The sequence below is a fragment of the Wyeomyia smithii genome, chromosome 1 (genome assembly GCF_029784165.1).
Source record: "Wyeomyia smithii strain HCP4-BCI-WySm-NY-G18 chromosome 1, ASM2978416v1, whole genome shotgun sequence".
Taxonomy (NCBI): Eukaryota; Metazoa; Arthropoda; class Insecta; order Diptera; family Culicidae; genus Wyeomyia; species Wyeomyia smithii.
Window position 1 is genome coordinate 85,916,912 of NC_073694.1, and position 576,716 is coordinate 86,493,627.

The 576,716-nt window shown below is 38.4% G+C and overlaps 11 protein-coding genes and 3 long non-coding RNA genes across 60 annotated transcripts in view; 7 read left to right on the forward strand and 7 right to left on the reverse strand.

Annotated features, from left to right (window-relative positions):
• Positions 1 to 12,428, forward strand: part of LOC129725738 (excitatory amino acid transporter 3-like) — a 97,590-nt gene extending 85,162 nt beyond the window's left edge. For all 3 annotated transcript variants that reach the window (XM_055681889.1, XM_055681899.1, XM_055681906.1), the window contains exons 2-5: positions 2,787 to 3,542; positions 11,275 to 11,666; positions 11,760 to 11,931; positions 12,171 to 12,428. In XM_055681889.1, the coding sequence (XP_055537864.1) occupies positions 2,836 to 3,542; positions 11,275 to 11,666; positions 11,760 to 11,931; positions 12,171 to 12,345 (1,446 nt within the window). In that variant the 5' untranslated portion in view covers positions 2,787 to 2,835 and the 3' untranslated portion in view covers positions 12,346 to 12,428. The remainder of the gene's footprint in view (positions 1 to 2,786; positions 3,543 to 11,274; positions 11,667 to 11,759; positions 11,932 to 12,170) is intronic.
• A 7,415-nt stretch (positions 12,429 to 19,843) lies between these two features.
• On the forward strand, positions 19,844 to 20,667 carry LOC129725750 (uncharacterized). The gene is made up of 3 exons (XR_008728167.1): positions 19,844 to 19,934; positions 20,036 to 20,213; positions 20,342 to 20,667. It is a non-coding gene; the product is annotated as an uncharacterized LOC129725750 (long non-coding RNA).
• A 4,585-nt stretch (positions 20,668 to 25,252) lies between these two features.
• On the reverse strand, positions 25,253 to 26,035 carry LOC129716895 (pre-mRNA-splicing factor CWC22 homolog). Its single transcript, XM_055666739.1, has one exon. The coding sequence runs from the start codon at positions 26,033 to 26,035 to the stop codon at positions 25,253 to 25,255; it is 783 nt and encodes a 260-aa protein (XP_055522714.1).
• A 7,768-nt stretch (positions 26,036 to 33,803) lies between these two features.
• LOC129725757 (excitatory amino acid transporter 3-like) lies at positions 33,804 to 78,873 on the forward strand. Of its 2 annotated transcripts, none has more exons than XM_055681933.1 (3): positions 33,804 to 34,568; positions 41,692 to 42,255; positions 78,736 to 78,873. In XM_055681933.1, the coding sequence occupies exons 1-3, from the start codon at positions 33,862 to 33,864 to the stop codon at positions 78,830 to 78,832; spliced, it is 1,368 nt and encodes a 455-aa protein (XP_055537908.1). In that variant the 5' UTR covers positions 33,804 to 33,861; the 3' UTR covers positions 78,833 to 78,873. The 2 variants fall into 2 exon arrangements, with proteins under 2 accessions (XP_055537908.1, XP_055537899.1); XM_055681924.1 differs by lacking the exon at positions 78,736 to 78,873 and adding an exon at positions 52,286 to 52,968.
• A 42,775-nt stretch (positions 78,874 to 121,648) lies between these two features.
• LOC129725900 (uncharacterized) lies at positions 121,649 to 272,676 on the reverse strand. 5 transcript variants are annotated; one of them, XM_055682340.1, is made up of 6 exons: positions 272,642 to 272,676; positions 134,583 to 134,622; positions 122,505 to 122,989; positions 122,148 to 122,438; positions 122,017 to 122,090; positions 121,649 to 121,957 (listed from the first exon to the last, which is right to left on the reverse strand). In XM_055682340.1, the coding sequence occupies exons 1-6, from the start codon at positions 272,659 to 272,661 to the stop codon at positions 121,890 to 121,892; spliced, it is 978 nt and encodes a 325-aa protein (XP_055538315.1). In that variant the 5' UTR covers positions 272,662 to 272,676; the 3' UTR covers positions 121,649 to 121,889. The 5 variants fall into 5 exon arrangements, with proteins under 5 accessions (XP_055538315.1, XP_055538307.1, XP_055538296.1 ...); XM_055682332.1 differs by lacking the exon at positions 272,642 to 272,676 and adding an exon at positions 271,491 to 271,686; XM_055682321.1 differs by lacking the exons at positions 134,583 to 134,622; positions 272,642 to 272,676 and adding exons at positions 216,785 to 217,088; positions 217,295 to 217,430.
• Positions 236,155 to 239,083, reverse strand: LOC129725933 (uncharacterized). Its single transcript, XR_008728208.1, has 2 exons — positions 237,256 to 239,083; positions 236,155 to 237,196 (listed from the first exon to the last, which is right to left on the reverse strand). It is a non-coding gene; the product is annotated as an uncharacterized LOC129725933 (long non-coding RNA).
• An 839-nt stretch (positions 272,677 to 273,515) lies between the features above and the next one.
• Positions 273,516 to 371,562, reverse strand: LOC129725766 (uncharacterized). 16 transcript variants are annotated; one of them, XM_055681991.1, is made up of 10 exons: positions 370,993 to 371,562; positions 370,850 to 370,935; positions 332,134 to 332,514; positions 331,476 to 331,676; positions 331,273 to 331,392; positions 331,021 to 331,188; positions 294,248 to 294,356; positions 293,926 to 294,185; positions 293,637 to 293,699; positions 273,516 to 274,590 (listed from the first exon to the last, which is right to left on the reverse strand). In XM_055681991.1, the coding sequence occupies exons 3-10, from the start codon at positions 332,471 to 332,473 to the stop codon at positions 273,728 to 273,730; spliced, it is 2,124 nt and encodes a 707-aa protein (XP_055537966.1). In that variant the 5' UTR covers positions 332,474 to 332,514; positions 370,850 to 370,935; positions 370,993 to 371,562; the 3' UTR covers positions 273,516 to 273,727. The 16 variants fall into 16 exon arrangements, with proteins under 16 accessions (XP_055537966.1, XP_055538001.1, XP_055537976.1 ...); XM_055682026.1 differs by having other exon boundaries at positions 370,850 to 371,021; positions 371,269 to 371,561; XM_055682001.1 differs by having other exon boundaries at positions 370,850 to 371,084; positions 371,269 to 371,561.
• Positions 371,563 to 388,004: 16,442 nt separating this feature from the next.
• LOC129725919 (uncharacterized) lies at positions 388,005 to 389,122 on the reverse strand. Its single transcript, XM_055682361.1, has 2 exons — positions 388,311 to 389,122; positions 388,005 to 388,248 (listed from the first exon to the last, which is right to left on the reverse strand). Exons 1-2 carry the CDS (start codon positions 388,964 to 388,966, stop codon positions 388,236 to 388,238), a joined length of 669 nt encoding a protein of 222 aa, XP_055538336.1. The 5' UTR covers positions 388,967 to 389,122; the 3' UTR covers positions 388,005 to 388,235.
• Positions 389,123 to 448,671: 59,549 nt separating this feature from the next.
• Positions 448,672 to 450,093, forward strand: LOC129716896 (uncharacterized). Its single transcript, XM_055666740.1, has one exon. The coding sequence runs from the start codon at positions 448,672 to 448,674 to the stop codon at positions 450,091 to 450,093; it is 1,422 nt and encodes a 473-aa protein (XP_055522715.1).
• A 956-nt stretch (positions 450,094 to 451,049) lies between these two features.
• LOC129716897 (uncharacterized) lies at positions 451,050 to 451,595 on the forward strand. The gene has a single exon (XM_055666741.1). The coding sequence runs from the start codon at positions 451,050 to 451,052 to the stop codon at positions 451,593 to 451,595; it is 546 nt and encodes a 181-aa protein (XP_055522716.1).
• A 989-nt stretch (positions 451,596 to 452,584) lies between these two features.
• Positions 452,585 to 526,960, reverse strand: LOC129725826 (cytoplasmic dynein 1 intermediate chain). 24 transcript variants are annotated; one of them, XM_055682177.1, is made up of 11 exons: positions 526,775 to 526,960; positions 526,253 to 526,441; positions 526,045 to 526,191; positions 525,779 to 525,903; positions 500,838 to 500,921; positions 497,431 to 497,451; positions 464,459 to 464,506; positions 454,575 to 454,724; positions 454,354 to 454,510; positions 453,910 to 454,282; positions 452,585 to 453,854 (listed from the first exon to the last, which is right to left on the reverse strand). In XM_055682177.1, exons 2-11 carry the CDS (start codon positions 526,396 to 526,398, stop codon positions 453,036 to 453,038), a joined length of 2,070 nt encoding a protein of 689 aa, XP_055538152.1. In that variant the 5' UTR covers positions 526,399 to 526,441; positions 526,775 to 526,960; the 3' UTR covers positions 452,585 to 453,035. The 24 variants fall into 24 exon arrangements, with proteins under 24 accessions (XP_055538152.1, XP_055538067.1, XP_055538179.1 ...); XM_055682092.1 differs by having other exon boundaries at positions 454,575 to 454,748; XM_055682204.1 differs by lacking the exon at positions 500,838 to 500,921 and adding an exon at positions 501,976 to 502,008 and having other exon boundaries at positions 454,575 to 454,748.
• A 498-nt stretch (positions 526,961 to 527,458) lies between these two features.
• Positions 527,459 to 528,401, forward strand: LOC129725925 (uncharacterized). The gene is made up of 3 exons (XM_055682372.1): positions 527,459 to 527,760; positions 527,970 to 528,084; positions 528,139 to 528,401. The coding sequence occupies exons 1-3, from the start codon at positions 527,737 to 527,739 to the stop codon at positions 528,357 to 528,359; spliced, it is 360 nt and encodes a 119-aa protein (XP_055538347.1). The 5' UTR covers positions 527,459 to 527,736; the 3' UTR covers positions 528,360 to 528,401.
• A 10,012-nt stretch (positions 528,402 to 538,413) lies between these two features.
• On the forward strand, positions 538,414 to 543,723 carry LOC129716899 (uncharacterized). Its single transcript, XM_055666742.1, has one exon. It carries the CDS (start codon positions 538,414 to 538,416, stop codon positions 543,721 to 543,723), a length of 5,310 nt encoding a protein of 1,769 aa, XP_055522717.1.
• Positions 543,724 to 554,841: 11,118 nt separating this feature from the next.
• Positions 554,842 to 565,494, reverse strand: LOC129725938 (uncharacterized). 2 transcript variants are annotated; one of them, XR_008728209.1, is made up of 4 exons: positions 565,234 to 565,494; positions 565,034 to 565,180; positions 557,072 to 557,218; positions 554,842 to 554,962 (listed from the first exon to the last, which is right to left on the reverse strand). It is a non-coding gene; the product is annotated as an uncharacterized LOC129725938 (long non-coding RNA). The 2 variants fall into 2 exon arrangements; XR_008728210.1 differs by lacking the exons at positions 565,034 to 565,180; positions 565,234 to 565,494 and adding an exon at positions 557,272 to 557,606.
• Between the last annotated feature and the right edge of the window lie 11,222 nt (positions 565,495 to 576,716).

Below are 576,716 nucleotides of genomic sequence, written 5' to 3' on the forward strand. Positions count from 1 at the left end.
TATTTCAAACAGATTCTTATTCAATAACCGTTCCAATTCCGAGAATAAAAATTTTGGTTGAAGGCGTTGTGCATACTCTTGGCGATTAGATATATTTACCATAACAATTGAATTTAATACGTGAGAAGTGGTACAATGATCTCCGAGAAAGTAAACAACATATCTAGGTAGCAAAACTGCTGAATTATGTGCTTAAGCAAATAGTATCCAGCTTTTTACGCGTCATAATGGCGGACGCTATAATGAAAAATTCGTAATATGTTACCTACCCTTTTGACAACTCTGCTTACGTCAGTTTTATTGTTCATGTATTTTGCAAAAAAGAGAAAAAAAAAATCAGGCAACATTAGTGTTACCAAAACTCCAGAAATCATGAAACTGACGTAGGCAGAGAGGTTCGCAAGAATTTTGCCGAAAGAATTTTGATTTTTCGTAATAAAATTCAATATTTTCGCGTGTAACTGGCTCCATCGGCCCAGAAAATAATTACCACCCAAAAAGTACAAACAATCGTTCATTTCGACAAGTTAGAAGTTTTTTTTAGATAATTTGCATATATGACCCCATATATAAAGCAGAAGGTTGCTTGAACGCTTGCAAATACCTCCAAAAATCATCAATGAAGTGCACTTTGGAACCGAGGAACGTCTTTATCCGGGATATTCTACGATTTTTCATCCTCCCTGCTTGCATAATAGCACTATGAATAAGCACTCCCAGATAAGCAGAAGCACGCACGGTGCGGAGGGATGCGTGGTGAGTTCTACAAAATCTCCAAGAAATCCAGCCAGAGCCAGAACCTTGCTCACAAAGTCGAGTTAATGCCACCATAAGCATCTAGCCCACCCATGTGCGTCTGATTTCTAGAAGAAGCGGCACAAACAGTGGGGAAGCGTCTGACTGGCATCTAATAGCTGAAAAACAAACGCTTTTTTTACCGCAAGCACCTGAGGGGGAGAGCGGTGATGTAGCAGAAATCGGAGAATAAAAGTTGTGAGTTCGAGTCCCCCCTGCTGAATCGTATTTTTCAAAGTTTCGAAAATTCCATTTTTTAGTTAATTAATTTTTCCACCTTAATCCCTATATTATATGCTTTAAAGAAAAATTCAAAATATAGATTGACTTGCATTATAGTCAATAACAAAAAGTTATAATTTTCGTGAAGGATTATATATCCACTAGCTGAACCGGCAAACTTTGTTCCGCCTATTTTTGTGTTTAATTAAATAATTTTAAACATTTCAAATTCATTGATTCCTTTGGATTTGTTTATATCGTTTGAAATGATTGGTTTTTGTCGGAATGACAATATCCTCGACTTTTGGCTTTTGTACATCACCTCTATTCCGGAAATATATTGGGTGGATTTCAGTTATTTTCGTTGTTCTCCAGAAACTGAAAGTGGTTATCTTTGAATTCAAAATGGTGTCCAGGGACATTTCGATTACGGACATAACCATATGTAGTAGTATTCGGTAATTTTCGGCTGTTTCCCAGAAGTTGCCATTTAGCAATTTAAAATGGTGTCAGAGGTCAATTTTTAGCTCCTTGCATCATTCTGGTTCCGGTGGTACTCATTCTGGGTGGTATTTGGTCACCTTAGGCTATTTTGCAGAAACCGGAAGTCGCCATCTTGGTTAAAATCCATTTGGAGACAAATTCTGGCTCCTGAGCGTCATTCTGGTTGAAGAAAAACCCATATTGGGTGTTATTTGATCATTCTCGGCTGTTTTCCGAAAACCGGATGTCACCATATTAGAATTCAAAATGGTGTCTGTGGTCGGTTCTGGCTCCTGTGTATCATTCTGGTTCCGAAGATACTCATATTGTACGGAAATCGGCCATTTTCGGCCGTTTTTTAGAAACCGGAAGTTGGCATCTTACAATTCATAATGGTGTCTGAGCTCCTTTTCAGCTCCTTGCATCATTCTGGTTTCGGAGATACTCATATTGGGTGGTATTTGGTCACTTTAGGCTGTGAAGCTGATTTCTGGCCTCCGGGTGTCATTCTGGCTCCGGAAACATTCATATTGAAGGGTATTTGGTCATTTTCGGCTGTTTGCCAGCCACTGGAAATCGCCATCTTTGAATTCAAAATGGTGTCTGTAATCTTCTTCTTCTTTTTATTTGCTAACGGAGACTTTAAATTTTATAATTCATTCGTCTCCTGTGGTGTTTGTGATCGATTTTTAGCTTCTGTGCATCATTCTGGTTGCGGAGATACTCATGTTGGATGGAAATCGGCCATTTTTGCTGTTTTTCAACCACCGGAAGTCGCCATCTTACAACTCAAAATGTTGTCTGAGGTTGATTTGATGCTTCAGTGCAGCATAACAATTCCAGAATTACCCATATTGGGTGGTATTTGGTCATTTGCCGATGTTTTTCAGAGACCGGAAGTCGCCATCTGGGATTTCAAAATAGTATTTGGAGACATGCCAGTAAAAGGAAGGGTGTCGAAACATTATAGACATGTTTGTTACACCAAAAAATATTAACCTGCCAAATTTGCTTGATTGGTTCTCGAGCTGTGCGAAATTTGTGTTTCATTTGTATGGGACCCCTTCGAACCATTATGGACATATTAGTTACCTCTAAAAACATTCACATACCAAATTAAGTTGACAGACAGACAGACATACAGAGCTGCATTTTTATATGTTTAGAAGATTACTTGAAAAATTCACAAATATCCTGTTATCAGAAATAAACAAACTTGTTACTAAAAATCTATTTAATTGAAATGTGTTTTTTTAAAACAATCTTAATTTTTTATTTATTCACAGGATAAATCGACAATCAACAAAAAAAAGTACTTAAACACTTTGCTTCAAAATGCGGCGAGAGCGATTTAAATTGTTACTGAAAGAGAATCTTCTAACACTACTCACCATTACCGGTGTTATTGGTGGAATTGCCTTGGGTATTGGACTACGAGAAATCCCTGCCGAGGGAGGAAAATGGACTCCGCGAGAAGTCGCGTATATAAATTTTGTTGGAGACATATTCCTACGAATGCTCAAAGCTTTGATTCTTCCTCTTATTATTACGTCATTGATATCCGCGGTTGGATGTCTGGATTTATCGCTATCCGGGAAAATTGGTGGCAGAGCTGTACTTTATTATATTACAACAACGATTATGGCAGTTATTTTGGGGATTATTTTAGTGGTGACAATTCAACCGGGCAAAGGAGCAGAAGCAACCAGCACAGAAGTAACGGGCGAAACGAGAAATGTTACTACAACAGACACACTGCTTGATTTGGTTCGAAATATGTTTCCTCCGAATTTGGTACAAGCATGTCTTCAACAGTTTCAAACTGTCTTAGTCCCTCCGAAACACAATCCTCATGAGCAAGATCTAAATTTGTGGTCCGTTAGTGGAAAATATACTGATGGGATGAATATCATCGGCTTGGTGGTTGCAGCGATTGTTTTCGGAATAGCTTTAAGTTCACTGAAAGAAGAGGTACAAGTGGTATTAAAGTTTTTCCAGCAGTTATCTCATACTGTAATGAAAGTCACCGGATGGGTTATTTGGTAAGTTATCAGATATTGTATTCCTTTACAGGGTGTCACACACAGTGACACACACACATTTGAGTGACTCCCAATGCAAACTCTGCCCTACCCTGTTAATCAGCTATGTTTATTTTGATTGCGACACCTGTTTGTAGTTCATTTGTAAGAGATAAAGCCGGTTTTTCACTTTTTTCAGAAAATAATTTAGACCTGCTCAAATATAGTCGTAACGCAGCTACGCGTTACGATTTGGGGTGGGGATGGTATTGAGAAATGTTACGAATTTATACAAAAAAGCTGGGGGTCGTAAAAATGGAAATTTTCGCTTTACGTCATATTTGAATAGGCCCTTGCAATGGATTCAAGTAGAGAACGAACCTAGACCTTGTATCTTGCTGAAATGAGCAACATACAGATCAGAAGAAAGTTGTCACATTTGCATTTGAGCAGAATTTTTGTGTGCTGAGCCATCACACGATTCGAAGAAACTGAAACTGGGTAGAAACCGGAGTATGCGGAGAGAGATCAAAACAGTTCACGAAGGTCTCCAGGAAAATCCAGCTCAGACGGCAAGAAAAATGACTAATGAAGCTAAAATGAGTCATAAAACTAATAAATAGAGTTCTCAAGACACAGGATATCTATGGATTATACCGCAAAAATATAGCCGACAGAGTTTCAATCTCGATTGTTACTGAAGACGCACGCTGCTGACAACATAATTTTTCAGATAAAACCTAAATTAATCCACCTAGCGGTCAGACCCAGCCTTTCTCAATCAAACTTATTATTTGTAAAAATACTTTTACATGAACGCTTCAATCCAATAAATGTGTATTCACTTTTTGGGTTCTAAAATAATGATGTTGTAATAGAAGTATAAAATATGAAATTTGACGTAATGTAAATGCTCAAGAAATAGCGAAATAAAAGCAATGACTCTTATTTTGAACAATTCAATCACGAGCGAAACCAGGAACATTCGAATGGTACGATACCACATTTAAATTATATTGTGGCCACATAAATTGATCAAAGCAGGTATAGTTTTAAATAGCCTTTGAACTTCTTTCCTTTCTATAACTTTTGAACCACATATCAAATTGTTATGAAGTTTGTTATTTGTAAGTTTGAGAGATGACTCGTTCGTATGACACTAGTTATGTTCAAATAAGTCGTGTAATCTTTGAGATAATAGAATTTCGTTGTTTTATTAACAATTTAATACATGACGGTTGCTTAGTTCTATTCCCTTTGGATGGTTGATCTTTCTCGGTTGCTTAGTTCGATTATAATCAAATGAAATGGGAACGTATAGGGCAGCCAAACTTTGAAACCACGTGTTAAATTATAATTCATCAGTTAATCCTTAAATAGCCCGTTCATCTGATAATATTATTGATCAAATCGGTTGTGTACTTTCTGAGATAATGAAGTTTCGTGATTTTCACAATTCGGTACCTTACAGAAGAAGTTACAATTCGATTACAGTAAAATTCAATAGGGTGTTATGAGTCAGCTAGACCTTTCATTTGACACTAATTTCGTGAAAATCGGTTCAGCCATCTCTGAGAAAAGTGAGTGAGTTTATGTATTCTTTGGAATATGTTTCTTTTCATAGCTAGATTTCACATTTTTAAACATAACAGGCAAAGTAATAGTCCGATTGCAAAAAAATCGATAGGGTGTTATGGGGTAACTAGACTTTTCATATGACACTGATTTTGTGGAAATAGGTCCAGCCATCTCTGAGAAACATGAGTGAAATTAAACAGTCTTCAGAAGATATGTTCAATCTATATAAAATTCAAAAGTTAAGGGTTTTTAAGTTAGCCCGTTCATTTGATACCAATTTTGTTGAAATCGGTTGTGTGGTTTCTGAGATATTGATGTTTCGTGATTCTTACATTTTTAAACATAACCTCTACACTAAAAATCCGATTGCAATGAAATTCAATAGGGTCTTATGGGGCAACTAGACCTCTCATTTGCAATTAATTTCATGAAGATCGGTCCAGCCATTTCTGAGAAAATCGAGTGAGATTGGGAGAGCGTTACACACACACACACACACATAAGGAAATGCTCAGCTCGTCAAACTAAGTCGATTGATATACGAGATTCGACCCTTTGGAGCACTTTTATACTTTTGGTTTTTCCAGTTTTTCCAGATTGCTATACCTTTCTAGGAGAAAGGCAAAACATATTTATTTCGGAGGCTGTTTTGAGCAAGCAGCATGATCACGTGTATGGAGCATGTCTTCAGGATATAACAGCCTATTAGAGAGAAGTGGAACGATTCCAGAATGCTTCAGCTAAGATGGTGTGGGGAGCAATATCCAACAGAAAAAGGTTGCCACTGATATTTATCGACAAAAGCTAGAAAATCAACAAAAAGTACTATCTTCACGTCATCAAATAAAAGTTCCCGCTTTCAACAAATTCAGCCTCAGCGCATAAAGCTTTGGTTGTTTAGAAGTGGTGCAAGGAAAATTTACCGTGTTTTATCAGTTTCTGTGAATGGCCCACAACATCTTCTAATTAGACTCCATTGGAATTCAGCATTTGGGGTTAGCATTAGTAATTTCACTGGATCATTGAATACATCGTACACTGCATGTATTGCATGCATTTTCATTTTTGACTTTCTCCTAGAAAGGTATAGCAATCGCTGGCAAAACCAAAGGTATGAAATAATATATATCACTCGGCTCAGTTCGACAAGCTGAGAATTTTCTGCATGTGTGTATATATATGTGTGTGTGTATATGTGTGTGTATGTACAACTTTTTATTGTCACTCACTTTTCTCAGAGATGGAAATATTCTAAACTTTTGAATTTTATAAAGATTGAACTTGTGGTTCAAAATGAGAAGAAAAGTTTTCTGAAGACTGTTTAATCTCACTCATGTTTTTCAGAGATGGTTGAATCGATTTTCATAAAATCAGTGTCAAAAGGAAGGTCTAGTTACCCCATATAACCCTATTGATTTGTTTCGCACTCGGATTATTACTTTGCCTGTTATGTTTAAAAATGTAAAATCCAGCTATGAAAAGGAACATATTCCGAAAACTACTTAAACTCACTCACTTTTCTCAGAGATGGCTGAACCGATTCCCACGAAATTAGTGTAAAATGAAAATTCTAGCTGCCTCATAACACCCTATTGAATTTTATTGCGATCGTACTGTAACTTCGTCTGTGATGTATCGAAATGTGAAAAACACGAAACGGCATTTACTCGGAAACTACACAACCGATTTTTTGAACGGTAGTTAAGGGTTAACTGATGAATTATAATGATTGAACACGAAGTTTCGAAGTTTGGCAGCCCTATACATTTCCATTTCATTTGATTAATCGGACTTTAGCGGAAGCTGCAAAATACATCTCGAGTACCAATACGGTAAGAAAACGTTCAAAACAGTTTATTTTCAAGTTGTAATTGCTAACTGATCAAAACATCTTTGCCGTCAGCATAAAACTTCAAAATAAAAATATTGTAGAACGGAGCTTATTTGTATTAGTAACAATAAAAAATAGTGATTATGGCGTTTCGAATAATCAAATAAAAAACAATATTAGATCAACGTTTGGATGCTTGGAATACAAAGTTCTACGTGCGCGTCAAACTTCATGGTAACATTGTGTTTTACTTCTGAAAAAATCATGCGCCATTCATTGGATACCGTTTTCTATTTGTCAATCAGTGAAAAAAAAATTATGCATTACAGAATGTTCGCTGATTTATTCAATTGCGAAGAGTCAATTTAGCCCACCACCGCATCGGCTTAGTTCGTAAACAACTATCTGGCATCTCCTTCTTACATGCGTAGTAAATCGCAATGTCGTTTCTGTTTTCTTGGGTAGATCTGCACTGACCCAGTGGAATAAAGAAATTCGCGCATTCGTGGGTCAGAATCCGCCACAACAAAGCGCATGCGCAAATGCGTTGCTATGACAACATTTACCCAGCGCATGCGCAAATGTGGTGTTATGCGCAGTGCGACTAGATCGACAATCGTGTCGTCAATGGCATAAAAAGCAATGTACAGCCTTTCAAAATGGATTGTTTCTGTAGCTTGAATAATAAAATTGTTTTCGCATAGTTTCAACGTTATCTAGACTTAAAATATAACAAAACTAGAGAACATTGTTAGATATACGGCAACAAAAAATGAAGTGATATTGGTTGCACTGCAAGCGTTTTGTTTATCTTTTCATAGCACATTTTTACCCACCTCGAATAGTTTTATTGAAATGGTTCAAATATATTAATAACAATTTGATCAAGTAATTTTGCGTTGGTTGCTGAATACTAATATCAATCATAGGAAAAGCACTTTGTAGGTACGTAGTATTATTATTAGGCGTGTAATATTGAACAGGCGCGGCTGTCCCGGTATTTTATACACAGTTTTTCTAATAGTGCAAGCATCTGGAAGACAACTTGAAAACAAGTGCCATTCATGCAATAGTTATTGTTCGAGCTTGTTTTCGAAATGTGATTGAATCACTGGTGAAAAACAACTATTCGTAAATAATGTATTTTAAGTTGTTTTCTGTGCAGTTTTAATAGCATCATAAACATAAGTTACGGACAAACAGCGGCAGTTTATATTCAATAGTTTAGAGACACAATTATACTATGAAAGAACATCTCGAGAACAAAAATATAACAACATAAGTTTGCAATTGCGCTTATAGTACTCCTATATGACTACGGTCATTGTAAATTTTTGTCTAACATGTTTTGTGTGTTACTTGGGCGTTAAAAGCAGAACTTTTATTCCCAATAATTCCTTGGCACAAAGCAGTACACGGTATTCGATGACGAGAAGATAGTACTTTTATTTGATGTCGTGAAAATACTACTGTTTTTTTTTTTGATTTTCAAGCCGTGGCAACCATATTCTGTACGGGAAATAAAAATTTGCATTTTTTCTTATTTCCCGGGACCCCGGGAAGTCTCCAAATACTGTATGCTCCCAGGTACTACCGTGAGGTATTACTTCAGGGAATCGGCTTTTGTGCTCATGGTCCCTTTTTGAGGTTTGGTTAACACTTCTTTACCTGACCCCTCCAGAGCCTGAATAAAATGAAAATTCTTTTACCTGCCATTCCGCCAGATTTAAACCGAATTTGATCGAACCTTTTTCAAAATATCGCGAATTTATCATAGTTTTTTGGACAGTTGGAGACATTTCGAAATTTTCCGTTGTTCCGGATTCATCAAAGGGGAACCGTGGGGTAAGTACCCTTCCAGAGACAAGGGCCAGATTGAAAACGGTAGCAAAACCTTGCTCACGGCATATCAAACTTTAAGTTTTTGCAAACAACGTTGTTAGCGATCGGTATTCGGCCACTTGGATGACTAATGGTCGTTCCTGTCCGAATTCTTTGATAAGCCGCGAACTAGGTTTCGCAACCATTCACGGAACTCGGCCAGTAGTGGAAGGGTACTTACCCCATGGTTCCCCTTGATAAGTCCGAAACAACGGAAAATTTCGAAATGTATTCTACTGTCTCAAAAACTATGATAATTTTGCGATCTTTTGAAAAAGGTTCGATCGAATTCGGTTTAGATCTTGCGAAAAGGCAGGTAAAAGAATTTCCATTTTTTCGGCTCAGGAGGGGTCAGTTGCGTACCTGTTGTGTGACCTATCAAGAGGCATTGAGGCATTGAATATTGTATAACAAAGTGTCGTAACAAAAAAAAAACAAATACAATGAAAAAGATCACTTCAATCTGGATTGGATCTCCGAACTAATGAATTGAAAATCTTAAACAAAGTATCAGCGCCAACCTCTTCTAGCAAAACTGTTTCAGTATTGAGTAGAGCTAGATATGAAAATCCATTCTGCGTGCTGACCTCACCAAGCCCCGTTTTCAATCGCCGTATTACTTAAAAGCTTCTCTCCGCAGGTTGAGAAGAAGTATGAAATGGGCCTATGTAGAATACTTTCTGTGAAAAATTGAAAACGGTAGCAAAACCTTGCTCACGGCATATCAAACTTTAAGTTTTTGCAAAACAACGCTGTTAGCGATCGGTATTCGGCCACTTGGACGACTAATGGTCGTTCTTGTCCGAGTTCTTTGATACGCCGCGAACTAGGTTTCGCAACCATTCACGGAACTCGGCCAGTAGTGGAAGGGTACTTACCCCATGGTTCCTCTTGATAAATCTGGAACAACGGAAAATTTCGAAATGTCTCCTACTGTTTCACAAACTATGATAATTTTGCGATCTTTTGAAAAAGGTTCGATCGAATTCGGTTTAGATCTTGCGAAATGGCAGGTAAAAATATTTCCATTTTTTCGGCTCAGGAGGGGTCAGTTGCGTACCTGTTGTGTTACCTATCAAGAGGCATTGAGGCATTGAATATTGTATAACAAAGTGTCGTAACGATAAAAAAAAACAAATACAATGAAAAAGATCACTTCAATCTGGATTGGATCTCCGAACTAATGAATTGAAAATCTTAAACAAAGTATCAGCGCCAACCCCTTTTAGCAAAACTGTTTCAGTATTGAGTAGAGCTAGATATGAAAATCCATTCTGCGTGCTGACCTTACTAAGCCCCGTTTTCAATCGCCATATTACTTAAAAGCTTCTCTCCGCAGGTTGAGAAGAAGTATGAAATAGACCTATGTAGAATACTTTCTGTGAAAAATTCTGAGTGGGGGCTAGAGAATTACTTGTGTGAGATGGGAGCGCTCTTTGCGGCATTCGAAAGCTCTTGTGTCCGAAAGCGAAATAATACAATTTTTGGCGATTGACTAGTTTTTATCAAAATGAACAATACAGATTGGATTGGATTTCTCTAATGTAAACCTAAATCACCAAACATATGCAATACCGTTAACGAAAAGCAATGTCGAGCCATGCTTGAACTAAAAGTACAATTGAATAAAGCAACGTTAACAACAGATGTAGCGTCGATAATTTGCTTAAAACTTAAATGCAAATTACTGATATTTACTGATAGTAATCAGTAACGAGTAAAAATTAATGATAGTTATCAGTAAGAATTTTTAATGATAGTTTCCATGACTTACTTCGATGATTATCTCCCCTTGTAGTGCTTGGACTATCCGGAAAGCAGTCCAAAAAGTTCCAAAAGTACAAGTGAAATTTGGTTCACCAATAATTAACGAAAATTTTAAACTCCTAGATCGTTTGAAAAATTACCGTAGACGTTAATTTCAACGTTCCCGTAAATCTGCTTTTAAAACTATTTAAAAGATTTACAGAAAGAGATTTAATATAGACTTACTCTTTTGAGAAATCATAATTTTGAGACTGCTGTCTAGGGCGCATCCATAAATTACGTAACGCCCATAGGGGGGAGGGGAGGTATCCTTGAGCGTTACGATTTGTTACACAGGGGAGGGGGGGAGTGAGTTCAGCGTTACGTAACGAAAAATGTCTGGAGAGACTCTCAAAAAACGAACATTTGTATCAAGGAAAAGCTTCTGCAGCGTTACGTAATTTTTACGGAGGGGTAGGTGTTGGCGTTACGTTTCGTTACATATGAGGGGGTGGGGGTCCAAAAATCGGGTTTTTAGCGTTACGTAATTTATGGATATCGCCTAGGGAGACAGTAGAACTCGAAGTATCTGTTGCAGAAGCTGGAAAACAATTTACTGCTGATTTATTAGCATTTGCAATTCCCAAATAGAAATCTCAAAACGCTGCAGTCGCACCAATCCTATAATATGATAACATGCCTATTTTTTCTTTGTAGGTTATCACCACTTGGAGTACTGTTTTTAATAACTGCCAAACTTTTGGAAATGGATGATCTTGGTGTTGTTTTTGGGAAACTAGGGTTGTATTTTGCCGTAACCGCTGGAGGAATCCTGTTCCACGGCTTTGTAATATTGCCAAGTATATTATTCATTTTAACTCGGAAAAACCCCGCACGATTTATTGCCAATATGGGGCAAGCTATAGCTACTGCCTTTGGGACATCATCCAGTTCGGCTACGTTGCCTGTTACGATGCAGTGTTTGGAAGAAAAAAATCATATTGATCCTCGAGTCTCTCGATTCGTTTTACCAATAGGAGCAACAATTAATATGGATGGTACAGCGCTCTATGAAGCAGTAGCAGCTATCTTCATTGCACAATTGAGGGGTTAGTTTTAACGGTAAAAATCCCGTCATTTTAAAAATAAAATTGGCAATCTTTTGGTTAGATAGTTAACCAATATTGAATGTTCAATTACAGGTCTCCCGTTATCGTTCGGCGACATAGTTGCTATAAGTATTACTGCGACTGCAGCTAGTATAGGAGCGGCAGGCATTCCTCAAGCTGGACTGGTTACATTAGTTATGGTGTTGGATACGGTTGGACTGCCGGCCGAGGATGTTTCGCTTATTATTGCTGTTGACTGGTTGCTGTAAGGTTCACTAAAACAGACTACTAAGATATATATATATATATATATATATATATATATATATATATATATATATATATATATATATATATATATATATATATATATATATATATATATATATATATATATATATATATATATATATATATATATATATATATATATATATATATATATATATATATATATATATATATATATATACATATATATATATATATATTTTTTTTTTCTAGGGATCGGTTCCGAACGGTAGTGAATGTTCTCGGTGATAGTTTTGGTGCGGCCATAGTAGCACACTACAGCCAGAAAGAGCTTGCTGCTATCCCACCTAGAGAAGAAGCTCAAAAAGTTCCGCGAAATTCAATGGGAAATAGTGCAGAAACTGTTCTTTTTGAAGAGAGGCTATGATATTGTTTTGTAAATAATTGTATTTAATCGTTTATTAATATGTTTCGACAATGAAAATAAACGGTCTCACTAACAAACTGGAAGTTTTCGAAGATTGAATTGTAATAGTACTACAGTTACATATTGCGCGTTAAAAATGAGAAAGACATAAAGAGTAAGTATAAGCGCGGTGCTCCTGCAGACCGTTATTATCAAACAAAAAATACCATCAAAACGGTGAACGCCAGTTTGTTCGTTATGATGTTCTTCATCTCTGGGTAAATTTAAAAAACCTAAATTAATCCACCTAGCGGTCAGACCTAGCCTTTCTCATTCAAACTTTTATTTGTAAAAATAGATTCACATGAACGCTTCAATCCAATAAATGTATATTCACTCTTTAGGTTCTAAAATATGTTATCTATACATATTAAAATGCAGTCTGGTCTGTCTGTCTGTCTGATCCATACAAACTCAAAAACTACCGAACAGATCGTCGTGAAAATTTGTATGTAGGGGTTTTTGGTGCCGATAAAGGTTCTTATGACAATTTGAGAAGGGAGGGTAGGGAGGGGTCCCATACAAATGAAACATAAATTTCTGCACAACTCAAGAACAAACCAAGCAAATGAAACCGAGTTTGGTATGTGGATGTTTTAAAGGGTTACAAATATATCCATAAAAGTTGGACGCTCCTCCCTTTTTTGAAAGGGAGAGGTTCCATACAAATGAAACACAAATTTCTGCACACCTCGAGAACTAATAAACAAAATGGAACCGAATTTGGCAGGTAAATGTTTTCAGTGGTAAAAAATACGCCCATAATGTTTTGACACCCCTCCTTCATTTGGAAGGGAGGGGTGCCATACAAATGAAACACAAATTTCTGCACAACTCGAGAACTAACCGAGTAAATGGAACCAAATTTAGCATTTGAATGTTTTTAGGGGTAACAAATATGTCCATAATGGTTCGACACCCTCCCTCTTCTATGAGGGAGGGGTCCCATACAAATGAAACACAAATTTCGCGGAGCTCAAAAACTAATCAAGAAAATACAACCAAATTTGGTATGTGAATGTTTTTAGAGGTAACAAATATGTCCATAATGGTTCGACGCCCCTACCTCTTCTGGAAGCACATGTTGGCAGGTGAATGTTTTTAGTGGTAACAAATATGTTCCATAATCGACCTCAGGCAACATTTTGGATTGTAAGATGGCAACGTCCGGTTTCTGGAAAACAGGCAAAAATGGCCGATTTCCACTCAATATAGTAATATTCAGATCTAGAATGATACACAGAAGCTAAAATCGACCACAGATACCATTTTGAAATCTAAGATGGCGACTTCCGGTTTATTAAAAACAGCTGAAAATGATGAAATACCATCCAATATGAGTGTTTCTTTCTTTGTGGTCCCCGTGGCTCTGTGGTTAGCGATGTCGGTCGACTTGCTCTCCCACACGGTTGTGATATCGGGTTCAATTCTCGATCGAGTCGAGGATCTTTTCGAGCTGGAAATTTTATCGCCTCAGCACTGGGGAACGGTGTATTGTTGTACTCATCCTACACATGCAAAATATGCCAAAAACAATATCGATAACGAATTCTCTCAACTGATCTAGTTGATCGAGACCGGTATTAGCCCCAAGGCTAAGCGTGCGATATTGTTTTATGAGTGTTTCTTTAACCAGTATGACGTCAAAATCCAGAAATTGTCTCCAAATGCCAACATGATGACTTCCGGTTTCGGAAAAACAGTGGCCAACGACCAAATACCACCCAATATGGGTATTTCCGGAATTGTAATGATGCAGTGGAGCCAAAAATCGACTTCAGACAACACTTTGAATTGTAAGATGGCAACTTCCGGTTTCTGCAAAACAGCCTGAAATGGCCGACTTCCATTAAATATTAGTATCTCCGGAACCAGAAAGATGGACAGAAGCTAAAAATTGATCACAGACACAATATTGAATTTTAAGATGGTGGCTTCCGGTGTCTGGCAAACAGCCGGAAATGACCAAATACCATTCAATATGAATGTTTTCGAAACCAGAATTGCGCCCAGATGTCAGAAATTGATTTCACAGGCAATTTTAAAGTACAAAATGACGACTTTCGGTTCCTGAAAACCAATCCAAAGTGACCAAATACCACCCAATATGAGTATCTCCGGAGCCAGAATGTTGCAAGAAGCTGAAAATTTACCTCAGACACCATTATGAATTGTAGGATGGCAACTTCTGATTTCTGGAAAACAGCCAAAAATGGCTGATTTCTGTCTAACATGAGTATCTCCGGATCTAGAATGATACACTGCAGCTGAAATCGACCACAGACCCCATTTTGAATTCTATGTCGGCGACTTCCGGTTCCTGGGAAACAGCCGAAAATGATCGAATAACACCCAATATGGGTGTTTCTTCAACCAGAATGACGCTCAAAGGCCAGAAATTATCTTAAATACCAATTTTAAATCCAAGATGGCGACTTCCGGTTTGTGAAAAACAGCCCAAAATAAACCAATACTATCCAATATGAGTATCTCTGGAAACAGAATGATGCAATGAGCAAACAGTTGACCGCAGGCACCATTTTGAATTGCTAAATGGCAACTTCTAGAAAACATTCGAAAATGACCGAATCATACTCAATATGGATATTACCGTAATCGAGATGATGCATAGAAATCAAACATTGACTCTGGACAGCATTTTGAATTTAGAGACTACCACTTTTAGTTTTTGGAAAACAACCAAAATAACTGAATACCTCCCAATATGGGTATTTTCGGTGTACGATTGATGCCAGAAAATCTGCTGAAAATGACCGAATACAACCTTAATGACTTATTTGAACATAACTAGTGTCATACGAACGAGTCTTCTCTCAAGCTTACAAATAACAAACTTCATAAGCCACAAATCGACTTCAGACAACATTGTAAGATATCAACTTCCGGTTTCTAGAAAACGGCCTGAGTTTTCTAGAAACCGGAAGTTGCCATTTTACAATGTTGTCTGAAGTTGATTTGTGGCTCCAGTGCATCATTACGGTCTTGGAAATACCCATATTGGGTGGTATTTGGTCGTTTGCCGCTGTTTTTCCGAAACCGGAAGTCGCCATTTTGGATTTAATGATGGCATTTGAAAACAATTTCGATTGATTTTAGCTCCTGTGTATCATTCTAGATCCGGATATTATTGTATTGGGAGGAAATCGGCCATTTTTGGCTGTTTTCCAGAAACCGGAAGTTGCCATCTTACAATCCAAAATTTTGCCTGAGGTCAATTATGGAACAAATTTGTTATCACTAAAGACATCCACCTGTCAAATTTGGTTCCATTTAGTTGGTTAGCTCTCGAGATGTGCAGAAATTTGTGTTTCATTTGTATGGAACCTCTCCCTTCCAGAAAAGAGAGGGGTGTCGAGCCATTATGGACATATTTGTTACCCCTAAAACATTCACATGCTAAATTTGGTTCCATCTACTCGGTTAGTTCTCGAGATATGCAGAAATTTGTGTTTCATTTGTATGGCACCCCTCCCTTCCAGAAAAAAGAGGGGCGTTCAACTATTATGGACATATTTGTTACCCCTTAAAACTTCCACATGCCAAATTCGGTTTCATTTGCTTGGTTTGTTCTTGAGTTGTACAGAAATTCATGTTTTATTTGAATGGGACCCCTCCCTTCCAGAAGAGGGAGGGGTCTCAAACTATCATAGGAACCTTTATCGGCACCAAAAACCCCTACATACAAATTTTCACGTCGATCGGTTCGGTAGTTTTCGAGCCTATATGCAGGCCCTGTTTTAAGCGGGGCAAAGGGGGCAAATGCCCCGGGCCTCCCGATTCAAGGGGCCCCCATAGTCCTGGGGCGACCTTTTTTTTGCTCGTCACCTTTCAGAACGTTACTCATAAATGTTTTAAGAAAAGAGGGCCTCACAGACAAATTTGCCACGGGCCTCCCAGCGTTTAAATCCGGCCCAGCCTATATGGATTAGACAGACAGACAGACTGGACTGCATTTTTATATGTATAGATTACAACATCAATATTTTAGAACCTAAAGATTGAATATACATTTATTGGATTGAAGCGTTTATGTAAATCTATTTTTACAAATAAAAGTTTGAATGAGAAAGGCTGGGTCTGACCGCTAGGTGGATTAATTTAGGTTTTGCCTTTCTCCTAGAAAGGTATAGCAATCACTTGCAAAACCGAAAGTATAAAAGTGCTCCAAAGGGCCGAATGGCATATATCACTCAACTCAGCTCGACAAGCTGAGCATTTTCTGTATGTGTGTGTGAGTGTGTGTGTGTATGTGCAGAATTTTATTCTCACTCACTTTTCTCAGAGATGGCTGGACCGATTTTCATGAAATTAATTGCAAATGAAAGATCTTGTTGTCCCATGAGACCCTATTCAATTTTATTGTAATCGGATTTTTGGTTTAGAGGTTATGTATCAAAATGTAAAAATCATGAAACATCATTATCTCAAAAACTACACAACCGATTTGAACAAAATTGGTTTCAAATGAACGGGCTATCTGAAATACCCTTAACTTTCGAATTTTATAACGATTTGTAGCCAGCCCTGGTCGATCCCTAATCAGCGTGCAGCTTAAGCGCCACTCCGTTAGGAGACTGCACGCCACGCTATGTTTGCCCGGTGAGACTCCCCCAAGGGTCAGTCAAAGTTGCCATGAAGAAAAGGAATCAGGATCGGACCAGATAGGCTAATAAATTCAAGGCTCCAAATGCAGGTAGAAAACCCTTTTATCAGCCAGCAGAAATCTTCAATACCAAAGTGAACTCAATAAAAGCTTACGGTAAGGGATCACCCATACCTTGATGTTATCATCACGGGCAAAGTCGCTATTTGCCGCTAGATGGCGCAAACATCTCGAACAGTGAGCTTTGCTCGACATTCAAATCCCGCCACGCGGAAGACACAACGAACCAAACTAAACGAATACGAATGACGTGAACATATTAGAACGTGCTAAATCCTTCCAGTAAACACATTACATGATTTGTTTAACCAATAAACCATTTATTGGAGACTACAAAGAAACAGGTTTGTATTTTATATTAATAGCATGCTTGAATGTGTATTGTATCGGTATTGGTGTTTCTTAAATCTAGGCCTATCTTCTATTGTTCGTGTGCTTTTTATTCCCTACTGTGCTCGTGGACCCATGTGCTTTAGATTTCAATCAGCTGCTTCATTAAAAATCTACAGTGACGTCACCGGCTTAAGCAAGTGCTTGCACCCGGGTGTCTAATTCGGTAAGGTGGCGTTCATAAAATATTATCTATCATAATTGCGTGCACGTCAAAATTTGCTCACCTTATATTTTAGAGACACGGCGGTAGCATGCCGGTCGCGGCCGACTTAAGTCGGAAAAATTAAAACAGGATCTACAGGGCGTCCTTTAAGGAGGCCTCTTCAATAGAAAGAATGATACGACTCACCGAGACTGCTGCGACGGTCGCTGTTGTTGCTGCTATTGGTTGCTTTACTGGATACTGCTACGGCTGGCTGCTGATGATGATGTTAGTTGCTTTGCTGGCTACGGCTGGCTGCTGGTGATGACGATCACATGTGGCAACGGGCGTGCGATCGGTCGGCAAACGCCGACGGGGGATGAACTGCGGCGGGGATAACTCGCTTCCTTAGTGCCGCTTACAGGGAGATATCTCGACCTGAAACGGACACTAGCTCACCGGAGGGCCCCGGTCTACAGGATGTTACACGATGATGCGGATTTTGGGAATACCGGGCAGAGAAGGGGGTCTTCCGACGATGTAGCGCTGTCGGGAATTTCGTCCGATGGGGAAAAAAACCAGTGCGCGGTGCGCCTTTCGCTGCCCCTTTCCTCTCGTTCGTCTTGGCTGTCGAATAAATTGTGAGTAGCCGGCTGGCTATTGTACAAAGGGTCATTAGCACGTGAGCGGGTCATTGACATTATGAAATGAGCACATTTACCTATCTGAATTTTCTCGCACACTTCATTGAATTGGCGAAACTATTTGCACACGTTATTCGACTCTATCTAATTTTAAAATAAAGAAATTTAATACAACTCTACTATGTTCACATTATATGACTTACTATTAGAAACTTAAAGGAAAAACGCGGACAACAGACACACGCGCGACACTTCCGAAATGCTTGGCGGACTAGGACGAAATGAACGAGCAATGTAAGTCCTCAGATAAGGGAAGGTGATTCCGTACGACTTACAGGAAATACGTAATGTCCCGCCAACTTCTTCGGGTTACTTCGGAAATCTACGATTCTTTTGGCTGTTTCATTTTTGAATCTTAAATTAGCTTTATCTGTCCCTTTCCAACCTTTCTTCGAGGTTTCTTTAGAGACTATCGCGCTAAGTGAGTCTGAACGGGATTGTGAGCGGCTGACACTTAGAGAGAAATTATGCGATGGGATTGCGACAAGTGTACCGAAATAGCTAGCCTACATCTTGGCGCCAGCAGTTATGTTGATTTCGAAGTTACTAATAAATGCTACGGCTACATAACACCACACTTGTTTTACGAAAATTTGGTTGTTGGATAACAACCAAATTTTCGTAAGGGACCTTTTTATTCCCATACGAAAACAATTTCTCCACAAAAAAAAACTACATAGGGTAAACAATATACAATAATACTAAAGCTAATCCTTGGTTCACTAACAAAATCGAAAATACTGAACATTTTAAAACATTTCTGTCGACCATGTTGGTATTTAAGTTATTGCTGTTGAGACTTCAAACTAAATTCAAAAAAAGTCAAACATACCGACCATAAAATTCTCCATAATCCCAATGTGTTTCTTACGACTCACAAAGACATAATACACTACAATAATCCATACCTAAATACGGCTCATTGGACTTCAGGATTACTCCAATCCCAACGTTGGAAAAGTATCCCTATTCCCGAATTCGCCAACTGGTTTGCCTATCATGAGACTCCAAGGCTTCTCCCTGAAGAATTCTCTTTCTGACAAACCGTACATACATCATGAAACTACAGCGATTCCAACGCCGATATTTCGGCTAAGGCAAATCCTGCATAATTTTCCCTCAAACCCTGCATCGAGTTGGTCTGGTATAAACATACATCAAATAATCTTGATCAACAAATATATCTCCAAATCCCTCGACGCAATTATTTATTATATTTCCACACCGAACCACATCGGCAACATGAAATACAATTAAAAATTAAAATGTGAAAACCCCTATTAAAGCTCCACTCGTCTCACGCATACAACTCAATGAGCATAAAAGAGAGGTGAGGAGGAGAGCGCATTTTCCTAGGATTAGTAAATGCTTCAAATGTAAACAACTAGACGAACTCAATGGTAAACTCAAATAGCTACGTCACTATTTGGCATCATCTCTGGGCAGAAGGGGGCAAGCAGAGGGGCGCGTGCAAGTGTTAGTAGGTTTTCTCCTCACCTCTCTTTTATACTCATTGCATACAACTAACTACCAACACGAATCAAGAGAAACGTCAAAATAATGCTAGATTGAATACTGTAATGTGTGGTGTGCTAACAGGCACTGCAGCGGATCGGAATTTAAGCCGGTAAATATTCATTAATTTGGCTCTACATTTCGCAAAATTACTGGCCACAATATACCAGGTAAGTTACTGAATATATTCTGATTATTATTTTCTATTTGCAGACTGAATTTATGTCGACTGCAAAACGTAAACAATGTTTACGTTGCTGATACGACCGGATTGATAAACTGGACGAGCAGTAGCTGCATCTGCATTATCTCATGGCTAGTGGATGGACCTGCCAACTATCCCTCATTCGTTTGGAATTTGACGGAGGAAAGTTGACTTCTGGTGAAACAGGTTGGTGTGAACAATTCCGGACTACTTCGTGATAAGGGCGAATCCTTGCTTGTTTTCCTATCTGGTTTCGCCCTAATCACGAAGTAGTCCGGAATTTCTGATTGTGTTTTTTTTTCCTTTACTTTCAGGAACAATCGGATTGACGGCTAAACCCAAGGATACAGATTTTACCCCGACATCAAAATTGGCCGGTGGAACGAAAATTGCCATATTTTTATTTCTAAGTTTAACCCAAAAACCCAACCTCTAAATAACGAAACTAAATAATTTACCATGAATAAAAATAAATAGCAAAATAAATTAACATTAATTTAAGTAAATAGAAAAATAAATTAACATTAATATAAGTAACTAACAAATTAACATAAATATAAACAACAAATAAATTACTACTAATAAATAGAATAATATACAATATACTTTGATCAAATATACGATAATTTTAAGTACTATCATAGGATAAGAAACATTGTGAACTACAACTAACATTACTTATCCGATAATTTTTTTTAATATATTTTTACAATTTACATTGGGGTGATCCTGCACAGGCAACATCCCCCTTCCTCATTTTTCCAAAGTCTCGTCAGTTAGTTTAGAGGTCAGAGGTACGAACTCTTGTACTACAATGCATCAAACAAGGAGATTGCATATGCCATTTCACCTTGAAATGCCAGGTAGACTTGCTATACCTTTCTTGTTCAAGAAAATCAATATTGATTATATCCAACACATTCGTAAAGTTCTTCTTGGGCCTGAACGAGTCAATGTTCCAAGGATGCCCCCAGTAGATACATGTTATTGTGGGGGCGCACTGTCTAAAAGACAGTGCTAACTTCACGAATGGTGGTATAATGTTTCTAGCAACCAGAGCGAAAGCACCATGGTGCATTGTCCCAAACAGGTGAACTGAGAGGTTCATAGCTGAAAAAAATTTCGTTTAATTTTCCGGTGTCTGCAAAGCGAGTTTCTTCAAATACCTGCAGTGAAAAATTCCAATTCTTTTACCCTTTAGATCCTCAAGACAGTGGCAACAGTGGCTTCCGACCACTCTTTTCACCACTGCTGGGACGTATTTTGGTGCAAGCTTTGCACTGAAACCCTTGCCTTTATCCGATTGTTCTGTATTTTTCTTTAGGACCTTTTCTCCTACGGAGTAAGTTGGACAATTTGCATTCGACCGAAGATTATAGTGGGACGAATGTTTTTTATACGCAGCTTTTCAATTTTCACGGACATCTTCAAGAAGCTTTTCTCTCTCAACCGCATTAGGATGATTACTACCGACCGGTGTGGAATCCCTTAGGTGCCGGTATTCTCTACCGTCAGACACCATGTTTTGTCCGAACACTACAAAGTACAGAGAATATTTAGTAGCTTCGTGAACTGAGTTGCGGATGGCATTAGCAATTTGTTGTAAATTATTTGCCCATTCTTTATGGTCCTTACGAATTGATGCTCGTATTGCTGTCGTTATTACGCGGTTGACTCGCTCGGTGTCATTCACCTGCGGATGATAGTTCGGGGTGCGCCAGTGTGTTACGTTGTACTTTGCCAACAGACCTTGAAAAATTCCCGACGTGAATTGAGTTCCATTATCTGAAAGGATCACTTCTGGGACACCAAAAAGCAGGAAAATTGTGTTTTCCACAAACTGAACCAGTGTTTCAGCGGTTGCTTGCCGGAATGGCTGCACTAGCACAAATTTGCTGAACAAGTCCGTCACAACCAGAAGGCATGTGCTACGCCCTTTCCCTGAGGCAGGAAGCGGGCCAACGTAGTCCATCGCTAAGAATTGCCACGGGTACTGGGCAATCTTTTTCTGTTCGGCCATCGGTGGGGTCGTGTTTTGGTTGGTGGCCTTGCTAGTCTGACACTGTAGACAAGTCTGGCACTTCTTTCTCACCTCCCCGTTCATTCGCGACCAGTAATACCGTTCCTTCACGGCGGCTAAAGTTTTTTCGTAGCCTAGGTGTGCCTGCTCATGGATCCTACTGATGATTTCGAGGCGTTCTGTTTTCGGTGGGTATCTTTTCCACTGAAATCTCTTATCTTCAACCTTATCGCCTCCCTTCACGTATTTCAGTATTTGTCCATCCACGATGCGAAAATCCGGATAATTTGCTTTGTCCTTCAAAATCTTCTCCATTAACTCTTGATGCTCCAAGTCCACGTTCACGGCGAAAATCGTTTCTACTGACCTAGACAAACAATCAGCGAGTATGTTGTTTTTACCTTTTCTATACTCTAACTCTATGTCATACGACTGTATCTTGAGTGCCCATCTCAATAGTTTTGAGTTACCCGATTCTACGCCGATCGTAAACAGCCATAGCAGACTACGAGCGTCAGTTATAACTCTGAACCGAGAGCCTTCGACAAAATGTCGAAAGTGTTCGATGGCCAAAAGAACCCCCAAGCACTCTTTCTCCACGCTTGCATATTTTCTCTGCGTGCTGCTTAGCTTTTTGCTGAAGTACGCGATGATTCTCGTCTGTCCTTCAATTTGCTGTGTCAGTGCGGCACCTACTGCATTATCCGAAGCATCAGATTCAATGGTGAATGGGTGACTGAAATCTGGATTCCCCAGAATCGGAGCGGATATCAGCGCGGCCTTAAGCTCTCCAAACGAAGTTTCCGCTGCTTCCGTCCACACAAACTTTTTAGCTTTCGCCTTTTTTAACAGGTCTGATATTGGTGCGACAATGCGGCTGTAATCACGAATAAACCGCTGATAGAACCCCGCTAGGCCAAGTAACCGCCGTACATCCTTCACACATTTTGGTCGAACGTAATCTAGGATTGGCGAGATCCGTGAGTTGTCGATCGATACACCATTTTCAGTCAACGCGTACCCCAGGCACATCATCATCTTTCTGCAACCAATTTAAGCAGGCGCACGTGCTCGCCAAACGTTCTCGTCGCAATGACTATGTCATCCAGGTAAACGAAAACATTCGGTTCGAGATCGAACCCGATCACGCGGTCCATCAATCGGCACATCGTAAACGGTGCGTTTGTCAATCCGAATGGGCAAACCTTGAACCGGAACAAACCTTTTGGTGTTCTAAACGCCGTGTAGTCTCGCGACTCCTCTTTGAGAGGAATCTGAAAGTAGGCGTCTTTCAAGTCCACTACCGAATAGTATTTTGCCTTTCCCAACCGATGAAAGATTTCCCCCATATTCCGCATTGGGTAGGAATCTTTTTTCGTCCAGGCGTTTATCTTGCGAGAATCTAAGCAAACTCGTAGCTTACCGTTCGCTTTCCGAACTGGGACTAGAGCGCTAGCCCACTCGCTCGAACACTCCTCGATAGCGTCCATTTTTTTGTATCGTTCAATCTCCGCTTCCATTTCCGCTTGAATGGCCGGTGAGCACCGGTACCATGGTTGTCTTCTTGGTCTCGCTTCCTCACTCAGTACTATCTCGTGTTGTATCAGCGATGTTCTGCCTAAGTGGTTTTCTGTCGTACAAGGAAAACATTTTATTGCTTCGACCAAATCATTCCGCTCTTTCCGCGTTAACTCGTGCTCCGTTTCAATAGTCTCTGGGGTTGTTTTAGACGGCTCAGGTAGCTCTAATCCTGGTATGTCTAACGTTGTGTCTGGTTCGACGTTTTTCAGCGCTGGCAGTGTTTCGATCGGTAATAACGTGAACTCAATGATTGCTGTCGGCCTCTCCTTGGCCTCCCATCCTATCGTCATGGCAGGTTCAAACCCACCTGTATTTCGCATCATTGGCTCAATTCCGAAAGACTTCCAAAAATTATATCCCAGAATCAGTTCACGACAAATTTGCGGTACTACTAGCGTTGGTATCACTCCTGTAATTCCGCGAAACTCCATCGGTAGCTGTACATAGCCCAAGCTCTCGTGTATCGTTTTGTCAGCCGTTACAATTTTCAGTGGACTATGCTGCAGTTTAAGTCCATGTTTCTCCGCAATATCCGTAATGCTCGTTACGCATACGCTCGCTCCCGAATCCAGTAGAGCGTCGTGCTCTATATCAAATATTTTTACCCTGACGTGTGGACAACTTGCCGTGTGGATTTTTACCTCACACACCTGCTTAAACGGGTCCTCATATGGACTAGAATTGGGAACTTTTCCCGCCGAAGGAATGCTCCTGTTCCCTAGATTGCATTCCCGTGGTAGTTTCCCGACAGATTTTCAGTTGTACGTCGGTTTCCTCTCTGATGGTTCTCACATGTCCATGTTGTTTTGTTCGGAGTACCGCAAAGGTAACAAAACATCCGTTTCTCCTCTCTGCAATTTCGCCAAATGTGTCCACGCTTCTGACAATTCCAACACATTGGACCTTGTCGATCCTCGTTAGGAGGTGTCTCCGTAATCGGTTGTTGACTTCGTGGTTTGGGTTGCCCTGGTGGCATACTTTACCGGTTTCTGTTGAACCGTTTGTCTAACGCGTTCAGCTCTTCTGTCTCGGAATATGAATCGTCAGATTCCTTTTCGGCTTCGATATTGTGGACATTAGTGTGACGGATTGGTCCTTCCCTTGATTGTCGCAGTGATGGGTCGTTGGCATCTATTCGGTATGTGTAGTACTCCAGTTTTCGAAGGTCTCTCACTGTTCTACACGCCAGCTTCGAGCGGTAGTGGGGACGCATGTTATCCCATATCACTTCAAAAATCCTCTGACTATCCAACGGAGTTGTTAGTGATTTATTCAACCGCTCAATTTCCATTTTAAACGATAGGAAGGTTTCGTTGCGGTTCTGCTTCCGTTCATAAATTCTACGACGGTTTCCCTGGTCCTTATTTGGATTGCCATACATGTAACGGATTCGCTGCTCGAAGTCTTGCCAGTCAATGAATTCGTCTGCGTAACACAAAGACCAGTCATAGGCTTCTCCTCGCAGTATCGTGTGTACCCTCTGTAACAGCGTGTCCTCACGAATCCGATCCATTCTTGCCAAGTGTTGAATCTTTTGGAGAAAATCTTCCAACGATCTTTGGCGCGAGTCTCCATTGAACGTTAGATGCCACTTTTCCATCCTTCTGTCCGCATTCTGGATTTCTCAATCCTCGATCTCTCGTTGTCTATGTTGCCCTGTTCTACTGTAATCGGAATCGTTATCTGTTCTTCTGGCTCTGTGGTCTTGTTCGTTCCTCCTATTATTTCGGTTACCACTCCGCCGCTCGTTATGTATTCCGCAATCATCTGACTCATCCCGATCTTCCCGATCGTTCCCAAGGGTTGTTCTCTGTCTGTGTCTGTCCCTTTGATAGCCATTTTGGCGATCTTGGTTATCACTTCGCCGGTCCATGCTGCGTCGGTTTGACGGTCGGTTCTCCTCGCGCTCAAACTGTCTTTCTGTACTTTTTCTCTGATGTGACTGCCTTTCTCCGGTTCTTCTGGAATGGTGCCCCAATCTATTTTCCCCTTTGACCCAGGAACTATCACTGTCTGAATCTTCAGATTCGGTAGAGATACAACTTCGCTGACGACCCCGACGTCTATCATTGTTATTTTCTGTCGCTCGCGCTGACGACCTTGCTTCAACTAGCTGTTGTTCTAACAATTTTAGCCTATGCCTCAAAAGTTGCAGTTCAAAATTCGTAGTCTCTTCCTTTTGGTTCTGCGGCGAATTCTTGGGAATTGTCCTGGTCGGTCTTTCCTGTTGGCCTTGAGATTCTGCTTGGTCTTGAGCAGATGCTCCGTTTTGCGCTTTTTCTTCGTCATTTTTCTGCTCCTCTACTTTCTTGTGATTGTCGTCAACTTTCCCCGTACGGTCCTCGTCTTTTCTAACACTATATTTGTTCAACACTTCCCGTATTTCACTCCCGAGTTCCCTACGCATTTTTTCAGAGTCGCGATCGTCCGCCAAACTCCGCGCTACCCTCAGTGCATAGTTCTTGAGGCGCGAGATACACCGGTCCGTATCTTTACCCCGCTCTAACTTCCCTCTCAAATCATTGACAATGCTAGACACCCGATCGTATTCTTGATCAATAGTGAACCGTGATTGATACTCCCGATTTTCCCTCAAGTCGTCCGAAAATAGTTTACGTAATAACCGATTTTTCGCATCCGCATCCGCGTTTACTTCATCAGCTCGACCACGAATAATCAACTCGTAAAGTCGCTATTTGCCGCTAGACGGCGCAAACATCTCGAACAGTGAGCTTTGCTCGACATTCAAATCCCGCCACGCGGAAGACACAACGAACCAAACTAAACGAATACGAATGACGTGAACATATTAGAACGTACTAAATCCCTCCAGTAAACACATTACATGATTTGTTTAACCAATAAACCATTTATTGGAGACTACAAAGAAACAGGTTTGTATTTTATATTAATGGCATGCTTGAATGTGTATTGTATTGGTATTGGTATTTCTTAAATCTAGGCCTATCTTCTATTGTTCGTGTGCTTTTTATTCCCTACTGTGCTCGTGGACCCATGTGCTTTTGATTTCAATCAGCTGCTTCATTAAAAATCTACAGTGACGCCACCGGCTTAAGCAAGTGCTTGCACCCGGGTGTCTAATTCGGTAAGATGGCGTTCATAAAATATTATCTATCATAATTGCGTGCACGTCAAAATTTGCTCACCTTAAATTTAGAGACACGGCGGTAGCATGCCGGTCGCGGCTGACTTAAGTCGGAAAAATTAAAACAGGATCTACAGGGCGTCCTTTAAGGAGGCCTCTTCAATAGAAAGAACGATACGACTCACCGAGACTGCTGCGACGGTCGCTGTTGTTGCTGCTATTGGTTGCTTTACTGGATACTGCTACGGCTGGCTGCTGATGATGATGTTAGTTGCTTTGCTGGCTACGGCTGGCTGCTGGTGATGACGATCACATGTGGCAACGGGCGTGCGATCGGTCGGCAAACGCCGACGGGGGATGAACTGCGGCGGGGATAACTCGCTTCCTTAGTGCCGCTTACAGGGAGATATCTCGACCTGAAACGGACACTAGCTCACCGGAGGGCCCCGGTCTACAGGATGTTACACGATGATGCGGATTTTGGGAATACCGGGCAGAGAAGGGGGTCTTCCGACGATGTAGCGCTGTCGGGAATTTCGTCCGATGGGGAAAAAAACCAGTGCGCGGTGCGCCTTTCGCTGCCCCTTTCCTCTCGTTCGTCTTGGCTGTCGAATAAATTGTGAGTAGCCGGCTGGCTATTGTACAAAGGGTCATTAGCACGTGAGCGGGTCATTGACATTATGAAATCTAATCTAAAATCTAAAATCTAAAATCTATCTAATTTTAAAATAAAGAAATTTAATACAACTCTACTATGTTCACATTATATGACTTACTATTAGAAACTTAAAGGAAAAACGCGGACAACAGACACACGCGCGACACTTCCGAAATGCTTGGCGGACTAGGACGAAATGAACGAGCAATGTAAGTCCTCAGATAAGGGAAGGTGATTCCGTACGACTTACAGGAAATACGTAATGTCCCGCCAACTTCTTCGGGTTACTTCGGAAATCTACGATTCTTTTGGCTGTTTCATTTTGGAATCTTAAATTGGCTCTATCTGTCCCTTTCCAACCTTTCTTCGAGGTTTCTTTAGAGACTATCGCGCTAAGTGAGTCTGGACGGGATTGTGAGCGGCTGACACTTAGAGAGAAATTATGCGATGGGATTGCGACAAGTGTACCGAAATAGCTAGCCTACATCTTGGCGCCAGCAGTTATGTTGATTTCGAAGTTACTAATAAATGCTACGGCTACAGATTCAACTCGTGGTTCAAAAGTTACGTAAAGAAACGTGTTATGTACACTGTTTAATCTCACTCATGTTTCTCGGAGATGGCTGAACCGATTTTCATAAAATCAGTGTCAAATGGAAGGTCTAGTTACCCCATAAGACCCTATTGATTTGTTTTGCAATCGGACTATTACTTTCCCTGTTATGTTTGAAAATGTGAAATCCAGCTATGAAAAGGAACATATTCCGAGGACTACTTGAACTCACTCACTTTTCTCAGAGATGGCTGACCCGATTTCCACAAAATTAGTGTCAATTATTAAGTCTAGCTGCCTCATAACATCATATTGAATTTAACTGTAATCGGAATGTAACTTCGTCTGTAAGGTACCGAAATGTGAAAATCACGAAACTTCATTATCTCAGAAACTACACAGCCCATTTGATCAATATTATTATCAGATCAGCGGGTTATTTAAGGGTTAACTGATGAATTATGATTGAACACGGGGTTTCAAAGTTTGGCTGCCCTATACGTTCCCATTTCATTTGAATATAATCGAACTTAAGCAACCGTTATGTATTAAATTGTTAATAAACAACGAAAGTCTGTTATCTCAAAGATTACATGACTAATTAGAACATAACTAGTGTCATACGAACGAGTCATCTCTCAAACTTACAAATAACAAATTTCATAGCAATTTTATATGTGGCTCAAAAGTTATGGAAAGAAAAGAATTTCAAAGACTATTTAAAACTATACCTGCCCTGATCAATATATGTGGCCTCAACAAAATTTAAATGTGGTATCGTACTATTTGAACGTTTCAAATTCATTGATTCTTTGCGATGTGTTTAAAGTCTGCAAATGCACGACGAATCGGCCAAAGGATATGATCAAAGTCAAGTAACAAATCGTTTGAAATGATTGGTTTTATCGAAATGACAACATCCTCGACTTTTGGCTTCTGTACATCGCCTCAATTCTGAATATATTCATTTATGGTGGTATTCGGTCGTTTTCGGCAGATTTTCTGGCATCAATCTGACACCGGAAATACCCATATTGGGAGGTATTTAGTTATTTTGGTTGTTTTCCAGAAACTAAAAGTGGTCGCCTTTAAATTCATAATGGTGTCCAGGGTCAATGTTTGGTTTCTATGCATCATCTTGATTACGGAAATATTCATATTGAGTATTATTCGGTCATTTTCGACTGTTTCCTAGAAGTTGCCATTTAGCGATTCAAAATGATGCTTGAGGTCAATTGTTAGCTCATTGCATCATTCTGGTTCCAGAGATACTCATATTGGATGGTATTTGGTTATTTTAGGCTGTTTTTCACAAACCGGAAGTCGCCATCTTGGCTGTTTCATTTTGGAATCTTAAATTGGCTCTATCTGTCCCTTTCCAACCTTTCTTCGAGGTTTCTTTAGAGACTATCGCGCTAAGTGAGTCTGGACGGGATTGTGAGCGGCTGACACTTAGAGAGAAATTATGCGATGGGATTGCGACAAGTGTACCGAAATAGCTAGCCTACATCTTGGCGCCAGCAGTTATGTTGATTTCGAAGTTACTAATAAATGCTACGGCTACAGATTCAACTCGTGGTTCAAAAGTTACGTAAAGAAACGTGTTATGTACACTGTTTAATCTCACTCATGTTTCTCGGAGATGGCTGAACCGATTTTCATAAAATCAGTGTCAAATGGAAGGTCTAGTTACCCCATAAGACCCTATTGATTTGTTTTGCAATCGGACTATTACTTTCCCTGTTATGTTTGAAAATGTGAAATCCAGCTATGAAAAGGAACATATTCCGAGGACTACTTGAACTCACTCACTTTTCTCAGAGATGGCTGACCCGATTTCCACAAAATTAGTGTCAATTATTAAGTCTAGCTGCCTCATAACATCATATTGAATTTAACTGTAATCGGAATGTAACTTCGTCTGTAAGGTACCGAAATGTGAAAATCACGAAACTTCATTATCTCAGAAACTACACAGCCCATTTGATCAATATTATTATCAGATCAGCGGGTTATTTAAGGGTTAACTGATGAATTATGATTGAACACGGGGTTTCAAAGTTTGGCTGCCCTATACGTTCCCATTTCATTTGAATATAATCGAACTTAAGCAACCGTTATGTATTAAATTGTTAATAAACAACGAAAGTCTGTTATCTCAAAGATTACATGACTAATTAGAACATAACTAGTGTCATACGAACGAGTCATCTCTCAAACTTACAAATAACAAATTTCATAGCAATTTTATATGTGGCTCAAAAGTTATGGAAAGAAAAGAATTTCAAAGACTATTTAAAACTATACCTGCCCTGATCAATATATGTGGCCTCAACAAAATTTAAATGTGGTATCGTACTATTTGAACGTTTCAAATTCATTGATTCTTTGCGATGTGTTTAAAGTCTGCAAATGCACGACGAATCGGCCAAAGGATATGATCAAAGTCAAGTAACAAATCGTTTGAAATGATTGGTTTTATCGAAATGACAACATCCTCGACTTTTGGCTTCTGTACATCGCCTCAATTCTGAATATATTCATTTATGGTGGTATTCGGTCGTTTTCGGCAGATTTTCTGGCATCAATCTGACACCGGAAATACCCATATTGGGAGGTATTTAGTTATTTTGGTTGTTTTCCAGAAACTAAAAGTGGTCGCCTTTAAATTCATAATGGTGTCCAGGGTCAATGTTTGGTTTCTATGCATCATCTTGATTACGGAAATATTCATATTGAGTATTATTCGGTCATTTTCGACTGTTTCCTAGAAGTTGCCATTTAGCGATTCAAAATGATGCTTGAGGTCAATTGTTAGCTCATTGCATCATTCTGGTTCCAGAGATACTCATATTGGATGGTATTTGGTTATTTTAGGCTGTTTTTCACAAACCGGAAGTCGCCATCTTGGATTTCAAAATGGTATTTAAGATAATTTCTGGCCTTTGAGCGTCATTCTGGATGAAGAAACACCCATATTGGGTGTTATTCGATCATTTTCGGCTGTTTCCCAGGAACCGGAAGTCACCAACCTAGAATCCAAGATGAGGTCTGTGATCGATTTCAGCTGCTGTGTATCATTTTAGATCCGGAGATACTCTTGTTGGACGGAAATCGGCCATTTTCAGTTGTTTTCCAGAAACCAGAAGTTGCCATCCTACAATACATAATGGTGTCTGAGGTCAATTTTTAGCTTCTTGCAACATTATGGCCCCGGAAATACTCATATTGAGTGGTATTTGGTCACTTTCTGTCATCTGGGCGTAATTCTGGTTACGGAAACATTCATATTGAATGGTATTTGGTCATTTTCGGCTGTTTTCCAGACACCGGATGTCACCATCTTAGAATTCAAAATGGTATCTGTGGTCGATTTTAGCTCCTGTGTATCATTCTAGATTCGGATATTATTATCTTGGGTGGAAATAGGCCATTTTTGGCTGTTTTCCAGAAACCGGACGTTGCCATGTTACAATCCAAAATGTTGCCTGAGGTCGATTATGGAACATACTTGTTACCATTAAAAACATTCACCTGCCAAATATGGTTCCATTTAGTTGATTAGTTCGCGAGATGTGCAGAAATTTGTGCAGAAACATGTGCTTCCAGAAGAAGGAGGGGCGTCAAACAATTATGGACATATTTGTACCTCTAAAAACATTCACTTTGGTTGTATTTTCTTGATTGGTTCTTGAGCTGTGCTTTGCACGTATTTGTTACCTCTAAAAACATGCACATGCCAAAGTTGGTTCCAATTAGTTGGCTAACTATCGAAATGAGTATAAATTTGTGTTTCATTTGTATGGAACCCCTCCCTTCCAGAAAAGGGAGGGATGTCGAACCATTATGGGCGTATTTGATACCCCTTAAAACATTCACATGCTAAATTTGGTTCCATTTACTCGGTTAGTTCTCGAGATGTGCAGAAATTTGTGTTTCATTTGTATGGTACCCCTCCCTTCCAAAAGAGGGAGGGGTGTCAAAACATTATGGACATATTTTATACCACTAAAACATTTACCTGCCAAATTTGGTTCCATTTAGTTGATTAGTTCTCGAGATGTGCAGAAATATGTTCCAAAAAAGAGAGGGGCGTCCAACTATTATCGACATATTTGTTACCCCTCAAAACATCTACATGCCAAATTCGGTTTCATTTGCTTGGTTTGTTCTTAAGTTGTGCAGAAATTTATGTTCCATTTATATAGGACCCCTCCCTTCCAGAAGAGGGAGGGGTCTCAAACTATCATAGGAACCTTTATCGGCACCAAAAACCCCTACATACAAATTTTTATGTCGATCGGTTCGGTAGATTTCGAGCCTCAGACTCGAACAGACAGACAGACAGACAGACCGGACTGCATTTTTATATGTATAGATTACAACATCAATATTTTAGAACCTAACGAGTGACTATACACTTATTGGATTGAAGCGTTCATGTAAACCTTTTTTTTTACAAATAAAAGTTTGAATGAGAAAGGCTGGGTCTGACCGCTAGGTGGATTAATTTAGGTTTTCATAAAATATATTTGCTATACCATTACACAATGCGAATTATTTTAAAAAGGAAAAAAAAACTACGTAGCAAATCTAGTTTTCATTGGCAGAACAATATTTTATTTTCAGTGGGATTGCGTGTAAGTTTCGCTTTTGATAGGATGTTTAGTATTATTGCATAGTATTTAGTTTTATTGTAGTTTATTGTATTAGAAATTACAGTGAATCTTGCGAAATTTTTGGAGTAACTCGGGAATCCCGGGAATCAATATTTCGTTCCCGGGATTGCAAACCCTATCCAGGATAGAACCTTGCGGAACTCCTGCAGTGATTGGGACGCACTTATGACCAATTTCCGTGTTGTAAACAAGCCCTCGATACTGATAATTCTCCAAAATCCTGTACAGCGACACCAGTACATGAATGCTCCTGACCGCAAGCGTTATAGCGTCCCAATTGGCGTCTTTGAACGCATTCTTCATGTCAAGCGTGACGATTGGGCAATAGTGTATGCCACTTCTCTTACGCTGGAGTGCTACCTCCGCCGTCTTGATGACGGAGGGGGGGGGGGGGGGGGCAAAAACTCCGGGCCTATATTTTGTCAAGGAGGTAGAATTCGAACAAGTCGATATATGATGCACTTGTAGAGTTACTCTATCTCTACAATTTGCCCAAACATTGTATTGTTGAAATTTCCATAGATACAGCGCAAAAGTCAGGCCAAGCTTGTAAAACCGGTACCTACGAAAATAAAACAACTCTGGCTATGGAACCATAGCAATTTTAACATTACAATGTTCAGACAAATTGTAAAGATAGAGTATATCTACAAGTTAATCATTGATGACTTGTTCGAATTCTGCCTTCTCGACAAAATATAGCCTAATGCGCATTCAAAGAGCAAAAGAGCGAAATTAAGTATGCCTTCCATGCATGCATGATGAAGTCATTTCAAAATTTTAAATTTTCTAACCTCTCAATTTTTCAAACAAAGGCCCTATGAAAATATCTGCCCCGGGCCCCCTTGCATCTCAATCCGACCTTGGATCAAACTTGACAACTAAAAAAAAAAAATATGTTTTAACATTTTTTATTAGGCTGGAAAGCTACATCGAAGAACTTCGTATCTTATTTGTGCACTTTATTAAACTTTTTTTATGAGTTTTAAACCCTTATTTTATGAGCTTGGAAAAAAATTTACTGCTCCTAAAACTTTGATAACAATTAACGACGTTGCGTTAATTACTATTATCGCAGTGATGATAGCTCATGGTATAGATAAACGGACAAACCTCATCGAGCTATAGCGATTCGCATTGCTCTGTCTTGACAACAAATGCATCAGTTGACGAGTCGTTTGAAGTTCACAAGAGAAGAACAGTTTAAGATTAAATTGAAATACTTTAGTTGACGATAATGGCAAAAAATAATAGTCGTATAGGCCGTCTTATAAGACAAAATATATTGATTCTATTAACAATAGGAAGTGTTGTGATTGGAGTGGCCTTAGGGTTAGGGCTCCGCTACATAGGCGAAGATATATGGAACCAAAGGACTGTGATGTATGCCAATTTTGTCGGCGATCTGTTCCTTCGATGCATTAAAGCGATTATTTTGCCTCTAATCATAACATCCCTAATTTCTGCGGTTGGTTCCATGGATCAAAGTTTGTCAAAAAAAATTGGTGGATTATCAATATTATACTATATGACCACAACTATTTTGGCGGTAATAGAGGGTATCGTCTGGGTTACAACAATTAAACCAGGACAATGGATGAACGATGAAAACACTTCTGCAAACAAACCAATTGCAAACATTACTACGGTGGACACGTTTTTGGATCTGATAAGGAATGCAATCCCTCCAAATCTAGTACAAGCGTGTTTGGAACAATACCAAACTGTCTTGACACCTCCAACTACATACCCAACAGAAATTAATCTTGGAAAATGGGATATTTCTGGTCGGTATATCACTGGCACTAATTTAATTGGAATAGTGGCTGCATCTATCGCTTTTGGAGTAGCATTGAGCACGTTAAAAAGTGAAGTACAAGAGGTTCTTACTTTTATACAGCAATTATCGGTTACTGTTATGAGAGTCACTGGTTGGATTATTTGGTAAATATATATTCAATCCACATATAACATATATATATATATATATATATATATATATATATATATATATATATATATATATATATATATATATATATATATATATATATATATATATATATATATATATATATATATATATATATATATATATATATATATATATATATATATATATATATATATATATATATATATATATATATATATATATATATATATATATATATATATATATATATATATATATTTATATATATATATATATATATATATATATATATATATATTTATATATATATATATATATATATATATATATATATATATATATATATATATAAATATATATATATATATATATATATATATATATATATATATATATATATATATATATATATTTAGTCTGCAATTTGGAATAAGTCGATACGATAAAATAAAAAAAAATTCAATCTACTATATAAAAATGGAATTCCGTAACGCTTGATCTTATTGATGTTATTCCCTCCGTCTCTGTAGTGTACAGTAATCATTATCATTTGAAATCGTTCAAAATCAGAAAAATAAGCGGTGACATACAGGTTCTTTAACCGGAAAATATTCGCTGATGTTCAGGAAAGACATTTTGAGAAAAATAATTAGTATCTGATTACTACAATTTGAGATATTATTCACAAAACTACGTAAAACATGCAAAATTATGACTTTCTAAGCTGAATTTGCCTCTAAATCAAAATTCAAAGCAATGATATATGATTATTTTTTCATTAAAATGTTTGTTACGTTCAGAAAAGACATTCGAGGAAAAATAATTAGTATCTGATTACTAAAACTTGAGATATTATTCATAAACCTACTTAAAACATGCAAAATTGTGACTCTTTGTGCTAAATTCACCTCTAAACCAAAAATTCATAGCGATGACATGAGATCCTCTTTCATTAAAATGTTCGTTAATGTTCAGGGGAGACATTCGAGGAATAATAATTAATAGCTAATTACTAAAACTTGAAATATTATTCACAGAACTACGTAAGACATGCAAAATTATGACTTTTTATACTCAATACTCAATTTGTCTCCAAATCAAAACTCAAAGAGGTGACATGTGATTTTTTTTTTCATTGAAAATTTCGTTGATGTTCAAGAAAGACATGGCCAAAGACATTTGCCTCTGAATCAAAATTCGAATCTATGATCTGTGATTTTTTTTAAGATGAAATTAACCCTCTAATGCCCAATACCGCCATTTGGCGGGCTTTAGTCAAACCTTTAAAAAGCTTCAATAAATACTTAAAAAATGTTTATAATGATCCATAGTGATTTTAACGGAACCCGTCCAGAAATTAATTTGGGCACTAGAGGGTTAAGGGAAAATAATAAGCACCTGATCATTTGAAATTTAAATAATTTCAATAAAACTACGTGAAAAATGCAAAACCAAGATTTTTAAGCTTAATTTGTCTCTAAATCATAATTCAAAGCGACGACATGTGATTTTTTTCAATGAAATGTTCGTTCATGTTCAGGAATGACATTTGAGAAGAAATTATAGGTATCTGATTACTGAAAATGTAGATATTATTCACAAAACTAAGTAAAACGTGCAAAATCATGAATATTTAGGCTCAATTTATCTGCAAATCAAAATTCAAAGCTATGATATGTGACTGTTTTCCAATGAAATGTTAGTTAATGTTCAGAAAAGACATTTGAGAAAAAATAACACGTATCTTATTGCTAAAAGTTGACATATTACTCAAAAAAACTACGAATGTTCAAAGCATTTTTGAAAATGATTTTCTGCATACAAAAAAACACCTTAAAATGCTTTCTTCGATTTTTTTTGAAAAACATATAATACAAGCAAAACTTTGACTTTTTAAGCATAAGCTCAAATCGCATCTAAATCAAAAATCAAAACGATGACATGTAATTTTTCTTTCTATAAAATGTTCGTTGTTTTTTTAACATTTCCAAATATTTTTTTTGCAGAAAAATCCATTCTTCTTACTTACTTCAATTTCCTAAAAGAGGTTTTACTGTGAACGATTGTCAAATAGCCCGAATATCACCCAGTATAGGTATATTCGAAACTGGGATGACTCCACACAACATTTTCCAAAACGGCGGCTTCCGGCTTCAGAAAAATAACCTAAAGTGGTATTTGGCCAACCATTTCAATAATTCCGAAAGTGGAACACCATACGTCGTTTGAAAATACGATATGGCGACTTCCAGTTTATGTGTGTTCTGTTCTAAAAATATTGAAGTATTTAAAGTGATGATGAACGTATAAGATGAGAAATATTTTTTAAGTAAGTTGTGCCAAAGCCGTAATGATTTATAAAAAATGATTCTTAAACTTAAAACCTTTGATCCCGAGCATCGGGAACGTTCAACTTGTTTAAAATAAATAGATTGGTAATAGATATTTTCCGTCATAAATTGTATTTCGTGTGCAAAAATGATTCTTAGCTTTTTTGGTTGGAATTAAAATTTACACACGTTTTTTACTGAAGGAGAAAAAGAGTAGGGTATCCCAAAAAAAATCGATGTTAAAAAAGTCAAGGTGCTCAGCCCTAAATTGAAAGATAATGTTATTTATAGTATTTTTGTAGTACATTTCGACTTTCTAAAAAATCGTTTTCAGGTTGCCCAAACGTGATTTATGAAAAAATGACTTTTTTAAGCTACGAAACCACTCTTTGGCACTTTTTGCAATTCTGTGAGATTCCCTCATTTTTCCACATTTTTCCATATATTTTTTTTTTGTAGGGTTGATTTTGAATATTTTACATGGTTTGGTTCAGCATTGCATTTTGTTATTCGACTCACAGAGCTCATTAAATATCGCAGAAAAGTTTTTTTTTCCCATAATATTTAGGTAAAACCCTTTGAAATACATACAAAAAAAATTGTAAGTCATGAACTGAAATTTTTACTGACGAAAATTTACATAAAAAAAGATCCTTGATATCTCAACGGGAAGCGTTGATATTGACATTTTTACACTTGATTACTAAGCATTAGGGTGTCCCAAAATTGCACATGTCTGGGGCTCACCCTCCAGATGATAGAAAATGGTGTTACGAACAAACTTTCGTTCGGCGGCAGCTCTAGTAAATGATGTTGTCAACTGGCCCCGATGACTTTTTTCAAAAAATCGGTTTTTCTTATGTTAAATCCAAAAAACTTGTTCAGTTATTCAATTTTCCATGAAACCTGATCCTTTCATATTTTTTAAAGGTTCTTTAGGGAGTTTGGAAAAAATTCGTTTCGGATTGATTATCGTCAATTTATTTTCCTAAAAAAATTTCTATCATTTGGAAAAGAGATTTTTCAAGTATACTTTGACATTCAATCAATAAAAGTGGGTATTAAACCAAATGCTCTCACCAAATGAATACCATTAAAAGTTGAGAAATTTTATGGGGAAGATCATTGCCAAAGACTACATGGCTCTAAAATTACTTAATTTTGAGTTATTCGTGATTTACTGTGAAATAAAAAGTTGAATTTTAATATTTTCCTACAATAATCAAGGTCAAGTGAGAAAATTGAATAAATATTATCAAGTTTACTAAAGAGGAGGAAATGTATGTAATGTATTTCACAGTAAATCACGAATAACTCAAAATCAAGTTATTTCAGAGCCATGTAGTCTTTGGCAATGTTCTAACCCATAAAATTTCCCAACTTTTAATGGTAATCAGTTGGTGAGAGCATTGGGTTTAATACCCACTTTTATTGATTGAATGTCGAAGTATACTTGAAAAATCTCTTTTCCGAATGATAGAAATTTTTTTAGGAAAATAAATTGACGATAATCAATCCGAAACGATTTTTTCCCTTACAGTTTGGACCCTAAGGAACCATTAAAAAATATAAAAGGATTAGGTTTCACGGAAAATTGAATAACTGAACATGTTTTTTGGATTTAACATAAGAAAACCCGATTTTTAAAAAAAAGTCATCGGGGCCAGTTGAAAACATCATTTTCTAGAGCTGCCGCCGAACAAAAGTTTGTTCGTAACACAATTTTCTATCATCTGGAGGGTGAGCCCCAGACTTGTGCAATTTTGGGACACCCTACTAAGCATTTGTATAAAAATGCCACTAAAGCTTAATATCTCCATTGCTCTGTGTTTTATTTTGCCGTTTGTGAGATTAATTACCTAAATAGTGATTTAAATTTTGGTTATAGCCATAACATATATTCGGAGAAGTTTCAGGATATTCGAAAATGCATATTTTTATGTAAAATGATGGGTGATTAATCCTATGAGTGAGATAGAAAATTTATTTTTTAAACCAATTGACATAGACGCAAGGTGTCTTCGACAAAGTTTTAGGTTATCTAAGATCTGGGAGGGAGAAACGGATACGGAGCTGTGTAAGTGTCAAAATGAACCAGAATGAGCTGTCATCGACTGTCAATTTGAACCAAGGAAAAAAAAGCATTTTTTGCGATAAGTATTGTTATAACTGATACCTTTCAGTTGCTCGAAAAAATATTCATCGCTAACAGTTTTTGCGTTCATTGTCGTTTCACAAAATATTTTGGTTTGTTTTTACGTAAAATAATAAATTTCATAAGCTTTAAGCAATAATCATGCTAGCTTACTTCGATTCTTAAACTCGCGCTTCTCTGTATTTAAAGCTTTGGTTACAATTTCGAACATACTTCACTACGGTCGAACTCAAAACTCTGAAAGAACTTTTATACAACGGCAAATTGAAAAAAACACAGATTCGAAAAATTAGTCTGTAAAATTTGCACATTATTCGCGTTGAAAAAGATTTTGAAGGCTGTTCGCACTTATGTGAGCTCTCATATGTGATTGTCAAAATGTGTGTGATGACAAAAGTAAAAATATTTCCTTCCTTCTTTTTCGCACGCAAAAACCAGCAACAATATCAGCAACACCGTCAACGCGAATTCCTGATGTTACTAAACTGTATTGGCTAATCTGAGGCAACTGTCCCTCAGGCCAAAAAAATCAAACCGAAGAAAAAGAAGAGATGTTACTAAAAACTTTGTTCGAGTCATGCATGCGTTACAGCAAGAAGATAGTTACACGCTATCAGAAAACGACGCATGTGCGTGTTCTCTGTTTCGATTGTAGTATTCGTTTCTCCCTCCCAAACTAAGACCAAGAAACTTTGTCAAAGACAATATGTTTCTATCTCTCACATATTACGAGCAACATAAAGTTTTCTATGAGAAGACACTGAAAATCTCAATTTTCGTTCTAACATTTTTCCTAGATTTTTCCCAATTTTCAAACCTTCTACTAAGTTATGAGCCACCCAAAAATGCATATGTTTTCTGAACGTTGTCATTTTTAATCTCGAAAAGTAAAAAAGTTATTTGAAATATTTGTAAAATTGCTGAGTTGTCCATCACATATAAAAATGGCAATATCTCAGCCCCCCGATAAGATATCAAGGGTATTTTTTTATGTAAATTTTCGTCATGAATCCCGCTTTCTAGTAAAAGTTTCTGTTTCTGAATGACAATTTCATTTGTATGTGTCTCGAAGGGTTTTGTCTAAAAAATATGGGGAAAATTCACTTTTTTGTGATGTTTAATGAGCTCTATGAGTCAAATAACTGAATGCGATGCAGAACCAAACCATGTGAAATATTCAAAATTAACCCTACAAAAATAAGAAAAATATATGGAAAAATGTGGGGATCGCACGGAATTGCAAAATGTGCCAAAGAGTGGTTTCGTAGCTTAAAAAGTAATTTTTTCATAAATCACGTTTGGGCAACCTGAACACGATTTTTTAGAAAGTCAAAATGTACTACATAAATATTGCGACTTTTACGCCAAATTGGACTACCCCGAAATACACGATTATCACAGTCGAATCTCGCACACGATTTCGCAGTTTGGGTGATAGGTATCGATACTAGCGATATCGAAACGCTGGACAGAAATATTTTATTATATAGACAAAGATACTCTATCATGATTGCTACCTTGGTAGGTTAATAAGAAATCACTCCAGCAATGGTCAGTGCTTGATACCTATATATATATATATATATATATATATATATATATATATATATATATATATATATATATATATATATATATATATATATATATATATATATATATATATATATATATATATATATATATATATATATATTAATCTAGTATACTTGAAACCGTGAAGTCTAGTATCGATACAATGACAATTGAGAAAGTATCGATACTCAGTATCACCCAATCAATCATGTAACACTTAGTTTTGTTTTGATAATTCAACCTAATTTTCAACTAAAGCTACTCAAAAATATGTACTTAATGTTGCAAATGAACAACAAAACCAACAATGAACCCAAAAAAACTGCCACTGCGCTACTGAGGTGTCAATTTGATAGAGCGAAATAAGAAGTTGGGCAATGAATGATTATCACAGAAGTCTAAATAGTCATGCAAGGGGCAATACTATAAATAACATTATCTTTCAATTTAGGGCTGAGCATCTTGACTTTTTCAACATCGATTTTTTTTTTGGGACACCGTAATAAAGAGTATTTTTTTGGAAGGGCATATGCATTTTTGCATCGGCTTAATTTGGCATGAAGCTCAGATGTCAAAATCAACTTTTATCGAAATTCCTTTTTTCAATAACTTATTTACAAAAAGTTTATCATTTCTTTCATTGTAATTATTTCTTGCTGCTGTATTTTTTTCCGAATTACATTAGATGAATTACACTTGTAATTATTGCGGTAGTGCTAACGTAAGAGCTTCACAATACTGATAAAACGGACACGTAAACGTAAACGGGACCAGACAACAACACTTATTGCTCTTACTTAATAAGATGAATTAATTTAACTTTTTATTATATTATACTAACTGTGTATGAAATAACTGATTAAAAATACCATAAAGCCGTTTTGGATGAAAATGATATAAAAACTGCTTCTGAGACTAACTTCGAAACTTCGTTCTGTTAAATTTGGTTGAGTTTCAAATTTAAAATTTCAAATTATGCTTCAATAGGCTTTTAGAAGAGAATGAACGAAACAGTGAAATCATAACATTTTAGTACAGATATTTAATAATCGCTGTTTACTTTCCTTTTAGGTTATCTCCCATTGGAGTTCTGTCACTAATCATTGCGAAATTTTTGGAAATGGATAACATTGAAGAGGTTTTCACTAAATTAGGAATGTATTTTACTGTAGTGGTCTGCGGAATAATTTTCCATGGGATCATTGTTCTTCCAACAATTTATTTTTTACTCACTAGGAAGAATCCATATAAGTTTCTTATTAATATGGGTCAAGCAATAGCAACAGCTTTCGGAACTTCATCCAGCTCGGCAACAATGCCAGTTACGATGCAATGCTTAGAGGAAAAAAATAAGATCGACGTACGTATAACTCGTTTTGTTATCCCTATTGGAACAACTATCAATATGGACGGAACTGCTCTCTATGAAGCTGTTGCTGCAATATTTATAGCCCAACTGCGTGGACTAGAACTATCATTTGAAAAAATTGTAGCAGTTGCGATAACAGCAACCGCAGCTAGCATAGGAACAGCAGCAGTACCACAAGGGGGTTTGGTGACGCTCGTAATGGTTTTGGATTCTATCGGTCTACCGAGTGAAGATGTGTCGTTGATTATTGCTGTTGATTGGTTAGTGTAAGTATTTCCACAGTTTTAACGAGATGTTTTAGAGCAGAATCATCTCAAATGACCTGCAAATACGCAAAAATTCAATCGACCATTTTTATTTGAATGTAACTTTGCACAAGTATTTGTCTTAGCAAATTGAGAACTTTTCACAGACACAGAAATTTTTCAGACCCATGAGCTATTTTCTAGAAGGACGTATGCGTTTTGGCTTGTGTTATATTCCAAGCATTGAAGCTCAGAAATAGTTGGTTGTATAGAAAAATTTTCTGCGAATGAGTTGTAGAGAATTAATAATGCCTCATAAAAAAATATACACCGTGAAAAAAATTTTTTTTCCGGTTGAAAATATTGGAAATAAACATTAAAATTCGATTTAAAAATTAGAGTTGATTTTTTTTAAAATTGTGTTTTTTAAAAGAAACTAACTTCAAGTTTCTTTTAAAAAACACAATTTTAAACTTTTCTAAAAGTCCAGGATGGGAAAATAAAAATCAAATTTTTATGGAAGAATAAATTATTTGAAAAATTTCTAATTTCAACATTTTTCAAATGTTTTTGTGTTTTAATGATTTTAGAAGATTCAGACTGTCATTCAAAAACAAAAAAGCTTTTGGTGGTTAACATTTTGAATACATCGGTTTCTGAGTTATTTTGAATTTGAGCTCACGAAATTTTAATATTTAGGAAAATACACGTTTGTCTTAATTTGGCCGTAGTTTTTTGAATAACTTTTGAATAACTATTATGCTGCTAAATTACACGATTCAAATATTGTTATCTCTGCAAATGAGAACATTGCCTAAGCCATTTAGATTTTGAAAACAGTTTTTTTTTGTAAGAACCAGAAGAAAGTTGTGTGAGTGAAATACCTTTCGAACAGTGGATGAAACCAGCAGCGTTGCAAAGCGAGTGAGAAAACCTTTCTCCTCCTTTCTGCTTGAGAACGAGACATATGCTAAAGTCACACACACGCTTATAAGATACTCTTTATTCTACATGCATTCCCCTGAGTAGCAGCCTGTAAAAGAGTACGCAAGATCCTGCTAGCGAGTAGGAGTATTCGACTACAATTGCATGACTGGTGCTTGAAAAACTGTGCTCGAAAACGAAAATGTTTTCTCCATCTACCCGGTTCTGCTTCACGCACCGACAGCCGACAGTGCACCGTGGGGAATCGCTGGCCATCGATCCAAAATTGAAAATGCGAATTTCATTTCAATTATATTTTTCCTATAGTTGTATGATATTGAAGTGTCAGAATCCAAATTTTTAGAGTAATACAACAAATTTTGAATTTTCTATGATTTTTCAAAGTATACTGAGTCAGCGTTTTTTGTGTTTTTCTTGAAAAAAATGCAATGTTGCGAAATTTGCTGGAGCCTCAAGGGTAAATTGAATATTGATGACGTCTAAGAAAAAGTTGTCTGTAAAATAGTGGAAAATAAATCCTCATCATTCGATAATGTATAATTTCATTGTAATACTCAAAAAAATTAGGCGAAATCAAAAAATTACGTATTTTTTGCATAAAACAGCGTTTAAAGTTGCCGTCCAGGGTTTGGCACTATTGGCACTAGTTTTAAAAGATAGCTTGGAAAAAATGCTTTCAAATGCATCTAGTCCGATGCTGCGCAGAGTTGCGCAGAGTACCCTTCTTTTGAAGAGAAACAACGAGTGTTCGGCACATATCGGATTTTATAAATGTAAATTTAAATTGTACACTGCAAACCGTCAACAGAATAACAAATGGCTCGCATTAGTTTGTTAATAACAACGTTTTCAAACATGTTTCAGTATAATTGATCACACTATTTTCATATTTACAAGTTAAACTCATCTATATTACGTTTTTAACGCAGTATCAAAAACTAATCATTGTTTATGTTTTGGATCACCAGCACTGAGTACCAAAACCATGTTTTAGGTTGGTATCATACCAGTCACATGTTAAAATAATCGTGTAAACCCAAACCAAGACATAATAAATCGCCTGCTAATTTCTACAATGCAAATAGTGAATTATTATTTTGATTTTAGAAACTTTTCTTGAATATATTAAAACTGTATTGAAAATGAACACAAATATGAAGATGAAGGTGGAAGTGAATAAAAAAAAGAATGCGGTGAAAAAAGCAATGTAATATAGTCCCTTTTGTAACCGTTGTTACAAATTGTCCTTAGTGTTTTTTTAAAATGTGCTGTATGTTTATATGTAACTATTGTGTTTCTAATTTATTTTCATGTAGTTTGTTAGTAGGATTAGTGAATTAAAATGAAAATAATGTTATTAGTTAGGTTAGTAAGATACATAAACACAAAAATTGTTATACATACTAAAATGGGCCAAGCTAAACGCGGAACTGTTATACACAATCAGAAAATTACAACCCTGGGGAGGTGGGCATAATCAAATGCAGGAAAAGGGAAGAAAATGGTGGGTGGTAAAAGGAGGGGAAATCAAGAGTTGAAAAACCGCCAAACGGGGAGAAGTACCGCGGCGTTCGTGTGAGTAACAAGTGAGTGAAAAGTTGCAAGAAGGAAGCTAAGTAAAGTGAGCAGATTGTTGCACTAAGCATGGCAAACATATTCAGGACCTTTTTTTTGCTATTTTATCGAATCCATATTCGATCGTCGGTTCCTCACTTCGCACGAGTCGGCCTAGGTGGTGAAATCCGCCTACGCCTAAGCGTAAAGGAGTTCGGGCAGCGACGAGCCCGCTTAATCCTCGGGCGACCGGCCCTAACCGTAAAAGTGGACCCTTCTCGGTGAAGCCAATACGGTATCGTCCGTGGCCCATCGATCGAGCCAAGGAAGGAAGACGCCGAAGGACCCGCATTCCCGCCAAACCACGAATCCGCCATCGCGATAAGGCATATCCAGTGTTCCAGTCAGCGCAGAACAGCAACGAGTTTCCCCCTCCCCCGCAACCATCAACGTGGCATCGCAGCAACAGCAACGCAGCCCAGCAGAACCAGAACCCTTCGAGATAGTCGGTACGTACCGTGAGAAGAGAAGTGATCTGCTAGCGCCCGCCCCTCACACACACACGCACACCCTTTAGATACGCAGTTAATTATTAAAGTAAAAACTCAGAAATCGAATCAAGTTATCAATTAAAGGTAAAAAGAAACCTCCTAGGAATACAATAGTTGTTGCACACTTTTCCGCGCGTAGCCCCTCCGATTACCCCGCAGCAAGCCGACCCGGTGATCCAAGATCCACGGTCTCTTGCTCGGTGAGCTTTCTCGGGAGTACTATCTGCCCATCTAGTAATAATTGGCGCCCAACGTAAATTTCGTTAGTAATCGGAGGATCGAGTAGAATTTAAAAAAGTCTAAGGATTTTTTTTTAGCAAGGCGGCAGGTGAGTACACATTTTAACTTTGGTTGAATGTGTATGAGAACCAAGCGCTGCAAAGTACGATTTATTAAGCAAAGTTGCAAGACATTGGCCTAGGAACGGAAACGAAAAGAGTAGAAAAGTAAAATACTTACGGTAAAATCTTTGGTACAAACATTTGGCGGGTGGAACAACAAAATTTGGAGAAATAACACCGAGACACAAAAGGTCCTGAATGAATAAAACACAACACAACCAACACACAAAATATAGCACGATTTATTATATCATTTGATTTTACAAAAGCATATAATTATTGGTTCAACATATTTATTTTGCATTGTTCTTTGATTATTAAAAAAAAAATATTATTGATAAAATTTTGAAAACTATTCATTTTGCAGTTTTAAATTATAAGAATCAATTGGCACGATGAGTTCGGAATACACACTCCAATATCGTTCCATGAACGTAAATCACTTTCTGGACGACGAAGTGGAGCACGAATTATTTATCCGCGATGTTCAATTTGCTAGTGGTGAATCTAGAGTTGTAAAGAAGAGGAAATTGCGAAGCGTGATGAGGAAAGATAAGCAAAGAGCAGATTTTATCATAAATTCGATAGAAAACGATAGATGTGAGGAAGAGTTCCGTCTGATAGACGAGAAACTCGCCAAAATTAGATACGCGTTAGAGCATAGGAAAGTAAAGCAAACAGAATTAGCCCAGTTACAAACCAGGCTGGTGCATTTGTATTTCCGGTTGGTACGATTAAAACAGAATTTTGACACTGAGGGATTGGAAGGAACAGCATTGATGTTGTTAAATGACCATTTCTCTTTGCTGTCCAATGACCCGGACGCAGTAAAAGAAACACAGAAGAGACTATTGAAAGATTTGAGCCAACTGAGCGTCCAAGAACTGGAAAATGAAAGTAGTGATTCCGTTGAAGAAGATGAACCATGTAAAGAGAATGAGGAATTACTGAAGAACACTAGCACTCCGCGAGATAGGCAGAATGAAAAACAGAAACCGAATGACGATCTCTTTCAAAAGTTGATTGATCACATGGACAAAATGATTACAGCCAAGTTTAAAGACTTAGTCGTTTCGACCAAGCGCGAAAAAAAAGGTTTACCTGTGAAAGGAAAAGGAAAGGAAATTAGAACAGAAGTACAGAATAGAAAAGAGAATAACAGAAAACTAGAGAGAAAAATGTCAGAGAAAAACCAACCGAGGATTAGAAAAAGTAAAAGACCGAATTATAATAGGAATAGCACCGAGGATGAGTCAGAATCATCTGGAGAGGAATCTGAAAATAGAAGTTTTTCAGCAGATTCCGAGGAAAGCGGAAATGAAAGTCAAGATGAGCTTGAAAAGGAAGAGAAAAATAGGAAACGAAACCCAAGACCCGTGTCAGATTGGAAGCTTAGGTACTATGGAAGAGATGATGGCAAAAGTTTGAATAAATTTGTAGCCGAAATAGAATTCATGACAGAGGCTGAAAATTTAAGTAAGCATGACCTCTTTAGGGAAGCGATACATTTGTTTGCCGGAGATGCCAGAACATGGTTCATTGAAGGCAAAAAGAACAATGAGTTCAGAAACTGGAGGGAATTGATAGCGGAGTTGAAACCGGAATTTCAGCCTCCCGATATGGACTTTCGCTATGAAGAGCAAGCGTCCCAAAGGAGACAGAAGTATAACGAAAAATTTCAAGATTTTTACAACGCCATTAAAACCATTTTTGATCAGATGGCTGTGCCACCTTCAGAGCAGCGGAAGTTCGATATTGTATTCCGAAATTTAAGACCGGACTACAAGAATGCGCTGCTGGTGAAGGGGGTACGAATGCTTAGAATGCTTAAGGTATGGGGGCGAAAATTAGATTCGGCAAATTGGTTTCTGTATAAGAAAGATGGAGGGCAGCGAGTCAGAATTACACAAGTACATGAGATAACGGCAAATATGCCGTATCGCGAGTCGAGATGGAATCAGAGGAACTGGAATGACGGAGAGCAGAAAAAGCATAACCGTTGGCAGAATGCAGATGAATGGAAAAGGAACCCAACTACAACTTGGAAGCAAAGTGGAAATTCGGGTCAATCAGGAAAAGCCAATGGAAAATATTTGCCAAGCCGACAGGACCCACAAGAAGGAAGCAGTAGAGGAACCATGGAGCGAAGGTTAGCCGAGTATAAAATTCCGGGGAAAACAGTTTGTTTTAACTGTCGGGGCAATTATCACCACCATAGCGCGTGCCTGATGGAAAAGCAAATATTTTGCGAAAAATGTGGATTTCACGGGGTCACCACAGCTAAATGCTCATTTTGTTTAAAAAACGAAAGAACGTCGGCGTGAGAGGTCGTCGATTGGTCAACAAAAAGCCTCTAACTAAATTCGTCTCGACCAGAGCAGAAGTCGACGAGTTGATTTTGCGAGTTGAGGGAGATAACCGGCCATTCGTCAAGGTGGATGTAATGGGTGTAGAGGTGATAGGACTGCTAGATTGTGGGGCACAAATGACAGTGTTAGGAATCGGTAGCGGTAAGCTCATACGAGACTTAAAATTAAAATTACAGCCCACAAATCTAAAACTTACAACAGCAGGAGGATCCACCTTAGAAGTCAAAGGTTTTATTGACTTGCCCGTAACGTTCAACGGCGTGACCAGAATGATAACCACGATCGTGGCACCAACACTCAGCCGTCGCCTTATTTTGGGGATGAATTTCTGGAATAGAGGTGGGCAATCCGCTCACAAACTGATCTAAAGAGCTGGTTCTTCAAAGTGAGTGATCTATCGCTCTTTTTTAAAGAGCGGTAACTCACCTCTTACTTCAAGCAAAAAGCTGAAGCCGATTTTGTTGATTAGACACCGCAAGCGAGAGCCATATGAATGTTTTACACCCCAAGCGCAAAGCGGCGTGCGACACTGCAATAGAACTCCTAGAAAATAGCTACCGCCGGCTGCCTGCTCTCCTATGCATAACCATCCACCCGCCGCGGGAATAAAAAATAAAATCTACTTGCCACAGTTCACACACAGCACACGGGCTGGCTAACGCCGGGACGCAAACGAAAAGTGGAACGAAAAGAGCGAAAGAACTGGTTCACTGATCTTTTGAATCTATGCAGACAACCCGCTCCCGAGCTGATCAGAAAATCAGTTCTTTGAAAGATCGAAATCTTCTGATCGCGAGCGGATTGCCTGCGAGCTGAACAAAAGAGTCATCGGAAGAACCAGTTCTTCTGAGAGCGAAAGATTTCGCTCTTTCAAAGAACTGAATCTTTTGATCAGCCTGCGAGCGGATTGCCAGATCAGTGAATCAGTTCTTTCGTTCTTTTCGTTCCACATCCCTTCGTGTGCGTACTCGGCGTTAGTCAACCCGTGTACCTGTGTATGGACTGTTGCAAGTTGTTTTTTTTGCATGCTCTTGCGGCTGGCTGGTGGCTGGGTGATGAAAAATGCAAGTCATGCATATCAGGGCAGACGTTTGGTTGCAGCTTGTTTCTGGGAGTTCTATTGTAATTTTGCGCGTGACCTTGCGCTTGGCAAATCGGTTGTAAAGCTTTCACCTGGCTCTCGCTTGCGGTGTCTGATAATTAGCTACACTGATGAAAACCAAAAATTATGTAGGAACGAAAAGAGCGAGTGAGCTGTTAAAAAGAACTAGTTCATCTTAGTGAGCGGAACCGCTCTGATCCGCTCACTATAGTGAACCATTTTTTCCACCTCTATTCTGGAAAGTTTTCAATATCGAACCAACCGTCACTTCAGAAATCGCTATGCTATGTGAAGCACCGGGAGCAGAAGTTGAGCATGAAGAGGAAGTTTTAACCGATAGTCAGAGAAAACAGTTGGAGGAAATAAAATTGCAATTTAAAGCTTTTAGAGAGGGAGAAAAATTAGGGGTAACCCCACTCAACCTCAAGGTACCAATGTGTCTAGACGCAAGAAAGTTGAATTTGCGAACTCGCAGAGACGCGTACCCCCTTCCGCATCAGGATCGCATATTGGGAAGGCTTGGAGCATCCAAATATCTATCCACCATCGACTTGTCAAAAGCCTTTTGGCAGATTCCACTGGATCCAGAATCTCGCAAATATACAGCTTTCCGAGTCTTTGGAAAAGGACTGTTCCAGTTCACTAGGTTGCCCTTTGGGTTGGTGAACAGTCCGGCGACGTTATCCAGATTAATGGATCAAGTTCTGGGTTATGGCGAGCTTGAGCCAAACGTGTTTGTTTATCTTGACGATATAGTCATTGTAAGCAACACGTTTGAAGAGCACATACAGAGCCTTACAGAAGTGGCTAGGCGATTGAGAGAGGCCAATCTTTCGATAAATTTGGAAAAATCCAAATTTTGTTTGCCGGAGCTACCCTATTTAGGCTTCGTTTTGTCGAAGTCGGGAGTGAGACCGAATCCTGATAGAATTGAGGCCATAGTTAATTTTGAACGTCCCAAATCGGTCAGGTCACTGAGACGATTTTTGGGGATGGTAAATTACTATCGGCGGTTTATCGAGAGATTCAGTGAACTGTCGGCGCCCCTAAAGGATTTGCTAAAAGGTAAAGCGAAAGTCGTCAAGTGGGGAGAAGCGGCCGAACAAGCGTTCTCCACCTTGAAGGAAAAATTAATATGTGCCCCGATTTTGGCGTGCCCAAATTTGGAAAAGCCGTTCACTATTCAGACCGATGCTAGTGATTTGGCCATCGCTGGAATATTGACACAAGAAGACGAAAACCAGAAGGAGCATGTGATTGCCTACTTCTCGCGCAAGCTGTCGACATCACAGAGGGCATGGAAGGCAGCAGAGAAGGAGGGAGTCGCCGCCCTAGAGGCGATAGAGAAGTTTAGACCATATGTGGAAGGGACTGAATTTACTCTGATTACAGATTCGTCAGCACTCTCATTCATCATGAACTCTAAATGGAAACCCTCATCCAAGCTAAGCCGCTGGAGCATGTTGTTACAACAGCACGACATGATCATAAAGCATCGCAAGGGTTCCGAAAACGTGGTTCCGGATGCCCTGTCGCGTGCTGTAGAAGCGATAGATTTTAGCCAGGATGATTGGTACACCAAAACCTTTCAAAAAGTGCAAGATAATCCACACGACTTTGCTGACTTCAAAATAGAAAACAACAAAATGTATCAATTCGTTGCATCCCCTACCGATGTAATGGATTACCGATATGAATGGAAGCTTTGCTTACCAGACCAGGTTAGAAATGAAGTTTTGTTTCAGGAGCATGATCAGGCACTGCATCCTGGATACGAAAAATTCATTCACCGCTTGAAATTGCGATACTTTTGGCCAAAAATGGCCCTGCAAGCCAAACGCTATGTGCAGTCTTGCGAGATATGCAAACAGTGTAAGCCGTCAACCTTTCCAACTGCCCCAACAATGGGTAATCAAAGGATGAGCAACAAACCTTTCCAGATTCTAGCTTTGGATTTCATTCAAAGTCTTCCTCGTAGCAAAAAGGGGAATGGCCATTTGATGGTCATGATGGACCTGTTCTCGAAATGGATTCTGCTAGCGCCAATAAGGAAGATTGAGAGTAAAGAAGTCTGTAGGATCGTGGAAAGTCTTTGGCTCAGACGTTTCGGTACCCCAGAAGTTGTGATTACGGATAATGCTACAACTTTTGTGGGAAAGGAATTTAAGTAGCAAATATGTAATATACAGCATTGGCTCAATTCCCGCCACCACAGTCAGGCAAATCCAGTGGAACGGGTGAACAGAACAATCAATGCTTGTCTCCGTACCTATATACAGGAGGATCAAAGACTATGGGATACGAGAATTGCTGAGGTAGAAGAAATGTTGAATACAACCATCCATTCATCTACTGGCTACACCCCTTACCGTATACTCTATGGGCACGAGATGGTCACGAAAGGTGACGAACATCTACGCGATAGAAAAGTAAGGGACATCCCAGTCAGCGAACGGGACGAGCTACGCGGTGAAGTGAACAAAAAGTTGTTCCAGATCGTGAAGAAAAACTTAGGCAAAAGCCATGAGAAAACCACTAAAGCATACAATTTGAGGCATAAAAGGTTTTGTCCAACTTACCAGATAGGGCAAAAGGTCCACAAACGTAACTTTAAACAATCCGTTGCTGTCGCAAAGTATAATGCGAAATATGGGCCAGTATATACTCCGTGCATAATCATTGCCCGACGGGGAACGAGCTCATACGAGGGTGCAGACGGAATGGGAAATCCTTGGGGATATTTGAATAAACGTTGTGTACATTCTATAATAATGCAACGCGTTCATTTTTTATTTCATCAAGCAAAGCACTCGACGTTATGTGCAATAAATACATCACTCGAAAACAACACATAAACACACTGCCGCTAAACACCGATACTGTATGCACGTATGAACACTGCTTTTTTTTCGTGTTTCGATGAATCAGCTGTCATGTAAAATTGATCCAGTGATCCAGCTAATGCTGGCTTCACTTATGTTGTACGTAAATGTCAGTGATGCCACCGGGTTGTAGTCAAGCCACCATTCCACTGTGGTTCCGTTTTCTAAGAAGGGCGGTCATAAATATTGTTTTCCTATGTCTTGAGTTCAAAACGTCAATCTAAGTATATTTTTCGATGCTGAATTAAAAAATCATCACATCTATTTTGATTTTTTTTTTATTCTCGCTTATTTTCCGTCGGTCTAGTTCCGCCACTGTTGTGGCCAATCACCGACGCTCAGAGAGGCGACTCCACACCCAGGACCCTAACTCACGACCCGTTTATCAACGGACCGGTGCCAACGGCTTTACTTCCTCATGCGATGGAAGGCGTGATCCCAGAGATTTTTCGCCTCAGAAAATCTCCCGGTGTCGGCTAGGATTGAATCTAGACCAGTTGGGTTGGTTGTGAGTGGATCACGCCACCTCACAACCATCGACACCTATGTCGGCGGTGGGATTCGAATCCAGGCGTCGAGCGTGGTTGGCGGAGACGTTACCAACCACGCCAGGCCCCCGCTGAAAGTACTGGTATACTTTACCAACATTTTTTTCAATAAAGAAGGGATTGTTAGTAGCTTAAATATTTATGATAAATATTAGTAAGTATGTGTGTCCAATCACAAATAGTGACTTCTAAACACTGTTAGAAAATTGTAATTTAATTTGTTAGGATTTGTTCGCTTTCGCAATTAGGACTAATCATTCGTAGGGATTTAAACCTACTTGTCAAATAAGGGAAATAAACTTACAAACAACTTAATTCCTAACTTATTGGCTATAAAGAGACCTGATGATTGCAACGATTTTTGTCGAAAATTGGTAATAATTTTACGTCAAGCTTCCAATGTTTCAACACCAGAAAGTCTATGTAAATCGAGTGTACCAAACCAAGAAGGACGTTTCAAAATCATTTTCAGAATTTTATTCTTAATCCTTTGAAGCTTTTTCTTCTTTGTTAAACAACAACTTTACCAGATTGGTACCGCATAGAGCATTGATAGTCTAAGAATTTGTTTGTAAATCACAAGTTTATTATTTGTTTAATCTATTGGTGGTAAATTGGTGAATCAAATTTCACTTGAGCCTTTGGAACAGAATAATTCCTGTCATCAATACTTGCACATTTTTAAGCTTCCAAAGCGGAATCAATATTCACTTCGTTTTGCAAATATAGCTCATTATTAAAATTATTTTCAATATGAGTCTTATATATTTTTCAATTGAAACATATTTATTTTATATTATTTGCATGCGTTAATGCATGTTCATATGTGTTTTGTTATGTTTCAAATGTTCAGTATAGTTTCACTGTTGGTTACCGAAAGTTTGTTATTCAGAGTGAAAAAAGAAATCCAGCTGGCCTCTCCTAGACCATACGCTTGCATGCCGATAGCGTGGACCTAAGTGGAGGAAGAATGCTCTAACCGCAGAAAATTATCAAAACTCTTCAGGTCTTGAAAAAGACAATTGATTGCAGCTTGGAGCGTTAAGTAGGAAGGAAAAGACGCGAATAATCTTAAACTTTTATTCCGATATGTATTGTACAACGTATAAACTTTGAATGAAAATATCCTTTTGACTTGACTTAAATTATCTTTTATTTCGAATTTGTCTACAAAGGTATTATTTTTTGACAGGATGATTGCTCACCCCTAATGGCTCATAGTCTTTGTTCATAGTAGTGCTTATAGATTAATTATTGAATCATCTTGGAGATTAATTATACATCTTTGCCTTAAGGGCATGGTAAGTTTATGAAATAAAATTAGATAACCTACCTAACTAATACTAACTTAAAACTAAATTGGCAAAGTTCGAATAGCTTCGTGAATCGACCTCTGGCAAGCTTTCCTGAACCTAGACAGTATCGCCTGTTTGCGCAACAAAAGTGTATCTAGACCGGCTAGTTGGTGGATCTCAGAATTTCGCGTTCTTGGAAGACTGTTAAGGATCATCCGAAGGATCTTGTTTTGGGTAACCTGTAATTTATTATGGTGACATTTGGCACAACTTTCCCAGATTGGCAAACCGTATTCTATCACTGGTAGGATTATCATTTTATGGACAGCAAGCTTGTTCTTAAGTGATAATTTGGATTTTCTGTTTATCAGTGGATATAAAGAGTTTATTAGGAAGTTGCATTTGTTTGATGTTTTGTTCACATGCGATCTGAATATGAGCTTGCTGTCCAGAACCAGACCGAGGTACACCACCTCTCTGGCCCAGTCTATGGGTGTATTGTTAATTTGAACCCTGACGTTAATAGGCGGAACGAGTCGGGGTGAGTTCGAGTGGGGAAACAGATTTGCCTTAGTTTTAGCCGCATTGCTGCAAATCTACCAGTTTTTGAAGTAGTCGGATAGAACATCCAGACCCGCCTGCAGATTTCTTGTCAGCGAACGAATCACTCACCCTTTGTACATGATAGCAATGTCATCTGCGAACATAAACAGGACACCACTACCCGGAAGGGGAGGGACGTCTTACGTGAAAATATTGGAAAGGATAGGGCCCAGTAGGCTACCCTGTGGAACTCCAGCGTCAACATTGAATGTATCAGACTGGGAATTGTTCAAGCAGACCCTAAATGATCTACCCGATAGATAGTTTTTGATGATCTTCACGAGGAAGATCGGAAAGTTGCAACGATGCAGCTTATAAACAAGGCCATCGTGCCAGACGTTGTCGAACGCTTTTTCAACGTCTAACAACGCCATGGTAGTTGTTTTGGAAACGGATTTTTTTCGCCTTGGAAACGGACGATAGGAGGCTAATGGGCCTGTAGCTTTTAGCGTCGGTGGGATCTTTCCCAGGTTTGTGGATGGGAATAACTTTAGCAAGCTTCCAACGGGAAGGGAAGTAGCTCAGTTCCAAACACTTGTTAGAGATCTTTGTGAGGTGATGGAAGAAGTCAATGCTCAAATTTTTCAACTCGAGATTTACCACACCATCGACACCCGCGGCCTTCATATTTTTACAAGATTTAATGGTAGCCAGTAACTCATCAGCAGGAATTTTTGATTCATCAGGGATGTCTAAAGTTGTGACAGAGATTCTATACATTGCAGCAGCCACATCAGGTTCAAAGGAACTCACCAGGGAACGACCAAGGTTATGTGAATTTACAAAATGCTGACCAAGTGCATTAGCTTTTTAAGTTGGTGTTATTAACTGAGCTTGGCCTGCGTGTTGATCAAGATGGGAGAGAAGGGGAATCGGCCTGGTCTTGTTTTTCAATAATTTGGTAAGTTTCCAGAAGGGGTTTGCACAATATGGGAGGGAGCGAATGTGATTTTCAAAGCTTTTGTTTCTGAGATCCACCAGCCGGGTCTTGATAATTTTATTCAGACGGTTACAAAAAGTTTTTAAATGGGGCAGACCAGTGCGTTGGTAATGGCGTCTAGTTGTGTTACGGAGTCTTACATAGGATTTAGTCAGGCTGTCTAGATTCAGGGTGTTACTCACCAGGTCGGAAGCAGGAACATGTTGGTCTCGGGCTGTAGATAGTGCTTCGTCAATGGATTGCAAGCACTGATCGATGTCGTCTGTTGTCTCTGGCTCGATGTTGTAGCGGATGTTGGTGTCGACACTCTGTTGGAACCGGGCCCAGTCGGCACGATGATAGTTGCGACGACGAGATCTAAATCGGTTGGCGGAGAACCCCACTTCGGCCACCACTGGATAGTGGTCGGAGCTCAGTTCTTGGTAGGCGATTGGATTCGAGATGTTTGCCATGTTGGTGATGAAGAAGTCGATGGTCGAGTGTACACCAGAACGGTTCAACCAGGTGGGAGAGTCTGGGCTCATAATGCAGCTTGCAGGTTATTGTAAACGATTCTACCATTTGGATTACTCCTCCTATTGCCCGTGGCTTAATGTTTGGCATTTAGGTCTCCAGCTAAAATGAAGTTTCGCCGATGTCGAGTCAGTTTGGCAAGATTGCTTTGTAGATTACTAGAAGAATCATTCCTAGAGTTGACTTGCGATGGACAATAGGCTGCCATGACGATGATAAGGCCGATAGGAGTAGAAACCTCGACACCAACTGCTTCAATGATTTTTAAGTTAAAGCTGGACAGCAGCTTGAAGCAGATGTTCCTCCTCAATGCGATGGTTACGCCACCACCCGTCGTGAGGGCTCGATCGAGCCGAACAACTCGGAAATCGGGAAGATAAATGTTGATGTCGGGTTTAAGTTGCGTCTCGGTGATGATGGCAATGTCGATATTCCGCTCGTTGAGGAAATCGGCAAATTCGATGATTTTGCTCTTTAGCGAGCAAGCGTTCCAATTAGCGATGTTGATGTGTTCACGGTCCATACTTGGTGAGAATGGAAATCGCCGCTTGCAGCTGTTCTGCTCGGGTTTTGCAAGTACGAAGGGCTACGTACGCTTCGGCCAGAAGATGTACAAATTCCTCTGTAGTAAGCAGGGAGTCTGCGCTGGTTTCATCGGTGTCTGTTCGTGTGAACTTCATTCCAGTAGCAGCGGTTGAGAGCCCTGGAAGTCCTTGAAGTCCTGGTGAAGGCGAGGAACGGTTCGAAGCCGTGACATCAGCAAACGAGGTTGTTAGGCGATTCAGTGGAAGAGGTGCGAGCACTGGAATCTGGTGTCTCGAAGTGATAGCGGGAAAATTTTATTCGTTGCTCATGGGGACCTTTTTTCGACCGGGTTGGTTGTTGGTCGAGGCTCTTTTGCGAGTTTCTATAAATTCCGCCCGCTTCGGGCAGGTTCGACTGGTAGCCTTATGTCCAATCAGCGACCAATCAGAAATTTTGTGATGGGAGTAAATCAGCCTACTGCCACTTCCCCTCGACGGGAAACTATAAAAGGCCTATTGTTGGTGGCATCACGTCATTAATGCGACACGACGCTAGATGTGCGTTGATCAGCATCGCCTCCTTTCACACCACACATTGTATTGTATGAATTGCGACCCACAATTTGCGGAAAGTGTCTTAAAGGATGATCGATTGCAAACACCAGCAAATATTATCAAGGGTAATTTTTTCTGAAAACTGAATTCTTCGTGTAAACCTATTATAACAAATAATAAGTGCGAATGAGAAAGGATTGGTCTGTCCTCTAGGTGGATCAATTTGGGTTTTTTATTTGGAATCTGGAACACTAAAAAATACAAACATGGAAACAACTTTGCAAACATTTGTTAATTCAAAACAAAATGAAACGTATATGCAGAGTGGCTTTTCTGCGGTAAGGGCCCATGCTAACGAACAAAAATATTCCATTAAAAACGCAAAAGAATTGTATGATCAAACTAAGCAGAAAAGTAATGATCTTTTATCAAAAATGTCATCAAAAATGATACTCAACAATATCATATAAAAACCTAAATTAATCCACCTAGCGGTCAGACCCAGCCTTTCTCATTCAAACTTATTATTTGTAAAAATAGATTTACATGAACGCTTCAATCCAATAAATGTATATTCACTCTTTAGGTTCTAAAAAATTGATGTTTTGATCAATACATATAAAAATGCAGTCCGGTCTGTCTGTCTATCTGTCTGATCCATATAGGCTCGAAAACTACCAAACCGATCGACGTGAAAATTTGTATGTAGGGGTTTTTGGTGCCGACAATGGTTTCTATGATAGTTTGAGACCCCTTCCTCTTCTGGAAGGGAGAGGTCCCATACAAATGAATCATAAATGTCTGCACAACTCAAGAACAAACCAAGCAAGTACAAATCGAATTTGGCATGTGGATATTTTAAGGGGTAACAAAAATGTCTATAATAGTTGGACGCCCCTCCCTTTTCTGGAAGGAGGGGTTCCATACAAATTAAATACAAATTTCCGCACATCTCGAGAACTAATCAACTAAATGAAACCAAATTTGGCAGATAAATGTTTTTAGTGGTGAAGAATATGTCCATAATGTTTTGACACCCCTACCTTTTCTATAAGGGAGGGGTCCCATACAAATGAAACAAATTTCGCACAACTCAAGAACCAATCAAGAAAATACAACCAAATTTGGTATGTGAATGTTTTTAGAGGTAACAAATATGTCCATAATAATTCGACGCCCCTCTCTCTTCTGGAAGCACATGTTTCTGCTCAAAATTTCTGCACATCTTGCGACCTAATCAACTGAATGGAACCATATTTGGTAGGTGAATGTTTTTAGTGGTAACAAATATTTTCCATAATCGACCTCAGGCAACATGACTTCTCAGTGTGAGAGATAGAAACGTGCCAGCGAGTTTCCATCTATACCAGCAGCAACATCGACTTGCGTCACCAACTTTGTTACTTTTCTTTTTTCGACTTTAAGCAAAGTCATGCTATTTTTAATTTTTGTTTAAGGAGTAAATGTAGTAATGAAGATAGAAAATTGAATTGACTGAAAATGTCGAGATCTAGAATGATACACAGGAGCTCAAACCGACCACAGATACCATTTTGAATTCTAAGATAGCGACTTCCGGTTTCTGAAAAAAAAGGTGGAAATGATTAAATACCACCCAATATGAGTGTTTCTTTAACCAGTATGACGTTCAATATCCCCAAATTGTGATACACAGGAGCTCAAATCGACCACAGGTACCATTAAGAAAACCAAAATAGCGACTTCCGGTTTCGGAAAAACAGCGGCAAACGACCAAATACCACCCAATATGGATATTTCCGAAATCGTAATGATGCACTGGAGCCACAAATCGACTTCAGACAACATTTTGAATTGTAAGATGACAACTTCCGGTTTCCGGAAAACAGCCTGAAACGGACGATTCCCATTGAATATGAGTATCTCCGAACAAGAAAGATGCACAGAAGCTTAAAATTGATCACAGACACAATCTTGAATTTTAAGGTGGTGACTTCCGGTGTCTGGCAAACAGCAGGAAATGAGCAAATACCATTCAATAAGAATGTTTTCGGAATCAGAATTACGCCCAGATGACAGAAATTGATTTCACAGGCGATTTTAAAGTCCAAAATGACGACTTTCGGTTTCTGAAAAACAGCCCAAAGTGGCCAAATACCACCCTATAGAGTATCTTCCGATCTAGAATGATACACAGCAGCTAAAATCGACCACAAACCCCATTTTTGATTCTAGGTTGGCGACTTCCGGTTCCTGGGAAACAGCCGAAAATGATCGAATACCACTCAATATGGGTGAAGCAACACCAGAATGACGCTCAGAGACCAGAAATTATCTTAAATACCATTTTGAAATCCAAGACGGCGACTTCCGGTTTGTAAAAACAGCCTAAAATAACCAAATACCATCCAATATGAGTATATCTGGAACCAGAATGATGCAATAAGCTAACAACCTCTAGGAAACAGTCGAAAATGACCGAAAAATACTCAATATGGATATTTCCGTAATCGAGATGATGCATAGAAACCAAACATTGACCCTGGACACCATTTTGAATTTAAAGACGACCACTTTTAGTTTCTGGAAAACAACTAAATACCTCCCAATATGGGTATTTCCGGTGTCAGATTGATGCCAGAAAATCTGCTGAAGATGACCGAATACCACCCAACATGAATATATTCAGAATTAAGGCGATGTACAGGAACCAAAAGTCGAAGATGTTGTCATTTCGATAAAACCAATCATTTCAAACGATTTGTTATTTGACCTTGATCTCATGGCCGATTCGTCGTGCATTTGCAGACTTTAAACACATCGCAAGGAATCAATGAACTTGGAACGTTCAAATAGTACGACACCACATTTTAATTATGTTGAGGCCACATATATCGATCAAAGCAGGTATAGTTTCAAATAGTCTTTGAACTTCTTTTCTTTTTACAACTTTTGAGCCACATATCAAATTGTTATGAAGTTTGTTATTTGTAAGTTTGAGAAATGACTCGTTCGTATGACACTAGTTTTGTTCAAATAAGTCATGTAATCTTTGAGATAATAGGCTTTCGTTGTTTTATTAACAATTTAATACATAACGGTTGCTTAGTTCGATTATAATCAAATGAAAAGGAAACGTATAGGGCAGCTTAATTTTGAAACCACGTGTTCAATCATAATTCATCAGGTATCCCTTAACTAGCCCACTCATCTGATAATAATATTGATCAAATCGGTTGTGTAGTTTTTTGAGATAATGAAGTTTCGTGATTTTCACATTTCGGTACTTTACAGACGAAGTTACAGTTCGTTTACAGTAAAATTCAATTGGATGTTATGAGGCAGCTAGACTTATTAGTTGACACTAATTTCGTGGATATCGGGTCAGCCATCTCTGAGAAAAGTGAGTGAGTTCAAGTAGTCATCGGAATATGTCCCTTTTCATAGCTGGATTTCACATTTTTAAACATAACAGGCAAAGTAATAGTCCGATTGCAAAACAAATCAATAGGGTCTTATGGGGCACCTAGACCTTCCATTTGACACTGATTTTATGAAAATCGGTCCAGCCATCTCTGAGAAACATTAGTGATATTAAACAGTCTTCAGAACACGTTTCTTTTCATAACTTTTGAACCACAAGTTCAATTTCTATAAAATTCAAAAGTTAAGGGTGTTTTAGGAAGCCCGTTCATTTGAAATCAATTTTGTTCAAATCAGTCGTGTAGTTTTAGATATAATGATGTTTTATGATTGTTACATTTTTATACATAAGCTCCAAACTAAAAATTCGATTACAATAAAATTTAATAGGGTCTTATGGGATAACAAGACCTTTCATTTTCAATTAATTTTATGAAAATCGGTCCAGCCATCTCTGAGAAAAGTGAGTGAGAATAAAAATCTGCACACACACACACACACACATACAGAAAATTCTCAGCTCGTCGAACTGAGTCGAGTGATATATGCCATTCGGCCCTTTCACACCCTTCAAACATCTTCACACCTTTAAAAATAATAACCTGCATACAAAAGTAATACTCCCTCATTCCCATTTCAGAGAATAAGATATAATCGAAGCAGTTTTTAAAGGATGATGTATCAATCATTCATGATGTACAGTCCCTCTACAATTATGGGTCAGTCAACGTGTTGTCTAAATGTTCAAAAATGGATGTAAAATCGGAAAAATTATCAACTACGAATATTTTACTATCTATCTCTGTGTTCTGATGTGTACTTCCGATCAACAATTAGTTTCAGTGCAGTAGATGCGTATAAATCGGTTGGGAAGAAAAATATCACTTACATAGCCAATGACACAATTACTTTTGGCATTCAAAATCATTTAGTCTATAAAATCGTCAAAATACAAAACGCAAGTTATTTTTTTGTTGTAAAAGCTTGATAACAAGTTATTTTATTCAATCTTGATGCATTATCATGTACAAGTAATAAATATTGCCAAAATATGGACTGACCCACAATTGCGTACCGCAAAATGTAACATTACTACAATTATGGGTCACTTTAGTGACATTTTCAACTTTAGTGTGGAGGCACTGTATATGAAATAAGAAGTAAACTTAGTTCTGTAAAGTATCCATGGCATGAAAAATATTTTCTTAAGATGATAAAACCTATATTTACTTCATATATGAATATATCATTTGAAACATTTCAATCCTTTTCTTGAGAACCGTTCGCGTCTAGTTGTCGAAGAATAAACTATATAATTATCTATTGATCATACATTTCAATAAACTAATGGTAGTTGCTGGAGAACAACGGACAAATGAAGAAAAACGTGTATTTTCCTATATATTAGAAACTTTTCGAAATTAAATTCAAAACAACTCTAAAACCAATGCATTTAGAATGTTTACTACCGAGAGCATCTCGATTTGAAATGACTGAATCTTCCAAAATCATTAGAGCACCAAAATGTTAAAAATGTTGAAATTGGAATTTAATCTTCCATAAAAAATTTGATTTTCATTTCTCCATCCTGAACTTTATTTTTAAAGTTGCGTAATAACTTCAAGTTTTTCAAAAAAACAACTCTTTTTTCAAATCGAAATTTATTGTTTTTTTTTTCAATTTATTTTTGTCAAACAAAAAAAAATTTACTGTGTATATTTTTTCATGAGGCATTATTAATTTCCTACAACTCTTTTTCAGACATTCTATAGAACCAGCGATTTCCGAGCTACAATGCTTGGAATGAAACATATGCCAAAACGCATACGCCCTCTTAAAAAATAGCTCATGGGTCTAAAAAATCTGTAGTACTTTGTGATAAGGTCTTATGTCTAAACGTAAACAAAACGAGTGAGAGATGATTTGTGCTTGTGAAGTACAAGAGATATAACTCTCACTCGTTTTGTTTACGTTTAGCGTTTAGACATACGACTTTATCACAAAGTAGTCGAGAAATCTCTCATATGCTGAAATCAGTTTGCTAAGCTGTATACGTGTGCAAAGTTCCATTCAAATCAAAATTGGTCGATATTCGACCATAGGTCATTTGGCGCGATTCTGCTCAATAAAGAACAAATTTATTTTGTACGAGTTTCTTTTTCTATTGCTAAACTTAAAAAAAAGTTCTACCTTATTCAATCGACATTTTTACCATTCGTTTTACACTATAGTGAGCCCAAGCCAAGCGGAAATAAAAAATCTTAGGGCATTTTCAGCAGTGGTCCAAATCGTTGTTTTGTTCTATTTTTTTTGGAACAAACTCAAATTCACTACTGCACCGGTGGTGTAAATTTTGTTTTATACCAGATCTAAATTGAAAAAATTTGAAACTGGTATACGTTTTGGTCTATTTTTGTCACTTTTTGGAACAAGAAATAAATCGTTCTAAAACCCTTTGTACGCTGCCAATAGGTGGGTAAAATGTCATTTTAATTGAATACCTCATTTTTATCTATTTCCATATAAGCGTTTTGCAAGTGTTGGGGAATAAACAAAACAAAGATTTTTTATGACAATTCCACAATTCATTTTTATGGCTTTTCTGAAGAAGAATATGAACAGGTTTGTCGTTTTTGGCTTCAAGGAAACCGACCAGCAAATGAGGGAATTCTGAAAGACCATACCCGTAGGTTCAACTGCTTGCTTTGCAACCTTCAGCCACCAGGATGACAAATATGTTGGCTATTTGTTAATCGCCTTAATTGTAGTGGGACTAGAGGAGACCTTAAGAGGCCAGAAAAATATTTCTCGAAGACACTGAACTGAAAACGTTTAAAATGCAGGCTTGTTTCAATATCCTCAAAACCAGAGCCGGATTTACGTTAGTAGGATAGTATATAAGGGCCCTCACTATAAACTGGGCCCGGGGCCCAGTTTATAGTGAGGGCCCTACAATAAAACAAAATCGTTTTTTTATCGTACGAGTTAAAAATATTTATTTGTTATAGAAAAGTTACCAAAAATTTGTAAGAATTTTTTCTTACGAGTTTTTTTTTTGTTTTTTTTTTCTTACGAGTTTTGTTTTCTTGATCAAATAATCAACATTTAACTTCTTCGAATATTGTTCTCTCAACTTAACAATGCTAAGTTTGACAGCTTTTCATTCTTCATAGTCGCACGCAACCTATTTTCAATCAGTTTCATCTTCAAAAAAGACCTTTCTCCAGTTGCGTTCGAGATCATTAGGCTCAAATAAATCCTTGAATAATATAATTTTTGCAAGGCATTAACATTTTTTTCTTCATGTAATCTTTTTTTTTTTGAGCTCCACTGTGGCGATCGCTCATTTTGAACAAATGTAATAATGAATTCGGTTCTAGTTTACAGCCAGATCTAACTGTCGAATGATTTGGACCAGAGGTGCCAGATGTTATCGAAATATGTCTGCAACTACTCGAAATCCGAAATTTGTTCCTTGATATCTGAAAAAAAATCTACCGCAATTTGAAAAAAATTCGATCAACTGGCAGAAATTTGCACACAATTTGAGAAAAACTGCGCAATGAGTGAAAGTTACCCACTTTTGCAATTCAAATATTTTTAGAGGAATTATTTCAGATATCAATTAAAATGAAAAACCACCAATTAAGCGCAAATCATCAATTGTTTATTCATAAATGATAAAAAGTAGTCCAATGAACATAGTTCAAACAACTTCAACATCTTCTGCCTTGGCGGCTTCTTTTAAAACAGCAGCGATACGGTTAACAGTTACTCGGGAACTGTTGTTTAATCTTTTATATAAGGTACTTGACATGAAGTCCGTTATCATGTGCAAATCTGTTGGAATTTTGATTCCGAACATTGATTTGAAGGCCTTCTAATACAAGCAATGTGAGGTTGCTCTTTCTCGAGAGATGCCAGATACATTTTAAAATCTTCGACGCCGTTAGTGGTTCGGCCTCGAACCAATTTACAACTTTGACTAACACTTTAGAAATAACTGATAAAACGTCGAATATTAGCATCAGAATAAATACTGCTTTTACTACTTGAAAAGTTTTGACATTCGCACATATTACGCAAAAATGAGTAAATACGGCTATGGAGAGAATCTGAGTAAATATTACTCAGTTCAAACAATCAGTGTTACTCAGTTTCTGACGTTTAGCATAGAAATATAAAACAGAGTAAATGTTACTCAGTTTAGGGTAAAATTGAAGGAGCGTGTAGAGCTACTCTAGACATAAAAAAGCATTTGACAGTGTTTGGGATAAAGGTTTGATTGCGAAATTATTGACACCTAATTTTCTATTTTTTTATAAGATTTAAAAAAAATATTTTTACTGATCGAACCATAATCTGGTCCATCCGCATAATCTGGTTGATTTCGTGTCAGAGGAGGCGTGTCTTGAAACAGGGAATTGATAACATGGATCGACAAAAGGGAAAAAAATATCCCAGACTATATATCATTACACGGTGACGTCACAAAAAAAGAAGTAAAAAACGATTTGACAGTTTGTGCGGATTTGTTTACATGAACTCGTAAAATTATCGGCTTGGGTGAAACGTATGTTGTTATAAACTGCATTTCCAAGAATAAACCAAAAGATAACAGTTATTTTAACTCTCCATCCAATTTCCACAATCGGTACTTTAACAATCTAAGTGCCAAACGAAAAAAACTATGGTTCAATGCCCTCCAGCTGGAGGAAAACTTTCGGTGGAAGTGTAAATATGTTTGTTCTCTACATATTATTTCTCCAGTTTCTCCCCAGAAACTTGATTGATGGTGGCCTACGGTCAACAAAGATGTGACGTCGTCCAATATTTTTTATCATAGGGCAGTTGGTAATAACGAATTCGCGTAAGCGGAGAGTTATCCGATCTCTTTCGTACTCGTATAATTCATTTTCGCTTCTATCGCTAAACGGTGAATGAAAAAAAAAACACCTTGTAAACAAACCCGTGGGAAGTGTCAATAAAGTGAGGTTATTTTTGTGTGCAATGATCTATAACTTTTTAACCGTTTAACCGAGATAACAATTGGGTCCTAGAGCTATTCCGGTTTTTATATATCATTTAAAAAAGCCGCGTTGTCTAAGCAAAACGTGATTGTTAAAAAACGTCTATCGTTTTCCTGCGATTTTAAATAAAGAATAAAAAAAACTGCTCGAATGGTCTTAGATGACGTTTCGTCTATGTACGGTATATGAGAAAACTGTCATTTAAGGCATTTCGAGCAGATTTTTAAACTTCATTTAAAAATCAAAGGTAAATGATAAACATTTTTTAAAAATCACGTTTTGCTTAGAAAATTGCACTCTTCTAGCTGATATATAAAAATCAGAAAACCGTTTAGAACTTTAGGACACCAACGGAAAAAAGGGCGAACCCTGCGAGCAATTACTCTGCGACCTTTTGATGTTTTTAGAGGCGGCTAGGTGCGTCAAAATTCACAGGGCAGAGGAAAAGTTAAAAGGCTATTATCTTTCATACTTGTTTGCAGTTTGAGGTGTAGGGTAAAACTTGCGTTGGTTTCTGTTTATAATGAAATAAATAAATTACGAACAAACCCCCCAATCAAGAAAAGCTTAGCAGAAAAATCGCTTCAGAATGACTGCTACCAGTATAAAACTAAATATCAGCAGACAGCGATTTATCTAAGCCAGAAAAAATGTCATCAATGGCATCTTTGACAACATAGTGTTTACTTGAAAAATTTGTGCAAGTGATATTTTTTTGCAGTGAAGAAATGTTGCAGAAAAAGCTAAACGAAACTATGTAAGAAAATGCGAGTAAGTTTTTTTTTTAATGGGGGGGATTTGTTAGTAGCTTAAGTATTTATGATAAATTTTAGTAAGTAATGAGTATGTGTGTCCAATCACAAATGGTGACTTCTCAACACTGTTAGAAAATTAGTAGCTTTAATTGTTAAGATTTGTTTGCTTTCGCAATTAGGACTTATCATTCGTAGGGATTTAAACCAACTTGTCAAGAAAGGGGAAGTAAACTTACAACTAACTTAATTGCTAACTTATTGGCTATAAAGAGAGCTTATCGTAGCAATTGAGGATTGCAACGATTTTTGTCGAAAATTGTTAATAATTTTATTTGACATTGCTTTTAATGGTTCAACACCAGTAAGTCTATGTAATGCGAGTGTACCAAACCAAGGAGGAAGCTTCAAAATCATTTTCAGAATTTTATTCTAAATCCTTTGGAGCATTTTCTTCCTTGTTGAACAACAACTTGACCAGATCGGTACAGCATAAAGCATTGCTGGTCTAAAAATTTGTTTGTAAATCAAAAGTTTGTTCTTTAAACAAAGTTTAGAATTCCTGTTAATGAGAGAATATAAACATCTCGTATATTTGATGCACTTGGCTTGTATACTCTCAATGTGCTCTTTGAAAATTAGTTTTTTATCGTAAATTAGTCCCAAGTACTTAACCTTGTCAGACCAACTAAAAATAACCCCATTCATCTTGACAACGTGATTATTGTTTGGCTTGAGGAAGAGTTCGTCTTGAACTGTCCTACAGATCAGACGTGTTTTCGGTTGCTTGTGGACTGGTCTTTGACTGCCTATAGCTTCAAAGTTTGTGTTTTGTCAGTGTGTCTTTTAAAGACTACCTGAAAGTTATTTCCCATTAGTCTTTCTCAAGACTACCTTTTTAACATTTGTTTTAACTTTTTCGTATCCTGAATGACAGGACGAAAAAAGAAACCACGCAGCACTAAAGACTGGAACGCGCAAAAATTGGTCGATAAAAAAATCGTTTCTTTCAGCCAAAATTCATGAAACAAAAAACTTCCTATGTTTATTTTGGTAGTTCAACTCACATATTTAAAGGAAAAAATGTACGTTTATTATTTTGGTTTGCCAAATCCAAACTGCCGTGCCTTTCGCATAACCCCTTTCATTAAATTTTGTACAGTGGTCTTATCGACCTTATTCGTCGCCAAACGCCAGCTTGATTTATTCTGCTGCATGTTTTCAATGGATTTATTAATTTTTTTGATATTTCGTGTGATCAATTCTCAACACTGTTCGAAAGGGCGGAAATCTGGGCTGTTAGGAGGATTGTGGTCGTAGGGAACCATAACCATGTTGTTCGATTCGTACCACTCGATCGCCTTTTTCTCATAGTGACAGCTTGCCAAGTCCGACCTGAACAGCACAGGCGTATTATGTTGTTCTAGAAATGGTAGCAGCGAATTTTCCAGGCACTCCTGGACGTAGATCTCTTGATCGACGGTTTCATAGTGATGGAAATGCCGCTTTTTAGACAACACGTGCATATGGCCTGCCAAACGAGGTATTTTTTCGGGAACTTAATAAGTTTTTTATCATAAATTAGTCCCAAGTACTTAACCTTGTCAGACCAACTTAAAATAACCCCATTCATCTTGACAACGTGATTATTGTTTGGCTTGAGGAAAGAAGCCCTAGGCTTATGCGGAAAAATTATCATTTGAGTTTTAGAAGCATTGGGAGAGATTTTCCACTTTTGCAAGTAGGAAGAAAAAATATCTAAACTTTTCTGCAATCGACTGCATATGACACGAAGACTTTTTTCAATTATTTCTGCAGGTAAAAAAATTCTGGGAAGAAATTAAATCAAATTGACGTGTGACTTCATTTTCAATTGGACTCACAAAATTCAAATTTGAGTTATGAACACTCTCAAACTGCTGAGCAAGTCTTTGAGCCTTTTGTTCATTGGATACTAGAAAACGTTCACCATCTTTTAAAACTGGAATAGGCTTTGAAGGTTTCTTAAGAATCTTCGACAGCTTCCAAAATGGTTTTGAATATGGTTTCAATTTTTCAACTTTAGTCTCAAAATTTTGATTTCTCAGAAGAGTAAATCTATGCTTAATCTCTTTCTGTAAATCTTTATAAATAGTTTTAAAAAACAGGGTCACGAGAACGTTGATATTGACGTCTGCGGACATTTTTCAAACGAATTAGAAGTTGAAGATTTTCGTCAATTATTGATGAATCAAATTTCACTCGAGCCTTTGGAACAGAATAATTCCTGGCATCAACAATTGCACATTTTAATGCTTCCAAAGCGGAATCAATATTCACTTCGTTTTGCAAATCAAGCTCATTATTGAAATTTCTCTCAATATGAGTTTTGTAACTTTCCCAATTAGCCTTGTTATAATTAAAAACAGAGCTCATAGGGTTTAAAACTGATTCATGGGATAAAGAAAAAGTTATTGGAAGATGGTCAGAATCAAAGTCAGCATGTGTGATCAAATCACTACATACATGACTTTGATCTGTTAGCACCAAATCAATTGTTGAAGGGTTTCTTACAGAAGAAAAGCATGTAGGACTATTCGGAGACAAAATAGAATAGTATCCTGAAGAACAATCATTGAATAAAATTTTGCCATTGGAATTACTTTGAGAATTATTCCATGAACGATGTTTAGCGTTAAAATCGCCGATTATGAAAAATTTCGAACGATTTCTGGTGAGTTTTTGTAAATCACCTTTAAAATAATTTTTGAGCTCGCGTGTGCATTGAAATGGTAAATATGCTGCGGCAATAAATAAAATCCCAAGCTCAGTTTGAACTTCAATTCCCAAAGTTTCAATAACTTTCGTCTCAAGATGGGGAAGAGCACGATGTTTGATTCGGCGATGAATAACAATTGCAACTCCACCGCCGGAACCCTGAATCCTATCATATCTATGAACCACGTAATTGGGATCATATTTTAATTTTATGTTAGGTTTCAAAAATGTTTCAGTAATAATTGCAATATGCATATTATTTACTGTTAAAAAATTAAAAAGCTCATTCTCATTGGCCTTCAATGAGCGAGCATTCCAATTTAATATTTTAATTGTTTTATTTAAAATCATTGCTAAATTTTAAATTAGAAACAATTTTAATAGTAAAATTTGTGCCTATTTGAATGGCTTCAAACATTGATTTTGCCTGCAACATGGCGTTCATAAGATCGAACATTGCCTGTTGCAAAAAAGAAAGTTTACCTGCCGTAATAGGCCCCAGGCAGTTGACATTAGAAAAAATATTTTCGGCATATTTCGTGTGATCAATTCTCAACACTGTTCGAAAGGGCGGAAATCTGGGCTGTTAGGAGGATTGTGGTCGTAGGGAACCATAACCATGTTGTTCGATTCGTACCACTCGATCGCCTTTTTCTCATAGTGACAGCTTGCCAAGTCCGACCTGAACAGCACAGGCGTGTTATGTTGTTCTAGAAATGGTAGCAGCGAATTTTCCAGGCACTCCTGGACGTAGATCTCTTGATTGACGGTTTCATAGTGATGGAAATGCCGCTTTTTAGACAACACGTGCATATGGCCTGCCAAACGAGGTATTTTTTCGGGAACTTAATAAGTTTTTTATCATAAATTAGTCCCAAGTACTTAACCTTGTCAGACCAACTTAAAATAACCCCATTCATCTTGACAACGTGATTATTGTTTGGCTTGAGGAAAGAAGCCCTAGGCTTATGCGGAAAAATTATCATTTGAGTTTTAGAAGCATTGGGAGAGATTTTCCACTTTTGCAAGTAGGAAGAAAAAATATCTAAACTTTTCTGCAATCGACTGCATATGACACGAAGACTTTTTTCAATCATTTCTGCAGGTAAAAAAATTCTGGGAAGAAATTAAATCAAATTGACGTGTGACTTCATTTTCAATTGGACTCACAAAATTCAAATTTGAGTTATGAACACTCTCAAACTGCTGAGCAAGTCTTTGAGCCTTTTGTTCATTGGATACTAGAAAACGTTCACCATCTTTTAAAACTGGAATAGGCTTTGAAGGTTTCTTAAGAATCTTCGACAGCTTCCAAAATGGTTTTGAAAATGGTTTCAATTTTTCAACTTTAGTCTCAAAATTTTGATTCCTCAGAAGAGTAAATCTATGTTTAATCTCTTTCTGTAAATCTTTATAAATAGTTTTAAAAACAGGGTCACGAGAACGTTGATATTGACGTCTGCGGACATTTTTCAAACGAATTAGAAGTTGAAGATTTTCGTCAATTATTGATGAATCAAATTTCACTCGAGCCTTTGGAACAGAATAATTCCTGGCATCAACAATTGCACATTTTAATGCTTCCAAAGCGGAATCAATATTCACTTCGTTTTGCAAATCAAGCTCATTATTGAAATTTCTCTCAATATGAGTTTTGTAACTTTCCCAATTAGCCTTGTTATAATTAAAAACAGAGCTCATAGGGTTTAAAACTGATTCATGGGATAAAGAAAAAGTTATTGGAAGATGGTCAGAATCAAAGTCAGCATGTGTGATCAAATCACTACATACATGACTTTGATCTGTTAGCACCAAATCAATTGTTGAAGGGTTTCTTACAGAAGAAAAGCATGTAGGACTATTCGGAGACAAAATAGAATAGTATCCTGAAGAACAATCATTGAATAAAATTTTGCCATTGGAATTACTTTGAGAATTATTCCATGAACGATGTTTAGCGTTAAAATCGCCGATTATGAAAAATTTCGAACGATTTCTGGTGAGTTTTTGTAAATCACCTTTAAAATAATTTTTGAGCTCGCGTGTGCATTGAAATGGTAAATATGCTGCGGCAATAAATAAAATCCCAAGCTCAGTTTGAACTTCAATTCCCAAAGTTTCAATAACTTTCGTCTCAAGATGGGGAAGAGCACGATGTTTGATTCGGCGATGAATAACAATTGCAACTCCACCGCCGGAACCCTGAATCCTATCATATCTATGAACCACGTAATTGGGATCATATTTTAATTTTATGTTAGGTTTCAAAAATGTTTCAGTAATAATTGCAATATGCATATTATTTACTGTTAAAAAATTAAAAAGCTCATTCTCATTGGCCTTCAATGAGCGAGCATTCCAATTTAATATTTTAATTGTTTTATTTAAAATCATTGCTAAATTTTAAATTAGAAACAATTTTAATAGTAAAATTTGTGCCTATTTGAATGGCTTCAAACATTGATTTTGCCTGCAACATGGCGTTCATAAGATCGAACATTGCCTGTTTCAAAAAAGAAAGTTTACCTGCCGTAATAGGCCCCAGGCAGTTGACATTAGAAAAGATATTTTCGGCAGCAATATTAGCTGGAGTAACAGGTGTACAATTATTTTCTAGCGTGTTTTGCTTACCCATATTAACGGTCATTTTCGAACTACCAACACTAGGCGGTATAATGTTCGAACTACCTGTAACCTGTGCATAAGTTAAACGGGTATGCAAAGGAGTAGGTAAACTATGCGTCACTGGTACGCTTGGAGAATTTTGTTTTGAAGTTGGTTTTAATTGAGAAATTGAATTTTGTTTACCTTGCCTTGCCTTAACAATTGCTAAACGGACTGGGCATTGATAAAAATTTGACATATGGTTGCCGTTACAATTCGCACAGCGAAAATTTTTACTCTCTTTCACAGGACATGTGTCCTTTTTGTGAGAAGAGTCTCCACAATTAAGACATTTTTGGTCCATGTTACAGAATTTGGAACCATGGCCATAACGTTGGCAAGTACGGCATTGGGTGATATGCTTTTCACCTCCGCCATACTTCCTATAAATTTCCCACTTTACACGCACATTATACAAAGCATGTGCTTTTTCAAAAAATTTTAAGTTGTTAACCTCATTGCGGTTAAAATGAATTAAATAATTAACAAGGGAAATTCCAGTTCTCTGACTGTTTTCGCCTCGTGATTTTTGTTTCATTAGAATTACTTGGGTAGGGGCTATGCCAAGTAATTCTGTTAAAGTAAGTTTGATCTCATCAACGGTTTGATCGTTGGTGAGACCTTTGAAGACAACCTTGAACGGCTTGGCGTTCTTGTTGTCATATGTAAAAAATTTGTACATCTTTTCAGTTAAATACTGAACAAGACGATCACGACCCTTTACTGAGTCGGCTAATAAGCGGCATTCACCTCTACGGCCAATTTGATAGGTAACTTTAACGTCAGAAACAAACGTTGAAAGTTCCTTTTTAAATCTATTAAATTCAGAAGAAATAGTTACCACAATAGGTGGAACTTTCTCCTTTTTTAAAGATTTCATATTTTGTATAGTTTCATTATTGGTAACTTCCATTTCACCAGCTTCTTGCTCAGGCAAAATATCAAAAGGATTGTCACTACAGACACTCGAAGTGTCAGAAAGAGATGCCTCTCTTTTCCTCCCCGCAGCGATGCGAGGTTTCTTTTTCCGTCCAGCCATTTCAGGTGATACGAAAAAAGTTGAAACAAATGTTAAATTCAAAAGTAGGTAGTCTTGAGAAAGACTGATGGGAAATAACTTTCAGGTAATCTTTAAAAGACACACTGTGTTTTGTCAAACTTTGAAGCTATAGGCAGTCAAAGACCAGTCCACAAGCAACCGAAAAAACGTCTGATCTGTAGGACAGTTCAAGACGCACTGACGATTTTAGCAACTATTGTATATACAATCAACTTCCAAATGCAACATTTCATGGTTTTTTTCATGCATTTTTAACAGAAATACACCAATTTAAAGTCGACCAATTTTTGCGCGTTCCAGTCTTTACGAGGAGAAAGAGAGAGCATTCTCTCTCAGACAATTCGAGTGTCTGTAGTGAGCAAGAAGCTGGTGAAATGGAAGTTATTAGTAATGAAACTATACAAAATGTAAATTATTTAAAAAAGAAGAAAGTTCCACCTATTGTGGTAACTATTTCTTCTGAATTTAATATTTTCAAAAAGGAACTTTCAACGTTTGTTTCTGACGTTAAAGTTACCTGTCAAATTAGTCGTAGAGGCGAATGCCGCTTATTAGCCGACCCTATAAAGGGTCGTTATCGTCTTATTCAGTATTTAACTGAAAAGATGTATCAATTGTTAACATATGACACTAAGAGCGCCTAGCCGTTCAAGGTCGTATTGAATGGTCTACCAACGATCAAACCATTGATGAAATCAAACTTATTTTAACAGAATTACTTGGCATAGCAATTCTAATGAAACAAAAATCACGAGGCGAAAACAGTCAGAGAACTAGAATTTCCCTTGTTAATTATTTAATTCCGTTTAACCGCAGTGAGGTTAACAACTTAAATTTTTTTGAAAAAGCACATGCTTTATATAACGTGCGAGTAAAATGGGAATTATATCGAAAGTTTGGCGGGGGTGAAAAGCATATCACCCAATGCCGCATTTGTCGACGTTATGGCCATGGTTCAAAATTCTGTAACATGGACCAAAAATGCCTCATTTGTGGAGACTCTTTTCACAAAAAGGACACATGTTCTGTGAAAGAGAATAAAAATTTTCGTTGTGCGAATTGTAACGGCAACCATATGTCAAATTTTTATCAATGCCCAGTCCGTTTAGCAATTGTTAAGGCAAGGCAAGGTAAACAAAATTCAATTTCCCAATCAAAACAAACTTCAAAACAAAATTCTCCAAGCGTACCAGTGACGCCCAGTTTCTCTACTCCTTTGCATACTCGTTTAACATATGCACAGGTGACAGGTAGTTCGAACATTATACCGCCTAATGTTGGTATTTCGAAAATGACCGTTAATATGGGAGGTAGGCAAAACACGGTAGAAAATAAAAGTACATCTATTACCCCAACTAATATTGCCACCGAAAATATTTTTCTAATGTCAACTGTCTGTGGCCTTTCACGGCAGGTAAACTTTCTTTTCTGCAACAGGCAATGTTCAATCTTATGAACGCTATGTTGCAGGCAAAATCAATGTTTGAAGCCATTCAAATAGGTACAAATTTTACAATTAAAATTGTTTCTAATTTAAAATTTAGCAATGATTTTAAATAAAACCATCAAAATTTTAAATTGGAATGCTTGCTCAATGAAGGCCAATGAGAATGATCTTTTTAATTTTTTTAACAGTAAATAATGTGCATATTGCAATTATTACTGAAACATTTTTGAAACCTAACATCAAATTATAATATGATCCCAATTACGTGGTTCAAAGATATGATAGGATTCAGGCTTCCGGCGGTGGAGTTGCAATTATTATTCATCGCCGAATCAAACATCGTGCTCTTCCCCATCTTGAGACGAAAATTATTGAAACTTTGGGAATTGGAGTTCAAACTGAACTTGGGATTTTATTGATTTTATTGCCGCAGCATATTCACCATTCCAATGCACACGCGAGCACAAAAATTATTTCAAAGGTGATTTACAGAAACTCACCAGAAATCGATCAAATATTTTTATAATCGGCGATTTTAACGCTTAACATCGATCATGGAATAATTCTCCAAGTAATTCCAATGGAAAAATCTTATTCAATGATTGTTCTTCAGGATACTATTGTATTTTGTCTCCGAATAGTCCTACATGTTTTTCTTCTGTAAGAAATCCATCAACAATTGATTTGGTGCTAACAGATCAAAGTCATGTATGTAGTGATTTGATCACACATGCTGACTTTGTTTCTGACCATCTTCCAATAACTTTTTCTTTATCACATGAATCAGTTTTAAACCCTATGAGCTCTGTTTTTAATTATAACTAGGCTAATTAGGAAAGATACAAAACTCATATTGAGAGTAATTTTAATAATGAGCTTGATTTGCAAAACGAAGTGAGTATTGATACTGCTTTGGAAGCATTGAAATGTGCAATTATTGATGCCAGAAATTATTCTGTTCCAAAGGCTCAAGTGAAATTTGATACACCAATAATTGACGAAAATCTTCAACTTCTAATTCGTTTGAAAAATGTCCGCAGACGTCAATATCAACGTTCTCGTGACCCTGTTTTTAAAACTATTTATAAAGATTTACAGAAAGAGATTAAAAATTGATTTACTCTTCTGAGAAATCAAAATTTTGAGATTAAAGTTGGAAAATTGGAACCACATTCAAAACCCTTTTGGAAGCTGTCGAAGATTCTTAAGAATCCTTCAAAGCCCATTCCAGTTTTAAAAGATGGCGAACGTTTTCTTGTATCCAATGAACAAAAGGCTCGAAGACTTGCTCAGCAGTTTGAGATGTTCATAATTCAAATTTGAATTTTGTGAGTCCAATTGAAAATGAAGTCACACGTCAATTTGATTTAATTCCTTCACAGAACTTTTTACCTGCAGAAATAATTGAAACTAACTTGAATGAGATTAAATCAATTATTAAAAATTTCATAAATATGAAAGCACCTGGTGACGATGGAATCTTTAATATATAAATCAAACATCTCCCTGAGAGCACAATGGAATTTTTAGCGAAAATTTTCAATTGCTGCTTCAAAATTGCATATTTTCCCAAATCCCAAATAAGAATCCAGCTGAGGTTTCAAGTTATCGACCAATCAGTTTGCTTTCTTCAATAAGTAAACTGTTTGAGAGAATTATTCTTAACAGAATGATGTCACACATCAACGAAAATTCAATTTTTGCAGATGAACAGTTTGGATTTCGCCATGGGCATTCCACTACTCATCAATTGCTCAAAGTTACTAATATGATAGGAGCTAATAAATCTGAAGGTTATTCCACTGGAGCTGCTCTTTTAGACATAGAAAAAGCCTTCGACAGTGTTTGGTCGGGTTTGATGTTTTTCAAATCTGTACCCGACCCGAACTCGAATTTTTTTCCGGTCGAAACCCGAGCCCGAAACTTTTTTTTTTCGTTCAAACCCGAACCCGACCCGAACCCGAAAATTTTATTTCCATGAAACCCGAACCCGAAATTGTGAAACCCGACCCGAACCCGTCGGGTACGGGTCGGGTTCGAGTTTCAGGTTCGAAAACCCGAAACCCGACCATCTCTACTGTACAACATATTCACTTCCGATCTTCCTGATTTCCTCCAGGATGCACAAAGTCATTGTTCTGCAATGACACAAGCATTTCCGTAAAAGGAAAAAGTCTTCGTGTCATATGCAGGCGATTGCAGAAAAGTTTAGATATTTTTTCTTCTTACTTGCAAAAGTGCAAAATCTCTCCCAATGCTTCTTAAACTCAAATGATAACTTTTCCCCATAAGACTAGGGCTTTTTTCCTCAAGCCAAACATTTCTCCGATTGGCCTGAAATTTTCAGCGTTTGTTTGTCTGTTCAAGGTAGGAAGTTTTGCAAAATTTTAATTTTTTTCATTGAGGTTAAGTGAGGAAAACGGCCCTTGAAAATGATAAGTCCAAAAACGTCAAAATACTAAAAAATGCAATAACTCCTGCTAGACTTGATGGATTTTTCTAAAAATTTGTGGTATTATTCTACACTAAGAGTACTTCAAAATGCAATATATGGCAAAGAGGTAACATGACGAAAAAATGCATTTTTCTTTTGAAAATTGTTAATTTTCAGGGTCATCCTACTCTTCTCAACATCGCTGGAAAAAATATCTGAATATAGCGTTTTGTAGAGCTACTAAAGAGCTTTAAAGTCATGTATAAGCCAAGTGTGCCAAATGGGGTAAAACGTCCCTAAAAGGTTTTTTCAAAAAACCGTCAAAATCACTAAAATCACTATATTTCCTGCTAGATTTAATAGATTTTGCTGAAAATTTGGATAATCACTCTACCTTACCAGAATTACCTACTTTACCAGAAAGTAAGCCATTTGGGATAAAACGTTCCTTGAAGAAAAATGCCGTCAAAATCACCAAAACGGCAAGAACTCGGGTTAGACATGTTAGATTTATTGAATAATAATCGTTTGATCGGGTACCCCACTTAACCTCAATGAAAAAAATTTAAATTTTGCAAATCTTCCTACCTTGAATAGACAAACAAACGCTGAAAATTTCAGCCCAATCGGAGAACATCAAAACAACGTCCCTTAGAAAGGTGGTTGCGGTTCTCGCGAACTGGCTCTTAATTGGTTAAGGATGCTCCGAAATACATTATTCCAGCGATTTGTAAAAGGTGGTTCACGTTACTCTTCATAGTTGACAAAATAAGAATAAATTGTGGTGTAATTGTATAAAATAAACAAAAACAAAAAATTTAACATCTTCACGCTTGTTGTGGCGGAATATAGCGACCCTCCCAATCTTCCAGATCAGATCAGCAAAATAAAATCAAATGATATCGTATAATAAAATCAAATAAAACCAAATGAAACTTCTATTCTTTCCATGTTCATACAATACCATATATCGACTTCTATTTTTTGAGGCTACTTATCTTGTAGACTATAAAAGAAGGCGAAATTTGTGAGACCAGTTACAATAAATTTCTCGAATACACTAGGGTCTTTTTTTACGCGGTTGGTTGTACCGCGTTGAAAAAAATCCGCGTATAGAAAAACCGCGTAATTTTAAAAAATCGCGTAAAAAAATCTTTATTCAACAAAAAGATCCGAGTAAAAATAATGGCACGCAAGTAAATATAAGCTTGAAAAATGATATAAAAATGGTAACGAAACACACAAAATGAGTTTATAGTGCTTCTAAAATGAAAATTCATTGAAGAACATGACAAAAACATTTTTTATAACAATTTTGCCACATGTTTAAGCTTTCGTTCCTTAATCGGAAGTTAATCGCAACGACCCTGACTCGTATCGTTATACAATTATTAATGTATTTTTGTTCCTTTCTCCCGAATCAAGAAAAATTATTTGAAAATAACAGCAAATATATTAAAAATATGCATTATTTAGATCATTAAAACAGAATATTTTATTGTCATGAACCATACGATTGATTTTTTACTTTATTGGATTAACCTATACTAAACTTATTTAATCGCGTAAAAATAATCTTCCAAATAGCGTAAAAATAATCCGCGTTATTTCGAAAAACCGCGTAAAAATAATCCGCGTTATTGTAAAAAATCGCGTGAAAGAAGTCGTGTATAAAACAACCGCATAAAAATAACCCGCGTAAAAAAAGACCCCAGTGTAGTTAACATCGTTTTTTTATACCACGCATTTCGCCCGTTCACTGTCACTCTGTTGGAATCCACATTAACAACGATTTTAACAAAATTTCACGATGCATTTCGACATTCCTTTGGACGAGAACTGAAAAAGTCAGTCAACATTGCATTTTGAGTTAGGTTCTGGCACCTCTAACATATGGAAAATTTACTTTTTTCCACGGCTCATATCTCTCTCTCTTTCTCATTCATTTTCCCGTTGTTTTTTTCTCATTCTCTTTCTCTCTCTGTTCCTTCTTCTGTTTTCTTTTTCTCTCTCTTTTCTTTTCTCTCCGAGTATTTCCTAAAAGAAAAGAGGCTTAGTGGTTTCAATGTGTGACAAAATGTGACAAGGGGGAGAGAAATTTAATCAAAATTTACGTGAAGTACTTCATGGATGTCGCCCAATTAAAATAATCGTTTGTTTGCGGCGATATTCTGACCGCAATGAAAAATGTGCATAAAATAAGAAAAAATAACAAAATATAATCTAATTTCAGGAACCGATTCCGCGCCACCGTAAACGTTCTAGGTGATTGTTTTGGAGCTGGCATAGTGCAGCATTATAGTAGAAACGATTTGCTAAGTATCAATTAGAATGGCCTTTTTAAAATAAATAAACGCAAACTGCAATTCACTCAAAACTCTACTTTTATTGACATACAGATGTATTCTATTTTCTAAGCTATTCAAGTAATGAGAGCAATTGCCTTTCTCTCTATCGGAGTAAAAAAAATGCACTCGCAAGGGTGCGATTTACCATCATTTTGTGTTGCTGAAATTAGAATTCTACGAAAATGACAAGTGCACACTAAGAGCAAGCCCACCAGTGGCTAAATTGAAGTTTCTAAAGCTAGTTTGGCAACTCCCACCATAACGCGGCAACCGCACCGGGCGTTGCTATGTTGGTTTGGGAAATAGCAATCCTCACCTCGGGTAGTAGCGAGTTATTAAATTTGGCAACGCGATAGCAACGTGCCGCATCGTTGCTATTTGATGAACAATGTCAAACTGTTGTTTGTTTTGTTGTGCTCGATAGTAAATGTTCGTAACAATATTATGAAAATAATGAGTGTTTCGAACATAATTGGTCGGCCCCGGAAGACGAAGCGCTTTGCCTTGGTTAAACACGTCGTAGGACGCAAGAAACGACGTGAACCAGTGAGCCACTTCATTTTAATTTCGATTGAGCTGAAATTTTGCACAGTGTTTTTTTCGGGCGGGTAAATATTTATAGTATTTTTTAATTCGAGATGACCAATCTAATGTTTGGCACTCTAATCTACACGAAGCATAAAGCTCAAGTCCTCACAAGATAAGTCAACCATGTCATTATTTCAATAAACGTGGAAGGTTTGAGCGAATTGCTCGGGAGTATTACCGACTATTGCTGCTGACTCTTGAAGGCATGCTAGTCTCAATTTTCATCCTACTCTTCTCAACATCGCTGGAAAAAATATCTGAATATAGCGTTTTGTAGAGCAACTAAAGAGCTTTAAAGTCATGTATAAGCCAAGTGTGCCAAATGGGGTAAAACGTCCCTAAAAGGTTTTTTCAAAAAACCGTCAAAATCACTAAAATCACTATATTTCCTGCTAGATTTAATAGATTTTGCTGAAAATTTAATATAATCACTCTACCTTACCAGAATTACCTACTTTACCAGAAAGTAAGCCATTTGGGATAAAACGTTCCTTGAAGAAAAATGCCGTCAAAATCACCAAAACGGCAAGAACTCGGGTTAGACATGTTAGATTTATTGAATAATAATCGTTTGATCGGGTACCCCACTCAATGAAAAAAATTTAAATTTTGCAAAACTTCCTACCTTGAATAGACAAACAAACGCTGAAACTTTCAGCCCAATCGGAGAACATCAAAACAACGTCCCTCAGAAAGGTGGTTGCGGTTCTCGCGAACTGGCTCTTAATTGGTTAAGGATGCTCCGAAATACATTATTCCAGCGATTTGTAAAAGGTGGTTCACGTTACTCTTCATAGTTGACAAAATAAGAATAAATTGTGGTGTAATTGTATAAAATAAACAAAAACAAAAAATTTAACATCTTCACGCTTGTTGTGGCGGAATATAGCGACCCTCCCAATCTTCCAGATCAGATCAGCAAAATAAAATCAAATGATATCGTATAATAAAATCAAATAAAACCAAATGAAACTTTTATTCTTTCCATGTTCATACAATACCATATATCGACTTCTATTTTTTGAGGCTACTTATCTTGTAGACTATAAAGGAGGCGAAATTTGTGAGACCAGTTACAATAAATTTCTCGAATACACTAGGGTCTTTTTTTACGCGGTTGGTTGTACCGCGTTGAAAAAAATCCGCGTATAGAAAAACCGCGTAATTTTAAAAAATCGCGTAAAAAAATCTTTATTCAACAAAAAGATCCGAGTAAAAATAATGGCACGCAAGTAAATCTAAGCTTGAAAAATGATATAAAAATGGTAACGAAACACACAAAATGAGTTTATAGTGCTTCTAAAATGAAAATTCATTGAAGAACATGACAATAAATTTTTTTATAACAATTTTGCCACATGTTTAGGCTTTCGTTCTTTAATCGGAAGTTAATCGCAACGACCCTGACTCGTATCGTTATACAATTATTAATGTATTTTTGTTCCTTTCACCCGAATCAAGGAAAATTATTTGAAAATAACAGCAAATATATTAAAAATATGCATTATTTAGATCATTAAAACAAAATATTTTATTGTCATGAACCATACGATTGATTTTTTACTTTATTGGATTAACCTATACTAAACTTATTTAATCGCGTAAAAATAATCTTCCAAATAGCGTAAAAATAATCCGCGTTATTTCGAAAAACCGCGTAAAAATAATCCGCGTTATTGTAAAAAATCGCGTGAAAGAAGTCGCGTATAAAAAAACCGCATAAAAATAACCCGCGTAAAAAAAGACCCCAGTGTAGTTAACATCGTTTTTTTATACCACGCATTTCGCCCGTTCACTGTCACTCTGTTGGAACCCACATTAACAACGATTTTAACAAAATTTCACGATGCATTTCGACATTCCTTTGGACGAGAACTGAAAAAGTCAGTCAACATTGCATTTTGAGTTAGGTTCTGGCACCTCTAACATATGGAAAATTTACTTTTTTCCACGGCTCATATCTCTCTCTCTTTCTCATTCATTTTCCCGTTGTTTTTTTCTCATTCTCTTTCTCTCTCTGTTCCTTCTTCTGTTTTTTTTTCTCTTTCTCTCTCTTTCCTTTTCTCTCCGAGTATTTCCTAAAAGAAAAGAGGCTTAGTGGTTTCAATGTGTGACAAAATGTGACAAGGGGGAGAGAAATTTAATCAAAATTTACGTGAAGTACTTCATGGATGTCGCCCAATTAAAATAATCGCTTGTTTGCGGCGATATTCTGACCGCAATGAAAAATGTGCATAAAATAAGAAAAAATAACAAAGTATAATCTAATTTCAGGAACCGATTCCGCGCCACCGTAAACGTTCTAGGTGATTGTTTTGGAGCTGGCATAGTGCAGCATTATAGTAGAAACGATTTGCTAAGTATCAATTAGAATGGCCTTTTTAAAATAAATAAACGCAAACTGCAATTCACTCAAAACTCTACTTTTATTGACATACAGATGTATTCTATTTTCTAAGCTATTCAAGTAATAAGAGCAATTGCCTTTCTCTCTATCGGAGTAAAAAAAATGCACTCGCAAGGGTGCGATTTACCATCATTTTGTGTTGCTGAAATTAGAATTCTACGAAAATGACAAGTGCACACTAAGAGCAAGCCCACCAGTGGCTAAATTGAAGTTTCTAAAGCTAGTTTGGCAACTCCCACCATAACGCGGCAACCGCACCGGGCGTTGCTATGTTGGTTTGGGAAATAGCAATCCTCACCTCGGGTAGTAGCGAGTTATTAAATTTGGCAACGCGATAGCAACGTGCCGCATCGTTGCTATTTGATGAACAATGTCAAACTGTTGTTTGTTTTGTTGTGCTCGATAGTAAATGTTCGTAACAATATTATGAAAATAATGAGTGTTTCGAACATAATTGGTCGGCCCCGGAAGACGAAGCGCTTTGCCTTGGTTAAACACGTCGTAGGACGCAAGAAACGACGTGAACCAGTGAGCCACTTCATTTTAATTTCGATTGAGCTGAAATTTTGCACAGTGTTTTTTTCGGGCGGGTAAATATTTATAGTATTTTTTAATTCGAGATGACCAATCTAATGTTTGGCACTCTAATCTACACGAAGCATAAAGCTCAAGTCCTCACAAGATAAGTCAACCATGTCATTATTTCAATAAACGTGGAAGGTTTGAGCGAATGGCTCGGGAGTATTACCGACTATTGCTGCTGACTCTTGAAGGCATGCTAGTCTCAATTTTCCCGTTGCTTCCGGTTGTTGAATAAAAAAACATTTTTCGCATCTACAGCTGTTTTAATCTTCGAAAACAACGTAAGACGAATTCGAAAGTGGCGTCGGAATTGGTCATCGGTATAGACCGGTGTTTACGAAAAAACCTAAATTAATCCACCTAGCGGTCAGACCCAGCCTTTCTCATTCAAACTTATTATTTGTAAAAATAGATTTACATGAACGCTTCAATCAAATAAATGTGTATTCACTTTTTGGGTTCTAAAATAATTATGTTGTAATAGAAGTATAAAATATGAAATTTGACGTATTTGACGGTTGCTTAGTTCGATTATAATCAAATGAAATGGGGACGTATAGGGCAGCCAAACTTTGAAACCACGTGTTAAATCATAATTCATCAGTTAACCCTTAACTAGCCCGTTCATCTGATAATACTATTGATCAAATCGGTTGTGTATTTTCTGAGATAATGAAGTTTCGTGATTTTCACAATTCGGTACATTACAGACGAAGTTACAGTTCGATTACAGTAAAATTCAATAGGGTGTTATGAGTCAGCTAGACCTTTCTTTTGACACTAATTTCGTGAAAATCGGTTCAGCCATCTCTGAGAAAAGTGAGTGAGTTTATGTATTCTTCGGTATATATTTCTTCTCATAGCTAGATTTCACGTTTTTAAACATAACAGGCAAAGTAATAGTCCGATTACAAAAAAATCAATAGGCTCTTATGGGGTAACTAGACTTTTCATATGGCACCAATTTTGTGGAAATAGGTCCAGCCATCTCTGAGAAACATGAGTGAAATTAAACAGTCTTCAGAAGACGTTTCTTTTCATAACTTTTGAACCACATGTTCAATCTATATAAAATTCAAAAGTTAAGGGTTTTTAAGATAGCCCGTCCTTGTGATACCAATTTTTTTGAAATCGGTTGTGTGGTTTCTGAGATATTGATGTTTCGTGATTTTTACATTTTTAAACATAACCTCTAAAATAAAAATCCAATTACAATGAAATTTAATAGGGTCTTATGGGGCAACTAGAACTTTCATTTGCATATAATTTCATTAAAATCAGTCCAGCCATCACTGAGAAAAGTGAGTGAAAATAAAAATCTGCACATACACACAGACACATACATACAGAAAATGCTCAGCTCGTCGAACTGAGTCGAGTGATATATGCCATTCGGCCCTTTGGAGCACTTTCATATCTTCGGTTTTGCAAGTGATTGCTATACCTTTCTAGGAGAAAGGCAAAACATTGTTAAAATGCTGAATGGCAACTTCCTCAGCATAGCAGTCAATATTTTACCGTTTTCCAGGCTGAGAACCACCCCCAATCTTTCCAAAAATCCTTTTCATACTCGTGTATAAAAACATTTGTTCCGCGAAATCATTTTCTTCGTCACTAGAATCAACCAAATACTCGATAACAATTTCCGCATTTTTTTGGCTGCAAGTTTGCAAATATTAATAGCAAATTGTAGGAATCGAGACAGCACAAAGTACAAAATACAATTAATGACAGTTCGCCAATTTTAAATATAATAGCCCGAAAAAAAATTTACGATGTATTTTGCGGTGAGAACAGTAAACGGACAATGTTTTTTATTGTAACCAGAAAAAACATGGTATTTCTACTGTAAGCTTGCGAACGATTTTTGTCATTACCATGATTTAACAATGTTTTTCGTTGTTGCATCTACCACCGACAATATTTTACCATGGAAAACATTGTCAGTGACTTCTAAATGTATCGGGAAAATGCCTGAAAAAATGCTGTTAAGATACATAACAACACCCCTTTTTCATGGCAAAAATAACAAAAACAATGTTTTTTATTATTCTGGACAATGATATTTGATGTAAAATTGATGTATTTATAATGAAAAACGTAGTTAAATTATGGTATAATTATGTAAAGTTACAGCAACTTTTAAGGTTTTTTAGATGTTATTTTTTTCGGGAGTTTTTGAAGGCAACGTTGCGGAACGTGCCACGGTCTAACGCAATTACTCTAATTAAACATACAAGGATAGAAAAATCCATGCACGCACAAACGAAGAAACCTGCAGCAGAATTGTGTTATCGATAATTTGGGAAAACGGAAACAAAGTTAAAAACAGAGTTGCTTGAAATAAAGAGGACATTTTATGAAGCAGAAAGAACGCAGATCATTCCGGAAACAATTGACGGACAGATAAATTGGTTAGGCGTCGTACACAAATTACGTAACGTAAGTACGTGGGAAATACAACACACACAAACATTTTGCCAACGCTAGCTAGTGACGGTCTTTAGGAATTGGCAACTGCTGGCGGTAGAAAGAAATAGATGAATTGGTAATCCCCAATAGCAACGACCGGTGCGAACATCGGTTGCTATCCAAAATAGCAACGGCCAGCGTTGTTAAAATAGCAACTCAAATGGCAACTCACCGGTGCGCTTGCTCTAAGGAACATATTGTTTGATTGTTTTTTTTTTTTTTTTCAAAATAAAACGCACCGAAATTGTCGCCATACAAATTGAGAATATCCAATCAAAGTGTAATAAGTACCGTCGTGCAGGACTTCTTTCGACATTTTTTTTCAAGTTTTTCTACTTTAAGTAGTTTAAGTTCTATTATAATAAACAGTACTCAATGATTTAGACACATCTATATGTCTTAGTTTTGCCTTTTCTGTGATGTAGTATGATTACACGTAATGATATGATAATCATATGATATGTATGATCATATGACGGTGAAATCACATCTATAAAACATATGTAACACACAGAGTAGTTTTTCTAAGCGGTGTACCGGCGCAGTTTCGTTCCCACTCGAACAATGCGGCATTGATTTTGTGAAAAACTTTTTGACAGTTCCTTATGGGATTTTCTTTGGGGCTCGATAAAGCCGAAGAAGAAAATTCATTTCGTTCATTATCTGTATTTGCACGGGGTACTGTGGGGCAATATGTATCAAAAATACGCCAGTGTTACATATGACTTATGTATGTAGTGAAACCACATACATAGGGCATACGTAAGGCGTCGTACACAAATTACGTAACGCTAAAAACCCATATTTCAGACCTCCTCCCCCCCTTTTTAACGATAAGTAACGTTCGATATGACTCCCCCCCCTAAAATTACGTAACGCTGGACAACCTGTACCCCCCCCCCCCAAATTTGCAATTTTGAGCAAACATGACAGTTACGTAACGATCTCAACAACCACCCTCCCCCCTATGTAACAATAAGTAACGCAGACTTAAGCCCCCCTCCCCCCCCCCTTCATGCGTTACGTAATTTGTGTACGACGCCTAACACCCAGGAAGAAATCTTCCAAAGAAGTTTGTTCGGATCATAATGGATCCGATACGGTGGACTGTATTTTCTATAGATCGCTGAGCCAAGGATGGATGAAGGGCATTTCGAATTTGTTTTTCGTATCGATCGGCACACAATGTAAAAACAAATCGGTGTAATGTTTATTCTCGAAACAACACAATTTATTCGGAACTTTTATTTTTTATCTCGGAACACGTAATTTTAGGTTTAGATTGTACTTATCCTTGCAACGGTCAAAGTAAAAAAAGAGAGATTGACTAGATAATTCTTTGGTTTTTATAGAAACGTTTAACAAAGGATTCACATATATTCACGCATCTCATCTAATATTAATTGCGATGTTTTCTCTATGGGTCGTCAATAGATTTCGCTGCGTTGAACATTGATCGGTACTTAGCTTCGGCACGAACAAAGTTGGTACAAAATAACTACTCAAATGGTACCATTGTCCGAATAAAATCACTGTTTGAGTAGTTCAAGAAGGCAGTGTAACTGCGCAGCCCTGCATTTGTCTCGTTCCCACTCGAAAATGCTGCATTGATTTTGTGAAGAAATTTTTGGGGGGAGAGGGTTTCGATTTCTTTCTTTTCTTTTTCTCGGCTTTATCGAGCCCCAAAGAAAATCCCATAAGGAATTGTCAAAAAGTTATTTACAAAATCAATGCAGCATTTTTCGAGTAGGAACGAGACAAATGCAGGGCTGCACAGGTATACTGTCTTTAAAAACAACTCAAACAGTCAAATCTAGAAAATCTATAACGAGCGTCTTAGCAGAGTGATTGAGATCAATCAAAGAAATAGTTATCGGTTTCCGTTATACTCTACTCAATTTTTTGGAAATAAATATTGAAATTCAGTCCGCAAATATATATTTCGACTGTGACGTACAGTCTTCTTCAGTGCTTATGTGGACTGGTACCAGTCCACATAAGCACTGAAGAAGACTGTACGTCACAGTCGAAATATATATTTGCGGACTGAATTTCAATATTTATTTCCAAAAAATTGAGTAGAGTATAACGGAAACCGATAACTATTTCTTTGATTGAACTCAAACAGTGATTTTATTCAGAGTGTGGTACCATTCGAGTAGTTCATTTTGTACCAATTTTTTTGGAAAATTTCTTCTTGAAATATGTCATTTGTATGTGGTAAAACTATGTCAAAGAAAATGAACTTTGCTTATCTGCCTTGCTGCTGTAGTAAATATTTTATGTATTTGGTCAATACTTTTTCATACAAAAAATCCAACGAGAAGCAAAATGATAAAGCGCAAGCTCATCACTCTGCTTCTTGCCTAAAAAATGGATATTTCCGGTGACGGCGTTGAGGAAATAAAAGAACAAACAACCGAACAGTAAACCTCTGAATTACACACAAAATGTTGTAAATTTATATCATATACTTTTCAAATTACGCGATTGATTATGCCAGATATGATCTGCATGGAGTGTCCAGTTAATAGCGCTGAGAAACAAACTTATTAGTGCTGAATGGATTAAGCGTGATAACTAAACATGTTTACAATTTTTTTACAACAATAAAAAATATTTTATTTTGGTAATAGTTTTTTCACTTTTCGGACCCCTGAAATGCAGTTGAATTCTGACATTAGAGTGCTTTTTAGTTGGGTCGCAACCCAACTAGCGAACACCCAACTAACGAACCTCCAACTAACGAACATCCAACGAGCGAATCATAACTGTATTTGCATCATTCATTTTCCGATCCAGTTCTACGATCCCTTTTTTGCTTAAGATAAAATAAATGACTTTTTTTTCTCGTTAAAAACGCACAATGTTCGTTAATTCTGTTTTACCGTGCATGTTCGTTTATGAATGACAGCGCAATTTCATTAATGTTTAGTGTCTCTCAATCCAATCAATACAAAAATTGTGACAAAACGTAAATAAGAATGCTTGACTATTGCAACATGTGGAGAAGATTTGGATTGCGAAATGATTGAAGAAGAGGAAATAAATATTGATGGTCTTTCAAAAATCAGCAATGATGCTGCAGTTACTGTCTCGGCTTTTTATGTCGTCGATATGCGAATCCATCAACAGCATCCTTGGACTAAGAAGTAAACGCCTTTTCTAGTTATCTTCTTTAATCTTCTTTTCCTTTTAGTTTCAGTTTTTCTTTCAGTAAAATCGTTCGTATTAAGAAAAAATGCATTACTAACAAATTTCTCGATTTTTAATTAATTATTACTAAAGAAGGGGGAAGGGGGGGGGGGGTAATGTGATGTAATTAAGGGGGGGGTCAAGAAAGTTGTGACAGCTTGTGACAAAGGGGAGGGGGGAGTAATTTTTTCCAAATTTTGCGTGACATCATTAATGGATCGTCCCTTTTGGAATTTTCATTGAGGCTCGATAAAGCCGGAAAAAAGAATATTCATTTTATTCATCATTTGTCGAGCAGTTGGACAGGACAGGGTACTGTGGGGCAACATGTATAAAAAAAATCGCCAGTGTTACGTATGTGGTATGTGGTGGAACGGTGATTGTATCTGACCTATTCAAATCATAAATCTTCCTGGGATAGTTGCATTTAGTGCCGGATTTAAGGAGGAGGGTGGGCGCATTTTTGGGTCCCCCACAAATCGAGAAAAAGTTTTTTTTCTCTGTCAAAAATGAGATTCATTCAAAAGTTCGATTTACAGCAAGAAGATTTGAATAGACAATTTCAATCTGAAACTTTCCTTCAGTGTTATTTTTTCGCGTGCGCCAACATTACAACTACATTCATAAGAGTTCACCTTGGATTCTCTTGAAATGACACACATTAACACACCATTTGAATCGAACCAGCGTTGTCCGAATCAGGGATACCAGATGTGCTTTGCAAAACGCAGATTTTCAGATGTCGTTTATTGACCTGCAAATGTGTGTAATTTTTTCCTGGTTTCCGTAGATAACACGGTGCAACAAAAATTTACTTTTTTCTGCCTTGGTTTCAATATATGATTTTTTGTGTATTTTGAGACAAAACCAAATTTCCCCGAGTTTGAACTTATTTCAAATTAAGGGGTAACAATGGCGCCATTTTGAATTTTTTAAAAATCGGAAATTTTCGTTGTTTTTTCGACGCCATTTTGTTTTAAGACTTAATATCAAAATTCTAAGAGTTTGTCCACATATTAGCTTCTTCTTACCCATCTTTAAGAAAAAACCTAAATTAATCCACCTAGCGGTTAGACCAAGCCTTTCTCCTTCGTACTTATTATTTGTTAAAATAGGTTTACACGACACACTTCATTTCAGAAAAAAATACCCCTTGATAATATTTGCTGCATTCATTTATCACTCTAAAATAACAGATCATTGGTAGCAGTGAAACCATACCGAACATTTAAAACATAATCTTCAAACATATATGAACATACATTCACACAAGCGAATAACATGAAATAAATATGTTTCGAATATATGACGCGAATTTTTTTTTTTGATAGTGGTATAATCGAAACGTCACTGTACTCATATATAGGTTGGACTCGATTATATGTAGGCTTGATATATCATTCGTTAAAATATAATTTTTGATTCGATTGTTTATAGTAAGATTTTTTTCTACATCAAATATGACTTGCTTTTCACAATTTTTGAACCACGTGTACAATGATAATAATTCGTCAGTTAACCCTTAGCTCGCCCGTTCATCTGAAATCAGTATTGTTCAAATCGGTTGTATAGTTTCTTAGATAATGAAGTTTCGTGATTTTCACATTTTGATTCATTACAGACGAAGTTAAAGTCCGATTACAGTAAAATTTAATAGGGTGTTATGAGGAAGTTAGACCTTTCAATTGACACTAATTTTGTGAAAATCGGTTCAACATTCTCTGAGAAAAGGGCGTGAGTTTGAGTAGTCTTCGGAAAATTTTACACACACCCATACACACACACACACACACACACACACACACACATATACACACACACACACACATACAGAAAATGCTCAGCTCGTCAAACTAAGTCGATTGATATACGAGATTCGACCCTTTGGAGCACTTTTATACCTTTGGTTTTTCCAGTGATTGCTATACCTTTCTAGGAGAAAGGCAAAACATTGTTAAAATGCTGAATGGCAACTTCCTCAGCATAGCAGTCAATATTTTACCGTTTTCCAGGCTGAGAACCACCCCCAATCTTTCCAAAAATCCTTTTCATACTCGCGTATAAAAACATTTGTTCCGCGAAATCATTTTCTTCGTCACTAGAATCAACCAAATACTCGATAACAATTTCCGCATTTTTTTGGCTGCAAGTTTGCAAATATTAATAGCAAATTGTAGGAATCGAGACAGCACAAGTACAAAATACAATTAATGACAGTTCGCCAATTTTAAATATAATAGCCCGAAAAAAAATTTACGATGTATTTTGCGGTGAGAACAGTTAACGGGCAATGTTTTTTATTGTAACCAGAAAAAACATGGTATTTCTACTGTAAGCTTGCGATCGATTTTTGTCATTACCATGTTTTAACAATGTTTTTCGTTGTTGCATCTACCACCGACAATATTTTACCATGGAAAACATTGTCAGTGACTTCTAAATGTATCGGGAAAATGCCTGAAAAAATACTGTTAAGATACATAACAACACCCCTTTTTCATGGTAAAAATAACAAAAACAATGTTTTTTATTATTCTGGACAATGATATTTGATGTAAAATTGATGTATTTATAATGAAAAACGTAGTTAAATTATGGTACAATTATGTAAAGTTACAGCAACTTTTAAGGTTTTTTAGATGTTATTTTTTTCGGGAGTTTTTGAAGGCAACGTTGCGGAACGTGCCACGGTCTAACGCAATTACTCTAATTAAACATACAAGGATAGAAAAATCCATGCACGCACAAACGAAGAAACCTGCAGCAGAATTGTGTTATCGATAATTTGGGAAAACGGAAACAAAGTTAATAACAGAGTTGCTTGAAATAAAGAGAACATTTTATGGAGCAGAAAGAACGCAGATCATTCCGGAAACAATTGACTGACAGAATAATTGGTTAGGCGTCGTACACAAATTACGTAACGTAATTACGTGGGAAATACAACACACACAAACTTTTTGCCAACGCTAGCTAGTGACGGTCTTTAGGAATTGGCAACTGCTGGCGGTAGAAAGAAATAGATGAATTGGTAATCCCCAATAGCAACGACCGGTGCGAACATCGGTTGCTATCCAAAATAGCAACGGCCAGCGTTGTTAAAATAGCAACTCAAATGGCAACTCACCGGTGCGCTTGCTCTAAGGAACATATTGTTTGATTGTTATTTTTTTTTTTTTTTTTAAAATAAAACGCACCGAAATTGTCGCCATACAAATTGAGAATATCCAATCAAAGTGTAATAAGTACCGTCGTGCAGGACTTCTTTCGACATTTTTTTAAGTTTTTCTACTTTAAGTAATTTAAGTTCTATTATAATAAACAGTACTCAATGATTTAGACACATCTATATGTCTTAGTTTTGCCTTTTCTGTGATGTAGTATGATTACACGTAATGATATGATAATCATATGATATGTATGATCATATGACGGTGAAATCACATCTATAAAACATATGTAACACACAGAAAGAAATCTTCTAAAAAAGTTGGCACAAAATAAACTACACGAATGGTACCATCCTCTGAATAAAATCACTGTTTGAGTAGTTTTTCTAAGCGGTGTACCGGCGCAGTTTCGTTCCCACTCGAACAATGCGGCATTGATTTTGTGAAAAACTTTTTGACAGCTCCTTATTGGATTTTCTTTGGGGCTCGATAAAGCCGAAAAAAGAAATTTCATTTCGTTCATTATCTGTATTTGCACGGGGTACTGTGGGGCAACATGTATCAAAAATACGCCAGTGTTACATATGACTTATGTATGTAGTGAAACCACATACATAAGGCATACGTAAGGCGTCGTACACAAATTACGTAACGCTAAAAACCTAGATTTTAGACCTCCTCCCCCCCTTTGTAACGATAAGTAACGTTCGATATGACTCCCCTTCCCTAAAATTACGTAACGCTGGACAACCTGTACCCCCCCCCCAAATTTGCAATTTTGAGCAAACATGACAGTTACGTAACGATCTCAACTATCCCCCCCTCCCCCTATGTAACAATAAGTAACGCAGACTTAAGCCCCCCCCCCCCTTCATGCGTTACGTAATTTGTGTACGACGCCTAACACCCAGGAAGAAATCTTCCAAAAAAGTTTGTTCGGATCATAATGGATCCGATACGGTGGACTGTATTTTCTATAGATCGCTGAGCCAAGGATGGATGAAGGGCATTTCGAATTTGTTTTTCGTATCGATCGGCACACAATGTAAAAACAAATCGGTGTAATGTTTATTCTCGAAACAACACAATTTATTCGGAACTTTTATTTTTTATCTCGGAACACGTAATTTTAGGTTTAGATTGTACTTATCCTTGCAACGGTCAAAGTAAAAAAAGAGAGATTGACTAGATAATTCTTTGGTTTTTATAGAAACGTTTAACAAAGGATTCACATATATTCACGCATCTCGTCTAATATTAATTGCGATGTTTTCTCTATGGGTCGTCAATAGATTTCGCTGCGTTGAACATTGATCGGTACTTAGCTTCGGCACGAACAAAGTTGGTACAAAATAACTACTCAAATGGTACCATTGTCCGAATAAAATCACTGTTTGAGTAGTTCAAGAAGGCAGTGTAACTGCGCAGCCCTGCATTTGTCTCGTTCCCACTCGAAAATGCTGCATTGATTTTGTGAAGAAATTTTTGGGGGGAGAGGGTTTCGATTTCTTTCTTTTCTTTTTCTCGGCTTTATCGAGCCCCAAAGAAAATCCCATAAGGAATTGTCAAAAAGTTATTTACAAAATCAATGCAGCATTTTTCGAGTAGGAACGAGACAAATGCAGGGCTGCACAGGTATACTGTCTTTAAAAACAACTCAAACAGTGATTTTATTCAGAGTGTGGTACCATTCGAGTAGTTCATTTTGTACCAATTTTTTTGGAAAATTTCTTCTTGAAATATGTCATTTGTATGTGGTAAAACTATGTCAAAGAAAATGAACTTTGCTTATCTGCCTTGCTGCTGTAGTAAATATTTTATGTATTTGGTCAATACTTTTTCATACAAAAAATCCAACGAGAAGCAAAATTATAAAGCGCAAGCTCATCACTCTGCTTCTCGCCTAAAAAATGGATATTTCCGGTGACGGCGTTGAGGAAGTAAAAGAACAAACAACCGAACAGTAAACCTCTGAATTACACACAAAATGTTGTAAATTTATATCATATACTTTTCAAATTACGCGATTGATTATGCCAGATATGATCTGCATGGAGTGTCCAGTTAATAGCGCTGAGAAACAAACTTATTAGTGCTGAATGGATTAAGCGTGATAACTAAACATGTTTACAATTTTTTTACAACAATAAAAAATATTTTATTTTGGTAATAGTTTTTTCACTTTTCGGACCCCTGAAATGCAGTTGAATTCTGACATTAGAGTGCTTTTTAGTTGGGTCGCAACCCAACTAGCGAACACCCAACTAACGAACCTCCAACTAACGAACCTCCAACTAACGAACATCCAACGAGCGAATCATAACTGTATTTGCATCATTCATTTTCCGATCCAGTTCTACGATCCCTTTTTTGCTTAAGATAAAATAAATGACTTTTTTTTCTCGTTAAAAACGCACAATGTTCGTTAATTCTGTTTTACCGTGCATGTTCGTTTATGAATGACAGCGCAATTTCATTAATGTTTAGTGTCTCTCAATCCAATCAATACAAAAATTGTGACAAAACGTAAATAAGAATGCTTGACTATTGCAACATGTGGAGAAGATTTGGATTGCGAAATGATTGAAGAAGAGGAAATAAATATTGATGGTCTTTCAAAAATCAGCAATGATGCTGCAGTTACTGTCTCGGCTTTTTATGTCGTCGATATGCGAATCCATCAACAGCATCCTTGGACTAAGAAGTAAACGCCTTTTCTAGTTATCTTCTTTAATCTTCTTTTCCTTTTAGTTTCAGTTTTTCTTTCAGTAAAATCGTTCGTATTAAGAAAAAATGCATTACTAACAAATTTCTCGATTTTTAATTAATTATTACTAAAGAAGGGGGAAGGGGGGGGGGGTAATGTGATGTAATTAAGGGGGGGGTCAAGAAAGTTGTGACAGCTTGTGACAAAGGGGAGGGGGGAGTAATTTTTTCCAAATTTTGCGTGACATCATTAATGGATCGTCCCTTATGGAATTTTCATTGAGGCTCGATAAAGCCGGAAAAAAGAATATTCATTTTATTCATCATTTGTCGAGCAGTTGGACAGGACAGGGTACTGTGGGGCAACATGTATAAAAAAAATCGCCAGTGTTACGTATGTGGTATGTGGTGGAACGGTGATTGTATCTGACCTATTCAAATCATAAATCTTCCTGGGATAGTTGCATTTAGTGCCGGATTTAAGGAGGAGGGTGGGCGCATTTTTGGGTCCCCCACAAATCGAGAAAAAGTTTTTTTTCTCTGTCAAAAATGAGATTCATTCAAAAGTTCGATTTACAGCAAGAAGATTTGAATAGACAATTTCAATCTGAAACTTTCCTTCAGTGTTATTTTTTCGCGTGCGCCAACATTACAACTACATTCATAAGAGTTCACCTTGGATTCTCTTGAAATGACACACATTAACACACCATTTGAATCGAACCAGCGTTGTCCGAATCAGGGATACCAGATGTGCTTTGCAAAATTGACCTGCAAATGTGTGTAATTTTTTCCTGGTTTCCGTAGATAACACGGTGCAACAAAAATTTACTTTTTTCTGCCTTGGTTTCAATATATGATTTTTTGTGTATTTTGAGACAAAACCAAATTTCCCCGAGTTTGAACTTATTTCAAATTAAGGGGTAACAATGGCGCCATTTTGAATTTTTTAAAAATCGGAAATTTTCGTTGTTTTTTCGACGCCATTTTGTTTTAAGACTTAATATCAAAATTCTAAGAGTTTGTCCACATATTAGCTTCTTCTTACCCATCTTTAAGAAAAAACCTAAATTAATCCACCTAGCGGTTAGACCAAGCCTTTCTCCTTCGTACTTATTATTTGTTAAAATAGGTTTACACGACACACTTCATTTCAGAAAAAAATACCCCTTGATAATATTTGCTGCATTCATTTATCACTCTAAAATAACAGATCATTGGTAGCAGTGAAACCATACCGAACATTTAAAACATAATCTTCAAACATATATGAACATACATTCACACAAGCGAATAACATGAAATAAATATGTTTCGAATATATGACGCGAATTTTTTTTTTGATAGTGGTATAATCGAAACGTCACTGTACTCATATATAGGTTGGACTCGATTATATGTAGGCTTGATATATCATTCGTTAAAATATAATTTTTGATTCGATTGTTTATAGTAAGATTTTTTTCTACATCAAATATGACTTGCTTTTCACAATTTTTGAACCACGTGTACAATGATAATAATTCGTCAGTTAACCCTTAACTCGCCCGTTCATCTGAAATCAGTATTGTTCAAATCGGTTGTATAGTTTCTTAGATAATGAAGTTTCGTGATTTTCACATTTTGATTCATTACAGACGAAGTTAAAGTCCGATTACAGTAAAATTTAATAGGGTGTTATGAGGAAGTTAGACCTTTCAATTGACACTAATTTTGTGAAAATCGGTTCAACATTCTCTGAGAAAAGGGCGTGAGTTTGAGTAGTCTTCGGAAAATTTTACACACACCCATACACACACACACACACACACACACACACACACACACACATATACACACACACACACACACATACAGAAAATGCTCAGCTCGTCAAACTAAGTCGATTGATATACGAGATTCGACCCTTTGGAGCACTTTTATACCTTTGGTTTTTCCAGTGATTGCTATACCTTTCTAGGAGAAAGGCAAAACATTGTTAAAATGCTGAATGGCAACTTCCTCAGCATAGCAGTCAATATTTTACCGTTTTCCAGGCTGAGAACCACCCCCAATCTTTCCAAAAATCCTTTTCATACTCGCGTATAAAAACATTTGTTCCGCGAAATCATTTTCTTCGTCACTAGAATCAACCAAATACTCGATAACAATTTCCGCATTTTTTTGGCTGCAAGTTTGCAAATATTAATAGCAAATTGTAGGAATCGAGACAGCACAAGTACAAAATACAATTAATGACAGTTCGCCAATTTTAAATATAATAGCCCGAAAAAAAATTTACGATGTATTTTGCGGTGAGAACAGTTAACGGGCAATGTTTTTTATTGTAACCAGTTAGGCGTCGTCTACAAATTACGTAACGTAATTACGTGGGAAATACAACACACACAAACTTTTTGCCAACGCTAGCTAGTGACGGTCTTTAGGAATTGGCAACTGCTGGCGGTAGAAAGAAATAGATGAATTGGTAATCCCCAATAGCAACGACCGGTGCGAACATCGGTTGCTATCCAAAATAGCAACGGCCAGCGTTGTTAAAATAGCAACTCAAATGGCAACTCACCGGTGCGCTTGCTCTAAGGAACATATTGTTTGATTGTTATTTTTTTTTTTTTTTTTTAAATAAAACGCACCGAAATTGTCGCCATACAAATTGAGAATATCCAATCAAAGTGTAATAAGTACCGTCGTGCAGGACTTCTTTCGACATTTTTTTAAGTTTTTCTACTTTAAGTAATTTAAGTTCTATTATAATAAACAGTACTCAATGATTTAGACACATCTATATGTCTTAGTTTTGCCTTTTCTGTGATGTAGTATGATTACACGTAATGATATGATAATCATATGATATGTATGATCATATGACGGTGAAATCACATCTATAAAACATATGTAACACACAGAAAGAAATCTTCTAAAAAAGTTGGCACAAAATAAACTACACGAATGGTACCATCCTCTGAATAAAATCACTGTTTGAGTAGTTTTTCTAAGCGGTGTACCGGCGCAGTTTCGTTCCCACTCGAACAATGCGGCATTGATTTTGTGAAAAACTTTTTGACAGCTCCTTATTGGATTTTCTTTGGGGCTCGATAAAGCCGAAAAAAGAAATTTCATTTCGTTCATTATCTGTATTTGCACGGGGTACTGTGGGGCAACATGTATCAAAAATACGCCAGTGTTACATATGACTTATGTATGTAGTGAAACCACATACATAAGGCATACGTAAGGCGTCGTACACAAATTACGTAACGCTAAAAACCTAGATTTTAGACCTCCTCCCCCCCTTTGTAACGATAAGTAACGTTCGATATGACTCCCCTTCCCTAAAATTACGTAACGCTGGACAACCTGTACCCCCCCCAAATTTGCAATTTTGAGCAAACATGACAGATACGTAACGATCTCAACTATCCCCCCCTCCCCCTATGTAACAATAAGAAACGCAGACTTAAGCCCCCCTCCCCCCCCCCTTCATGCGTTACGTAATTTGTGTACGACGCCTAACACCCAGGAAGAAATCTTCCAAAAAAGTTTGTTCGGATCATAATGGATCCGATACGGTGGACTGTATTTTCTATAGATCGCTGAGCCATGGATGGATGAAGGGCATTTCGAATTTGTTTTTCGTATCGATCGGCACACAATGTAAAAACAAATCGGTGTAATTTTTATTCTCGAAACAACACAATTTATTCGGAACTTTTATTTTTTATCTCGGAACACGTAATTTTAGGTTTAGATTGTACTTATCCTTGCAACGGTCAAAGTAAAAAAAGAGAGATTGACTAGATAATTCTTTGGTTTTTATAGAAACGTTTAACAAAGGATTCACATATATTCACGCATCTCGTCTAATATTAATTGCGATGTTTTCTCTATGGGTCGTCAATAGATTTCGCTGCGTTGAACATTGATCGGTACTTAGCTTCGGCACGAACAAAGTTGGTACAAAATAACTACTCAAATGGTACCATTGTCCGAATAAAATCACTGTTTGAGTAGTTCAAGAAGGCAGTGTAACTGCGCAGCCCTGCATTTGTCTCGTTCCCACTCGAAAATGCTGCATTGATTTTGTGAAGAAATTTTTGGGGGGAGAGGGTTTCGATTTCTTTCTTTTCTTTTTCTCGGCTTTATCGAGCCCCAAAGAAAATCCCATAAGAAATTGTCAAAAAGTTATTTACAAAATCAATGCAGCATTTTTCGAGTAGGAACGAGACAAATGCAGGGCTGCACAGGTATACTGTCTTTAAAAACAACTCAAACAGTGATTTTATTCAGAGTGTGGTACCATTCGAGTAGTTCATTTTGTACCAATTTTTTTGGAAAATTTCTTCTTGAAATATATCATATGTATGTGGTAAAACTATGTCAAAGAAAATGAACTTTGCTTATCTGCCTTGCTGCTGTAGTAAATATTTTATGTATTTGGTCAATACTTTTTCATACAAAAAATCCAACGAGAAGCAAAATTATAAAGCGCAAGCTCATCACTCTGCTTCTCGCCTAAAAAATGGATATTTCCGGTGACGGCGTTGAGGAAATAAAAGAACAAACAACCGAACAGTAAACCTCTGAATTACACACAAAATGTTGTAAATTTATATCATATACTTTTCAAATTACGCGATTGATTATGCCAGATATGATCTGCATGGAGTGTCCAGTTAATAGCGCTGAGAAACAAACTTATTAGTGCTGAATGGATTAAGCGTAATAACTAAACATGTTTACAATTTTTTTTACAACAATAAAAAATATTTTATTTTGGTAATAGTTTTTTCACTTTTCGGACCCCTGAAATGCAGTTGAATTCTGACATTAGAGTGCTTTTTAGTTGGGTCACAACCCAACTAGCGAACACCCAACTAACGAACCTCCAACTAACGAACATCCAACGAGCGAATCATAACTGTATTTGCATCATTCATTTTCCGATCCAGTTCTACGATCCCTTTTTTGCTTAAGATAAAATAAATGACTTTTTTTCTCGTTAAAAACGCACAATGTTCGTTAATTCTGTTTTACCGTGCATGTTCGTTTATGAATGACAGCGCAATTTCATTAATGTTTAGTGTCTCTCAATCCAATCAATACAAAAATTGTGACAAAACGTAAATAAGAATGCTTGACTATTGCAACATGTGGAGAAGATTTGGATTGCGAAATGATTGAAGAAGAGGAAATAAATATTGATAGTCTTTCAAAAATCAGTAATGATGCTGCAGTTACTGTCTCGGCTTTCTATGTCGTCGATATGCGAATCCATCAACAGCATCCTTGGACTAAGAAGTAAACGCCTTTTCTAGTTATCTTCTTTAATCTTCTTTTCCTTTTAGTTTCAGTTTTTCTTTCAGTAAAATCGTTCGTATTAAGAAAAAATGCATTACTAACAAATTTCTCGATTTTTAATTAATTATTATCAAAGAACGGGGAAGGGGGGGGGGAATGCGATGTAAATGAGGGGGGGGGGTCAAGAAAGTTGTGACAGCTTGTGACAAAGGGGAGGGGGGAGTAATTTTTTCCAAATTTTGCGTGACATCAATCATGGATCGTCCCTTATGGAATTTTCATTGAGGCTCGATAAAGCCGGAAAAAAGAATATTCATTTTATTCATCATTTGTCGAGCAGTTGGACAGGACAGGGTACTGTGGGGCAACATGTATCAAAAAAAATCGCCAGTGTTACGTATGTGGTATGTGGTGGAACGGTGATTGTATCTGACCTATTCAAATCATAAATCTTCCTGGGATAGTTGCATTTAGTGCCGGATTTAAGGAGGAGGGTGGGCGCATTTTTGGGTCCCCCACAAATCGAGAAAAAGTTTTTTTTCTCTGTCAAAAATGAGATTCATTCAAAAGTTCGATTTACAGCAAGAAGATTTGAACAGACAATTTCAATCTGAAACTTTCCTTAAGTGTTATTTTTTCGCGAGCGCCAACATTACAGCTACATTCATAAGAGTTCACCTTGGATTCTCTTGGAATGACACACATTAACACACCATTTGATTCGAACCAGCGTTGTCCGAATCAGGGATACCAGATGTGCTTTGCAAAACGCAGATTTTCAGATGTCGTTTATTGACCTGCAAATGTGTGTAATTTTTTCCTGGTTTCCGTAGATAACACAGTGCAACAAAAATTTACTTTTTTTCTGCCTTGGTTTTCATATATGATTTTTTGTGTATTTTGAGACAAAACCAAATTTCCCCGAGTTTGAACTTATTTCAACTTAAAGGGTAACAATGGCGCCATTTTGAATTTTTGAGAAATCGGAAGTTTTCGTTGTTTGTTTCGACGCCATTTTGTTTTAAGACTAAATATCAAAATTCTAAGAGTTTGTCCAAAAATGCATATTTTCAGAATTCGTTTATTGACCTGCAAATGTGTTTAGTTTTTTCCTGGTTTCCGTAGATAACACAGTGCAACAAAAATAGACTTTTTTTCTGCCTTGGTTTCAATAGATGATTTTTTGTGTATTTTGAGACAAAACCAAATTTCCCCGAGTTTGAACTTATTTCAAATTAAGAGGTAACAATGGCGCCATTTGAATTTTTTAAAAATCGGAAATTTTCGTTCTTTTTTCGATGCCATTTTGTTTTAAGACTTAATATCAAAATTCTAAGAGTTTGTCCACATATTAGCTTTTTCTTACCCATCTTTAAGAAAAAACCTAAATTAATCCACCTAGCGGTTAGACCAAGCCTTTCTCATTCGTACTTATTATTTGTTAAAATAAATTTACACGACACACTTCATTTCAGAAAAAAAATACCCCTTTATAATATTTGCTGCATTCATTTATCACTCTAAAATAACAGATCATTGGTAGCAGTGAAACCATACCGAACATTTAAAACATAATCTTCAAACATATATGAACATACATTCACACAAGCGAATAACATGAAATAAATATGTTTCGAATATATGACGCGAATTTTTTTTCGATAGTGGTATAATCGAAACGTCACTGTACTCATATATACGTTGGACTCGATTATATGTAGGCTTGATATATCATTCGTTAAAATATAATTTTTGATTCGATTGTTTATAGTAAGATTTTTTTTCTATATCAAATATGACTTGCTTTTCACAACTTTTGAACCACGTGTACAATGATAATAATTCGTCAGTTAACCCTTAACTCGCCCGTTCATCTGAAATCAGTATTGTTCAAATCGGTTGTATAGTTTCTTAGAGAATGAAGTTTCGTGATTTTCACATTTTGATCCATTACAGACGAAGTTAAAGTCCGATTACAGTAAAATTTAATGGGGTGTTATGAGGAAGTTAGACCTTTCAATTGACACTAATTTTGTGAAAATCGGTTCAACATTCTCTGAGAAAAGTGAGTGAGTTTGAGTAGTCTTCGGAATATTTTTTTCTTTTCATAGCTGGATTTCACATTTTTAAACACAACAGGCAAAGTAATAGTCCGATTGCAGAAAAAATCAATAGGGTATCATGGGGCAACTGTACCTTCCATATGACACTGATTTTATGAAAATCGGTCCAGCTATCTCTGAGAAACATGAGTGAGATTCAATAGTCTCCTGGACACGCTTCTGTCCATAGCTTTTGAACTACAAGTCCAATCTATATAAAATTCAAAAGTTAAGGGATTTTTAGGAAGCCCGTTTATTTAAAACAATTTTGTTCAAATCGGTTGTGTAGTTTCTGAGATAATAAAGTTTCATAATTTTTACATTTTGATACATAACAGATAAGATTATAATAAAATTCAATAGGGTCTTATGAGGCAACTAGAACTTTCATTTGCATTATTAGTTTCATGAAAATCGGACTAGCCATCTCTGAGCAAATCGAGTGAGATTGAGAGAGCGTTACATACATACATACACACACACACACACCTATACACACACACACACACACCCATACAGAAAATTCTAAACTCGTCGAACTAAGTCGATTGATATACGACATTCGACCCTTTGGAGCACTTTTATACGTTTGGTTTTTGCAGTGATTGCTATGCCTTTCTAGGAGAAAGGCAAAAATCAATAGAGTCTTATGGTGCAACTAGACCTTCCATATGATACTGATTTTATAAAAAATTGGTTCAACCATCCAAATATGAGTAAGATCAAATAGTCCCCAGAACACATCTCTTTCCATAAATGTGTTGGTTTAAAACCACTTGTCCAATCTTTATAAAAATCGAATATTAAGGGTTTTTTTAGGTAGCCCGTTAATTTAGAACCAATTTTGTTAAAATCGGTTGTGTAGTTCCTGAGATAATGAACTTTCGTTATTTCCACATTTTGATACATAACATATAAACTAAAAATCCGATTACAATATAATTTAATAGGGTTTCATGGGGCAACTAGACCTTTCATTTGAATTTTTTTTTGAAAATCGGTCCAGTCATCTCTGAGTAAATCGAGTGAGTTTGAAAACTTGCACATACACACACACACATACACACACATACAGAAAATGCTAAGCTCATTGAGTTGAGTTGAGTTGGGTGATATATGCCATTCGATCGTTTGGAGCACTTGTATACCTTCGGTTTTGCCAGAGATAGTTATACCTTCCTTGAAGAAAGGCAAGAATTCGTGAATGATATAAACTCATCGGAAAACGTTTATATTTAAAACTTCTGGGCCACAAGTTTATTCATTGTAGAAATCATCGATGGTTCTGAAGACATGAGTTAATTCTTCTGCCACAAAATAAGGCAAAAAAATATATATATATATTTTTTTTTTCAAAAAAATATATTTTTTTGAGCTTCTGCTCGTCTATCTTTATTCACTTAAGACTAAAGACTAAACTACAATTCTTTTAATACTCTTATATATAGCCTCGCAGCGAGTGTTTGTTTATGCTTCCTGTTTATGCTTTGTATAATCAAAAGATAGTGCTGATGCAGACTAAACACTACTGGTGAGAAATAGATTATTTTCATTCTGGGAATTCTGCTTTATGCTGATTTGGCGACGATGATGGTGGTCCTGATGAGATAAGGTGGCTTGCCGGATATTGGTGACGTGTTCTGCTTAACTCTTCCCCTCTTAAGTAACTTTGTCCTCAAAGTTGAACGGTTCGAAAAGGTGATGACATATTGATGAATGATTCGATTTCCTTCTTTCGTTCTTCTGATAAATCTGTGGTTGCTATCTCTTGGTCCGTGATGATGAGATCATCCTTTTTGGTGGTAGAAGTGTCTATTGTTGTAAGTGCAATGTCTTTGTTCTCGGTGCTTGGTATATTAATTTTTGTGTTGATTATTGTCTTTCTGGAAAGATAGAAATATATCCCTATTACAGAGATGATTGAAATTATCGTTAATCCTCCGAATGATCCGAATATGTTGAGTTTCCATGTTAGTGAATTATTTTCTAGTTTTAATATTTCAAGTTTCTCTCGGTGCTCCAGTGTTAGATTTCGTAGATAAGCTGCGGGAGGTGAATCTAATGTGTCTGTTTCGGTTACCAATAAGCCAGTTGTGGGGTGATACGGTCGTCCAGGTATAATAGCTTCGAAATTAGAGAATAGTTCTCCGTTGATTTGTATGTCGCAGTCTTCGAATTGGATTAGAAATGAGCCATTCAGCTGCTTATTTGAATTGCTGCAATTAGATGAAATTTCTACGTGTGCGTCATTGATTAGAATAGAGGCGTCGTTAATTCGTTTGACTAAGCCTCTTGAGTAGACTTTTTCGAAGGTGCAATTGGAATGTTGTCCTCGTATGAGCCGGTCTATGCAGTTATTGGGTAATGTTAGAGAGGTGGTTTCGCACAGGTAGTAGTTGCTTTGGTCCTCGCATGGTTGTTTTGATTCGCATGCGTAAGGTTGCGCATGAGGTAATTTCGTGACAACAAAATTCGTCTGTTGTTCTTAATAATAGAGTCTACATAATCGTATTCATAGACGTCTTTTGAAAACTGTGGTACTTTTAGAATGTATACTATATGAGTATTGTTTAATGTTACTTGTGCTGTAGATTGTGAGAGTAATTCTTCAAACGATGACACGAAAATATCGTGCCTGCTTAAGAATGTGGCGATTGTGTTGAAGTCTCGCATGGATAGTAACTTGCTGCTTGGGATGCCATGTTTTGCCATCAAGATCGCTTTTTCTAGTGTTTCTATTTGGTCTTGAAGTGAGTCTAGATTGGATAGGATCATAAGATGATTGATTTCGAGAGAATGGTTTTTTGCTCTTTCTTTCTCTAGTGTTAGCACTTGATTGGTGATATCTGTGACCTCTTGTATTCTTTTACTGATAGCTTGATTTATCATGACTTGTTTTCATGATTGCTAGTGGATTATTCGTGAGGTCGTGTATGTGGATGTTGGCGTATGCGATTGACACGCAGAAGGCGAGTCTGTGAAAAGAAAGGAGTGGTATTATGATTTTTGTTCTATAGTGTCTCGCCTAAGGTTTACTTTATGAATTTTCCTATTATTAGAATCGATGACGTACGTGTCATGATTTTCCTTAATCTTTATTATATTATATCTACTTTTTCTTTTGTTATTAGAGCTTGTTTTTTCATATGCGTATGTATCTGGTAGAAATGTTTTATAATTCTTTGGTGTTATTTTATTTTCCTTATTTTCAAACAATTGTAGTATTTTTTGGTTGTTTTCCTCTTTTTGTTTGGCGAATTCCTCAAATGTTAAGTTATCTGTGTTTTCTCCTATGTAAATAGCCTTAGGTGTTTGTTTGGTGAAGGAGTGTATGGAACTGTTATACTTGTGTGTAGCCTCCTGAATGAGGTTATTAACTGTAATATCTGGATTGAGTGCTTTTATACACCTTGCTATTTCTCTAATTGTTGGATGGCATTTTTCGACTTGTCTGTTTGTTTCTGATCTGTGGACTGGTGTTTTAAAAATTTGAATTCCTAGATTTTTGATGCGTTGTTCTATTACATTTGAGACAAATGAACTTTCATTATCAATAACAATCTGCGACGGTACGTCCCAGTCATAAAGAAGCTGTATCAGAACGTCCCCCACGTCTTGTATCGACTTTGATTTTACCGGTCTTATTTTTAGAAATTTGGAAAATTTATCTAAGGAAGAAATGAACAAAAAGTTTGCATTGTAAACAAATATGTCGATATGAATAATATCACCAGGGTATTTTGGCATTGGTGTTTTTACTGGTATGTATGGTTGCGGTTTACGTTCGTATTTCTCAGTTTTGCAAATCTCACAAGTATTGACGTAATTTTGAATCAATTTGTTCATTCTAGGGAAGTAATATGTTTTCAAGAGCTGAAGTGAATTTTCTTTGGCGTTACGGTGAGCGAAATTGTGCGTGTTTTTAATTTTTTCAAGTTGTCGTTCTGCCTCTTCTATGTCTTCCACCCTTTTTGGGAAAATCGAGCTTTGACAATTTTGGGGTTGAAGTTTTCTTTGTAAATTTCTTGAATTCGACCCATAGTAGGTTCGTCGGTTAAAATGCCGTTAAGAATTCCAGGGATTAGGTATTCTTTTAATTTTTGTTGTAGGTAATCATTTGTGAAATGGGATTTTGTAAAAATATGCCTCTGATAGTTTTCAAATGGTCGGTTCTGTTCAAAGCTAGAGTTTCTTCCTATGACGAAAATAATTTGATTGCAGAAGACATTTATCGGGGCCTCTGTTGAGGGTATATAGGAACTGTCATCATCTTCGGCCGAGTGCTGTGTTGGGGTTAGTGAATTTATTTGGATGCGGGATAGGGCGTCTGCTACTACGTTGGATTTCCCAGGTTTATAGTGCATTTCATAGTCATGCTCTTCTAGGAATTCTTTCCATCGCTTCAGCTTGGCGTTGTTATTTTTGGGTGATAGGGTAAATGTTAGTGGAAGATGGTCAGTGTAAATTTTTAATTTAGCACCGTATATGAAATTTCTGAGTGTGTGTAGTGCCCAAACGACAGCAAGCATTTCCTTTTCGCTTGTAGCATAATTTTCTTCCGTTCTGGAAAGCGTTCTAGATATAAAGGTGATCGGTCGCTCTCCATCATGGAATTTCTGAGATAGCACAGCTCCCAGTGCTTTATCTGATGCATCGGTGGTCAAGATAAAAGGTTCCTTAAAATCTGGATATGCCAATACATCGTTCGAGGATAATATTTCCTTCAATATTTGGAAAGATTGTTTAGCCTTTGTGTCAAAGGTAATTTGGAAACTTTTCGATTGGTTTTTAGGAATTTGGCGATGGCCATCTTCCCCTCTTAAAAGTTTTGTCAAGGGCTTCGCAATTTTTGCGTAGTCTCTCACAAAACGTCTGTAATAGCCAGAGAGTCCTAAAAAGGCTCTCAAATCTTTAAGATTTTTTGGCTCGGGGTATTTTTGTATACATTCCACCTTTTTCATGTTGGGTTTCAGGCCGTTTACAGAAATAACAAATCCTAGGAACTCCACTTCGGTCTTCAAGAATTCTGATTTGTCTGGCTGGATTTTGAAATTGGCCTTTTGTAGGGTTTCGAAAACGCTTCTTAAATTGTCTAAGTGTTCTTCAAAAGTTTTCCCGAAAACGATGATGTCATCTATATAGACATTGGCAGATTTTGCCAATATATTCTCGTAGGACGTCGTCCATAACCCTTTGGAAAATTGAGGGTGCGTTTTTTAGTCCGAACGGCAATCGTACAAACTCATATTTGCCGTTATTTACAGAGAAAGCGGTTTTTTCGACGTCTTTCTTTGTCATTGGGATCTGATGAAAGCCAGATGCTAGATCCAATGTTGTAAAATATTTATTGTTTCCCAAGTTTGCCAAGACCGTTGAGGTATCAGGAATGGGATACCTGTCACCGATCGTTTTTGAATTTAGTTTCCGGTAGTCTATTACCATCCTATACTTCTTTTCGTTGGAGGCGTCCATCTTCTTTGGAACGATCCATACAGGGGAATTATAAGGGGATTTTGAAGGTTTAATGATGCCATCATTTATCAATTTTTCTATTTGTTTATGAACTTCTGCTTTCAAGGCTTGTGGGTATGGGTATGTTTTGCTATATACTGGATTTTCGTCGGTGGTGCGTATTTCTGCATTAATTCTTGTTGTGAAAGGCAATTTTTCATCAGGTGGGTGGAATAAATTTTTAAAGTCTTTGAGAAGTTTTTTAAGTTCAGTTTTTTGATATTCTGGGAGGTGTTCATCTCGAATCTCGATCTGGTTTACCTCCTCGAATTTGTGCTGTAGTAGGTTAATGGTGTGTCGATTTTTTATTATTAGTTTTTCCTTTGCGGTGTCAATTACGGCTTCTAGCTCTTTGAGCGTATCGTGCCCTATAATTGCGTCGAAGGATTTTAATTCTGCAAGATGATAAAACTTTACGTCTATGTCTGAGTATGGTCGGAGAAATTTAGCTTTTTAAATTTGTCGATTTTTATGTCTCCTCCAACTGAAGAAACATTAAAAGGTTTCTCTGTGTTGTGGGAGACTCGTGCGCGTTGCTATAATAAAGAAAATAAGGCAACGTGGAATTCATCCTAAAAAATTAAGCTCAGCCTCCTCCTCTTCAGGTTCCTCACCTCGTTGGGCTTCCATCATTCTGATGTACCTTTCAAAAGTTTGTGATGATTCGGGCTAATATTCTTCATCTTCTGATGGGGCATAATCTGAGCGTTCATTAATTATGTCTTCAGGCTCAGGTTCTTCGTACTTATTTGTGCAAATGTTGAACATTCTCTGTCTTTTCAGTGGGGGTCCTCTCTGGTCTGACCTTTGTGGTCTGTTTCCATAGTTGACGTTATTTGTTCGGATGGAAGTATCTACTTCCATCGGTTCTGGTGTGTTTTTAAATGGGTTGTTAGGTGTTATTGGGGATTTTTGCTGTTGATTAAATTGCCTGAATGGTTGAGGTTGGAAGGGTTGATTAAAGTATGGTGGTGGTGGCATTGGTCTTGGATGATATTGTGGTTGTGGAACTGGTCGTTGGTAATATTGTGGGTTTGGTTTAAATGAATTCAAATTGTTAGGTGGTCTTGTTAGTGCTGGAAGTTTGGGAGGAAGTCTAGGGGGCAAGAATGGTATCAAGTTCCTTGGAACCTGCGGAGCTAACATGCTAGGTCTGATCATTGTGGATCTTAACTCTGCGTTTTGATCCTTAATGCAGTAGCTGTACGCGGCAGCTAATGACGTTGGTTGATAGTTTCTGATGAATTTGCTCAGCTCACCATCGAGGCCTCTAGTGAAAGAGTCAATAGCTTTCCTATTGTATGACTCGATCAACGCCTTTGATGCTTCTGGATGACTGAATCTTTCATCGGTCTTTATATGATTCGCAATTAGGGAGACCAATCTATTAACTTCATCGTAAAACTGCTCGAGGGTTTTACTTTTCTGTGTCGTTTGCGACAACTGGTAGTCGAGCGATTCCAAATCTCTCTTCTCTCCATAATAAGTTGTTAAAGTTTTCTTAATAAGTTTCCAATTTATGTTCACGTTTGAGGCTACTAAGGCATCGTTTGCCTCGCCTCTAATTTTTCTTCTTATGGTCTTACAGACCATGTGGTATTTATTTTGGGCCTCGATGGGGCTTTAATGATTAGTCTCGTAGAGATTGATGATGCTTTGAACATCGTCAATCCAACTATTCAACTCTCTTGACTCGCCGGTAAACGTTGGCAAATCTTTAACTAAATCTGGGATTCTTTCAATCGAATCCGTGTTTACCCGAGCTCCTTCTCTATCAAAAAGATGAAGCGGTGGGTCGCTGTAGTCCGGTCCCGGAAGGGGAACGGCTGCTGCTTCTAGAGCGGCAATTCTTTTGATTATATCTTGCACTTGATTCTGTGCCATTTTAATTATTTATTATTTTGAGTTTTTTTAAGGATATTTCTTTTTTCACTTTTTTACTTCTAATATATACTTTTCAAATATAATCACTTTTCTTTTGGTTTTTTAAGGATATTTCTTTTTTCACTTTTTTACTTCTAATATTTGCTTATTAAATATATTCACTTTTATTTTTGATTTTTCACTTCACTATTTTAATAATGTTGGAGTACTTACATAATTATTTTAACCGTCATACCAATCCTGTTACAGTGGTACTTCTTTGAATCCAATCGTCTGCCTCTAACGGTGACGCTTCTGAATTCTGTGGGTTGAGACCAGGCCGTGGTGTTTCCTCCTTTCCGGCACGGCTGTTAAATCCGTTTTTTCCTGGAGCGAGTGATGAGCTGTCCAGGCGACTCCGGCACAATCCGTACGGCTGCTTTACGCGGTCGGGAATTTTTTTGTTTCACAACAAAGAAGTATCCGCGAACTCTTACGTGGCGAACTACACTTGTTGATTCACTTTACACTCACGCTGGTCCCTATTCGGGCGCCAGTTAATTCTTCTGCCACAAAATAAGGCAAAAAAATATTTTTTTTTTTTCAAAAATATATATTTTTTTTGAGCTTCTGCTCGTCTATCTTTATTCACTTAAGACTTAAAACTAAACTACAATTCTTTCAATACTTTTATATATAGCCTCGCAGCGAGTGTTTGTTTATGCTTCCTGTTTATGCTTTGTATAATCAAAAGATAGTGCTGATGCAGACTAAACACTACTGGTGAGAAATAGATTATTTTCATTCTGGGAATTCTGCTTTATGCTGATTTGGCGACGATGATGGTGGTCCTGATGAGATAAGGTGGCTTGCCGGATATTGGTGACATGTTCTGCTTAACTCATGTGCATGTTCATTTGATACCTGTTTTGTTCCAATCGGTTGTGTAGTTTCTGAGATGATGAAGTTCCGTGATTTTCACATTTCGTTACATAAAAGACAACGTTACAGTCCGATTATAATAAAATTCAATAGGGTCTTATCAGGCAACTAGACCTTTCATTTGCAACTTATTTCATAAAAATCGGTCCAGCCATCCCTAAGAAAAGTGGGTGAGTTCAAATAGTCTCAGGATAATGTTTCTTTTCATAGCCTGATTTCACATTATTATACATAACGAACAAAGTTAAAGTCCAATTACAATAAAATTCAATAGGGTCTTATGGGGCAACAAGACCTTCCATATGACACTAGTTTTGTGGAAATCGGTCCAGCCATCTCTGAGAAAAGTGAGTGAGATTAAACAGTCTTCGAAACACGTTTCTTTGCTAACTATTGAACTACAGGCCCAAACATTAAAAAGTTAATTTACAAATGGTCCAAAAAATAAGCCCGTTCTTTTGATACCAATTTTGTTCAAATCGGTTGTGTAGTTACTGAGATATGCAAGTTTTGTGATTTTCACATTTTGATACATAACCTCGAAACTAAAAATCCGATTACGATAAAATTCAATTGGGTTCTATGGGGCAACTGGACCTTTTATTTGCAATTAGTTTCATGAAAATCGGTCCAGCCATCTCTGAGAAAATCGAGTGAGATTGGGAGCAAGGCTACTGATTCATGTGTTAAATCTAAAATCGCCATCCACATCATTCAGTACTGACTGTCTGCTGCATGAAGCAAGCGTTTTCCTCATCAGCGACGAATACATGTGCGAAAGGACGAAGTAAGGATTGTGTGTTTAATACCGCTTTTTTGCTCTATTGCCTCGTTCGCCGAATCGTACACTTTGCAATCCGAACACACACGACTCATTGGTGTTCGCATCAATGTGTTTACCAGACCGTCAGGCTTCGAAACCGATTCGGTTCTCTAAAGCAACAATTTAACACTCACCGCGAATGCATCGCTCGAATGGTTTGGTTTGATGCATGGCGCTATAACCAACGAGAATATGTGAACAGGACATTATATTATAAAGTTTGGCAGTTTCGAAATTCTGTGCGTCTGAGATAGCAGACAAATGTTTTTTTCTTATGATTAGTTTGATTTTCTGTTGTACCTATATTGACCTTGTTTGATTGTATAAATGCGTAACTGGGAAACACAAAATAGTTGCCAATGCTCGAGGACGGCTTTTAGCAGGAGTATTAACCCTGGAAAGCTAACGTATTAACCCTCTAGAAATGCATGGTCTGTGAATAATATGTACACCGGATTCTTTCTTTGCTCAGTTAGATTTTTTTAATTTTCTGGGTCTGTAGTGAAAGTAAAAAGTTTCTATTAATGTTAAATTAATGTTCTCGTCGATTCTGATCCTTTGGAATCAGTTCCGTTCAGTTTGAACTTGATTTGAAGATAGTAAAAAACAAAATTCAACCGTGAAAAATTAATCCGGTGTACTTAATTGTTAAGCTGATTGATATCACTAACAAGATGTAAATAAAAAGTTTAGGTTTGACACAATAATTGCTTCTAGTTTGTGTGGACAGTAAAATTGGTATGAAGAATAAAGAAAAATATATTAGCATTTTGTTGCTTAGTGATTATAATATTCATGTGAATTTAATTCATCAAGTTAGTTCGTTTCAGATATGCAATTTATTATTTCAAAGAATATCTGCCAATTGGGGGTAAGAGAAAATTGTAAAAATGCGAAAATATGGTTTCAATCAATTTCATAAACTAATACGTTAAAACGAGACGAAAAAATTGCAGCAAATGCACCTGCACAAACTTCTTCTAATGCGGATTTGATTTTCCTTTTTAAATCTCCGCGATTCATTGTGACGAGGACGATGATTCAAGCAGCGAGTTGAATTGAAGCGAATTGAACTGAAGCGAACCAGAGTGAGAAGCTTTCAACACAATACAATTCGTTTCTGATGAATCAAACTTCTACATTAAAAGGCAGTTGAATCGGAGCTGATGTAAGGAAAAACCGAAGTTAACTATACTTCGCATGTGTTCGTATTGCTCCCGCAGGAGTCGCCCTCATCGATTCTCTTCGGTGGTGGTGGTGTTTTGATGAACGAGCAGAAGCACTGCTGCTGCTGTTCGATACCCTTCGGAAGTGATTCATGTATTTGAGTCGTGCGAGGTGAAAATCAGCAGCCTTGATTGAGAGACCGTTACATACATACATACATACATACATACACACACACACACACACACACACACACACACATACAGAAAATGCTCAGTTCGTCGAACTAAGTCGATTGATATACGAGATTCGACCCTCTGAAGCACTTTTATACCTTCGGGTTTTCCAGTGATTGCTATACCTTTCTAGAACAGCGGTTCTCAACCTGGGGTACGCGTACCCCTGGGGGTACTCGAGAGCCTTCAGGGGGTACGCGAAAGAAAAGTCAGTAATGGCGGACTAAGGATTTTTTCTTCATAATACTTTATTTGTTTTTCAATCTTGTCCTTAAAACATGACAGTGCATTCAAACAAATCATAGTTCAATTTAAAACCTGAACTGGTGTACCACAACATGATCTACCACTACTCTCTCCCATTCTGCGAGAACGTTTTAAGTCAAGGGGTACAATCGATATGAAAAATATCACCAAGGGGTACGCGGACAAAAAAAGGTTGAGAACCGCTGTTCTAGAAGAAAGGCAAAACAGATCTTGAATCGGACAAAAACTGAATTCAAAACGGTGATTCTACGGAACAGGTTTTGGCATGGTTTTAATTTATTTCACAAAGCAAAATAATATCGAGTATGTCTGAGAATTAATGGTAATGCGCTAATATCTAAAAGTGATAGTCAATTTATGTCTTATGTTGAGTAAAAAAGTCTCAGGAATCGATTGGTGAGTGTCTTATCCACGTAAAATGTCAGCAACATATCAATTTTGCCCCGATTCCCCTAAAATACTGAAATAGGTTCTTCTCGACGTTAGATTAACTTATTTGATATCTGTTTAATGTAATATCAAGAGTGTAAGCGATACTCTAAGATACAATAACAATTTGTCTTTACGTGATCCTCCCCCTTTTAGGGGAGGGGGTTGCGTTTTTGGCCAGGGCCGGTCGAAACATAGAAATCTCACTTCAGCTATGACACAGAATCAATGCGTCTTCAATAAAGTTAAATGCGACCCCCTCCCCCAAAAAAAAGGATTATGTGAAGACAACTTGTTATTGTATCTCTGAGTATCGCTTACACTCTTGATATTACGTTGAACAGATTTCAAAATAAGTAATTTAAAGTCGAGATAAACCTATTTTAGTATTGTATGGAAATTGGGGCAAAATCAACATGTTGCTGACGTTTAGCGTAGATTAGACACTAACCAATCAATTTTTGAGACTTTTTTACTCAATATAAGATATAATTTGACTACCACTTTTAGATATTAGCGCATTATCATTAATTCTCAGACATACTCGATATTATTTTGCTTTGTGAAATATACTAAAACCATGCCAAAACCGGTTCCGTAGAATCACCGTTTTAAGCTCAGTTTTTGTCCGATTTAAGATATGTTATTTTTAAAGATTGGTAAGAAGATGCTAATATGTGGACAAACTCTCAGAATTCCGATATTTGGCCTAAAAACAAAATGACGCCGAAAAACATCGAAATTTTCCTTTTTCTAAAAAAAACAAAATGGCGACATTGTTGCCCCTTAAGTTGAAATATGTTCAAACTTGGGGAATTCATTTCCGCATCAAACTTCATCAAAAAATTATACATAGAAGCCAAGGCAAAAAAAGTTGTTGCTCTGTGTAATTGTCAGGGTCGCCTTATATTTGAAGTAGTCTTTCTCGAATTGTGTGCAAGTTTTTGCCTGTGGATCGCATTTTTCCCGGTTTTTTTGCGGTAGGTTCTTTTTTCAGATATCAAAAAAAAAATTGCCGGTTTTCGAGCAGCTGCGGACATCTTTCAAAACCATCTGGCCCGCTGAAATTGCGTTACGGATTTATTTGAGTCTAATGATCTCGAACGCAACTGGGGAAAGGTCTTTTTTGAAGATGAAACTGATTAAAAATAGGTTGCGTGCGACCATGAAGAATGAAAGGCTGTCAAACTTAGCATTGTTAAGTTGCGAGTACAATATACTGAAGGAGTTGAATGTTCATTATTTAATTCATAAGTTTTTTTCTCGTAAGAAAAAACTCTAACAAATTTTTGGTAACTTGTCAATAACAAATAATTTTTTTTAACTCGTACGATAAAAAAACGGTTTTGTTTTATTTTGGGGCCCCCACTTAAAACTGGGCCCCGGGCCCCCACAATCGTAAATCCGGCTCTGGTTGCATCAGTTTCTGAAGGGATGTACGTGATCGGTGTGTGAGCATTTCGTGGTGTGACTCAACGGAAAATTTTCGCGTTTGAAGCTGCTGATTATTGCTTTCCTTCCCGTGACTCTGCTGAATAATGTCAATATTACTGTTGTGAAAAGAAGTTTCGCTAATATTCCCGCTTATTTCTGATAAGCCACCACCACATCAACAGTGTTCATTCTATTGTCTGTACGCTCACCAACCATCAAGAAAAGTTCATCCGATCACAACTGTCACTGCTGTTTATTACATCCCAATGACGTCACGCACCACGGGTAGAGGTAAGACTGCTCAATCTCTGCAGCCTCCTGGCGTAGGTGACGGGAATTCGGTTACGAAACGCTCCCGCGAGGATCTGGATCAAGTAGGCGAACAAGACCAGGCCCTGACGCTTGACGATATAATGAATCGTATGCAGATGCTTTTCGAAGAGACCAACAGAAAAATCGATCTTTGTCAGAATGAGCTGCGCAGAGATATTGACATTCTACGCTGCGAAGTGCAAAAATTCAAGAATGACTGCCGTGAAGAAGTAAACAAGATAGCTGCTTCTGTCTCCACAGTGCGTACCGATGTGTGTCTCAACAAAGAACGTATGGCAATAAATGAAAAGGCAACCGATCTGTTGCTTTCGGGAGTGCCCTACAATCCTACTGAAAACTTGGATAGTTTCATTATGGTTGTTTCGTAAGCGCGGGGGTACTCTGAGCGTGAAATACCGTTGATTTATGCGAAACGTTTGGCCCGATTACCTATACAGATTGGTTCAACAACTCCCATCATCATGCAATTTGCATTCAAGATTGTTCGTGAAGACTTCTACCGGCGCTACCTGTCATCGAGAAACCTCTCGTTGTTGCATCTGGGATTTAGCGTAAATCAGCGAATCTATATCAATGAGAGTTTGACTGAGCTTGGACGAAAAATAAAAGGTGAAGCATTGAAGCTAAAACGAGATGGGAAACTACATGCAGTATTCACTAGAGGTGGAAGTGTTTACATAAAGGCTGCAATGGATGCCGAGGCCGTACCAGTTCATCGTTTGGACCTGCTACCGAAATAATACCCTTTCCCTATCTATAACATGTTTTTTCCGACACAAATCCATGCTTCCGCTCCTGTTTTTCCTTGAATTATTCCCCTCCTAGAAGTTCATATTATTTATACCCTTCTCACTTGCTCTTCGATTTCCTTTCCAGTTAATTCCGTGATTGCCTTTCCTTCGATATTCATGTTTTCTTCCTTCCTGAAAGTTATAATCCTCATTGGAACAGTTAAAATACGTGTCGCCTGTTGAACTGGAGGATAGGAACCACGGTTGTTGTTGGAGATGGTGTTGCTGCTGCTGCTACTGCTGGTCAAGGTTGGTGCTGTTTGTTGCTGCTGATGGTGATTTAACTGAATTAAATCTATACTCCGTATGAGTCACGAAAATTTGCTAAGAAATATTTGTTTGAAAATGCATTGTAAGATAATGAAATTTCGTTCACTATTCGAATCTAATTATAATTTACTCAATTTGTCCCATACTGTACATATTTTTCTCTGCCGAATTATGATTTCTTCTAATGCTAGCTAACCAAGGAAATGCCCGGTCAAACAGGGTAGATTCAATCATCCTTCGTACTGTGATGAGCTGTGTGTTGAATTCAAACAAACTCAACGTTTGTCATGCTAATGTTCAAAGCTTGTGTGCAGGACAGCTTACCAAATTCGATGAATTTAAAATATGTTTTTCTGACAGTAAAATAGATATTATTTGTGTTACTGAAACTTGGCTTACAGAAGACATACCAAATAAATTAATAGAGGTTGATGGCTACAATATGATACGCAACGATAGAAAATATTGCCGTGGTAAAGGTATTTGCATTTACTACAAAAATGACATTAGATGTACATTATTATCATCATCTGAGCTTCTAGCAAGAGTCCAATATTCAAGTATCACCGAGTATGTGTTATTTGAAGTAAACTACAACCATAATGAATTTCTTTTAGAAACATCTTATAATTCTCCTTGTTCGGACTGCTCAGACCGATTATCCGTGCCAGACTTGGTAAAGCACGCGCCGCACTAGGAGCGGAACGCGAATTGAGCTCTTGCTTGCTAGGTAACACTCACTCAAGCTAGCTGCTTCGGTCGGCGACTCGGCACGTGAAGAATAAGAGAATAGCACCAAACAGGTGATATCTCTTCGTTGGTGTTTTTATAAAGTTACATGGAGCACGCGGTGTAGCCCCGATCCATTGTTGCTTGCGCACAGTGAGCGCTGACGACGTTTGCGGGTGAATGGGTGACTATATATTATCGTACTATATATGTCTTGAATTTAACGAAATGAAATTTAATGAAATTCAATTAAATGAAGCAGCAAAATAATGCTCTGTTTAACAACACCGGTGTTGCCAAGGATACAAAAAGGGTTCAAGTGATAACTGATCAGTAGTCTAAACTGATTTTATATTTCCTTTTATAGTTTTAAAAGAACATGCGGTGAAAATTTTTTATTGCAACAGTTGAAATTACTTGGCTTTGTTTGTTTCGTTCTCACATTTGATATTTTTTCACACGTGTACTGTCCACACGCGCAAACCAGGAGACTAACTTACTTCTTTCGGAAAAAGGAAGCAAGAATAAAAGTAAGGTGTTCTACGAGGTGTTGCTCTTTAAATATAGAAATCTTGATATATGGTTAAGTTACTACAAAAGTTCACATCAATGGACAACGTAATTCTTACTCCCTAACAAAAAAATATGGTTAAGAACCGAAGCGCATTACACAGTTTTAAAGAAACCATACGTTTCGGTAAATATTTCCTCTAATATGAGGTTTAAATTGTTTTATATTTTTAAGCCTTCAGCCAAAGAATACAGTAGAGAATGATCAAGACACTATTTTGATACTTTCTGTCGTTTCAGGAAGCATTATCATCAATTATCAATTCACAACACGATTTCATATTTCAAAAAATATTACAAAATTCATATTCGAACTTGGTAAAGCCCGCACAGCATCTCGAGCAAAGCTTGATTGTAGCTCTGCTTCATAACCCACACGCACTCGGTCTAGCTGCTTTAATTTTCACCTGTTAGTTATTAAATTATTGAATGAACCTTCTACATATCAGGTTCATATCGATTTCCAACTATTTTTAGTACTAAAATTAAAATGTTCGAATGTACAACAATCGCAAATAAAAACAAAATGATAAGGAGCGCATTTTATTACTTTTATTACTTTTTTTTTCATTTACTAGTTGAATATGCTGCTTATGTTGAACAGAAGGATGGTTTTCGTGAAACAAATGCAAATATGTCCTGTATTTTCGAAGAAATAAAGTTATTAAAATACATTTGAGGGACATAACAAATTCGTTAGTTATTTTGCCACCCATGGATTTTTCGAAAAACCTTATAAGAAATTTCAAACCCAATGTACATACGCATATTGCAATACAGATCGGACTCGATTATCTGGAGGCACAATCATCCGGAGGCTCGATTACCCGGGGTTCGATTATGCGGAGAGAATGGCTTGATTATCTCGAGTTGTTATTTTTCTCCGATTTCGGATTTTGTTGACTATTCTACCTAGAAATACCAACTTTAATTCAACATTTTGCGTTGTATGCTGCGTAGTCAATTCAATGATGCAAAAAGGGGAGGAGCAAGATTGATTTTGGTTCAACTTATTATTATTGAATTTCCACTATTTTGACGGTTACCGTACCCGTCGCATGGATGGGTTGCTTCTGAATAAATCTTAGTCGCTTTCTCTGATCCGCAGCTTATCTAGCCGCAACGCTTATATAATTACCAATAAGAGATATATAAAAAGGGTATCAAGGTGTTTTAGCGGCTTCATGTTTCCTTCATAATTATTCTGGAACTTATTTCGGAATCTGGTGACCGATTACGATAAAGTTTATTAGAATATGAAGGCAGCTATACCTTTAAAACTAAATATGTTGCGTATAAATCCGTTCAGACATTTCCGAGATAAATGAACTTAAATAAACTGAATGTGGTTTATATGATAAACATCGACATCGACCATTAGACCATTTCTAAATATTTATGTCGGCACATTTGCACTTATTTTTATTAGCAATCTAGCTGTTCTTGATAAGCGAAAATAGAAAAAAAAAATCAAAATAAATAAACGGTTCTATTATCCGGAGAATTCGGTTATCCGGAGTGAAATATTATTCAATGCTCCGGGTAATTGAGTCCGACCAGTACATACATTCAGAGTTGCGATTTATCATCAGTCCAGCTACTCATGTGTTAATTCTGATTGAAAAAGCGAGACATAATAAGATATATTTTATTTGATTTAATCTCCATTAATGAATATTCTTTGATATGATAAAATTTTTCATAATTATCAAATTATAATAATATTCACCCTGGGCTCAGTAACGAAAATGAATTGCAGGCTTAAACGGAAGAGAAAAGTGCTTCCAAGCAACTTGCACATAAGCTAATAGCCGAATTGAAAAACACATGTTTGCCATCACAATGTTACCGGCTCAGTCAATGTAATGCAAATAAAAAAAAAACAACGCTAATCTACTTATATCGCTAAAACTATTATTTTTTATCAAATATCATCAAATTGACTAACGTTCATAACAACAGCTTTTGATTTATGAAAGCATAATCTTCATTACAAATAGCATAGACGAAATGCAGTAAGCTCACGATCCGTAACGAAGGTAAATGATATCACCCGTATTGCATTCATTGTTATAAATCAATAGATTTATTTTTTCATGCGAGTAAATATCACGCTGTTGAAATGATAACATTATTTTGGATAAATCAGTGTCGGTACAGTAAGCAGTAGGATGTTGACACTAGCGGAAATCATTGTTACATCGTATACTTGTTTACTAAAAAGTACAAACCACGCATCATCCAAGTTGGCGGATTGCAAGAGCAAGACATGTTTACCATTTATTAGAAGCCACATCAAATTAGAATTACATCAAAACGAATAACGGCAATGCAAAATCATGTTCAACTACACAAGCAAACACTCAGCCATCATCCCTTCCTGCTCATCAATCCATAGCAGCACTGCAGCAGAGTAAACATCAAATGCCGTGCGCGAGCGGCTTCAGTCCAGCCGACCTGACGCACTGGCGGTTCAAAACAGAACGAAAAAGATAAAACGTTCAATGTGCCTCCCGGTGACGAACGCAAGGTTACGGCACTGCATTCGTAGCTTCTTAGCTCTTGCGCCGAGCTGGGGCTTGCTGCGAATGTCGCATGAAAAGATAATACGCTCGTGGTGATGGGTGCCTAGAATTTGGCGATGTCACCGAGCGGCTCGGAGCGGTGCTTTTACCAAGTCTGATCCGATAAATTGACAGAGTACACATTGAATTATCATAACACTGTAATCGTTGGCGACTTCAATACCGATTGGAGGAAAATTTGTAACAAAACTAATAGACTGAAGAGTGTCACTGACAGGTCTGGATTAACTTGTATAAATACGGAACCTACTCATTTCTATTCCAACGGTTCTTCCCAGATAGATTTATTTTTTTACATCTAATGTACAGTTTATGAATAATGTTCATCATGTATCATCTCCAGTCTTTTCGAATCATGATATCATGATAATAAGGTTACTCATATGATAAATGGGGCTAAATCTAACTACGTTTCCATTAAAATAAATTCGTCAAATAATAACAAGCAGCTATGGAATAGGTTGAAAGCTACTAATGCTGTAAAAACTTCGGCTCTGGATAAGCGATTAAACCACTCGAATGACGAAATCAATGAATACTTTGCGTCGAACTTTACACGTGACGGGAGTGTTCTTCCGGTGCCTACATTGAACGAAAATGGTTTAAAATTTTCTTCTGTTGACGATAATGACGTGATATTGGCTATTTCTTCAATCAAATCTGATGCTATTGGTCTCGATGATGTTCCGAATAAATTCATACGCCTGATTTTGCCCCAAATTTGCCAAGAATAACTAAGATTTTTAATATGATCATACCCACCTCAAAATTCCCCCGGGCCTGGAAGTTAACCAAAGTTATTCCTATTCGCAAAAATGCCAAAAGTAATGCAGTTAACAACTCACGTCCAATAAGCATACTGTGTGCGCTTTCCAAAGTCTTAGAAAAAATTTTGAAGCTTCAAATTAATGATTTCGTACATGACTTAAGGTTGATGTGTCCTGAGCAATCCGGTTTTCGCAGAGGTTATAGTACTACAACCGCCTTCCTTAAAGTACATGATGGTATTCATGCTGCTATTGACAGAAAAGCTATAGCATTCTTGCTACTTGTTTCTCACGTTAAGCTTCTAAAGAAATTGTCAAGCCAGTTCATGTTTAATAGAGCCGCTGTGCAGCTTATACAATCATATTTGACATCACGACCTCAGGTAGTTACCACGGATGGTTGTTGCTCAAACCAAATTGAAATTTTGTCAGGTGTGCCGCAAGGATCAATCCTTGAGCCACTGCTTTTCTCTATGTTGATCAATGATTTGCCCAGTATCTTGAAAAACTGTAAGGTTCATATGTTTGCCGATGACGTTCAAATTTACTTTTATTCACTTGACCTTTCTTTGGCTTCGATGGCAGATCTCATTAATGATGATTTGTCACGAATTCTCGCCTGGTCTGATAGCAATCTTTTACCAATAAATCCTTTAAAAACCAAGGTGATGCTAATCTCCCGAAATCGTACTTTTGACAATCCTCCTGCAATTATCTTAGGTAACGATGTCATAGAATATGTTTCTAAAGTGTCTATTCTTGGCTTCATGGTGCAAAACAATTTTAATTGGGAGAGTCAGATAAGTAGTCAGTGTGCTAAAAATTTATAATGGACTTAGGGTTCTAAAACTGTCTTCAAGTACTATGTCAACTGCTATAAAACTGAAGCTATTTAAAGCTCTTATCTTGCCTCACTTTTTGTATGGAGATGTTTTTCTATCAAATGCTTCAGTTTCAGCGTTGGAAAGGTTGCGTATTGCACTAAATTGTTGTGTTCATTTTGTTTTTGGATTGTCGAGTTTCTCTAGAGTATCTCATCTCCAACAGGAATTAATTGGTTGTAGGTTTTATGACTTCCTTAAGTTACGATCATGTTTTACGTTATAATTATAAACACATCATTACCTCCATACTTAAGAGAAAAGATTCATTCCTTACAAAGCAGTCGTACCAGAAGCTTTTTACTTCCTATATTTCAAACATCACACTATAAAAATACTCTGTTCGTGCAGGGCATTGTTTTTTGGAATCTGTTACCTTTCGAGCTCAAAAATATACGATCCTTAAATGGATTCCTTCGTGAATGTACAGCATGGTTCAATAATGGGAGAAGTTAAAAAATAATACTTAAGAAATATTCGTTACCATCAGAAACTTAAGTAATACTGAACTATAAAATATCGAATTGTAGTAAATTAAAAGGTTTTTCCTTACACTACAAGGTTTTTGAACAAATAAATAAATGAATGAATAAAATAATTATTATTTGTTCATTAGCTAGCTGAAATAATTTTCCTGCAGATCACATATAAAAATGTCTTTGATTTCATTTAAAAAAAGATTTTGCTTAGCGTACTCAGTTTATTTTAGAGTAAAATTTCTCAAACCATTTTAACGGCACAATCCATATTACTGCCAAATACTCGACCTCCTTTTGAAATTTTATTATTTTTTAACTATGTATGCTCATAGTTGAATGTCAATACGAAGTAATACTATCTATACACAGTGTTGCTGGATATTAGTACGAGTCAATGGTGTAAAGGCTATGTGAAAATGTTGTTATCGATATTGTAAGATAATCAATCTTCCAAAAGCTGGTCTCTGTTTTCTCGTATCTTTCGTAGTTTTCGCTTCAAGGCAAGCACACCTATAAACGAAACAGAGGTGTTACTACACATGTACTAAAACAAACAACAAAAAACATACATTTTATCGTTTGATAAGCCTTAGCCGGGGTATTGTCGATGTCGCTGTGTCTCACGCCACTAAGCTTACCATTACTGAAATCCGCATAACAAATTATTTCTCGTGTCAACATGAAGTAATTTTGAACATACCTATAAAAAAGTTTTATTTCTAGGAAAGCTCTTTCCAGATTACGATAGTGACGATAATTACGACTGTCTCCCAATAAAATACATCGCAAGGATAACTCTCCACCTACACAATCATAAGGGTTTGAATGATAGATTTTATGGTACAAAAACTTGAGTATGGGTGAATTCCATATGCTCAAACAGTACCATACCCAAAATACGATGTTTAAATACAAATGAAGGTCCTTATTGTTGGCATACAATGAGGGAATGAGAAATTCAAACGGTAAAATCTTAAGGAATATGTATGACCTAAAATTGGAAAAAACACAGAATATCTAGCTAATTAAGGCGATGGACATCAATGTCAAAACTTACCATGAACTACAAATGAAAATCACAAAAAGTTTCAATATCGCATCGCTTTTTTGATTGGTATGTAACGAAAGCAAAAGTAAAACTTCCTGAAAAGCATTAAATACACCCAAATAGGTATTGAGTAAGACGCTGTAGTTTTCTAATCGTAAAACAAAACAGCAAAGCAGCAAAGAGATATAGCAGATTTTTTGGATTGCCGCCAAGTAATCCGTGTTGCTGAGGCGTGCTAAAGCGTCAATTGTAACAAATGCCACTAATACCATAGTAACAATTTCAAACTTGACAATATCACAAGCAGTGAGAAATATAGTGTTGTTGTACTGAGGGAAATATTTGCTGCTCTGCACGGCAATTTCCGGTCGTATTAAAAGTTTGTGATACAAGTTTAGAAATATCGTAGCGGCAATATAAAAACAGATGTTCCAAGCATGCTGTACAGTTTGGGAGTGTTTGATTGTCTGGATGCGCCCTCGGCGTAGAACAACCTGCAATAAAAAAATATCTATATATTAAACTCCGAAGTGTACCCGATCAGAAAGAAAAACCAAAAATGTAACAGAAGTTGTCAGTTTGTTACGGGAAAAACCTTACAGGCTGTGTTTTCAATTTGGTCCCGTTAGATGTTAAAATAACAAATTATAGCATAAATACTAGTAGAATTAGTATCAAACACATATCAAAATTTGTTACTAATATATCAGCTTTCTAACGAAATAAGATAGTATATAGAACAATATATGTTGTTAGAAACAACAGGTTTTGATAAAAACGAAAAATTAGTTGGACTTGTTTCAGAACAACTTCATTTCACGTTTTGTTATTATAACTCATTCAGATTCAATTTTGTTATCAAAATTATATGGAAAAATACAAAATTGTATCAAAATATGTTATTTGTATCTCACGTTGATAGAATTTTGTAATTTTTTAGTTATGCTCTTCTGATCGGGTATAGCTCTTTCTTACTTTTGAACGAATAAAAATGAAATTATACGTTTACAAACACGAATAGCGTTATTATTACCGATAACTGTGGAAGCACCAACTAACCGAAAACTCTACTGGCCTCATATATATAAATTTAGTTCGAGTAATAAGTGTATTAAACTTTTATTTAAATTTTTAATGAATGTTACCGTAAATGCATATAATAACGTTTTATTTTCATCGTAATCTGCGGATTTAACCCTCTAGTGCCCAATGCCGCCTTTAAACGGGCTTCAGTCAAACTTCGAAGTCAGGTCAATAAGCTTCAATAAAAACTTAAAAAATGTTTATAAGAATTCATAGTGATTTTACCGAAGTCCGTCTAAAAACTAAATTGGGTACTAGAGGGTTTATTTGATTCCGTAGAATATGGAGCTAACGTCCAGAGCAAATTTGTTAGCTTTCGGCTTTGATTTTCAATTGCTGGTGATTGTTTATGCACCGCAGTCAGGTGGCAATGTGCAATTATATATTTAATGTCGAATTCTTTTTTGCAACGCCATTTAAACCGATTCTGTAGCTCAAAAACGAATAACCAAAAAAAAACTACACTCAGCTGTCATTTTTTGCATATGGCATTTGACAGCGTTTGTTTTTGTTGTTGGTGTTTTCAAACTACACCCTGTTCCTTTCGGGTTCTGTTCAGGACAGATTAAGTGGTTGGTGTAGTCCGGGAAGTGAAAAAAAAATTCAGGGCAAAAGTGTAGTCCTGATGCAGATGCACGGCAAAAATTAATTTAACATAAGATAAATGTAGCACTGACCATTGTTTCATGGTTCAGTCGAACAGTACTAGTTAGTACTCAGAATGCTGAAGACATGGACTCCCTTTAAAGCATATCGCAAGCTCTTTGATGTCCAGTGCGTCTTGAGCTGTCCGAAGGGTAGACTTGCCTTTTCTCCTCAGAAAATCTCTAGAGTGTAGGAGAATACTTTCACTGCGAAAACAACTGCTCTCACACTAAAGAGCAACTCAACGCACACGCTAAGAAAGAACGACGGACCAGAGTTTAATACGTGGAGTGGATTAATGCAAAGGATATGAATGCAGGAGAGACAACTGAGGCAATTAAGTTTCCTGAAGGTTTGGGCGACGCTAAGATCCATCCAACCAGGAGAGCTGCGTAGCCGCAAGGTTACAGAGTCTGCTTTGTCAAGCGAATGCTTGTAGGTTTGAATCTTGTTTTTTCTCCTGTATGCCTGAAGGGCACTGGGTACTGAAATGCCACTGCGACATTCTTGCTGATTGTCTTTTGTGGCGGGCCCCGATTGCTGTGCACAGGTTACGGATTGCTCGTACTCATTGATGGAGTAGAACTGTTTTGTTGTAAACCTGTACCCCAATTAGGTACAACATAGTTGATGAAACTAATTACCTATTTTGGATTAGAGCTCCACACTTGGTATGGAGTTAAAAGGTAGCTTCCTAAGAAGTTGTACCTAGAGGAAGCAAGAGCTTCGCAAGAGCAAAGCAAATGCTCTGAACGCTCTGGTTCAGATTTGCAGAATCGGCAGGTGTCGTTCAACACTACACCGATTTTCTTTAAATGATAAAAAGCGTAGCAGTGTCCGGTAAGGAGTCCCGTGATTATCCGTAGGTCACTACGATTTAGACTAAGTAGCTTTCTGGCGGTTCCAGGGTTAGATAAACTGTTTAGCTTGTCTATAACCCTGTGCCGGTTGCCATTGGGATACTATTTCTAGCCTTTCCCAAGTTAATAGTTCGCTTTTTATAGCGGAAATGGACGTACCCAGAAACGGCTCGGGGCCAATAGACCGCTGAGCTGATCCCTGTCTTGCTAGGTAGTCAGCGTGTTCATTACCCTCGACTCCGCAGTGTCCGGGCACCCAAAATAGAAAAACTGGATTCTGTCGAGAAAGTTCCCGTAGAGTTTCAATGCATTCCCTAACAAGTTTGGAAGCGCGTTTGACGGACTTAAGTGCTAGTAGTGCTGCTTGACTGTCCGAGAATATACCGATTTTCGCATGTCTGTAGTTGCGTTGCAGACATATTTTTGCGCAGATATATATGGCATATACCTCCGCTTGAAAAACGGTGGGCCATTTTCCCAGGGAAAACGTTTCCCTGATACCGGGTCCGTATCGACCAGATCCCGTTAGGGATCCCATTTTCGAGCCATCTATATAAAAACTGACGGTGCCAGGTGGAAGATTAGGCCCTCCATTGTTCCACATAGAGCAGTTTGTTTCAATCACTCTATATGGAACATCCATGTTGGTCCTAACGTCCATTCAGTCGGAGACTGTGGTTAATAGCGGAGTTAGTTTGAACTTCCTAAGTATGCGAAGGTGGCCGATTTGGTCCCCTTCAAGTATAGTTTTTCTCCTTTGCCACTTTAGAGCGCCAAGTTTTGCTTCCTTTTTCACATGAAGATGTAGAGGTAGTAGGCAAAGCATAGCTTCCATGGCTGCAGTTGGAGTTGTTTGCATAGCGCTGGTAACCGAAAGACATGCAAGTCTTTGAACTTTTTTGAGTTTGGCTTGCGCAGTCACTTCGTTCACCTTAGGCCACCACACTAGGGCAGCATAAGTGATTCTTGGTCGGGAAATGGTCTTGTAAGACCAGAGTGCCAAGTCTGGTTTCAGTCACCAGGTCTTACCGAACAGAGTTGTGCAGGTCCAGGTCGCCGAGGTCGCTTTCTTAGCGGCATGATCCAGTTGTGCAGACCAGTTCAGTTTCTTGTCCAGAATAATTCCGAGGTATTTGACTTCATTGCTGAAGCCCAGTCTAACTCCATTCAGTATTGGAGGAGTAATGGAGATCTTCCTTCGTCTGCCGAATGGAATTAGGACTGTTTTAAGGGGTTTATGTTTAGACCCTCCTGTATTCAGAGCCGTTTTCATTCGGCTCGACAGAGTTGCGTCATCTTTACCTCTGACGATGAGGACGATGTCATCGGCGTATCCAATGACCTCGTAACTAAGCTGTGAAAGCTTGTTGAGAAGTGCGTCGACAACTAGTGACCATTACAAGGGCGAGAGAACTCTTCCTTGCGGGCATCCCTTGATCACTGACATTGTTACAGACGAATCTCCCAAGGTTGCTGTGATCACTCTGCTAGAGAGCATTGCGTGTATCCAGCTCCTTGAAGTGTGGTCGATTCCCTTATTGGAGAGAGCCGTATTAATTGATGCAAAGGACGTGTTATCGAAGGCCCCTTCAATATCAAGAAAGGCACATAGCGCCGTCTCCTGATAACTCAGGGACTTTTCAATCAAGGTCACTAAGCTGTGAAGAGCAGTTTCTGGTGACTTGCCGCTTTGATAGGCATGTTGGTTACTATTCAGCAGGGAGTCTTTACGAAACTCATCACGGATATATTTATCCATTATTTTCTCCATCAATTTGAGAAGTGATGAAGTCAGACTTATGGGTCTGAAAGTTTTAGGTAGGGTTTTGTTGTTTCTTCCAACAAACCATAGTTTGAATCTTAGTAGAATCAGGCCTTCGATATCAAAACTGGACTTTTAAGTATGGGTTCATTCTCAGGCTTCCCACCACTTACCCTTCCTTTACGCTAAAATCTATAACACCTTTGCGTGACTTCCTCTTAACAAAAACATAAGTCCCTCTTATTAATAAAACTGGCCAGAAGGACGCACGACGAAACTTCTCCAGGGAATTATAATTGGTGATTTTTGGCAAAAGGAACGAGCAATCGGTATAGTAGAACAGTAAGCGTGTAAAAGGAAGAGTATCACATTACACACAAGCACTGATGAACAATAATAATATTGCGACTTTTACGCCGGTTTTGACCACCCCGAAATACACGATTATCACAGTCAAATCTCGCACACGATTTCGCAGTTATGGGTTATCTTTGTCTATATAATAAAATATTCCTGTCAAACGTTTCGATATTGCTAGAATCGATACCCATCGATACTAGCGATATCGAAACGTTTGACAGGAATATCTTATTATATAGACAAAGATACTCTATCATGACTGCTACCTTGGTAGGTTAATAAGAAATCACTCCAGCAATGGTCAGTGCTTGATACCCATATATAATAAAAAAGTATACTTGAAACCGTGAAGTCTGGAATCGACACAATGACAATTGAGAAAGTATCGATACTCAGTATCACCCAATCAATCATGTAACACTTAGTTTTGTTTTCATATTCAACCTAATTTCAACTAAAGCTGCTCAAAAATATATACCTAATGTTGCAAATGAAAAACAAAACAAACAATGAACCCAAAAAAACTGCAACTGCGCTACTGAGGGGTCAGTTTGATAGAACGAAATAATAAATTGGGCAATGAATGATTACACAGTACAACAAAAATTGACTTTTTTTCTGCCTTGGTTTCTATATATAATATTTTAGTGTATTTTGATGCAAAACCAAATATCCACGCGTTTGAACATATTGCAACTTAAGGGGCAACAACAGTGCCATTTTGAATTTTTGAGAAATCGAAAATTTTTCAGGTTTTTAGACGCCATTTTGTTTTAAGGCCAAATATCAAAATTTCATGAGTTTGTCCACATATTAGAATCTTCTTACCCATCTTTTAAAAAAACAGACCTTAAATCGGACAAAAACTGAGCTCAAAACGGTGGTTCTACGAAACCGGTTTTGGCATGGTTTTAGTATATTTCACAGAGCAAAATCATATCGAGTATGTATGAACATTAATGGTAATGCGCTAATATCTAAAAGTGGTAGTCAAATTATATCTTTTATTGAGTAAAAAAGTCTCAGAAATCGTTTGGCAGGTGTCTGATCTACGTAAAATGTCAGCAACATGTCGATGTTGCCCCAATTCCCCTACAATATTGAATTGGGATTATCTCGACGTTAAATTAACCTATTTGAAATCTGTTTAATGTAATTTCAAGAGTGTAAGCGATACTCAAAGATACAATAACAATTTGGCATCACATGATCCTCGCCATCTTGCGGGGAGGGGGTTTTATTTTTGGCCAGGACAGGTCAAAACATAAAAATCTCGCTTCAGCTATGAGACAGAATCATCGCGTCTTCGATAAAGTCAATTGCGATTGTACACTGTGGTGTACTTCTGCGTATTCTCCAGCAGGATGACAACATGCTATCTCTTAGTATGTTGCATGAGTGATGAATCTTCCCGACTAAAGTGATAAATATATGGAACTCTTGCTGGGCGCCTGCCTCGGGGCTTTATTTTTAAATAGACCCCGGCATGTTGCCTACTGTCAAACGTGTAGAGTTTGGATAGGGTTGCCATCCCCTTGGTACTCTCTTTATAGTGATTCACCCCTGTCGTTTCTCTCAGATGTGGTGTGAGCTTGAAATCTGTTTGTTTTCTGTAAGTGGTAGAAAGCATTGCTATACGCAGGCACGTACTGAAAGAAAAGTGCGCGGTGATTTTTTTTCTCCACTCTTACCGCATACTGAGGAAAATGACAAGCATGCCGACAGGTTAGACGCGTTTTCGGTCGCTTCAAAGACTATTCACGACTACCTAGGGTGCATATGCTAGTAATGTACCACATAAGTGTATTGAACAATTTTGACGATTCTATTTATGTTACTGAACATCAATAATTACTAACGGTGTTAATGTGAATCTCTTTTTCTATTAGAGAACCGGGTCCATAATGTGTATATTTGATCATAAAATGTTATTTTTTCTAGAAAAAGAATCCTCAATTGGAATGAACTTCAATTATATTTCTAAATATATCCACTCTCCTTTCCAGAAGGGATTTTTAATGCCTTGCTAAGACAAAAAAGCAATGCCTTGGTGCTACGTTCCGATTCGGAACATGACCTTCTGTTTTTATACACAGACTTCGCAGCCAACTGTGTAGTGTACACTGCACAGGACTACGATCCTACTGACATTGACAGTTTCTCCCGAGCAGAGAGTCGAACCTACGACAACTGGCTCGCTAGGCCAGCCCCGTACCTCAAGACCAGCTGAGATTGCTACGAAATTTGTCATAAAAATCGTTTTTGACAATTTCATTTTACAATTACAATTTTTCATCCATTAGAAAAGTAAAACTAAACTGGGGAACGGTGTATCGTTGTACTTATCCTACACATGCAAAATGTGCCAAAAACAATATCGATAACGAATTCTCTCAACTAATCTAGTTGATCGAGACCGCTATTAGCCCCAAGGCTAAGCGTGCGATATTGTTTTACCCACCCCTTTCTCTTCTCGTAGCATTTTGTCACAAAATCACAACCTCCTATGAAAAAAAACGTAGCATTAAATTATCGTCACCTACTCTCTACCACCCCCCTCCCCCTTCTAAAAAACGTACAAAATACAAGCTGCAATATTGAAACAAGAAATACAGTGCCTCCACAATTATGGGTCACTTTTACGCAAATGGGTCTATCCTCACGAAACTGATCAATTTTCATTGGCAGTGGTATTTTTTATAACTCACTTGTAACCTTATTTATACGATTGAATTAATCAAAGTTGAAAATGTCACTAAAAACTGTAATTCTGCTCGGTGCAATAAGTGAAGTGACCCATAATTGTAGTAATGTTACATTTTGCGGTGCACAATTGTGGGTCAGTCTATATTTTGGCTATTTCTATTACTTTTGCATGATAATACATCACGACTTTATAAAATAACTTATTATCAAGCTTCTACAACAATGAAATAACTTGCGTTATCTTTTTTGATGATTTTATAGATTAAATGATTTTGAATGCCAAAAGTGACCCATAATTATGTCTTTTGCTATGTAAGTGATATTTTTCTTCCCATCCGATTTACACGCATCAACTGCAGTGAAACGAATTGTTGATCGAAAGTATACATCAGAACACAGAGATAGGTAGTAAAACATTCGTAGTTGATAACTTTTCCGATTTTATATCTATTTTTGAACATTTAGACAACACGTTGACTGATCCATAATTGTAGAGGGACTGTAATTGGAAATGTAAATAACTGTGTCAGATTCATTTTTTTATCTCATACACATATGGTAGCATTTCTAATGATGCTGTGCTCTGAGTTGATTGATGTCTTCGGCCTTAACGGATTTATCTTTTGTTTCGAAGAGATAAGTTGATTGTACAACTCCGTACGATCCATGTTTGTGAAAAAAACAGCAAATTTTCCCAAATTCGCAAAAAAGCACTGCACCTACCAGCTTCGAAAACAAACGAGTATCTTGTAATTTTCACTACCAACAAGGCACGCGGAAACAATGATTTTAGATTTCAAAAACGGATTGTGTGCAACGATGGAAAAAACCTTTAGCGTTTTTGAATACAGGAGCCATCCGGAGCCACGCTTATTTGGAGGCACAATTGCTCGGAGGCTCGATTATACGGAGGAAGTGGTTCGATTATCCGGAGGCATATGTTTTTCTTTAATTTCAAATTTTGTTTACATTTATGACGTTTTTTTGTCGATTATTCTATTTAGAAATGCTAAATTAAATGCAGTTTTTTGCGCTATATGCTGAGTAGTTATTCAACATAGACATACAGACGTTTGACAATTTTTTTATTTTATGTCGACATATTTACCGAGTACAATATTCTTTTTATCAACAAACTGACTGTTCTCGATAAGAAAAATTTAAAAAATGAATCCAATTAGTCCATTCGATTATCCGGAGAATTCTTTTATCCGGGATGAAATATTTTTCAAAACTCCGGGTAATCAAACCCGACCTGTACTAGCGAAGAGGGTTGCCATAGAAGGTGATAGGTTTAATAGACCGATAAGCTATACCGAATATTTCCATCTGCCCAGACAATTGGCTCTGGCAAACTGACAGGAGAGGTGGGATAAAGACAATCTTGGGTGATAGATGCACACGATCTCACCCAAAGTGTTTGCATCCCAATACCGAGTAACAGTGAATGACAATGAACTCATGTCCTGAACTCTAACTCATTTGTGCGCACTGTCAGCTGTCAGATAAAGGTGTATGAAAAGTGGCGGTGAAATGCTATCTCGATTACACATAACGTGTGAGGAAAAATATCCGAACAACTTTTGAATTGGTCTACGATTTTAAAGTGCTGCACAAATCGAAAAATCCTTTTCCACAAAATGAAGATTCACTTTTATATAACTGGTAACACGACTAGTCGATTCTGTCAAGTGACGATTAGTTGGAAAAAAGGCGTGGTCGGAAGAATATAGTCGTAAATTGATTTGCAATTTTTGTGAGCGAAATGAAGGAAAATCTAAAAGTGAAGTGTTCCACTATTCTAAAGATCTTGGATATAGATAAAAACCGTTATATACATTATTGACAAACTCTTCGAGAATGAAAATACCTTCAAATAAAAATATGGTTCCGGACGAAAATGCACTTTGCAGGAGTGCAAAGTTCGAGCGAAATTAAGGGCGGAAACGACTGGTCGGTCAGCGTAATCATATCGTGAGCTGGGTAATAAATATTCGATTGATCCAAAAACGGTGAACAAGTATCTGCATGAAATAGGTTTAAAACTTTAAATATAAGTACCATAAAAATTACAAAGTAGTGTTTTGGCCAGACCTTGCATTGGCAAACTATGCTAATGCAACTTTAGCGAATTTGCGGCAAGGCAATATCGGGTTTATTCCGAAAGGAAACAATCCTCAAAATGTTCCAATGCTGCAGTCTATTGAAACTTTCTGAGCAAATTTGAAGCGAATGGTCTATCATAAAAGTTACAGAGCAAAAAACGTCGATTGTTTGTTAGAAAAAATCAAGATGGAGTTCAGAACAATTGAAACATCCGGAATTCAGGAAGCCATAAAGCAAGTACCCCAGAGGATCAGGAAATCAGCGCGATGTGGAGCTGAGTTTTTCCTATGAGGTTTGTAAATGAGTTACATTACTTGAATAAACAAACAAGTATAGAAAAATAAGTTGCGCAAGATTTTAATTTGGAATTGAAAGTTTGTTCGGATTTTTTTCCTCATACGTAACGTTGAGATGTTCGCCCTTGAAACATGGCGCGATGCCAGTGGGCTGGAATTAACTTAGTCGATAGCAATCTGTGCGAATGTGGAGGATAGGAGGATATTGACCACATAGTCTTCGTATGTCCTAAGTACCATAAAGCCAGGAATCAGGTTAAAGGTTTATTCCCTGAAAACAGAAAGTAGCATTTACAGTGCAAGTACGGGATGCGCTTGCTAGCCGCAACTACACTCTTGTAATTCCAATTTATGACTTTCTAAGAGATATCAAGTACTTTATAACTTTCGGATGTAGTCCGGAATAGAAAAAGTGTAGATCGAGACAGAAAAAGCGTAGTCCTGAAAGTGGAAAAAGCAGTTACAGGGTAAAAAGTGTAGTCCGAGTGTAGATGAGCTACACCGCAGAGATATGCATCATCGCTGCTTTCTGAGGGACATGTACCACCAAACTTATGCCGAATTCGTTTTCGCGGTGTGGTTACACTGTATCGGACTACACTTTGCAGCTTGAAATGAAAAACATTTTCAGTGTAGTTGCATTGGCATGCGTAATAATAGGGATAGCTATCATATTTTTTTGTTTTGGTCATCATCGCCATTTCATATTTCCGTCTCGCAAATGTGCTAAAAAAAATTTATCTGACACTTTACCACGTGGAACGAGAACCAAAACAAACCAGTTTTGACACATACGTGTGAATGTGTTGGTATTTCCCAAAAGTACACTCTGCTTGATTCGGGTATAGTCCGGGACAGAAAAAGTGTAGTCAGAGACAGAAAAAGTGTAATCCGGAAAGTGAAAAAAAACATTTACGGGGTGAAAAGTGTAGTCCGAGTTAAGCTACACCGCGAAAACGAATTCGACATTATAAAAGTGAGCAAAGATGGGCTCAAATGAGAAGGAACTGTAAGCTATCGCATGTGAACGCTTTCATTATTTTCTGTACGGTCGGAAATTCGTTGTGCAGTCTGATCACAAGCCGTTGTCTACGCTGATTACTCGTGATATTGATGCTGTTTCACCTCGGCTGCAACGAATGTTTATGTTCTTATATAAATATGCTGGCATGTCTATTATCTATATTCCTGGTAAAGGGGCCGTTCCTAAACTACGTGGTCATTCAGAAGGGGACGGGGGGTTTGTCAAAAGACCACGAAAGACCATGAAGGGGGCGAGGTGTTTGAGAGAAGACCAGGTGGTCTTTATTTTTTCTGGTTTTTATGTTTTATTATTAGCAGAAAATAGTACTCTATCTTGTTAGAAATTATTATTTTTGTTCCAGAGAAAAACAATGTATTCACGGCAATTTATCGTTAGAGATATGTATTAGCAAAAATGAGCGCGCCAAGTATTTCGATTTATCTACGATTCTAGATTTTTTTTCTGACGGGATGCTTGGAGTTTTAATTGATAAAGTTTATCAGAAAGAAGATAAAGAACGAGTAATTAAAGTTGGAATTGCATCGCAATTTGTTTGATTTATCCTTGTATAACTTATTTGGCTATAGAAAAGGTCAAATCAATTTCTTATTGATAAAAAATCATCGTCTTGGTGTTGAAAACAAAAATTGGAATCTGGTAGGGGTGGGCGAAACGGCTCTTTTGCAAGAGCGGCTCTGAACCGTTCACTCACGGTTCTGAACCGACTCATATGAACGGCTCATGGTGCACAATGATTCACGAGCGTTGGCAGTTCGTGTTGTCTCAGTAAACTTCGGGTTCGCGCGAACCAAACAGTTTTGGTGCGCTCAAAGAACCGTGGTTCTTTTTCGTGAGCCGTTCGTTCTTTCGCTCTTTTTTAAGAACCGGTTCATATGAACGGCTCGTGAGCCGTTCGCCCATCCCTAGAATCTGGTAGACCGCTAATGATAAAACATGATCATGTTGATGTAAAAAAATTTCATAAAACTTTTTCTTGATATCAGAAGCACTGTGATTCTATAGAACTGAGAATTTAAAGAAAAAATGCTATTTTCATTCGACTTTCAAAAATATACTTTCGACAAAAAAATCTGCTCGATATAATGACACAAACGTAGTTTTTGATGCCTAGATGTTGTTGTAGGAATAAAATCACTAAAAGTACGAACACAGTAATTAACAACTAAAAATTCTGTAATCAAAAAAAAAATAAAAAAACTTTTCAGATGAGAGCCTAATACTTACCATGATTATTAATGAAAAGCGTGTCAGTTTTAACCAATCTCTGTTTATGAAAAATGAAAAAAAAAAAATTTTTCTTATAACCAATAAATTGTTGAATCTAAGAAATAACAATCATTCGTCTTTCCGTTTGTTTTTGTGAGAAATAGTATTAGCGAAAATTTTAAATAAAATGTGTTTTTGCTTATATCTTTTCAAAATTAGGTACCTACTATTTCCGAATTCTCTTATGAAAATCAAAGAGATTTGCATTTTTAAAATTCCTGGGGGTTTTGTTTTCGTTCGGTGTATATTTTTCTAAAAGAGTATTCAATAACGACTTTCTCAATAAAAGAGAACTTTTTAACGACTTCTATGATATACGCTCAAGGCGAAAAAGCATGTGGTTGAAAAACATCAGCCAACATAGGAGCAAAGTTTCACTCGAATGGGTTTTGTCACAAACATATTGCGTACTTTACTTAATCTTTTAATCAGCTTTATTCAGCACAGCATTTCAAACAGGAACAATCTGATTACGAATACTTTTTCAAAAATTCTGCCAAAACATGCAGATATCTATGATACTCATCAGATATTTACAATACGATTCTGAACAGATTTTTGTTTTATCGAAAAGTAGGTATGGTGAGTATCTGGCAAAAAATAGCTTTCTTGCGAAATGAAAAGAATACGTGGTTAAAAATGTTGGAGGGACGGGAATGTTGGCCAAAGGACCACGAAAGACCACGGGGGTATAATAATTGCTTAAAATATGACCACATGGTTGAGGAACGGCCCCAAAGACATGCTTATGACCGACTGTCTTTCCAGAGCTCCACTGGGTGATCCAGTAACTGATAACTTGAATTTAGACGGCTTGAGCCACTCAGTAACCCGTCGGGTATGCATGTCGGAGGATAACTTCAAGGTCTGTGTTGAGGTGTTAAAGAATGATGGGAATTGCCGGCGTGCTTTCAAATATATGCGGGAAGGCTGGCCATCGTTTCATCAGCTTGATGACCGAGCGCAGCTGTTTCATAAGGTCGAAATGAGTTGTATTATGAACAAGGTTTGTAATTCAAGGACCATAGGTTGGTTATTCCTACAGAATTCCAAAATGCAATTTGCAAGTGGTTGCACGCACCTCTCATGGGGATCGAAAAGACGTTGGCTCCTGCATGGTTGCATGTATTTCGGCCTGGGGTCCGTTCCTAAGCCACGTGGTCATATTTTGAACACTTTTTGTACCCCCCGTACTCCCCCGTGGTCTTTTTTGCCAAACCACCCCCCCCCCCTCCCTTGTGACTTTAACCACGTGGTCTTTTCATTTGTCAAGTGTCAAAAATTCGCTAACATTTCTATTATTAAAATTTCAGTACATTCTATATTTCTAAAATGCAAAAGCTTAATTCTTAACTTGGTGGCAATAATATTTTAAAAGTCATTTTTCATAACGCGTCCGTTGATATTTTCAATTACGCGGGTAATAGTTTTCTTGTTCTGATTGATTCGTACTCTGGATTCTTGTGCTCAGAAGTGCTAGTCGATAAGTCGGCTTCATCTGTCGTGAAAATATTGAATGCTATTTTTTGTCGCTATAAATTCTATACCGAGGTACGATGTGATAATGTACCGTTCAACTCAGAAGTGTTGGACAAGTTTGCTAATGATTACCACCTTCGGTTCATTTTCTCTAGTCCAAGATATCCCTAGAGTAATGGTCTGGCAGAAAAAGGTGTAGCCTTTGCAAAGTATCTTTTGAAATGTTGTGTTGAGGAAGGTACATGGATATGTATCAACTTAGATTGTTTGAGTATATTATTGCACCTCCAGTTGCTCCCTAGTAACATTATTGGTTTTATCGAAGATTTATAGCGCCTAATACAACCAAAACAGCGCTATAAAACTTTGATAAAACCAATTTTGTTACTTGAGTAGTATGGGGTTGACACCAGCACATTTGTTTTTTGGCCGTATAATAAAGACAGGGTTGCCAATTGATGCAAAGCTTTTACATCGTAATAACTTGAAAGAGTCAGTTATACAGGATCAAGTTGATGAAAAACGAAAGAGTCAGAAGATCTCCAATGATCAGCACGCAAAATCGTTGCCATTGCTAAATGAGGAAGAACTTATAATTTTCAAAAAGAACGGAAAACAGTGGCATTATGGGAGTGTTGTGCGAAAGGTAAATGATAGATCATGCATTGTTTAAGATAACTTTAGTAACTACTGGCGTAGAAACCGCCCTTTTCATATCTAAAACCAAAAATAATGATATCGATCCTAGTGAATCGCTTGAACACACCAAATAACGGTACTCTTGTTCTTCTAAATGAGAGTGAGCAGTGTAAGAATCATCCAGCACGAAATACTGATCCTTCAGAAAACGAACAAGTTGATACCACAGAGAACAGACGTTCATCTTATTTTCAATAGATGTGTAAAAACTTGCAACCGTTTTTTGACCGTAAGTGGTAATGCTCCCGCTATGTGGCCTTCGCGTTACTGACAAACCAAGCACTAATATCGATACGGTTATATTTTTGTAGTGCAACTTAAAGCCCTATAGTTAAAGTTTGGACGACTGTCACTGAAAAGTTCCAATCGAACTGTCAAAACTCGTTCCAATCGAACATAAGAATGTTTGACATGTCAAGTTTGTCTTAGTAGATAGGAAGTATTGTGATTTAGCAATAGCAAAATGCGAAAAAAGAGATGAAACTCGAATATAACAAAAAAAAAACAAAACATTGAATTCCAAAAATCTTCACGATGTTTTATTTTTTAAATGTTTACTAAAAACATAACGCCATAGACCTCCTTTCTTTTGTCTCTGACCTTCTGCTTCTGATTAATTTTTAATTCTGTTTTTCCTCACTGTTGACAACTGGATGAGATTCTGAGTTACTACGGCTGTTGGTGATACATGGAATTTTCAACGGACATTGGGTAGCTTGTTTGGAGTGAGCGTAATTAATTGTGTCTCACTGAGTCACAAACTTATACACAGTAGAGATGGTCGGGTATGGGAAACTTTTTACCCGTACCCGACCCGTACCCAACCCGTACCCGACTCATCGAAAATTTCCAAACCCGTACCCGACCCGAACCCGAAGTCTGGTTTGTTTAAAATACCCGTACCCGACCCGAACCCGAAAAATATCTATTCTAACTACCCGTATCCGACCCGTACCCGATAGAAAAAACGCCGAAATTGCCGGTACCCGACCCGTACCCGACCCGTCCTGGTTTTTTTTTTTAATTTTTTTTTGTTCAACATGCCTGGGTACCTCGTACATTTTATGCACTGATTGTCATATGTGGTTTCTCGAGATGATGGCCGGAGCCAGGCTAGAACCGAGTGTGCGTGTGAACGAATGATAATGAACCCAGAGTTTCAGGCGGGTGGTCCACTATAAGGAATCGGTCCACTATGAAAAGTGCATGTCTGGTAAAGTTTAAAATAAACGACGAGTTTTATAAACACATTAAAGGGTCAAACGAATTTTAAAAGGTCAAAATTAATATAGTTTATAACTTGAGAAAAATTTGATAATTCACTTTATTTGCCAAAAACCTGTAATTTTGAGTATAGATTCAGTGTCATTGATAAATTCTAAAAATCAGTAAAAAACAGATATTAAATAAATAAATAAATAAATAAATATTTAAGTGCTTAAGTTCAATATATGGGTGCAATATTATAAAATTTGATTTTTTTATAACTTTTCAAAACTCGGCATACTGACGTTTTTTGACATATTTAAAAAAAATATATCATCACTTTGAAACGCTCTGCAGCTTCAATGATAGCTTGATTTTTTTTGGCCTCGAAGAAAAAGTTGATTTGTAGTTAGTTTTAAATACCTATTATAATATATAATATTGTTTTAATTTTTATAAAAACAATTTTTTTTGCGAAATTTGGTTGATTTGAGGAGTTGTGCAAAAACTACGTAAGCTGTTTTTGTAAAGAGGACGCCCTGTGGCGTTGCTTGTGGTTGAAGATCATATAATTCTGTTTAATAAAAAGTTAGGGGAGAAGTGCTAAAAAATCATTAAAAATTAAGTCACGTGCTTTATGAACGTCTCCAAAAAAGTGGAATGGAGATTCGTGTTCAGCACCCCAAAATTAAGTATATACCATATTTTTGTCGTATTTATCGACACTTTATTTTTACTTGGCAAGCATTTGTATTAAGTCGCCCCACTGTGCAATGCTCCGCGGTTTTCCTGACAGTTATGAAAAAAGCCCGACAAAAACTCCATTTAAATCAAAACCGTTGCAGGAAGAACTATTCAATCTAACATTAGAAAGCGATAGCATGATGTCATTCCCTTGGTGCATAGACTGCCGACAACTGTCAGAATAGGTATTGGGCGATCTCTCGTTGAGTGATGATGGGCGATTTTCTCTCCGATTTTACCGATTATCGACATTAAGAAAACACCCAGGCTTGAAATGATAAAAATTGAGTTCTCACAATTCACGAAAATTGAATTACCCGTACCCGACCCGTACCCGACCAATTGAGAATTTTTCAAACCCGTACCCGACCCGAACCCGAAGCCTTGGTTTTTTAATTACCCGTACCCGACCCGAACCCGTAGAATATTTTTTGGCGTTACCCGAAACCCGACCCGAACCCGTCGGGTACGGGTTTCGGGTAAAAATACCCGTACCCGACCATCTCTAATACACAGGTCCCGGTAACTTTTAGTGCTTTCCCATTCTCCGACGCGAAGCATAAATCATTGTGATTGAAGTGGAACTGCAAAATATATTTTTATTCGGATTGATATTTTCAAAACGCCAAACTTACGCTACAAAGACGTGTCGTTTCTGTTATTAAAAAAAAATCCTCCGGTAATTCACAAAACTCAAGCCATTTTCGGCGATGATTTTGATTAGTGGGGAATCAAAAATAGCTTATGTTTTCAAAATTTCGTGATGTTCGATTTGAACAGAATAGAAAACAGCACTTCATTTTTTCACTACTATATGTAGCAAAACAAACTAAAACAAAAAACTATGAAACTGAAAATACGAGTAGTTATGACTTTTATTTTTTGCAATGTTGCTGGTTCTTTGAAATTTTAGAATGGCTGCCAGATCGACGAAAATTGAGTCGACCAAACTCTAACTTTAGGCCTTTAGTGCAACTGGGGCACCACAAGACAGATGTCGTTAGCACAGACAAACAGACCTGCCTCTTCGAAGAAAAATCCTGGAAAATCTTCGTCCTTATTCGAAACGTTACACTCGTGCGCCACCATGTGAGCTTATTGCCTACTAACTTCTATTCGTAAAACGGTTTATGTCTTTACTAAACTGCCTTTAAATGCATGTCAGTCCCAATAGCAAATAAGTGCAGGCGAGAAAAACGTAGTTCAATGCACTGACTTTTTTCCTTTTTCAAAGAGTCAATTTCAAAGTGAAACTAGTGTGTATGCATCCTTATTACAAGCGTTAGCATCAAAGAATACTTTTACAAAAAAATATTTTAAAACATGTTCGAAACGACACTAACCCTTGAGTAAATACTGAGGTGACTGACATGCGTTTATTCGAAATCGTTTGAACAAGAATAAACGCATAAGAGTCACAGTTGCTGTGATTGTTTGGCAATGTCAACGGTTCTATATTTTCACGTTGATGTCAAAACAAACCAGTCTTTAATTGCTGTTTCAAGGGTTCACGTGCGCGGATAGTTTGTTGTACGAAATGTCTGTACTTAAATATTTGAGAAGTTACAGAAATTGAGATTCTTAAGACAAAGCCAAAAAGGGAGTTTCGAATTCGATTGCCAATGATGAATTGGATCAGGAAGACTTGCTATCGAAAAACGAGTTTCCCGGATTTGATGAAACCGAAGAACAATATCCAGCTAACGAATCTTCTGCATCGTGGATGGCCTATTTGAAATGCTTTGAGGACCCTGAGGACAAACATAGTGACATTGATTCTGATATGGTCCATCTGTGTCACATTATTGTCGAGAGCATGCTCCCAGATGGTTATACCTTCCGTCAGATCTAACTGAGAAACAAATGCACGCATGGGACGAATCAACGACTGGTCGGTCTTCAAACGACATTATGATATGAGCACGTTTTATCGTGTTATCCAACGATACAAAAACACAAAATACATTGTTCTATGGCTGGATAATTGTGCTGCCCAGTACAAAAAACTGGGGTTTGTTTCTCCACTTAATATTCCTGAAGAACTCAAATGACATTAATGTGGAAAAAATTACCCTTAAGTTTTTTGAGTCTGGGCATACACTTATGGCAGCGGATAGTTATCATGCAGCCGTAGAAAGAGCAATAAAATCCAAACCACCAGTAACATTCCTCGATTTCAAGGATGTTCTGCAAGTGGCGCAATCTAATGCATCTTCAGCATTTTTTTAAAACTGGGGCACCAATATATGCTGAACAAAATGAACCCTCGTCCTTATATGGACCAAATTAGGACAGTCATATTTCGCAAAGGAAGCTATATGATGGACATACCGAGATTCATTGGAAACTGGTGGTGATTTGATCAGTTGTATGATTTTCACTGAAAAGCAGCTAAAATGGTGTCATCCAAAACTTTTGACTTACACAGAACCCTGAAGTTCAATAAACAAGCTCGTGGAATCGACAAAAGCAGAAAAGAAGCGTTATTGCTCGTTTTTCTACCAGTGATCGAGAACGAGAAAAGGGAATTCTGGAAAAACTTGCCAGAAACCGAGAATGATGCTGAAATTGAAGAAGACTAAATGACTATTCACTCTATTAATTTCTTCGAAAATGAATTATAAAAGACTCTATGTTTTACCTTTGATTATAGTTCTTCTTTTGTTGTAGTAGAAATAAATTAAATGAATTTCTAATTGCACATTTTCAATTCTGTGACTGTTGTGCGTTTATTCGTAACATGGTTTTGGTTTAAATTAGTTTATTTGACACGGCACGATACATTTTCTGTTTTACTGAGCCAAGCACAATTCGTATTAATTCTACGTTAGCAGGGAAAAGAGGGAGGCCTTTTTTTTTATTCTCGCGGCCGACTACGAGCTAGTGGGGATTTAAGGTGAGAGGAGGGGAGATACAATTTTGACTTAAAACTATTTTGGAGCTTTGTTTTTCAACTGGTAGAGCAATTGTATTCTTGTTTGTTGTGGGTTCAAAATATTTGTGTAAGCATAGATGCGGGCTCTTCGTTTCCGTGTCTCCAGCATAGCATATTTGTATCCTTAATCTGACAAATAGACAAAGAAAATTTTAAATTTTAATGTCAGCGTTTTTCAGAAAGCAGTATAGCTGTGTCCTGTACTGGAGATCACCGCTTCCCAGAATGTCTCTAACGGGTACGTTCGGTTGTTTTCCCCGGGCCCGAAGGGAATCTATAAGCTCGGACCTAACACCACAGTATTCGGTACACGACCAAACAACATGCTCGATGTCATGGTAGCCATCGCCACAAACGCAGTGATTACTGTCTACAAGCCCTATACGAAAGAGATGCGTGTTTAACGTGTAGTGATTGGACATAAGTCTGGACATCACGCGAATGAAGTCCCGACCGACATCCAACCCCTTGAACCATGCTTTCGTCGATACCTTAGGAAAAATGGAATGTAGCCACCGTCCCAGTTCATCTGAGTTCCATGATGATTGCCAACTGTTGAGTGTTCTCTGACGCAAAATGCTATAAAATTCATCATAAGCAATTGGTCTTTCATAAATATCGCCATCAATAGCACCCACCTTAGCTAAAGAGTCAGCCTTTTCATTACCCGGAATCGAGCAATGAGAAGGGACCCACGCTAAGGTAACCCGGTAATTTTTATCTGTTAAAGCACTTAAAAACCGCCGTATTTTCCCCAGGAAATACGGGGTGTGCTTCACAGGCTTCATCGATCGCAGAGCCTGAATGGCACTGAGACTATCTGTGAAGATGAAGTAGTGGTCTGTGGGTAGGGTTTCGATGATTCCAAGAGAGTACTGAATAGCAGCAAGTTCTGCGACGTACACAGAAGCAGGAGCATCGAGTTTGTAGGAGGCGGTAAAATTTTCGTGGAAAACACCGAAGCCAGTGGACTCATCTAGATTAGATCCGTCAGTGTAAAACCTTTTATCATAACTAACATGTTTAAACTTATTGGAAAAAATCTTAGGGATCTCTTGGGGTCGCAATTGATCCGGGATACCAGAAATGTCTTGTTTCATGGTGGTGTCGAAGAATATAGCATTATTAGAAGTATCTAAAAGTGCGACATTGGAGGAATCGTATGAAGAAGGATTAATATCTTGAGCCATATAGTCAAAATATAAAGTCATAAATCTGGATTGAGATTGAAGGTCGACCAACCTCTCGAAATTTTCAATTACTCATGGGTTCATAACTGTGCATCGAATTAGCAACCGGTAAGAGAGATTCCAAAAACGATGTTTCAACGGAAAAATACCCGCTAACACTTCAAGACTCATCGTATGGGTCGACTGCATGCAACCCAAGGCAATACGCAAACAACGATATTGTATTCTCTCTAATTTTATAATGTGCGTGTTCGCGGCGGAGCGAAAGCAGAAACAGCCGTACTCAAGAACTGACAATATCGTTGTTTGGTAAAGCCTTAGAAGGTCTCCTGGGTGGGCTCCCCACCAGGTTCCGGTAACCGTACGAAGAAAATTAATCCTCTGTTGGCATTTTCGTGTCAGATACCTAATATGACAAGCCCAGGTGCATTTAGAGTCGAACCAGACCCCGAGATATTTAGCGACTAAAACCTGAGAGATCGTTTTACCCGTTAGTAGGAGCTGCAGCTGAGCTGGGTTATGCTTCCTAGAAAAAACGACCAACTCAGTTTTCTCCGGAGAGAATTCGATACCCAGCTTAAGAGCCCAATCAGACAAATTGTCTAAGGTATCTTGCAATGGTCCTTGCAGATCGCTAGCCTCGCTACCAGTAATGGATACAACGCTATCGTCTGCGAGTTGCCTTAGCGTGCATGAATTTGCAAGACATTCATCGATGTCATTGACGTAAAAATTATATAAGAGAGGACTTGAACATGAGCCCTGGTGGAGGCCCATGTAACTAATTCGGGAAGTTGTCGAATCGCCATGTGAGAAATACATATGCTTTTCTGACAACAAATTGAGCAAAACGTTATTCAAATTTGGTGAAAGTCCCTGCGAATGAAGTTTCGCGCTTAAAACTTCTACAGAGACAGAGTCAAAAGCCCCCTTAATATCCAAGAACGCAGAAGCCATTTGCTTTTTTCGAGCAAATGCGAGTTGAATTTCAGTAGAAAGCAACGCTAGGCAATCGTTCGTCCCTTTGCCCCGGCGAAAGCCAAATTGAGTATCTGAAAGTAAACCGTTTGTTTCGACCCATTTGTCTAACCGTAAGAGGATCATTTTCTCCATTAATTTCCGGAGGCAAGAGAGCATCGCAATCGGCCTATATGAATTGTGATCAGAGGCAGGTTTCCCGGGTTTCCGAATAGCAATGACTTTTACCTCCCTCCAGTCATGCGGAACAATATTTAGCTCAAGAAACTTGTTGAACAAGTCCAACAAGCGAAAGGTTTTCTGTTCCGGTACAGAGTCCGGACAGACCTTTTTGGTAAAATCAAGTATCCAGCGATCTGAATACTCCTCACTCTCATTCGAAACGTCACGGTTCCGCATGCGCCTGGCGGTATCCCAAAGAGTGCTCATCGCTGTTTCCCTCGACAACGCGTTTACGAACCGCCGCCAGTACCCGCGTTTTTTCGCCTTTACTAAGCTCTTCATCTGCCTGCCCAGTGCCTCGTACGTTCGTAGTAGGTTGACAGTGCCGTACTCCCGGTAGTCCTTATACGCCGCGGACCTTCGCGCGTACAGCTCAGAGCACTCTTTGTCCCACCATTTGTTGGGAGGGCGTTGTCTAATCGTTACCCCGGGTATCGGTTTCGTCTGAGCTAGCGTCGCGGCGTCGATTATCAAGCCAGCTAAGAATGTGTATTCTTCCTCCGGAGGAAGTTCCTCGTGAGTCTCGATAGATTCCGCTATAATAGACTCATAACGCTTCCAATCAATATTACGTGTAAGGTCGTAGGAAATATTGATTGGGTTCGGGGGAGTTGAACCATTAGCAATTGATATAACGATTGGAAGATGATCACTACCGTGGGGGTCGTTGATTACTTTCCACTGGCAATCTAACGCTAGTGATGTCGAGCAGAGGGATAGGTCAAGCACGCTTTCACGTGCTGGAGGATTAGGTACACGTGTCGCTTCCCCAGTATTCAAAAGTGTCATATTGAAGTCGTCGATCAAGTTACAAATTAAAGAAGATCGGTTGTCGTCGTACAGCGACCCCCATAGCGAACAGTGAGAGTTAAAATCTCCCAAAATCAAAAAAGGTGCGGGAAGCAATTCTGCTATATCAAGGAGTTGCTTCTGTTCAATCCGCGCGGATGGGGGAATATATAACGAAACAAGGCAAAGGTCTTTTCCATTCATATTCGTTTGAATGGCAACAACTTCAATATTCGAGATCGAGGGGAGGTCGATTCTGAAAAAAGAATAGCACTTTTTGATCCCTAAAAGTACCCCTCCACCGTGTGAGTCTCGATCTCGACGAATGATGTTAAAATTGTGGAAATTAAGTTGGTCATTTGAATTGAGAAAAGTTTCACAAAGCGCGAACGCATCACAATTGTATGTGTTTATCAAATGTGAAAATAAATCAAATTTGGGGATGATACTTCTGCAGTTCCACTGTAACACAGTGACAAAATTCCTAACCTCTTTCGACGTATTAGTCATCGAAACATACGATAGCTGAAATGAGGGGCCAAGTTGCTGTGAGTTGCTTCAAAAAGGTTTTCACTGTAGGGAGAAGGGCAAGAAGAATGTTTTGAAGGGGATCTGATATGTTGAATGTTTTAAATATCCAGTCCACAATATCAGAGAATTTTATGAACCCTGTTTCTTTTATGTCTTCTGATCGAGAAATGGGTGCACGAGGGGTTTTTGGTGCCCCAGGAAGCGGTGGGTACTCCTGGTATGATTTGAAATTAAAACCGGGGGGTACTTGCTTCGGTTTTTCTTCACCGCTTCCTTTTTGTGTTGTCTTATTGGTCATTCCGCTAGGGGTTATCTTACGACCTTTACGAGAAAGATTAGGAGAGTTGAGCATTCTCCTCTTCCTAGATCCCTCTGGCAAGGCATAAGAACACCCTTCGACGGGATCGTCAGATGTACCCTCATCGGTTGGCAAAAAGGAAAAGATGTTTCCTGTCAAGGGTGGCTCAGCCCTCTTAAGCATTTCTGCAAAAGAGCGCTTTGATCGTTCCTTAAGGGAACGCTTAATTTTTTCCTCGCGCTGTTTGTACGCGGGACATGCCGGAAGGTCATGCCGAGTTCCCTCGCAATAAAGACACTTTTCAGTATCCCCACTGCAAGCGTTCTCAGCATGATTGCCTCCGCACTTGCTACAGCGTGCCTTGTTGCAGCAGTAGGTGGCTGTGTGACCTAACTGCTTACAGTTTTGGCAATGCATGACCCGCGGTACGAACGAGCGTACAGGTTGACGAACCCTGTCCAAGCGGACGTAGTTCGGCAGCGCGGATCCGGCGAATGTTACTCGGAAGGAATCCGAAGGGAGGAATTTCTTCTTCCCTTCTTCAATGGATACTGAATGCAATTGCTTGCAATCCAGTATCTTTACACTTTGCATCAAGGGGTTTTTAAAACAGCCAACTCCATGACGCAAAATGTCATCGACAGTGAGATTCCCCTCGGTAACCACACCGTCGATTTCTACATCCTTGGCAGGGATGTACACGCGATACTCTCTCGTGAAGAGCTCGTAGCCAGCAATTTCGTTTGCTTGCTTCAAGCTACTCACGACAACTCGCAGTTTGTTCGGCCTCACCTTCGTAATCTCGGTTACGGCCGAAAAATGTTTTGCCAGGTCCTTGCCAATTTGAATAATATTCAATGGCTTCTTTATGGGCCGGAAAAAAACAACGTAGGGACCGCCAGCGGCATCTGGGTAAGCTTTTACCCGTACTTCCGGTACTCTTGGTACAGGACTTGGCGAAGAGGAGGGCACAGGGGAAGGTAGGGGTGAGCTGATGGGAGAAATTTCAATTTCTTCCCCGTTTGTTTCCACTTCCAGGAAAAGTTGCACCTGCATGTCGTCCATTTTGCGGGAGCGTTACGCTCTACCGCACACAAACGATAAATATTCGAATATGGGGGGGGGGGGTTCAAGTAGTTGATATTAAATTTTAAAAACAATTTTTCAATCTGCAATGGATCAAATAAAAAAAAGACAGTAATACTAATACTAATAACAATAGTAATAATAATAATAATAATAATTATAGTATTAATAATAATAATAACAATAATAATATCAATAATAATATTAATAATAATATTATAACATAGTAATAATATTGATAATAATAGTAAAAATTCTAAAGGTAATACTTCACCGAACGTCTAAGTCACGACCTCACGGCTGATAGTAGGATTAATCGAGCGTCTCCGCAGAACAAACAATGACGATCCAGCTTCGTGTTGTGGCACAGTGGCCGTGTCCTACACGCGACCTTGTAGATTAGTGATGGGAAACTTATCGATACTTATCGATAATATCGATAAGTGCTTGACATCGATATTATCGTTAATTTTTTGACGTTAACGATAATTATCGATATTATAAGGGTGAGCACAAGTCAGTGCGGCTGGTTACTGGAGGAGACCCCAAAGAAGGAGACCTCACCTACCCTTCCCCAGGAGTTGCTTTTGCCGCTGGGTATTTGTTGCTATTCGACAAGATTTAGCATTGTTGGGGGTGGTGTAAAGGTTCGCCCCGGATGTCACTGAGTTTCTGAGAAAAAATGGTAACTAAAAAGGTATTTATAGTTTTTAGTTCCCTATGAACAGATGAATTCGACAACTCAGTACTGGAGAACTTTAAAAAAATATCCAAACTTTTCGCACCATCTCATAAAAAGCAATGACACGAAATTGTAATAAAATGCATTTTTTTTGGCTTGCCAACTCTTACAATATGATGGACATGCATAGCGGCAGTCTATTGGTAATTCTCTGGTAATTGTTTAGTTTAACTTGGAACTTTAAGTTTAAAGTTAAAGTATCTGTTACCCAACAAACAATTTTTAGTTCCACTAAAAATCCAAATCAACGAAATTGTTGCGCCAAAAAAAGTATCCTGATTCATACAGGGGGTGGAAAAAGTAATTGAGATAAAAAAAATTCTCTCGAATTTTAAATGGCCAGAACTTTACGAAAAATGAATCAATTTTGATAACCAGTTTCATTCCACTGGCAAACAGTATTATATAAGTATTACTTGGGAACTTGGTGTAACCATCCTACACCGAAAATGTTTCGGATTTCAAGAGTGGTAGTCAAAGTGTACATTTTTGCAACGCATAGAACGTTTTAGGCAACTAAATTGTCTATCTAAAATACTTCATTTAAAAAAATCTGAGGTCACCGATATTTTCTAAAATCATGTTTTGTTTTTAAAATTATATTTTTTTCAGAGTAGGATCTTAAACTCATTTTTTTATATTTTTGAAGTAGGCTGACCAGATTTTCTCGGGATAAAAACGGGACAAACGGGTTCAAAAAACGGTACACATGTTAACATTTATTTTTGAAATTTTTTTCCAACCAAAGCATGCAAACAATTGGGACTGCTTCGATGAACTTACCCCATCCTGAAGAGTGCAATTTTCAGCAATGAGTTCCTGAAATTTGTCACATGATGATCGAAATTTTGACTAGCAATTATCATGGTCTCAACTTTCAATCTGACCTTTTTAAATGTTAATCCAGATAAATTTTCAAACGCAAGTTTGCAAAGTTGCTTGGTTTAATAGGACCTACACACCCACAATGTTCGATTGAATTCTGCTAGAGTGCTGCAAGCTCAAAGAAAATTAGTACCCAACAGGGAAAAAACCGCCAAAATCAACACCCATACTTAATAAATTCATACCTCGATGATTCCTTGGCGAATTTTCAATCTTTGGCTACCAATGAACCTGAAATAAATTCTGATTTATTGACAACATATAAACCTATGTGAAACAGAATACCAGAAAAAGTTCTACGCGTTGCAAAAATGTACACTTTGGCACACACTACGGAAATCTGAAACATTTCCAGTGACCCTTGGTCACGTCCAGTTCTCAAGTTATACTAGGAATCTAGGACAGTTTTCCAGTAAAATGAAACCTGTTTTGTCTGAATTGATTCATTTTTCGTGAAGTTTTGGCCATTAAAAATTGACAGAATTTTGCCTGCTTCAATTATTTCCCTTATTACACAACCTTCAAAATGAACTTCGGCTTGAAACTACTCCGTAGAAAGCACACCCGGCGTAAAACTCAAAGACTAGTTTGAATTATCATTCGCAGTATCGTAAGATTTGTCATTCAAGGCCTTAACACAATGGATACGTTGCGACTGCGTTTGCGGCAATTTGACAGTTAGCCCATACATTTACTGTCAAATTGACGCCAACGCAACGCAAACGTATCCATTCTGTTTGGGCCGTTACTATAACCGCAATAACGTTTGCGGTAAAAAAATGGACAAAAATTGCCGATTTCATGGGTTTCAAAATGGCGTCAAAACAGACATCGTGCGGCACTTTGTGGACGCCGGGTATGCCGGTTCTGGCATCTACAACATTTTGACACTATTGGACAATGATCAGAGCATCGAAAGAAAACCCGGTTCTGGTCGGTCAACGACCCTGAGTGACAAGAAGCTTGCTGATAACCAAAAGGATGCTGAAGAGGAAGACCGAGGGAAAAGTGGCTAAATCGCTGCGTGCACTTGGCCGAGAGGTTGATGCATGCTCTAAAACAGTGAAAAGGTATCTGGAGAACATGGACATGCATACAAGAAGCTGCAGTCCCGACCACTGGTCTCGGAGCTGCAGGCAATGACGCAGCGACAGCGGTTGAATAAGATGGTCAAGTCGATTTTCCCGGCGAATCGCGACGTGGCAGTGGTGATGGACGACTAGACCTGTCTCACCCCGGATGGCAACGACTAGCAGGGTTCTTCGTATTTTACCTCCCCCACGAAGGAAGTGAGCACCGAGGTAAAGTTTATTTCACAGACCAAGTTCCCCAAGAAGGTGCGGCTGTGGCTGACAATCAGCGAGAAAGGGATGTCAAAGTTACTCTTCTTTCGCTCCGGGCTGGCCGTGAACGGGGAAATTTATAGTACGAAGTGCCTGACAGACGTTGCGTCGTTCATCAAGAAATACCATAAGCGCGAAGACACGGTGTTCTGGCCAGATTTGACGTCGGCCTACTACTCGAAGCGATCGTAGGAGGAGATGGAGCGGCTGAATATCGATGTGGTACCGAAGTCGGCGAATCCGCCCAATGGCCCCCACCTGCTTCCCATCGAGAATTTCTGGGCAAACTTGAAGCGCAAGATCTATTCAAACAATTTTGTCGCGAAAACGGAGGAGGAATTAATAAAAAAAAAAAACGAAGAAAGAGCTTAAAAACATGGCTACACGCATGTTTTCGTCCGCCATGGCAAATGTTACGGTTAACTGCTGGAAGGCCGCACGCAAGGACGTAATATTTTTTTTGCGAGGAAGCTAACATGATAACCTTGCATGGGAAATTCATCCAACTCAATTATCTGTCATAGTTTTTTTTTTTCATCACCATCTGGAATAGTTTTTTTTTCATCATCTGAAAAAAAATTTTTTTTTACCGCAAACGTTAGCTGTCAAATTATCGATACTTATCGATAATATCGATAAAACCCCCAGAATTATCGATTGTTATCGATGTACGTTTTGGGCGATATTTCCCATCACTATTGTAGATGCCACTTGTAGTTGACTTTAGCAATGGGCGATATTGTATCGGTATCGGAAATATCGATACTTTTGAGACGATATTTCGATTTTTTGGATCGATACACAAGCGTCCGATACTCGACCGTATCGATACTGAAAACCGCGATATTTGTATCGATATTCTTTTATGCATACGGACCAGCTAGCTGACATGTTACAAGGGCTAACATCTCAATGTGTACACGAGATCACCGCCACTTTTGATACGCTATGTTATGCTGTCTGTCAGCGTCAGTGGAGCCCACACATTTTAGAACCGCTGCGATGTTGGCTGCGATAAAGCAAAGCAAATCGGATGGAGATGCCAGCTAGTTGATACGAGCTGGAACCACTGAAAAGCTGCCACTGTCAGTATAAGTATCGCACAAGTCTATTTGCACTAGCAAAACTTAAGCCTGTATTACACTCTTTGACCAAGCGTCAAATATTTGGCACTTTTTGACAGATAAAAATTTGGTCGAAGATAATTATTTGTCACTCTCCAATTTTAACATGAGGCAAACACGGGCAAACAACAACCATGATGTCAAATAAATTTGACCATTATGTCAGAACGTCAAAAATTTGACCATTAGACAAAGAGTGTACTACAGGCTTTAGATGGAGAAATAGATAGAGAGAATGTTGTGAGCCAAACGAACTGTCAAAATCTGAGCCAAACGCAGCATAGGGCCAAATTCGAAATTTGTTTTACTTAAGCCACACATTTAAAGCCAAAAAGGAGTGCTCAATAATAACGTGTTCTCAAATACTTTCAAAAATAGGCATAGCTCTACGTTGCATTATTAAGGCACAAAACTTATATTGTTTCTCTGACAATTGATTAAAATATTGTTTGTTTACATTTATACTCAGCTTCATTTGTTTTTATTTCAATTAATTCTACTTTCTGCGTTAAAATGCATCCACAAACCCCTCAAACGAAATTCAACGTTATCAGAAATGATGTTTGGCTTCGATTTAGTTGGGCTATAACCCAACGAGCGGGAGCCCAACTAAAACGTAGCCCAACTAAACATAGTCCAACGAGCGAAATTTGACTGTATTTTAAAAACAAATGTAAGTTTTCTGGTTATACTGTTCAGATCGAATATTTGCAAGCGGAAACTAACTCATGCTTTCCGTCGACACAAGTTAGAGTACAAGTGAAAAAAAAATTGCAATATTTCTTAGTTAGAAAAAATCAGCGGTAGACTTCACTATCTTATTTTCGCTGACATATCTAACTTTTTTATGTCATCAACTTCCTCATCAATTAATATGGAAGTGTGTCAATAATTTATACAAATAAGACGGGAGCTTCACAGCCCATTGGGCCAGTGAATACAAATCTTGAAGATATAAGTTGTTTAATTCATTTGTTTGCCAAAGCTCAGAATTTCTGCATTACCTGTATGTATTTGTTTGTGAAGCCATTTGATTCATGCTGCTCTAGAGAATGCGGATAGATACCAGAAAAACAACAAAAAGTCGCTTTACGAACTAATTTCTTTTTTTGTGATATTGACTTACATTTTAAGTTTAGTAAAGCGGGCAATGTATGTAGTTTCGCGGGAATGCGAAGATGAACGGGAATAGAAGGTGTGACTAGAATTAGAAAAAATTTTCCCTCGTCCAGACGGGACACGAACCCGCAATCTCCGTTGTCTCCGGCAAGGTGTTTTGGCCAATTAAACTACTGGGTAAGGGTAACTCTTCCTAAGACCAATGCAATGTCGAATCACCCTCTACTATTGTGTTCCCGCATCTCAGCACGCCGCGATGAAACTGCACACACTGCCCTGTGGGGGTTTATTTCTGTCAACTGAGAGAGTGGTCTCTTTACGCACACTATGTATAATGACTTATGTCCCGTCTGGACGAGGGAAAATTTTTTCTAATTCTAGTCACACCTTCTATTCCCGTTCATCTTCGCATTCCCGCGAAACTACATACATTGCCCGCTTTACTAAACTTAAAAACAAAAAGTCGGCACATCAAATTTTCATTGCTAGAAACCACCAAAATTTAGCTGATTTTTGGTGTGCTGTGCTTCCAGCAATCTGTTCAGCAAAATGAAATTTGCTAATTATTCAGTAATGCTCAATTGCATAAAAGTGACAGGTCGTTTGCTGCATGTTCGGTAAAACAAAATACAACTTGCTGGTTGTCAGCTATGACAATTTGCTGTTCATTCAGCAAAGCATAAATCAATTTGCTGGTTAACCAGTTAATTCAAGGGAACCATGTTTCCGTCAGGCACCAGATTCCATCTGCCCATCGGATCATAGGCAAATCACTGTTGAACTAGAGATGTATGATTATCATTTCAACTTTTAAGTTCATCTAGCCCAACAAGGACTTAGCTATGGTCCCATATTCGCTATCAGGAGCTTAGCGATGATCCCGTACCAGCTGCACAGCGATTTGGCGCGTTTTACTAATGACAGCTTGACGTAAATTTTTTGACATATCAATTCTTTTGCTGGATTCCAGCAACCATTCATTTACTGTTTACTGTTCAGCAAATAGTTTTGCTGTATTTTCGCGAATCACTGAATCCGCGAACCACTCAATATCAATTTTCAATTTCCCGGTTTTCCCGATGATATTTAGTGAAATTTCCCGGTGTTTTATTTTTAAAACATATGAGAAAAAAATCAATTTTCACATGCTTATTTGTGCCTTGCAAAAATAGTGTTACAAAACTATGAAAAACATTCCTCCTTCATCGTGTTTAGCTGTTTGTCGACTTTAGCAAGTACCTTCATGGTGATCTGCTGCACAATTTTCGCCCTCTTTATCTCCAAATCGTTGACAATCTTTGCCTTCTCGCGCTTTTTTGCTTCCTTCTGCATCTTTCTCTGTCAACCTTCTCTCGAGCTTGCAGTGCTTCTGTATCAGGATGCCAATGAAATGCGCGAGATAAATTCAAAAGTTGGGGCATAGAGTTTTTGTCTTCTAGAAAAATGTTCTCAGGCAAAACTTCAAGCGGACTTTGGGAAGAAGAGCCTCAGAGTGACCAATGAAAAAAATGCACATAAAACTGTCTAGATGCATTTTGCAAAATGCATGAAACGTTGAGATCTGTTATTTCAAAACAATTTTTTTTTCGAAAAACTTCGATCCTGGGACTTTAAAATTTTCGAGCTGGGGTCAATGTAATGTATAAGAAATTTTGTCATGGTCCGTAAAATAAATTCAACTGACACTCTGAATAAACAATTTGAAAAAAAAAAATAATTTAGCCACTGTTTGTTTTTGATATAGAAAAAATCTGAGAAATCTTTAACAAATAGCACTTCAAGGTGGCGTCTTTCCCCAACAAAATCAAGTAGTCAAAAGGTCCAACACAGAATGAAAAATTTTTTTTGCTGCTTTTTGCTGCTTGTGGTGAAAATCATACCAGAAATCGGGAAGTACAAACCGGGTAGCTCCGTTCCGGTCCGGTTCGAAATAAAATCGTGACTCGAAGTTCCCGGTCCTATTCAGCGTTGCCAGGTCATTTTTTTAAAAATCTGGAAAAGGCAAAATAAAAATCTGGAAAAAATCTGGCGGTCATTTCGTGGTGTGAAAGGTTAATTTTTCGGATAAAAGTCTTGAAGTACGCAAAATTTGAGGTGACAAAATTGCAAAATTTCGCGCCAAAATTGAAGTGATGACCTTTTTGCGGAACAGAGAAAATAAAATCTGGATAAAATCTGGATCATCCATGAAAAATCTGGATAATTGGACATCAAAGCTGTCTACCTGGATACATGTTCAAAAATCTGGATAATCCAGCTAAATCTGGATACCTGGCAACGCTGGTCCTATTTGACTTTTGACCGGATTCTCCCCGATGCGATGTCGAACACTATTCACAAGAAGTTTCAATACGCCTCCCGCGACGCTGATAACTTTTTGACTTCTTTAAAATCTGACAATATATGTTACGGAACAGTAAATTTATCCACCTGATCAAGCCTGATTTTATTTGACGCAGATCTTGCTGCGAAGCCGCTGTCGACTTTAACTGAAACCAACAACCAGCTTTCCCCTATCCGGGAGAATCATGCCAGTTAGGTAAACATAAAAAAAACAGGGTCTCATGTTGACATTTCCTCAGAAACTGTTGTACAAATAAAGCGGCAGACATGAAGGAGGATGATTTTCCCGGCGTGAAGCCTAATTTCCCGGTTTTCCCGTATTTTTTTCCCGGTGATTTAAAATTCCCGGCTTTTTTTCGCTTTTCCCGTTTTTCCGGTAAAGTGGCCACCCTGAGTAAATGTATTTATCAAAAATTCAAAAAATGATCTGAGCTATAGTATCGATACTTTTGGTATCGATACTTTTTGACCGATACTTTGAGTATCTCGATACTTTTGGTTCTTCGGGTATCGATACTGAAGTATCGATACTCTCCGTCGTATCGCCCAATGCTAGTTGACTTCCACTCGCTCGATCGTATGATGGTCCGTGCTGCTAGCGGGGTAACAGCGGTGCGGGAGAATTATTCTTGCTGATATATAAGCTGCGTATCGAATCACTGGCGGGGTAGCCTGCCCCTACCAGTGTGCAGATGTTTCTGCCGATATATAACAGGCTATTGTTATCGCGCAGCACAAGAACTAATCGACAAAAAAAACACCCGTACGATAACTCGTGTATTGTTATTTTGCGAACTCAAACGGAGATAAACAATTTGCGTCTAATCGAGACGAAAGCAAAACAAGGAATGTATTCGTAACATGGGGCTGGCACAATTTGATATTTTTTTCAAAATCTGGTGAACAAACCTTTCTTTTTCTGTTGAGTTATTCGAAGAATTTGTAATTCAGAGATATTTCATGAGATTATCTCCAAAGTGATGAAAAATGACGTGGGACTGTTATGCGTTTATGGGCAGTAAAGGGTGTGCGCGGTTTTTGTCTTTGATAATGAATGTGCACGCTTGCTTATAGCGTTACTAGCGGCATGATTGCTCACTAAACGAAATTTCAAAATAATCGTTATTTTTCTGGTCGTCTGTTAGTCTGTGTCGTTAGTGTTTGAACGTATTTGGATTCAAATTTTTACACACGATTTTCAATTTTTTTATATTATCATGAATGTCTGTTCTCTGTGTTGATACTGAGTCACAATCAACTTCGTTCTATGACACTGCCTCTGATGGTTCTAGCTTCTTTGAAATATACGAATCAAATCCTTTCGAAGGTTTTGAACAGCAAGAGAATCGGGAGATACCGGAAGAAGGACCAAAGCGAACTTAGAATGGTCGTCTAGTTGAGCCACCACAGCTTTATGGCGAATGGACTTTACAAAGGAGAAGCGTGTAATAGTAATAGAGCTAAGCCAGCACTATCATAACCATAGGGCTGTCACAGATGTACAACTTAAACTAGACAGGTGTGTCTGACCAGTCTTATTCGATGTAATCAAATATCTTAAATACCAATATAGTTCACTTACGTGTAATTATGAAGACAAATTGAAAATGACAGAAGCGTTAGTCACCTTTTCGACCGCTAGGTGCGCCACTTCTGATTTTGTTCTACACGACATGCGAAAAAGAGTAACTTTTAACAATAATATTACCCTAATGGGTACACTGAGAAAAATGCACATTTTGTTCTGAAGTGGACTCGGCCGAATATTTTATAATAATAAAGTTCGCCTATGTATGAGGCAATCCATGAATGGTGTTCCACGGTTTGTACGTTTGTCGACCTCCGACAATATTTTGAGTTGTAAAATGGCGACTTCCGGTGTCTGGAAAACTGCCGAAAATGACCAAATACCACCTAATATGAGTTTTTTTTAACTAGAATGACGCTCAGAGGCCAGAAATTGTCTCCAAATGCCAGTTGGAAATCCAAGATGGCGACTTCCGGTTTCTGAAAAACAGCGGCAAATGACCAAATATGGGTATTTCCGCGATTGTTATGATGCACTGAAGCCACAAATCGACCTCAGACAACATTTTGAATTGTGAGATGGCGACTTCCAGTGACTGGAAAAAAGACGAAAATGACCAAATACCACCTAATATGGATGTTTATTTAACCAGAATGACGCTCAGAGGCCAGAAATTGTCTCTGAATACCATTTTGAAATCCAAGATAGCGACTTCCGGTTTCTAAGAAACAGTGAGATATGACCAAATACCACCCAATATGGGTATTTCTGAAATCGTGATGATGCACTGAACCACAAATCGACCTCAGACAACATTTTGAATTGTGAAATGGCGACTTTTGGTGACTGGAAAACTGCCGAAAATGACCCAAAAACAACCAAATATGGGTGTTTCTTTGACCAGAATGATGCTCAGAGGCCAGAAATTGTCTCCAAATGCCATTTTGAAATCCAATATGGTGACTTCCGGTTCCTAAACAACAGTGGCAGAAGACCAAACAACACTCATTATGGGTATTTCCGGGATTGTTATGATGCACTGAAGCTACAAATCGACCTCAGACAACATTATGAATTGTAAGATGACGACCTCCGGTGAATGGGAAACTGCCGAAAATGACCAAATACCACCCAATATGGGTATTTCTTCAACCGGCCGATTTCCATCCAATGTGAGATGCTTCGATACCAGAATGATACGCAGGAGCTAGAATCGACCACAGACACCATTTTGAATTCTAAGATGGTGACTCCCGGTTTCTGGAAAACAGCCGAAAATGACTAAATAACACCTATTATTGGTGTTTCTTAAACCAAAATGACGCTCAGGGGCCAGAAATTGTCTCCAAATGCCATTTTAAAATCCAGGGTGGTGACTTCCGGTTTCTGGAAAATAGCCTAAAGTGACCAAATACCACCCAATATGAGTGTTATTTTAACCAGAATGATGCATGGAGCTAAAAATTGACCTCAGACACCATTTTGAATTGTAAGATGGCAACTTCTGGAAAACAGCCGAATACTACGACCAATAATTCCAAAAGATATAAACAAATCGCAAGAAATCAATGAATTTGGAATGTTGAAAGTCATTAAATTAAACACAAAAATAGGCAGGACGAAGTTTGCCGGGTCAGCTAGTAAATACATAAATATGCTGGTTAAAGCAAAGCTGCAAGTGATTAATACGAAGATTGGAACTCGAAAGCAAAAAATTTGGATGGATAAAAAAACAAAAAAAACTTTCAAAGCGAAGAAAACTAAACATTAAATAATAGTTTTTGCATAACAGTTGTTATCACTAATTATGTTTGTTTTGTTGAACATCTTTTATATATAATATAATAAAGCTTTTAAACCAATTACAACATTATATGTATCCATACATAAATTGTTAAATTGATAGAACATTCAAGTGTTATCTAAGCTAAAAGTTGCACAACAACCATATACGACTATTGACAACCATTGTGTGGTTTCTCCTTTTATCTTCTCCACGAGTAATTGAAACCTTCATTTAATTGTACACTTCGTGGCCTGATCATTGAGCTTGAGCTTGACGGCCGCACATTTCGTAGTTGCTTCCCGTGATGGATCTGAGCTAGTGAAGTTACACAGGGAACCACGTATATAGCAACTTGGGATTAGTTTACCATTTACACGTCATGGCCTGATTATTTGAATATTTCTTCTTAGTGCCTCGATAAGCTACATCACATTATATTAACAATATTTAACTCCCGGAATGGCGTTAGTTTTACATACCAACAATATACGCACGAAATCTGCAACATATTTTTTTCTGTGAAAGTATGAAATTGAGTCAACTAAATCTAAAATTGAGTAAATTCAGTTTCGTGTGTGAATATGTCAGTCACACGCTCACAGAAATCCAACAACAATGCACAGTGGTACAGTGAGGCAATGTAGGCGGACATGAGTTCTTCGATGCGATTTTGTGGTTTTAGAGTAAAATTTTTTCTAAGAACTTGTTTCTTATATTTAGTCTATTTTTTATGTGCAAATGAAAATTAGAGTGGTCCTGAAATCGACTAAATAAAAATACTAACTTTTATATTTGCAGAAATAAATGTATACATTCATCGGCACCGTTGTAGATCAACTAATTTTAAGCAAATTTCGGTATTTCTTCACAATATTTATACAATATTTGTTCTTTCATATGATACAAAAAAAAAATTATTTATATTTGCCCTAAACGGAAACATCAATATATTAAAAGGGCCTATTTTAAAAATAGAAATAGTGAATAGTCCATCTGTACAATATATCGACAATGTTTTTTCGTCAAAATTGGCGTATTTTTGATTAAAGTTACCGAAGAAAACTTTGTTTTTAAATTTGAATTGAAAAATAGAGCGAAAAGGCTTAGAATTTTAGAATTGGTTGGTTTACAATTATTTATGCAAATAAAACCAAGTTAGTTTGTTTTTATTTCGTTGATTTTAGGACCACCCTAATTTTCATTCGCACATAAATAGAGGACTATGTATAAGAAACAACTTTTTACAAAAACTATGGCTTTAAATCGCAAACCAAAATCGCAACGAAAAGCTTATGTCCGCATAAATTGCCTTACTGTACCACTGTGCAATGAGTTTAGTTACCTTTTTCACCACAAGAGGGGGTGTTCCCTGTCTGTCTTTACGGAAATATATGGGAAATTAGAGAGTGAACTATATTGTTATTTTAAGGTATTTGATGTAATGTAAATCTCATTCGATAATAAATCGCTTAGCCATACGCAAGCGTTGCGTTTTGTCTCTTACGGAGTGAAATATTACAGCTGGAAGAACAAATACAAAGTAAGATCTAAATTCAATGAAGTGTCTAGCATCCAAAACCTGATACGATTCAAAAGGGAATCTTTAATTTTTCAACGTCTTAAGAAAAAAGAAAAAGAACGCAAACTAAGAGAGTTCATGCATCAAATTAGTCCACACACTAGCTGGTATGATTTGTAGCAGTTATTAGGGAGACTTACTGGCAAAAGATACCATAGGAAGGAAAAGAATGTGCTGTTGGACGTCATAGAAATGGCAGAAAAATTTCTGGACACACACTTCGGATCGAAAAGTGTAACCGATGAAATAACATCAGGAAGAATGTTTGCGGGATATGATATCTTAGATATTGCGGGATATGATATCTTAGATATTTTTGATCCTTAAAAGTACCCCTCCACCGTGTGAGTCTCGATCTCGACGAATGATGTTAAAATTGTGGAAATTAAGTTGGTCATTTGAATTGAGAAAAGTTTCACAAAGCGCGAACGCATCACAATTGTATGTGTTTATCAAATGTGAAAATAAATCAAATTTGGGGATGATACTTCTGCAGTTCCACTGTAACACAGTGACAAAATTCCTAACCTCTTTCGACGTATTAGTCATCGAAAGATACGATAGCTGAAATGAGGGGCCAAGTTGCTGTGAGTTGCTTCAAAAAGGTTTTCACTGTAGGGAGAAGGGCAAGAAGAATGTTTTGAAGGGGATCTGATATGTTGAATGTTTTAAATATCCAGTCCACAATATCAGAGAATTTTATGAACCCTGTTTCTTTTATGTCTTCTGATCGAGAAATGGGTGCACGAGGGGTTTTTGGTGCCCCAGGAAGCGGTGGGTACTCCTGGTTTGATTTGAAATTAAAACCGGGGGGTACTTGCTTCGGTTTTTCTTCACCGCTTCCTTTTTGTGTTGTCTTATTGGTCATTCCGCTAGGGGTTATCTTACGACCTTTACGAGAAAGATTAGGAGAGTTGAGCATTCTCCTCTTCCTAGATCCCTCTGGCAAGGCATAAGAACACCCTTCGACGGGATCGTCAGATGTACCCTCATCGGTTGGCAAAAAGGAAAAGATGTTTCCTGTCAAGGGTGGCTCAGCCCTCTTAAGCATTTCTGCAAAAGAGCGCTTTGATCGTTCCTTAAGGGAACGCTTAATTTTTTCCTCGCGCTGTTTGTACGCGGGACATGCCGGAAGGTCATGCCGAGTTCCCTCGCAATAAAGACACTTTTCAGTATCCCCACTGCAAGCGTTCTCAGCATGATTGCCTCCGCACTTGCTACAGCGTGCCTTGTTGCAGCAGTAGGTGGCTGTGTGACCTAACTGCTTACAGTTTTGGCAATGCATGACCCGCGGTACGAACAAGCGTACAGGTAGACGAACCCTGTCCAAGCGGACGTAGTTCGGCAGCGCGGATCCGGCGAATGTTACTCGGAAGGAATCCGAAGGGAGGAATTTCTTCTTCCCTTCTTCAATGGATACTGAATGCAATTGCTTGCAATCCAGTATCTTTACACTTTGCATCAAGGGGTTTTTAAAACAGCCAACTCCATGACGCAAAATGTCATCGACAGTGAGATTCCCCTCGGTAACCACACCGTCGATTTCTACATCCTTGGCAGGGATGTACACGCGATACTCTCTCGTGAAGAGCTCGTAGCCAGCAATTTCGTTTGCTTGCTTCAAGCTACTCACGACAACTCGCAGTTTGTTCGGCCTCACCTTCGTAATCTCGGTTACGGCCGAAAAATGTTTTGCCAGGTCCTTGCCAATTTGAATAATATTCAATGGCTTCTTTATGGGCCGGAAAAAAACAACGTAGGGACCGCCAGCGGCATCTGGGTAAGCTTTTACCCGTACTTCCGGTACTCTTGGTACAGGACTTGGCGAAGAGGAGGGCACAGGGGAAGGTAGGGGTGAGCTGATGGGAGAAATTTCAATTTCTTCCCCGTTTGTTTCCACTTCCAGGAAAAGTTGCACCTGCATGTCGTCCATTTTGCGGGAGCGTTACGCTCTACCGCACACAAACGATAAATATTCGAATATGGGGGGGGGGGGGGTTCAAGTAGTTGATATTAAATTTTAAAAACAATTTTTCAATCTGCAATGGATCAAATAAAAAAAAGACAGTAATACTAATACTAATAACAATAGTAATAATAATAATAATAATAATTATAGTATTAATAATAATAATAACAATAATAATATCAATAATAATATTAATAATAATATTATAACATAGTAATAATATTGATAATAATAGTAAAAATTCTAAAGGTAATACTTCACCGAACGTCTAAGTCACGACCTCACGGCTGATAGTAGGATTAATCGAGCGTCTCCGCAGAACAAACAATGACGATCCAGCTTCGTGTTGTGGCACAGTGGCCGTGTCCTACACGCGACCTTGTAGATTAGTGATGGGAAACTTATCGATACTTATCGATAATATCGATAAGTGCTTGACATCGATATTATCGTTAATTTTTTGACGTTAACGATAATTATCGATATTATAAGGGTGAGCACAAGTCAGTGCGGCTGGTTACTGGAGGAGACCCCAAAGAAGGAGACCTCACCTACCCTTCCCCAGGAGTTGCTTTTGCCGCTGGGTATTTGTTGCTATTCGACAAGATTTAGCATTGTTGGGGGTGGTGTAAAGGTTCGCCCCGGATGTCACTGAGTTTCTGAGAAAAAATGGTAACTAAAAAGGTATTTATAGTTTTTAGTTCCCTATGAACAGATGAATTCGACAACTCAGTACTGGAGAACTTTAAAAAAATATCCAAACTTTTCGCACCATCTCATAAAAAGCAATGACACGAAATTGTAATAAAATGCATTTTTTTTGGCTTGCCAACTCTTACAATATGATGGACATGCATAGCGGCAGTCTATTGGTAATTCTCTGGTAATTGTTTAGTTTAACTTGGAACTGTTTAAGTTTAAAGTATCTGTTACCCAACAAACAATTTTTAGTTCCACTAAAAATCCAAATCAACGAAATTGTTGCGCCAAAAAAAGTATCCTGATTCATACAGGGGGTGGAAAAAGTAATTGAGATAAAAAAAATTCTCTCGAATTTTAAATGGCCAGAACTTTACGAAAAATGAATCAATTTTGATAACCAGTTTCATTCCACTGGCAAACAGTATTATATAAGTATTACTTGGGAACTTGGTGTAACCATCCTACACCGAAAATGTTTCGGATTTCAAGAGTGGTAGTCAAAGTGTACATTTTTGCAACGCATAGAACGTTTTAGGCAACTAAATTGTCTATCTAAAATACTTCATTTAAAAAAATCTGAGATCACCGATATTTTCTAAAATCATGTTTTGTTTTTAAAATTATATTTTTTTCAGAGTAGGATCTTAAACTCATTTTTTTATATTTTTGAAGTATTTTCGAAATTTTGACTAGCAATTATCATGGTCTCAACTTTCAATCTGACCTTTTTAAATGTTAATCCAGATAAATTTTCAAACGCAAGTTTGCAAAGTTGCTTGGTTTAATAGGACCTACACACCCACAATGTTCGATTGAATTCTGCTAGAGTGCTGCAAGCTCAAAGAAAATTAGTACCCAACAGGGAAAAAACCGCCAAAATCAACACCCATACTTAATAAATTCATACCTCGATGATTCCTTGGCGAATTTTCAATCTTTGGCTACCAATGAACCTGAAATAAATTCTGATTTATTGACAACATATAAACCTATGTGAAACAGAATACCAGAAAAAGTTCTACGCGTTGCAAAAATGTACACTTTGGCACACACTACGGAAATCTGAAACATTTCCAGTGACCCTTGGTCACGTCCAGTTCTCAAGTTATACTAGGAATCTAGGACAGTTTTCCAGTAAAATGAAACCTGTTTTGTCTGAATTGATTCATTTTTCGTGAAGTTTTGGCCATTAAAAATTGACAGAATTTTGCCTGCTTCAATTATTTCCCTTATTACACAACCTTCAAAATGAACTTCGGCTTGAAACTACTCCGTAGAAAGCACACCCGGCGTAAAACTCAAAGACTTTCCAAAACAAACTGTTTAACTCGTCCGGTAGTTTGAATTATCATTCGCAGTATCGTAAGATTTGTCATTCAAGGCCTTAACACAATGGATACGTTGCGGCTGCGTTTGCGGCAATTTGACAGTTAGCCCATACATTTACTGTCAAATTGACGCCAACGCAACGCAAACGTATCCATTCTGTTTGGGCCGTTACTATAACCGCAATAACGTTTGCGGTAAAAAAATGGACAAAAATTGCCGATTTCATGGGTTTCAAAATGGCGTCAAAACAGACATCGTGCGGCACTTTGTGGACGCCGGGTATGCCGGTTCTGGCATCTACAACATTTTGACACTATTGGACAATGATCAGAGCATCGAAAGAAAACCCGGTTCTGGTCGGTCAACGACCCTGAGTGACAAGAAGCTTGCTGATAACCAAAAGGATGCTGAAGAGGAAGACCGAGGGAAAAGTGGCTAAATCGCTGCGTGCACTTGGCCGAGAGGTTGATGCATGCTCTAAAACAGTGAAAAGGTATCTGGAGAACATGGACATGCATACAAGAAGCTGCAGTCCCGACCACTGGTCTCGGAGCTGCAGGCAATGACGCAGCGACAGCGGTTGAATAAGATGGTCAAGTCGATTTTCCCGGCGAATCGCGACGTGGCAGTGGTGATGGACGACTAGACCTGTCTCACCCCGGATGGCAACGACTAGCAGGGTTCTTCGTATTTTACCTCCCCCACGAAGGAAGTGAGCACCGAGGTAAAGTTTATTTCACAGACCAAGTTCCCCAAGAAGGTGCGGCTGTGGCTGACAATCAGCGAGAAAGGGATGTCAAAGTTACTCTTCTTTCGCTCCGGGCTGGCCGTGAACGGGGAAATTTATAGTACGAAGTGCCTGACAGACGTTGCGTCGTTCATCAAGAAATACCATAAGCGCGAAGACACGGTGTTCTGGCCAGATTTGACGTCGGCCTACTACTCGAAGCGATCGTAGGAGGAGATGGAGCGGCTGAATATCGATGTGGTACCGAAGTCGGCGAATCCGCCCAATGGCCCCCACCTGCTTCCCATCGAGAATTTCTGGGCAAACTTGAAGCGCAAGATCTATTCAAACAATTTTGTCGCGAAAACGGAGGAGGAATTAATAAAAAAAAAAACGAAGAAAGAGCTTAAAAACATGGCTACACGCATGTTTTCGTCCGCCATGGCAAATGTTACGGTTAACTGCCGGAAGGCCGCACGCAAGGACGTAATATTTTTTTTGCGAGGAAGCTAACATGATAACCTTGCATGGGAAATTCATCCAACTCAATTATCTGTCATAGTTTTTTTTTTCATCACCATCTGGAATAGTTTTTTTTTCATCATCTGAAAATAAATTTTTTTTTACCGCAAACGTTAGCTGTCAAATTATCGATACTTATCGATAATATCGATAAAACCCCCAGAATTATCGATTGTTATCGATGTACGTTTTGGGCGATATTTCCCATCACTATTGTAGATGCCACTTGTAGTTGACTTTAGCAATGGGCGATATTGTATCGGTATCGGAAATATCGATACTTTTGAGACGATATTTCGATTTTTTGGATCGATACACAAGCGTCCGATACTCGACCGTATCGATACTGAAAACCGCGATATTTGTATCGATATTCTTTTATGCATACGGACCAGCTAGCTGACATGTTACAAGGGCTAACATCTCAATGTGTACACGAGATCACCGCCACTTTTGATACGCTATGTTATGCTGTCTGTCAGCGTCAGTGGAGCCCACACATTTTAGAACCGCTGCGATGTTGGCTGCGATAAAGCAAAGCAAATCGGATGGAGATGCCAGCTAGTTGATACGAGCTGGAACCACTGAAAAGCTGCCACTGTCAGTATAAGTATCGCACAAGTCTATTTGCACTAGCAAAACTTAAGCCTGTATTACACTCTTTGACCAAGCGTCAAATATTTGGCACTTTTTGACAGATAAAAATTTGGTCGAAGATAATTATTTGTCACTCTCCAATTTTAACATGAGGCAAACACGGGCAAACAACAACCATGATGTCAAATAAATTTGACCATTATGTCAGAACGTCAAAAATTTGACCATTAGACAAAGAGTGTACTACAGGCTTTAGATGGAGAAATAGATAGAGAGAATGTTGTGAGCCAAACGAACTGTCAAAATCTGAGCCAAACGCAGCATAGGGCCAAATTCGAAATTTGTTTTACTTAAGCCACACATTTAAAGCCAAAAAGGAGTGCTCAATAATAACGTGTTCTCAAATACTTTCAAAAATAGGCATAGCTCTACGTTGCATTATTAAGGCACAAAACTTATATTGTTTCTCTGACAATTGATTAAAATATTGTTTGTTTACATTTATACTCAGCTTCATTTGTTTTTATTTCAATTAATTCTACTTTCTGCGTTAAAATGCATCCACAAACCCCTCAAACGAAATTCAACGTTATCAGAAATGATGTTTGGCTTTGATTTAGTTGGGCTATAACCCAACGAGCGGGAGCCCAACTAAAACGTAGCCCAACTAAACATAGTCCAACGAGCGAAATTTGACTGTATTTTAAAAACAAATGTAAGTTTTCTGGTTATACTGTTCAGATCGAATATTTGCAAGCGGAAACTAACTCATGCTTTTCGTCGACACAAGTTAGAGTACAAGTGAAAAAAAAAATTGCAATATTTCTTAGTTAGAAAAAATCAGCGGTAGACTTCACTATCTTATTTTCGCTGACATATCTAACTTTTTTATGTCATCAACTTCCTCATCAATTAATATGGAAGTGTGTCAATAATTTATACAAATAAGACGGGAGCTTCACAGCCCATTGGGCCAGTGAATACAAATCTTGAAGATATAAGTTGTTTAATTCATTTGTTTGCCAAAGCTCAGAATTTCTGCATTACCTGTATGTATTTGTTTGTGAAGCCATTTGATTCATGCTGCTCTAGAGAATGCGGATAGATACCAGAAAAACAACAAAAAGTCGCTTTACGAACTAATTTCATTTTTTGTGATATTGACTTACATTTTAAGTTTAGTAAAGCGGGCAATGTATGTAGTTTCGCGGGAATGCGAAGATGAACGGGAATAGAAGGTTTGACTAGAATTAGAAAAAATTTTCCCTCGTCCAGACGGGACACGAACCCGCAATCTCCGTTGTCTCCGGCAAGGTGTTTTGGCCAATTAAACTACTGGGTAAGGGTAACTCTTCCTAAGACCAATGCAATGTCGAATCACCCTCTACTATTGTGTTCCCGCATCTCAGCACGCCGCGATGAAACTGCACACACTGCCCTGTGGGAGTTTATTTCTGTCAACTGAGAGAGTGGTCTCTTTACGCACACTATGTATAATGACTTATGTCCCGTCTGGACGAGGGAAATTTTTTTCTAATTCTAGTCACACCTTCTATTCCCGTTCATCTTCGCATTCCCGCGAAACTACATACATTGCCCGCTTTACTAAACTTAAAAACAAAAAGTCGGCACATCAAATTTTCATTGCTAGAAACCACCAAAATTTAGCTGATTTTTGGTGTGCTGTGCTTCCAGCAATCTGTTCAGCAAAATGAAATTTGCTAATTATTCAGTCATGCTCAATTGCATAAAAGTGACAGGTCGTTTGCTGCATGTTCGGTAAAACAAAATACAACTTGCTGGTTGTCAGCTATGACAATTTGCTGTTCATTCAGCAAAGCATAAATCAATTTGCTGGTTAACCAGTTAATTCAAGGGAACCATGTTTCCGTCAGGCACCAGATTCCATCTGCCCATCGGAACATAGGCAAATCACTGTTGAACTAGAGATGTATGATTATCATTTCAACTTTTAAGTTCATCTAGCCCAACAAGGACTTAGCTATGGTCTCATATTCGCTATCAGGAGCTTAGCGATGATCCCGTACCAGCTGCACAGCGATTTGGCGCGTTTTACTAATGACAGCTTGACGTAAATTTTTTGACATATCAATTCTTTTGCTGGATTCCAGCAACCATTCATTTACTGTTTACTGTTCAGCAAATAGTTTTGCTGTATTTTCGCGAATCACTGAATCCGCGAACCACTCAATATCAATTTTCAATTTCCCGGTTTTCCCGATGATATTTAGTGAAATTTCCCGGTGTTTTATTTTTAAAACATATGAGAAAAAAATCAATTTTCACATGCTTATTTGTGCCTTGCAAAAATAGTGTTACAAAACTATGAAAAACATTCCTCCTTCATCGTGTTTAGCTGTTTGTCGACTTTAGCAAGTACCTTCATGGTGATCTGCTGCACAATTTTCGCCCTCTTTATCTCCAAATCGTTGACAATCTTTGCCTTCTCGCGCTTTTTTGCTTCCTTCTGCATCTTTCTCTGTCAACCTTCTCTCGAGCTTGCAGTGCTTCTGTATCAGGATGCCAATGAAATGCGTGAGATAAATTCAAGAGTTGGGGCATAGAGTTTTTGTCTTCTAGAAAAATGTCCTCAGGCAAAACTTCAAGCGGACTTTGGGAAGAAGAGCCTCAGAGTGACCAATGAAAAAAATGCACATAAAACTGTCTAGATGCATTTTGCAAAATGCATGAAACGTTGAGATCTGTTATTTCAAAACAATTTTTTTTTCGAAAAACTTCGATCCTGGGACTTTAAAATTTTCGAGCTGGGGTCAATGTAATGTATAAGAAATTTTGTCATGGTCCGTTTGTTGTTTGTTTTTGATATAGAAAAAATCTGAGAAATCTTTAACAAATAGCACTTCAAGGTGGCGTCTTTCCCCAACAAAATCAAGTAGTCAAAAGGTCCAACACAGAATGAAAAATTTTTTTTGCTGCTTTTTGCTGCTTGTGGTGAAAATCATACCAGAAATCGGGAAGTACAAACCGGGTAGCTCCGTTCCGGTCCGGTTCGAAATAAAATCGTGACTCGAAGTTCCCGGTCCTATTCAGCGTTGCCAGGTCATTTTTTTAAAAATCTGGAAAAGGCAAAATAAAAATCTGGAAAAAATCTGGCGGTCATTTCGTGGTGTGAAAGGTTAATTTTTCGGATAAAAGTCTTGAAGTACGCAAAATTTGAGGTGACAAAATTGCAAAATTTCGCGCCAAAATTGAAGTGATGACCTTTTTGCGGAACAGAGAAAATAAAATCTGGATAAAATCTGGATAATTGGACATCAAAGCTGTCTACCTGGATACATGTTCAAAAATCTGGATAATCCAGCTAAATCTGGATACCTGGCAACGCTGGTCCTATTTGACTTTTGACCGGATTCTCCCCGATGCGATGTCGAACACTATTCACAAGAAGTTTCAATACGCCTCCCGCGACGCTGATAACTTTTTGACTTCTTTAAAATCTGACAATATATGTTACGGAACAGTAAATTTATCCACCTGATCAAGCCTGATTTTATTTGACGCAGATCTTGCTGCGAAGCCGCTGTCGACTTTAACTGAAACCAACAACCAGCTTTCCCCTATCCGGGAGAATCATGCCAGTTAGGTAAACATAAAAAAAACAGGGTCTCATGTTGACATTTCCTCAGAAACTGTTGTACAAATAAAGCGGCAGACATGAAGGAGGATGATTTTCCCGGCGTGAAGCCTAATTTCCCGGTTTTCCCGTATTTTTTTCCCGGTGATTTAAAATTCCCGGCTTTTTTTCGCTTTTCCCGTTTTTCCGGTAAAGTGGCCACCCTGAGTAAATGTATTTATCAAAAATTCAAAAAATGATCTGAGCTATAGTATCGATACTTTTGGTATCGATACTTTTTGACCGATACTTTGAGTATCTCGATACTTTTGGTTCTTCGGGTATCGATACTGAAGTATCGATACTCTCCGTCGTATCGCCCAATGCTAGTTGACTTCCACTCGCTCGATCGTATGATGGTCCGTGCTGCTAGCGGGGTAACAGCGGTGCGGGAGAATTATTCTTGCTGATATATAAGCTGCGTATCGAATCACTGGCGGGGTAGCCTGCCCCTACCAGTGTGCAGATGTTTCTGCCGATATATAACAGGCTATTGTTATCGCGCAGCACAAGAGCTAATCGACAAAAAAAAACACCCGTACGATAACTCGTGTATTGTTATTTTGCGAACTCAAACGGAGATAAACAATTTGCGTCTAATCGAGACGAAAGCAAAACAAGGAATGTATTCGTAACATGGGGCTGGCACAATTTGATATTTTTTTCAAAATCTGGTGAACAAACCTTTCTTTTTCTGTTGAGTTATTCGAAGAATTTGTAATTCAGAGATATTTCATGAGATTATCTCCAAAGTGATGAAAAATGACGTGGGACTGTTATGCGTTTATGGGCAGTAAAGGGTGTGCGCGGTTTTTGTCTTTGATAATGAATGTGCACGCTTGCTTATAGCGTTATTAGCGGCATGATTGCTCACTAAACGAAATTTCAAAATAATCGTTATTTTTCTGGTCGTCTGTTAGTCTGTGTCGTTAGTGTTTGAACGTATTTGGATTCAAATTTTTACACACGATTTTCAATTTTTTTATATTATCATGAATGTCTGTTCTCTGTGTTGATACTGAGTCACAATCAACTTCGTTCTATGACACTGCCTCTGATGGTTCTAGCTTCTTTGAAATATACGAATCAAATCCTTTCGAAGGTTTTGAACAGCAAGAGAATCGGGAGATACCGGAAGAAGGACCAAAGCGAACTTAGAATGGTCGTCTAGTTGAGCCACCACAGCTTTATGGCGAATGGACTTTACAAAGGAGAAGCGTGTAATAGTAATAGAGCTAAGCCAGCACTATCATAACCATAGGGCTGTCACAGATGTACAACTTAAACTAAACAGGTGTGTCTGACCAGTCTTATTCGATGTAATCAAATATCTTAAATACCAATATAGTTCACTTACGTGTAATTATGAAGACAAATTGAAAATGACAGAAGCGTTAGTCACCTTTTCGACCGCTAGGTGCGCCACTTCTGATTTTGTTCTACACGACATGCGAAAAAGAGTAACTTTTAACAATAATATTACCCTAATGGGTACACTGAGAAAAATGCACATTTTATTCTGAAGTGGACTCGGCCGAATATTTTATAATAATAAAGTTCGCCTATGTATGAGGCAATCCATGAGTGGTGTTCCACGGTTTGTACGTTTGTCGACCTCCGACAATATTTTGAGTTGTAAAATGGCGACTTCCGGTGTCTGGAAAACTGCCGAAAATGACCAAATACCACCCAATATGAGTTTTTTTTAACTAGAATGACGCTCAGAGGCCAGAAATTGTCTCCAAATGCCAGTTCCAAGATGGCGACTTCCGGTTTCTGAAAAACAGCGGCAAATGACCAAATATGGGTATTTCCGCGATTGTTATGATGCACTGAAGCCACAAATCGACCTCAGACAACATTTTGAATTGTGAGATGGCGACTTCCAGTGACTGGAAAAAAGACGAAAATGACCAAATACCACCTAATATGGATGTTTATTGAACCAGAATGACGCTCAGAGGCCAGAAATCGTCTCTGAATACCATTTTGAAATCCAAGATAGCGACTTCCGGTTTCTAAGAAACAGTGAGATATGACCAAATACCACCCAATATGGGTATTTCTGAAATCGTGATGATGCGCTGAACCACAAATCGACCTCAGACAACATTTTGAATTGTGAAATGGCGACTTTTGGTGACTGGAAAACTGCCGAAAATGACCCAAAAACAACCAAATATGGGTGTTTCTTTGACCAGAATGATGCTCAGAGGCCAGAAATTGTCTCCAAATGCCATTTTGAAATCCAATATGGTGACTTCCGGTTCCTAAACAACAGTGGCAGAAGACCAAACAACACTCATTATGGGTATTTCCGGGATTGTTATGATGCACTGAAGCTACAAATCGACCTCAGACAACATTATGAATTGTAAGATGACGACCTCCGGTGAATGGGAAACTGCCGAAAATGACCAAATACCACCCAATATGGGTATTTCTTCAACCGGCCGATTTCCATCCAATGTGAGATGCTTCGATACCAGAATGATACGCAGGAGCTAGAATCGACCACAGACACCATTTTGAATTCTAAGATGGTGACTCCCGGTTTCTGGAAAACAGCCGAAAATGACTAAATAACACCTATTATTGGTGTTTCTTAAACCAAAATGACGCTCAGGGGCCAGAAATTGTCTCCAAATGCCATTTTAAAATCCAGGGTGGTGACTTCCGGTTTCTGGAAAATAGCCTAAAGTGACCAAATACCACCCAATATGAGTGTTATTTTAACCAGAATGATGCATGGAGCTAAAAATTGACCTCAGACACCATTTTGAATTGTAAGATGGCAACTTCTGGAAAACAGCCGAATACTACGACCAATAATTCCAAAAGATATAAACAAATCGCAAGAAATCAATGAATTTGGAATGTTGAAAGTCATTAAATTAAACACAAAAATAGGCAGGACGAAGTTTGCCGGGTCAGCTAGTAAATACATAAATATGCTGGTTAAAGCAAAGCTGCAAGTGATTAATACGAAGATTGGAACTCGAAAGCAAAAAATTTGGATGGATAAAAAAACAAAAAAAACTTTCAAAGCGAAGAAAACTAAACATTAAATAATAGTTTTTGCATAACAGTTGTTATCACTAATTATGTTTGTTTCGTTGAACATCTTTTATATATAATATAATAAAGCTTTTAAACCAATTACAACATTATATGTATCCATACATAAATTGTTAAATTGATAGAACATTCAAGTGTTATCTAAGCTAAAAGTTGCACAACAACCATATACGACTATTGACAACCATTGTGTGGTTTCTCCTTTTATCTTCTCCACGAGTAATTGAAACCTTCATTTAATTGTACACTTCGTGGCCTGATCATTGAGCTTGAGCTTGACGGCCGCACATTTCGTAGTTGCTTCCCGTGATGGATCTGAGCTAGTGAAGTTATACAGGGAACCACGTATATAGCAACTTGGGATTAGTTTACCATTTACACGTCATGGCCTGATTATTTGAATATTTCTTCTTAGTGCCTCGATAAGCTACATCACATTATATTAACAATATTTAACTCCCGGAATGGCGTTAGTTTTACATACCAACAATATACGCACGAAATCTGCAACATATTTTTTTCTGTGAAGTATGAAATTGAGTCAACTAAATCTAAAATTGAGTAAATTCAGTTTCGTGTGTGAATATGTCAGTCACACGCTCACAGAAATCCAACAACAATGCACAGTGGTACAGTAAGGCAATGTAGGCGGACATGAGTTCTTCGATGCGATTTTGTGGTTTTAGAGTAAAATTTTTTCTAAGAACTTGTTTCTTATATTTAGTCTATTTTTTATGTGCAAATGAAAATTAGAGTGGTCCTGAAATCGACTAAATAAAAATACTAACTTTTATATTTGCAGAAATAAATGTATACATTCATCGGCACCGTTGTAGATCAACTAATTTTAAGCAAATTTCGGTATTTCTTCACAATATTTATACAATATTTGTTCTTTCATATGATACAAAAAAAAAATTATTTATATTTGCCCTAAACGGAAACATCAATATATTAAAAGGGCCTATTTTAAAAATAGAAATAGTGAATAGTCCATCTGTACAATATATCGACAATGTTTTTTCGTCAAAATTGGCGTATTTTTGATTAAAGTTACCGAAGAAAACTTTGTTTTTAAATTTGAATTGAAAAATAGAGCGAAAAGGCTTAGAATTTTAGAATTGGTTGGTTTACAATTATTTATGCAAATAAAACCAAGTTAGTTTGTTTTTATTTCGTTGATTTTAGGACCACCCTAATTTTCATTCGCACATAAATAGAGGACTATGTATAAGAAACAACTTTTTACAAAAACTATGGCTTTAAATCGCAAACCAAAATCGCAACGAAAAGCTTATGTCCGCATAAATTGCCTTACTGTACCACTGTGCAATGAGTTTAGTTACCTTTTTCACCACAAGAGGGGGTGTTCCCTGTCTGTCTTTACGGAAATATATGGGAAATTAGAGAGTGAACTATATTGTTATTTTAAGGTATTTGATGTAATGTAAATCTCATTCGATAATAAATCGCTTAGCCATACGCAAGCGTTGCGTTTTGTCTCTTACGGAGTGAAATATTACAGCTGGAAGAACAAATACAAAGTAAGATCTAAATTCAATAGAGTGTCTAGCATCCAAAACCTGATACGATTCAAAAGGGAATCTTTAATTTTTCAACGTCTTAAGAAAAAAGAAAAAGAACGCAAACTAAGAGAGTTCATGCATCAAATTAGTCCACACACTAGCTGGTATGATTTTTAGCAGTTATTAGGGAGACTTACTGGCAAAAGATACCATAGGAAGGAAAATAATGTGCTGTTGGACGTCATAGAAATGGCAGAAAAATTTCTGGACACACACTTCGGATCGAAAAGTGTAACCGATGAAATAACATCAGGAAGAATGTTTGCGGGATATGATATCTTAGATATCTTAGAGCGAAATGGACTGAAATAATAACTTCGAAAAAACGCACATCAGCGCCAGGAAATGACAGAATTAGCTATAAGATGCGTCGACAGCTAGAACCGCCCGTTATTGACAACTTACTAGTTGACCTGAACGATCAATGGAATCGAGGCTCTCCGAAATGTATAAAAATATATAAAAGTGGTAGCAATACCAAGAGCGAGAGAAGAACAGACTAAAATAGAGGGAAAGCGACCAATATCATTGGCGCCAACATGCACGAAAGTGGTAAGCACGGCGGTACTCGAAAGACTAAGAATACATCTAGAAAACAACAGTATTCTCCCAGAAAAGTCGTTCGGTTTCAGGTCAGGGTTGTCCACCAACACATGTATATTGTACATGGTTAACAAGATTAAAACAAATAAGAGAGAAGGGAAACTGACTGCATCTTTTTTATAGATTTAAGCAACGCCTTCAGTAACGTAAACGTACCCATCTTATAATGAGGAATAAAAACGTCCCACCGGAAATAATCGCTTGGGTGGGAGCATTTCTCAAGAACCGCAGAACAGAACACTAGTAAGAACTGTAAGCTATTAGGAAGCTTCGTAGCCGCAAGGTTACAGAGTCCGCTTTGATAAGCGAGTGGTCGTCGGTTCGGATCTTAGTAGAATCAGGCCATTTGGTTGTCAAAGGACTTTAACATGAATTTGCTGACTTTCATCACGCAAAAGTTCAAGCTTACATCATCCGATGTGTCCTCTCAAAACGCTCATTAAATGCTCTGGTTTTTACACAACAAGTGTGTCGAAGGATAACGCAACCGTAGCGTAATGAATACATTGACACAGATTGAAATCGGAATATGTATATTACACACAAAATCGTAGTGTTTCGGAAGACTTCGGTTTTGGGCAAACGATCAGTTTTGGGGCGCTCAAAAAACCGCTGGTTACTTTCGTGAGTCGGTGCGTATCAAAAGCTCGTGCATCCCTGATCATCGTCAGCAACTAAAAACAGCCAACAGCGAGACTCGTTGCAACAGAATTTACTGACACTGGTGCCAGTAACGTGGAATCGAATGCATATGAATAAAACCAGAATCGTCGTTAAATGCAAAATGTTTGGAACAAATCCAATGTCTTTTTAATTATTATTGATTCGATGATGTTTTTGAATGACCGGATTCATAATAGTGAATCTATCAGTTCATATTTGCGTTAACGTAATCAGTGCCAAAATCATCAGTATTGATTACTGCTTGCACTGCTTTAACGACAGCCGCATTCTGGAAAATATAACCAATACCAGTACGAATCATCATGGCAATACTAGCACCGATTAATACTTCAAAAGTGTTTTGATTTTGAGCCGTCCAATACATTGAACATTCGCTAGAGCATCAAATGCGTTATGAACAACACACATTCGATGTACATACTGGTTCCGAAACAGTACAGAAAATGGTCTAGAAAAACACATTATTGATGTGGTTACACACAGTCCAACTTTTGCGTGATCCTAACAAAAAAGTCCCTCTTATAATAAAACAGCTCTGAGTAACGTATACGTATACGTTCTCTCCAGGGAATTGTAATTATGGCGCGGTCTTGGCTGGAGGAACGAGGTTTCGATGAGACTCCTTCCTCTTGGCAAAAATATAAGTACTACTTATAATAAAACTGAATAGAGGTGAATTGAGTGCCTCTTCAGGGAATTGTGATTGTGACGCGTTGTTGGTAGGAGGAACGAGGTTTCGATAGGACTCCTTCCTCTTGACATAATAAGTCCCTCTTAGAATAAACCTGGCCAGAGATGAATGTTAGGTGTAGCCTTAGTTCAGGGAATTGTAATTTGGCGATATTGGTAGGATAGAAAGAGGCTCGGTATAGTAGAGTAGTAAGTCGAGTGTGTTAATGCAACTCATAGGGAAAAATATTGACAAATCGCTGTTTTGTTTGCAATGCTATGTTTTAGCAGCTGGACAAATAATCAATTGAACACTTATTGTAAGTTCTAAACTCGTTTTCTCAATAAAATTTTCATTCGTGATCATGAATCGGAAAAAGCTGCTAAACATAATCGACCAAAAATGGTTAAAAGTGATAAAAAATCGAAGCAACGAGCTGCGATGATTTAAAGTTTGGAGGAAACAAAATCAACTCTACACGGGTTTACACGTTCACTAGTGTGCGTAGGTAGAAAGTCACTTATCTCTATAGACCATTCTACGAATTGACAGGTGTCACGGAGCCTGCTGATATTGATGTTGCTTTTACGTGCTTTATGTCAGCGGTTCCGAGCTTTCTGTCAAAATTTCATTCATGAATTGAGTTAAGAAACGTCTCGTAAAATGGTCTATAGATACTCGTCAACACCACTACGAGTCTACAGAACATGGTGTTAGAGGTGGGCATACGCTTCTCGAACACTCAATAAAACAGAAAGCACCTATGCTCCTATTGAACGTGAATGCTTAGCCATCGTATTCGCGTGCAAGCGATTCGACCAATATGTTGCAGGTCGGTCTGTAGAAGTAGAATCAGACCATAAGCCTTTGAAAGATATTTTTGAAAAACCAATAACAGATGCACCACTCTGTCTGCAGAAAATGCGAATGACGTTACAGCGATATGATATTCTATTGCGCTACAGGAAATGTAGTGATATGCACATAGCAGATTTGCTTTCTCGCACAGCAACAGCAGGTCCAGGCAGAGATGAATTGCAAGGCAAAAAGTTGAGACAGCATTTCGAGAGATCGCCGGTATCAATACGGTCGAATTCATTAACATATCGGATGAATGTTTCAGTGAAATTGCTACGAAAACCAAGAAAGATTTGATTTTAGGTAAACTGATGCAGCTACTCATCGAAGGATGGCCGGAAAGTAAAACTGATTTAGATGATGAAATGTACATACTGGACAATGACAGGCGATTTGTCAACTTGTAAAGGGGTCATCTTTGAAAGCGGCAGAGTTTTAGTACCTAAAAGTGTTCGGAAAAAACTGCTCGACAATCTACACATGGCGCATCTCGGGATTGATTACGCACCGCGTGCGACAAGGGAGTCTTTTTCTGGCCAGGTATGAGCGATCGAGTAGCAAATTACATTCGTAACTGTAAGATTTGCATGGAGCTCAATGAAAATCAATGTAAACCACCGATGACAACGCATCAAATTCCGCAATATCCATTCCAGCGAGTCAATATCGACCTCGGCGAAATAAAAACAGGTGAAAAAAAGTTGACACTGAAGATCGCGGCGGACAGCTATTCAAACTTTGTTGAAGTAGACTTTTTGAGTAATACAAAAACGAGAACCATCGTAACCGCTTGCAAACGCAATTTCGCACGACATGGAAGTACTAAAGTGGTGGTCACAGACAATGGACCACAATTTGATGATCCATGGGTCAACCAAAACGAGAAATCAATAAATCTTCAAGATTTTTGGATTATTTGATATAAAACTTTTGCTAACAATTGATGTACGTAAATTTTATGCTTTTCGAAAAAGGGAAGATGTTGTATTGGAAACACCCTATGTCGTTTGAATATTCTTGTACCACCCCATAACACAACATGTCGATAAACAGTTTGTAATAGATACTTATCAACACCACCACGTGTCTTCAAACAGCGGTCGAAAAACAGTTGGCTGAGGTTAACAGCAATTGCACAGAAGAATTTAAATATTCTGGTATGGAAAATGTGTTCCAAAACCACTTCCAGTTGTTCAACAACATTGGACCAGTTTTCAAAAATTGTAACACGAGACGTTCAAATAAATAGTTCGCTGGATGGATTACTAACATCTGAAGAAAACACGACCAAAGTGAAAATTAAACAGCTTGTTCTATTTGCAATCAACAAAATTTATAAATGTGGAGGCCGTATATATACAGACGCATTTAAAAAAGGTAACAACTGAGGAATAGGAATTTATGTACAAAGCACAGAGAGAAGATACACCTTCACCTGGCCAATGAACTGAGCATTACTGGAGCGGAAATAATAGCTATCAAAACTTCAAGCATTGAATGTGGTTCAAGTGGAGCAATTGGAAGGTCACGTCATTTTCACAGATTCTCAATCAGCTTGCAAAGGAACAACCGGAGAGAGGACAAATACTCAACAACATACTGATACTGGCAGCGCGCTGGAGGGTCAAGCAGATGCCCTGGTTGGACAGTGAAAACTACGAAGAAATAGAAAACATGATATCTCATAAGGATGAACCGTACAGTGTCCATTCACCGTGAGGGTTTCATTCACCGCTGACCTTCACTTGAATGTTCTTTTTTCCATAACAAAACACACTTCACGAAAAATATTTTCCCCAATCCTTCAGAGAAGCGATGGTTTTCCACCACAGATGATTATGACATATAAGAAAAGTTTTGTACTGACAAGGGGCTGTCTATAAACCACGTAAACTGAGGTAAATGTCTTGTGTTTTCGAATAAACGTAGATAACTCGTTAGTGAAACGAGATGAACGATTACTGTTTTCAGCAAAGATGCACATATTAGTAAAACGCTTCTTATAGCTTTGAGACTAAGTTCACGATTTGTCCGCATAGATGGCGCACGAATCTAACTTTTGATAGGAACATCCAAGAGATATGGTTTTTTCAGCAAAGTTGTAAAGCTATTCAATTCAAACAAAACTACTGAAGACGAAACGATCTAGCAAATCCCGATTTTAGAGCCACCAAATGTTGATACAGTTATCTATGGTCTTGTTTGTAAAAACTGTTCTAAAACGGTGCTTGATCAATTCAATGCAATCATTTATAACATTTTCTGTTCTAGGTTGTATGAACTAACTCACTAAATCGATCTTATTAACTTCCTCGTAAGACATTGCTCGCTTCTTCGTAAAACACTTGAATAAAACTTCAGAACTGTAAAGCACACATAAAATTTTGTTTCCTCCACATACACAAGCAATCAGACCGACTCAAAGGTATGAAGTAGAATCAGTCAGCCATAAAAGACATATGAGCCGCATGATTCAAGAGCATAACAATATGTGTGAGATTGCGGGTTTACGTGTGGGAGTAGTTGTGAGATTGACGGTTAGCTCAATGGAATTTTCTGTATGAAAAACCTGACTGCAATGTTGGAAAGTTCGACCATGAGAACCTCCATTTGTTTATGCTGTATGCCGACATATTCGGTACACAGCTTCTACTTCGGCTGTAACTTACGAGTAAATGCCCAAATGCAAGCTCGAACCATTTGTTTAACTCTGGCAGTGATATTTGTGTTTGGTGAGAGAAGTTTGCGTTTGGTGTTTCATGGCCGTGTTTTCATAAAACAAACACTGGGAATCATTTTTGGGATAATAATTCATTTTTTTATTCGGTTTAGTATGATTTCACGTGAATAATCGCTAATGGGTTGTAATGGGTTAACAAAATAAATTCCAGAAAAAAACTTTGGGTTGATAAAAAAAACATCGTTTGAAAATAACAAGGATACACGCGAAAATCAATTTATTGCTAATATTGAAAGCAAAGCCTTGGTGCTACATTCCGTATCGGAATTCGACCTTCTGTTTTACTATACACAGACTTCGCAGCCGACTGTTAAGTGTACAGGACAATTGCGGGGCTAGCGCTACGATCCTACTGACACTAACAGTCTCTCCCGAGCCGGGACTCGAACATACGACGACTGGATTGTTAGGCCAGCATCGTACCTCGAGACCAGCTGGGAGATATTGCTAATATTAACCATATTTTTTTTTTCAAACAAAATGAAAATATATTTTTTACTTAAGTGTGTACAACTGAATAATCATCAAGTCTCCATAGAACTCTAAAAAATACATAAAAAATTGAAAATTTTAAATTATCTTTTTCTACAAAAACGCAAATTTTACTCACACTTTTAACATATGTTTTAAACAACGTATATTCTAATAAACCAATTAATCTAATAATTTCACGTTTTTTAGTGTGTTTTGAGCCAAATTGCTATAATATACGAGAAACTTTGTTGATAAATCACCCAAAAATTCAAAAATTGCTAAAAAATGGAAAATTTTTAATCATCTTTTTCTACCAAAACGCAAATTTTCCGCAAACTTTTAACACATATTCTTGAAGGGCACAAGTAGGGCTTTCAGACACACTATCAGGTGCTGTGCTTACACGTGCTTACATTTAATGTTTTTGATGGTCAAAATTAGGAAAGTTACGCATATTTTCAATGTGGCCTGCGACTGACTCTGTAGGGTTGAAATCCATTACCCATCCTGTTTCAGGAAACTAATTCAATAAGCTTTCAATCATATGTGAACATACCATGATAGCTTTAGTAGGTTTTTATATATTCCAAAATATTCAGAAAAACTAATTTTCTCCGTTTCTGAAATAGGTAACTTTGAAGGCATTTTTCAACATGAACCGTTTTTTGTATCAAGATTTCATTCAAAAATTATGAAAATATAGATAAAATACTACAAAATCATGTGCTCAAAACATCCTGAATATGAAATTCGCATTTCGGTAATTTTGGCCACTCTTTTATATAGGGACCGTCTTATGTGTATTGGTGAAAATATTTTTCAAAACGTGTGTTTTGTTATGGAAAAAAATAACTTCCAAGTGAAAAGTGAGCGGCGAATGGAATCCTTTCGGTTATTTTTGTCTTTAACGATCACAAGAAGTGTGATAGCTAGCACATTTCTGTTGATTACGTTGGAATGCTGAAAAATTTCGTAATCAATAGTGTCTTAAAAAAGTCCAACTTGAAAAAAAAAGAAGCACTTAGAAAGGAAACAATTTGAAATCGAATGCTTCTTGAAAACTAAATTGCAATTTTTTTTCTGAAATGTGTGATAAACATAGATTTTGTTGTTAACTTAATTAAACATTGAAGTCTACTCTACAAGTTGTTGACATCAAGAATCCAGATTCTATGAGTATATAGAGTCGCGCAAAGAGAAAATCTATCGTTTCGGCAACAGTTTTTGTGCCGTTTGTTGCCAAGAACTATACAGTTCTGGTTTCACCATGCATAAGCGAATATCATTTTTTAAAATTCTTTACAAAGTTCACAGTTTTGAAAGATTACACCGGTGATGCTTTGTTAAATTTAACTAAACCAGAGTATTGCTATAACTGAAAGGTATCGCGTTGCTTGAAAAAATATTCATCGCAAACAGTTTTTGTATTCATTGTCGTTTTACAAAAAAATTTGGTTTGTTTTTACGTAAAATAATAAATTTCATAAGCTTTAAGTAATAATAATGCTAGCGTACTTCGATTATCAAACTTGCGCTTCTCATTATTTAAGGCTTTGGTTAGAATTTCGAACACACTTCATCACGGTCAAACTCGAAACTTTGAAAGAACTTTTATACAATGGCAAATTGGAGGAAACACAGTTTCGAAAAATTAGTCTGTTATATTTGCACATTCAGTATTCCTTCGTTTGAGTCATGCAGGCGTTACAGCAAAAAGATAGTTACACGCTATGAGAAAACGACGCATGTGCGTGTTCTCTGTTTTGAGTGTAGTATTCGTTTCTCCCTCCCAGGTTTATACTATTTCTTGCCACTGTGAACAAGTTTACGTTGGAATTCGTGTACAAGAATTTTCGCACAAAGTGTGTGTTGATGAACTTTTGTTGCCTAACAAGAGGCGCTAGTTTATGACGAGTATGACACGTAGCGCGCAATGGTTCAATACAAGAATCACGAGCCTTGAATACAATAGAACCTTTCGGATTCAAGTTTCACATTGTCTCAACTCCAAACACTTGAACAACAGCTTGCTTATCGCTGCAGAATATCTGATCGATACCATCGTGTTCGTCGGAGCACTTCACTGCCGGTAAAGTGTAATAGTCACATGTTTTTGCTATGTTTAATAATCTTTTTCTGCAGCTGTTCGAAATTTAAGTCTATTCGAACTTGCTTCAGAACAGTTAGATCAATATACAGTGATCACTCGATTATATCACACCCTGATGATTTTTGGCGTGATGAAATAGGGAAAGTGATAAAAGCGGAAAATCATTGCTTAGTCGGCTGCCGTACAGGGAAGTTGATTTTCGTGTGTGCTCTACAGCTAACGCTCATACATATACCGTTTTGTTTTAGTGCTCGCCTGCGCAGTAGTGGTAGTGGCGTCGTGGTTGTTTTTTGGCGCGAATGCTGAAAGGTGTCGCGCTGGTTCGACTTCAAATTGCCCGTCCCGCAGCGGTGAAAGTCGACTCAACTGGGGTGGAACCCCAACAAAGGAAAGTAAGGGGCGCTGCCGCTCAGCGTTCATTCAGTGCAGCGGCAACGCGACCGGTGCAAGCGAATTACATCTACATACAAGATAAGTGCTTTCATTCTCACTCTTATTCCTTTATATACATTCATTCACACATTCTGCAGTATTTTATATTTACATATATATAAATTCCGATCCCTCATTGTATTTCTTTCTTTATATAAAGTGATTACCTTTACATTCATATTAAAACTGTGCATTTGATAACATTCGAGAACAGACAGTTCCCGACCGTAAATGGCGGTAGGTGGACTGTCTATCACCCCGGACCTTTCATCTTCCTCTGAAGTGGATGAGTCCGGGATGGACTTTTCGGAAATACCCGAAAATAACAATGGTGAGTTCTTTGGCGTTGTGAAAAAGCGCAAAAGACCTCGCAAAACAGCTTTGGTTACTACACCCACTGATGCGCCAACGCGGGTTAAAAAGTACCAGGAGGGTCAATCCGGGCTCCGCTGGGTAGTATTTTTCCGGCCAAAAAACAAACCCCTCAAGGTTGTGCAGATCTGTAAAGCTCTGCGCACAAAATACAGCAGCTTGATTGAGGTTTATAAAGTCAAAGCTGATAAATTAAAAGCGACTTTTTCTGATCTTGGACATGCAAATGCGGTCGTCGAAGATCAAAACTTTACAATTGAACACCGGGTATATATTCCGGCACGCGCAATCGAGATCGAGGGCGTAATAACAGAACCAGATCTCACAGAGGAAGAAGTTATGAAAGGATTTGGGTATTTTAAAAATCCAAATCTTCCGAAAACCAAAATTCTAGAGTGCAGGAGAATGTACTCTAAGAACAACATGGGCAACTACTCCCCGAATGACTCTTTTAAAGTAACTTTCGAAGGAAAAGTGCTCCCCGATTTCTTCGAGCTGTACAAGCTTCGATTACCGGTACGACTTTTCATCCCAAAAGTCATGTCGTGTACAAATTGTCTGCAGCTAGGGCACACAAAAACCTACTGCAGCAACAAAACTAAATGCTGCAAGTGTGGGGAAACTAAAGAAAGTAACCACGCTTGTAGCGAACAGGAGGCAAAATGCTCTCTATGTGGTGGCGACCCACACAAAATTGAAACTTGTGCAAAATACAAACAACGCTCTGACGCACTAAAAAAATCGACCAAACTACGCAGTAAGCAGTCCTTCGCACAGATGCTGAAGACTGCGTTACAGCAGGAGGAAAATCGTTACTCCAGTTTGGAGAACGTTGATTCCAATGATGATGAAGAGGACTATCAACCTCTGCCGTCAACCGGAGCTGTGCGAAAACGGCCAAGTGCAACTTCTCCTAAACTCCCTAGAAAGGAGCAGAAGAAGACGCATAATGATACCCCACGTGGTCCCGCCCTTGAGCAAAATGCTAAAGCGCCACCACCAGGTTTTAAGGTTGATTGCGAAAAAGAATTTCCCAAACTCCCAGGGAAACGAGCTACTCCCACAGCTAAGTTGTCATCGGAACCAGGAATACCGTCTTCTGATGGACGTATTTCATTCAAAATGATTGTTGAATTGATATTCACCACTTTTGGTCTATCCGATGCCCTTAAAAGTATGATTTCGGCTTGGCTTCCAACAATTTGCATGTTGGGTAAGCAACTAAGCACCAAATGGCCCCTCCTCGCGTTCGTATCCTTCGATGTCTAAACCAGACAACAGAAGTGACGAATCGACAACAAGGATCATTCAATGGAACTGTCGAAGCTTGGTTCCCAAACTAGATAAATTTAAACTCCTGCTTCACGATAGCAAATGCGATATTTTCGCGCTATCGGAAACTTGGTTATCAACTGATACAACACTAACAGTTCAAAACTTCAATATCGTCCGTTTAGACCGCGGAAACTCTTATGGCGGAGTGCTCCTTGGTATCAAAAAATGCTACCCATTCTTCCGAATTCCTCTTCCAGCAATTGATGGTATAGAAATTGTTGCTTGCCATGTAACAATTGCTGGTGAGAGCCTCACTGTCGCATCAATCTACATTCCACCCAGAGCTAATATTAATCGGCTGCAGCAAACACAAATAACGGAACTGCTTCCGACACCACGCCTTCTTTTGGGAGACTTCAATTCTCACGGTATGGCGTGGGGAGCACCTGGAGATGATAGCCGGGCTATTCTTAGCGAAAGCTTACTAGACGAGTTCGATATGACCCTATTGAATATACCTGGGCTAGCTACAAGAATAGCAAGGCCTCCAGTACGAGAGAGCACTTTAGACTTGTCTATGTGTTCCTCCTCAATAGCTTTGGATTGTAAATGGGAGATTATTCAAGATCCCCATGGTAGCGACCATTTGCCAATAAGTATTTCGATTATGAGCAGGCTCCAGTCTGCTACCACAGTCGAAGTAGAGTATGATCTCACCCGGAATATTGATTGGGAAAAATTCTCGAACATAATATCCCAGGGGCTCGAGACAAACGAAGAGCTTTCTCCATCCGACGAATACAACTTCCTTGCAACATTAGTTTTAGATAGCGCGTTGCAATCTCAGACGAGGCCCGCCCCTGAGAACAAGTTGAAAATTCGTCCTAACAAACAATGGTGGGACAAAGAATGCACCGAGATGAAAAAAACTCTAAAAGCAGCATACATAGCATTCAGGAAAGATCATTCCATTCAACTTTTTGATCAGTTTAGAGAGCTGGAACTGAAACAGTCTAAACTACACAAGCTGAAAAAAAGATCGTACTGGCAAAATTTCATAAGCACGTTACCCAGAGATGCTTCTATGAGCTACCTCTGGAATACGGCTCGGAAAATGCGCAATAGGTCCGACAACAATGAGACTAATGAATACTCTGAACGTTGGATATATGATTTCGCGAAAAAGGTATGCCCAGATGCTGTCCCATCACAGCAGAAATTCAGAGACACAACAGCGATTGAAGAACCAGAATTTTCAATGCTGGAATTTTCAATTGCCCTCGCGTCTTGCAGGAACAAGGCTCCAGGACCGGACAGGATCAAATTTAATTTGATGAAAAACCTGCCGGATTCGGCCAAGATACGGTTTCTTAAACTGTTTAATACACTTATCAGGAACAATATGGTCCCGAAAGGTTGGAGACAGGTTAAGATTATCGCTATCAAAAAGCCAGACAAACCTGCTGCAGATCATCGCTCGTACAGGCCGATTGCAATGCTCTCATGCATACGCAAATTGCTGGAAAAAATGATCCTGCGTAGGCTCGACAACTGGGCAGAATCAACTAACCAACTGTCAGAGACCCAGTTCGGCTTTCGTAGGGGCAAGGGCCCTAACGATTGCCTGGCATTGCTAGCCACAGAAGCGGAAATGGCTCTTGGCAGCAAACAACAAATGACCTCGGTTTTCCAGGATATCACAGGCGCATTTGATTCAGTTTCAATCGAAATTCTTCCCGAGAAACTGCATCAGAGAGGATTCTCCCCTATATTAACAAACTTTTTGATCAACCTGCTGTCTGAAAAGCATTTACTTTTCAACCACGGTTCTTCAACAATAACACGAACAAGCTACATGGGTCTCCCCCAAGGCTCTTGTCTGAGTCCGCTGTTGTACAACTTCTACATCAGTGACATCGACACATGCTTGACGGACGGCTGTACAATGCCAGTTAGCTGACGACTGCGTTGTATCAGTCACGGCGACTCTAGCTGTAGACATGAAAAACAGCCTGCAAAATACGCTAGATAATCTGACCGGTTGGGCCAGTTGTCTTGGAATCGAATTCTCGCTTGAAAAAACGGAGATGGTAGTCTTTTCAAAAAAGCGACCATCACCTCGCTTCGAGCTAGTTCTGTCCGGAATACCCATCACTCAGTCACCTAGCTTCAAGTATCTAGGAGTATGGTATGACTCTAAGTGCACATGGGAAAAACATATCAATTACCTGAAGCAAAGATGCCAACCGAGAATTAATTTTCTTCGGATGGTAACAGGAACATCATGGGGAGCGCATCCAGAGGATTTAATACGACTCTACCAAACCACTATTCTGCCCGTAATAGAATACGGCAGCATATGCTTCAGAGGAGTCGCAGCCTCACACATGCTGAAGCTAGAGAGGATACAATACCGTTGTTTGCGTATCGCTCTAGGCTGCATGCAATCGACACATACCATGTCTCTAGAGGTCATTGCGGGAGTACTACCACTCAAAGAGAGGCTATTCGAGTTGGCTCTTCGTTTCCTCATCAGATCGGAGATAGCAAACCCAATGATAATCGAGAACTATGAGAGGTGTTTGGAAGTTGTTCAGAAACCCTGTATGTCAGTATACCAGCGGTTCATGACCATGGAGATAAACCCTTCGGTTGTTGCTCCATCCCGTGAGATTTCAACATCGCTCAACAATTCTTCTGTTGTATTTGATTTGACGATGAAACTAGAAATCCATGGAATTCCCGAACACCTTAAACCAACAGTTGTGCCAATAATATTTTCGGCAAAATTCGGCCACCTCCCAGAACAGAACTCCTTTTTCACGGACGGATCTGTGATGGATGGACAATCCGAATATGGCGTTTTTAACACAGATCATCACATATCCCGCAAACTGGCACCGCCTTGCTCCATATATGTAGCTGAATTAGCTGCCATACACAATTCGCTGCGAATTATCGAGCTCAAGACACCAGGCAATTATTTCATCTTCTCGGACAGCCTCAGTTCTATCGAAGCTCTCCGATCGTTTAAACCGGTCAAGCACCCGTCCTATTTCCTTCCGGAAATTAGACGGATATTAGAAGTGCTGGTTGATCGGTCTTTCATTATCTGCTTTGTGTGGGTCCCCTCTCATTGCTCAATCCCAGGCAATGAAGAAGCTGATTTATTAGCGAAAAGGGGTGCCATAGAAGGAGATATATTTGATAGACCGATCATCTATACCGAGTATTTTCACCTGCCTCGACAACTGGCCCTGGCAAACTGGCAGGAAAAATGGGATAAAGACGATCTTGGGCGATGGATGCACTCGATTTCGCCCAAAGTGTCTACAAAAGCTTGGTTCAAAGGGTTAGATTTAACTCGAGATTTCATTCGAGTTATTTCGCGCCTAATGTCCAATCACTATGTTGCAAACGCACACCTTTATCGAATAAACTTAGTCGATAGTAATCTGTGCGAATGTGGAGGGTACGAAGATATAGATCATATAGTCTTCGTATGCCCTAAGTACCACAGAGCAAGGACCAAGCTTATTGATTCTCTCCGAAAACAGAAAGTGACATTTACAATGCAAGTACGGGATGCGCTTGCTAGCCGCAACCCAGCGCTTGTAATACCTATTTATGACTTTTTAAGAGATATCAAGTATCGAATTTGATTATCTTCTTGCTTCTTCTTCTTATTTTTCCAACACAACCTCCATCAAAAAGTTTCACACTAATTCTGTTCCTTTTTTTTTCTTTTATTGATCTTTTTAGAAACACATGAATCATCGCTTCTTTCTGAGAGACATGATCCACCAAACATAGATATAAGTTTTGATTTCTAAAGATATAAGGAACCATCACACCTTAACGAATAGTATTAAGAATTGATATTTACTCATACAGAGAAGAACTTTATTTATTATTCTTATTGTTAGCCGTAGGTTTAAATAATATGTATTTTTAAATTGTATTTATAAAAGAGAAAAGATGAGAGGGTTTTTATGCCTGTTTGAGGAGGAGCAGTCGGGATACAGGCTCTACTCAAGCTGGCTTTTCCCTACTCCAAAAGATATTCGGCCCCGTTATGCTTTGCGGTTGGGCCTAAATAAATATTAGAGTTAAAAAAAAAAAAAGCGGAAAATCTTAAAATTTCATATTTTTATCGAAGATGCTAAATCAATAACTAAATACGTAAAATCAGTGATTTTATTTTTTTGGAAAATTTATCTGTACGAACATATGAAAAAAGCTGCAGTTGTTTTTTTATAAATCGATATATCTAAATAATGACAAAAGATAGAGAAAAGTTGTCAAGGGATGAATTTGAGAAAACTGTCAGAACTAAAAAATCGATCATCACTATTGATAACCCAGCTTTCTACATCAAAAGATGCGTTTTCAAATATTTTGAAACTTCTCCGAACATATTATACGGTTATAATAAACATTTGTATCACTATTCAATTATTCACACGAAAACAGCAAAATGTAACATTTTGCATCGGTTGAATTTTTAATGTAAACTGCATCCAGAATGATACACAGAATTATAAAAATATCTTAAATATTGAAGCGTAATAGAAAATCAGTTCACCCTGACATTTTTTAATGAAAGGTTTTATGATGATAAAATCGGGTGAAAAATGTGATGAAATCGGGGGCAGATAAAATCGGGTACTGATATAATCGGGTGATTACTGTATTTGATTTGCAAAAAGCAAAAAGCAGTTACCACACTGTCTTCAGTTCCATCGGTTTCAGGTATCATTTCTAATTATATTGGTATTAGTTTGGATCGCAATCCACACACTATCTGAACTTTTTAGCTATTAATCATAAGGAAACGTCAAATTGTTATCAGATTGCTTTGCTTGCCGTGTCTGAAGAATTTGCGTAAACACGGGAAGTGTAGTGGATCTTGAAGATCATTAAGCCTAAGTTTTTTGCTGCTTCTTAAGTTTTTCGCTCACCATTCGCTTATACCAGGTGAGAATCTCTTTATCCTAAAAATGTTGTGTGGATGAAGAAAGTGTAGCATGATTACGTTTTATCGTTGTTTGTGATTGACCAGAAATGCACAAATTGCATGGTAATCCGGTTAAAAGCCGTTTAAAAAAGAAACGAAAAAAAAAGAAATATCTTTGATCAAAGTTTGTGTGCAAGTTATGACGTTTGCAACTTGCACTCAAACAAATGTTGAAAAATAACACTTTATTATTATTATTATTTATTTCGCTTGCCTTTCGACGACACTCTCGCTGTCACCTGACTTGTTTGTTGCTAGATTAAGCATTTATGCTGTCGGAAAACCCTAAGGCAAGACGCGACAGCTGGTCACCGTTACATGCAACCAATTTGAACCGGCTGCTGATTGGCTGAATCCGATAACGCAATCGTCACGTAGAAAATACAACGAGGTTATTTTTCACTGTAAAATAGTGATGCTGGAGAGTCATAATTTAGCTATTATAATTGTTCAAAAATAATGATGCAAAAGTATGCAAGGTACATGATATTACCGATTTATGTATTTCACTGTTATAACCAGACTTTCTGTGCACGTGCTTTTTTTCAAGCGACGAGAGAAATCTTTCTCTCGCTCGTAGAATTTCCATGTATGTGCGACGAGACGAGACACGTCACATGCAATTTGCAGGTTGCTCTTTCGCTTCTCTTTCGGTTCGGATTGCGATGCGCAAGGCGATGTTTCATCGCACTACGAACTGAGCGAGACGCCCGTACTGTACATACTCGATACAGCTCGTGCGCTACAGCTCGTGAGACTTTATCGTGTACACAGACTTTCTGTACACGCGCTTTTTACTCAAGCGACGAGAGGTTTCTTTTCTTTTTTTTTTTTCGGTAAGAGACTGTGGCGCACCAGACGATGTCTCATCGCTTTACGAACTGAGCGAGACGCCCATACTGTACCTTAGTGAACCTGTATATTAGAGAAATGACGAAGCACTCACCGTTAAGGAAACCGTCAACATCAAAACGGGGGAGCTGTATAATTTTGCATTGCCGTTATCCGTTTTGATGTTGACAGTTGCCTTAACGGTGAGTGTCTCTGCGTCTCTCTGGTGTATAGGCTGCCTAACGTACCTACATACGATATATGCCGTCAGACCCTTCTAAAGGTTTATTATTCGGAAGAATTCACAAAACTATATTACTACGATCAGATTATCACGAACCTTTAGAACCTGATTTGCAATATCTATACACTAAGGTCGCTTTTTACGCGACTTTTTTACGCGGATTCCGGAATTTATTCGGTGTTTTTTACGCGGATTCCGGAATTTACGCGGATTCCGGAATTTACGCGGATTCCGGAATTTACGCGGTATTTGTTTTCGTGCGGACTTCGGTTCCTCTTCACTCGGATTGCAGAATTTACGCGGGTTTTTTTACGCGGATTCCGGAATTTACGCGGTTTTTTACGCGGCATGTATCCCCCGCATAAAAAGCGGCTTTAGTGTACTCAATTCGAAAATTCTATCCAACATCAACATGTACTAGAAAATATAAACAATTTTAATGGTTTTACTATTTGTAACTCCCGAAAAACTTATGTTGTAATTTCAAACCACATTTTTTATCCTTAGAACTACAAAACAGAGTTCTATCATAAGATAGTCAATGATATCTAAACTGACGAAAGAAACACTTCTGTTTACCAACGTAACACTCTGCATCCGGTGAAAAGAAAAATATTACTCATTTTCGTACCGTTAGCATAATAAGTATAGTAACAAAACGTTCTTAATTCATGTTAACAAAAGTCGGATGAATTAATCATAGAATTTTGAATTGATAAATAAATGAACTAGGTTATATCATTGATAACTCTAACGGTGTTTTGATGCATGCTGCTATAACACCGTAAATAAAAAAAAAAACATAAAATCTCCTGCCTGTATCCTTCTGCGCAAAATCATAAAATGAAACATAAAATGAAAATAAAATTTGTAACGGCCTTATTTGATCATAGGAAAAGAAGTAATTTATATTACGTCTCCGATTGAAATTCGGCTTCCACATTTAAACCGATAATATTTGTGAGTATTATGTTCTAAGGGCATTGCGGAAATCATTCCCGGTCAACAAGAAACCTGAATAATCAAGCTCGAATGATATTTCTCCGCTGGAGCATTTTATTGCCTAAAACATTCGTACAGAACTTTGTAAAAGAAACTTTTAAGATTCGAATACTCATTAATCTACCTTACAGAGCATTCTTTCTTATATGAACCTGAATATATCTTGATACGGAGAGGCACATATATTTATTTGAAGCTTGATAATTAGTATAACTAAAATATATGTACTTTTATGTATGTACCTATGTGAGTATGAGAATTAGTCGCTATGTACGAATGTTGCGAAGCAATTTATGTGTTTATCGTGAGTGTTTTACAAAATTTATGATATTCTCTGTGGCATTAAATGTTTGTCTGAATAGTCTTATTGATCATATGAATTATCCAGAAATGAACGAAAAAACCGTAATTATACTTTTCACTTGCACATGAACACCGATGAGACAATTGTAATTTTTGACCCAAAATAGTTGTTATTACTAGTATAGTACTGCATTATCCCAAAAATATTTTCAGTCAAATAAAAACTGCCTGTTAGTTGGCAACCTACATATGTATTTGCACACCGCAATATAAACATCACACAAAAATATATTCATATAACATTTCTACAAACGCCTGTGGCCAGCTTCAGGAAATCTTTGTCGTGTCAGAACTGAATAAAAATGCTACTGTTGAATGAAAGCGGGAATACACTTTACTTTAGCAGTGTGAAATCGAATGATATGAAGGATATAATCGATTGAAAAACATACTGAAAGTTTTGATCAGAATACGACAATGAGAACTAATGCAAAATTTATCCAACGCGTTTTAATACAGATATTACGCCACAAAAGACAATCAGCAAGAATGTCGCAGTGGCATTTCAGTACCCAGTGCCCTTCAGGCATATAGAGATAAAAAAAAATACAGATATTTATTAATAATGGATGTTCACAGCGAACACATTTTGCTTTTATTTTTGTTGGCTGTAGGAAAAAAGTACAGAAAATTGATGGAAAAATGTTGACCGGGTTTTATACTATCTGATTTATGTAAATCTAATTTCTCACGATCTTCTTATATCCCAGTACAATGCCCCCAAAAAAAGCTTCTATAGGAAAATCCACAAGAAAATCAAATCAGGTATCGACCAGCAGAGCTGCTGAAACATCTCAGCAGCGTGAAACACGGCGTTTGAACGACCGGATTTCACGTTCTGCTGCAAGAGATGCTGAAACCGTTGAACAAAGAGCTTTACGACGTGTGGTTGACCGAACTACACATTCTGTTGCAAGAGATACTGAAACACAGATGCAACGCACTTTACGACGTGCCAGTGACCGCATTGCATGGTCAGTTTCTAGAGATGCTGCTGAAACCGAAGAGCAACGTGTTCCGAGGCGTGTGAGCGACCGAATGGCACGTTCAACAGCTAGAGTTACCGAAACTCTAGAGCAACGTACCGCTAGACGCGAGAGCGACCGCATCGCGCATTCTGTTGCTAGAGATGCCGAAACACAGGAGCAACGTGATTCATGACGTGCGAGTGACCGCATTGCACGGTCAGTTGCTAGAGATGCTGAAACCGAAGAGCAACGTGTATCACGGCGTGTGAGCGATCGGATTGCACGATCAGTTGCTAGAGATGCTGAAACCGAAGAGCAACGTGTATCACGGCGTGTGAGCGATCGAATTGCACGTTCAGGGGCAAGAGTTGCCGAAACTGTAGAGCAAAGTACGACACGACGTGTGAGCGACCGGATTGCACATTCAGCCGCAAGACAAAGAATCAATTTAAATTTGGCAGCATTCAGCTATGATGAAACCTATGACTACAGTAGACATCTCGATGCCGTTATTGTCAATATGGATATATTGTGCCCTTATTGCCAAGCATTGAAGTTTGTAAAGGAAGCACCTGATATGTGCTGTTCGAATAGAGAAGTTAAATTGCCTCCACTGGAACGACCACAAGAGCCTTTGCTATCGTACGTATCAGGAACAACAGATCAATCGAAGCGTTTTTTAAATCACATAAGGTAATATAACTCATGTTTCCAAATGACATCTTTTGGTGCAAAAATTATAACCGGTGATGGTTTTATGCCCACTTTCAAAGTACAAGGATAGGTGTACCACAAACTTGGTTCGCTTCCACCATTAGAGGAAGAAGACCATAAATTTTTACAAATTAATTTCATGGGTGACGAGAATGCTGAAGTTGATCAACGATGTGCAATTCATTTAAAACCGCAATTGAAGATATGCCAACTGATGATTATCAAATCGTTATCAGAGCAGATAAAACACCGTTTGGCGAACATGAAAGGCGATTCAATGCTCCGACTATCAACGAAATGGCGATTGTTATGGTTGGAACTGACTGCGATCGACGAGATATTGTTTCGAGAAGGCGGGGTGGGAGTCTACAAAATGTAACGGAAACACATAGACCATATGTTGCGCTCCAATATCCGATAATATTCTGGCAAGGTGAAGATGGATATCATTTAATCTGAAGCACGTTGACCCAATTACTGGTGCCACGGGCACAAAAAAGGTAAATTTTCAAGTCATATGAAACAATTTTAGATGAACCAATATTCAATTGTTCAATCCTTCAGATATCCTCTATGGAATTTTATGCCTATCGCATCATGGTTAGAAGAGGTGAGCCAAACAACCATATCCTGAAATGCCGCCAGCTGTTCCATCAATTCATTGTTGATATGTACGCTAAAATCGAAAGCGAACGACTACTTTTTCTACGTTTGAATCAAACTAAACTTCGTGTCGAAGAATACATACATTTGCGAGATGCAATCGCAAATGATGGTCATGTGGGTGATGTTGGACAAATTTGTATTCTTCCAGCCACTTTTACCGGAAGTCCCAACCACATGCATAATGCACAGGATGCGTTGACGTACGTGCGAAAAAAAAAGGTCGACCTGATCTGTTCATCACGTTTACATGTAATCCAGCGAGGACTGAAATAAATGAGTTGCTCTTTGTCGGTCAATCACCAACCCATCGCCACGATGTAACAGCTAGAGTTTTCAAACAAAAACTTATACGGCTGATGAATTTGATTACGAAAAATCAAATTTATGGGGAAGTACGTTGCTGGATGTTTTCCATTGAATGGCAAAAAAGAGGATTACCACATGCGCATATTTTAATATGGTTGAAAAATAAAATCGTGGCAACACAAATTGATAGTGTGATATCTGCTGAGCTACCGGATCCTCAGAAGGACCCCATATTGTTCGAAATCGTAAAGAAAAATATGGTACATGGCCCATGTGGAGCAATTAGACCTGCCATGTATGAAAGATGGAAAATGCACCAAGAGATTTCAACGAGCATTGCTTCGAGAAACCCAAACAGGACATGACGGATATTCGCTATACAGACGGCGTAAGCCAGAAGATGGAGGGCATACCACCACCATTATTTTGAACAGTGTTGACGTGTGTATTGACAACCGTTGGATCGTACCATACACCCCATTACTCTCGAAAACGTTCAAAGCGCACATTAATGTAGAATGTTGCATGTCTGTGAAATCTATAAAATATATCTGCAAATATGTCAATTTCATGTATAATATGAAATTCATCAGAAAACGAATTTCAAAGAAGAAAGCAAGGTGAGCAATTCCACAAAAAACGGGCAACCAATTTAATCGACCATTTTTTACTTGCCTGAAACATTGCATAGACGTTTCTATAGGCAAACGATGCCATTTTATGCTATTGGTTTAATTTTTTGGGACACGACTCATTTTTGAGAAGTTATTGAAAAATACTGTTTTGGAAAGGTATTGATTATTACAAATATTTTTGGGACCAAAACGGTTTGTTTGATCGGTGTGACGTCTTTGGCAAAGTTGTAGATGATAATTTTGTCTTTCCGAAAAAAATGTACACTAAAAAAATATTCTTTTTTTTTTTTGAAAAAACTTCAAAGAAAAATTAAAATCAATTATCTAAAAAAGCTCATTAAAATCTAATTTTTTATTTTCATAAAATAAAGCTCTCTATGGAAAATTAAAAATATTTTTACAGTCAAAATGGTTTGTTTGATTGGCATAGTCTCTTCGGCAAAGTTGTGTATAATAGTTTTTGCCTTTCTCCTAGAAAGGTATAGCAATCACTTGCAAAACCGAAGGTATAAAAGTGCTCCAAAGGGCCGAATGGCATATATCACTCGACTCAGCTCGACGAGCTGAGCATTTTCTGTATGTATGTGTGTGTGTATGTGTGTGTATGTGTGTGTGTACGTGTGTGTATGTGTGTGTGTGTATGTGCAGATTTTTATTCTCACTCACTTTTCTCAGAGATGGCTGGACCGATTTTCATGAAATTAATTGCAAATGAAAGGTCTCGTCCCATAAGACCCTATTAAATTTCATTGTAATCGGATTTTTAGTTTAGAGGTTATGGTTCAAAATGTAAAAATCATGAAACATCATTATCTCGAAAACTACACAACCGATTTGAACAAAATTGATTTCAAATGAACGGGCTACCTGAAATACCCTTAACTATTGAATTTCATAATAAATGAACTTGTGGTTCAAACGTTATAACAAAAAACGAGTTTTGAAGACTACTTAATCTCACTCATGTTTTTCAGAGATGGCTGGACCGATTTTCATAAAATCAGTGTCAAATGGAAGGTCTAGTTGCCCCATGAGACCCTATTGATTTGTTTAGCAATCGGACTATTACTTTTCCTGTTATGTTTAAAAATGTGAAATCCAGCTATGAAAAGGAACATATTCCGAAGACTACTTGAACTCACTCACTTTTCTCAGTGATGGCTGACCCGATTTCTACAAAATTAGTGTCAACCAATAAGTTTAGCTGCCTCGTAACACCCTATTGAATTTTACTGTAATCGGACTGTAACTTCGTCTGTAAAGTACCGAAATGTGAAAATCACGAAACTTCATTATCTCAGAAATTACACAACCGATTTGATCACTATTAATATCAGATGAGCGGGCTAGTTAAGAGTTAACTGATGAATTATGATTGAACATGTGGTTTCAAAGTTTGGCTGCCCTATACGTTCCCATTACATTTGATTATAATTGAACTTAAGCCATCGTTATGTATTAAATTGTTAATAAAACAACGAAAGTCTATTATTTCAAAGATTACATGACTTATTTGAACATAACTAGTGTCATACGAACAAGTCATCTCTCAATTTTACAAATAACAAACTTCATAACAATTTGATATGTGGCTCAAAAGTTATGGAAAGAAAAGAAATTCAAAGGCTATTTAAAACTATTGCTGCTTTGATTGATATTTGTGGTCTCAACATAATTTAAATGTGGTTTTGTACTATTCGAACGTTTCAAATTCATTGATTCCTTGCGATGTGTTTAAAGTCTGCAAATGCACGACGAATCGGCCATAGGATACGATCAAAGTCAAAAGACAAATCGTTTGAAATGAATGGTTTTATCGAAATGACAAAATCTTCGACTTTTGGCTTTTGGCGCCCTAATTCTGAATATATTCATATTGGGTGGTATGCGGTCATTTTCAGCAGATTTTCTGGTATCAATCTGACACCGGAAATACTCATATTGGGAGGTATTTAGTTATTTTGGTTGTTTTCCCGAAACTAACAGTGGTCGTCTTTAAATTCAAAATGGTGTCAAGGGTCAATGTTTGGTTTCTATGCATCATCTCGATTACGGAAATTACGGAAATGTTGAGTATTATTTGGTTATTTTCGACTGTTTCCTATAAGTTGCCATTTAGCGATTCAAAATGGTGCCTGAGGTCAATTGTTAGCTTATTGCATCATTCTGGTTCCAGAAATACTCATATTGGATGGTATTTGGTTATTTTAGGCTGTTTTTCACAAACCGGAAGTCGCCATCTTGGATTTCAAAATGGTATTTAAAATAATTTCTGGCCTCTGAGCGTCATTCTGGTTGAAGAAACACCCATATTGGGTGTAATTCGATCATTTTCCGCTGTTTCCCAGGAACCGGAAGTCGCCAACCTAAAATCCAAAATGGGGTCTGTGGTCGATTTCAGCAGCTGTGTATCATTTGTTACCACTAAAAACATTCTCCTGTCAAATATGGTTCCATTTAGTTGATTAGTTCGCGAGATGTGCAGAAATTTGTGCAGACACATGTGCTTCCCTAAGAGGGATGGGCGTCGAACCATTATGAACATATCTATTACCCTTTAAAACATCCACATGCCAAATTCGGTTTCATTTGCTTGGTTTGTTCTTGAGTTGTGCAGAAATGTATGTTTCATTTGTATTGGACCCCTCCTTTCCATAAGAGGGAGGGGTCTCAAACTATCATGGGAACCTTTATCGGGACCAAAAACCCCTACATACAAATTTTCACGTCGATCGGTTCGGTAGTTTTCGAGCCTATATGGATCAAACAGACTGACAGACCGTACTACATTTTTATATGTATAGATTATAACATCAATATATTAGAACCTAAAGAGTGTATATACATTTATTGGATTGAAGCGTTCATGTAAATCTATTTTTACAAATAAAAATTTGAATTAGAAAGGCTGGGTCTGACCGCTAGGTGGATTAATTTAGGTTTTTTTAATTTTTTTCAAAATATCATAAATTTTTCTTGATTTCTCCATGATCGGACTGGTTGCATTGTTTAGGTAATCTTTTGTATTTTTTATGAAAAAAAAAATTTTAAAAAAATGACCCTTTTGATTTTTAATTTTCCTTTGAACTTTTTTTTTTCAAAAGTACATAATTTTTTTTAGAGTGTTTATGTATTCTCGGAAAAACAAATTTATTATCTACAACTTTTTCGAAGATGTCACTTGATCGATGTGACCGTTTCGCCCTAAAAATATTTATAATCATCAATACCTTCCCAAATATCATTTTTCAATAGCTTCTCAAAAATGAGTCGTGTTCCAAAAAAATAAACCAATAACACTAAATGGCATCTTTTGCTTATAGAAACGTCTATGCAAAGTTTAAGCCAAATCAAAAATAAAAATTAAAAAAAATATTTAAACTGGGACTTTTTTTTGGAACTGCTCAGGTGCATTGATTCCAGAATATCCTGGCATACATTCTGGTGATGCATTGGGCCGTGTGTATACGGTGCATCCTAGCAATTCCGAATGTTTTCATTTGAGAATGCTGCTCCACGTAGTCCGAGGACCAACTTCGTTCCGAGCTATCAGAACTATCAATAGTGTAGTTTGCAATACATTTAAAGAGGCATGTCTCAAACTCGGTTTACTGGAAAATGATCAGCACTGGGACATTACGTTGACTGAAGCGGCTGAAATATGCCATCCACAACAAATACGAGCTATGTTTGCTATTATTTTGACTACTTGCTCTCCTTCAGAGCTCAAAAAAGAGTTTAAGCGAGGACATACTTATACAATTACGTAGAAATAATCCGGACGTGTCGTATTGTGATGAAATTTATAATGAAGCACTTATTTTACTTGAGGACAAATGTGCTCGTATAAACAATAAACTACTTGCGCAATTTGGTTTAACTACTCCGGTACGACATGAAAATAATGTGCTTGACAGAGATCTTATGAGGGAGAAGCATTATGATGTTGATCAGTTGCAATTTTTCGTTGATGACAATAAAAAGCTTTTGACCACTGATCAAAAATTCGCCTACCACACAATTATTCAACGTGTTGTCAACAACAATGGAGGGATTGTTTTTCTTGACGCTCCAGGAGGTACAGGAAAAACATGTCTTCTCAATTTAGTACTGGCTGAAATTCGGAAACAGGGCGATATCGCACTTGCAGTGGCATCATCAGGTATTTATTTACTAAAAATCAAATTTTATTTTACAAAAATCAAATATATTTAGGTATTGCATCAACGCTTCTTGAAAGGGGAACGTACGGCACATTCAGCTCTCAAACTGCCTCAAAAGCTGATCATTTGGGATGAATGCACTATGGCACATAAAAAGGGGCTCGAAGCCCTTGATCGTACCCTGCGGGATTTCAGGAAAAATCAAGAAATAATGGGGGGAGCTGTAGTATTACTAGCAAGAGACTTCCGACAAACATTACCCGTTATTCCAAGGGGAACTCCTGCCGATGAGCTAAATGCTTGCCCCAAAGCTTCGCCCCTTTGGCGACACGTTACTAAAATTACACTATCGACGAATATGCGAGTGCATTTACACCATGACACTTCGGCTGAAACTTTCGCTAAGCAGCTTCTCGATATGGGAGATGGTAAAATTCCGACCGATTCGGCAACAAACGAGATAACTTTTCCACTTAACTTCTGTCAGATGGTGTCTTCAGTTGTGGAACTAGAAACCATGGTTTTTTCCGAATATTACACGAAACTACAAAAATTGTGCCTGGTTATGTGAACGTGCAATTTTAGCACCAAGAAATGATGCGGTCAACAAAATTAATGATCGCATCCAACTTAAAATTCCTGGAGAGTCCGTAAAATACAAATCGGTAGACTCAATCCCAAATAACGAAGCTGTTAACTATCCAATAGAGTTTTTGAATTCGTTAGAGCCATCTGGAATGCCCCCGCATATTCTGACGTTAAAAGTTGGTGCACCAATAATGCTCCTCCGTAATTTGGATCCACCGAAGCTGTGTAATGGAACCAGACTTGCCGTTAAATATCTTATGCCGAACGTTATTGAAGCAACGATGATCGGCGGTAAATATAAAGGAGAAAACGTGCTGATTCCAAAAATTCCGATGATTCCAAATGATTTACCTTTCGAGTTCAAGAGACTGCAGTTTCCGGTGCGCCTTGCCTTTGCGATAACAGTCAACAAAGCTCAAGGACAGTCGCTCAGTATGGTTGGACTAAATTTAGAAAACGCCTGCTTTTCTCACGGTCAATTATATGTCGCTTGCTCCAGAGTAGGAAATCCAAAAAAATTGTATATTTTCTCAATAAATGAATAAACTAAATATATAGTTTATCCACTAGCCTTGCGATAAACATTCAAATTTCTCTTACTATCCAATTTTCATTGAAATTTATTATATTTCAGAAGATATCCAGTAGAAGGTGACGATTATTATCTGGTTGAATCACGAAGCATAGAACACGAATGAATATATCTAGGAAGCTGTGTTCTTCTTCGAAAAAATAATAGTGTTTTAGGTGATTTAAAATAAAACAGCCACAGAACGTGAGTGTTGCTGGCTACCGTTCATCGAATGCGCCAGGAATTACAGTATGGTGGGGAGGGAAAGCACCAGCATAGTGGAAATCATCTCTGTTTAGATTTTGTTTTACAGGGTACTTGGATCTAGGAATGAATTGCTCAGTCCGTATGAGCGATAGTAAATAAGGACAGCATATTACAACAAAATAATCGAGTCACAGACGGCGATTTTATTTACTTTTTTATTACGTAGTTTAAGTTAACTGAATAAAAAAGTTTAAAATAATAATCTCGTATCATTTTTGCCTTTTCGCTCTTTCGATTTCTTTCGCACCGAAAAAATTTGGGGCGACTGAGTACACTTTGTGCATTCACCAAAATGTGCGACACCACACATTGTTATTTTGTTATTTTTAATTTGTTAATTTGTTAAATTGTGTGTTTGTGTGTGTGTGTATGTGTGTGTGTGTAACGCTCTCCCGATCTCACTCGATTTTCTCAGAGATGGCTGGACCGATTTCAATGAAATTAATTGCAAATGAAAGGTCTAGTTGCCCCATAAGACCCTATTGTAATCGGATTTCTAGTTTAAAGGTTATGTATCAAAATGTAAAAATCACGAAACATCAATATCTCAGAAACTACACAACCGACTTGAACAAAATTAATTTCAAATGAACGGGTTACCTGAAAAACTCTTAACTTTTGAATTTTATGAAGATTGAACTTGTGGTTCAGAAGTTATGGAAAGAAACGTGTTCTGGAGGCTATTTAATCTAACTCATGTTTCTCAGAGATGGCTGGACCGATTTTCATAAAATCAGTGTCATATGGAAGGTCTTGTTGCCCCATATAACCCTATTGATTTTTTTTTTTTTTTTGCAAACGGATTATTACTTTGCCTGTCATGTTTAAAAATGTGAAATCCAGCTATGAAAAGAAACATATTCCAAAGACTACATAAACTCACTCACTTTTCTCAGAGATGGTTGAACCGATTTCCACAATTAGTGTCAAATGAATGGCCCAGCTGCCTCATATCACCCTACTGAATTTTGCTGTAGTTGGACTGTAACTTCGTCTGTAATGTATCGAAATGTAAAAATCACGAAGCTTCATTATCTTAGAAACTACACAACCGATTTGAACAATATTGATATTAGATGAACGGGCTACACACTAATTTATCTCGGCAAATTTCCCAACAGATGTTTGAGCTCGACGAAGGTTTTAACAAATGTCAGCAATATATTTCGACAACATTCAGCAAATATATCGATTTACCGTAAACCAGCAAGTATTGACATTTCATTTGCCGAAGTTCTTGAGAATTATGCTGAAAATTGGTAAAACATTTCGCTGAATTTATCAGCTGTTGAGTTTTCGGCAATAAAATCTAAGTGTGTAGTTAAGGGTTAACTGATGAACTATGATTGAACATGTGGTTTCAAAGCTTGGCTGCCCTATACTTTCCCTTTTCTTTTGATTATAATCGAACTTAAGCAACCGTTATGTATTAAATTGTTAAAACAACGAAAGTCTATTATCTCGAATATTACACGACTTATTTGAACATAACTAGTGTCATACAAACGAGTCATCTCTCAAACTTACAAATATCTAACTTCATAACAATTTTATATGTTGTTCAAAAGTTTTGGAAAGAAAAGAAATTCAAAGACTATTCAAAACTATACCTGCTTTGATCAATATATATGGCCTCAACATGTTTCATATGTGGTATCATATTATTTGAACGTTCCTGGTATCGCTCGTAATTAAATTGTTCAAAATTAAGAGTCATTTCTTTTATTTCGATATTTCCCAAGCACTAACATTACGTCAAATTTCATATTTTATACTCGAATTACAACATCAATATTTTAGAACCCAAAGAGTGAATATACCTTTTTTGGATACAAGCATTCATGTAAATTTATTTTTACAAATAATAAGTTTGAATGAGAAAGGCTGAGTCTGACCGCTAGGTGGATTAATTTAGGTTTATTTTGTGAAATATCTACACTTTTCAAATAATTTTGAATTGAAATATCCAACAAGTAAATCTTCAATTTGTTTACGCACCTGGTTGGTGTGCGTTCCTTGATAGAAGATCAGTACTATGCTTTAGCAATTCCTGACCAAAAAAGTGGAAGAGGTTTTTTATAAGAAACGATCGCAAGGTTAACGTAGAATTACGACAGCCTGTCTTATGTCAATAAAATTTTGCAATAGCTTTGGGAATACACTCGATTAGGGTTAATTTAATGGTGTGAAGCGATATATTTTTCCGTATATGTTTCGTATATTATTTTTGCTTTAATGGAATGGTATGGGATAGCTGGAAAAATAGGTGTGACTAAATTATTTCCAGTTATACCATTCTACAACGTTCGAAAAAAAATACATCTCATTCATTCTGGCTCAGAGCGATCATTTGATAAGCTCCACCTTTATTTTTAGTTTTAAAGTTTTTCCTCAGTTTCGTAGCACGGATGTACAAAAATGATTTCTTGTGGACATTCTGTCGAGCCGGACCGATAGCACTCTCATGAAGGCAACAAAATAACATGTATTGTGTCGTGTTGCGCGGCTTGGAAGGAAAAAATGTTTCCTTCCCCGTGTCGCATGGACATTAGTACGGTAGACATTAGTATGAAGATGGAAATTCTGCTGTGATGTCAAGCAATAAACGTAAATTTCATTCAATTATCGCATAAATGCTTCATGGTCCAGATAGCGCGCGACATCCGCTCTGACAAAGATTTTTCGCACGTTGTGGAATGGGATAACTGGAAAAATTATTTCCAGTTATACCATTCTACAACGTTCGAAAAAAAGAGGATGGGCTACGCTGCTCACAGTTTGTCGGTATATAAGTGAAATTTGAGCATGAAAGCGCATTATTTTATCGTCAACTTTATACCTGCCAACAAATGTATCATCATTGAGATGGCACCAGAGACAAGCGACAAAGGAGCCAGGAAATTTGTCACAACAGGTCAAACCTACTATAGTCAAATCTCGTTGTAAGGAGAAACATGTTCGGTTGCTTCCCGTTTGGCGGATTACAACAAACGTTCTACTATTACACTTCCGCAAAGTTCAAACCGCCGTACGTTTGCTGCTCCAAGTAAATTGTTACATTCCTCTTGTCAACCTATTGTTGCCTAATAAAGGCAACAATATAACATGTATCGTGTGTTGCACGGCTTGAAGGGAGATGTTCCCGTTCTTGTGTCGGATATAAGGGTCGCAATTATGCTGTGATGTCAAGCAATAACCGTCTTCTTACGTTACATCCTTGTTAATGAAGTGTTATGTATTTTCTTAAACGGACTCAGCACCGTGAGCAGAATTTGCTGAACTTTTCTGTTTGGAATCGGATTTATTTCGCATATACCGCTTGTGATGCACAGTATCAATGAATCGTAATATAATCAAAGTTGCAGTTCAATAATAACCATTCATTATGCTCTTCTAAATATATTTAGTAGCCTTGAAAAAGGCTGGTTGCTGCAGTTCCAAATTTCATTCAACTATCGCATAAATGCTCCATGGTCCAGATAGCGCGTGATATCCGCTCTGACATAGATTTTTCACACGTTCACAAAGTCGCATGGAAGCAGATTGTTGCGTGTTTGATACTGCCGACGGTAGACATGAGTATGAAGGTGGAAATTCTGCTGTGATGTCGAACTATAACCGTTCGGTTTCAAGACGCAATAGCGTAAGTGCTGCATTTCTGTTATCTACTGCCATCCAGCACTAGAACAAGTACATATTACAACCGGCCACTAACACATTCTTGAGGCAATGTTGAATTTTTCTTGTCTTGCGAATGCTGAAATTTGCGGTTTTCCGTCTGTTACACATGATGAAAAATCTTAACTACTTCAATCACATAATTGTGGAGCACCAACAGGTGCTATTATATTTGACAACAGTAACAAACTGGCAAGTTTGTTCAATTATCATCATTTCGGATAACCATTCGCCAATGATTCTAGTTCTCCCGTTTTCTTTAGTAGAATTGCCGGCCATTTCCAATAATTCTGGAGCAACCGAAAACTCCATAACAGCCGCCAGATAGTTAGGTGCTTAAGTATCAACGCGCCCAGCGCGATCAGCCAGAAATTGAAACCCGGCTTTTCTTTCTTCTTCACGATCAGCAACCAACGTCCGTGTGGTATCGGCACAGTCATGGAATGAATTATACATAAAACACAAAGTGCGCATTCTTAGTCAACTAGGTATATTCTGTCGACCTTGTTAGGGAAAGAAGCATTGTGCGACCAATCAGAGGTCGACATTTGCGTTTTGACAAGGTTTAACAATTTTCAATAGTACAATCGTTCGAACAATCAGATTACAACTTTCTGCATTTGGACGGGTGCTTGGTTGATTTTCCAATCGATTACTGCAAAAATGACGCAAATCGGTTGGAAACTGACTGAGCTTAAGCGGTTGAAAATGGACAACTTTTGTGACGCTCTCGATGTTTTTGGTTTTTGAAATTGGATCCCTGTAATGAAATTGGTCCCCTGTATATGTTGCCGTAAGACGTAATTCTACGTCAATAAAAAACTTAGTATAAGAACCCTACGTCAACTTCTTAACTTTTTTGTCTATTGCTGTTTTCCCGAATGCAATTGTTAGAGTTTAGATAGAAATTATAACTTTCTAGAAACATGACTCAAAAGATCTCACTTTTGGGTAGAATAGATACAGCCTCATTATAACATGGTAATGTTGAATTGTTTGAAATTATGCAAATTCGTAAACTGAGTGGTGCAGCGACGCGGGCCGGGTATCAGCTAGTAGCAGCTAAACTAAAAAAGTTAGGTGCTTGGTGTCAAAGAACAACTTGTAGAGTAAACATCAATGTTTAATTTGGTTAACAACAAAACCCATGATCATCACACATTTCAGAGAGAAAATTGTATTTCAGTTCTCAAAAAACATTCGATATCACATTTTTCCCTTTCTATAGTTTGACGAACCGAGGAAGAAGTGAGCAAAGACAGAAGAACAAAAACCCCTTTTAATACGCACGCGGATTCTGTAATGAGCGAATAAAATAAAGATTTACTTAGTTAAAACTTTTGACAAGCGTTTAATTTCGTGTTCGACCGCCACATTGGCGACCCGCGACGTCGCGAACATTGAAATTTCACGATTTTACCTCGTCATTCGTGTTGCTAGTTAAACGCAATATCTAACCTCAACATGGCGGATGCAAACGAAAACCACATCACGGCGTCTGTTGCTTTCAAACTGCCGGATTTTTGGGAAACAGATCCGGCCACCTGGTTTGCCCAAGCCGAGGCACAATTCCATTTAGCAAAAATCGTCAATGATGAGACTAAGCTTTACCACCGTGGCGAAAATGGACCAGTCAGTCATTTGTCATACATGATTTGGTAGCAGCACCTCCGGAACAAAGTAATTATCAAACCGTCAAAGAACGTTTAGTTTCCTGTTTTACGGTATCCGCTGAAAGCCGCACACTGTTTTCAAAGCTGCAAAAACGTGATCAAAATTATTTTGACCCAAAAAACTTGATTTTAGAGCCATAGTGTCTTCAGTAAAGTTATTTCATTAATTATTCTCCATGTTACAGAAGTTACAGTTTTGTAATTAATCTACATAACAGTGAAAAGCGAATTTTACTTTTTTCATTTTTGCATATAAAAATTCATTGTGTTCGGCAAAGTTGTAGCACATTTCATTAGAAACAACTTTGTCAAAGACACCATACTTCTATCTGCCTATTTTAATGGACTTATGTGGAGTTTTTCTCAGTTTACCACAAAAAATCAGTTTTTTCAATAAACTTTCAATAGTGATTTTCTATAATTTTTCAATGTTCTACAATGTTGTTGATTATAACAAAACAAACAACGTCTGCGAAAAAAAATTTTTATCTCACATATTTCTCTGAATATAGACGTTTTTTATTAGAACAATGCAATAATTTACTAACAGATATCTTCAAAATCTGCAAATATCTGCAGACTAAACCATTTCTATATTAAAGTATAGCTAAAACATCATTCAATCCAGATATAGGAATTCGTCTCTCGCTGTCTCCTGTGTTTATATCTGTAAGTAAACTGGTGCATTATTTTAATAGAAATCTTTAATAACTAAATAATTATAAGAGATAAAAATAAGCTTCCTTCGGTAAACTCGTGTGTTTTATTATACCGGAAAACATTGTAGAACATTGAAAAATTTGAGAAAATCGCTATAAAAAGTTATATTGAAAAAAATATTAGGGGCAATCTAGAGGAATCTTAACAATAGCTTATTTATATTGGCAGATAGAAATATGGTGTCTTCAACAAAGTTGTTTGTTATAAAATATGCTAAAACTTTCCTCAGCACAGCGGATTTTTATACGCAAAAATGAGAAAAATAAAATTCGTTTCTCTCCTTTGGGTGGATTAATCACAAAATTCTAACTTTCATAAAATGAAGAATAATTAACAAAACAACTTTGCTGAAGACACTATGGCTCCAAACTCAATTTTTTTTTGAGTAAAAAAGTAATTTGTGTGAATTAGTGCATTATTTAAGTAGAAATCGTCAATAACTAAAAAAATATGGGAGATAAATATAAACTACCTTCGAAGAAATTTTTCGTTTTGTTATAGGAAACAATATTATAGAACATTGAAAAATTGTAGAAAATCACTACTAAAAGTTGTATCGAAAGAACTGATTTTTAGTGGCAATCTGTGGAAAACTCCATATAAGTCTATTAAAATAGGCAGTTAGAAGTATGATGTCTCTGAGAAAGTTGTTTCTTATGAAATGTGCTACAACTTTGCCGAACACGATGAATTTTTATATGCAAAAATGAAAAAAGTAAAATTCTCTTTTCACTGTTAAGTGGATTGATCACAAAACTGTTGCTTCTATAATATGGAGAATAATTAATGGAACAACTTTACTGAAGACACTATGGCTCTTAAATCAAGTTTTCTGGGTCAAAATAATTTCGATCACGTTTTTGCAGCTTTGGAAACAGTGTGAGCCGCCTCGAACAGCTGCTAGGAGCCCAAGACCTCGGTGACATGAGACCCACCTACCTCTTGGCAAAAATGAGAGAATTGTCTGCCGGTTTGGGCGTCGACGACAATCTACTGAAAATGCTTTTCATTCAACATCGCTGAAAATACGACCGGTATTAGCTTGTCATGGCGACACCATTGAAAAACTCGCGGAAATGGCGGATAAAATCACGGATACTTCTACTAATCCATTATTCGCAGCAGGGATAGCACACAGCGAACCAGAGTCCAGACACGATAGCAAATTTTTAGAGCAAATAGAATACCTTACATCGGAAATTCATCAGCTAAAAACTTCCAAGCACGACCGAGGCAGATCTACTTCACGAAGACAAAGAGATCGGGATCTAGGATGTGCTGATACCATCGGAAGTGTGGGAACGATGCTCAACAATGTCATGAGCCGTGTACATGGAAAAATCTTAACTACTTCAATCACATAATTGTGAAGCACCAACAGGTGCTATTATATTTGACAACAGTAACAAACTGGCAAGTTTGTTCAATTATCATCATTTCGGATAACCATTCGCCAATGATTCTAGTTCTCCCGTTTTCTTTAGTAGAATTGCCGGCCATTTCCAATAATTCTGGAGCAACCGAAAACTCCATAACAGCCGCCAGATAGTTAGGTGCTTAAGTATCAACGCGCCCAGCGCGATCAGCCAGAAATTGAAACCCGGCTTTTCTTTCTTCTTCACGATCAGCAACCAACGTCCGTGTGGTATCGGCACAGTCATGGAATGAATTATACATAAAACACAAAGTGCGCATTCTTAGTCAACTAGGTATATTCTGTCGACCTTGTTAGGGAAAGAAGCATTGTGCGACCAATCAGAGGTCGACATTTGCGTTTTGACAAGGTTTAACAATTTTCAATAGTACAATCGTTCGAACAATCAGATTACAACTTTCTGCATTTGGACGGGTGCTTGGTTGATTTTCCAATCGATTACTGCAAAAATGACGCAAATCGGTTGGAAACTGACTGAGCTTAAACGGTTGAAAATGGACAACTTTTGTGACGCTCTCGATGTTTTTGGTTTTTGAAATTGGATCCCTGTAATGAAATTGGTCCCCTGTATATGTTGCCGTAAGACGTAATTCTACGTCAATAAAAAACTTAGTATAAGAACCCTACGTCAACTTCTTAACTTTTTTGTCTATTGCTGTTTTCCCGAATGCAATTGTTAGAGTTTAGATAGAAATTATAACTTTCTAGAAACATGACTCAAAAGATCTCACTTTTGGGTAGAATAGATACAGCCTCATTATAACATGGTAATGTTGAATTGTTTGAAATTATGCAAATTCGTAAACTGAGTGGTGCAGCGACGCGGGCCGGGTATCAGCTAGTAGCAGCTAAACTAAAAAAGTTAGGTGCTTGGTGTCAAAGAACAACTTGTAGAGTAAACATCAATGTTTAATTTGGTTAACAACAAAACCCATGATCATCACACATTTCAGAGAGAAAATTGTATTTCAGTTCTCAAAAAACATTCGATATCACATTTTTCCCTTTCTATAGTTTGACGAACCGAGGAAGAAGTGAGCAAAGACAGAAGAACAAAAACCCCTTTTAATACGCACGCGGATTCTGTAATGAGCGAATAAAATAAAGATTTACTTAGTTAAAACTTTTGACAAGCGTTTAATTTCGTGTTCGACCGCCACATTGGCGACCCGCGACGTCGCGAACATTGAAATTTCACGATTTTACCTCGTCATTCGTGTTGCTAGTTAAACGCAATATCTAACCTCAACATGGCGGATGCAAACGAAAACCACATCACGGCGTCTGTTGCTTTCAAACTGCCGGATTTTTGGGAAACAGATCCGGCCACCTGGTTTGCCCAAGCCGAGGCACAATTCCATTTAGCAAAAATCGTCAATGATGAGACTAAGCTTTACCACTGTGGCGAAAATGGACCAGTCAGTCATTTGTCATACATGATTTGGTAGCAGCACCTCCGGAACAAAGTAATTATCAAACCGTCAAAGAACGTTTAGTTTCCTGTTTTACGGTATCCGCTGAAAGCCGCACACTGTTTTCAAAGCTGCAAAAACGTGATCGAAATTATTTTGACCCAAAAAACTTGATTTTAGAGCCATAGTGTCTTCAGTAAAGTTATTTCATTAATTATTCTCCATGTTACAGAAGTTACAGTTTTGTGATTAATCTACATAACAGTGAAAAGCGAATTTTACTTTTTTCATTTTTGCATATAAAAATTCATTGTGTTCGGCAAAGTTGTAGCACATTTCATTAGAAACAACTTTGTCAAAGACACCATACTTCTATCTGCCTATTTTAATGGACTTATGTGGAGTTTTTCTCAGTTTACCACAAAAAATCAGTTTTTTCAATAAACTTTCAATAGTGATTTTCTATAATTTTTCAATGTTCTACAATGTTGTTGATTATAACAAAACAAACAACGTCTGCGAAAAAAAATTTTTATCTCACATATTTCTCTGAATATAGACGTTTTTTATTAGAACAATGCAATAATTTACTAACAGATATCTTCAAAATCTGCAAATATCTGCAGACTAAACCATTTCTATATTAAAGTATAGCTAAAACATCATTCAATCCAGATATAGGAATTCGTCTCTCGCTGTCTCCTGTGTTTATATCTGTAAGTAAACTGGTGCATTATTTTAATAGAAATCTTTAATAACTAAATAATTATAAGAGATAAAAATAAGCTTCCTTCGGTAAACTCGTGTGTTTTATTATACCGGAAAACATTGTAGAACATTGAAAAATTTGAGAAAATCGCTATAAAAAGTTATATTGAAAAAAATATTAGGGGCAATCTAGAGGAATCTTAACAATAGCTTATTTATATTGGCAGATAGAAATATGGTGTCTTCAACAAAGTTGTTTGTTATAAAATATGCTAAAACTTTCCTCAGCACAGCGGATTTTTATACGCAAAAATGAGAAAAATAAAATTCGTTTCTCTCCTTTGGGTGGATTAATCACAAAATTCTAACTTTCATAAAATGAAGAATAATTAACAAAACAACTTTGCTGAAGACACTATGGCTCCAAACTCAATTTTTTTTTGAGTAAAAAAGTAATTTGTGTGAATTAGTGCATTATTTAAGTAGAAATCGTCAATAACTAAAAAAATATGGGAGATAAATATAAACTACCTTCGAAGAAATTTTTCGTTTTGTTATAGGAAACAATATTATAGAACATTGAAAAATTGTAGAAAATCACTACTAAAAGTTGTATCGAAAGAACTGATTTTTAGTGGCAATCTGTGGAAAACTCCATATAAGTCTATTAAAATAGGCAGTTAGAAGTATGATGTCTCTGAGAAAGTTGTTTCTTATGAAATGTGCTACAACTTTGCCGAACACGATGAATTTTTATATGCAAAAATGAAAAAAGTAAAATTCTCTTTTCACTGTTAAGTGGATTGATCACAAAACTGTTGCTTCTATAATATGGAGAATAATTAATGGAACAACTTTACTGAAGACACTATGGCTCTTAAATCAAGTTTTCTGGGTCAAAATAATTTCGATCACGTTTTTGCAGCTTTGGAAACAGTGTGAGCCGCCTCGAACAGCTGCTAGGAGCCCAAGACCTCGGTGACATGAGACCCACCTACCTCTTGGCAGAAATGAGAGAATTGTCTGCCGGTTTGGGCGTCGACGACAATCTACTGAAAATGCTTTTCATTCAACATCGCTGAAAATACGACCGGTATTAGCTTGTCATGGCGACACCATTGAAAAACTCGCGGAAATGGCGGATAAAATCACGGATACTTCTACTAATCCATTATTCGCAGCAGGGATAGCACACAGCGAACCAGAGTCCAGACACGATAGCAAATTTTTAGAGCAAATAGAATACCTTACATCGGAAATTCATCAGCTAAAAACTTCCAAGCACGACCGAGGCAGATCTACTTCACGAAGACAAAGAGATCGGGATCTAGGATGTGCTGATACCATCGGAAGTGTGGGAACGATGCTCAACAATGTCATGAGCCGTGTACATGGAATTCAAAAAACTAAAAATCTCTCCACCGTCGACGGCGAAGATGGCAGGAATATCTGAAAGCCGCCGAATGATAATCTTCGATAAAACAAACAATTCTCGCTTTTTAGTTGACGCTGGATCACACGTTTCAATCTTGCCGGCTTCTGAAAAAACCGCGTCGAAGGTGTTTAAACTCAGCAACTGTATGCCGCCAACGGCAGTCGCATTCGAACGTATGGAACGAAATTGCTATCCACGGATCTTGGGTTAAGACGTAAATTTACCTGGAAATTCCTGATCGTTGAAGTGACGGTACCAATAATTGGAGCCGACTTTTTGGCCCACTTTGGTATTCTCGTTGATCTCAAAAGCCAAAAACTAATAGACGAAAAAACGGGAATAATCTCCTCTGGTGGTATAACTGCTGATCAGCATAGTATCACAATTGTGGACAGCGGTCATCCTTTTCGAAATTTGCTTAAAGAGTTTCGGGAAATTACTCTCTCTTCGACAATGCGCTCTGTGTCACAGTGTGACGTAACTCACCACATTGTGACTCGTGGTCCACCGGTAGCGTCAAAAGTACGACGGATGTATCCTAATAAAATCAAAGCAGCCAAGGAAGAGTTTCGGCTTATGTGTGACCTGGGAATCTGCAGACCATCAAGCAGCTGTTGGGCGAGCCCTCTACATTGCGTACCCAAAAAGAATGGAGGTTACCGGCGTCTAAATCAGGTCACAACACTTGATCGCTACCCAGTCCCACACATTCACGATCTGTTGAATTTGCTGCACGGTAAGTCCGTTTTTACAACAATTTTTTTACAATTTGGAGCGAGCATACCACCAGTAGAGCAGTAGAGGAGCAGACATTTTGTTGTCATCTTTATAGATGATATATGCATCGCCTCTGAATCCCTGCAAGAGCAACAGAAGCATCGAATGGCCTTCGAACGCTCACGGCAGCACGGACTCGTGATCAACTTGGAGAAAAGTGTATTTGCTCAGAAGGAAGTGAAGTCTCTCGGATACCTAGTCAACAATGACGGAGTACGCCCGCTATCAGCCCGCGTTCAAGCGGTTTTAGAATACAAGAAGCCTCTCCGACGATTTCTAGCACTTATAAACGGTCACAAACGCTTTATACGCCACGCTTCTCACATCCAAGCCAAGCTTGAAAAACTTATAATCCAGTACCTCAGTGGAAAGGAAAACCACGTCGCCGATACACTGCCTCGCGCCGAAAGTGTTGCCGCCGTTTCAATAAATTACGAAGAAATCGGACGCGAACAAAAATCTGATCTTGAACTAAAACAACTGATGAAGTCGTCATCCGCCTCATTAAAGCTTGAAGCTAGACAAATGAATGGCTGCTCAGTTGAGATTCTGCGACATCTCTATTGGTAAATTACGACCATTTGTCCCGAAAGCTCATCGTACAAACGCCATGCATAACCTTCATGGAATTTTCCATCCCGGAACCAGAGTTACGAGGAAGCTTATTTCGGAGCGTTTTGTTTGGCCTTCTATGAACAGTGACATAAATATATTTGTAAAAAATTGTTTAGCTTGTTAACGATCGAAAGGACATCGACACACTGTGTCCCCGCTAGGCCAATTTGACGTTCCCAGAGCTCGCTTTCAACATCTGCATATTGATTTGGTGGGACCTCTTCCCCCTTCACACGGACATCGCTATCTGTTGACTATGGTCGATCGGTTTACACGGTGGCCAGAGGTAGACCCATTAGTGGACATGGTAGCAGCATCAGTAGCTCAAGCACTTTACTCCATGTGAGTTTCTAGATTTGGGGTTCCGGAGAACCTAACAACTGACAAGGAAGGCAATTTGAGTCGAATCTGTTCAGGGAGTTGACATGTATTTTGGGTGTTCATCATATTCGCATGACGGCTTACCATCCGAAAGCCAACGGATTAGTGGAACGATTCCACCGAACGTTGAAAGCATCGATTGTGTGTGTTAATCCAAAAAACTGGTTCAACGAGCTTCCCATGATTCTACTTGGCCTCAGAACAGCGTACCGAGATGATTTAAAGGGCTCCGCTGCGAATTTGGTTTACGGCCAATCTTTGCGTGTTCCTGGTGAATTCTTCCAGCCTTCTTCAGAATATCCAACGCGGTCTGAATTCGCTAAAATGCTGCATCGCACATTCGACCTCATGGCACTCGCTCGATGTTTGTTAATGCTAACTTGAAAACGTGTACATATGTATTTGTTCGGGTAGACTCAGTGAAACGACCTCTGCAACATCAATACGAGGGCCCGTTTAAAGTGATTCAGCGAGGTGAAAAATTCATAGATGTTCTTATTTCTGGTAAATAACAGCGTATTTCGATCGACCGTGTTAAACCAGCTTTTTCCTGTAACCGGGATCTAGAGAGATACCCGCCAGACGACTACCATACTAAAGTTACGAAATCGGGACATCGCGTTAGATATCTTGCGTAATACAAACACCCCTTTTAACGCGCACGCGGATTCCGTAACGAGCGATTAAAATAAAGATTTACTTAGTTAAAACTTTTGACAAGCGTATAATTTCGTGTTCGACCACCACAACACTATTGATTACGAAATTTACTCAGCTTCCTGAAGAAACCGACATAACTGGGCTAGCTATCATACTTCTTGTGCTAGATCTCGTTAAAGGCAAACATAACCGAAAACTGGAAAAAGTGAATAACTCTGCATTAGTTGAATTTTGATCATATGCGTATAAGATATTTTTTATCAAATAGCGTACTCTATCACACTTCAAAGGATTTTAAGTGAGCTACCTTTCACCCTGTCTCCCAAATGGTCTCGAGGTACGATGCTGGCCTAACAAGCCAGTCGCCGTAGGTTCGAGTCTCGGCTTGGGAGAGACTGTTAATGTCACACATAGGAGTAAATCGATTAAAAACCTGATCAAAAGTCGAAAAGCAAAAGTTTATTAACCATGTTCTGCATAGTCTTGCTTTGAAGTGTGATACCTACTGAATCTTTTGACAGCTTAGGCCATCCTTAACAGTGCGGTACCATTTGAGTTGCTATGGCGGCTGTGTACAGCGCGACTATTTTGCTCACTCACCCGTTTTCACACCGGTCGTTGCTATCGTCTCAGTTTGACGTTCCATCCAGCATAAACCTTTAGCAGTGCTGTTATCGGGCTACTTAATTTGAGAGCGCGATGCTCCTCGGATGCTCGGCTATTATTTCTCTAGCGCGTTTAGCAGCGACCAGTACGGTATGAAGTGATAATAGAGCGCTACCAAACGGGGTATAGAAGCGCACGGTTAAGGATGCCCTTATAGGCATCCAGAAGTATTGTTAACCGTTGTTACAGCTGAGTGAAATCGATAGAATTTTAGCTTTCTGTTGTTGTATTCGATGCTCCCGTACCGTTCACTTTTTCTCAAAACAATCAAGTGCAAGTGTAGTGATTTATCATCAAACCAACTATGGGGATTGTCAAAGAAGGTTAGTTTAATCAATCTGTAAACTTCAAAGGTTTATAAGTCTCGATATTGCCAGGGAACATTTTAATAATCCCAAAAATGCTGTAAATGAGATTTTTTATATGTCATACTATATGAGGTAAGTTAAGTATCAATGAGTTTCAATGTAAACAGTCAATTGCAAATGAAAGCCTGTATGTTTTTGGTCAAACTGGTGGTATCAGATCAGCCGAACCAATCCGAACTCATGAGTTAAATCATTGTGAAAATCATCGAAAAATTTCAACTTTTCAGCTTCCGGTAGTCTTTTTGACTTAGTTACAAAAACATACCTTTGTTATGTAATGAATGAGTGTTTTGAGACATTCTCAACAGGTTGCTATTGAATTCAGATCCTTCGATTAAGAGTTCTAGGCCAAAATCCAAAAAAAAACGGTCAAACTTTTTCGTCCGAAGCAATGCAAATGTTGCGAGTGAAATGTTCGTACACGGACAATGATGATAATACTAGTGACTCTTCAGATTCTTCTGAAGGCTCAGATTGATTAATAATCAAATTAGTGTTAACCCCGAACCTTACTGATCTGAAATACAGTTATGTTTCATACATAAAGGTTCAGTAGAGAACAAACTACCTTTCAATCCGAACTACATCATCAGAAAAGTAAAAAATCACTCAAAGGTGGGTTATTCCATGAAATTTGTGGTCTCGACTATTTATTATACTATATTTTCGATCCATGATACGTTTCCAGTCGAAAAAACCTTCAAAATAATTTTGATCAGGTTTGGTGTTCTAAGTGTCAGTAGGATCGTAGCGCTAGCCCCGTAATTGTCCTGTACACTAAACAGTTGGCTGCAAAGTCTGTGTATTAAAAACCGAAGGTCAAATTCCGAATCGGAATGTAGCACCAAGGCTTTGCTTTTTTTTACCTGACACCCTGTATAGAGTTCTCCATTAGATTCTGTATTCGATTCTGTATTAGTGTCAGTGAGATAGTTTTCTTTGTTAGCTGTAAGGCCTAGGCCATAGGGGACGCGAACCATTTTGATTGCCTTATGAAAATTTGAGAAAATGTTCTCAAGAAGTTGTACTTAATCATAATGCAATAGATTTTTCTTCGATATTTTGAAAACTAAAAAGGTTAATAACCCCTTAACGTTCATCTCTGTTCATTTATTTTTTGTTCGAGATTCTTAAGCAGGTATTATACGGAGCAAACATTTGCTATTTTTGGTACGAATTTTATTTGCAAATAGCAAATATTTGCTTCGTCTAATACCTGCTTTACAGCTAACAAAGGCGGGGAGGGGGTCAATAAAAAAACAAAAATAGCTACGTCATTTATGGATGCTCCCTTACTTGCACCGTAAATCGCGTCGCGATGTCGTTTCTTAGGCCGTAAACATACTGGCACGGCCTGCGCTGCGAAGTCAACGGGTCTACTACGAAAGGCTGAAACTCAAAAGGCTGAAACACGAAAGGCTGAAATCCGAAAGGCTGAAATCATGAAAGGCTGAAAGCTACATAAGGCTGAAAACACGAAAGGCTGAATCACGAAAAGCTGAAAAATCATAAGGCTGAAATTCACAAAGTTCATTTTTTAAAAAAACACTCGCCTTCTACGGCCGACTCGATTGTCCGAGATGTATGCTGTCCTTACTCGCTATCGCTCGTTCGGACTGAACTAGGGGATCACCCCTATGAGTCAGTAGACCTAGGAAAACGAACGAACCTATACAGAGGTGATTTCTGCGGGGGGGCTGCCCCCCCGCAGTGGCCGGCGCTTCCGACGGCGGGTCGCCGGCGCACACTCGCGGCCTTCGGCCGTCTCGCCCTGAATCATCTAGGAAACGTGTACAAGAGTCAAGTGTGTATAGATTCAAATGTTGCCGAAAATTAATTTTCCATTGCACAAACCAATTAATACTCAAACATTGAACTCTGTCACATTATAAAGGTTTATTATCCATATGTCCGAATTTTTCAACGGTTATAATTCAAGTTACAAAAGTTTCAGCCTTTTATGTTCAGCCTTTCGTTCATTCAGCCTTTTGTGGTTTCAGCCTTTTGTGCATTCAGCCTTTCGTTATGAAACATACTTTTCAGCCTTTCGAGTTTCAGCCTTTCGGGTTTCAGCCTTTTGAGTTTCAGCCTTTCGTTACTAACCCGAAGTCAACTCGCCCTGCCGCAGGTTTGTGTACAGCTCTACTTAGGGCTGTACATTAACCTACGGCAAGGCGAGTCGCGAACAGCCTTTAAAATCTCTTTCAGCTTCGTAGTCGCGAATTCGCTAATAGACTTTGTTATAGGTATAGGCAGCCTACACTTGTGTACCTACCCTACCTACCAATCTAATGTTATCAATGCTTACCTCTAAACTTTTCCTGAAGTAGAAAAAGAGTATTGCCAAGACACAACATAGCCAAAATATGCAATTTGTTGTCCTTTGAATATTGAAATCGCTCTTGAAAAATGTATTCAAAGAATGTGCATATAACAAAGTTTGCCACATTATTTCATTTTAGCACAGCAATGCTATCATTTTCTAACCACTTTTGGATGTAAACATATTCAAAATACCTATGTTCCTAATAGCCTCATCGTTCACAGCTTTTGGTTTTATCTGTGTTTCTATCTTACCGCAGCTAAAATCTTGCTGAAATCTTGCAGCAAAGCTGTAATGAGAGAGAACAACAATAATTATATCTAAAAGGAGGCATTAAATTTTTACTTTAAGTTCAATATTATTTTGTTTTCGTTTTCGTCAAGGAAAGGGATGCCAGATGTGAAGACTTCATACCAGAGATGTCATATGTTTTTCAAAATGACTGCAACTGCTCGAAAAAACGAAAGATCTACATGAAATCTAAAAAAATCTTACCGCGATTGGCCCTGACGACTCTGTTGATATTGTATTGGTTTTTACTTGCGAAAGTGAAGGAGGGAAATATTTTTGCTTTTGTTTTCACACATAAATTGACAATTGCATATGAGAATTCGCGTAGGTGCGAACAACCTTAAAAAACTTGTGTGAATTCGCCCAACAAGAAACGTACCCAACAAAATCGTGAACTATTTCATTTTGTTGGGTAGCTGGTTTTGTTGGTTTAAATCCGGATTCATATATGCTGCGTGATTTTACCCTACGGAACTAAGCCAACAAAAACGAAATATTTCAACAGAAGAAAGCATAGAATGCAGCGCTAATGGTGGGCAGCACTGAAACTAAAAATGTGAATTAAACCAACAAAATTGATAAGAGATAAAACTTAACAACTAATTAATAGGCAAGATAGAGCAATATAATGAATTGGAAATGTCACTAGAATCCTAGAAATGTTGCAAAATATTGAGTTGTTCGGCCCAACTGACATTCCTGGTCACCAGGGTAGATATGGGAAAATTCAAGATTTTTCGATTTTTCCCCATATAAGCCTCCCCCTTATCGCATATAGCAAAAGTCTGCCTACTGATAGGGAAATCTAATCGATTGGAGATGTTGACTAGGATCCTAGGCATGTTGGAAAATATTGAGTTGTTCGGCCCAATTGACATTCCTGGTCACTAGGGTAGATATGGGAAAATTCAAGATTTTTCGATTTTTCCCCATATAAGCCTCCCCCTTATCGCATATAGCAAAAGTCTGCCTACTGATAGGGAAATCTAATCGATTGGAGATGTTGACTAGGACCCTAGGCATATTGGAAAATATTGAGTTGTTCGGCCCAATTGGCATTCCTGGTCACCAGGGTAGATATGGGAAAATTCAAGTTTTTTCGATTTTTCCCCATATAAGCCTCCCCCTTATCGCATATAGCAAAAGTCTGCCTACTGGTAGGGAAATCTTATCGATTGGAGATGTTGACTAGGACCCTAGGCATATTGGAAAATATTGAGTTGTTCGGCCCAATTGACATTCCTGGTCACCAGGGTAGATATGGGAAAATTCAAGATTTTTCGATTTTTCCCCATATAAGCCTCCCCCTTATCGCATATAGCAAAAGTCTACCTACTGATAGGGAAACCTAATCGATTGGAGATGTTGACTAGGACCCTAGGCATATTGGAAAATATTGAGTTGTTCGGCCCAGTTGGCATTCCTGGTCACCAGGGTAGATATGGGAAAATTCAAGATTTTTCGATTTTTCCCCATATAAGCCTCCCCCTTATCGCATATAGCAAAAGTCTACCTACTGATAGGGAAACCTAATCGATTGGAGATGTTGACTAGGACCCTAGGCATATTGGAAAATAATGAGTTGTTCGGCCCAGTTGGCATTCCTGGTCACCAGGGTAGATATGGGAAAATTCAAGGTTTTTCGATTTTTCCCCATATAAGCCTCCCCCCTATCGCATATAGCAAAAGTCTGCCTACTGATAGGGAAATCTAATCGATTGGAGATGATGACTAGGACCCTAGGCATATTGGAAAATAATGAGTTGTTCGGCCCAGTTGGCATTCCTGGTCACCAGGGTAGATATGGGAAAATTCAAGGTTTTTCGATTTTTCCCCATATAAGCCTCCCCCTTATCGCATATAGCAAAAGTCTGCCTACTGATAGGGAAATCTAATCGATTGGAGATGTTGGCTAGGACCCTAGGCATGTTGGCAAATATTGAGTTGTTCAGCCCAATTGACATTCCTGGTCACCAGGGTAGATATGGGAAAATTCAAGATTTTTCGATTTTTCCCCATATAAGCCTCCTTATCGCATATGACAAAAGTCTGCCTACTGATAGGGAAATCTTATCGATTGGAGATGTTGACTAGGACCCTAGGCATAAAACTTAACAACTAATTAATAGGCAAGATAGAGCAATATAATGAATTGGAAATGTCACTAGAATCCTAGAAATGTTGCAAAATATTGAGTTGTTCGGCCCAACTGACATTCCTGGTCACCAGGGTAGATATGGGAAAATTCAAGATTTTTCGATTTTTCCCCATATAAGCCTCCCCCTTATCGCATATAGCAAAAGTCTGCCTACTGATAGGGAAATCTAATCGATTGGAGATGTTAACTAGGATCCTAGGCATGTTGGAAAATATTGAGTTGTTCGGCCCAATTGACATTCCTGGTCACTAGGGTAGATATGGGAAAATTCAAGATTTTTCGATTTTTCCCCATATAAGCCTCCCCCTTATCGCATATAGCAAAAGTCTGCCTACTGATAGGGAAATCTAATCGATTGGAGATGTTGACTAGGACCCTAGGCATATTGGAAAATATTGAGTTGTTCGGCCCAATTGGCATTCCTGGTCACCAGGGTAGATATGGGAAAATTCAAGTTTTTTCGATTTTTCCCCATATAAGCCTCCCCCTTATCGCATATAGCAAAAGTCTGCCTACTGGTAGGGAAATCTTATCGATTGGAGATGTTGACTAGGACCCTAGGCATATTGGAAAATATTGAGTTGTTCGGCCCAATTGACATTCCTGGTCACCAGGGTAGATATGGGAAAATTCAAGATTTTTCGATTTTTCCCCATATAAGCCTCCCCCTTATCGCATATAGCAAAAGTCTACCTACTGAAAGGGAAACCTAATCGATTGGATATGTTGACTAGGACCCTAGGCATATTGGAAAATATTGAGTTGTTCGGCCCAGTTGGCATTCCTGGTCACCAGGGTAGATATGGGAAAATTCAAGATTTTTCGATTTTTCCCCATATAAGCCTCCCCCTTATCGCATATAGCAAAAGTCTACCAACTGATAGGGAAACCTAATCGATTGGAGATGTTGACTAGGACCCTAGGCATGTTGGAAAATATTGAGTTGTTCGGCCCAATTGACATTCCTGGTCACCAGGGTAGATATGGGAAAATTCAAGATTTTTCGATTTTTCCCCATATAAGCCTCCTTATCGCATATGACAAAAGTCTGCCTACTGATAGGGAAATCTAATCGACTGGAGATGTTGACTAGGACCCTAGGCATGTTGGAAAATATTGAGTTGTTCGGCCCAATTGACATTCCTGGTCACCAGGGTAGATATGGGAAAATTCAAGATTTTTCGATTTTCCCCATATAAGCCTCCTTATCGCATATGACAAAAGTCTGCCTACTGATAGAGAAATCTTATCGATTGGAGATGTTGACTAGGACCCTAGGCATGTTGGAAAATATTGAGTTGTTCGGCCCAATTGACATTCCTGGTCACCAGGGTAGATATGGGAAAATTCAAGATTTTTCAATTTTTCCCCATATAAGCCTCCTTATCGCATATAGCAAAAGTCTGCCTACTGATAGGGAAATCTAATCGATTGGAGATGTTGACTAGGACCCTAGGCATGTTGGAAAATATTGAGTTGTTCGGCCCAATTGACATTCCTGGTCACCAGGGTAGATATGGGAAAATTCAAGATTTTTCGATTTTTCCCCATATAAGCCTCCCCCTTATCGCATATGACAAAAGTCTGCCTACTGATAGGGAAATCTTATCGATTGGAGATGTTGACTAGGACCCTAGGCATGTTGGAAAATATTGAGTTGTTCGGCCCAATTGACATTCCTGGTCACCAGGGTAGATATGGGAAAATTCAAGATTTTTCGATTTTTCCCCATATAAGCCTCCTTATCGCATATGACAAAAGTCTGCCTACTGATAGGGAAATATAATCGACTGGAGATGTTGACTAGGACCCTAGGCATGTTGGAAAATATTGAGTTGTTCGGCCCAATTGACATTCCTGGTCACCAGGGTAGATATGGGAAAATTCAAGATTTTTCGATTTTCCCCATATAAGCCTCCTTATCGCATATGACAAAAGTCTGCCTACTGATAGGAAAATCTTATCGATTGGAGATGTTGACTAGGACCCTAGGCATGTTGGAAAATATTGAGTTGTTCGGCCCAATTGACATTCGTGGTCACCAGGGTAGATATGGGAAAATTCAAGATTTTTCGATTTTTCCCCATATAAGCTTCCTTATCGCATATGACAAAAGTCTGCCTACTGATAGGGAAATCTAATCGATTGGAGATGTTGACTAGGACCCTAGGCATGTTGAAAAATATTGAGTTGTTCGGCCCAATTGACATTCCTGGTCACCAGGGTAGATATGGGAAAATTCAAGATTTTTCGATTTTTCCCCATATAAGCCTCCTTATCGCATATGACAAAAGTCTGCCTACTGATAGGGAAATCTTATCGATTGGAGATGTTGACTAGGACCCTAGGCATGTTGGAAAATATTGAGTTGTTCGGCCCAATTGACATTCCTGGTCACCAGGGTAGATATGGGAAAATTCAATATTTTTCGATTTTTCCCCATATAAGCCTCCTTATCGCATATGACGAAAGTCTGCCTACTGATAGGGAAATCTAATCGAATGGAGATGTTGACTAGGACCCTAGGCATGTTGAAAAATATTGAGTTGTTCGGCCCAATTGACATTCCTGGTCACCAGGGTAGATATGGGAAAATTCAAGATTTTTCGATTTTTCCCCATATAAGCCTCCTTATCGCATATGACAAAAGTCTGCCTACTGATAGGGAAATCTAATCGATTGGAGATGTTGACTAGGACCCTAGGCATGTTGAAAAATATTGAGTTGTTCGGCCCAATCGACATTCCTGGTCACCAGGGTAGATATGGGAAAATTCAAGATTTTTCGATTTTTCCCCATATAAGCCTCCTTATCGCATATGACGAAAGTCTGCCTACTGATAGGGAAATCTATCGATTGAAGATGTTGACTAGGACCCTAGGCATGTTGGAAAATATTGAGTTGTTCGGCCCAATTGACATTCCTGGTCACCAGGGTTGATATGGGAAAATTCAAGATTTTTCGATTTTTCCCCATATAAGCCTCCTTATCGCATATGACAAAAGTCTGCCTACTGATAGGGAAATCTTATCGATTGGAGATGTTGACTAGGACCCTAGGCATGTTGGAAAATATTGAGTTGTTCGGCCCAATCGACATTCCTGGTCACCAGGGTAGATATGGGAAAATTCAATATTTTTCGATTTTTCCCCATATAAGCCTCCTTATCGCATATAGCAAAAGTCTGCCTACTGATAGGGAAATCTAATCGATTGGAGATGTTGACTAGGACCCTAGGCATGTTGGAGAATATTGAGTTGTTCGGCCCAATTGACATTCCTGGTCACCAGGGTAGATATGGGAAAATTCAAGATTTTTCGATTTTTCCCCATATAAGCCTCCTTATCGCATATGACGAAAGTCTGCCTACTGATAGGGAAATCTAATCGATTGGAGATGTTGTCTAGGACCCTAGGCATGTTGGAAAATATTGAGTTGTTCGGCCCGATTGACATTCCTGGTCACCAGGGTAGATATGGGAAAATTCAAGATTTTTCGATTTTTCCCCATATAAGCCTCCTTATCGCATATGACAAAAGTCTGCCTACTGATAGGGAAATCTAATCGATTGGAGATTTTGACTAGGACCCTAGGCATGTTGGAAAATATTGAGTTGTTCGGCCCAATTGACATTCCTGGTCCCCAGGGTAGATATGGGAAAATTCAAGATTTTTCGATTTTCCCCATATAAGCCTCCTTATCGCAAATGACAAAAGTCTGCCTACTGATAGGGAAATCTAATCGATTGGAGATGTTGACTAGGACCCTAGGCATGTTGGAAAATATTGAGTTGTTCAGCCCAATTGACATTCCTGGTCACCAGGGTAAATATGGGAAAATTCAAGATTTTTCGATTTTCCCCATATAAGCCTCCTTATCGCAAATGACAAAAGTCTGCCTACTGATAGGGAAATCTAATCGATTGGAGATGTTGACTAGGACCCTAGGCATGTTGGAAAATATTGAGTTGTTCAGCCCAATTGACATTCCTGGTCACCAGGGTAAATATGGGAAAATTCAAGATTTTTCGATTTTTCCCCATATAAGCCTCCTTATAGCATATAGCAAAAGTCTGCCTACTGATAGACACAATTTTCCATTAGGCCGGCCGTTCTTGGGAAATTCGATTTTTTCAATAATTTGCCTTGTATTCTTGTTGTGTAGGTCACTTATTCGACTACTACTCCACTATAAGGAAATTCCCAAAAATGATATTTTCAGGAATGGTGACCCACTAGTAGACCAACATTCGCTCATACTCACAATTTACCGCTAGGCCGGCCGTTGTGAGAAAATGCGAGATTTTTTGTGTTTTCGTCATACGAAAGTAAAATTGAAGTTTTTAGTACCGTCTGCCAGGGTGAGATTGTGCCAAAAAAGGATATGTTTTTGTTCCTTAGCTTGTAATGCACACATTTAGGCAATGAGTTTGATCTAAATCACGCCAGTGCACACTTGAATGTTCAGGTAACGACTGCCGCAAATATGGTTAAGTTACAATAAACTATAATTTTGCTTAAATTAAATGAACTTTGGCCTAATCTCACCCCTTCTATGGGGTGAGATTGTGCCAAAAACAAAAAGTTGAATTTAATACCTGTTAAATGAACAGTAGCGCATCTACGAATAATCCACATGAATAATATGATAAAACAGTGAGTATAGGGACGACCATAAACAACGTGGACTATTAAGGGGCTGTAGGGGGTTGACCAGAAACTACGTTTCATATGAATTATAAAAAAAAATGTATGACTGGATCAAATCGATACCTGGAGTTACCAGTTATGAGAACGTGGCGTATTTTTATAAAAATTCAAACAACAAAACCGTTCTCCAAAATTTAAGCTCTGCATTTTTGCGGTAAGGTCTCCTAAATCCATACGCGATTAAACATTTATTTTAGCATGCAAACATTTTAAGAAAAACGAGTTTAAATTCACCAAAGTACGTATTTTCATGGAAACCTGATTTTCTCAGTCTCCCACGGTAGGTTTCAACTTAGCTCCTCAATTTCAAAGCTCTATATTTCTAGAGTAACGTCTTCTGAATCCAAAGATGGTTAAAGATTTATTTAGCATGCACAGATTTGGAGAAAATCAAGTTTTCAAAAGAACTCATACTTCAGTGAATTCAAACTCGTTTTTCTCTAAATCTGTGCATACTAGAATAAATTTTCACCATCTTTGAATTCAGAAGACGTTACTCTAGAAACTTAGAGCTTTGAAATTGAGGAGCTAAGTTGAAACCTACCGTGGGAGACTGAGAAAATCAGGTTTCCATGAAAATACGTACTTTGGTGAATTTGAACTCGTTTTTCTCAAAATGTTTGCATGCTAAAATAAATGTTTAATCGCGTATGGATTTAGGAGACCTTACCGCAAAAAGAGCTAAGTTGAAACCTAATGTGAGAGACTGAGAAAATCAGGTTTCCATGAAAAAACGTACTTTAGAGCAGCAACTATTCCTCTTGAATAAAATTCCAAGTTTTTCCAAATCGGCCGTTCCAGTTCTGAGAACGAGCATTTTCAAAAAACAAGTTCCGTCCCGGGTCTTTACGGGTTAATAAAAATTGACTGTATTAGAATGAAAGGTATTGGGGAGCTCCGTAGCCGCAAGGTTACAGAGTCCGCCTTGGTAAGCGGGTGGTCGTGGGTTCGAATCTTAATAGGATCAGGCCATTTGGTTGTCAAAGGACTTTAGCATGGGTTTATTCCCAGGCTCCCCATCACGTACCCTCCCTTCAATTTGGATTCTACAGTACCTCTGTTGACTCTCCTCCTATCAAAAAAAAAGTCCCTATTATAATAAAACTGGTGTGAGTAACATATGAAAGTTCTCTCCAGGGAATTGTAACTAGGCGATATTGTTAGGATGGACAGTGGCTCGGTATAGTAGGGCAGTAAGCTTGAAACGGAAAGGTAATTACACACAAGCACTGATATGAATGATAAGCGTATCACTTACTTCAATAGTGTTACTGCTAATAATATTAAGTGTGTAAGTGTGCGAGTACAGAAAACACCTGGGCAATATCACAATAGATCTAAGCTCTGGTCGCAGTACTGAGTCCACACAGAAAAAAAAATTAAAGATATTTATCAATGTTGAAGAGAATATTTTTTCTTCTAAAATAGAGTGCTGCAAATAAATAATCAAAATACAGACCCCGTTCGATTTTGCCAAACAAGACATGGCAGAATTTTCCTGTTGCAAAGATAGAACCATGCCAAAAATGAACGATTCTCTTTTCATGACTTTTTTTCATAAATATTTCCACCAATAAAATAGTTTTAGTTCCAAGTCGTTTGAGGTGTCGCTTGATGAATTGAAGCTGACGACCTAGATACTTGATATTACTACCCGAGTAATTAGAGGCTTAGTACTGCTTAGATTTTTTTTTTTTTTTAAGGGGGGATTTGTTAGTAGCTTAAGTATTTATGATAAATATTAGTAAATAATGAGTATGTGTGTCCAATCACAAATGGTGATTTCTCAACACTGTTAGAAATTTGTAATTTTAATTGTTGGGATTTGTTTGCTTTCGCAATTAGGACTTATCATTCGTAGGGATTTAAACCTACTTGTCAGAAAAGGGGAAGTAAACTTACAACTAACTTAATTGCTAACTTATTGGCTATAAAGAGAGCTTATCGTAGCAATTGAGGATTGCAACGATTTTTGTCGAAAATTGTTAAGAATTTTATTTGACATAGCTTCTAATGGTTCAACACCAGTAAGTCTATGTAATTCGAGTGTACCAAACCAAGGAGGACGCTTCAAAATCATTTTCAGAATTTTATTCTGAATCCTTTGGAGCGTTTTCTTCCTTGTTGAACAGCAACTTGACCAGATCGGTACTGCATAAAGCATTGCTGGTCTAAAAATTTGTTTGTAAATCAAAAGTTTGTTCTTTAAACAAAGTTTAGAATTCCTGTTAATGAGAGGATATAAACATCTCGTATATTTGATGCACTTGGCTTGTATACTCTCAATGTGCTCTTTGAAAATAAGTTTTTTATCATAAATTAGTCCCAAGTACTTAACCTTGTCGGACCAACTTAAAATAACCCCATTCATCTTGACAACGTGATTATTGTTTGGCTTGAGGAAAGAAGCCCTAGGCTTATGCGGAAAAATTATCATTTGAGTTTTAGAAGCATTGGGAGAGATTTTCCACTTTTGCAAGTAGGAAGAAAAAATATCTAAACTTTTCTGCAATCGACTGCATATGACACGAAGACTTTTTCCTTTTACGGAAATGCTTGTGTCATCGCAGAACAATGACTTTGTGCATCCTGGAGGCAAATCAGGAAGATCTGAAGTGAATATGTTGTACAGGACTGGACCCAAGACTGAACCTTGAGGTACGCCTGCTCTGACAGGAAATCTATCAGATTTTGAATTCTGATAGACAACCTGCAGAGTTCGATCAGTAAGATAATTTTTTAAAATTTTGATTAGGAAAATTGGAAAATTAAAAGTTTGCAATTTCGCAATCAAACCTTTATGCCAAACACTGTCGAATGCTTTTTCTATGTCTAAAAGAGCAGCTCCAGTGGAATAACCTTCAGATTTGTTAGCTCGTATCATATTAGTAACTCTGAGCAATTGATGAGTTGTGGAATGCCCATGGCGAAATCCAAACTGTTCATTTGCAAAAATTGAATTTTCGTTGATGTGTGACATCATTCTGTTAAGAATAATTCTCTCAAACAGTTTACTTATTGAAGAAAGCAAACTGATTGGTCGATAACTTGAAACTTCAGCTGGGTTCTTATCCGGTTTTAAAATGGGAGTAATTTTTGCATTTTCCATAATTTGGGAAAATATGCAATTTTGAAGCAGCAATTGAAAATTTTTACTAAAAATTCCATTGTGCTCTCAGGGAGATGTTTGATTAGTATATTAAAGATTCCATCGTCACCAGGTGCTTTCATATTTTTGAAATTTTTAATAATTGATTTAATCTCATTCAAGTTAGTTTCAATTATTTCTGCAGGTAAAAAATTCTGGGAAGAAATTAAATCAAATTGACGTGTGACTTCATTTTCAATTGGACTCACAAAATTCAAATTTGAGTTATGAACACTCTCAAACTGCTGAGCAAGTCTTTGAGCCTTTTGTTAATTTGATACAAGAAAACGTTCACCATCTTTTAAAACTGGAATAGGCTTTGAAGGTTTCTTAAGAATCTTCGACAGCTTCCAAAATGGTTTTGAATATGGTTTCAATTTTTCAACTTTTGTCTCAAAATTTTGATTCCTCAGAAGAGTAAATCTATGTTTAATCTCTTTCTGTAAATCTTTATAAATAGTTTTAAAAACAGGGTCACGAGAACGTTGATATTGACGTCTGCGGACATTTTTCAAACGAATTAGAAGTTGAAGATTTTCGTCAATTATTGGTGAATCAAATTACACTTGAGCCTTTGGAACAGAATAATTCCTGGCATCAACAATTGCACATTTTAATGCTTCCAAAGCGGAATCAATATTCACTTCGTTTTGCAAATCAAGCTCATTATTGAAATTTCTCTCAATATGAGTTTTGTATCTTTCCCAATTAGCCTTGTTATAATTAAAAACAGAGCTCATAGGGTTTAAAACTGATTCATGTGATAAAGAAAAAGTTATTGGAAGATGATCAGAATCAAAGTCAGCATGTGTGATCAAATCACTACATACATGACTTTGATCTGTAAGCACCAAATCAATTGTTGAAGGGTTTCTTACAGAAGAAAAGCATGTAGGACTATTCGGAGACAAAATAGAATAGTATCCTGAAGAACAATCGTTGAATAAAATTTTGCCATTGGAATTACTTTGAGAATTATTCCATGAACGATGTTTAGCGTTAAAATCGCCGATTATGAAAAATTTCGAACGATTTCTGGTGAGTTTTTGTAAATCACCTTTAAAATAATTTTTGAGCTCGCGTGTGCATTGAAATGGTAAATATGCTGCGGCAATAAATAAAATCCCAAGTTCAGTTTGAACTTCAATTCCCAAAGTTTCAATAACTTTCGTCTCAAGATGGGGAAGAGCACGATGTTTGATTCGGCGATGAATAACAATTGCAACTCCACCGCCGGAACCCTGAATCCTATCATATCTATGAACCACGTAATTGGGATCATATTTTAATTTTATGTTAGGTTTCAAAAATGTTTCAGTAATAATTGCAATATGCACATTATTTACTGTTAAAAAGTTAAAAAGCTCATTCTCATTGGCCTTCAATGAGCGAGCATTCCAATTTAATATTTTAATTGTTTTATTTAAAATCATTGCTAAATTTTAAATTAGAAACAATTTTAATAGTAAAATTTGTGCCTATTTGAATGGCTTCAAACATTGATTTTGCCTGCAACATGGCGTTCATAAGATCGAACATTGCCTGTTGCAAAAAAGAAAGTTTACCTGCCGTAATAGGCCCCAGGCAGTTGACATTAGAAAAAATATTTTCGGCAGCAATATTAGCTGGAGTGATAGGTGTACAATTATTTTCTAGCCTGTTTTGCTTACCCATATTAACGGTCATTTTCGAACTACCAACACTAGGCGGTATAATGTTCGAACTACCTGTAACCTGTGCATAAGTTAAACGGGTATGCAAAGGAGTAGGTAAACTATGCGTCACTGGTACGCTTGGAGAATTTTGTTTTGAAGTTGGTTTTAATTGAGAAATTGAATTTTGTTTACCTTGCCTTGCCTTAACAATTGCTAAACGGACTGGGCATTGATAAAAATTTGACATATGGTTGCCGTTACAATTCGCACAGCGAAAATTTTTACTCTCTTTCACAGGACATGTGTCCTTTTTGTGAGAAGAGTCTCCACAATTAAGACATTTTTGGTCCATGTTACAGAATTTGGAACCATGGCCATAACGTTGGCAAGTACGGCATTGGGTGATATGCTTTTCACCTCCGCCATACTTCCTATAAATTTCCCACTTTACACGCACATTATACAAAGCATGTGCTTTTTCAAAAAATTTTAAGTTGTTAACCTCATTGCGGTTAAAATGAATTAAATAATTAACAAGGGAAATTCCAGTTCTCTGACTGTTTTCGCCTCGTGATTTTTGTTTCATTAGAATTACTTGGGTAGGGGCTATGCCAAGTAATTCTGTTAAAGTAAGTTTGATCTCATCAACGGTTTGATCGTTGGTGAGACCTTTCAAGACAACCTTGAACGGCTTGGTGTTCTTGGTGTCATATGTAAAAAATTTGTACAACTTGTCAGTTAAATACTGAACAAGACGATCACGACCCTTTACTGAGTCGGCTAATAAGCGGCATTCACCTCTACGGCCAATTTGATAGGTAACTTTAACGTCAGAAACAAACGTTGAAAGTTCCTTTTTGAATATATTAAATTCAGAAGAAATAGTTACCACAATAGGTGGAACTTTCTCCTTTTTTAAAGATTTTATATTTTGTATAGTTTCATTATTAATAACTTCCATTTCACCAGCTTCTTGCTCAGGCAAAATATCAAAAGGATTGTCACTACAGACACTCGATGTGTCAGAAAGAGATGCCTCTCTTTTCCTCCCCGCAGCGATGCGAGGTTTCTTTTTCCGTCCAGCCATTTCGGGTGATACGAAAAAAGTTAAAACAAATGTTAAATTCAAAAGTAGGTAGTCTTGAGAAAGACTGATGGGAAATAACTTTCAGGTAATCTTTAAAAGACACACTGACAAAACACAAACTTTGAAGCTATAGGCAGTCAAAGACCAGTCCACAAGCAACCGAAAAAACGTCTGATCTGTAGGACAGTTCAAGACGCACGTCTCTCCAATCGAGTAGATTTCTCTATCAGTAGGCAGACTTTTGCTATATGCGATAAGGAGGCTTATATGGGGAAAAATCGAAAAATCTTGAATTTTCCCATATCTACTCTGGTGACCAGGCGATAAGGAGGCTTATATGGGAAAAAATCGAAAAATCTTGAATTTTCCCATATCTACTCTGGTGACCAGGAATGTCAATTGGGCCGAACAACTCAATATTTTCCAATATGCCTAGGGTCCTAGTCAACATCTCCAATCGATTAGATTTCCCTATCAGTAGGCAGACTTTTGCTATATGCGATAAGGGGGAGGCTTATATGGAGAAAAATCGAAAAATCTTGAATTTTCCCATATCTACCGTGGTGACCAGGAATGTCAATTGGGCCGAACAACTCAATATTTTGCAACATTTCTAGGATTCTAGTGACATTTCCAATTCATTATATTGCTCTATCTTGCCTATTAATTAGTTGTTAAGTTTTATCTCTTATCAATTTTGTTGGTTTAATTCACATTTTTAGTTTCAGTGCTGCCCACCATTAGCGCTGCATTCTATGCTTTCTTCTGTTGAAATATTTCGTTTTTGTTGGTTTAGTTCCGGAGGGTAAAATCACGCAGCATATATAAATTCGGATTTAAACCAACAAAACCAGCTACCCAACAAAATGAAATATTTCACGATTTTGTTGGGTACGTTTCTTGTTGGGCGAATTCACACAAGTCCTTAAAAATCTTATTAAGAGATTTGCCCAAAACTGAACGCGGTCTAATCCAAACACCGCGCTTGAATCAAAGGCCGCGCTGAGTTGCCAGATGTATGCTGTTTTTATTCGCATCAACCTTCATTGGTAAAGAATCGGGAAAATCCTTGAAAAAATCACTGCTGGAGACAGTGGACAGTGTGCTGCCAGAATCGAGGTTTGTTTTGATTTTGTAAGGGTTGCCAAGGCAGGTAGATTTAATATTGGCTGTTGCTTACAGTGTCCCGGGGAAAATAAAATCGATTCGGCAACCAAGAAGGGCGTTTGGTCTCAGAATTTCGGTTTATAGCGCGGCGAATAAGTTTCAGTGAAACTCACAATAACGCTCGGTCAAAAAGTATTGTTTGTGATCTACTATGCACTGCCTCGCTGAGTAGTGAAAGCTAGCCAAACAATGCACAAAGAATTTTATTTCTCATATAATACTGACGAAAAGTGTCCCACATAACATGGTGATTTTGCTTCTTTGATGAATAGTGGAGATCTATAATCTCCCATCTAGAATGAAGAGACAACAAGTAAACGAAATCGAAAGAAATTAAAGAGTCCTTTTGAAATATTTTTAGAGATTCAACAATTTTCATTTTCGAATGCATTCAGAATCCCCCCGCGAGATCTGCCACTTCAATGTCAAATGTGACGTTGACATCAGATTTCACAGATTGCGGTCCGATAACTGCAAAGTTGTTGCAGTTATCGGTCTTGCAGTTAAAAGTCTTGCAGTTATCGAACGGCGACTGTATTAGGGTGGGGAAGCGTTATATGGAAAAATCGAAACTTGATAGCAGAAAGCCAGAACCAAGTTTTTATTATTCTATTTGGGGCCCCAAACAATCCTAAATTTATCGGAAGTCGATTGATTTTGTCTCCGCTTGGCGCATTGCATTTCAAATTTATATGGAGATTTGCATGGAAAAACCAACGTTTTTGCATTTTCCATTCTAAAGAGCTCAAAGTGGCTCAAACCATAGGTTTCATGACTTCGAATGGTAGGTTTTTTCAAATATATTAAACTTACGTGAAATTATGAAGACAAATTGAAAACGACAGAAGCGTTTGTCACCTTTTCGACCGCTAGGTGCGCCACTTCTGTTTTTGTTCTACACGACATGCGAAATAGAGTAACTTTTGACAATAATATTACCCTAATGGGTACACTGAAAAAAATTCACATTTTATTGTGAAGTGAACTCGGCCGAATATTTTATAATAATAAAGTTCACCTATGCATAAGGCAATCCATGGGTGGTGTTCCACGGTTTGTACGTTTGTCGACCTCCGACAATATTTTGAGTTGTAAAATGGCGACTTCCGGTGACTGGGAAACTGCCGAAAATGACCAAATACCACCTAATATGGGTGTTTTTTTAACCAGAATGACGCTCAGAGGCCAGAAATTGTCTCGAAATGCCAGTTTGAAATCCAAGATGGCGACTTCCGGTTTTTGAAAAATCAGACAAAATTTTGAATTGTAAGATGGCGACCTCCAGTGATTGGAAAGAAGAGGAAAATGACCAAATACCACCAATATGGATGTTTTTTAACTAGAATGACGCTCAGAGGCCAGAAATTGTCTCTGAATACCATTTTGAAATCCAAGATGGCGACTTCCGGTTTCAGAGAAACAGCTAGATATGACCAAATACCATCCAATATGGGTATTTCCGAAATCGTGATGATGCACTGAAACCACAAATCGACCTCAGACAACATTTTGAGTAGTAAAATGGCGACTTTTGGTGACTGGAAAACTGCCGAAAATGACCCAAATACAACCAAATATGGGAGTTTCTTTAACCAGAATGATGCTCAGAGGCCAGAAATTGTCTCCAAATGCCATTTTGAAATCCAATATGGCGACTTCCGGTTCCTAAACAACAGTGGCAAAAGACCAAATAACACTCATTATGGGTATTTCCGGGATTGTTATGATGCACTGAAGCTACAAATCGACCTCAGATAACATTATGAATTGTAAAATGACGACTTCCGGTGAATGGGAAACTGCCGAAAATAACCAAATAACACCCAATATGGGTATTTCTTCAACCGGCCGATTTCCATCCAATATGAGATGTTTCGATACCAGAATGATACACAGGAGCTAGAATCGACCACAGACAACATTTTGAATTCTAAGATGGTGACTTCCGGTTTCTGTAGAACAGCCGAAAATGACTAAATAACACCTATTATTGGTGTTTCTTTAACCAGAATGACGCTCAGGGGCCAGAAATTGTCTCCAAAAAAAATAGCCTAAAGGGACCAAATACTACCCAATATGAGAGTTACTTCAACCAGAATGATGCATGGAGCTAAAAATTGACCTCAGACACCATTTTGAATTGTAAGATGGCAACTTCTGGGAAACAGCCGAATACTACTGCATATGAATATTTCCGTAATCGAAATAATGTAAAGAAGCCAAGCATTGACCCTGGACACCATATTGAATTCGAAGATGACCACTTTCAGTTTCTGGAAAACAACGAAAATAACTGAATACCACTCAATATGAGTGTTTTCGGAATAGAGGTGATGTACTAAAGGCAAAAGTCGAGGATGTTGTCATTCCGATAAAACCAATAATTTCAAACGATATAAACAAATCGCAAGAAATCAATGAATTTGGAATGTTGAAAATTATTGAATTAAACACAAAAATAGGCGGGATGAAGTTTGCCGGGTCAGCTAGTAAATACATAAATATGCTGGTTAAAGCAAAGCTGCAAGTGATGAATACGAAGATTAAAACTCGAGAGCAAAAAATTCGGAGGGATAAAAAAAACAAAAAATACTTTCAAAACGAAGAAAACTAAACATTAAATAATAGTTTTTGCATAACAGTTGTTATCACTAATTATGTTTGTTTTGTTGAATATCTTTTATATATAGTATAATAAAGCTTTTAAACCAATTACAACATTATATGTATCCATACTTAAATTGTTAAATTGATAGAACATTCAAGTGTTATCTAAGCTAAAAGTTGCACAACGACCATATATGACTATTGACAACCATTGTGCGGTTTCTCCTTTTATCTTTTTCACGAGGTAATTGAAATATTCATTTAATTGTACACTTCGTGGCCTGATTATTGAGCTTGAGCTTGACGGCCGCACATTTCGTAGTTGCTTCCCGTGATGGATCTGAGCTAGTGAAGTTACACAGGGAACCACGTATATAGCAACTTGGGATTAGTTTACCATTTACACGTCGTGGCCTGATTATTTGAATATTTCTTCTTCGTGCCTCGATAAGCTACATCTTTTATATTATCAATATTTAACTCCCGGAATAGCGTTAGTTTTACATACAAACAATATACGCACGAAATCTGCAACATATTTTTTTCTGTGAAAGTATGAAATTGAGTCAACTAAATCTAAAATTGAGTAAATTCAGTTTCGTGTGTGAGAATGTCACACGCTCACAGAAATTCAACAACAATGCACAGTGGTACAGCAAGGCAATGTAGGCGGACACGAGTTATTCGATGCGATTTTGTGGTTTTAGAGTAAAAATTTTTTCTAAGAACTTGTTTCTTATATTTAGTCTATTTTTCATGTGCAAATGGAAATTAGGGTGGTCCTGAAATCGACTAAATGAAAAAACTAACTTTTTATTTGCATAAATAATTGTATACATTCATCGGAACAGTTGTAGATCAACTAATTTTAAGCAACTTTCGGTATTTCTTCACAATATTTATACAATATTTGTTCTATCAAATGATACCAAAAATATTATTTATGTTTGCCCTAAACGGAGACATCAATATATCAAAAGGGTTTTTTTTTAAATAGAAATAGTGGAAACTCTTCATCTGTATAATATATCGACAATGTTTTTTCGTCAAAATTGGCGTATTTTTGATAAAGTTACCGAAGAAAACTTTGTTTTTAATTTGAATTGAAAAAATAGAGCGAAAAGACTGTTTTTGGAAACCAAATTTCATGTCTACAAAAAAGTTTTTTACAAAGTTACTTAGAATTAGTTGGTCTACAAGTTTGCCAAAGAATGTTTTATTTCGTTGATTTTAGGACCACCCTAATTTTCATTCGCACATGAATCGAGGACTATGTATAAGAAACAACTTTTTACAAAAACTATGGCTTTAAACCGCAAACCAAAATCGCAACGAAAAGCCTATGTCCGCCTAAATTGCCTTACTGTACCACTGTGCAATGAGTTTAGTTACCTTTTTCACCACAAGAGGGGGTGTTCTCTGTCTGTCTTCACCGGAATATATGGGAAATTCGAGAGTGAACTATATTGTTATTTTGAGATATTTGGTTTTTTGATGCCTAACAACTTGTCCGGAGACATCAAAGAGCTAGGGTGTCCCAAAAAATACTGGAGCTGTTCAAAGTTAAGTATGCCGAATTTTATGTTGCAAATCATTCTTGGCAACACTGCCAATGTTCCGGCATTAGTCATGTTTCCAGCAGAAGTAACCTCTGAAACACGTTGTAGACTCTACCTACGCCTAGAATATTGACCTGAATTCGTTTGTTTGATCCAACTAAGTGTATAAACTCATTACAACAGGTTATTTCTGATGGGAATCCTGCTGGCGCCGGTACATTGGTAATGTTGGGATGGTTTCTCCTCAGAGGAAATACGGGAGAAGTGAGATTCTGACTTTGCTCTGTTTTCAAATCGCCTGCTCTTCTCTTTGCTGTTTTGACTAATTTCTCGTGCACAGAGCACAGAGAATTGAGAAACTCACAAAAAGAGGAAGTAAATTGTTCCTAAACACAGAGTGGCTCTTTGTAAAACTTTGTGAAATGTATAATAAATACTATGCATTTCATTCCTGCACTGGCGCTAGTGTATTAAATACACTAAGGTCGCTTTTTATGCGGTTTTTTACGTGGCTTTTTTACGAAGATTCCGAAATTTGCGCGGTTTTTTTACGCGGATTCCGGAATTTACGCGGTTTTTTTTACGCGGATTTCGGAATTTACGCTGTATTTTTTTAGCGGATTTTGGTTGCTCTTCACTCAGATTGCACAATTCACGCGGATTTTTTCAACGCGGTAAAACCAACCGCGTAAAAAAAGACCCCAGTGTAAATCCAAGCGGTGCGGTTAGAAAACACGGACGTTAAAAAAGGTTAAAAAAAGTAAGGCCATACATAAATCGCGTCGTTATATTTCTTAGATCTGATACTTTTTTATCGGAAAGAATAGTTAACGTTCTAAATTTAAAAAAAATCATATTTCTAAGATATGGTGTTTGATTAGTAACATATACGGGTAAAAAATGGAATTGAAATTAACTGAGTTTACTGCGTTACTGTTCGAGTTCGGAAAAAGCAATCATTTGAAGTACAAAAATTAAACTTCATCTTTCAAAGATTTATTGCTTACTTATCGATATATAGTTTAGAAATCATAATCGTACATAAGTGCCTTCACTACATTACTGTTTGACTTGAGAAAAAGTACATGTTCTAAGTTATCCTTACTGAGATTCATCCTGGACTTGGTCAATATTTGCCCGAGTCCATTGAATTCTCGTTCAACTGAAACCTGTGTGCAAGGGGGCCGTTCCTAAACCACGTCGTCATATTTTGATCACTTTTTATACCCCCCGTACCCCCCGTGGTCTTTCGTGGTCTTTTGGCCAACCCCCCTCCCCCCTTGCGACTTTAACCACGTGGTCTTTTTATTTGTCAAGTGCCGAAAATTCGCTTAATTTTTTAACATTTTTATTGTTATACTTTCAGTACCTACATTCATATTTCTAAAATGCAAAAGCTTCATTCTTGACTAAGTGGCAACAATAAATTATAAGTCAGAAAAGACCACGTGGTCAAAATCAGTTCAAAATCAGTTAGGCGAGGATCGACATACAGAGCCGCCAGGAATGCAGCATTATCCATCCACATGTGTCTGCGGTGATTTAATGCCTTGAGCAGCTGCTTCGAAATTGTATCTCCAGTTTCCTGCAACTCAAGACAGCACTCTTGCCAATAAAGATAAAAGGAACCACATAGCAAAGTTTACTCCTGAATACGTTTAGTTAGTATATACACCGGTTTGGCTGCCAATACGAATTGATCCACTCGTTGCCAAAATTTTGTGTTGAATGGCTTCAATAGTTGCGGCGGTAGAAGGCTAATTCTAAAAACCTTTTCATCTTGCAACCGATTGATCATTAAGTAAGCGGACTCCCAACGCGTATCGCCATCCAAAAACGGTAGATTTCGAGATTGGTCCAGCTTGAAGGAATTCACATATGGTTGACAACGCATAATCTTCACGAGCTTTCTGGCGTTAGTAAGAAACCTTGACAGTGATTTGGTTTTTAGTACATCGTAGACAGAAAGCTGAGCTGTGTGCGCTGCGCATCTATTGTTGGTTAAATGAGTGTTCACTACAGGCAGACCAAAAGAAGACAATTGTATTTTATGTTATTTTGACAGAAATATTTACCTGGTCAATTCATAGTTCTCAGCGTAATCTATGAATTCTGGATCTTCCAGGACCAACTCTAGTTCTTCATCATCAATTTTGTAATCGTCGTCACCATACAAAGTATCTTCAATTTGCTTGTTTCGAAACAATCCGGAAGCTTTTATGAAATTTTGACCATTGTCCGTCGTGACTGTATAAATTTGCTTAATCAGGATTGAAAACCTGTCCAGAACACTTAAAATTTAATCTAAAATCCTCTCTGCAGTATTCCGCCCTGTGCTTTCTTGCATAGCAAGAGTGTAGATGACGATTTTTCCTTGATGAATGAACTGGACATTGATTCCTAATATGCTCCTGCCCCTGCGGGATGCGATATCCGCCCTTATGCTGATTAATTTTTCGCGAAGCTGAGATGATATGTATTCCACGACTTTATTGTGAATTTCGTTGGCGTATCGTAGTATATTAAGGCGGTTAGTGTGTCCCAGTCTCAAAGCATTTTCAATCGGACGCAATATGTTACTGACACATTCGTGGGAGAAAAACTGCAGTGGAACGTTGCACTCAGTCAACCATCGAACGATGTTTGTTATGTAAACATTTCGCTCAAGAGGAACCGTAATCCATCGACTTCTTTTTCTCGAATTAACTTCTCTGGAACTGGATGCAGCAGTAGTTTTCTTATCGTCATTCAATAAATTTAGCTCTATGGCCTTTTCCTTGTGCTTAGTGATTATATGCCTTTTCAAATTAAACTTAGCATTACACCGAAACGTTTTAGAATCACTACACAATGAACAAATTGTAACGATGGTTTGCGTTTTATCTTCAGCAATAAAACTTTTTTTTGGAACAAACTTAAAAAATCTCCTTCCGACCAACGTTTTCCCGACATTTTGCTTTAAACTCGAATCTCAAGCTGCGGCTTCGCTCACCGTTCGTTCGCCGCGGTTTCGGATGACGGCAGAGTTGCCAAGCAGTTCGTAGTTTTCTTTAGCAAGAATGGATATTGCGTTGAAATTAATATCCAATACCTTATTAGTACAATACCAGTAAAAGTTACATATATTGTTCCATAATTTGATTTTAACAATTGAGAACTGTTTAAAGTTATGAGCGGGGGCCAAGTGTCGTTGGTAACGTCTCCGCCAACCACGCTCGACGCCTGGGTTCGAATCCCACCGCCGACATGGGTGTCGATGGTTGTGAGGTGGCGTGATCCACTCACAACCAACCCAACTGGTTTAGATTCAATCCTAGCCGACACCGGGAATTTTCTGAGGCGAAAAATCTCTGGGATCACGCCTTCCATCGCATGAGGAAGTAAAGCCGTTGGCGCCGGTCCGTTAATAAACGGGTCGTGAGTTAGGGTCCTGGGTGTGGAGCCGCCTCCCTGGGCGTCGGTGATTGGCCACAACAGTGGCGGAAATAGACCGACGGAAAATAAGCGAGAATAAAAAAAAAACTGTTTAAAGTTCTAAATAAGGCGAAAATCTTTTTCACTTTGGATTACTTTTTTCACGCATGCACACATTAGTGACTTCGCTCGAAGTGTAAACTCATAAATTTCGCTTCACATTGATGGTGAGGTACAGGCTAGTAAAATATTTGCGTGGTTCATAGCCAGGTTTTCCCTACAGATTTTACTGTCAAAAATTTACACTTTTTTACTTCGCACGGAGTTTCCAACTATGCTTAACAGAAAAATCAAAGTTAATCAATGACAAACACAAGGAAATTGTAGACCTAGCAATTACAAACATCGTTTCTTAGCCAATATTAACTGCAATATTGCTGCAAACGAGAGGTGAAGATGAGAGAGCGTCTATACGTGCTTTATGGCAAGTGCGATGACAACAAGTTCTCAGTACAAAGAATAACAAAGAGTAAAATTTTGCTTTACCGTTTCTCATTGTTCGTCCGCGTGATTTTTCTTTGTGGAGGTGATTTTCTCAACAGCTGCAGCCGTTTTCCTCAAAGTGAAAGTTGCAAAGTTCACTCTTTGTGCACTTAAATTGAGCAAGTAACATCCCTGGTTGGCAGAAAACAAGATTTTCTGCATTTAAATCGACATACTCAACTTTGAACAATTATAGCTCTTTTCAGGGACATCCTAGCTCTTCAGTGCCTTCTGCAAAGTTGTTAGGCATCTAAAATACTATACTTTTACATAATGTAGTGCATTATTAGATCATTATTGAGCTCTCTAGAAAGGTAAATGCAAAAAAGTAGGTTTTCCCATATTAATTTTCATACAAATTTGAAATGCAATGCGCCAAGCGGAGACAAAACCAATCGACTTCCAGTAAGTTTAGGGTTGTTTGGAGCCCTGAAAGGAACCAAAAAAACTTGGTTCTGGAAAATCGATCACTTTTCCCTAGGGATCCTCGGAGGGAGAGATAAGCGATGAAAAAAATCGCCAATTTGGCAACTAGGTTTCACATATCAAAGGTGCCAGATCTCTTCTCGAAGCGCAATGTTCACTAACTTTTTTATTCGGCTCGTATAACTGATGGTGACGGTGGAAGTCCTGGGGAATAATAAAGTGCATCACAAAAACCGTGAAGGTGTTAACTTTTATGTTTATGTTTAATTTTACATACTTTCATCATTATTCTGTAGACCATACAAAGGGTTTGTGAACCACCAGTTAAAAATCACAGTGATGAAGCAACTTTGGAGCATTCTCAATTCATGTTTTAGCAATAAAACATGAAAAACGTGTAAAAATAAATATATCCTTTATTGTACCTGATTGCAATACCTTTCAATGTGTTACCTTTCTTGTTCGTTTGGCTCGAATTTTGACATGTTCGTTTGGCTCACAACACTCTCTTCGCATATCTCTCACTCTGAGTATTGCTACTTTCCCCACCCTAATATATATATATATATATATATATATATATATATATATATATATATATATATATATATATATATATATATATATATATATATATATATATATATATATATATATATATATATATATATATATATATATATATATATATATATATATATATATATATATATATAGACCTGCGGACTGAATCACAGCGAGCCAAAACAACTGTCAAACGTGCGAGCCAAAATGAACATAATAAAAAATGTGTATGAAACAAATAACAAGAATATAAAAAGCTAGCGATGCCAGTGCTGCTGCCATTCACTACGCAGGTCTATATATAGTGCCTATTCGCGTTGACGGTGTTGCTGAGGGCATCTTCAGCGGTGGTCTATTTTTGAAACAACTTTATACTAGATTTACACCAGCGAAACCTGAATAGAGCCAGTTAATACCCGAGCAGGACAAAATATCATTATAATATCACAACCAGATATTGGAAATACACCTCATTTTGATCTTAATATGGTTTACATAGTTGGTAAAATAACAAAAAATAATACCAAAATATTGTTCCTCCAAGACTATATGAATAACAAAGCTTGATATTTCAATAACAAACCAATAATTTGCATTGAAAATCACGAAAATGACCGATTCAGATATTTTCAACTTATTGAACACTAAATGCATAACTGATACATTATAAATAATCAATGTCGAACAATTTTCACTTAAAAACTTACTTTTAATCAGATATTTTAGAATCATCTCAAACATCTTATTGAAGGCATAGCGAGATATGATATCAAAATTTTATGATATTTTCTTATGCACGTTTGAAACGTGAATATCTTTCAAATAACACGATAAGTCCTTATAACTAAATATGTTATTGATGAGTTATGATTTTGTTATCCTCTCCTGCCCGGGTATAGACCAACTTTTCGTTCTCCGCACCGGTGTTGTATATCTTGTTGTTTTAAACCACTGATTTCTGTCACACTGTCCACAATTCAATACCCCATGCTATCAGTCTATGAGACTTGTTATAATAAAAAGTACTAAACATTTAACAAACGGAAATTCGATAATTTTTACGCTCATCAAACGATTACTTTGGCAAGACACTTTATATCCACAAGACTTTATGGGTTTAACCCGAGCGTCAGTGACATTTCTCAGGATGGATTGGTATGATCGAAAAATTTCTGCTACAAGTAGGGCTTCGGAGGATAGCGAAAAATATTTAATCGCGTAGATGTTCATCTTCCATTTTCATCTCATCAATCTTTCAGAACCTTGCAGTACTTCAAACTTGGGTTCGGTTTTGAAGATATTTAAACAAGCCTGCATTTTGAACGTTTTCAGTTCAGTGTCTTCGAGGAACGGCTCAAACAGCGACTGATCCGGAGCGGACGGCTGAACTATGAAATGCGGTGTCTCGCCAGCTACACCCAAGACGGCGGCCCCATCGCGAGACTAGGTACCGCAGCCCTAGTGAGGCAGCATGCTGAAAATAAACATACTACGAAAAAACCAGAGAATGATACGTATCGGAACAATCGGTATAGACCTAGTCAAACGAAAAAGGACAACGATTGGAAACTTGGTACTTGGAATGTTAGGACTCTGCTCGAACCGGCACGCGCGGGCATCTTGGCCAGAGAGCTACGGAAGGCAAATGTGGAGGTAGGAGCAATACAGGAGGTGCATTGACCTAAAACCGGAGAACTGATTGATTCGATCGCGGGCGCTATTTTCAAGTACCACATCTACTACAATAGCGGCGGCAAAGCGGAGCGGGGCGTCGGTTTCGTGCTGCTCGTAAACCAAATGAAGCGTGTCATTAGGTGGAGGCCTATTAATGACCGTCTATGCGTATTAAGGTTCAAGGGCAGATTCTTCAATTACAGCCTTATCAACGTGTACGCGCCGACAAACGATAAATCCAATGACGTAAAGGAGGAGTTCTATGAGCTTCTCGAGAAAACGTATGGAGAGTGCCCACAGCACGTTATAAAGATCGTCATCGGAGATACGAACGCACAAGTCGGACGAGAGGAGTTCTTTCGTCCCGTTATTGGTGGGAAAAGCCTTCACTCTACCACCAACGACAACGGCTTGAGGTTAGTGAACTTCGCCGTTGCCAGGGGAATGGCCACTTTGCACGTCTGAACATTCGGAAGCGCACCTGGAAACACCCCAATGGAGAGGCCTGCTCCCAGATCGACCACATGCTGATCGACGGCCGGCACTTTGCAGACGTCATAGATGTGCGGTCCTTTCGAGGGCCAAACATCGACTCGGATCACTATCTCGTGGAAGGCAAGATTCGCGCCCGGTTGTCCAATGTGTTTAAATCGAGATCGGCGAGGAAGATACATCTGGACATCCAGAGGTTATCAGCGGAAGGAGTTGCTGCAGAATATACTCGGAAAGTTGATAGACGGATCGGTGAACCAACTGGAGTGGACCTGAACGAGCAGTGGAGGCACATCCATGATGCGGTCAGCGAAACAGCGCGAGAAGTGATAGGCATGACAACGGGAACCACGCGTAGTGGGTGATTCGATGATGAGTGTCTAGAGCTGACGGAGGAGAAGAACTGGGCCTACGCCAACACGTTAGTAGCAGCTAATCGTGTAACGCATCAGATGCGAGAGAAATACCGGGAGGCAAGAGGTGCCGAAAAGAGGCTTCATCGCCGTAAGAAACGTGAGCACTACGATCGCGTCCTCGCGGAGGCGGAGAATTGCTTCAGCAGGCACGACACGAGGAGCTTCTATAGAACGATAAACGGAATCAGGAACCGGACTGTGCCAGTACCTGCCATGTGCAATGACAGGGAGGGGAACCTGATTACCGATAAATCGCAGGTGGCCAGGCGTTGGAAGCAACATTGTTGAACGGTGAAGAAGGTAGGAGAGTCGTCGAGGGGAACAGGATAGAAATTGGGGAGGACGGACAAGCTGTGGACCCACAAACATTGGACGAAGTGAAGAATGCTTGCAAAGAGCTAAAGAACCACAAAGCCGCTGGGAAGGACGGCTTACCGGCCGAACTTTTCAAAGTTGGGAGCAAGCGGCTGTGTAGTGCAATTCACCAGATTATCCTAAGGGTATGGTCTGAGGAACAACTACCTACGGACCGGTTGGAAGGACTCATATGCCCTATCTACAAGAAGGGACATAGGCTCGACTGTAGTAATTATAGAGGCATAACCCTCCACAATTCCGCTTACAAAATTCTCTCCCGTATTCTGTTCTAGCGACTGAGGCCGTTGCGGGAAGCCTTTGTTGGAAGATACCAATGCGGTTTTCCAGTGGGGCGATCTACAACAGACCAGATGTTCACCTTGAGACAGGTTCTCGACAAGTTTCGAGAACACAACTTGCAGACGCATCATCTCTTCATAGACTTTAAGGCGGCGTACGACACAGTGAAACGCAACGAGCCTTGGCGAATAATGCTAGAACATGGTTTCCCAACAAAACTAATTAAACTGATACGTGCGACGCTTGACGGTTTCACATCATGCGTTGGACAGCGGGCGAATTCTCGGACGCGTTTGTGACGTTGAATGCTCTGAAGCAAGGTGACGGGCTCTCGAACTTGCTGTTCAACATAGCTTTGGAAGGTGCAATACGAGGGGCAGATGTGCAGAGGAGCGGCACCATCATCACCAAGTCTCACATGCTTCCAGGCTTTGCGCACGACATTGATATAATTGGTGTTTACCGTAGAGCAGTTGAGGAGGCCTTTACGGCTCTCAAAAGGGAAGCTGCGAGAATCGGATCATAAACACTGCCAAAACGAAGTAGTTAGGTAGTTCTACGTAGTTCTACGGGTGTTGGTGCTACGGTGGAGATGGATGGGGATACTTTCGAAGTGGTCGACGAATTTGTTTATCTTGGTACTCTCGTGACATGTGATAACAAGGTGAGCCACGAGGTGAAGAGGCCGATTGCGGCGGCGAATAGGGCTTATTACGGATTGCGTAGCCAGCTTAGGTCCCGTAGCCTACGGATCCGTACGAAATTTGCGCTCTATAGGACTCTGATCCTCCCGGTGGCGCTCTACGGACATGAATCGTGGACGTGGAAGGAGGCTGATCGACGAGCGCTTGGGGTCTTCGAGCGTAGAATCCTGCGATCAATACTCGGAGGCAAACTGAAGAACGGGGTGTGGCGCAGGCGCATGAATCACGAGCTGTACGAAGTATACAAACACGCTGATATTGTCAAGCTGATGAAACACGGCAAGTTACAGTGGGCTGGCTATGTAGCACGGATGGCGGATGAGCGACCGGCAAGTATAATATTTAGTAGAGAACCGGATAGAGGCCGACGACTTCGAGGCAGACCGCGCACGCGCTGGATTAGGAACCGATACCTTTCGATGATATTCCTGATGATGAATTGCCTGATATAAAACCGGTTTCAGTGCTGGTCATGTCTTTGGTGAATTGCGATGATCTCCCACTTTTCAAGAAGTTCAGTTCCTTTCGAAAGTTAAAACGAGTTTTGGCCTATGTACAACGTTTTTGTAACAACTGTCGTATTAGGAACCGCTCCGAACGACTTAGAAAGTCTGATCTTACTATAACGGAGCTTCGAGCAGCATAACACACTATAGCAGTTGTTATCCAGCAAAAAAAATGTTGGATGAAATTATTCGAGTAGAAGAAGAAGAACCATGCCACAAAATTGGGTCCTAAAACTATACCGGTTCTTATATATCATTTAAAAAAGCCGCGTTCTCTGAGCAGAACGTGATTTTTAAAAAACGTTTATCGTTTTCCTTCGATTTTTAAATGAAGAATAAAAAAACTGCTCGAAAGGTCTTAGATGACGTTTCGCTCATGTACGGTATATGAGAGAACTGTCATTTAAGGCATTTCGAGTAGATTTTTATCCTCCATTTAAAAATCAAAGAAAAATGATAAACATTTTTTTTTAAATCATGTATGGCTCAGAAAATTGCACTCTTCCAGCTGGTAGATAAAAATCAGAAAATCGTTTAAAACCTTAGGACCCCATTGGATTGCTTCGACCAGGAAAAATCTTATTGCGCGGGGGAGGATGTTCGCGCAGCAAACAGGTTTTAAGCATCTCACACCGATTTACATCAACGCTGCAGGACAATGCTCTTTCCATTCACTACGCCAACGTATAATGTCCTTTACGAATAAAGGAACACACCGAAGGACATTTCATGACGCTTCTGGTATATTCTCCTGCTAAATGGAACACAATACGTGAGCGACTGCGCTGCAACAAATCTAATTCATTCTACCACATGGAGGAAGATGATAGAGGAGACGAGAACTTTCTGCGTCGCTACTAAATCAGTATAAATACTTCGCTTCTGCGCAAGCTAGTTCATTGTGTATTTTGATTGCGAAGTGTGTATTTTGAACCCATTTTGTATTCTGAACCAAAGTGTATTTCCAATCGAGTGTTTGTAATTAAAAGTTAAAGTGAATGATCTCAGTGCTTTATCATTAATCCGAAAGTATTTGTTTGTATCCGCTAGAAGTGCGCATTGGACCTTAGTGTGGTGGCTCATTTTTCTTGTGTTTAAACAGTATTCGCGCTGTCTCCCGAGCCAGTTATCCTTTCGTGTGTGCGCCGTGTGTGCGATTTCCGCGTCCTTTGCTAGCTTCGTTCTTCGCTTTGTACTGTGTGACGGTACGGAAGCATCGTGTCAGCTGCGCTGAATATTTAGTTTTCAGTCGGCAGCGATTCTGGTAGCGGTTTTTAGAGGCACCGCTCGCCCACCCGCCTCTACGTGTTGACGAAGGCGTCAACATATGTTAATGCAAATAACGATGAAACCAACAGCAAATCATTGTATTTTCTGTTGTTATGTTCATCTTTGTTGATATTCCTATGTTTGAGATACGGAATGTCAGTCAGTTGGATAGTTATATAATTTCACAATCAATTCTACAGACTCCTTCTTATTTTAGATTTTTCATTTTTATTTTATTTTAGTTTTGTAATTTAATAGCAAAATGATCCTAGAGATGATCCCTGTCACTGTATCGATGCAATCGATTTCAGGATCTGTAAAAGAGTCGTTTTAATGTTACTTAAATTTAAATGATTCAATAAAACTTACGCTCAAATAAATTTTTGATCTCTGGGTAAATGTGCTGCTTGCACCATTCGCCATTGTCACTATTTTGTTTCGCTTTATGGTTTTGACGTTTGTCAATTGGAATTGCAGCCGTAATTCAATTGATTCAAACAGTGGTGATAATACAAGAGATGTAGAGCAACATGTCAAACGGATCTATCTACTTTCATCGATTTTCTTGATTGACTTTTTATTTGTTTAATGGTTCAGCTAAAGTAACTATTCCAGACGTGGTTTTTATTTAAAAAGCTAGATTAGATTCTCCGCTATCAAATGGTGTGAAGGACATATCATGAAACGTGTTTAATAAGCCATGGCGGTTGAAAGAAACCGATTGATCAAAAAATCGATCAAAGCAGATAGATCCTTTTGACATGTTGCTCTACAGATATTTATTATAATGATGATGATTTCCATTGACCAGTTTTCAACGCAAGATTATTTCGTTGGAAAGTGTTAATCTTCGAGAAATCAACACTAAATCACTTCAACTTGCAGTGTGATGTGACGAATTGAGTCAAGTGCAAAAACACTTGAAATAATCGTGACATTTTTTTATAGTGTAGAAAACAAAACTATTAGAAAATACACTAAAGTCGCTTTTTACGCGGGGGATACGTGCCGCGTAAAAAAACCGCGTAAATTCCGGAATCCGCTTAAAAAAACAGCGTAAATTCCGGAATCCGCGTAAAAAAACCGCGTAAATTCCGGAATCCGCGTAAAAAAACCCTTCGTTAATTTTGCATTCCGAGTGAAGGGGAACCGAAATCCGGGCAAAAAAATACCGCGTAAATTCCGGAATCCGCGTAAAAAAACCGCGTAAATCCCGAAATCCGCGTAAAAAAAAACCGCGTAAATTCCGGAATCCGCGTAAAAAACCGCGTGAAATCCGGAATCCGCGTAAAAAGGCGGCTAAAAAAACCGGCGTAAAAAACGACCTTAGTGTATTACAGTCGCATATTTCGGAACATTTCATGCTGAATCAAAGACTACATTATATTAAAAAAGAGCTACGCGCTCACCAATACAGACTTAGTCGTGTATTCATATAAAATCGATTTGTTTTCAACCAAAAACACAACTGATATTCAATTTCGAAAAATATTTCACTTATGAATCCTAGTTTATTAGTGTTATCTGTTTTAACAAATTTTGTTTTAGTGAAAAAATAGATGTAATAAAACTAAATATCGGCTTGCAATTTGAATAAAAGTTCAGGGCAGAAGGAATTTTTTTGTTACCACCAGCGTGTTGATTATTTGCAACCAATTGCAATTGTCTTGTCAGACGAGCGACTCGTCGCTTCCGATTTTTCTCTGCATGCACAATACTTCGTGATTAGGGTGAATCTTACAATGACTACAAAACTCAAAAGAGACAAACAAATTTTTCAATCACAAATTCAAATCCTAAATAACGGTGGAACAATATATTTGTCATCCAAATACTCTAATAAAAGCAAAATTGTTCTAGCTTTGTACATGGTAAACCTAAAACTTGAATTTCAGTCGCTTTACATTTTATATTCGAGAATTTATAGTTTCGCCCTTTACTATCCAGCTTTTTACGCGCCATAATGGCGGACGCTATAATGCAAAGTTCGTAATAAATTACCCACCCTTTTGACAACTCTGCTTACGTCAGTTTGAAGTCTTCATATATTTTGTTAAAAGAAAAATATATCTGGCAACATTTGTGTTGGAATTGTTCAGAAATCGCAAATCTGACGTAAGTAAAGTGGTTCGCATATTACGAACACGGATTACAGCGACCGCCATTATGGTGCGTAAAAAGCTGGATAGCCTGTATTACACACATTGATTAATGGTCAAACCACAGACAAACAGACCTGCCTCTTCGAACTAAAAACCTGAAAAATCTTCGTCCTTATTCGAAATGTTACACTTATGCGCCACCAATGAGCTTATTGCCTACTAACTTATTTTCGTAAAACGGTTTTTTCCTTTGCTAATGGGTGCGCATTAGGCTGTCTCATAAAAAATGGTTGTTGAAAAAGTCAAGGTGCTAAGCCCTAAATTGAAAGATAATGTCATTTATAGCATTTTTGTAGAACATTTCAACTTTCTAAAAAATCGTTTTCAGGTTGCCCAAACGTGATTTATGAAAAAATGACTTTTTCAAGCTATAAAACCACTCTTTTGCAATTTTTTACAAATCTGTTCGATTCCTAAATTTTTCCACATATTTTTTTATTTTTGTGGGGTTGTTTTTGAATATTTTGCATGGTTTGGTTCAGCATCGCATTCAATAATTTGACTCACAGAGCCCATTGAACATCACAAAAAAATGAATTTTCCTTATAATTTTCAGATAAAACCCTTCAAAGTACATAATTTTTTTTGTGATCAAGAACTGAAATTTTAACTGCAAAGCGGGATTCATGACGAAAATTTACATGAAAAGAGATCCTTGATATCTTATCGGGGGGCTGAGATATTGGCGTTTTTACATGTGATGGAAAACTATGCATTTTAACAAATATGTTAAATAACTGTTTTATTTCGGGAGATAAAAAATAACAATGTTCAGAAAACAAATGCATTTTGGATGGCTGATAACTTAGTAGAAGGTTTGAAGTCATTTTTTCATAAATCACGTTTGGGCAACCTGAAAACGATTTTTGTTCTACAAAATTGCTATAAATAACATTATCTTTCAATTTGGGGCTGAGCACCTTGACTTTTTCAACATAGATTTTTTTTGGGACACCTTAGTGCGCATGCTTGCTTAAACCAACACAAGCGGCAATACTGATGGTTTTTGTCTTTGATAATAAATGTACACGCTTACAGCTCATAGCGACACTACCGGCATTATTGCCTACTGAGCAAAATTTCAAAATTATTGTTATTTTTCTGGTCGATGAAATCGTCATCGAGTGGCACGTCTGTTTGTCTGTGGTCAAACATTTGCCCTTTTGACATAATGGTCAAATTTATTTGACATCATGATTGTTGTTTGCCCGTGTTTGCCCCATGTAAAAAATGGAGAGGGACAAACAATTATCTTTGACCAAATTTTTATCTGTCAAAAAGTGACAAATATTTGACGCTTGGTCAAAGAGTGTATTACAGCCTTATGCAACTTTTTCGATCTGCTCGAAAGTATCGCCCTTTACTTTGCGCCTTATTTAGATCTGCTCGACAATATCGGCCTTTACTATAGCCTGTATTACACTCTTTGACCATTAGTCTGGATAAAGCCTGAGGCGATGGGGGACTGAAGAATCAACAGAGGAAGGGTTGGCAGGAGGGACATGGTCGGTGGGGTTCAGAGATGGTGGCGTGGAAGGCGAGGGATCTACATTCATCGCGCTAAATCTAGCTCAATAGCGCTGACAAGAACACGTACCTCTTTACTTTTTCCTTCCAACGGGGTTGGTTGTCCGATCGTTCGAAGCTGCAGCCGTTAGCTGCAGAGCAATACAGCCACACAGCAAGCCGGGTGCGGAATCACTTCAACTCACTCATCAGATGGCCTTGAACGCGGATAATCTTTTTAAAATCAGAGCTGCAGCCGGTAGGTTCACAACAATACAGCCAATGCAGTGAACCGGGTACGGAATCACTTCAACGTTGCGACACAGATGACAAGCTAGTTGGCCTTGAACACAGATTATCTTCTCTTTTGTTTGGCTATTCGTACACACAGACCGAATTATAATGGAACGACCACTTTGCACGTCCGTTTCTGTCGAGTCTTCAACGCGGAATGGGGTATTGACAATGTTCAATTACGGTTTTGACCTCCAGTACATACCAACAAACGAATTCGGTTGTGCAGATTTGTTGTCCCGACTGATTGATCGAACCAAACAACCGGAAGAAGAATTTGTGATAGCAGCACTACATCTAGAAGAAGATCTTACAAGTATATTGTTAATATGATGTATAATTAACGTCAAAATCAACTGACGACAACGTCAAGACATGACTGCTGAAAGGTGAAGCAATTTTTTCAGTATCCATTTGAACGACTGTACCGTGCTGCCATCCGAAAAATGATATTTAATAATGTGTACGAATGTTCAGTTCTCAAACATGAAACTTTCCGAAAGAATCAAGAATTATCGGCACATCATTTAAAACAATGTGTACAATCAGAACTTCCTGATAACCGCTATGAGCACGCTCTACAGCCAAGTTTTCCACTCTTGCTGAGGTTAATAAAGCAAAAATCGGGTGCCCCGGTGAACCAGACCATATGCACAATGGTTCTGAAACCTGGCATGCGACATATCAAACTTTAAGTTTTGGTAGAATGGGACCTAAACATAAATAGAACCCTTCAATATAAACCTCTACTCTGACAGTCAGTTTCACACTTTTCTTTCGTACTTTGAAGTGCAAAAAATATGAGAATAGCATTAAGTGCAAAAAATGACAATATCATTAATCTGCATGTTATCTTTAAGCGTCGAGCTGACCAAATTGCTCTACCTTTTTCATATACAATCTTGACTCAACGATCAACGACGAACTATGCACGATAAATCGGGTTTGCACACTTTTATGAGAATTTAAGCCATCATATGGCACCACTAACCGTCGGAAATCGGAAGTGTTCAAACTGTATGAAAAATATGGAAGTTAGGTATCTTGTTCTAGTTATCTTTGCAATACGTCAAACCGCAGACAGACGTCCAAGCTGAGTTCCAAACTTATGTAAAGATTTTTGTGGTAGCAATTCGTAACCAGATAGCGCTACCAGTGACGCCTCATACACCAGCGAAAAAAATGTATTGTAGCGATAAGGTCACCAGGCGGCGCTAGTAAACAAGTGATTTATAACGCAATTCTCTTTGAAAATTTACACGGAATTTTCGATCATTGTTGTTCTTGCTTGGACGTCTGTCTGTGGTCAAACTTTCGAGACGGTCTTGTGGTCTGGTATTTGGGGGCGTCAGGTAAGCGACCGTAAGATTGTTGCATCGAATTTTGCTTTTTTACGAAGAATATTTGCTGCGGCTAAAATTGTTTTTTGACCGCAAAACAATGTTAACGATCTTATGATCGAAATTGTAACTGTTTCCTTTTATTGAGAATATTTACATTCTAAGGCATGCTATTCAGAATGAGGCGCAAACTTGTCTCGTCGTCCTTTTCATCCTCGCTTGTGGTTTCATACTCCGATATTCTTGTTGTTGTCGAGGGGAGTTTCTCTTTCATTCGATCAATAGGTACACTCCACTTCTAACTTTATCTGTTTTATTCTTCGACTTATTGCTAAGCGGTTAGTTAAATGTTGTCATAAACAAGCTGCTATGCGCGGTGTCAGCACATGATTTCCGTTCGCCAGAGCGTCGCGCACTTTTCATGATTTTTAGAGATGGTCGGGATTAATGTTTTTCAAATCCGTATCCCTGGGAGGGAGAAACGGATACGAAGCTGTGTGAGTGTCAAAATGAACCAGAATGAGCTGTCATTGACTGTCAATTTGAACCTAGGGGAAAAAACATTTTTTTGCTATGAGTATTGTTATAACTGAAAGGTAAAAAATATTTATCGCAAACGGTTTTTGTATTCATTGTCGTTCTACAAAATATTTTGGTTTATTTTCACATAAAATAATAAATTCCATAAGCTTTCAGTAATAATCATGTTAGCGTACTTCGATTATTAAACTTGCGCTTTTCTGGAATTAAGGCTTTGCTTACAATTTCGAACATACTTCATCACGGTCGAATGTTGATTCTCGTTTCACAAAATAGTGATCATTTTGTTGGACACCATTTTGAATTTAAAGACGACCACTTTTAGTTTCTGGAAAACAACCAAATCTGCTGAAAATGACCGAATACCACCCAATATGAATATATTCAGAATTAAGGCGATATACAGAAGCCAAAAGTCGAGTATGTTATCATTTCGATAAAACCAATCATTTAAAACGATTTGTTATTTGACTTTGATCATATCCTATGGCCGATTAGTCGTGCATTTGCAGACTTTAAACACATTGCCAGGAATCAATGAATTTGGAACGTTCAAATAGTACGACACCACATTTAAATTATGTTGAGGCCACATATATCGATCAAAGCGATTATAGTTTCAAATAGTCTTTGAATTTCTTTTCTTTCCATAACTTTTGAGCCACATATCAAATTGTTATGAAGTTTGTTATTTGTAAGTTTGAGAGATGACTCGTTCGTATGCAGTAGCGTAGCTAGGGGGGTGCGGTTGGTGCGGTCCGCACCAGGCCCACCACTCGAGGGGGCCCCAAAATCTTGCGAACACCGAACCGGACAACATGCCCATCTGAACTCAACCTCATGTATTTGTTCTCGCCACTCTGCTTTCGTGATCCACACGGACAGAGTAAACGTGATAGCCATGTTCATTTTTACCATGATTCGTGATTCGACTAACGCCGAAGTTGAATGATTTCTGATCGCAGAAAACATTCGATGCAACGTGGAAACACGCAACGAAGGAGCGATTTTTCGCGATGCTAAAAACGCTGTCTTTCTGTGTTGCTGTGTTGCTAATATGAAACAGAGCGAGGGAAATAATCCGCGTTCGCGCGTGACTATATGCACTTGAGTGCCAATGAGATGCATGAAAAATATTGACCTTCGAATATCGTTTAGTGGTAGGACTGAAATATTTCGTCTCCTCGAAAAAAGTCCACAGGCAAAATTTCAGCCCGATCAAACATCGGGAACACGTGGCTCAAAGCGGTCAAAGTTTCACGAAAAATATCGATGAAAAAAAAGCACAGGTAGTGATACATGAAATTTTCGATATTCGATTTTTAGCATGGGGACTGTATTCGAGAAGCCGAAACTTTTGAGCCCTACCGCTAAACGATATTCGAAAAATCGATTTTTTTTTTTATTCTCGCTTATTTTCCGTTGGTCTAGTTCCGCCACTGTTGTGGCCAATCACCGACGCCCAGGGAGGCCACTCCACACCCAGGACCCTAACTCACGACCCGTTTATTAACGGACCGGCGCCAACGGCTTTGCTTCCTCATGCGATGGAAGGCGTGATCCCAGAGATTTTTCGCCTCAGAAAATCTCCCGATGTCGGCTAGGATTGAATCTAGACCAGTTGGGTTGGTTGTGAGTGGATCACGCCACCTAACAACCATCGACACCTATGTCGGCGGTGGGATTCGAACCCAGGCGTCGAGCGTGGTTGGCGGAGACGTTACCAACCACACTAGGTCCCCGCTAAAAATCGATTTTTATTTTTATTGACACTCTAATATGCACCCGAAAACAGTTGGCTCTAAGTTAACAAACTATACCATTTTATCAATTGAACGTGAAATCACTGATTCAATTGATTTTAAATCTGTAATTTCTGATTTTGCCAATCAAAAAGCACGGAAAGTAAGTATCTCAATGAACCTAATTTTCAATTTTTGCGGAAAACGGAAAACATAAGTAGAAAAATCTAAACTTTTTGCTTCCTTTTAATTCCTTTTATGAAAAAAAACTGCCTAGTCATTTTCATTGGGGGCCCACATTTTTGTTACCGCACCAGGCCCACCAAATCATAGCTACGCCACTGTTCGTATGACACAAGTTCAAATAAGTCATGTAATCTTTGAGATAATAGGTTTTTGTTGTTTTATTAACAATTTAATCAGTGGTGGGCACCGCTAACCGAAAATTTAGCGACGCTAATCGCTAAGTCGCTAATCGGAAAATTTAGCTCGATAATCGCTAAACGCTAAACCCACATTAGCGAAACTTTCGCTAATCGCTAACTTTTTAATATGTAAATAGTCATATCGCTATATTTATTGCTCGTGTTTTGTAAGATTTAGACAACTTTGATCTGTTTTGGTTAAACAAACGAAAACAATTACTTTTTAGAGCTATTTACAGTAAGAGGTTTACGAAACAGTATTCTTATTTGATTTTGTATAAACAAGAATAACAAAAGTTATTTAGCTTGCATCGATAATAGATACTCTTAAAAAAAATTTTCATAAAAATTCAATTATTATCTGAATCGAAAAAGTAGAACCAAAGTTGTCATAATTTCAAGCGCATTGCAATTTACCAAAGTTCTTGGTGTGCCGAAAATTCAATCTAGACCTTGTGCTTGTTCTTCAAAATGCTCCTGTGGCTTGTACGATAGCTGAAACTCCATTCTAGGGTAAAAAACTGACAAAAGTAACTTTCGCAGTAAAGCATGTTCATCTTTCGAAGCAATTTACGTACGCCATCAGCAATTCACAGTTTTTCTAAATATTTCTATTGTCGCTCCTCTACAAAATTTAGCGAATTAGCGTTTCGAAGGCCAAAATTTTAGCGACGCTAACAGTTTTGCTAACCAGCACAAAAATTAGCGAAAACGCTAAATCGCTAACTGAATTTTAGCGTCGCTAATTAGCGAATTAGCGGAATGGTGCCCACCACTGAATTAATACATAACGGTTGCTTGAGTTCGATTATAATCAAATGAAATAGAAACGTATTTGGCACTTCACCCTTAACTAGTCCGCTCATCTGCTAATAATATTGACCAAATCGGTTGTGTAGTTTCTGAGATAATGGAGTTTCGTGATTTTCACATTTCGATACATTACAGACGAAGTTACAGTTCGATTACAGTAAAATTCAATAGGGTGTTATGAGGCAGCTAGACTTTTATTTTATTTAATTTTGTGGAAATCGGGTCAGCCATCTCTGAGAAAATTGAGTGAGTCTGGATTTCACATTTTTGAACATAACAGTCAAAGTAATAGTCCGATTGCAAAACAAATAAATAGGGTCTTATGGGGCAACTAGACCTTCCATTTGACACTGATTTTATGAAAATCGGTCCAGCCATCTCTGAGAAACATGAGTGAGATTAAACAATCTTCAGAACACGTTTCTTTTCGTAACTTTTGAACCACAAGTTCAATCTTTATAAAATTCACACACACACACACACATACAGAAAATGCTCAGCTCTTCGAGCTGAGTCGAGTGATATATGCCATTCGGCCCTTTGGAGCACTTTCATATCTTCAGTTTTGCAAGTGATTGCTATACCTTTCTAGGAGAAAGGCAAAACACAGACTCGAAAAAGTTGTGCTTTATAGACCAATTTGCAAATTCAGTATTCCTGATATAACTTAAAACTTCGTTTAAGTCATGCATGCGTTACAGCAAGAAAATAGCTTCACGCTATCAAAAAACGGCGCATTTGTGTGTTCTCTGTTTTGAGTGTAGTATTCGTTTCTCCCTCCCAGCCGTACCCGACCCGAACCCGAACCTTTTTTTTTTGTTCAAACCCGAACCCGAAAGTTTTATTTCTCTGAAACTCGACCCGAACCTGAAATTGTGAAACCCGAACCCGAGATTTCATAGATTTTATAGTCGGGTTTCGGGTTTTCATACCCAAATCCGACCTGAACCCGACATTTTCAAACCCGAACCCGACCCGATCCCGAAAATAATTTTTTCACAAAACCCGAACCCGACACACTGTAGGGCATAACCTAGAAAAGTCACGACAAAACTCAAAAAAAAAACAAAATTCATTTTTCATGCCTCATTTTATTTTCTACTTGCAGTAGACATGTTGTCGACTGGAAATCATGATAATTTACTTTAAAAGTTAACTATTGACTAGTACTAAACCAAAAACCAGCTGCTACTAGTTGCGACTTACCGAGTGATTCGAGTTTTCGCAACGGTTGTTTTCATGTCAATTCATGGAATAAAGTTAAATGGAATAAAATTAAACAAGAGGAGCTCTTAGAAAGGGAACATGACTAACTAATCTTTAATTGAACAACAGGTACATTGTCAACATTTGAAACATTTTATCACAAACAATAACATTAAAATTATATATTATATTCTTTCTCAAAAAGGATGACACCTCATAGGTTGACAAAAAACTATACAAAGTCAACTGCAAACTGTCAATATTTCATTTCATGATGACTCGAAAGTTCGAATATATCTGAAATTGAAACATATGTACATATGTCTCAGTTATAATTAATTACTGAAATTTTGGGTTTATAAATAATGAACATAATTTTATCTCGTTAACAGTCAGTCCTACAGGTGTTATATGTTAATTAATGATATGAACAACTTTCCCGAAGAAACAAAACGAAGACTAGCATCATTTTTTAAGAAGATAGGTGTCAGCGCCATTTGTAGAAAAAAAATTAAAGCTGCCCGAACGCATTTTTCAAAAAGATGTTTTTATAGTGAACAACATTGCCAAAGACAGGAACACTGTGGAAAAAACTGTTAAGGAGTAACGAGGTTTTGTCGCACTAACGGACCAATTTGCTTCACTGTGCGACACTTTAAAAAAATTTCAAACCCGAACCAGACCCGAAACCCGACCATCTCTATACTGCCACACTGTCCACCACAATACTGTTACGATATATTCCACAATGTATGCGTATTAGCCAAATCTCATACGGGTTTGTCAAGTGATGTCGCGTTTACAAAGGCAAAAAAATGGTTACTGCGTTAAAAATACTTGACGGATGTAATTTGGCTGCGGATTTTTCTATTTCAACTCAACGACAAGGTTCCAGCATATATAAAGGGTGATATACTCATGAAAAAAGTTGTCATGGACGTACACAATTGTTTGAACCAACAAAAGTAGGAAGGTGGTATCCAAGACACGACCGCATAGCTGACATAGGACTACAATAGTTTTATATTTTCTCTTGAGGCTGTGTTTGATCTGAGCTCGTTTTACATTTGGCACGGTTCAATTTTGATACACATGTGCTAGAAACGAGCAATAGGCGTTTTCCGTCGGACCTTACCCCCTATTTTTATATTTTTTCTTCGAAGTAGTTTGCATTGTCATTTTTGACATGTTCTTGGTACTGGAATTGTTGACAAAACTAAGCATCATTTTATTTATTATGGAAAAACTTCTGCACGCAAATTAAATTAACACATTACCTGACAAAATTCTTTCGGAACTGCACCCAAACGGTCTTTCCGCAACTCGTAAAATAACGAGACTAAAACTTAACTCTCAATTCGAAGGTATCCAGCATCCGTTCAGGAAGACTGATTCGTTGCTGCTGCAACTGTATTTCCTTTTTTCAGAAATAGTAGCAAACTATCCTTGAATTTCTCAGCCTAAAACTAGGACGAATATGATGAAAACCACGAGACACTAAATCTACTCCTCCATCCGGCAATCAAATGTGCTATAGTTTGGCAAGATTCCTTACCAATGCTTGCTTCAATGTAGGTATGCTCTTCAACCGATCGGCGATCATATTCGTAAAACTTTTGTGAAAACGCACTATAATCTGGATTGTAACCCTTTTCGGACAAACAGTAAATTATGACCGTGACCATCACTCGCTGATTTTTGATGACCAATCCGAGAATCCTATCTAACACTCATCCGTATTAATTTATCACCCGTACTCATTCGTTGTTCCCGGGCCAGATAATGCAACTGCTACTAAAAAGCTTTTTCGTTGCACTTCAATACAGATCCTTCTGTACCAATTCCTCTAAATCATCAAAATCGAGGCGCATGTGTTGTTAAGTTAAACGACCAGACGTCCCGCATTTTGCGAGATAGTCCCGCTGCTAACAAAATGTCCTACTTAGAAAAACGTCCCGCGAATTGTCCCACATTTATCAAAAGTATCTCGCAAGCCTTTGAAATGTTCCACTGTTTACAAATATGAACCAACGAATGCAACATTTTTTCACTGGGACATTGTGCCTTTCTGTTAAGTAACATTTTACATACTAATGTACCTCTATACGTCTATAATAGCCACATTAAACAAACGTAAGGGCGATATAAAACCATTCAGTGAAAAAACGAACTTCTGAAATTATGTTCACCGTTAAATGCTTCTGCCTCAGTTTTCTCCGGTTGCCGATACAATATCTAATTAGAGAACATGCAGAGGAAGTATATCGGTACTGGACACACATAGGTATGGAAAGCTCAAAATCATCACTAACATTCGTTTGCCAGTTATCTTGGCCGCTACGATATGCTAAGCTATTTTGCCGTAGCCGAGAATGAATCGAAAGTTTAATATTATGGAGAAAAACTATGTGAACCACTACTCGAAAAGCCAGAGGAAAAAACTTAATGAAATAAACTATTCGTTAAAACATTTATTTAAGTCTTCGTAATCACCGAAGCTGGCTGATTTGTTGCAGCAGAGCACTATAACTATTTCAACTATTTCCGAAAGTGCCATAACGCAAAGAACAATTCTTCGAGTCCGCCACCGCTGTTACGGTTGGAATCGCTTCTAAAAGCGACCAGCGGAAATATTTTCATTGCGAAAACACTGATTGCTTCTAATGTTCCAGTTCCCGTAGTCAAATTGTTAGGTACTGCTCCTGCTGTTGAAGGTTGCCGTTGCAGCGGCTCCGACAGTGGAAATTGCACTCGCCAGAGATGTCCCATTACTTTGTTGGCTGAAATCACAACATCTACATTTTACTAACTTGAGAGTTTCAGATAATCGTAAGATACTTACAATATTTTCGAGTTTCTTTATCCTTGCGGCTGCATTTCCTGCCGCGGGTGGGATTGGGGGTTTTCACACAGCTTTTTAAAGCAAGCTTTTTTTTACCTACACTATAAAAAAATGTCACGATACTTCAAGTGTTTTTGCACTTGACTCAATTCGTCACATCACACTGCAAGTTGAAGTGATTTAGTGTTGATTTCTCGAAGATTAACACTTATCCAACGAAATAATAATGCGTTGAAAACTGGTCAATGGAAATTATCATCATATTATAATGAATATCTCTTGTATTATCACCACTGTTTGAATCAATTGAATTATGGCTGCAATTCCAATTGACAAACATCAAAACCATAAAGCGAAACAAAATAGTGACAATGGCGAATGGTGCAAGCAGCACATTCACCCAGAGATCAAAAATTTATTTGAGCGTAAGTTTTATTGAATCATTTAAATTTAAGTAACATTAAAACGACTCTTTTACAGATCCTGAAATCGATTGCATCGATACAGTGACAGGGATCATCTCTAGGATCATTTTGTTATTAAATTACAAAACAAGAATAAAATAAAAATGAAAATTCCAAAATAAGAAGGAGCCTCTTGAATTTATTGTGAAATTATATAACTATCCAACTGACTGACATTCCGTAACTCAAACATGTCAACAAATATCAACAAAGATGAACATAACAACAGAAAATAAAATGATTTGCTGTTGGTTTCATCGTTATTTGCATTAACATATTTCGTATCATTCCAAGTTGTGCTCTCGTCGTCTTCGGTCGCAATTTTATTTCGATCTCGATAGTGCCGACCAGTAATCCGCCTTCAAGGTCACCGTGCATTGTGTCGCGTGTGCACTGCTGCTCGTTGCCGACTTTGCTGTTGAAGACAGCAAAAACTTCAAAACAAGAAAGAAGAAGTCAACAATAGCCCGTGCGTTGTGTCGCTTCTTGAAGAGATCCAGTACCCGGCGCACGGCTGTTTGTGCTGCTGTGTGGCTGGAACGGCTGCAGCTTTTGCTACCGGACTCTTGTGTGAAGGACTGGAGATTGGCATCGCCCGTGCGCTGATTGCGGTGTAGAGCGGCTGCAGAAGCTAAGTAGTTTTTTTTCTTGGTTTTTTTCTACAATATTATTTGTTGATTGGCATTTTGCGTGTGTGGCTCACGCGTCCAAAATGAACGACGAACGCGGGGATGAAAACCCGCTCGTTCCACCACCTAGCCCTCCCGGATACAAAGTTCCAAGGGTTAAAAATGGAGCCCCGCAGGAAGCTACCCATCGGCTAAAGCAGTATCCGGAGGGCAAAGCTGGTATTGGGGCTGTATTTTTCCGGCCGAAAGTAAAAGCATTGAACACAATGCAAATTTGTAGAGATCTGGCACGGTTTACAGCCGTCACTGAAATAACTAAAGTACGCCCGAATAAACTGCGTGTTTTGGTGTCCGACCTCAAGCAAGCAAACGAGATTGCTGCTTGTGAGCTCTTCACGCGGGAGTACCACGTGTACATTCCAGCTCGCGTAGTTGAGATTGACGGTGTGGTCAGCGAATCGAGTCTGACCGTCGAGGACCTGTTGAAGGCTGGAGAAGGCATTTTCAAGGATTCCAGCCTTAAACCAGTCAAGATACTCGAATGTAAGCAATTACATTCAGTATCGCTCGACAAGGGTGTAAAAACTTACACCCTGAGTCTGATACTTTTCGCGTGACTTTCGCCTGGTCTGCTCTGCCGAGCTATGTGCTCGTGGATAAGGTGCGTCTATCCGTGCGCTTGTTTGTACCGCGGGTAATGAATTGCCTCAAGTGCAAACAGTTGGGCCATACGGCTTTCCACTGTGGCAAGTGCGGAGAGCAACATGCGGACGACGCCTGTAATAAGGGTGCTGAAAAGTGCCTTTATTGTGGGCAGACTTCGCATGAGCTGTCTGCATGTCCCGCGTACAAACAGCGCCAAGAGAAGATCAAGCGGTCTCTGAAAGAGCGCTTTAAGCGCACTTTCGCAGAAATGCTCAGAAGCCGCTGCCACCAAACTGGTTTCCCCAAATCTTTTTGAGGTCTTGTCGTCCGATGAGTCTGATTCTGACGATTCAGTTGGGGAAACTTTTTTGTTGAACCAGGGAAATCTAGGAAGAGGAAAAACCTTTCTTCCCCTAGGCTTTCTAGGAAAGGACAGAGAAGGTCTCCATCTGAAGTGACTGATCCGAAGCAAACTCCTCCAGGATTGGCAAAATTGAATTCAAGTAAGGAGTTTCCGGCACTTCCAGGAACATCAAAAAACCAAACTGTTCCTTCTTATACGTCCAAGATTCAACCAGAATCTGTACTGCTGAAGTTTTCAGATACTGTGGACTGGATTTTCGAAAATTTTAACATAACTGAAATTTTTTTTTTAACATAACCCCTCCTTGCAGCAATCGTATCCTTCGATGGCTAATTCATCGACTGAGATGAAGGATTCTATCTCTATTTCACAGTGGAATTGTAGAAGTATCATCCCCAAAATTGATTCATTTAAAGTTTTGATTAATAAGCATAAATGCGATGCATTTTCCCTCTGTGAAACTTGGCTCACTTCAAATGTAGATCTTAGCTTCCATGATTTTAATATTATTCGCCTTGACCGAGACACCCTTTACGGAGGAGTACTTCTAGGGATTAAGGAGTGCTATTCTTTCTATCGTATTAACCTCCCCTCGGTCCCAGGCGTCGAAGCTGTCGCATGTCAAATGACAATACAAGGTAAAGAGCTTTGTATTGCCTCAATATATATTCCTCCCAGAGCACAGGTTGGGCAACGGCTGCTCTTTGATTTAATAGTACTTCTTCCCTCGATACGTTTGATTCTGAGAGATTTTAACTTTCACGGCGTGGCTTGGGGTTCCCCTTACAATGATAACCGTTCCTGTTTGATCTATAACCTCTGCGACGACTTCTATATGACAATTATAAACAACGGGGACATGACACGCGTTCCGAAACCTCCAGCGCGCCCCAGTGCTTTAGATTTATCTTTATGTTCAACATCGCTACGGTTGGATTGCATATGGAAGGTAGTCCTTGATCCCCACGGTAGCGATCATTTGCCTATTCAAATTTCAATTGATAATGGTCCAACTCGCACGCGATCAGTTGATATTCCGTATGACCTCACACGGAATATCGATTGGAAGTTTTACGAGGAAATGATTTCAGAAGCTGTCGAGTCGATCCAACATCACCCACCACTTGAAGAATACAACCTCCTCGCGGGCTTGATTCTCGACGCCGCGTTGCAAGCCCAAACGAAGAAATATCCCGGTGTGACGATCAAAGAACGGCCCCTCACTCCGTGGTGGGACAAAGAGTGCTCCGATGTCTACACGGAAAAAGCCGACGCGTTTAAGTCCTTCTTTCGGGTGAAACGTAAACCCGACGACTTTAAGCGGTATTTGGAGCTTGAGACCAAGTTTAAAAGCTTGGTCCGAGCAAGGAAACGCGGATATTGGCGTCGGTTCGTAAACGAAACGTGGAAGGAGACTTAGATGAGCACTCTTTGGAACACAGCCCGAAGAATGCGAAATCGTTTAACGATCAACGAAAGCGCGGAGTCTTCAAGTCGGTGGATATTTGATTTTGCCAGGAAAGTAAGTCCGGACTCTGTTCCTACGCAAAACTTTGTTCGCGATACGTCTCCGGGCCACGACACGATATAATCACCATTTACGATGGCAGAACTTTCAGTTGCCCTCCTGTCCTGTAACAATACCGCACCAGGGTTAGATAGAATCAAATTCAACTTGTTGAAGAATCTACCCGGCAATGCCAAGAGGCGCTTGTTGAACTTGTTCAATAAATTCCTGGAGCAAAACATTGTACCGCAGAATTGGAGGCAATTGAAGGTGATCGCCATTCAAAAACCGGGAAAACTAGCTTCTGATCACAACTCTTATAGGCCGATTGCAATGCTATCCTGTATCCGGAAATTTATGGAGAAAATAATACTCCGTCGTTTAGACCATTGGGTCGAATCAAACGGTCTACTATCAGATACTCAATTTGGCTTCCGCCGTGCCAAAGGAATGAATGATTGTCTTGCGTTGCTTTCTACAGATATTCAGCTAGCCTATGCTCGCAAAGAACAAATGGCATCTGTGTTCTTGGACATTAAGGGGGCTTTTGATTCCCTTTCTATTGACATTCTTTCGGGCAAACTTCACCGACAAGGATTTTCACCAATTTTAAACAATTTTTTGCATAATTTGCTGTCCGAAAAGCATATGCATTTTACGCATGGTGATTTGGCAACATGCTACATGGGTCTTCCTCAGGGCTCATGCTTGAGCCCCCTTCTTTACAATTTTAATGTGAATGACATTGACGCATGTCTGGCAATTTTATGCACGATAAGACAACTTGCAGACGACAGCGTGGTTTCTGTTATAGGAGCCAAAGCTGCCGATTTGCAAGGACCATTGCAAGATACCTTGGACAATTTGTCTGCTTGGGCTTTACAGCTAGGTATCGAATTCTCTCCGGAGGGACTGAGATAGTAGTTTTTTCTAGGAAGCACGAGCCTGCTCAGCTCCACTTACAGTTAATGGGTGAAACGATTTCTCAGGTTATCTTGGTGTATGGTTCGATTCAAAAGGCACCTGGGGATGTCACGTTCGGTATTTGATGAAAAAATGTCAACAGCGAGTAAATTTTCTCCGGGCAATTACTGGATCATGGTGAGGCGCCCACCCAGGAGACCTTATAATGCTTTACCAAACAACGATATTATCGGTGCTTGAGTACGGGTGTTTCTGCTTCCGCTCCGCTGCAAACACCCATTTAATCAAGCTGGAACGATTGCAGTATCGTTGTTTACGTATTGCCTTAGGTTGCATGCATTCGACCCATACGATGAGTTTGGAAGTTTTGGCGCGCGTTCTCCCATTAAAAGACCGCCTTTGGGATCTGACTACACGTATTCTCATCAAATGTGAGGTGTTGAACCCCTTGGTAATTGAAAATTTCGATAGGCTAGTTGAACCTAATTCTCAAACCTGTTTCATGACTGTGTATTTCAATCACATGTCTCAAAGTATAAATCCTTCCTCATACACCTCCAATCGTGTCAACTTGTTAGATACTTCTGTTTCTACTGTGTTTTTCGATATATGCATGATGGAAGAAACTCGTGGAATCCCGGATCATTTACACGTGCAGCAGATCCCTTAAATTTTTTATAACAAATTTAAAAACATCAACTGCGACAATGCGTTTTATACTGATAATCCTGCTTCAGTATATCTTTAGTTGCAGAATTGGCTGCAATTCAGTATATCTTAGGGATTATTGAAAAAATGCCCACGGACCACTAATTCATCTTTACGGACAGTCTTAGTTCTATTGAGGCTCTCCGATCGATGAAGGATATAAGGCACTCTCCGTATTTCCTGGGCAAAATACGGGAACATCTGAATGCTTTATCCGAAAAATTTTCTCAGATTACCTTAGTGTTGGTCCCTACTCATCGTTCCATTTCGGGCAATAAGAAAGCGGACACTTTGGCTAAGGTGGGCGCATCAAACGGTGATGTTTACAACAGACCAATTGCCTACAATGAATTTTTAAATTTTTTACGTCAGAATACACTTATCAACTAGCAGGCCTCGTGGGATAAGGGAGAACTGGGGAGGTGGCTACACAGCATCATCCCCAAGGTTTCCACCAAACCTTGGTTTCGGGGGTTGGATGTAGGACGAGATTTCATTCGCATGATGTCTCGGATTTTGTCCAACCACTACGGATTAGATGCACATCTCCTGCGTATTGGGCTGGCGAGCAGTAATCATTGTGTTTGTGGATTGGGGTACCAAGACATTGAACACGTGGTTTGGGTGTGTGCTGAATTCCGCGGCGCCAGATCTCTACTTTTGGATACCCTCAGGGCCCGAGGAATACAGCCCTATGTGCCAGTTCGTGATATCCTCGCTCAGCGAAACTTACCATACATGCTACTTGTTTATAGCTATTTGAAGAGCATCAAGGTGCCCATTTAACAGCGAAACGAATCTCGGATAAAAAAAACCATGTTAGTTTAAGTATAAGATTTAGTTTCAGCTTGTAGTCGGCAGCGAGGATAAAAAATTTGCCTTTAGCTTATAAGATATTTTAGAACATAAGGCATTAGACTTAATTGGCTCCGTAAAACATTAATTTGTATTGTGCCGTGTCAAATAAATGTTGTGTGAAAAAAAACATATTTCGTAAGATTTCCATTCAACTCTGAAATGTTAGGTAAGTAGTGCGAATTAAACAGCAAATCATTTTACTTCGATGTGATTTTTATTTACAGTGTAGTTGAGATTATTTACATCGAAAACAGCTGCCAGAAAATCGATGTACACATTATTCAATGAGATATACATGAAGATGCGGAAAAAAAGTTAGTCAACATAAGGCAGTAAATCCTAAACAACGTCATGGTTTAAAAACAACGTGAATCGAACAACACGGTCGTGTTTCGAGTGTGAGATCTCGCCTAATTAAGGGGTTATATCCGGAGTGATTCGCGATTACGGCGCAACTAACAAAATGTAGAATCCTTTCTTTTGTATAAATCGATAAAATTATTTAAATCAAGCTTTTAGTGAAGGGCGATAAAGCAGATTACCCAAAACAAAAGATACTTTGGAACTAGGCCCTTAACATTGTTTTGAAGCAACGGGCTTATTTGCGAAATATTTCGTAAACAGGCGACAGTAAAGGGCGGATCAACTTTTGTTTTCAAAATAAAGGCGTATTTAAAGAGGCGCAACTGAAGAAAAAATAAAAACAAGGCGAAAGAAAGATGGGCGTATCTCGTTGTCAGAATGCTTTAAGGCGAAATAGAGGTGGGCGAATCTCGTTGTCAGAATGCTTTAAGGCTCATTAGAAAAAGGTTAGAAGAAAAGCGCAGATTAAAGCCATCAATGCACAAATTTAATGTAGTATTGTTAGGAAACTATAAGCCAGGTTTATTTTACGTCGATTTTTGGTATTGATGTTAATGTTAGTCACTTCCTTTGAAATTACGAGTTGAAAATGTACTTGCAAATTTTCAAACTGATATTCCCCAATGTTTATCTTTTGTTAGTTGCGCCCGTATCGCAAATCACTCCGGATATTCCTATTTAGTTTTCAAAGAACCGGAAAAAATTTTTATTACATTATCTTCAAATACAATATCTTGAGAACATTTCCACAAATTTTCATAAAGATCTGAGCAATAGGAAGAAAGTTAAACTGATTTGCAACGCGCCTCGCCACGGCCGCATAAGCTGAACTTGAAACTTTACACGCGATTATCTCGGAATAGTTTTTTTCCGGAAAATAACTTTGCCGTGATCCTGATTGCGGGAAAACAACTGAACCGATTTCCTTCATCTTTTTTTAATTTTCGTTGTGAAATTCGCCGGTCCTTGAACGATCGCTTTTTGAAACATACAGTTACATTTTGCCGCAAAAAATTACATTAAATAAAAAATGCTCAAAATGTGCATTTTTTGGAAAAAACGTTCCCGTTTGCACTGAAAACAAAATACTCATAAAAGCGATCGTTCAAGGGCCCGGCACACTTCTAAACTAATGAAATAATATGAGTTTTTTGATTTCGGTTGATCCGCTGAGTCTCTATCAGGATCACCGCAAGCCTCTGCAAAAAAATAGCGTTTCGGGGAAACGGCCATTACTCCAGTAATAATTGGAATATCTCAAAATCAAACGTATTTTCTTATTGTTGATAAACTGTGAAAGGTACACGGTGCTCCCACAGACCGTTATTATAAAATAAAATGCACCAAAGAATCTGAGTACACCATTCGATTCGTTATGACGTCCAGAATCTCTGGTCAAAATTTGCTGAAGAAAGCTATCTGGTATATTGAAAATTAGAAAAAATATTTTTTTGATCTAACTGTTAGGTGGATTGATCGAAAAACTGAAAACGCCAAAAGTAAGGCCTTGTTCTATGAAACAATTTTGCTGAAGACATTAAGTACATAAAGTCAATTTTTCACAGTCAAATCTAAATGATCACGATTTTTCGAGTTTAGACCACTGTGCACTGTGGGATTTTTAAATTAATCTTTTCACCAATTGTTAATGTCTCGAAATATAACCCTTGGAATGTGTAGAAACTATTTTGGAAGTTATTTCATGAAATGGTGGTTAAAAACGTGCTTTACAATTAGTATTTCGTCTTTTTTATATCACTTTTTTGTACTTTACGACCTTCAAAAGGGCATTACAAAAATGTACCGTACGATGATTTTGAAATTTTGACCAGAGATCCTGGACGTCATAACGAATCGAATGGTGTACTCAGATTCTTTGGTGCATTTTATTTTATAATAACGGTCTGTGGGAGCACTGTGCGGTATATAACCCCTTAAGTTTAGTTTATTATTGTCTTCATAAATATATAGAGATAAATGACTTTTCACCTACGCACACTAGTAAACGTGTAAACCCGTGTAAAGTTGCTTTTATTTTCTCCAAAGTGTGAATCATCGCATCTCGTTGCTTCGACTTCTATTACTTTTTACCATTTTTGGTCGATTATGTTCATCAGCTTCTTCCGATTTCTGATCACGAATGAAAACATTTATTCAGAAACAAGTTTAAAACACATAATTAGTGTTCAACTGAATATTTGTCCAGCTGCTGAAAACATAGCATTAAAAACGAAACAGCTATTTGTAAATATTTTTCTCAACTAATGGCACGAACAGATTCGTACGTAAAAAGGTATATAATGATATACTTGTAGCATAAGCATTCTTCTCCCGTCATCTCATCACCTTAATTTGCCTCATTGAATGAAATTAACCACTTATCTCAGAGGAAAAAGGGTAAAACGCAAAAAAGTGTGTTCGGCAGGATGATGATGATGATGGTCCCGCCACATACCCCTACAAAGGTTTGAGCTGGACGATTTATCTATAGATAATTAATGTGATCACATTTTAATCAGTTATACAAAACAAAAAAAAACGGACTGATTTTACCTCCAGATATAAACTTCTTCAAAAACTGTATACTTGATTCATAGAGCACACAAAACTAGTACAGGGTTTTCATGACCTTCAGCCAGACCAACCACAACTATTTCATGATTTTCTCTAAGCATTCAAATAACAATTTTAATTTGCTAAAAGAAATCATTTATATCTGAAAACCGCGCGCGAGGCTCAAGCTTTTGTAGTCTCTTTCTATTATTTTTAAAGCTACAACAACAATAATAAAAAGAAAAAAAAATCCATCATCATCGCCGTGACGAACACAGTAGTTTTGTTGTTATAAATTTAGAAAAGTCCAATTTAATATAAATATATAAATAAAATTTTACAACACAATCAGATCCGTTCGTATAAAACTTCGTCATTTACAAGCTTCAATAAAACAATCAATATATGAATAGAAACCAAAACAAATAGTTCATCTAAAATAAATCCGTTTGTTAAAACTTCGTCATTTAAGATCCGTTTGTTCAAACTTCGTCAGGTAAACTCTACATCATTTTGAAAAACTTAGTATCGTTCTATACAATAGAAACTTTCACGTGTGAAATACATTGTCTCTTGAACTCCGCAAGTGTTGGTGCACGTTAAACATGTCTTGGCATCGAATTGAAAAAATTTATACCTTTATAAAACAATGAATTTTGTGAAGCTCTCGTTAGAAAGAAAGGTGTTCTTATTTCATCCGCGGTTCTAGTGTTATATCTATGAAAATCTCTTCCTCTTTCAATTCTATCACTCAAATATTGAGGTAGCAAACCATTAATTATTTTAAAAATGAACACCATAGACAAATAAACAACTCGCTGCTTCACAGATAGCCATTGCAAAGCGTCCAACTTGAAAACAGAGGAAGTTAATCTATCAGAATTTAAAATCAAACGCATTATTCTATTCTGCAAATGCTGTAACCTCAATAGTTGTGTGTTATTGGCTAAGTATAAAAAAGTAGGGCAAAAATCCAAATGTGGAGAGATGATTGACTTGTATAGCTGTATTTTACTACTAATCGTTAATTCGTTTTTCAGACGGCATAGAATTCCATACTTTTTGGCAATTTTCTTGATGACATTGTCAATGTGAGCGTTGAACTTTAGATTGTCATCAATAATCACGCCAAGATATTTAATCTCCCGAACGCGACCAATTGCCTCATCATCAATCAAAACAGAGACATCATCATTTACAACGGTGCGCGAGAAAATCATGAATTTAGTTTTATCAATATTCAATTTCAATTGCTTATACTTCAACCATCTGCTTAGAGAACGTAAATCTTCGTTCAAGTGTGAAACGGCTTCTTCTACATTCTTAGCTGCAATGAATAATACGGTGTCATCGGCAAAAAGATTAATATCACAAAAACGTAAAACTCGTCGCATGTCATTTATATACATAATGAACAAAAGGGGCCCTAATACACTTCCCTGTGGAACTCCAAGATCATTCTCCACGGGACTAGAAACAGAATCATTAAAAACAGTCCGTTGAGTTCTGTCAGACAAGTAGCTTTCAAACCATCTGAATGCAGTACTCGAAATTCCAAAGCGCTTGATTGTGTTCAACAATAAGGGCCTAGAAATTGTCTCAAAAGCGCGTTTTAGATCCAAAAAAACAGCAAATATTGTGTCTCTATTTTCTAAGTTATCTTTCCATTTTGCTAGTACTAAGTTTAACGCGGTTTCACATGAGTGGCCTTCCCGGTAGCCTGATTGTTCCGGAATTAGCAACGAGTTACTATTTCAATATTCTAGAAGCTGGCCTTTAACAACTAGTTCTAATATCTTTTCTAATGTGTGTAACATGTTGATGGGACGAAACTCTTCGGCTTTAATCGTTCCAGCAACCTTTTGAATCGGAACAACCAACGATTCTTTCCACACCAAAGGCACGTGCCCTGTTTGCAACGATTCATTAATGAGGTCCAGCAAAGTGTGACCAATGACATTGAAGCAATCTTGAATAACTCTAGCATTTACATTATCTACTCCAGCCGTTTTACCTAATGAAAAACAAATTTTTCTCAGTTCATCTAACGTGATTGGGTGAAAACCATCAAATGTACAACTACTGTTAATCGGCTGTTTTATTTCGTCGGGTTCCTCGACCAATTCAATGGACTGATTGATCAATGAAACACTATTGACAAAATAATCATTAAATCTAGATGCAATAATTTGTTCTGAATGTTCTAATGTGCCTTCAAAAGTTATGGACCGCGGTTTACAATTACTAGGTTTCAACAAAGATTTCAAAATTTTCCATAACTCTTTGCTGTTATTTTGATGTTGAACAATCTTCCTCTGGATATATTCACAACGCTTCTTTTTAAACGCTTGTGAATATTTATTACGCGCGAACGTGTACTCAACCCAATGATTCTGATTGTTTGATCTACAAAACTTTTTGTACAGTTTATCTCTCTTGCGTTTAGGCGCAAAAGATCCAAACTATACCAGCTGTTCGAGTTTTTCAGCGAAACAAATTTATGTTCAACTAATTAATTCGTACACGTCTTCAAAATGTTAGTAAGAACAGCTGCAGATTCATCTAAACTACCGATCGCGATTGGAAAACCCAAGCTTCTCTCAACAAGGTTCGAAACAGCCTGTTTCGAATATTTTCTCCAGCATTTCAATTTTATTGAATCATTATTATTATTCAAGTTTTCTAGAACATTAATTACTAATGTCTCATGATCGGTTATTTTCATATCAGAATTCGTAACTGAACGAATCGAATCAAAATTGCAATAAACATGGTCAATCAAAGTTCTACTCCGCTGGGAAATACGCGTATATTCATTTACACTTTATTTCAAATTGAAAGACTCAACTAAACGCTTCAAATGATTCGAATTTGCATCATCTCGCCAGTTAATATTAAAATCGCCCGTCACTATATTTATTTTACTCAAATCAAGAAATTCATCAAGCCAGTTTTCCAATATTTCAAGAAAACGGCGGTCACTAGCATTAGGAGAATGATACAAAACACCATAATTGCCCACCTTCATGCCACCAACTACTGTAATGCCCAAGAACCAGTTACCATCCTTAGCTTCGTTGTGACAAAGCTGGAATTGAACTGATTCTCTGACATAAATAGCAACACCGCCAGTTTGCCTAGAATGTGATAAACAAGCAGCAACATTGTATCCCGGAATACTATATTGTTCAAATGCTTCATCATCGACAATGTGAGTCTCTGATAAAAACACCAAAAGTGGACGTTTATCTTCAACAATCTGACGTAATGCAACGTAGTTTGTTGTCAACCCCGCAATATTAAAATACAAAAAATCAAACTTATTCACATTCTCGTTGGAACTTGTTTGCTATTTATTGAAACGCAAGCTGCTTTTCTTTTGCTCGAATAGTCTTTTATAAATTAAACACTCTGAACTAAAAGCGGCATGGTTGACGTCCAAATTAGTTTTACGCTCTTTATTCGTTTTTACACAATTGACGCATTTCAATACAGTAGATGTACACTCAAATGTCCTATGGTTTTGGCTACACCTAGAGCATGCATCACAATTTTTGCAATTCACGCTCTTGTGTCCAAATTCTCCACATTTGAAGCATCTTAGCACATTTATCGCGGGCAACACTAAGCACCGATCAAACTCTACATTTACTTGCTTAGCAGATAACAAACTATTATACGTTTCTAAATCAACTTCAATTACCGCGCTATACTTGTTATAGGTGAAGCGTGGATTTTCGTACATATTAACTACTTTTACCTCATTGATTGTGATGCAATCATTTTGACTCTTTAAATAGTCAATGAAAACATCAGGAGAAAGATTCTCACTCATGCCCACTACTTTCAATCTAGGCACCGACGTGGGAACAACAGCACTGTATTTTTCACCCAGATTGCTTTGAATGCCATTTTTCACTAAATCAATATTTTCGCCAATTATGGAACCATCTTTACCGTTCCTGAAATTACTAACTTTGTGTGTTTTAGGATCTAAGTTAGTTTTCAAAACTTCCGAGTTTCCTCGCAAGGTTGTTTGGACTCTTTCGGTTTAATCACAATAACCGGACGAGTCTTAGGTTTAACCGGTTTAAATCCGATATTAGTATTACTTTTGTTACTTGAGTTAGATTTATTGTTTTTACCGCGACTTTTAACAACTTGCGCAAAAGTTGCACCGTCGTCAAAAACATCGTCATTATTTTCGTATTCGATTCTACGCTTTTTGCCGATTTGGTCCGATTCAGAAGGAATCGTCCCAATCCGCGCGCGAGCATTATTAATAGCAGCTATATTCTGATTCGTATTTAATTGCAAAACCGAATGATTCAATTTTTCAAATTTCTCACATAATAATTTTTCAAGAGACTCCTTTACATTTGATCTCAACTGTTCCATACCGATATTTATCGCGCTGTTTATCTGGGTCGCAATTTGATCCCGCATTTGAATGACCGAGTCAGAGAGAGAAGATAATTTCTGCATCTCTTCTTCGATACGCTTCATGTCCGGAGTCAAATGTTGCCCACCACAACACTGGTTTGATAAACACTCATCACACTTGAAGCAAAGATTATCGTTGTCTGTAATCATCTTTGCCGTCGCCTTGGTGAGCCCGGTGCACTTGTAGTGAAACAAACGTGCACAGTTAAAGCCCACACATTTCAACGGCAAATCTGATAATACAATTGCCGAACTTCAGCCGGAGCAAATCATGACACAATACAGGTTAAACGCGGGACGCTACACCAACAAGCATGCAGAGAAGAGAGACAGAGGCAAGGAAAAAAACGATCGCCACCACCGCTGCTGTGAAAGCGCCGGGGGGGATTCTATTTTATCAAACTTTAACGCGAACTTGCTGCTTGAAGCAACTGTGTTCTTGTACTTAGCCTTGTGTAGATTCACTACCGAAACACGTTAGAATACATCTATCGTGAATCACTTCACTATTTCACACGCAAATTAACAATTTTATATCACCACACAATAACACGACTACTGTGTTCGCCATCAAAAAGCGACGTCACAATAAGACGACTACTGTGTTCGCCATCAAAAGCGACGGATGGGGTAAAATGTGCATTTTTTGGTTTTTTATTTTTTTTTTTCAATAGTTACAACCCCCAAAGAAAAAAAAATTAAATGAGGATCGATTTTAAAAATTAAAAGACATCGTTTGAGCGAATAAAAATTTTTGACGGGAAACCTCTATTAGTGGCGATTTGCTGATTTTCGGTAAACAGGATTTCGAATACTGATTATCAGCAGAAAAATTTTTTGCTGATTATTTTCAGCATTTTTTTTTTGCTGATTATTTTCAACATTTTTTTTTTTTGCTGAAAATTCTATACAGATTTTGGTGTGTAGACTCTGCGCCGAATGACTTAGCTTGGTTCTTGAGTCTCTCACAGCGACGTGGCAGCAGTTCCCTTTTGCAGTGCGGTTGGTGTGACTAGACAATGAGACATTAAATTTTTAAATTTGAGTCCAAAAATAACATGCAGGGAACCTTCGGCAAAGTAACTGGTTGTAAACATGATTGATGATTTTGACGTCAAGTATACAAGAAACAGTCAAGTATACAAGAAACAAATTATGATTAACAGCATATAAATCAGTTGGTTTTTTTGCTCACACGCAACGCCATTCGTGTCTCCTGCATACGGCAAGTGTGGAAAACCTTCCTCTTGTCATCTTTGATGCTACTGAAGATATTCTTTCTGTGAAAGGTACTATAAAAGCAATAAAAATGGTAGAGAATCACAAGTACTTAAAATACGGCTTTTAGAATAAATTAATATATTATAAACCAAATATACAAAATTCTACTTTACATAGTCTTCTTCTTGTGCACTAGAATGTTTGTGATAATAGTTATACTACGGTAAAACGTATGAAACAGTTATAAGCACTAACAACAAACTAAATTAGGTATTTGGTTCTTTTATGCCACAACTTGCAATGGTGATTTATGATTGTTATCAATCAAACGTTTCAAACATTGGTAGGTGCATCCAATGCACAGATTATCGTTTTCATAACTGCAGCAGCAGCAAGCGATGCATAGTTTTGCCATTTTTTTGACGTGGTACCATCTTTATAGTCGGAAATACCTTTTATCAAAATAAAGCTTTCTCTGCAATTTCCTACAATGCTATCGAGAACAGAATTCATTTCTACGTCTGTTGCCACAAGACCGTACTGTTGCGAGTACAGAGTTCTAAGGTTATCCGATTTGATAATATCAGCTCCAGATCCAATCGGACCAATATGTAGCCGAGTTTGGGGAATTCCGTCAACATCATCTTGTGACACTGGATGTGCTACTTCGATTACATCCTTGTTACCAATGTTCATGTACAGCTTGTCCGTGTTTGCAGCAGGTCGATTAAAATCATTCTCACTTTTATTGCTGAGATTTATGAGACCTTCTTTGATGTAAATTTCCCATGGTTTTTTACCGTCTTCATTCATCTGAAGTGACTTCCCAATTTTTTGCAAACCATCATCGACTGGATAATACGTTTTGATCTCCCCTTGATTGCTATACACATAACAGTAAGGCTCCGATGTTATTTTCGGCTCGGTTGTTTCTAATAAGCTCCTGTTATTTTCCGAGAGAAAGGAAATAGCTACATCACCCAAGCGCACATGTTTCTTATAGTCAGTGTAATGGGGGATACCACCCGCCAATCCCACGATCAACACGTAATCAACTTTCTGAAACGTCCCTAATAGACGTGTAGTTGTATTACCAGCCGCTGTCATAGCCTCTCTAGAGCTGCCTACTGAGGGCAGTTTAGTGCTGACAATGCGATGTGCTCCGATGTTACCCAAGGTGTAAACGTTGGATTCTCCTACAAAGGAAACAAAGAGTGCACATGTATTAGAATTTACAACTATGATGAAAAACGAAACAATAACCAACGATGAATAGTTCCTTCACCAGTGCATATGAATTCAGTGATATAAAAAGCAGCCATGACTAAACCACGCTCTGCACTGAGTAATATATTTGAAACACAACACGGCGTGTTTTGCAACTACCCTTCAGTCAGTGTTAGTGTTAGAAAGACGGCACGAAAGGCGATGATTGAGACATCGGAACCAGTGTCAGTGTTATATTTTCGGTTGCAAAACACGTTGTGTCCTGTTTCTATGCAAAAACCGCACCCGGGAAGCACATTTTATTGTTTTCACTATGGCTGATAAAACGAAAGAAAAGCCTCCATATTATACAGATATTTATTAGACTGGGACACGATTATATGAGAAAAAAAGTGATGTTATTTTCTTGCTTAAATATACTTCATGTTTTTTGTGGGTTCTTTTAACAACTGTGTAAAATTTCAGATCGATCGATGGAGCTAAATTTCGCACTCAATATTAAAGTTTTCATACAATTTTGTATGGAAAAATTTCCTTTAAAGTTTTTTTGGCTCTTAAAAATATATCTATACATAAACCCCCCCCCCCTTACATAGCATTCAGTCACAAAGCTGCAGACCCTCCTCTAGATAACAACGTAGCGTTATAGCAAAAAATATTGAATTATATATATATATTTGTACGCTTTTTTATATTATTGAATGTTATTAGCTTTCGCAGTTAAGTAATTGTAATTGTAGGAAAATTATTAAACCTACTTGTCAAGGAAAAAAAAAAGAAATAAAACAAAACTTAAAATTAACTTAAAACTATCTTACTGATTATAAAGTGAGCTAATCGTTGCGATTGAGGATTGCAACGATTTTTGTCGGAATTTGTTGAAAATTTGGCTTGACATATTTTCTAATGTTTCTACATTAGTGAGCCTATGTAGCTCGTTCGTGCTAAATCCATAGCCACTTTCATCAGTGTTTCCCATCCCTAGTTTGTGCTCGAACACTATCATTCACTGTTTTGCTTCTCTCCTTCTCCTGTCGGAGTCATTCACATTTGAAGTTTGCTCCCAAAAAGAGGGCAAGAACAGTATAATAACAAACATTGTTAGAAACAACAGGTTTTGATAAAAACGAAAAAATAGTTAGACTTGTTTCAAAACCACTTCATTTCAGGTTTTGTTATTATAACTCATTCAAATTCAATTTTGTTATCAAATCTATATGGAAAAATTCAAAATTGTATCAAAATATGTTATTTGTACCTCGCGTTGATAGAATTTTGTAATTTTTTAGTTATGCTCTTCTGATCGGGTTCTTTCGGCAAACCGAATAATTACAAATAATTAACTCTTCGCAAAAAATTACTCATTTTAATGAAAACTGTTTTGTTTTGGGCTTACATCTTGTTAAAATTATGGACTGAAAAATTTCCTCTAACAGCAGCAAAATTTAAAATTACGCAATCAATCTTGAGCTTGAGCTTGATTGATCACCACCGGTTGCCACTTCGTTACTGATCAGGATCGATTGGAGTTGTAAATCGAATTTAGTGATTCCTGCTTGGGATTTAGCTTTTCGATGTGCATCTCCAATAATGCTGATCAGTACCGACGCCTGCCGGTCCAGAACGTAGATCAAAGGAAGGAAGGAAAGGGGTGTTAGTTCGATACTTGTTGTTACTAGAGGCCGGATATACTCCTGCACACTCCACAAGCACCACGGGTATAGGAATTTTGTGTTAGTTGTTTGTCGCGTTTCTTCTCTACATACGATGAAACTCTTGGCGGTATTTATGGGCCCTCGTCCACTAAGATATTTTTCGCGAACCTATCTTCTATGTATCTAAGACGTTTTGTTTCATTGATTTTAGGAGTACGACGGGAATAACGAGCTTTGTACTAATAGAGGAACTGACCGACCCTTCCAATTTTGAACCCGACGTGCACGCACTTTCCCGAGGTTAGTGGTGCGATCTTCGATATATGAACTCACGAAAGCGCGCCAGGTGCCAACATGTTTGAAACCTCATCATATTTGCAGTGACGGGATACAAGCGAATCGTGGAGGTTAAGTAATTTCGGTTACCTTACGTATCGTACGACTCTACGCGTTTCTGCTCATGAACACCTCAATTTACCCATTCACGAATCAATGAGTAGCTTTATTTCGTAAGACGTTAAACTTTATTCGGAAACTGTAAGCCGACCGCAATTTTAGAGGATATAAGATCTACAACGCGTTTTTCTCTTGTAATATAATTTGCAATGAGCTAAGTATCCTAATGAATTCGAAAACTGGCAAATTTACATGCATCCAAACCCCTAAAATTCAAAAACAAAAAATTGCATCCAACAAGATTTAAACATTATTGAATAAAAAAAAAAATTCAAGTGTATCAACATTTGTCCAAAAGCTAGGGAAATCATAAAAATAATAGGGTTAAATATGGTTATATGACCGTAACCGATCAGAACTCTTCATGACAGACGAAGCATTTAGATATTTGTCGCGTGTGAATGATAGATGATCAAACTCTATTGTAAAACTATCAATTCGATCTTGTGAAAGTTAGCGTGTTCAAAGATTTATAGTAGCATATGAATATAGTAAAACCTACGACACGCTGAACCGCATCCGAGCCAATCTCCGCTTTTCAACCACATCAAGAAGTTCAATTTACTACCCCATGAAAACCAAAAAAATCTGTATTATTTCCAGAAAATCTGCAATCTGCATGCAGATATCTGTATGAAAAATACGCAAGAAATCTGTATAAAAGCAGACAAATCTATATATGTGGCATCACTGGTCACAACTGAAATGATCTGCTATAATTTAGAACCAAACTGCATTGCCCGAAGGCAAACAAAGCCACCAATAGCTGTCAAACGCAAGTGCGCGACGTCACCGTGCGATGGTCTATTTGCTGAACACACATTCTCATGTCAGCCTACTGCAACTTGCAAGTTGATGCAACGTAAAAAAAATCATGAACACATGAACGCGCTACCCAACACACACAGCAAGTGATCGAGAGAGAAAGAATCAGAAAATCGGCATCTTCGAAGGTGCCTCTGCGGTCGTAAGCAGCACAAAAGGCAGAAAAAAAAACAAATTCTCTCTCGCTCACATGCCGCTCAAATCGAATGGAAGAAAAGCTGTGTGCGTTAACATAGGTAGTCACAATTTCACTCTGATCCCGTTTCAAACACGACGTGAAATATCACCAAAACCAATACTTAGCTTCTGTTTCCTGTCTCTCCAGTTGCATTTTGCGAGCCAGCAGCAGGAACCACAAATGCAAGAAAGCTTTGCACTTCGCTGCGCGCAAAGCTCAGCGGAAGATCAATTTAAAATTACGCAATCAATCTATCTCAAAATTAAGAAAATAGAGCTTTTCCAGTTACTTTTATATTTAACAAAAGTATTAACGCAACATTTCCTTCCGTTACATCAGTGAAATTTAAATTTCAATTATTTCTGACTTCGCTACGCAACAGAAAATAAATAGGAGATTTTTTGATGGTCTGGTAAAATCTATTTGTTTGGTTTTATTATAACCATGTCATGCCGTCTTTTATTTTACCGTGTTTCGTGCGAGAAGATAGTATACTGAAAATGCTGTTGAGAATTGTCAAAATCAATCTACAAAATTTCCGTTTTAAAAATATTTCCGAAAACCAATCGGAGTGAATGAAAAACTGAATAAAACTGGAAAATATCTGAAAAAAACTGGAAGATTTTGAGAATAAACTGTTTGACTGGATCACTTGAAAAAAACTGGAGGAATCCAGTTTAAACTGGAACATTGGCAACCCTGCTACTACGTGAAGCGTGGTTGTTTCGAATGCTCACCTAAAAGCCGAAGACTTTACGAAGAGTGCTAAATCCCACTCCCTGCGAATGCTCCCCATGAAGCAGCGTCGCCAGAACTATTTCGGTAAAATCCGTAGATTCTACGGATTTCCCCTCTTTTCTACGGATTTCCCATATAAATATTTTTCCGTAGAAGTGAACAAATCCGTAGATCTACGGATAAATCCGTAGATCTGGCAAGCCTGCCATGAAGCGATAAACTCGAGTGCGATGCGCTAGTGGCTGGCTGGAACAAAGCAGTGTAAAAGAAAGGCTATAGACTATCGCAAGGTGACGTCACGCACCTTAGTTTGACAGATACTCGTAACTTTGTTTACTTTCGGACGATGCAGTTTAGTTCTCAATTATAGCAGATCATTTCAATTCTGACCACAATTAGCTTTAAATGTTGTGCGTGAGGTGCCAGTATGCTAAGAACAATTACAAACTGAATAGCATTTTCACTACGCACACGATTGCTCCACCAGAAAAAAGCACAAAATCTCAAACATAAACATTGTTACCACTAACTGTCAAAAAAGTGAGGTTAAAGAGATTCGGTGAGATGGTCTATATTGCTTGCGCTATGTAGAGAATATATGAGCCGTTACGGAACAGAGTGGTCTATAAACATTTTTTTTTTTTCGAGAAAGAGTTAACAGGACGTGATGGATATTTAAAAAAATCAAACTCGCCTGCTCGTCAATCATTGCTTTGGGGCAGCCAAATGTGGGAGCGAAAAGATTTAAAACCAAATTTTCGGCAAATTAAGTGGGTTGTTTTTCCAGGATTGCTTATCGAGTCAATAAAAAACGCTCTCAATTGTTCAATAAGTGCGAAATTGTAACGGAAAGTTGCGTCCGGATTTCGGCCCAGTTTGAAGAATCGAAACAAGCTCGTTCCGGTCTGTTTTATATCCGGTGCGGTTGGCTCCGTTCTGGTCCGCCCAAAGTCTGAGAACGAAAATTGTGAATTTTTTCGAGCAAGCGTAATTTCAATGAAAATAAATTATCAAGTCTATTATGCATGTTAGAGCAGTTTGATTGAATTAAAACAATGCAAAAAGAGTTTTTTAGTGAAATTTTACCTTAAAGTGTTGTTTTTGTAAAATTTAGAGTGACACGTTGTTTATCAACCACTATGAATATGTTCTTCTGATTTTTTTTTGAAACATTGTTTATAAATCAAATGAATTTTTTTTTATACAATGCAGGTCGGACTTGATTATTCGGAATGTCAAAAAAAATCATTCCGGATAATCGAATCACTGAGAAAATATTCGAATTTGCGATTAACAAACATAAAATAAATATTTTTTTTATTTAACAGTGGCGTAACCAGAAATTATTTCTAAGGCGAAAATTGGTAAAATCTTAAGAAGCAAAAAAATAAATTGAACATTGATTATTTTCACCTAACTATTTCCGAAACAAAAATTAAAAACGAACACCAAAAAAATAAAATTCCGGATAATCGAGTCTCTGGATAATCGAGTTCGACCTGTACCTAGCTGCGAATTATAAATATATTTACTCATTAAAAATTTTATAGAGTGAATTTACTAAAATCAGTGCACGTTGCAGAAATGAAAACTTGCAAAAATCGTTGTAAATTTGCCAAACATGCAGGGCCGGATTTAGAGGCTGGGGGCCCGGGGCAAATTTGTTTGTGAGGCCCTCTTTTCTTAAAAGATTTAGAGGTATCGTTCTGGAAGGTGACGAGCAAAAAAAAAAAGGTCGCCCTAGGACTAGGGGGGCCCCTTCAATCGGGAGGCCCGGGGAATCTGCCCCCTTTCCCCCCCTCAAATCCGGGCCTGCAAACATGTTTCTTTCTAGAATGAACACCGTGTCAAAAATTAATTGAATCTGCTATTTTTTACTCTCACGTACTTGAAGAGGAGTCATGATTTTCAAAATTGTTGATCTCCTGATCATTAGAGCTTTACTAAACTTAGCTTTGATCGATTGAACTGGAAACTCTTTCGTCAAAAGTTTCTTTGTGTCAACTGAATTTGTTTTTAATTCAACTACATATTTCATATTTTTTTCATTATTTTTGAACTGCTGAACTGATTTAGCGAGTAGCGAGTGTTTGAAAATTTTTTATATAAGTTTCAAACAATAGCACATGGAAAAACGCCAATTGTCAACAGGCTATGCTAAGTTCTAGGGATGTTCATAATTGATTACAGCTAATATCATGCCGACATACGTTCTAAAAAATTACCAAAAATTTTATACTGTCGTGATTTGTATACAAGATTTCTGTCTTGCTTGCTTGCTTGACGCTTGGTTTTTCAAACAAACATTAAATATTTTATATTTACGCTTTTATAAAATATTAGGATATATTTAATACAATTTAATTGATTAGCTTTTGTAAACTATAGCGAAGCTTAGAAATGTGAAAAATTTGGACGGATAAAAAATTACTTTCTAGCACGCTGTTCTTCGATTGGTTACATTTTTATTTTGGTTACTTGCAAACCACCCTAATGGAACAAAAGTTTAAAATACCTAATGTACATTAAAATAATCTAGATCTGGTTTGGAACGATTTTCGCAAATGACCAGAAGCCAGTTTTAGAATATTCCATATTAAGCCCTCGGTTGCCCAAAAAAAGTCCCAGAAGGTCGATTTTTGGCAAAAATATTTTTTCGAGATAACACTAACTAGTGTTATCGACGTTTTAAGTATTTTTAAGACATTTGTCATCAAAAAAAAAGGATTTTTGAATTAACGCGGTTTTTTGAATTAATGCGTTTCGAAAGAACGCGGTTATTTTTACGCGATACCGTGCTATTTCAAAAAAAAAGCACGGGTTTTCGAATTATGCGGGTTGGGACCAAAAACTTCTGAGTTTATTGAGCAAAAGACTTAAAAAAAATCTCCGCCCTCCGAAAGATCAGAAATAACCGTCAAAGAGGACAATTTTAAATACTGGTCGTAGAGCGTCTCGGATTTTTTTATAACCTTTTTTGGTGGTTTACTTTACGCGGATTTGTGAATTACCGCGGTTTTTTATACGTTTTTTACGAGGTACGTTTCCCCCGCGTAAAAAAAAGATGACTGTAAACGAAAAAACGAAGGGGGGCGCCAAATTCAGTTTTCGCCTGCAGCTCAAATCAGTCTTCGTCCACCCGTGATTACGTGTGATGTGTGACATGTAATAGGTAGCAGATGCAATGTACATGTGATTTATACAATGTTGCATATGATATTCCGTTTTTCGGGAAGATGAGATGTGGGCATGCGCAAAATTTTACGAACGACCTTGCATAAGTTTTAGTGTAAGTTTGTTTATTTCGGGATATTGAATTTATTTCTGAAAGTCCCATGCATTTTAAATTCGTTCACCATCCCCATATAAACAAACGATCTTTCAGAGTCTAAATCAATCAAGCAACGGTATTTGCTTTCAATGATTTCCTTCTTCCACCGCATCCGGAAATTTTACTGAAACCACTCGGCGGGCTCATTGCTACGGCCAGTTGCATTCACTACGAATTTTTAACTAAGCTTCAACCAGGGTTGCCACATTTAAATCTGTGTTTTCCTTTGAAAAAATCTGAGCATCTGTATCTGGAACAAAAATATCTGTAAAAAAAATCTGTATTGTTTTAAACATAAAGAACTTTGTATTTTTTGAGTGTTCATGGTACATAAACAAAATTTTTAACTTAAAACGTGTGAGGGGTAGAAAATATGTTCAATTTGCTTAATATTTAATGAAATAAAATTTGGAGTGTTTTTGAAAATTAATGTCAATTTCGAAAAATCTGTAAATCTGTACTTTTCGACGAAAATCTGTATATCTGTATATACAGATTCTGTACCGTTACTTCGGCCAAAAATCTGTAAAATACAGATTAATCTGTACATGTGGCATCCCTGGCTTCAACATGAATGCTCGTCGATTCCACTTCTTGCAGACGATGGCTTCGCTTCTGGAAGAGCGAAATACAACGGACAAAACGGAATAGCAGAGAACACGAACATTCTCTGCTTATACACAGCATGCGGTTACTGGTGTTGAACCATTAGAAGCTATGTCAAATGAAATTATTAACAATTTTCGACAAAAATCGTTGCAATCCTCAATTGCTACGATAAGCTCTCTTTATAGCCAATAAGTTAGCAATTAAGTTAGTTGTAAGTTTACTTCCCCTTTTCTGACAAGTAGGTTTAAATCCCTACGAATGATAAGTCCTAATTGCGAAAGCAAACAAATCCTAACAATTAAAATTACAAATTTCTAACAGTGTTGAGAAGTCACCATTTGTGATTGGACACACATACTCATTATTTACTAATATTTCTCATAAATACTTGAGCTACTAACAAATCCCCCCTTAAAAAAAAACACACAGCATGCGGTGAATCAAAACGAAGGCATTGTTCGGTTCGCTCAAGAACAGATACAAAGAGAGCTTTTTCCGAACTAGCTTGGCCAAGATGAATGCGTATGAGTGGTAAGAGGCGAATATCAGTAACACTGCTGTACACTAGGGGTATTCACATCGAGCTCGTATACGAATACCCAGCCGTAAACTGTGTATCTTCCATTACTCGTCAATGGAGGTGAGTATTTTTACGGCTGGGTATTTGTTTACGAGCTCGACATGAATACCCATACTGATTCAGTGACATATAACAAAGCATCTGCGCTGTAATCTTTGAAAAACTGTGTACCTTGTGAAAAATTTTATTAAAGGATATTCGCTTATACATGGTGAAAAATACGAGCTGTATAGTTTTTAGCTACGAATGGTAAGAAAACTGTATTGCCGAATCGACAGGTTTACTCTAAACATCCGAAAAACAGTTTACGAAAATTCATTGTTTTCCGACGTTCCAAAGTAAGGGTTCCTCTTTATTCTAGGTGAAATTATTTCTCATCGGTGAACAAGTTTGCATTAGAGATACTCAGAGGGAGAGATAAGCGATGAAGAAAATCGCTGATTTGGCAACTGGGTTTCACATGCCAAAGGTGCCAGATCTCTTCTCGAAGCGCTATGTTGACTAACTTTTTTATTCGACTCGTATAACTGATGGTGACAGTAGAAGTCTTGGGGAATAATAAAGTGTATCACAAAAACCGTGAAGGTGTTAAATTTTATGTTTATGTTTAATTTTATATACTTTCACCCTAATTAATCATTATTTTGTTGACCATACAAAAGGTTTGTGAACCACCAGTTAAAAATCACTGTGATAAAGCAATTTTATAGCATTCTCAATTCATTGTTGAGCAATAAAACATAAAAAACGTGTATAATTAAATATATCCCTTATTGTACCTGATTGCAATACCTTTCAATGTGTTATCTTTCTTGTTCGTTTGGCTCACAACATTCTCTTCGCATATCTCTCCCTTTGAGTATTGCTAGTTTGCATCAGCAACATTAGGGTGGCAATGACTGTATGGAAAAAAAAAACGACCAAGAACATTTCGTTCATTGGCCCAAAAAAATTTTCTGAACAAAATTTCAGCACAATCGGACAGGATTTAGGGGTGCCTCAGAGCAGAGTCTATATTTCTAATATAGAGTCGCGCAAAGTTGAAATCAAAGGAACCAATTCAACGTCAAACAAGGGTACCGAGCAATGTAAATGAACAAGGTGATAATGTGTTCAAGTGGATGAAAATTCAAAAAACAATATTCGCTTATACATGGTGAAAAACAGAACTGTATAGTTCTTGGCAACAAATGATACAAAAAACTGTGTTGCCGAACGAAAGATTTTCTCTTTGCGCGACTCTATATAAACATAGACTCTGCCTCAAAGTCGTGAGTTTTCGACCTTCGAGGGAGAGGGGGACCGAGGGGGAAAAATGAAATTGGGAAAATCGAAACTTTTTTTCGATGCCTGATGTATTAAAAATGTATAAGACGTCGAGATCTGGTGTTATCACGACAAAACCGAGCTTCTGAGACTGTCAAATTCAAGATACCTAATGAACATTGAAATAATTTACATCTGGTTTGGAACGAATTGTGAAAAAGACCAGAAGCTAATTTTAGAATATTCTATATTAAGCCTTCGGTTGTCTAGAAAACGACAAAGTTGAAGTTCCAAAAGGTCGATTTTTGGCCAAAAATGTTTACTCGAGATAACACGAGATTTCGACACTTTTTGGATTTTTACGTTGTTTGGCATCGAAAAAAAGTTTCGATTTCCCAATTGGGTTGTTTAGCTATTCACGGATTTCTGATTTTTATATATCAGCTAAAAGAGTGTAATTTTCCTGAGCAAAACGTGATTTTAAATTTTTTTTTTTTATCATTGTCCTTGGAAATGAAGATTAAAAAATCACTCTAAATCGCTACAATGACAGTTTGCCCAAACTGCTCGAAATCTACTCGTAATCGCTACAATGACAGTTGGTAGTCATTGTAGCGATTACGAGTAGATTTCGAGCAGTTTTAATTCGTGATTTAAAAATCGAAGAACAACGATAGAAAATTTTTGAAAATCACGTTTGGCTTAGAAAATGCAGCTTTTTTAGATAATATAAAAAACTGATATAGCTAAACAACCCAATTTTTTGTACTGTCCCCTTGGTAGATTTTCGAGTGTCGAAAAATCACTATTTTGAGCGCTTTGAGGTACCCCTAAATCATGTCCGGTTGAGCTAAATTTTGCACAGATGGCAAATAAACAAAATGTACATGGTCGGTTTCGAAATTTGACATGGCTCTTTTCGCTGCCACCCTAAGCAACATACTGCAGTAGTGTGAAAAATTCAATATTATACCGTTTGGCAGATATTCAACTAGTTTCAGGTAAATATTTTTTTCTACAAGCATCTCGTACCACCTCGTACGGTCTAGTACGGTCTCGTACGGCATTAAAAGAGTTTTTCCTAAGAAAATTTCTTACAAATATTATGAGTCGATATATTTTTAGAAGCCAACTAGACATGTCTGGAAAATAATTTTTGAAAAAAAAAATTTTTTCCATATAAAATTGTATCTTAGAAAATCGAGCGCAAGAAAATAGTTCCACCGATCGAACTGAAAATTTACACAGCTGTTATAGGACCCATAAGAAACAAGAAAAGTGTATTAAAGCTGGAATTTATTTGTTGTTCCATTCTAATATTTATGCTTGAGATCTTATCTATAGACCATTTTACGAACTGACAGGTGCCACGGATTCTGTTGATATTGATGTTGCTTTTACGTGCGTTATGTCAGCGGTTCCGAGCTTTCTGTCAAAATTGTATTCATGAATTGAGTTTAAAAACGTCTCGTAAAATGGTCTATACAAGGCACTGAACGCACGTTATTTCGTGGTTCGGTGTAATTCAAGCGCTGGTGCGGAAACCTAATTTAAATTATAGCTGATGATGATGATGGTCCCACCTCTTACCCCTTCAAAGGTTTGAGAAAGACGATTTATCTACAAGATATTTATTATTAAACAATTAAACAGATAAGCAAACAAAACGAACTGATTTTCATCACAGATATAAATTTCTTCACAATATTAAAAAAAAATTCGTGTTATTCGTCAAAAATCAAGTAATTCATCTACAAAGCGTTGTCGGTATCAATTTCTTTGTCAACTGTCAGCCACAAGACATTAATTGCATCTGAGTTGAGCCAACATCTAGTGTAATCATCCACAAAGTCGATACAATCTCGACGAGGCCATTCCTGCCGTGAGCAGCAATCAAAGCACAAGTCCAACTGACAACTTCGATGTGATTTATAAGAGAGTCTCCACCTAGGGAAGTCGAGAATATTTCCAACTCGAAAATATCCTAGACCTGCTAGGAAACCAGTGTCCAATAACAACCAACAGAATTAAAATCGCTCCGATTACTCTGACTCTCGATAATGTCAAAAAATATATATAAAATGATGATTTAATTTTTAAGTTCAGTTCTTCATATCTGATCATCGCGCGCGATTTTCAAACCTTCGTAGACTTTTTTTTTATTTTATACTACATCAATAATTACAAAATCTATCATAACCCTCGTGACGAACATAATACTTTTTCAGTGCTACCATAAATTTAAAAAATAACTAGCTGCTTAAAATCCAGCTTTGACGTGTGAAACGATAGTCTCTTGAATTCTGATAGCGTCGTCGTACGTCTGATGTGTCTAGGCATCGAATTGTATACATACATTCCTTTAATAAACAATTAATTTTGTGAAGCACTAGTTAAAAAATGTGGTGTTCTAATTTCTCCCGTATTTCTTGTGTTATATCTATGGATGTCACTTCCTCTAACAATTCGATCACAAAAATATCGGGACAATAATCCATTAGCTACTTTAAAAATGAACACCATTGTCAGAAAAACACTTCGTTGCTTCACCGATAGCCATTGAAAAGCGTCCAGCATCAAGGACGAGGAAGTGTATCTATTGCATCTTAAAATCAACCGCAATATTTTTTTGCAAACGCTGCAATTACGATATTTGTGTTTCATTTGCCAAAAATAAATCGGAAGTGCAAAAGTCTAAATGAGGAGTGATGATTGATTTATAGAGATGAATCTTGCTGAAAGTATTCAACTCCTTTTTCAAACGGCAGAGGATTCCATATTTCTTGGCAATTTTCTTGATGACATTATCAATGTGAACATTGAACTTTAGTTTGTCATCAATAATCACGCCAAAATATTTGATCTCACTCACGCGATCGATTGTCTCACCATCAAATTCAACAGACATTTTCATTTACACGGTTTCGCGAAATAATCATGATTTTAGTTTTGTTGGTGTTCAATTTCAGCTGTTTGAATTTCGATCGCAAATCTTTATTTAAATGCAATATGGCATCCTCGAGATTTTTAGCTGCAATGAACAATACTGTGTCATCAGCTAAAAGATTTATGTCACAAAAACGTATGACTCTTCTCATATCATGCAACAACACACTTAGATTTTATTGTCGAGAACTCAACAGCTGATAAATTTAGCGAAATGTTCTACAAGTTTCCAGTGGAATTTTCAAGAACTTCGGCAAATGAAATGTCAATACTTCTGATCTACAATAAATCGATATATTTGCTGAGTGTTCGTCGAAATATATTGCTGATGTTTGTTAAAAACTTCGCCGAGCTCAATCAGCTGCTGGGAAGTTTGCCGAAATAAATTAAGTGTGAAGCTCTGAAATCGTTTGTTTCGAGTAATTTTTCCAGCACTTCAATTTTACTTGATTTATTTTACTTCCCGTACCACAAATATTTATAACAATCGGTAACTTTCAAATTGGGACTCACTATTGCAGAAACGGAGTCAAAATTAGTATAAACGTGGTCAATCAAAGTCCTACTATGTCTGGAAATACGGGTATACTCATTAATTATTTGTTTCGGATTGAAAAAAATCGGCTAAGCGCTTCAAATGATTTGAATTGCGGTTATCGCGCCAATTCACGTTAAAATCTCCGGTAATAAGGTTAAATTTACTACAAACCAAAAAAAAAACTTCAAACCAGGTTTCCAAAATTTCCATAAAACGCTGGTCACTTGAACTGGAAAAATGATAAACAACACCATAATTACCCATCTTCATGCCACTTTCTACCGTAATGCCCAAGAACCAGTTTCCATCAATTGCGCTTCGTTGTGGCGAAGATTGAATCGAATTGCTTCCTGTGCATAAATAGCAACATCGCCAGTGTGTCTGGAATGTGAGCAACAAGCAGCTATTTTGTATCTCGGTATAGAGTATTGGTCGTACGCATCAATATCTACAGTGTGAGTTTCTGATAAAAAATACCAAAAATGGACGCCTCTCCTCTACAATCTGTCGGAAAGCAACGTAGTTTGTAGATAACCCTGCAATATTCAAATACATCATATCGAATTGATTCACATTGCCCATTCCAATCAACTCCTGTCTACGTTTATTTTCTAAAAATGAACTAGTCATAATTTCCATTTTTCCACTAATAAATTTATCAAAACCATCGATTCTTTGCTTTAGAGTACTGTTTATATTTAAGCTCATTTCTTACATCCCGCTCTTTAACGCGTTGCCTATCTGAGCAGTAATGTTGTTTTGGATATCTGCAACCAAGCTCGAAATTTGTTTGATCTCCTGTCTTAGTGCATCGACAACATACTGCTCGTCACAACACTGAACTGATAGACAGTCGTTGCATTTAAACAGAACATTATCGCTTCAGTGGCGTAGCTACGGTTTGGTGGGCCTGGTGCGGTAACAAAAATGGGGGCCCCCATGAAAATGACTGCGCATTTTTTTTTTTTTTAGAAAAGGAATTGAGACAAACAAAAAAAAAATAGATTTTTCTACTTGTTTATTCCGTTTTCCGAAAAATCAAAAATTAGGTTGATTTAGATACTCACTTTCCGTGCTTTTTGATCGGTAAAATCAGAAATTTCAGATTTAAAATCAATGGAATCAGTGATTTCATGTTCGATTGATAAAATGGCAGGGTTTGTCAATCTCAAGTTACTCATCGTTGACCTCAAATAGTTCTTGATCAACTTTAACTTAGAGAAACTTTTCTCGTAAGCTGCAATACTAATTGCCATCGTTAAAAAAATTCTGAGAGCGAATTTTACGTTTGGTACCGAATCGAACAATTTATACCTATGAATAAAATTTCATAGCTCTATTGCTTCACCTAAATGAATCCAAAAGAATGTCGGGTGTTAAAAAGCCGTATTCCTCTGCGAGTTCATTAATCTATTGAGATCTTGTGGCAATTTCCTTTCCTCTTCACCTGGCATTCTCTTTTTTCGACGAACACGTTTTTATGGTTCTGGGCCAACTTCTAGTTCAGTACACTTTTCTTCTGCATACTTTAGATCACATTCTTCAATTTCTTCTCGCTTATCGGTCAAAAATTTATGTGATGCCATTACCTTCTTAACACACTCCAATATATAAGAGTGGAGCTTATTTTTAAAATTGTTTGCGGGACCTATTTTCCCAGGCAAAAAGACCTCCTTGGGGTTCAATGAGCAACATGTAAAAAATTCAACATGTTTAAATTTCATTAAGGTCCAGAGGTGGTGCAGAGGGCCTGAAACGAAAGCATTTTTTTTTTTTTTCAACAAACGGAGGAACAATGATGTCTGTTGTGAGAATATATTCGAGGACTGGGCGTGTTCACTTATACAGGCACCTTCTGCATTTCCTTATAAACGCATACCCCGAGATTGCAAGGGTGTACACTGAAATTACGAATATCTCAAAAACGGTTAGATATAACGCAAAACGGACAAAATTTACGCCCAACCAAAAGGGTCACAAAATCACAATGTTTACCTATATAGGTATATGTTTTGTTGAAAAATTGCTTTCGTTTCAAATATGACCTTTAGACCCTCTGCGCCACCTCTAGACCTTAATGAAATTCAACCAATTTTTTACATGTTGCTTACTAAACCTAACCTTACTAAACTTGCCTGGAAAAGCAGGTCCCGGAAACATTTTTGAAAATAAGCCCCACCCTAGTATCATGTTTACTCTGTCCGCGTGGATCACGAGAGCAGAGTGGCGAGCACAAATACATGAGGTTGAGTTCAGATGAGCATGTTGACCGGTTCGGTGTTGGCAAGATATTGGGTCTCCCTCCGTAGCGAAAACAGCAAACGAGATCGTTAATCAAGACAATACATTTACACTTTCCACATTCCATTTCTGCCTTACACAGTGGACGCTACGTACGGCACCGCACAGGCAACAGAGACAATAGTAAAAAAATAGCACCAAACAAACCAGCTCACACCGCAGTGAGTGGAAGTAGTAGTTACTACTGCACTTCTACTTATCCTGATTTAGATCCTCAATAAGTACACTTTGGAATCACAATTTTCACTGTACACACACAATTTCACACATAAATTAGTTTGAAAATTTCACAGCACGCAATAAACAAACTATGATGTTCGCTTCATGATTTCAGCTTTTTAGTTGAAGTCGCGAAAAATGTATCCTAGAACATTCATCGCTTGAAGGATAAACAAATGTTTACTTGAAATAAACTTAGGATACAATTAATTCAAAATTCACACACGTTATTGTTCGGGCTCTGAACAATGCCGGTGTTGTGTGAAAAAATAATAAGTATTGTAGCAACAAACATTGGGCGACAAACAAACGCATAATATTGTAGGGGAATTATAAGCAAAATGAACAGGGGTGGCAAAATGGACACCCGTTTAAATCTCGACTAGTACGTTGAAAAATAGTACAAACTTCTTTGGCACCTTATCTTAGAGGCACTAGAAGCTATTTGAGACAAAGTATGCGACATGAAGCAGTCAAACAGTCAGAATAATAAACAAAAACCAAAAACACGTGTACATTAGTGATGGTGATGTTATTTTTGGCCTACAAAATATTAGGGTTTTCTAGTGTAAAACAGATATTAACGATATTTCTGCAAATATCTGTACTCAGACTATTAACCAGACGAAATCATCAAAGGTTAATAATTGTTTAAATGATTTTCTTGATATATTTAGGTATTTTCAATAATATGTAGGTGCGGGCAAAATGGACAGCCCATGATGATGGGGAAAAAATTGTGGTAGTTTCTATTGAAAAATCTAGATGCTTCGTGTTTATATCAGAAAAAACGCAAAGGTAAACTCGGACCGATGAACAGATGACGCGGCTAAACGTACCGTTGAATGCGAAATGTCCGTAAAAAACATCCGCCATTTCTCAGTTTCTTGCGGATTAGGTCATATATTGTTATTAATTCTACGACAAACGGTGAAAATTGAACTGTTGGTGAATGCATAGGTGTGCTACGTGCTATGGAACAACATTTCACTATCTGCGAAGGGATAATTAATGTTCACGCCCAAGGTGGTCATATTACCACCTCCATATGTACATTTTACCCACACGTGTTCATTTTACCCCCAAAAAACTGCTTTCGAAAATGCTCATGAAAACTATGAAAAATACTATATTTGAATACTTTATTTTTTTTATCAACCATTAGTGGCTCAGTTAATATGCGCTATCGACTCATAGTTGTAGTGTTAAACCGTGGAGGAAATTGGGAAATGGCTTAGGGTGTCCATTTTATCACCCCTTCCCCTATCCTTGGAACTCGATTATTTTTCACTATTTTTACTATGCATTTCAAATAATAAAGTTTTTAATGACTAACTTTATTCATCTAATTTTTTGCTGTTGTATATGTTACATTGTTGTTGTTTTTAATGTTTGGTTGTTGTGACTTGAAGACAATCAACTTGATCATACATCTCTATAAACCTATGCTTGTTGCTGAATGAACAACTTACAAAAGGAAAAAAAAAACAAATTTTACAAACTTAATTTTGAAATAATTTTGAAATTTTGAAAATTTCTTCAAGCGGTGTTTGAGTGGTTGAGAGATTTTCAATTTATTTTTTTCCATTGATGTTGATTGTGAATTGTTACTGAATTTCCGTTTAAAAGATCTTCTTTAATGCGGTCCTGTCCAGGAGATCGACAGATCTAAGATCATCTTTTTGTCTGGTCGTTGATTCAAATAGATTTTAATTGTATGTTCAAACTATTGGAGCGAACTGTTCGAACGATGCACTGTAAAATCAATGTAAGATAGAACAGCGAAAATTTGGGTAAACAGGTATAATACGACCCCCCCCCCCCCCCTAAGGGGCGTTTAATGCATGCTTACCCTAATGCGAAAGTGTTGGCACCGATCTGCTGAAGCGTTTCGTTCGAAGTTGCATATTTGTTCTGTGGTTCAATGCAGACAGAAGATAGATTGTTAACGGCCGAGCCGATATCGCTGGGACTCAAGACGGTGATCCAATCGACGCTACGTAGATGGGGGTATCTATGAAGTAGTCGACGAATTTGTGTACCTTGGTACTTTCGTGACGTGTGCCATCGACGTTAGGCGCGAAATGAGGCGACGGATGCTAACAGGACCTTTTACAGTTTACGTAACCAGTTGAGATCCCGCAGCGTACATGTCCGAACGAAATTTGCGCTGATTTTCCTAGTGTAGGCCGTCCGGCGAGCATAGGATCCTGCTGTGTTCAATACTTGGCGGAAAACTGGAGAATGCAGTGTGGGGCAAGGGCATGAACCACGAGGTATACCAAGCATACCAACATGCGGATATCATCAAGCTAATGAAATACGGCATACTACAGTGGACTGACTACGTGGCACGAATGTCGAAGGAGCGACCAGCAAAGAGCCCGACAAAGGTCACGACTCCGTGGTAGACCCTGTATTCGGCGAGTGTTAGGGGCGATTAGCGAAGATTAGCCCAAGATCGAGTGATGTGGAGACGTATTCTGGATGCGACAGTGGGTCGTTAACGACCTGTCGCCGTTAAAGAAAAGTAAGTGTAGTATATTGATTGAATAAATTAGACTTTTTATCAATACTTTTTATCAAAACTATTTATAAAAACTGTAAGTTGCTGATGGCGTACATAAGTTGCTTCAAACGATAAAAATGCTTTACTGCGAAAGTTATTTCTAGAACGTATGTTTCATTCAAAGAACGAGAATTGTCTTAATTGTTTATGTTCGGGACGATTTTTTGTGCTGCTCTAAATATTTTGATTTAAAAATTTTTATTTTGGAACAATTCACGTGAAATTTTTTGCCGTTACAAGGTAGCTACTAAACCTCTACACCCCCCCCCCCCCCCCGCCTCCTCACAACTAAATAGGTGTGTCCCGCACTGGAGCTTAAACTATCTGGTCATATTAAACTATCTGGTTGATATAAGTTCAGCAATTATACTTGAAATTTGCGCGATGAAACTTATCAGTATAGCTAGAGAGTAGATTGATTTTTAATATGCAATACAGTTTATGTCAATTGTGCATATAATTGATGAGTAATAAGTGTTTGAAGTTCATTTTTGAAGGTTAAATCGGATTTCAATTCACCGGTTTAGGCTGGATCGATCATTGCGGCATAATGAATTAGAGAAATAATATCCGAAAGGTGGTGAAATAAAGTGCATGTACATTGAACTCAGATAACTCAGTTGACACATGAAAGATGAATGCTTAGGGTATCGGACGACTTCGGTAGTGGTTTTCTTTGGCAGGTTTCTGTATAAGACTGGTGCAAAAAGCCTGCCAAAGAAAACCATTGCCGAAGACGTTCGATACCCTGTTTGGATGAATTCAGCCGTAAAATTATTGCTGTATTGATAGCAAAGGTCTTACCAAAACGTTTTCTTCTCTTCCTATTTCTCTGCAGGCCATTAATTGATTTTTCTGGAGATGTCCCTGTCAGTATCCAAGTTAGTAAATAGTAAAAGTGCAACGCCATAAAAGAATCAGAATTATGTTGCAGAACATGCTTACATTACATACATGTATGACTAGTTTAAATTGATATTGTTAGAATTAACACCTGACAGTTATATTCTTAAGTTCAGTTTACATTTCATATTTCATGCTGTTTAGTTTATTTTACCATGTGAAATAGTTCAAAATGATTTCCAATACTTACCCACGGTAGTATAACGAACAAATGTTTCCTTGTTTTCTAACATCGCATCTACAGCAAGTTTCTCGCAATATTGCGCGGTAATTATGGCGATAGTTGGTTGCTTATTTGATGCAATTGTAGGCATTTGTTTCACAATCTTGATCTCTGTGTCGTCATGATGTATACGGGTAAACGAGTTGAATTCCATAGATTTAATAAGGCCACGTTCTTTCAAAAGAAGCATAATCTGTAGCACCTCTTCCTCTTCCCAACCATTGTCCCTGTAGCGACATATATAACATTTAGTCTACGTAAAGATAACTTCTAAAAAAGTATAAATTACTTTGCCAAATCCTCTGATGTGATAGGATTTGGATACGCCTGTTCAATCATTTCTAGAACCTTTTCTGGAGTGAGAGGAACCACCTCGAATTGTGAATCCTCAAATGATACTGGAAGACGGAAGAAATAATATAATATAAATAATAACAACAAACAATACGTAGCTTAAATCTTCAAACTTGACTATAAATTCAATACTAATAAATATAATATTATCAAACATTTTAATGATTTACGGAAACTGAATTTTTCGATAATATGATTCCCTTACGAATAAGGTGGTAGTCGCATATACGTACCGCACTGATTTGCGCCCACCACCTTCTTCGTAGCCACATATGTACGAGTGCAAAAACAATGGAACTAATTTTCGCGTGTTGGTATGCTTGGTAAACTTCGCGGTTCATGCGCCTTCGACACCCTCCATTTTTCAATTTGCAATGAGTATCATCCTCAAAGCCGAGGAGTTTATGCGATTTCGAGATAATGGCACCGTTTGAGAAACGAAACCTTCAAGGGTGGCCCGAATCAGCTAAATCAGTTTGGTTGGAAAAATAAAATAAACCGTGTTCAAGCATTATCTGCTATAACTCGTTGTGTTTAACATAGGTAATTGTATACAGCCACGAAGCCTATAAACAGATAGTAAGTCAACAAGTTTACAAGCAAGTAAAAACCAACCTCAAAAAAAAAGTAGGAGGGTGGTATTCAAGACACGACCGCATGACGTTTACTACCGTATTCTTATATTCCATTAAAACAAATAGTAGAGGGAATTGCAACTCCAGTATTTGTTGCAATTTTATCTAACAGTGCATTTCTGAATGCTGAATACTAGAAGAATGGATCTCTCTTATTTAATCGCTGTCATTTAATACATACCGCATGACGTAGGACTCTATATTTTTCATCTAACAGTGCTTTCTTATTTGCTGACATTAGAGCGCTTTGAACAATAATTAATAAATAATATAAATGACATATATGGATGAAACCTTATTTATATTGGCATCCCCGCTTCCCAGGTATTCAAATTAGAAAAGCATTTGTTCGTAGTTTAAAATAACAAGAAAAAGGGGCAAGGTGCCGAATATATTTTTGTTTTTGGTTAGTCCGTCCAGAATTCCAGCCATTTTAGTATTTTGCAGTGCCATTTATTACTAACAGCCACCAGCATAACGAGTAAAACCGGCACGAGATGACCGGTACTCTTGTCTTTCCTCCTTTCAGCTGCTATCACCTAGCGTCCGCATGTCGCTGGTGCAGTTTTGGAATCAAAATGATGGGGCGCCGGCCGCTGTCGTAAAATTAACACCAACAAAAAGATGCATATTTGCAAGGTTTTATCCGCTAGCAGCAGCATTTTGTAATAAAACAGAAAATTCAATTAGCCGCTTCTGTAACAAAATTTCGAGGCACCAAAAGGGGCCAGGTGCCGAATATATCCATGTTTTTGGTCAGTCCGTCCAGAATTCTTTCAAGATAGCGTCCGTATGTGGCCGGTACGGTTTAGTAATGAAACTGATGGGGTGAAATGTTCGAACGGTACGTTTTATACCAAGGCTCCGTCAGATAAATAAAAAGAAGGTGGGGCTACATAGGTGATGGAATGGTAAGGAAAAATTTTTCTTGAAAGCTGCGCCGGCCGCTGTCGTAATATTAACACCAACACAAACATGCATTTATGCAAGGTTTTTTTCCGCTTGCAGCAGCATTTGGTAAAACAGAAAATTCAATTAGCCGCTTCTGTAACAAAATTTCAAGGCACCAAAAGGTGCCAGTTGCCGATTATAGTTTCCTGGTTAGTCCGTCCAGAATTCCAGTCATTTAAGTGTTTTGCAGTAGCCATTTACTACTAAAGCCACCAGCATAACGGGTGAAACCGGCACGAGATGACCGGTACTATTTTGTCTTTCCTCCTTTCAGCTGCTAACACCTAGCGCTGTCGTGAAATTAACATCAACATAAACATGCATTTTAGCAAGGTTTTTTTCCGCTAACAGCAGCAATTGTAAAACATAAAATTCAACTAACCGCTTCTATTATAAAACTGCGAGGCATCAAAAGGTGCCAGTTGCCGATTTCTTGTTTACTGGTTTCCGTCCAGGATTCCAGCCATTTTAGTATTTTGCAGTAGCCACCAGCATCACGGGTCAAACCGGCACGAGATGACCGTTACTATTTTGTTTTTCCTCCTTTTAGCTGCTAACACCGAGCGTCCGTCCGGCCGCTGTCGTAATATTAACACCAACACAAACATGCATTTTTGCAAGGTTTTTTCCGCTAGCAGCAGCATTTTGTAATAAACAAAAGGTGCCAGTTGCCGATTATAGTTTCCTGGTTAGTCCGTCCAGAATTCCAGCCATTTAAGTGTTTTGCAGTAGCCATTTACTACTAAAGCCACCAGCATAACGGGTGAAACCGGCACGAGATGACCGGTACTATTTTGTATTTCCTCCTTTCAGCTGCTATCACCTAGCGTCCGCATGTCACTGGTGCGGTTTTGGAATCAGAATTATGGGGCGCCGGCCGCTGTCATAATATTAACACCAACAAAAAAATGCATATTTGCAAGGTTTTTTCCGCTAGCAGCAGCATAAACATCGGAAACAGAAAGTGACAACAACAATAACAACAAAGTCAGATCGATTGTATCCGTTAGTGTCGACTGTGCTTGGGAAGAGAGGTAGTGATTGGCTGCGCGGTATGATTTAGACAATCGATATTAATTACCAATTTTTCAATAGTGTATCTCAAACAAAAGTTTGTTTTTGTTACATAAATTTAACCGTAAAAGAATTTCTGATCGATTGATGCCAAAACCTCGAAAACCTGATTATAGATGACTGCAAAATAAGCGCTCAAAACCTGACCACTTTTCTCTGGTTTTCCCTGGTTGAATTACTAGATTTTCAAATTCAGGGGCCTAACTTCGATATAGACGTTAGTCAACGTCAAAAAAGATTTTTCTTCTGTCAGTTTTCTAGGTCCTTTGTTAGGCGGGACATTTTTAGAAACCAAAGTGTTTAGCAAAGCACCTAAACTCTCGAATTTATAAGAAAAACTTTCTCAATGTTCTCATTGATTAGAAAATGCAGTAGATCCGTGCCAAATATGTTGGCTACCGAGCAAAAGATCTGTAAACCCCTGGACTACACCATCAGCGTCAAATGAATAATGCATATTACCGAGCTATCATGGTTTACCCTCAATTTACTGAGAAAACGGAAAAAATAGTAGTTATTTTGTACTAGTCGAACGTTTCCAGTGTTGCTCGGGATAATAGATTCAAAATGAAGAATCATTTCTCGTTTGCATTTCAAACTTATATTCCTTTGCCTACAAAAGTGTACTATTTTACTCAAAATACCATGAATTTCAATTGTCTAAAACTAAACAATTTTTTTACAATTTCGCCAATTTCACGGCGAAATTTTTTCGACCGTGATGAAATTAAAACAGCACTGTAGAACCAGGCCACTCTGAAAAGACTTTAAGCATAAGTTTATTCTCAGGCTCTTCCACACAAAACTTCTCTCCCAGACTTTAAAAACTTTGGTCAAAACCTTCGGAAATATTATCGATTATAACACGTTATGTGCTGTAAGGGTGATAGCTTGATTATGAGATGATATAAGGTAAGAAAAGATAATAGGTTTGTAAGTCGGGGGGGAACAAGCTCTGTATCACGTAGTAGGTTACTCGTTCAAAAGTGACACTGCAAAAAGGTAAAAAAAAACAAAAACTTCGAACAGCAAAAACGTATGGACAATACCACAAAGGATCAAAATTATTGGCCGCAGGAGGGTTCATACAAAAAAACGAAAGCCATTTTTTCGAGGTTACAAAAGAGCATCTAGAGTTGATTCCCGGTTTCTGTACATGATCCTGACTCCGGAAATACTTATATTGGATGATGTTTGGTTACTTAACCATCTTGGAACACAAGCGGCGGCGTAATATCCACATTGGATAGTATTTGGCAATTTTAAGCTGTTTTAAGCGGGAAGCCATTCTGGATTTCAAAATATTGTCTGAGGTCGGGTTCGGGATTTTCAAAATCTGAAACTAAGGAAACAATACCAAAAAAATACTTGCGTTACGGAATTTCATATTCATATATACAATAAGATGAGCATTAGCATTGCCGAGTATCGGTACTTCTTGAGCTGAAAAATCTAATATCTGCCTACTACCTAATTGAAATGTTAACCTATTATGCCTGAAAATGGTACTGCAGGTTCGTTAGCATAGTTCACGCGTGAAATGTGATATCCCAAACTGTTTGTCCCGTATAGCAGAAGTGGGATCGCAGTACTGACTTAAACTCGGCCTGTACCAAGAGTGTGTTTCATTGATGAACTGATTGGATTTATAAATGACATTCTTGTTGCATTACATTCGATTATTTGTTGTATTTAATTAATGAATCGGAAAGAGATGCCGCATTGGCGAGATAATTTGGTGTCGAAGGAGGTACCAGTATGCTTGTTTGAATATTAGCTCATCGATCAGCGCATTTTTTCGCTGGCCCGACGAGATAGAAACGATAGGTGCCTATGCGTTTTTAGGTTTATTGCTGGATTTGGAATGATCGGATCTTACAGTGTTGTACTTTTATTGATTTACGGAAGTCATATGTAATACACATGACAATTTAACTCATTTGAAGCTAAAATCGTGATTTTAGTGACCATACTGTTGTAAAATAGTGACTTCAGTGATTCCTTATTGTGAATAGTGACTTTTCAGTAACTGGGCTCAAAAAAGTGACAAAATCACTAAGAAGCTACTAGCCCTGCCTGAAAAATATATTCCGTTATGCAGCACACAGCTGTTTGCAATATAACCAGTCCGTTTTGCTCTCTCGTTTTCAGCCTTACCTGCGATGTGAGGTTTAAGCCCCATGGCGACGTCAAATTACCCATAGCAAACGGCAAGGCGCACTGCAGCAAACATAAAATAGTGTTGAAAGGTAACGACTTAATAATTACCGAGTATTACGTGGTCCACTTAAAATTTTTCAATAGCACAAGGCTATTGAAATAGTTTATGCGTTTTCACAGGTGACGCTTTAATTATTCCTTGTGCCTTCGTAGTCGACCACGTGGTGGCTTGAAGTCGGCCATTTGGGCTTCAACACAGTTTCACCTTAAGATTGCTGGTCAAAGTACATGTGTGCGGACAGTAAAGAAAATGTCAAATTACAAGAATTGTGATTGAATTGAAGCGCAAACAGTTTCTGTTACAAGCATAGGCGTAGCCAGGGGGGGCAGGGGGGCCGCTGGCATTGGTGCAGAATTTTTTTTTTCAATAACGTTTGCGCTAAAAAAATGGACAAAAACTGCCAATTTTTCATGGGTTTACCTTTACACACACTGACGAAACTACGCATGCAGCATCAATCATATTAACCGATGAGTCATCAGAAAAAAATTGATTTGCCCGTTTAAATAACGGTTTCCACGTCGCGTCGAAAACAGACATCGTGCGGCAGTTCGTGGACACCGGGTACGCCCGTTCCGGCATCTACAACATCTTGGCACTATTGGACAACAATCAGAGCATTGAAAGAAAGCCCAGTTCCGGACGGCCGACGACCCTGAGCGACAAGAAGCTCCAAAGAATGCTGAAGAGGAAGACCGAGGGAAAAGTGGCTACATCGCTGCGAGCGCTTGGCCATACATTTTAGGAAGCAGTCCCGTTCACTAGTCTCGGAGCTGCAAGCAATGACGCAGCGGCAGCGCCTGAATAAGATGGTCAAACCGATTTTCCCGGCAATTCACGACGTGGCGGTGGTGATGGACGACGAGACCTGTCTCACTCTGGATGGCAACTACTGGTAGGGCACTTTGTATTTTACTTCCCACACGAAAGAAGTAAGCACTAAGGTGAAATTTCTTTTACACACCAAGTTCCCCAAGACGGTGTGCTGTGGCTGACAATCAGCGTGAAGGGGATGTCAAAGCTGCTCTTCTTTTGCTCCGGACTGGCCGAGAACGGGGGAACTTATAGTACGAAGTACCTGCCGGAAGTAGCGTCGTTCACCAAAAAATACCATAAGGCCGAAGACACGGTTTTTTGGCCGGATCTGGAGACGGCTCACTATTCGAGGCGATCATTTGAGGAGATGGAACGGTTAAATGTCGATGTGGTTCCCAAGTTGGTGAACCCGCCCAACGTCCCCAAGTTGCGTTTCGTCGATGATTTCTGGCAAGCCTGAAGCGTAAGATTTACTTTAACAATTTTGTCGCGAAATTTGAGGAGGAATTGATAAATAAAATGAAAAGAGAATTTAAAAACATGCCTACACGCATGTTTTTATCCGCCATGGCGAACGTTCCGGTTAACTGCCGAAATTCCGCACGCGAGATCGTAGATTTTTTTCTGCACGTTAGCTAGCATAATTACCTTCCATAGGAAATTAATCATACCTAATTATCTGTCTTAGCTATTTTTTTACCACCATCCGAAAAAAATCCATTTTTTTAACGCATACGTTAGCACGAAACGTCATTTTTAGCCCATTGAAACATCTGTGTAAAATATCAGCCAGATCAAAAATAATTGATTGAAATGCTTGCCCTATGTTGCGTGGAATTGCACAGGTTTTTCAGTTGATCCACTAAGGACATTGCAGCGGCAAAAGTACCGGGCAAACCCACCTGCATCACCTAGCTTAGTATTGGAATCGAGCATTGACAATTCCTTACCTTAATTCTTTAATAACCTCACAGGAAACACGGTTCATGAAAGATAGTGCACTTGCCTACGCGTTGTCCTCGCTGCATCCTGCTAACGTAATACGCATGTCGTTAGAAGAGTTAAAGTGCAAAACCGGAGCTTTCATATTTTTTATGACGTTAACAATTTTGTTGGAGAGGTGGAAGTCTGGTATCAACATTGCAGCATGAGTCATGTATGAGAGCAGAATGTAAGAATTAGGAAGAACGGGATATTATAGACTTGCTTGCTGAAGCCCGTTAGTTCTTACCTGCGACTGAGAAAGCAATTAAAATTGAACTTGCTTCACCATGTAAAACAAGCACGATTAAGCTCTCGCTCAGCACATTACGTCGAATGAAAACCTGGCTGAGGTCAACAATGGTTGAGTGCTCTCTGCTTGCTGAGTGTTCATCGGCAGATGGTTAACAAGAATCGAAGTGGTGGGCACCGCTAACCGAAAATTTAGCGACGTTAATCGCTAAGTCGCTAACCGGAAAATTCAGCTCGATAATCGCTAAACTCACATTAGCGGAACTTTCGCTAATCGCTAATCGCTAACTTTTTAATATGTAAATAGTCATATCGCTCTATTTATTGCTCGTGTTTTGTAAGATTTGGACCACTTTAATCTCTTTTGGTTAAACAAACGAAAACAATTTCCTTTTTAAGCTATTTACAGTAAGAGGTTCACGAAACGGTATTCATATTTGATTTTGTAAAAACAAGAATAACAAAAGTTATTTAGCTTGCATTGAAAATAGATACTCTCAGAAATGTTTTCATGAAAATTCAATTATTATCTGAATCGAAAAAGTAGAACCAAAGTTGTCATAATTTCAAGCGCATTGTAATTTACCAAAGTTCTTGGTGTGCCAAAAATTCAATCTAGACCTTGTGCTTGTTCTTCAAAATGCTCCTGTGGCTTGTACGATAACTGGAACTCCATTCTAGGGTAAAAAAACTGACAAAAGTAACTTTCGCAGTAAAGTATGTTCATCTTTCGAAGCAATTTACGTACGCCATCAGCAATTCACAGTTTTTCTAAATATTTCTATTGTCGCTTCTCCACAAAATTTAGCGAATTAGCGATTAGCGTTTCGAAGGCCAAAATTTTAGCGACGCTAACAGTTTAGCTAACCAGCTCAAAAATTAGCGAAATCGCTAAATCGCTAACTAAATTTTAGCGTCGCTAATTAGCGAATTAGCGGAATGGTGCCCACCACTGAACAATCGTAGAAAATTTACTGAATTAGCGCTGGAGCGATTTGCGGAGGATAAAAGGAAGATGTTTTTTAGTTAACGACGTTGTTATTGTTATCTTTCTACGGTAGATTTAATGTTAATTAAATTACAGTTTAGTTTAATTTAGTGTTAGTCTAGTCTAGTCTGGTCTACACTAACACAGCCAATACTTGAAAACTTTTACCGCTGACCAATAACGACGCCGGCCAAGACCAAAAGGCGGTACTACTTGGGAAGGAAAGGGATGGTGATACTCGTTTTGTTTAGAGACCTGGTACCCGCGGTCTACGGTGCATCTCTACGAGTATTACAGGATAGGAATTGTTTTAATAAGGTACAGCTCTGGTAGCTTTATGATAACTGATGCATATTACGCGAAATACAAATTTGAAAGTTCAGAAGCCTATTGCGCGACCAAAACCGTTATTTGTTGTAGTAAGATGGGGTGAGACAAATCCAGGATTTGCCATGGTAGGCAATGGGGAACGAGAACGTATGCTGAATCTGAATCCGTTGTTTGAATATATGTACTAGCAAACCGATGAATTTTTATCGAGTTAGTTTGATTTGTACTTTTGATAAGTTCTACCAACAACGCGATACAGATCTGCAGAAATCCACCTGCCGTACTGCATTAATATTAAACATAATTATAGAAAAATACTAAGCTAGAAAAAAAAACGCTCTCACCATCTACAATTCGATCCAGATCCTATTCAGTCAATCTTTATTTTGTGTCCTTAATCGATCATACTCATCTGTCGAGTATCACTCAGCTTGGATAAATTAAAGAGAAAAATTCTTAGGACATTCGTTGGCTCCTGTAGCGAAAACTTCTCCTTATGGCGGTTTCGATTACTTCCTAAGTTTAAGAGGCATGTTAATCCGCTTGATCTTCATGCACTTTGACTAATACTGCGACCTGCGTGTTGACTAATATCGGCTGTTTCTTCAAATACGGAAGGCAACGTTGGCGGTTTTCGGTGAAAACTAACTTTATATAACACTGTTTCAACCAAAAAAAAAAAATTGAAAATATTTAGCGAGAAATTCGTGACGCAGTAGAAAAATTGCGCCCGTCCGCGTTCGTGCTTTACTTCGATCTCCACTGTTTAATTTATTTTAGTGTTAGTAAAAAAATTAAATTTTTTACTTCTAAAATTTTGAAGAACTTGCCCTTCCCTATTCGAAATTCTGGCTACGCCCATGGTTACAAGTGCAAACGAACCGAGAAAAAAGCTATACACAAACAAGCAGCTCGTGTCCGCATGTAATCAGAGCTCCCCGTCGGACTGTTTTCGTGTTTGGTTGCATAATAATAATGAAATTTGTGTAGAGATGCCATAACTATTTCGTGTAAATCAGTAAAATCTACGGATTTTTTTCATTTTGGTAAAATTTCGAATAAAACGTTAAACAAGAAGTACATAATTTTATTGTCACCAACAAGTATATTTTTTAAGTTGGATCAACTCTTTGGAGAATTTTCTTTAAGTTTATTAATAACATTCATCCCGGGATAGCGGATCCGTATATCCGCAGAGATGGAACAAATCATACGGAGAAATCAAACAGTGAGTTTTTGAAACCATGGATTTACGATACGAAGAGATCCACGAAACGGTAAGGGATACACTTCATTTATGTCATAGAAGTACAACAGAAAATTTCTTCTCTGATTCTCATTTCTTAACATGGTAGAGTAGTAAAGTTACAGTATTAGTTATATTCAAATCATTCGCCTTTATTTGGAACGCCTCTATCGATAAATATCAGTAACAACCTTCCTCTGTTGGATATTGCTCCTCAAACCATCACAGCTGAAGCATTCTGGAGTCGATCCATCCACTTCTCTCTTATAGGTTGAACTATATCGAAGACATGCTCCATATACATAATCATGCTGCTTGTTCAAACCAACCTCCAAAGCAAATAAATTTTCTTCCTAGAAAATTATGCTGAATCAACGTGCGTTTTCAGTGGTAATCGAGATCATACGACTCTGTAGGCAATATTTTTGCGGGATAATCCGTAAATCTTCTGTGTCCTGAGAGCTCTACATCCAAGGTCTTTTTGATGACTTAATGGATAGTGTTATGACTTATGTTCATTTCACGATACATTTTTTTGATGACCGGGCTGGATTTTGCCGGAAACATTCGTTAACTACTTTGATCTCTGCTGTATTCCGCAACTGTTTTTTACCCGGTTTCTGTTATGAAACCGCTGTGCCAGTTTTCTCGAATCTTTTGATGATCCTGTACACAAATAATCTACTCATATTCAAATGTGACAGCTTTCATGTGAGATCTGTAATCTGTAATCTGTAAAATCGGATTCGGGTCGGGTTTGAAAATATCGGGTTTGGGTTTGAAAACCCGAAACCCGACTATATAAAATAAGCATATTGATAAGATAATGATATATATTTTCATGCAACTGTAAATATCACTAACATTTTAATACCATTCGAGGCTCAAAGCTTCAGGGCAGCCTTGAATTGGTTTAAAAAATCGACCTCCAAAAAAAATTTCTGGTTCGTGTCGGGCTCGGGTTACCCAGTTTCAGGTTCGGGTTTCCCAAAAATAAAATTTTCGGGTTCGGGTTTGATCGAAAAAAAAATTCTGGGTTCAGGTTACAACCGAAAAAAATCGGGTACGGGTCGGACACGGGTTTGAAAAAAGCCAAACCCGACCATCTCTACTATACAAGATCTTTATTTGTTTTTTACATGAATTTTCCTCTGAAAAAAAGTGGAACACTGGCTCTGAACTGCAAATATGTGTCGCAATCAAAACAAACACAGCTTATTAACAGGGTAGGGCAAAGTTTGCATCAGGAGGCACTCAAATGCGTTTATCACTTTCACTGTACAGTGAAGTGGAAAAATAAAATATAACAATTGGTGACAATAACAGCAGCAGCGAAAAGTATCTTTAACTGGCAATTGGAAATAGCGACAACGGAACAACAACAACACAAGCAGCAAAAATAGCAATAGAAGCAGCAGCAACAAAAACTGCAACAACACCCAACAGCTTAGGAACTTGTAGTAAACCATGAGAAAAGTGAATAATAAAACTTTTTTCCACTTTTTTTTTTAATAGGGGGGAATGTTTATAATGATTTATTTATGTACTAATATCTATTCAGAATTAGTATTGTGTGTTCTGCCACAAATGGTGACATTTCAACACTATTATATATATATATATATATATATATATTTGTACGCTTTTTTATATTATTGAATGTTATTAGCTTTCGCAGTTAAGTTAATGTAATTGTAGGAAAATTATTAAACCTACTTGTCAAGGAAAAAAAGGAATAAAACAAAACTTAAATTAAACTTAAAACTATTTTACTGACTATAAAGTGAGCTAATCGTTGCAATTGAGGATTGCAACGATTTTTCTCGGAATTTGTTGATAATTTGGCTTGACATATTTTCTAATGTTTCTGCATTAGTGAGCCTATGTAGCTCGTTCGTGCTAAACCAGGGAGGACGCTTCAAAATCATTTTCAAAAGTTTATTCTGAATCCTTTGAAGTGTCTTCTTCCTGGTTGTACAACAACTTGTCCAGATGGGAACTGCATATAACATTGCTGGCCTAAAAATTTGTTTGTAAATTAACAGTTTGTTCTTGAGACAAAGTCTAGAATTTCTGTTGATAAGAGGATATAAATATTTGATATACTTATTGCACTTTGACTGGATATTTTCAATGTGCTCCTTGAAAGTATGATTCTTATCAAAAATTAGCCCTAAGCATTTAACTTGATCAGACCAATTTGAGACCACACCGTTCATCTTAATAACGTGGTTATGGGTGGGTTTGAGAAATGAAACTCTTGGCTTATGAGGAAAAATAATTAACTGTGTTTTAGAAGCATTAGGGGAAATCTTCCATTTCTGCAAGTATGAAGAAAATATATCTAAACTTTTTTGTAGCCGACTGCATATAACACGAAGGCTTTTTCCTTTTGCGGAAATGCTTGTATCATCACAAAACAGAGATTTCTCACAACCTGGTGGTAAATCAGGAAGATCAGAAGTAAAAATGTTAAATAAGATTGGGCCCAAGATACTCCCCTGGGGCACACCAGCTCTAACAGGCAATCTATCAGATTTACCATTTTGATAGTTAACCTGAAGAGTGCGGTCAGTTAAATAACTTTGTATCATTTTTATAAGGTAAAGCGGAAAACTGAAATTTGACATTTTAGCTATTAAACCTTTATGCCAAACACTTTCGAATGCCTTTTCTATATCTAGTAGAGCTGCTCCAGTCGAATAGCCGTCAGATTTATTAGTTCGAATCATATTTGTTACTCTAAGTAACTGATGAGTAGTGGAATGCCCATGGCGAAAACCAAACTGCTCATTTGCAAAAATTGAGTTCTCATTAATATGTGTTATCATTCTATTGAGAATTATTCTTTCAAAAAGTTTGCATATAGAGGAAAGTAAACTAATTGGTCGATAACTTGATGCCTCAGCTGGATTCTTCTCGGGTTTTAAAATTGGAGTGACTTTGGCATTTTCCCATTTCGTAGGAAAATGTGCTAGTGCAAAACATCTGTTAAAAATTTTTATCAAGAAATTTAAAGAGTTTTCGGGAAGTCTTTTAATAAGGCTATAGAAAATCCCATCATCTCCTGGTGCTTTCATGTTTTTGAATTTTTTGGGAATAGTTCGCACCTCATTCAAGTTTGTTTCCAATACCTCTTCAGAAAGAAATTCTTGGGTGGTGATCTGATCATACTTTTGGTTTACTTCATTTTCAATAGGACTTACTACGTTCAAATTGGAGTTATGAACGCTCTCAAACTGCTGAGCAAGTTTTTGAGATTTTTGTTCATTCATTAGAAAAATGCAATCACCATCTTTAAGGACTGGAATGGGCTTCGAAGGTTTCTTAAGAACCTTCGAAAGCTTCCAGAAAGGTTTTGAATAAGGTTTTAGTTGTTCAACTTCTCTCATGAAATTCTCATTTCGCAAGAGAGTGAATCTATGTTTAATTTCCTTTTGCAATTCTTGAAAAATAATTTTCAAAGCAGGATCACGAGATCTTTGGTATTGACGTCTCCGTATGTTCTTCAAACGTATAAGAAGTTGAAGTTCACTGTCAATAATTGGTGCATTAAATTTCACTCGAGCCTTAGGAGCTGATAAATTCCGGGCATTGAGTATTAAGCTGCTAAAATTATCTAATGCTCTGTCAATGTCAGCACTATTTTGTAAAATAATATCATCATTCAAATTTTCTTCGATCGTAGAACGATATCTATCCCAATTAGTCTTGTGATAATTTAACACAGATCTAGTGGGATTGAAAATAGCTTCATGGGAAATAGAAAATGTTATGGGAAGATGATCAGAATCAAAGTCAGCATGAGTTAATAAATCACTGCATGAATGACTTTGATTTGTTAGTACCAAATCAATTGTAGATGGATTCTTAATAGAAGAATAACATGTAGGACCATTTGGAAATAAAACTGAATAAAATCCAGCCGAGCAATCATTAAACAATATTTGTCCATTGGAATTGCTTTGAACATTATTTCAAGATCGATGTTTCGCATTAAAATCACCGATGATTAAAAATTTAGATTTATTTCTTGTGAGTTTTTGCAAATCTCCCTTGAAATAATTTTTTCGCTCACCAGTGCATTGAAAAGGCAAATACACTGCGGCTATAAATAAAGTGCCAATACTTGTTTCAATTTCAATTCCCTAACTCTCGATAACTTTGGTTTCAAGATGGGGTAAAACACGATGTTTTATTCGACGGTGGATAACTATTGCAACTCCACCACCGGCAACATCAATTCTATCAAACCTATGAACCATGTAATTTGGGTTCTTTTTTAGTTTAATATTTGGCTTTAAAAGCGTTTCAGTCACAACTGCAATATGCACATCGTGGACTGTTAAAAAATTGAAAAATTCATCCTCTTTCGCTTTTAAAGAGCGAGCATTCCAATTTAGAAAATTTACAGCATTATTTAAAATCATTGCTGAATTTCAATTTCATAACAATATTAGTTGTAAATTTTATACCTTCTTGAACAGCCTCGTACATCGAGTTACAGTTCAACAAAACGGACATTAGCTGCAGCATGGATTGTTGTAGGTATTCAATCTTTTCTGGAGTTGGACTTTTTAGCACCAAACACGAATGGTTTGTTACTGTTTGAATTTGAAATATTACCTGTAAGGACACTGGCATATGAACAGCCTGGTGTTGCCTTAACAGGATTTTTTGTCTGAAATTTGTTATCTGAATTTAAATTATTACCTACAGACACACCTGCTAGCAGCGATGGAAGAAAATCGTTTCTAGCGATTTTTAATACATATAAGTCTCCTTTGTGATGCATTAACATCGCTGTCAGTGTGCGATATATATTTACTCTCCTCACATTGGCAAGCAGATCTATGTGTAAGACGAGTTACGAGGATTGCAAAGGAGCACCATGTATATAGTATCCCTGCTGGCGTACTCTCTCTCCCTTCCTTCGCACTATTCGCCTTTTCTCGTAAGTGCTAACAACAACATCTGTATCTAAATGTGCACAGCTGAGTATCTGGAGTTAGTCGCAATATGTACATATGATGAACAAAGATCTTTCAGGATCATTCAGCCAATGATCGTGATTTTTGTCAAAAAAAAATTAATATATCCGCAAAAAGTTCGGCAAGTTTTCGCAATACAGAATGGCGGTTTCAGACGCATCGCGGCGGAGAAATGCTCTTACCGGCCAAAAACTATAATCATTTCGAACTGCCAACGGCATCTCCGGGAGCAGCACCCCATTGAATTTAATATTGTAAATTACGGAAAACGGATTGATGAAGATGACGAAGCGGAAAACCTTTTGCGCCGCAAAAGAATTACACGCGCTGGGCAACCGGAAGAGTCCACGATAGTGAGAGTGCACCGGCGAAAAATTATTGGTGGGCTGATTAAACTATGTACACTAGGCGCAAAGCGATTGAAGTTTGGCCTTTTTGAAAACCGAAAAATCACCCAAGGAGGGGGTACGTGAAGTTTCGGTTTTTGAAAATTTTTTTTGATGCAAAATGACTTAAAAACGCATGAAACGTCGAGAATTGGTGTCATCTGAAAAAAATATTTTTTTTGCAAAAATCGACTCTGGGACTTTGTCGTTTTTTCAATTGTGGAAGGCGGAGTTTAAAATATTTAGAATTTATTCAATGAAATTGATCGCTAGTCTCCCGAAATAGCCTGTCTAATGATATACACTATAACTAGCATCGAATACATTATATTTCATTAGGGTGGTTCATTTATTCGGCATAGGGTGGTTCATAAAATTGTGTAAAAATGAGTATAAAATGAAAAAAATCAATACCAAGAGAGAATTTCCTGAAAATATAATATTTGTTACATCATTGTCGTTAGGGTGGCAATGTTGAATGGGAAAAAAATACCATGTAAAATGGCAAGATATTACAAAACGAATTTAAAAAATGTTTCAAAAAACTACTCTTTGCAAAAAATAACTATCTCAACCCAAAATTAAGATTGTGTCTCGCGAAAAGGTTGATTGCTTTCATGTCATTTGCAAAATCACACACGAGGGGTACATGGAATTTGAATATTTGAAAAAAGGTTTTCGATTCCAAATGTCTTAAAAGTACATGAAACGGTGGAAACTGACGGAATGTTTTTTTTTATTTTGTTCGAAAAATCTAATCTTTAGGACACTTGTACTTGTTTCTACGAATGTTGTACCAGACAATTTATTCGTTTTATTTACCACAATAATTTCTTTTGCCAACACTTGATCGAACACACAGTGCTCTAGCTTATATTATCGGACAATAGACTGTATCGATGTTATTCAGGGATAATGAGAGTATAGGGATCTCAATCAGATACGCAACACAATTGACTCCTTGTTTCTGGGTTTGCGTCGTTCGACCATGCATTTTCTGTCAAGTTTACATCATCAGAACGTGAACGTGCCCATTGGCTGAAACTTTACATAGACGTTTTTATAGGCAAAAGATGCCATTTTGTGCTATTGGTTCAATTTTTTGAAACAAATTACAAATACACTGGGGTCTTTTTTACGCGGTTGGTTGTACCGCGTTGAAAAAATCCGCGTATAAAAAAACCGCGTAATTTAAAAAAATCGCGTAAAAAAACTCCATTTAATAAAAAGATCCGAATAAAAATAATGGCACGTAAGTTAAACTTGAAAAATGTTATAAAAATGGTAACAAAACACACAAACTGATCACAAAATGCCTCTAAAATGAAAATTCATTGAAGAACATGACAATAACTTTTTTATAATAATTTTGCCACATGCTTTCGTTTCTTAATCGGTAGTCAATCGCAACGACCCTGACTCGTATCGTTATACGATTATTAATGTATTTTTGTTTCTCCTACCAGAATCAACGGAAATAGTTTATTATTCGATAATAACAGCAAATATATTAGAAATTTGCATTATTCAGATTAATAAAATAGAATATCTTATTGTCATGAACCATACGATTGATTTTTTACTTTATTGGATTTACCTATACTAAACTTAGTTAATACCGCGTAAAAATAATCTTCCAAATCGCGTAAAAATATTCCGCGTTATTTCAAAATACCGCGTTAAAATAAAAAGAGTCGCGCATAAAAAAACCGCATAAACATAACCCGCGTAAAAAAAGACCCCAGTGTATTACAAATATTTTTAGAGCCAACACAGTTCGTTTGAACGGTGTGACGTCTTCGGCAAAGTTGTAACTAATTCAAAAAAAAATATACACTTTAAAAACATATTATTGATTTTTTGAAAAAAAAATTAAAAGAAAGTTAAAAATTAATTATCCAAAACAGCCCACTTGAAAAAACGATTTTTTTTATAAAAACTACGAAAGATTACCTGAACAACGAAACTGGTCATGGAGGAATCAAAAAAGAAAGTTATTTTTTTTAATTTATTTTTTTTCACAGGGTACATCTTTTTTGGAAGAACAAAGTTATTATTTATAACTTTGCCAGATACACTATGACAATCGAATAAACCTTTTGGACTGTACAAATATTCTTAATTCCGCATGCAGTGCTCTATTGGAAATTAAAAACATGTCTACAGTCGAAGCGGTTTGTTGGATTGACATAGTGTCTTCGGCAAAGTAGTAGATAATATTTTGTCCTTCCAAAAGAAAAACATTACTTTTAAAGCAATAATTGAAAGGATTTTTTTTCAATTTCTAAAAGATCGGACTGGTTTTATTGTTTTGGTAATCTTCTGTAGGTTTTATTAAAAAAAACAAATTTTGAAAAAATGTGCTCATATAAATATTCAATTTTTAATTTTTCTTCTAACTTTTTTTTTTTCAATACATAATTTTTTTAATTGTATTTTTTTTTTAAAGACAGAAATATTATCTACAACTTTGTCGAAGACGTCACACCAATCAAACAACCGAAGTGCTTTTTTTATTTTATACTCATTTTTCACAATATTATGAACCACCCTATGCCGAGTAAATGAACCACCCTAATGAAACATAATGTATTCGATGCTAGTTATAGTTTATATCATTATACAAGCTATTTCGAGAGACTAGCAATCTATTTCATTGAATAAATTCTAAATATTTTCAACTCCGCCTTCCACAATTGAAAAAACGACAAAGTCCCAGAGTCGATTTTTGCAAAAAAATATTTTTTTCAGATGACACCAATTCTCGACGTTTCATGCGTTTTTAAGTCATTTGGCCCCAAAGAAAAATTTCAAAAACCGAAATTTCACGTACCCCCCCCTCCCTTGGGTGATTTTTCGGTTTTCAAAAAGGCCAAACTTCAATCGCTTTGCGCCACCCCATTTTAAGTCTGATTGAGCTGAAATTTTGCACAGGTTTTTTTTCGAGCAGATGAACCTTTTTGTGTAGGTTTTTTTTTAAAACCCGAGATGACCATTTTGGCTGGCACCCTAATATAATCGATATCTCCATGATCGGACAGTTCTCAATGCTTAGGTAATCTTTCGTTGTTTTTATAAAATAAAATAGATTTCAAAAAAATGAGCTTTTTTAGATAATTAATTTTTAATTTCACTTTTGAATCTCTTAAAAAAATGTTTTATAGTGTATTTTTTTAAAAGATGTAATTATTATCTACGTCATTGCCGAAGGCCTCACACCGATCAAACGAACCGTTTTGGCTATAAAAATATTTGCAATGGTCGACTAAATTCATTGCCCGTTTTTGTGATGGAATTGCTCTGATATGTAACATGATGGTACAACATCGACGTGTTATATTACAAATTACGTAACGCTAAAAATCTAGATTTCAGACCCCCTCCTCCTCCTATGTAACGATAGGTAGCGTTCGACATGACTCCCCCCCCTAAAATTACGTAACACTAATCAGTCTGACCCGCCTCCGAAATATTCAATTTCGAGCAAACATGATAGTTACGTAACTGTCTCTACTACCCCCGCCCCTCTCTCCTACGTAACAATAAGTAACGCAGTGATCCTTGTAAAAGTCAATCCAAAAAGAAACGAACGAAACGTACCCTGAAACTTATTGTTGCTAGAAAAGAATTATTGTTATGTTTACTAAAAATCTTAGTTCAATACGAGTAAAAAGAAATTAGTTTTAAGAGATAGGATCAAGCATTTGAATGTCTACTAATTAGCACGCGAAGATGACTATTAAGTTTATTTCGCGTCCATGATCCACGATCAATCACGCAAATTATGCCAACCTTGCGTTTTTTTAAATTTATTTATATCAGGCAGCCACCTCCTCTCTCTCCCCTCTTAGCACTACCACTCAAATTAATATGAGGAAAATGTTCCATTCACCAAATCATAACCAAAACAAGAGGTAGATAAATTCTTCGACATAACCGCAAGCCCAACGTAATTGAATAATAGCAAAGTTTGGTACCTATTCACTTTTGTATTACCTGCTTAAGCACCCTATTTTCTAAATGAACAAAACAAAACAAAAATATGTATCATGTTTCAGACTACTCCAGTGGTTTTTCATTAATTTTTGTAGCAAACCTGCCGGAAACAATCGTTGCCCAAGTTGTCCGATAGCCTAAAATAACTCTCCCTCCCGCCGTAACCGCACCACATCATTGCTACTGCATCACTGTGATACGAAGGGCACAAGTCAAGTTTATTATTCTCTTTTGCCATCGTTTTTCTTCGTGCGACGAGCCACGTACGGAGAAAAAAACACAACGAGTTGCGCGGATCACTCTCTTCTAAGAGCTGTATATAGTCTAGTTATGTATTTATTATTTCCGAGTGAGCAATGCATCAACATTTTGTTACGTACTGAAAGGATTCAAGTTTATTCATTACTTGAACACATCGTGATCTGTACACTTTAGGATAAAACGACAACCGGATCATAATCGTTTCGTTTCCATCGCCGCCTGCTAGTGAAAGTGCTGGTGATGCCTGAACAGTATTGAAAGTCTTTTGTATACCCACATTGACAACAGGTTGCTTAGAATTCCTACGTTGTCTGGAAGCAATAATTTTTGACCTTACAGGACAATTAAAGAAATGAGATTTGTGATTTCCCCCACAATTTACACATTTGAAACTATTAGTGGTCTCTTTCACGGGGCAGATATCTTTCGTGTGACCAGTGTCACCACAAATCATACATTTTGCCGCCATATGGCAGTTTCGAGTTCCATGACCATAGGCTTGACAATTCCGACATTGAGTAAGATTATGGATTCCTCCATGTCTCTTGAAATTTTCCCACTTTATTCGTACGTTAAATAAAACACGTGCTTTTTCCAAACATTTCAAATTATTTACTTTGGCACGATCAAAATGTACTAAGTAATTTTACTGGTGTATTCCAGTTTGATTAATTTCACAGCTTCGTATCCGTTTCTCCCTCCCAGGGGTACGGATTTGAAAAACATTAATCCCGACCATCTCTAAAAATCGCCTTGGCGGCCAATTTGAAAATTAACTTTCACATCCGACAGAAACGATGAAAGCTCTAATCGAAATGCTTTAAAATTGGCTACAAATACCACAATAGGTGGAACTTTAACCTTTTTCATAACGGCTTTATGCTCAATATGAGAAGTTCGAATTTCTTGATCCCCAACGGAAGAAAGAATATCATACCTGTTAGTCGAAATTTCAGTGTCACTTGGAGGAGATGCCTCACGTTTCCTTGAAGCCGCATCAAAGCGAGCTTTTTTATTTTTTCCAGGCATAACTGGAAAACTTCACTACACTTTCACTTCACTATAGAATTTAAGTAGAAATATCTCAAACCAAATTTACTCACTAAACACTCGTTAACGTTAAAAACAAATTAATTACTTTGCGTTTCAACAGGTAGTCTTTCAAGAAGATTGAAACTTTTTACCACTTTTTCGTTCTAAGAAAAGAAGAAAAGTTTGAACAGAATATATATTTTTTGACATTCGATGATTTAAAAATAGAGAACACGAAAATTGCAATCAAGTTTATATTCATATAGAACAATTTTGTAAGGATACAATATTTAATATCATAAATTGTTTCTCGCGTAGATTCCCACGCACTCAGTAGAATAAAGAAATTCGCTATAACTATTCGTTTACCTCCTTTATCGACCTTATAATCGCCTTCTTTATTCCACTGGGTCAGTGCGAATCTAGTTAGGAATGAATAAACAACATCGTGATTTACGGCGCAAGTAAGAAAGAGATGGCAGATAATTGTTCACGAACTAAGCACGTGCGGTGATAGGCTAAAACAAGATTATTTAGCTCTAGATAAGCAATGTCGCTGGTGTCGATGGATTTTTACAGGCTATGTATAGAGTTGATTTGCTGGGAACGTAACGTCAAACGTCGTTACACTAAACGGAATCGTCGAGCTTTAATTAGATGCTTTATTCGGTTTATTCGTGTTGAAAGAGATTTTGAAGGCCGTTTGCAACTACGTGAACTCTCATATATAATTGTCAAAATGTGCGTGAAGACAAAAGCAAAAATATTTCTTTAATTCTTTTTCACACGCAAAAACCAAAGAAATATCAACAACACCGTCAACGCGAATCATTCAGAAGTATCAGATGGGTGAAATTCCGAAAATCATATGAAATACTCTATGCACTGATAATTTATGTCAAATGATATGATTGGCCAAACCAATCCTCATTTATTTTTTTCCTCTAGAGCTTGTAACTATTGAAAAAATATAAAAAAACAAAAAATACATATTTGACCCCATCCTGCCGAACATATATTTTTTGCGTTTTACTCTCACCATTTTCAATTGACTGTGGAGGATTTCGTTCAATGAGTCAAATATAGGTGAGAAGATAACGTAAGAAGAACACCAAAGCTGCAAGTATGTAGTATTTATGAAGACAATAATAAATGAAACTAAATAAAGCGTGATCTAGCACTCGAAATACGAACCGTGTTGTTCGATCCACATTGTTTCTTGACTCTTACGTTGTTGAGGATTTACTGTCTTATGTTGACGAACTTTTTTTCCGCACCTTCATGTGTCTCATTGAGTTTCAGTGACATCGCTGCCCTGCTGACAGCTAGTTTTCAGATCTCGACCAGCTCCAGCAAAAAAAATGCAAACACCTAGAAGAGGCTAGTAATACTCAGAGGGAGTATCTCTAGAAGAGGCCGGGATATTTTTGTTTAAAACGCCGTGATAATGTGTTAGACTAAACTAGAGATACTCAGAGAGAGAGAGATAGAGAGAGAGAGAGAGAGAGAGAGAGAGAGAGAGAGAGAGAGAGAGAGAGAGAGAGAGAGAGAGAGATAAGCGATGAAAAAACCGCCAATTTGGCAACTAGATTTCACATGTCAGAGGTGCCAGATCTCTTCTCAGAGCGCGATGTTGACTAACTTTTTCATTCGACTCGTATAACTGATGGTGGTGGTGGAAGTCCTGAGGAATAATAAAGAGCATCACAAAACCCGTGAAGGTGTTAAATTTAATGTTTATGTTTAATTTTATATACCTTCACCATAATAGATCATTATTTTGCTGACCATACGAAGGATTTATGAAACACCAGTTGAAAATCACTTTGATAACGCAATTTTGTAGCATTCTTAATTCATTGTTTAGCAATAGTACATGAAAAACATGTGAAAATGAGTAAAACCCTGTTTTGTACCTAATGGCAATCCCTTTCAATGTGTCACCTTTCTTGCTCGATTGGCTTAGGTTTTGACATGTTCGTTTGGCTCACAACATTCTCTTCGCATATCTCTCCCTCTGAGTATTGCTAGATTAAACTAACACATCACACAGGGCTGATGTGTTAGTAGGGACCAATTTTTAATCACGTTTTACCACCTCGTATAGTCCTTGATATGGCTGCTGAAGTGGTTTTTTTACCATGTCGATGCGCGAAAAACACATAACGACAATCTTTTAGTTCTCGATGAACGAACAATTTCGATGTAGCATGATACTCAGTTGCTATTGGCTTCAAATTATCGAATATGCGATGAAGGTCTCTGACTAGATTGCTTCTGTTTGTCAGTACTTGTGGAGAATCGAAAAACTCCCCAGGAATACGGAGTTGCTGTACATATACTAATTCCGCCGTAGAGCAATTGAGATCAATCTTCAAGGCTGTATGTATTCCAAGAAGAACCAGCGGCAAGCGTTCTGACCAGTACTTTCCATCGACGCACATCAAAGCTGCTTTTAGTGTTCGGTGGAAGCGCTCCACCATACCGTTTGACTGTGGATGATGAGCGGTTGTTCGAAGATGATCCACACCCAGCGTTCGGCTCAATTCTCTAAACAAATCAAATTCAAACTGCCGTCCTTGATCTGTTGTGATTCTATGCGGGACACCGAATCGAGAAATCCAGGTAGACACAAACGCTCGAGCTACTGTTTCAGCAGTTATATCACAAATAGGAACTGCTTCGGGCCAACGAGTGCATCGATCTACCATGGCTAACAAATACCATTACCATGGTTAATAACCATTACAAGGAGAAAGAGGGCCAACGAGATCCATATGAATGTGATCGAAGCCATTTGAAACAAATTCAAATTTACATGTTGGAGTGGTAGCGTGCCGCTGTACTTTCGAACGTTGACATTTTTCGCAACACTTAACAAACGATTTGACGTCTTATTGATGGAAGTCCAAATAAAACGGTCGGTCATTAACCGTCTCGTAGATCTAATTCCTGGATGCAACAAACCGTGTATCTCTTGCAGTATCTGCTGGCGATGCTTCAAAGGAATGTAGGGTCGAAATTTATTGTTTACCGATACATCACAATACAGGAAAACTTCACTTGGGGAAATAGTTTGTTTTTCGAATCTCAGGGACGAAGATCTGAGTTGTGTCTGCAATTCTGCGTCATTCAACTGATCTGCAGCTATGATTTTGAAATCTATCATACTCGTTGACAATGCTTCTACTCGAGACAGTGTATCTGCCACTGAATTGTCTTTCCCACTGATGTGTCGAATATCATTTGTAAACTCTGATATGTACTGCAAATGACGTTCCACGTGCGGTAAGCGGGATGAAGTGTTCGAGGCTAGGGCATTGGTAAGTGGACTGTGGTCAGTATATATAGTAAACTGACGTCCTTCTAGCAAATGACGAAAATATTTCACAGACATTTTCATAGCTGCCAGTTCTCGACCAAACGTTGAGTATTTTTGCTGCCCAGATGTGAACTTTTTGGAATAAAAACCCAGAGGTTTCCACTCGCGACCAACCAACTGCTGCAGAACAGCACCAGCAGCTGTGCTAGATGCATCTATAATCAGTCCTAGAGGTTTATCAGGAACCGGATAATGAAGTAAAGTTGCATCGGAAATTGAATATTTACAACTATCAAATGCTTCTTTCGCTCGATCATTTCAATATATCACACGGTTATCATTTTTCTTATTCCCAGGGATCAAATCACGAAGTGCAGCTTGCTGGTCGGTTGCTTGCGGTATAAAGCGTTTGTAACCATTCACTAATGCTAGGAATCATCGGAGTTCTTTCACTTTAGATGGAAGAGCAAAGTCGCGTATTGCTTTCACACGATCTGGCAAAGGAAGGATTCCACGACCGCTTATTAAATATCCAAGGAATGTGACTTGCTGTTGTGCAAATTTGCATTTTATAACAAAGCCATTTCTCGTAGCCTTTCGAAAACGATTCGTACGTGCTCCATATGCTCTTTTTCACTTGAAGACGTAATACATATATCATCAATAAAACATACAACGAAATCTAAATCACCAAATATGCTGTGCATATACCGTTAAAACGTTTGGCTTGCGTTGCAAAGCCCGTTTTGAATTGTCGAGAATTCGAACAAACCAAACGGAGTAATTACTGCTGTTTTAGCTATATCATGGTCGTGCACCGGTATTTGGTGGTAAGCACGTTCCAAGTCTATTGTAGTGAATATGTTTTTACCTTGAAATGAATTCAACAAATCATGGATATGAGGCACAGGGATGCCACATATCCAGATTTTTCTGTATTTTACAGATTTTTGAACTGAAAAAGCAATACTATTAAAAATAATATTAAAAAATTACAGAATATTGCCAAAAATACAGATTTTACAGATTTTTTTGGTTATACCAACGAACTGAAATCAATTTCAAAAGTAGAATTCGATTCGATTTTCAAAGTTTTGTAAAAAAAAACAACATCAGGATTATGTAGGTATCGATGAAGAAAAAATGGAATGTGACTTGAACGAAGCCCGAAAACGAACGTTTCGAAATATATGTCAGGATTTCTATTCAAAATTCGTAAAACCAATTGCAAAAAGGTGCGATTTCACCGATCCTGTTGTTAAAATGGCAGCTTTAAGTAACCTTAATTCGTTCGTGAATTTGGAAAATTTAAATGATGCGACAATTCCCCAAATTCGTATCAATAACTGACTGACAAGGGCTGTTTAACGAATTTCGCACGCTTGAAAAAAACTTTTGACGTTGGACTAACGTCTATATCGAAGTTAGGCCCCTGAATTTTAAAAATCTAGTAATTCAACCAAGAAAAACCAGGGAAAAGTGGTCAGGTTTTGAGCGCTTATATATCAGTCATTTCTGTTCAGAATTTCGAGGTTTTGGCATCAATCGATCAGAAATTCTTTTACGGTTGAATTTATGTAACAAAAATAACCTATTGTGCGAGATACACTATTGAAAAATTGATAAATCACATCGATTGTCTAAATCATACCGAGCAACCAATCACCACCTCTCTTCACAAGCACAGTCGACACTAACGGATACAATCGATCTTACTTTGTAAACAGTCTCGCAGCTTTCAACCAATAACGAGCTCGCTTTCGGTAGCTGCAACAGGTGTTTCAACACCGTTTTAAAATGCTTCTTTTATCATTACCACTATACAGATTCTAAACACAAATGGCTTGATTGATAGGGGAAATATTGCGCAAGATTGTCATATACTAATTTAAATATGTTTTCGATACTAAACTAGTTAAAAGTTGTGTTAAAAGTCGTGCACATTCAACCAATCACAAGCTCGCTTCTCCTTTGCTCGCGGATGGATTTTTGCTTCGAGCTATATAATAGCCTGCGTCGTCTCATAGCAGTCATCAGTTAACAAGTGGAAGGCCAATAGCGGTGGCTGATTCCAGTGGCGAAACTGAGCTGCAGCCAGAGCGGTGGTATCAGGCAGCAACGGCGGAGGTAGTGGGCAGCTGCATTCCTTCATTCAGTTCGGTTCCCCTTCGATCTGAGTTGGACCCAGCGTTGCCAGGTCATTTTTTTAAAAATCTGGAAAAGGCAAAATAAAAATCTGGAAAAAATCTGGCAGTCATTTCGTGGGGTGAAAGGTTAATTTTTCGGATAAAAGTTTTGGGGTACGCAAAATTTGAGGTGACAAAATTGCAAAATTTCGCGCCAAAATTGAGGTGATGACCTTTTTGCGGAACAGAGAAAATAAAATCTGGATCATCCATGAAAAATCTGGATAATTGGACATCAAAGCTGTTTACCTGGATACATGTTTAAAAATCTGGATAATCCAGCTTAATCTGGATACCTGGCAACGCTGGTTGGACCCCATCAGCGGTAATCCAATTCAGATATCGTTGGGTGAAAACAGCAAGAAACTGCACGAGCCAGCACCGCCACTAGGAAAGCTACCGCTATTTAGTGTGTGTGCAGTGTGCACATATAGCGTATGTGCATCTGCATAGCGGATGATAGCTAACCAACCCATGTGTATCGATAACTAGAGCTGTTGCGTGTGTATGGCTAGCTATAGCGTGAGTAAGACATAGCATGTGTAGCATATTATGGCTATTGCGTGTATATCTTCAGCGTGTGTAAGGATAGTTACAGCGTGTGTGTGGATAGCTGCTGCGTGTATAATGATTAGTTATAGCGTATGTATGGATAGTAATAGCACATGGTTGGATAGCTTATGCGTGTGTATAGATAGTTGTATCGGATGTATGGATAGGAATAGCGTGTGTATGGATAGCTTTGGCATGTGTGTATAAAAAACTATAGCTACAGCGTGTGTATGAATAGTTTTAACGTGTGTATAGATAGTTATAGCATGTGTGTGGATAACTATAGCGGGTGTTTATCGAAGATTATTATTGTTATTAAAAATATTAAAACGTCTTAACGAACACAGTTGTGAATTTGATTTTACAGCAGCGATTTTAACTTCTTCAGCCAGTCTTTATTTATCGAGGAAATATTACTGCATACTTATTTACTAGAAATTTCATTTAGATCAAAACAGGTTCTTTTGAGTATTATAAATTATTGGTAAAAAGAATTGCAAGTTTTCTCAATGAGCATTCATTAAATTTTCGTTTTTGTTTCTCGGTGCGCGGTTTTGATTTTGTTTCTCGCACACACAGAAAGAAACAAACTTGTCGCTATCGCGAAAAATAACAAAACAATTAGAATAGAGCATTTCACAAGTGAAGAAGTTAAGATATTTTCCTGTCACTCGCCAAAACCTTGATAACAACTGCCGAAAAACGTGTAATTGAGCTCTTGCTATGTTAAGTTATTGAAATAAACGTATTTTTTTTTTAAATACATGAAGTTATATGCTGGGCTGGTGCTAACCTAGCATAAGTTTTATCGATTTAATGTCAAACAATTTTTAAATTAATAAATTTAAAATTTTCGTTTGAATTGTTCTGGGCTCCAATTTCAGATAGTTTCGTTGAGTTTGCTTTTTGCTTAGATAGGAAAATTTTACCAATTCGCTCAATTAAACGATTATCTTGGTAGTGCAGCTACGAACAAAGGTTTGATTCGAATATGAATGAAATGACAGTGATTAAATAAAAGATATCTATTCTTTTAGTATATATTATTATTTATAACGTTTTAACGTCTCAGCGTTCAGAAATGCACTGTTAGATAAAATTGCAGCAAATACTACAGTTGCAATTCTCTCTATTATTTGTTTTAATGGAATATAAGAATACCGTAGTCCAACGGCATGCGGTCGTGTCTTGAATACCACCCTCCTACTTTTTGACAGGAAGATTCATTGAAACAAATGACTTAACTTGGTCTGGGCTGTTGAACACCATTAGGCGGGATGGTAATTTCAAGTTACTATTACAGATCATTTGTGAGATTTTTTTATATAAATTCAATCTCTTCGGCTTGTTTGGAACGCATATTTTTAATATATAGTTGAAACCAGAAATTGCATGGCCCCTAAGCTAATGAGCTCAATTTCAAAAGCTGAAAGCTACGTTGCAGACCAAGGAGGAGATACTAATATTAAATTAACGAAAACTTTAAAAAATAAATTTAACAAAAACCTGTATGAACATCACGTAGAGAAGAATGAATTTGTTTAAATATGTTCTGCAAGTAAATTTTTCCATCCAAGATTCCGAGTTTGCTCGATACAGATTTTTAATACAGATTTTTTGGCCCGAGATACAGATATACAGATATTTTCAAAGAAAAATACAGATATAAATGTGGCAACCCTGATGAGGCACTGGATAGCGGTCGGGAATTGTTACTTTGTTGAGGGCACGGTAGTCTCCTACAAACCGCCATTGACCATTTTTCTTTGGCACGCAATGTAACGGGCTCGCCCAGCAGCTACTTGATGGTCGACAGATTCCGAGATCGGACATAATCTGAAACTCCTTCTTTGCAGCATTTAATTTGTCTGGAGCTAAGCGACGTACTTTTGAAGCAACTGGAGGGCCTTTAGTCATAATGTGATGTTTAACTGCTCTCTCTTTCACAGCTAATCGCATTGTTGATGGTAGCGTGATTTCCCGAAACTCCAAAAGAATGTCTGGGAACGGATGACTTGCGTCAACGGTTGTGACACCATGGATAGCAGCTGGAGTTAAGCCACCGATTGTTTTGAGATGGGTTTTATTGTCAATAAGCCGACGGTTTTTGAGATCAACTATCAGCTCGAAAAATGCTAGAAAGTCTGCCCCAATTATAGCAGTACTGACATCCGCAACGAGAAAATTCCAATAAAATCGTCGTCGAAGTCCTAAATCAGTCGTGACGAAGCGAGATTCGTACGTCTTAATGACGGTACCGTTGGCAGCATGAAGTCGGAAAGATGTTGATCCTTTCAATCGGTCTCTGCTAGTGGCAGGTATAATGGAGACGTCGGATCCCGTATCAACCAAAAATCTAAAGTCGCTGGTGGAATCGTGAATATGAAGGCGACGCGTTTCGAAAAAGCCGTCCAACTGTGCCGCTGCAGATGGACGAATACTTAGTTTTTTGAAAACGTGCAGGGTTCGCGACATTGATGAGCATTTTTTCCGTACTTACGATGGTACCAACAAATGCAATCTCTCGTACTCTCAGAACTGAGCCGGGAACGAGATGACGAACGACTGCGAGGTCTGGGCGCTTTCAGACGACGAATCTCTGCCGTTAAGTTAATGATTTGTTCTTGCAGACTACTATAATCACATACTGGAGAAACGGACGAAGAAGCTACGCATGGACCAGCTGTCTCAAGCATTTTATCCGCCATTTCAGCCAACTTAGTAAGCGTTCCGTCACTGATTGACAATACCGGCCTTACTTTCTGCGGCATACGTTCTAGAAAAAGCACTTTCATGACGTCTTCGTTAATATTCAAACCTGCACCGAGCTCCTGCATACGCGCCAGAAAATGAGTGGGCCGCATATCACCGAGGTCGCACGCGTTCAATAACTCTTTCAATTTTCTTGTGCGGAAATTTCGAAACGGCTGATCAAACGAGCTTTCACTATTGCATATTTGTCTTCTGCTGGAGGATTTTGAACTAGGTCAGTAATATGGCAGATCACGGACTGATCAACTTTGCTGATGATGTGGTAATATTTTGTACCATCTCGAACGACCCCAGCGAGCACAAACTGTGCTTCGGCTTGAGCAAACCAAATAGCTGGATCGCTTTTCCAGAAATCTGGAAGTTCCACGAAAACCGCAGCGGTATTTGCAGCTTGCTCGATCGACATTATTGCATCAGCCAATTCAAAATGGCGTTCAAATTTTTATTTCAGACCGAAAAATATGCGTATATTTTATCACTTAGCCTTATTATATATTCGTAACTGTTCAAGAACTTATCGGGGTCACCAATATGGGAATTTTCAAGCGATCACGAGTTAAAGACAAGAAATAATTTGGTTCTTTTTATTTGAGACTCTTCTCTCTGAACGCGCAAATATAACTGACTTACATACTAGCCGTTTTCTTCTTCTCCACCTCTACACATCACACAGGGCTCAACCAAGGGGTTGGTGAACCACCACAACACTATCAAACAGATCACAGACGGAAACATAGTAATAAGTGATGCAGACACATCACTAACATCAAATTGTTTAACCCAACCGAGATCACTAAAAGGATCATATCTAATCCAATTTACGAATTGTTCAATTCAAATCAATAACGAGGAGTACGCCAACACAAATATACAAATTCCCCTGTTACCATTCATTCCAACAACCGGCTTAAAGGTAAATTCCACTGTTATCATAAATCGAATCCCTCTCGAGTTTTTACAGAAGTTACATCTGGAACAGAGAGCTTCTGAATTTAACAACCGAAAACCTTCATTGGAATCTACATCTTTTTGGATGGACATCATTTGGATCAATCTCAACTATACTCTCACTCATCATCATCATAACGACAATATGGGCAGTCAGAACGTTCGTGCCGCGGAAAACCACGTTTGTAGCCACCGAAGAAATCGCGATGAGCCACGAGGAAGTAGGCGCCCGACACATCCATCCCGGCTCATTCATGATATCGTTGGGTGAAAACAGCCAGAAACTGCACGAGCCAGCACCGCCACTAGGAAAGCTACCGCTATTTAGTGTGTGTGCAGTGTGCACATATAGCGTATGTGCATCTGCATAGCGGATGATAGCTAACCAACCCATGTGTATCGATAACTAGAGCTGTTGCGTGTGTATGGCTAGCTATAGCGTGAGTAAGACATAGCATGTGTAGCATATTATGGCTTTTGCGTGTATATCTTCAGCGTGTGTAAGGATAGATATAGCGTGTGTGTGGATAGCTGCTGCGTGTGTAATGATTAGTTATAGCGTATGTATGGATAGTAATAGCACATGGTTGGATAGCTTATGCGTGTGTATAGATAGTTGTATCGGATGTATGGATAGGAATAGCGTGTGTATGGATAGCTTTGGCATGTGTGTATAAAAAACTATAGCTACAGCGTGTGTATGAATAGTTTTAACGTGTGTATAGATAGTTATAGCATGTGTGTGGATAACTATAGCGGGTGTTTATCGAAGATTATTATTGTTATTAAAAATATTAAAACGTCTTAACGAACACAGTTGTGAATTTGATTTTACAGCAGCGATTTTAACTTCTTCAGCCAGTCTTTATTTATCGAGGAAAAATTACTGCCTATGAATGATCAACACTTATTTACTAAAAATTTCATTTAGATCAAAACAGGTTCTTTTGAGTATTATAAATTATTGGTAAAAAGAATTGCAAGTATTCTCAATGAGCATTCATTAAATTTTCGTTTTTGTTTCTCGGTGCGCGGTTTTGATTTTGTTTCTCGCACACACAGAAAGAGTTGTCGCTATCGCGAAAAATAACAAAACAATTAGAAATGCTCTAAATCACAATTGAAGAAGTTAAGATATTTTCCTGTCACTCGCCAAAACCTTGATAACAACTGCCGAAAAACGTGTAATTGAGCTCTTGCTATATTAAGTTATTGAAATAAACGTATTTTTTTTTTGAATACATGAAGTTATATGCTGGGCTGGTGCTAACCTAGCATGAGTTTTATCGATTTAATGTCAAACAATTTTTAAATTAATAAATTTAAAATTTTCGTTTGAATTGTTCTGGGCTCCAATTTCAGATAGTTTCGTTAAGTTTGCTTTTTGCTTAGATAGGAAAATTTTACCAATCCGCTCAATTAAACGATTGTCTTGGTAGTGCAGCTACGAACAAAGGTTTGATTCGAATATGAATGAAATGACAGTGATTAAATAAAAGATATCTATTCTTTTAGTATATATTATTATTTATAACGTTTTAACGTCTCAGCGTTCAGAAATGCACTGTTAGATAAAATTGCAGCAAATACTAGAGTTGCAACCCTCTCTATTATTTGTTTTAATGGAATATAAGAATACCGTAGTCCAACGGCATGCGATCGTGTCTTGAATACCACGCTCCTACTTTTTGACAGGAAGATTCATTGAAACAAATGACTTAACTTGGTCTGGGCTGTTGAACACCATTAGGCGGGATGGTAATTTCAAGTTACTATTACAGATCATTTGTGAGATTTTTTTATATAAATTCAATCTCTTCGGCTTGTTTAGAACGCATATTTTGAATATATAGTTGAAACCAGAAATTGCATGGCCCCTAAGCTAATGAGCTCAATTTCAAAAGCTGAAAGCTACGTTGCAGACCAAGGAGGAGATACTAATGTTAAATTAACGAAAACTTTAAAAAATAAATTTAACAAAAACCTGTATGAACATCACGTAGAGAAGAATGAATTTGTTTAAATATGTTCTGCAAGTAAATTTTTTCCATCCAAGATTCCGAGTTTGCTCGATACAGATTTTTAATACAGATTTTTTGGCCCGAGATACAGATATACAGATATTTTCAAAGAAAAATACAGATATAAATGTGGCAACCCTGATGAGGCACTGGATAGCGGTCGGGAATTGTTACTTTGTTGAGGGCACGGTAGTCTCCTACAAACCGCCATTGACCATTTTTATTTGGCACGCAATGTAACGGGCTCGCCCAGCAGCTACTTGATGGTCGACAGATTCCGAGATCGGACATAATCTGAAACTCCTTCTTTGCAGCATTTAATTTGTCTGGAGCTAAGCGACGTGCTTTTGAAGCAACTGGTGAAGGGCCTTTAGTCATAATGTGATGTTTAACTGCTCTCTCTTTCACATTCTAATCGCATTGTTGATGGTAGCGTGATTTCACGAAACTCCAAAAGAATGTCTCGGAACGGATGACTTGCGTCAACGGTTGTGACACCATGAATAGCAGCTGGAGCTAAGCCACCGATTGTTTTGAGATGGGTTTTATTGTCAATAAGCCGACGGTTTTTTAGATCAACTATCAGCTCGAAAAATGCTAGAAAGTCTGCCCCAATTATAGCAGTACTGACATCCGCAACGAGAAAATTCCAATAAAATCGTCGTCGAAGTCCTAAATCAGTCGTGACGAAGCGAGATTCGTACGTCTTAATGACGGTACCGTTAGCAGCATGAAGTCGGAAAGATGTTGATCCTTTCAATCGGTCTCTGCTAGTGGCAGGTATAATGGAGACGTCGGATCCCGTATCAACCAAAAATCTAAAGTCGCTGGTGGAATCGTGAATACGAAGGCGACGCGTTTCGAAAAAGCCGTCCAACTGTGCCGCTGCAGATGGACGAATACTTAGTTTTTTGAAAACGTGCAGGGTTCGCGACATTGATGAGCATTTTTTCCGTACTTACGATGGTACCAACAAATGCAATCTCTCGTACTCTCAGAACTGAGCCGGGAACGAGATGACGAACGACTGCGAGGTCTGGGCACTTTCAGACGACGAATCTCTGCCGTTAAGTTAACGATTTGTTCTTGCAGACTACTATAATCACATACTGGAGGAACGGACGAAGAAGCTACGCATGGACCAGCTGTCTCAAGCATTTTATCCGCCATTTCAGCCAACTTAGTAAGCGTTCCGTCCCTGATTGACAATACCGGCCTTACTTTCTGCGGCATACGTTCTAGAAAAAGCATTTTCATGACGTCTTCGTTAATATTCAAACCTGCACCGAGCTCCTGCATACGCGCCAGAAAATGAGTGGGCCGCATATCACCGAGGTCGCACGCGTTCAATAACTCTTTCAATTTCCGTGTGCGGAAATTTCGAAACGGCTGATCAAACGAGCTTTCACTATTGCATATTTGTCTTCTGCTGGAGGATTTTGAACTAGGTCAGTAATATGGCAGATCGCGGACTGATCAACTTTGCTGATGATGTGGTAATATTTTGTACCATCTCGAACGACCCCAGCGAGCACAAACTGTGTTTCGGCTTGAGCAAACCAAATAGCTGGATCGCTTTTCCAGAAATCTGGAAGTTCCACGAAAACCGCAGCGGTATTTGCAGCTTGCTCGATCGACATTATTGCATCAGCCAATTCAAAATGGCGTTCAAATTTTTATTTCAGACCGAAAAATATGCGTATATTTTATCACTTAGCCTTATTATACATTCGTAACTGTTCAAGAACTTATCGGGGTCACCAATATGGGAATTTCCAAGCGATCACGAGTTAAAGACAAGAAATAATTTGGTTCTTTTCATTTGAGACTCTTCTCTCTGAACGCGCAAATATAACTGACTTACATACTAGCCGTTTTCTTCTTCTCCACCTCTACACATCACACAGGGCTCAACCAAGGGGTTGGTGAACTACCACAACACTATCAAACAGATCACAGACGGAAACATAGTAATAAGTGATGCAGACACATCACTAACATCAAATTGTTTAACCCAACCGAGATCACTAAAAGGATCATATCTAATCCAATTTACGAATTGTTCAATTCAAATCAATAACTAGGAGTACGCCAACACAAATATACAAATTCCCCTGTTACCATTCATTCCAACAACCGGCTTAAAGGTAAATTCCACTGTTATCATGAACCGAATCCCTCTCGAGTTTTTACAGAAGTGACATCTGGAACAGAGAGCTTTTGAATTTAACAACCGAAAACCTTCATTGGAATCTACATCTTTTTGGATGGACATCATTTGGATCAATCTCAACTATACTCTCACTCATCATCATCATAACGACAATATGGGCAGTCAGAACGTTCGTGCCGCGGAAAACCACGTTTGTGGTCACCGAAGAAATCGCGATGAGCCACGAGGAAGTAGGCGCCCGACACATCCATCCCGGCTCATTCATGATTCCACAGGAATAGACAGGATATGAAAGCTGAGGACAGCTTTCCGCTGAGAGGGGAATCGTTAGAAATAGAGTAGTTATACATGTGTAAGTTAGGGCGCATCACGCCAACTAGAATGTGCTTAGTATGCACTATATATACGTAAATAGGAATGCCAGCACGAGGCAGTCCTCTTTTACTCGTTAGCGGTCGGTGTGCATGTTAGTCTGATAAATAAAATAATCTTTTTAAAAAGTTGTAGTGGCCAATGAAAAGAATAACTCAGCGTAAAAGTATTCTATCTTGGACTTCTTTTCCATCTAAACATTGGGTTATTTAGAGTGCCTGTATGAGCAGACTTAACCAAAGTCTCCCAGACACTGTCACTAATTCTGGTTACTTTTACTAGAGTCGTGTACACTTTTTATTAAAAGAATTCGATGAAGTTTAGTATAGGTTTAAGCAGTGCTGGGATGTATGTATACATAAATCACACATACCTGACCTGCCCTATTTTCATGAACTTTCGCCCATACACTTTTTTGAACATTTAGTTGGAGCGTAAATTCTGGTCTAAAAGCCTCTTCAACTTCCTATATGTCAACGTTTATGGAATCATTATCCCATAAATTTACCTTCTGGACAATAACAAAAATCTATGTCTCTTCTTTTCATCTGAAATATTAGTATCATACTTTAGCCTATAGATAGCCCGTCGCAGTCGCAGGATCAGTTTAGACACGCTGTTTGTTTCAAGATTAAAGGTTGTCAAAGGTAGACTAGACGAAATATACTACGTTTTACTGCAGTACTATCGGGGAAAAAGTAGTAAAGCGAGTAGTATTTGCAGCAAAAAAATACTTTCGTTACACATTTAATTTATCTCGGCAAACTTCCCAACAGCTGATTGAGCTCGGCGAAGTTTTTAACGAATGTCAGCAATATAGTTCGACGAACATTCAGCAAATACATCGATTTACCGTAAACCAGCAAGTATTGACGTTTCGTTTGCCGAAGTTATTGAAAATTCTGCCGAAAACTTGTAGAACATTTCGCTGAATTTGTCAGCTGTTGAGTTCTCGGCAATAAAATCTAAGTGTGTATGAAATGCTATGCATTTACCGCATTCCGTTAAAGCTGACACGTCATATTTAAGAGTGTATGTGTGAATTCTGTATCGACCACATCGCTGTCACGAACGTCATCCCCATACATTTTGCTTGAAGCCGTTTTTCTCTGGCTCTCTGGCTCGATGACGATTATACGTCAAAAGGCTGTCAATGCTTGCGAAACAGCCTAATAAGCTCCGTACATGCGAGATCAACTGTTGCTGCAAGTGGTGTGTAGAAATGCAAAAAGCGAAGAACGACTGTTTCGTTTTGAACGTTTTATGGATTTTGTGCAGGACATAAATGGTCACGTTCAAACACGTTTCAACACGTTTAGGAGAGCCCTATATTCAATATAGTTAGCAGCACACAAAAAAACCGTACAGTAACACATGCGGTACAATGAACGAAGCTTATGTTCATATTTTCAACACTAGCGTCATCATCATCGGCGGCGGCTTTAGGAAACAGTTGTCATGACATCGGTCTGGTATCGACACGCTTCGAGTCCAGAATACCTCCCCATTATTCCATTCCATTTCATTCCATGTGAACTCTCATATGTAATTGTCAAGATGTGCGTGATGACAAGAGCAAAAATATTTCCTTCCTTCTTTTTCGAACGCAAAAACCAAATATCAGCAACACCGCCAGCACGAATTCCTCGGCAGATTTGCCCGAACACAGTGGAAGTGGAATGAAGAAATTCGCTATTAGGTTACTCAAAACTAAGATCATGAGATCATTGAAGAGAAAATACACATGGTAACACGTGCCAGGGCAATTTCTGGAAGCATCTATCAACAGTCATCAAAAGGGGAGGGAAGGCCATTTTTTGTATGAGATAATTTACTAAACATTTATCGCATATATGACAAACTGATGTAAGTTTTTTATAACATGCCGTTTACTGCAAAAAATCATCACGCACCCTGCATATTGTAATTAAAATCAACTAAGTATCAGCAGTACGATGGTATAGCCAAACTATTAGATCTGATTTATTCCAAGCTTTCTTTAATAAAAAAAATGGCATACATTTGAGGACAAACACAACCAGTGAAATAGACAAACGTTTAAAACACAAAATTAACAGTAACAACGAAAAAGATTAGTTTGTTGTGTTATCGAGCTCTATGAGCTCACGTCAACTTCACGCTCCACACTGGTTAGATTACTGCTATACATTTCAAGCCAAAGTGATTTCATCATAACCTCACCACAAGGGGTTTCTGCGGGCTGTTGAATAGGGGAAGGATGTATGCTACCGTCACCAATATCACATTTGCCTTCACCAGTAAAGTTCAGTTTTTTCACACAGTTCTTGTTATCGGAGTGCAGTCTTTGATTGCAATTCCCATAACAGAATATAACGTGACCAGGACGAGCTTCACAAATGATGTATCAGAGTAGAACACAGGAAAAAACTGTTGATGAAACATATGTTACGTCATAGGAAAAAATATGCTTACGCGGACGTGAAGGAGGTGCGGATGTTTGTTCGAGTATCCGAAGTTCCACTTCAACCGCTTGTATCTCATTATATCCCTTCTGAAGTTGCTTCATAATTTTTTTGATAAATCCAACATAATCTGCAAACAAGAGCACATTAGTATAAACTAAACCGTATAGCTATGGTATGAATATCTTCATACACCAATGTTGTTAAAGTTACCTCGAGGGAATTCTTTAGGACTGACCAGCGCTCGGAAGAAATCCTGAGCCACATGCGCTTGTATATCACCATCTTGAAGCCAGTCACGAAACCAGAAACGTATTTTTCGCGATTCTTGTGAATGTTGACCTGTATTTGCACTGACTAAAAACACGCGAAATTCTAAACTAAGCTGTGGTGGACTACGCTCTTGTTGACGATCTGTAAATGCAAAAAAAAAAACGATTGAAAAGAAGAAAGCATTAGCTTACCCGAAAGTTTTTCTTTGGAGATCGGTCTACCAGTGAAAACAGCTCCGCATTTTAAAAAGTAATTCCGATTGTTATTTTTTATTCGGTGATTATATTTTCGGTGCGTGGAATCAAATCAATAATATTAAGTTTGTGATTTCGTTATTGAGAAAAAATGTTTGTTTGAAAATTTCTAATATGAATAATTTTTTAGAGTCACACTATTAACAAACTAGACTTTTGAGATTAGATTTATAAAATTCAAATTGCCCTAATAAATTTTAATTTCCAATTCCATACACATCAATACCACAGGAAAACAGATATTTTAACTTGTAACATGCAATTTACTAATCAGCATATTGTTGTTACTTTAAGTAAATAGTATTCATTGAAAACCATCTCAAAGTTACAATTACCATACTCACCCGTACTAGTATCTTTGTTAATGATGATACCTCGATGATCACCACCTGCTACATGAGTTCGTTCACCAATTTGCTGCACTAGTTTACGCTCAATAAGCAAGACGGTAGAACTATTCGTTTTTCCTTGCGGAGTCATCACTACTTGTTCATCCTCAGGAAGGAGCAGTGGATTACTGACATCGAACCGATTTGTAGAAATACTTTTAGCTCCATTTTGTAACAATTCATCGTTGTTGTTTTGGTATATATGTCCTGTGCTGGATCCATTTAACATAGGTGATTTGTGCGGTTTGGGTGGAAGAGGAGGTGGCATGTTTTTTGCTGGTCCTAGCGATTCCATCACTGAGTAGTAAGGATCTGGAAAATGTTTTATCTATATATCTGCAATAAAAGAAGCAAAAAAGGGGGTAATATTAAAAATGTATTTCATGATAGTTTTGAAATAGGTAATGGCTTTTTGTCACGAAAAGTTTGTTTGACAGCGATGTTTGTTCACGTCCTAGGTTCACATCGTAGGATAGCACACAACAATTTTTTGTTTCAAGTCTGGAAATTGGAATGTATATATTATATAGGGGGACAAGGGGCAAGATGAGCACCTTAAGCTACTGAATACATTTTTACTACATAGAGTAAGAATAATACTCAAGAGTTGCTACATTGGAAACTAAAGAAAAGGGTTATTTAAATATTTATTAATAATTTCCTAAGCCACTAAAAAGTATGAGGCTGGTCGCGGTACGGGGTAGATTGGGCATACCTATGGGGCATAATGGGCATGTTCATATTTTTCGATTTCAAGCAAACATTAAACAATGTATCAATGTAACGTACAATCGTAGGTACCGAAACAAAGTTTTCCTTTCCTGTTTCACTATTTACACTCCGAAACAGCATAATTTTTTAGCCTTTTTCAAATTGAAAATTATCTATGAATTTGCCCGCATATAAAAATAAGGTTTTGGTCCATAAAACACTACTGTGCGGATGAAGAAATAATAAAACATGACAAAATTTAAATTTAGGTAACTTTGTTTTAATGATTGTCAACAAACGAATCTGTTCGACGCAGCCTTAAATGTCGGCTTAACGTTTGCCGTGGAATGCCGTGTGCAATAGCCGCTCGGTTCACTGACATTCGATGAGAAATAACCGCGTCTATAGCAGTGGCCAATGATGACTGTGACCATTTTTTGCGCCCCGACAACCGTTTGTAATTCCGAACCATTTTACTATTAACTGCTGCCAGCACGATGTTTACTTTTTTGACAGCACTTTCTGGTTTATAGGTTATGTATTCGTGCATAGGTATGGCAATTTTGCCCCTACCAGCAGTTCCCGTTCTGCCCCATGAGAAACACTTATGAGAAAGAGCTGTTTTTAGATGATGTTTCATTTGAAAACACTGCATTATTTATTGAAACTGTTTGAATATCAATAACGATTACCGAAAATAAACTTTCGAGCCCAAAACGACACATACGCATGCAAAAACCCTTATTTTTCGCGCTTGTGAGCTCTAATATTATACGCAAGACGTGCATGAATGATACAATTGTTTATTGTGTAAAGGCAAATTTGTTTTTTCCAGTTATTTTGAATAAAATTACATCTTCAGATTAATGTTAATGATTCAAATTTATAACAGTTCCAAAATTACTGCCAGAAAGCTAGAAACAACATATGCCCATTCTGCCCCGTATGGCCATCTTGCCCCTTGTTCCCCTACACTTTTTTACGCGGGTTGTGTTTAAGCGTTTTTTATACGCGGGTTTTTACGCGATTTTTACAATAACGCGGATTATTTTCACGCGATTTTTTTAAATAACGCGGATTATTTTTAAGCGATTTGGAAGATTGTTTTTTACGCAGTATCAAATAAGTTAAGTATAAGTAAATATAATAAAGTAAAAAATCAATACATAGGTGATTCATGACAATAAGATTTTCTGTTTCATCAATCTAAATAATGCATATTTTTAATATTTTTGCTGTTCTTATCAAATAATAGGCAATTTCAGTTGGTTCAGGAAGAAGGAACAAAAATACATTAATAAATATATAACGATACAAGTCAGGGTCGTTGCGATTAACTTCCGATAAAGGATGGAAAGCTTAAAAATATGGGAAAATCATTAAAGAAAGTTATAAAAGTTAAAAGGCGTAAAACTGGGGTCTTTTTTACGCCTTTTAACTTCCAACATACATTCCAATTTTCAAAAAAAAAAAAAAAATTAAAAAAAAAAAAAAAAATTAAAAAAAAAAAAAAAAAAAAAAAAAAAAAATTATTCGTCTTGTTACTGAACAATAAATCTAATATATTATCATTGGATCACAAATCAATTCATTTTCAAACCTTTCCCATCTCCGTGAAATCATTTCACCGTTCAAAAAGGTCGTGAAACAATTCCTTGCGAAACGTCGCTTTTATATATATATATATATATATATATATATATATATATATATATATATATATATATATATATATATATATATATATATATATATATATATATATATATATATATATATATATATATATATATATATATATATATATATATATATATATATATATATATATATATATATATATATATATATATATATATATATATATATATATATATATATATATATATATATATATATATATACTTGGCAGAGCTGTATGCCACCACGGGTCGGTAATTGGCGATCACCGAAGGCCACGGAAGTGCTCACTGCTAGCAAGCAGTCCCGGACCATCAGCGGGAGCTAGCCTAGGTCGTGGCGAGATTCAGGCACTGGGCCGCTGAATTCTCGCAAAAGCCACACTGGCCGGAAGCAGCTCCGACGGAGCGAGTAGTGCCGCTCCCACCACCCAAATGCACTATACCGCCCATTGGGACTGATGCCAGTAATGTTCCCAATTACGGCAACTGGTCGCATCACTATAGGATACGAGTCGGATTTCGTTTTCGTACCATGATTTTGGGCTGGCACCTGCGCCGAGCTCCCTTAGTAATGTCGTGTGATAACGGCTTGAAACGGCGAGATTACAACCGGTGCAGGGGTCTCCGTCCCGTAAAACCTGGCAGGCCTTCCAGTACGTTCCGAGTCCATTGCCTGGTGGGAACCAGGCAGGAGTAGGATCAGATGTCTTTTCCTGACTTGCGCCGGTCGGGGGTGTCATAGTTGCCCATAAGGCGCTATGGCAGCCGCCCCTAGCCATGGCCTCACTGCTCCGGCATAGACTACCTTGGGACCATTTAGGCGACTACTCTATTATGGATAAGGATAGCGGCTGGTAGGGGGACCCAATAAACAAGAATGCAGAAAAACAAAACTCTGGAGATGGGGGCAGATGGGTTGGAAAACCCATTTGCGCGAGGTGGCATCCAGCGGTCTCCGCCTAGAAAAGTGGAGACGGATGCAGTGAAGGTCGCCTGCGAAGACGGTAAAGGCAGTACGCCTACCGGATCTACGCAAGACATCGCGGTGGCTGGTCCACAGCTATTAAAGGCGGTCGGAAGACAGCGGGACACGCTACCGAGGGTAGTGGCCCTGTCTGAGCAGCTCGATGCTATAATCGAGTTTGCGAAAAGTCGCAGCAATACAACGAAGTACTTGAAGCAGGCCCTCTACATGCTTCGGTCCTCCGTCGATGCTGCGAAAAAGGAGCACGCCGAGCTCGAAATGAAAGCTGCGGCTGCGGAGAAAGAGGAGACGAAGGTGACCGAGCTGGCGACGAAGTCGGTCCAAACGGACGCTAGCACGTTTGCGGCGGTTTGCGCGGCAGGGCCAGCTGCCAAACGAACGCGACAGTCCCCGGGAGAGACGGCCCCCGGGGGCACCAAGAAGCGTTTAATCGCAAACAGCCCTCAGACCGGTGTAGGAGCGGCGCAAGCAACGCCCACGGTGGCAGCCAAGGAGCAGAAGGCTCCCGGTAACCCGTGGGTAACGGTTCCGGGAAGGAGTAGGAACCAAAAAGTGGTGGCCAAAAAACCGCACCCGGTTACAAATCCTGCGACGAAGAAAGTTAAAAATAAGGGCGACGCACTCATCCTTAAGACAGAAGAGTCAAAGTACTCGGAAGTCCTTAAGGCAATGAGAGGCGATGCGAAGCTCAAAGATCTGGGGGCAGATGTGCGTAGCATCCGCCGATCCCGCAAGGGAGAAATGATCGTTGAGCTCCGCAAAGAAGCCAGAAACAAGGGCCCAGCCTATCGGGCATTGGCCCAAGAGGCGCTTGGAGATAGAGTGCAGGTTCGGGCACTCACGTCGCAGGTAACCCTACAACTTAAATACCTGGACGAAGTCACCGAGGCAGGCGAAGTCGTGGATGCCCTCAAGGAGCAGTGCGAAGTGGTTGTGGCACCAGAGGCAGTTCGACTGCGCAAAGGCCCAGTAGGAACCCAGACCGCCACTGTCAGGCTTTCGTCAGTAGACGCAAACCAGGCGCTAAAGGTAGCGAGGCTCAAAGTGGGCTGGTCAATGTGCCCACTCAGCATCTACCAGCCGCCGGAGGTCTGCTTTCGATGCTTCGAGCAAGGACACAAGTCCTTTAGCTGCAAGGGGCCTGACAGGAGCTCCCTATGCAGGCGGTGTGGTGCTGCAGGCCACAAAAGCAAAGACTGCGGAGAGCCCCCGAAGTGCTTGGCGTGCGCCGGGAAGCGTGACGCAAAGCACATAATGGGAGGCCCGAGGTGCACGGCCGGTAAGCCGACTAGCAAGCCACGGGCGTGAGAGTGACACAGCTAAATTTGAACCACTGCTTCGCGGCTCAGCAACTGCTATACCAAGCAGTCACTGAGTCGTTGTCGGACATCGCCATAATCTCGGACCCCTACCGAATTCCTTCCGGAAACGGTAACTGGATTTCGGACGGGTCCGGTATGGCGGCAATATGGACGACGAGCAGGTTCCCGGTTCAAGAGATAGTGTCAACTTCAAACGAAGGATACGCGGTTGCCAAGGTGAACGGAGTGTACTACTGCAGCTGCTATGCTCCGCCTCGTTGGTCTACCGAGCAGTTCGCAAGGATGATCGACCGAGCCACCGGGGAGCTGATCGGTCTATCACCGTTGGTAGTGGCGGGCGACTTCAACGCATGGGCAACTGAGTGGGGAAGTCGACGCACAAACCAGAGAGGCCGGATCTTGTTGGAGGCTTTGGCGAAGCTCAACATAGATCTGGCCAACGTCGGCTTGAAGAGCACCTTCAGTAGAAACGGCGCGGAGTCGATCATCGATGTGACATTCTGTAGTCCAGGATTGATCACGAACTGGAGGGTAGACGATGGCTACACTCATAGCGACCATCTGGCGGTCTGTTATAGCGTAGACTGTAAAACGAGACCGCATGTGGCGAGTAGAATTAACACTCCAGCTCCTCGCGGGTGGAGGACATCACACTTCAACGAAGAGGTATTTGCGGAAGCAATTAGACTAGAACACGAGGCAAGCAGAATTCGTAACCCGAGCGCTGATCAACTTGTTGCCATACTTTCGCGGGCGTGCGACGCCACTATGCCTAGGAACCGCCAGCCTAGGCATGGAAGGCCACCAGTCTACTGGTGGACCGACGCGATAGCGGACCTCCGCAGAGCGTGTCTTCAAGCGAGAAGAAGGATTCAACGTGCGCGAACCGACGAAGAAAGGGAAGATCGTCGAGGGGAATTCAGTTCCGCAAGAGCGGCGCTTAAGAGAGCAATAAAAGCTAGTAAACGTGCGTGCTTCGAAAGACTGTGCGCTAGTGCCAACACTAACCCGTGGGGTAACGCCTATAGGATGGTGATGGCCAAGACTAAGGGTGCGATGGCGCCCGCAGAAAAATCACCAGCGATGCTTGAGCGGATCATAGAGGGACTCTTTCCACGCCACGAGCCAAATCCTTGGCCTCCGGCTGGCGAGTCACTTCACCGACGTTCCAGTATCTCAAACTCAGACCAGAGGTGGTTGGCCAACCTGCCGAACACCCAATATATGAGTGACGGCGTTAGCCGTGCCGAGGCAGAGGAGGCGGAAACGGTTACGAATGAGGAACTCATCGCGATCGCCAACTCCCTGAAGGTGAGCAAGGCACCGGGATTGGATGGGATTCCGAATCTGGCTGTGAAGAAGGCCATCAAAGAGGCCCCCAGACTATTTCGGGAAGTCATGCAGAAGTGCCTGGATGACTGTACATTCCCAGAGAGATGGAAGCGACAGAAGCTGGTCTTATTGCCGAAGACAGGGAAACCACCTGGTGACCCGTCGGCATACAGACCGATATGTCTGCTCGATACGGCGGGTAAGGTGCTCGAGAAGGTTATTCTCAATAGACTGGTTAGGTACACCGAATGTGCAAACGGTCTGTCGAGTAACCAGTTCGGCTTCCGAAAAGGCAAGTCTACGGTGGATGCTATTCTGTCCGTCACCAAAACAGCAGAGGTAGCACTCCAGCGTAAAAGATGGGGCATTCGCTATTGCGCAATCGTCACGTTGGACGTGAAAAATGCGTTCAATAGTGTTAGCTGGGATTCCATAGCCCACTCGCTTCGGAAACTAGACATTCCGGTGTCTTTGTACAGGATTCTGGAAAATTATTTCCAGAATCGTGTGCTAGTTTACAGCACAGACGAGGGTCAAAAATGTGTCCCAATTACCGCAGGGGTTCCACAAGGTTCCATCCTGGGCCCGGTACTGTGGAATATCATGTACGATGAAGTGCTGAAACAAAAGCTCCCCCAAGGGGTTGTGATCGTTGGATTTGCGGACGACATCACACTTGAGGTCTACGGCGAGTCGATCGAGGAGGTTGAGTTGACGGCTTCGCACTCTATAAGCGTCGTCGAGGACTGGATGCGCTCCAAAAAACTGGAGCTGGCGCATCATAAGACGGAGATTTCAGTTGTCAATAACCGCAAGTCGAAGCAACAGGCGTTGATCAGTGTCGGGAATTGCACCATCGCCTCTAAGCGCTCCCTGAAGCTGCTGGGGGTGATGATCGATGACAAGCTCGCCTTCGGGAGCCATGTCGAATATGCCTGCAAGAGGGCTTCAATGGCTATTGCAGCATTATCTCGCATGATGTCCAATAGCTCAGCAGTGTACGGCAGCAAGCGGAAACTTCTAGCTAGCGTGACTTCGTCCATACTGAGATACGGCGGGCCAGTGTGGTCCAAAGCACTAGGTACTAGTAAACATCGGAGTAAGTTGGAAAGTACCTACAGGCTCATGTGCCTGAGGGTTGCGAGCGCGTATCGAACTGTGTCATACGACGCAATCTGCGTCCTGTCCGGCATGTTGCCTATCAGCATAGCCATTAAGGAGGACGTAGAATGCTTCGATCAACGTGACACAAGGGGCATACGAGGTACCAGAAGATCATTCTCGATGATCAGATGGCAGCAGGAGTGGTCCAATTCCGCGAAGGGTAGATGGACGCATCGACTTATTCCGGATGTATCCGGATGGGTCGGGAGGCGCCATGGAGAAGTGAACTTCCATCTGACACAGATTCTGTCAGGCCATGGTTGCTTTAGGCAGTATCTACACAGATTCGGGCATGCGGGGTCCCCCATGTGTCCCGAGTGCGCGGATGCGGAAGAGACTGCTGAGCATGTCTTCTTCGTGTGCCATCGTTTTGTGCATGCGCGGAGCGACATGATGGTAGTGAGCGGGCCAGACACCACTCCGGACAACCTAGTTCGGAGGATGTGTAAAGACCCAAACATTTGGAGGGCGGTTTGTACAGCCGCCTCTCAAATAGTTTTAGAATTGCAAAACAGGCGACAGGTTGACCACCGACACGCCAGTGTTAGCTAACGGCCAGTCTCCAGGTTAGTTAGCTAAGTTAGCAAAAAGACCTAAAGAACCAAGAGGGTGCACAGAGCACAAAAGCCGCTCCCCGAAGCAATACCTAGCGGTGGTCCCGGGGAGTATTATGGGCTGGAGACTGAAGGGGTTTTAGTGGGTCCGGTCACTGATTCAAACCAACCCCACACTCCCTGAGGTTGGTCACCTCAGGGGTTTGGATGCAAATTTCCCCTTCACCTGAAACAAAAAAAAAAAAAAAAAAATATATATATATATATATATATATATATATATATATATATATATATATATATATATATATATATATATATATATATATATATAATATATATATATATATATATATATATATATATATATATATATATATATATATATATATATATATATATATATATATATATATATATATATATATATATATATATATATATATATATTTATATATATATATATATATATATTGACAAAAAATCATTTTCCATGTTTTGGAAATATATATATATATATATATATATATATATATATTTTCACGCGATTTTTTTAAATAACGCGGATTATTTTTAAGCGATTTGGAAGATTGTTTTTTACGCAGTATCAAATAAGTTAAGTATAAGTAAATATAATAAAGTAAAAAATCAATACATAGGTGATTCATGACAATAAGATTTTCTGTTTCATCAATCTAAATAATGCATATTTTTAATATTTTTGCTGTTCTTATCAAATAATAGGCAATTTCAGTTGGTTCAGGAAGAAGGAACAAAAATACATTAATAAATATATAACGATACAAGTCAGGGTCGTTGCGATTAACTTCCGATTAAGGATGGAAAGCTTAAAAATATGGGAAAATCATTAAAGAAAGTTATAAAAGTTAAAAGGCGTAAAACTGGGGTCTTTTTTACGCCTTTTAACTTCCAACATACATTCCAATTTTCAAAAATTAAAAAAAAAATTATACGTCTTGTTACTGAACAATAAATCTAATATATTATCATTGGATCACAAATCAATTCATTTTCAAACCTTTCCCATCTCCGTGAAATCATTTCACCGTTCAAAAAGGTCGTGAAACAATTCCTTGCGAAACGTCGCTTTTATATATATATATATATATATATATATATATATATATATATATATATATATATATATATATATATATATATATATATATTGACAAAAAATCATTTTCCATGTTTTGGAAAAACAGCATATCTCAGAGACCGTAGGAGCTACAGACAATATTTATCAAATTAGTTATCAATTTTACAATCGAATGGCATCATCAGATTTTGTTAACAGTGTTGCCAACATTGGTTGGCAAATGGCTGGACACGTGTAACTTGAGACCCCAATGTGGCCATTCACCTCTGTCCAGCAATTCCTATCCCAACCTCCACGTGGTGCCGACCGGAATACGAGTAACCTTACCGGAGATCGGGTTGCACTGTAATAACTTTTTTCTTCATTTATCAGCTTAGCGACGAACTGCTGTATGTGTTTTCCTTTAGTTTTCAAGAGCATCTAACCTCAATAGTCGGCACCTATCAGAATACGAAGGCAAGCTGTCAGTTTTTTTTCTAAAGTAACATTCATAGTGCTAAACGAATAAACCGTTTCTACCATATACTGTATATAGGGTAGGGAACATATTCTAAGCAGCTTTGGGAACCGCCTGTGTGTTGAGGCGAAATAATCGAAATGTGTTGAGTGAAATTCAAACAGAAGTATATCAATCTGTTCTCTAACTTTTTCTCTGTCAGAACTTATTTTTGTAAAACTAACTTAGCAAACTTTAACAATAATCAATTGAAGTTACCAATCGAGGGACACTATTCCAATCACCCCGAACCTATTTTAAGCAGTTTCCATCTGCTTTGCAGGCGTTTTTTTCAGCACCCGAAGTGGCTCCTGAATGGCTGCAATATAGATGATTTGTTTCGAATGATGATTGTTCACAGATTTCTTTGTGATTAACGGTATTTCTTATATTCGTAAGACAGCTAGACAATCAAAGTTTTCGTTTCCATGATTGAAATTGTCGATATTGATCAAAATTCAGGAGTTTAAGGCCTGCTTCCTTCGACTGATTAAAATTGGCGCCACTGCCTTTCCTTACCCTACACTGGTGGAAATATTTATAACGCCACCATAATTTTTGGCTTTTAATTTCTGCACAGTGTAATTGCCAATTTCAATGGTTTATTATCTTACTCACAGTATACAGTATACTCAACCTGATAATAGACACATTTTGAGCTATTACATGGAATACTAGTTTTGTGTAATAAATAAGAGATGGAAATAATTATAACGCCGTCATGTTAGTTTCTTAGTTCATTCAACATTATTCAAAATAACTGTTAACCAGTTAACTGAAGGTTGTAGGATATTGCTTGAGGCAATCTTATTAAGAAATAATGCAATTTTCCAGATTTTTAAGGACCATGCCTCAAGACACGGTTTTGACGTGAAACGAGCGGAGTAAAATCGATATTTGAAATGAAGAAGGGTTTTCTATTCCCAAGGTTGCTCGTAGACTTGATAGGAGTAGGAATGTCGTATAAAATTATGTCTGGCTTGGTGCTCAATACGCTACAAGAAAACGTATCACCGGACGGCCATACCTCACTGTTAGAGACAAACGACACAGGGCTAGTAGCGAGTCACTTTTTAGTGACTTTGTCACTATTTTAAGCCTAGTCACTAAAAAGTCACTATTTACGCTAAAAAGTCACTAAAGTCACTATTTTACGACAACATGGTCACTAAAGTCACTTTTTTAGCTTTAAATGTATAAATCAACAATTGTTGTATTGCAACACACTTTAGAAAGCTTGCTTCTCATTTACAGAATATTTGGACAGTTCGGTTTGTAAGGCATTTTTGTTAATTTTTCCATCATAGAAGTTTCATGCCAGACAATGTTTTCAAATTTCTCATCGAAGTGAACAGTGCAGAATAGTTACGAACGAATTGTCTAAGAACTGCGAAGGAATGTAAAGGTTTATTCTACAAGCTACTCGCGTCTTAAACCAGTGTTGTGCGTGAAATTCCGTTTGTAGTTTGATTTGCGTTTCTCAAATCAACTGTTCCTCCTGGATGAAGTGGATTCAAAAATTTCAAGCTTATATTGTCGTGTTGAGGTCTCATTTCGTAGGATTTTGCTTTCAATCATCCAAACCTACCGGTGTTTACCAGATACCATTTCGAAATTCCATAATGATAACCCGTTCTACGCATATTTGTCCCATGCTCCAGATCAAACAAACGAGTGTTTAGTGGGACGAATTTGATTAGAAAATGTCAAGTGGGTGAAATATGCGTGGAAAATCATTGATGGGACAAACAGGCTTAGTATTGTTTTTGCAGATTTTCGGAACGAACAATGCTATTTTTAATATATTTAAAAAAAAAAACCTCCCTTAGTTAGCTTAACCAACTTCAAACGCTTTTCGAAGCTGTCACAGGCGGCACGGATTCCCAGATTTTCTGGATAACCGCTTTACAAGTTGGAGATTTTGTAAAAAAAAAGTTTATTGAGTTGAGATCAGGTGAACTTAACGGCAATTTATTTCTATTCAAAAAGTCCCTCGAATTGTCCCTATACCAACCTATACCAAGTTCGCAGTATGCGCTGATCTGCACCGTCTTGCTAGAACATATAGTAATTAGCTCTGAAGAGTTTTCCAAGACACGGGGTAACGTTTTTTTCCAAAACTCCCGTTCTATAATAAACAGCATTAAATTCGGCGTCTTTGTAAATGAAAATCAGAGGAAGTTTACTCGCTTGCAAATTGCTCTCGAGACCATCACTAAAGCTGTACTCTGCAATCGAGGAACACTCCTTTAGAACTCTGAAATGTTGTCTCTTGCTGCTGCCCACATTCGATTGTTTTGTGTAACCAGTCACACTCCAGGTCAAATAGTTTCTAAAAACAAATCATTGCACATCCTATGTTCTAAAGACATAAATTTCAGATAAAATTCAATTCATTTATGGTTCAACAATAAATTTCAAAACCTTATTGTATATTTTTGGTCACTATTTGGCCACTATTTAGTCTCTATTTGGTCACTATTTTAATGAAAAAAGTCACTAAAGTCACTATTATTTTGCTCCAAGTTCGCTACTAGCCCTGACGACAGTTTGACGCCTTGCTGTTACATCCAAGCTTTCATCAACTGAAATAAATGCAGAAATAAACATTCTAGTTGCCAGTCGACATCCAACAATTCTTAAAATCCTACTCGAGATTTCAATACTAGAAAGCAGTTGATATATTATAACTTCTTCCGCGCTATATAAAAACACGATTGAATTTTGTCGAGAAATGCCAATTCTGAGATGTAGAATGGTTTAGATAGGTTTTCAGTGATGAAAAAGTGAATTCTTGATAATTCTGATGTTTCTGGTGACGAGAGAACCTCGCAACTTCGGAGTAGGTGCCGTAATGGTGTGGTCAGGCAATGATTACACTAGCAAAACTCCAATATGCTTCATATAAACCAGAATGAGTTCCGAGAAGAACTTAGGATAGCTAAAGGAAGCTTCAAATCCTTTCACTGAAAAAGTTATGGACGAAAAAGTTATTTTTCAGTAATATGTTGCTTTATTTCGAACAGCTGGTAATAGCAAAATATTTCTAAGGACCCATAATTTTACTTTAATGAGTTAGCCATCGTGTAGTCCGGGCCTAAATCCTTTCAAGAATGAATGGAAAATTTTCTCAGTAAATTTATTTGCACAGGGCATGAAATTCGAAACTGCTGAACAGTTGGAAAAAACTCTAATCCACGAATAGGCCAAAATTGTCCCCAATACGCTAAAATCGATAATTCATTCTATGCCAAGGCGGCTTCAAGAGGTTATACAGAATAAAGGAGAAACAACACATTACTAATCATACTTGCTTTTGAGTTTTATCGAAAATTATTTGTGTAGAAAAGTCTTTTTCGAAATGGTTTTAAAAATATATTTGCACTTTAAAATAATGAAATGGTTCAACATGTTATGCATAGACTTAATATTCAACATATCAACTGGCACAAAATACTAGGTAATCGTACATAGATTATAGGAAAACAACAACAAAATATTCTTGTTTAGGAGTTTTATGAAAAAGCACTATTTTAGAGGTGGCGTTATAATTATTTCCACCAGTGTATTACAAAAAAAGCCAATTGAGCAGTTGAAGTTTCAAATATGCACCTATTTGTTCCATCGTGATAAATTAACTTCGTTTTTTTTCCAGGTTTTATAGAATAAACCTTATATTTTCATGACATATTATAAAAACACGTATAAAATTACGACAATAAGCAACAAAACCTCCAAAATAATGAAATGTAACATATGACGGGTATCAAACACAAATCTTAGGTCGATGGTAAGTGAGCGTGTGAAGTATCACGAGGCAATTCGCCTTCAAGTATACAGCTCTATTTAGGACTGTACATTACCCTACGGTAAGATGAATTGCTTTGTGATGCTTCACGCGCTGACTATGCCATCGGCCTTAGACATATTTTGTGCAAAGTACATTAAAAAACATTCAATATTACAAGCTTTATGCAATACAACCATCCACTTGTTCGATCAACTTCAATGAGTAATACTCTCAACTCTCAAACAAAATGATTCGCAATAATGATGACATCATCGTGTTGGTGTGGCATTGCCACCGATCTGTGCTTTCAATAGGGAAGTAGAATTTGTTCTCTATCAAGCACGAACAAAGTATTGAGACATGCAAGCTGCGCCTTGTATTATTATAGTGCAAGGCTGAGTACGGTTAAATTGTCTAGACTAGGTGGTTGGTAACCATTTAAATTTGATTTGTGTTGTTAATTGTATGGTGTTGTTATTCTGCTAAACTAGTCACCCGACCTTCATCTGATAGTAATAGTACCTATATAAAGGCACGAATGTTGAACTTTTGGACCTAATTATGGATTTTTTTTGAAATGTGCAATTTCAGTTAAACTTTGAACACTTCTGTTTACAAAATATGGCACTATTTAAAACATGATTTTTATAATCTTTTTCTTCTTAATGAATAAAAATCATTTGGTGTCCGCAAAATAGAGTATCACTCGAGATAGGATGCCCAATTTGAATGATTCTCTTTGTGATTGTAATGTATTAACCGAACAAGATGAAAAATGTTAAAAAACCAATTGACATGATTACCTGCATTTTACTGCAAAAACAACGCTATTAGATTACCATGATTGCAGGATCTGTGCGTTAGACAACAAATTTAAGTTGTGGCGCCAGTTGAGGCAGTTGTAAAGAAAAAAAAACACGCGTTTATGACTTCATATAATTTGAATTTCGATTTGATTGAATTCTACACAGAAAAAGTTTCGGTGAAGCTCGAAAGTCAAAAACGAATAACTTCCGTGCAACAGTGATATGAGCCGTTGCGGAACAGAGTGGTCTGTGTTACATCGAGCAAATTGTTCAGGAGAAGCAATTTTCGAAAAATCTCTGAATGAACTTCTGTTCAACGTATTCTTTCAAACAAAATGTTCTAATATAAAGGTTATGAAGTGGTTTAACATTGGGATACATAAAATTAACAGTTTCTTTGCGAAATCGGTGATTTTATCTCACCAATGTACATAGACCACTCTGACTTCATATATAATCTTATTAATCTTATTAAGAAATAATGCAATTTTCCAGATTTTTAAGGACCATGCCTCAAGACACGGTTTTGACGTAAAACGAGCGGAGTAAAATCGATGTTTGAAATGAAGAAGGGTTTTGTATTCCCAAGGTTGCTGTAGACTTGATAGGAGTAGAGATGTCGTATAAAATTATGTCTGGCTTGGTGCTCAATATGCTACAAGAAAACGTATCAAAGCGATTGAAGTTTGGCTTTTTTGAAAACCGAAAAATCACCCAAGGGAGGGGGGGGTACGTGAAATTTCGGTTTTCGAAATTTTTTTTTTGATGCCAAATGACTTAAAAACGCATGAAACGTCGAGAATTGGTGTCATCTGAAAAAAAATTTTTTTGCAAAAATTTGCTCTCTGGGACTTCGTCGTTTTTTCAATTGTGGAAAGCGGAGTTCAAAATGGTTAGAATTTATCTTTTGAAATTGATCACTAGTCTCTCGAAATAGCTTGTATAATGATAAACACTATAACTAGCATCGAATACATTATGTTTCATTAGGGTGGTTCATTTATTCGGCATAAGGTGGTTCATAATATTGTGGAAAATGAGTATAAAATAAAAAAAAGCACTTCGGTTCGTTTGATTGGTGTGACGTTTTCGACAAAGTTGTAGATAATAATTCTGTCTTTTCAAAAAAATTACACTCAAAAAATTATTCATTCAGAAGTTACAAGAAAGATTTAAAATTAATTATTCAAAAGGGCTCATTTTTTAAAAACTTGAATTCTTTTTTTTAATAAAACCTACGAAAGATTACCAAAACAATGAAACCAGTCCGATCATATAGAAATTAGGAGAAATAAGTTATCATTTTTTGAAAAAAAAAAATTTTTTTTGAAAAAAAAAAAATTATTTTCAATTATTTTTTTTAAAAGGCATATTTTTTTTGAGGGACAAAATATTATCTACAACTTTGCCGGAGACGCTAGCCGTTTCGATTGTAGACATATTTTTAATTTCCAATAGACCACTCTATGAGGAATCAAGAATATTTCTACAGTCAAAACGGTTTATTTGATTGGCATAATGTATCTGGCAAAGTTGTAAATAATAACTTCGATCCTCCAAAAAATGTACCCTGTGAAAAAAAAAATTTAAAATATATAACTTTTTCTTTCCGATTTCTCCATGGCCGGTTTCGTTGTTCAGGTAAACTTTCGAGGGTTTTATAAAAAAAATCAGTTTTATTAAATGAGCTGTTTTCGATAATTAATTTATAACTTTCTTTAAATTTTTTTTAAATTAGTAATTTGTTTTTAGAGTGTATATTTTTTTTGAAAAACAAAACTATTATCTACAACTTTGCCGAAGATGTCACACTGCTCAAACGAACCGTGTTGACTCTGAAAATTTTTGTAATCATCAATACCTATCCGAAATAGCATTTTCCAATAGCTTTTCAAAAATGAGTTGGTTTCAATAAATTAAACCAATAGTACAAAATGGCATCTTTTGCCTACAAAAACGTCTATGCAAAGTTTCAGCCAATGAGCACGTTCACGTTCTGATGATGTAAACTTGACATAAAATGTATGGTCGAACTGTCAAAACGACGCAAACCCAGAAACAACGAGTCAATTGTGTTGCGTATCTGATTGAGATCCCTAAACTCTCATTATCACTGAATAACATCGATACAGTCTTTTGTCCGATTATATAAGCCAGAGCACTGTTTGTTCAATCAAGTGTTGGCAAGGACATTATTGTGGTAAATAAAACGAATAAATTGTCTGGTACAACGATCGAAAGACGAGGGCAAGTGTCTTAGAGAGTAGATTTTTCAAACAAAGTAATATAACATATTCCATCAGTTTCCACCGTTTCATTTAAAAGTTTAAGACACTTGGAATCGAAAACATTTTTCAAATATTAAAATTCCATGTACCTCTTGTGTGTGATTTGGCAAATGACATGAAAGCATTCAACATTTTCCACGAGACACAATCTTAATTTTGATGAGATTTTTTTTTTTTGCACAGAGTAGTTTGATACATTTTGTAAATTTGTTCTGTAATTTTTTGCCATTTTACTTATAATTTTTCCAATTCAACATTGCCACCCTAACGACAATGATATAACAAATATTAAATTTTCAGGAATATTGCTATTGGTATTCAGTGAAAAGTGATTTTTTTCATTTTATACTCATTTTTACACAATATTATGAACCACCCTATGTCGAATAAATGAACCACTCTAATGAAACATAATTTATTCGATGCTAGTTATAGTGTATATCATTATACAAGCTATTTCGAGAGACTAGTGATCAATTTCAAAAAATAAATTCTAAACATTTTGAACTCCGCCTTCCACAATTGAAAAAAGTCCCAGAGATTAAATTTTTGCAAAAAAAAATTTTTTCAGATGACACCAATTCTCGACGTTTCATGCGTTTTTAAGTCATTTGGCATAAAAAAAAAAATCGAAAACCGAAATTTCACGTACCCCCCCACCCCCTTGGGTGATTTTTCGGTTTTCAAAAAAGCCAGACTTCAATCGCTTTGCGCCACCCCATTTTAAGTCCAATTGAGCTGAAATTTTGCACAGGGTGTTTTTTCGAGCAGGTGAACATTTTGTACAAGGTTTTTTTTTTGAAATTTTCTGGTCACTTTTTTTCCATACGATGATTGGCGCCCTAACCTACACTATCGGCAGCACCCAAACGGCTTCCAAATCTTCCAATGGTCCCTTCCAACGGCTTCTAATGGTCCCCTGTGCCGTTCACGTACAATTTCGGACTGTATTCCAACAACGATATCTGAATTGGATTACCACAGGTGGGGTCCAATTCAGATCGAAGGGAAGCCGAACTGTTCGCTTTGACAGTCGACCAGGGAATGATCTTCTCTCAACACGGAATGTCCTTTTATAGCGTCACTCAGTGTCATGGGGAATGATTGTGATTGGGGGAAGGATCAATCACGTGGAAGCATCTCTGCTTTCTTTCTCCGTCGCTTACGTTGGGTGATGAATGCGATGCCAATTGGCTGCCATTTCTAGCCAATGACTGAATGCGTGAAATCATTTCGTCTTTGTTTTTGAAGTCTGCGTTAGGGAAATATACCAATCGTATGAAAAATGTATGTGGATATTCAACCTTAAACTTTTCCGCAATTTTCACGGAGTAATAAGAAAGTGGTAGCCAAAATTATCATGTTATACAAATCTTGTATATTTTAGCTTTCCAACGGTATATTAACTATTGAAATCGGAACAGTTGTTTGAGCGCTATTAGCATCTAAAATCTTCCATTTCGCCAACCAAAAACGTTACATGTTCAATCCAGTTTTCACAGAGTGTACCTTAGCCAGATCGATGTCATGGCTACTGTTTCCTGAAGCCGCCGCCGATGATGATGACGCTAGTGTTAAAAATGTGATCATAAGCTCCGTTCATTGTGCCGCATGTGTTACTGTACAGATTTTAGGGCTATCCAAAACGTGTTGAAACATGTTTAAACATGACCATTTATGTCCTGCACAAAATCCATAGAACGTTCTAAACAAAACAGTCATTGTTCGCTTTTTGCATTCCTACACACCACTTGCAGCAACAGTTGATCTCGCATGGACGGAGCTTATTCGGCTGTTTCGCTAGCACTGACAGCCTTTTGACGTGTAATCGAGCCAGAGAGCCAGAAAAAAACGGCTTCAAGCAAAATATATGGGGATGACGTTCGTGTTAGGGATGTGACCTTAGCATAGTGAAGAAAGACGTAGTCCCACGTCAAAATGACGTTAACTCGTAGAAAATCATTATGTGCCGAACACGCATTAGTAGCGGACGTGTTTGGTGATCGGTCCGATAGAATATAAAACAAAAGACGTGTGAGCAAGTGTTGGCATTGTTTGCCTGGTCGAGTGAAATTAATCCGAGTTCAAGGTCGCCCGCCTTTGTGCAACTGTTTCGCATCGTGGCTGCCAGCTGGTGCGTAAGCCGATTTGGCTGCTGACTGATTTGTGCTACAGCAGTGGACGAGAATTTCAACACAAAGGAAGAAAAAGAAGAAGCCATCAGTTAACAGTTGAGTTGTGTAGCTGTGTAGAATTATCTCACACCCGACTCGCTGCTGGTGGCTGTTTAGTGCTGCTGTATTGGTGCTGCTGGCCGTAACGGCTGCAGCTTCGAACGATTGGACAACCACTGCTGGAAGGGAGAAGTAAAGAGGTACATGTTCTTGTCGGCGCTAGTGCCTTAGCGCGATGGATGTACATCCCTCGCCTCCCGTGCCACTATCCCCGAATCCCTCTGACCCTGACCCTTCTGTTACCCCCTCCCCTGTTCATTCTTCAGTTCCCCCTCGCCCCAGGCTTTACCCAGACGGAGCCCAGGGCAGCTATACTGTCTATTTTCGGCCAAAGGCGGAACCGAAATCGAAACAGTTGAACATCTTGCAGATTTCGAAAGACCTGACGAAGGAGTACAAGGGCGTGACCGAAATTTCCAAGGTCCGACCTAACAAGCTACGTGTCGTGGTCAGTAACCTGAAAGAGGCCAACGATAAACCTGCTCTGAGCTCTTCACACGCGAGTATCGCGTTTACATACCCGCACGAGACGTGGAGATCGACGGTGTCATAACCGATTCGAGTCTGTCCGTTGAGTGTAGCGTAGCGTAGTGTAAGCACGGTATATTTCGTAGATTCCAGACTGATGACTAACGCCTCCACTCGGATTTTATGAGGTACAATGTTTGGGAGTAACATTTCAACCAATCTGAGTTGAAGTAGGCCCGATAGTCATCATTGCTGGCCACGCCCATCTTCACCGTAGCTTGGGGATATTAGAAAGGATATTGATGATGTAATACTTACTTAATGAGAGGCCACCGACTCAGTGACACTCTCGTAAGTACTACGGAGTTGGATTAAGGGGTTTAGGTTGTTGACGCAAAAATTATCTATCAAAAATTTCATGCATCCAAAGCCCTTAAAGTATATAAAAATGCAAACATGCACTTGAGTCAAAACATTTTCCTAAATTCGATTCCAAACCGCCAAACTTATCATAGTACAGTTGTCGTGTATTCATGTCACGCTGCTACAACGATTATTCATAATTATAAAAACTATTCAGCTGCAACATTGAACCAAAAGCTTGAAAAATCGAAAAACAAAAGCTCACAGAAACTTTGTTCTGAAAAATTTGGGGAAAGCATCCAAACATATTGTCCCATATCGTAAAAAGCAATGGTATAAAATTATATATTAAGTCAAATTTTTCTCGGCTTGCTCGAAATACTAACGTGACCGACCCGCCATGCGCGGTTAAACAGTTCAAAACAAAAAAGTGTCGAAAGTGTTATTTTGTGTTGCGTCCTGCGCCTCAAACACGAATTGAAACAAAACTTCAACACATTATCGAAAAACGCACTTGTCGATTACTGGAAACAAACGCGCAGCGCATAATTGAAAACAAAAAAACGGCAATTAAAAAATGTCCTACATGCCTAAAAAACTTCGTACGCCAAACAGATCATTCACACATTCTTACATTCATACTCTTGCCAAAAGGGCAAGCCGAAACCCGCTATCAGCTAGACACAAAACCGAGTTCCTAAGCATTCTCAAAAAAAAAAAAAATATGATACACAAAACTTATACTCATCTAGATCATTCTGATGATGGTGCTTTTTTGGTGATGGTATGCACACGGAGCAGCACCAAGCGACACCATAGCACAATGCTATCCGACTGCCATCTTCTTCGCTCACATCACCACGCAATCTTTTGTACGTGCATAACACACCGCTAGCCAGAGCGAAACACCGAGTTAGCACTGACACTTGCACAACTCTCCTGGCTTTGCAATTTGGCAATTTTTGAGCGTGGATAAATTGGCCATTCCAACGCTAGAAACACCCTCATTTTCACTGATACTTCATTATTACCGCGTTATAAAAACATCACTGATAACTTTTCTTCACTTTTCAGCAAATTTGCTTGCATGAATTACTTTAAATTCAAAATTTAACGAAGAGGTTTCAGAGCACGTACCATCAATAAGCCGTGCTGCCAACTCCCTCCCGATTCGAGTCTGTCCGTCGAGTGTATATTGGAAAGTGCTAAAGGGTGCTTTAAGAACAACATATGTCCCGATGTAAAGGTGCTCGACTGCAAACAACTGCGGTCAGTATCGATCATCGGTGGCAAAAAAGTATACACTCCGTCAGACTCGTTTCGAGTTACGTTCGCCGGGTCAGCACTACCAAGCCACGTCTCGATCCACCGGGTTCGTCTCCCTATGCGATTATATGTGCCTCGCGTCATGAACTGCCTGAATTGTAAGCAGTTAGGCCACACCGCCGCCTACTGCTGCAATAAGGCACGTTGTGGCAAGTACGGGCAGAATCATACGGATGATTCCTGCAGTAAAAATGCTGAAAAGTGCATTCACTGTGGGAGAGTCAGCATGACCTCTCGACATGTGCGGTGTACATGCAGCGCAGGGATAAAATAAAGAGGTCTCTCAAAGAGCGTTCGAAGCGTTCTTACGCTGAGATACTGAAGAAGACCGTTACCACTTCTCCCATTACATTAAACCCCAGTTGTTCCTTTTGCACTTCCAGTTGATGAAACAAACTCTGGATTAGTGAAATTTTCTGACATTGTGAACTGGATTTTTGAAACTTTCATTGTACCCGATCCAATTGAATTTTTTCTTACAGCATCCCTCCCAACAGTTAGATCATTTTTGAAGCAGTTGACTGCCCAATGGCCCCTCCTTGCAGCGATTGTATCCTTCGATGCCTTATTCATCTGCGTATATGAAGGATTCTATCTCTGTCTTACAGTGGAATTGTAGAAGTATTTTACCCAAAATTTATCCGTTTAAAGTTTTGATAAATAAAAACAAATGCGATGCATTTTCCCTTTGTGAAACTTGGCTTACTTCAAATATTGATCTCAACTTCCATGATTTTAATATTATTCGCCTTGATCGAGACACCCCAAATGGAGGAGTACTTTTAGGGATTAAAAAGTGCTATTCTTTCTATCGTGGGGAGGTTACCTAGATTCCAGCCATCGAAGTCGTCAAATGACAATACAAGATAAAGAGCTTTGTATTGCCTCAATATATATTCCTCCCAGAGCACAGGTTGGGCAACGGCTGCTCTTTGATTTAATAGAAGTTCTTTTCTCGCCACGTTTGATTTTGGGAGACTTCAACTCTCATGGTGTGGCTTGGGGTTCCCCTTACAATAATAGCCGCTCCTCTTTAATCTATAACCTTTGCGATGACTTCGACATGACTATTTTAAACAACGGTGAAATGACACGTATCACGAAACCTCCAGCGCGCACAAGCGCTTTGGATCTATCCTCATGTTCGACGTCGCTACGGTTGGATTGTACATGGAAGGTAATCCTCGATCCTCACGGTAGCGATCATTTGCCTATTCTTATTTCAATTACTAACGGGTCAACTCGCATGCGACCAATTGACATTCCGTATGACCTCACACGGAATGTCGATTGGAAGTTAAACGAGGAAGTGATTTCAAAAGCGGTCGAGTCGATTCAACATCATCCACCACTTGAAGAATACAACCTCCTCGCGGGCTTGATTCTCGACGCCGCGTTGCAAGCCCAAACGAAGACATATCCCGGCGTAACAATCAAAGAACGGCCTCCCACTCCGTGGTGGGACCAAGAGTGCTCCGATGTCTACACGCAAAGATCCGATGCGTTTTTGGCCTTCCAGAAGGGAGGTATATCTGTACACTATTTAAGGTATTCGGAGTTTGATACCAAGCTTAAAAGCTTGGCTAAAGCAAAGAAACGCGGATATTGGCGTCGGTGCGTGAACGAGACGTCGAGAGAGACATCGATGAGAACTCTTTGGAACACAGCCCGAAGAATGCGGAAACGCGTAACGGTCAACGAAAGCGAGGAGTCTTCAAGTCGGTGGATATTTGATTTTGCCAGGAAAGCATGTCCGGACTCTGTTCCTGAGCAAAACATTGTTCGCGATGCGTCTCCGGGCCACGACGCGATAGAATCACCTGTTACGATGGCAAAATTTTCAGTTGCCCTCCTGTCCTGTAACAATAACGCGCCTGGGTTAGATAGAATCAAATTCAACTTGTTGAAGAATCTACCCTGCAATGCAAAGAGGCACTTGTTGAACTTGTTCAATAAGTTCCTGGAGCAAAACATTGTACCGCAGGATTGGAGGCAAGTGAAAGTGATCGCCATCCAAAAACCAGGGAAACCAACTTCTGATCACAACTCTTATAGGCCGATTGCAATGCTATCCTGTATCCGGAAATTGATGGGAAAAATGATACTCCGTCGTTTAGACCATTGGGTCGAATCAAATGGTCTACTATCAGATACTCAATTTGGCTTCCGCCGTGCCAAAGGGACGAATGATTGTCTTGCGTTGCTTTCAACAGATATTCAGCTGGCGTATGCTCGCAAAGAACAAATGGCGTTTGCGTTCTAGGACATTAAGGGGGCTTTTGATTCCGTTTCTATTGACATTCTTTCGGGTAAACTTCACCGACAAGGATTTTCTCCAGTTTTGAACAATTTTTTGCACAATTTGCTGTCCGAAAAGCACATGCATTTTACGCACGGCGATTTGGCAACTTTTCGCATTAGATACATGGGTCTTCCCCACGGCTTATGTTTAAGCCCCCTTCTTTACAACTTTTATGTAAATGACATCGACGAATGTCTGGCAAATTCATGCACGATTAGACAACTTGCAGACGACAGCGTGGTTTCTGTTATAGGAGCCAAAGCTGCAGATTTGCAAGGACCATTGCAAGATACCTTGGACAATTTGTCTGCTTGGGCTTTACAGCAAGGTATCGAATTCTCTCCGGAGAAGACTGAGATAGTAGTTTTTTCTAGGAAGCATGAACCTGCTCAGCTTCAAACACAATTAATGGGTAAAACGATTTCTCAGGTTTTGGTACACAAATATCTTGGTGTCTGGTTCGACTCTAAAGACACGTGGGGTTGTCACGTGAGGTATCTGATGAAAATATGTCAACAAAGAGTAAATTTTCTCCGTACAATAACCGGACAATGGTGGGGAGCCCATCCAGGAAACCTTATAAGGCTTTACCAAACAACGATATTGTCTGTTATTGAGTACGGGTGTTTCTGCTTCCGCTCCGCAGCAAACACACATTTAATCAAACTGGAGCGAATACAATATCGTTGTGTGCGTAGCGCCTTGGGTTGCATGCAATCGACCCATACGATGAGTTTGGAGGTCTTAGCTAGAGTACTACCATTGAAAAACCAAATGTGAGGTCTTGTCTGTGATTGAAAATTTTGAAAGGTCAAACGAACTTAATTCTCAAACCCGTTTTATGACTTGTATTTCAATCACATGTCCCAAAATTTTGAAAAAAATGGTCTTTAGACCACTCTGCTCCGCAACGGCTCATATAGCGTTGAAGCACTATCGTGCAAACGAACTCAACATACCGTGCTGCATCAAATTTCCAACACTTAAGCCATGATGTAACTTCTTGCACTAAAACCAACTAGAAATGAATTTTCCCGTCGATCTTAACCCGATCAGAAAGAAAAAACAAAAATGTAATAGAAGTTGTTAGTTTGTTATGAGAAAAACCTTACAGGCTGTGTTTTCATTTCGGTCCCGTTAGGTGTTAAAATAACAGAAATTATAACAGGAATGATTCTACTAGTATCAAACGCATATCAAAATTTGTTACTAATATTTCAGCTTTCTAACAAAATAAGATAGAAAAAAGAACAATATAATAACAAACATTGTTAGAAACAACAGGTTTTGATAAAAACGGAAAGTTAGTTAGACTTGTTTCAGAACTACTTCATTTCACGTTTTGTTGTTATTACTCATTCAGATTCAATTTTGTTATCAAAATTATATGAAAAAATACAAAATTGTATCAAAATATGTTATTTGTATCTCACGTTGATAGAATTTTGTAATTTTTTAGTTATGCTCTTCTGACCGGGAAAGGTGTAACATGTTGGTTATTTTATTTTTGTTGCAATGAAGTGCTATTTATATAGATTCAAACATGTTTTGTTTATTAAATTAACGAGAATCCAGAACTCGGCTTTGATTCGAATTCCGAACACTTCAATTTAATCACTCAGAGGTAGATAGACAAACCGTTTCAACACTGACTGTCACTTTTTTCAACGCCTGCTACTTCCCTGGAAGTGGTCCTACAGTGAAGAGCTGTACATGAGGAAATTCCGAGGAACGAAATGGTACATAATAATCATACTTTTAATTGCTCTAGCTTTAATAGTGTGGTTTTTATTCCAAAGTGGTTGAAGTTTGTAACTCTTCTGAGCTTGAGTCAAAGTGTACGTTTGGATATTCACAACGACGCTTTGATTTTGCACTGTGCGTATATTCGATGATGTCAAAACGAAATTGTTACGAAAATCGTCCGATACACGATCAGTTCAACGAAAAGATAGAACAAAATTACGGTCGCGATGTTGTGACTCATGCAGTACATACAAATGTGCCACTCACTGATAAAAACCGCTAGTGATAGAACTGATGGAATTTATTTCTTAGATGAAGTCATAGGAGTTGTGAAAATAAGTTTAATATCTTTGATTTTGATTTGCTCTGACAACCACAACAAAACTTATAGGAGGCATTAGTCATATATATATATATATATATATATATATATATATATATATATATATATATATATATATATATATATATATATATATATATATATATATATATATATATATATATATATATATATATATATATATATATATATATATATATATATATATATATATATATATATATATGAAAAAAAAAAACGAAACTTGATAGCAGAAAGCCAGAACCAAGTTTTTTTTTTGTTCTATAAACAATCCAAATTGCAATTCAAATTTATATGGAGATTTACCAACTTTTATGCATTTTCCATTCTAAAGAGCTCAAAATGGCTCAAACGATAGGTTTCATAACTTCAAATGGTAGGTTTTTGATGCCTAACAACTTGGCCGAAGACACTAAAGAGCTAGTGTGTCCCGAAAAAATACTAGAGCTGTTCATAGTTGAGTATGTCGAAATTTGTGTTACAAATCATTTTTTCTACAAACACTGCCAGTGTACCGGCGCACAGTGGGGTCTCGCTGGCCATCAGCCAAAAAAAAATTTTTTCGTTAACTGTTTCATAATATTTTTCCTTTATTGCTATAACATTCAAGTGTCTGAATCCCAAATTTGGGCGCAATATCATGAAATCTGAATTTTTTATGACTTTTCAAAGCTTGGCGTCTTTTTTTTGTCTTTTTTTTTTTGAAAAAATGTACACTATTTTGAAACGCTCTGTAGCTTGAATAATAGCTTGGATTTTTTTGACGTCAAAGGAAAAGTTGTTGTAAATATTGTGCAAAACAAACCCTTTTCATTAGATAATGTAAAATTTGGTCATAGTAGGCCTGACACTAAAAAAATTAAAAAAAAAACGTGATTTTTTGTAGAAAAGTAGCATAAAAGTTCAGTTGCCGCATTTTGCCACGGTTGTGACTACATTCAAAATTTAGGTAAAAATGTAAGCTGTCAAATGCATACAGTCCGCTGTAGCGCAAAACTGCGCAAGTTGTCACTTTAGTGAAAAAAGCGGTAGCCGTTATTTTAGTTTTTATTTTTGAAGTTGAAATTTCATCCAGGATTAATTTCAATCATAACCATGATACCCCATTAATGAAAATTTATGATATCGTACTCAATCCGTAAGGATAAAATATGAATATGAGCAAAAATCACAAAGTTTATCAATGAAAAGTATAAAATAAGTGTTAAACAAGAATTAATCATGTCAAACTTTATCACTTTCTGCAAATTTAAAACAATATTAAAAACATTTAGCCCTTTTCAATTTATGATCATGAAATTCGCTAAACTGATTGAAGTGTCAAGTACTAGCAGCAAATTCATACCGTCGAACTCCGGCTAACAATATCCCGTTTGAAGATTGCTTTTGCTTCGCACTCGTTTGCATACAAAGGTAAGGCACACACTTTGCTTTATGAGAAAAAAAAACAAAGAACAGTCGCCGCCCTCCGCATTTTGACGTGGGACTACGTCTTTCTTCACTATACTAAGGTACATTCTGTGAAAACTGGATTGAACATGTAACGTTTTTGGTTGGCGGAATGGAAGATTTTAAATGTTAATAGCGCTCAAACAACTGTTCCGATTTCAGTAGTTAATATACCGTTGGAAAACTAAAATATACAAGATTTGTATAACATGATAATTTTAGTTACCATTTCCTAATTACTCCGTGAAAATTGCGGAAAAGTTTGAAGGTCGAATATCCACTTACATTTTTCGTACGATTGATATATTTCCCTAACGCAGACATCAAAAACATAGACGAAATGATTTCACGCATTCAGTCATTGGCTAGAAATGCCAGCCAATTGGCATCGCATTCAATACCCAACATAAGCGACGATGAAAGAAAGCAGAGATGCTTCCACGTGATTGGTTCTACCCCCAATCACCCAAGTTTCCCACACTGAGTGACGCTATAAAAGCACATTCCGTGTTGAGAGAAGATCATTCCCTGGTCGATCGTCAAAGCGAACAGTTCGGCTTCCTTTCGATCTGAGTTGGACCCCACCAGTGGTAATCTAATTCAGATATCGTCTTGGAATACAGCCGGAAACTGGACGTGATTGGCACTGGGGACCATTGGAAGTCGTTGGAAGGGACCATTGGAAGACTTGGAAGCCGTTTGGATGTTGCCGATAGTAGTTTGTGTAGGTATAATGTGTCGTATATCAAGCGTGTGTGTCTGAGTAGCCTGTGCGTGTGTATGTGTGTGTGATTAGCGTTAGCGTATGTATGTGTGTGTGTGAGTAGCGTTAGCGTGTGTATGTGTGTGAGTAGAATAAGCGTATGTATGTGTGTGAGTAGCGTTAGCGTGTGTATGTTAGTGTGTGTGTATGTGTGTGTGAATGTGTGTGTGTGAATGAGTGTGTGAGTGGCGTGTGTGTGTATGTGTGTAAGTGGCGTGTGTATGTAAGTGTGTGAGTGGCGTGTGTATGTAAGTGGTATGTGTGTGTGTGTGTGTGTGTGTGTGTGTGTGTAAGTGGCGTGTGTGTCTGTGTGTAAGTGGCGTGTTCGTTTGTGTGTGTGTGTGTTTGTGTGTTTAAGTGGCGCGCGTGTGTGTGTTAGTGGCGTGTGTGTGTGTGTGTATAAGTGGCGTGTGTATTTGTGTGTGTGTGTGTGTATTTGTATGTGTGTGTATTTGTGTGTGTGTCTGTGTGAGTGAGTGAGTGAGTTTGTGTGTGTCTGTCTGTCTGTGTATGTGTGTGTGTGTGTCTGTGTCTCTATGTGTGTGTGTGTCTGTGTGTGTGTATGTCTGTGTCTGTGTGTGTGTCTGTGTGTGCGTGTGAGTGTGTCTGTGTGTGTGTGTAAGTAGCATGGGTGTGTCTGAGGAGCGTGTGCTTGTGAGTAGTGTGTGTATATAGCGTGTGTGTGTATAACGTGTATGTGTGTATAACATGTGTGTGCAAAATGCATTCATCCGAGGTAAATTTATTTATGACAGAATACTTTCATGGGCAACAAGTTAATTATTTTTCCTATTAATTTGTATGCTATGGTTTATGACAGGTGTATGTGTTTTTTGTGAAGTTCATGGATTGTTGTGTATGGTATTTGTACGTTTGGTGTTTGTTATATACTATGGCTATGGCAGAATTAAATCTTCACACCCACCATAGTCCCACGTCAAGCCTACGTTTGTGCACTCAAGCACATACCCTTTAACTATTTTCGTATTCATTTAGAACGCTGTGTCATTCCAGTGTCTTGGTTTTCAAATTCATAAATTCGTTGAATTTTGAAAGCACATACCCTTTAACTATTTTCGTATTCATTTAGAACGCTGTGTCATTCCAGTGTCTTGGTTTTCAAATTCATAAATTCGTTGAATTTTATTATGGAGCCTTCAACTTCAGCGGCACCACTCAATTCAATGTCAAGTAAGTTGTCAATTCATGGTGTTATGCATGTATTTAAATGTCCTCTTTCAACCATGGAAACCGGATTAGGAAGATAACATATATATGAAACAATGAAACATCGAAAATCACTAAAAAAAATGAAAATTGGTGCGAAAGACATTTTTCCTACTGATAAATATAATGAACTTCAAATTTTCTGGAAACAATTCAACACAAGATTTAAGCGATCACAGCGGAAGATGATGATGATGACTTTTTCAATTTGTAATTAGTTTGTATTACTTATGTTGTTTCAATTAATTAAAAAAAAAAACATATATTTAGGCAAAATTTGTTTTGTTCGAGGGGTCGTCCATAAATTACGTTTTTTTTAATGGGGAGGACGCCCGGTGGCACTACTTGTGGTCAAAGATCATATAATCCTATAAAAAAGGAAAAAAAGTGCTAAAAATATTAAAAATTGGGTTTCGTGCTTTATGGACGGCCCCAAACAAAAAAAGGATGCCAACTTCGTGTTCAGTGCCCCAAAATTATGTAAATACCAAGTTTTTGTTGCATTTATCGACACTTTTTTTGCTTGGCCAGCCTTTGTATGGAGTCGCCCCACTGTGCGGCGTCAGTCAGAAATCCATCGGAAGTAATCTTTGAAACACGTTGTAGTTTCTTTCTACGCCTAGAATATTGACCTAAATTTGTTTGCTTGATCCAGCTGAGTGTATAAATTCGTTACGACAGGTTACTTCTGATGGGAATCCTACTGACGCCGGTGCATTAGTAATGTTGGCAGAAAACAAGATTTTCTGCAACTAAATCGACATACTCAACTTTGAACAGCTATACTGCCGGTACCCGGATAACTGTCCCATAATGAAAAACAACATGTTGAGAAAACGGCGATTTAATATTATCCGTGAATTTTCGGATTTCCAGCAATTACATCCAGAACCAACGACCATAACAGTTTCATGGCAGCACAAGTTTATCGTTGAGAAACAAAAACCATGAATGGAGTTGGTTTTACGTTATATAACTTGAAAAAAGACAAAATGGGACAAAATATGCGGGTACATTTCGAAAGTACTCGCATGTTTTGTCCCATCACATATAAATTCAACCAGCAACCGGCAGTATTATTGGCAACGTAGATTGTACTACAGAAAAACAACATTATTCTAGTTAATTAAATGACATACTTCTATATGCCTAAAATAATCCGATATACACTAATCTGGAGCAAAATTATATGTTTGCAGTTTGCACCACTATGCAGTGGGACTGTAATGCGGGTACTTTCAATATGGGACAAAAACACATTTCGAAAGTACTCGCATGTTTTGTCCCATCACATATAAATTCAACCAGCAACCGGCAGTATTATTGGCAACGTAGATTGTACTACAGAAAAACAACATTATTCTAGTTAATTAAATGACATACTTCTATATGCCTAAAATAATCCGATATACACTAATCTGGAGCAAAATTATATGTTTGCAGTTTGCACCACTATGCAGTGGGACTGTAATGCGGGTACTTTCAATATGGGACAAAAACAACTTGGTATTTTTTCCATGTTTTTCCATACAAAAATATCAATTTCAATTTTTTTTCCAGAATATATGATAACAGTTAAATCGATTCCCGATGATAACTCAAAAGTGACCAAAATCAGTATGGGACAGTTATGCGGGTACCGGCAGTATAGCTCTTCTTCTTTTCTGCAATTAAATCGACATGCTCAACTTTGAACAGCTATAGCTCTTCAGTGTCTTTTGCAAAGTTGTTGGGCATCTAAAATACTATACTTTAACGTAATGTAGTGCATTATTAGAGTATTCTTGAACTCTCTAGAAAGGCAAATGCAAAAAAGTTGGTTTTCTCAATAAATTTTTATACAAATTTGAAATGCAATGTGCCAAGCGGAGACAAAACCAATCGACTTCAGGTAAGTTCAGGGTTGTTTGGGGCCCCAAACGGAACCAAAAAAACTTGGTTCTGGAAAATCGATCACTTTTCCCCACCCTAATTTAAATACATTTTTTGATGAAATGTTTTGATGATAAAATATATATATATATATATATATATATATATATATATATATATATATATATATATATATATATATATATATATATATATATATATATATATATATATATATATATATATATATATATATATATATATATATATATATATATATATATATATATATATATATATATATATATATATATATATATATATATATATATATATATATATATATATATATATATATATTCATTATATATATTCATTATATATCAAGATAACAAGAAGTAAACTTACCACAAATGCAATATATCATGTATTTTGGATATGGCGTCGAAACTAAAAATGTACCTACATCAAACAAGCGAAATGATTTATAAAACACTGACCCCGCGATAAACAATGAAAATAATATTCTTGGTTTCTTATCATCACTTGTCTAAACACCAATACGCCCAAGGCAGTTTGTTGAATCACTGATAGCAGACCACTTCTTATTTTCTTCATACATATACTGATTACTGACTATAATTGACGACTGTATTTTTGTAAACTTGGTTATAGTGTGACGTATCACATTGAATATAAGCATAAATTCGACCTACATAACAGAACGATTGAATGGCTTTCCAGATTAAAAACACTACCCGCTTTTCTAAATATAAACTCCAAATCTCTCACTCATGAAGCGGCACAGAATACAAACTAAACCAAAAACTACCGGTTGATTTTAAAAAGAAGACACCAAAAACATTTCGCAAATTTAAGTAACTATATACACTCACATATGTTAATACTGTATACGCTGTTATTTGGTTGCACCACTGCCATACAATACAACAAACAATCACTGTATCTACCGGAAAACCAATCACTGTGTTATTCTACTAAACACCAACAAACTATATAATATACGTGCACGACGGTTCTCGCTTGACTAATGGGACTAATGCTCGATTTTCAGTATTTTCAGCTGAATGTGGCTGTGCAGCGAGCAGGGTTGCCACGTTTCAAATAAAATTTTGGGCAAGTTTTTTTGTGATGAAGGGTTATTTTTTCAAGAATGTATTGCTTATTGGCCCTGACACAAGTAAAAGAGATTTTTAAGGCTGTTCGCACCTACGCGAATTCTCATATGCAGTTGTCAATTTATGTGTGAAAACAAAAGCAAAAATATTTCCCTCCTTCACTTTCGCAAGTAAAAACCAAACCGATATCAACAGAGTCTAAGGGACAATTGCTTTGACTACTGGATTTTCAGCTTACTTCTTCAAGCACAGTTTGAATCTGTGCATTGTTGTTGCCAAAAATGAATGAGTGACACTAATATACTTTCATCGGAATTTGATTGATTCCAACTCTATTTTTTTTAAATGTTCAATCAAGAGTGGAATGCATTAAATGTATTGCGTAACACTTATTGGATGTCCGTACATGAATATATTATTACAACCACGAACAAAATATTTTTAATTTCCAATATTTTTATATTTTTTTCTAATTATGTATTTTGACAGCACTGCCACGAAACAAGAATAAAAGCAAGCTGTCAAAAAGTATGGAGGGTGATGGTAAATTCGTTTTTGCGGTGTAGCTACACTCGTGTTACACTTTTTACCTTGTAACTCCGGAACGGTGTAACTGATGAATTTGATGCACACTTCTTTGTTGTTGCATTTTCAAACTGTGCAGTCTATTTTGGTGGGAAGTGCGTTGCAACCAACCCGGTGGCATCGGCCTTGTTTCCTGAAGCTGCCGTGAAAGACAGTGGCGCTAGTCTCATCTATGTTTTTGAAGGTTTGTTCACACAGCAGTGTAAGCATGACGAACGAAGCATAATATATGTTGTACAGAATTATGCGCTCGAATCAATTTATTCATGTAAATAAAAGCTTAGCTTAACTTCTTTAATGTTTAAAGGTAGCGTTGACATCCTATCTCATTTACATATACTTCGAGATGTTAATCCCTAAATCATCGCGCGATGTCAGCCGCCTGCAAGAAACACCGCCGTTCGAAATCGGCAAGAATAAACGTTGTGAACATTCTATAAGGGCATCTTCAGCGGTGGTCTATTTTTGAAACAACTTTATATACTAGATTTACACCAGCGAAATCTGAATAGAACCAGCTTATATAGACCAACTTTTCGTTCTCCGCACCGGTGTTGTATATATTCTTGTTTTAAACCGCTGACATCTGTCACACTGTCAATAATTTATTACCCCATGCTATCAGTTTATGAGACTTGTTATAATAAAAAGCATTTAATACACTAAAGTCGCTTATTACGCGGGGGATACATGCCGCGTAAAAAAAAACGAGCAAATTCCGGAATCCGCGTGAAAAAAGCCGCCTAAAACAAAACCGCGTAAAAAGCGACCTTAGTGTATTTAACAAACGGAATTTCGATAAGTTTCACGCACATTTAACGATTACTTTGGCAATACACTTTAAATCCACAAGACTTTATAAATTTGACGGTTTGACCCGAGCGTCAGTGACATTTTTCAGGATGGATTGGTATGATCTAAAAATTTCTGCTACAAGCAGGGCTTCGGAGGATAGCGAAAAATGTTTGATCGTGTAGATGTTCATCTTCCGTTTTCATGTCATCAATCTTTCAGAATCTTGCAGTTCTTTAAACATGGGTTCGGTGTTGAGGATATTGAAACAAGCCTGGGGTGACATTGCGCATTTAGTTTCGAGTAACTCGAACAAAACTAAATGATCGCTGGTGGGCGTTATGTTTCGTTTCCCGTATTTTTTTTCGAGTTTGCGGGTTAGATGAGTTGAATAACAAATGACATTGACAGCTCCTTTCGAGCTTAGAGCAACCTGGCAGTATGTGACGTGCTCGAAAACAGCGAAAATCGTTCGATTCGAGCTGCACAATGCCACTCCTGCATTTTGAACGTTTTCAGTTCAGTGTCTTCGAAGAACATTTTTCTTGCTCCTCTAGTCCCACTACAATTAGGGCGATTAACGAATAGCCAACATATTTGGCTTCCTGGTGGCTGATGGTTGCAAACCAAGAAGTTGAACCTACGGTTATGGTCTTCCAGAATTCTCCCTTTTGCTAGTCAGCTTCCTTGAAGTCAAGAACGACAAACATGTTCATTTTCTTCTTCAGAAAAACCACAAAAATGAATTGTGAATAATCATGAAAAATCTTTGTTTTATTTATCCCCAACTCAGGCAAAATGCTTATATGTAAATAGCTAAAAATGAGGTATTCAATTAAAATATGACATTTTACCCACCTATTAGTAGCGTTCAAAGGGTTTTAGAACGATCTATTTCTTGTTCCAAAAAGTGACAAAAATAGATCAAAACGTATACCAGTTTCAATTTTTTTCAATTTAGATCTGGTATAAAACAAAATTTACATCACCGGTGCAGCAATGAATTTGAGTTTGTTCCAAAACAATAGAACAAAACAACGATTTGGACCACCGCTGAAGATGCCCTAATGATGCAACGCATTCATTTTTTGTTTCATCAAGCAAAGCACTCGACGTTATGTGCAAAAAAAAAACAACACATAAACACACTGCAGCTGAACACCGACACTGTATGCACGTATGAACACTGCTTTTTCCCGTGTTTCGATGAATCAGCTGTCAAATTGCATGTGAAATTGATCCAGTTAGGATTGGTCGATCTTGGATCGATCTAAAGAGAATCGATCTTTTCCGCTCCGATCTTCGATTTTTTTTGATCGATTTTTCAGCCCTGCAAAAATCGAAAAGATCGTTTACTTTTCGATTTGATCTTTTCGATCTTTTAAAAATTTAATTTATGTTTCAGCATGCAGCAATTTTTTTAGATCCAATTTTGAGTCATTGTCAGTGATCGTGTTTCGTTGTTTTATCGGGTTTTGAATGGTTGCGTGCGATTATGACATTATTATGCCTCCTTATAGTCCATTCCATTCCTGCAAAAAAATGCAACTGGTGACGAACTAGCAAATATGATATGATCGGCGTGCATTCAAATCGAACCAAGCTCCAAAAACATTATTTCGAGTAATCGGCGCTCAAAGTTCTAGGAAAATTTGGTTATACAGTCGAATTTCGCTAGTTGCACTGAACCCGCAGCTCATCTAGTGAAAAACTTTCAGTCGTCGGGCTGAGCTGTCAAAGTTGCAAATCGATCAAAGAGCACACCGATTGTTTCTTGTTGTTAGGACTACAACTGGGAACGCAGAAAAGTTCTATAAAACCGTTGAGTTGGTTGACAAACCGCAAAAGTTCAAAACCATTCGTTGAGAATGATCTTGCTTGTACTAATTTCTCTCCTACTTTCTTGGATTTTCTTCAATGTTTTCCATATTAATAGAGCTTCGTTTGATGCCATGCAAAAGGTCAAATTTGCAAAGAAATACGAAAAGTGCAGCATAGGGCCAAATTCGAAATTGGCTCATTTAAGCCACACATCACACATTTGAAGCCAAAAATGAGTGCTCAATAATAACGTGTTCTCAAATACTTTCAAAAATACGCATAGCTCTACGTTGCATTATTACGCCAGAAAATTTATATTGTTTTTCTAACAATTGATTAAAATATTGTTTGTTTTCATTTATACTCAGCTTCATTTGTTTTTATTTGAATAAATTCTACTTTGCGTTAAAATGCATCCACAAACCCCTCAAACGAAAATCAACGTTATCAGAAATGATGTTTGGCTTCGATTCAGTTGGGCTATAGCCCAACGAGCGGGAGCCCAACTAAAACGTAACTCAACTAAACATAACCCAACGAGCGAAATTCGACTTTTCTCTGGCGTATCACAGAAAACGAGGCGAGCGGCGAGTTACTCGCCTGACCAATTTTGGTATTACAGATGGCGAGTCGGCTGGGTTTTGGACAAATAGCTCGCCTGCGAAACTGTTCGACTCAGTTGTCAGCAGCCAAGTTTCACTTGCGATCCCTAATACAACATTTTACCCGCCTCGTCAGTGACTTAATTTTCGAAAAAAATGGGGCTTGGTCCGGACTGGTCGCACACCGACCATCTCATAATCATTGCTATCCTGTATCACATTCCACACACAATAGAGAAAAAGTGTGATATTTTGACGTATGATTCTGCAATGTATTTTGAATGATGTTCCGACACGCTAACAAACACATAACCAAAGTTTTCAAATGATGTAAACTTTTAGGTATATTTCTTCAACAACCTTTCGAACTTGATAAAACAATCTATTCTATCTCCTGTGCATTATAACCACGGACGGTGCTATAACATTATAAACTTTAGTTCCAATCAGTTAGTATGAATTTCACAGCGCCGCAAAAAAGTGCTATGAAAGATCGATCCAGTGGAGATCGATTCCGCAGCTCCGATCTTTTGGGTGGATCGATCCAAGGACCGTTTGAATGAATCGATTCTCAAAATCGATCTTTCCCTGAAGATCGCCCAATCCTAGATCCAGTGATCCAGCTAATGCTGGCTTCACTTATGTTGTACGTAAACGTCAGTGATGCCACCGGGTTGGTTGTAACGAGGTAACAAAAATGAAAATCTGCACGCTCATTATTTGTTACTCTAAAGTGAGTTAGATATGACCCATTTTTGAAAAAAGTGGAGGTACCCTAATTTGAGTACTTTTACGGTTACTCACTTCTGAGTAAGGGCGTCATACGTCAAAAACTGATTAGAATCTACTCTGTTTATGCAAACCAGGAATTAACGAAAATGAGTACAAGTTAAATTTGATGATTTCTGGTTTTTGTAAATCTTACTCAATAAATAAAATAAATTCAGAACAATCAAAATCATAGATTTATTTTTCATCGAAACATTATGAAAGTTTTAAATCATTCACGTGTCTTTATATAATGCGGCAACCAACCGGTTCACAGTTGCCCGTGAACTGTGGCTCATGTTTTTGTACAGTATCATCATCCGTCACCAAACACTGCGAAGGATTTAAATTGTATCGATTGCATGTATTGGGCACTGTACATCGATACAAATGTTTCCGTTCATTATCACGAATAAAAGCCCGACTTAAAACGGCATCGCAGGACACACAACATGCGGTTGTTCATTTTGAAGAGATGTTTTTTATGTTTTCAACTCCTCTGCAATAATGATGTTGGGCTGAAATTGTTATGGAATATTGTTACATGTTGTTTGTAATGTAATTGATTAGGAAATTATTGATTTGATGAAAAATCAAATACTTACTGCTAGCAAACGAATAAAAAGCGACACCAATTGTTCTTCGGAAACAGATAATATCGCTGTTGAAAACTTTTGACATATACATATACTCAGGGGTGAGTAAACATCATGGATAATAACTCAAAACTGAGTAAACATGGTAATTATGAAAATTTGGGTAAATGTTACTCAATTATCCAGTACCCGATAACTCACTTTTTGACATTTTGCATAAGAATACCAAACTGAGTAGATCCTAATCAAATTAGAGTTAAAATAAAGCAGCGTGTGTCTCATTGTACAGATGGGAAATATCGAATATGGCTATCGATAATTATCGATAATTTCTCAATACTATCGATAATTATCGAAAATTTTCGATAGTTTGGAAGCTGAAAGAATATGAAGAAAAACAAAAAACCTAAATCAATCCACCTAGCGGTCAGACCCAGCCTTTCTCATTCAAACTTTTATTTGTTTCAATAGATTTACATGAACGCTTCAATCCAATAAATGTATATGCACTCTTAAGGTTCTAAAATATTGATGTTGTAATCTATACATATAAATATGCAGTCCGGTCTGTCTGCCTGTCTGATCCATATAGGCTCGAAAACTACCGAACCGATTGACATGAAAATGTGTATGTAGGGGTTTTTGGTGCCGATAAAGGTTCCTATGATTGTTTGAGACCCCTCCCTTTTCTGGAAGGGAGAGGTTTCATACAAATGAAACACAAATTTTTGCACATCTCGAGAACTAATCAACTAAATGGAACCAAATTCGGCAGGTGAATGTTTTTAGTGATAAAAAATATGTCCATAATATTTTGACACCCCTCCTTCTTTTGAAAGGGAGGGGTGCCATACAAATAAAACACAAATTTCCGCACATCTCGAGAACTAACCGAATAAATGGAACCAAATTTAGCATGTGAATGTTTTTAGGGGTAACAAATATGTCCATAATGGTTCAACACCCCTCCCTCTTCTGGAAGGGAGGGGTTCCATACAAATGATACACAAATTTCTGCACATCTCGAGAGCTAACCAACTTAATGGAAGCATATTTGGCAGGTGAATGTTTTTAGTGGTAACAAACTTGTTCCATAATCGACCTCAGGAAACATTTAGGATTGTAAGATGGCAACCTCCGGTTTCTGGAAAACAGCCGAAAATGGCCGATTTCCACCCAATATAATAATATCCGGATCTAGAATGATACACAGGAGCTAAAATCGAATCGAAATTGGCTTCAGATGCCATTATGAAATCCAAAATGGCGACTTTCGGTTTCGGAAAAACAGCGGCAAACGACCAAATACCACCCAATATGGGTACTTCCGGAACCGTATTGATGCACTGGAGCCACAAATCGACTTCAGACAACATTATGAATTTTAAGATGGCAACTTCCGGTTTCTGAAAAACGGTCTGAAATGGCCGATTCCCATTAAATATGAGTATTTCCGGAACCAGAAAGATGGACAGAAGCCAAAAATTGATCACAGACACAATCTTGAATTTTAAGATGGTGACTTCCTGTGTCTGGCAAACAGCCGGAAATGACCAGATACCATTCAATATGAATGTTTTCGGAACCAGAATTACGCCCAGATAACAGAAATTGATTTCACAGGCAATTTTAAAGTCCAGAATGACGACTTTCGGTTTCTGAAAAACAGCCCAAAGTGACCAAATACCACCCAATATGAGTATCTTTGGAGCCAGAATGTTCCAAGAAGCTAAAAATTTACCTCAGACACCATTATGAATTGTAGGATGGCAACTTCTGGTTTCTGGAAAACAACCAAAAATTGCCGATTACCGTCTAAAATGAGTATCTCCGGATCTAGAATGATACACAGCAGCTGAAATCGACCACAGGCCCCAATTTAGATTCTAGGTTGGCGACTTCCGGCTTCTGGGAAACAGCCGAAAATGATCGAATAACACCCAATATGGGTGTTTCTTTAACCAGAACGACACTAAGAGGCCAGAAATTATCTTAAATACCTACCATTTTGAAATCCAAGATGGCGACTTCCGGTTTGTGAAAAACAGCCTAAAATAACCAAATACCATCCAATATGAGTATCTCTGGAACTAGAATGATGCAATGTGCTAACAATTGACCTCATGCACTTCTTATTTTCTTCATACATATACTGATTACTGACTATAATTGACGACTGTATTTTTGTAAACTTGGTTATAGTGTGACGTATCACATTGAATATAAGCATAAATTCGACCTACATAACAGAACGATTGAATGGCTTTCCAGATTAAAAACACTACCCGCTTTTCTAAAAATAAACTCCAAATCTCTCACTCATGAAGCGGCACAGAATACAAACTAAACCAAAAACTACCGGTTGATTTTAAAAAGAAGACACCAAAAACATTTCGCAAATTTGAGTAACTATATACACTCACATATGTTAATACTGTATACGCTGTTATTTGGTTGCACCACTGCCATACAATACAACAAACAATCACTGTATCTACCGGAAAACCAATCACTGTGTTATTCTACTAAACACCAACAAACTATATAATATACGTGCACGACGGTTCTCGCTTGACTAATGGGACTAATGCTCGATTTTCAGTATTTTCAGCTGAATGTGGCTGTGCAGCGAGCAGGGTTGCCACGTTTCAAATAAAATTTTGGGCAAGTTTTTTTGTGATGAAGGGTTATTTTTTCAAGAATGTATTGCTTATTGGCCCTGACACAAGTAAAAGAGATTTTTAAGGCTGTTCGCACCTACGCGAATTCTCATATGCAGTTGTCAATTTATGTGTGAAAACAAAAGCAAAAACATTTCCATCCTTCACTTTCGCAAGTAAAAACCAAACCGATATTAACAGAGTCGTGAGGGACAATTGCTTTGACTACTGGATTTTCAGCTTACTTCTTCAAGCACAGTTTGAATCTGTGCATTGTTGTTGCCAAAAATGAATGAGTGACACTAATATACTTTCATCGGAATTTGATTGATTCCAACTCTATTTTTTTTAAATGTTCAATCAAGAGTGGAATTTATTAAATGTATTGCGTAACACTTATTGGATGTCCGTACATGAATATATTATTACAACCACGAACAAAATATTTTTAATTTCCAATATTTTTATATTTTTTTCTAATTATGTATTTTGACAGCACTGCCACGAAACAAGAATAAAAGCAAGCTGTCAAAAAGTATGGAGGGTGATGGTAAATTCGTTTTTGCGGTGTAGCTACACAGCCTAAAATAACCAAATACCATCCAATATGAGTATCTCTGGAACTAGAATGATGCAATGTGCTAACAATTGACCTCAGGCACCATTTTGAATCGCTAAATGGCAACTTTTAGGGAACAGTCGAAAATGACCGAATAATACTCAACATTTCCGTAATTTCCGTAATCGAGATGATGCATAGAAACCAAACATTGACCCTGGACACCATTTTGAATTTAAAGATGACCACTTTTAGTTTCTGGAAAACAACCAAAATAACTAATTACCTCCCAATACAGGTATTTCCGGTGTTAGATTGATGCCAGAAAATCTGCTGAAAATGACCGAATACCACCCAATACGAATGTATTCAGAATTAAGGCGATGTACAGAAGCCAAAAGTCGAGGATGTTGTCATTTCGATAAAACCAATAATTTTAAACGATTTGTTATTTGACTTTTATCATATCCTATGGCCGATTCGTCGTGCATTTACAGATTTTAAACACATGGCAAGGAATCAATGAATTTGGAAAGTTCCAATAGTACGATACCACATTTAAATTTTGTTGAGGCCACATATATCGATCAAACCAGGTATAGCTTTCAATAGTCTTTGAATTTCTTCTCTTTTCATAACTTTTGAGCCACATATCAAATTGTTATGAAGTTTGTTATTTGTATGTTTGAGAGATGAGTCGTTCGTATGGCACTAGTTTTGTTCAAATAAGTCATGTAATCTTTGAGATAATAGACTTTCGTTGTTTTATAAACAATTTATTACATAACGGTTGCTTAAGTTCGATTATAATCAAATGAAATGGAAACGTATAGGGCAGTCAAAATTCGTAACCACGTGTTCAATCATAATTCATAAGCTAACCCTTAACTAGCCCGCTCATCTGATAATAATATTGATCAAATCGGTTGTGTAGTTTCATAGATAATGAAGTTTCGTGATTTTTACATTTTGGTACATTACAGTCGAAGTTACAGTCCGATTATAGTAAAATTCAATAGGGTAATATGAGGCAGCTAGACTTTTAATTTTACACTAATTTTGTGGAAATCGGGTCAGCCATCGCTGAGTAAAGTGAGTGAGTCCAAGTAGTCTTCGGAATATACTCCTTTTCATAGCTGGATTTCACATTTTTTAACATAACAGGCAAAATAATAGTCCGATTGCAAAACAAATCAATAGGGTCTTATAGGGCAACTAGACCTTCCATTTGACACTGATTTTATGAGAATCGGTCCAGCCATCTCTGAGAAACATGAGTGAGATTCAACAGTCTTCAAAACACGTTTCTTTTCATAACTTTTGAACCACAAGTTCAATCTTCATAAAATTCAAAAGTTAAGGGTATCACAAGTAGCCCGTTCATTTGAAACCAATTTTGTTCAAATCGGTTGAGTAGTTTTTGAGAAAATGATGTTTCATGATTTTTACATTTTGATACATAACCTCTAAACTAAAAATCCGATCACAATGAAATTCAATAGAGTCTTATGGGGAAACTAGACCTTTCATTTGCAATCAATTTCATGAAAATCGGTCCAGCCATCTCTGAGAAAAGAGAGTGAGAATAAAAATCTGCACATACACACACACACACACACATACAGAAAATGCTCAGCTCGTCGAGCTGAGTCGAGTGATATATGCCATTCGGCCCTTTGGAGCACTTTTATACTTTCGGTTTTGCAAGTGATTGCTATATCTCTTTCAACTCAATTAAACCGAATATTTTAAAGTTTATTCGCACAAATCGTTCGCACTTAGGCAAAATCTCGTCGTTGTCCGTACGAGTCAGAGTGTGCAAAAATGATTATCTCATTCTTCTAACAATTTTAAAGAGAATTTCGTGTGAGAGACAGTGATGGCATGAACTCGTGCAAAGTTGAACTGAGAACACTTTTCCAGATTTGAATCCAACTTGAACCTGCTTCCTCTCGATAGCTTGAGTTTTTTTGCACCGCACACTCCGATCGATTGAGTTTAAATGCGTGTAATGCATGCAGTGCACGATGTATCCAACGATGCAGGCGATGATGTGACACGATGAGTTTTGTTTTTAGATCGAATTTATGCTTTCAAAGGACAATGCAACAAACTGTTGCAGCAGACGCGGCGCGAATTTCATCGCAATTCGATTTGTATGCAATTGTTGTTATGCAGGATTCAAACTCAAATCTAACTCAAGTGTAATGCAGTTAGTAGGGTTTACCACATCCCTGTCACGAACGTCATCCCCATACATTTCGCTTGAAGCCGTTTTTCTCTGGCTCTCTGGCTCGATTACCCGTCAAAAGACTGTCAGTGCTTGCGAAACAGCTGATTGAGCACCGTTCATGCGAGATTAACTGTTGCTGCAAGTGGTGTGAAGAAATGCAGAAAGAGAAAAACCATTGTTTTGTTTTAGGCGTTTCATGGATTTTGTGCAGGACATAAATGGTCACGTTCAAACATGTTTCAACACGTTCCGGATAGCCCTACATTCAATATAGTTAGAAGCACGCAAAAAATCCGTACAGTAACACATGCGGCACAACGAACGGAGCTTATGACCATATTTCCAACAGTAGCGCCATCATCATCGGCGGCGGCTTCAGGAAACTGTTGCCATGACATCGGTCTGGGGTTTACGTGCAAAACGAAAATAAATGTGCAAGCAAGTTTTAAAACTCAATTGGATACGAGTGCAAAGTCACACTGTCTACTCTGGTGAGAGAGAGCAAGCATCAAAGCTCTTTCAACGCTTTGGACCGCTCAACCGAAACGATCCCGGAGATCGATCTTTTCCTGAAGATCGCCAAATCCTAATTTTGATAGCGCAGTTTTGAATTAGAGCATTTCATTTCTAAGATGGTTCATGATTAATTGTCGTAAAATCTACGTGAAAATGTCAGTGGAAAATATTCACATAACTTTTCCGGTAATCATAACGTGAAAAATATTTTTAATGTATGTATCGTCTCTCGAGAAGAAAACCTACACGCTCGGCCGTTTTTACTCTAAATTGGGTAAATTTTGACTCAATTTCGTTAAAGGTGGATCTACCCTAAACAGAGTAACCATATAGTTACTCATTTTTGAGTAGCATGGATAAATGTCAAAAACTGAGTACTATTTACTCATTCCAAAAAAAAGCATGAATTAGCCAAACTGAGTAACTGTTACTCAGTTTCGTTAATTTGACTTCCCTACGCAAAAGAAAACAATAGGAAATTCGGAAATTAAAATTTGAAAACAACATAAGAAAAATTGTTAATATGTTGTAGATTTATTTCCCATCAAGTTACCTAAATATTAATATTTTAGATCATTACCATCTTTCGGATTGCTTCGCGTAAAAAAGCTACAACTCAGTACAAGTATCATGGAGACAAAGCCCAGTACTAGGGAGAGCCCAAATGTGGATAAATCAGCGCTGTGTTTATTGTCCGGTGTTAGAGAGGTGCCCACGTATTTAACTTCAAGATTGCTTCCATCCGAGCTTGCATCGTACAAGGAACGAATTCCTTCTGGTATTACTGTAAGGTGGGAACACCAACAACCTAGCACCAAACATATACACATTTTTAGTTTTTCCTCCTACAGCATCACGATTAACAGTATACTTCCAGCTATATAGGAACCAACTAGTATTACAAAAAGAATAAGCATTACCGTCTCATCCATGATTTAAGAATATGGATCTGACCACTCAAATAGCTTGATCAATATGTTACAAAATCAATGTAACAAAAACAGAAGTTATTCGAACAAGCGGACGTGTCCGATGTTTTTATGCACTCATTCTTCGCGTTTCGTTCCCTCACTACTGCAGCACACACTTATTTGACTTGTGGCTCATATTTCAAAGAGCGGATTATTATTTTATTGTAAACTATTCGTTGCAGTACTTTCAAAACTAAATCCATGTACGACTTAGCGAAACAAACAGGGAACTGTTAAATGCCTAGCTTTTGTTTACAGCAAACTGATATAAAATGAACGGTTACCCAAAAGTGAGCAAAACAAAAAAATACGAAAACTGGGTGAAAGTTACTCAGTTTCGTTAATCAATATTACTCATTTTTTGACATTTTGAATCAAAATACGAAAGTGAGTACTTTCTAACCAATTTAGAGTAAAATTGAACGAGCGTGTATGTGACAAAGAAATTGCCGAAAGAATACTCCGTGAACGTCATAGCCTGTTAACTGTATGCGAGATTATCGTTGCTCGTTAATAGACCTTCCTATCTGCGCTAGTATTAGTGGTCGATTTTACTAATACAAGTTTAATTTTGGTTGCAAATAATCAACACGCTGGTAGTAACAAAAAATTTCCTCCTGCCCCGAGCTTTTATTCAAGTTGTAAGCCGATTTTTAGTTTTATTTCATCTGGTTTCCCACTAAAACAAAGTTTGTTAAAACAGGTAACACTAATGAACTAGAATTCATAAGTGCAATATTTTTCGAAATTGAATATCAGCTGATTTTTTGGTTGAAAACAAATCGATTTTATTAGGATACACACTAAGCCTGTATTAGTGAGATCTGGCGTAGAAAGCCAATGAGTATAAAAGAGAGGTGAGGAGGAAACATACCAACACTTGCACGCGCCCCTCTGCTCGCCCCCCTCTGCCCATAGTCGATGCCAAATAGTGACGTAGCTATTTGGATTTACCATTGAGTTCGTCTAGTTGTTTACATTTGAAGGATTTACTAATACTAGAAAAATGCACTCTCCTCCTCACCTCTCTTTTATGCTCATTGGTAGAAAGCTCTATACGATGTTTCGATTGTCACATTTGCTCCAATCGGTAATTCATTATCGTCTCCCGATCCGATCGAGCCGTCGAACGAAAATCTTTGATTTGAATCACCTTGTGAGCAGGGATGCCACATGTACAGATTAATACAGATATACAGATTTTCGTCGAAAAGTACAGATTTACAGATTTTCCGAAATTGACATTAATTTTTAAAAACAATCCAAATTTTATTTAATTAAATAATAAGCAAATTGAACATATTTTCAACTCCTCACACGTTTTAAAAAAACTTTGCTTTTGCTAAAAACTTTGTTTATGTACCATAAAAACTTAAAAAATACAAAGTTCTTTATGTTTAAACAATACAGATTTTTTTACAGATATTTTTGTTCCAGATACAGATGCTCAGATTTTTTCAAGGGAAAACACAGATTTAAATGTGGCAACCCTGCTTGTGAGTGAGAGTGTCCCGATAAACGTAAAATTGTATCGCAAACCAAAAACTCAGAGAGGGAAAAATCTGCAAGCGTTAGACCAACTAAAATGGAGCACAAAACAGGAATACCAGATTTACAGAATGCTTGTCGCCGATGGCAAGTTCTGCTGAGAGGCAGGAGCCGAGAGAGCGGCAATTGTTATCATGGAAACGGTTTGTTTGTGCTCGAGTGCGAGCGCGGCGGCGTGCTTGACTCACTGAATGCTACTTTACGAGCTAATTTCATTTTTTGTCATAATTGACTTACATTTTATGTTTAGTAAAGCGGGCAATGTATGTAGTTTCGCGGGAACGCGAAGATGAACGGGAATAGAAGGTGTGACTAGACTCAGAAAAAAAATCCCTCGTCATAACAACGTTTGTCGAACTAACAATCCTCTTCCTATTTTTCCCCAACGACTGTAAGGACGTGGCCGGCGCCGTTATTGATCTTTTTAAAGTGAGAGTTACTGAATTGTTGTACATTGAAGATGGTATAACATCCCAAAAACTATCTATGTGGTTCTCTGTGCAACTTCACTAGCTTAGGTCAATCACGGAGGTGCAACTACGATATGTACGGTCGTCAATGGTCATGCTCATACTCATGAGAGCAAACCCAGCTTAACTGTTGGATAGATTTGTTTGACTTGTGGAAATCTTAGGTGTTTGGTAATTAGTTTGTATCTTAGAAAAGGTTTGTGTGTGGGAAAAAAGCAATACTTTGCTTTGGTTCTTCTTGGAAACATATCCAGGGTGGCCACTCATTTTACATTTTCGAATTCCCGCATTTTTCCCGACATTTTCCCGCATGATTGCAACAAATTCCCGATTTGAATCAAAATGCTGAAAAAGTTGTGAATTCACTTCTGAAAAGTTTTCAGAATCTATGTAACGCGTGATAAACGAAATACAGTTAAATCGCAGTATTTTCCCTGAACGTAAAATAACAATACACTGGGGTCGCTTTTTACGCGGGTTGTTTTTATGCGTTTTTTTTAAACGGGATATTTTTACAATAACGCGGATTTTTTTACCCGATTCGAATGATTATTTGTACGCGGTATCAAATAAGTTAAGTATAAATTTATCGAATCTAATCTTTTAAATGCGGTACAACCAACCGCGTAAAAAGCGACCCCAATTTGAAAAAAAAAACAATTCAAGCAAAATATTTTTTACTCTTAGGTTTAGTAGTTTTATGTTTACCCTTAGCTTCCCATGACTTTTTCCGATGATTTGAGCAAAGGAATTTTTTTTTTGTACGAAAAGTGCTGTTTTGTTTGTTGTTGTTCCCCTCATAGTTTGTTAGTCCATCTAGTCCATCAAAGTTGCATCTCTCTGGTCATCTGCCAACATATTCAACTTGTTTGCATCCAGCGCTCAAAATGGTCAAACTGATAAAAAAAATGATATTGGGGACCAACATTTCTAAATAAGTGGTTTCGAAACTTAAAAAAATAACCTGGAAATCAGAGTAATGATCTTAAATTATTATTTTTCAAATTGAAAGTGTTTTACTGCACGAACATGTCTTGCAGAAACCGTTGAAAAGAAAACAAAACTATTTTTAATTTCTTTTAAACTTCTCAAAAATAAAAAATATTTTCTAAAATTTTCCCAAATCCTTTTTATTAGGATATTTTCTAAAAAATTTTTGGTTTTCATTTCTCCATGATCATCAATGTACAGTTTACATTATGCAGTTTTAAAAAAATACATTAATATTTTTCAAAAATCAGCTCTTTGGAATGTTTAATTTAGAATATTTTTAATACTCAACTACTGTCAACAACTTTGGCGAAAACATCGCACCAATCAAACAAATTGTCTGGTTTCGAAAAAAAAATTCAGATATTTTAACCTCTTCCGTGTTCAAATAATCAACGTTGTAACATTTGGCAACTTAGAATTCAAAAAATAAGCTTTTTGAGATATTCAATCAATTCTTTTCAACAGAACTACTATCTACAGCTTTGCCGGAAACATCACATCAATCAAGCTAATTATTTTGGCTTTTAAAATATTTAAAGTATTTTTGTTTATTGGCCACAGATTTAGTAGCCAACTGTTTAGTGCACAGGGCGATTACAGGGCTAGCACTACGATCCTGCAGACACTAAAGCCTGTATCAGACTAACCGTTGCAGCGGTCAACCGCTACCGTTCCGTTCTTTTTCGACCAATAAGAACACAGCGGTCGACCGTCGCTTGTTGTTGTTGCAAAAAATAGAATCTTTTCTATTTTTGCCGCTGACCGTCCCCAACGGTTGCCGGCTGCTGTCATTGACATGGCGAAGGCAAACCAATCTCTTCACACCTACACAAGATCACATACAGAGACTTGACAAATGAAAATGTGTGCTTCTCTTTTTGGCACACACGACAGCCAGTCAAAACATTGATAGCACCGGCAACGCTGGTTGGCGATGTCAATTTTCGACCAACGCACACTGGCAAAAATGAATCCAAATTCCCACTAATTAAAAACCGCTGGGCTGGATACCATAAATATAGCATTTCTTATGTAAAATTGGCCAATAAATCGATAGGTGATATTTTCATTCTGTGCAGGGCATATTTCCAAAAAAACGCAAAAATATGATGAAAAGAGGCGAAAAAGACCATTTCCCGTGCCCTGTCCAAAATTAAACCATCGCCAATCAATTTGTTGATCAATTTTACATGAGAAATGCTATATTTGAGGTATCCAGCCCAGCGGCTTCTAATTAGTGGGAATTTGGATTCATTTTTGCCAGTGTGCGTTGGTCGAAAATTGACATCGCCAACCAGCGTTGCCGGTGCTATCAATGTTTTGACTGGCTGTCGTGTGTGCCAAAAAGAGAAGCACACATTTTCATTTGTCAAGTCTCTGTATGTGATCTTGTGTAGGTGTGAAGAGATTCGTTTGCCTTCGCCATGTCAGTGACAGCAGCCGGCAACCGTTGGGAACGGTCAGCGGCAAAAATAGAAAAGATTCTATTTTTTGCAACAACAACAAGCGACGGTCGACCGCTGTGTTCTGATTGGTCGAAAAAGAACGGAACGGTAGCGATTGACCGCTGCAACGGTTAGTCTGATACAGGCTTAACAGTCTCTCTCGAGCCGAGACACGAACCTACGACGACTGACTAGTTAGGCCAGCATCGTAAGACCAGTTACAAAACAACAAGCACCTCCGTAAAACATTTATTTGTGTTGTGCCGTGTCAAATAAATGTTGAACAACAAAAAAGCATGTAAAAAGTCGTATGCAGAAACAAATAAAATAAATAAAATGTTCTCTTGAAAACCTCGCAAACGATTATGCTGTTTTCTAAGAGCATTTCTGATTGTATTTACCTCAAAAATAGTTTTTAACAGTTAAATTGTATAAATACGAATTTAAAATATGTACAAAATTTAGTTTTAAAAAAAATCCAAAATAATGTTTGCTCTATTTTGTGGCAAATTTTAATGTTTTTTTTAATTAACTGCTCCGCATAGCAAGTTCATCTCAAACCCAAATTTTCACCAGCATTGAGCTTCTAAGCGGAAATGGTAGCTAGTTTCGCTGGAGTTCGCCAAATATTTCTTTTAAAAGACTAGCTGAAATAAAAATCTTTAAAAAACTGGAGAATCAGAACTGTGTACCACTTATTTTATCTTAAATTTGTTTATTCAAATAACTACTAATAACTAGTAATGTTAGTAAGATTGTACAGTGAAACTTATTTTCCATTGCTACTAGAAATTGAAACAGTTTCTATCATACATATGAGAATTTATGATTGATTCTTTCGCTAAAAACGTTTTCTCGACAAACTGGCAACCTCCATTCCCAGACTCCGGACCAGTTTTCGACCCAGGTTTTAATTCGCTTTAAAATCTTGAGAAGTCCCACAGAGTCCATTCATTTTTTTTAGATAACACCAGATTTCGACTTTTTATGCTATTCTAAGACATTTGGTGTCAACATTTATTTCATTTGAAAAACAGGCCTGATAAAAGTAGTCAGCTGATCAGCGGATCAAAAAAAGCAAGTATAGTGACTTTTTTGTTAAAAAATTGACTGCTGAAGAAAAATGTAACTTTTAATGGATCAACTTGCAGTTCTGCACTTCCAACTTCTCCATCATTTGTAATTGTATCATACACAATACTTTGAAAAATCCTGGTAACAAAATCCCAATTAAAGAAAGAAATTCCCGACTTTTTCCCGCATTTTTCCCGATGCAATTTAATTCCCGACTTTTTCCCGCATTTCCCGTTTTCCCGATTGAGTGGCCACCCTGTATATCGGAAAAAGTAGAAGGGTGGTATTCAAGACACGACCGCATGACGTTGGACTACGGTATTCTTATATTCCATTAAAACAAATAATAGAGAGAATTGCAACTGTAGTATTTGCTGCAATTTTATCTAACAGTGCATTTCTGAATGCTGGAACGTTAAAACGTTATAAAACGTACTAAAAGAATGGATATCTTTTATTTAATCGCTGTCATTTCATACATATTCGAATCAAACCTTTGTTCGTAGCTGCACTACCAAGACAATCATTTAATTGAGCGAATTGGTAAAATTTTCCTATCTAAGCAAAAAGCAAACTTAACGAAACTATCTGAAATTGGAGCCCAGAACGATTCAAACGAAAATTTTGAATTTAAAAATTGTTGGACATTAACCCTTAAATGATAGATTAACCCTTAAATGATCATCTAAATACATAAAATCTTTGTAACTGCTCTTAAACTAACAAATATGCATAAAAAAATTGATAGATTTACTTTTTAATGTGCAAATATTATCATGTTGTTTTTAAACAACACTGTGACTTTATCGCAGAATAAAGTCGAAACAATTACTTTTGTTAACAGTATCTTTAAAATTGACCTTTTGTTAGTATAATTACTGATAATTCAAACATTTTCACTAACCACTAACCTTATTTTAAAATTTATTTTCAAAGACAGTCAGCACCAGTCGGGAATCTTATTCAATTATTTCTAAAAAATACTAAAATACGTATACTTTAAAACGTTTTTAGTAGTGTTGTTTTAAAACAACATTGCGCATTTAAGGGTTAAGTCGATAAAACTCATGCTAGGTTAGCTCCAGCCCAGCATATAGCTTCATGTGTTAAAAAAAATACGTTTATTTCAATAACCTTATATAGCTAGAGCTCAATTACACGTTTTTCGGTAGTTGTTATCAAGGTTTTGGCGAGTGACAGGAAAATATCCTAACTTCTTCAATTGTGATTCAGAGCATTTCTAATTGTTTTGTAATTTTTCACGATAGCGACAAGTTCGTTTCTTTCTCTGTGTGTGAGAAACAAAATCAAAACCGCGCACCGAGAAACAAAAACGAAAATTTAATTCATGCTCATTGAGAAAACTTGCAACTCTACCAATAATTTATGATACTCAAAAGAACCTGTTTTGATCTAAATGAAATTTCTAGTAAATAAGTGTTGATCATTCATAGGCAGTAATTTTTCCTCGATGAATTAAGACTGGGTGAAGAAGTTAAAATCGCTGCTGTTAAATCAAATTCACAACTGTGTTCGTTAAGACGTTTTAATATTTTTAATAACAATAATATCGATAAACACCCGCTATAGTTATCCACACACATTCTATAACTATCTATACACACGTAAAAACTATTTATACACACGCTGTAGCTTTTTATACACACATGCTAAAGCTATCTATACACACGCTATTCCTATCCATATATCCGATACAACTATCTATACATACGCATAAGCTATCCAACCATATGCTATTACTATCCATACAAACGCAATAACTAATCATTACACACGCTATCCACACACACGCTATAACTATCCGTACACACGCTGGATATACACGCAATAGCCATAATATGCTACACATGCTATGTCTTAAGCAGGTATTAGACGAAGCAAACATTTGCTATTTTTGGTACGAATTTTATTTACACAAAATAAAATCCGTACCAAAAATAGCAAATATTTTCTTCGTCTAATACCTGCCTTACACACGCTATAGCTAGCAACAGCTCTAGCTATCAATACACATGGGTTGGTTAGCTATCATCACTATTATCGCAAATGTCATAGCTATGCAGATGCACATACGCTATATGTGCACACTGCACACACACTAAATGGAGGTAGCTTTCCTAGTGGCGGTGCTGGCTCGTGCAGTTTCTGGCTGTTTTTACCCAAGGATATCTGAATTGGATTACCGCTGGTGGGGTCCAACTCAGATCGAAGGGGAACCGAACTGAATGAAGAAATGCAGCTGCCCACTACCTCCGCCGCTGCTGCCTGATACCACCGCTCTGGTTCTGCTGCAGCTCAGTTCCGCCACTGGAATCAGTCACCTCTGCTGATTAATCAGGACCGTTCTAGTGGCCTTCCACTTGTTAACTTATGACTGCTATGAGACGACGCAGGCTATTATATAGCCCAAAGCAAAAATCCATCCGCGAGCAAAGGAGAAGCGAGCTTGTGATTGGTTGAATGTGCACGACTTTTAACACAACTTTTAACTAGTTTAGTATCGAAAACATATTTAAATTATTATATGACAATCTTGCGCAATATTTCCCCTATCAATCAAGCCATTGGTGTTTAGAATCTGTTCAGTGGTAATGATAAAAGAAGCATTATAAAACGGTGTTGAAACACCTGTTGCAACTACCGAAAGCGAGCTCGCTATTGGTTGAAAGCTGCGAGACTGTTTACAAAGTCAGATCGGTTGTATCCGTTAGTGTCGACTGTGCTTGTGAAGAGAGGTGGTGATTGGTTGCTCGGTATGATTTAGACAATCGATGTGATTTATCAATTTTTCAATAGTGTATCTCGAACAATAGGTTATTTTTGTTACATAAATTCAACCGTAAAAGAATTTCTGATCGGTTGATGCCAAAACCTCGAAATTCTGAAAAGAAATGACTGATATATAAGCGCTCAAAACCTGACCACTTTTCCCTGGTTTTCCCTGGTTGAATTACTAGATTTTCAAATTCAGGTGCCTAACTTCGATATAGACGTTAGTCCAACGTCAAAAGGTTCTTGTGGATTTCTTTACTAATTTATGGTCTTGGGAAAGTTATTGGAAATTCGTGGGAAAAATGTCTTTTGAATATATGACAATGTGTTTTTTCTACATCAAAATGTTCGGAACGATTTTCGAGAAAAAATAATATACAGTCGCCGTCCGATAACTGCAAGTCTTTTAACTGCAACGCTTTTAAACTGAAAGACCGATAACTGCAACAACTTTACAGTTATCGGGCCGCAATCCGTCAAATCTGAAGTCAAAGTCATGACATTGGAGTGACAAATCTCGCGGGGGGATTCTAAATGCATTCGAAAATGAAAATTGTTGAATTTTTTGAAACATTTCAAAAGAACTTTTTCATTTTTCTAATTTTTTTTTGGATATCGTTTACTTGTTGTCTCTTCATTCTAGATGGGAGATTATAGATCTCCATTATTAATCAATAAAGCAAAATCACCAGGTTATGTGGTTCACTTTCCGTAATTATTATAAGAGAAAAAAAATTCCTTGTGCATTGTTTGGTTAGCTTTCACTACTCAGTGAAGCAGTGCATAGTAGATCACAAACAATATTTTGTGACCTAGCGTTAAATAGACCATTTTAGGAACTGACAGGTGTCACGGATCCTGTTGACATTGATGTTGCTTTTACTGTTGCGGTTCCGAGCTTTCTGTAAAAATTTTATTCATGAATTGAGTTCAGAAACGTCTCGTAAAATGGTCTTCTGTAGTAATGAACTTTATCTTCGCCTACATATTGGTTATGTAAAGTAGTTATGTAAAGTAGCAATAAATTATGATGCGGAAATATGACTATCAAATTGTATTTGGTTTGAAAATTTTTGAAAGCGTCGGGTTTTATGAAAAAAATATTTTCGGGTTCGGGTTTGAAAATGTCGGGTTTGGGTATGAAAACCCGAAACCCGACTATAAAATCTATGAAATCTCGGGTTCGGATCGGGTTCAGGTTTCATGATTTCGGGTTCGGGTCGGGTTCGGGTTTCAAAGAAATAAAATTTTCGGGTTCGGGTTTGAACACAGGAGTTCGGAAAATCACAGGAGGGTTGTGTGCAAAGCTACGACCGCAAGGATGAAGTAGAATACTTTTACAAGAAAGAAATCCCGGCTGCTTGCGTGTCAGTCATTTTTTAACTTGTTCAATTCAATATCGGATAAGATACCGATCACATCTTAGCGTTATCACTGACAGTGCGAATAAAGTATCCCTTGTGATAAAATAAACAGTGAAAATGATTTAAAACTCAAAACTAGACGGCTTATGTGTTGTCAAAATGAGTCAACATTTATAATTATTATATTTGATGTCAACAGATAAAATTTTTACCCCAATGACAGATTGAGATTAACTAACAGTACAATTAAGCTAACAGAAAATTGTCTTAAAGCTATTCTTATTGCTAATACGAGAGACATTAAAATCGAAAACAGCATAGCAACGATTAAACACACGGGACATACTGCGCATTGGTTCATTTAGTCCGTAATTAGTCCTCGAGGGCTCAATGTGCAGAAAAGTGTGTGAGCGAGTATCACGGCGCCGTGTGTTGATGTCAAGTAGACCCAAAAGAGTGTGACAGTCGATGTTTCCCTGCAGTAGATCGCCAACAAAGCAAGCTTTAGCTACATTTCGTCTCGCTTCTAACAGCTCTAGGTTGATGAGTTTGCAGCGATCGGCATACCTAGGTAAGTTGAAGGGGTCGCGCCAAGGGAGTTTACGCAAGGCGAAGCGAACGAATTTCCTTTGAACGGTTTCAATCCTATGTGTGTCGTTTTGGTAATAGGGAGACCAGATTACCGCAGCATATTCGAGTACTGGACGTACAAGAGCGCAGAATAGTGCCTTTAGGCAATAAATATCGTGGAATTTCTTTGAAAATCGAAGAATGAAGCCTAACTGGGACGATGCCTTGGAAACGACGTGCGAAACGTGTTCCTTGAAGCTCAGTTTTGAATCCAGCAGCACTCCCAAATCTTTTACTGTCGTCTCACGCTTTAGCTCAGTACCGAATAGCGAATAGTTGTGATGGAGAAGAGTGCGCTTACGGCCAAAAGAGATTGCTGAGCATTTAGTCACATTAAGAGACATCCGGTTGATGCAGCACCAAGCACCAAACAACTCCAGTTGTTGTTGTAGGAAGAAAGCATCAGCGTGATCCTTTATGACGAGAATAACTTAAGGTCGTCAGCGTACGATAGCTTGAAACATTTGAGAGTGTTGTTTACGTCATTATGTCAAGAAGAAAGAGGAAAGGGCCGAGATGGCTCCCCTGAGGCACTCCAGATGAGACAGAAATTGGCGATGAAATAAAATCACCAATCTTCACCGACATGTTCCGGCCGATAAGGTAAGAACGCAACCAGGTCAGCAAGCTATTGTCGATGCCCATACGGTCAAACTTCGCCAGGGCTATTTCGTGGTTCATTTTGTCAAAAGCAGCGGAGAGATTGGTATAGATGGCGTCTATCTAATGTCCATTTTCTATTTCTCGTATGATAAATGACGTGAAAGTGGCTAAATTGGTTGTAGTTGATCTCTTAGGCATAAAGCCATGCTGTTCCGGCGAAATGTTATGCGAGTACCTTGAGAATAATGTTTCAAGAACAATAATCTCGAAAAGCTTAGAGGTAGCGCACAATGCTGCTATACCGCGATAGTTTGAAACCGTGCGTTTGCAGCCTTTCTTGTGTACAGGAAAAACAAAAGAATCTTTCCAACAAGTAGGAAAAATACCAGATGATAACGACAGATAAAAAACAGTTGTTAGCGGAGTTGCGAGCGGGCCAAGGCATCGTTTCAAGATTAGCGACGGAATTCCATCTGGGCCGCAACCTGTCGAGGATTTGATTTGTTTACCTGCCTTAGTCACCATTTCACTAGTGATGGACATTCGTAAGCTAGGGGAAGAAATTCTAGGTACGTTATTAGCGGCAGTAACGATATCTTCAGCACTTAGGGTCTCTCTAGTAAATACGCTGCTAAACTGCGAACGAAAGAGGTTTGCGATACCGGGGATTGAATCCGCTTCGTTTGTACCGTTGGTCATGCACGAAGGCAGTCCAGATTCTTTCCTTTGTTCGTTGACATGATACCAGAAGTTTCTCGGGTTAGGCCTGAGGCGTTGCTGAAGTCGGCCAAGATGAGTGTTGTGCAAACGCTGGTTCAGTTCTCTATATTCATTGTTCGCATGGACTTAGCGGGCTCTGGTTTGCTCGGTGCGATGCTTGCTGTGTTTTCTGAGTGCGGATCTTTTAATTCTCTTAAGAATTCTCAATTGTGGATTTGACCAGGCGGGTTTGACAGGTTTCCGACGATTTTTACGTGGCACGAATTGATCGATGGCATATAGCAAGATGCTAGACAGAGTTGATGCCGCCGAATTAGCATCAGTATCACAGAATGTCTCCTCCCAATTAATACTTGCAAGGAACGCGTTCATCTCGTCATAGTTACCTCTACCGAAATCGTACATCACGCTATCAATAACTTCATTGAAACTATTTTTCAGGTTTACTGCCAATGTTATTGAAAGAGGAGGATGGTGTCTGCATTCTTTTACGAGAGGCACAGGAGCGCGGGAGACTGAGCAATCTGAGCCTATTTCCTCGCTGATAAAGCAAAGATCAAGGGTACGTCTGTTGCTGTTTTGAATCTCATTGGCCTGTTCAAGACCTGCTGTACAGTAGCCATCGAGCAAATTGATTGAGGCCGGCCTAAACGAGGAGTGACCAGGATCCGGGAAGAGGAAGCCATGGGAGTCTGGCACCCAGGAGATTTCACGCATGTTGAAGTCGCCAAGAATTACGATGTTATCTCTGGCACCCATCTGGGAGACAATCCATTCGAGCGAACGTAGATGCTGCTCAATAAGGCTGCTATCATTCACGCGATCTGGTGGAATATATACGATGCAAATAAAGTACGTAACTTCGGAGCTAGTAATCGCCACCCACAGATGTTCAACTGTTGATCCCTCGGGAGGATTCAATATACGAGACTCGTAACAGGACCTCACAGCCAACAAAACACCACCACCTGAGCGCTTATTGCTGTTAGTCGATGATCGATCTTGACGGTAGACCGTGAATGAATCATCAAAAAGTAGAGTGGAGATTGTGTTGTCGTTGAGCCATGTTTCTGTGAAGGCATAGATGTCGTAGCACGCATCGTTGCACGCCAGTTGGTAATCTATCACACGAGAGTTGATGCCACCAACATTTTGATAATATATCAAAAGTTGAGGAGGTGTAGCGACAATCCTGGGAATGGAGAGTGCGTCAGGTCGAGAAACGCTGTTAAACAGTGAATACTTGCCAAGACTGGCAGTTTGGAAGCCCGTTTCACCAACACTAGACCCAGGGCCAGGACGACTTTGAAGGCGGGAACTCGCAGTTGGGGATTGACGCGAATCAGCGGTTGACACGACTGGGCTAGGTGGATCCAGGGCTTCCATACTGCGGTGTGACGTGCGTCCCGGGGATGATAACTTGTCGGCTGAATAGCATAAATGTTGAAGGCTTGTACGAGATACTGGTATAGAGCGTGGATGTAGATCGAAAGCAGAGTGACTTTCGTGAAGAATTGACTGTCGCATTGTCCCAACACTCATTACAGATGGGAGTGTGAAATTTGAAGCGCTAGCGGTTGGGGGCTGACTGGAAACGGAGAAACGATCAGGAAGTGCTTGTTCTACGAAGAAGGAATACTTGCCTGGAGAAGCAGGCTGGAGAACCTCTTCTGCAGAATCAGTCACAGGGCCGCGACGACTCCGATGAACGCTGGCAGCGTAGGGCACGACTGTGATGAAACGAGAAGAAGTCTCCATAGTGCTTTCTACGATGCGTCGCGGCAAACTTGCTGTGTATGAGCAGCCTATTCGTCCATTGCTGCTATGTTTGGATCTGGTAAGATGTTTAGCGGGTCGTACGATGTAGGTTTCGGTTGCCAAAAATTTTCGCTAGACCTGTTATCGGAGAACTCGCGGTAAACAACTCCCCTAGGCCAAGTAGAAGTTGATAGAGCTTAAGTTTTTAACTCAGCGTTCATTAGTATTTTAAAAGAAACAAAAGAAAGAGTGTTAATATCTCTTCCCTTCGCCACTAGCCGAGTAACAAGAATGTCCTCCGTTCCAAGTCGTTTTCTAGCTAAGGCGGTTACTTGTTCCGCAGATACCTCACGAGCGATCCGCGAAAGGTACAGGCAAAATTTAGGCCTAGCTGCAGGCACAACTGCAATTTCGGTGGAGGCAGAGAGCGTGCTGCCCGTACCGTGCAAGAGCGGTGGTTTACTGGACCGGTTTGCGTCAGCATTGAACAGTCGGCAGGGTTTGGTAAATCGAGAATCGGTAGCGGTGTGTCTAATTGATCTTGGCGTAAACGAATTTGAATTCATCAATGTGGCAAAGTTCGTTCTGATCTTCGGCTTTGAGATTCTCCATAATGCCACTATGAGTGTTTAATGCTTCTTCTAAACCCGCTTCGTGAGCAGAGCGAGCAGTATTCCTAACACGAATGTCTTTCATCAGCGATGTGCAGGATTTGCACAGCCAAAATAATTGTGTATTTTTCATCACATCCTCGAATGCGACAGCAGCGATACCAGTGCATCTGGGATGGAATATAGCAGAGCAGAAGCCACGGCAAATAACGTGACCTTCATTAATGTCGTTAGCGCACGAATGGCAAATGAGGGACATCTTTTTCTCAACTCAAAATAACACTCCCAGCACGAGACTACCGAACGTAGAGAAACTATGGTTGAATGTGATGGAGCGCAGTGAATGAACTGGTGTACAGAACTACGGTAGCAGAGTGAAGTGAGGCTAGCGATCACGCAGGCGAACTGAGGAACACAACACCGTCAAAGTCGATCCGTGGTGCGATATTTATGTTAAATTCTAGAAATAATCACTAGGTAATCGTAAAATTATCCACTACGTGCAACGACACCGGACACACTTGAAGTAACACCGGACACGATTTGACTAAAACTCGCGCAGTCGCGAAAGGTAAACAAGTCAGGACAGCCGTACACCGTATGTTGCCGTTGCTTTTGCAGCACTAAAAAAGTCAACGTAAACTAGTTTCAACGCAGTTAACTGCACTATCTGCGAATAGCTGACGCTCAAATCTTTCACTTAAGCACGAAATAAGTCGAAAAGAAATAACTTCAGTACTGGTAAATTAATCAAATAAACGGAGCTCAATCACGACGATGTAAACAAACTAAAGCAGAGTTGCCAGTTAATTGAATGCATTTACTAGTGCCCGCTATCGCACAGAGACTATATTTCACTAAAGTGCCTCACTGCATCAGCTGCTATCGATGCTGAACCCGCTGCAACTGCTACGCTATCCGTTACCATGCCATTGTTTTAGCCGCTATACGCTGCTATTGGTATCCGCTGTCCCTGCATCAGCTGGCCCAGCTGCTATCGAAGCTGAGATCCGCTGAAACTAGTGCACTATCCATTGCTATACCACAGCTGTGGCCGCTATCCGCCTGGTATCCACTGCACTGCTACTGCTGCTGCTAAGGGAAGACTGCTGTTGTCGCTGTCTAGAACTATTATGAGCAGCTTCAACTGAAACAGGCTCTTATATAGGGATGAAATACCTATCGATAGTAGTAGGAAATCATCGTTAACCATCGAGAGCCATTTCAGTCGATAGTTCCCATCCTTACTCTTATACAGACAAATAGCTAATTTAAAATGGCAAGGTCTATGATTCTGTCGACCGTGCTTGGGAATCAATCATATTAACGACTAATCAGATCAGTCGAATTTTGCGCTTCAACAAGGATTGACCATTCTCAATAATAATATAGTTGCTTGCCATTATTTGAACTTGATAAATTTTGAATTTCAATTATGCGAAAAATTATTTTTTATGCTGATAATGAAAGCTTTTTGGATGTTGTGCTCATGACTGAAGGAAAAGATAATTCAGTACGTTCTGAGACACGGAGATGAAGCCAAATATACATCTGTTCCAAATTTCTTGAAAGTGTAAATTGTTTTAAGAGAAAATATTATGAGAAGCTTTCCAGAACGTTCTTTTCATTGGATGCATTTGCTAAAGTGTCTATGTGTGCTATCACTCAGAGACAGCATTTCACTAAAATGCCGCACTGCATCAGCTGGCCCTGCTTATATTGATGCTGCGCTATCCCCGTTGCCACAGTAGTGGACGCTTCCGTTGCCATTGGTATCCGCTGCCCTGCATCACCTAGTCCTGCCATCGATGCTGAGACGCGCTCCGCTATCTGTTGCCATACCACAGCTGTGGCCGTTATCCGCTGCATTGCTACTGCTGCTGCTAAGGGAGGACTGCTGTTGTTGCAGTCTAGAATTATAATGAGCGGCTTCGGGTGAAAAAGGCTCTTATATAGGCCAAACAGCACATTTCAAATGGCGAGGTCTATGATTCTATCGACCGTGCTTGGGAAGCAATCATATAACGACCAATCAGAGGCCGAAGTTTTCGTTTTGACAAGGCTTGACAATTTTCAATAGTACAATAGTTTGAAAAATAAATTCACAATTATCTGCATTTGGAAAGAATCTTAGAAGATTTTCCAAGCTATTGCTGCAACAACGAAGGAAATCCATCGAATACTAACCGATTTACTAGCATTTGAAATTAAACATATTTTTCACTTTTTTCGGTTTTAGATTTTCATTTCAAAACCCTATGTAGCCGAACTTCCTGAGAGAAGTATTCTACTTCAAAAAAAGTTTCGGGTTCGGGTCGGGCTCGAGCTTCGACCGAAAAAAAAATCGGTTTCGGGTCGGGTACGGGTTTGAAAAACATCAAACCCGACCATCTCTAGTGTAAACCCGACGCAGCCCACAACGAACAAAACAAAAAAAATCATGCGAATCCTTTGAGCCGTTCCCGAGATATGCGATCGCACAAAAACAGAAATTGATTTTTATCAATTAGAAGAATTTATTTTATTAATTGTAATAAATTATATATGTTTATTATTGATTATATAACATTTTATTATCAATTCCTAACAGTCAGATACATATACAGTCGTCGTTCGCTAACTGCAGCATGTTTACATTGCAGTCATCGAATGTCGCTCGATAACTGCAACACTTGACACATGCCAAAATTTAGAGGGGGGTCGGTCACTACCATTTTTGTTTTCAATGATGTCGAAATGTACTTTTTTAATGGAATTGTGGCAAAAAATTGCAGAAAACTAGAATAGACAAGCTTTTTACAATTTGATAGTCATATTTCCGCATCATAATTTATTGCTACTTTACATAACTACTTTACATAACCAATATGTAGGCGTAGATAAAGTTCATCACTACAGAAGACCATTTTACGAGACGTTTCTTAACTCAATTCATGAATGAAATTTTCACAGAAAGCTCGGAACCGCTGACATAACGCAAGTAAAAGCAACATCAACGTCAGCAGGATCCGTGACACCTGTCAGTTCCTAAAATGGTCTATTTAACGCTAGGTCAGAAAATATTGTTTGTGATCTACTATGCACTGCCTCACTGAGTAGTGAAAGCTAGCCAAACAATGCACGAGGAATATTTTTTCTCTTATAATAATTACGGAAAGTCAACCACATAACCTGGTGATTTTGCTTCATTGATTAATAGTGGAGATCTATAATCTCCCATCTAGAATGAAGAGACATCAAGTAAACGAAATCGAAAAAAAATCAGAAAAATGAAAAAGTCCTTTTGAAATGTTTCTAGAAATTCAACAATTTTCATTTTCGAATGCATTTAGAATCCCCCCGCGAGATTTGTCACTTCAATCTCAAATATGACTTTGACTTCAGATTTGACGGATTGCGGTCCGATAACTGTCAAGTTGTTGCAGTTATCGGTCTTGCAGTTAAAAAGCGTTGCAGTTAAAAGACTTGCAATTATCGAACGGTGACTATATATTATTTCTTCTCAAAAATCGTTCCGAACATTTTGATGTAGAAAAAACACATTGTCATATATTCAAAGGACATTTTTCCCACGAATTTCCAATAACTCTCCTAAGACCATAAATTAGTAAAGAAATCCACAAGAACCTTTTCCAGATATGTTTCCAAGAAGAACCAAAGCAAATTATTGCTTTTTTTTCCACACACAAACCTTTTCTAAGGTACAAACTAATTACCAAACACCTAAGATTTCCACAAGTCAAACAAATCTATCCAACACTTAAGCTGGGTTTGCTCTCATGAGCATGAGCATTGACGACCGTACATATCGTAGTTGCACCTCCGTGATTGACCTAAGCTAGTGAAGTTGCACAGAGAACCACATAGATAGTTTTTGGGATGTTATACCATCTTCAATGTACAACAATTCAGTAACTCTCAACGGCGCCGACCACGTCCTTACAGTCGTTGGGGAAGAATAGGAAGAGGATTGTTAGTTCGACAAACGTGGTTATGAGACCGAGTTCACCTCTGCATTTCTACGGATGTCACAGGAAGGGTATTTGTATTAGTATGATGGGATAGGAAAGATCAGGATTCGCCGTGGTAGGCAATACGATCAGATATTTTTGAATCCCGCGCGCGAAGAATAATTTTGACGTGGGACTACGTCTTTGTTTTGAGATGCATTCTGTAAAACTGGAAATGAAACTGGCAAAAGTTGCATCAGATTTCATACGTTAATAACAGCATAACCACATGATGGATGACAATAACCAATATGTTGTTCGATAGATAAAATGTATAACAATTTTGTAATATGCTAGTTATCACTCTAATTTTATTGCTAAGCGGTGATGAAAAGTTGCAATAGCAAATTTACGCGAACAATGAACCAATTACATGCAAGCGTTCCTAGCACAGACGACGTGAATGGACACCAACCGTTCCCTGTAATATTCTCTGTATAAATATCGAAAAAATATTGACAGAGTCTCCCCGTCCCAATAGGTCAATTCATTTTTGCTTCCATGAGCTTAGACTAATATGATGTCTCGAAGGTAAAAGTTTTCCGAAAACTTAGAAACAATCCCCATTAATGAACAATTTCTAAACCTGTTGTTAGAACGTAATAAAAACTGATGTCTTGAAAGAAAACATGCTGGTATAAGCAACAGTACCAGTGGAGCAGAGAGCCGTCGTATATGATTGCAGTGGTACACTTCTGTTCGTACATTTCTATTCGTGTGCAATCGAGGAAAAACTGCAATGCTGCTGCTGATTGGAAGTTTATCTCATAAATATGAATACCATGAATTACTCAACAAGAATTGTACATTTTTGCAACGGTTATAAGTTATATTTATTTATATAGTTTATTTATATAGTAGTTGGACATCGCCCCGTAGATGGGTAACAGCTTACCCGAAACCGGTCGGTAAAAAAGGTAATTTTTTACATTGTAAGAACCATAAGTGTTTGTGTCCCGTTTAATATTTATATCAACTTTATTGATTCTAAAATAACAAAAAAAGAGAGATAGGTTTTGTTTTTAGTATAGTGATTAAATGTTTAAGTCCGGTTTGCTGTGACTGGTGATCTGGAGATTCGTATCGCGTAGCTAACTGTCACAGGACATAAAATCGGTTTCTGCGAATCAGCCCGTTGATTCGCGCTTAGCTTTTGTATCTGACGATTCATTATTTGGTTTAAAATACTACAAGGTATACAGCCCTAGGGTTGTATGAAATGGTGACGTGGGACTAAACACTGTAATTAAGAAAGTTTTTGTTCCAAAATATACAGAGTCCGCAGACAGAACCAATGTGTTTGCTCGGTGACTAACGTACTTACAATGTAAAAAATTACCTTTTTTACCGACCGGTTTCAGGTAAGCTGTTACCCATCTACGGGGCGATGTCCGGTCGGTAAAAAAGGTAATTTTTTACATTGTAAGAACCATAAGTGTTTGTGTCCCGTTTAATATTTATTCGCGAGTTCTTACGTTGCACTAAAATTTAAAATATAAAGTGAAAAGTTGATATATTTTATAATAAAAAACAATACTGTGAACATTCAGTATATATCGCGATAATGTTGTTCGAAGCGGCCACTATACGGTATAAAGTTGCTATCTTCATCACATTTGACATGTGACTTATATTCGAATGTGAGTTGTGAAAAGTAAATTATTTTCAAACGCGGGTATTGTCGCATCCATCCTGCTCATGTGTAAGTAAAACTATATAAATATTCGTCGTTAATATCAATCGTTAACGCAAAAAATGCCTAATAAAAGATAAAAATATAAATTTAGAAAAAAAGGAGACACACACACCTAAACCAAAACGTCCAAAATTAATTGTGTTGCGTCTATGAATATATAGCAAAAATTTAGCTTGGAGCTGAAGCCAGAGAAGTCATTAACAGCAAAGAAAAAACAATGAATATCGAAACAAAGTAATTGGACAAATTTAAAGTTCAAAATTTCAAAACATTTTAACAATTCAAAAATATCGCGAAACAAACAAGTTGTGCGGTTCGCGTTTTTCTCAGGTAAGAAATATGAATATATCCACAATGAGAAAATATATAAAAACGCTGCACTTTGCGCCGTCTAGCCTCAGCACACAATCAGCCCAAGAAATCGTGGGATAAAACACACACGCGGATACTAAAAAATAAGTATTTGATTCATGTCGGTGGAAGCCACCAGCAGTTTAAATGAACATGTCTGTAAATGTATGTACTTATCTTAGACATCGAAGCAGCATACAGTGAGTCAAGCACGCCGCCGCGCTCGCACTCGAGCACAATCAAACCGTTTCCATGATAACAATTGCCGCTCTCTCGGCTCCTGCCTTTCAGCAGAACTTGCCATCGGCGACAAGCATATATACAGCGTAGCACTGGAGAAGAGGTTTCACTGCGATGAACTTTAGACACAATACACTCTTCGCATGAACACGAACGCGTTTAAGGAATGTCACCAAAACAACACTGCGCTATTAAGACAGCCATTTGCAGAGTGATAAACTGTACAAGAAAACTGTATTAAAATTCTAATTCCTTAGTTCCTCTCACTCGTAATTCACTTTAAACATACTGTAATCAACAAGGGGTACCACCACATACATAAGACATACGTAACACTCAGGAAGAAATCTTCCAAAAAAGTTGGTACAGAATGAACTACTCGAATGGTACCACACCCTGAATAAAATCACTGTTTGAGTTGTTTTTGAAGGCAGTGTACCTGCGCAGCCCTGCATTTGTCTCGTTCCTACTCGAAAAATGCTGCATTGATTTTGTAAACAACTTTTTGACAGTTCCTTATGGGATTTTCTTTGGAGCTCGATAAGGCCAAGAAAAAGAAAATTCATTTGGTTCATTATTAATCGAGCAGTTTGACAGGGCGAGGTACGGAGTACTATGGGGCAACGTGTACCAGAAAAAAACGCCAGTGTTACGTATGTCTTATGTATGTGGTACCCTCAACCCTCAACTACAACAACCACTCGAATTTCACAATTTTTCGCACTATGCACCACAATTAAACGCGATTATTGTAGACGCGATAAACAAAGCGTCTACACACTGCGGGCTTCTTTCACTCTGTCTTCAACAGTTATGCTGGGTTTGCTCTCAGCTAATAAACTGTTTTGATTTTCATAAGTTGCATAACCGGGCCAATGGACTTTCCAGTTGCATAAACCTGGCGAATGCTTTAGTATCCCATTACCTACACTGTATCCAGAATCATCCCAAGCCTGATGCGATGAGTGCACATGGCCAAAAGTGTAAACAAATAACATACAGGCCAGCCGCGTTTGTGGCGCACGCTTGCGTGTTTGTATGTTATGTATTTTATTTACCAATCGTGTCGGCGTCATCAAGCTAGCCCACGATTAAATGACGAATAAATGAGGTAGTTATGTTTTCACCCACTATTCTGTAGTACTAGAATTAAGCAGTGAAACTTAAACTTCAAAAATTTTCAAATCCGAACCCGACCCGAAACCGTCGGGTACCATTTTTAGTTTACACGCAAAAATATTGGGAAAATGTACTGGAAGAGTTGAAAGTGATGGAAAATTTAATTTCTCATACGTGTCAATGGAGAGCTCTTTCACTCAATTCCAAGGTTACCGTGGATCGTTCGTATAAATCGAATTCACAGTTCTGTACAAACGTCACTACGCTATGTAGAGAATGTTCATGATACACATCATGATGCAAGTTATTCATGCTCTTCAAAGCTGGTCATACGTTTTAAACGTGGTTTGGAAATCCAAATGTGAACAGGACATTGTTTCTTGTAAATTTCAGAGCTATTGAATCGTTTACCGTATATTATTCTAAACTCCGACCGCGCAACTTAATATTTCTCAGATCATGACGAGCATCGTGCATCATTATACCTTCATTGCTCTTTATTGCATTGATGATAAGAGAATTCAATAAGTGGGTATGCTGATCTATCTCACTTGTTGAATGTTATTGAATACTTTGTACGGTATTTTTTTTCAAACTCGATTAGTCTCCGTATTTAATAATAAGGATGTATGTAGCTCACGAATGACAAACTTTTTTAGATCATCACCAGCAGTTTCGAAATCTTTCCAACCCATGATTTCCATAACTTCTAACAATTAATTGATTTCTTTATAGACCAACAAAATCTCAAAAATCTTACTTACTCACTTTACTTTTATGGCGACAGATCATTAAGATCCTATGCCGAATCCAGAATACGTCTCCACAAAACTCGGTCTTGGGCTGCTACTCTCCAGTCTCCCCTTACACCCGCTGCTCTGGCATCCTCGTCGACAGCACACATCCAGCGCGTGCGCGGTCTGCCTCGAAGTCGTCGGCCCCTATCCGGTTCTCTACTAAATATTATCTTTGCCGGTCGCTCATCCGCCATCCGTGCTACATGGCCAGCCCACTGTAACCTGCCGTGTTTCATCAGCTTGACAATATGAGCGTGTTTGTATACTTCGTACAGCTCGTGATTCATGCGCCTGCGCCACACCCCGTTCTCTAGTTTGCCTCCGAGTATTGATCGCAGGATTCTACGCTCGAAGACCCCAAGCGCTCGTCGATCGGCCTACTTCCACGTCCACGATTCGTGTCCGTAGAGCGCCACCGGGAGGATCAGAGTCCTATAGAGCGCAAATTTCGTACGGATCTGTAGGCTACGGGACCTAAGCTGCCTACGCAATCCGTAATAAGCCCTATTCGCCGCCGCAATCCGCCTCTTCACCTCGCGGCTCACCTCGTTGTCACATGTCACGAGTGTACCAAGATAAATAAATTCGTCGACCACTTCGAAAGTATCCCCATCCATCTCCACCGCAGCACCAACACCAGTAGAACTACCACGCTCTCTGCCCGCCACCATGTACTTCGTTTTGGCAGTGTTTATGGTGAGTCCAATTCTCGCAGCTTCCCTTTTGAGAGCCGTAAAGGCCTCCTCAACTGCTCTTCGGTTAACACCAATTATATCAATGTCGTCCCCAAAGCCTAGAAGCATGTGAGACTTAGTGATGATGGTGCCGCTCCTCTGCACACCTGCCCTTCGTATCGCACCTTCCAAAGCTATATTGAACAGCAAGTTCGAGAGCCCGTCCCTTGCTTCAGACCATCTAACGTCACAAACGCGTCCGAAAATTCGCCCGCTGTCCTGACGCATGATGTGAAACCGTCGAGCGTCGCACGTATCAGTTTAGTTGGGAAACCATGTTCTAGCATTATTTGCCACAGCTCGTTGCGTTTCACTGTATCGTACGCCGCTCGAAAGTCTATAAACAGATGATGTGTCTGCAGGTTGTGTTTTCGAAACTTGTCGAGGATCTGTCTCAAGGTGAACATCTGGTCCGTTGTAGATCGCCCCACTCGAAAACCGCATTGGTATTCGCCAACAAAGGCTTCCTGCAACGGCCTCAGTCGCTGGAACAGGATACGGGAGAGAATTTTGTAAGCGGACTTTTGTAAGAGAATTTTGTAAGCGGAATTGAATTGCCTCGATAATTACTACACTCGAGTCTATGTCCCTTCTTGTAGATAGGGCATATGAGTCCTTCCAACCAGTCCGTAGGTAGTTGTTCCTCAGACCATACCCTTAGGATAATCTGGTGAATTGCACTACACAGCCGCTCGCTCATGGATGTGCTTCCACTGCTCGTTCAGGTCCACTCCAGCTGGTCCACCGATCCGTCTATCAACTTTCCGAGTATACTCTGCAGCAACTCCTTCCGCTGATAACCTCTGGATGTCCAGATGTATCTTCTTCGCCGATCTCGATTTCAATACATTGGACAACCGGGCGCGAATCTTGCCTACCACGAGATAGTGATCCGAGTCGATGTTTGGCCCTCGAAAGGACCGCACATCTATGACGTCTGAGAAGTGCCGGCCGTCGATCAGCATGTGGTCGATCTGGGAGCAGGCCTCTCCGTTGGGGTGTCTCCAGGTGTGCTTCCGAATATTCAGACGTGCAAAATGGGTGCTACAGATGGCCATTCCCCTGGCCACGGCGAAGTTCACTAGCCTCAAGCCGTTGTCGTTGGTGGTAGAGTGAAGGCTTTCCCTACCAATAACGGGACGAAAGAACTCCTCTCGTCCGACTTGTGCGTTCGTATCTCCGATGACGATCTTTATATCGTGTTGTGGGCACTCTCCATACGTTTTCTCGAGAAGCTCATAGAACTCCTCCTTTACGTCATTGGATTTATCGTTTGTCGGCGCGTACACGTTGATAAGGCTGTAATTGAAGAATCTGCCCTTGATCCTCAATACGCATAGACGGTCATTAATAGGCCTCCACCTAATAACACGCTTCTTTTGGTTTCCAAGTAGTACGAAACCGACGTCCCGTTCCGCTCTATCGCCGCCACTGTAGTAGATGTGATACTTGAAAGAAGTGCCCGCGGTCGGATCGAACGCCCGGAATTCACGTTCCCCGGTTTTGGGCCAACGCACCTCTTGTATGGCTGCTACCTTCACTTTTGCCTTCCGTAGCTCTCTGGCGAAGATGCCCACGCGTGCCGGTTCGAGCAGAGTCCTAACATTCCAAGTACCAAGTTTCCAATCGTTGTCCTTTTTCGTTTGTCTAGGTCTATACCGATCAAAAATCTTACAAACGTGAAAACTGCACAACCAATCGTCCAAACCAAATCGCACGAAATATTTGTTTGCGTATTTTATGTAACATACTATTAGTTTTATTATTAACGTTTCAAGAACTATTGAACCGATCATCGTGAGAAAGGAAACACGGCATACGAACCCTTATACGTTTCCTTTTCACAACGGGTTGCATACATCAATGAAAATGAAATTATTAGGATGTAGATTACGAATGATGATTTTTTTCAGATCATTATCAGCAGTCAGCACTTCAAACAAGTAGGGTGAGGAACGGCTTAAGCAGTAGCGCCTTTTTTAATCAGTCGCAGAAAAAAGGCCTCAAACTCCTGCTTTTTGATCAATATCGACAATTTCAATGATGGAAACGTAAACTTTGATTCTAGCTGTCTTACAAATATAAAAAATACCGTTAATCACAAAGAAATCTGTGAACAAACAGCATTTGAAACAAATCGACCTATATTGCAGCCATTCAGGAGCCACTTCGGGTGCTGCAAAAAATCGCCTGCAAAACAGATGGAAACTGCTTAAAATAGGCTCGGGGTGATTGGAATAGTGTCCCTCGATTGGTAACTTTAATTGATTATTGTTAAAGTTTGCTAACTTAGTTTTACAATCTGAAAACAAGTTCTGACAGAGAAAACGATAAAGAACAGATTGATATACTACTGTTTGAATTTCACTCAACACATTTCGAGTATTTCGCATGAATACACAGGTGGTTCCTAAAGCTGCTTAGAATATGTTCCCTACCCTAGCACTCTCAGTAAAATTTTTGTTTATCCATTCACGCGCTTTCGGAAGTGTTTACGAAAGAGCTCATTTACAACCAGCTGTTGCAAACCAAAAAGCAATTCTGTGCATTTGATGAATTGTATATACTTAAAAAAAACCTAAATCAATTCACTACACTTTTCACTTTTTATTCACTTTCACTATTTAATTCTATCACTTTTCACTTTTCACTTGCAAATACGTATTTCGGCACTGACATAGTGCCTTCGTGGAACTAAGCACTATGGCACTATGTCAGTGCCGAAATACGTATTTGCAAGTGAAAAGTGAAAAGTGATAGAATTAAATAGTGAAAGTGAATAAAAAGTGAAAAGTGTAGTGAAAATTTTTCTATCAAGACGCTCGAACATAAGTGAATAAATCTAAATTAATTCACCTAGCGGTCAGACCCAGCCTTTCTCATTCAAACTTTTGTTTGTAAAAATAGATTTACATGAGCGCTTCAATCCAATAAATGTATATTCACTCTTTAGGTTCTAAAATATTGAAGTTATAATCTATACTTATAAAAATGCAGTCCGGTCTGTCTGTCTGTCTGATCCATATAGGCTTGAAATCTACCGAGCCGATCGTCGTGAAAATTTGTATGTATTTTTGGTGCCGATAAAGGTTCCTATGATAGTTTGAGACCTCTCCTAGCGGCAATCGACCAAATATCACCCAATATGGGTATTTTCGGAATCGTAATGATGCTTTGGAGCCACAAACCGACTTCAGACAACATTTTGAATTGTAAGATGGCAGCTTCCGGCTTCTGGAAAACAGCCTGAAATGGACGATTCCCATTAAATATGAGTATCTCCGGAACCAGAAAGATGCACAGAAGCTAAAAATTGATCACAGACACAATCTCGAATTTTAAGATGGTGACTTCCGGTGTCTGGTAAACAGCCGGAAATGACAAAATACCATTCAATATTAATGTTTTCGGAACCAGAATTACGCTCAGATGACAGAAAGTGACCAAATACCACCCAATATGAGTTCCTCCGGAACCAGAATGTTGCAAGAAGCTAAAAATTGACATCAGACACCATTATGAATTGTAGAGTGGCAACTTCTGAAAAACAGCCAAAAATGGCCGATTTCCGTCTAACAAGAGCATCTCCGGATCTAGAATGATACACAGCAGCTGAAATCGATCACAGACCCCATTTTAGATTCTAGGTTGGCGACTTCCGGTTCCTGGTAAATAGCAGAAAATGATCGATGGGTGTTTCTTCAATCAGAATGACGCTCAGAGGCCAGAAATTATCTTAAATACCATTTTGAAATGCAAGATGGCGACTTCTGGTTTGTAAAAAACAGCCTAAAATAACTCTTGGTTCAGTTTAGCCTTTACGAATAGACTTGAATTATTGAGAACTGTAGCAGAGGGTCCAAAGCCCCTGTAAAGGAGGATGGTTGCAACAGCTCTTAACCATGGCTGTTGCGTAAAATCCAATGGTTAAAACCCCTAAGCTAAGGTGTTATGCGACCCGTGCCGATGGATGACGTGGTGGGGGGGGGTTTAAGAAATACCCAGCCTCTAACGGAGCCTGTGGAGTACCAGGGCACCCTTCACAGTAATTAGCCCTTACTGCATCACGCGGGTCACTGATGCAGCGGACTCTCCTTTACCCAGCAACTCGTGGGAATTTATGAACGACAAAACTTCACAAAATTCGGCCACCGGCAGCCTTTCTTTGCCGGAACCCATGGACTCATCGGAGCGTAGTCCAATAAAAACAAACGCACCGGGCAGAACGGAGGAGATGGAGCATGAGGATGATTTCAACCTCGACAGCGAATCGCTGGACGGAGGACCCTCTGCTTCATCCTCAATCCTACTTTCTCCACAAGGGAATGCCGAAAGTCAAATGGACTTAGTTCCCGGTCCACAGACAAGGCCCGATGACGAAGGGAAACCCGAATCATCGGCACTCCTTGTCAAGCGACTTTCAAATGCGCAAAGGCGGCGACTGAGCAAAAATCTTCGCTCCGGTCTCTCGTACGAAGAAGCCAGGAAGCTGGCCCTCCTTCCAACAGAGCAGCCTGCTCAATCGAACCAAGTTGCCGTCAAGCGACAGCGGTCGGACGACTTGGTGTCCCCAAACACCAGTACTAAGTGTCCACAGCCTTTAAAAACTGCGGAACGGCACTGGTTTGGGGTCATCGGGTTCGAAGCCGCTCCCGAAGGCCACATATAGGGACATGGTGGGAGCTATAAGCCTTGTGGTTACTTCTGCTACCCACCCCAGCTCCCTACTCACAACGGACCAGCTCCAGGCTGTCCGGACCTCCATCCTCGATCACATTGCGGACCAGGAAAATCCAACCACCAAGCCCAAGTTTAACGGTTGCCATCTAAAAAATGGCTTCCTGCAACTTGCCTGTGCCGACAACGACACAGTGCAATGGTTGGAAAGGGAGGTACCTTCTCTCGTACCATGGGAGGGAGCACAACTTCGTGTATACCACATGAAGGATCTGCCGAAGGCCAGACGGTATGTCGGTTACTTCGCGGACAGTGCAAACTCTCCGTACGAGAAGATTCTTCGTTCACTCCAGAATCAGAACGACCATCTCTCTACCAAAATGTGGCGAGTCTGTAACCGCAAATTGGTAAAGACCTTGGTCGAACTAGTTCTGGATATTGACGAAGAATCGGCCAAACTCGTTGAGAGTAGAAATAATGAACTGCACTACGGTTTCGGCAAAGCACGCATCCGAAAGGTAAGCGGAAGGCCGAACGTCACAGGCAGGAAAGACTCCGTCGCAATGTCAGGGAAGGTACGTGCGGGTAACTCCTCCGGGAGTACTCTACCACCACCCAGGCAAAGCGATCCTGCGAATGGGCTAAAGGTTCGCGTGGGAAACTCCTCCGGGAGTGCCCCACAACCACCCAAACGCAACCCTGCGATTGGGAAGGTACGCGCAGGATGCTCCCCCGTGAGTGCCCTGTCACCACCCAAACAACGCAACCCCGCGGCTGCTCGGACGGTTCCGCCGAAGACTCGCAAGAGTGTGAAGCATCAACCACCGGAAAGTCGCACCCCCCGTAGTCAAAAACCGCCACAGTGTGCGCGACGACCTTCTGTTGCCAATCGACTGCTGCAACCGAAGCCGAACAGTGAGGAAGAGCAACTTCCATCAACCAGCCAAACCGCTGTTGGCAGCCGTCAGCCAATACCAGGATCATCTTCCGATCCGGACAAAGACGACAACTTCACTGCAAAGTGAGCAGCCTTCGCTGCTTGCAAGCGAATCTCCATCACGCAAAAGGCGCCTCGGGTGTTCTTTGCAGGAGATTCGCCAAAGAGCAGCTAGCGGCTGCTTTCATCCAGGAGCCGTGGATCAACGAATCCAAAGTTCTCGGACTTAACGCTCCTAACGGAAGGTTAATCTACTGTGACACGCAGTCCAAACCAAGGACTGCAATTCTGCTAAATAGAGAACTAAATTTTTTACCTATTACAGAATTTATCCAACGCGACGTCGTTGCCGTCACGGTTGAAGTACCGACAACCAGAGGAAAGCAGGAAATGGTTGTCGCGTCGGCCTACTTCCCGGGCGACCAAGGTAATATACCGCCACCCGAAGTTGCTGCGCTCGTGCGGTACTGCAAGGCCATCAACAAGCCGTTTCTGATCGGCTGCGATGCCAACGCTCACCACACGATCTGGGGCAGCTCGGACACCAACACCAGGGGTGAGTACCTACTTGAATACCTTACTTCTAACGATGTCAATGTATGTAATGTAGGGAATAACCCCACGTTTATCAACGCTATCAGACAGGAGGTCCTTGATCTCACTCTGTGTAGCGCCTCTATTTCTGAAAGGATTAAAAATTGGCATGTCTCCGATGAAACTAGTTTGTCGGACCACAGACACGTCGTTTTTAATATAGAGGCTAACCCTCTGAAAAGAGAGCTGTTCAGAAATCCTAAGAATACAGATTGGGAATCCTTTAAGGGACACCTGATCGATTCACGAACTTTCAGTTACAGCAACATTCGAAATTCAGTTGACCTGAATTCGGCAGCAAATGATCTACAAAACAGAATCATGGATGCTTTCGACGCTAACTGTCCACTAACACAGCGGTCAGTATGCCGTGACGTACCCTGGTGGAATGATCAACTTAGTGACCTTCGTCGGGAAACTAGGCGGTTGTTCAACAGGGCGAAAGTCACGTCTAACTGGGACGACTACAGGGCGTCCCTCACTAAGTACAACGCCGAGCTACGCAAGGCTAAACGGAAATCCAGAGTTAGTTTCTGTGAAAGAATCCAAACTCTGCCGGAAGCTACGCGGCTCCAAAAGGCGATGTCCAAAGACCATACTAACGGTTTAGGACAGGTGAGGAAAGAGGATGGATGCCTCACTGTCACTACCAAGGAAACGCTGGAGGTTCTTATAAACACCCACTTTCCTGGATCGACAGAGACCGAAGAACTGAATAGTGATGGGTCGCGGCAGGACAATTCGAGACATATGGCGTCTCGGGAGTCCATCCTGCTGGCCCGTCGACTGTTCACGGAAGCTTCAATAGGTTGGGCTCTAAGCTCATTCGACCCTATGAAGTCTCCTGGTCCAGACGGCATACTACCCATCTTTCTACAAAAATCGGCCGCAGTTATCATGTCCGAACTCATCAACCTCTTCAGAGCCAGCTTTATCCTGGGCCATATTCCGGATAACTGGCTGAAGGTGAAGGTAGTGTTTATCCCCAAAGTTGGAAGAAAGGACAAAACCCTACCTAAAACTTTCAGACCCATAAGTCTGACTTCATCGCTTCTCAAGTTGATGGAGAAAATAATGGATAAATATATCCGTGACGAGTTTCTTAAAGACTCCCCGCTGAACAGGAACCAACATGCCTATCAAAGCGGCAAGTCAACAGAAACTGCTCTTCACAGCTTAGTGACGTTGATTGAAAAGTCCCTAAGCTATCAGGAGACGGCGCTATGTGCCTTTCTTGATATTGAAGGGGCCTTCGATAACACGTCCTTTGCATCAATCGATACGGCTCTTTCTAATAAGGGAATCGACCAAACTTCAAGGAACTGGGTACGCGCAATGCTCTCTAGCAGAGTGATCACAGCAACCTTGGGAGATTCGTCTGCAACAATGTCAGTGGTCAAGGGGTGCCCGCAAGGAGGAGTTCTCTCGCCCTTGTTATGGTCACTAGTTGTCGACGCACTTCTCAACAAGCTTTCACAGCTTGGTTACGAGGTCATTGGATACGCCGATGACATCGTCCTCATCGTCAGAGATAAAGATGACGCAACTCTGTCGAGCCGAATGCAAACGGCTCTGAATACCACCATGTCATGGTGTTTACAGGAGGGTCTAAACATAAACCCCTTAAAAACAGTCCTAATTCCATTCGGCAGACGAAGGACGATCTCCATCACTCCTCCAATACTGAATGGAGTTAGACTGGGCTTCAGCAATGAAGTCAAATATCTTGGAATTATTTTGGACAAGAAACTGAACTGGTCTGCACAACTGGATCATGCCGCTAAGAAAGCGATCTCAGCGATCTGGGCCTGCAGAACTCTGTTCGGTAAGACCTGGGGACTAAAACCAGACTTGGCACTCTGGTCTTACAAGACCATTGCCCGACCAAGAATCACCTATGCTGCCCTAGTGTGGTGGCCTTTTTTTTTTTTTTTTTTTTTTTTTTTAAGGTGGCGGGGAAATCTGCAAACAGACACCTGAGAAGAGAACTCAGGGTGTGGGGATGAGACTAGGGGAGAGATGCTGGGGTAGTTACACTCCCCCAGACACCTACTTATCCCTGTCCCGACCCACTAAAACCCCTCCAGTCTCCAGCCCTGGTCTTCCCGGAACGACGGTTAAGTATTACGTCGGGAAGTGGCTTTTGTGCGTGATGCACCCTCTTTGCTCTTATAACCTCCTAGCTAACTACCTGGAGACTGGTAATTAGCTACCACTGGCGTGTTGGTGGTTGACCCGCCACACACGTTGCAGCTCCAGAACAATCTGAGAGGCGGCCGCACAGACCGCGTTCCAGATGTCCGGGTCGTCGCACATCCTCCGGACTAGATTGTCCGGAGTAGTGCCAGGCCCGCTCACAGCCATCATGTTGCTCCTCGCTCTTACGAAACGGGGGCATACGAAGAAGACGTGCTCAGCAGTCTCCTCCTCCTCCACGCACTCGGGACACATGGGGGACACCGCGTGTCCGAACCTGTGCAGATATTGCCTGAAACAACCATGGCCTGACAGGATTTGTGTCAGGTGGAAGTTCACTTCGCCATGTCGTCTCCCGACCCAGCCGGATATCTCCGGTATGAGTCGGTGCGTCCATCTGCCCTTTGTGGAATTAAACCATTCCCTCTGCCAACGGAGCATCGAGAATGACCTTCTGGTACCTCGTATGCCCCTTGTGTCACGTTGGTCGAAACACTCTCTGTCCTCCTTGATGGCGATGCTGATAGGCATCATGCCGGACAAGACACATATTGCATCGTATGACACCGTACGATACGCACTCGCAACTCTCAGGCACATGAGCCTGTAGGTACTTTCCAGTTTGCCACGGTAACTGTTAGTACCTAGCGCTCTGGACCACACTGGCCCACCATACCTAAGTATGGACGAAACCACGCTGGCAAGAAGTCTTCGCTTGCTGCCATAAACCGCTGAGCTATTGGACATCATACGAGATAGTGCTGCAATAGCCGATGAGGCCCTCTTACAGGCATAGTCGACGTGACTCCCGAACGTGAGCTTGTCGTCCACCATAACCCCCAAGAGCTTCAGGGATCGCTTCGAGGTGATGGTGCAGTCTCCGACTCTGACCACCGCCTGTTGCTCCGATTTACGGTTGTTCACAACCATGACCTCCGTCTTATGATGCGCGAGCTCCAGTTTCCTGGAGCGCATCCAGTCCTCGACCTTGCGTATACAGTGCGCGGCCGTCAACTCGACCTCCTCGATAGACTCGCCGTAAACCTCCAGCGTTATGTCGTCTGCAAAGCCGACGATCACAACCCCTACAGGGAACTTGAGTTTTAACACTCCGTCATACATGACATTCCACAACACCGGGCCCAGGATAGAACCTTGCGGAACTCCTGCGGTAATTGGGACGCACTTCTGACCCTCCTCTGTGTCGTAAACAAGTACTCGATTCTGGAAATAATTTTCCAGAATCTTGTACAGCGACACCGGTACATGGATGCTCCTGAGCGCGAGCGCTATGGAGTCCCAACTGGCACTATTGAACGCATTCTTCACGTCGAGCGTGACGATTGCGCAGTAGCGTATTCCCCTTCTCTTGCGCTGGATTGCTACCTCCGCCGTCTTGATGACGGAAGAGATTGCGTCCAGCGTGGACCTGCCCTTCCGGAAGCCGAACTGGTTACTTGCCAGACCGTGTACACCCTCCGTGTACCTCACCAGTCTGTTGAGGATGATCCTCTCAAGCACCTTGCCCGCGGTGTCCAGCAGGCAGATAGGCCTATATGCCGATGGGTCCCCTGGCGGTTTCCCAGCCTTCGGCAATAAGACCAGTCTCTGCCGCTTCCACCTGTCCGGAAAGAGACAGTCATCCAGGCACCTCTGCATGACTGCCCTGAACAGCCCGGGGGCCGTTTTTATCGCCAGCCTGATCGCCAGGTTAGGGATACCATCCGGTCCCGGTGCCTTGCTCACCTTTAGGGATTTGGCGATCACGATGAGTTCCTCATTCGTAACCCTTGCCTCCTCCCCTGCCTCGACACGGCTGTCGTCGCTCACGGATTGGATGCTCGGCAGGTTGGCCGACCATCTCTGGTCTATGTCTGAGATACTGGAACGTCGGACGTGAGACTCGACCGCCGGAGGCCAAGGACTTGGCTCGTGGCGTGGAAAGAGTCCCTCGATGATACGCTCCAGCATCGCTGGTGATCGCTCTGCAGGCGCCAGCGCGCCTTTAGTCTTCGCCATTACGATCCTGTAGGCGTCACCCCACGGATTTGTATTGGCACTCGCACATAGCCTATCGAAGCAGGCCCTCTTGCTGGCCTTTATCGCACTCTTTAGCATCGATCTTGCCGAACTGAATGCTGCGCGGCGCTCTGTCCTCTCTTCTTCGTTTCGCGCACGCTGCATCCTCCGTCTTGCACGGAGGCACGCACTGCGAAGGTCGGCTATCGCGTCCGTCCACCAGTAAACCGGTGGCTTTCCATTCCTAGGTTGGCGAGTCCTAGGCATGGTGGCGTCGCACGCCCGCGATAGCATAGCAACTAGTTGGTCAGCAGTCGGGCGGAGCCAACTGCCCCCCTCGCGCTCCCTTCTCATTGCCTCTTCGAATACCTCGGCATCAAAGTGCGATGTCTTCCACCCGCGAACGGTCGGAGTGTTGGCTCTACCCGTCGCTTGCCCCCTCTCGTTGTTGTCTACACTAAAACAGACCGCCTGGTGGTCGCTATTAGTGTAGCCATCGTCTACCCTCCAGTTCTTGATCAGTCCTGGGCTGGAGAACGTCACGTCGATGATCGACTCCGCACCATTTCTGCTAAATGTACTTTTGTTCCCAACGTTGGCCAGATCTAGGTTGAGCTTTGCAAAAGCCTCCAACAGGATCTGGCCCCTCTGGTTCGTGAAGCAACTTCCCCACTCAACAGCCCAAGCGTTGAAGTCGCCCGCCACCACCAACGGCGTTAGGCCCGTTAGCTCCATGGATAGGAGGTCGACCATCTGGATGAACCTTTCGGTAGACCAACGTGGCGGAGCATAGCAACTGCAGTAGAACACTCCGTTCACCTTAGCAACTACGTACCCTTCTTCTGAGGTTGAGACAACCTCCTGAACCGGGAACTTGCTCGTCGTACATATGGCCGCCAATCTGGACTTATCCGCAACCCAGTTACCGTTTCCGGGAGGGATGCGGTAGGGGTCCGATATGACGGCGATGTCCGACAACGACTCAGTGGCTGCTTGGTGTAGCAGCTGCTGAGCCGCGAAGCAATGGTTCAGGTTCAGTTGCGTCACCCTTACGCCCGTGGTTTCGCAGCCGGCTTACCGGCTGGGCACCTGGGGCCTCCCATAAAGTGTTTGGCGTCCCGTTTCCCGGAACATACCATGCACTTGGGAGACTCCCCACAGTCCTTTGCTTTATGGCCTGCACCTCCACATCGCCTGCACAGCTGGCTCCTATCGGGCCCCTTGCAGGTCCAGGACTTATGTCCGCCCTCGAAGCACCGGAAGCAAATGTCTGGTTGCTGTAGTATGCCCAGAGGACATACCGACCAGCCGACCTTCAACTTGCCCTCTTTCAGGGCCAGGTTAGCGTCCGCCGACGGTAGTCGGAAGGTAGCTACCTGGGTCCCCGCCGGACCTTTGCGGAGGCGGATTGACTCCTTAGCCACCTCCACCCCGCACTTCGCTTTAAGGGCTTGTGCAATGTCGCACCCCTCAGTGATTTCGTCCAGGTTTTTAAGCTGGAGAGTCACTTCTGAGGTGAGTGCCCGCACTTGCACCTCCTTCCCTAGGACCTTTTCGGCTACCGTTTTGTAGGTAGCCCCCTTGTTCTTGGCGTCCTTCCGGAGCTCAAGTATCATCTCGCCAGTGCGAGATCGGCGGATACTCCGCACATCCGCCCCCAGATCCTTGAGCTGGGTTTCCCCCCTCATCTTCTTCAAGACTTCTGAGTACTTCGACCCATCCGTCTTGAGTATGAGGGCATCACCCCTACTCCGCGCCTTTTTGACCTTTTTTGGTCCTCTGGCTGCTCCGCCATCATGACGCGTCGCACCTTCCCGACGCTTCCTACCCTCTACGGTAGTCCAAGGGTTGCCCGTAGCCTCCACCTGTGCCTTTTCCGCGGTGGACCTTGAACCGGTTGGCGTGTGTTCCCGTGGGAGTAGCACGACCAATCGTTTCTTGGTGTTCCCGGGGGCCGTTTCCCCCGGGGACTGCCTCGTTCGCTTAGCGACCTGCCCCGTGGAGCAGACCGACGCGAACGAGGGGGCGTCTGTCTGCACCTCTTTAGATGCAGTCGCCCTCCCGGTCCTGGCCGCTTTCTCGGCCGCCTTCACCCGAGCTACGAGTTCTTCGTGCTCCTTTCTGGCTTCATCAATGGTGCTCCGAAGCAGGAGGAGGCTCTGCTTCAGGTCGCCAGCGATGTTTCGCCTGTTCGCCGAGAACTCGATTATGGCATCGAGTTGTTCAGACAGCGCCGCCACTCTTGGCCGCGTGTCCATGCACCTTTCGACGGCCTTGACTAGCAAGGGACCGTCCACCGAGATGTCTGGTGTGGACACCGACGGATTCGCCGTTTTTCCACCTCCAGACTTCGCCGCATCCGTCTCCGCCTTCTTCTGCGGAGACCGCTGGATGCCACCTCGTGCGAAGGGATTTGGTAACCCCTCCGCACCCGTCTCTTTTTGGTTCTTCGAGCTCATTTTTGTTAATTGGGTCCCCCTTCCAGCCGCTATCCTTGTCCATAGATGAGAAGTCGCTTGTATGGTCCCATGGTAATCTATGCCGAAGCAGTGAGGCCATGGGTAAGGGGGGTCGCCATAGTACCTTATGAGCACTATGACGCCCCCGCCCGCGTAAGTCAGGAAAGGGGCATCTTGTCCTAGGACTAGTTCCCCCCCATCTGATCCTTCTCTGCCTGATTCCCACCAGGCAATGGACGCGGAACGTACTGGAAGGCCTGCCAGGTTTTACGGGACGGAGACCCCTGCACCGGGTACCATCTCGCCGTTTCAAGCCGCTGTCACGCGACTTTACTAAGGGAGCTCGATGCAGGTGCCAGCCCTTGGTCGTGGTTCCTTAGCGTATCCGACTCGAATCCGTTTCGTTCGCTGCCAGTTGCCATAATTGGGACCTTACTGGTGTCGGCCCCAATGGACGGGGGAGTGCATTTGGTTGATGGGAGCGGCACTACTCGCTCCGTCAGAGATGCTTCCGGGTAATTGTGGCATTTACGAGGAGTCGACGGCCCAGTGTCCGACCCTCACCACCCCTAAGCAATCTCCCGCTGCTGGTCCAGGGCTGTTAGGTACTGTCAGCGGTCGCCCTCATATAACGTGACCTCGGCGGTCGCCACGCGCCGACCCGTGGTGGCATGCAGCTCTGCCAATAGTGTGGTGGCCTAAGGTGAACGAAGTGACTGCGCAAGCCAAACTCAAAAAAGTTCAAAGACTTGCATGTCTTTCGGTTACCAGCGCTATGCGAACAACTCCAACTGCAGCCATGGAAGCTATGCTTTGCCTACTACCTCTACATCTTCATGTGAAAAAGGAAGCAGAGCTTGGCGCTCTAAGATTGCAAAGGAGGAAAACCATACTTGAAGGGGACCAAATCGGCCACCTTCGCATACTTAGGGAGTTCAAACTAACTCCGCTATTAACCACAGTCTCCGACTGGATGGACGTTAGGACCAACATGGATATTCCATAGAGAGTGATTGAAACAAACCGCTCTATGTGGAACAATGGAGGGCCTAATCTTCCACCTGGCATCGTCAATTTTTATACGGACGGCTCGAAAATGGGATCCCTAACGGGATCCGGTATATACGGACCCGGTATCAGGGAAACGTTTTCCCTGGGAAAATGGCCCACCGTTTTTCAAGCAGAGGTATATGCCATATATATCTGCGCAAAAATATGTCTGCAACGCAACTACAGACATGCGAAAATCGGTATATTCTCGGACAGTCAAGCAGCACTACTAGCACTTAAGTCCGTCAAATGCGCTTCCAAACTTGTTTGGGAATGCATTGAAACTCTACGGGAACTTTCCCGACAGAATTCAGTTTTTCTGTTTTGGGTGCCCGGACACTGCGGAGTCGAGGGTAATGAACACGCTGACTACCTAGCAAGACAGGGATCAGCTCAGCGGTTTATTGGTCCCGAGCCGTTTCTGGGTACGTCCATTTCCGCTATCAAAAGCGAATTATTAACTTGGGAAAGGCTAGAAATAGTATCCCAATGGCAACAGGCACAGGGTTGTAGACAAGGCAAACAGTTCATCTATCCGAACCCTGGAACCGCCAGAAAGCTACTTAGTCTAAATCGTAGTGACCTACGGATAATCATGGGACTCCTCACCGGACACTGTCCCGCTTTTTATCATTTAAAGAAAATCGGCGTAGTGTTGAACGACGACCAAAGAGTTCAGAGAATTTGCTTTGCTCTTGCGAAGCTCTTGCTTCCTCTAGGTACAACTTCTTAGGAAGTTACCTTTTAACTCCATACCAAGCATGGAGCTCCAATCCCAAGCAGGTCATTAGTTTCATCAACTATGTTGTACCTAATTGGGGTACAGGTTTACAACAAAACAGTTCTACTCCATCAATGAGTACGAACAATCCGTAACCTGTGCACAGCAATCGGGGCCCGCCACAAAAGACAATCAGCAAGAATGTCGCAGTGGCATTTCAGTACCCAGTGCCCTTCAGGCATACAGAGACAAAAAAAAGTACCATTCAATATGAGTATCTCTGGGACCAGAATGACGCAATGAGCTGACAAATGACCACAGGCACCATTTTGAATTGCTAAATGGCAACTTCTAGGATACAGTCGAAAATGACCGAATAATACTCAATATGACTATTTCCGTAATCGAGATGAGGCAAAGAACCAAACATTGACCCTGGACACCATTTTGAATTTAAAGATGACCACTTTTAGTTTCTGGAAAAACAACCAAAATAACTTAATACCTCCCATTATGGGTATTTCCGGTGTCAGATTGATGCCAGAAAAACAGCTGAAAATGATCGAATACCACCCAATATGAATATATTCAGAATAAAGGCGATGTACAGAAGCCAAAAGTCGAGGATTTGTTATTTAACTTTGATCATATCCTATGGCCGTGCATTTGCAGACTTTAAACACATCAATCAATCAATCAATGAATTCGGAACGTTCAAATAGTACTATACCACATTTAAATTATGTTGAGGCCACATATATCGATCAAAGCAGGTATAGTTTTAAATAGTCTTTGAATTTTTTTTCATTCCATAACTTTTGAGCCACATATCAAACTGTTATGAAGTTTGTTATTTGTTAGTTTGAGAGATGACTCGTTCGTATGACACTAGTTATGTTCAAATTAGTCAAGTAATCTTTGAGATAATGGACTTTCATTGTTCTATTAACAATTTGATACATAACGGTTGCTTAAGTTCGATTATAATCAAATGAAATGGGAACGTGTAGGGCAGCCAAACTTTGAAACCACGTGTTCAATCATAATTCATCAGTTAACCCTTAACTAGCCCGCTCATCTGATAATAATAATGATCAAATCGGTTGTGTAGTGTCTGAGATAATGAAGTTTCGTGATTTTCACAAGTCGGCACATTACAAATGAAGTTTCAGTTCGATTACAGTAAAATTCATTAGGGTCTTCTGAGGCAGCTAGACCATTCATTTGACACTAATTTTGTGGAAATCGGGTCAGCCATCTCTGAGAAAAGTGAGTGAGTTCAAGTAGTCTTCGGAATATGTTCCTTTTCAAAGCTGGATTTCACAATTTTAGACATAACAGGCAAAGTAATAATTTGTTTGCAAAAAAAAAATAAATAAATAGAGTCTTATGGGGCAATTAGACCTTCCATTTGACACTGATTTTATGAAAATCGGTTCAGCCATCTCTGAGAAACATGAGTGAGATTAAATAGTCTTCCGAACACGTTTCTTTTCATAACTTTTGAACCATAAGTTCAATCTTTATAAAATTCAAAAGTTAAGGGCATTTCAGGTAGCCCGTTTATTTGAAACTAATTCTGTTCAAATAGGTTGTGTAGTTTTCAAGATAATGATGTTTCATGATTTTTACATTTTGATACATAATCTCCAAACTAAAAATCCGATTACAATAAAATTGAATAGGGTCTTATGGGACAACAAGACCTTTCATTTGCAAATAATTTCATGAAAATCGGACCAGCCATCTCTGAGAAAAGTGAGTGAGAATAAAAATCTGCACATAGACACACACATACAGAAAATGCTCAGCTCGTCGAGCTGAGTCGAGTGATATATGCCATTCGGCCCTTTGGAGCACTTTTATACTTCTGGTTTTGCAAGTGATCGCTATACCTTTCTAGGAGAAAGGCAAAACTCTTCACTTATACAACATAACTACAATGTTCTCATTCAAACTTTTATTTGTGAAAATAGATTTACATGAACGCTTCAATCCAATAAATGTATATTCACTCTTTAGGTTCTAAAATATTGATGTTGGAATCTATACATATAAAAATGTAGTTTGGTCTGTCTGTCTGTTTGATCCATATAGGTTCGAAAACTACCGAACCGATCGACGTGAAAATTTGTGTGAAGGAGTTTTTGGTTCCGATAAAGGTTCCTATGATAGTTTGAGACCCTTTCTTTTCTGGAAGGGAGGGGTCCAATATAAATGAAACATACATTTCTGCACAACCCAAGAACAAACCAAGCAAATGAAACCGAATTTGGCATGTGGACGTTTTAAAGGGTAACAAATATGTCCATATTGGTTCGACGCCCCTCCCTCTATCCAGAAGCACATGTTTCTGCACATCTCGCGAACTAATCAACTAAATGGAACCATATTTGGCAGGTGAATGTTTTTAGTGGTAACAAATATGTTCCATAATCGACCTTAGGCAACATTTTGCATTGTAAGATGGCAACTTCCGGTTTCTGGAAAACAGCCAAAAATGGCCAATTTCCACCCAATATAATAATATCCGGATAAAGAATGAGGAGGAGGAGCTAAAATCTACCACAGATACCATTTTGAATTCTAAGATGGCGACTTCCGGTTTCGGAAAAACAGCGGCAAACGACCAAATATCACCCAATATGGGTATTTCCGGAATCTTAATGATGCACTGGAGCCACAAATCGACTACAGACACCATTATGAATTGTAGGATGGCAACTTGTGGTTTCTTTCTGATCGACTTGAACTGTCCTACAGTACGGTCGCATTTTACCAATAGCTCGAGGCAAAGTCTTAGACTACCGAGAGATATTAAAATTTTGTTTTTCGCTTTCAACAGGCAATCTTTTTAAAAGACTACCTGTTGAAAGGCAAAGTAATAATTTTGTTTTTAACGTTAACGAGTGTTTAGTGAATAAATTTGGGTTGAGATATTTCTACTTAAATTCTATAGTGAAGTGAAAGTGTAGTGAAGTTGTCCAGTTATGCCTGGAAAAAATAAAAAAGCTCGCTTTGATGTGGCATCAAGGAAACGTGAGGCATCTCCTCCAAGTGACACTGAAATTTCGACTAACAGGTATGATATTCTTTCTTCTGTTGGGGATCTAGAATTCCAAACTTCTCATACTGAGCATAAAGCCGTTATGAAGAAGGTTAAAGTTCCACCTATTGTGGTATTTGTAGCAAACTTTAAAGCATTTCGATCAGAACTTGCATCATTTCTATCGAATGTGAAAGTTAATTTTCAAATTGGCCGCCAAGGCGAAATTCGTATTTTGGCCGAATCTTTTGATGGCCATAAACATCTTTTACAGTATTTGACTGAAAAGATGTATAAATTTTATTCTTTCGATGCCAAAAACGAGAGACCGTTTAAGGCTGTGTTAAAAGGTCTCTCGAATGATCAAACTATTGATGAAATCAAAGATTGTTTGTCAGAATCACTTAGTTTTGCCCCCAACCAAGTAATTTTGATGAAACGAAAGGCAAATGCTAAAATTTTTCAATCTGGAATACACCAGGAAAATTACTTAGTACATTTTGATCGTACCAAAGTACATAATTTGAAATGTTTAGAAAAAGCACGTGTTTTATTCAACGTGCGAAAAAAGTGGGAAAATTTCAAGAGACATGGAGGAATCCAAAATCTTACGCAATGTCGGAAATGTCAAGCCTATGGTCATGGAACTCGAAACTGCCATATGGCTACAAAATGTATGATTTGTGGTGACATTAGTCACACGAAAGATAAAGTGAAAAAGATCACTAATAGTTTCAAATGTGTAAATTGTGGGGGAAATCACAAATCTAATTTCTTTAATTGTCCTGTAAGGTCAAAAATTATTGCTTCTAGACAACGTAGGAATTCTAAACAACCTGTTGTCAATGTGGGTAATCAAAAGACTTTCAGTACTGTTCAGGCGTCACCAGCACTTTCATTAGCAGGTGTGTCTGTAGGTAATAATTTAAATTCAGATAACAAATTTCAGAAAAATAATCCTGTTCAGGCAACACCAGGCTCATATGCTAGTGTCCTTTCAGGTAATATTTCAAATTCAAACAGTAACAAACCATTCGTGTTTGGTGCTGAAAAGTCAGCCAGTATTAATTTAGGTAATCCAACTCCCGAAAAGATTGAATACCTACAACAATCCATGCTGCAGGTAATGTCCGTTTTGTTGAACTGTAACTCGATGTACGAGGCTGTTCAAGAAGGTATAAAATTTACAACTAATATTGTTATGAAATTGAAATTCAGCAATGATTTTAAATAATGCTGTAAAATTTCTAAATTGGAATGCTCGCTCTTTAAAAGCGAAAGAGGATGAATTTTTCAATTTTTTTACGGTCCACGATGTGCATATTGCAGTTGTGACTGAAACGCTTTTAAAGCCAAATATTAAACTAAAAAAGAACCCAAATTATATGGTTCATAGATTTGATAGAATTGATGTTGCCGGTGGTGGAGTTGCAATAGTTATCCACCGTCGAATAAAACATCGTGTTTTACCCCATCTTGAAACCAAAGTTATCGAGAGTTTGGGAATTGAAATTGAAACAAGTATTGGCATTTTATTTATAGCCGCAGTGTATTTGCCTTTCCAATGCACTGGTGAGCGAAAAAATTATTTCAAGAGAGATTTGCAAAAACTCACAAGAAATAAATCTAAATTTTTAATCATCGGTGATTTCAATGCGAAACATCGATCTTGGAATAATGCTCAAAACAATTCCAATGGAAAAATATTGTTTAATGATTGCTCGGCTGGATTTTATTCAGTTTTATGTCCAAATGGTCCTACATGTTATTCTTCTATTAGGAATCCATCTACAATTGATTTGGTACTAACAAATCAAAGTCATTCATGCAGTGATTTATTAACTCATGCTGATTTTGATTCTGATCATCTTCCCATAACATTTTCTATTTCCCATGAAACTATTTTAAATCCCACTAGATCTGTGTTAAATAATCACAAGACTAATTGGGATAGATATCGTTCTACGATCGAAGAAAATTTGAATGATGATATTATTTTACAAAATAGTGCTGACATTGACAGAGCATTAGATAATTTTAGCAGCTTAATACTCAATGTCCGGAATTTATCAGTTCCTAAGGCTCGAGTGAAATTTAATGCACCAATTATTGACAGGGAACTTCAACTTCTTATACGTTTGAAGAACATACGGAGACGTCAATACCAAAGATCTCGTGATCCTGCTTTGAAAATTATTTTTCAAGAATTGCAAAAGGAAATTAAACATAGATTCACTCTCTTGCGAAATGAGAATTTCATGAGAGAAGTTGAACAACTAAAACCTTATTCAAAACCTTTCTGGAAGCTTTCGAAGGTTCTTAAGAAACCTTCGAAGCCCATTCCAGTCCTCAAAGATGGTGATTGAATTTTTCTAACGAATGAACAAAAATCTCAAAAACTTGCTCAGCAGTTTGAGAGTGTTCATAACTCCAATTTGAACGTAGTAAGTCCTATTGAAAATGAAGTAAACCAAAAGTATGATCAGATCACCACCCAAGAATTTCTTTCTGAAGAGGTATTGGAAACAAACTCAAATGAGGTGCGAACTATTCTCAAAAAATTCAAAAACATGAAAGCACCAGGAGATGATGGAATTTTCTATATCCTCATCAAAAGACTTCCCGAAAACTCTTTAAATTTCTTGGTAAAAATTTTTAACAGATGTTTTGCACTAGCACATTTTCCTACGAAATGGAAAAATGCCAAAGTCACTCCAATTTTAAAACCCGAAAAGAATCCAGCTGAAGCATCAAGTTATCGACCAACTAGTTTACTTTCCTCTATTAGCAAACTTTTTGAAAGAATAATTCTTAATAGAATGATAACACATATTAATGAGAACTCAATTTTTGCAAATTTCAGTTTTCCGCTTTACCTCACAAAAATGATACAAAATTATTTAACTGACCGCACTCTTCAGGTTAACTATCACAATGGTAAATCTAATAGATTGCCTGTTAGAGCTGGTGTGCCTCAGGGGAGTATCTTGGGCCCAATCTTATATAACATTTTTACTTCAGATCTTCCTGATTTACCACCAGGTTGTGAAAAATCTCTGTTTTGTGACGATACAAGCATTTCCGCAAAAGGAAAAAGCCTTCGTGTTATATGCAGTCGGCTACAAAAAAGTTTAGATATATTTTCTTCATACTTACAAAAATGGAAGATTTCCCCTAATGCTTCTAAAACACAGTTAATTATTTTTCCTCATAAGCCAAGAGTTTCAGTTCTCAAACCCACCCATAACCACGTTATTAAGATGAACGGTGTGGTCTTAAATTGATCAGATCAAGTTAAATACTTAGGGCTAATTTATGATAAGAATTTTACTTTCAAGGAGCACATTGAAAATATCCAGTCAAAGTGCAATAAGTATATCAAATGTTTATATCCTCTTATCAACAGGAATTCTAGACTTTGTCTCAAGAATAAACTGTTAATTAACAAACAAATATTTAGGCCAGCAATGTTATATGCAGTTCCCATCTGGACAAGTTGTTGTGCAACCAGGAAGAAGACACTTCAAAGGATTCAGAATTAACTTTGGAAAATGATTTTGAAGCGTCCTCCCTGGTTTAGCACGAACGAGCTACATAGGCTCACTAATGTAGAAACATTAGAAAATATGTCAAGCCAAATTATCAACAAATTCCGAGAAAAATCGTTGCAATCCTCAATTGCAACGATTAGCTCACTTTATAGTCAGTAAGATAGTTTGAAGTTTATTTTGAGTTTCGTTTTATTCCTTTTATTCCTTTTTTTCTTGACAAGTAGGTTTAATAATTTTCCTACAATTACATTATCTTAACTGCGAAAGCTAATAACATTCGATAATACTAAAAAGTGTAAATATATATATATATATATATATATATATATATATATATATATATATATATATATATATATATATATATATATATATATATATATATATATATATATATATATATATATATATATATATATATATATATATATATATATATATATATATATATATATATATATGTATATATATAATAGTGTTGAAATGTCACCATTTGTGGCAGAACACACAATACTAATTCTGAATAGATATTTTAGTACATAAATAAATCATTACAAACTCCCCCCCCCCACCTATAAAAAAAAAACCTGTGGTTTCTGGAAAACAGCCAAAAATGGCCGATTTCCGTCTAACATGAGTATCTCCGGATCTAGAATGATACACAGCAGCTGAAATCGATCACAGACCTCATTTTGGACCTCAGGTTGGCGACTTCCGGTTCCTGGGAAACAGCCGAAAATAATCGAATTACACCCAATATGGGTGTTTCTTCAACCAGAATGACGCTCAGAGGCTAGAAATTATCTTAAATACCATTCTGAAATCCAAGATGGCGACTTCCGGTTTGTGAAAAACAGCCTAAAATAACCAAATACCATTCAATATGAGTATCTCTGGAACCAGAATAATGCAATGAGCTAACAATTGACCTCAGGCACCATTTTGAATCGCTAAATGGAAACTTATAGGAAACAGTCGAAAATGACCAAATATTACTCAATATAGATTTTTCCGTAATCGAGAGGATGCAAAGAAACCAAACATTGACCCTTGACACCATTTTGAATTTAAAGACGACCACTTTTAGTTCCTGGAAAACAACCAAAATAACTAAATACCTCCCAATATGAGTATTTCCGGTGTCAAATTGATGCCAGAAAATTTGCTGAAAATGACCGAATACCACCCAATATGAATATATTCAGAATTAAGGTGATGTACAGAAGCCAAAAGTCGAGGATGTTGTCATTTCGATAAAACCAATCATTTCAAACGATTTGTTATTTGACTTTGATCATATCCTATGGCCGATTCGTCGTGCATTTGCAGACTTTAAACACATCGCAAGGAATCAATGAATTTGGAACGTTCGAATCGTACGATACCAATGTAATTTATGTTGAGGCCACATATATCGACAAAAGCAGATATAGTTTTAACTAGTCTTTGAATTTCTGTTTTTTCCTTTTGAGCCACATATCAAATTGTTATGAAGTTTGTTATTTGTAAGTTCGAGAGATGACTCGTTCGTATGACACTAGTTATGTTCAAATAAGTCATGTAATCTTTGAGATAATAGACTTTCGTTGTTTTATTAACAATTTAATACATAACGGTTGCTTAAGTTTTACCTTTTTACCTTTTAAAAGTTAAAAGTTTACCTTTTACTAGCCCGCTCATCTGATAATAATATTGATCAAATCGGTTATGTAGTTACCGAGAAAATGAAGTTTCGTGATTTTCACATTTCGGTACATTACAGACGAAGATACAGTTCGATTACAGTAAAATTTAATAAGGTGTTATGAGACACCTAGACCCTTCATTTGACACTAATTTTGTGGAAATCGGGTCAGCCATCTCTGAGAAAAGTGAGTAAGTCCAAGTAGTCTTCGGAATATGTTTCTTTTCAAAGCTGGATTTCACATTTTTAAACATAACAGGCAAAATAATAGTCCGATTGCAAAAAAAATCAATAGGGTCTTATGGGGTAATTAGACCTTCCAAATGACACTGATTTTATGAAAATCGGTCCAGCCCTCTCTGAGAAACATGAGTGAGATTAAACAGTCTTCACAACACGTTTCTTTTCATAACTTTTGAACCACAAGTTCAATCTTCATAAAATTCAAAAGTTAAGGGTTTTCTGGATAGCCCGTTCATTTGAACCCATTTTGTTCAAATCGGTTGTCTAGTTTGCGAGATATTGATGTTTCATGATTTTTACATTTTGATACATAACCTCCAAACTAAAAATCCGATTACAATAAAATTGAATAGGGTCTTATGGGACAACAAGACCTTTCATTTGCAATTAATTTTATGAGAATCGGTCCAGCCATCTCTGAGAAAAGTGAGTGAGAATAAAAATCTGCACATACACACACACATACATACAGAAAATGCTCAGCTCGTCGAGATGAGTCGAGTGATATATGCCATTCGACCCTTTGGAGCACTTTAATACTTTCGGTTTTGCAAGTGATTGCTATACCTTTCTAGGAGAAAGGCAAAAACCAGTGGTGGGCACCATTCCGCTAATTCGCTAGTTCGCTAATTAGCGACGCTAAAATTTAGTTAGCGATTTAGCGATTTCGCTAATTTTTGAGCTGGTTAGCGAAACTGTTAGCGTCGCTAAAATTTTGGCCTTCGAAACGCTAATTCGCTAAATTTTGTGAATTGCTGATGGCGTACGTAAATTGCTTCGAAAGATGAACATACTTTACTGCGAAAGTTACTTTTGTCAGTTTTTTTACCCTAGAATGGAGTTCCAGTTATCGTACAAGCCACAGGAGCATTTTGAAGAACAAGCACAAGGTCTAGATTGAATTTTTAGCACACCAAGAACTTTGGTAAATTGCAATGCGCTTGAAGTTATGACAACTTTGGTTCTTCTTTTTCGATTCAGATAATAATTGAATTTTCATGAAAACATTCCTAAGAGTATCTATTTTCAATGCAAGCTTAATAACTTTTGTTATTCTTTTTTTTTTTGTTCATCTATAATTTATTTGACACGGCACAAATATAATTTAATGTTTAACGGCGCAAATTATATATGGTAGCTTACTTTCTTAAGTATCTTAATAACTAAAAGCAAATTTTTTATCCTCGCTGCCGACTACGAGCTGAAACTAAATGTAACTTAAAGCTATAATATTTTGCATTAAAAGCACTGGTTTACTGTATGATGGTTTTCATTGCCATAGGTAAGCACATGTTCCGCTGCTCCAAGATATTACGGACTGGCATATTGGGTTGTCTCTCTCGGGCCTTGAGAGTATCGTGCGGGTCTGATTGCTGTTTCCGGATCCGGGGTCTTAACGTGTTCTTGTCGTTAGGCTGGATGCAGGCGGAAGGGGGTAAGACTAAACTGGGGCGTGGATGGATTTCAGGAAAACGTATATAAGGGACATGTAGGATAGGTCACGGCTCGCCAAGACATCACGAACAGGAACAGCCGGCTGCCTACCTTCGGCCTGCAGGGAAGCTATTAATCTAGACCTGGCGTCACGGTGTACAGGGCATGACCAAACAACGTGCTCTATGTCGTGATAACCTTCACCACAGGCACAGATATTACTTTCCCCGAGCCAAACACGACGGAGATGCGCGTCAAATCTATAGTGATTGGACATAAGCCGGGACATCACGCAAATGAAATCCCGACCTACATCCAACCCCTTGAACCACGGGTTCGTCGACACCTTGGGGATTATGGAATGTAACCACCTTCCCAGTTCCCCTCTGGTCCAAGCATTTTGCCAACTGATGATCGTATTATGACGTACAAATGAGAAAAATTCATTAAAGGCAATTGGTCTTTCATAAATTCCACCGTTTGTTGCGCCCACCTTAGCCAAAGAGTTCGCTTTCTCATTGCCCGGTATCGAGCAGTGAGAAGGGACCCACGCTAAGGTAATCTGATACGATTTTTCGGATAAAGCACTCAGATGTTCCCGTATTTTCCCCAGGAAATACGGAGAGTGCTTAACATCTTTCATCGATCGGAGAGCCTCAATGGAACTGAGACTGTCCGTAAAGATGAAATAATGGTCCGTGGGCATTTTTTCGATAATCCCTAGGGTGTACTGAATTGCAGCCAATTCTGCGACGTAAACAGAAGCAGGATTATCAAGCTTATGAGAGACGGTTAAATTGTTATTGAAAATACCGAAGCCAGTGGACCCATCAAGAAGTGATCCGTCAGTGTAGAACATATTGTCGCAGTTGATGTTTCGATATTTATTGGAAAAAATTTTGGGGATCTGCTACACGCGTAAATGATCCGGGATTCCACAAGTTTCTTCTATCATGGATGTATCGAAAAACACAGTAGAATCAGAAGTATTTGATAAGTCGACACGATTTGGAATATTCGAAGAAGGGTCTATATTATGGGACATGTGATTGAAATACGATGTCATAAAACGGGTTTGAGAATTAAGTTCGATTAACCTTTCAAAATTTTCAATCACAGGACGGTTCAAGACCTCACATTTGATAAGAATGCGAGAAGACAGGCTCCAGAAGCGGTTTTTCAATGGTAGTACTCCAGCTAAGACCTCCAAACTCATCGTATGGGTCGACTGCATGCAACCCAAGGCGATACGCAAACAACGATATTGTATTCGCTCCAGTTTGATCAAATGTGTGTTTGCTGCGGAGCGGAAGCAGAAACACCCGTACTCAATGACAGACAATATCGTTGTTTGGTAAAGCCTTATAAGGTCTCCTGGGTGGGCTCCCCACCATTGTCCGGTTATTGTACGAAGAAAATTCACTCTTTGTTGACATTTTTTCATCAGATACCTAACGTGACAACCCCAGGTGCCTTTAGAGTCGAACCAGACACCAAGATATTTGTGTACCAAAACCTGAGAAATCGTTTCACCCAATAATTGTGTTCGAAGCTGAGAAGGTTCATGCTTCCTAGAAAAAACTACTATCTCAGTCTTCTCCGGAGAGAATTCGATACCTAGCTGTAAAGCCCAAGCAGACAAATTGTCCAAGGTATCTTGCAATGGTCCTTGAAATCGGCAGCTTTGGCTCCTGTAACAGAGATTACACTGTCGTCTGCAAGTTGTCTTATCGTGCATGAATTTGCCAGACATTCGTCGATGTCATTTACATAAAAGTTGTAAAGAAGGGGGCTTAAACATGAGCCCTGGGGAAGACCCATGTAGCTAATGCGAAAAGTTGCCAAATCGCCGTGCGTAAAATGCATGTGCTTTTCGGACAGCAAATTGTGCAAAAAATTGTTCAAAATTGGAGAAAATCCTTGTCGGTGAAGTTTACCCGAAAGAATGTCAATAGAAACGGGATCAAAAGCCCCCTTAATGTCCAAGAACGCAGACGCCATTTGTTCTTTGCGAGCATACGCCAGCTGAATATCTGTTGAAAGCAACGCAAGACAATCATTCGTCCCTTTGGCACGGCGGAAGCCAAATTGAGTATCTGATAGTAGACCATTTGATTCGACCCAATGGTCTAAACGACGGAGTATCATTTTTCCCATCAATTTCCGGATACAGGATAGCATTGCAATCGGCCTATAAGAGTTGTGATCAGCAGCTGGTTTACCTGGTTTTTGGATGGCGATCACCTTCACTTGCCTCCAATCCTGCGATACAATGTTTTGCTCCAAGAACTTATTGAACAAGTTCAACAAGCGCCTCTTGGCATTGCCGGGTAGATTCTTCAACAAGTTGAATTTGATTCTATCTAACCCAGGTGCGTTATTGTTACAGGACAGGAGGGCAACTGAAAATTCTGCCATCGTAAAAGGTGATTCTATCGCGTCGTGAACCGGAGACGTATCGCGAACAAAGTTTTGCGCAGGAACAGAGTCCGGACATACTTTCCTGGCAAAATCAAATATCCACCGACTTGAAGACTCCTCGCTTTCGTTGACCGTTACGCGATTCCGCATTCTTCGAGCTGTGTTCCAAAGAGTGCTCATCGATGTCTCCCTCGACGTCTCGTTCACGAACCGACGCCAATATCCGCGTTTCTTTGCTTTAGCAAGGCTTTTAAGCTTGGTATCAAGCTCCGAATACTGTATATAGTCGTCGGGTATACCTCCCTTCTGGAAGGCCAAAAACGCGTCGGATCTTTGCGTGTAGACATCGGAGCACTCTTTGTCCCACCACGGAGTTGGAGGCCGCTCTTTGATCGTTATGCCGGGATATTTCTTCGTTTGGGCTTGCAACGCGGCGTCGATGATTAAGCCCGCGAGGAGGTTGTATTCTTCAAGTGGTGGGTGATGTTGAATCGACTCGACTGCTTTTGAAATCATTTCCTTGTATAACTTCCAATCGACATTCCGTGTGAGGTCATACGGAATGTCAATTGGTCGCATGCGAGTTGAACCGTTAGTAATTGAAATAAGAATAGGCAGATGGTCGCTACCGTGAGGATCGAGGATTACCTTCCATGTGCAATCCAACCGTAGCGACGTCGAACATAAGGATAGATCCAAAGCGCTTGGGCGCGCTGGAGGTTTCGGGATACGTGTCATTTCACCGTTGTTCAAAATAGTCATGTCGAAGTCATCGCAAATGTTATAGATTAAAGAGGAGCGGTTATCATTGTAGGGGGAACCCCAAGCCACACCATGAGAGTTGAAGTCTCCCAAAATCAAACGTGGCGGGGGAAGAAGTTCTATTAAATCAAAGAGCAACCGTTGCCCAACCTGTGCTCTGGGAGGAATATATATTGAGGCAATACAAAGCTCTTTACCTTGTATTGTCATTTGACATGCGACAACTTCGATGCCTGGAATCGAGGGGAGGTTAATACGATAGAAAGAATAGCACTTTTTAATCCCTAAAAGTGGGGTGTCTCGATCAAGGCGAATAATATTAAAATCATGGAAGTTGAGATCAATATTTGAAGTAACCCAAGTTTCACAAAGGGAAAATGCATCGCATTTGTTTCTATTTATTAAAACTTTAAATGAATCCATTTTTGGTAAAATACTTCTACAATTCCACTGTAAGACAGAGATAGAATCCTTCGTATACGCAGATGAATTAGGCATCGAAGGATACAATCGCTGCAAGGAGGGGCCATTGGGCAGTCAACTGCTTCAAAAATGATCTAACTGTTGGGAGGAATGCTGTAAGAAAAATTTTAATTGGATCGGGTACATTGAAAGTTTCAAAAATCCAGTCCACAATGTCAGAAAATTTCACTAATCCAGAGTTTGTTTCATCAACTGGGAGTGCAAAAGGAACAACTGGGGTTTTAGATGTTCCTGGCAGTGCTGGGAACTCCTTCTGGGACTTTAAATTTGCAAGCCCAGGAGGAGTTTGCTTCGGTTTTTCCGCAGCACTGTTTGGTTTGTTTGTACCATTCATTTCACTTTGGGAAATCTTAGGACCTTTTCGGGGAAGTTTAGGAGAGGAAATATTTTTCCTCTTTCTAGACGCCCCAGGATTGGCATAAGTTGTTCCCGCTGGTGAATCGTCAGAATCGGTTTCATCAGAGGACAACAGATCAAAGGGGTTCGATGTTATGGTAGAAGTGGTCACGGTCTTCTTCAGCATCTCAGCGTAAGATCGCTTTGAACGCTCCTTAAGTGACCGCTTGATTTTATCTCTGCGCTGCATGTACACCGGGCATGTGGAGAGCTCATGCTGATTTTCCCCGCAGTGAATACATTTTTCAGCATTTACACTGCAAGAATCGTCCGCATAGAGTTTCTCCACACTTGCTAAATCGTGCCTTATTGCAGCAGTAGGCGGCTGTGTGGCCTAGCTGCTTGCAATCGGTGCAATTCATAACACGGGGTACATACAATCGCACAGGCACGAACCCGATCGATCGAGACGTGGCTAGGGAGAGCAGATCCGGCAAACGTAACACGAAACGAGTCTGATGGAGTGTACACTTTTGTGCCGTTGACAAGAGACACAGACCGCAATTGCTTGCAATCTATGATCTTTACTTTTACGTCGTGACACAAAGCATTTTTGAAGCAGCCAAAACCGCTTGCCAGGATACACTCGACCGACAGACTCGAATCGGTTATGACACCGTCGATCTCCACGTCTCGTGCGGGTATATAAACGCGATACTCGCGTGTGAAAAGCTCGGAGCGAGCAATAGCGTTGGCCTGTTCCAGGTCGCTGACCACGACACGGAGCTTGTTGGGTCTGACCTTGGAGATTTCGGTCACGGCCTTGTACCCCTCCGTCAGGTCTTTCGAAATCTGCAGGATGTTTAACGGTTTCGATTTCGGTCCTGCTTTTGGCCGAAAGAAAACAGTAAAGCTGTCCTGAGATCCGTCCGGGTAAAGCCTGGGGCGAGGGGGGACTGGAGAATTAACAGAGGAAGGGTTGGCAGGAGGGACAGGGTCGGAGGGGTTCGGGGATGGTGGCACGGGAGGCGAGGGATCTACATCCGTCGCGCTAAATCTAGCGCACTAGCGCCGACAGAACACGTACCTCTTTACTTCTCCTTTCAGCAGGGTTGGTTGTCCGAACGGTCGAAGCTGCAGCCGTTACAGCCAGCAGCACCAATACAGCAGCTCCAAACAGCCACCAGCAGCGAGCCGGGTGTGTGATCACTCAGCACAGCGACACAACTCGCTGTCAACTGTTGGTTTCTTCTTTTTCCTCCTTTGTGTTGAGATTCTCGTCCACTGCTGTAGCACAAATCACTTAGCAGCCAAATCGGCTTACGCACCAGCAAACAGCCACGATGCGAAACAGTTGCACAAAGGCGGGCGACCTTGAACCTTCACTCGACCAGGCAAACAATGCCAACACTTGCTCGCGCGTCTTTTGTTTTATATTCTATCGGAGCGATCACCAAACACATCCGATACTGATGCGTGTTCGGCACAGAATGTTTTGTTATTCTTGTTTTTACAAAATCAAAAATGAATACCGTTTCGTGAACCTCTCACTGTAAATAGCTTTGAAAAGTAATTGTTTTCGTTTGGATAACCAAAAGAGATCAAAGTGGTCCAAATCTTACAAAACACGAGCAATAAATATAGCGATATGACTATTTACATATTAAAAAGTTAGCGATTAGCGAAAGTTCCGCTAATGTGGGTTTAGCGTTTAGCGATTATCGAGCTAAATTTTCCGGTTAGCGACTTAGCGATTAGCGTCGCTAAATTTTCGGTTAGCGGTGCCCACCACTGGCAAAAACAAATAACGAAATTACTTAAAATTAGTTGATCTACGACTTTGCCGAACAATGTATACAAATAAATAAATAAGTTATTTTGTTTCATTGATTCTAGGGCCGTTGATGTCAGAGCCACCCTAATTTTCATTTGCACATAAATAATGGACTAAGTTAAGAACAACTTCTTAAAAGAAACTATTGCTTCAAAACCACAAAATCACATCGAAAAGCTCATGTCCGCCGAAATTGCCTTACTGTATCACTGTGCAATGAGTTTAGTTACCTTTTTCACCACAAGAGGGGGTGTTCCCTATCCGTCTTCTTGAAAATATATGGGAAATTTGACCGCAGTGAGGTTAACAACTTAAATTTTTTTGATAAAGCACATGCTTTATATAATGTGCGTGTCAAGTGCGAAATAAATAGGAAGTTTGGCGGAGGTGAACAGCATACCACCCAATGCCGTACTTGCCAACGATATGGCCATGGATATAATTTCTGTAACATGGACCAAAAATGCCTTTATTGTGGAAACTCTCACATAAAGGACACATGTCCTGTAAAAAGAATGAAACTTTCGGTGCGCCAATTGTAACGGCAACCATATGTCAATTTTTTACGAATGTCCTGTCCATTAAGCCATTGTTAAAGCAAGGAAGTTTAAACTAAATTGAGTTTCCCAATCAAAACAAACTTCAAAACATAATTTTCCAAGCCCCGCTGTAACGCCCAATTTTTGTACTCCTTTGCATACGTTTAAAGTATGCACAGGTAACAGGTAGTTCGAACAATATTTCACAATATTTTTTTTATTCATTGCCGCAGCATATTTACCATTCCAATGCACACGCGAGCACAAAAATTATTTTAAAGGTGATCTACAAAAACTTACCAGAAATCGCTCAAATTTTTTTATAATCGGTGATTTTAACGCTAAACATCGATCATGGTATAATTCTCAAAGTAATTCCAATGGCAAAATTTTATTCAATGATTGTTCCTCAGGATACTATTCTATTTTGTCTCCGAATAGTCCTAGGGGTAAGCGGGGTAAGACCGCCCCCTTAAGCAATTCTGTTTATAGAAAAAAAAAGTTGCGGCTGCAATTTCATTTTTTCTTCGCTAAGAGGTTCTTCTATTCAATACCCGCATTTTAAAAATAAGAACTGAAATGTTTTTGTTTATTTTCCAGCTTTTTTTTTAATTTTTAAAAATTCATTGAAAATGTGCAGATCTTTTTCATGCGGGGTAAGCCCGCCCACCAGCGGGGTAAGATCGCCCACCATTTTTTGAGGATAAACAATATTTTTAGGGCCGAAACGGTTGATTTTATCGGTATAGTGTCTCTGACAAAGTTGTAGATGGTATTTTTTTTTCTTTTTAAATAAAATATACACTGTGAAAAATCTGAAAAAATAATTCTAAGTTTCAACTTATTTTGTTTTCTGATTATTCAAGTTAAGATCAATGTTTAGGTAACTTTTTTGGTTTTCAAAATAAATAGGTTTTTCAGAATTGGGGGTTTTCAAGATATTGAATTCATAATATACCTATCTTTAAGCTAAAAATTAAAACTCATTAAACCTGTCTGTATGATTCTTTTGAAGACTTATTATGTATAGAAAAATACTAATAATTATTATTTCGTTTATTTATATTTTCAATTTTCTATGTTTTTTTTTGAAGAACAAAATTATCAACGACTCTATACACCAAACAAACCGCCAAAAAAAAATTCTTCACAAAAATTTAGCTATTAATATTTCTATTACTCCATGATCCAACAACCATAAAATTTTAGCTTACCTTTTGTAGATTTTACAGGCAAAAACATGTTTTTTCAAATAAATTTGAAAATAATATATTTTTAATTCTATTTTTTTATCTTTTCTTTAAATTTTTCTAGAGTGTGTATTTTTTTCGGAAGTAAAAAACTACTATTTTCAATTCTGCCGGAGACTTCATACCAATCAAACAAACCGTCATGGCTCTAAAATTATTTTGATTCATTAACACCATTTTCACACAGGTTTACTTTTTTTCAAAAATATTTTTTTTTTTTTTTATTCTCGCTTATTTTCCGTTGGTCTAGTTCCGCCACTGTTGTTGTGCCAATCACCGACGCCCAGGGAGGCGACTCCACCCAGGACCCTAACTTACGACCCGTTTATTATCGGGCCGGCGCCAACGGCTTTACTTCCTCATGCGATGGAAGGCGTGATCCCAGAGATTTTTCGCCTCAGAAAATCTCCCGGTGTCGGCTAGGATTGAATCTAGACCAGTTGGGTTGGTTGTGAGTGGATCACGCCACCTCACAACCATCGACACCTATGTCGGCGGTGGGATTCGAACCCAGGCGTCGAGCGTGGTTGGCGGAGACGTTAAAAAATAAGTCTTGTTAAAATATATTACTAGAAAAGCTTCAACCAAATCGAAAATGGTCGATTAACATCGATGTCTTATGTGGCTTGAAGTTGCTTTACTGATCCTGTAAATATTCCCTTTGTAGTGTCGAGGCATTTGGGTCCTGAAGTAAAACAACAAGCAGTTGGATACGTGGCGGTTTTACCCCTTGTATAGTGGGCGACTTTACCCCCAGTGGAACATTTTCATATTTGACCGAAAAAGTAGTCAAAATTACAAGATTACTCACGGCCTTCGATATTCCCGAAAGAAGATAGATTCAGGCAAGCGATTAAACGTATATTCACGAACAAAACAATAGATTTTTAGACTGAAAAACCTTAAGTCCCGTTGCCGCAAAACAATAGCGGTTGCCAGCTGAAAGGTTGTTTTTGATTATTTCTGCGACCGTTCGCGCACTATCAAAACAGAAAAACGTGCAAAATGTTATGTAATTATACTGTGATAGACACGTTAAAGGAATTTTTCATTTATTTTATAACTTGGTAGTAAAACTACAGTGGGCGGTCTTACCCCGCAGGGCGGTCTTACCCTGTTTACCCCTACATGTTTTTTTTTCTGTAAGAAATCCATCAACAATTGATTTGGTGCTAACAGATCAAAGTCATGTATTGATCACACATGCTGATTTTGATTCTGACCATCTTCCAATAACTTTTCCTGTATCACAAGAATCAGTTTTAAACCCTATGAGCTCTGTTTTTGATTATCACAAGGCTAATTGGGAAAGATAAAGATCCCATATTGAGAGTAATTTCAATGATTAGCTGGATTTGCAAAACGAAGTGAATATTGATTCCGCTTTAGAAGCCCTAAAATGTGTAATATTGATGCCAGGAATTATTCTGTTCCAAAGGCTAAAGTGAAATTTGATTCACCAATAATTGACGAAAATCTCCAACTTCTAATTCGTTTGAAAAATGTTCGCAGACGTCAATATCGACGTTCTCGTGACCCTGTTTTTAAAACTATTTATAAAGATTTACAAAAAGAGATTAAACATAGATTTACTCTTATATGAAATCAAAATTTTGAAACTAAAGCTGAAAGATTGAAACCATATTCAAAAGCCTGTTGGAAACTTTCGAAGATTCTTAGGAACCTTCAAAGCCTATTCCAGTTTTAAAAGATGGTGAATGGTGTATCCAATAAACAAAAGGCTCAAAAACTTGCTCAGCATTTTGAGAGTGTTCATAATTCAAATTTGAATTTTGTGAGTCCAATTGAAGATGAGGTTACACGTCAATTTGATTTAATTTCTTTCCAGAATTTTTTACATGCAGAAATAATTGAAACTAACTTGAATGAGATTAAATCAATTATTAAAAATTTCAAAAATATGAAAGCACCTGGTGACGATGGAATCTTTAAAATATTAATCAAACATCTCCCTGAGAGTAGAATGGAATTTCTAGTAAAAATTTTCAATTGCTGCTTCAAAATTGCATATTTTCCCAAATTTGGGAAAAATGCAAAAATTACTCCAATTTTAAAGCCGGATAAAATCCAGCTGAGGCTTCAAGTTATCGACCAATCAGTTTGCTTTCTTTAATAAGTAAACTGTTTGAGAGAATTATTCTTAACAGAATGATGTCACACATCAACAAAAATTCAATTTTTGCAGATGAACAGTTTGGATTTCGCCATGGTCATTCCACTTGCTCGGAGTTACTATTATGATACGAGCTAACAAATCTGAAGGTTATTCCACTGGAGCTGCTCTTTTAGACATAGAAAAAGCATTCGACAGTGTTTGGCACAAAGGTTTGATTACGAAATTGCAAACTTTTAATTTTACAATTTTCCTAATCAAAATTTTAAAAAATATCTTACTGATCGAACTCTGCAGGTTGTCTATCAGAATTCAAAATCTTATAGATTTCCTGTCAGAGCAGGTGTACCTTAAGGTTCAGTCTTGGGTCCAGTCCTGTACAACATATTCACTTTAGATCTTCCTGATTTGCCTCCAGGATGCACAAAGTCATTGTTCTGCGATGACACATACATTTCCGTAAAAGAAAAAGTCTAAGTGTCGTTTGCAGAAAAGTTAAGATATTTTTTCTTCCTACTTGCAAAAGTGGAAAATCTCTCCCAATGCTTCTCAAACTCAAATGATAATTTTTCCGGATAAGCCTAGGGCTTCTTTCCTCAAGCCAAACAATAATCCCGTTGTCAAGGTGAATGGGGTTATTTTAAGTTGGTCTGACAAGGTTTAGTACTTGGGACTAATTTACGATAAAAAACTTATTTTCAAAGAGCACATTGAGAGTATACAAGCCAAGCGCATCAAATATACGAGATGTTTATATCCTCTTATTAACAGGAATTCTAAACTTTGTTTGAAGAACAAACTTTTGATTTACAAATTTTTAGACCAGCAATGCTTTATGCTGTACCGACCTGGTCAAGTTGCTGTTCAACAAGGAAGAAAACGCTCCAAAGGATTCAGAATAAAATTCTGAAAATGATTTTGAAGCGTCCTCCTTGGTTTGGTACACTCGAATTACATAGACTTACTGGTGTTGAACCATTAGAAGCTATGTTAAATAAAATGATTAACAATTTTCGACAAAAATCGTTGCAATCCTCAATTGCTACGGTAAGCTCTCTTTATAGCCAATAAGTAAGCAATTAAGTTAGTTATAAGTTTACCTCCCCTTTTCTGACAAGTAGGTTTAAATCCCTACGAACGATAAGTCCTAATTACGAAAGCAAACAAATCCTAACAATTAAAATTACAAATTTCTAACAGTGTTGAGAAGTCACCAATCGTGATTGGACACACATACTCATTACTTACTAACATTTATCATAAATACTTAAGCTACTAACAAATCCCCCCCTTAAAAAAAACCTATTGCATGCATTGCGAAAACAGTGAAGACGTAAGAAAGGAAATTATTCAGTAGCATATCCAAGACTTCAACCTTATTGATGGATCACGCTAAGTTTAGAATTTTGCCGCATAGGCGTCAGCGGGCGTAGTTGCTCAACTGCCAGTTGGGCATTGCAGCACAGTTGCCATACAAGCGGGTATCGATCCACCATACTCAGTTTTGGAACGGTAGTAATAAATCAGCCTTCAAAGAAGTGACAGCCTTTTCTTAACTATTTTCGGATTTCGATAAAGCTGCGGTCACTTCCATTGGTCACAACATATTGGTGCCGTGACCAGGATTAGCAGCGAGTAGACGAACCTTCACTCGACCAGGCAAACAATGCCAACACTTGCTCGCGCGTCTTTTGTTTTATATTCTATCGGAGCGATCACCAAACACATCCGATACTGATGCGTGTTCGGCACAGAATGTTTTGTTATTCTTGTTTTTACAAAATCAAAAATGAATACCGTTTCGTGAACCTCTCACTGTAAATAGCTTTGAAAAGTAATTGTTTTCGTTTGGATAACCAAAAGAGATCAAAGTGGTCCAAATCTTACAAAACACGAGCAATAAATATAGCGATATGACTATTTACATATTAAAAAGTTAGCGATTAGCGAAAGTTCCGCTAATGTGGGTTTAGCGTTTAGCGATTATTGAGCTAAATTTTCCGGTTAGCGACTTAGCGATTAGCGTCGCTAAATTTTCGGTTAGCGGTGCCCACCACTGGCAAAAACAAATAACGAAATTACTTAAAATTAGTTGATCTACGACTTTGCCGAACAATGTATACAAATAAATAAATAAGTTATTTTGTTTCATTGATTCTAGGGCCGTTGATGTCAGAGCCACCCTAATTTTCATTTGCACATAAATAATGGACTAAGTTAAGAACAACTTCTTAAAAGAAACTATTGCTTCAAAACCACAAAATCACATCGAAAAGCTCATGTCCGCCGAAATTGCCTTACTGTATCACTGTGCAATGAGTTTAGTTACCTTTTTCACCACAAGAGGGGGTGTTCCCTATCCGTCTTCTTGAAAATATATGGGAAATTTGACCGCAGTGAGGTTAACAACTTAAATTTTTTTGATAAAGCACATGCTTTATATAATGTGCGTGTCAAGTGCGAAATAAATAGGAAGTTTGGCGGAGGTGAACAGCATACCACCCAATGCCGTACTTGCCAACGATATGGCCATGGATATAATTTCTGTAACATGGACCAAAAATGCCTTTATTGTGGAAACTCTCACATAAAGGACACATGTCCTGTAAAAAGAATGAAACTTTCGGTGCGCCAATTGTAACGGCAACCATATGTCAATTTTTTACGAATGTCCTGTCCATTAAGCCATTGTTAAAGCAAGGAAGTTTAAACTAAATTGAGTTTCCCAATCAAAACAAACTTCAAAACATAATTTTCCAAGCCCCGCTGTAACGCCAAATTTTTGTACTCCTTTGCATACGTTTAAAGTATGCACGGGTAACAGGTAGTTCGAACAATATTTCACAATATATTTTTTATTCATTGCCGCAGCATATTTACCATTCCAATGCACACGCGAGCACAAAAATTATTTTAAAGGTGATCTACAAAAACTTACCAGAAATCGCTCAAATTTTTTTATAATCGGTGATTTTAACGCTAAACATCGATCATGGTATAATTCTCAAAGTAATTCCAATGGCAAAATTTTATTCAATGATTGTTCCTCAGGATACTATTCTATTTTGTCTCCGAATAGTCCTAGGGGTAAGCGGGGTAAGACCGCCCCCTTAAGCAATTCTGTTTATAGAAAAAAAAAGTTGCGGCTGCAATTTCATTTTTTCTTCGCTAAGAGGTTCTTCTATTCAATACCCGCATTTTAAAAATAAGAACTGAAATGTTTTTGTTTATTTTCCAGCTTTTTTTTAATTTTTAAAAATTCATTGAAAATGTGCAGATCTTTTTCATGCGGGGTAAGCCCGCCCACCAGCGGGGTAAGATCGCCCACCATTTTTTGAGGATAAACAATATTTTTAGGGCCGAAACGGTTGATTTTATCGGTATAGTGTCTCTGACAAAGTTGTAGATGGTATTTTTTTTTCTTTTTAAATAAAATATACACTGTGAAAAATCTGAAAAAATAATTCTAAGTTTCAGCTTATTTTGTTTTCTGATTATTCAAGTTAAGATCAATGTTTAGGTAACTTTTTTGGTTTTCAAAATAAATAGGTTTTTCAGAATTGGGGGTTTTCAAGATATTGAATTCATAATATACCTATCTTTAAGCTAAAAATTAAAACTCATTAAACCTGTCTGTATGATTCTTTTGAAGACTTATTATGTATAGAAAAATACTAATAATTATTATTTCGTTTATTTATATTTTCAATTTTCTATGTTTTTTTTTGAAGAACAAAATTATCAACGACTCTATACACCAAACAAACCGCCAAAAAAAAATTCTTCACAAAAATTTAGCTATTAATATTTCTATTACTCCATGATCCAACAACCATAAAATTTTAGCTTACCTTTTGTAGATTTTACAGGCAAAAACATGTTTTTTCAAATAAATTTGAAAAAAATATATTTTTAATTCTATTTTTATATCTTTTCTTTAAATTTTTCTAGAGTGTGTATTTTTTTCGGAAGTAAAAAACTACTATTTTCAATTCTGCCGGAGACTTCATACCAATCAAACAAACCGTCATGGCTCTAAAATTATTTTGATTCATTAACACCATTTTCACACAGGTTTACTTTTTTTCAAAAATATTTTTTTTTTTTTTTATTCTCGCTTATTTTCCGTTGGTCTAGTTCCGCCACTGTTGTTGTGCCAATCACCGACGCCCAGGGAGGCGACTCCACCCAGGACCCTAACTTACGACCCGTTTATTATCGGGCCGGCGCCAACGGCTTTACTTCCTCATGCGATGGAAGGCGTGATCCCAGAGATTTTTCGCCTCAGAAAATCTCCCGGTGTCGGCTAGGATTGAATCTAGACCAGTTGGGTTGGTTGTGAGTGGATCACGCCACCTCACAACCATCGACACCTATGTCGGCGGTGGGATTCGAACCCAGGCGTCGAGCGTGGTTGGCGGAGACGTTAAAAAATAAGTCTTGTTAAAATATATTACTAGAAAAGCTTCAACCAAATCGAAAATGGTCGATTAACATCGATGTCTTATGTGGCTTGAAGTTGCTTTACTGATCCTGTAAATATTCCCTTTGTAGTGTCGAGGCATTTGGGTCCTGAAGTAAAACAACAAGCAGTTGGATACGTGGCGGTTTTACCCCTTGTATAGTGGGCGACTTTACCCCCAGTGGAACATTTTCATATTTGACCGAAAAAGTAGTCAAAATTACAAGATTACTCACGGCCTTCGATATTCCCGAAAGAAGATAGATTCAGGCAAGCGATTAAACGTATATTCACGAACAAAACAATAGATTTTTAGACTGAAAAACCTTAAGTCCCGTTGCCGCAAAACAATAGCGGTTGCCAGCTGAAAGGTTGTTTTTGATTATTTCTGCGACCGTTCGCGCACTATCAAAACAGAAAAACGTGCAAAATGTTATGTAATTATACTGTGATAGACACGTTAAAGGAATTTTTCATTTATTTTATAACTTGGTAGTAAAACTACAGTGGGCGGTCTTACCCCGCAGGGCGGTCTTACCCTGTTTACCCCTACATGTTTTTTTTTCTGTAAGAAATCCATCAACAATTGATTTGGTGCTAACAGATCAAAGTCATGTATTGATCACACATGCTGATTTTGATTCTGACCATCTTCCAATAACTTTTCCTGTATCACAAGAATCAGTTTTAAACCCTATGAGCTCTGTTTTTGATTATCACAAGGCTAATTGGGAAAGATAAAGATCCCATATTGAGAGTAATTTCAATGATTAGCTGGATTTGCAAAACGAAGTGAATATTGATTCCGCTTTAGAAGCCCTAAAATGTGTAATATTGATGCCAGGAATTATTCTGTTCCAAAGGCTAAAGTGAAATTTGATTCACCAATAATTGACGAAAATCTCCAACTTCTAATTCGTTTGAAAAATGTTCGCAGACGTCAATATCGACGTTCTCGTGACCCTGTTTTTAAAACTATTTATAAAGATTTACAAAAAGAGATTAAACATAGATTTACTCTTATATGAAATCAAAATTTTGAAACTAAAGCTGAAAGATTGAAACCATATTCAAAAGCCTGTTGGAAACTTTCGAAGATTCTTAGGAACCTTCAAAGCCTATTCCAGTTTTAAAAGATGGTGAATGGTGTATCCAATAAACAAAAGGCTCAAAAACTTGCTCAGCATTTTGAGAGTGTTCATAATTCAAATTTGAATTTTGTGAGTCCAATTGAAGATGAGGTTACACGTCAATTTGATTTAATTTCTTTCCAGAATTTTTTACATGCAGAAATAATTGAAACTAACTTGAATGAGATTAAATCAATTATTAAAAATTTCAAAAATATGAAAGCACCTGGTGACGATGGAATCTTTAAAATATTAATCAAACATCTCCCTGAGAGTAGAATGGAATTTCTAGTAAAAATTTTCAATTGCTGCTTCAAAATTGCATATTTTCCCAAATTTGGGAAAAATGCAAAAATTACTCCAATTTTAAAGCCGGATAAAATCCAGCTGAGGCTTCAAGTTATCGACCAATCAGTTTGCTTTCTTTAATAAGTAAACTGTTTGAGAGAATTATTCTTAACAGAATGATGTCACACATCAACAAAAATTCAATTTTTGCAGATGAACAGTTTGGATTTCGCCATGGTCATTCCACTTGCTCGGAGTTACTATTATGATACGAGCTAACAAATCTGAAGGTTATTCCACTGGAGCTGCTCTTTTAGACATAGAAAAAGCATTCGACAGTGTTTGGCACAAAGGTTTGATTACGAAATTGCAAACTTTTAATTTTACAATTTTCCTAATCAAAATTTTAAAAAATATCTTACTGATCGAACTCTGCAGGTTGTCTATCAGAATTCAAAATCTTATAGATTTCCTGTCAGAGCAGGTGTACCTTAAGGTTCAGTCTTGGGTCCAGTCCTGTACAACATATTCACTTTAGATCTTCCTGATTTGCCTCCAGGATGCACAAAGTCATTGTTCTGCGATGACACATACATTTCCGTAAAAGAAAAAGTCTAAGTGTCGTTTGCAGAAAAGTTAAGATATTTTTTCTTCCTACTTGCAAAAGTGGAAAATCTCTCCCAATGCTTCTCAAACTCAAATGATAATTTTTCCGGATAAGCCTAGGGCTTCTTTCCTCAAGCCAAACAATAATCCCGTTGTCAAGGTGAATGGGGTTATTTTAAGTTGGTCTGACAAGGTTTAGTACTTGGGACTAATTTACGATAAAAAACTTATTTTCAAAGAGCACATTGAGAGTATACAAGCCAAGCGCATCAAATATACGAGATGTTTATATCCTCTTATTAACAGGAATTCTAAACTTTGTTTGAAGAACAAACTTTTGATTTACAAATTTTTAGACCAGCAATGCTTTATGCTGTACCGACCTGGTCAAGTTGCTGTTCAACAAGGAAGAAAACGCTCCAAAGGATTCAGAATAAAATTCTGAAAATGATTTTGAAGCGTCCTCCTTGGTTTGGTACACTCGAATTACATAGACTTACTGGTGTTGAACCATTAGAAGCTATGTTAAATAAAATGATTAACAACTTTCGACAAAAATCGTTGCAATCCTCAATTGCTACGGTAAGCTCTCTTTATAGCCAATAAGTAAGCAATTAAGTTAGTTATAAGTTTACCTCCCCTTTTCTGACAAGTAGGTTTAAATCCCTACGAACGATAAGTCCTAATTACGAAAGCAAACAAATCCTAACAATTAAAATTACAAATTTCTAACAGTGTTGAGAAGTCACCAATCGTGATTGGACACACATACTCATTACTTACTAACATTTATCATAAATACTTAAGCTACTAACAAATCCCCCCCTCAAAAAAAACCTATTGCATGTATTGCGAAAACAGTGAAGACGTAAGAAAGGAAATTATTCAGTAGCATATCCAAGACTTCAACCTTATTGATGGATCACGCTAAGTTTAGAATTTTGCCGCATAGGCGTCAGCGGGCGTAGTTGCTCAACTGCCAGTTGGGCATTGCAGCACAGTTGCCATACAAGCGGGTATCGATCCACCATACTCAGTTTTGGAACGGTAGTAATAAATCAGCCTTCAAAGAAGTGACAGCCTTTTCTTAACTATTTTCGGATTTCGATAAAGCTGCGGTCACTTCCATTGGTCACAACATATTGGTGCCGTGACCAGGATTAGCAGCGAGTAGACGAACCTTCACTCGACCAGGCAAACAATGCCAACACTTGCTCGCGCGTCTTTTGTTTTATATTCTATCGGAGCGATCACCAAACACATCCGATACTGATGCGTGTTCGGCACAGAATGTTTTGTTATTCTTGTTTTTACAAAATCAAAAATGAATACCGTTTCGTGAACCTCTCACTGTAAATAGCTTTGAAAAGTAATTGTTTTCGTTTGGATAACCAAAAGAGATCAAAGTGGTCCAAATCTTACAAAACACGAGCAATAAATATAGCGATATGACTATTTACATATTAAAAAGTTAGCGATTAGCGAAAGTTCCGCTAATGTGGGTTTAGCGTTTAGCGATTATCGAGCTAAATTTTCCGGTTAGCGACTTAGCGATTAGCGTCGCTAAATTTTCGGTTAGCGGTGCCCACCACTGGCAAAAACAAATAACGAAATTACTTAAAATTAGTTGATCTACGACTTTGCCGAACAATGTATACAAATAAATAAATAAGTTATTTTGTTTCATTGATTCTAGGGCCGTTGATGTCAGAGCCACCCTAATTTTCATTTGCACATAAATAATGGACTAAGTTAAGAACAACTTCTTAAAAGAAACTATTGCTTCAAAACCACAAAATCACATCGAAAAGCTCATGTCCGCCGAAATTGCCTTACTGTATCACTGTGCAATGAGTTTAGTTACCTTTTTCACCACAAGAGGGGGTGTTCCCTATCCGTCTTCTTGAAAATATATGGGAAATTTGACCGCAGTGAGGTTAACAACTTAAATTTTTTTGATAAAGCACATGCTTTATATAATGTGCGTGTCAAGTGCGAAATAAATAGGAAGTTTGGCGGAGGTGAACAGCATACCACCCAATGCCGTACTTGCCAACGATATGGCCATGGATATAATTTCTGTAACATGGACCAAAAATGCCTTTATTGTGGAAACTCTCACATAAAGGACACATGTCCTGTAAAAAGAATGAAACTTTCGGTGCGCCAATTGTAACGGCAACCATATGTCAATTTTTTACGAATGTCCTGTCCATTAAGCCATTGTTAAAGCAAGGAAGTTTAAACTAAATTGAGTTTCCCAATCAAAACAAACTTCAAAACATAATTTTCCAAGCCCCGCTGTAACGCCAAATTTTTGTACTCCTTTGCATACGTTTAAAGTATGCACAGGTAACAGGTAGTTCGAACAATATTTCACAATATATTTTTTATTCATTGCCGCAGCATATTTACCATTCCAATGCACACGCGAGCACAAAAATTATTTTAAAGGTGATCTACAAAAACTTACCAGAAATCGCTCAAATTTTTTTATAATCGGTGATTTTAACGCTAAACATCGATCATGGTATAATTCTCAAAGTAATTCCAATGGCAAAATTTTATTCAATGATTGTTCCTCAGGATACTATTCTATTTTGTCTCCGAATAGTCCTAGGGGTAAGCGGGGTAAGACCGCCCCCTTAAGCAATTCTGTTTATAGAAAAAAAAAGTTGCGGCTGCAATTTCATTTTTTCTTCGCTAAGAGGTTCTTCTATTCAATACCCGCATTTTAAAAATAAGAACTGAAATGTTTTTGTTTATTTTCCAGCTTTTTTTTTAATTTTTAAAAATTCATTGAAAATGTGCAGATCTTTTTCATGCGGGGTAAGCCCGCCCACCAGCGGGGTAAGATCGCCCACCATTTTTTGAGGATAAACAATATTTTTAGGGCCGAAACGGTTGATTTTATCGGTATAGTGTCTCTGACAAAGTTGTAGATGGTATTTTTTTTTCTTTTTAAATAAAATATACACTGTGAAAAATCTGAAAAAATAATTCTAAGTTTCAGCTTATTTTGTTTTCTGATTATTCAAGTTAAGATCAATGTTTAGGTAACTTTTTTGGTTTTCAAAATAAATAGGTTTTTCAGAATTGGGGGTTTTCAAGATATTGAATTCATAATATACCTATCTTTAAGCTAAAAATTAAAACTCATTAAACCTGTCTGTATGATTCTTTTGAAGACTTATTATGTATAGAAAAATACTAATAATTATTATTTCGTTTATTTATATTTTCAATTTTCTATGTTTTTTTTTGAAGAACAAAATTATCAACGACTCTATACACCAAACAAACCGCCAAAAAAAAATTCTTCACAAAAATTTAGCTATTAATATTTCTATTACTCCATGATCCAACAACCATAAAATTTTAGCTTACCTTTTGTAGATTTTACAGGCAAAAACATGTTTTTTCAAATAAATTTGAAAAAAATATATTTTTAATTCTATTTTTATATCTTTTCTTTAAATTTTTCTAGAGTGTGTATTTTTTTCGGAAGTAAAAAACTACTATTTTCAATTCTGCCGGAGACTTCATACCAATCAAACAAACCGTCATGGCTCTAAAATTATTTTGATTCATTAACACCATTTTCACACAGGTTTACTTTTTTTCAAAAATATTTTTTTTTTTTTTATTCTCGCTTATTTTCCGTTGGTCTAGTTCCGCCACTGTTGTTGTGCCAATCACCGACGCCCAGGGAGGCGACTCCACCCAGGACCCTAACTTACGACCCGTTTATTATCGGGCCGGCGCCAACGGCTTTACTTCCTCATGCGATGGAAGGCGTGATCCCAGAGATTTTTCGCCTCAGAAAATCTCCCGGTGTCGGCTAGGATTGAATCTAGACCAGTTGGGTTGGTTGTGAGTGGATCACGCCACCTCACAACCATCGACACCTATGTCGGCGGTGGGATTCGAACCCAGGCGTCGAGCATGGTTGGCGGAGACGTTAAAAAATAAGTCTTGTTAAAATATATTACTAGAAAAGCTTCAACCAAATCGAAAATGGTCGATTAACATCGATGTCTTATGTGGCTTGAAGTTGCTTTACTGATCCTGTAAATATTCCCTTTGTAGTGTCGAGGCATTTGGGTCCTGAAGTAAAACAACAAGCAGTTGGATACGTGGCGGTTTTACCCCTTGTATAGTGGGCGACTTTACCCCCAGTGGAACATTTTCATATTTGACCGAAAAAGTAGTCAAAATTACAAGATTACTCACGGCCTTCGATATTCCCGAAAGAAGATAGATTCAGGCAAGCGATTAAACGTATATTCACGAACAAAACAATAGATTTTTAGACTGAAAAACCTTAAGTCCCGTTGCCGCAAAACAATAGCGGTTGCCAGCTGAAAGGTTGTTTTTGATTATTTCTGCGACCGTTCGCGCACTATCAAAACAGAAAAACGTGCAAAATGTTATGTAATTATACTGTGATAGACACGTTAAAGGAATTTTTCATTTATTTTATAACTTGGTAGTAAAACTACAGTGGGCGGTCTTACCCCGCAGGGCGGTCTTACCCTGTTTACCCCTACATGTTTTTTTTTCTGTAAGAAATCCATCAACAATTGATTTGGTGCTAACAGATCAAAGTCATGTATTGATCACACATGCTGATTTTGATTCTGACCATCTTCCAATAACTTTTCCTGTATCACAAGAATCAGTTTTAAACCCTATGAGCTCTGTTTTTGATTATCACAAGGCTAATTGGGAAAGATAAAGATCCCATATTGAGAGTAATTTCAATGATTAGCTGGATTTGCAAAACGAAGTGAATATTGATTCCGCTTTAGAAGCCCTAAAATGTGTAATATTGATGCCAGGAATTATTCTGTTCCAAAGGCTAAAGTGAAATTTGATTCACCAATAATTGACGAAAATCTCCAACTTCTAATTCGTTTGAAAAATGTTCGCAGACGTCAATATCGACGTTCTCGTGACCCTGTTTTTAAAACTATTTATAAAGATTTACAAAAAGAGATTAAACATAGATTTACTCTTATATGAAATCAAAATTTTGAAACTAAAGCTGAAAGATTGAAACCATATTCAAAAGCCTGTTGGAAACTTTCGAAGATTCTTAGGAACCTTCAAAGCCTATTCCAGTTTTAAAAGATGGTGAATGGTGTATCCAATAAACAAAAGGCTCAAAAACTTGCTCAGCATTTTGAGAGTGTTCATAATTCAAATTTGAATTTTGTGAGTCCAATTGAAGATGAGGTTACACGTCAATTTGATTTAATTTCTTTCCAGAATTTTTTACATGCAGAAATAATTGAAACTAACTTGAATGAGATTAAATCAATTATTAAAAATTTCAAAAATATGAAAGCACCTGGTGACGATGGAATCTTTAAAATATTAATCAAACATCTCCCTGAGAGTAGAATGGAATTTCTAGTAAAAATTTTCAATTGCTGCTTCAAAATTGCATATTTTCCCAAATTTGGGAAAAATGCAAAAATTACTCCAATTTTAAAGCCGGATAAAATCCAGCTGAGGCTTCAAGTTATCGACCAATCAGTTTGCTTTCTTTAATAAGTAAACTGTTTGAGAGAATTATTCTTAACAGAATGATGTCACACATCAACAAAAATTCAATTTTTGCAGATGAACAGTTTGGATTTCGCCATGGTCATTCCACTTGCTCGGAGTTACTATTATGATACGAGCTAACAAATCTGAAGGTTATTCCACTGGAGCTGCTCTTTTAGACATAGAAAAAGCATTCGACAGTGTTTGGCACAAAGGTTTGATTACGAAATTGCAAACTTTTAATTTTACAATTTTCCTAATCAAAATTTTAAAAAATATCTTACTGATCGAACTCTGCAGGTTGTCTATCAGAATTCAAAATCTTATAGATTTCCTGTCAGAGCAGGTGTACCTTAAGGTTCAGTCTTGGGTCCAGTCCTGTACAACATATTCACTTTAGATCTTCCTGATTTGCCTCCAGGATGCACAAAGTCATTGTTCTGCGATGACACATACATTTCCGTAAAAGAAAAAGTCTAAGTGTCGTTTGCAGAAAAGTTAAGATATTTTTTCTTCCTACTTGCAAAAGTGGAAAATCTCTCCCAATGCTTCTCAAACTCAAATGATAATTTTTCCGGATAAGCCGAGGGCTTCTTTCCTCAAGCCAAACAATAATCCCGTTGTCAAGGTGAATGGGGTTATTTTAAGTTGGTCTGACAAGGTTTAGTACTTGGGACTAATTTACGATAAAAAACTTATTTTCAAAGAGCACATTGAGAGTATACAAGCCAAGCGCATCAAATATACGAGATGTTTATATCCTCTTATTAACAGGAATTCTAAACTTTGTTTGAAGAACAAACTTTTGATTTACAAATTTTTAGACCAGCAATGCTTTATGCTGTACCGACCTGGTCAAGTTGCTGTTCAACAAGGAAGAAAACGCTCCAAAGGATTCAGAATAAAATTCTGAAAATGATTTTGAAGCGTCCTCCTTGGTTTGGTACACTCGAATTAGATAGACTTACTGGTGTTGAACCATTAGAAGCTATGTTAAATAAAATGATTAACAATTTTCGACAAAAATCGTTGCAATCCTCAATTGCTACGGTAAGCTCTCTTTATAGCCAATAAGTAAGCAATTAAGTTAGTTATAAGTTTACCTCCCCTTTTCTGACAAGTAGGTTTAAATCCCTACGAACGATAAGTCCTAATTACGAAAGCAAACAAATCCTAACAATTAAAATTACAAATTTCTAACAGTGTTGAGAAGTCACCAATCGTGATTGGACACACATACTCATTACTTACTAACATTTATCATAAATACTTAAGCTACTAACAAATCCCCCCCTTAAAAAAAACCTATTGCATGTATTGCGAAAACAGTGAAGACGTAAGAAAGGAAATTATTCAGTAGCATATCCAAGACTTCAACCTTATTGATGGATCACGCTAAGTTTAGAATTTTGCCGCATAGGCGTCAGCGGGCGTAGTTGCTCAACTGCCAGTTGGGCATTGCAGCACAGTTGCCATACAAGCGGGTATCGATCCACCATACTCAGTTTTGGAACGGTAGTAATAAATCAGCCTTCAAAGAAGTGACAGCCTTTTCTTAACTATTTTCGGATTTCGATAAAGCTGCGGTCACTTCCATTGGTCACAACATATTGGTGCCGTGACCAGGATTAGCAGCGAGTAGACGATCATAGACGCCATCGCAGCTGTTACCACTGACAGTACTACAAGTGATTTTCATTGCCACTGCGCTGTATTTCAATTTAACTACCGATTGGAACTGCTTTATACAAGGCTCAGAACACTTCTGTCGAAGGTGATTGCGTTTTCAATTAAGTTGCACACTTTTCTGGTGCCCTTTAGAGTTTTTGTTTCTTCGCATATTCTATCGTGTCCGAGCGTCGCATCCACAGGCTACGGCAACGACGCCATATTGGTAGCAGATCGTAGTTGCGCAACGAAATTTAGCGGAGAACATCTCGCCATTTTGAACGAGCACCCAACCATTGTCGTACCCAAAAGGCTTTGTTTTTCCGACGATTCGCCATCGCTCTGCTGATTTGCCAACACCATTGCTGCGGCTACATATACCGAAATACTTTGCGGAAAATCTACGTTTGATTGAAATTTATTTCAAGGCACGCTTTGCCTTGGAAAGAGTGAGCACCTGTTATGCACTCGCTTACACGAGGACACGCTTAAGGCATGGGAGGACCATGCATCTTCAGTGAAGGACCCAGATTACCGCTGTTTAATTGAATTCTTGCAACGACGCATGCGCGTATTGGAGTCGATATCAGTAAACCATAATTCCATGATTTCCCATCCAGCCGGATCGAGCCACTCCTCATCTAAGAAGACTCACCACTATCAGCTTTCTTCTCACGCATCCACTACCGGCCATGGGGATGCTTGCCCTGTATGCAGTCAGCAACATCCGTTATATAAATGCCCACAATTCAACGGGATGACAGTGGCAGAACGACAACGGATTGTAGATACAAAGCGGTTATGTCATAATTGTTTGAAAGGTAGTCATTTCGTCCGCCATCACCGCACGCTTCTTCACCCTACTGGTCCCAATCATTTCCAAAATAATCCGATCGAGAACAGAAACCTGAACACTGGGCCATCGTCGCAAATAATTGCGGAAACTAGTACCACGACCGTTGAGCATTCGCCACAAATAACAATTGCAGCCACTGGTAGTACCCCAAACCATGCGACCAGCAGTTCAACTGAAAATGTATTTTTATTAACAGCGGTAGTGCAAATCACTGATTCGTATGGTCAAGTTCATTTTGCCCGCGCGCTGCTTGATAGTGCCTCCCAACCCAATTTGATTACCGATCGCCTAGCTCACTTGCTCCGTTTGAAACGAAACAACGTAAATATAACAGTCCAGGGGGCTGGTCAACTATCGAAGCAGGTGAAACACTCTGTTGTGGCACAGGTTAAATCTCGCAAGGTTGATTTTTCGTGTTATGTAGAATTTTTAGTTATGGACAAGGTCACGGCAAACCTTCCGGCGCATAATATTTCAACCTCCGAATGGAAAATTCCTCACGAGTTATTTTTGGCAGACCCATCGTTCAATAAAACTCAAGCGATCGATCTTGTGTTAGGGGCCAAGCATTTTTACTCATTTTTTCCTAGCGCAACGCGCATTCAATTAGAAGGACAGCTCCCGATGCTGGTTGATAACGTCTTTGGGTGGATAGTTGCAGGATCAGCAACTCAATGTCGAACGTCACAAGACTCTATTCTAAAATGCAGCCGCAATGCAGTTTCAACCGACTCGTTAAAAGAAAGTTTGGAACGTTTCTGGAAAACAGAGGAAACAATGGTCAAGGACAAATACTCGATAGAAGAGAGGCGATGCGAGTCACTCTACCAATCGACTACTGTGAGAAACGCTAAAGGAAGATATGTGTTAGCTTGCCCCGCGCGCCAGATTTCGATATATTATTGGGAGAATCCAAGGTGGGCGCCTTACAACGTTTTGAACGTTTAGAGAAGCGACTAGAACGGGACCCTGAATTGAAAAGGGGTTATCATGAATTCATGAGGGAGTACCTAAGTCTAGGTCACATGCGGCCAATTGAAGCAGAATATAGCGGTAATTCCATGGCATACTATCTGCCGCACCACCCAGTGATAAAAGAAGCGAGTACTACGACCAAACTACGAGTCGTGTTTGATGGATCAGCGAAAACGTCAACGGGTTATTCGCGCAATGACGCTCTTTGTGTGGGTCCTGTAGTAAAGAACGATCTTTTAAAGCAAATTCTTCGTTTTCGTACATATCCGATTGCATTAGTTAGTGACATTGCCAAGATGTACAGACAAGTGGCGGTACAGCCGGACGACATGCCCATGCAGCGTATTTTCTGGAGATTTTCGCAAAATGAACCAATCCGAATCTATGAGCTAGCTACTGTTACATACGGCCTCGCCCCATCTTCCTTCCTCGCAGTGCTACAAGGATTAGACGAAACGCAAATCGCTACCAAATCAACCGTGCATTTCAGCCCAAACGAAACGATTAAAACACTAGGAATATGTTGGGAGCCTGAAGCTGATTGTTTGCGATTTGAATCAAACGCCGCTAGTGAAGTTGGGCCTCCCACGAAGCGATTGATTCTGTCCAGTATTGCTAGATTGTATGATCCGCTCGGCATCATCGCTCCTATAGTTATTAGAGCCAAAATCTTAATGCAAGAGTTATGGCAGTTGTCTTGTGAGTGGGATGACCCTGTGCCGGAGCCCGTTCAGCGAAAATGGAAAGAACTTCACGCAGAGCTCCCGGAAATATCATCATATCGCGTAAAGCGTTACGCTTTTCTGCCGCATTCCGCGATTCAACTACATACTTTCGCTGATGCGTCAGAGATGGCCTACGGGGCTTGCTCCTACGTTCGATGTGAAGATGCGGAAGGAAATGTACAAATTCGATTGTTAGCTCCTAAATCAAGAGTTGCTCCACTTAAAAGCCTTACCGTTCCTCGTTTGGAACTTTGTGCGGCAGTATTGGCATCTCACTTACATGCCCGCGTGAAGGATGCAATCGATGCCTGCGTAGTAAAATCCTATTTCTGGTCTGACTCTGCCGTCACTTTGCATTGGTTACGGTCGCCGCCTAATGTGTGGCAAACGTATGTTGCGCATCGGTTAGCTGAAATTCAGCATTTTACCAGTGGTTGTCGTTGGAGCCACATTTCTGGCAAAGAAAACCCCGCTGATATAGTTTCGCGTGGCCTGTCTGTAGCCGATTTTCTTGTTAACGATCTGTGGAAGTATGGTCCTGCGTGGTTGACATACTCTGAACGAGATTGGCCAGTTTCCGTGCTTCCAACAGTCCCAGAAAACCAGCTTGAATGTAAGGTAGTTTCCGCGATTTCAACAACATTGCCCGTCCCGCTCGTACACCCGTGGTTCGCATGTGATCGCCTATTGCATGCGGTTCGTCGTAAATATTCGTGCTAAAACCAGAACGCAGCCTCAACCTATGATGAGTGATGTCAGCAAAGCATTATCTGTTGAACAAATCCGTAAAGCCAATCTGTTTCTAATACGCCAAGTTCAAGATGAAGCATTTCATCATGAAATGAAATATATATAGAAAGGAACAGATCGATTCCACCGGGATCGAAAATTCGCCTTTTAAGCCCATTCGTCGATGAAGAGAGAGTGTTGAGAGTATAAGGGACGCTTAAGCCTTTCGCAGCTGCCATATCAAACCAAACATGCCATCCTGTTGCCTGGCTTTCATCCTTCACACGTTTACTAACAGAGAGATATCACATTAAAACGCTTCATGGCGGGGGGCGTCTATTACTAACGGCAATGCGAGAGGAATACTGGCCACTGCAAGGCCGCCGTTTGGCGCGAAGTATTGTGCGTAACAGCTTTCGTTGTACACGCGTTAATCCTGTTCCTGTGCAACAGCAAATAGGGCAATTGCCAGTTCATCGAGTCATCCTCAGTAGACCATTCAATGTCACTGGTATAGATTATGCAGGCCCCGTTTATCTCAAACCTATTCACAAACGAGCTCCCGCCGAAAAGGCTTACTCCTGCGTATTCATATGTTTCGCTACTAAAACGGTGCACATAGAGCTGGCTAGCGATTTATCGATCCAAGCTTTTTCATGCGCCTTCCGACGTTTCATTGCCCGGCGGGGACGTCCAGCCCATGTTCACTCGGACAACGGCAAAAATTTCGAGGGAGCGAAAAACGAAATGGAAAATCTTTTTAATATGCTCAAGAATCCACTCGAACAGGAAATAATACATGCCGCTAAAATAATAAATAATACATTACCTGGCATCTTACGCCACCAAAGGCCCCGCACTTCGGCGGGTTGTGGGAGGCGGCGGTCAAGGTGGCTAAAAAACATTTGTTTCGTCAGCTCGGTGCATCAAGATTATCATTCGAAGACATGAGCACAATTTTAGCACAAATTGAATCCCAAATGAACTCAAGACCTCTACTGCCACTTTCGGAAGACCCCAACGATCTAGCTGCATTAACACCGGCCCATTTTCTCATCGGTACCACTATGAACGCCCTGCCCGACCCAGACCTACGCCAGGTTCCAATGAATCGTTTGGACCATTATCAGAAGCTGCAAGCGTACACTCAAAACTTTTGGGAACATTGGAAGCGGGAATATCTGCAGGAACTGCAGATAGACACAAAAGGATACAGCCGAAACGACGAAATTCAACTCGGAAGAATGGTAATTGTTGTGGACGAACTACAAGCACCGATCCGATGGCCGTTCGCTCGCATCGTCAGTGTTCACCCAGGAAAGGATAGCATCACCCGTGTAATTACACTGCGAACGGCAAAGGGAATAATCAAGCGTCCGACGGCAAAGATCTGTTTGTTGCCGTACACCTCACCAGTATCCGATGAGGAATCCACTACTGCAGCGTCCATCAACCCTCAACCGGACCGGCAAGTGTCACTGGGCACTCCATAATAGCCTGCAACGCTGAAATTTTTTATTTTATTGCATGATATAATTTACCTATTAAGTGATAGTCAGCCATGATGTTTGTTTTAGCTTGCAGTCGTATGTGTTCATAGTTGTACTGACGTTTTGTTATGTAAAAGTTCATATTGAAGACAATGCTTCAAGGCGGGGGGTATGATGAATCACGATAAGTTTAGAATTTTGCCGCATAGGCGTCAGCGGGCGTAGTTGCTCAACTGCCAGTTTGGCATTGTAGCACAGTTGCCATACAAGCGGGTATCGATCCACCATACTCAGTTTTGGAACGGTAGTAATAAATCAGCCTTCAAAGAAGTGACAGCCTTTTCTTAACTATTCTCGGATTTCGGTAAAGCTGCGGTCACTTCCATTGGTCACAACACTTATATTTTGCTTTTTCAACGACGGCCTTAAATCTGGGGTAAGTAATAGGTGGCCTTCTTCGTCATTCTTCATGCAGCATAGTTAGAAGCTGTCTCGGTCATGAACGTCTGCCTATATTCAAAATACTTGAGAAGCATATTACTACTCCTACACCAAGCGGTTGAAAGTGAGACTTGTATGCGATTTTTCTACTACTCGAGGCCTAAATAATCGCATATCAGTCTCTTTCTTATTTTTCATAGTAATTTTCACGAAAAAAGCAATTCTTTAATGAAAAAGTCATGACTAAGGTCTATTTCATTACATTATGTCGAAAAAATAAGAATGACCCACCCCAAACAGGTGAAATACTCAAAACAAGAAAAATATCTTCAAGCGCTGTTTTCTCAACTCGATGATTTTCCAGATGGGACAAATATGCGATTATAGGCAGTTACTGTTTTGTTAAAAAAAAACTCTTGCATTCTACAAAACATTTCCCAAGTATTACGTCCGAGTTAATCATAAATATTCCAAAATTGAAAAATTTAATATTTTAAAAGGATTGTTTATTTTTTAGTTCACCCTTGACTAAATTTTTACTAAACTTGAAATGTGACACGAGTATTCTGTTTGTTTATTTCAACATTCGAACAAAATTGTATTAGTTTTAAGGAAGAAAGCCTATTTTAGGTATTTTATGCTGGAGAAACAGAGAATAGCGAAAGCTAGTTTAATAGAAAACATACTACACTGAAAAACACTATTTTCTCTTTGTTGTTTCCTGACTTCTCTTGTTAGAACAAAAGGTGACTTAGAAAGCTTTCCATGCAGTTTATTTATTCGTTTAATATTTATGCAAAACGATACGGCTTTGCTAATGACGAGCAATGCACTGGGAAAACAATAACAATAGATGATGAGCCATGTTTATTCTGATTAGTTTATTGGAATAAATATTTCAAATTCAGTTGTTTTTGTCTTGTAACTTTTCTCGAACTTCTTCTTCATATTGATTCAGGTTTGCCGGTCCCTATTAATTTTTTAATAGGGCCTGATTGAACTTCATATAAGCGGTGAAGAAGTAAGCGACGTCAGTGATGGTGTCTGAGGCACTGGCGACTTTTTATCCATATCGTCAAATTCATCGTTTTGATTCATTTTGAGCTCATTAAGTACCGAATTGAGTTTATTCCACTCATCCATCCGTGGAGTAGCTAAATTATCAGCAACATCATAAACGTAAATATGCCCAGATTCATCACCTACTGTTACGTGTAATCCTGAAGGTGTCCACGATACACGATTAAGTGCTGGTTGACCTTCAACTACAACAGATGCTGTTGGCACTTCCGTATCTTGATTTAGATTCCATAAATCTAAACGACCACTTCCATCTATCCCAGCGAAAAGTGCCGGATGAATCGGTGACCAGGCTACATCTGTCACATAATCAGAGTTATCTTCGAATGAATAAATAGGTTTATTCTCTTTCAAGCTCCACAACTTAATAGTCCAGTCAATGGATGAAGTTAAAAATAGGTGCCCAAAGTCTGGTGAGGATTGATTGTGATGAGCTGAAATTCCCGTTACAGGACCCAAATGTTTCTCGTACGTTTCACCTATTCCAGACCGATTTCCATGACGGGAAGCAGAATAAACGTAACCATCCTCACTTCCCAGAACAAAATTATTAACTTCATTATGAGGAAATGCCATGCAAGTTACAGAAATAGCTTTTGACTGACGCTGCTGCAGCTCAAGAACGTCCTGCGGTTGCGACAACATATCCAAGCTCCAAGAGCACAATTTGCCATCAGAGCTGATTGAGATGACGTTATGCGCATTTTGTGTGCCAACCATGGAAAGACAGTAAACGGGTTGCTGGAAATAACAGGAAAATAAGTAATCAGTGCGTATTAAAAGTAGTTTGGTCTACCGTGTGAGCATTTGTGCTTAAAGGGGTACGCTGAATAGGTGTTCGTTTTTGTACTCGATTATCCCAGAGCACAATCTGTCCAGAATAGGTGCCACCTAATATCAAATTAGGGTGAAATTTAGCAAAACATGTTGACATGACGGCGCTTTGACAATGGAAAATATCCTCTGGTGTGTGTTTTTTGAACTTTGTATTCCACACTACTACTACACCATCTGGTTCGTTGGGTGATTCTTCGTTATTGTGATAGGATGCAACCATAAGCTCTGGGTGATGAGTTGACCAATCAAACGATGTGACACATCGGTTCTTTGACCACCGGTCGCAATAAAAGGTTCGATTTAGTGAGAGACGGGCAAGTGACCGTTCGTCGCTGGATGTGTGCAATGGACATATATATAAATATGTAAGAAATATGCGAAATAGATTATGTTAAAATATTACTTAATGTCATCTGTGTCTCCTCCTCCAATGTAATCCGTGTAGATGTCCACCATTTCAGATAGGGCACGCTCCATCACTTTTCCGGCCTTCAAAATGAATCGCTGAAAATCTTCTGAAAGAATTATCATCTGCTTTTGTTCAGCAGAAAGTTCCTTAACTGAAAATAAATTCCAATTCAATTCCTTATACCTTATACCAATTTCTTATACCAATTCCAATACCTTCTTTAATTTCTTCCTTTTTCTGCTCTTGGGGTGTGATAGCAGGGGCCACCTCCTTGACAGTAGGTAACCCGTGTGGAAGTATACCCGGTGGAAGTTTTGAATGAAATCCATGATCAATATGCGTAAGCGAGTTTTCTTCATCATCACCTTGACCATCGCCAAAAGTAAGCACTGTATAAGTAAAATTTATTTTGCTCTAGACGTCTGAGAACATGATTCTATATATAAATATAATAAATTCTATCGAAGGTGCGTAAGAGAATGTTTTTAATACAGTTATACAAATAAAACAAAAGAATCATCATCTACTTACATTCATCTTGCAACGTTTATAGAATAGTAATTTTGAAACAACATGCATTTTATTACCAGGAGTAAGTCATTTATTCGAGATAATAAAGTATCTATAACAAATGATTACGAAAAACCCGTGCAAAAAAACTATGTTAAATATTTTCAAAAAAATCCTAGTATAAAATAATGAAATTGTATTTCAATTGTATGCTAGTAAAGTTTCTCTTTGAAAAAGCAATTTTCACCTAAAAATATATTGCATATTGACCCGAAAATAAACTGTTTAAATAAAATCTTAAAATATAGAAGGTTAATCATACCAAGTTCACTGAGTATATAATCCACACACAGCACGTATGCTATTTGAGCAGCTAACATGATCAATTGTCGTCTAATATGAACCTTTAACTTTTCAGTGAAACGAATTTCCATTTCCAGGTGCGGAATAGTCAAATAAAAGGAGTATTTCTGATTTTCATAAATCTTTGTATTTGCTTTGGATTCGAAAAACACATTTCACATTTTTACAGGTATTCGGACATATTCGACAAGCGTTGTTTTTTTAATAGGCGTCTTTAAAAAATTGTAAATCTGAAAAAAAAAAGATTTCTAGACAAGAAAAAAATGAACAAAGGAAAAAACATTATGTAAAATTGATGTCAACTTTTGAAATATGTTGCGAAACGGAGCAAACATAATTTTTGTACCTTCATGAACTTCATTTTTTTTTATGTAAATTATACTTTTTGATAGCAAATAACATTTTTGATGTGATTTAATGGTTTTATGAAATTTTTCAAGAAAGCTTTGCATATAATTTTTTCTTGTTAAAATTTATATTCACTTTTTGAACACTTGTGAAAAAGACGTAGGGTATCGAACGTCTTCGTCAGTGGTTTTCTTCGGCTCCCTTTTGCATAAGATTGCTGCAGAAAAACTGCCGAAGAAAACCACTGACGAAGACGTTCGATACCCTATACAAAATAAAAAAATAACGCAAATGAAATGTTTTCTTGAAAAATCGCGTTTACAGTTAAGGATGTGTATTAAGAGTATTTCTAATTAAAATTATATCACAAATCGGTATAGCAATCAACACGTATAATTTACATATTGCCACTTTTCGCATATCGGTTCCATAGCAAAAAAAAACTTAAGTGGGAAGAACGTCCATTGAATTATTTCATCAATTTTCGGTTATTTAGAATTCGAGTAGTAGTTAAAAGTTATAAAAAATGTCTGCCAAATCGGTTGAGAAAATCGTAGCATCAGTTGAAAAACCATGGTTTCGAAAAAAAACTCTGCCGAAAGCGTAATAATCACTATATCCTCACAAGCAGCCTCACAAATAAATCTGCCCCGGGCTCCCAAGCGCCTAAATACGGCCCTGTCTATCTTACAACAAGTCCTAATAATTTTTAGATGCCATCAATTTTATATGATTTAACATTTTTAAAAATTATAGAATACTATTTTCCGCTATTTCATTTTTTATTTCTATCACTATCACTATCACTAACACTTTCACTTTGTCCTAGGCAGATACGCATTCCAACACCGACTTGGTGTCATCATAAGTATGAACTGTGATGACCAAGTCGGTGTTGAAATGCATATCTGCGTAGTGAAGAAGTGAAATTAATAGTGATAGTGATAGAATTAAAAAGTGAAGTGATTCAAAACTGTAAATTTAAGTTTATTCAATCATTAGCTCAAACCAAAAGTAATAAATTTATTTAGATTTACTATTGAAAAAAGGAGTATTTTTATTTCACTGTATATTTCATCAGGGATCAAAGCTTTTGAGATTAAAAGATTTCTTCTACCTAAACATAGCAAATGCCGTTTTCAAGTATAAGATTCGAGTCAGAATGGTCTCAACACCTGTCCAAAGCCATATCATGTCGCTTTCGTACTACACTGGAACAACTCAAAGTTTTGCATTTTTGAGTTTTTGATGAAAAACGAGGCCAAATATTGTTAAGTGTCATCCCACGAAACCCTGATTTAAATTCGCAATGGATCAGTCTTCTACAAAAAAAAGTGAACTTTTATTTGAAGTACATCTATACGATAGAATATTTATTTTCGGTTACCTCGTATCACTTGGATCCAATCTAGCGGAGACAGAAGAAATCTATTTAATTTTTATTCAAAAATTAAGTTCTACGAACTGTTTCGGTTCATCCGATAAAGGTTGCAAAAAACGGAAAACAAAATAAAATTAAACTTGTGAGCGAATAATTTGAATTAAAACCAGACGATGGCTGTTTGCTATGAAAACGGATAATTATTACATTTTACTTAGTACATCGATTATTCTACGCCAGCCTGTGCTGCTTCACTGCGAGAAACGTCAAAATAGATCGCATAAATAAACACCTCGTTAGCCACAGCAAATTTGGATACAAATTTTCCGGTTTTTTTTTTCAAATAAAAACAAACATTGATGTGAAAAGTGACATGTCAAGGTTTTGTGGAACTATTTTACTCTTTTGGACGAAAATAAGGTACCCGATCAGAAGAGCATAACTAAAAAATTACAAAATTCTATCAACACGAGATACAAATAACAAGTTGTCCTGAAACAAGTCTAACAAATTTTTCGTCTCTATCAAAAGCTGATATTTCTAACAATGATTGTTATTAATACTGTTCAGTATGCTTCCTTATAGAAAGCGGAAACGTTAGTAACAAAGTTTGATATAGGTTTAATACGAGTAGAATCATTTTTGTTATAATTACTGTTATTTTAACACCTAACTAACAGCTTTTGATACTTTTTTGTTTTGTCTTTCTGATTGGGATGAGTGCTCAGGGTGGCGAAAAAGTTTTCAAAATCAAATTTCCTGATTTTCCCTGAAATTTAACGTTGATTTCCCTGATATTTTTGAGCATTCGGGGCAAAACGTACAACGTGGATCAGCGTAAATTTGAAATCCCAGTAAATAAAGTATTCAATCGGATATGGAACCGAACATGCATAGAATGCTTAGAACCTAGAAAACCCATATTTGCATGTAATCAGTGGGGAACGAAGCAGTGGTGTTTTTAATTAGACATCTGACCATTGAGATTCTGCTTATTCCGTGAATGAAGGGGACAGAACTGAACCTGATCGTTGCTTCTATACAAACGCAGCGAGTGACGTTTCGCTAACATATACATTGCGGTTCTTGGTTATACGTTCTCGTGCGGAAACACATATCATCTGCGAAATAGATCGACTCGTTCATGACTCAGCTGTCACCTGCCAAGTTTCACTCGCATTCCCTAATACAACATTTTGCTCTTCTCGTTAGTGACTGGAAGAAACATTTCTTTCTCCTAATAACCTTCACATGCCTAAACATTTGTATTGTATTTCATTTGTATTAGAGCATTTCATTTGTATGAGAGCTGTCCCTTACAGAGAAGTGACTTTGTGTTCAATTTTTGTGAGACCCCTCCCTTTCAGAAAAAGGAAGGGTCTAAAATCATCATAAGAATCTTTCTCGACCAAAAAACCTATACATACAATTTTCCACGTCGATCGGTGCTGTAAATTCCATGTCTATATGGGTTAGACAGATAAACAGGACTGCATTTTTATATGTTTAAGATGATAGGATGATACTGCAACGTGAATCGTTCTACTACAGATCATTATAGCAGTTATCCTAGCTGTGATGAACGCAATTAATGACTGAAACTTATGATTGGTCAATAGTATACTATTGACGACAACATGTTTTAAAGGGTAGAAAAGCAGTAAATTAATTTTGGCAATGTCGAAAACTAAGGCGAGTGGATAATTTGTGTTTGCTCTACACGGTGACAAAAAAGTCCGGTCACACTTTTTTGGGGTCGCCTGTAGCCTACACGTTGCATCTCTCTGGTGCCATCTATATGTCAAATGAAAGGGTTAACTTTGCTGCCCAAAGTGGCAGAGTTTCGTTTCTGCGCAGTTTGTTTACATTGAGTTGTGAGCCATGGCAGAGTTAAGAGCAGCTGTCATCGCTGAATATGTGAAAGGGTATAAACCCGGACACATATTCAAACACCTAAAACCGCTCGGAATCAACCGGAAATTCGTGTACCGGACCATAAATCGGTACCTAGAGACCGGAGGTACCGAGGACAAGGCACGATCTGGACGACCAAGGTCTGTGAGAACTCCAAGGCTGAAAAAGATTATACGAGACCGGAGTCGCCGGAATCCCGCCCAACCTGCACGGAAGCTGGCAAGGAACCTTAAAATGAACCGAGAATCAATCCGCCTGCTTCTGCGCAAGGATTTAAAACTTACACCGTACAAAAAACAGGTGGTTCATGAGGTTACCAAAGCTACAAAGGACAAGAGGTACCAACGGTCGCGGGAGTTGCTCGGTTGGCGCGCAGATGACGAGATTATTTTTTCGGACGAGAAGCTGTTCGTTTTGGAGCAAACAGTCAATCCGCAAAATGATCGAGTTTGGAGAGTGAGCCTCCAGCAAGCTCCTGCGACAAGCTGAACGTTTCCCGGTTCCAAAATAAGACGTCAGTGATGGTTTGGGGAGCCATTTGCAAGAGAGGTAAACTGCCTCTTATTTTTATCGATAAAGGGGTCAAAATCAACGCAGCGTACTACCTGGACACGGTTTTGAATAAAAATGTTCTGCCTCAAGCTGAACTATTGTTTGAAGACGATTTCTACTGCTTCCAGCAGCAGGCGCCCCATCCCACACCGCAAAGGTTGTTCAGGCGTGGTGTGAGGAAAACTTGGCCGATTTCATTTCGAAGAATGAATGGCCTCCGTCGTCTCCGGATCTGAATCCACTGGATTATTTCGTGTGGGGATACATGATGTCGAAGCTGAACGACTATAAAATGACAAATTTGGAGCAATTCAAGCGAGTTATCACGAAAATCTGGGACGAGCTGCCGATGGAACACGTGCGCGCCGCTTGCGACGACTTTCCGAGACGTCTGAAGCTGGTTCTATCAGAGAAAGGTTGTGTAATTCCGAGATATAGTCTGTTAAGTATCTTTATGAGTTACTGAATAAAGCTATGAAAGCCAGATTCAGATTTTCTTCTTATTCTTTGAAATGTTGAGATTTTCCTGTGTGACCGGACTTTTTCGTTACCCTGTAGGTTATCGGCAGAGCTGCGAATTTTCACTGTCAGCAACAGAACATCAGTTCAATTTGAAAACTGTGAGTATCGATTTCAGTACGAACGAGTAAATGAAATTACTTACAGGTTCAATCGGTTGACAGTGGCCATACTGACTACTGCGATTTCGCACACGCTGTGTTGTTTTAGCGATGTTTATGTGTTTGAAAATGTAGATGCTCATTTACTTCATCGGCTTTATGCATTGGATTGGCTTCAACATGTTCCTAGACAATATAATTTTTTTTCACTGACATGATTTTCAATGAGAATTGACACGGGTGGTACTCAATATCAGTCTCAATCTGAAAGAATGATATTGCTGTTGTGTGGTATTCATTTTGTAGTTTCGAAATTTCGCAGCTCTGGTTATCAATCTCACCGAATGACAGCCAAATGTGTTCATATACGGTCGAAGTGCAAGTGAACCGAACTAAGCACCAAAAACATTATTTTTAGTATTTGGCATTCAGATTTTACCCATCCCATGTATTTTCTACAATCTGCTACAGACGATTTTTGTTATAAATTCATTATAAACTGTTTGAATGATTTTGTTTTTTTTTTTTCATGACAGATAAACTCACTGGTGTTTTTTAATTTAGCAAATAATATTGCGGCTCTTTACTAAAATCTGCAGACCATCCAACAAGTTGCGCACAAGAGAGTCATGCGCTTAGAGATACTCAGAGAGGAAGAGCGAGAGAGAGAGAGATAAGCGATGAAAAAAAAACGCCAATTGGGCAACTAGGTTTCACATGTCAGTGGTGCCAGACCTTTTCTCAAAGCGCAATGTGGACTAACTTTTTCATTCGACTCGTATAACTGATGATGACAGTGAAAGTCCTGGGAAATAATAAAGTGCATTACAAAAACCGTGAAGGTGTTAAATTTTATGTTTATGTTCAATTTTATATACTTTGACCATAATTGATCATTAATTTGTTGACCATACACAAGGTTTGTGAACCACCAGTAAGAATCACTGAGTTAAGGGGTAATATCCACCAAAAAAATTTTTTCGCCATTTTTTATTGGCCTAAATCATGCTAAAACTATCCTAGAATCAAAATCTACATCGCCCAAGTAAAGATCTAAACTCAAAGTTCGTTTAAATCAATTTTTACCGAACAAATTTTATGCTCCAAAATAACAATTTTTTGTTTATTTTGGCGATGCTCGTTTTTATTTTTATTTCTAGGCTTTGTAAACTAGCAGAAGTTACCTATGATCGATATCGTGTTTCAAATTTAGAGCAAAGTTGCTGATTATCACAATCATTCATGATTCATCATCGTCGCTGCTCACTAGTGACTTGGTATTAGAGCTGCAGCCTATCGCATCATCAAGTGCGAATTACAGTGCTTAATGAACTGTTTAGGTGTATTCTATCCTTTACTTCTTCTCCTGCTATTGTATCTCACTGAGTTACCACATTCGGCCACCCGAAAAAAAGTTACTCACCATCAATTCGACTTACAGCTGAAGCGAACGAATCTAACGAAGCGAACGAAGCGTCGGGAAAGACCAATGACGTTTACAAAGGAAAAAAAACCACCGTTGGTTTTTGTAAGAATAGATTCGACCTAAACAAACGTCGCCGCCTAGGGTGGGCAAGCGAATTCTCTGTTTATCTAATAGGGTGTTCGATACATCTGAGAAGGGATGTATTCTTGACAGAATAAATTTTGCGGAATATAGTTTAAGGAATTAGTTCAGATGTTCGCACGTGTTGTTCGAGATGTTTGAAAAGAAAAAAATGACATTCTTTCAATGTATGTTTTTATTTTTATGTTTCTTGAAGTCAACTGATTATAGGTTTCTAAAATTTAAAATGAATTTAACAAAACTGAAAGCATCGATAAGGCACCTATATTTTATTGTCCCTTTGGCAGCAGCCTTTTCCTCCGCAACATCCTTCATTTTTGTTTTTAAGGCGCGGAAGTTCATCACTGCTAGACTCTTTTTATTTTTAAAAACTACAACTACGCAGCACTGTTGGCTAAAGAAAGCTAATCGCTTCGGTTCACCCAAAAAAAAAAAGACCCGAAGAATATGACTGATGCAAATCGTACGATGCAAATGAAGTGAATGATGCGAATCATCTGAACATTCTGAGTGATGAGATTACCACGGAAAAAAACCTCTGTTTTCTCTATTGATCTGATCGGGTCCGAAGCGAAGATGGTGCGAAGAGAAAAAAAAACTTCTCATACGTGAGTCACTCACCATGGCATGGGACAATCAACGCGTTCGTTTCATTTATGAGTGCATGCTTTGTTGCCACTGAACTGAGTACTTCTGGTTGCAGACAACGTATTTGAGTGTAATGAAGTGATAATCAGCAACACTGATTTAGAGTATAGAGGTCGCTACATCAAGTTTAGACCGTTACAGAGTCTCTACAGCACGATTTCACTCACAGTTTCCCTTGGTTTAGTCGATCAGCCGTTCTCATTATGTACGTTCTCTGTTTGAGTTTTTCTATGCTTTTTAACTGTGAGTCATATTCAAAAGTACTTAAATATGAGTGACAAGGTGTACAGTGGCCTCAAAGGCAGTAAAAGATGAAGTACCAGAACAACCCGGAGTAAAATTAGTAATCGACACCATCCTAACCGCCATGCATTCAAAGGCGATTCGGAGTACGTTAGTAACTCGGCGAAAAAATTTAAAACTTCTGATTTAAACCGTGATAGCAATGTTGATAGGGATTTCGGTTACTGATTCATACATTTTCCGCTGCCCTTTCTGAATTAGGAATGTGTAAAAAAATGTAATAGTGATGTGCGGTTTTTACAGTCGAGCAAGCGTGAACTAGGCTTCAAGATTCTTGTGTCTTGTTCGAACTGCGGTGATGCCGATATTTTCAACTGTCCTCTAATACATAATCATGCTCTTGGGTTAACCGTTGGCCCGAACATGTACGAGTTTTGCGTGGGATCGGACGCCAACCGCGTCAAAGTCGATGAGCATCGCATGTCCGATGTCGCGAAAGAGGTTAGGCGCATTGCAACGATTTGTACCATAAAAAATAGTTAAGGGGCCATCCACATATCACGTGGGCAGCTTTGGGGGGGGGGGGGTGGTCTGGAGGTCTGTATAATGTCCACGGTCCATACAAAATTTTTAGAATTTATATGGGTAGATGTCCACGGAAGGGGGGGGGGGGAGGTTAAAATCGTCAAAAATCTGTCCACGTGGAATGTAGACAAGTAATTTGGAATGTAGACAACAGTAATTTAACAAGTGAAAAAGCGAAATCTGTCGTGAAACCCCGATTGTTGAACAGACAGGTATTTTACCAGTATATCCCAAACTAGATGCGAAGATATGACTTGTTGTGATGCTGGTTTGTTAGACCAGTACTACACCTCGAGATTGACCAACTGGAAGGATAAATCAAATTAACTCAAATTAATCAAAATCACACACGACAGTCGAAATTTTCAGCATATTGATTATCCCTTTTCATGGTTGCATGATGAATATAAATAGTGAAAAATCAAACATAACATCTACAATCTAAGATACATTACTACAAATCCATCTATGACTCAATTTCATTATATTACAATACTTCCATCGATGTAATCATATATATTAGAACGGAAGCATGATGCAGGTTATTTACATATGAAAATATTACTTAGGCTGTACACAAAGGTGGAAATAGATGTCTCGTTCACATGTTTGTGCAGTTAACACGGTTATTTGGTGGTCAGTATCCCCTCAAACCCACCAATGTTCTGCAAGTACTCTAATTTCTCCACCCATTTGATGTCTATCATATTGCCTTCACGCTGCTTGTTGTTCGATTAATGGAAACACTCACAAATGAAATGTTGCACTCTAATGACGATCAGCATATTAGTACATGGTTTTGATTGTTGTTGCATGATGGACTGAGGTTAGAATGGTTATTGCCTTTTATTAATCAATTATTTATTCAAAATGAAAGCCAAAAACCAACTCGACAATTTAGACAAATAAAATCTGCCCGAGCATCAAACAAACATTTAAATTTTAATGATTTTGGAGGTTCTGCAAATCGCCACGAATGGGGAGACATCGTGTATTTCAGACATACAGTGATATAAAAAGTTATAGACGAAGGAAAGCAGCAGGAGATAGAAACATCCACAAAACAGTTATTCATTCAAAAGGAAATCTATGAGCTTCTATGTTTAACAAAATAGCCTAAAAATCGGAAACAACTAGAGATGATCAAAGTGTAAAATACAAAAAAAAATTTGTACAACTTTTATATGCCTAAAGTGCAAATCGCTTAACGAGTATACTGAAAACTGAAGCAAACGTACTGAGCTACCTAAATATAATAAAAAGAGATATAAGTCATTCCCGAGTGATTCAATTATAATATTAACAAAACTGTAGAAAGCGATTTTGTGAATTCGACTAATTAGTATTAGTCTGGTTAGGAAAACCTACCTGTAAACTCATCCTCCCACTCTAAACCAGGGTTTAGATTGTATTCATCTTGAAACAGAAAGAAAGTTCTAGTTTAACTTCTAGATCATTAATTATGAACCACTGTGTAGTATAGAGCGTTATATTAAAGGTTGAAAATGAAATAAATTTGCAGGAAAAAAATGAGCAAAAGGGAAGTGGTTCTCAAAGCAAAAAATAAACAAAAAAGGATCTGCATTTATATTGCTGTTTCACAAAATACAAACTTTAATTGTGTGCAATTGATTTGAATTAAAAATCTGTTGTCCGTTTTTTAGTTTTTGAAAGAATGGCAAACATTGAGATGATATGACATATTTTAAATACTACTTTTAAATAGACCCGTGAGCAAGATAAAGCAGAAAGCATGACCTGAAAGCGCAGCCATTGTCAGTGTAGTGGAATCAAAAGTGTTTATGAAATACGCACAGGACTTTTTGAATTGATTTTTTATGGGTTTGATAGAATTAATCCCGTTTTTCAGGCGATGCTGTACAAGCATGTGAAACAACTACAAATGCAAGACCTACACTCGCAGTTCTGTCAGAAAGCTTTCTGATAAGGTTAGTAGCGGACTCGGAGTAGAATCATAGTGACATTAGTCACTTTTTTTCATTCAAATAGTGATCAAAACGTGGACAATACAAGGCTTCAAAATTCAACACCAAAACGTTGTGTTTTATTGGTTTAAAGTTTCTGTCAAAGTAGTAGACAGTAATTTTGTCTTTTCAAAATAAGTACACCGTAAGATAAAATAAAAATCTTTAAGCTAATACACAAAAAATATAATTAAAAATTGAATGTTCGAAAAAATCATTTCTTAGTTAATTTTTTTGTACGAAAACTACACACTGTTAGCTAAAAAAAATAATAGTTGACTGAACTTGGAAAGTTAAAAAACAAAAAATCACATTTTTTACAGTGTATTATTTTTGGAAGGACAGAATTACTGTTCACAACTTTGCCGTTGGTATTATACCAATGAAACAACCCGTTCTGACCTTAAACTTTTTTTTTGTTTTTAGAAAAATTTTACTTTTTGTTTCTTATTTTTCCATGATTAGACAATCATTAATGTTTAGCTACACTCTATAGTTTTTATAAAAGAAGGAATATTTTTTTTCAAAGAAGAATTTTGAGATACAGTCAGGTTTTTTATGCAGTTTTTTTATGCGGATTTTTTAATTAACACGGCTTTCTACGCGAATTTTTGAATTACGCGGTTTTTTACGCCGATTTTTTAATTGACGCAGTTTTTCAAAGCGATACCACGCTAATTAAAAAAAATCGCGGATTTTCGAATTAACGCGGGTTGGAAAAATAGCGTTTATTGAGCAAAAAACTTAGTCAAAAAAAAAGATCAGAAATGAAGAGGACAATTTTGAATACTAGTCGTAGAGCATCCCGGGTTGTCCTGAAACCTTTCTTGGTGTTTTACTTCACACGGATTTTTTAATTAACGCGGTTTTTTTACGATATGTATCCCCTGCGTAACAAACCTGACTATAAATAATTTTATTGATTTTTTTGTTGAATAGAAAAGGATTTTTCATGGTGCATATTCTTTTCAGAAAAATTAAAATATTATCTACAACTTTGCTGAAGACGTTACACCGATGACACAAACCGTTCTGGCTCTAAAAATATTGGTAATCATTGATACTCTTTTTACATAAACCCTTCTCAAAAATTAGTCGTTATTAAAAATACGGCACAAAATGACAACGTTAGCCCATAACAACATCTGCGCAAAGTTTCAGCCAAATCAAAAATGACAATTTAAAACAAATTGGACATTTTTTATGGAATTTCTGAAAAGATACCGTCTCTGAGTTATCCATACTTACACATGAAAAAGTAAATCGTCTCTGTAAAACTACTGACACTGCGTACATTTTTCGTCATAGAAATCATTTCTCTCAAATGTTCATATTTTATTGAACAACATAAAACATGTTACATTATACATTGTGCCGTGTCAAATAAATGTTGTGTGGAAAAAAATGGTGACATTATACCCAAAAAACCGTTACTTCATCGGTAAACCCAAAAAGTTCAAGAATTGGTGACATTGCTCGATGAAGATCCGTACCAAACACTTCTACAGTTGTCCGAATCGCTTTGTATTGATTTATCGACGGTTAACCGTGAGACAAAAAAAAAGTTTAAGAATGAAAAACAAATCCCAAGTAACAAACAAAATGCCTCAAAGACTTAGGATTGTTTTATTTTCGTTTTATGTTAACTTACGTCAAAGTCTTTGATTATATTTTCATTTTATTTGAGAACCATAAAATATGATCCGCAAGTATTCTTTACAGCCATTCTTTGCCAACTGCCATATGCATGAAGTTGTATGATAGTCCCTCTGACGACCAAATAAAACTAAAAACCTCTCGAATTACATAGACTTACTGGTGTTGAAACATTAGAAGCTATGTCGAATAAAATTATTAACAATTTTCAACGAAAATCGTTGCAATCTTCAATTGCTACTATAAGCTCTCTTTATAGCCAATAAGTTAGCAATTAAGTTAGTTTTAAGTTTACTTCCCTTTTTTTGACAAGTAGGTTTAAATCCCTACGAATGATAAATTCTAATTGCGAAAGCAATCAAATCCCAATAATTAAAATTACAAATTTCTAACAGTGTTGAGAAGTCACCATTCGTGATTGGACACACATAAACATTATTTACTAATATTTATCATAAATACTTAAGCTACTAACAAATCCCCCCCCCCCTTAAAAAAAACTAAAAACCTGCATACTATACTTGTGGCTAAAATAAATGATAGAGGATTTGGGATGCATTCGAGGGTTTATCTGAAAACAACATGTCGCCTTGAAAAAAATGCAAAATTATGAATTTCAATCCTAAATCAGCATTTTATTTTACTGTAGGGTAAGAGCACCGGTTTTGGCCATAGTATGTTATGTATGAGAGATATTTGTCCTTCTTCCTTCCATTATGTAATTCCAAATTCCTTCCAAATATGTAATTGAATAATTTCAACGGGGAAATCGGATGAAATCGCCTATATTTTGGACTAATAATGAGTTTAAATAATCCTATATTAATTTTTCGTCTGTCTTATTCGTATGAGTTTTTCATCTGTCATTTATCTACATTAAAAAGGTACCGCAACTTTTTCGTATTATTTGCTTACATCAACTTCGGTAACTCAAGTGCCATTTATTATAGTCAGGTTTAGGTTGAGAATCTGAAGCGTTATTTTTGGTAAATATAAATGAAGTTACAGATTAGTAAATAATCTGAACAAACGGAGACTTTCTAATCCCAAACCAGTTTTGTAGTTTCATATATCTCATGCGATTAGAATATTAGCCCGAAAACTCCATACATTTGATGTTTTGCATAAACATCAATACGTTACCATGGTTTTGTTTACATATGGCCAATAGGGTAACGGGGGTATTTTGGCCAGCTTTAAGAAGTGTTCGCACAGTTCATTAAAAACAAACACAATTTTCAACATAAATACCTACTCGATTATACCATTGTTAAAAGCTAAGTGTCTATTTTCAACAATGCAATATATTGAAAAATATCCAGGAAACATAAAAATTTCTACGAAGTACTAAAAACATATTTTGGTCCACTAAATTTTTACTTTGGCCCACCTTTATATCTACAGACGTGTATGGAAATAGTTCGGACTAATTATATTTAAGATCATCATCGGTATTTTCAGAGCAAAAATAGTGGGTTTGAGAAGAACATCCTTCTGCTGTATTTTTTTTTAATTTTAGGCATCTAAAAATGAAATGATTTGGCTTATAGCGATTTGACAGGCATTCTCATCTAATTTCATATCGGTAAGTGTGATAAATTAAGAAATTATCACCTGTAAATTGTCACAAGCTGCTTTTTTGTTCACGTGCAACGGCCGAACGGTAATCAAAGAGATGTCAAATTTGGCATGGCCAAAATATGTTTGCTTCAGAAAGAGGCAAACATATTTCAACCATGCGTTTAACCACTTTTTCAACTTTTTCCAACATGTTATAGTATAGTACAAACTGTTTCTATGACATTTGATTGATGTTACTACAAGAACGAATTGTTTCATAAGCATACATATTTGTTACAATAGCTTCCGGACAGGGCTGCTGAATATCACTTCGTTGCATTCGTATTCATTCATTATTGCCGAAGCACAACAACACGTGGCAACAGTGTATTCACTCAGCAATGGAAACAACGCCTATAGTGAACTGAACTGTTATGAGTGGCTTGTAGGCGATGCAGCGTTGCCAGGTCATTTTTTAAAAAATCTGGAAAAAATCTGGCAGTCATTTCGTGGGGTGAAAGGTTAATTTTTCGGATAAAAGTCTTGGTGTACGCAAAATTTGAGGTGACAAATTTGCAAAATTTCGCGCCAAAATTGAAGTGATATATATATATATATATATATATATATATATATATATATATATATATATATATATATATATATATATATATATATATATATATATATATATATATATATATATATATATATATATATATATATATATATATATATATATATATATATATATATAATATATATATATATATATATATATATATATATATATATATATATATATATATTCCTATGCCCAAACCTATCTTTAAGCGTATGCAAAAGAATATTTCGCTGTAACGCATTTTTCACCCCGAAAATAAAACTAAGAAAAACCACCTCCGAGCAATGAGAACACTTTGAAGAAAGCGCTATACCTTTTAAATGAAATCTGTTGGTTGCAAATTCGTTTTTTCATCTCCAAGATAAATAAATTAACCCTCTAGTACCCAGTGCCGCCTTTAGACGGTCTTCAGTTGAACCTCTAAAAAGCTTCAATCAATACTTAAAAAATGTTTATAAAGTTTCAAAGTGATTTTTTCGATGTCCATCTGAAAATCAATTTGGGCACTAGAGGCTTAAAGCTACAATTAAATTATTTACCGTATATTGCAAACATCGATTAAAAACTAATTTTTAAATATTTATGTAACCATATTTACCGAGTACAAGAATTATTAGTAAGCACACTAACTGTTCGGTGATTTCAAAAATTTGGTTATTCGGATTGGAATATTTTAAAAAATTCTAGATAAATGAGACAGACCTCGCAAATTAAGCAAATGATTAGTTGTATTAATTTACAACACAACTAACACGGCGCTGCCATGCATCTTCAAAAACCGAGAAAAATATGAACAATATGTTCCCCGTCGTCAATCATAATAAATTCAACTAAATTTTGTATGATTTCCAACATTAATTGTTTTTTTAAGAAACAATTCTCACTGTTTTATTGAATCTTCACGACATAGATACAAAAATTAAAGCTTTTTTTGATCCCGGCCGTATGAACAAAAAAGTTTGTCCTGCTTGTCTCGTAGTATTTGCAGCGGCGAATAAAGCCAACGCTTTAAGGCCGTGAACATACTAGCGCCGTAGGCTAATGTACAGCCCTAAGTAAAGCCCTGCCGCAGGTTAATGTACAGCTAACCCACGGCAAGGCGAACCGTCTCCGCAGTGCAAGACGCGCCAGTATATTTTCGGCCTAACTCATACGGCTCATTGTCTCATAGCACCAGCAAATGTACGAACAAGCTAGCAATGGGCGATATTGTATCGGTATCGGAAATATCGATACTTTTGAGGCGATATTTCGATTTTTTGGATCGATACACGAGCGTCCGATTTTCGACCGTATCGATACTGAAAACCGCGATATTTGTATCGATATTCTTTTATGCATACAGACCAGCTAGCTGACATCGCGCCATGTTACAAGGGCTAACATCTCAATGTGTACACGAGATCACCGCCACTTTTCATACGCTATGTTATGCTGTCTGTCAGTGTCAGTGGAGCCCACACATCGTTGAACCGCTGCGATGTTAGCTGCGATAAAGCAAAGCAAATCGGATTGAGATGCCAGCTAGTTGAAAACTATGCATGCAACATTGAATGACATACCTAAGAATAATACTACATTATAATTTTCGGCGAAAACTGGCTCTAGTTAGTGTTATTTTGGAATTAGTTTATACATATTCAAAGTCATGGCTGAGTCAACCCAAAGTCAAAAGGAAGTGGTAATACAAAGTCAACGTCCGGAAGCAGGGCTCCTGATCAGGGTTGCCACATTTAAATCTGTGTTTTCCCTTGAAAAAATCTGAACATCTGTATCTGGAACAAAAATATCTGTAAAAAAAATCTGTGTTGTTTAAACACAAAGAACTTTGTATTTTTTGAGTTTTTATGGTACATAAACCAAATTTTTAGCTTAAAACGTGTGAGGAGTTGAAAATATGTTCAATTTGCTCAATATTTGATGAAATAAAATTTGGTTTGTTTTTAAAAATTAATGTCAATTTCGAAAAATCTGTAAATCTGTACTTTTCGACGAAAATCTGTATATCTGTATATACAGATTCTGTACCGTTTCTTCGGCCAAAAATCTGTAAAATACAGATTAATCTGTACATGTGGCATCCCTGCTCCTGATTCCTGCATTGAATCTTCATTCGCTTCGTGAACCGTTCGCTGTGGACTAATGTCAATGTAACACGAACGCATACTTCATCGGGCGCGTACATGTGTTCGGATGAACTGAAACGATCGATTCGTCTCTTTCCCTTTTCCTGCTGTTTCTCATTATTTGCCGATTGGATACGGTTCAAAATCACATCGATGCAACTCAGTAAATATTTGTATCAGTTCACCGTGGCATTGATAGATTCATCATGGCAAATAAAATCGGGACGAAGACAAAATAGCATTCGCATCGAATCGTTCACTGAAGCTTACCAGAATTTCTGAGCTTGTTCTAGCATTGGGCGATACGACGGAGAGTATCGATACTTCAGTATCGATACCCGAGGAACCAAAAGTATCGAGATACCCAAAATAACGGTCAAGAAGTATCGATACCAGATGTATCGATACAATAGCTGAGATTATTTATAAAATTTTTGATATTATTGTTCCAGTTGAAAATCGAAATATCGACTCGCGACTTTCGATTTTTTTACCTTATGCACAATGCGCATAGTGTTGCATCTAGTGCGCTGTATTGCGCGTCAGATGCGCTATACAGCGCACTGGATGCGACATTATGCGCATTGTGTATAAGGTTAAAAAATCGAAAGTCGCGAGTCATTATTTCGGTTTTCAACTGAAACAATGATACATTTACTGAAAACCAGTAATCGATTCAGTGATTCGCGAAAATACAGTAAAACTATTTGCTGAACAGAAAACAGTAAATGAATGTTTGCTGGAATCCAGCAAAAGAATTGATATTGCAAAAAATTTACGTCATGCTGTCATTAGTAAAACGCGCCAAATCGCTGTGCAGCTGGTACGGGATCATCGCCAGCTCCTGATAGCGAATATGGGACCATAGCTAAGTCATTGTTGGGCTAGATGAACTTAAAAGTTGAAATGATAATCATGCATCTCTAGTTCAACAGTAATTTGCCTATGATCCGATGTGTGGATGGAATCTGGTGCCTGACGGAAACATGGTTCCCTTGAACTAACTGGTTAACCAGCAAATTGATTTATGCTTTGCTGAATGAACAGCAAATTGTCATAGCTGACAACCAGCAAGTTGTATTTTGTTTTACTGAACATGCAGCAAACGACCTGTCACTTTTATGCAATTGAGCATTACTGAATAATTAGCAAATTTCATTTTGCTGAACAGATTGCTGGAAGCACAGCGCAACAAAAATCAGCAAAATTTTGGTGGTTTCCAGCAATGAAAATTTGATGTGCCGACTTTTTGTTGTTTTTCTGGTATCTATCCGCATTCTCTAGAGCAGCATGAATCAAATGACTTCACGAACAAATACATACAGGTAATGCAGAAATTCTGAGCTTTGACAAACAAATGAATTAAACAACTTATATCTTCAAGATTTGTATTCACTGGCCCAATAGCTGTGAAGCTCCCGTCTTATTTGTATAAATTATTGACACACTTCCATATTAATTGATGAGGAAGTTGATGACATAAAAAAGTTAGATATGTCAGCGAAAATAAGATAGTGTAATCTACCGCTGAATTTTTCTGATGACGTTGAATTTCGTTTGAGGGGTTTGTGGATGCATTTTAACGCAGAAAGTAGAATTAATTCAAATAAAAACAAATGAAGCTGAGTATAAATGTAAACAAACAATATGTTAATCAATTGTCAGAGAAACAATATAAGTTTTGTGGCTTAATAATGCAACGTAGAGCTATGCCTATTTTTGAAAGTATTTGAGAACACGTTATTATTGAGCACTCCTTTTTGGCTTTAAATGTGTGGCTTAAGAAAAACAAATTTCGAATTTGGCCCTATACTGCGCTTGGCTCAGATTTTGACAGTTCGTTTGGCTCACAACATTCTCTCTATCTATTTCTCCATCTAAGTTTTGCTAGTGCAAATAGACTTGTGCGATATTTATACTGACAGTGGCAGCTTTTCAGTGGTTCCAGCTCGTATCAACTAGCTGGCATCTCAATCCGATTTGCTTTGCTTTATCGCAGCTAACATCGCAGCGGTTCAACGATGTGTGGGCTCCACTGACACTGACAGACAGCATAACATAGCGTATGAAAAGTGGCGGTGATCTCGTGTACACATTGAGATGTTAGCCCTTGTAACATGGCGCGATGTCAGCTAGCTGGTCTGTATGCATAAAAGAATATCGATACAAATATCGCGGTTTTCAGTATCGATACGGTCGAAAATCGGACGCTCGTGTATCGATCCAAAAAATCGAAATATCGCCTCAAAAGTATCGATATTTCCGATACCGATACAATATCGCCCATTGCTAGCTTGTTCGTACATTTGCTGGTGCTATGAGACAATGAGCCGTATGAGTTAGGCCGAAAATATACTGGCGCGTCTTGCACTGCGGAGACGGTTCGCCTTGCCGTGGGTTAGCTGTACATTAACCTGCGGCAGGGCTTTACTTAGGGCTGTACATTAGCCTACGGCGCTAGTATGTTCACGGCCTTAAAGCGTTGGCTTTATTCGCCGCTGCAAATACTACGAGACAAGCAGGACAAACTTTTTTGTTCATACGGCCGGGATCAAAAAAAGCTTTAATTTTTGTATCTATGTCGTGAAGATTCAATAAAACAGTGAGAATTGTTTCTTAAGAAAACAATTAATGTTGGAAATCATACAAAATTTAGTTGAATTTATTATGATTGACGACGGGGAACATATTGTTCATATTTTTCTCGGTTTTTGAAGATGCATGGCAGCGCCGTGTTAGTTGTGTTGTAAATTAATACAACTAATCATTTGCTTAATTTGCGAGGTCTGTCTCATTTATCTAGAATTTTTAAAAATATTCCAATCCGAATAACCAAATTTTTGAAATCACCGAACAGTTAGTGTGCTTACTAATAATTCTTGTACTCGGTAAATATGGTTACATAAATATTTAAAAATTAGTTTTTAATCGATGTTTGCAATATACGGTAAATAATTAAATTGTAGCTTTAAGCCTCTAGTGCCCAAATTGATTTTCAGATGGACATCGAAAAAATCACTTTGAAACTTTATAAACATTTTTTAAGTATTGATTGAAGCTTTTTAGAGGTTCAACTGAAGACCGTCTAAAGGCGGCACTGGGTACTAGAGGGTTAATTTATTTATCTTGGAGATGAAAAAACGAATTTGCAACCAACAGATTTCATTTAAAAGGTATAGCGCTTTCTTCAAAGTGTTCTCATTGCTCGGAGGTGGTTTTTCTTAGTTTTATTTTCGGGGTGAAAAATGCGTTACAGCGAAATATTCTTTTGCATACGCTTAAAGATAGGTTTGGGCATAGGAATATATATATATATATATATATATATATATATATATATATATATATATATATATATATATATATATATATATATATATATATATATATATATATATATATATATATATATATATATATATATATTCCTATGCCCAAACCTATCTTTAAGCGTATGCAAAAGAATATTTCGCTGTAACGCATTTTTCACCCCGAAAATAAAACTAAGAAAAACCACCTCCGAGCAATGAGAACACTTTGAAGAAAGCGCTATACCTTTTAAATGAAATCTGTTGGTTGCAAATTCGTTTTTTCATCTCCAAGATAAATAAATTAACCCTCTAGTACCCAGTGCCGCCTTTAGACGGTCTTCAGTTGAACCTCTAAAAAGCTTCAATCAATACTTAAAAAATGTTTATAAAGTTTCAAAGTGATTTTTTCGATGTCCATCTGAAAATCAATTTGGGCACTAGAGGCTTAAAGCTACAATTTAATTATTTACCGTATATTGCAAACATCGATTAAAAACTAATTTTTAAATATTTATGTAACCATATTTACCGAGTACAAGAATTATTAGTAAGCACACTAACTGTTCGGTGATTTCAAAAATTTGGTTATTCGGATTGGAATATTTTTAAAAATTCTAGATAAATGAGACAGACCTCGCAAATTAAGCAAATGATTAGTTGTATTAATTTACAACACAACTAACACGGCGCTGCCATGCATCTTCAAAAACCGAGAAAAATATGAACAATATGTTCCCCGTCGTCAATCATAATAAATTCAACTAAATTTTGTATGATTTCCAACATTAATTGTTTTTTTAAGAAACAATTCTCACTGTTTTATTGAATCTTCACGACATAGATACAAAAATTAAAGCTTTTTTTGATCCCGGCCGTATGAACAAAAAAGTTTGTCCTGCTTGTCTCGTAGTATTTGCAGCGGCGAATAAAGCCAACGCTTTAAGGCCGTGAACATACTAGCGCCGTAGGCTAATGTACAGCCCTAAGTAAAGCCCTGCCGCAGGTTAATGTACAGCTAACCCACGGCAAGGCGAACCGTCTCCGCAGTGCAAGACGCGCCAGTATATTTTCGGCCTAACTCATACGGCTCATTGTCTCATAGCACCAGCAAATGTACGAACAAGCTAGCAATGGGCGATATTGTATCGGTATCGGAAATATCGATACTTTTGAGGCGATATTTCGATATTTTGGATCGATACACGAGCGTCCGATTTTCGACCGTATCGATACTGAAAACCGCGATATTTGTATCGATATTCTTTTATGCATACAGACCAGCTAGCTGACATCGCGCCATGTTACAAGGGCTAACATCTCAATGTGTACACGAGATCACCGCCACTTTTCATACGCTATGTTATGCTGTCTGTCAGTGTCAGTGGAGCCCACACATCGTTGAACCGCTGCGATGTTAGCTGCGATAAAGCAAAGCAAATCGGATTGAGATGCCAGCTAGTTGATACGAGCTGGAACCACTGAAAAGCTGCCACTGTCAGTATAAATATCGCACAAGTCTATTTGCACTAGCAAAACTTAGATGGAGAAATAGATAGAGAGAATGTTGTGAGCCAAACGAACTGTCAAAATCTGAGCCAAGCGCAGTATAGGGCCAAATTCGAAATTTGTTTTTCTTAAGCCACACATTTAAAGCCAAAAAGGAGTGCTCAATAATAACGTGTTCTCAAATACTTTCAAAAATAGGCATAGCTCTACGTTGCATTATTAAGCCACAAAACTTATATTGTTTCTCTGACAATTGATTAACATATTGTTTGTTTACATTTATACTCAGCTTCATTTGTTTTTATTTGAATTAATTCTACTTTCTGCGTTAAAATGCATCCACAAACCCCTCAAACGAAATTCAACGTCATCAGAAAAATTCAGCGATAGATTACACTATCTTATTTTCGCTGACATATCTAACTTTTTTATGTCATCAACTTCCTCATCAATTAATATGGAAGTGTGTCAATAATTTATACAAATAAGACGGGAGCTTCACAGCTATTGGGCCAGTGAATACAAATCTTGAAGATATAAGTTGTTTAATTCATTTGTTTGTCAAAGCTCAGAATTTCTGCATTACCTGTATGTATTTGTTCGTGAAGTCATTTGATTCATGCTGCTCTAGAGAATGCGGATAGATACCAGAAAAACAACAAAAAGTCGACACATCAAATTTTCATTGCTGGAAACCACCAAAATTTTGCTGATTTTTGTTGCGCTGTGCTTCCAGCAATCTGTTCAGCAAAATGAAATTTGCTAATTATTCAGTAATGCTCAATTGCATAAAAGTGACAGGTCGTTTGCTGCATGTTCAGTAAAACAAAATACAACTTGCTGGTTGTCAGCTATGACAATTTGCTGTTCATTCAGCAAAGCATAAATCAATTTGCTGGTTAACCAGTTAGTTCAAGGGAACCATGTTTCCGTCAGGCACCAGATTCCATCCACACATCGGATCATAGGCAAATTACTGTTGAACTAGAGATGTATGATTATCATTTCAACTTTTAAGTTCATCTAGCCCAACAATGACTTAGCTATGGTCCCATATTCGCTATCAGGAGCTTAGCGATGATCCCGTACCAGCTGCACAGCGATTTGGCGCGTTTTACTAATGACAGCATGACGTAAATTTTTTGCAATATCAATTCTTTTGCTGGATTCCAGCAAACATTCATTTACTGTTTTCTGTTCAGCAAATAGTTTTACTGTATTTTCGCGAATCACTGAATCGATTACTGGTTTTCAGTAAATGTATCATTGTTTCAGTTGAAAACCGAAATAATGACTCGCGACTTTCGATTTTTTAACCTTATACACAATGCGCATAATGTCGCATCCAGTGCGCTGTATAGCGCATCTGACGCGCAATACAGCGCACTAGATGCAACACTATGCGCATTGTGCATAAGGTAAAAAAATCGAAAGTCGCGAGTCGATATTTCGATTTTCAACTGGAACAATAATATCAAAAATTTAATAAATAATCTCAGCTATTGTATCGATACATCTGGTATCGATACTTCTTGACCGTTATTTTGGGTATCTCGATACTTTTGGTTCCTCGGGTATCGATACTGAAGTATCGATACTCTCCGTCGTATCGCCCAATGCTAGAACAAGCTCAGAAATTCTGGTAAGCTTCAGTGAACGATTCGATGCGAATGCTATTTTGTCTTCGTCCCGATTTTATTTGCCATGATGAATCTATCAATGCCACGGTGAACTGATACAAATATTTACTGAGTTGCATCGATGTGATTTTGAACCGTATCCAATCGGCAAATAATGAGAAACAGCAGGAAAAGGGAAAGAGACGAATCGATCGTTTCAGTTCATCCGAACACATGTACGCGCCCGATGAAGTATGCGTTCGTGTTACATTGACATTAGTCCACAGCGAACGGTTCACGAAGCGAATGAAGATTCAATGCAGGAATCAGGAGCAGGGATGCCACATGTACAGATTAATCTGTATTTTACAGATTTTTGGCCGAAGAAACGGTACAGAATCTGTATATACAGATATACAGATTTTCGTCGAAAAGTACAGATTTACAGATTTTTCGAAATTGACATTAATTTTTAAAAACAAACCAAATTTTATTTCATCAAATATTGAGCAAATTGAACATATTTTCAACTCCTCACACGTTTTAAGCTAAAAATTTGGTTTATGTACCATAAAAACTCAAAAAATACAAAGTTCTTTGTGTTTAAACAACACAGATTTTTTTTACAGATATTTTTGTTCCAGATACAGATGTTCAGATTTTTTCAAGGGAAAACACAGATTTAAATGTGGCAACCCTGATCAGGAGCCCTGCTTCCGGACGTTGACTTTGTATTACCACTTCCTTTTGACTTTGGGTTGACTCAGCCATGACTTTGAATATGTATAAACTAATTCCAAAATAACACTAACTAGAGCCAGTTTTCGCCGAAAATTATAATGTAGTATTATTCTTAGGTATGTCATTCAATGTTGCATGCATAGTTTTCTAATATTCATTGAATTTATCAGATAAAATGCGTAAAATGTTATCGGGTGGGACAAAATATGCATGTGGGCCAAAATACCCCCGTTACCCTATCAGGAGTATGAATCATGGAATTGCATTAATATGTGGCCAAGAATGGATCAATGAAGCTGTAGGTATTTTTAATATTGCAGAGAAAAATCACACCAAAATGTCTACTTTTTTTATCCATGCGCTGTAGTAAGTTGTGCCTGATGCTGATAACAAGATTTGTTATAGAAATGGGCAAATCTGAACAAAGTTATGCTCTATGAAAAATAGCTTGCAAACTACCTAAACGTTAGGATGTATAGTGAACTGGAGAAAGCATAGTTAGTTCCTTTATTAAAACTAAAATACGCATATTTATTTGCTTAAGTTTGTAATAGTTTTGTTGAATAGTATCAGCAGGTTCAATAGGATACTTCGAATTAGGAGTAATCTAAGATACTTTTTCACAATTATCAATTTCATTCTATCATGGCCAAAACCGGTGCTTCCATCCTATGACCGATATCACAGAGCAGTTTTGAAATTCGAATGATAGATGAAGTCATACATTTAACAAAATATGACAAATTATGGCATTGATTCAATTATCACTTTAGTTCAGAGGAATAAAATTTGGATTAAATATTCATTTTATATAGAATTACGGTGCGGCGCAGTAATTACGATAAAATTCGTGGCTGGTTTCACCATGAACATTTCACCGCATGTTTTCACATGCACGAAAACGGTTTTGAATGACATCAATAATCAATCAATATAGATAGAAAACTCAGACAATTCTGTTTTCACGACACTGCTGAAATATAACATTGTCATTGAGAAATGAAGCCATGATAAAATTTATTGCTTCACGCTTAACTTAAAGAATATATCCCAGTTAAAATTTCGAGGCCATTCTATGGCAAGCAAATCGGCCTGTTGAAAACATCTGGTTTTAAGATGGAGTATATATGAAGTTTTGATGACTGCAATAAACCTGGGCCTACTAGCCATGACACATGCAGGTTACTGTTGTTAATAGGTTGTTATAGCCGCGCGGTCGGTATTGGAAGTTTTATGTTTTGGTTGTATACAGCACTAAAAAACTTAGACATAACCTATTTTGTTACTTGGGATACTATTTACCTGAATTAAATATCCCAAAACAAAACACATTTTGAAAATCAAATTTGTTTTCTGCAAAAACTGCATATTGTTACACTTTGGTCGTTATTTCAACTTGGAGAAATGAAAATGAATAACACATTTTAATACATTAGGTTGAAACGTTAAAATTGTTCAACAATATACTTAAATGATTTTGGACCAGGGCTATAATTTTCTTAATGTTTACAAATGTGCGATGAAATTTTGAAGCATAAAACAGGTTGTTTTGAAAGCATCTAAATTATATGCTCGAATGTGTATTTAAAAACATACTGAGAAAAATCTTCTAAAGTACAATTTTTATCGAGCGCTGGGGCTAGAGCTTGAGCAACCTCATTTCCTCTGTGATGGATCTGTGCTGGTGATGTTACACAAAAAACCACGTAATTTAAGATTAATTAACTTCCTTTAACGTACAACAATTCAATGTCCGAGACTAAAATTACCTCTGCATCCACAACGACTGAGGAAGGTGCATATTTGTCACCGTGGTAAGTAATGGATTTTTATACCTTTACCCTTAAACTGAAATTACCTCTGCATCCACAACGACTGCGAGGAAGGTGCATTTTTGTCACCGTGGTAAGTAACGGGTTTTTATACCTTATACTACTGCTTTCTTTACCGAACCTTTTTATTTACTCCTACCAAGTGTCGGTAACTAAAATTGTCTAAAGTAATATTCTATTCAATCAATTTATTATCAACTGTGTGTAGGTTTTACTTTTTTTATTTCAGAGTTTTTTGACCCGGGAACTTCCAAATTTCTGAATTTTCTAACCTGTGTCCACATATTTTCTTCTAAAGATTACCCTTGTTACTTATTTATAATCATTGAAAATGCATGCCGAATCGGATATTGGATACGTTTCAACTCAAAAGACAAATTGTCCTAAAAAACTGGTTTAATCGGAATGAGAATATTCTCACCCTTGAATTTATCTTAAAATATCGTCGCTTTTTTGTAATAAATTGGTGTTCGGATGCTTTACAACCAAACTCGTCCCATTACGTAGTTTTGGATTGTTCAGGTTTCTAAGCATGACCAGTTTGATAGTTGATTACTTAATGCAATCTATAGATTTCCAAGAATTTCGTTTGGAATAATGCAATTCAAATCATTCACATCTCTGGTTCGAAAACCTCAATTGGTATTTCTTTTGATCGCCAACAATTGTGTTGTGAATTTTTTTTAGAAGGGTTGTGTGCAAAGCCGCGCTCCCAAGGTTGAAGTGATCGCATGTGAAAAGTTCTAAACAAACTTCTTCTCTTCGACAATTCTTCAAATTACATCGGTAGACAAAAGCGAAACAAAATGTTGCCCTAAAGCTCAAAATAATTGCCCTAGAGAGACTATAGCTTTTCAACCATTTCTGAAAATTTAGGTGCCCCTAGTCACCGTCAAAACACGTGAACTTACGTCAATGTGTATCGTAGTTATTGCTCGTCGGGTCAAATGACACTGGAAAAATGTTAGTGGCAGTTTGAGCTCTAGGGCAATACTCGTGTTTACAAGTGTTATAGACACTAATATAACAATAGACTATGTTGTATCAATATATTTATGTCAATAACTTTTATCTGACACTGAAACAATAACTCTCTGCAAATTATATGGATGTATTCGGTCATTTTAGGCTGTTTTGCAGAAACTAGAAGTTGCTAAGGCAATCGAAAGTTGCCTCGGATTTAAATATTGAGGGTCAAAGTGGTTCGAACATTCAAAGGTAATTAATGACAACGATTTGTTTACATTTGTTACTTGAGTGCTTTTGAAAAGCACCAAAGTTTGTTTTTTGTTCGTAAATGTCAAAACATTTTTTTACAGCCACAGGTTGGTTCGCCACCGCTGTGTCAAAAACTAGTACACATTATGTAGTTTTTAATAGATCATATTACGAACTGAAAACGCCCAAAAGATTTGCATGAGATGAATAATGTTATAAGGTAAACCAGGGTGCTCCCAAAGACCGTTATATAGAAAAAAAAAGCACCAAAAAATCTGAGTACACCATTCGATTCATTAGATCAAACTGCTTCTCTGGGCAAAATTACAAAACCTTTTTTTTTTGTTTACACAACATTTATTTGACACGGCACAACTTCAAAACCGTTGTACGGTACAACTTTGAGTAGGGCCCTTTTAAATGGTTTGAAGTACAAAATGTTATAACAAACGACGCAATATTCATTGTAAAGCACGTTTTACAACGAGCATATTACATTAAATAGCTTCCAAAACGATTTTAACACATCCCAAGTTAATATAAATTTCATGATATTTCCAATTCGTAGAAAGATGTATTTGGAAATCCCATAGTGCACATTGGTGTAAACTCGAAAAAATGTGATAGTTTTAGCACAGATAAACAGACTTACTTGATTAAACTAACTTTGAAGAGGGGTGTTTCAGGAAGAGTTTCATTTTGTTGTGTTCAACGTACAGATAGAAGTAGTCAGCATTTTTTGCTCTTAAATTTTTTTATAACTTTGCTGAAGGAAGGAATCTTGTATATTGAGAATTAGAGATTGAAATCTAACTGTTGAGGGAATTGATCGAAAAACCGAATACATCAAAAGTAAGGCCTTGTTTTATGAAACAATTTTCCATAGTCAAAATTAAAACTATAACAATATTTCTAGTTTAAACCATTGTGCACTGTGAGATTTACAAATAAATCTTTCCACCAATTGTACCAACACTCTATGCGGAAGTGTATTAGCATTTATATTAAAATGAAAGTCTCTTGGTGGCACTACTGGTTCCATCTGTGGAAATAAATTTTTTGGCAGTTTACTAATGTCAAAAATGTAACATGTATCAATGATAGTGTTGAACTTAATTTATGAGCATGTTAAGCCATATATATTCTAGAAAAGAGTTCAACTTTGCTAAGGTAAGCATGTTTGATATTTCATATTTAGAGCGAAGTACATGCAATACACAGGAAGGGAAAATAAAGTACCCAAATAATCTTTTTTTTAATGTCTTGTCGTTTTTGGGGTGTAGCTACACTTTTCCGGACTACACTTTGGAGCTTCAAAAAAAAAAACATTTTCATTGTAGTTGCATTGGTATGCGTAATAATAGGGATAGCTGTCAATTTGTTTTGTTTTGGTCATTATCGCCATCGTCATTTTGTCTCGTTTCCATTTCATATGCCCATCTCACAATTGTGCTGAAAAAAAATTTACCTGACCCTTTACCACGTGGAACGAGAACCAAAACAAACCAGATTTGACACATACGAGGTAACTCCCTACAGTACACTCTGTTTTTTTCAGGTGTAGTCCGGGACAGAAAAAGTGAAGTCCAGAAAGTGAAATAAAACATTTACGGTGTCAAAAGTGTAGTCCGAGTGTAGCTACACCGCGAAAACGAAAACGACATAAGCTAAAAATGGTTCACCCTGGTAGCGACAAGAAGCGCACAACGGATGCGAGAACGGAAAATGAGAGCATGCACAAAGTTAAAAACTCGAGGGCAGCCATGTTTAAATACCGCATTACGGTAAGTGATATATTTCAAACACGACACGCAGTGTAGGGGAACATCAGGCAAGACGGTCACCCTAAGGAAAGCATTCATTATTCTGCTCAGAACACAACATTTCCACCAACTATATTCATAATATTCGACATTGACTAATACTTTTCATAAAATAATGCAAACCTTTCCCTTTTTAGAATTATTGAATATGAGTTTTCACTAGAATAAAAACAGTCTCGAAAAACCACTATTTCTCAACGTGCATATGAAACGGACCGGCTGTGCTGGTAAGACAGACCTATGAAGACTCTAGCAAATTTCTTTCTATACGCGACGACGCGCTGCGCAAAAAAGCACGTGTTTGAAGCTGCGCCGATGGAATCATTCACATCATTTACATCTAGTTACAGGTTTTAACAACGTTTCTAATGATGATTTTTATTTCAAATGAGAGTTAATGACTTTAGGTCTCATCCCGCTAAAAATGCTAAAAAAGAAAGATAAATGGTGCTATCATCGTTTTCTCAGACTGCTTATTTTGCCCACACAACAACTGACCGTCTTGCCCAAGAGGCAAACAATTTTTTGGTTCGATGTGATTTCCAAAAAATAATATTTTCACTAAACTATCTTCACCCACATGTTTCAAATATGCTTAATTATTCCAATGTCATTGAAAGCTATATTTTTCTGATGGTTTACCGCAGCAGAAGCTTAAATTCGACACGGCGAAAACTACATCACATTGCCTTGCGGTTGAGGGTGAGCTTATTTTGATTATTTCTCAAATAACTAACTATTGCTTCAATCTATATAATGTCTCGAAACTCCCAGAATCCTGTTGGTATGTAACTGGCATAAATGATTTGTGTTTATTTCAAGGGTTATATATAGAAATGAGCAACGGTTCATCATGCCCGCCCTGTCCGAGTTGGGTCTACACTCTGAAAAATACGCACATGAAATCCACCTGAAAAATCACGTAAGTGACTGTCCTTAAGAAAATCTGCCATTTTACGTGACGTTAGTAACTTTCACCTAAACTTCACGTACGATTCACTGTCAATTCACGTACAATCGGTAGATGGTTTCAGCGCGTTGGTATTTATGTTTTTGTAACTTTGTTAGTGTTAGTGCGGCTGTGGTTTAACGTTTCCGACGATATTTACGTGAATTTTTAGTATTCAAAAAAGTCAATATGGCGGACAAAAGACTCCTGAGCTGCTCCAGCTAATTCAATATTTAAATACACACAATGTAAGTAGCCAGAATAATATTCATATTAACAAAAGAAACATATAAATCTTTTGAATTTTCAGTTGGTAAATTCTTTTCGGAACGATTAAAATCGTCAACAGTCAGTTTTGAGCAGAACACCTTCGGCACCAGCTGCGGATAAACGGTTGACAATTACGAACTAATTTCATTTTTGTCATATGACTTACATTTTAAGTTTAGTAAAGCGGGCAATGTATACAGTTTGCGAGGATGCGAAAATGAACGGGAATAGAAGGTGTGACTTTTAGGCTTAGAAAAAATTTTCCCTCGTCCAGACGGGAAAATTTTTTTTTTTAAGCCTAAAAGTCACACCTTCTATTCCCGTTCATTTTCGCATCCTCGCAAACTGTATACATTGCCCGCTTTACTAAACTCAGGTTGACAATTGTTCGGCCAGTCCTGTTTCTCTTCTGTCGGAAATGTCGATTTGGAGCAAGTAATTATTTGTTGATATTTGAAAATAAATTTTATTTGTCATATGCGCCATGTATTCTATTTACTTAAAGATCACGTGGATTCCATCTGAATAACACGTAAAATGTACAAGTAAAAATCATGTGGGGTTTATGCGTTTATTTATGGTTTCACCTAAATATCACGTAAAAAGGTACGTGAAAATCAGGTAACAATTAACTGACCAACACCTGGTTGATTGAAACTAACACACTGACACATGGTCGGCTTTCGAGAAATCGGTAAAAGTTACGTGAAATGAAGGTGGATGAGAATCAGTCACTTTTCGCGGTAAATTTCACGTGCATTTTTTTTCAGAGTGTACAGCAGTTACCACTCAGTGTTAGTGCATGGTGGCCCCACTCGAAATCAGTTTTCGATTTCCCGGTTTTTTCCCGATGATATTTAATAAAATTTTCCAGTGTTTTATTTTTAAAACATTCAAGAAAAAAATCAATTTTTACATGTTTATTCATGCCTCACAAAAATAGCGCTACAAAACTATGAAAAACATTTCACTTTCTTCGTTTTTAGCTGTTCGTCGACGTTGGCAAGTATCTTCATAGTGATCTACTGCACAATTTTGGCCCTTTTTTATCCATAATCGTTGACAATCTTCGCCTTCTCGCGCTTTTTTGCTTCCTTCTGCTTTTTTCTCTGTCAACCTACTCTTGAGCTTGCAATGCTTCTGTATCCGGGTGCCAATGCAATGTATGGGATAGATATAAGAGTTGGGGCGTAGAAGTTTTGTCTTCTCGAAAAAAGTCGTCATGCAAAATTTGATCTCAAGCAAACTTTGTGAAGAAGAGCCTCAGAGTGTTAATGAAAAAATGCACATGCAATTGTTAAAATTATTTTATTATGCAAAATGCAAGAACCGTTGAGGTCTGTTATCTCACAACAATTTTTTTTTCGAAAAACATAGATCCTGGAACTTACAAAACTTTCAATTTTCGGGCTAGAATGTATGAGAAATTTTCTCATGGTCCGTAAAATAAATTCAACTGACACTCTGAATAAACAATTTGGAAAAAGTATCATTCAAAACAATCACAGTAAAACGCGACTTTTCCTGGAATCCGCATGATAAACTGCAGAAATTCCGAATTCGCGTGAAAAATTACAACAAAAACTGCGTAAAAAGCAATTTAACTTTATTTTCAAACAAAATCATGACCGTTTGTCAAGAATTCGATAAATATGGGCTCCTGTTTTCGAACCAGTGTATAACACATATTTACAAAATCGTCTTGAAAATTTGAAAATATTAAAAAAACGTTCTGCCAAAAATACTAAAAAATAATTTGTGCTCGATCTTACAAGTTTTTAAATGCCATCAATTTTACATCGAAATAATTTGAAACAAAAAAGAAGAATTATTCAAAAAAGGTTTTTTTTCCCAATATTATATTTCTTTCGAATCTAGGAACTAGTTTGCTACAACTCGTCCACAAACAACATTAGTAGAAGTTTTTGATATACAAGTTTTTAATGATTTCATCTATTAGAACTAACACGATTTTTTAATTATATCACTTAAGATCGGAATATTTATGAAAAAGTCATGTGTCTTCTAGTCGCAAGCAAATGCGAAGCTTGATTCAAGTAAAAAATGCACATGTTTTATCATTAAAAAAAAGCAAAGTCTTGGTGCTACATTCCGATTCGGAACTTGACCTTCTGTTTATTTATACACAGACTTCGCAACCGACTATTTAGTGTACAGGACAATTGCGGGGCTAACGCTACGATTCTACTGACACTAACAGTCTCTCCCGAGCCGAGGCCCGAACCTACGACGACTGGCTTGTTAGGCCAGCATCGTACCTCGAGACCATCTGGGAGATATCATTCATTTCGCGTTAAAATGCATATTACTCGAAAACTCGATAGTTTTATATACAAATATGAATGAAAATTGTTGCGTTTCAAAACTTTAAGAGTAGAATGCCACATTTGCGGATTTGAAAAAAATATTTTTTCGTTATCTAACAAAACATTTTGATTTAAAGGTTTGTTTTTGATATATAAAAATCAGATAAATCTTTAACAAATAGCTCTTCAAGGTGGCGTCTTTCCTAAACAAAATCCAGTAGTTAAAAGTCGAAAAAACTTATTCATTTTCTGCGAATCAATTATGTGGAAAATGTTGAAAATAACCGAGTTTTGATTATTTATATTATCAACGAAATTCCAGCAGATATTGACCTAGTTTCCGCACCATGACAGACGAACACAGTTTATAAAAATATTCGATATATATTCTCTTTAAAATAAGTCACTTGCAAATGAAAATAAAATAATCCGCAATATAAATGTGTTGCTTGTGATTAAATCGAGAAGTTTAACGAGGTCTAGCAAAGAAGTATGATAGCTAGCTCACTTCTGTTGGCATCTAACTCTTTTAGTTTAGCTGTTATTTCACTTTAAAAGCAATAAGCTGCACCTTCATTTAGTGTAGTAAAGGCCCGAATACACACACGGCGTGACAACGCCTTCCTGACGAAAATTGTCAGCACCTTCTTGAAACCTTCCAATGTGCTTTCGAGTATCTGTCACCTTCCACTCGTTTACACGAAAGGCACAATTGCGCCGTCTTGAACTCTGCCGTCGCACACCTTTCTGTCGCTATGGCTTCCAATTCATGTTTATTTATGTTTGTTGAAGGTAAAAAAAGAACAACATACTTCTCGGTCAAAACTCGAATCACCAGTAGGCGAAAAATGATACAACACGGCGTTGGCAGCACCTTCGCCAATAGAAGGCGACAAAACAAAACATGCGCCGGAAGACACGATGAGTTTACACGTTAGGCAGTCAAGTGCGCAATAGAAGGCGGTAGGCGAGCGATATCGCAGCTAGAAGGCGAAGTTGTAAGGTCCTGGTTAGAAGGCGTCCCAAAGGGAGGCGCGATCTCGGCTTCTAATTTGTTTGGAGAAGGCGTCATTACTCCGTGTGTGTATTTGGGCCTTAAGATTCACAATTTACTGCTCCACTGTGTTTCAAGCATTGATCTAGTATGCAGTGTACAAGACGTCAACAACGTGTCTACGTAAACACAGTGGAGCAGAAAATTGTGAATATAACTACTCTAAATGAAGGCGCAGCTTACTGCGAAAAATGTGAAAATCAATGTCGCGTGATATAAGGCCGATGTTCTGGAGAAGGTTATAGCCCCGGCATTTCGGAACCTCCACGAGAAGGATCGTTTTTTTAAGGGGGGGATTTGTTAGTAGCTTAAGTATTTATGATAAATATTATTGTCCAATCACAAATGGTGACTTCTCAACACTGTTAAAAATTTGTAATTTTAATTGTTAGGATTTGCTTGCTTTCGCAATTAGGTTTTATCGTTCGTAGGGATTTAAGCCTAAACCACGAGAAGGATCATTACGTCCTTCAACAGGATGATGCACCGGTTCACACGGCGGATATCGTCCAAGCGTGGTGTTAAGAGAATTTGACAGATTTTTCGATAAAACTTTGTGGCCACCCGGCTCCCCAGATCTTAGTTTTTTGGACTTTTATGTATAGACCGTTCCGATAATTATAAATACCCTTACGATCAACCGTCATTTCAAATAACGTGCAGTATTCAACCAAACGTTGGCTGCGTCCTGTTGTTTACATCCGAAAGAAACAGATGCTGTCATTTTTTCTAACATTTAGTGCGAAATTTTGAAAATGCGTGGCCTTTCTCCCGAGCAAAAAAGCGAGTTGTGCACAAATGGGGCACCGTGAGTGGTCTTTCTATAAGAAAATTAGCCAGAGAAGAAGGTGTAAGTGTCGGCGCAGTTCAAACCGCATTGCGGAAGTATTGTGAAGAGTGCACATTTGCTGATGCCCCAAGACGTGGTAGAAAACCCGGGCCTGTTGATCCCACAATGGACAAAAAGGTTAAGGAATACTACAAGCGGCATCCTTCAGTATCAGTACGAGATGTGGCGAGAAAGCTTGGAACCTCGGCGAGTAACGTTGTACGTGCCAAGGGAAGAATGGGTCTGCAGACCCGTCGGAAGCAGAAGCAGCCAAAACGAAATCCAAAACAAGCTGAATCTGTGAAACCAAGAGCTCGGAAGCTTTATGACAAACTTCTGACCAAAAAAATGCGGTGTGTTATCATGGATGACGAAACTTACATGAAACTGGACTATAAGACTCTTCCAGGACCGCAATTTTATACATCACCGAAGGGAAAGGATGTCCCTGGACCAGTGAAAGCCATTTACACCGAAAAATTCGGCAAGAAGGTAATGGTTTGGCAGGCCATTTGTGAAAGTGGGAAAATATCTCGTCCATTCATTACGAATGACACAATGAATTTGTAGAAAAGGTTGTTACCCATGGTTAAGCAGCATAACAATCCTCCAATCTTTTCGCCCGATCTTGCTTCCTGCCATTACTCTAAGGATGCACTAGGGTGGTATAAAACAAATAATGTCACGTGTGTCCCAAAGGAGATGAATCCTCCAAACTGCCCTGAAATTCGCCCTATTGAAACTTTTTGGGCTTTGACCAAGGCAAAGCTGAGGAAATATGTCAAACCAGCGGACAATGTTGAAAAATTTAAAAAAGATTGGCTTAAAGTGGTAAAAATGGTCGGAGAACACACTGTGCAAAAGCTTATGAGTAGTGTTAAGAGAAAAGTTGGAGAACTCGTGTATCCTACGAAAAATAATCCCAACTTGAATTGAAACTGGAAAGAAAACACTTATTATCTATATTTCAGAATAAAATGACCCGAAAAATCCTGTATTTTTTGTTTTATTCAAGAAAGAAGATGTATTTATAATTTTCGGAACAGTCTATATAATCGTATCAATCGGCCAAGCAGAGCAAATATTAAGTGAGCACCGTGGACCAATTTAAAAAGTTCATTTCGAAGATGAGACAAGATGCCGATGAACCAAACGCGTGTCGCGTGCGTTTTATTTTATTTTTTTTTTAAAAAACGTCTCAAGCTCGTCATACAGCATAAAAGTGCATTTAAACTTATGGAATTAAATACTTGCTTTTTGATTTTAATGGCATAAAAAGTTGTTACGAATATTCCTGAATCCCTTTTTCGTCGTACTTGATTTCAATCATTTGCGTCAAAATATTCGAAATAGAGTTCTTGCCGCAAATTTGCCGCTTTGCTCTTTAGTCGTGTAAAATCGATTTATTCTTGACCACAAATCGCAGATATTCAGTTTCGAAATGTATTCCACTCTAGAATTATAGTTCATGAACGTTACCTACATTAACCATTCGTTGTTTTGCTTTCGTCTCGATTAGACGCAAATTGTTTATCTCCGTTTGAGTTCGCAAAATAACAATACACGAGTTATCGTACGGGTGTTTTTTTGTCGATTAGTTCTTGTGCTGCGCGATAACAATAGCCTGTTATATATCGGCAGAAACATCTGCACACTGGTAGGGGCAGGCTACCCCGCCAGTGATTCGATACGCAGCTGATATATCAGCAAGAATAATTCTCCCGCACCGCTGTTACCCCGCTAGCAGCACGGACCATCATACGATCGAGCGAGTGGAAGTCAACTACAAGTGGCATCTACAAGGTCGCGTGTAGGACACGGCCACTGCGTCTCAACACGAAGCTGGATCGTCATTGTTTGTTCTGCGGAGACGCTCGATTAATTCTACTATCAGCCGTGAGGTCGTGACTTAGACGTTCGGTGAAGTATTACCTTTAGAATTTTTACTATTATTATCAATATTATTACTATGTTATAATATTATTATTAATATTATTATTGATATTATTATTGTTATTATTAATATTATTACTATAATTATTATTATTATTATTACTATTGTTATTAGAATTAGTATTACTGTCTTTGTTTTTATTTTTTGTTTGATCCATTGTAGATTGAAAGATTGTTTTTAAAATTTAACATCAACTACTTGAACCCCCCCCCCCCCCCCCATATTCGAATATTTATCGTTTGTGTGCGGTAGAGCGTAACGCTCCCGCAAAATGGACGACATGCAGGTGCAACTTTTCCTGGAGGTGGAAACAAACGGGGAAGAAATTGAAATTTCTCCCATCAGCTCACCCCTACCTTCCCCTGTGCCCTCCCCTTTGCCAAGTCCTGTACCAAGAGTACCGGAAGTACGGGTAAAAGCTTACCCAGATGCCGCTGGCGGTCCCTACGTTGTTTTTTTCCGGCCCATAAAGAAGCCATTGAATATAATTCAAATTGGCAAAGACCTGGCAAAACATTTTTCGGCCGTAACCGAGATTACGAAGGTGAGACCGAACAAACTGCGAGTTGTCGTGAGTAGCTTGAAGCAAGCAAACGAAATTGCTGGCTACGAGCTCTTCACGAGAGAGTATCGCGTGTACATCCCTGCCAAGGATGTAGAAATCGACGGTGTGGTAACCGAGGGGAATCTCACTGTCGATGACATTTTGCGTCATGGAGTTGGCTGTTTTAAAAACCCCTTGATGCAAAGTGTAAAGATACTGGATTGCAAGCAATTGCATTCAGTATCCATCGAAGAAGGGAAGAAGAAATTCCTCCCTTCGGATTCCTTCCGAGTAACATTCGCCGGATCCGCGCTGCCGAACTACGTCCGCTTGGACAGGGTTCGTCTACCTGTACGCCTGTTCGTACCGCGGGTCATGCATTGCCAAAACTGTAAGCAGTTAGGTCACACAGCCACCTACTGCTGCAACAAGGCACGCTGTAGCAAGTGCGGAGGCAATCATGCTGAGAACGCTTGCAGTGGGGATACTGAAAAGTGTCTTTATTGCGAGGGAACTCGGCATGACCTTCCGGCATGTCCCGCGTACAAACAGCGCGAGGAAAAAATTAAGCGTTCCCTTAAGGAACGATCAAAGCGCTCTTTTGCAGAAATGCTTAAGAGGGCTGAGCCACCCTCGACAGGAAACATCTTTTCCTTTTTGCCAACTGATGAGGGTACATCTGACGATCCCGTCGAAGGGTGTTCCTATGCCTTGCCAGAGGGATCTAGGAAGAGGAGAATGCTCAACTCTCCTAATCTTTCTCGTAAAGGTCATAAGATAACCCCTAGCGGAATGACCAATAAGACAACACAAAAAGGAAGCGGTGAAGAAAAACCGAAGCAAGTACCTCCCGGTTTTAATTTCAAATCAAACCAGGAGTACCCACCGCTTCCTGGGGCACCAAAAACCCCTCGTGCACCCATTTCTCGATCAGAAGACATAAAAGAAACAGGGTTCATAAAATTCTCTGATATTGTGGACTGGATATTTAAAACATTCAACATACCAGATCCCCTACAAAACATTCTTCTTGCCCTTCTCCCAACAGTGAAAACCTTTTTGAAGCAACTCACAGCAACTTGGCCCCTCATTTCAGCTATCATATCTTTCGATGACTAATACGTTGAGAGAGGTTAGGAATTTTGTCACTGTGTTACAGTGGAACTGCAGAAGTATCATCCCCAAATTTGATTTATTTTCACATTTGATAAACACATACAATTGTGATGCGTTCGCGCTTTGTGAAACTTTTCTCAATTCAAATGACCAACTTAATTTCCACGATTTTAACATCATTCGTCGAGATCGAGACTCACACGGTGGAGGGGTACTTTTAGGGATCAAAAAGTGCTATTCTTTTTTCAGAATCGACCTCCCCTCGATCTCGAATATTGAAGTTGTTGCCATTCAAACGAATATGAATGGAAAAGACCTTTGCCTTGTTTCGTTATATATTCCCCCATCCGCGCGGATTGAACAGAAGCAACTCCTTGATATAGCAGAATTGCTTCCCGCACCTTTTTTGATTTTGGGAGATTTTAACTCTCACTGTTCGCTATGGGGGTCGCTGTATGACGACAACCGATCTTCTTTAATTTGTAACTTGATCGACGACTTCAATATGACACTTTTGAATACTGGGGAAGCGACACGTGTACCTAATCCTCCAGCACGTGAAAGCGTGCTTGACCTATCCCTCTGCTCGACATCACTTGCGTTAGATTGCCAGTGGAAAGTAATCAACGATCCCCACGGTAGTGATCATCTTCCAATCGTTATATCAATTGCTAATGGTTCAACTCCCCCGAACCCAATCAATATTTCCTACGACCTTACACGTAATATTGATTGGAAGCGTTATGAGTCTATTACAGCGGAATCTATCGAGACTCACGAGGAACTTCCTCCGGAGGAAGAATACGCGTTCTTAGCTGGCTTGATAATCGACGCCGCGACGCAAGCTCAGACGAAACCGATACCCGGGGTAACGATTAGACAACGCCCTCCCAACAAATGGTGGGACAAAGAGTGCTCTGAGCTGTACGCGCGAAGGTCCGCGGCGTATAAGGACTACCGGGAGTACGGCACTGTCCACCTACTACGAAAGTACGAGGCACTGGGCAGGCAGATGAAGAGCTTAGTAAAGGCGAAAAAACGCGGGTACTGGCGGCGGTTCGTAAACGCGTTGTCCAGGGAAACAGCGATGAGCACTCTTTGGGATACCGCCAGGCGCATGCGGAACCGTGACGTTTCGAATGAGAGTGAGGAGTATTCAGATCGCTGGATACTCGATTTTGCCAAAAAGGTCTGTCCGGATTCTGTACCGGAACAGAAAACCTTTCGCGACGCGTTTATAGTAACTACGGAAGAGCCTCCATTTTCGATGTTGGAATTTTCAATGGCTCTCCTGTCGTGCAACAATAAGGCTCCAGGGTTAGATAGAATAAAATTCAACCTGTTGAAGAATCTACCCGACTCTGCAAAAAGACGCTTGTTGGACTTGTTCAACAAGTTTCTTGAGCTAAATATTGTTCCGCATGACTGGAGGGAGGTAAAAGTCATTGCTATTCGGAAACCCGGGAAACCTGCCTCTGATCACAATTCATATAGGCCGATTGCGATGCTCTCTTGCCTCCGGAAATTAATGGAGAAAATGATCCTCTTACGGTTAGACAAATGGGTCGAAACAAACGGTTTACTTTCAGATACTCAATTTGGCTTTCGCCGGGGCAAAGGGACGAACGATTGCCTAGCGTTGCTTTCTACTGAAATTCAACTCGCATTTGCTCGAAAAGAGCAAATGGCTTCTGCGTTCTTGGATATTAAGGGGGCTTTTGACTCTGTCTCTGTAGAAGTTTTAAGCGCGAAACTTCATTCGCAGGGACTTTCACTAAATCTGAATAACTTTTTGCTCAATTTGTTGTCAGCAAAGCATATGTATTTCTCACATGGCGATTCGACAACTTCCCGAATTAGTTACATGGGCCTTCCCCAGGGCTCATGTTTAAGTCCTCTCTTATATAATTTTTACGTCAATGACATCGATGAATGTCTTGCAAATTCATGCACGCTAAGGCAACTTGCAGACGATAGCGTTGTATCCATTACTGGTAGCGAGGCTAGCGATCTGCAAGGACCATTGCAAGATACCTTAGACAATTTGTCTGAATGGGCTCTTAAGCTGGGTATCGAATTCTCTCCGGAGAAAACTGAGTTGGTCGTTTTTTCTAGGAAGCATAACCCAGCTCAGCTGCAGCTCCTACTAACGGGTGAAACGATCTCTCAGGTTTTAGTCGCTAAATATCTCGGGGTCTGGTTCGACTTTAAATGCACCTGGGCTTGTCATATTAGGTATCTGACACGAAAATGCCAACAGAGGATTAATTTTCTTCGTACGATTACCGGAACCTGGTGGGGAGCCCACCCAGGAGACCTTCTAAGGCTTTACCAAACAACGATATTGTCAGTTCTTGAGTACGGCTACAATATCGTTGTTTGCGTATTGCCTTGGGTTGCATGCAGTCGACCCATACGATGAGTCTTGAAGTGTTAGCGGGTATTCTTCCGTTGAAACATCGTTTTTGGAATCTCTCTTACCGGTTGCTAATTCGATGCACAGTTATGAACCCATTAGTAATTGAAAATTTCGAGATGTTGGTCGACCTTCAATCTCAATCCAGATTTATGACTTTATATTTTGACTATATGGCTCAAGATATTAATCCTTCTTCATACGATTCCTCCAATGTCGCACTTTTAGATACTTCTAATAATGCTATATTTTTCGACACCACCATGAAACAAGACATTTCTGGTATCCCGGATCAATTGCGACCCCAAGAGATCCCTAAGATGTTTTTCGAATAAGTTTAAACATGTTAGTTATGATAAAAGGTTTTACACTGACGGATCTAATCTAGATGAGTCCACTGGCTTCGGTGTTTTCCACGAAAATTTTACCGCCTCCTACAAACTCGATGCTCCTGCTTCCGTGTACGTCGCAGAACTTGCTGCTATTCAGTACTCTCTTGGAATCATCGATACCCTACCCACAGACCACTACTTCATCTTCACAGATAGTCTCAGTGCCATTGAGGCTCTGCGATCGATGAAGCCTGTGAAGCACACCCCGTATTTCCTGGGGAAAATACGGCGGTTTTTAAGTGCTTTAACAGATAAAAATTACCGGGTTACCTTAGCGTGGGTCCCTTCTCATTGCTCGATTCCGGGTAATGAAAAGGCTGACTCTTTTGCTAAGGTGGGTGCTATTGATGGCGATATTTATGAAAGACCAATTGCTTATGATGAATTTTATAGCATTTTGCGTCAGAGAACACTCAACAGTTGGCAATCATCATGGAACTCAGATGAACTGGGACGGTGGCTACATTCCATTTTTCCTAAGGTATCGACGAAAGCATGGTTCAAGGGGTTGGATGTCGGTCGGGACTTTATTCGCGTGATGTCCAGACTTATGTCCAATCACTACACGTTAAACACGCATCTCTTTCGTATAGGGCTAGTCAGTAATCACTGCGTTTGTGGCGATGGCTACCATGACATCGAGCATGTTGTTTGGTCGTGTACCGAGTACTGTGGTGTTAGGTCCGAGCTTATAGATTCCCTTCGGGCCCGAGGAAAACAACCGAACGTACCCGTTAGAGACATTCTGGGAAGCGGTGATCTCCAGTACATGACACAGCTATACTGCTTTCTGAAAAACGCTGACATTAAAGTTTAAAATTTTCTCTGTCTATTTGTCAGATTAAGGATACAAATATGCTATGCTGAAGACACGGAAACGAAGAGCCCTCGTCTATGCGTACACAAATATTTTGAACCCACAACAATCAAGAATACAATTGCTCTACCAGTTGAAAAACAAAGTTCCAAAATAGTTTTAAGTCAAAATTGTATCTCCCCTCCTCTCACCTTAAATCCCCACTAGCTCGTAGTCGGCCGCGAGAATAAAGAAAAGGCCTCCCTCTTTTCCCTGCTAACGTAGAATTAATACGAATTATACTTGGCTCAGTAAAACAGAAAATGTATCGTGCCGTGTCAAATAAACTAATTTAAACCTACATTAACCAAATTTGCTTCAACTAGAAAAATATTTGTTGTAGGCTAGTTAAAGAAAATCGCTTTCTAGAATGCGAAATAAATATACACTATGAAAGAAAACTGCTGTTTTTTTTTTCGATAGTGAATAAAATGTTCAACTAAACTTTCGAAAACAAGTATTTTTTCTAGTTTTTTTTTATTGATGTTATTTATAAAAAAAATCATAAAAAGCTACTATTTGCAAATTCAGTGTATGTTTTTGCATTTTCCCTCATGCGATGGAAGGCGTGATCCCAGAGATTTTTCGTCCCAAAAAAGTCAAACGATGTTGTCCAGGATTGGGTCTAGATAGGTTGTGTCGACATTTATGTCGGCGTTGGGGTTCGAATCCAGGCCACTGGTGTGATTGATAGACGTTACCAACTACACTAGGCCGAAGTCCCAGTTTTAAATTTGTGTTCACTATTGAGAAAAAATACCAATTATTATTGTTTTATTCTAATTAGTAAAGATATCAAAGTTTTAGATATAACATTTTTCGAAATTTGCATTTACGCATTTTCAAAATACAAATTGGTCCTAAATATCAGTCAAAAATTTCCAAGTTCTCAAGTCAAAAACAAATACAAAGTTTCATCAAAATCAAGAAAGGCTGTGTTGTCGTTTATATAAATATATACCTTTTGATTAATGGCACTGACCGTTTTCAGACCTTACAGAAGTTTTTGAAAAAAAAAGAAGGAGGGAAGCTTTAAACTTTCCCTATTCACCAGAAATTCTGTCTAGTAGTTCTTGTTCTGAACTATATCTTTTGCTCAAATATTATTTACAACACTTAAAGTAAGATGAGACACAAAAACAATGGACTGCGTTCCAAGCTTTCAGTGATGCCCAGAGATGCTCATTAGCTAATATGTACTTGAAGTGCGGAGGTACCTATGCTGAAGGAATCTTGTAATTAGAAAAAATGAATCCCTTGAAAAATTACAAGCAATTTGAACAATTTTTTACCAATCGAATAAAATGGGTATTAAGAATGGGTGGAGAAATTATTTTTTTTCGTACTTAAGAACAAACGGAGGTGATTTTGGTGAACTAATATTAAACCAGAACAAATCCACGGATAAAAATCAAATTTAGGAACAGAAGTTTAAAGATAATCTTTAAATAAAGAAAATGGCAAAAGTTTTTTTCCGGTATAGATTGCTAACGTAATTAGTAAATAGAAATCAAAGAAGTGCGTATCTTTATATGGGAGAATGATTCGAATTTGCGCAGAATATCAGAATCGATAGCTCCCGGATAAAGATTTTTTACTTTAATATGAGTATGGTAAAATCTAACACTTACCGTAGTAATCCGTAGCATGTGCTGCAAAATGATGATGAACAAGAAACAATGAAATCAATAATTAGTAGGTAATATAGAAAGTATTATAGAGTGATTCCATTCAGTATCAACTGGAAAGTTCCGAAATTTTACACGATCTTCAATTTTGATAGATATAGCACACGCTTTTGATATGAAAGAACAACTAATTTTCACGAGTGAAAAGATATCACGGTGCTCCCACAGACCGTCATTATAAAAAAAATGCACCAAAGAATCTGAGTACACCATTCGATTTGTTATGACGTCCAGAATCTCTGGTCAAAATTTCAAAATCATCGTACGGTCCATTTTTGAGTAATGCGCTTTTGAAGGTCATAAAGTACAAAAAAGTGATATAAAAACGACGAAATACTTATTGTTAGGACGTTTTTCAACCACCATTTTATGAAATGATTTCCAAATTAGTTTCAACACATTCCAAGGGTTATATTTCAAGACATTAGCAATTGGTGGAAAGATTTATTTGAAAATCCCACAGTGCACAGTGGTCTAAGCTCGAAAAATCGTGATCGTTCTAGATTTGACTGTGAAAAACTGATTTTATGTACTCAATGTCTTCAGCAAAATTGTTTCATAGAACAAGGCCTTACTTCTGGCGTTTTTAGTTTTTTGATCAATCCACCTAACAGTAAGATAAAAAAATTAGTTTTTCTTATTTTCAATATACCAGATTGCTTCCTTCAGCAAAGTTGTGGAAAATTTTAAAAGAAAAACAATTGTTGAATACTGCGATGTCCTATCTGTACGTTGGACAGGACCAAATAGTTTTTTGTGAAACACCCATCCTTAAAATCAGTTTTTTGTCTATAATTTTGTCTGTAATGGTCTTAACAATGCAAAATGTTCTAATATTTTATTCATTCAACTAAGATTCTCTCAAGACTTTAAAAAGTTATTGTTTTGACAATCATAGAAAAAGTTATAGACAAAAAACTGATTTTAAAGAAGGGTGTTCTACAAAAAACTCTATTTTGTCATGTCCAACGTACAGATAGGACATCGCAGTATTCAGCAATTATTTATCTTCCAAAATTTTCAAGAACTTTGCTGAAGGAAGCTATCTGGTATATTGAAAATTAGAAAAAATATTTTTGTTATCTAACTGTTAGGTGGATTGATCGAAAAACTAAAAACACAGAAGGCCTTATTGTTCTATGAAACAATGTTGCTGAAGACATTGAGAACATAAAATCAATTTCTTACAGTCAAATCTAGAACGATCACGATTTTTCGAGTTTTGACCACTGTGCACTGTGGGATTTTCAAATAAAACTTTTCACCAAATGCTAATGTCTTGAAATATAACCCTTGGAATGTGTAGAAACTATTTTGGAAGTCATTTCATAAAATGGTGGTTGAAAAACGTGCTTTACAATAAGTATTTTGTCGTTTTTATATTACTTCTTTGTACTTCACGACCTTCGAAAGGGCATTACTCAAAAATGAACCGTACGATGATTTTGAAATTTTGATCAGAGTTTCTGGACGTCATAACGAATCAAATGGTGTACCTAGATTCTTTGGTGCATTTTTTTTGTAATAACGGTCTGTGGGAGCACCGTGATATATTTCAAAAAAATACTCTAGTACCTATAGACTTTAATTACAAATTATTAGCTATCCGGAAATTTTTTATGCATAGAAAACGGTGTGAAAATTATTTGTGAGGTAATAATGAAAAAAAAATACATAAATTATTAAAAAAAAAGAAACTAAAAAAATTAACATCAACACATAACTTAAAATCACAAATAATCTAGATCATTTGTTGTGAAATACATCTTAGAAAACAATAAATTCTTAATATCAAAAGCATACAATATTGTTCAAAAACAAAGATGGTCAATTCCGGTCTATCCGTCATTTGGTGTGGAATTCCCCTATATTGTCGTAGTGATATCGAACTTAATCGTAATATACATCCGTATACGCAATGCCAATATACACAAAAAAAGTGTTCCCGGTTTTCTATGCAAGAATAATACATCCTAAACCACAAGCATTGAAGCACAAAGATGTCAAAAAAAAACATTCGAAGAAGGGATTTAGGCATGTGCTAGAAAAGTCGAAAAACTTCATTGCAACTCATTAGGCTCGTTAAGGTGAAACCTCATTGAATCCAAAAATGGCCGACTTCGAGTCACCACTTCGAATTTTCAAAAGCACAAGACTCGGAAATACTCATTGCGTTCCCTATGAAAATTCTATTTTATGTTTGCTTCACCACAGCAAACATAAAATAACATTTTCACAGGGAACGCATTAACTATTTCTGAGTCTTGTGCTTCCAAAAATTCGAAGTGGTGACTCGAAGTCGGCCATTTTTGGATTCAATGAGGTTTCACCTTGTGGCAAAATAAATTTTTATAATAGTTATGTGTGAGAAGTTGAGGTATATAGTATTAAAATAATATAATGACTCTATGGCAACACAATATATGTAAGCAGCTAAAACCAAACCACTATTGTTCAAGGACTTTCAAATTTGAAATCAATTCGCCTAAACGTAGACCTACGTTAAAAAATACAACTAATCTTACGTTGACAGGTCGTTTTAACCTTCGAACGCTTGCATAGCAGTGTGTGTAGTTAGGGATGAACAATAGAATAAGTCGGCACCAGTACCACCGTTCCCCGTAGTTTAATGGGTCAAAACACCATGCCGAAGACAGGGAGATTGCGAGTTCAAGTCCCGTCTGGATGCGGTATATTTTTCCAAATCTGTAGCATATTTCCAGTTCGCTTATTTTTCGCTTCCCTGCTGCACATATTGTCTGCCTTAATGAACTTGAATGTTAACGGGTAAAAGCCGTTGTTAAAAATAGAAATTAGTTCGAAAAAAAAGTCGTTTTGACCGTTTTGTATGGTAACCCATGAAGAATTCCTCATTCCTCATTCCTGAAATATGGGAAATACATATCATTCGAATCGTTTCCTCGTGTAATTTCACAGATACCTTATTTTCTATTACGACTTGGGAAACATAGGGCCTGTACTCGAAAAAAAATGCACCATTTTTATCGGTTTGTAACTATTTTGTCCGTGGGTTACAATTGATGACAAGCTAAGCATAACTAGTTCGGAGTGTATTATTTGTATGTGTAAAATATCATAACAATCGGTTCAATGGTTATTGAGATGTCATCGGAACAAGAAGAAAATCGCCAGAGAATTTCGCGCGCCGTCATGGAAAATCCCACTGCGACCCTGTGAAACCTTGGGAAGTGTTAGATTGATGTTGCGGAAGGCATAAGGAAGAAGTGAACAAATTCACCATATTTATTTTGCTCTGACAGGCCACTTTCCAATGCGGTAAACTGAGTAAACCGTACATAACAACGGGTGCCATCAATAGCAAAACTTACCGCACCGAGTGCCTCCAGAAGCGTCTGTTGCCCTTCCTGCGGCCCCACGGATGCCGAAACAATTCATATGTATTAGGTCATTCCCTGAAAGTTTCAAGAAAATTCGATATAAAGTAAATTGGCGAACACTGTTGCCTGGTGCTTTTTTTTGATTACATGCCTTATTCGTTATCACTACCAGCTGAAAAGTCTTCATCATTCGACTTTTCTAAGAAACGTCCAATTTCTTCATTCGATATTTTTTTCAATCGATTCGACACGTCAACGAAATAAAATATTTTCTTCTTTTGAAATTGTGTTGGAAATAATTCTACGAGTATTTAACAACAATAGTGTAATGAACTGTGGAATGTCATATAAACGAAAATCGCACTACAGTATAACAGGCCGAAAACGAAGCAGTCTAACCGGAAGGTCCCAAAATCAAATATCACTGCCATCTAGCGGAAAACATCTGAAGGTAGTTTTTGTCGATGCCTTAACGATCAAGCAACGTAGTGAAGGAATTTCAGACAAATATTACAATCGTTTGACGAACCGATTGAATACCCCCCCCCCCCCCCCCAAGAAAAGGGGTCGAATACGACCCCAACGTAGGTCTACGGTTGACTGATTGGAAATTGCCACCTTCAATTTTATCAGAAGAATATATTTATGACTGATTTTCAATTCGAGTATTGCAAAATTGCGAAAAAATACTATAAGATAGCTAACTCACCAATCCAGCAAATGTTTGCAGCAAATTCTGGTTCGGTTGATGGTTTAACTAGTCTTAGATTAAAAATGGATTATTACAAACTTGGTCAAAAACGCATTTTTCTGCGAAAAACCAAGATGACGGCCAAACTTTTTTTTATTTAAATCGAAGTTTTATCATTTTTCTTTATAATGTTTGATACTATTTGAGATTAACGCCAAAGTTCAACATTATAGCTTGCAAAAAAGAAAATATCTAAGACTTCAACTGTTCTAATAACTGCTACACCCATTGGTAGGTCAAAAGGGTTTGTAAATTTTGTGTTGATTTCAAATTTGGAGAACCTTGCGCAAATATGGGGCTTATACCGGTAAAAATTGCTTATGTATGTATTAAAAATGGGATATATGTCAGACACTAGCACATTGTTTGATTGTTTACCTTTACGCGGTCTCCACCAATCCTCCATATATCCTGACAGAGGTGAGGAATGGCAAGAAAAGACTGTATTTGTTATTTTATTTCAATTGATTGTACTAAGCAGAATATGAAACATTGACAATGTCGGCAACAAATACAGCGTATTCACAAATTAGAAATTAGAAAATAACTTAAATGCGAAATCCTCGTTTCTTCTGTTATATATATATATATATATATATATATATATATATATATATATATATATATATATATATATATATATATATATATATATATATATATATATATATATATATATATATATATATATATATATATATATATATATATATATATATATATATATATATATATATATATATATATATATATATATATATATATATATATATATATATATATATATATATATATATATATATATATATATATATATATATATATATATATATATATATATATATATAACAGAAGAAACGAGGATTTCGCATTTAAGTTATTTTCTAATTTCTAATTTGTGAATACGCTGTATTTGTTGCCGACATTGTCAATGTTTCATATTCTGCTTAGTACAATCAATTGAAATAAAATAACAAATACAGTCTTTTCTTGCCATTCCTCACCTCTGTCAGGATATATGCAGGATTGGTGGAGACCGCGTAAAGGTAAACAATCAAACAATGTGCTAGTGTCTGACATATATCCCATTTTTAATACATACATAAGCAATTTTTACCGGTATAAGCCCCATATTTGCGCAAGGTTCTCCAAATTTGAAATCAACACAAAATTTACAAACCCTTTTGACCTACCAATGGGTGTAGCAGTTATTAGAACAGTTGAAGTCTTAGATATTTTCTTTTTTGCAAGCTATAATGTTGAAATTTGGCGTTAATCTCAAATAGTATCAAACATTATAAAGAAAAATGATAAAACTTCGATTTAAATAAAAAAAAGTTTGGCCGTCATCTTGGTTTTTCGCAGAAAAATGCGTTTTTGACCAAGTTTGTAATAATCCATTTTTAATCTAAGACTAGTTAAACCATCAACCGAACCAGAATTTGCTGCAAACATTTGCTGGATTTGTGAGTTAGCTATCTTATAGTATTTTTTTGCAATTTTGCAATACTCGAATTGAAAATCAGTCATAAATATATTCTTCTGATAAAATTGAAGGTGGCAATTTCCAATCAGTCAACCGTAGACCTACGTTGGGGTCGTATTCGACCCCTTTTCTTGGGGGGGGGGGGGGGGGTGTATTCAATCGGTTCGTCAAACGATTGTAATATTTGTCTGAAATTCCTTCACTACGTTGCTTGATCGTTAAGGCATCGACAAAAACTACCTTCAGATGTTTTCCGCTAGATGGCAGTGATATTTGATTTTGGGACCTTCCGGTTAGACTGCTTCGTTTTCGACCTGTTATACTGTAGTGCGATTTTCGTTTATATGACATTCCACAGTTCATTACACTATTGTTGTTAAATACTCGTAGAATTATTTCCAACACAATTTCAAAAGAAGAAAATATTTTATTTCGTTGACTTGTCGAATCGATTGGAAAAAATATCGAATGAAGAAATTGGACGTTTCTTAGAAAAGTCGAATGATGAAGACTTTTCAGCTGGTAGTGATAACGAATAAGGCATGTAATCAAAAAAAAGCACCAGGCAACAGTGTTCGCCAATTTACTTTATATCGAATTTTCTTGAAACTTTCAGGGAATGACCTAATACATATGAATTGTTTCGGCATCCGTGGGGCCGCAGGAAGGGCAACAGACGCTTCTGGAGGCACTCGGTGCGGTAAGTTTTGCTATTGATGGCACCCGTTGTTATGTACGGTTTACTCAGTTTACCGCATTGGAAAGTGGCCTGTCAGAGCAAAATAAATATGGTGAATTTGTTCACTTCTTCCTTATGCCTTCCGCAACATCAATCTAACACTTCCCAAGGTTTCACAGGGTCGCAGCGGGATTTTCCATGACGGCGCGCGAAATTCTCTGGCGATTTTCTTCTTGTTCCGATGACATCTCAATAACCATTGAACCGATTGTTATGATATTTTACACATACAAATAATACACTCCGAACTAGTTATGCTTAGCTTGTCATCAATTGTAACCCACGGACAAAATAGTTACAAACCGATAAAAATGGTGCATTTTTTTTTCGAGTACAGGCCCTATGTTTCCCAAGTCGTAATAGAAAATAAGGTATCTGTGAAATTACACGAGGAAACGATTCGAATGATATGTATTTCCCATATTTCAGGAATGAGGAATGAGGAATTCTTCATGGGTTACCATACAAAACGGTCAAAACGACTTTTTTTTTCGAACTAATTTCTATTTTTAACAACGGCTTTTACCCGTTAACATTCAAGTTCATTAAGGCAGACAATATGTGCAACATTATAGCTTGCAAAAAAGAAAATATCTAAGACTTCAACTGTTCTAATAACTGCTACACCCATTGGTAGGTCAAAAGGGTTTGTAAATTTTGTGTTGATTTCAAATTTGGAGAACCTTGCGCAAATATGGGGCTTATACCGGTAAAAATTGCTTATGTATGTATTAAAAATGGGATATATGTCAGACACTAGCACATTGTTTGATTGTTTACCTTTACGCGGTCTCCACCAATCCTCCATATATCCTGACAGAGGTGAGGAATGGCAAGAAAAGACTGTATTTGTTATTTTATTTCAATTGATTGTACTAAGCAGAATATGAAACATTGACAATGTCGGCAACAAATACAGCGTATTCACAATTAGAAATTAGAAAATAACTTAAATGCGAAATCCTCGTTTCTTCTGTTATATATATATATATATATATATATATATATATATATATATATATATATATATATATATATATATATATTATATATATATATATATTATATATATATATATATATATATATATATATATATATATATATATATATATTATATATATATATATATATATATATATATATATATATATATATATATATATATATATATATATATATATAATATATATATATATATATATATATATATATATATATATATATATATATATATATATATATATATATATATATATATATATATATATATATATATATATATTATATTTATATATATATATATATATATATATATATATATATATATATATATATATATATATATATATATATATATATATATATATATATATATATATATATATATATATATATATATATATATATATATATATATATATATATATATATATATATATATATATATTGGTATTGAATCTTCTTTAAACAACATATCTTGTCAACATCTCAGGTTACTATTAATCATTTAGGGAGTGTCCAACAAACATTACGTTACACTTTGCGGAAGTTTAATATACCGTGTAAAAATTTTTATGTTGCTGAAAATGAACTGTTGCTACTTTATTTTTATTTTCCCATAGGAAGCTCTTTTGAAAATTGAAAATATATCTATAGCAAAAACGGTTTGGGGGCCATCCACATACCACGTGGACAACTTTGGGGGGAGGCGGGAGAGGGGGGTGGGTTGGTCGTCCACGGTCCATACAAGTTTTTTAGAATTTATATGGGCAGTTGTCCACGAAGGGGGAGGGGGGGGGTCAAAATCGTTAAAAATCTGTCCACGTGGTATGTGGATGGCCCCTTGTTTGATTGGCGTAGTGTTTTCGGCAATGTAGATAACATTTTGTCCTTCCAAAAAAGAATTATGCCCCTCGAAAAACATTCATTTTTAGGCAATCTTTCATAGTGTGGTATTCTCTGAGAACTAGATCACATATGACAGCCCATTTTTAACTTGCAGAAAAAACAAAGAACGCTCACGGAAGCACTTTAACGCAGCTGTAACGCAGACTTCATTTTACATCTTCTGTGCGTTTGACGCGAGGTAGACGGCAGTGCGTCCAGTATCGCTAGGATTGCTACAGCTTGTCTATCCCAACTCTTCTGTTGACCGCAACAGATAGCTAATTAAATTTGTGATCATCGTTTGTTTTCCTCTCTACTTATCCTATCGTTACAATCACTTTATAAATGTTCATTTGTTTTCAAACTAATGCTATATCGTTTCAGGTTTAACAATAATTAATCTTCATCAATGTATTCTACAACATCATCCTCTGATTCTGAGAATTCGATTCCATTGGGGTTCGCTCTCTCATACAATCGTAAGTTGCTTGTATCGAAAACGCCCTCGAATCGACGATACGACCCTTGATAGCCATCAATATCTGAAATTATATAGCGATTACGATCAAGAACCTTCTTCACGACGTAAGGCCTTTTAAATTTAGGCTTCAGTTTACTTCTCTCCAGGCCTCAACATCGTCGAATGAAGCACCAAAAGGAGAACACGCAACCTCTTCGTCCCACTCGCTGCTACTGAAACTTCGTAAACTCAGTTCGGCTGGCGCTCGCCGAAGAGAAGATGAACACTCTTCATATTCCACACGACTGTTGCATGTGTAATCTTTTGCGTTCTGCTTTGCCTTCCGTCTTTCGGATGAAGTTAAAAACAACTTCAACTGACGAAAATATTGCTTAAAATGAATTTCTACAATCGTCGTCGTCATCTTCGTCTTCATTATCGAACTGAAGCGACTATAGTCAGCTTCAATGAAATCGCCACTTGGATGGATGAGGGTCAATTACTTCGGACAAACAAAGCGTTGCTGCTGCTGCGTTTTACGCCGTGGACATACTGGTGCGGCTTGCGTTGCAAAGACGGTTCGCCTTGCCGTGGGTTAATGTACAGCCCTACGTAGAGCTGTACATTAACCAGCGATAGGGCGAGTCGCCTTCACAGCGCAGACCGCGCCAGTATTTCCATGGCCTTAGACATATAGGAGCAGGAATAAGGACTAGGACAATTATGCTTTAAAGCTGATATATGCGATTCGCAACATATTACATATGATTTGAATGTAAACGGGACGGGACCTAATGTAAATAACACGTGCAATGAGACATGTAATATATAACGTGTAACATATAATGTATAATGTGTAACATGTAACGTGTAACATGTAGCGTGTAAAATGCTCCACGAAACGATTTGCAAAGCCCGCGACCAAATACATCAATCACAACACCCAACATGCTTGTCCTTACCTCACAGGTCAAAGCGAATAACTTGCTTCGGTTCATCGTCATCATGCAGTTGACGATAAATTTTAAATCGTCAATTGAAGCAAAATTTGCTCGAATCTGCTTTCTTCGTTGCTGCCTTGAAGCCTCAGTTCTAGCAACTGAACCTGAACCGACGGTACAAATACGCCGAAAAAGAAACGACAAAAAAAATGAAACGAGTGAAAGACGCTTGATTTGTGCTCAGTGAGAGGGAGAGCGAAACAAAACGAAGTTGATATCAAGTCGGGTTGAAGACGAAGTTGAGTTGCGTCATCGTCGCTTGACGATGCACTCATGAAGGTGAAGATTAAAGGGCCTGCTCTCTCACCAACAGGCTTCACCGACCGAATTGAAACGAGATCACCTTCGCAATATCGCGTATCAACTTTGATCATATTGTTGCTTATTATAACTTTGCAACTTCTTGATATTCTGTACAGCGTATTCTCTTATCCCGATTATATCTCTTTCGCAGTTTTCATTCTACTCTTCGACGTAAGCAATTAATCTGCAGTAAGGTTACGTTTTTGCAGTACACTGTAAAGCAAACGTGACGGTATGTCACCAATTGAACGATCAAATGTGTTATTCAACAAGTAAATTATCCCATTCCTCAGTTTGCTCTTCCACTAACTTACTGAGTAACGGCATCACTGTTCAATTATAGCGCTCTATTTGCCCATTAGCCTGGAGACAGGCCGTTGTTACTGATTGGTGTCGTATTCCGTTACCTACTACAAAGTCTGCAAACTGTTTAGACGAAAACGCGCTCCCTCTATCTGTAACCAAAGATATTGGTGCCGAATAGGCAATTAAATAAGATTTAAATGCGTCATCACCTTAACGAGTTTGTTGTTTTAGTTGGATATAGTTTCAGGTATTTTGTAAATGTATCGATTACTGCGAAAATGTGAACATTTTTACCTTTGGTTATTACTAAAGGCCCTACATGATCCGCGTGGATCATTTGGAACGGTTCATTACACTTTTCTACCGTTTGTAGAGGTCCATCTAATCTTTTTAACTTCGGGTTGAACGCAATACAAGTTATGCATTTCTCGATATGGTCCTTAAGCTTTGCTCGCATCTTTGGAAACCAATAAGATCGCTTTATAAGTTCACTTACTTTATCGATACCGAAATGTCCAAGATTGTTATGAAATTTGAACATAACCGAGACCCGGGGATATACAAAAGTAAGATTATCGCGAACATCGTAGTCTTTATTTTCACCATCATCTACAAGCGATTTTATTCTAGCTATACAGTGCTTTTTCGCTTTTATCAACAGTCGTTTTTATCACTACTCGCCAAATTCACGCTCGATTTTCTCACGGTTTTTTTCGTTTTTATCACGCTTTTTCAAGAAAAACGTTAAATGAAGAATAATGTACTTTCATTTGTAAAACCTAAATTAATCCACCAAGCGGTCAGACCCAGCCTTTCTCATTCAATTTTTTATTTGTAAAAATAGATTTACATGAACGCTTCAATCCAATAAATGTATATTCACTCTTTAGGTTCTAAAATATTGATGTTGTAATCTTTACTTATAAAAATGCAGTCAAGTCTGTCTGTTTGTTTGATCCGTATAGGCCCGAAAACTACCGAACCGATCGACGTGAAAATTTGTATGTAGGGGTTTTTGGTGCCGATAAAGGTTCCTATGATAGTTTGAGACCACTCCCTCTTCTGGAAGGGAGGGGTCCCATACAAATGAAACATAAATTTCTGCACAACTCAAGAACAAACCAGGCAAATGAAACCGAATTTGGCATGTGGATGTTTTAAGGGGTAACTAATATGTCCATAATAGTTGGATGAAACACAAATTTGTGCACATCTCGAGAACTAATCAACCAAATGGAACAAAATTTGGCAGGTAAATGTTTTTAGTGGTAACAAATATGTACATACTGGTTTGAAACCCGACTCCCTCTTTTATAAGGGAGGGATCCCATGAAAATGAAACACAAATTTCGCACAGCTCAAGAACCAATCAAGAAAATACAACCAAATTTGGTATGTGAATGTTTTTAGAGGTAACAAACATGTCCATAATGGTTTGACGCCCCTCCCTCTTCTGGAAGTACATGTTTCTTCACAAATTTCTGCACATCTCGCGAACTAATCAACTAAATGGAACCATATTGGCAGGTGAATGTTTTTAGTGGTAACAAATATGTTCCATAATCGACCTCAGACAACATTTTGGATTGTAAGATGGCAACTTCCGGTTTCTGAAAACAGCAGAAAATGACCAAATACCACCCAATATGAGTTTTTCTTTAACCAGTATGCCGTTCAAAATCCAGAAATTGTCTTCAAATGCCATTATGAAATCCAAAATGGCGACTTCCGGTGTCGGAAAAACAGCGGCAAATGACCAAATACCACCCAATATGGGTATTTCCGGAACCATAATGATGCACTGGAGCCACAAATCGACTTCAGACAACATTTTGAATTGTGAGATGGCAACTTCCGGTTTCTGGAAAACAGCCTGAAATGGACGATTCCCATTAAATATTAGTATTTCTGGAACCAGAAAGATGCACAGAAGCTAAAAATTGATCACAGACACAATCTTGAATTTTAAGATGATGACTACCGGTGTCTGGCAAACAGCCGGAAATGAAATGTTTTCGGAACCAGAATTACGTCCAGATGACAGAAATTGATTTCACAGGCAATTTTGAGGCCAAAATGACGACTTTCGGCTTCTGAAAAACAGTCCAAAGTGACCAAATATCACCCAATATGAGTTTTTCTTTAACCAGTATCCTAAATACCATTTTGAAATCCAAGATGGCGACTACCGGTTTGTGAAAAACAGCCAAAAATAAACAAATACTATCCAATATGAGTATCTCTGGAACCAGAATGATGCAAGGAGCTAACAATTGACTTCAGGCACCATTTTGAATTGCTAAATGGCAACTTATAGGCAACAGTCGGAAATGACCGAATAATACTCAATATGGATATTTCCGTAAACGTGATGATGCATAGAAACCAAACATTGACCCTGGACACTATTTTGAATTTGAAGACGACCACTTTTAGTTTCTGGAAAACAACCAAAAATACCTCCCAACATGGGTATTTCCGGTTTTAGATTGATGCCAGAAAGTCTGCTGATAATGACAGAATACCACCCAATATGAATATATTCAGAATTAAGCGATGTACAGAAGCCAAAAGACGAGGATGTTGTCATTTCGATAAAACCAATCATTTCAAACGATTTGTTATTTGACTTTGATCATATCCTATGGACGATTCGTCGTGCATTTGCAGACTTCAAACAAACCGCAAGGAATCAATGAACTTGGAACGTTCAAATAGTACGACACCACATTTAAATTATGTTGAAGCCACATATATCGATCAAAGCAGGTATAGCTTTCAATAGTCTTTGAATTTCTCTTCTTTCCATAACTATTGAGCCACATATCAAACTGTTATGAAGTTTGTTATTTGTAAGTTTGAGAGATGACTCGTTCGTATGACACTAGTTATGTTCAAATAAGTCATGTAATCTTTGAGATAATAGACTTTCGTTGTTTTATTAACAATTTAATACATAACGGTTGCTTAAGTTCGATTATAATCAAATGAAATGGGAAAGTGTAGGGCAGCCAAACTTTGAAACCACGTGTTCAATCATAATTCATCAGTTAACCTTTAACTAGCCCGCTCATCTGATAATAATATTGATCAAATCGGTTGTGTAGTTTCTGAGATAATGAAGTTTCTTGATTTTCACAAGTCGGCACATTACAAATGAAGTTTCAGTTCGATTACAGTAAAATTCATTAGGGTCTTCTGAGGCAACTAGACCATTCTTTTGACACTAATTTTGTGGCAATCGGGTCGGCCATCTCTGAGAAAAGTAAGTGTGTCCAAGTAGTCCTCGGAATATGTTCCTTTGCATAGCTGGATTTCACATTTCTAAACATAACAGGCAAAGTAATAGTCCGATTGCAAAACAAATCAATAGGGTCTTATGGGGCAACTAGACCTTCCATTTGACACTAATTTTATGAAAATCGGTACAGCCATCTCTGAGAAACATGAGTGAGATTAAACAGTCTTCAGAACACGTTTCTTTTCAATACTTTTGAACCACAAGTTCAATCGTTATGAAATTCAAAACTTAAGGGTTTTCTAGGTAGCCCGTTCTTTTGAGACCAATTTTGTTCAGATCGGTTGTGTAGTTTCTGAGATATTGATGTTTCATGATTTTCACATTTTTAAACATAACCTCTAAACTAAAAATCCGATTACAATAAAATTCAATAGGGTCTTATGGAGCAACAAGACCGTTCATTTGCAATTAATTTCATGAAAATCGGTCCAGCCATCTCTGAGAAAAGTGAGTGAGAATAAAAATCTGCACACACACACACACATACACACACACACACATACAGAAAATGCTCAGCTCGTCGAGCTGAGTCGAGTGATATATGCCATTCGGCCCTTTGGAGCACTTTTATACTTTCGGTTTTGCAAGTGATTGCTATACCTTTCTAGGAGAAAGGCAAAAGTGTATTCGAAACATCATTTTCACTTGTGCCTTGTGTCCTTGCATATGTATAGTTTTATGAACTCAATTTATTCGATCAATTTTCTGAGGCAACCAAGTGTCATATCTGTTACAAATAATTTGTGTCATAATTTCAAGAAAAACGAACCGTGAAATACGTATTTCATTGACTTTGAAGTAAAAATTACGTATTATTGGAGCAGTTGAGAAAAAAGATCTATTAACAACTCAAATAGCCCTACAGTTTGGTCCTCGTAGAGTGTGAATTTAAATTTTATAAAATCTGGCGGTTCCACAATTTCACATAAACAAACATTAGACTTTGCTAGCTATGCTAAAGAATGGGCAGTACAGATAATATTGATATTGCATGTATAACAGCCGTGAGAAAGTTCGTGAAAATGCAATGGAGAAAAATATCATAAACTAACCTTTTCTTGTTTCTTCATTTGTATCTTGAACTTATATTCCATTCAATCATAAAAGTGCATCATTTTACTCGAAATATCATAAATTTCAATTGAATCCAACACAAAAAAATTAAATTTTTATCATTTCGCTAAATTCACGGTTTCGCCAAATTCACGGTAAAATTTTTTTTGACCGTGATAAAATCGAAAAAGCACTGTATTAGTGTATTCGTATCCGTGATCTGATTAACATGCAACGCGTTTTCGAAAATGTTATTCAACTCTAGATCTTCGTCGATTGCGTAACAGCTCATCCACGACAACGCATCGACACGCTGCATCTTCGGACCCGCGCGATGCTCGATTTCGAAATCAAACTGATCTAAGAATAATGTCCAACGATTTTGGCATTGACTTCCTTTTTAGCAAGGGAAGCTTTCAACGAATTGCAGTTGGTAACACGTTTGGTAGACACGAAATCTTGTAACACTATACACGATCGCCAATGTTTCTAGTTCGAACGAATGTAAAACCGAATTGGCCGCTGTCGTTTTACGAAAAAAATACATTACTGCAATTGGGTTTCCAACGCTGGCGAATAGATGCTCAAAACGGGTTTTGATATTAACGCGCTTTCAATATTTCAAAAGCCTCGAAAAGCTTTGCTTCAAAATTGAATCTTTTATCGTGCCTGTTCGTCAACTCATATAACGGATTCGCAGTTTGGTTGAAACGGCAGATAAATTTCCGAAAGTAGCTCATCAAACCTGAAAATCGTTGCAGTGCCTTTTCAGTTGTCGGAACTGGAGAGTTCATATGATATGATGAAGGAAGGACGAATACTATTATGAAAAACCTCATAACCTAGAAATCCTATTTTCGTTTTGAAGTAGAATACTTCTCTCAGGAAGTTCGGCTACATAGGGATGTGAAATGAAAATCTAAAACCGAAAAAATTGAAAAATATGTCCAATTTCAAATGTTAAAAAATCGGTTAGTTTTCGATGGATTTCCTTCGTTCTTGTAGCAATTGATTGGAAATTCTTCTGAGATTTTTCCCAAAAGAAGATAATTGTAATTTTATTATTCACCCTTTTGCACTATTGAAAATAGTCAAGCCTTGTCAAAACGAAAAATTCGACCTCTGATTGGTCGTTATATGATTGCTTCCCAAGCACGGTCGACAGAATCATATACCTTGCAATTTAAAACATGCTATTTGGCCTATATAAGAGCCTGTTTCAGCCGAAGCCGCTCATAATAGTTCTAGACAGCAGCAACAGCAGTCGTCCTCCCTTAACAGAAGCAGTGCAGTGGATACCAGCGATGGCGGAAAGCGGCCACAGCTGTGGCATAGCAATGGATATCGCACTAGTTGCAGCGGACTCCAGCAACGATAGCAGCTGGGCCAGCTGATGCAGGGACAGTGGATACCAATGGCAGCGTATAGCAGCCACAACTATGGCATGGCTATGGATAGCGAACTAGTTGCAGCGGATTTCAGCATGGATAGCGGCTGATGCAGTGAGGCATTTTAGTCTCTGTGCGATAGTGGGCACTAGTAAGTGGGCACTAGTAAATGCATTCAATGAAAAGTTAAGCTTTTCACTGTTTATTTTATCACAAGGAATATTTTATTCATACTGTCAGTGATAACGCAAAGATGTGATCGGCATCTTATCCGATACTAAAATGAACAACAAATTTTCCTTTTCAGGATGAAATAAAAACTTGATTGAAGAGTTAATATTATTAATTTACATTGTTAAATTTGTAAAAGTTATAAATTTTACTTCATTTCCGTGTCTCAAAACGTACTGAATTATCTTTTCCAAAAAAATTTCATCTCAAAATTTAAAAATTGTCAAGCCCCAACCATGATAAGCAAATTACTATATTATTAAAAATGTTCAATCCCTGATGAAGCGCAAAATTCGATTGATTTGATCAGTCAACGTTTATTTACTAGAAAAAATGACTGACACGCAAGCAGACGGGTTATCTTTTATGTAAAAGTATTCTACTTCAACCTTGCGGTCGTGGCTTTGCACACAACCCTCCTGTTATTTATGAGAGAACCGTCTTTAAGTTCAACTGTATATGAGATGAGATGATCTGATAAAGTTTGAAATATTCGCGGAAGCAAATCAAGATTAACATTAACATTAGTTGAACTCAGCAGTATATCGTCTATAAACGTAATTATTTCGCCGGATCGAATAAATTCATCTAAAACTATCTCGAAAATATTGCGGGAGAATTCGCACAACCGAACGGTAGTTTATTGAAATCATATTGACCACTCTCTGTTATAAACGACGTATACTTCTTCGAATCTTCGGCAATATTAACGTGATAAAAACCATTTTTCATATCGTGCGAGGTAAAATAAGTAAAACGATAACTTCCACATATTATTCCTTTGGCTAGCAAATCATCAACAATTCATGTTGACGCAGAAAACGCCCAGCTGACCACCCTAGCTACTTTTAGTACTCGAGGCGTTGCGTCGCCTGATCAAGCGACGCGCCAGTTCAACTGACAGACGCCACGATCATGAGCCTTAGCTGACCGTTGGTCGGCTTCGATCGAGTCTTCTTGATCCAGCAGTCAACCTGGATGGACGTTAAGTTAAAAGAAGTAAAGTAAAATAAAATCAAGTTTGAAAAGTTGTAAAGCAGTGAAGTAATAAAAATAAAAGGCAAACCGAATTGTAAGTTACGAAATAATCAAATAATGTTTAAAATTAAAGTTTATAAATTTCATAGTTGAAGCTACAATATATGCTGTCGAAACAGACTCGCCATTGTTTTATTTCCTGCGATCCTCAACAATCTTCAAAATTCGTTTCCATTGTGGACAAAATGGCGTCAGCACATGGAGAGCAACCGAATAAAGATGCCAACTGTAGAGCTTGCCAGCGTCCTGACGATGCAGAGGATATGGTCCAGTGTGACCACTGTGATTGCTGGCAACATTTCACATGCGCGGGAGTGAGTGACGACGTAACGAACCGTTCTTGGGCGTGCGGCAAATGTAATGCCATGGAAGCTGGTGAAACTATCTCGCTTAGATTTTAAAATATTGATCAAAGAGTATTTTTTATATGAGACATTTAACTTTCAAGGCAAAACGAATGGCACGGAAAGCCATGTGTTATACATCAATCGACTCAAATCAATGAACTGAACAATTTCTGTATGTATGTTTATGTGTGCCTCTATGTATGTATGAGTAAATATGTTGTTTATATGTATAACGTATGAGGAAAAAAATACGAACAAACTTTCAATTCTAAACTAAAATCTTGCGCAACTTATTTTTCTATACTTGTTTGTTTATTCAAGTAACGTAACTTATTAACAAACCTCATAGGAAAAACACAGCTGCACATCGCGCTGATTTCCTGGTCCTCTTGGGTACTTGCTCTATAGCTTCCTGAATTTCGGATGTTTCAATTGTTTTGAGCTCCTTCTTGATTTTTCTATCAAACAATCGACGTTTTTAGCTCTGTACCCTTTATAATAGACCATTGGCTTCAAATTTGCTCAGAAAGTTTCAATAAACTGCAGCTGTGGCACATTTTGAGGATTATATTCTTTCGGAATAAACCCGATATTGCCTTGCCGCAACTCCGATGAAGTTGCATTAGCATAGTGTCCAGTGTGACAATGCAAGGTCTGGCTAAAACACTACTTTGTCATTTTTATGGTACTTATATTCTAATTTCCAAACCCACTTCATGCAGATACTAATTCACCGTTTTTCAGATTGATCGATATTTATTGCCCAGCTAGCGATATGATTTCGCCGACCGATCAGGCGTTTCTGCTCTTAATTTCGCTCGAACTTTGCTCAATTGCAAAGTTTGTTTCTGTCCGGAATCAGATTTTCTTTTGAAGGTAGTTCCATTCTCGAAGAGTTTGACAATAATGTATATAAATGTTTTTTTTTTTATATCCAAGATCTTTTAAATAGTGGAACACTTCACTTTTAGATTTTTCTTTATTTCGCTCACAAAAATTGCAAATCAATTTACGACGGTCTTCTTCTGACAACGCCGTTTTCTCAACAAAGCGTCACTTGACAGAATCGACTGGTCGTGTTACCAGTTATATAAATCTTCATTTTGTGAAAAAGGATTTTTCGATTTGTGCAGCACTTCGAAATCGTAGACCAATTTAAAAGTTGTTCGGATTTTTTTCCTCACACGTTAGTATGTCAGAATCGAACCAAAAAAAAAAAATAACAGAAAAAAACACTCATTTTACAGAACGCATCTTCTGATTTCAATGTTCAATTGAAAACCCTAGAGCTTTTTGAAAATCATACTGAGTGTGATTTTTGTTGGTTATTTGAACTGTAGAATTTTGACCAAAGTGTATTTAAGACATGGGATACTTTACTTTTTGGATAATTTCTCTCCTTCTTCCTGCTCTCTTTTCTTCTCTATCCCTCTATTTTTTTTCTCGTATCGCTATTTTTATTTCTCAAACGAAATCAACAATTATTGACAACTTTGCATAATTTTTACACTCTTCATAGTGCGTCTCAACTGCTGTAAATAAATTACCGTTTAGCTTTTTCTCAAAAATTTGAATTAGATTACAGATAGATTGCTATGCTCATTTAGTTCGTTTTCTCGCTTGCGAAGCTTTGGTCCTCACTTTCTTTAAAATATGTATTGAATTGTACGTTGAACCCAAATTTGCGAAGAATAAGAAATTTATACAGCTTTCGTGAGCCAAGCATTGTAGCAAAATCTGATCTCACAGTGTGCACATGTAACACAATTGGCGGGCGATGCAGATATTTTGAAAAGCTTTACCAAATATGTAAAGACCTATTTACGTATGAATGTGTTAGTACAACCGTTGAGGGAAACATAAATAAATTACTGTTTTGTTTGCAACGATACGTTTTAAACTCGTGACCAGGAATCTAAAGTAGCTGGTGAACGTAATCGGTAAAATAAGGAAAAAGTGTTAAAAAATTGTGAACATCAAGATGCGATGATTTACAGTTTAGATGTAACTAAAGCCACTTTACACGGCTATCACCGTTTACCAGTATGCACTATGCTCATGTAAGATATAAATATTGCTTTCTAATTTAAGACTAAGTGCAAACAGTGTATCCATGTTATTCCGCTTCTCGTTATCGCAGCAAGTTTTATAAAGTCTTTATTTCGGATTTTATCATACAGCCTAGGCCTCCGAAAATAATACTGTTCTCGACTACATTCTGAAAATCCAAAATTCTCAAATGTCGTAATAAACCTTTATTTTCGGATAATGCATTTGAGATAGAATTAAATTGACAACTTTCATCAATAGTTATATTTGTTTCCTGTAGAACAGCGGTTCTCAACCTTTTTTTGTACGCGTACCCCTTGGCGATATTTTCCAATCAATTGTACCCCCTGGCTTGGTAGATCATGTTGTGGTAGTCTTGTTCAGATTCATGTTGTGGTAGTCTTGTTCAGATTCAAAATTGAAGTATGATTTGTTTGATTGCAACAGTCATGTTTTTAGAGCAAGTTCGAACAACAAATGAAGTAGGGTAACGGGGGTATTTTGTGGTAGTCTTGTTCAGATTCATGTTGTGGTAGTCTTGTTCAGATTCAAAATTGAAGTATGATTTGTTTGATTGCAACAGTCATGTTTTTAGAGCAAGTTCGAACAACAAATGAAGTAGGGTAACGGGGGTATTTTGGGAAGTGTTCGCACAGTTCATTAAAAACAAACACAATTTTTCAACATAAATACCTTTTCTATTATACCATTGTTAAAGGCTAATTGTCTATTTTAATATACACCGTTCAACAATGCAATATATTGAAAAATATCCTAGAAATATCGAAATTTCTACGAAGCACTAAGAACATATTTTGGTCTACCAAATTTTTACTTTGGCCCACCTTTATTTCTACAGACGTGTATGGAAATAGTTCGGACTAATTATATTTAAGATCATCATCTGTATTTTTAGAGCAAAAATAGTGGGTTTGAGGAGAACATCCCTCTGCTGTATTTTTTTGTAAATTTTAGGCATCTAAAAATGAAATGATTTGGCTTATAGCGGTTTGACAGGCATTCTCATCTAATTTCATATCGTTAAATGTGATAAATTAAAAAGTAATTACCTGTAAATTGTCACAAGCTGCTTCTTTGTTCACGTGCAACGGCCGAACGGTAATCAAAGAGATGTCAAAACTTGGCATGGCCAAAATATGTTTGCTTCAGAAAGAGGCAAATATATTTCGGCCATGCGTTTAACCACTTTTTCAACTTTTTTAAACATGTTAGAGTATACTAACTGTTTCTATGGCATTTTATTGATGTTACTACAAGAACGAATTGTTTCAAAAGCATACATATTTATTACAATAGCTTCCGGACGTTGACTTGTATATTACCACTTCCTCTTGACTTTGGGTTGACTCAGCCATGACTTTGAGCCAGTTTTTCGCCGAAAATTATAGTGTAGTATGATTCTTAGGTGTGTTATTCAATGTTGCATGCATAGTTTTCTAATATTCATTGAATTTATCAGATAAAATGCGTGAAATGTTACCGGGTGGGCCAAAATATGCATGTGGGCCAAAATACCCCCATTACCCTACTATTAAGAAAAATTGGTTTGTTCGCCATTACTGATTTTTCTTTCGCGTACCCCCTGAAGGCTCTCGCGTACCCCTTGGGGTACGCGTACCCCAGGTTGAGAACCGCTGCTGTAGAATTCTAAACTATAAGTTTTCGAGAGCAGGTTTGTAGAAGTTTGCTTCAATTCGTAAAAAATACGTGCTGATTCATAATTCTAGGTCCTGCGATTTCTGAAAATAAAGCGAATGTGGTATTCAAACCTGGATTATGGGGAACCAAAATATTAGAACAGCATTGAATTAACATACATATTTGCTGTTCTAATATGAAATCAGCCTCATAGTAAACTATTTCCCCACGTTCGATCATTTAAAAAAAAATTAAGTTGCTTCTAGCCAGCATTCAAAAGTTGGTTTTCGATCGAAAAAATCAGATTCGCATACTCCAATGATAACATCTATAATATTTGCGAAAACCACGACAAGCTTTAACTCAATTATCATGTTTGGTTCACCCTCTGAAAACTATCTTTTAAACTCATTTCATTAATTATTTAATTTGGACTTACGTTGGTATACGATTTGTGATTTACTGGTCTAATAAATATAAAGTGATAGTTAGTATAACAAAGGTTTCTGCACCACTAGGTGGATTAATGCAGGTTTTCAATCATCAACAAGTCAATTTTTGTTGTCAGCCATATTGTAAGGTTAAGTTTGAGCTCTTTCTCTCTAGGCTCTAAAATGGTACGAACCTACCACAAGGCCAGTAGTTCCAGGAAATATACGATAGTTTCAGATACACATTTGCGGGAATTTCTCAACAAAGTTAAAACCGGAGATATGTCCGTCAAATGCAGTCAGCTGACTCTCTACAACATGCTCTCCGATTCGCACCAAAGAAAACCAAAAGAATTGCCTAAAATAGGTCTTTATGTTAATACTTTAAAAAAGACATATACGTATTTTTGTATAAAATCCTATTGATTTCTGTTCAAAGTAGCCCCCAGCTGGCACCATCAAACAACTTTGTAATATTCATATGAACTTTTTTTTTAATTTCTCAACGAATTCAACTGCTAAATCAATGTTTTTAGCATACTTTTCTGCGTTTAATATAAGTGAAAACCATTGAGTTCAGTTCATCAAAATAGGAGTTACAATTACTTAAAGTAGAAAAACTTGGAAGTGGAAGTGTCAAAAGAACCCATGAACGACTCTACTAAGTAAACTTTAGCGTTAATTGTATATTTGATAATATTGTATATTATCAAATATACAATTTTTATATTATTTATTTTTTTTTTTTTATAAATAGTTTATATATATTATATTATTATTTTTTTTATTATATTTTTTTTATAAATAGTTTAGTTATCAAAATAATCAAAAGGCAAGGCGAAGTTTTCATATATAGAACATTCAAGCATCTCAAACTTTGATTGTGACGTCATTCAGTATCCGGAAAAAACATGAAAATCTGGAAGAGATGAATCAAAAATAACTGGTCCTCCTCCCCAGACTCTATTCTTGTGGTCTATACCTGGGAGGGAGGAACGGATACGAAGCTGTGTGAGTGTCAAAACTGAACCAGAATGAGCTGTCATTGAATGTCAATTTGAACCAAAAAAAGCATTTTTTTGCGATGAGTATTGTTATAACTGAAGGGTATCGCGTTGCTAAAAAAATATTCATCGCAAACAGTTTTTGTATTCATTGTCGTTTTACAAAATATTTTGGTTTGTTTTTACGTAAAACAATAAATTTCATAAGCTTTAAGTAGAAAAAATAGCAGAAGAAAGGAACCAAGAATGGACCATATAAATTTTTGAGAATTCATTCAAACACGATTCTCAATGGCGTGGACGTGTTTCTTAGGACATATTACGCACGTCCAAACATGTTTCTGTCTCGGTATTCATATACAATCGCTACATGCATTCACTACTGATACCGTTCATTAGGGTGGTAATGACTTGTATGGGAAAAATTGTCCTTCGTTGCATTTAGAAGTTCGTTCAGTCGAAAAGACAAACTTTAACCGATCGATTTTTTCCTTTTTTTGTTTTTGGATAACTCCAGATCTCGATGTTTCATGCATTTTTAAGACATTTGGCATCAAAATGTTTTGATATTCAGAAATTTATGAACTACCTGTGCTTTTTTTTTTCATAATGCTTTCGTGTTCCCGGAGTCAGATTGAGCTGAAGTTTAGTATAGGTTTTTTTTAAGGCGAAAATATTGAGCCCTGCTTCTAAACGAAATTCGAAAAGGCGATTTTTATTGCCACCCTACTGTTCATGTACCAGACATATTGACAATGAGACAGACAATATATATTCCTCCCAGAGCACAGGTTGAGCAACGGCTGCGATTTGATTTAATAGAACATCTTCCCTCCCCACGTTTGATATAGGGAGATTTTAACTCTCACGGCAAGGCTTGGGGTTCCCCTTCTAATGATAACCGTTACTGTTTGATATATAACCTTTGCGACGACTTCGACATGACAATATTAAACAACGGGGATATGACACGCGTTCCGAAACCTCCAGCACGCCCCAGTGCTTTAGATTTATCTTTATGTTCAACATCGCTACGGTTGGATTGCATATGGAAGGTAATCCTTGATCCCCACGGTAGCGATCATTTGCCTATTCAAATTTCAATTGATAATGGTTCAACTCACACGCGATCAGTTGATATTCCGTATGACCTCACACGGAATATCGATTGGAAGTTATACGAGGAAATGATTTCAGAAGCAGTCGAGTCGATTCAACATCACACACCACTTGAAGAATACAACCTCCTCGCGGGCTTGATTCTCGACGCCGCGTTGCAAGCCCAAACGAAGAAATATCCCGGCGTGACGATCGAAGAACGGCCTCCCACTCCGTGGTGGGACAAAATCCATCGCGTTTAAGGCCTTCTTTTGGGACAAAGGTAAACCCGACGACTTTAAGCGGTATTCGGAGCTTTAGACCAAGTTTAAAAGCTTGGTCCGAGCAAAGAAACGCGGATATTGGCGTCGGTTCGTAAACGAAACGTCGAGGGAGACATCGATGAGAACTCTGGAACACAGCACGAAGAACGCGAAATCGTATAACGGCCAACGAAAGCGAGGAGTCTTCAAGTCGGTGGATATTTAATTTTGCCAGGAAAGTATGTCCGGATCTCTGTTCTTGCGTAAAACTTTGTTCGTGATACGTCTCCGGGCCACGACGCGATAGAATCACCTTTTACGATGGCAGAATATTCAGTTGCCCTCGTGTCCTGTAACAATAACGCACCTGGGTTAAATAGACCCGGCACTGCCAAGAGGCGCTTATTAAATTTATTCAATAAGTTCCTGGAGCAGAATATTGTACCACAGGATTGGAGGCAAGTGAAGGTGATCGCCATCCAAAAACCGGGAAAACCAGCTTCTGATCACAACTATCTCCGGAGCAGACTAAGATAGTAGTTTTTTCTAGGAAGCGCGAGCCAACTCAGCTCCACTTACAGTTAATGGATGAAACGATTTCTCAAGTTTTTGTATAAATACCTTGGTGTCTGGTTCGATTCGAAAGGCACCTGGGGATGTCACGTTCGGTATTTGATGAAAAAATGTCAACAGAGAGTGAATTTTCTCCGGACAATTACTGGATCATGGTGGGGCGCCCACCCAGGAGACCTCATAAGGCTTTACCAAACAACGATATTATCGGTGCTTGAGTACGGATGTTTCTGTTTCCGCTCTGCTGCAAATACCCATTTAATCAAGCTGGAACGATTGCAGTATCGTTGTTTGCGTATTGCTTTAGGTTGCATGCATTCGACCCATACGATGAGTTTGGAAGTTTTGGTGGGCGTTCTCTGATTGAAAGACCGCTTTTGGGATCTGACTACTCGTATTCTCATCAAATGCGAGGTTTTGAACCCCTTGGTAATTGAAAATTTCGATAGGCTAGTTGAACTTAATTCTCAAACCCGTTTCATGACTGTGTATTTCAATCACATGTCTCAAAGAATAAATCCTTCATCATACACCTCCAATCGTGTCAATTTGTTAGATACTTCTGTTTCTACTGTTTTTCGATACATCCATGATGGAAGAAACTCGTGGAATGCCGGATCACTTACGCATACAGCAGATACCTAAATAATTCGTTAACAAATATGAAAACATCAACCGCGATTAAAACGCATTGTCGATACTGACGGATCACTGCTCAATGGGTCCACTGGCTTCGGTATACTCAACAATAATTTTACCGTCTCCTACAAGCTCGATAATCCTGCTTCTGTTTACGTCGCAGAATTGGCTGCAATTCAGTATACCTTAGGGATTATTGAAAAATGCCCACAGACCATTACTTCATCTTTACGGACAGTCTCAGTTCTATTGAGGCTCTCCGATCGATAAAGGATGTAAGGCACTCTCCGTATTTCCTGGGGAAAATACGGGAACATACTTATGGATACCCTCAGGGCCCGAGGAATACAGCCCTATGTGCCAGTTCGTGATATCCTCGCTCAGCGAAACTTTCCATACATGCTACTTCTAACAGTTACCGTGGTAAACTGGAAAGTACCTACAGGCTCATGTGCCTGAGAGTTGCGAGTGCGTATCGTATGGTGTCATACGATGCAATCTGTGTCTTGTCCGGCATGATGCCTATCAGCATCGCCATCAAGGAGGACAGATAGTGTTTCGACCAACGTGACACAAGGGGCATACGAGGTACCAGAATGTCATTCTTGATGCTCCGCTGGCAGCAGGAATGGTCCAACTCCACAAAGGGCAGATGGACGCACCGACTCATACCGGAGATATTCGGCTGGGTCGGGGAACGACATGGTGAAGTGAACTTTCACCTGACACAAATCCTGTCAGGCCATGGTTGTTTCAGGCAATATCTGCACAGGTTCGGATACGCGGGGTCTCCCATGTGTCCCGACCTCGAGTGCGTGGAGACTGCTGAGCATGTCTTCTTCGTATGCCCCCGTTTCGTAAGAGCGAGGAGCGACATGATGGCTGTGAGCGGGCCTGGCACTACTCCAGACAATCTAGTCCGGAGGATGTGCGACGACCCGGACATCTAAAACGGGGTCTGTGCGGCCGCCTCTCAGATTGTTCTGGAGCTGCAACGTGTGTGGCGGGTCAACCACCAACACGCCAGTGGTAGCTAGTTAGCAGTCTCCAGGTAGTTAGCTCGGAGGTTATAAGAGTAAAGAGGGTGCATCACGCACAAAAGCCACTCCCCGACGTAATACTTAACCGTCGTTTCGGGAAGACCAGGGCTGGAGACTGGAGGGGTTTTAGTGGGTCGGGACCCCAGCATCTCTCCCCTAGTCTCATCCCCACACCCTGAGTTCTCTTCTCAGGTGTCTGTTTGCAAATTTCCCCGCCACCTTAAAAAAAGACGGCAGTGCGTCCAGTATCGCAAGGATTGCTAAAAAAATTTAAAAAAAAAATATTATTTTTTAGGGTGGCCAGCAGATTTTTAATTTCAAATTCCCGGTTTTCCCGGTTAGAAATTGATGTTGATGTAAAACCGGGAAATTAAAACGCATAAATATATAAGTTCAACCACGTTTATTAATTGACAAAATTGTTTTGTTTTTTTGTTTTTAATATCATTATTTCATTTCAAAACTTGAAAAAGGGCTAACCAATTCGGCCAAGATCTATTTGCTGTTGATTTTTCGATTTTTCATGACTGGGGAATGCAACTCGGCCCATTGTGTAAATCCTAAACGAGGTATTATCTGGTATTATCTTGTGTCTAGTACAAAATGGGCTTTCCGAAACGTGTAACGTGCAGAAAATGTCATTCGCTCAAAATTTTCATTACTTCACTCAGCTAAAACCAAGATATAATTTAGAATCAATTTGTGCTTCATGTTTCAGAATAATTTCACATAATTTTTTTTATTTATTTTGAACCGTTCTTTGGAACAATTTTCTGTCATTTTAGACTTACATAAATTAATTACTTGACTTTAAATTTTTTTATTGAATGGACTTTAGAAATTTTTAATATTTTTTTCTTGTTCCCTGATAACTTTTTCATAGTCATTTTTAGTGAATGAGAGGAAACATTCTAGTTATTTTTCAGAGTTTTCAAAATAATTTGAGCACATTTTTTTACCCTGAATCGAGATAGTTGTTCGCCTTGCCTGAATCTGCAATTATAGCCGTTTCTGGCAATTTTGAATTTGTGTAAGAATCAATTTTTGCATTTTTAACCCATTTTCTGGTGTTCACACACTTTTCTAAATTCAGTTTTGAAATTAATGTTGTTAGTTTCTTTCAAGCTTCAATACAATTTTATTGCTACTTAGAAACAATTTTTGCCTTTTTGAGCTAAATAAAAAGCTTGCTATAACAGTGTTAGGCCAGTATCGCACCTCGAGACCAACTAAATGGTTCCTTGATTCTTCCAGTGTTCGTGAGATGGTAGAAAATGTATAGCGCGTTGAACTAATACAACAGATCCCGAGCATGTAGTAAATGAAAAATAATGTTTAAAATAAACAAGATAAATTTCCCGGTTCAATATTAAAATTCCCAGCTTTTTCCCGGTTCATTTTCGAATTTCCTGCTTTTTCCCGGTTTTCCCAGTTCGCTAGCCACCTTGACTTTTGAAAAGATAAATTTGTTATCTACAACTTAGCCGAAGACATCATACCGATCAAACAAACTGTTTTTGCTTTAAAAATATTTGTAATTATCCATACCTTCCCAAAATAGCATTTTCCAATAGCACAAAATCATTGGGCATCATTTGCCCATACAAACATCTATGCAAAGTTTCAGAAATTCAGTGAATATTTTTCAGTATTATGAGTAAATTATGAATGTAAATCGATTTATTTGTTCATACCGATTAAAGTCCAAACGACTTATGGACAGGAAAAAAAGGCTTGAACTTTTTCCAACTAGAAAAGCTTGAATGGAGTGAATAAATTTTATGATCTACCATAGTGTGGGCTGTAAACAAATCAAATTTGCAATATAACATTTCATGTTACTTTCATGATTTCAAGCGTTCAATGGTTCAATTTAGACTCACCATCGCGGTCATGACCTCCCGTACTAGTGGTTTGTGTCTGCTTTGAATACACAACCGTCTCTTTAGGGGGAATGTTGGTTGCTTGTACTGATACTAAACTCAGATTAACTGTTTTTTTTCGGCAACTGGAAAGTAAGTAAATAAGTAGAACGAATTTGGATTCCGGACTACTTCGTGATTAGGGCGAAACTAGATAGGAAAACAAGCAAGGATTCGCCCTTATCACGAAGTAGTCCGGAATTAGTTTCATGAAAATCAAAACATACTTCTGTCCATTGAGGTTAGGCTGTAGACTAGCATCCGGCGTATGATTTGTTGAGTGATCAGAGGCTACTGAGTTGACAGAAGACAACGACGAAAGTACCTCTGAAACAGGAGCCACGCCTAGAGAAGAAAGCATTTCATCCAAATCCCTGATTCGTTGGACAAAATTAAGCTTAATATAAAATTCAAGAAATTCAACAATTTTTCTACCGTCTTGTATTATTCTCTGAATGACCCAATTTTCCAGCTGCTTCCTCGAGATCTTTCATCTCTTTTTCTTTTCGACGGCGATCTTTTTCCTCGCGGAGAGCCTGCAATTTGGCTTTTTTACGTTCCAATTCTGCCTTACGGTCCATTTTAGATAACTTGGTAAACTGATCTACGTTCTCCAGGTTTTCTCTATTTTCAAGAATAAATTCGAAACACGAAAAATGACGTCATTTGTCAAGCTACATATCGATTTTTCATTGATAGACATTAATAGTTTTTGATTGAAAATCTCATGTACAAATTATCTGCTTAAAAAACAAATCATGATTTATTTTCAACTAAGATACAATATGTTGCAAAATATGAACTAAATGTTGCAAAATAAAAACTAAATGTGCGACATTCACTGACATACGAGACAAACCAAACTTATTCGTCCACTGAGACACAATTGAGAAATTGTACCAGGTATATTTCACATCAATTTACGAGCGATAACAAACTAAAATATTTACGTGTTACCCAATATTATCCCACCAAAAAATCTTAATGAATCGATTATTCTTTCAAGACATTCAGATTACAAACACAATTTGATTATCAAGCAAAAACAGCCTTTTTAACTTTCTTCAGTCACAAAGCATACGTTTAACGTTTCACCCTTGAATCTTTTTTCAACATTTTGTATTGTACCGACACGACGGCAAACCCAGAGATGCCAGATGTTTTTTAATAATGCAACTGCTCGAAAAACCGGAAACATCGGAAACATCTGCTTGAAATCTGGAAAAAAATCTGTTCGTAATGGAAAAATTTTGTTCGCGCAGGCAAAAGTCTGTAAAAATCTGAACATATTTTGAGAAAATCTGCGTAAATATAAGGAGACTCTGACAAAAATCTGCACTATGGAAATCCTGTAAATATCTGCGAATCAATAAAAACCTGCACAAAGACTCTAAAAATCTGCGTTTTGCAGACAAATCTGCACATCTGGTTTCCCTGGCCAGATGTTTTAGGAAAATATATGCAACTGCTCGAAAAATTTTGGAAATAATTTCTCGAAATCTAAAAAAATCTATCCGTGATTCGAAAAATTTTCGCTCGCACAGGCAGAAGTCTGTAAATAGTAAGACACATCTGCGGAAATATAAGGGCCAGAGATGCCAGATGTTTTTGAAAAATGTCTGCAAATGCTCGAATAACCAGAAAAATGTGCTCGAAATCTGAAAAAAATCTATCCGTGATCCGAAAAAATTTCGCTCGCGCAGGAAAAAGTCTGTAAAAATCTGCACACATTTCAAGAAAATCTGCGCAAATATAAGGAGATTCTGACAAAAATCTGCAGAAACGTGGAAACACTGCAAATATCTGCAAATCAATAAATATCTGCACACGGACTCCAAAAATCTGCGTTTTGCAGACAAATCTGCACATTTGGTATCACTGATAAGGGCCCGAATAGACACACGGTGTGACAACCCCTGATGAAAATTGTCAGTACCTACACGGTAAATAATGGGCACGTTTTTTTCAAAGGATTCTGCATTTAACTCAATTTGTAACAAAGCACTACGAATTGAAATGAATGCGTATTGATTTTCAAGTGATGCACATTTTGCAGTGAAGTGATCCTTAGTTGAAACTTATACAAAAGAAATCACCTCCAAGTTGCAATGCATATCCCTTGAATTAGCACCACTGTTTTAATCCTTTGCAGTTGTATTGTTTTGCACGCTATGAATGTCAAAACAAAACGAAGATGGCGAACCAAATAAACACGCTTCAAACGCAGACAAATATTTTTCCGGATGAAGTCATACCTATTCTAGAGCGTAAGTATGGAATAATTACAATAGTATTTTAAATAATAAACAGCTTGTTTTCAGAACACGGAATTTATCCGACGGACACGACAGCGGCAATAAACTTATTAACCGAACTCAATATTGCTTCTATCCAAGAAACCGACGAGGAGATTGTGGTCATTTTTAACCCGTCGAAAACATTAGTGTCTTGTGTAATTCAAACGGACGAGGCTCTGGCCGATGCTGATCTAAAGGTACTGTATAACTTTCTGATGAAGATTATTTGTAGTTATAAGGTTTAATAAAATAATAAAGGTAACAATAAGGACCAAAATTTAAACAAATCTTTATTTTTCGATATCCATAGTCCATCAGTTGCGATTTCATGCGATAGCAAGTCGATATTAATGTTATAAGCATTCCAAATTCAAATCGCAGCATATTACTAACTACATAAAAACTAAATGAAAATGAAGTGCTTTGCTATTGATATCCTTGTACTTTGTATTCATCCGATTCAAGCGAACGACATTTCAAATTGAAATGCAAATGCATGTAGTGAAAGTTCAACAGCAAATCACTTTATATCAATGTGTAGGTTTGTTTCATCTAATTCAATGGATCGACATTTCAAATTGAAATGTTAGGCAAGTAGTGAAAATTCAACAGCAAATCACTTTATATCAACGTGTAGATTTTTTACGGTGTAGTACATTCTTGAAACCTTCCAATGTGCCATCTACACCACCCCTTTGGCATCACGCCATGTTTCAAGGGCTAACATCTCAACATATGTGTAAACGAGATAGCATATCACCGCTTCTTTTCATACATCTTTATCTTACTGCTGATTGTCTTATGTATGTGGTTCGTCCATATACCAACTGTCATTGTAGCGATTTAGAGCGAATTTTTATTCTTCATTTGAAAATAGAAGGATAATGATATAAAGTTTTAAAAAATTACGTTTTGCTCAGAAAATTATACTCTTTCAAATGATATATAAAAATCGGGAATCCGTGAATAGCTTGGGGGAGCAGCAACTCAATTGGGTTGCTTAGCTATAACAGTTTTTATATCTTCTGAAAGAGCTACATTTTCTAAGCAAAACGTGATTTTGATATTTTTTTGTCGTTGTCATTCAATTTTGACGTAGGACTACGTCTGTGTTTTCTATACTAGATTACATTTTGTAAAATTGAAAATGAAACCGGCAAATGTTGCGTCGGATTTCAAACGGTTATAGCAAGCGAACGGCTCAATGCATCTTAGTCATTTATATGTCGGTGGATAGATTAAAGGTGTAACAATTGTTTGATATAATGTTTAACATTGTTGCTTACTTCTTAATGATAAAAAGAGGTGAAAAGTTCTAAGCTCGAGCTTTCCCATACATTTTCCCTGCTATTCCCTTGTTTCTAGAGCACGGATAACAATAACGTGTGTAATGCTGACATGTAGTGTATAAAATAAAAACAAAAAAAATAAATAACCGTACATTTATTTGGTTAGTATCCCTAGTCTAGAACTATAAATTGAACCTCCCTACAAATATCTTCATTGCCTTAGAGCAATAAACAACCAGCAGCGTACACGCAGATGCGGGAATGGCAGAACTCGAAAACAATGTATAGTTGTATGTGCTTCACAGGCAGCAACTGTGAGCGGGGATAGATATACATATGCTCCACATTCTGCAACTGGTGACTTTTAGAAAGCGTATAAAAGAAACGCGCCTTCGGGAAAAGGGTCATTCTTGCGGATACCTTCAACAGCGATGGACGCAATGGCAACTCTAGCCAAGCAGAAGAGGAGAACGCGAGCGGGACTGGACGACACACAAACAGGAGAAAGGACTATGGATGGCGCGAAGGGCCCTATCGATTCGGAAACGGATGTACAGGGCGGAGGAACTAGACATGCTGCGTGCAGGCGGCCGGTACCGGGGTTGATACAAGCATGTTATGCTTCATCATTTACTCAACCGGACCCAATGCAGGCTGCAGCCGGTAACCCGCTGGCTGCTAGTGGACTACCAATGGAAAGCGTCGAGACAAATTCTCAAGCATCCGATTGCTCTCCGGATCACGACAACATGGACGGAATAAACTTCACTGCCTACATATTCTGACTCGACAAAGTGTTTTGTTCCGTTTATCTTTCTCTAAGCTGCGTGGCCACGCCCTCATGGCAAAAATCTACGCTGAACTCGATACAAAAGACTGCGTGTAGAAAATTCAGTTTCAGTCTAGTTTGTCACACAATAGCGAGTGGAGTATAGCTGTTAGAGGTACGCGACATTGAGAAACGAGAGCTGCATACAAGTCAACTTCCAGGCACTGCGGAGCATGTTACCTTTATTTTGCATACGGTAGCAACAGTTACCATCGTACGCTGCAGGATATTTTGCTGGCACAGCTACTGGAGGGCACAGCGGAGAGCAAATTTTATGCGCGGCCAACAAAATATTCAATACTACCGGTGGTGGTGCGATTATCAGCGTTCTGTAGCACACATTTCGAGCTGAAGATTATGGAATCAGTTCTTTTCAGAACTATAAATGTTTGAAGATAAGAGTTATGAGAATTTTCACAACTACTACAAATGTGAAATGTTCATCCGATGTCCGATAACTGCAACAGCATTGCAGTTATCGGACCCCAATCCGTCAAATCTGAGCCATCAAAGTCATATTTGACATTGAAGTGACAGATCTCGCGGGGGATTCTAAATGAATTTGAAAATGAAAATTTTTTTTTTCTCATCTATAGTTTATTTGACACGGCACAAATACAATTCAATGTTTAACGGCGCCAATTATATCTGGTAGCTTACTTTCTAAAGTATCTTAATAACTAAAAGCAAATTTTTTATCCTCGCTGCCGACTACGAGCTGAAACTAAATCTAACTTAAGCTAGGATGTTTTGCATGAAAAGCACTGATTTGTTGTTTGATGGTTTTCCATCGCCATAGTTAAGCAGCATATTGAATATGTTCCGCTGCTGGGCCAAGATATTACGGACTGGCATATTGGGTTGTCTCCCTCGGGGCCTGAGAGTATCGTGCGGGTCTAGTTGCTGTTTCCGGATCCGTGGTCTTAACGTGTTCTTGTCGTTTGGTTGGATGTAGGCGGAAGGGGATAGGACTAAACTGGGGCGTGGATGGATTTCAGGAAAACGTATATAAGGGACATGTAGGATAGGTCACGGCTCGCCAAGACATCACGAACAGGAACAGCCGGCTGCCTACCTTCGGCCTGCAGGGAAGCTATTAATCTAGACCTGGCGTCACGGTGTACAGGGCATGACCAAACAACGTGCTCTATGTCGTGATAACCTTCACCACAGGCACAGATACCACTCTCCCCGAGCCCAACACGACGGAGATGCGCGTCAAATCTATAGTGATTGGACATAAGCCGGGACATCACGCAAATGAAATCCCGACCTACATCCAACCCCTTGAACCACGGGTTCGTCGATACCTTGGGGATTATGGAATGTAACCACCTTCCCAGTTCCCCCTTGGTCCAAGAATTTTGCCAACTGATGATCGTATTCTGACGTACAAATGCGAAAAATTCATTAAAGGCAATTGGTCTTTCATAAATATCACCGTTTGTTGCGCCCACCTTAGCCAAAAAGTCCGCTTTCTCATTGCCCGGTATCGAGCAGTGAGAAGGGACCCACGCTAAGGTAATCTGAGTAGATTTTTCGGATAAAGCACTCAGATGTTCCCGTATTTTCCCCAGGAAATACGGAGAGTGCTTAACATCTTTCATCGATCGGAGAGCCTCAATGGAACTGAGACTGTCCGTAAAGATGAAATAATGGTCCGTGGGCATTTTTTCGATAATCCCTAGGGTGTACTGAATTGCAGCTAATTCTGCGACGTAAACAGAAGCAGGATTATCGAGCTTATGGGAGACGGTTAAATTGTTATTGAAGATACCGAAGCCAGTGGACCCATCAAGAAGTGATCCGTCAGTGTAGAACATATTGTCGCAGTTGATGTTTCGATATTTATTGGAAAAAATTTTGGGGATCTGCTGCACGCGTAAATGATCCGGGATTCCACGAGTTTCTTCTATCATAGATGTATCGAAAAACACAGTAGAATCAGAAGTATTTGATAAGTCGACACGATTTGGAATATTCGAAGAAGGGTTAATATTTTGGGACATGTGATTGAAATACAATGTCATGAAACGGGTTTGAGAATTAAGTTCGATTAACCTTTCAAAATTTTCAATCACGGGACGGTTCAAGACCTCACATTTGATAAGAATACGAGAAGACAGGTTCCAGAAGCGGTTTTTCAATGGTAGTACTCCAGCTAAGACCTCCAAACTCATCGTATGGGTCGACTGCATGCAACCTAAGGCGATATGCATACAACGATATTGTATTCGCTCCAGTTTGATCAAATGTGTGTTTGCTGCGGAGCGGAAGCAGAAACACCCGTATTCAATAACAGACAATATCGTTGTTTGGTAAAGCCTTATAAGGTCTCCTGGGTGGGCTCCCCACCATTGTCCGGTTATTGTACGAAGAAAATTCACTCTTTGTTGACATTTTTTCATCAGATACCTCACGTGACAACCCCAGGTGCCTTTAGAGTCGAACCAGACACCAAGATATTTGTGTACCAAAACCTGAGAAATCGTTTTACCCATTAATTGTGTTTGAAGCTGAGCAGGTTCATGCTTCCTAGAAAAAACTACTATCTCAGTCTTTTCCGGAGAGAATTCGATACCTAGCTGTAAAGCCCAAGCAGACAAATTGTCCAAGGTATCTTGCAATGGTCCTTGCAAATCGGCAGCTTTGGCTCCTGTAACAGAGATTACACTGTCGTCTTCAAGTTGTCTTATCGTGCATGAATTTGCCAGACATTCGTCGATGTCATTTACATAAAAATTGAAAAGAAGGGGGCTTAAACATGAGCCCTGGGGAAGACCCATGTAGCTAATGCGAAAAGTTGCCAAATCGCCGTGCGTAAAATGCATGTGCTTTTCGGACAACAAATTGTGCAAAAAATTGTTCAAAATTGGAGAAAATCCTTGTCGGTGAAGTTTACCCGAAAGAATGTCAATAGAAACGGAATCAAAAGCCCCCTTAATGTCCAAGAACGCAGACGCCATTTGTTCTTTGCGAGCATACGCCAGCTGAATATCTGTTGAAAGCAACGCAAGACAATCATTCGTCCCTTTGGCACGGCGGAAGCCAAATTGAGTATCTGATAGTAGACCATTTGATTCGACCCAATGGTCTAAACGACGGAGTATCATTTTTTCCATCAATTTCCGGATACAGGATAGCATTGCAATCGGCCTATAAGAGTTGTGATCAGAAGCTGGTTTCCCTGGTTTTTGGATGGCGATCACCTTCACTTGCCTCCAATCCTGCGGTACAATATTTTGCTCCAGGAACTTATTGAACAAGTTCAACAAGCGCCTCTTGGCATTGCCGGGTAGATTCTTCAACAAGTTGAATTTGATTCTATCTAACCCAGGTGCGTTATTGTTACAGGACAGGAGGGCAACTGAAAATTCTGCCATCGTAAAAGGTGATTCTATCGCGTCGTGGCCCGGAGACGCATCGCGAACAATGTTTTGCTCAGGAACAGAGTCCGGACATACTTTCCTGGCAAAATCAAATATCCACCTACTTGAAGACTCCTCGCTTTCGTTGTGTTCCAAAGAGTGCTCATTGATGTCTCCCTCGACGTCTCGTTTACGAACCGACGCCAATATCCGCGTTTCTTTGCCTTAGTCAAGCTTTTAAACTTGGTATCAAGCTCCGAATAACGTTTAAAGTCGTCGGCATCGTCTGTATCCCGGAAGGTCAGATACGCGTCGGATCTTTGCGTGTAGACATCGGAGCACTCTTGGTCCCACCACGGAGTAGGAGGCCGTTCTTTGATCGTTACGCCGGGATATTTCTTCGTTTGGGCTTGCAACGCGGCGTCGAGAATCAAGCCCGCGAGGAGGTTGTATTCTTCAAGTGGTGGATGATGTTGAATCGACTCGACCGCTTTTGAAATCATTTCCTCGTATAACTTCCAATCGACATTCCGTGTGAGGTCATACGGAATGTCAATTGGTCGCATGCGAGTTGACCCGTTATTAATTGAAATAAGAATAGGCAAATGGTCGCTACCGTGAGGATCAAGGATTACCTTCCATGTGCAATCCAACCGTAGCGACGTCGAACATAAGGATAGATCCAAAGCGCTTGGGCGCGCTGGAGGTTTCGGGATACGTGTCATTTCACCGTTGTTTAAAATAGTCATGTCGAAGTCATCGCAAAGGTTATAGATTAAAGAGGAGCGGTTATCATTGTATGGGGAACCCCAAGCCACGCCATGAGAGTTGAAGTCTCCCAAAATCAAACGTGGCGAGGGAAGAAGTTCTATTAAATCAAAGAGCAGCCGTTGCCCAACCTGTGCTCTGGGAGGAATATGTATTGAGGCAATACAAAGCTCTTTACCTTGTATTGTCATTTGACATGCGACAACTTCGATGCCTGGAATCGAGGGGAGGTTAATACGATAGAAAGAATAGCACTTTTTAATCCCTAAAAGTACTCCTCCATATGGGGTGTCTCGATCAAGGCGAATAATATTAAAATCATGGAAGTTGAGATCAATATTTGAAGTAAGCCAAGTTTCACAAAGGGAAAATGCATCGCATTTGTTTTTATTTATCAAAACTTTAAACGAATCAATTTTTGGTAAAATACTTCTACAATTCCACTGTAAGACAGAGATAGAATCCTTCATATACGCAGTTGAATTAGGCATCGAAGGATACAATCGCTGCAAGGAGGGGCCATTGGGCAGTCAACTGCTTCAAAAATGATCTAACTGTTGGGAGGAATGCTGTAAGAAAAATTTTAATTGGATCGGGTACATTGAAATTTTCAAAAATCCAGTCCACAATGTCAGAAAATTTCACTAATCCAGAGTTTGTTTCATCAACTGGATGTGCAAAAGGAACAACTGGGGTTTTAGATGTTCCTGGCAGTGCTGGGAACTCCTTTTGGGACTTTAAATTTGCAAGCCCAGGAGGAGTTTGCTTCGGTTTTTCCGCAGCACTGTTTGGTTTGTTTGTACTTTTCATTACACTTTGGGAAATCTTAGAACCTTTACGGGGAAGTTTAGGAGAAGAAACATTTTTCCTCTTCCTAGACTCCCCAGGATTGGCATAAGATGTTCCCGCTGATGAATCGTCAGAATCGGTTTCATCAGAGGGCAACAGATCAAAGGGGTTCGATGTTATGGTAGAAGTGGTCACGGTCTTCTTCAGCATCTCAGCGTAAGAACGCTTTGAACGCTCCTTAAGTGACCGCTTGATTTTATCTCTGCGCTGCATGTACACCGGGCATGTGGAGAGCTCATGCTGGTTTTCCCCACAGTGAATACATTTTTCAGCATTAACACTGCAAGAATCTTTCGCATGAGTCTCCCCACACTTGCTATATCGTGCCTTATTGCAGCAGTAGGCGGCTGTGTGGCCTAACTGCTTGCAATTGGTGCAATTCATAACACGGGGTACATACAATCGCACAGGCAGACGAACCCGGTCGATCGAGACGTGGCTAGGGAGTGCAGATCCGGCAAACGTAACGCGAAACGAGTCTGACGGAGTGTAAACTTTTTTACCGCCGACGAGAGACATGGACCGCAATTGCTTACAATCCAAAATCTTCGCCTGTGTTTCGGTATTTTTGAAGCAACCGGTTGCGCTTTTTAGGATACACTCGACAGACAGACTCGAATCGGTTATGACACCGTCGATCTCCACGTCTCGTGCGGGTATGTAAACGCGATACTCGCGTGTGAAGAGCTCAGAGCAAGCGATAGCATTGGCTTGTGCCAGATCACTGACCACGACACGGAGCTTGTTAGGTCGGACCTTGGAAATTTCGGTCACGGCCTTGTACCCTTTCGTCAGGTCTTTAGCAATTTGCAGTATGTTTAAACGCTTTGAATTCACTCCTGCCTTTGGACGAAAATAAACAGTATAGCTGCCCTGTTGAGATCCGTCCGGGTAAAGCCTGGGGCGAGGGGGGACTGGAGAATGAACAGGGGAGGGGGTAACAGAAGGGTCAGGGTCAGGGGGGTTCGGGGATGGTGGCACGGGAGGCGAGGGATCTATATCCATTGCGCTAAATGTAGCGCACTAGCGCACTAGCGCCGACAAGAACACGTACCTCTTTACTTCTTCCTTCCAGCAGTGGTTGTCCGATCGTTCGAAGCTGCACCCAAAGCAGCCAGCAGCACCAGTACAGCAGCACCAATACAGCCACCAGCAGTGAGCCGGGTGTGAGATCACTCAGCACAGCGACACGGACTCGACTGTCAACTGATGGGCTTGGATTAAAAAGATCTTTTCACGGTGCACAGATCAAAAATGCAGCTGGTATTTTGCACCAATACAGCCAAAGTTGTGAGCCGGGTACAGAACGTATCGACACAACTCACAATCTAGTTGGCCTTTAGCGCGAATAATACACTCTTTTGTTTGGCTATTCGTACACACGGACCGGATTGTAATAGAACGACCACTTTGCACGTCCGTTTCTGTCGAGTGTTCGACGCGGAATGAAAATGAAAATTGTTGAATATCTAAAAAACATTCCAAAAGTACTCTTTCGTTTCTCTCGATTTTTTTCGATTTCGTTTACTTGTTGTCTCTTCATTCTACAAATACACTATAATTTCGAAAGTATATTCAATTCCGAATCAAATGAAAGCAGTTTTGTGAAAATCGGTTGAGATTTGAATAAGTTATATATTTTATAAAGAAACCCAAAGTTTTTGGCTTCTATCGCACATTTATTACACGGTGCTACAAATGATGAAAAAATGCAAGAACTTTTGATGTGACTTAGTGTGGGTTGTAGCTTTAGTCAAATGTTAATTCAATTTATTCATTTACCTAGTAGTGTAAAGGCGAACCTTTTTAATTTGCTACCTGCGCGTTACTTAGTTTTTCACAACAATTAACTTAACTAACTGATCAATACTTTGATCATAAAGAATTGCTATAAATGTATATGTAAATAGTTAATGATTGTAAAATTGTAAATTTGTAAATAGTGTGCATGATAAATTGTTAAAACTTAGATTATTCTTACGAGCTAGTATTAGATCTAAATTTAGGCTAAACATACTTAACTTATAACGTAACGCAAGACTACTAAACGCACTCTGTAGAGTTTATTCTCTGATAAGAGAGATGTAGCGAGAGGAGAATGTGATAGTCAGATACCGATACCAATTGATCCTAGCTCTGTACAAACCGTTCAGTAGAAATTAAATCCCCAATCGAACCACACAGCGTAATTGTTTCACTCGATCAAGAGTCCGAAGTCCAATTTGATAACCTTTTGTTCTGGTGTGCTATCCGACTTCGAAGTGAAGTTTTTAACTCCGCTATTCTCGTGCGCCAAGTAACCCGTTGCCATCAGCGTGACCGGCACGGTGAATTTTGTTACAGTTAAAGTGGTGACCAGCGATTAATTCACGCCAAAGGGTGAAGCGGTAGATCGTCGATATTTTCTCTCCAGTGAATTTTGGTACCGTTCTGGGTGAACGGGAAGCAACACCTCCAAAGTCCGGCATTACAGCATACACGGCTCGATCATTGGTCCTTCGAACCGGATTTGGAGGACAAATCCAAGCCAAAATCTCGACGCACGAGGTAGTAACCCGCCATTGCGGTAAGTGGTCAATAGAATTCGACCACACAAAGGTAGGCCATACAATTGCTCTCTTAGAAACATATGGTGTGCCGTTTTTTGATTTCGGCCATTGCCATAATTCGTTGCCAGTACTCTTATGGAACGAATGGCGGTTTAACACGATATTGCATGGAAAAATTGCATGTTTGGCATAAAAAGGCGAAAGTGTGACATCAGGTTGATAAAACTGATCACATCTGAAATTTGTTAGCTGCTGCATCACAAGTAAATGAGCATTGCACACCGTACGCATGAATAGTGGTGCGCATTGATGCTAGCACACTTTGCAACCATAATTATTAGGCTTAACGATTTGTGGTGGCGTTATTTAGCGGATCGAATTTACGTGTCTTTTTTCGATCGATTGCGTTCGCGTAGAAACATCACGACGCGACGGGAAGGATATATTTCGAACGATTATTCGTGGTGTTTCCGTCATTCCGGTTCGCGTAGGAGCAGCATAGCGCGTCGGGAAGGATTATAATCGATCGGATTCTGTGTTGCTCTCGTAACCGTTACACAAAAGGCGTCACGTGTCGCGGCGGGAAGGATAAAGCGTATCGAATTAAACGTGACGCTTCGGTCAAACTGTGAGTTGAGTGGTGAGTGATGACTAGCAAGGCGGATAAAAAGTTGATCGAGAACATGTTGGTTCGAAAGCGAGTGTGCGTAGTTCGAGACGTGATAGAGAAGTTTAAAGAGGGATACAATGCAGATAGGGATGCAAATCAAATTCAGGTGAGGCTAGATACTCTTGAAAGATGCAACAGAGAATTTCTTGAGGCACAAGCGGAAATCGAAATGCTTGACAAAGCCGATGCGTTCGAACAACATCTCCAAATACGGGCTGATTTCGAAAATCGTTTTTGTGCGCTGAAAGGGTTTCTGATGTCCAAACTGGAGGTCCCGCAGCAGATCCTAAATTCAACAATGGCGAGCTTTAGCCACCAGCCAACATCCGTTAGCTTTCATCATCGTCTGCCGAAAATTGATCTGCCGAAGTTTAATGGGGATGAGTCGCGTTGGATTTCTTTTCGAGACAATTTTCTATCCATGATCCATTTCAACGATGATATCCCATTGGTGAATAAATTGCAATATTTGATTCAAGCTTTAGAAGGGGATGCCAAGAAACCATTCGAAACCGTTGACATTCAAGCGGATAATTATGCGTCGACTTGGGACGCTCTGTTGAAGCGATTTGATAACAAACGGTTCTTGAAAAAGGAATTATTCAGAGGTTTATACGAGTTGCCATCGATAAGGCGCGAATCTGCTCAGGATTTAAACACGCTTGTTGACGATTACCAACGCCACGTGAAAGCTTTGGGAAAGCTAGGAGAACCTGTTGCGTCGTGGAATACACCGTTAGTTTACATTCTTACGAGTAAACTTGATCCCGCCACTGTTCGCGCTTGGGAGCAGGAAACCCGCCAGAAGGATGATGTCACTTACGAAGAACTTGTTGACTTTCTCGTGCAGCATGTACGAATGCTTAAATCTGTGTCGAGTGATTTGCAGCACCGTTCACAACCAGCTACTGTCAAGGTGGCCGGATTTGTTCCGAAGAAACCCTATCATGGTAAATTCGTAGCCAACGCTGCTACATCCGACACCAAAGTTAACAACCCTCAATGCCCGGCTTGCCCCGAAAGACATCTTCTGTATCAATGCCCAAGGTTCACCAAGCTCTCTGTTTCTGAACGTCGAGAATTAGTTAGTCAGCGAAGCCTGTGTTGGAATTGCTTTCGTACGAACCATCAAGCGCGAGCATGTAAATCCAAGTTTTCATGCAGAACCTGCCATGCAAAACATCACTCGCTGTTGCACGACCAAGTTGCACCCTCTAAAATATCGACGACACCTGCTGTTACAACCGAACACAATGCAAAGCAACCTACCGCGACCACGTCAGCGAACGTAAGAAGTTCTGAATCTGCAAATCCACCCGAAATTAGTCTCTCCATCCAATCAAACCACAGCACGGTGTTACTAGAGACGGTTGCTATTCACGTAGTTGATAAATATGGAAAGTTAACACCAGTCAGAGCTCTCCTCGATTCCGGATCGATGTCTAATTTTATCACCAAGAAGTTAGCCAACGCCCTCGCCATCCGCCCCCGCACAGTAGACGTCGCTGTAGCCGGAATAGGTGATTCGGTTAAGCAAATAAAACGCCAAATATCAGCTACAATCAAATCAAGAACGAACAAATTTTCCACTACCCTCGAGTTCCTCGTAATGAAGAAACCTACTGCCAATTTGCCAACGATACCGCTTAGCACAACCTCATGGAAAATTCCGAAGATCCAACTCGCGGATCCATATTTTAACGAACCGGGACTAATCGACATCATCATCGGTGGTGAATGCTATCACGAAATTCACACTGGGAAGCGCATACCAATCGGCAGTGGTCTGCCGCTGCTTATTGAAACAGTCTTTGGGTGGACAGTTTCTGGAAAGGTACCCATCAAATCAACCTATGCTCCACCCACCTGCTACATTTCGAATGTCGATAGATCGTTGGATACCGCTCTCCAACGATTCTGGGAGCTAGAATCGGTACATCAAGGTCCGTTATATTCCGCTGAAGAAAGAAGATGTGAAGAAATTTATGCTAGCACCACCACTCGAACTCAATCCGGGAGGTTCATCGTTCGCCTTCCTCGGTCTGAAGATCCGCAAGTCACCCTTGGCGATTCGCGCGCGATTGCCATTCGCCGATTTTATAGCCTCGAAAGACGCCTCGAAAGAGATGCCACTGTCAGAACCGCCTACCTCAAGTTTATGGAGGAATATGCCAGCCTCCACCATATGCGAAAAATCGATCCAGTACCCGACAATAAGCCTCACTGTTATTTGCCACATCATCCAGTGTTCAAAGAGTCGAGCACTACCACAAAGGTACGCGTGGTGTTCGACGCCTCCTGCAAGACAAGTTCTGGATTTTCGCTGAATAATACACTACTAGTTGGACCAGTAGTTCAACAAGACCTACTCTCGATTGTGATACGATTCCGTTTCCACGCTGTAGCCCTTGTCGCTGACATCGAAAAGATGTATCGACAAATTGAAGTACACCCAGACGATCAACCACTACAGCGTATTCTCTGGCGTGCCAGCCCATCCGATCCACTCGCTACCTATGAACTTTGCACAGTTACGTACGGAACTGCGTCCGCTCCGTTCCTAGCAACTCGCACCCTTCAATATTTAGCACAAGTAGAGGGGCACGCCTACCCAGCGGCAGCTGATGCCGTTAATAACGATTTTTACGTTGACGATCTGTTGACCGGTGCTGATGATCCACAAGCTGCTATAGCTATCCGTCAGCAAGTAGCAGCAATGCTTAAGACTGCAGGGTTTGTGATTAAGAAGTGGGCATCAAACGTTCCGGAAGTATTAACTGATGTACCTGTGACAGATTTAGCCATTCAACCCCTACACGATTTGCAAAATGACCAATCTATTTCAACACTAGGTTTGGTTTGGGATATAAAATGTGATATGTTTCGCTTCAACGTCCAGTTACCTCTCCCAGCTGCCGTTCTCACGAAGAGGAAGGTAAAATCGTATATAGCCAAAATATTTGACCCATTAGGCCTTGTGGGTCCCATCATAGCTGCCGCCAAGATGTTCATGCAGCGGTTGTGGAGATTGAAAACAGAAGATAAAAAACCATACGTTTGGGACAGACCACTCCCACCAAGGTCACAGGATACTTGGAGGCAATTTCATGCAACGCTTCACGTTCTGGATCAATTGAGGATTCCCCGCTTTGTTGCTGTGCCAATGGCATCGAATATTGAATTTCACATTTTCTGCGACGCGTCAGAGTCCGCTTATGGAGCATGTTGTTTTGTGCGTTCAGAGAACTCCGAAGGTGTTAACGTACAGCTGCTAACCTCAAAGTCTAAAGTGGCGCCCATCTCTACTAAACACACTATAGCGAGACTTGAATTGTGTGCTGCAGAACTTGCAGCGAAGGTATACCAGAAGGTTACGCAAGCCATAAAGATTTCTACTAACACCACGTTCTGGTCAGATTCAACCACAGTGCTTCAGTGGTTGAGATCGCCACCAAACCGATGGAGAACCTTTGTGGCGAATCGTGTATCATTCATCCAAACGTCTACTGAGGGCACCAATTGGAGACATGTGCCAGGTGTAGAAAATCCTGCCGATGAACTCTCACGTGGTTTGCAACCCACAGAAATACTAACACAAACCAGATGGTGGAATGGTCCAGTCTGGTTAGCTCTCCCGCCAAGCAGTTGGCCGCATTCAGTGGTCCCAAATCAAGAAACTATTTATGTCGAAGAAGAAACCCGTACGGTAGCACTGATATCAACCACCCTGGTTGAATCACAATTTGCTGATCACCTGTTTGCCAGATATTCGTCCTATACAAAACTTCGACACGTCATGGGCTACTGTCTCAAGTTTATTCGTCTAGCTCAAAAGAAAACTCCAAAAGTATACCCCAATGCATCTCGGATGCTATCCACAATAGATCTTAAAGCAGCAGATCACGCGCTTGCACGTTTAGCTCAAGCCCAGCTCTACCCAGATGAGCTTGCTCTGTTGAACTGTTCAACGAGATGTGAGAAAGACCTCAAGTCATCGCCACTCAAATGGTTAAAACCGTTCATGTGTGAAAACGGTCTGATTCGAGTTGGAGGTCGCCTGTCTAACTCTGATCTTCCCGAAGGCACGAAGCATCCAATTGTCGTCTCCGCAAATCATCCGTTGGTAGAAATAATCGTAACTTACTACCATAAATTGCTCTTGCATGCTGGTCCCCAGCTAATGCTCTCAACTATTCGTCAAAAATACTGGATAATTGGAGCACGAAACCTAGTCCGCCGTGTTTATCATCGATGTATCAAATGTTTTAGGCAAAAACCAATTTTGATCCAGCAAGCCACAGCAGACTTGCCGAAATCCCGAGTGTCACCATCCCGACCGTTCTCAGTTAGTGGCGTCGATTATTGCGGTCCCGTATATTTGAAATCCGCAGTCCGTAGACACGGACCAGTCAAGGCATACATTGCTATCTTTGTCTGCTTCGCAACGAAGGCCGTTCATATTGAACTGGTCTCTGACCTGTCAACACCAGCTTTCCTATCAGCCCTCCGGCGGTTCATAGCCCGTCGTGGTCGTATCCGTGAACTACATTCCGACAATGGAACCGCATTTAAAGGGGCAGCCAACCACCTACGTCACGTTTTTGAAATGCTAAAATCGAATGGAACCGAACGAGATCGAATTGTCGCCTGGTGTGTCGACAACGAGATTGAGTGGAAATTCTCGCCACCTCGAGCCCCCCATTTCGGAGGGTTGTGGGAGGCCGCAGTAAAATCTGCCAAGTACCACCTTCTGCGAGAAATAGGCCACACAAGTATCAGCCAGGAGGACATGATTACTCTGCTAGCACAGATTGAAATGTGCTTAAACTCGAGACCTTTAACACCGATTCCTGGTGAACCCACTGACCTCGAAGTGTTAACACCAGGCCATTTCCTGGTCGGCTCAAACATGCAAGCAGTTCCCGAGCCAAGTCTCATTCACACTTCGGAGTCCCATTTAAATCATTGGCAACGAACGCAGAAAATCTTCCAGCGCATTTGGGCACGCTGGTATCCGGAATACCTAGCCCAACTACAATCCCGTGCGACAAAAGGTTGCAAGCGTCCTGTTCCAATTGAAAGGGGACGCATAGTCGTTATCAAAGATGATAATTTACCACCTGCGACATGGCCCTTAGGCAAAATCGTCAAACTCCACCCAGGGAAAGACGGCGTGACTCGCGTCGTTACCATCAAGACAGCGGTAGCAGAAAATGTCGTTAGACCGATAGCGAGAATCGCTATACTGCCATTACCAACAGATGCTGAAGCCATCGATGAATGCTGAAACTACAAAGATCGGTAGAGTAGTCCGAAACTATCTCAATGCGTATCTGGAAAGCAATCAGGTGATTAGCGTTCCATTTAATTTAAAAAACCCGTTCGTTCTACCGGGTCTTTTGTTGTTTACAGATGAAAACGAAGTGAAGAAGGCTACCCAACCGAAGATCAACCCTTTCCTGAATGGAGGCAAACAAACGATGTTCCAAGGAGGCGAATGAACATGCTACCATCGTCGAGTTTCATTCACTGGAGCTGTCATCGTGAAACCTTAATGAATGATGAAAGAAATCTGAAGGTTGAAATTACATTTCAAGGTGGCCGGAATGATCAATACTTTGATCATAAAGAATTGCTATAAATGTATATGTAAATAGTTAATGATTGTAAAATTGTAAATTTGTAAATAGTGTGCATGATAAATTGTTAAAACTTAGATTATTCTTACGAGCTAGTATTAGATCTAAATTTAGGCTAAACATACTTAACTTATAACGTAACGCAAGACTACTAAACGCACTCTGTAGAGTTTATTCTCTGATAAGAGAGATGTAGCGAGAGGAGAATGTGATAGTCAGATACCGATACCAATTGATCCTAGCTCTGTACAAACCGTTCAGTAGAAATTAAATCCCCAATCGAACCACACAGCGTAATTGTTTCACTCGATCAAGAGTCCGAAGTCCAATTTGATAGCCTTTTGTTCTGGTGTGCTATCCGACTTCGAAGTGAAGTTTTTAACTCCGCTATTCTCGTGCGCCAAGTAACCCGTTGCCATCAGCGTGACCGGCACGGTGAATTTTGTTACAGTTAAAGTGGTGACCAGCGATTAATTCACGCCAAAGGGTGAAGCGGTAGATCGTCGATATTTTCTCTCCAGTGAATTTTGGTACCGTTCTGGGTGAACGGGAAGCAACACCTCCAAAGTCCGGCATTACAGCATACACGGCTCGATCACTAACAATAACCTTAACTAGTAACATAAATTTCAGTTCCAATATTCGAGACAGCCCCGTTTAAAAACTGTTACAGAAGTTGAGCGTTTAACAGCAGGAGGTATCGAGTTATAATTAATCACACCTCTAACAAACAGTGAATTGGAATAGCAAGTCGAGTTGTTAAGAGGAATTCTCAGGTTCTGCACGCGACGCCCTTGGGATGGCAACAGCTTTTCGAAGAGTACCGATGGGGATTGCTTGCTGATAAGTTTGCGCAAGAACATGCATGAGCGGTGCGCGTAAAAGTTAACCAGCGGACAGCCGATCAGATTTCTTTGCAACTGACTTACGTGGGCGTAACGGTTCAATATAAATAAAGCGTACACAAGAATTCAGCGTGACTCGTAGCTTATCCATGGAGCCTGCACTTGGTTTTACGTGAAGTAGCTCGCCAAACATGAAATGAGGTAACATCAACGCTTTGAACAGTTCCAGGCGTGTGGCGGTGGGAGCAGAGGAAGTAGAACCGTATAGCGATCGTAGGCTTGCGTAAATTTTACCGCATTGCTGGTTTATCAGCTTGTCCCATTTCAGATCGGTCTGGAAAATGAAACCGAGATTTTTCGCACTCTCCGTCCACTCAATAGCTTGCCCATCCATAGTAACAGGTGGTAAAGGATTGGTTTGGGCTGTGTTGCTTCTACGGCGACCCTTCAACAACATTGCTTTGCTCTTCGATTGGTTGACGAAAAGCTGATTCCGTTGAGACCATTCCATAATTCTTGCGAGATCTTCATTCATCATCATAATAAGTTCACGGGAACAGGGACCAAGCTGACGAATATACAGTTGAACGTCATCTGCATACATTTGTATTGAGCAATACCTGAGTACGGAAGGCAAATCGTTAACATTACAACAGAAGAGCAGAGGTCCAAGCACCGAACCTTGAGGAACTCCAGAGGTTGAGTAGCCCACTCCGGACTGCTGATCCCCGCAGAAAACAGTTTGTGATCGTTCCATCAAATATGACTCGATTAGGTTAACAGCGGAAACGGCAAAGTTAAATTGAGTTTCTAGCTTCGAGCAAAGTCTTCGATGAGGGAAAGTGTCGAAGACTTTAGAAAAGTCCAGCATCAACAATATGGCCGTACCCTTTTTGTCAAGTGTCTTTGCCAAATCATCGTAGACACGAACCGCTGCTGTTTGAATGCTTTGCCCTTTACGAAAACCTGCCTGATAATCTGATAGCAGGTTATTTTCCGTGATAAAGGATGACATCTGTTGCTTCAACAGTTTCTCAAATGCCTTTGACAGGGCACATAAGATGCTAATTGGCCGTACACGCTGCTTTATTTTAACTCTAATCTGATTAGGATCTACTCAGTTTGGTATTCTTATGCAAAATGTCAAAAAGTGAGTAATCGAGTACTGGACAATTGAGTAATATTAACCCAAATTTTCATAATTACCATGTTTACTCAGTTTTGAGTTATTATCCATGATGTTTACTCACCCCTGAGTATATGTATATGTCAGTTTTCAACAGCAATATTATCGGTTTCCGAAGAACAATTGGTGTCGCTTTTTATTCGTTGGCTAGCAGTAAGTATCTGATCTGTCATCAAATCAATAATTTCTTAATCAATTAATAATTTCAGCCCAACATCAGTATTGAGAGGATTTGAAAACACCTAAAAGATCTCTTCAAAATGAACAACCGCATGTTGTATGTTCTACGATGCCGTTTAAAGCCGGACTTTTATTCGTGATAACAAACAGAAACATTTGTATTGATCTACAGTGCTCAACAATCGATGCAATTTAAATCCTTCGCAGTATTAGGTGACGAATGATGACGGATTATCTGGCACAAAAAAGTAAGTCACAGTTCACGGGCAACTGTCAACCGGTTGGGTGCCGCATTCAATGAAGACACGGGAATGATTTAGTAAATTTTCTATTGTTTCGATGAAAAATAAATCTGTGTTTTTGATTGTTCTGAATTTATTTTATTTATTGAGTCAGATTTACAAAAAACAGATATCATTAAATTTCCGTATTTAGGCAAACTGGGTAACTTGTACTCATTTTCGTTAATTTCTGGTTTGCATGAACAGAGTAGATTCTACTCAGTTTTTGACGTATGACGCCCTTACTCAGAAGTGAGTAACCGTAAAAGTACCCTAATTAGGGTACCTCCACTTTTTTCAAAATTGGGTGATATCTAACTTACTTTAGAGTAACAAAAAATGAGCGTGTAGGTTTGATAAAGCATTAAGGTGGGGTTTTTTGCGAAGTTGAAAAATCTTAGTGTGCTTCCAGCATGAAGGAAATGTTACTTGCGCATTTACTTGACGTTTTTCAACTACCCCGAAAATTATAAGTTATGTTCAAAACCCTATTTTTACCTTAGCTCACATTTTTATGTTTAATACGGTTATTTTTCAACCGATTTTTTATAATTTGGCTATTTGGAAAGGCGAAAACTAGAGCATTTGAAACATATAAATATGCCTAAAAAGTTTACCTATATCACAGATAAAAGATGTCCAAGCTAGAACAAAAAACTCCAGAAATCGTGTGTAAGATTTCAAATTCTTACTCGTTTGGAATGCTAACGACATCTTTCTGCAACTTGCGACTTTAACCGCTTTAGTGATGGCAGCGCTGGATTATAGTCAAAGCTGCCAGACGCATGAGAGTTCTCACAAATAGTAGAGTCACTGTTTTTGCAACGATACAACACTGTTTTTGTCAACATTCGTTGTTTTGCTTTCGTCTCGATTAGACGCAAATTGTTCATCTCCGTTTGAGTTTGCAAAATAACAATACACGAGTTATCGTACGGGTGTTTTTTTGTCGATTATTTCTTGTGCTGCGCGATAACAATAGCCGGTAGTTTATCGGCAGAAACATCTTCTGCACACTGGTAGGGGCAGGCTACCCCGCCAGTGATCCGATACGCAGCTGATATATCAGCAAGAATAATTCTCCCGCACCGCTGTTACCCCGCTAGCAGCACGGACCACCATACGATCGAGCGAGTGGAAGTCAACTACAAGTGGCATCTACAAGGTCGCGTGTAGGATACGGCCACTGTGTCACAACACGAAGCTGGATCGTCATTGTTTGTTCTGCGGAGACGCTCGATTAATCCTACTATCAACCGTGAGGTCGTGACTTAGACGTTCGGTGAAGTATTCACTTTAGAATTTTTATCATTATTATTAATAGTATTATTATTGTTATTATTATAATTATTATTACTATTATTATTATTATTATTATTATTACTATTATTATTATTATTATTATTATTATTATTATTATTACTATTGTTATTAGTATTAGTATTACTGCCTTTTTTTTAATTTTGATCCATTGTAGTTTGAAAAATTGTTTTTAAAATTTAATAGCAACTATTTGACCCCCCCCCCCCCCACATTCGAATATTTATCGTTTGTGTGCGGTAGAGCGTAACGCTCCCGCAAAATGGACGACATGCAGGTGCAACTATTCCTGGATGTGGAAACAACTGGGGAAGAGATTGAGATCTCCCCCATCAATTCCCCTCTACCTTCCCCGCTACCTAGCCCCGTACCAAGGGTACCGGCAACACGGGTGAAAGCTTACCCAGATGCTTCGAAAGGTCCGTTCGTAGTTTACTTCAGGCCCATAAAGAAGCCTCTAAATATAATTCAAATCGGCAAGGACCTGGCAAAACAGTTTTCGGACGTAACCGAAATTACAAAGGTTAGACCGAACAAACTGCGAGTTGTTGTGAGTAGCTTGAAGCAAGCAAACGCAATTGCTAGCTACGAGCTCTTCACGAGAGAGTACCGCGTGTACATCCCTGCCAAGGACGTGAAGATCGACGGTGTGGTTACCGAAGAAAGCCTCACGGTCGATGACATTTTGCGTCACGGGGTTGGCTGCTTCAAAAACCCCCTGATTCAAGATGTAAAGATACTGGATGTCAAGCAATTGCATTCAGTATCCATCGAAGAAGGGAAGAAGAAATTCTTCCCTTCGGATTCCTTCCGTGTAACATTCGCCGGATCCGCACTGCCGAACTACATCTCTTTGGACAGGGTTCGTCTGCCTGTACGCCTGTTCGTACCGCGGGTCATGCATTGCCAAAACTGCAAGCAGTTAGGTCATACAGCCACCTACTGCTGCAACAAGGCACGCTGCAGCAAGTGCGGAGGCAATCATGCTGAGACCGCTTGCAGTGAGGATACTGAAAAGTGTCTTTATTGCGAGGGAACTCGGCATGACCTTTCGGCGTGTCCCGCGTACAAACAGCGCGAGGAAAAAATAAAGCGTTCCCTCAAGGAACGATCAAAGCGCTCTTTCGCAGAAATGCTGAAGAGTGCTGAGCCACCCTCGACAGGAAACATCTTTTCCTTTTTGCCAACCGATGAGGGTACATCTGACGATCCCGTCGAAGGGTGTTCTTATGCCATGCCAGAAGGATCTAGGAAGAGGAGAATGATCAACTCTCCTAATCTTTCTCGCAAAGGTCGCAAGATAACCCCTAGCGGAATGACCAATAAGCCAACACAAAAAGGAAGCGGTGAAGAAAAACCGAAGCAAGTACCTCCCGGTTTTAATTTTAAATCAAACCAGGAGTACCCACCGCTTCCTGGGGCACCAAAAACCCCTCGTGCACCCATTTCTCGATCAGAAGATAAAATAGAAACAGGGTTCATAAAATTTTCTGATATTGTGGACTGGATATTTAAAACATTCAACATACCAGATCCCCTACAAAATATTCTTCTTGCCCTTCTTCCTACAGTGAAAACCTTTTTGATGCAACTAGCAGCAACTTGGCCCCTCATTTCAGCTATCATATCTTTCGATGACTAATACGGCGAAAGAGGTTAGGAATTTTATCACTGTATTACAGTGGAATTGCAGAAGTATCATCCCCAAATTCGATCTATTTTCTCATTTAATAAATACATACAATTGTGACGCATTTGCGCTCTGTGAAACCTTTCTCAATTCAAACGATCAACTCAATTTCCACGATTTTAACATTATTCGTCGAGATCGAGACTCACACGGTGGAGGGGTACTTTTAGGGATTAAAAAGTGCTATTCCTTCTTCCGAATCGACCTCCCCTCGATCTCGAATATTGAAGTCGTTGCCATTCAAACGAATATGGATGGAAAAGACCTATGCCTTGTTTCGTTATATATGCCTCCATCCGCGCGGATTGAACAGAAGCATCTCACTGATATAGCAGAGTTGCTTCCCGCGCCTTTTTTGATATTGGGAGATTTTAATTCTCACTGTTCGCTATGGGGGTCGCTGTACGACGACAACCGATCTTCTTTAATCTGTAACTTGATCGACGACTTCAATATGACAGTTTTGAATACTGGGGAAGCGACACGTGTACCTAATCCTCCAGCACGTGAAAGCGTGCTTGACCTATCCCTCTGCTCGACATCACTAGCGCTAGATTGCCGGTGGAAAGTAATCAACGATCCCCACGGTAGTGATCATCTTCCAATCGTTATATCAATTGCTAATGGTTCAACTCCCCCGAACCCAATCAATATTTCCTACGACCTTACACGTAATATTGATTGGAAGTGTTATGAGTCTATTATAGCGCAATCTATCGAGACTCACGAGGAACTTCCTCCGGAGGAAGAATACGCGTTCTTAGCTGGCTTGATAATCGACGCCGCGACTCAAGCTCAGACGAAACCGATACCCGGGGTAACGATTAGACAGCGCCCTCCCAACAAATGGTGGGACAAAGAGTGCTCTGAGCTGTACGCGCGAAGGTCCGCGGCGTATAAGGACTACCGGGAGTACGGCACTGTCAACCTGCTTCGAAAGTACGAGGCACTGGGCAGGCAGATGAAGAGCTTAGTAAAGGCGAAAAAACGCGGGTACTGGCGGCGGTTCGTAAACGCGTTGTCCAGGGAAACAGCGATGAGCACTCTTTGGGATACCGCCAGGCGCATGCGGAACCGTGACGTTTCGAATGAAAGCGAGGAGTATTCAGATCGCTGGATACTCGATTTTGCCAAAAAGGTCTGTCCAGACTCTGTACCGGAACAGAAAACCTTTCGCGACGCGTTATTAGTAACTACGGAAGAGCCTCCATTTTCGATGTTGGAATTTTCAATGGCTCTCCTGTCGTGCAACAATAAGGCTCCAGGGTTAGATAGAATAAAATTCAACCTGTTGAAGAACCTACCTGACTCTGCAAAAAGACGCTTGTTGAATTTATTCAACAAGTTTCTTGAGCTAAATATTGTTCCGCATGACTGGAGGGAGGTAAAAGTCATTGCTATTCGGAAACCCGGGAAACCTGCCTCTGATCACAATTCATATAGGCCGATTGCGATGCTCTCTTGCCTCCGGAAATTAATGGAGAAAATGATCCTCTTACGGTTAGACAAATGGGTCGAAACAAACGGGTTACTTTCAGATACTCAATTTGGCTTTCGCCGGGGCAAAGGGACGAACGATTGCCTAGCGTTGCTTTCTACTGAAATTCAACTAGCCTTTGCTCGAAAAGAGCAAATGGCTTCTGCGTTCATGGATATTAAGGGGGCTTTTGACTCTGTCTCTGTAGAAGTTTTAAGCGCGAAACTTCATTCGCAGGGACTTTCACCATATTTGAATAACTTTTTGCTCAATTTGTTGTCAGAAAAGCATATGTATTTCTCACATGGCGATTCGACAACTTCCCGAATTAGTTACATGGGCCTCCCCCAGGGCTCATGTTTAAGTCCTCTCTTATATAATTTTTACGTCAATGACATCGATGAATGTCTTGCAAATTCATGCACGCTAAGGCAACTTGCAGACGATAGCGTTGTATCCATTACTGGTGGCAAGGCTAGCGACCTGCAAGGACCATTGCAAGATACCTTAGACAATTTGTCTGAATGGGCTCTTAAGCTGGGTATCGAATTCTCTCCGGAGAAAACTGAGCTGGTCGTTTTTTCTAGGAAGCATAACCCAGCTCAGCTGCAGCTCCTACTAACGGGTAAAACGATCTCTCAGGTTTTAGTCGCTAAATATCTCGGGGTCTGGTTCGACTCCAAATGCACCTGGGCTTGTCATATTAGGTATCTGACACAAAAATGCCAACAGAGGATTAATTTTCTTCGTACGATTACCGGAACTTGGTGGGGTGCTCACCCAGGAGACCTTCTAAGGTTATACCAAACAACGATATTGTCAGTTCTTGAGTACGGCTGTTTCTGCTTTCGCTCCGCCGCGAACACGCACATTATAAAATTAGAGAGAATACAATATCGTTGTTTGCGTATTGCCTTGGGTTGCATGCAGTCGACCCATACGATGAGTCTTGAAGTGCTAGCGGGTATTCTTCCGTTGAAACATCGTTTTTGGAATCTCTCTTACCGGTTGCTAATTCGATGCACAGTTATGAACCCATTAGTAATTGAAAATTTCGAGAGGTTGGTCGACCTTCAATCTCAATCCAGATTTATGACTTTATATTTTGACTATATGGCTCAAGATATTAATCCTTCTTCATACGATTCCTCCAATGTCGCACTTTTAGCTACTTCTAATAATGCTATATTCTTCGACACCACCATGAAACAAGACATTTCTGGTATCCCGGATCAATTGCGACCCCAAGAGATCCCTAAGATTTTTTCCAATAAGTTTAAACATGTTAGTTATGATAAAAGCTTTTACACTGACGGATCTAATCTAGATGAGTCCACTGGCTTCGGTGTTTTCCACGAAAATTTTACCGCCTCCTACAAACTCGATGCTCCTGCTTCCGTGTACGTCGCAGAACTTGCTGCTATTCAGTACTCTCTTGGAATCATCGAAACCCTACCCATAGACCACTACTTCATCTTCACAGATAGTCTCAGTGCCATTGAGGCTCTGCGATCAATGAAGCCTGTGAAGCACACCCCGTATTTCCTGGGGAAAATACGGCGGTTTTTAAGTGCTTTAACAGATAAAAATTACCGGGTTACCTTAGCGTGGGTCCCTTCTCATTGCTCGATTCCGGGTAACGAAAAGGCTGACTCTTTAGCTAAGGTGGGTGCTATTGACGGCGATATTTATGAAAGACCAATTGCTTTTGATGAATTTTATAGCATTTTGCGTCAGAGAACACTCAACAGTTGGCAATCATCATGGAACTCAGATGAACTGGGACGGTGGCTACATTCCATTTTTCCTAAGGTATCGACGAAAGCATGGTTCAAGGGGTTGGATGTAGGTCGGGACTTCATTCGCGTGATGTCCAGACTTATGTCCAATCACTATACGTTAAACACGCATCTCTTTCGTATAGGGCTTGTAGACAGTAATCACTGCGTTTGTGGCGATGGCTACCATGACATCGAGCATGTTGTTTGGTCGTGTACCGAATACTGTGGTGTTAGGTCTGAGCTTATAGATTCCCTTCGGGCCCGAGGAAAACAACCGAACGTACCCGTTAGAGACATTCTGGGAAGCGGTGATCTCCAGTACATGACACAGCTATACGTGTTCATAAAACACGCTGGTATTAAAATATGAAACTCTTCTATCTATTTTGTTAGATTACCATTCCCGCTACACGCTGAAAGAAGATGATACACTAAGCTGGAGACACCCAAACGAAGACTCGGCATCTTCATGTTCACGCAGACACCTCAGTCCAAACTGCTCAAATAGAACATCACTGCTAAGCCATGTACAAATAAATAAATCGTATAACTCAATATAGTTGAAATCAAAATTGTAACTCCCCTCCTCTCACCTTAAATCCCCACTAGCTCGTAGTCGGCCGCGAGAATAAAGAAAAGGCCTCCCTCTTTTCCCTGCTAATTTAGAATTTAAAAAAAATGTACTTGGCTCAGTTAAACATAAATTGTATCGTGCCGTGTCAAATAAACTATTTAAAAACAAAAAAAAAAAAAACACTGTTTTTGTGAGGTTTGTGTATTTTTCTGTTTTCATATCAACACTAAAACAAACAAATTTATCGCAAATATAAGCTGGGATTGAACAAAATTTATCGATTATGTACAAATTACGACTGCTCAAAATTTCTACATTAAAAAACGGCAACGCTTCTTATTCCAATAATATCGATTAGAGCTGGAAAACTATCGATTTTATCGAATCATTGACCACTAAGAGCAAGCCCACCAGTGGCTAAATTGAAGTTTCTAAAGCTAGTTTGGCAACTCCCACCATAACGCGGCAACCGCACCGGGCGTTGCTATGTTGGTTTGGGAAATAGCAATCCCCACCTCGGGTAATAGCGAGTTATTAAATTTGGCAACGCGATAGCAACGAGCCGAATCGTTGCCGGCAAATCAGTGATGCCAGAGCCGAATCGTTGCTATTTGATGAAATGTCGAACTGTTGTTTTTTTGTGCTCGATAGCGAATGTTCGTAATAATATTACGAAGATGATGAGTGTTTCGAATGCGGACTCAATTGGTCGGCCACGGAAGACGAGATGTTTGCCTCGCTTGTTAAACACGTCGTAGAACGCAAGTGTCGGCGTGAACTACTACTCAATTTTGTTTCCGATTGAGCTGAATCTTTGCATAGGGTGTTTTTTCGGGCAGGTAAACATTTTGTATAGGTTTTTTTTTATTGAAATGACCATTTTGGTTGGCATTTTGGTGTGCAACCTACACGATGCGGAAAGCGCAAATCCTTACAATATTGACCAATATTATTCAATATACCTGGAAGGTTTAAGCAAATCTGCTCGGGAGTATTACCAACTATTTTCCCGTTTAGTTCGGTCGTTGTATAAAAAACCATATTTCTCCTTTACCGCTGTTTCAATCTTCAAAAACAACCTGAGATGCGTTCGAAAGCGGCGTTGGAAACGGTCATCTGTATTGACCGGTGTTTCCCATGAGAATATTGTTAAAACGCTGGATGGCACCTTCCTCCGTATGGCGGTCAATGTTTGGCTATTTACTAGACTGAGAGCCGCCCTGAATCTTTCCAAAAACCCTTTTCTTAATCGCGTATAAGGAAATTTGTTTGGCGAAATTACTTTCTTCATCACTAGAATCAACCAAGTACTCGAAAACAATTTCCGCGTTCTATATTCAAGTTTCTTTTTTTGGTGGCAAATTTTCAAATATTAATAGCAAACTGTGGGAACCAAGACATCATAGAAAACAGAATACAACTAATGAAAGTTCGCCAGCTCTCAGTAGAATAGTCGTTTAAGCCAACGTTGCGGGACGTGCCCACTTTCACGAAATTACTTTAAATAAACATGTAAGGATGAAAAAATCCATGTACGCACAATTAAAAAAAACCTGCAAAAGAATTATAGTATCGATAACTTGGGAAAACGGAAACAAAGTTAAAACAAAGTTGCGTGAAATGGAGGGAACATTTTATGAAGCAAAAAGAACGTAGATCATTCCAGAAAAGATTGACTGACGGATAGGTTGGTTATTACTAGATATACAAAAAATATGCGAAATACATCACAAACAAACATTTTGCCAACGCTGGCTAGTGACGGTCTTCAGAAATTGGCAACTGCCGGTGTGAAAAAGAAATAGTGGAATTGGTAATCCCCATTAGCAACGACCGGTGCGAAAATCGGCTGCTATCCAAAATAGCAACGGCCAGCGTTGTGAAAGTAGCAACTCAAATGGCAACTCACCGGTGCGCTTGCTCTAAGTGTTCTTAGCGCCACCATACTGCGTATTTCGACATGCTGAAAAACCGTTGCGTCTTTTTACACATGAAGCAAAATTAGCTTGGATGTCTGTTATCTGTGCCTATATGAATTGATTTAGGATTGGTCGATCTTGAATCTTTCTTTATCGTCTTGACTTTAGAGTTTTTGGATCGATTCCTTAATTTTGGAAAAATCGAAAAGATAATTTTCTTTTCGATTTGAATTTTCGAGCTTTTGAAAATTTAAATTATTTTTCAGCGTGCAGCAGATTTTTTAGATGCGGTATTGAGTCTTTGTTGGTGATCGTGTATCGTTTCCAATGTTGTTCTATCAGCTTTTGAATGGTTGTATGCGGTTATGGCATCATGTCTCCATGTATTCCATTCCATTCCTACCAGTAATGCGACTGGTGACGCACTAGCAGATATGATATGATCGGCGTGCAAGCAAATCAAACCAAGCTCCAAAAACATTATTTCGAGTAACCGAAATTTTTATTATAGGGCGGCGAACGGTGGGCTACTCGCCTACCCCAATTTTGGCGAGTCGGCTAGATTTTGGACAAATAACTCGTCTGGGAAACTATTCGACTCAACTATCTAGCCGAGTTTCACTTGCGATCATGCTTGTCATTCTCTTAGGTATGCGGAAAAAGCGGAGAAAAAAATCACCGCGCACTTCCCTTTCAGTATGTGCCTGCGTGTAGCAATGCTTTCACCACACTGCTTCTTTCTCCACTCCAAAGTGTCTCAACCAACTTACAGAGTGACAAACACACTTCCAGGTCACCCCACGTCTGATAGAAACAAGAGGGGTGAATCACTCTACAGAGAATACGCAAAAGTACACCACAGTGTTCACTAGCGAGTCCGGAACCGGTAGTCCGGCAAGTGGAAAAATCGTACCGGGCAAAAGTGTAATCCTTCTGCAGCTACATCGCGAAAACGAATTCGACATAAGTAAACTCGACCGGCACGAGCAACGCAGTCTATTTTTTTCTCTCAATCTCTTTTCCTCTTCTGCCATGGTCAAGAAACAAACTGTAAAAAGCTCCGCACATAACTCTGCTGTGTAATAATTGTGCATAATGTCCATGCGTGTAAGAAAGTACACCATAGTTCATTGTCTCGCAAGAGAGAGATTTCAGATTTCAACGCGGTGCTTTCTGGAAGCTCACCAGATAAAAATCGTCCGTCGTTCTCTGTTTCTGCAGTGCAAGCATGTTTGCGATCCATGATAAAACATTTTGCTCGCCTTGTCAGTGACTCTTGTCTTTTGCAATATGCCCCATGATATCGTTATGAATAATTCAAATAATTTCGAGATATATTTTTTATTCTCATATACACATAACTCAATTTTCAAAAAAGCCCTATAATCATTGCTATCCAGTATCACATTCCAGAAATAATAGAGCAATAGGAAGGTCAACTTCACGTATATGATCAAACAGAAAGTGTACACAAAGAGGACTGAAAAATCACGAATGAATTTTCTTTGCCCTCAGCAATATATATTTGTCGTGTACGTTTATGCCACTGCGACAGTGGTATAAAGCAGAGTCTATGTTTATAATAAGAGTCCCGCAAAGATGAAACCAAAGGAACCAAATCAGTGTCAAACGAGGGTACCAATCGAGCAATGTAAATAAACAAGGTGATAATGTAAGGAGTGGATGAAAAGTGTTGTAATTGAGCGTAATAAAGAATATGTGCTTTTCCGAAGTTTTACTTACACATTTGTAACCTTAAGTTCCAATTGCAATGTGTTGACTTTGCCAACCGTAGAAATAGCCATTGCAACTCAGACCCCCTTAGTACGATCCTGGAAATAACGCCCGCTAGGTGAGTGATATCCCTCCAAGTCTGGCGTGTTGAAATACCTAAAAATAAACAGTGATTAATATTAATTTATATTCGCGCACTAACGCCATACTTGTGAGGTTATCACAACAACACTGTTTTGGTAAACAATTCTCTTTCCAGTCGTTCCACCAATAGCACTAGAGCAGAATCAACTGTGACAGAACAACCATGTTGTCAGATAGATTCATTTGTTATGTTCTACTTAGTTGCGCGGGCAGTGCAATCAGTTTAGCAGATAGATAGATAATTGTTAAGTAGTTTATATATCGCTATTTGACTAAGTCCAATTATACTGACTATCGATAAGTAATAGAAATATATTTATCGTTTTCCAAACAGTAATCAAGTGGTTTAACTTGAATTACGATATTAGTGGTTAACTAATATACCAGGAATCAACGAAGTTCAACAGGTTATGGGCCCAGCCCACCAAGATGTCTACGGAACCAGCTACTAACGGTGCAAGTGGAGGACCAGCGGCTAGCGGACTTCAGGCGGGAAGCGACCGGACTGGTAGGGTTACTACCGAGAGGTCGTACGTCCAGATGGGGTTCATCCGAGGAAATAGAAGCCACGTGTTCGACGGGACGGAGAGCAACTTCGCCAGTGTTTGACAAAGTGTTTTGTTCCGTTTATCTTTCTCTAAGCTGCGTGGCCACGCCCTCATGGCAAAAATCTACGCTGAACTCGATACAAAAGACTGCGTGTAGAAAATTCAGTTTCAGTCTAGTTTGTCACACAATAGCGAGTGGAGTATAGCTGCTAGAGGTACGCGACATTGAGAAACGAGAGCTGCATACAAGTCAACTTCCAGGCACTGCGGAGCATGTTACCTTTATTTTGCATACGGTAGCAACAGTTACCATCGTACGCTGCAGGATATTTTGCTGGCACAGCTACTGGAGGGGACAGCGGAGAGCAAATTTTATGCGCGGCCAACAAAATATTCAATACTACCGGTGGTGGTGCGATTATCAGCGTTCTGTAGCACACATTTCGAGCTGAAGATTATGGAATCAGTTCTTTTCAGAACTATAAATGTTTGAAGATAAGAGTTATGAGAATTTTCACAACTACTACAAATGTGAAATGTTCATCCGATGTCCGATAACTGCAACAGCATTGCAGTTATCGGACCACAATCCGTCAAATCTGAGCCATCAAAGTCATATTTGACATTGAAGTGACAGATCTCGCGGGGGATTCTAAATGAATTTGAAAATGAAAATTGTTGAATATCTAAAAAACATTCCAAAAGGACTCTTTCGTTTCTCTCGATTTTTTTCGATTTCGTTTACTTGTTGTCTCTTCATTCTACAAAAACACTATAATTTCGAAAGTATATTCAATTCCGAATTAAATGAAAGCAGTTTTGTGAAAATCGGTTGATATTTGAATAAGTTATATATTTTATAAAGAAACCCAAAATTTTTGGCTTCTATCGCACATTTATTACACGGTGCTACAAATGATGAAAAAATGCAAGAACTTTTGATGTGACTTAGTGTGGGTTGTAGCTTTAGTCAAATGTTAATTCAATTTATTCATTTACCTAGTAGTGTAAAGGCGAACCTTTTTAATTTGCTACCTACGCGTTACTTAGTTTTTCACAACAATTAACTTAACTAACAATAACCTTACATAGTAACATGAATTTCAGTTCCAATATTCGAGACAGCCCCGTTTAAAAACTGTTACAGAAGTTGAGCGTTTAACAGCAGGAGGTATCGAGTTATAATTAATCACACCTCTAACAAACAGTGAATTGGAATAGCAAGTCGAGTTGTTAAGAGGAATTCTCAGGTTCTGCACGCGACGCCCTTGAGATGGCAACAGCTTTTCGAAGAGTACCGATGGGGATTGCTTGCTGATAAGTTTGCGCAAGAACATGCATGAGCGGTGCGCGTAAAAGTTAACCAGCGGACAGCCGATCAGATTTCTTTGCAACTGACTTACGTGGGCGTAACGGTTCAATATAAATAAAGCGTACACAAGAATTCAGCGTGACTCGTAGCTTATCCATGGAGCCTGCACTTGGTTTTACGTGAAGTAGCTCGCCAAACATGAAATGAGGTAACATCAACGCTTTGAACAGTTCCAGGCGTGTGGCGGTGGGAGCAGAGGAAGTAGAACCGTATAGCGATCGTAGGCTTGCGTAGATTTTACCGCATTGCTGGTTTATCAGCTTGTCCCATTTCAGATCGGTCTGGAAAATGAAACCGAGATTTTTCGCACTCTCCGTCCACTCAATAGCTTGCCCATCCATAGTAACAGGTGGTAAAGGATTGGTTTGGGCTGTGTTGCTTCTACGGCGACCCTTCAACAACATTGCTTTGCTCTTCGATTGGTTGACGAAAAGCTGATTCCGTTGAGACCATTCCATAATTCTTGCGAGATCTTCATTCATCATCATAATAAGTTCACGGGAACAGGGACCAAGCTGACGAATATACAGTTGAACGTCATCTGCATACATTTGTATTGAGCAATACCTGAGTACGGAAGGCAAATCGTTAACATTACAACAGAAGAGCAGAGGTCCAAGCACCGAACCTTGAGGAACTCCAGAGGTTGAGTAGCCCACTCCGGACTGCTGATCCCCGCAGAAAACAGTTTGTGATCGTTCCATCAAATATGACTCGATTAGGTTAACAGCGGAAACGGCAAAGTTTAATTGAGTTTCTAGCTTCGAGCAAAGTCTTCGATGAGGGAAAGTGTCGAAGGCTTTAGAAAAGTCCAGCAGCAACAATATGGCCGTACCCTTTTTGTCAAGTGTCTTTGCCAAATCATCGTAGACACGAACCGCTGCTGTTTGAATGCTTTGCCCTTTACGAAAACCTGCCTGATAATCTGATAGCAGGTTATTTTCCGTGATAAAGGATGACATCTGTTGCTTCAACAGTTTCTCAAATGCCTTTGACAGGGCACATAAGATGCTAATTGGCCGTACACGCTGCTTTATTTTAACTCTAATCTGATTAGGATCTACTCAGTTTGGTATTCTTATGCAAAATGTCAAAAAGTGAGTAATCGAGTACTGGACAATTGAGTAATATTAACCCAAATTTTCATAATTACCATGTTTACTCAGTTTTGAGTTATTATCCATGATGTTTACTCACCCCTGAGTATATGTATATGTCAGTTTTCAACAGCAATATTATCGGTTTCCGAAGAACAATTGGTGTCGCTTTTTATTCGTTGGCTAGCAGTAAGTATCTGATCTGTCATCAAATCAATAATTTCTTAATCAATTAATAATTTCAGCCCAACATCAGTATTGAGAGGATTTGAAAACACCTAAAAGATCTCTTCAAAATGAACAACCGCATGTTGTATGTTCTACGATGCCGTTTAAAGCCGGACTTTTATTCGTGAATACAAACAGAAACATTTGTATTGATCTACAGTGCTCAACAATCGATGCAATTTAAATCCTTCGCAGTATTAGGTGACGAATGATGACGGATTATCTGGCACAAAAAAGTAAGTCACAGTTCACGGGCAACTGTCAACCGGTTGGGTGCCGCATTCAATGAAGACACGGGAATGATTTAGTAAATTTTCTATTGTTTCGATGAAAAATAAATCTGTGTTTTTGATTGTTCTGAATTTATTTTATTTATTGAGTCAGATTTACAAAAAACAGATATCATTAAATTTCCGTATTTAGGCAAACTGGGTAACTTGTACTCATTTTCGTTAAATTCTGGTTTGCATGAACAGAGTAGATTCTACTCAGTTTTTGACGTATGACGCCCTTACTCAGAAGTGAGTAACCGTAAAAGTACCCTAATTAGGGTACCTCCACTTTTTTCAAAATTGGGTGATATCTAACTTACTTTAGAGTAACAAAAAATGAGCGTGTAGGTTTGATAAAGCATTAAGGTGGGGTTTTTTGCGAAGTTGAAAAATCTTAGTGTGCTTCCAGCATGAAGGAAATGTTACTTGCGCATTTACTTGAAGTTTTTCAACTACCCCGAAAATTATAAGTTATGTTCAAAACCCTATTTTTACCTTAGCTCACATTTTTATGTTTAATACGGTTATTTTTCAACCGATTTTTTATAATTTGGCTATTTGGAAAGGCGAAAACTAGAGCATTTGAAACATATAAATATGCCTAAAAAGTTTACCTATATCACAGATAAAAGATATCCAAGCTAGAACAAAAAACTCCAGAAATCGTGTGTAAGATTTCAAATTCTTACTCGTTTGGAATGCTAACGACATCTTTCTGCAACTTGCGACTTTAACCGCTTTAGTGATGGCAGCGCTGGATTATAGTCAAAGCTGCCAGACGCATGAGAGTTCTCACAAATAGTAGAGTCACTGTTTTTGCAACGATACAACACTGTTTTTGTGAGGTTTGTGTATTTTTCTGTTTTCATATCAACACTAAAACAAACAAATTTATCGCAAATATAAGCTGGGATTGAACAAAATTTATCGATTATGTACAAATTACGACTGCTCAAAATTTCTACATTAAAAAACGGCAACGCTTCTTATTCCAATAATATCGATAAGAGCTGGAAAACTATCGATTTTATCGAATCATTGACCACTAAGAGCAAGCCCACCAGTGGCTAAATTGAAGTTTCTAAAGCTAGTTTGGCAACTCCCACCATAACGCGGCAACCGCACCGGGCGTTGCTATGTTGGTTTGGGAAATAGCAATCCCCACCTCGGGTAATAGCGAGTTATTAAATTTGGCAACGCGATAGCAACGAGCCGAATCGTTGCCGGCAAATCAGTGATGCCAGAGCCGAATCGTTGCTATTTGATGAAATGTCGAACTGTTGTTTTTTTGTGCTCGATAGTGAATGTTCGTAATAATATTACGAAGATGATGAGTGTTTCGAATGCGGACTCAATTGGTCGGCCACGGAAGACGAGATGTTTGCCTCGCTTGTTAAACACGTCGTCGGCGTGAACTACTACTCAATTTTGTTTCCGATTGAGCTGAATTTTTGCACAGGGTGTTTTTTCGGGCAGGTAAACATTTTGTATAGGTTTTTTTTATTGAAATGACCATTTTGGTTGGCATTTTGGTGTGCAACCTACACGATGCGGAAAGCGCAAATCCTTACAATATTGACCAATATTATTCAATATACCTGGAAGGTTTAAGCAAATCTGCTCGGGAGTATTACCAACTATTTTCCCGTTTAGTTCGGTCGTTGTATAAAAAACCATATTTCTCCTTTACCGCTATTTCAATCTTCAAAAACAACCTGAGATGCGTTCGAAAGCGGCGTTGGAAATGGTCATCTGTATTGACCGGTGTTTCCCATGAGAATATTGTTAAAACGCTGGATGGCACCTTCCTCCGTATGGCGGTCAATGTTTGGCTATTTACTAGGCTGAGAGCCGCCCTGAATCTTTCCAAAAACCCTTTTCTTAATCGCGTATAAGGAAATTTGTTTGGCGAAATTACTTTCTTCATCACTAGAATCAACCAAGTACTCGAAAACAATTTCCGCGTTCTATATTCAAGTTTCTTTTTTTGGTGGCAAATTTTCAAATATTAATAGCAAACTGTGGGAACCAAGACATCATAGAAAACAGAATACAACTAATGAAAGTTCGCCAGCTTTCAGTAGAATAGTCGTTTAAGCCAACGTTGCGGGACGTGCCCACTTTCACGAAATTACTTTAAATAAACATGTAAGGATGAAAAAATCCATGTACGCATAATTAAAAAAAACCTGCAAAAGAATTATAGTATCGATAACTTGGGAAAACGGAAACAAAGTTAAAACAAAGTTGCGTGAAATGGAGGGAACATTTTATGAAGCAAAAAGAACGTAGATCATTCCGGAAAAGATTGACTGACGGATAGGTTGGTTATTACTAGATATACAAAAAATATGCGAAATACATCACAAACAAACATTTTGCCAACGCTGGCTAGTGACGGTCTTCAGAAATTGGCAACTGCCGGTGTGAAAAAGAAATAGTGGAATTGGTAATCCCCATTAGCAACGACCGGTGCGAAAATCGGCTGCTATCCAAAATAGCAACGGCCAGCGTTGTGAAAGTAGCAACTCAAATGGCAACTCACCGGTGCGCTTGCTCTAAGTGTTCTTAGCGCCACCATACTGCGTATTTCGACATGCTGAAAAACCGTTGCGTCTTTTTACACATGAAGCAAAATTAGCTTGGATGTCTGTTATCTGTGCCTATATGAATTGATTTAGGATTGGTCGATCTTGAATCTTTCTTTATCGTCTTGACTTTAGAGTTTTTGGATCGATTCCTTAATTTTGGAAAAATCGAAAAGATAATTTTCTTTTCGATTTGAATTTTCGAGCTTTTGAAAATTTAAATTATTTTTCAGCGTGCAGCAGATTTTTTAGATGCGGTATTGAGTCTTTGTTGGTGATCGTGTATCGTTTCCAATGTTGTTCTATCAGCTTTTGAATGGTTGTATGCGGTTATGGCATCATGTCTCCATGTATTCCATTCCATTCCTACCAGTAATGCGACTGGTGACGCACTAGCAGATATGATATGATCGGCGTGCAAGCAAATCAAACCAAGCTCCAAAAACATTATTTCGAGTAACCGAAATTTTTATTATACGGCGGCGAACGGTGGGCTACTCGCCTACCCCAATTTTGGTATTACAGATGGCGAGTCGGCTAGATTTTGGACAAATAACTCGTCTGGGAAACTATTCGACTCAACTATCTAGCCGAGTTTCACTTGCGATCATGCTTGTCATTCTCTTAGGTATGCGGAAAAAGCGGAGAAAAAAATCACCGCGCACTTCCCTTTCAGTATGTGCCTGCGTGTAGCAATGCTTTCACCACACTGCTTCTTTCTCCACTCCAAAGTGTCTCAACCAACTTACAGAGTGACAAACATACTTCCAGGTCACCCCACGTCTGATAGAAACAAGAGGGGTGAATCACTCTACAGAGAATACGCAAAAGTACACCACAGTGTTCACTAGCGAGTCCGGAACCGGTAGTCCGGCAAGTGGAAAAATCCTACCGGGCAAAAGTGTAATCCTTCTGCAGCTACATCGCGAAAACGAATTCGACATAAGTAAACTCGACCGGCACGAGCAACGCAGTCTATTTTTTTCTCTCAATCTCTTTTCCTCTTCTGCCATGGTCAAGAAACAAACTGTAAAAAGCTCCGCACATAACTCTGCTGTGTAATAATTGTGCATAATGTCCATGCGTGTAAGAAAGTACACCATAGTTCATTGTCTCGCAAGAGAGAGATTTCAGATTTCAACGCGGTGCTTTCTGGAAGCTCACCAGATAAAAATCGTCCGTCGTTCTCTGTTTCTGCAGTGCAAGCATGTTTGCGATCCATGATAAAACATTTTGCTCGCCTTGTCAGTGACTCTTGTCTTTTGCAATATGCCCCATGATATCGTTATGAATAATTCAAATAATTTCGAGATATATTTTTTATTCTCATATACACATAACTCAATTTTCAAAAAAGCCCTATAATCATTGCTATCCAGTATCACATTCCAGAAATAATAGAGCAATAGGAAGGTCAACTTCACGTATATGATCAAACAGAAAGTGTACACAAAGAGGACTGAAAAATCACGAATGAATTTTCTTTGCCCTCAGCAATATATATTTGTCGTGTACGTTTATGCCACTGCGACAGTGGTATAAAGCAGAGTCTATGTTTATAATAAGAGTCCCGCAAAGATGAAACCAAAGGAACCAAATCAGTGTCAAACGAGGGTACCAATCGAGCAATGTAAATAAACAAGGTGATAATGTAAGGAGTGGATGAAAAGTGTTGTAATTGAGCGTAATAAAGAATATGTGCTTTTCCGAAGTTTTACTTACACATTTGTAACCTTAAGTTCCAATTGCAATGTGTTGACTTTGCCAACCGTAGAAATAGCCATTGCAACTCAGACCCCCTTAGTACGATCCTGGAAATAACGCCCGCTAGGTGAGTGATATCCCTCCAAGTCTGGCGTGTTGAAATACCTAAAAATAAACAGTGATTAATATTAATTTATATTCGCGCACTAACGCCATACTTGTGAGGTTATCACAACAACACTGTTTTGGTAAACAATTCTCTTTCCAGTCGTTCCACCAATAGCACTAGAGCAGAATCAACTGTGACAGAACAACCATGTTGTCAGATAGATTCATTTGTTATGTTCTACTTAGTTGCGCGGGCAGTGCAATCAGTTTAGCAGATAGATAGATAATTGTTAAGTAGTTTATATATCGCTATTTGACTAAGTCCAATTATACTGACTATCGATAAGTAATAGAAATATATTTATCGTTTTCCAAACAGTGATCAAGTGGTTTAACTTGAATTACGATATTAGTGGTTAACTAATATACCAGGAATCAACGAAGTTCAACAGGTTATGGGCCCAGCCCACCAAGATGTCTACGGAACCAGCTACTAACGGTGCAAGTGGAGGACCAGCGGCTAGCGGACTTCAGGCGGGAAGCGACCGGACTGGTAGGGTTACTACCGAGAGGTCGTACGTCCAGATGGGGTTCATCCGAGGAAATAGAAGCCACGTGTTCGACGGGACGGAGAGCAACTTCGCCAGTGTTTGACAAAGTGTTTTGTTCCGTTTATCTTTCTCTAAGCTGCGTGGCCACGCCCTCATGGCAAAAATCTACGCTGAACTCGATACAAAAGACTGCGTGTAGAAAATTCAGTTTCAGTCTAGTTTGTCACACAATAGCGAGTGGAGTATAGCTGCTAGAGGTACGCGACATTGAGAAACGAGAGCTGCATACAAGTCAACTTCCAGGCACTGCGGAGCATGTTACCTTTATTTTGCATACGGTAGCAACAGTTACCATCGTACGCTGCAGGATATTTTGCTGGCACAGCTACTGGAGGGGACAGCGGAGAGCAAATTTTATGCGCGGCCAACAAAATATTCAATACTACCGGTGGTGGTGCGATTATCAGCGTTCTGTAGCACACATTTCGAGCTGAAGATTATGGAATCAGTTCTTTTCAGAACTATAAATGTTTGAAGATAAGAGTTATGAGAATTTTCACAACTACTACAAATGTGAAATGTTCATCCGATGTCCGATAACTGCAACAGCATTGCAGTTATCGGACCACAATCCGTCAAATCTGAGCCATCAAAGTCATATTTGACATTGAAGTGACAGATCTCGCGGGGGATTCTAAATGAATTTGAAAATGAAAATTGTTGAATATCTAAAAAACATTCCAAAAGGACTCTTTCGTTTCTCTCGATTTTTTTCGATTTCGTTTACTTGTTGTCTCTTCATTCTACAAATACACTATAATTTCGAAAGTATATTCAATTCCGAATTAAATGAAAGCAGTTTTGTGAAAATCGGTTGATATTTGAATAAGTTATATATTTTATAAAGAAACCCAAAATTTTTGGCTTCTATCGCACATTTATTACACGGTGCTACAAATGATGAAAAAATGCAAGAACTTTTGATGTGACTTAGTGTGGGTTGTAGCTTTAGTCAAATGTTAATTCAATTTATTAATTTACCTAGTAGTGTAAAGGCGAACCTTTTTAATTTGCTACCTACGCGTTACTTAGTTTTTCACAACAATTAACTTAACTAACAATAACCTTACATAGTAACATGAATTTCAGTTCCAATATTCGAGACAGCCCCGTTTAAAAACTGTTACAGAAGTTGAGCGTTTAACAGCAGGAGGTATCGAGTTATAATTAATCACACCTCTAACAAACAGTGAATTGGAATAGCAAGTCGAGTTGTTAAGAGGAATTCTCAGGTTCTGCACGCGACGCCCTTGAGATGGCAACAGCTTTTCGAAGAGTACCGATGGGGATTGCTTGCTGATAAGTTTGCGCAAGAACATGCATGAGCGGTGCGCGTAAAAGTTAACCAGCGGACAGCCGATCAGATTTCTTTGCAACTGACTTACGTGGGCGTAACGGTTCAATATTAATAAAGCGTACACAAGAATTCAGCGTGACTCGTAGCTTATCCATGGAGCCTGCACTTGGTTTTACGTGAAGTAGCTCGCCAAACATGAAATGAGGTAACATCAACGCTTTGAACAGTTCCAGGCGTGTGGCGGTGGGAGCAGAGGAAGTAGAACCGTATAGCGATCGTAGGCTTGCGTAGATTTTACCGCATTGCTGGTTTATCAGCTTGTCCCATTTCAGATCGGTCTGGAAAATGAAACCGAGATTTTTCGCACTCTCCGTCCACTCAATAGCTTGCCCATCCATAGTAACAGGTGGTAAAGGATTGGTTTGGGCTGTGTTGCTTCTACGGCGACCCTTCAACAACATTGCTTTGCTCTTCGATTGGTTGACGGAAAGCTGATTCCGTTGAGACCATTCCATAATTCTTGCGAGATCTTCATTCATCATCATAATAAGTTCACGGGAACAGGGACCAAGCTGACGAATATACAGTTGAACGTCATCTGCATACATTTGTATTGAGCAATACCTGAGTACGGAAGGCAAATCGTTAACATTACAACAGAAGAGCAGAGGTCCAAGCACCGAACCTTGAGGAACTCCAGAGGTTGAGTAGCCCACTCCGGACTGCTGATCCCCGCAGAAAACAGTTTGTGATCGTTCCATCAAATATGACTCGATTAGGTTAACAGCGGAAACGGCAAAGTTAAATTGAGTTTCTAGCTTCGAGCAAAGTCTTCGATGAGGGAAAGTGTCGAAGGCTTTAGAAAAGTCCAGCAGCAACAATATGGCCGTACCCTTTTTGTCAAGTGTCTTTGCCAAATCATCGTAGACACGAACCGCTGCTGTTTGAATGCTTTGCCCTTTACGAAAACCTGCCTGATAATCTGATAGCAGGTTATTTTCCGTGATAAAGGATGACATCTGTTGCTTCAACAGGTTCTCAAATGCCTTTGACAGGGCACATAAGATGCTAATTGGCCGTACACGCTGCTTTATTTTAACTCTAATCTGATTAGGATCTACTCAGTTTGGTATTCTTATGCAAAATGTCAAAAAGTGAGTAATCGAGTACTGGACAATTGAGTAATATTAACCCAAATTTTCATAATTACCATGTTTACTCAGTTTTGAGTTATTATCCATGATGTTTACTCACCCCTGAGTATATGTATATGTCAGTTTTCAACAGCAATATTATCGGTTTCCGAAGAACAATTGGTGTCGCTTTTTATTCGTTGGCTAGCAGTAAGTATCTGATCTGTCATCAAATCAATAATTTCTTAATCAATTAATAATTTCAGCCCAACATCAGTATTGAGAGGATTTGAAAACACCTAAAAGATCTCTTCAAAATGAACAACCGCATGTTGTATGTTCTACGATGCCGTTTAAAGCCGGACTTTTATTCGTGAATACAAACAGAAACATTTGTATTGATCTACAGTGCTCAACAATCGATGCAATTTAAATCCTTCGCAGTATTAGGTGACGAATGATGACGGATTATCTGGCACAAAAAAGTAAGTCACAGTTCACGGGCAACTGTCAACCGGTTGGGTGCCGCATTCAATGAAGACACGGGAATGATTTAGTAAATTTTCTATTGTTTCGATGAAAAATAAATCTGTGTTTTTGATTGTTCTGAATTTATTTTATTTATTGAGTCAGATTTACAAAAAACAGATATCATTAAATTTCCGTATTTAGGCAAACTGGGTAACTTGTACTCATTTTCGTTAATTTCTGGTTTGCATGAACAGAGTAGATTCTACTCAGTTTTTGACGTATGACGCCCTTACTCAGAAGTGAGTAACCGTAAAAGTACCCTAATTAGGGTACCTCCACTTTTTTCAAAATTGGGTGATATCTAACTTACTTTAGAGTAACAAAAAATGAGCGTGTAGGTTTGATAAAGCATTAAGGTGGGGTTTTTTGCGAAGTTGAAAAATCTTAGTGTGCTTCCAGCATGAAGGAAATGTTACTTGCGCATTTACTTGAAGTTTTTCAACTACCCCGAAAATTATAAGTTATGTTCAAAACCCTATTTTTACCTTAGCTCACATTTTTATGTTTAATACGGTTATTTTTCAACCGATTTTTTATAATTTGGCTATTTGGAAAGGCGAAAACTAGAGCATTTGAAACATATAAATATGCCTAAAAAGTTTACCTATATCACAGATAAAAGATATCCAAGCTAGAACAAAAAACTCCAGAAATCGTGTGTAAGATTTCAAATTCTTACTCGTTTGGAATGCTAACGACATCTTTCTGCAACTTGCGACTTTAACCGCTTTAGTGATGGCAGCGCTGGATTATAGTCAAAGCTGCCAGACGCATGAGAGTTCTCACAAATAGTAGAGTCACTGTTTTTGCAACGATACAACACTGTTTTTGTGAGGTTTGTGTATTTTTCTGTTTTCATATCAACACTAAAACAAACAAATTTATCGCAAATATAAGCTGGGATTGAACAAAATTTATCGATTATGTACAAATTACGACTGCTCAAAATTTCTACATTAAAAAACGGCAACGCTTCTTATTCCAATAATATCGATAAGAGCTGGAAAACTATCGATTTTATCGAATCATTGACCACTAAGAGCAAGCCCACCAGTGGCTAAATTGAAGTTTCTAAAGCTAGTTTGGCAACTCCCACCATAACGCGGCAACCGCACCGGGCGTTGCTATGTTGGTTTGGGAAATAGCAATCCCCACCTCGGGTAATAGCGAGTTATTAAATTTGGCAACGCGATAGCAACGAGCCGAATCGTTGCCGGCAAATCAGTGATGCCAGAGCCGAATCGTTGCTATTTGATGAAATGTCGAACTGTTGTTTTTTTGTGCTCGATAGTGAATGTTCGTAATAATATTACGAAGATGATGAGTGTTTCGAATGCGGACTCAATTGGTCGGCCACGGAAGACGAGATGTTTGCCTCGCTTGTTAAACACGTCGTCGGCGTGAACTACTACTCAATTTTGTTTCCGATTGAGCTGAATTTTTGCACAGGGTGTTTTTTCGGGCAGGTAAACATTTTGTATAGGTTTTTTTTTATTGAAATGACCATTTTGGTTGGCATTTTGGTGTGCAACCTACACGATGCGGAAAGCGCAAATCCTTACAATATTGACCAATATTATTCAATATACCTGGAAGGTTTAAGCAAATCTGCTCGGGAGTATTACCAACTATTTTCCCGTTTAGTTCGGTCGTTGTATAAAAAACCATATTTCTCCTTTAACGCTATTTCAATCTTCAAAAACAACCTGAGATGCGTTCGAAAGCGGCGTTGGAAATGGTCATCTGTATTGACCGGTGTTTCCCATGAGAATATTGTTAAAACGCTGGATGGCACCTTCCTCCGTATGGCGGTTAATGTTTGGCTATTTACTAGGCTGAGAGCCGCCCTGAATCTTTCCAAAAACCCTTTTCTTAATCGCGTATAAGGAAATTTGTTTGGCGAAATTACTTTCTTCATCACTAGAATCAACCAAGTACTCGAAAACAATTTCCGCGTTCTATATTCAAGTTTCTTTTTTTGGTGGCAAATTTTCAAATATTAATAGCAAACTGTGGGAACCAAGACATCATAGAAAACAGAATACAACTAATGAAAGTTCGCCAGCTTTCAGTAGAATAGTCGTTTAAGCCAACGTTGCGGGACGTGCCCACTTTCACGAATTTACTTCAAATAAACATGTAAGGATGAAAAAATCCATGTACGCATAATTAAAAAAAACCTGCAAAAGAATTATAGTATCGATAACTTGGGAAAACGGAAACAAAGTTAAAACAAAGTTGCGTCAAATGGAGGGAACATTTTATGAAGCAAAAAGAACGTAGATCATTCCGGAAAAGATTGACTGACGGATAGGTTGGTTATTACTAGATATACAAAAAATATGCGAAATACATCACAAACAAACATTTTGCCAACGCTGGCTAGTGACGGTCTTCAGAAATTGGCAACTGCCGGTGTGAAAAAGAAATAGTGGAATTGGTAATCCCCATTAGCAACGACCGGTGCGAAAATCGGTTGCTATCCAAAATAGCAACGGCCAGCGTTGTGAAAGTAGCAACTCAAATGGCAACTCACCGGTGCGCTTGCTCTAAGTGTTCTTAGCGCCACCATACTGCGTATTTCGACATGCTGAAAAACCGTTGCGTCTTTTTACACATGAAGCAAAATTAGCTTGGATGTCTGTTATCTGTGCCTATATGAATTGATTTAGGATTGGTCGATCTTGAATCTTTCTTTATCGTCTTGACTTTAGAGTTTTTGGATCGATTCCTTAATTTTGGAAAAATCGAAAAGATCATTTTCTTTTCGATTTGAATTTTCGAGCTTTTGAAAATTTAAATTATTTTTCAGCGTGCAGCAGATTTTTTAGATGCGGTATTGAGTCATTGTTGGTGATCGTGTATCGTTTCCAATGTTGTTCTATCGGCTTTTGAATGGTTGTATGCGGTTATGGCATCATGTCTCCATGTATTCCATTCCATTCCTACCAGTAATGCGACTGGTGACGCACTAGCAGATATGATATGAACGGCGTGCAAGCAAATCAAACCAAGCTCCAAAAACATTATTTCGAGTAACCGAAATTTTTATTATAGGGCGGCGAACGGTGGGCTACTCGCCTACCCCAATTTTGGTATTACAGATGGCGAGTCGGCTAGATTTTGGACAAATAACTCGTCTGGGAAACTATTCGACTCAACTATCTAGCCGAGTTTCACTTGCGATCATGCTTGTCATTCTCTTAGGTATGCGGAAAAAGCGGAGAAAAAAATCACCGCGCACTTCCCTTTCAGTATGTGCCTGCGTGTAGCAATGCTTTCACCACACTGCTTCTTTCTCCACTCCAAAGTGTCTCAACCAACTTACAGAGTGACAAACACACTTCCAGGTCACCCCACGTCTGATAGAAACAAGAGGGGTGAATCACTCTACAGAGAATACGCAAAAGTACACCACAGTGTTCACTAGCGAGTCCGGAACCGGTAGTCCGGCAAGTGGAAAAATCCTACCGGGCAAAAGTGTAATCCTTCTGCAGCTACATCGCGAAAACGAATTCGACATAAGTAAACTCGACCGGCACGAGCAACGCAGTCTATTTTTTTCTCTCAATCTCTTTTCCTCTTCTGCCATGGTCAAGAAACAAACTGTAAAAAGCTCCGCACATAACTCTGCTGTGTAATAATTGTGCATAATGTCCATGCGTGTAAGAAAGTACACCATAGTTCATTGTCTCGCAAAAGAGAGATTTCAGATTTCAACGCGGTGCTTTCTGGAAGCGCACCAGATAAAAATCGTCCGTCGTTCTCTGTTTCTGCAGTGCAAGCATGTTTGCGATCCATGATAAAACATTTTGCTCGCCTTGTCAGTGACTCTTGTCTTTTGCAATATGCCCCATGATATCGTTATGAATAATTCAAATAATTTCGAGATATATTTTTTATTCTCATATACACATAACTCAATTTTCAAAAAAGCCCTATAATCATTGCTATCCAGTATCACATTCCAGAAATAATAGAGCAATAGGAAGGTCAACTTCACGTATATGATCAAACAGAAAGTGTACACAAAGAGGACTGAAAAATCACGAATGAATTTTCTTTGCCCTCAGCAATATATATTTGTCGTGTACGTTTATGCCACTGCGACAGTGGTATAAAGCAGAGTCTATGTTTATAATAAGAGTCCCGCAAAGATGAAACCAAAGGAACCAAATCAGTGTCAAACGAGGGTACCAATCGAGCAATGTAAATAAACAAGGTGATAATGTAAGGAGTGGATGAAAAGTGTTGTAATTGAGCGTAATAAAGAATATGTGCTTTTCCGAAGTTTTACTTACACATTTGTAACCTTAAGTTCCAATTGCAATGTGTTGACTTTGCCAACCGTAGAAATAGCCATTGCAACTCAGACCCCCTTAGTACGATCCTGGAAATAACGCCCGCTAGGTGAGTGATATCCCTCCAAGTCTGGCGTGTTGAAATACCTAAAAATAAACAGTGATTAATATTAATTTATATTCGCGCACTAACGCCATACTTGTGAGGTTATCACAACAACACTGTTTTGGTAAACAATTCTCTTTCCAGTCGTTCCACCAATAGCACTAGAGCAGAATCAACTGTGACAGAACAACCATGTTGTCAGATAGATTCATTTGTTATGTTCTACTTAGTTGCGCGGGCAGTGCAATCAGTTTAGCAGATAGATAGATAATTGTTAAGTAGTTTATATATCGCTATTTGACTAAGTCCATTTATACTGACTATCGATAAGTAATAGAAATATATTTATCGTTTTCCAAACAGTAATCAAGTGGTTTAACTTGAATTACGATATTAGTGGTTAACTAATATACCAGGAATCAACGAAGTTCAACAGGTTATGGGCCCAGCCCACCAAGATGTCTACGGAACCAGCTACTAACGGTGCAAGTGGAGGACCAGCGGCTAGCGGACTTCAGGCGGGAAGCGACCGGACTGGTAGGGTTACTACCGAGAGGTCGTACGTCCAGATGGGGTTCATCCGAGGAAATAGAAGCCACGTGTTCGACGGGACGGAGAGCAACTTCGCCAGTGTTTGACAAAGTGTTTTGTTCCGTTTATCTTTCTCTAAGCTGCGTGGCCACGCCCTCATGGTAAAAATCTACGCTGAACTCGATACAAAAGACTGCGTGTAGAAAATTCAGTTTCAGTCTAGTTTGTCACACAATAGCGAGTGGAGTATAGCTGCTAGAGGTACGCGACATTGAGAAACGAGAGCTGCATACAAGTCAACTTCCAGGCACTGCGGAGCAAGTTACCTTTATTTTGCATACGGTAGCAACAGTTACCATCGTACGCTGCAGGATATTTTGCTGGCACAGCTACTGGAGGGGACAGCGGAGAGCAAATTTTATGCGCGGCCAACAAAATATTCAATACTACCGGTGGTGGTGCGATTATCAGCGTTCTGTAGCACACATTTCGAGCTGAAGATTATGGAATCAGTTCTTTTCAGAACTATAAATGTTTGAAGATAAGAGTTATGAGAATTTTCACAACTACTACAAATGTGAAATGTTCATCCGATGTCCGATAACTGCAACAGCATTGCAGTTATCGGACCACAATCCGTCAAATCTGAGCCATCAAAGTCATATTTGACATTGAAGTGACAGATCTCGCGGGGGATTCTAAATTAATTTGAAAATGAAAATTGTTGAATATCTAAAAAACATTCCAAAAGGACTCTTTCGTTTCTCTCGATTTTTTTCGATTTCGTTTACTTGTTGTCTCTTCATTCTACAAATACACTCTAATTTCGAAAGTATATTCAATTCCGAATTAAATGAAAGCAGTTTTGTGAAAATCGGTTGATATTTGAATAAGTTATATATTTTATAAAGAAACCCAAAATTTTTGGCTTCTATCGCACATTTATTACACGGTGCTACAAATGATGAAAAAATGCAAGAACTTTTGATGTGACTTAGTGTGGGTTGTAGCTTTAGTCAAATGTTAATTCAATTTATTAATTTACCTAGTAGTGTAAAGGCGAACCTTTTTAATTTGCTACCTGCGCGTTACTTAGTTTTTCACAACAATTAACTTAACTAACAATAACCTTACATAGTAACATGAATTTCAGTTCCAATATTCGAGACAGCCCCGTTTAAAAACTGTTACAGAAGTTGAGCGTTTAACAGCAGGAGGTATCGAGTTATAATTAATCACACCTCTAACAAACAGTGAATTGGAATAGCAAGTCGAGTTGTTAAGAGGAATTCTCAGGTTCTGCACGCGACGCCCTTGAGATGGCAACAGCTTTTCGAAGAGTACCGATGGGGATTGCTTGCTGATAAGTTTGCGCAAGAACATGCATGAGCGGTGCGCGTAAAAGTTAACCAGCGGACAGCCGATCAGATTTCTTTGCAACTGACTTACGTGGGCGTAACGGTTCAATATAAATAAAGCGTACACAAGAATTCAGCGTGACTCGTAGCTTATCCATGGAGCCTGCACTTGGTTTTACGTGAAGTAGCTCGCCAAACATGAAATGAGGTAACATCAACGCTTTGAACAGTTCCAGGCGTGTGGCGGTGGGAGCAGAGGAAGTAGAACCGTATAGCGATCGTAGGCTTGCGTAAATTTTACCGCATTGCTGGTTTATCAGCTTGTCCCATTTCAGATCGGTCTGGAAAATGAAACCGAGATTTTTCGCACTCTCCGTCCACTCAATAGCTTGCCCATCCATAGTAACAGGTGGTAAAGGATTGGTTTGGGCTGTGTTGCTTCTACGGCGACCCTTCAACAACATTGCTTTGCTCTTCGATTGGTTGACGAAAAGCTGATTCCGTTGAGACCATTCCATAATTCTTGCGAGATCTTCATTCATCATCATAATAAGTTCACGGGAACAGGGACCAAGCTGACGAATATACAGTTGAACGTCATCTGCATACATTTGTATTGAGCAATACCTGAGTACGGAAGGCAAATCGTTAACATTACAACAGAAGAGCAGAGGTCCAAGCACCGAACCTTGAGGAACTCCAGAGGTTGAGTAGCCCACTCCGGACTGCTGATCCCCGCAGAAAACAGTTTGTGATCGTTCCATCAAATATGACTCGATTAGGCTAACAGCGGAAACGGCAAAATTAAATTGAGTTTCTAGCTTCGAGCAAAGTCTTCGATGAGGGAAAGTGTCGAAGGCTTTAGAAAAGTCCAGCAGCAACAATATGGCCGTACCCTTTTTGTCAAGTGTCTTTGCCAAATCATCGTAGACACGAACCGCTGCTGTTTGAATGCTTTGCCCTTTACGAAAACCTGCCTGATAATCTGATAGCAGGTTATTTTCCGTGATAAAGGATGACATCTGTTGCTTCAACAGTTTCTCAAATGCCTTTGACAGGGCACATAAGATGCTAATTGGCCGTACACGCTGCTTTATTTTAACTCTAATCTGATTAGGATCTACTCAGTTTGGTATTCTTATGCAAAATGTCAAAAAGTGAGTAATCGAGTACTGGACAATTGAGTAATATTAACCCAAATTTTCATAATTACCATGTTTACTCAGTTTTGAGTTATTATCCATGATGTTTACTCACCCCTGAGTATACGTATATGTCAGTTTTCAACAGCAATATTATCGGTTTCCGGAGAACAATTGGTGTCGCTTTTTATTCGTTGGCTAGCAGTAAGTATCTGGTCTGTCATCAAATCAATAATTTCTTAATCAATTAATAATTTCAGCCCAACATCAGTATTAAGAGGATTTGAAAACACCTAAAAGATCTCTTCAAAATGAACAACCGCATGTTGTATGTTCTACGATGCCGTTTAAAGCCGGACTTTTATTCGTGATAACAAACAGAAACATTTGTATTGATCTACAGTGCTCAACAATCGATGCAATTTAAATCCTTCGCAGTATTAGGTGACGAATGATGACGGATTATCTGGCACAAAAAAGTAAGTCACAGTTCACGAGTAACTGTCAACCGGTTGGGTGCCGCATTCAATGAAGACACGGGAATGATTTAGTAAATTTTCTAATGTTTCGATGAAAAATAAAT

Coding starts and splice junctions, on each gene's coding strand:
- LOC129725919 (XM_055682361.1), bottom strand. CDS start 388,966: ATGAGTGTTGGGACAATGCGACAGTCAATTCTTCACGAAAGTCACTCT.
- LOC129725757 (XM_055681924.1), top strand. CDS start 33,862: ATGGCAAAAAATAATAGTCGTATAGGCCGTCTTATAAGACAAAATATA. Junction 34,569..41,691: donor GTCACTGGTTGGATTATTTG/GTAAATATATAT, acceptor CTTTCCTTTTAG/GTTATCTCCCATTGGAGTTC. Junction 42,256..52,285: donor ATTGCTGTTGATTGGTTAGT/GTAAGTATTTCC, acceptor CCGTCGGTCTAG/TTCCGCCACTGTTGTGGCCA.
- LOC129716896 (XM_055666740.1), top strand. CDS start 448,672: ATGAGGGAGTACCTAAGTCTAGGTCACATGCGGCCAATTGAAGCAGAA.
- LOC129725826 (XM_055682092.1), bottom strand. CDS start 526,398: ATGGACCGTAAGGCAGAATTGGAACGTAAAAAAGCCAAATTGCAGGCT. Junction 454,749..464,458: donor GTGGGAGGATGAGTTTACAG/GTAGGTTTTCCT, acceptor TTACTTATACAG/TGCTTACTTTTGGCGATGGT. Junction 453,855..453,909: donor TAAGCACAAATGCTCACACG/GTAGACCAAACT, acceptor TGTTATTTCCAG/CAACCCGTTTACTGTCTTTC.
- LOC129725766 (XM_055681945.1), bottom strand. CDS start 363,484: ATGGCAGTGGTGCAACCAAATAACAGCGTATACAGTATTAACATAT. Junction 331,677..332,133: donor TAACAAAGATACTAGTACGG/GTGAGTATGGTA, acceptor TTGCATTTACAG/ATCGTCAACAAGAGCGTAGT. Junction 331,393..331,475: donor TCCTAAAGAATTCCCTCGAG/GTAACTTTAACA, acceptor TCTTGTTTGCAG/ATTATGTTGGATTTATCAAA.
- LOC129716897 (XM_055666741.1), top strand. CDS start 451,050: ATGAGCACAATTTTAGCACAAATTGAATCCCAAATGAACTCAAGACCT.
- LOC129725900 (XM_055682321.1), bottom strand. CDS start 216,925: ATGTGGCAAACTTTGTTATATGCACATTCTTTGAATACATTTTTCAAG. Junction 122,091..122,147: donor GAAATAAAACTTTTTTATAG/GTATGTTCAAAA, acceptor TGCGGATTTCAG/TAATGGTAAGCTTAGTGGCG. Junction 121,958..122,016: donor GGCTTATCAAACGATAAAAT/GTATGTTTTTTG, acceptor TTTCGTTTATAG/GTGTGCTTGCCTTGAAGCGA.
- LOC129716895 (XM_055666739.1), bottom strand. CDS start 26,035: ATGCGTAGGGAACTCGGGAGTGAAATACGGGAAGTGTTGAACAAATAT.
- LOC129725925 (XM_055682372.1), top strand. CDS start 527,737: ATGAAAATTGTCAGTACCTACACG. Junction 527,761..527,969: donor AAATTGTCAGTACCTACACG/GTAAATAATGGG, acceptor AATCCTTTGCAG/TTGTATTGTTTTGCACGCTA. Junction 528,085..528,138: donor AGTCATACCTATTCTAGAGC/GTAAGTATGGAA, acceptor GCTTGTTTTCAG/AACACGGAATTTATCCGACG.
- LOC129716899 (XM_055666742.1), top strand. CDS start 538,414: ATGACTAGCAAGGCGGATAAAAAGTTGATCGAGAACATGTTGGTTCGA.